We start from the raw sequence: 531,695 nt of genomic DNA, 5'->3' as shown, positions 1-531,695 counted from the left end.
AGTCCATGGGATCGCAAAGAGTAGGAGACGACTGAGCCACTAACATACTTTCTAGGTTTAGATGAGAGTATAAAGTTGCAACTAGTGTCCTTAAAAGAAGAGGGAAGGACCAGAGCTCTCTCTCTTCCTGCCACATGAGGACACAGAGAAGGTGATGGTCCACAAACCAGGCAGACAGCCCTCACTAGACCCCATATCTGCCAGCACCTTGATCCTGGACTTTCCAGCCTCTAGAACTGTGAGAAATAAGTGTCCATTGTTTAAGCTACCTGGTCTATAGTATTTTGTAAAAGCAGCCCAAGCTAAGGCAAGGGGTCTTGAGACAGGGCAAATCAGGAAAAGCCTGCTACCAGAGACAATGCTTGCTCTGAGTTTGGAAAGATCAGCAGGAATTGTCCTGGCAAAGAGTTGGGACCAAGTGTTCCGGAAAAGGTACATCCTCATTCAGGGAATTGCAGTAGTTCAGTGAAGCAGGTGGATGGGGAGCACTGGGGAGGGGAGAGATGGGCAGGTGGGGTAGGGAGGGCCAGTTCATGTAGACTGAGTGTCCCAGAGAGGAGAGAGATGAGGTCAGCTCTGTTCCAGGAAGCTCGCTCTGGCTGCAGAGGGGAAGTGATTAAGAAGGGCTGGATGTTCCCTCCCACTGATACCTGGCCATGCAGGGGGCAGTCAGATCCAAAGCTGGCCACAGTCACTGGTCACAGTGGACTGTGCCCATGTGACATCTGTCCAGTGTTATAGAACCGTCAGACATGGCATGAGGCCTTGGTAAAGTGAAAAAAAGCGAGTGTTAGTCACTCTGCTGCTGCTGCTGCTAAGTGGCTTCAGTCGTGTCCGACTCTGTGAGACCCCATAGATGGCAGCCCACCAGGCTCCCACGTCCCTGGGATTCTCCAGGCAAGAACACTGGAGTGGGTTGCCATTTCCTTCTCCAATGCATGAAAATGAAAAGTGAAAGTGAAGTCGCTCAGTCATGTCCAACTCTTTGCGATCCCATGGACTGCAGCCTACCAGGCTCCTCTATCCATGGGATTTTCCAGGCAAGAGTACTGGAGTGGGGTGCCATTGCCTTCTCCGGTTAGTCGCTCAGTCATGTCCAAATCTTTGTAGCCTACCAGCCTCCTATGAACATGGAATTCTCCAGGCAAGAATACTGGAGTAGATACTAGCCATTCCCTTCTCCAAGGGATCTTCCCAACCCAGGGACCAAACCTGGGTTTCCTGCATTGCAGACAGATTCTTCACTATCTGAGCCACCAGAGAAGCCCAACACCCTGGTGACATGCTAACAAGAATCATAACCTTCAAGACAGGTGACAGTATGCTGATGGCAGTTTGGGGATCAATATAAAATAATTATGCTGGAGTTTCAAGGTGACATACCAGGGGGATAGAGGCTTGGTAAGCCCCCACTTGGGGCTTCCTCTAGAACCTCATTTGGGACAGGCTGACAGGTAGCCACCAAGTGGAACATGTCTGCCAAGGGCAAAGAAAGGAGCCTGGAGGAGTAGTATCCCACCAGCAGGTATCTTGGGAATCGAACCTGGATCCTTCACATGGGACATAGTAAGCTACATGAGAAAGAGGTGTCTGAGGGTCACCTTCCCCAGGCCTCAGTACTGCAGGGCTAATTTAAAGTTGTGGAGTTGGGACTTCCCTAGTGGTCCTAAGCCTATGCACTCCCAATGCAGGGGGCCTGGGTTCCATCCCTGGTCAGGGTACTAGATTCCAGATGGTACAACTAAGAGTTTGCATACCAAGACTAAAGGACCCACATGCCGAAACTAAGAGCCAATGCAGCCAGATAAATAGATATTTATTTTTAAATGCAGTGGTGGAGTGTAAATGAAGAGGTCAGTAAGGCGGTTACTCCCAGGGGGAACTGCTGGTGCCCTGCACGAGGGTGCCATCCTTGAGGTGGAAAGACCTGGAAGGCCTAGGAGCTCCTTGGCTGAATGTGGAGCAAGGCAGCTCTCCCGTTTCTGGGAGGGGAAGTCTGGGAGAAGAAGCAGGCTATAGGGTTTTGTTTTGTTTTTTAACATGTTGGCTTTGAGGTTCCTGTGAGACAGGCACGGGATGGTGTCCACAAGGCCACCGGAATAGAGATCTGGTAAAGTGAAAAAAAAGTGAGTGTTAGTTGCTGAGTTGTGTCCAAATCTTTGTAGCCTACCTGCCTCTTCTGTCCATGGAATTCTCCAGGCAAGAATACTGGAGTGGGATGGAGACCCGCAGAGAGAGACAGATTCAGCCGTCAGCAGCCTCCAGGGTGGTGGGGGTCTCTGGGTAAAATGTACTAGGACACCCGCTGTGTTTATTTCGTGAGGCTGCTATAAAAAATGACCACAACTGGAGGGTGGAGATCAACAGAAATCGGACTTGCCTGATGGTTCACTGGCTAAGACTCCACTTCCAATGCAGGGGGCCTGGGTTCAATTCCTATTCAGGGAACTAAGATCCCACATGCTATGCAAAGCAGCCAAAATATAAACAATAGAAACACATTCTCTCTCTCAGTTCTAGGGCCAGAAGTCCAAAATCAAGTTGGTAGGGTCCCTGCCTCCAGGAGGAAACCTGCTCTGCGCCTCTCTCCCAGCTTGTGGGTTGGCCGGCAGCCCTTGGCCTGCCGTGGCCCGTATCTACATCACTCCCATCTCTGCCTCTGTTATCTCTCTGCTGCCTCCTCTGTCATTTCTGTCTCCTCTGTGTCTCCTGTAAGGACACTCATCACTGGATTTAAGGCCCACGAGGATAATCCATGATGATCCCCTTGTCTCAAAAGTCCTTAACTTGCTTCCATCAGCAAAGACCCTTTTTCCAAATAAGGTAACATTCACAGGTTCTAGGGATTAGGCCATGGATGGGCACATCTCTTTTTTTTTGAGGGGTTGAGGGGAGGCAGCATTCAACCCACCACACCATCCTTTAAGGAGAAGAAATATGCAAGAACCCTGCGAGCGGGAGCTTCCCTGCGGGGCTGGACCTCAGATGCAGCAGGACTGCAGAGGGACCCCTTGGGGACGAGAGAAGGTGGGAGTAGATGATTCTACTTTGTTTGCTGTGATGGTTCTACTCCTTGGCTGCATTTCCTTTGGAGTTTAACAAAGTCCCTTTTGCAGGTTCTAGTCCATCTTGGCTGTGTTGCAAAACCTGGTTCCTGGACCAGAGTAACAGAATGGGACTCAGCTTACCTGTGCCAAGGTGGTGTCAGCAGACATCGAAGTGAGGCCCTGGCGTGGAGGAAGTGAGGGCATCGTCGGCTCCTTGAGGCACATGGGCTGCCCTCCTGGAAGCCTCCTCTCAGGGTTGAGCCTTGGAGAGTCAGGGTTCTGTTCCATTAAGGAAGGTGGTGTCGTTTACACAGGCTTCCAGCCTGAGAAGCCTCTGAATACTGGTGATGCTAATACAGAAATAAAGAAGGCGGAGAAGGGGCAAAGGTGGGGGTGGGATGGGAGAGGGAGGGACATGGTGTCCAGACCCTGCAAGTTCCGGGTGTCCCTCCTCCTTCCCAGGGAAAAGTCCCTCCAGACCAAGCCCCTCCAGAGCCCCAAGAAGGCTGGGAGAGCCCCTTAGCCACCCCCAACATCAGCCACACAGGCCTCTGCACCTCGGCCCTGAGCGAGATGTGCAGGGCGGTGCGGAGGGAGGCAGGGTGCCCAGGCCCAGCTCAGCCAAGCTTCTCTCTGAGCTGGAGGCTGGAGGCAGGTGGGGAAGGAGCTGGCAGTTGAGAAACACAAAGAACCAGGCAGCCCACCATCCAGATACCCGCCAGAGTCTCAGATCTCCAACGAGAGGTACAACAGTGCGTGTGCTGAGGGCGATGTTGGGGGAGTAAAAAGGGCTGTTGCTATGACGTTTTTAACACACACAAAGTGGTCACTAGTGAGGCACTGGGGCGATAATACACTTCTCTGAGGTAACCTCCCCCAACCTAGAAAAGTGGCAGTTCATGTCCTGAAAGCAGAGAAGCCCCTTTAAAGAGGAATATCTGCATGACTCTCACAACTCAGGTTACCCGGTGGGGTGGGGCATCATGAAGATTCATGGGTACCCTAGGGGAAGACCCTTTTGTTTGATTCTGATTCCCCAGGCCCAAGAGCCTTTCCAGAAGAACTTAGGGAGGAGATGCCGCCCCTTCCTTACATTCCAGATGTCTGGCACCAGGAAGTTCTGCTTGGTATCTCTCCTAAGGCCCTCATGCTGCACCCTGGCAGATACCCTGTGTTGGGCTGGGATACACAGACCGAGGGTCTTTGGAGGGGGAAAAAATACAACAGAACTTGAGGACTCTGCCCAGCTCCACTTTGGCGGACAGGCAGGCAGGTGGGGAGGGATCCAGTTGCCACCTGGAGGAGACAGCCATTCTTAGAGTTCCATTCTCGTCTCTGCTGCTGCTGCTGCTGCGTCGCTTCAGTCGTGTCCGACTCTGTGCAACCCCATAGACGGCAGCCCACCAGGCTCCCCGTCCCTGGGATTCTCCAGGCAAGAACACTGGGGTGGGTTGCCATTTCCTTCTCCAATGCATGAAAGTGAAAAGTCAAAGTGAAGTCGTTCAGTCGTGCCTGACTCTTAGTGACCCCATGGACTGCAGCCCACCAGGCTCCTCTGTCCATGGGATTTTCCAGGCAAGAGTACTGGAGTGGGGTGCCATTGCCTTCTTTGTCTCGGTCTCTATCAACTTCAAAAGCAATTTCCCTTATTACTGGTGCCATTGGCTAGAACCCTGGAAGAACAAATTAATGTTGGAAGCAGGTGGGCACAGTTAATACCTGCGTATGGCTTTATGATCCTCTCAGTGGTAAACAAAGATAACCTGAACGCTAAACAGCCACATTCGGGCTGCCCACCCAGTCCTTCCCACCCACGGCAACTTTGCTCAGCAGGTGATGGGCTTGTTTGTTTAAAAGACCCCAGGGCCCATCCTTCACTCTGTCCAGGTTCAGGGCAATGGAATTGCAGGATTCCATAAGGAGGGGCCACCCTCACCCTGCCAGGGCCGCAGCTCTGCGAGGAGGCTCCCTCCTGCCACTTCCCAGCCCTCACCTACCCCAGCCTCTCACTGCCCCGTAAAACAGAAGTCCTGCTGTACTGCAATTACTGCCGTGATCCTGTGACACCTGGAGCCTCCAGGGCAGGCTGGTAGAGGCATCTGGGCACCCCAGCCCTGGCAGCACCCCACCATCCACTGAGCTTGGGCTGTTCCTCCTTCCTGCTGGGCTCCTGCAGCCTGTGTTCAGGAATATATCTCAGTGAATCTCATGGCCCAGGTCGTGGGGAGCATCATGCAGATTAGTGGGTACCCTAGGAGAAGGCCCTCTTGTCTGACTCTGATACAAGGATCCTTTCCAGAAGAATTTAGGGAGGGGATGCCATGTCCTTTTCTGCTTTCAGGACCTGAACTCCCACCTTCCTAGGTTGGAGGAAGGCAGGTATCTCAGGCTGCTCACCACCCCAACTTTCCTCTCCCAGATTCCATGGGTCTGAGGGCAGGATGTTGTCACAACTCAGCAGGTCCCTCCAGGGGCTGACAGCACAGAGCCCCACTGTCAAGGGTGCCCTGTGGTACTTGAGGCTGACCACATGGGGGTCCCAGAGCAGAGCCCCCCATCACTGATGCCTGGAAGTAAGAATATTCATCACTAGCTTTTGCGTACTTATCATGTATGTGCTGAATGCCCCACATACCGGGGCTCACACAGCTTCTAAGGTGGGTCCTGAGGAAGAGGTGGGCTCAGGAAGCACTGAGGCAGGAGATTGACATGGGCACAGCTGAGGTAGGAATGCTGGGTTCGGAGGCCTCTGGCCAGGAAGCAGCCCCTCAGAACACACGAGTGGGCACTGCCCTCCCTAATATCCTCAGGAGGGTCTTGGAAGCCCCGGAATGGCAAGTGGGAAGTGGGGTGTATTAAGGAGCTGCAATACTGACAACCTTCCCTCTGGTGGAGGTTTCCAAACCCCTGAAGGGTGACTAGGGCTGGAGACTGGTTCCAACTCTGCTACTAACCTGCTGTTAGCTTGGCGACGTCATACCTGCCACTTAGTCTCCGTGTTCTCAAAGGTAATATGGGGGACTGGTTTGGGGCAAATGAAACCACTAGTCATTTTTCCAAAATTTTTTTTTAGCATTAGAGCCTGGAAGCTTTTCCTTAAAGGAGATTTTCCTTGGGAACCTTTAGAACAATATATAAAAATGGAGTTGTGCTAACTGACGGCGGCGCGAGGGAGAAACCCGGGTCCTGATCAGCGTACAGTCTTGTGTCCGCCCTTGGGAGGCTGTTCGACAGTCTCTGGGTTTGGTATCTGTCGTGACAGCAACACCGCGGTCCTGACCCCGCCCCACGATGGTCCCTCGACCCCCACCGCGCATCCCCAGCTCAAGCAGGTGACCCCGCCTTCGCGCTGGCCCCTCCCGGGCTGTATCGCAGGTTTTGGACGGGGACAAACGCCCTAAGTCCCAGACCTGGAAAAGGAGTCGCTCGGCTCCAAGTCCCCGGGGAATCGGAGCTGAACTGTCCGGTTTTTTTCGTGCGTCCAGAACCCCTGCGGCTCGGAGCGGGGTGGGGAGGGGAGGAGACGGCAGGGAGCGGGGAGAGAGGACCGACAGGATCCGCCCGGTCTCCGGAGCCGCCCCCAGCCCCGCCCTCCGCGGAGCCTGCCCAGGGAACGCTGTTCCATCGCCCACGGCTGCGCCCGAGCACCTGCTGCTGCTGCTGCTAAGTCGCTTCAGTCGTGTCCGACTCTGTGCGACCCCATAGACGGCAGCCCACCAGGCTCCCCCGTCCCTGGGATTCTCCAGGCAAGAACACTGGAGTGGGTTGCCATTTCCTTCTCCAATGCATGAAAGTGAAAAGTGAAAGTGAAGTCGTTCAATTGTGTCCGACTCCTAGCGACACCATGGACTGCAGCCTACCAGGCTCCTCCGTTCGTGGGATACCCCTTAACATTTATGACAGTGTGTGTGGCCTCTGTGATATGAACCAGTAATGTTTTAAATTTGCACGTTCTCTACTTATTTATCAAATGTAACTTTTTTTAAAAAAATACGGATTTTTTTTTTTTTAATAGCAGGAAGTTGGAAACTGCCCATATGTCCTCAAGATGAGCTGGGTAAATAAAGGAACAAGCACAGGATGAAATATTGCAGTAACAAATTGTCATAGAATGTAATCTTCCCAAGAAGGAAAGGTTACTCTGTAAGAAAAGTGAGATACAAAATACGATATACAATATGGTCTCTCTCTCTTTAATTAAAATGCACGTTGGGAAAAGATGGAGGAAGCCTGCATTGGGTGGTGGCCCGCGGGTGGTGATATGTTGTTCTCTGTCTGCAGTTTAGGGGTTACTTCTGTGATGGAAAGATAGCGCACATTAGTTTTAAAAACGAATTAGCGAAAAGGGAAAAATATAAAAACCCAAAGAACCAAACAAATCCTGCCAAGTGGCACACCCCTGGGCCTGGCACTTCCATGGCTCTCCCTCCCTTTTTCCTAGGCTTCTCTGTCACTCAGGTAATTCGATCCTCCTGGTGAGGAGAGTCTCCATCTCATGGGCTCCTCTCTCTGAGACCAGCTGCGTTTCCTGGACCCAGGGCTCAGGGCTTAAGAGGGAGACGCTGGCTCAGTCTGTACAGCTAGCCCAGGTTGAGAGGAAAGTCCTCTGCTCCAACACGCACTGTGTCCAGAAGTTGAAGTGGGTCTGCAAGACCTGAGTTTGGGTGGTCCTGTCTGCCAAAGGCTTCCTCCCCTTTGGCTAGTTGTTCTGTAGGAAGACACTGGAGGTGGCTCCTGGTCTTCAGAGACAAAGAGGAGAAACTGGTATCAAGGCTCTCCCATTTCTGTGTCCTGAACTCAAAGCTCTACATAGATCATTGAACTTAAGTCTAACATTCCTATGAGGTAGATGAGTTTTATTCCCATTTTGTAGATGAGGAAACTGAGGCTCACAGAGGTGAAGGAGCTTGTTTCAGGCAGCAGCAGCAGCCAAGAAAGCCAGAAGATGCTCCTAGCCGCTGGCAGGGCTCAGTCCTGGTCTCCCAGGCTTGTTCCAGTGGGGCCAGGTCTTAGCCCCTTTCCTGGGTCAGGAAGGCAGCAGGAGATCTCTTCTGCTCCTCCTTAGCTGAGCCCCTGGATGGGACAGATCTGACAAGGCCCTCTGCTCCCAGGATCAGCCAGCCCTGCTGTAGGCGGGTGGGGACAGTGAGCCTGGCCATGGACAGGCTGTTCCTGCTACCTGCCCCTCATTGGGTACAGAATGGACTGTGTTCACCCCTTCAGGGCATGTGCCCAACTGCCCTTGGGGTTTTGTGTTTTTTTTTTGTATTTTGGCTGCACTGCACATCATGCAGGATCTTAGTTCCTGGACCAAGGATCAAACCTGTGTCCCTTGTAGTGGAAGCATGGAGTCTTAACTACTGTACCACCAGGGAAGTCCCCCAGCAGCTGCCCTTTGGATAGGCTCCAGCCTGTAGCGGGGTGAAGAAGGGTGTCTGGAGAGACTGGGCTGCGTGGCGGTGTGGCCTGAAGGCCCAGGTTTATACTCCTCACATTGCAGGGAGCCAGGCCTGATCCCCACGCGCCCTTCACCCCTCTGAGGTCTCACCTTCCCAGCTGTGTGGGCTGCCCTTTGGGATGTGTCTGTGCCCCAGGCTCTTAGTTGTGCTGACCAGAGTCACCTTGGAGGACAGAAGGGTATATGGGAGGGGGCCGAGGGGAGAACGTCTGAGACAGACAGCAGAGGACAGGAGAGCAAGAGTTGATCATGAGACAGCAGTGAGAGAGAAACAGAGCCAGCAAGAGCAGACATCAGAAAGATTCAGAGAGGGACGTCCCTGGTGGTCCAGAGACTAAGATATCACGCCTGAGATGCAGGGGGCTCGGGATTCGATCCCTGGTCAGGGAACTAGATCCCACATGCCACAACTGAGAGTTCCCATGTCGAAACTAAAAAGATCCTGCTTGCCACAACTTAAGGCAATGAAGACCTGGCGCACCCAAATAAATAAATGAATATTTTTTTAAAAAGAAGAAGAAGAAAAGACTCAGAGAGACTGGTGGAAAATGCAGGAGGACCCCCACTGGGCCAGCAGCTTCAGGGACTGTGGCTACAGTGGAGAATGAGCCCAGGCACAGTTGACAGATTTAGCACATAGAAATATAAGATTCCCAGTCCAATTTCAATTTCTACAACCCAGATAATCACGATGGTGTGATCACTGACCTAGAGCCAGACATCCTGGAATGTGAAGTCAAGTGGGCCTTAGAAAGCATAACTACGAACAAAGCTAGTGGAGGTGACGGAATTCCAGTTGAGCTCTTTCAAATCCTGAAAGATGATGCTGTGAAAGTGCTGCACTCAGTATGCCAGCAAATTTGGAAAACTCAGCAGTGGCCACAGGGCTGGAAAAAGCCAGTTTTCATTCCAATCCCAAAGAAAGGCAATGCCAAAGAATGCTCAAACTACCGCACAATTGCACTCATCTCACACGCTAGTAAAGTAATGCTCAAAATTCTCCAAGCCAGGCTTCAGCAATATGTGAACCGTGAACTTCCAGATGTTCAAGCTGGTTTTAGAAAAGGCAGAGGAACCAGAGATCAAATTGCGAACATTCGCTGGATCATGGAAAAAGCAAGAGAGTTCCAGAAAAACATCCATTTCTGCTTTATTGACTATGCCAAAGCCTTTGACTGTGTGGATCACAACAAGCTGTGGAAAATTCTGAAAGAGATGGGAATACCAGACCACCTAACCTGCCTCTTGAGAAATCTGTATGCAGGTCAGGAAGCAACAGTTAGAACTGGACATGGAACAACAGATTGGTTCCAAATAGGAAAAGGAGTGCGTCAAGGCTGTATATTGTCACCCTGCTTATTCAACTTATATGCAGAGTACATCATGAGAAATCCTGGGCTGGAAGAAGCACAAGCTGGAATCAAAATTGCTGGGAGAAATATCAATAACCTCAGATATGCAGGTGACACCACCCTTATGGCAGAAAGTGAAGAGGAACTAAAAAGCCTCTTGATGAAAGTGAAAGAGGAGAGTGAAAAAGTTGGCTTAAAGCTCAACATTCAGAAAATGAAGATCATGGCATCCGGTCCCATCACTTCATGGGAAATAGATGGGGAAACAGTGGAAACAGTGTCAGACTTTATTTTTCTGGGCTCCAAAATCACTGCAGATGGTGATTGCAGCCATGAAATCAAAAGACGCTTACTCTTTGGAAGGAAAGTTATGACCAACCTAGATAGCATATTCAAAAGCAAAGACATTACTTTGCCAACAAAGGTTCGTCTAGTCAAGGCTATGGTTTTTCCAGTGGTCATGTATGGATGTGAGAGTTGGACTGTGAAGAAGGCTGAGCACTGAAGAATTGATGCTTTTGAATTGTGGTGTTAGAGAAGACTCTTGAGAGTCCCTTGGACTGCAAGATCCAACCAGTCCATTCTGAAGGAGATTAGTCCTGGGATTTCTTTGGAAGGAATGATGCTAAAGCTGAAACTCCAAGGGTCACGGACAGTATGGTTCCGCCGGTGCAGGTCTCTCCGCTCATCAAGCTCGGCCGTTACTCCACCCTGTTCCTCGGCATGGCCTATGGCGCCAAGCGCTACAATTACCTGAAACCTCGGGCAGAAGAGGAGAGAAGGCTTGCAGCCGAGGAGAAGAAGAAGCGGGATGAGCAGAAGCGCATCGAGCAGGAGCTGGCGGAAGCCCAAGAGGATACCATATTGAAGTGAGCCTGCCCTTCTCCTGAGCAGTGTGGCTGAATAAAGTTTTCTGTGCTCTGTGGAAAAAAAAAAAAAAAGCTGAAACTCCAGTACTTTGGCCACCTCATGTGAAGAGTTGACTCATTGGAAAAGACTCTGATGCTGGGAGGGATTGGGGGCAGGAGGAGAAGGGGACGACAGAGGATGAGATGGCTGGATGGCATCACTGACTTGATGGACGTGAGTCTGGGTGAACTCTGGGAGTTGGTGATGGACAGGGAGGCCTAGCGTGCTGCGATTCATGGGGTTGCAAAGAGTCGGACACGACTGAGCGACTGAACTGAACTGAACTGAACTATGTGCTCAGTCGTGTCTGACTCTTTGCAACCACATGGACAGGCTCCTCTGTCCATTGGATTTTTCAGGCAAGAATACTGGAGTGGGTTGCCATTTCCTTCTCCAGGGGATCTTCCTGACCCAGGGGTCAAACCTGCGTCTCCTGTGTTTCCTGCATTGCAAGCAGATTCTTAACCTGCTGAGCCATCAGAGAAGCCCAGTTTCAAACAACAATGAATACTTTTTTTTTTTTTAAGTGTAAGTGTGTCCTATGGGATACAGTTGACCCTTGAACAACACAGGTTTGAACTGCATAAGTCTACCTACATGCAGATTTTTTTCAATAGTAAATATGACAGTACTACATCATCCGAAGTAGGTTGAATATCCTCAGAGAAACTCGGATGTAGAGGGCGGACTGCAAGTTTCAATTGGGTGAAGCATCCGCTCCCTTAATCCTCACCTTGTTTAAAAGTCACTGATTTGGGGACATATTTATACCAAAAAAATGATTAATTGTTATCAGAAATTCTAATGTGACTGGCCTTCTGGGTTTTAAATGGCAACTCTAAACCCAGGGTCTACATTTCCCTCAGCTGCCCAGGCCAGTCAGAAGGCATTTATTTGCCCCCTCTGGCCACTGACACCCATCCTCACACAGTCAGGAAGGGGCCCTCCCCGTCCTGTGACAAGCTCAATTTTGTGGAGGAGCTCAGATGGGCTGAGGTGGGTTCCTCAAGGGATGAATGGCAGCAGATGGTCTGGTCCAAGCACCCAGAGGATGCACAGCTTCTGCTCAGGGGCCCAGGCAGAGGGGGTGAGACCAGGGAGATCACCCAGCCCATGCCAGGCAGTCTCTTGGAACGAGCATAAAACACCTTAGCTGAAAGGGAGTTCCCACCCTGCTCAAGGGAGGAGCGTCTAGAGGCCCAGAGAGGCAGGTCTGGGTGCAGAGCCCAGCCCCTTCGGTCCCCAGGGTGGTGCTTTCCACTGGCACGTGGAATGTCGCTGCACCACTGTGGCCTGTGGCCATGACATATTACTGTCCCTCAAGGGGACCTGTGGGTGCTCAGTCGCTTCAGTCATGTCCAACTCTTTGCGACCCTAAGGACTATAGCCCACCAGGCTCCTCTGTCCATGGGATTCTCCGGGCAAGAATAATGGAGTATTGCCATTTCCTCCTCCAGGGGATCTTCCTGACCCAGGGATCAAACCCATGTCTCTTTACATCTCCTGCATTGGAGATGGATTCTTTACCACTGAGCCACCAGGAGAGCCCTCGAGGGGACTTAACATTTTCTATTTAACAAAACAAACTTCTCTCCCCACCTTTGTCTCATTTGAGGTGCACGGCCACCCTAGGTGCAGATGGAACCACCACACTGGACCTGTTGTTACAGATGCAGACACTGAAGTACATACAAGAAATTGCCCACAGTCTTTATTTTTCTTTTTTCCCTTAAAGATTTATTTATTTATGGTCGCACTGGGTCTTTGTTACTGTGTGAGGGCCTTCTCCAGTTGCAGCGAGCAGGGCCTGCTCTCCAGTTTTGGTGTGCAGGCTTCTCATTATGGTGGTTTCCTCTTGTTTCAGAGCATGGTCTCTCAGCACACAGGCTTCATGAGTTGCAGTGCGTGGGCTCACTTGTCTCAGCACATGGGCTTGGCAGTCCTGAAGCACGTGGGATCTCCTGGGACCAGGGATCGAACCTATGTTCCCTGTATTAGCAGGTGGGTTCTTTCCCCCTGAGCCACCAGGGAAGCCCCAGAAACTAGCCCAAAATTCGTCCAGAGAGGTGGTGGTGGAGGTACAACCAGAACCAGAGCTGTCTCAGCTGGAGGCAAAGTGAGGGGCCCCAGGGCAACTTGTTACTAATTCTTCAGCCAGTCTGGGTAGGCACCCAGGGAAGTTACCTAGCTTCCACCAACAGAAACTCAAGTTCATAGGCATGCCTAAATGATGAAATACTTTGTGCTATTTGCAAACAATCCCCCACCCCGGAGAGTCTTGGAAGATTCCAATTCATCCAAGAAGGGACTCTGCAAACTTGAGTAAGATAACAGAGGTGCCTCCAGCAGCAACGCACCCCCACAGCCCCTTGCTGGCCAGTGGACACCCCACCCCACCTTCTGCAAAGGTGGGGGCTGGCCTTGGAGCCCAAGACTCTGAACTCCCCGCTGCCTGCTCTGCTTGAATGGATGCCTTCTGGTCCTCCCCTGCACCTCAGCTTCCCCACCAGTAAAGTGGGTGGAGATACTCTGTCATCTCAGGCTCGCGGCGCCCAGAGAGATAGATGCCCCGTTTGATTACAAAGTGGATTAAGCCCTGGGTACTTGATACGGGTAATTCTAGCCTGTACATGGATAGTCTTGTTGAAAAGCAACCTCAGGTGGCCTTTCACCAGCCTCCCTGCCCCTCCCTTCAAGCCCCCATGGAATGGGTTCTGAAGGAAAGTGAGATGGCCGATAGGCTCCTCCTGGCGCTATGAGGTATCACTGTGGCTGTTCTTTCTCTCAGAGGGCTCCTAGGACGACCCTGGGGGCTGGGCGCGCCTAAGCCAGGCAGGCCCCTGTTCCTGCACCATTCCTCCCAAGCTGACAGCTGGTCTTTCCCAAACAGGGCCATCATGACCAGACAATGGGCTCAGACCAGAGGACCAGTGTTCCTGCAGAACACGGGGAGGTGCTCAGGTGTCCAAACACATAACCCAAGCTCAGATCCAGCCTTTGGCCAAGACCCTCCTAATCCCCTGGGCATTCGGGTAAGAGGGAGAGTGTGAGCTGCCCTCTCACAGGGGAAGCTGCCACCCTGTTGCAAGACCACGCTTAGCCAGTTCCTCACAACGCACGTGGGAAGGACTGACTGGGAGCCCTGGAGGCAGTGCAGAGCTAAGTGTTCAGTCACCGCCATGGTAGCTGGTGGTTAGGTGTGCGTCCGTCTCCCTCCCTGTGTGAGGGTTCCACTGTTCTTTTCCTGTGCGGAGCACTTCTGCAGACTGTCGTTCATCATCTGCCCCTTTTAGAACAGGCCTTGGATAAACAAGTGCACACGTGACACGTGCCCAGTGGTTTTCAGGCAGCTGGACATTAATGGAGCAGCATTCCCGTCCCCACGACGGCCGCCATCTCCCTTCCCAATAGCTGCTGCCCCGGCCTCTGGTGGCCGTGACCAGGCAAAGCCAAAGACTGCAAATAGCTGCTGCGTGCAGACCAATGCCTGCACGGGCTGAAACAGTGGGGCTGGCCTCTCCGATTTCAAATGCATGGAAAGTCTCCTGGACTTTATACTTTGACGCAGAGTGACATTCTCCTTGATTATGGCCAATGCCTAAATTCGGAGACACAGCTCCAAAAGAAAGTTGGAAACCCGTAATTTTTTTCAGATTGATTTTTATTGTGTATGGTTGCTTTACAATGTTGTGTTAGTTTCTACTGTACAGCAAGAGAGTGAATCAGCCACACATATACATGTGTGCATGCTAAGTTTCTTCAGTCACATCCAACTCTTTGCAAACCTATGGGCTGTAGCCCGCCAGGCTCCTCTGTCCATGGAATTCTCCAGGCAAGAATACTGGAGTGGTTTGCCATGCCCTCCTCCAGGGGAGCTTCTCGATCCAGAGATTGAACCTGAGTCTCTTATGTCTCCTGCATCAGCAGATGGGTTCTTCACCACTAGCACCAGCTGGGAAGCCCATACACATACATATGTCCCCTCTTTTGGGGATTTCCATCCCATTTATGTCACCACAGTGCAGTAAGTAGTCTCTGTGCTATACAGGAAGTTCTCATTAGTTGTCTAGTTTATACATAATACCAGTGGTGTGTATGTGTCAATCCCAATCTCCCAGTTCCTCCCACCACCCGCCCTTTCCCCCTTGGTATCCATACATCTGTCCTCTACCTTTGTGAAACTTCTAGTTTTGTGACCAGTATCTACCCTCACTGGCCAGATGGGGCCAAGGCCTGTAGGTCTGGAGCTCAGGATGTGGGGCTGCCTCCCTGCCTGCTGGAAGCCAGAGGTCTCTCTAGGAATATCCACACTCAGTCTCCCCACATACACGGACAGAGGGTCAGCATGGCACTCAGACAGACTTGGTTGGAGTCCTGGCCGCACCCCATCCTGGCTGAGTGGCCGGAGTACTGAACCTCTCAAGCCACAGTTTTCTCACCCATAAAGTGGGCGTAATACCACTAACCTCACACAGCTACAGGAGGAGGGTAAAGCACACACCCAATAAATGTAATTTCCCACCTCCTAGGTTTTTTTAAATAAATTACAGACCAGAAAAAGAAACCATGTTCGTTAACAAATGTCATGTATATATTCAACAAACACTTAACAAGTGCCTACTATATGCAAGACAGTTACCATTAACACCTGAGCTCTGAGACAGTTGGCAGGGAACTGGGGGCGGGGGTGGTCCTGAGCTTACAGGTAGGAAGTACACACAGGGACGTGTAGCCTGTGTGGTCACAAGGCATTTTGTGTTTGGAATTTCATGTGGAAAATAGAAGTTTCACCAAATGTGACAAGAGTCTTCAGGAGGAATATCTTGGTTTTCTAACCTCTAGATTGAAGGCAACCTGAAGCAAGGTGTCCGGGGGTCTTTGAGGCAAGGTCAAAACTACCATGTTAAGAGAATAGTTCTATGAACATGACTCAGCCAGAGCTAGCATGGGACTGGCTGAAACCTAGGCAGATGGCCTGAGTAAGCTCCTATTGCAGCCTCCAGTAGACCTGAGTGGGATGGAGTCAGTAGACCTGACTTCTGGGATCCCAACAGCCAGACATCTAGGGTTCAGCCCTGCGGCTCACTACTTGTGGGATGTCAGCAAACCACTCAGTCTCCCAGAGCCTCAGTGTCCTTACCGGTGGAACAAGATTGTCCTGAGAATCCGATGAGACGAAGTGTGTGACAGCTCTTTGTAAACAGCCAAGTGCCATTGTTGGGGCTGGGAGTAAGAAAACCCAGGGCTGAGACTTCATCTGCCCTCTTAGTGAGCTTGGAAAATGCACACTCTCAGCAAACCTCAGATCTTCCCATGCCACTGAGATCTGAGGGGAGAATTTTATAAGCCATGATCTATCCAATCTCAGTCAATCACTGGCCCAGGTGCCCCAGAATTCCCTGGGGGCTCCAAAGTGTTGGAGTCCTTCACTGTGGTACTTTACTCAGAAAATTTCCTCAGCATAGACAACAGATTTGTGGTTGCCAATGGAGATGGGGGCGGGAGGTGGGGGGCGTGGAAGGGAGGGATGGATTGGGAGTTTGGGGTTGGCTAATGTGAACTAATATACAGAGAATGGATAAGCAACAGGTCCTGCTATATAGCACTGGGAACTATATTCTATATCCTATACTTAAACCATAATGGAAAAGAATATGAAAAGGAGTGAGTGACTGAATGAAGTCGCTCAGTGGTGTCCTACTCTTTGTGACCCCGTGGACTGTAGCCCCCCAGGCTCCTCTGTCCATGGGATTCTCCAGGCAAGAATACTGGAGTGGGTTGCCATTTGCTTAAACCATAATGGAAAAGAATATGAAAAGGAACGTATATATATTTATGTATTACTGAATTATTTGGCTGTATAGCAGGAATTAACACAACAGGGACTTCCCTGGCAGTCCAATGGTGAAGGTTCCACATTTCTAATGCCAGGGGCAGGGTTCGATCCTTGGTCAAGGAAGAATATATATTTTTACTTATATATTTGGCGGCACATGATCTTCCCTGTTCATTGCAGCATGTGGGATCTAGTTCCCTGACCAGGGATGGAACCTGGCCCCCCCTGCATCAGGGAAGTCCTGGGCAAGCGATTTTAAAGCAGGAAGATGTACTGCATGTTACACCTCCTCCAGGATAAGCCAGGGCCTGCTGGAGTCAAGGATGAAAAGAGTAGGCAGGGGTCTCTGTCCCATTCAGTGGCTGTCTTCGCCACCTACCCTCTGCCTGAAGAAGTCGCTAACCTGTGGAGCTGACTGACAACACTTACGTCCTTTCCCCCAAAGCCTGGTGGAATGGAGAGAACTGGGGTCATTGATGCTTAGAGGGAAAATGATAGGGGGTGGGGTGAGGACAGGGAGGGACCAGGACCAGGTCATTATTCACCATGTGTGCTTAAAGGGTTAGCATATGGCAGATAATGACCAGATGTTCTCTGTTGGTTCCAGATGGAGTCGGAGAAAAATGGCCTTCGTTGGTAGCATGAAAGATTTAGGTGAGATATGGTGATGAACTTCCTGAGAGAGTTCTTGAGAAAGTGGACACATGTGTCCACTCCTGCAGGTGCGTGTGTGTATGAAGGGGTGTGTGTGTGTCTTGTAAAACCAGAGTGGGAAGAGGGCACTGGGTCTACATAATTCCGTTCTCTGAAACACTTCAGGAATTCAAAAGACAAACCTCATTCTTAAATGAGCCTGGGTCCCTCTGGGCTGGGGACAGAGCGATGGACTCAGACCCTTTCTCTAGGTACCTTGGAGGGCAATTAGCTGGCTGATCCATCAGTAAGACCCCCTAAACCAGAAGTCTGTGGAGCCAGATGGGTACTTACTGCCACAGCCTGGCCCCCTCCCAGACGGCTCTGTGCACTCTCTTCCCCATTAGTGCAGAAAAGACCATCCATCACCAGCGGGATGGTGATGTCACAGCTGCAGGCCTCCGAGCGCACAGGAAGATCGCTCCGGCCTCCTCGGAGGTGCTAAATCATTCATGGGGTAGAGAGCCCGGGTGACAGGAGATTTACTGCCTAGGAAACACTTCAGGGACGGGTGGAAATCAATTCTTTAAGAGACCCCATCAGCTAGCAGGTGGCCTAAGGCTGAGGCTTGGCCATGTGATGGGGACCCAATGAAGTGAGTCCAGGCAGCCGGTGGGGTCAGCTTCCCAATTCCAAAGCAGAGGATGGAAGAGAGCCCAAGGCTTGGGGTCCAGGGTGGGTCTAAAGGGAAAGCATATTCCCAACACTCTGGGGGTGTGTAATAGGAGGCAGGCTCCCAGCTTTCCAGCTATGGCTCACACACGCCTCTTGTCATGCCTCTTGTCACTGCTATGGGCTTCGGTGCTCATACCCACAGGGCTCTGCAGGTCAGTAAGACAGAACGAGGAACGCTGGAAAGTGTTTGCTAAGCCTCTTGGCTCTTTGATCTTGGGCTACCTCACTCCGCCCAGTCTCTGCCAGAAGGAAAGTTCTAGGCTAACTTCAGTTTCTCTGAAGTGAAAGTTGGAGTATTACCGAGCATTCATCCTCTCGTCTCAAACAGACTGTGAGCTCCTTGAATGCCCAGTCTGTTTTATGATCTAGAATTCCAGGGCTTGATTCAGCTCCTGGGGTACCATGTGCTAATTTTTTTAAATAACGTTTTTTTAAACTAATGTATTTATGTTGGGCTCTGCTGGGTCTTCATTGCTGCACGGGCTTTTTCTCTAGTTGCGGTGAGTGAGAGATAGTTTCGAGTTGTGGTGCATGAGCTTCTTACTGCAGTGGCTTCTCTTGTTAGGAAACACAGGCTCTTGAGCCTGCGGGCGTCAGCAGTTCTGGCACGCGGGCTCAGTAGTTGTGGCTCCCAGGTTCTAGAGCACAGGCTCAGTAGTTGTGGCACACAGGCTTAGTTGCCCCTCAGCATGTGGGATCTTCCCAGATCAGGGATTGAATCCGTGTCTCCTGCATTGGCAGGCGGATTCTTTACCACTGAGCCACCAAGGAAGCCCACTGTGTGTTAATCTATGTGACATCCAGAACAGCCTGGGACTCCTGCTGCCCCACACCATGTAGCACACAGTAGGAGGTTCATAGCCAGCACAGTAGAGCTCTTCTGGTCTCAGCCCAGCTCATCTGCCTCTGTTTCTATGGCTACAGCATACTTCCTCCATGTGTCTTGCACAAGAAAAACTCAGGGTTAAAGGAGTGAAGGAACAGCATGTATAGATCACCTTTAGAAAAGCAGATATAGCTCCAAGGTTTCCTTTACAGATGAGGAAACTGCAACCTAAAGGGGGAATAGACTTGTCCAAAGGCCATGACATGGGAAAACAGGAAGAGAAAAAGCCCCCAAAAGTCACACTGAGCAGTTTCCACCTCTCTGGAGATGGCCCGGGTCACTGCTGCTAAACGGGTGAAGGAGAGCAGGCTGTGGTGGGGAGGAAGCCTGGGACAGGTTGTGGTCCTTGTTCTGCTGCCTTGACTCCGGTCAAAGCCGCTTCCTACGGCAGGGACCACACAGCTTTCAGGACAGGGCTCCCAGTTACCGTATAAGCTGCATCCCCACTGCTTTGGCTCATCCCTCCTGCAGCTGCCCTCAGTCTCAGGAGCATCCGTTTGAACTGGTTCCCACAAGGCAGGAGCCAATGCTGGACTCTCGTTCTTGGAAGAGCTCTGTGAAGGTCAGAATCCAGGAGAATCAAAGAGATTCAGGAATTCCTGATCTGCCAAGCCACAACCGCTCCCATCCTGCCCGCCCCCGCCCCCGCCCATCACACTTCGCAGGAGGGGATCTTGGCTGGTAGCCAAACACATGGAGATTACCCTCCTTGTAGGCATCCCAGCACTTGCTTCTCACTCACCCCTCAGGTTTGTCCTCAGGAAAATCTCAGCATATTCGAGGGTCTCCTCAAGTCCCCTCAGTTCCCCACTCTTGGCTAGATGCCCAAGCCCACCTAGGGAACCTGGGTGTTTCTGAGGCTGGGAGCTCCTGTGGCGGGGGTGGGGGGGGGGGCACCATAGAGGGTTCCTCGGTAATTTTTCTTAACCAAGCACTCATCTCTAGGAGTTCTCTCTGGATGCGCCCAACTCAGAAGAGGAAAAAGCCTCAGGCTGGCATCCGAGAACCGTGCTCTAGTCGCCGCTCTGGTCCGAACTGGGGGCCTAGCTGCGTCTCCCATCCCTCCTGTGAAAAAAGCTGAGGGATTGGATCAGACAATCTCTGTAGCCCTGGGGAGGTTGGAGGAGACGCTCGGCAAGCCAGATGGACCCTAGCGCCACCAGCGAATGTCCGCGAAGATGCGGGGGCGGGTGGGCTGCAGGGCATCCAGGAAGCTTCTGCAGGGAAGCGCGCACCTCAGGCACAGGGCACGGGGGACCGGGCGTGGGGCGGGGGGCGGTGCGCGACGGAGACGCTTCCCGCTACCACGCCCGGAACGGAACGCCTCGCGCCCGCCACAGTTGCCTGCGCACCGGGAAAAGACCATTTGGAGGTGCGGGTTCTCAACCAATAAAGGCGGACAACTTAACCCCCTCGAATCTGGGAAGACTGAAAAGAAGTGTTCCCAAAGAAATACTTTGCAGCTTCTAAAGCGCTTGCAGAAACATTTCGTTATTCGATTTCTCCAATGGGGCGACAGAGGATGAGATGGTTGGATGGCATCACCGACTCAATGGACATGAGTTTCAGCAAACTCAAGGAGAGAGTGAAGCACATGAAAGCTTGGCGAGCTGCAGTCCATGGGGTCGCAAAGAGTCCCACACGACTTAGAGACTGAACGACAACAGTTCTCTGACTTGGGCAAGCTCCCAATTGACCGATGAAGAAACTGAGGCTCAGAAAGGTCAGACAGGAGCCTAACAAATACATACTTGTTAAATGGTTAAAAATGGAGATTATTCTAATTTAAGACTATTAAATCCTCTCTTTCCGAAGCATCCTAAAACAGAAATAAAAGTCTTTGCCTGATTTTGGGGCCAAATTATTCAGCTAAATTCTGCCTTGGACGTAGGAAGTGAAACATAGCCCTTGGCCAAAACCATATCTGGGTCACCGACCTTTGGATAATCTGAAGGCTTTGGGACCCCTCCCCCACCAACTGCAGATACAGTCTCTGCTTAGAACCTCAGAGTTCCCAAGCCCTGGATCCCTGCAGCCATCCCCCGGCTTCAGGTTGGGGTGGGGAGCTAGGTTTCTAGACCTGGAGGAACCCTGGCCTAGCTCTGGCCCACGGGCTCCTCTCCAGGGCCATGAACCAATTTTCTCCTTGGATCTTCCAAAAGAACATGTGGCGGGTGTTCTCAGTTTATTTCAGGTAAGAGGAAATGGAAGCTGTTCTCAGCCCCAAGGGCTGAGCTCCCCCCCAGAGATCAGTCCCCTATGCCCGCCAGCAGCTGCCTCTGCTGACTCCAGTCAAGGACAACTCTGGGGTGGGCACTCAAGCCTCGGCGCTGTGGGGGCCCAAGTCAGCCTGGGTGCCAGCTGATGGGAAGGTAGGAGACGGAAAGGTGCAAAACTGCACAGGCCGTGCCCTCTGGCTGCCCTCGGCCCTTACTCTGAGCAGGAGTTCTGGACCTATGTCTCCCCGGAGCAGAGAATCCCAAGGCGCCCCCTCCACCCCACCCCTGCGCTCTCCTAACCAAGCTCACCATCTCTGGGGCTCAGCTCTCTCACTCTGTGATTGACTTCTCCTGGCTTCAACATCTCAAATCAGATTTTTATAAAACCAATTCCTGAGGTTGCTTTTTTAATTGAAAAATGTAATACAAGCATGTGATAAACACATCAGCTTCAAATAATCCAGAAGGACATACAGCTGAAAGCCCCCTGCCCTCTGGCCTCCAGTTCTCCTACATGGAAACCACCCCTGTTTGCTGGGTCTTGCGTCTCCCGGCAGAGACTTTCTGCGCATAAAATAAATGACACCTAGATACCCCCTCATTTATATTTTTCCACGAACAGAAACCCATGTGTCTTTTGCGTTTTTCACTTAACATCCAGAATATTTTCCAGGCTATATAACCACTGTATATTCCACCCCCCCCCCCACTTAAAAAAAAAAGCTAAACAGATCGCCTTTCATTTTGTTTTTCTCATTCTTTCTCCATCCTCTCATTCACTCTTTGCCTCCGGCCCCACACCTCAGCCGGAGCTGAATTTCCGGGGTTCCCTGCCCTTTGAGAACCTTACAGAGATGGCTGCACTGCCCGAAGAAAATACGCAGACACACAAACACACTACTTTTCGAAAAATGTCGGGGGATTAACTGGGTTTCGAACATCCCTGCGCGAGTCGACGAAGCACATCACATCTAAGATTCTAGAACAAAGCCCCGAGGGCTGGGCCTGGGCCAAGATCGAAAGACACCGCTGCGCCCCCGCCCCAGAGGACTGGAGCCCCCAGCACGAGGTCCTGACAAGGAGTGGGTGGTGGTGGTGAGATCTCCCAGGGCGGCACCGGGAGCTTGGGGTGCGGCTGCGGGGTGAGGCACCCGGAAGGCATCTCGCAGGCGGGCATGCAGAGTCCGCTACAGAGATAACACTGGGGGTCTGTAATTTGTAGAGATATACGGGTCACGAAATACCGGCGAGCCTACGCGAGCATTCTTTTTATCCTATGGAGAGGTGAGAGTCACTCGACCCATTTTGCAAACGGGGAAACTGAGGCTCTAGGCAGTGAAGTGAATCACCGAAAAATGCCCACCTGGTAACTAGAGCGCAGAAGGACTTGAAGCCGGGGCTGGGTCTCACTGGGGGATGCTAGTTACCCACCTCTTGGGGCGGAGAGCCAGGGTCCGTGCCGGACCGCGGCCAGTCGGAGCCAGGCCAGCGACTGTGACAGAACTGCCCCCGTCCGGGAGGGTCTAGGTAGGGTTCGGACGCCTGCCTCCCCCACCCCCGCCAGCCCTGCCTTGTAGAGTGGGAAGAGAGCGCGAGGCCAAGGCGGATGGATGACCTCTTCGCCCAGCATCTTCATCACAACGGGGAACTGCCATGGAGAGGGCGAGGTTGGGGGTTATTAGGGAAGCAGAGTGGGGCGTGGGCCAGGAAAGAACTGAGATGGCCGGAGACGAAAGTCGAGACTCCGAGAGAAAGGGGCCGTGTCCCGGGTCGGAGCTAAGGGAGCCGAGTCCTCCAGGGTGAAGTAAGTAAACCAGTCCTTCCTAAAGATTCTGGGGTCCTTCCTGAGCCTGACCCGAGGGTCAAGAAACTCAAAACTACACGTCGCGGTTGCCCGGCTTCGGGCTGAGTCGGGCGATGTCTGCGGCAAAGATGAAAGGGTCTCTGTAGCTGGAGGATGTTGCCGCGGGCCGAACAAGACGGGGGACCCCCTGATGGGAAGGCAAGAAGCAGGAATGGGGTGTGCGGGACAGGGCAACAAAGTGAGGACCTGAGGTGGCCCAGAGCCGAAAGGGATCCGGGGTATCGGGTCCCCAGGGGCCGCCCCCTCACCGTCGGGGTCCAGCTCGGGTTACCGGCCGGGCTTTACTCCCTAAAATATGTATGAGTCCTTGCGGGTGCAGTTTCGGTGCCCCTCCCGGAGTGGGGCTGGGGGCGTCGGGGTGCTCGAAGAGCCACGGGGGGAGAAAGCAACGCTGGCTCCCGAGGCCAGGGCCGTCTCGACTTTCAGCCGCGCATTTAAGAAAAGGGAAACTGGATCTGTCTCGGCTGCGCCCCCGCCCCGGCAGCCCCGACGGCCGGACCGCGCGGCCGGGTGGCTCGCTTTGCGCCGCGCGGTGTCCGGTTCTCAACAGCAGGTGAATGGGCCCGGGCGGGGCGCACCGCGCACGGGGGGCGGGGCGCGCTCTATAAAGGGGGGCGCTGCAGGCCGCGGGGGCCACTCGAAGCCGGCGGGGTCTGCGCTACCTCTTTGCGGTCCCGGGCACACCGTGCGCTTACCACCAGCATCCTACAGTCCTTGGGGACCAGGTAGGGCGCAGATGGGGACTGAGCTAGGGAAGCTCAAGACGACCTGGCTGGGTGAGGGAATGCTTGCGGGCTGGGGAGGGCTTAATGTGGAGCCAATCCCCTCCCCCGCTTTGGCCTGTTGGTCCCTGTGCCTTGCTCCCGATCTCCCCAGTCCCGGCCCTGACTCACTGAAGCCCCATCTCTGGCTGTATCGCAGCCCCGCGACTTGCCAAGCCAGCCTGCCTGGGGTTGAGGGTCTTGTCTCCTCCTCTGGCGGCCACTCCCGGGGCCTGAGTAGGCCCCGCCCAGGAGTCGGACCTATTGATGGGTTGGTAACCTCACCCGCCTTCTCAGCCCCTCCCGGCTCCGCAGGGGCGAGGGTGCGGAGGACCGTAGATCTCCACCCCATCCCCGGCCCCACCACTCCTTTCGCCCTTCTCTTCAGCCTAGGGCCTGGTGCTATCTTCAATCTTAATACAAGAGAAGTTTAGAATTGGTAGGGATTCGGCTAGACACATCCTTTTGCGCGGGGGCGGGGGGGGGGGTCGCTTCTCAACCGCCAGACAGACGGGGTTCGATCAGGAGAACTAGTGGCTAAAACGGAGGAGGACGGATTAGCGTTTTATTTTAATCTGGTTTTGTCCTGCGGTTGCCGTCTGCGGCAGCCAGGAGGGGCTGAGGCAGGGAAGGGAGCCCAGAACAGCAAGGGTTGGGGGCGTTCGGGTGTTAGGATGCTGGGGAAGGAGGAAGAGGTCACCTCAAACGCTGACAGCCTGGGAGTCTCCTAGCCCCTGCCCCGCCCCTCAGAATGCTCCGGGTGCTACCTGAGCGAAGGACCGCTGAAAAGGATCTAATCCGCGTCCGCGCCCCAGCCTTGGCCTGCCCCGCCCCCTCCTGGGGGAGCCATTGCCGCAAAGGGGGCGGGGGGGAAGAAGAGGGGTGGGAACGAGTCTGGGGGCGGCTCCCCTCCCCCTCCCCCTTCTGGGACAGGCAGCCTTTGTTCGCGGCGGCGGCAGTGGCCAGACACCTGTGGGGCCGCGGAGCTGCCCGACTGTAGGTGGGTGAAGACGTGGCGTAAGCCCTTCGTACCCACTCCAGCCCTGCGCTCCGGCGGGTCCGCTGAGACAACTCAGGCTTGCGCACCTTTCTGCGGGGGAGACTGCGGAGATCCGTCCAGTGGCCCCACAGTGCGTCTCAGCTCCAAACGCACTTCCCTTCCCCCAGTCCAGGATCGGATTTCCAAGCTTGCTACCCTACGCGCACCTCGGCCATCTCCCGGCTCCGAGGGCGATGGGGTAGCCGAGCGTTGGGGGCGCATCTCGGCCAGCTGCACCTTGGCCTGAAGGCAGGATGCAAGGAGCGAGGGCAGGCGGCGGGACCCCTTGGGTCCAGAGCCGGCCGAGCTGGACAAGCTGGCGGGGCTCCCAGCGTCTCCGCAGTCCCGGTCGGGCGTGCCCTGCGCTGTGCACCAACCGGAGCCACATTCAAGGTGAATCATCCCCGGCCCGCCCCCTGCCCCTCCCCCGCCTCTCGGCACCTGAGCCAATGGCGTGGCGCAGGGGGCGGGCGGGGCTCAGGGGGCCGTGAACCTCCCAGAGTCATTATCCCTGCACTCGGTGTAGCCCCTGCACCTCTGCGCTGGAGCCCGTGAGCCTCTCTCAGGCCGCGCCGTCCAGGGCACCCTGCGCACGGTTTTCCCGGGCTCCGGGGTCCCCTTGCCTCTCTTACCCTACCCCGCCAGGCCCGCGGAGGCTGCTCCTCCTCAGGTGGCCCGGCCGGGGCCTTCCCCCCGCAGACCTGTCACCCGACACCCAGGAAGCGCGCGGCCCCATCCCGGCTCCTCTTTGTTCCCCCGCCGGGCTCCGCGCTCGGGCGCCGCCTCCTCCAGCGTCGCGCTCTGGAGGTTCTGGGCGCCGCCTTCGGGGCGGCCCGGGAGCTCCTTGGGTTCCGTCCATCGGCCCGCTCCGAACCAGGGTGTCCTTTTTGCCTTGTTTCTCCGATGTGGACTCCTCTCGGAGCTAGGAGGCGGCGGCGAGCCCAGCCCGGAGCCGGCGCAGGTGAGTGTCCGGGGCGGGGCCAAGTGGGGCCAGCGGCGGGCCGGGAAAGGAAGGTGGACTCGGGCGCCCCGGGGCGAGCGGTGCTAGATCCGAGTTGCGGGCAGGTGGCCGCGCAGGTCGGCCTTCGGGAATGACGCGGCAGTGCGGCCTCCTGGCTCTTAAGCGCCTTCCAGCGGAGTCGCCCACGAGGCCCCGTGATCCAGGGGTCCCCCAGCGGACCCTGCTGTGCGCCCAGGGCTGTGCCCTGCAGTTGGGGCGGCAGCGCGGCTTGAGTGCGGCTGGGGTTTAGCGAGGTGCTTATCCACGGTGGCCCACGCACCTCCGTGGGGAATCGAGCTGGGGTCGCGTCGGCGTTTCGCCGCCCTGGTGGGCTCGGATGGAAGCGCAAGGCTGGGAGGAGGGCTGCAAACCGGCGCAGGGAGGGAGTTCCTGCCCTGAGAGCTGGTTTCTTCAGCCTCTTCTCTTGGCATCACTGCAAGTCGTTACCGCTTTTGTGGCCCCGGGGCGGCCCCGCCCAGTCTTAGGGGGCAATCCGTTCTTGGACCTCTGGCTCCCTTCTGTGTCGTTGCCACCCATCCTGGGAGCGTTGGAGCACGCGCCTGAGACACTCTTCCCCCTCGCCCCTTCTCCCATCCCTGTTTGCGCTAGCCAGCCACCGAGGCCCCTGAGCTCTGCCCTGGGTGGGCGGCTGGACGGCGCGTCTCCTGGCCTCACCGGCAGCGCATCCTAGGAATTGGGCTGGGAGGGTGCCGCCCCGGAGTCAGGGATCGTCCCCATTCCGCGGCCCCCTCCAGGCCGAGCCATTCACTTTCCCATCCCCCAGTCCTGGCATCCCTACACTGTGTAGACGTACCCGCCAGGGGCTGGGACTGCTAATACTGGCTCAGGGCGATTAGGAAACTGGAAGCCGGCGGTGCCCTAATCAACCTCCCCACCCCCACCATCACCCCCATCAGTTAGGTGAGGACCGAGCCTCTCTATATTCTGCCCGGCTTCGCAAAGCTCTTGCGGATTAAAAGCCTGATTTCCTCCTGGGGGCCAGGTGGCGCATGTCTGCGTTATGCCCCTGGTTCTCTGGCTGGGTCACTGGGCTCACTCAACCGGGTGTGCATCACCCTCTGCCCCGCCCGCAGGGGGCCCAACGGGCACAGAGTGGGCAGTTCTTCCAGCGGAGAAAGAAATCTATCCTGACTGGGGGCCGAGCGCACCCAAAGGAAGGTGGAGGCCCCACGCCCAGCTCTCTGCCACAACTGGCCAGCGAATTCCCTTTGAGGTTGGTTCTTGGTTCAAATCCTGGCTGCTGAGCCGCAGCCTCTGCTGCTGGTCTCTTTATTGCTCAGGACCTCCCTTCCAACACTGGAAATCCTGGTGCTGGCTACGGGGAGTGAATGGGGAACCCCTGGAGTCGGTCTTAAGTAAAAAGAGAAAAAATTCTGGGGTACCAGTCTCACTTGTCAGAATTTCGTTTATGCCTTTTTCCTCTGCCAACCGGGTTAATGGAGCTAGAGAGCTCCTACCTCTGTGTTAATGGTGGGTGCTCTGGCATCCAGGGCAGCGAGCGAAGCAGCTTTGGCCCCTCCCCTAGGACCTCTGGGGAGAAACAACGGCAGGTACCGTGCCCTGGGCATATCTGAGAGCCCCAACCGCCCCTTAGACCTTGGGGACATTTGTCCCATCCCTGCCGGAAGTGGTGGGCACAGCTGGGATCCAGGACTCCAGAATCGTTGTGTAGAAGTGGAGAGCCTCTGGGCTTTCGGATGGTCAAAGACTGGGATCTGGAAGGGTTCAACCTCTTGACCTCTCTGAAGCCCATAGCACTGGAGGAGAACAGGAGACCTGCTCTATGTTTCAAGGCATCTGCACTGAGGGAGGGAAACAGACCAAAGTGTCAAGGCTGTCCCAGCACAGTGCAGGATGGAGCTGCGACCACCGAGGAAGGATTTGTCAGTAGAGACCTTGTAGGGTGTGTAGGATACATGAGACCCTCAAGTATTTGGAGCACTTTGGTGGCACTGTGGGCAGGACAGGCCCACCCATTTGGCCTGCAGGTCGGACCTGCACCAGTTCTGGGGGCTTCTTTCTTTGCCAGGAGCTCACTTACGGCCAAGGTGGGAGACAGGGACCAGCCTCCTTGGGGACCTTTTCTTCATCTTCCCACACCCCAGGTGGATTTCTGTGCCTTTGGATTTCAAAGTCGGGGCTGGGTCCCCTCCCCCAACCCTGTCTGCCCAGGGAGGGTAGCGGGAGGTTGCTTGAGGACTCCTCTTAAACCACAGGCCTCGGTTTTCCCTCTTAAACCTTTCAAATGAGGTTTTTGTTGATTACTACCCTCCCAGCTCCCCTTGTCCCCCATTTCCGCAGAGCAGGCAGACCCTGATTTCCCAGGGCCCCTGCCCGAGCTCCCCGGAGTTGAAACTGGAGATGTGCCGCAGGGCCCTGGGGCTTGACCCTAGCTGGGGTGGCAGTCGCGGCCCCACCCCGGCACTGCGGCACCAGGGCCTGCCGCATTCCCGTTAGCCAGGCGGGCGCAGGGGAGGGGCCGCGCCCAGCTCTGCACCGAGCAAGGGAGGCTGGAACGGGATTTGGCCTTGTTAGCCATTCTCAGCATTCTCTCCCTAAGCAGTGGCAAAGGTGAGAACAGAGACTGAGTGTCTGCGCAGAGATGCCACATTAGTCAGGAAAGCACCTAAGAACCTGGTGACCCTGTGCTCTTACCTATGGTCACTTGTATTTCCAGGGCAGGGCAGAGGGGAATCCATAGCTACAGTCCTCTCCTCAGACCCCAGTCTGCTCCTTGGTTGCCTGGGGCCGGGCTAGTGCCCAGTGTTGCTCCCCAGAGACAAGAAGGAAAAGGGAATTCAGGGTTCTGTTTAAGGACGCCAAGTAAGGCTTCTCCTCGCTTGGAGGAGAGGCTTTGGGAAAGAGCTCCCAGACACTTCTGTGGGAGGATCTTCGTCCCCTGCCGTGGAGGGGCCCGGGTTCCTATTAGCATGCAGATTTGTGGGTGTGCCCATCCATCTACATCTCAACAGCCCCTTGGGTGAGCCTGCTGGTTACACCCGGAGAGACCTTGGAAACTACCTCCCCTAGAGCCACTGTCTTGGCTAACAAGGCTCCCAACAACTCCCTTCCCCCACCTCCACCTTCGTCTCTTCTTTCCTTCTGCAAGGTTTGGAGTTTTATGGGGGAAACTGAGACAGACTGCCAGGCAGTGACTTCCAGAAACCTCCTTCCCACCAGGCTGGCTTGGTTCTGGAAGACCAGAGCCCAGCAGGGGCCTGTGTTCTGGCAGGGTGGGGAGTCCCTAGGGGGTGGGGAGAGTGGAGCATAGAGCGTAGAGTGGTGATTTGGGCTCCCCTAGGTACAAGTGACATGGAGAAGGCAATGGCACCCCACTCCAGTACTCTTGCCTGGAAAATCCCATGGACGGAGGGGACTGGTGGGCTGCAGTCCATGGGGTCGCTAGGAGTCCGACACGACTGAGCAACTTCACTTTCACTTTTCACTTTCCTGCATTGGAGAAGGAAATGGCAACCCACTCCAGTGTTCTTGCCTGGAGAATCCCAGGGACAGGGGAGCCTCGTGGGCTGCCGTCTATGGGGTCGAACAGAGTCGGACACGACTGAAGCGACTTAGCAGCAGCAGTAGCAGGTACAAGTGACAAGGGCAGAATTGGTTGAGGATTTGGCGTAGGTCCCAGCAGCCCTGAGGTCCCTGGGAGAAGCATCATCAAGGAGTTTTCATAATTTCTGGACCAGACGACTCTCTCTGACCCTTCTAGGGGGCCGCCCTGCCCTCCGCTCCAGGCTGGCCCAGAGTAGGCCAGAATTACCATTCTGCAGAGCTCCCAGCCCTCTGCCCGAGCACCGGCTCCTCTGGGACCGACCCTCACTCCCTTCTTCCCCTTCCTTCCCCAGGGAGCCTGGCACCAGAGGCAGGAGCCTCCACAGCAACTTCTCTCTAGGCAGCCGCTCTGGCAACCACTGATGCAACCTTTTCAGCCCCTCCCTTGCCTCCCTGCCTCCTGCTTTCCTCTGCGGTTCCCTCGGAGCCAGACAGAAGCCGCTCCCCTTGTTAGAGAATGCCTCCAGCCCTTGTTAGAGAATGCCTCCAGCTCCATGCATGCTGCCCCCTGGCCCTGGGTCTCCTGGCCCCCCGCCCCTCCTGTCCAGGCTTTTTCCTGCCTGGGTCCCAGCTGCGGGCCAGCAACAGAGATGGCCAACTTGCACAGTTCACAGTCTGGTCAGGTCTGGGATGAGAGTGGCCGGTTTGGTTGGCCCCCTGGGGCTCCTCTGGCCACCGTGGGGCAGGCTGGGAATGGGGGATGGAGGAGACTGAGGCATCTTGGGACAGGACTGCTGGTGTCCGCTCAGAGGCCAGGAGAGGCGCCCTGGGTGTCCTGCTGGTCACTGTTCATTTGGGGCCTGGCATGATGGGCAGAGAGGAGGCTCCGGCAGCTGAGCTGGATGTGGGCTGGGGGACAGGAGAGGGACTTCGGAGGGCTTTCAGGCCGAGACAGGAAACACCTTGATCTGGATACCGCCCCTCCTCCCCTCACCCTCTTCAAAGCCAGGAGCTGGGCGCCTCTCCTCAGCTCAGAGGTCATCTTCGGTTGAGACATGGCTTGTGGAACTTGTGAAGGTGCTGGGTGGAACGAGGGGGCGGCTGACCAGAGGGTGGGAGGCTGGGCCTTGGAGCGGGAGTCTCTCTGCAGGTCGGAGGCCAGAGAGCGTGACTCCTGTTCTGTGTATGGCACTGGTAGAATTCACTGTGAACAGTCTCGGTCAGTGAATTACCGAAGGGCCATAAACAGAGCAGAGACAGATCCACGAGTGTCTCAGGAGCACCTCACCCTCCCTCGCCACCCCCCCTCCAGTGGGCCTGGACGTCGGAAGCGGGCGATGCTTGAGGTACCATGTCCCTCCAGCAGGTTCCCCCCGGGTCCGCACCACTACCGTCTGCTTGGCCGACTTTGGCACTAGCACATTTTTGCTTGTGTCTCTCCGCTCTGAGCAATCATGTGCAGTGCCAATATGGGAAAAGCAGGATGCCACAGCCGTTCACCCCCGCCCACCCCACCCCTGCGTCTTGTGTCCAGGTCCCCATTCTCCTCAGCGGCTCCCTGGCCCATCTGGCTCAGCTGCTGCGAGGGCCGCGGCGGCCCGTGGGCAGCCGGATCGCCTTACACTGCCTGGGGCCACAGCAGAGCTGGACGCCCGGCAATCTGAGCTGGGCCAGCAGATGGGGCTGCCCATGGCCATGGGGGGTGGGGGGTGGTCACCATCTGTGGGCCAGCCTGGGCGGTACCATGGGTCGCAAAGGCGGTGCCATGGGTGCTGGCTTGGCTCCCAGCACCCTCTTGGGGTGGGACCTTGCTTGGCAGCACAGGGCCTGGCCTGCTGCTGCAGGAACTGAGGGGGGGCAGCCCCTGGAAGGGGGTGTCCTTGAGGTTAGGCTGGGTGCGGAGGTGGTGGGGAGAGCTGTCGTCCCTCGGGGGAGAGCCTGCCATGGAGTGGGTTGTCTGGATGGCACCGTGAGCAGGGTACTTGGTGAGCTTAGAGTCCCGGGGTGTGGTTCAGGCCTTGTGCCTGGAAGGTTCTGGGGTGGAGGTGAATGGTCCCCTTCACACTGTACATGCTGGAATGTGGCTCCCTGGGTTGGGGCTGTCGGTTTTGAACCTTTGCCGTCACTGGTGTATCAGGCAACATTACGTAAGTCCCCTCATTGATCTCCATCACAGCCCTGTAAGGAAGTCATGTTGTACACAGAGTAGCAGGCTCGGAGAGAAAAGACCCAGCTGAAGGGCCCAGTCTGCGAGTTACAGCTGGGCCTGATTGGCACTTCAGCCACAACGTGTATGGGGTCAGCCTCGTTGATGGGTTTTGTGCTGTGGGCGCCCCCCTGTCCCTCAGGGCTTGGAGGCACGTCAGCTCTGAATCTGTAGGCCTGGTTTCCCAGACAGCGGAGAATGAGGCTGAGAGGCCTGGACACAGCCGGGGACAGTGGTCAGCAAGAACTCCGTCAGCTGACCTGGGATACTGACCAGCCGGGAGCTGTCAGACCCGAAGTCACTGGCCCTGTCCGTGATGGAGCGGTTTGTCCCTGATGGAGCTGCTTGTCCCTGAGGGGGCGAGCCTCAGGCAAGGACTTAGACTGTACCAGTAAGAGCCCTTTTTGGTTTCTGAGCCAAGAAGTGAAGTGGTGGTGGTGGTGATGGGGGGGTGGGAGTTGTGTGGTTGAGGCGGTCAGTCAGTGGAGGATGGCTGGATCCCATGGGCTGCTCACAAACCCTCCTGCCCAGGAACTACGGACCACCTTGGATGGGTCAGGCCATTTCTCTGCTGGTTCCCTACCTGGGAGGAGCCCCCTCCTAGTCCCTCCTGGGTGTGGCAATAGTATCCCTAGGCAGAAGGTCTTCCAAGCCCCTGAAGAGAAACGTGGCGTTTTTGCTGGTTTCAGGACAGGAGGGGAAGGACTTCTGCCCGGGCCAGCTGCTGCCCTGCAGCTGGCTGTCCCCTCTGATGGCCCAGCCCCCGCAGGGCTGGCCGCCCTGTGCCCTCCTCCTCCTGTGTCTGCTCTAGGCCTAAGATGGCCGACCTGCTGCAGCCCTTCCCCTCCAGAACTCAAGGGCTCCTGGACTGAGGGGCGGCGACAAGGGGCTGACCCCTGGCCAGCAGGGATGGGGGTGCTGGAAGGCGGCTGGTGTGATGGCGCGTCCCTGGGACTTCCGGAGGGCAGCCCTTTGCGATGGGCCCTCAGACCCTGGGTGGCGGCCAGCTGGGCTGCGCTTCTTCCTGTGGCTCTGCTTCTGCTCCCCCCACCCGCACACCTGCCCAGGTGGGCGCCTCTGCTGAGCCTGTAGGTTGGGAGTGTGGAGGGGCTGGTTCTGTGCCTCCAGCCAGCCTTCGTGCCCCACCCCCGCCCCCGCCTCTGGGGGCCCAGCTCAGGGATCCCCCGGGGGAAGCCTTCAGGCCCCAGTTAGTTTCAGTCCCAGTGAGGCCCCAGCTCCTTCTGGCTTGGAGAGATGAGTTCACCCACAAGAGTGGGGACCCCAGGATAGGACCCCTGCAGCCAGCGCTCCTCCCTAAGTTTGGGGTGGGGGGGCCCGCCCCCATTTTGCCTCCCCAGCTGCCCTCACTTTTGTTCCTCACCACCCATTACAACGGGGCCTGAATCCTCTGTTTCCCGGAGGAAGAAGGGCTCCACCCATTCAGCAGGCACCTCTCAGTTTGGGAGATGTTTAGCCCATCCTAATTACCTGTGTCCCCTAGGAACTCCTGCAGCCTGACTTAAGTCCCTGCCGCTGCAGCTGAAAGCATTTTCTTGTCGGAGTGGGAAGGTCTCTGGGAAGGACTTTGCTCTCCATTTTGGTGTTTTTTTCAAGAGCAGCCACTCCCCGGGTGTCAGCCTCCCAGTGCAGGGCCCCTCGTCCGGGTAGCCGGGGGTGGCAAGACGGGGAGGGGGAGCCTGGGGCCGCTGGAGATGGCAGCTCCCGGGAGGGGCGGTGTGAAGTGGCTTTTCCAGACTCCTCGCCCCTCCCCCACACTCCATTTGCTTATTCAATCCCCGCCATTATCCCAGTCCCAGCCCGGCTCTGCGAAATGTGATCTGGCTCCATTGATTGCTGGTGGGGGCTGTGGTGCTGGTGCTGCTAGAGAAGCCGGGCTGGTGCGTCTGAGGCAGAGAAGAGCCCCCCTCCCCAGGCGCCCACCAGCCTGCGGGCGTGGCCGATGAAGGTGGAGAGGGCCCGACCTTGCCCAACACACACACACACACACACACACACACACACACACACACACACGATGGTGGGGGCCTCGGGGGCTTCCTGGCCAAGTTGCTGGTCCCTGGGAATACTCCTGGACACAGAGCCCACTTTGTGCTGGTGCTCCCACAGGCCTCAGTGCCGTCACCGTCACCACCAAGCAGACTTCCCTCCATGGGGGTTCCTCTCCCAGTAAGCATGCCCAGGCCCACTGGCCCTCCCCCGGCCTGCAGCCACCCCACCCCAGTGGGGTATCTGTGGAAGGCCTGGCTCTGTTTGCACCTCTCTTCTTCCCCGTGGCAGTGGCTGCTGTCTCCCTGCCCCTGCTCAGGCCCCCAGCCCTGTGGAATGGGACCAGTCTCCAAAGCCCAGAAGCCTGGGCTTCTGGTTTGGAAATGGGCCCACTTACTGCCCAGGGGGCCTGTAGGGCAAATAGATCTTTCCAGCCATGGAAGGTTGGGCCACCCTGCTGATTGAAGACTTGAGGACCCAAGAGGCTTCCATGCTCTGTAGGAAAGGGCCTCCCCACATCTGGGGGATGTGGTACTCAGGTGCTTGCTGTCCTTGGGGTAAGTTACCTGGAGGCCTGAGGAGGTGCTACCTTAGGGAACCAGGTTGCACTAACCCTCCAGGAGTGTATGGAGTGGTGGGGCGGGTGTGGGTGTATGTGAATTCCTTGGTTGAGGAATTCTGTATGGACGGAATAAGCTGGTTCTGGTTTGGCCATTCCTGCTACTGACCAGCCAATATGAGTGATGTCAAGGGCCCAGCAGCTACCTGAGCCCAGTCGTGGGGGGAAGGCCCTGCCCAGGTGTTCACTGACCATCTTTAGGGAAGAGACCCCACACATGGACTGATTTGCATCTTTGGGGCTTGATGATAGGGAAGAGTATTTTGCTTCCTTGGTGGCTCAGTCAGTAAAGAATCTGTCTGCAATGCAGGAGACCAGGGTTCAATCCCTGTGTTGGGAAGACCCCCTGGAGAAGGGAATGGCTATCCACTCCAGTATTCTTGCCTGGAGAATTCCATGGACAGAGGAGCCTGGCGGGCTACAGTCCACGGGGTCGCAAAGAGTTGGACATGACTGAGCGGAGCCACTAACACAGACACATACAGGGAAGAGTATTATGTACAGAAATATACCTTCCTACCCGTGGAGTGGAGTGCCCAGCTGGTGACTTTTAAGCTCTAGGGACTGTCATGGAAGGGGTCTTCCTGGATCAAATGGGACCGTGACATGGAATGCCTGGTAAATAGCAAAGCACTGCCACTTCAGCTGTCTCTTCTTTCAAGCCCAGGCAGAGGTTTAGAGAGGCGCCCCAGTCCCCAAACTCCTCTGTCCTCCTTAGCACACCTATCTCCTGCTGAACCACCAGCTGGTGGCCTGGAGTGGGGGCGCCCTGTCTGTGGGATCTCCTTGAGAGTGGGTGGGCATAGCCTCGGGGCCTGGGCTAGTCCTGATCGCTGCACTCCCCTCCCCCGCTGTCTCCCTTCTGCCGTACACAGCGGTCTTGAGGAGAGGGAGGGCCTGAGGAGAGGCTGGCTCCCCTCCCAGGGCCACCACCAGGAAGGACACCATAGTGACCTCGTCCTAGTCGTGGGGAGGGTGCCTCCCACCAGCCCTCCGTGAACCACGCTAACTGTCCCTGTCTCCTCCCCCAGCTCACGCGGTCCCAGGTCTGCCGCCGCCGCCTGCCTCCCACCATTTTTGGCAATGGTAGAACTCACACTGGTGAGGTAATGGGATCCGGTGGTTCTAGACTTGCCAACTATGGTGCGAGGGCTTGGCCAGCAACTCCGCCAGCCGCCGAGGGAGGGTCCATGCTCCACCTAGACCTGCTGCCCCGCTGCGGAGGAGGAGGGGACTCCGGTCCCCGGACCACCGGGCAGTGGCAGAGGGCGGCGCAGCTGGAAGTGAACTCAGCATCTCCCTGCGCCCCCCTAGGTCACAGGTCTCTGAATCAGCCGGCAAGACGTTCTCCGGGGCCCTCAGTGCCACTGAGAGGGCTGGGGTCCAGGCTGAGGTGAGGGAGTGGGCGGGCTGCAGGGCTTAGGAAGGAGGGAACACTGGGGGTCCACTGCTCTCACCCACCTCTTCTAGGTGAGGAGCCTCCTCACCCTTTACCTGGAGGCCCTCTGTTCAGGGTGGGCTCTGAGGCCCCAGGGGAGGGGCCCCTTCCCTGTCTCGCTAAGAGCAGGTCTCTCCCTTAGGCTGTTGTCTGGGGGAATGAGGGCAGAGAGAGGACTGGCCGTCTGTCCCCAGGCATCCTTCCTGACACAGTGGTGGACAGGAGGGTAGGACAGAGGCCCTAGAGATGTGATGTTTAATCCATTTGCATAAATAGGGGAACGGGTCCCTTGGAAGTTGGTGGCCCCTGGGGTGAAGCCCTGCTTCCAGCTGCAGCTCTCCGCTGGGTGGACGGCGGGTGTGCCTCAGGGTCTGCTGACAGATGGCACCCAACTTCCCAGGGCCCAGGCTGCAGCAGGAGCTCCTTCAGACAGACCCTGGGGTCAAGAACCTGGCTTGGGTCAGGAGAGGTGGGAGAGTAGTGGGGGGCAGGCCTGTTGGGGAACTTTCTGCGCCTACAGAAGGCTCAGGGGCAGTGGGACTAGAGCTCCAAGTGTGTGTGTGTGTACACATGTGCACACACACATGTATTCTGACTCAGTGAACTGTACAATTACAGATGCAAAATCCTTCCCCCTGCTACCAAGCCCCCAGACCTGCTCAGCCCCCGATTTCTGGGAAGACCCTGTCCTCTGTAGCTCTAGCTGTCCTTCCCCGCCTCCTGCCCTCAGGGTGGCCAGTGGTTCCAGGCACCGGGGATGATGGCGGGCAGGGGTGGGCAGCCCACTCCAGGCTTGCCCTGGTCCATGTAGCTGCAGCCTTTCAGGATGAGATGGGCCAAGTGAGGAGTTCTGGGCGGGGTGGGGGAGGTGTAGGCTGTTGAGGATGCGTACCCCAGAGGAGAGCGTCTGAGCCCAAGCTCTTAAGAAAGAGAAGGGGACCGTCCACTCACAGGAGTTTACAAAACCTGATAAATTACAGCCAGGCACAGGGAGAGTGTGGGTTTCTGCCTCATGCCGGGCATTTATTAAGCACTCACGGCATGCCACACTGTGTAGCTGGAGTAGGCAGCATGCAGGGTATAAGGGGCACTTACTGGGACGTGGGAGCCCTGGGGGCTGAGTGACATGGGACTTGGATGAGGACGAGGAGGAGGAACGGAGCCTGTTGGAGAAAGCCCAGATTTCCTTGGGGACCACACCAGGCTGGAAGGCAAGAGGCCATTGTTGAGGGCCTTAGGGGCTATATTTTTGCCCTTGAACCTGAGGGCAGTGGGAGCCATGGAAGGCAGAGAAGTGATGCGACCAGGTGAGTGATTTGGCAAGACCACCTGCAGTAGGTAGAGGAGTAATGGAGGCAGGAGACACGGGCACAGGTCCCTGGTGGGGGCAGTGGTCTGGGCTTTGGTTCGAGGAAGAGATGGTGGTCTGGATGGATGGAGGCTGTGGGGCTGGACTGGAGTGAGAGCCAGAAACACTGCCTGGGAAGATGAGTGAGGGAACATGGGTCTCCTGCCTTAGAGGGCTTAGTTCCTAAGCCTGCGAGTGGTGAGGGGCAGTGTGCTGTTGTGACAACACTGCAGGCCCCCTCCAGGGACAGCCTGGGGTGCGCTTGGTGGGGGCCCTGTGTGGTGCTCCAGGGTGAGCAATGGGGAAACAGCCCGATGAGAATAAATTATCGTCAAAGCCGAGGAGCTGGGTGGAGCAGGATGTCAGGCCGTCTGCAACAAGACCCCAGGCCTCTTCCCTGCTCCAGGCTGGCTCTTTGAGGCCTGGAGGGGCAGACAGGAATGAGATGATCTGGGGTCTTGGGGAGAGTTGAGGAAATCAGGAGTAGGGATGGGGAACTTTGGACAGTTATAGTCAAGGAGAAAGCTACCGATCTTTGAGCAACTTACAATGTGTATTTTTGTGATTTCAATTAATCCTCACAGCCGTGGGCCAGCCAGGATCAGGACGGATGACGAAGCACCTTGACCTCATCCAGGGAAGCAGAGCCCTGGCCATCTGCCTCCCGAGGTTGTGAACGCCGCTCTGCACGCAGGAAAGGAGCTGCCCGGGCTGTGGCCCCTTCAACCACTGCGGAGGCCCTGCCCTCTCGAGGGGCCATGGTTGCTGGGGTGATGAGACCAGAGCCAGGTCTGATGGGGAGCACCTGGGCACTGTCTCCATGGCCACCTCTCAGCCCGGCCCCCGGATTGTCCTCGGTGCTAATCTAACCCATGGCACCCCGCCCCCCACCACCCCAGGATAAAGCCAAGCGCCTTATATGGTTTATGAGGCCTCGTGTGACCTGGCCTGCCTCAGCAGGCTGGTCCCTTGTCACTGCTCCTGACTTCCCTTTGTGTTCTGCTAGGAGAACCCACATGGGGGGTCTTGCCCCTCCACCTTTATCTGTGCTCATGAATCTATGGTCTGGCAGCTATCTGAATGCCCAGGACACACCTCTCCCCCAGTCCTGGCCGCCTCATTGAAAGCACCTTCTGGGAGGTCTGCTTCTCCATCCGTTGAAAGCTATTTGGGGACCTGGCAGGATCTCACTCATACCTTCATGCCCAGGACTGGCAAGGTGTGTAACAGGGAGTGTAATGGGGAGGCCCGGGAATGCAACAGGGTATCAAGTTCCAGCTTCCACACTCTGCATGGCTCTGCTCTCACCTCCAGGATCATGTTCACCCCCAGATCCCAAGTTCCCCAGGACTGGAAGGAACACTCATGGTGCATGTAGCCCCTCGGCCCCTTAGGTCAAAGGGAGGTGCTCCCTTGAGCCAACTGATAACCCTGTTGGACCCTAATGCAAAGGGCTGGGCTCACTGATGGAGGCCCGGCGGCCAGTGTAGGCGGGGCCTGTTTCAGCACATACAGCTCAGCTGGGGTCCAGGACAGGTATGAATAGCTATGTGGATGGAGGGCAGGTCTGTGCCATGGAGATGGTAGGAGGCACTGGGCCCAGAGAGGAAGGCATGGTCCCCCCGGCAAGGCTGATCCTGTGGGCTCTGAGTAAAGGTAGCACCTAGATTGAGCCTTCGGAGAAGGCGATGGCACCCCACTCCAGTACTCTTGCCTGGAAAATCCCATGGACGGAGGAGCCCGGTAGGCTGCAGTCTGTGGGGTCGCTCAGAGTCGGACACGACTGAGCGACTTCACTTTCATTTTTCACTTTCATGCATTGGAGAAGGAAATGGCAACCAACTCCAGTATTCTTGCCTGGAGAATCCCAGGGACAGGGGAGCCTGGTGGGCTGCTGTCTATGGGGTTGCATAGAGTCGGACATGACTGAAGCAACTTAGCAGCAGTAGCAGCAGATTGAGCCTTAGAGAAGAGGATCATGTGGAGAGGGACGGGGGCAACAGCCAGCTCCAGGAGGACCAAGCTGTAGCCACGAGATGCCAGAAGAGTCGGGAAGGGAGTAGCGGGAGGTGAGGCTGAGGAACCCTGGACTCGCCCCTCTGCTCAGGCTGGAGGACACGATCCTGCTCCCACCACAGTCATTTGCCATAGGATATAGTCGGAGCATGTGGTTGATACATCCAGGACAGCCAGAAGAGTGGTCTTGTGGGGGCATTCTTGCCCCTTTGGGCAACATTGGGCAAAATGGAGATACTTGATTTCAACTGGAGTGGGAGAGCGTGGAGACTAGGGACATTGCTCAACACCCTACAATGCACAGGATCGCTCCCCACGGCAGAATGATTGACCCAAATGTCAAGAGAGCTGAGGTTGAGAGAGCCCAGGACAGAGTGATAGGTGAGAAGCACCAAGTTGACATCTGAGAAGGAAAAGTGTAAAACCCTACGTTTAGAAGAAAAATCAGTTGGACAAGGGCAAAAATGGAGGAAACCAGACTGTAATGAAATGTGGGTGAAAGGAAGAGCTGATGACTCTGGTTAACTACATATTCACCTGAGATGATACTGAAGGAGGGACAGCATCAGGTCATGGGGGTGGGATGGGGGATGGGGATGGGTGGGTGTGAATAGACTGTATCTGTGCCTCAGTCAGGGTCTGGTGCCATCTTCAGAGCACCTGCAGTGAGCTGGACCAGACCAATGACAGTCTGGGGAGCAAGCTTCCCATTTGCAGATTGATTATTGCTAGCTTGGTAATACATTTAAAGATGTGTTTTTAAAAATATTTTTAAAATGCAGCTCTTTTGGTTTTCCCTGGGAGGGTCATTCAGGACATCTAGTCCACTTTGTAATTAGAAACAGCTCACCACTCTCTAGGAAATGTTGGAACTGGAGATTTTAGCCATGAAAAAGGGTGGGAATGTGAAAGCTGTTTTCAAGTATTTGAAGGCATGGAGACCTTCACAGTTCTTTGTGGCCCCAGACACAATAGAAAGACTTTACAGAGAAGCAGATTCTGTTTGTCTCACAGAACTTCCAGGTCAGGTCAGGCTGTGACTTAAGATGGGTTAACTCTCCGTCTCTGGAGATGTTGCACCCTGGTGTTGGGGTGCTGTGGGGGATGGCAGCCTTAGATGGGGGCTAGACCAGATATCTCTGTGACATGTCAGGTTTAGACTTGGGCTGGTTCCTCAGCCAAGGTGGGAAGGGGGTCTCTTGCATCTCCTTAAGCTCCCTGACCACAATCTAGGTGTTAGCTCACAGTTTCATTTTTAATATTTATTTATTTGGCTGCATCGGGTCTTGGTTGCGGCACGCTGGACCTTCATTCCATCATACGGACTCTTTAGTTAAGGCATTTGGGCTTAGTCGCCCTGTAGCTTGTGGTATCTTAGTTCCCTGACCAGGGATCAAACCCAGGGCCCCGCATTTCAAGCCAGATTATTAACCACTGGACCTCCAGGGAAGCCCGTCACACACAGCTTTTTAAATGTTTGCAAGTGCTGTTGTGGTGAACAAACTGCAAATTAATGCACGAGTTTTGCATGCATGGCAGATGTGTCTCTCTCTTCTCAAACACCAGACACTGGAAAGCCAGTTGCTGCAGTGGAAGGGCTGGTGGGCTGTGGGTTTTTGATGGTGGGTTAGTCTCATATAAGGGTTCTCAAAGCTCTGCCCTAAGTGTTCCGATGGCTGACCTGAACCTTCCAGGACTGGCAGTCATCCCCTGCACTGGCTCCATTGGGGCTTCTCGGGGTAAGAGGCCCATTGGAAAAGGAGACAGCTGGCTTGGGGAGGGTGATGGAGGTGGCAATGAAGCTTCCCTCTTCTCAGCCTGGGCCCCCAGCTGAGCTCCATTAACAGAGACACTTCTGGAGGGTCTAATGTGTGTGCTCCCCATCCCCTGATGTTATCTGCCCTGCCCTGGAGGTCTCTCTCTTCTGGGAGCCAGACTTCTGCCTTCTCAGCTCTCCTGGGAAGGTGGCATGGGGGAAGGGCGGGGGCTGGAAGCCTTTTGGACCAGGAGAACAAGGACAACTTCCTCTGAAGATTATCAGGGGAGGTGAGATGCCCGAAGAGGCACCCCCTTGTGTGGAAACAGAACCCTTCATTGCCACTGATGAACCCCCAAGTCTGAGGTGTCTTTTATGAAACCAAAGGTATCTTGGTGGGTTTAAACACAAGGTGGGTTTTACTTTCCGCAGTCACTGCCTTTGCCATGTTCTGCTGACTCTCCCTTTTAATTCCTTAATGAGGTTTTGAGTGAATTCCATAGCTTTGTAAATATGGTGCATCATTAGGCCCAGACCACGTGAAGCTTCAGTCTCAATACTGACTTCAACTTCACCCTCTTCCGTGCTTGGAGGGAAGGCAGGACCTGCAGTGTTTGGGGATGAGGGTGTGGTCCAGAGCCTCTAGAATGGGGGGTGGAGCATGGTTTTGCAGAAATCCTGTTAGTTATAAGCACTTTTCTCAATTCCAAGGACCCCAATAGCGCCTCTCCAGTTCCCTGCAGGTCTTATACAAATTGGGGAGGGATCAGCTGGAGTGGTGCCTGGAAGCAGCTGGGCTTGTTTTGCCTCTTAGTAAGCCCTGGTGGTTCAGTGGTAAAGAATCCACCTGGATTCTGGGTTGGGAAGATCCCCTGGAGAAGGAAATGGCAACCCACTCCAGTATTCTTACCTGGGAAATTCCATGAGCAGAGGAGCCTGGTGGGCTATACAGTCCATGGGGTTGCAAAAGAGTCGGACACAACTCAGTGACTAAACAAGAAGCCCTGGTGGAGGAGTGGCTCCTATGATTGGTGGTTTTCTAGAGAATGTAGGGGTTTGAATGTCCTCAGCTGTGTTTCCCAATGACCAGGGAATGGGTGAGCCCCGAGCAGCCTCCAGCTGCACCGTTTCACATGACTCAGAGTGGTCAGCTGCTCATCATGCTGGTCTCTCCTCCTCCCTTTCCTTAGCGATCTGCAAATAACTACCTACAGACTCTCCCAGAATAATTTCAAAATTGAAAGCACACACATAAGACCCTCCTGAAGTGCCTCTGTTGATGGAGCTGGGCTGAGTGCCAGGTGGGAAGAAGGAGCCTTTCTTGTGGCCTCCACTGCCCTCCCCAAGCCTGCGGCCTCGTTTTCTAGCCAACCTCTCACCCTGAGAAGCCCCAGTGGAGCCAGTGCAGGGGGAGACTTCCATTCCTGGAAGGTTCAGATCAAGCTTCAGCCAACACTTATGGCAGAGCATTACTTTAAAGTAATGCTCAATGGTTGAAAAAACGTGGAAGATGCTGAATGTAGTTAGCATTAAACTTAAGAAAGAATTTTTTTTTTTTTTTGGTGCTTTCTTTTGAATAACTGATGACTTGTTCCTTTCTTCTAGTTACAGGAACCCCATTACTGGGAGCGAAACAGGAACCTTCATCATATCACTATTTTGACCCCACAGTTGGCAAACGTGTGACCTCCTTTTATTTGGTCTTGAGTTCCTTTTTTTAAAATCTCATTGCACATATCCTTTATATAACCTGCTTCAAATTATTTTTCGAGAAAAATGTTTAAAAAACCAAAAAACCTTTTCTTTTGGGGATGATGAAAATGTGAAATTCGAAAATGTTGTGTAGTGGTTACACATTGTAAATACACCGAAGCCCCTTGACTTATGCCCTTAAAATGAATGCACCTAATAGAATGTAAATTACGAATCATTACAACTTTTAAAAAACCTTGAGGTTATTGGGGGTGGTGGGAGCAGAGAGACGGGACACACTATTGATTACCCAATGACTCCTAATTTTCTGACTTAAGACATTCACAGACTCAGGAGGATCTTCGTAGAGGCAATGAAGGGCAGTGCGGAAGCTGTTAGGGATCCTAGCTTCACTGTTCCCTGGCTGACGCAGGTTCGGTGGAAATGGTGGCAACTAACATGCGGTGGATCCATATCCCAGCCCCTGCAAGGGCTGCTCTACCTGTGCGACGGCCAGCCCCGCAGCTGGGTTTGGCTACCCGGCCCCAAGGCTGATTAGTCCGGAGACACACGTGACTTCAGCGGGCCAATCAGCTGTGTCCTCCCCGATACCACCCCTCCCTGTTGGGGAGTGCGAACTTGGGTTCCGAGGACACCGGTCCGTCTTTGTCAGGCACCTCCGGATTTCTGCTGTTCACATCCAGAGCGGTTTTGATCACCAGTGGACCCCAGGAGCTTTCAGTGTCTCATTCAGTCTGTGCAGGTGGGCCGGGCAATGCCGGGGCATGTCAGGACTCACAGTCAGGATGCTCGGCCTAGACCAAGCCAGCTCCCCTGGCTCATTTGCGGAACAGGAGTGACACCCGACTCAGCCACTTCATTGGGAGAGGCAAGCGACTCCACACTGTTGGTGATATAGATCTCCAGAAACGTCTGTTGTCCATGGAGTTTAACCAGTGTTTTGTACCGATGAGAACTGTGGGTTAGGATGAAGAATCCTATTCTGTCTTTCATCTCTCTTAAGTTTACTTTTGTGAATTAAAAAAAGAAAAAGCTCTCTATAAAAATAGTTCTGGTAAGGGAACTAGAAAATATTTCGGGTTTTGAGAGTCTGAATGGAAAAGCCAGAGGAGGCACTCAGGGAGCAGAGGGCCGTGGGGGTACGGATGACTTCCACTGTCAGAAGTCTGGGAACAATGCCACCAGTCACCGGGCCCTGGGCTTCTCCGTGCCTGTAAGCTTAAACTTCATGGCCTAAATGATGGGTGATGGCTAATGTCCCTCCCAGCTTTAGAGGTCTCTTGCACACAAGGGTCAGGGGAGCCCAAAGACTGGTTGAGGTTTAGGCTTAACTGAAGACATCACAACCCAGCTTTGCCAAGATTTGGCCTGGCTTCCTTGCCCAGAGCTTCCTTGGTTTTAATATTAACTGATCTCTCTCTGACTTTGGGCCCTGGGGCTTTTGGTTTTATTTTTTTTAACTTAGTTTTTAAATTTTCTGGCCACACTTCCTGGCATGTGGAGTCTTAGTTCCTTGATCAGAGGTTAAACCTGTGCCCCCTGCAGTAGAAGCTTGGAGCCTTAACCACTCAGATGCCAGGGAAGTGCCCCCTGGTGTTTTTAAAGAAAGCATAACGTGGGACATCCCTGGTGGTCCAGTGGTTAGGACTCTGAGCTTCAGCTGCAGGGGGCACAGGTTTGATCTCTGGTCTGGGAACTAAGATCTGCATGCCATGCAGTGCAGACAAAAAAAAAAAAACGTAACATGACTGTTCATACTCAAGAATGTTCTAGCACCAGCAACTTCACTACCCTCCACCCTTGGCACAATCTCACAGGGCTGATTTTTCTTAGCAATAAGATCAACATTTTTACATCAAACATTATTTTTACATTTAACAAAGTTAACATTGGATTTTTGCAGAACTATTTGGAAGTAATGAGAATGTGGGAATGGATGTTTTTGGGGTTCTGTGGATTTTCTGATTGAATAAGGAACCCCCGGGAAACTAAGGTCTCTCATTCAGTGGGATGTAGTGGTTGCTTGCCTGTATACAAGTTCCTGTGTGTGTGCGTGCGTGCATGGGTGTGTGCATGTGATGAAAAAGCACAGCCACTGTAAGGATGCTCCTGGTATGGCACGCTCGGGTTAAGGACCATTAGCTCCTGCTCAGAACACACTGACCACTGGGAGAGGCTGCATGTGGGCTGAGCTCAGGACTCAGCCGGAGGTTCCTTTAAAAATGAGAATCTAGGGGCTTCCCTGGTGGCTCAGTAGTAAACAATCTGTCTGCCAATGCAGGAGACCTGGGTTCAATCACTGATCCGGGAAGATCCCGTGTGCCACGGAGCAACTAGGCCAGTGCGCCACAACTATCGAGCCTGTGCTCTTGAGCCTGGGAGCCGCAAGACCGTGGGCCACAACTGTTGAAGGCCCGCGTGTCAGAGCCCCTGCTCATCAACAAGAGACACCAATGCAATGAAAAGCCTGTACACTGCAACTGGAGTTTGCCAACCGTACACTATCCCCTCTTGCTGCAACTAGAGGAAAGCCTGCAAGGCAATGAAGACCCAGCACAGCCATAAGTTCTATATATAAAACATGGGAATCCAGATGTGCAGCTCATTTTATGTCACCTGTCCCCTGAGAGCTTGGCACAAAGAGCTGAGCTTCTGGAGGGAGGCTTATTAGTCTGACCCCAGCTCTCCTTTACTAGTTCTCGGAATTGGCCGAGTCTTAGCTCCCACACCTATAAAATGGAATCTAACCTCCATCTGAGGTTGTGGAAAGGATTAGAAATAAAGGTGTAAAGTATTTTGCATAGTGTCTTGTGCAGAGCAGCCATTTAATAACTGACAATTATTAGTTTCTTAAAGGGTAAATAAATTCAGAAGAAATTTGAGTTGAGACCCAGTTAAGTTACACCAACAATTTTATTGACAAGCGCATTAAGTTTGGGGAATATTTCTAGCTCCCCTCCCCAAGTATTAAATAAGCTACCTCTTAACCTCTTTGTGGTTCAGTTTGCTCATCTGTAAAGTAGGGAGTAACAGAGCTTTTGCAAAGACTAATAAATAACAACGTATAGTAACTCTCTTAGAACAAGGCACACTGTAAGAGCTGTACAAGTGCTATTTTAACTGCTACCATATCAACACTCTGAATTGCAGATAGGCCATGGTTCTCATAAACTAGAGCTACGAAGGCTTTTGTACAGGGCTAGGGCGCAGGCCTGTCCTTACCATACAAGGTGGCTCTGGAAGACCTGGGTTTTGGGGGTCCTGGCCCTGCTCTGCAGATGAGTATTATCCTGGTACCTTTGCCCTCCCATCTCCAACTCTTTGCAGAAATACACTCCAGTACTCAACAAACATCCGCTAACAGCCCACTGGTTTCTCAGGAGGGAGAAACTCAAATTCAGAGTGGGTTGGGGACTCATTCAGGGACCCAGCAGCAGCAGGAGCAGAATTCTCCAGCTATTTCAGAGTCCAGTCCTAACGCCGTTATCTCCCCGCTCTGTGCGCCTCCTTCCTCTGGGCTGTCTCCACTGTCCCGGGTGGATCTTCTCCAAGAGCTGCCAATCTGGAGCAAACAGCAGAGGCCAGATGGGATGCACTGATGGGTGTCCTTGATGCTAGCATCTGAGCACGAGCTGTGCGGAGGCCACAGGCTGGCCTGGTCTGAGGACCTGGGCGGCCCACAGCCCACTGAGATGGAGGTGCGAGAGGAAATGTAGGCTTGTCTTCCTCAGCCCACGAAGCTTCTGCTCCAGATAAGCTTCGACGTTCCCCCCGATACCAAAAAGGCCTACCACAGGCCCAGAGCTACTCCATCCACAGCTGATGCTTTGCAGGGGGCTGGGAGGGTGCTGATAGAGGAGAGAAGAGGAACAGCAGCAGATAGGAAGGAAGGCGAATGCAGAAGCAGGCCCTCTTCGACGTGAGAAGTGGCTGGAAATGAGCCTTGTCTGGGTCTGAGTGAGGCCCAGGGCACACTGGCAGCTGGGGCTCTTCTTACAGGGTGAGTAGTCCCTTCTCTTCCCTGCCCTTCTGGTTCTCCTCGGCTCACTCATCTCAGTTCAGATGGCTCCAGTGGTCACCAGCATCGCCAATGGATCTTCTCAGATGTAGGACTTAAAGGCAAGAATTCCGAGCCCGAGGTGTTGGTTTCGGTGAGCACCAGATCCTTGTCTGGAGCCTAGATGATAAACTACTTATTGCAGAGGACCCTTCAGCAGATAAAATGAGATAACAGAACCCCTTCTGCCACATCACTCTGTCCAGATGGCACCTTATCACGCTGGGCTGCCGCGGTCTGTTCACACAAAAACATCTCCTCGTCTCATCCTGTTTCTTGGGCAACTGCTATGCTTCATTCACCTGGCACATGGTAGTCATTCACTAAAGCAAAACTGACGCCTGGGGCCAGAGCTGGTCTACAGGTGGGTTTTCTTTTGTTGGCAGAGTATGTAAAAAACTTTTGATTTATTGTTGAAATCAGGAGATTCATGCACAAATCTGGACTCCTCAGTTTCTCTGGAAAATTTAGAAGTCAGGACTGTAGGGCCCATGTTCCTCCTGCTTGGAGACAGTCCACTAGCACTCAGGAGAGGCCACTCTCTTTAGAGATGCTCTCCACTCTGCCCATCTCCATCACTCCTTCCCCTCTCACAATGGAACGGCTTCCGCTTTACTCACTGACTCCACCTGCCGGGGCCCTGCAGGCAGCTGAGTCAGCAGCTCCTGCTGTGATTTGGGCAGTAAGAGAAGTGAAGTTCTCCATCAGCCCCACCAAAGAGAGTTTCAACACACGCTTGTTTAACAGGCAGCATCTGGGTCTTGCCAGGCAAACAGAATTACTGTGCCTATGGAGAGACACCATCCCCACAGAGGGACTCTAGACAGCCAGCTGTTGCAGGGGTGCCCAATGGCAATGATGTCTGCTTCATCTGGCTGCCACCAGTCCTTTCTCTGGCTCACCCTCTCTGGTGACAATAGATGATGATGTGCCATTTGGGCAAGAAGAAGGGAGAAGGGTGGCACTGGCTTTATGGAGCCACCGTCAGTCAGCAAGGAAAACATCTCTGGCCTCCCACATTCAACTATTGTAATCATTATTACCAGGAAACAGACCCAAACACCTAACAAAAGGAAAGAAGGGTGATGGAGGTGGCAAGGAGAGCATCGTTTTGAGCTGAGGAAAGCAGCGGGCATGAGCATGGGAGTGCAAAGCCACTGGAGCTTTAGGCAGGGCCCGAAGCTGGGGGTGTGGCAGGAGGTAGGGGCAGAATGACAGCTGCCACATTAAAGCAGTGAGCTGTGAAGGAAGCCAAGGAGGGCGGCCTTAAGGGAACAAAGGCATGGGGCCCCCACTTCAAGAAGGAAAACCCACTGCAATACTGAACACCACTCATGTGGGGAGGACACAGATGGACAAGTACCACCACCCACCCTGATTTTAATGTGGAATGCAATTAACCCCTAAAAAAGGAACTCCAGAGAAGAGGTTTTCTAACCATCTTTAGGAATTTTTAAACTAGATGCCCCCCGCCATAACCCCCCTGGACAGCATTCTGTAAAACTGATTCAACAGAGCTGTTCTGGTGAGGGAACACAGGCAGGAACCACCCCTTCCCCTTCTGCACTCCCCTTACAGGGCTCCACAACGCCAAGGAACACGGTTCAAAGATCACGGAGCTTGAATAGAAGCACCTATTCCTTTTACAAAGCAGAATAAGCCACCCCAAAAGAGAGCTCCTAAGAGGCTAAGTGCTCCTACACAGACGAACAGCTCCACTTCCTGTTGCCACATTGTTAACTATTTATTGAATGAGGCAGTAATAGACAGAATGGAAAACGACACAGAATCCATGCTCTGCTACTGGGGTTCTGCTTTTCTTCTTCTTCTTGGCATTTCTCAAACTATCAGGAGGGTATTTCACCACAAAGGAACACGGACTTTAAAGCCCCTGGACAGTTTCACAACGATGATAAAAAATAATAATTAAAAAAATAACAAATTGTAGAACTAGGACTGTTTTATGTAAATTTCCCTTCCCTCCCCCCATTACGTACAGGAAAAAAAAAATACAAAGAACACTGGATAGTTTTATATAAAACAAGCAAATACAAGAATCTGAAACTTTTCTCAAAGGCTGAGCAAGACGTGAAGAATCTTTTTAATGTCGCGTTAAAAAAAAAAACAAACATTAAATACACAGTCACACATGGGAGTGGGGGCGGGGGGCCCAGGAGGAGGGAGGAAGAGTTGTCCCTGTACTCAAGGAGCAGAGATTTGGCCTGTCAAAAAGTCAGGTGAATTTAACCCCTGGAGACTCAGGGCTTGTGGCTGAGAAATCACAGAATTTCGTTACAAAGAACACCCAGACCAATTAACAGCCGTGAGAAGGAAGCTGTGGGGCCCGGGCCTAGCATGATGCACCTTGGGACAGCTGCAGGGTCCCTTCTGAGATCGGGCCTGATCCAGGGGCACAGGACGCACCCTCAGCCCTCTTCTCCCCAATGCCCCTCAGTCCGGTGACCAGCCTTCCTCGCGCCAGGAGCCCCTGTCAGTTCTTGTCTCCTCTGTTAAGCTAAAGGAAGTCACAGGAAGGGAAAAAGGTTGCTCCCATTGGTGCACCCTGGTCTTCAAAAGATTTTTCTCTCCCTCCTTCCTTTCCCCTTCCAACTCCTCCCACCGCCTCATTCTCTCTCCACAATGCACACACCCACAAGCACACGCAGCGCGCACGCACTCCTCAAACCCTTAATACTTCTGTCACCCTCAGTTCATATACATGACCAATTCAGGACTGACCTTAAAACCAAAGCGACGGGTTAATAGCTGTGAGACCGAGAAGGTTTCCTGGGGAGGGGAGGAGATGGGAGGCTGGAGAAAACCCTCTCGGTCCTGCCTGGGAGCTTTAAAGACATTTCATTTGCCTGTGGCAAGGTCAGCATCTGGGCCAGCCCGAGGAGCGTCTCAGCTGCCAGACCACGTGGCCCCTGGATCTTGCAAGCACAGTTTCTGGACCTCACCCCAATCCGGAACCTCCGTTCTCAGGTGAGCCCAGCAGGGAGAGTTCTGGGTGGCCACTGGGAGGCAGCTTTGGTGAAGGGCATGGTCACCTCTGCCTGAGTTTGTCAGTAGCTCAACGCATGACCCTGGTATGAACAAAACCAGGTGGCTGTCTGGCCACGTACCCTACACCCACTAAACTGGGTGAATTATTTTTCCACAGCTCACCTTGATTTCATACAGATAATTCCATGCGGGTTTCTTTTATATATATATATATATATATATATACATACACATATATATATATATACTTTATATATATATGTAAATGTGTATATTCATATGTACACATATACATATATTCACACTCACACATACACACACCGAAGTATACACACGTTTCCGCAGAAAGAAGTCCTGCCACAATTTGGCTTTTTCGGGACTGTGAAATTGACAACGCAGTATCTTATTCCACCAATCCCAGAAAATCAAGAGTGGTGCTTTTTAAAAAATGCAATTCCAAAATCCACTGCCTTTCTTCCTTTTTAAAAAAAAGGTTAACAAAACTTTTCTTCCAAAGTCGAGAGACTTAATTCCATTTGATTGCACCTCTGCAAACGTGTAAAAAATTTTGAAGTAGACTAGAAAATGATGCCACGGTATGGCTGCATGTCACTGCTCCAGTGTCACCACCTCCACAGCCTGGCCGTCCACAGTGACTGCGCTGTCCGATATCCTGGTGGCCACAGGGGCCATGGCCACCTGCACCGGCCCGTTCCCCTGGGCGAGGCTGGTCACCACAGTCTGGTACATGCTCACAGGGATCTGGACCAGTCCTGGGGAGAAAGGGGAGGCCGTTAGTGCCGCGCATGGGTTCCCAGATGATGGCTGGACAGGGCAATCGGCTCCAGCCCTTGGGGTACCACTGTCTGCAGCTGCAGGTAACTGCATACCCACTGTCCAGGCACAAATACATCCCTTTCCCCACCCCGTTTTAATTCTTTAAAACAGACTATCAGGAAAGAGAATGTGGAGAAGTTGTAGAAACATGCCTCAGAACAGGGCCTCCCCAATGTGCCAAGAGATGACCCCACTTGCCTGCCTCTCTCCAACTTTAGGAGGCTTGCACAGACCCCTCAGGGACGAATTCTCCTCCCAACAAGCCTGTCTCTTCTGACTGCCCTCCTCTCTAGAAGGGGCCACCACTCATGTTCTTGGATATTCTGCTACACTGACTTCTTCAACCCTCTTTCTGCCTATGCTCAAGTTTCTCTCAGCTTGAAAAAACTTCTCCCTTAAACTTAGCCTGCCTTCTGGCCATTGTCCCTCTCCTCTGGGTCAGCTTTTTTATTTTTCTAAAGCCTAGGTCATTAGTTTTCTGATTTTAGATTTCATAGACCAGTATAAATTTAAATACATTCTGGGGTCAACTTAAAAAAAAAATCCCAACTACCTCCTAATATCACTATTATTTCACAGTAAAAAGAAGTGTTTAGTAGAAAGAGAGGAGGAAGTGAATAATTTCAGCAAAGGGCAGTCCTTCCAAAGAAAGGAAAACTGACAATTTTATATGACATATTAAAAAAAAAAGAATTTCCAATTAAATAAGACAGAATAAATGCACATATAAAATTCTTCTTCCTCATAAAACAAAAATTATAGTGAAGGAGAAAAAAAAAGATATGAATGAGAGATGGCAATATATTGGGTTGGCCAAAAAGCTGACTTGGGTTTTTAAATAGCATCTTAGGGAAAACACAAACTTTTGGGCCAACCCAGTATATTTCTGGGAGATGCAAAGCATACATAAAGTGGTTCTGACATTAAAGAAGGGGAAGCTGCACGTCCTGTGTCCTGGAGTTCTCAGGGCTACTGCAGACTGAGAGGAAGAAGTGAAAGACAGGAGTTAGCTGACAGTTTGTATTCAACTGACTGGACCAGCAGGTCCTACCAATCCCAACACCCAGGCCTCTGTTGACCAGACACCTGAAGTTCATCCACTGTATTGAGAAGCTGACCTGGAGAAGCCCCAGCAAAGATCTATGAGGTATCTGGTGGGTGGGCAGGGGAGGGGTCGGGGGTGTGGAGACAATGAAAGATCTGCCACACAGTCCTGATACTCACCACCCCGAGCCCTGCAGGCCGCCCCGCTCTGCCCTGCACAGCCCAGCAGCTGTGTTTCAGTGCCTCACTCTTAAGGAACCCAGAGGCGACAGACAATGTGGGGAGCAGAAACAAAAACAAATGGCCCTAAACTCTAATATCTTCAGAGACAGAAAAGATTTGTATCATACAAACGGATACTTTTATTAAAATGAGAGAAAATTTGTTAAAGAAATCAAATAGATGAAATACATTCCACAGAAAGATGAGACGGTAAAGTCAAGGAAATCTTCCAGAGAGAAGAAGAGATTAAAAGATGGAAAGTAGGAGACCTTAAGAGGTCCAATCTCTGATAAAAAAGATTTCTAGAGACTAGAAAAAACACAAGGTAGGAAATTATCAGACACATTGCAAGTAAATCCCTAGAACTGAAAAACATGAGTTTCAGATTGAAAAGGCCCCTTAGATACCCAGCAGAACAGAAGAAAAAAGATCTGGATGCTAAGACACAGCTTTGTAAAATTTCAGAACACTAAGGATAAAGCAGAGGTCCCAAAGGATTTGAGAAAGGGTAAAAAAAAAAGTCACATACAAAGAACTGGAAATCATTATTGGATTTCTCAAAAGCAAGCCTCGAGGCTAGATGATGATGGAGCAGTAGCTTCAAACCTCTGAGAGAAAATGCTTTCAGCCTAGAATTCTCTCTCCAGCCCATGAAATGACACCCACGCCAATTAAGTGCGGGGACAGAATAAACACCTCTTCAGACTTGTAAGGGCTGCAAAAGCCGGCTACCCATGCACACTTTCTTTGGAAGCTCTGAAGGTTGTTCCCCAAAGAAATGAGACAGGAAAACTTAAGAAATAAGTGCCTGTGGGGTCCAGGAGACAGAGAACCCACTGTAGGGATCTTGGGGACAGGAGGAGGGCCCAGGACGGGGGCTGTGCAGTACGTCTGGAGGACACAGGGGATGTGGCATGAGCTTGTGGGATAGAGTACCTCGAGGGGTCTTCCAGAATTGGGTAGAACCGGTGATTACTCCTTAAAAAGTAGAAGAAAAAAAAAAGCAAGGATTAACCATACCCACTCGTCGTGGCAGTGAACAAGTTTTACCTTTATAAAAATTTTATGTTTATAACAATATAAACATAGAAACTGAGTTATTGAAAATTGTGATAATGTCTCAAGAAATAATTAATATGACTATTATTTAGAATAATACACATACATACCAGAAAAAAGAACATGGAGTGTTGCCTCTGGGGTACATATAAATATATATATATATATATTTTTTTTTTTTTTTTAAAGGCCTTTTAGTTCTTTTTGTCATTTAAAACTGTGTATCACTTTGATGAAAATAAAAATTAATTATAAAAAGGGATGTTTTACCAGCATACTTCCTAATGCAAAAAAAAAAAAATCAAACATAAAGTAACATGTCAATTTTACAATGTTAAATTGTATCTAATTGTTTTCCAGGGATAACTGTTGACAGTTTGGAAATAAGTATTTGTTGATGCTTCCCTGGTGGCTCAGACCAATGTAGAAGACCTGGGTTTGATCTTTGGGTTGAGAAGATCCCCTGGAGAAGGGAATGGCTACCCACTCCAGTATTCTGGCCTGGAGAATCCCATGGACAGAGGAGCCTGGAGGGCTACAGTCCGTGGGGTCAAAAAGAGTTGGACACGACTGAGCGACAAACACAATACAATACCGTAACATTTTATGATGCAACCTGAAATGAGGCTAAATGTTCTGTTTTGTAGCGTTTTTAGGATTCCAGGCTTACCCTGCTATGTGTTAATGAGAATGGAAGGCATGGCCCACAGTCCTCACACTGAGATGCTGGGGCCTGAAAGGGGAAGGAGGGGGCCAGCCCATACATCAGCTTCAGAAGGCTGTTGGCTTCAATGTTTTTCACCTAGACTTTTGCAAACAGCTTTCACATCTCTCTAGTCAGTTCCTTTTTCCATTCACTCCTTTCTGCCACCCAAGTTATCTTTCTGTAACATGTCATTTCCCAAGCTCAAACTTTTCAAATTCCCTGATGCTAGTTAAAAGGTTCCCAAAGCCTATAGTAAAGTTCAAATGTTGGGCCTGGCATTCAGGACTCTTGTGATTTGTCCAGCCTTACTTCCCTTACAGCCTTGATTCCCTGTGCTCTGGGCATCACACTGGACTATTCTCAATTCTCCAACACATTGGTAACCTTCCTTTCTCTGGGCCTTTGCTCAAGCTGTTTGCTACCTGGAATTCCCTTACTGCCCACACCTTCCCTTTTAAAACCCTCCGCTTGGAAGCCTATCCCAGCTCTAGTCAATACTGAGAGCAGCCTCCTTGGGATTCTCAGTAAGCACTGGACAGTAGGATATAATCTGGTAGGTCTGGCTAATGCATGTAGCTAGGTCTTCCCCATCTACCTAGATTGAGCCCTAGATTGAGGGCTCCTTCAAGGTCAGGCCTGGCTCTGGTTCATGTTTAGTATGAGGTACAAGGTATGCCAAATATTGGCATCAGCACAGCCTCAAGGGCAGCAGGTCAAGGGATTTTATTGCGGGCCCTAACCAACGTGTGGCTGGGCTCTAGTCCCTGGCATCTAGACTGTAGGAATGGGCCTGAGTATATGTGAATATGTGAAGACCAAGACCCCCTTCCATCATCCTAGTGGATCTCCATCATCACTTTCATCCTGTCTTCTGGTCAAAACAGACAAAGTTAATAAAGTAACGTTTTTTGCCAAATGCCCTGTGGCAAAACCAGGATACCTCCAAAGAACCCTTACGCTGCTGCTGCTGCTAAGTCGCTTCAGTCATGTCCGACTCTGTGTGACCCCATAGATGGCAGCCCACCAGGCTCCCCCGTCCCTGGGATTCTCCAGGCAAGAACACTGGAGTGGGTTGCCATTTCCTTCTCCAATGTATGAAAGTGAAAAGTGAAAGTGAAGTCGCTCAGTCGTATCTGACTCTGAGCGACCCCATGGACTGTAGCCTACCAGGCTCCTCTGTCCATGGGATTCTCCAGGCAAGAGTACTGCTAGCAAACAGCAACCAAAACCAGAAGCAAATATCAGTCTTATTTCACTGTTCTTGCTTCTGAGACTGATTCAGTTCAAAAGCTCTAAGCTGGGATAACAAGTTACAAACTTTACAAATACACTGAATACTGTGAGTGGGACCTTCTTACTGACTACGAGCAACGGTCCTGGGTCAGTGCTGGGATGGAGAGAAACTGGAAGAACTGTTAGAATTAAATCTCTTTCTTACTGGTTTATGATGTGTTTGGGTTACCTATGATGTGGGTCCATGTCCCACACTGTTGTTGAAACACTTTTTAGTATCATGGAAGATTTGCCCTAAAATAAAATGGAAAAGGGTTCAAATGCAGAAATTCAAACTAGCTGACACTGCTATAACCGGAATAATCTTTTGAACACAAACTGATTTTGTTCTCCTCTTTTACAATTCTTCACTGGTTTCCAATGGCCCATGGAATATAAAGTCCAAATCCCTTTGGAGGTATTTCAGCCTTTCACATCAGCCCCTGTCGCTCAGTTAGTTCAGCCTGGTGATATGTGAATTCCAGGAAGGTGAACGACTTGATTGAGGCTCTTTCCACACCTGCCTCCATGGTGTGCACACTTTCTGACTTCTGCCTGGAATGACTGTTGGCTTGTTCCTTGAATGGGCTTCTATTCTTCCTTCAGCTGCAGTCTCTCCTTCTCCTGTCTGAGCTCCTCTTCTCCCAAGGGTCCACAGCACTTTGCACTGGTCTCCATGGAGGAGGTAATGGTCATATACTTTATCACTGGTTACTTGTCTTATCTCCAGGGAAACTGTAAATTCCTTAAGGGAGAGATGGAATCTCCGTATTTGAGTCCCTAGCAATGAGCAGGTGTTTTCTACACAGTTGAATGAAACCTGCCTTCTGAGATTGCACAGGTGTCTACCTTCCCCCCAACCCCAGGACAGAATGACTGACATGGGTGAGCCTTCAGGTGATTAGGAAGTTTCCAGAAAAAGCAACACAGAAACAACTCCATTCAAAGTTCATCCAAATAAAACCATTTTAAAAGACCTCATATTCTGTACTTCACAGCTTGGGAAGGAGTAAATTTGGCCTTTAACAACTGGGTGATGACTCCCACACAAAGCCGTCTCGAGAGTGAATGACTAGTGACAGTGACTTCATATCGTAAAAGCTTCTTGGAGAAATCCCATATACAGGGCATTTCATAACCTCGGATGCCTTGAAATCCAAGGCGTTACTCTCTACACACAGTTTCAGTCTGCCTCCACCTTAAATAAGTGCATTACCATCCCACTGTGAGGGTTTTAGAATCTCACACACACAGCCATTTTGACATGAGATTAGATTAAATCGTCTCAGTGTCTCCGACCTAGCAGCCTTTATGTCCATGGCAAGGAAAGGGGGAGGGGGCTAGAGGCTTGGAAACCCAGCGCGCACTAAATCGGCTGGCTGCCCTTGCAAGAGAGATGATTAAATGCTGAGGTTCAGTAATCAGGCCAGGATTGTCCCTGCATCTGCTCAGCCTGTCCCTGATTAGCCCTAATCTAGAAGGCGTATGTTAATCTCAGCTTGTATTCTAGGTCATTTCGACTGATTAAGCAACAGGAAGCCTTTCCCATTCTACATTAGGGACTTGAAGTTCTCCTTTTTGTTTTTCACAGAGACCCTGCACAACCCTAGTAAGAAAGCTCTCCTGGCATTTGTACAGTGCTTTTCAAAGTCTTCTCACCCCCACTGCACAGCACTCGCTTCCTGCTGAGACTCTGGAGCAGCAGGCAGGGCAGGTATTCTTCCCTTTCACAAATGATAGGCAAGTACTGTTGGGAGAACCATGGACTTACCATAAAAGCACACACTTACAAAAACCTGGAGCTTTTAGTACCCCAATCTCTAGTACCTCATCTTTCAAAGCTGTAAGAAACCATAGAGTTCTTCAGTTTAGAAAATCTAATCCCCCCTTTTCTTTAAATTCCAAAGCATATGGGTAAAAAGTTGATTTAAACAAAACAAAACATGGACTGAGGGAGACTGAGTGACCGAGCCGGTGGTAAGGCAAGGCAGCTGGGAGTCTCTGCAGGTACCGGCAAGCCTTTACCATTGACCACTACAGCCAGTAGGGACCTGGAAGGGAGAGGACAGTCCCTTTTGGGCTCACTGCTGCCTCTCCTCTCAGGCTTCTTGGTAAGGTTTACAGAATTGGCAAAAACGGAAAAAGAGGCCAAAAGAGACTTGGGAACTTCAGGTCCCAGTGCAAGGATTTCCTTGGCCAATAGCAGTCAGCCCCCAAATCCTGGAGGAACTGCTGGCCCCAGAACAGAAAGAGGAGTCCTGACCCTGCTCTATTTTTCTACCAGTTGGGTATCATTCTTGAGCCCAAATGGTCAAACACGCTCCTCCCATCTTAACAAATGGCAATTACATTCTTTTAGTTGCTCAGGCCCAAAACTTGGAAGTCAGGCCATTCTCACGCAATTCATCAGCAAATTTTCTCGTTTCAAAGATAAACCCAGAACACAGCCGCCATTGGCCACTGATCCCCTGGGTGAACTCCTATCCTCTCTTGCCTGGACTACGTGTTAGCTTCCCTCCACATTGCCCTGCGTCAGCCCTGGCTTCAATGCACTCTCTGCTCCCCAGACAGAAGCCAGAGGGATCTTCTAAAACTTCCACACGATGGACATGGGGACACACATTCTGAAAATTCAGATATTTGCTTTTCCTTGGTTTCTGCAAAACGGGTTCTGCAGTGCTCTGTCTGTGAACGTGTCACCAGGGGAGGCTTTGTGGTAGACCACGGGCGCCAGCGAGAGTGACTTCAAGGTTAGGGTCACTGCCCTGACACTCTGGATTCATCATTCATGAGCTGATCCACTCTATTCCTGGCCTCTTCTGAGGTAATGAATTCCATCACTAACCTACCACATGATGAATCTCTCTCACACACACACATGCATATAACTGGAATTTATTTACTGACGGGAATTCATTTATGGCACCCCACTCTAGTACTCTTGCCTGGAAAATCCCATGGACGGAGGAGCCTGGTAGGCTGCAGTCCATGGGGTTGATAAGAGTTGGACACGACTGAGCGACTTCACTTTCACTCTTCACTTCTGTGCATTGGAAAAGGAAATGGCAACCCACTCCAGTATTCTTGCCTGGAGAATCCCAAGGACGGGGGAGCCTGGTGGGCTGCCGTCTATGGGGCAGCACAGAATCGGACATGACTTAAGCGACTTAGCAGCAGCAGCAGCGTTTTGAGATCTGATGAATAAGTCTATACATCACAGTTAGCTAAATCTTGAGATACTGTTTGACAACAGCTACTCCAACTCCCCCCGCCTTTTTAGTGGCTCCCTACTAAGGGAAAATAAAGTCCAAATAGCCAATAGATGAGGGATTATATCAGCCTTTCCCACAAATACTCTACCTTATGCCTTCATCACAACTGTACCTGTCTCCTCAGTATACCCTAGCCACCACATGTATTTACTCAGGCAGGTCTCTCTGCCTAGAATTACCCCTGCCAACCTACGTCCTGTTCTTTCCCTGTCTTTCAGGGGTTCCTCCAGACCTAACAGCCTACCGGGTTCTCTCCTTCTGGGGATTTTATTGCTTCACCACTCATTTGGCACCAGATCTGTGCTAACCTGTTCCCAAATAGGTACTGTTTTTCTCTATACAAACACTGCTTACTTAGATCTTGGCAGGACGATGTTCTTGAACAGTGTGCAACTTGAACACAGTAGACGTTAATACCTGAATATGACAATTGATCACGTTCTTCATGATTTTCAGAAACTTGATTACATTCCCCTTAGCTGTGGTCTCTGGCCCGAAGCCTTTTACTCCGCTTTGGAATGAGTACTGTTGTCCCCACAACACTCTTAAGGCAGCAGCCAAGTGCTGTATGGCAGTTCAGTGCATTTGATGTGAAGGTGGAACAGGCGCTTGTATTTCCATTAGCTTCCCAGTCAGAAAGAATCCTGGCTCTGCCACTTACAGGCTTATGAAGTCTCACTTTCCTCCTACATGAAATGGTAATTCCTAATATTCTCAGGGTTGTTGAGAACTAGATGTGCTGACGTGGGTAGAGTCTGGCACAGTGCCTGGTGCACAGTAGGTGAACACTGTCAGCTGCTTTCCCAGATGACTTAGAATGAGAGGTCTGATGAAGCCTGGCTGGGGTCACAGATGTTAGACTACAGCTCTCAGGAAGCAGAAAGGAAAGCAGAGACAGTGCAGATCTCCTTTCAGCTGCGATTTGCTCCTGCCAGGAAGCACATCATTCGCCAAAGGCCTTCAAAGATTAGAGATAAAAGCCATGAAATCAGGGCAGATGGACTGGAGGGCTGCTTCCTTTCTGAATGCAGCGATGGTCAGCACAGGCACTGGAACCACATGATGACATGTATGCAATAGCTGCTGATTCGGTATAGCAGTAAAGACACAACCTAGGCTAAACCACTAATCAGTATTAAGATCAGGGACAGTATGATATGATGTCACCATGCCGATAAACTTCTAAACCCCAAAACTAACGGCACACGCTGGAGCCCAGCAGAGCTCAGAGTTGCAAGCCTAGTCAGGGTCACCCAGAACCACAGGCTGCCCTCCCCGCACCCCACACCACGACAAGACAGAGCGGACAGACAGCCTGAGGAAGAATGGGCCTTTCATTTGCTCTCACAATCTGGGAAACCTTTGGGAATTGTTGTTTGCTGTAACTGAACCTTTCAGCCCAAAGGCCTTCCTAGTTGGTCATGGAAATATCTTTTAGTTTGGGAAAAAATATTGATGGTTGTGAGAGAAAAGTAGCTAAACAAATAAATTATCAAGTAAACGTAACAGTTGGTGAAAGAGCAATAATTCTTAAAGCTGAAAGGAAAAATTCACCATGTAATACTTTCTGTGGTTTATGCATAAGAAAGTGAACTGTATGTATTAGGAAAATGCTGGCTTAAATGGGGAACCTGTGACTGTGACTGGAAAGCAGAGGAATAAATAAGAAAGTGAAATCATCTATTGTTATTACCTAAGTTACTTCTGCAGTTTTTAAAGAGCCATCAAAAATATCTATAAGTGTCCTTAGGGAGGACAGGAAGGAGGGAAGTCCTTTAAAAACTCTTATCTCCAGGCCTGGAAAGAAGTTACATCAGTGCCTGACATCTAAGGAAAGCCACTATTATATGAAGAAAAATAGGCATGGTGTGTCCTGGCATAGAGATGGGAGAACATGATGGAAAACCAGGTAAAGAAGCTAGTAGGCAGGCAGCAGGCAGATAAAGAGGCCGAGAAACACCAACAAGGACCACATGGAAAGAGGACAGATGAGGGCAAGAAAATGAAGGTCATGAAAAGAACAATGATATCAAATGAAAAGGAGAGCCAGGTAACCCTCATAATAGTAAGACAAGGGAGAAATAGAAAAAGCACTTCTCTCTCAGTGGTTCTGTTTCTGCTATATTAGCTGCTCCTGGGACATTTAATCTTCCTTTTCCGTGTTTTTAAAGTCCATGGCTTTTGAGGGCATTTGAGGGATTTATGGATTAAAATATGTATTACATCTGGCAAGTACTGAATATTCTCATGAAGCCAATAGCAGACTCAGAGGTACCCTGGTGTAACAGGCACTTCTCAGCACCCAAGATTTCTCTCCTCTGACCAGACAATCTCAACCTGCTCTTCGAAAAACCACTTTCTGGAATAACTTCCATAGCAGTGGCCTTTTCTGGGTAGGGCAGTTTCACTGTGTCCTTAATCTTGATTTTGCAGACCACAAGAAAATTGTCTTGCCTGCATCCCACAAGCCAAACGTTAAGAGTGAATTCACTTTTACTTTATTAGTGAATGTATTTCAAAACATAATTTGTAGATATAATTTTACCATTCCCTCTTGAAATTACTAGAGTCCCCAGGAACACGAACGAAATCAGGGTTTTGTCCTTTAGTGTTCAGAATCACCATGGGCTACATCCTGGAGACTGAAATCCCAATGGAAGACTGAACAAACTGACTCCGATCCATGCTGTTCTGACCAAGAGGGCTTTAAACCAAAAATGGCAGGAGAGAAAAGTGTTGAAAGCTTGCAGGACATGTAGGTACTCAGGAGGATGTCTGACCAGAGATGTACGGAGAAGGGCGGGAGCAATCCAGTAAAGCTCCAGAGATCACTGGGAGGGGTGGGGAAACACTCCACATCTCCAAGGTCTGTGTAGCAGACAAGGTGTGAACAATACGCAAAGAGTTGGTATTTTTAAACATTAAATGCAGCCCATCTGACAGAAACCTTAGGAGAAAGTTACCAAGCTGTTTACCAAGAGTTTGCAATAGTCGGGTGTAGAAATGGACCAATCAGGAGACCAATAGGTCTTCTTACCTAGAGTTAAGAATGGAGATTTATTTTTCTGTTATTATGTTCAAAATTTTTATTACAGAAAATTTCAAATAGGCACAAAAGGAGAGAGACTAGTGTAAGGGCTCCCACCCTCTGTGCCTACCACCCAGCCCTTGCCTCCTCCATCTGAACAAGGACAGACTGAGGCAAAAATTTGCCGAAGGTGCTCTCCTGATTTTTCAATGCCTCACTTAGCCCAATCTTAGAGCATCATTTAGGGGTTTCCCTGATGGCTCAGATGGTAAAGAATCCACTTGCAGGAGACCCAAGCTTGATCCCTCGGTCAGGAAGATCCCCTGGAGAAGGGAATGGCTACCTACTTCAGTATTCCTGCCTGGAGAATTTCATGAACAAAGGAGCCTGGTGGGCTATAGTCCATGGGGTCGCAGAGTCAGACATGACTGAGTGCCTCAGCAAAATTTGCTTCAGACACAGTCAGACACCTAAAGACAGTAGATTAGAGGTGGAAATAAACAGTTAAGGGGTCTGACAATCACAAAGAAAGAAATCTATCTTATAAACTTCATTTAAATTGAGTATTATTCCATCTTTCCTCTGGACTGTAGTTAGCATAACCAAGCTGTTAATGGGGACAAGTTCTTTATAAAAGAATTCCAGCTAATAAAGGCAGAGGAATGATAACACTAGAGAAATCACTAGTTTGAAACTTCCAGTGAAATAATGGATCTACATAATATCATTAATGGTTACTAAAGCCACTGGGGCTTCCCTGATAGCTCACCTAGTAAGGAATCCGCCTGCAATGCAGGAGACCCCGGTTCAATTTCTGGGTTAGGAAGATCCCCTGGAGAAGAGATAAGCTACCCACTCCAGTGTTTTTGGGCTTCCCTGGTGGCTCAAAACCATTAGGTGACTGGGTGATGAGGACTGTAGAATAAAGAAATGCCACCACCCATGCAGGCTGCAGTGCCTGGAAGGGTAGCCTCTTAAGTCTACCCTCCAGCCACTTCCTTCTTTCCACAAAGATGAAGCCCCTGTGGCCTGTTCAGCATCCATTTGCAACAGGCAATTTGCTATACAGAGACCTGACAATGACACAGAACTTTTCAAAAGCATTGGGCAAAAAGGGCTATCAGAAAGGGCAGCAGCAGGAAGTCTGCTTCCCATGCACACCTGTGCCTGGGGTACAGAGGTGTCTTTGACATCTACCCATGGGGTTTACAAATTCCTTTGGGAAACGTGCCAGCACACTGAGTGCTAATGATGCTCATGATATAAAGGTAGATCTTTATAGTCACCTCTTAGTTGAACCAAAGGAAAGATGGGTCATTTCCTCCACAGTGCCCCCGCTAAACTCTGATTTCATGATGTGCTTTTCTTGTCACAGACTTATTTTCTAATCATGTCTTCTTTAAGCTAACATGAAAACTAATTTGTATTTCTTAAGTATGCAGCAGCTGGGCAGGGGGTACAGGAGATGGTTCAGGCTTTACCCTGGCTTGCTTAGAGACACTGTCCAAGGATTTAAAATGTGCCATGAGTGATTTGCATGACAGATATTCGGTGTATGGCAACTAAGAATTGACTATATTTACATTTATAAAACCAACAGGGCCATTTCTGTTTCATAGGGCTGCTATGAGGATAAGTAACATTATATTTAAATAATTTAAGTTCTTGAGAAAAGAGATATTGTCTAAATTTGAGGTAGTATGGGTGGCTGACACGGTGAAGAATCTGCCCACAATACAGGAGACCTGGGTTCGATCCCTGGGTTGGGAAGATCCCCTGGAGAAGGGAATAGCAATCCACTCCAGTACTCTTGTCTGGAGAATTCCATGGACAGAGGAGCCTGGTGGGCTACAGGCCATGGAGTCGCAAAGAGTCAGACACGACTGAGCGACTAACATACATACACATCGTTATTTCATAAAGGTTTTCTCCCAGGAGTCAAAGCCACCATGTAGTAGCTAACAGAGACGGACATATGGAAGAAACAAGCTTAAAGGTCTGCCCTTACTCCCCAGACTTGCTGAAAATGGAAGATGCCACCAGCTCAGTGCTCAACCCCCAGGAATATTGTCCACACTCCACATTGTACACAAAATGAACAATCCATATACACCCTCTTGGCCCCCAAGTGTTCACATGCCCTCTTGTCAATGAGAAGCTCTGTTTAATGAGAAAAGAATTCTTCAGGTGAACAGTGGGGCTGTGAAAGCTGAAGGAAGGGAAGGCCAGGGAGCAGGTCAGCTATAAGACATTCCAAACATTAAAGTCTTTTCTCATAGTTGCAATACATTTTTAGTATCACTATTATTACTATTTTGTGAGAAGTTGGAGGGGCTGAGGAAAGGACACAAGATTCTTGGAGGAAAAATAATTTTAAGGTGAAAAGACAAAGATCATTGTTAAGGAACACCATTGGAAGCTGATCCAAAAATAATCAGGCAAGTTTCCTTTTCTCTTTCCAGCAAGGCTGAAATATTGGGGTGGCCAAAAAGTTTGTTCAGGCTTTTTCCATAAGTCCAAGGCTCACTTAAGCAGTCAAGACACTTCAGGAGGTTCAGACCAATCTCTACAACAGTCCTGTCCATGAGAACTCACTGTGAAGCAGGGCACAGTATACCTGTGAGCACCTGACACGTGGCTAGTGTAATTGAGGAGCTGAGTCTTTAATCTTATTTGATTTTAATTAATTTCAGTTTATAAAGGGCTAGAGCAAGGCTCTAAAACCTTCCCAGAGCTTTCAGTGAGCCAACTCCACACCTTAAGCGTGCTTCAACTGCATACACACTGCAGAACATGCTAAGAGTTACTTTTGTTTAGATGGAAACTCAATCTGAAATTAGACACTCTGCATTCACCTAAAATATATTTTCCTGGCATTTCCCTTATTTACAGTATAGCTTTTTTCTTTACTGCCCGACCCCATCAACTTATTTTAACATATCCTGCCTCCTGGGTGCCCAGGTGAGAAACTCTGCCAGCACTGGAGAGTACTGCAGTGGAGCTATACATTAGGGCACTACAAGCAGCAGGGGAGGCTGGGTTGGGCACAGTCAGAGAACTGCTGGCCGCCTTGGTGAGCCAATCTGATAGCAGGTCTTTGTAGTCTCGCTCATAGCAGTGTCTCAGCTTCCATATTGAGACCCCTTCAATGATTCTCAGATCCATTTGCTAGCTTTACAACAGAAAAGATGTTTCTATCAATTTTACTTTTGAAAACCCCATTTAGGCTCTGAAAACCTCTAAATTGGGGCCTTTCTAATAATGAAGATTTGGTATAATTATAATGTCACAGGCAATCGTGCTGACAAAGCAAAACCAGTATGTCTCCTCGCTGGGCCTTTGCTCTCAACTCTGACCAACAGGAGGAGAAAAGAGGCTTTGTCAGGAGCAGATGTACAGTGGGAGGCCCCGGGAAAGCAGATCTGGTGAATGAAGCAGGTGCCACTTAGACATTCACTTTACTGACTCCAACCACAACCTTCCTTTCATTTGATATCCTGCTCTTGGCAGGAGGATGGGGAAAGAGCATCACACAAAGAGGAAGCATGTTTATCCTGTTCAGATTACTGCTCTGCTAGGCTGCTGCTGCTGCTGCTAGGTTCTGCACATTCGCTCTTTATTAAGCAAATGGTAGAGCTGAGAAGTGAATCCCTGTATTTACACAGGTAATCTGAGAGCCAGAAGGGCCCCAAAACCATAGTGGCTGTGATGTGCAGGCTATCAGAGTTAGAAACAGTGTGCTGACATTCCTTCAAAATCTTAATGCAAGCACAAATAAAAAGAGAAAAGTACACTTAACCAAGAACCTTAAAAACTTTATAAGAATTTCTCCTGTTATGATAATCTAGTTCTTGTGTGAACAGTGATTAATCCCCCTCTTACATGCTTAATTAAAACTGCTTTTTCATCCACATATTGAATAGTAATGATTCCAATTAAACTTGTCCAATTATGGCTCTAGATTTGGTATGCAAAAAAAAAAAAAACCCTTTACAGAATATTACCTGCAATGACAGGCACCAAGATTCTGTCTTGGTTACAAGGAGCTGGAATCATCTAAGACCAGAATCTGTCTTTCGAATACAAAGACTCAGAAAGATCTGGGGACCTAAAGGGAAGGAGAATGAGATAACGAAACATGTAACTTGGCCTTGAGGACGCTGGAGGTGGAGAGGATGCCGTGGTCAGTGGTGTCTGTCTGCCAGATGGCGGGTACCTTCTCGGCAATCTCTGCCCTGAAGCCCTGACCTGAGAGTCCTCTGCCCAGAACGCCCCTAACTTGTCAAGTTTCCCCAAGCTGAGAATACCAGACACAGACCAACCTGGCTTCACACGTGTGCTAATTCCCTCTGGGGTCCCAAGGAGCCAACTCTGAAGACATTCAGCTTTCAATGTGAAAAACACCTCAAAGCATCTGAAGGACCTGGCCATGGCTCAGATGAGTACTAAGAATCAAGACCAATGTATAGGGATCATTTCATTGTAAAGGCCCTACCTTTCTCTGAAGGGCCTCAATTAGTAGCAATTCCTTGTGTAAAATGATGAATGCCTGAGGCCACTCCAGTTTATGATGGTGTAGAGGAGATGACACATCCCCTTTGAACTTGCAGACTCTGCAAGGACAAAGAGGACTCTAAACATCACAATGATACTTTCTTTTTCTTTTGTTGTGCCATGTAGTTTGTGGGATTTTAGTTCCCTGACCAGGGATTGAACCCAGGCCCTCGGCAGTGAGAGCACTGAGTGCTAACCACTGGACCAGCAGGGAATTCCCCACAGTGACACTTTCAAGAGGCAGTTCTGCTCCTTCAGAATGTATCCACAGGTCAGCATCTTTGCAGGAGACAAAGGTACCAAAGAACACCAAAACTAAAAACTCCTTGAGCTGTATAGGCAATGTCTGATGAGTGACAGAAAAGACTTGGTACTTCTGGAGAACTGGGTCTCAGTTTTGTCTGCCCCAGCATGCCTCAGGGATACAATCTTTGTCTATTAGTGCCAGAGGCTTTCTGAAGCAAGGATTCTCAGTGTGAGATTCACTTCCTTCTTCCAGCTCACTGTACCAGATCCTAAGAATGCATCCCAGAGATGTTATGAGTGAACCCTCTGAAGACTAAATCCCTTCCCATTCAATGTGAGTGTTTAATAACAGTAATAGTAGTAGTAGTAAACAGTTATTGTATGCTCACAATGCCCCCCAAATTAGTGCCATCAATGTATATCTTGGGGGAATGGAGGGGGTGGAGATCAGGGTGTCAAAAAAACTGCTACTTCCCTCTGAGAGCTATTCTGGAAGGCATTTTGGACCTCAGATCATAATGAAGCGGGTGGGGAAGGAGGACAAACCTCTATGGTACGAAAGGGCTGGATAAGTAACATACATGAGACAGAGAACTGTAACCCTCTTTGGATTCTAGAATCAAGAGCGCCATCACACATCTCCATGTTCCCATTTCTCAGAAGCAGCCACGTTTCATTGTGAAATCTGGAATTCATCCAATGCTAATGGCTTCTTTCAGACTGTAACCCACAAGGCTCTGGATATTTCATCCTTTTGGGGGCCATGATAAGTCCATTAGCATACCTGTGTTGAAGATGGCTGCAGCTGAGAAGAGGAATTTGCACTTGTGGATCATCCGAGTGGAAATGGGCAAGTGGCCTTGGTTGTGAATACAGGGACCAGAAAGTGAGTCTAGGTGTCGCCACTGCTTCCTGTCTCAGATTTTCCTGCTCAGGACTCTGCAGTGCACAAAAATAGGCCAGCTCTTCTTGCTACCCTCTGCCCAGCTGTTTACTGGCTGCGGATTACTGGAGTCACGTGGCAGGTTTTTTTTAGCAAAGCTCTGCTGTCTCTGAGCTGAGAAGGTCGCTGGAGGAGGCTTGTGATGCACTTCTGCCGCCCTCCCCTGTGCAGGGTGGCACAACCTGCCAGAAGGCCACAGTGCTTTTGCCGCGGTCTTCAGAGCAGCACTGTCCAGCAGTGGTGGGGATGCTGCGTATCTGTGTCCTTTAGTAGTCACTAGTTGCATGTGGCGATTTAAACTTGAATGTGAATAAATTAAAATTAAATAAAAAAACTAGTACCTCAGGTCACATATGGCTAACTGAGCACTTTGTGGCTAGTGTGACTGAATAACTGAATTTTTAATTTTATTCAACTTCCATTTAAATTCAAACAGCCACATATAGCTAGTAGCTACCGTACGGGGCACTTTATTTTAACAAATTTTTGGCTGCACCATGCAGCTTGAGGGATCTTAGTTCCCTGACCAGGGATTCAGTCTGGGCACTGGCAATGACAGGTCGAGTCCTAACCACTGGATCGCCAGGGAATTCCCAGGATATAACGTTAGATCTTGGATTTTGACTCCATTTACTTGTTTGCTTCTGTTAAGACTCATCATGACACTGACTTCTAAAGTGAGCAACACATGGCTATGAGCATTCCTCAAAACAAGCCTGAAAAACGTGAGCCATACCAAGTAACAGTTTGATCAGATACAGTAAAGATGATGATTTTCATCTGTTTTATACCGTCTTTAGTTTCTTGGTTGAGTGGATAGGCAAAATGGAGTGAAGTGGGGCAAAAGGAGCCCACAGAGGCAGTACAGAGTCCTGGAGATCTGGGTTTGGTTTCACCGTTCAGCAGCTGAGTGACCCTGGGCGAGTCCTAGTGTAGCTGCCTCTACAAAACAAGCTATAAGCTCTGTTCTACCCACCTTCCTGGGTGAAGGGAGGTCAGTGTAGAGTACTTACTTAGTCAACTGCAAGGTGGCAGTGGTAGGGCTAGTAGTAGGAGTGTTGATTCAAAAAAAAAAAAAGAAAAGGAAAGAAGGTAGGAAGAAAAGAAAAAGATGAAGGCCCTAAATAATAATGTTTAATGCACACTGTCAAAAGGCAAATAAGGAGTGAAACTGAAATAGTTATTCTCCCAGTATAACATCTACCAACATGTTTCCCAGAATGAAGATGAATCATCTTAGGAGAAACGTTCAGTTCAGTCACTCAGTTGTGTCTGATTCTTTGCAACCCCATGAATCGCAGCATGCCAGGCCTCCCTGTCCATCACCAACTCCCGGAGTTCACTCAGACTCACGTCCATCGAGTTGGTGATGCCATCCAGCCATCTCATCCTCTGTTGTCCCCTTCTTCTCCTGCCCCCAATCCCTCCCAGCATCAGAGTCTTTTCCAATGAGTCAACTCTTTGCATGAGGTGGCCAAAGTATTAGAGTTTCAGCTTTAGCATTAGTCCTTCCAAAGAACACCCAGGACTGATCTCCTTTAGGATGGACTGGTTGGACCTCCTTGCAGTCCAAGGGACTCAAAGAATCTTCTCCAACACCACAGTTCAAAAGCATCAATTCTTCAGTGCTCAGCTTTCTTCACAGTCCAACTCTCACATCCATACATGACCACTGGAAAAACCATAGCCTTGACTAGACAGAGAAATGTTAGCTGACTTAAATGGGGAAGCCCCTCTCTGCAGACAGTGTTTCTCAGGGTGGCCCTTGGAGGACACTGCGCAGGGTCCCACTCTGAGCTCTGCCCTGGCTGCCGCATTCCCCGGTGTGGCACCAGCTTCCCAGGCAGCCCCAGTTCATGGGCTCAGCCTCACCGTTCTTTCTGAGCCACAGCTCAGAGCTCTCCTTATCTGTCCTAAGAAGTGATCGTCCCGGGTCTCTGAGTATGTCCCACACCCCCTCCATTTAAAGAAAGACTTGTGATTCTGAAGGGGAAAAGAGCTGTATGACAGATGAATCTTCCTGTACTTTTTCTCACAGAACAGGCAATGCCTTGGCTTGGTCTGACTGACACCATCCTAACATCTTAGCTTCCCCTCAGGTCTCCCTGTCAGTGGAAAAGAGGGCCATTTACTTTACAGGATGGTGGCCTGAAAACCCACAGCTCCTGCTCTCAGGGGGCTTGCAGCCTGAGGCTCTCTCCTCACACACACAACCCTGGGGCTCAGGGGCTCACTGCTTCCAATCTAGGAGGCACTGAACTCCCCACTTTTTCATTAAAGGTACAGACAGTCTCACAGTGTCAAAGTAACAACAGTTATTTTAAAGCTATTATCACGCTTTATGGTGACTGAATATGCACATTTACAGTAAAACTTTACTTAATACAGTTTACTTATTTAAAGTTTAAAATATTGAGGCAAAGAGTGATTTAGTGCACACAAGAATAGCATATCCGCATCTTTTGGAGGCTGCAACATTGACATATTCCCTAAGTTAATTAATACTTACATCTTCACTGACTCTTCTGGGAACAAGTCCATATATTAATGGGTCCAGAAAACGAGGACCATAGGAAAAGGGAGAAGGTGAGATGTATTCTACAGTTTATCAAGATGAGCACTGGCACTTTATCTCTTACTCTTAAAGATGAGCTGGAACAAAAGGACACGCTGCAAATAATAATGGATGATGGTGGTGGTGATAATACAGAAAAAGTGAGAAAAAAAAGTCACCCTTTGTGATGGAAGCTGAGATGCTGCTGGAAGAGAACAGCAGCCCTGGACCAAGGAAGGTGATATAACCGACCGCAGGAGCCATTAAACAACGTCACCTTCAATTTCCTTCACTCAAGGTTATAAAAATACTCCCATATATTCCCATTTTTACAGTATTCAACTCTGGACCATAAATCCTTCAACTGTGTAAGGTAAGCACTGGGACCTGTCCTACAGACAGGAAAGCTGGGTCTACTGAACAGTACTGTGCGCTCTGTACCACTTAATGTATTTGGGGGGATGCTTGAGAAGAAACTGATGCTGGCAGCTAATAATAATTTCACATTTATGAATGATGGATCTATGTGCCAAGCACTATGCTAAGTACTTCACAGGAATCTCTTTGTTTATTTAATGCTCCCGACTACCTCATGGTAGTATTATCCTCCTAACTATATAGCTAAGGCTTAAGGAACTTGCCTGAGAGCACAGAGCTCGGCAGTGGTACAGCTTTCAGAGGACCCATCTAGACCTGAAGGTCCTCCCACCTCCCCGCCCTTCCTTTCATTCTCCATGCCACACCAGATACCCTCCGTGACCCTAGCCACAGTTTCTATGGTAGAGGTTCTTCATCTCGGTGGGGGGTGGGGAAATGGGAGCTCTCTCTGATCTACTTGCACTTCTGATCAAAGCTGCAGATTCCAGATAAATCTAAAACTTTTGTGCAGAATTTTTCGCGATCCACAGATCCAAGTTAAGAATACCCTAAAGGTTTCTATAATACACATAAAGCAGGTTTCTACAGAAAGTTAACACACACATGTTGCCTGCTGCAGGTCCAGCTGGGCTGATCTCTTTATAGTAAGTACAGGATGACCTGCTGGATAGGAATGTGTGTTCTAATCTCTCATGCAAGGACCCCACTCAAAAGTCCTGCTCTCCCTTATCTGAACTCTGTTACTGTCCTCATCCATCTACTCTTTTATCCCCTTTGCTAAAAATGCCAATTAAAAAAAAAAGTATTCCGGTGACCACGGTTGAGATTAAATTCAACTGGGACAACACATGCATATTTTTAAAAGTTTTTAAAAAGGCTAAAGAAAAACAAGGAGGTGAAAAAGTGATGACATGGTCAATGTGAAAGGAAGATCAAGGTTTTTTCCTCAAAGAATTTGAAAACTGATTTAGTGTGATCTGGCAGTTGGAATGGATAGTAGAATGTACATTTGTTTATAGTGCAGCAAGACTGAGCGGGGTCTTCAGGTTGTAGGAAACTATGTTGATGAATCTGGGGCAAGAGTCAACATTAGCAAGGCTGTTGCCAGGGCCAGGCCAGAACAAAGAGGGGCATGTGGTACTGAAGAGAAATGAGAAGGGCTGCTCCTCTGTGTGTAATGTAAATGCCTTGTAACAACCAGCTTCAGTGTTCAGAAGACCAGCCCTCCAGCCTACTTCTCCATGCCCCACTTCAGGGCATGGGGAAGGCAGCTGTCTCAGGAAGGACAGCACAGGCAGGGGACAGTCTCTGGGTGCCGGATAGTAGAGATGTATTTTATGAACACTTTGGGGAATGAAATCAAGGGCTGGACGCAGAGCCAAAGGGAAGGCTGCAGTGAGCAGGAGGGGAAGCAGTGGGCCAGTCAACTTGCTCCAGGCAGAAATGTACACCCCCCCAAGCTCTTTCCCACATTCCCCAACCGTACCACCTTGGTCTCTGTTTCCCTGGAGACAGGTGGGGAGACTGAAAGAGCCCGGGCACATACTGAAGGGCAGCAGGAGGGCTTGGGCAGAGGATTCTGAGGAAACAACTCTTCACCTGAGTTTACTTCCTCCTGACCATGATCTCTGTCTCCCTAAACAAGCTCCCCTCATTCTAAACAGCACCCACCCAGGAATCCCCTGGTGGTCCAGAGGTTAGGACCCTGAGCGTTCACTGCTGGGCCCAGGTTTGCTCCCTGGTCAGGGAGCTAGGATTCACATTCTTACATAATGCCATACACCAAAATAAATTCAAGATATTTTATAGTATTTAAAATAAAAATTGAATCCATAGAACTGGAATGTACTTAGATATTGATCTGATTTGGGTCAAAGAGAAACAAGGAAACAAAACTAAAAGTAACAGAAGTGAAATAAAAATAAACCGGGAAAAGCTTGCAACACACACAATAAAGGGATTATATCTTTCTCCTACTGATTTGGAGAAACTCTTTATATATTAAAGACCTCAGTAGAAAAATGGGTGAAGAACACAAATAGACAAATACTAAAATATATATGTGTAGATAAAAACATGGAGAAAAGGGTAAAAATATCTTTCACTAATATTAAAAAAATGCAAATTAAATAAAATTCAACTTATTGCCTACCAAATAGGTATACACATACAAAGTAAATTATGCTAATATCTAATGTTGGTGAGGAGTAACTAAGTGGGTTCTAAACAGTTCTGTTGGAAGTATTAGGAAGGATAAGCTATGTAGAGAGCAAAGATTCATAGGTGTGGGCAAGATTTTGTACCAAGATGAACACTATTATTCATGTTGTAAAAAATTACCAATAACCTAAATTATTGACAATAGGGGACTGATTATTATGATGGATAATATGATGATATATTAGCAAGTATTAAAGTGATCTTTTCAAAAAACATTTAGCCAGATGAAAGTGGTTAAGATATTTCAAAACAAGTTATAAAATAGTACAACATGATCCTAATTAGATTAAAAAAGTTATGAATGGGGTGGGGGAGGCTATATTTTAAAAAACTCAACAAAAACAAAACCAAAACAAACCCTCAAAAAACATTCTGTGTAGCGTGATCATAGATGAGCTTTATAATCAGGACCAAATCAACCCCCCCACCCCCCGCAAGAAAATGCTATGCTCCCCTTTTTTCCTGTGATATTATTAGAAAAGTGCCAACCATTTTAGAAAACACTGATCCTTTCTAAGCAACTCTGGTAAGAAGCTTGATGGACAAGAGTTGAAGCAGATGATTCCCATTACCATTATTGATTAACCATGAACTTCAGTTATTTGTTTTGTTTTTTCCCCCATCTAGATTTTTGTCATTTTGTTGTTGTTGTTGAAACAGGGAGGAAGATAAAAGATCTGAAGTGGTCCTGAAGTCCATTATTATTAGCAAAGGGGGTTCTAGGGTACAGAGGATGGTAGAGAGAAAGGAAACCAATGGGCAATTCAAAATTGTACAACCTCTTAAGGTGCGCTGTGGGGGTAAAGCAAGGGATAACTGTTAAAAAGAAGGAAAAGAAAAAGGCAAGGAAAGAACTCAACCAGAGCCCTTTCCCAGCCTTACACATTTTGAAGAGAAAGGCACCTGTGAAAACCTTTTAACTGCACCAAATCATGAAACACCATCATAAAAGACAAAAGACTCATTTATAACTATTTAAAATGAGAGAACACAAATGAAATAGAGTAATGCTAGTGCTTGAGTAGTCCCTTTAGTGTTGGGGTGGGACAGGATCCAGAAAAAAGGAGAAGGCTTCAGGTACAAGGTCTTTGTCAGGTCTGCCTTGATGCCACTGACCTACACTGCCCTGGCTGTCTCGCGCTGGTTACTGTGCTCTAGCAAGTTTCATACGCAGTGGTCCTCCATCCCTGGTGGTTCCATCCTAGAAGACGCTGAAATTCTTGCTTCAGGCCTGAACAGGCCAATATCCACACTGTTCTTATAAGAGTCATCTGCTAGTAGGATTTTTATTTAAGTCATGCTCTGGAATCTGGGATGTATTTTTTTTCTCCCCAGTTATGTCTGTTACCAAATAGCAACTTGTTCTGCTATCATCTGGTTCTTCCTGATAACAATTCTTGATAATAAATTGGGTCTACTGGCAGATACCATAAGCTTGTCATCACAGAAGTGACAAACAATGCCAACATGACACAATCTGAAATAATGATGAAAAAAGAACCCTTAAAAGTCCAGACAGACAAATTAGTTGGTTAAATGAGAATAATTTGGTTCCAAGTCCCAGAGTAAATCCTACAGCACTCTGGGTAAAAATGTTAGAAGACAGAAGAAGGTGTATCAGAATTACTTGGGTCATATCCAACATTTGATTCATCTTCTGAATTGCCAAGGTATAGATGGCATGATGTGAGCCTTTGTCTAATATTAGTAGGATGTGGCACAACTCAATGGTCTGATTTGATGGCTGAGTAGACATATCTACTTGGCGGGAGACCCAGAGAGTTCTTACACTTACCTATTAACTCCTCTATCTGAAAAGGTGAGCCTAGGGAGGAGACAGAACTACAAAGCAGTCTCTTCTTGCTCAGACAGGTCAAGACCATTAGAAGGGATAACAAAGTCTCCCATCAAATCCACACTGGGAAGTATTTTCAGCAGTTTCATAGTGAAAAGGGATAGTTCCCAGGTGGTACTAGTGGTAAAGAGCTTGCCTGACAATGCAGGAGATGTAAGTGATGTGGGTTTGATCCCTGGGTTAGGAAGATCCCCTAGAGGAAATGGCAACCCACTCCAGTATTCTTGTCTGGAGAATCCCATGGACAGAGGAGCCTGGTGAGATATAGTCCATAGGGTCACAAAGAGTTGGACGCAACTTAGCATGCATGCACGCATAGTGAGTAACAGTAATTGCAATTCAGAATGTGACATAATCAGATATCCCATCCTTCTCCATTTAAGGTAGATGAGGACTCAGATATGGAACAGAAAAAGAAAAGAAAACAAGAGTAGGATTCTAGCTAAAGAGGGAGGATTTCCTTAATTCAAACTATGGTTCATTTCATCCTGAATGTAAGGGCTGTAAGATGCCCTTTACTTTGCAGTGCTCTGGTCAAGATCAACTCTATCTCTATTTGGGTTAGTTCACAAAAGCCCCTAGCCCTACAGAAAAAGCAGGCTGTCATTGTAATATGTTTGTTTGTTTGTCTGTATGAAGAAAATGATGCTCAGAAGCCACACGGTTCTTTACATTTCCTATTGTTCTCTGGAAGACCGAAGTGTTTTCTTCTCCCCACTTTTGAAGAATGATGCAGCATTTTGTCTTTCTTCAAAGACTTTTCCACTAACATATTATTCTGTTCTTAGGAATCTATCCTTCAAAAAGTGCCAAGGGCTTTTCTTTTAGCCACTCATGCCACTAAGGAATTGTCTGCCTAAATAAAAGTATGTTATTATTATCCTCTTTCTAGGACTTTAAACTACAGATCTCCAAAAACCATAGAGTAGTTAATTTGTCCTACTTAAACATTATATGTACATTTTAAACGCTCAATAAACAGTTGCACAGAGTCTCACAAAGCAGGGCTGGTCCTCCTGTTGACCAGACTTCTGAGGCACTTTCCCAGGCAGCCCAGTTTTGATAACTGACTCCCAAAGCCTGCTGAAATGGATTCAGAGAGCTGCACTGGAGCTGGAAATCCCTGTCAACGTACTTCTATGAACTTTATCTCTTTTGTTTATTCAGGATAGCACCAATATCCAGAAAATCAAAGAGCTGGGAAAGAAGGGCAGAGTAGTGGCATGTTATTGGCTCAGTCCAGAGGTCTTTGGTGAGGCCGCACTGAACAAGAAGCAGAACGCATAGCATCAACCAGAAAAGCGCCTTTATCACAGCCTGCTGGCTGACCTTGATATGAGACGGTGCTACCTTTCTCAAGATGGTCAGAACACTCTTTGTTACCCCAATGCACTCGCCCACAAGAGAGTCTCTGCTCTACTAAAGGACACTCCTCTACACCATGGGATAAAAAGGATAAAATGCACCTCACAGAAAAATTTTAAATCCTTCTCAGCAAGTCCTGTCACAGCAAACAGTTACTTCTCAAATAAGCCATTCAGTTAGGTAGCCACTATTTTGATTCCTTCCTCCCCCACAGGAAACCCAAAGTCTCCTACTAGGGAAAGAAATCAGAGGCTCCTAGAATTTTTCTAGGTATCAACTGCCTACCAATATAAACTCAAAGTTCATCTTCATTCTGAAGGGCTTGTTGTCAGTCATGTCATGAAGGTTTCGGTGGAAACAGGGAAGAAGTTCGATAAAATATTCATGCTGTCTTACCATTAGCATCTTGGACTCCAGTAAGTGCTCCGACAGCTGCTGCGGTTTCCCCAGACAGGACGATCTGTCCCCCCCCTTGCAAGGTGGCCTCGGCCAGGGTGGCGACAGCATGGGCGGCAGCTTCGCTGTGGGTACAGGAACAGGAGGGGGATGTGTGAGGCGAAGGAGAACAGTGCTGCAGCAAGACAAACCAACTTCCAACCCTTCCTAGGATGGCTCCCTGACTCCGTGTTTGAGAGCCTCCCAGCAAACAAGGGATTCCAGTGTTACTGAGAGAACCAGAGCAATTTTTAAATGATAATAGTAAATAGCTAGAGAAATGCCAAGTCTTTCATACTTATACAGCTAGAGTGAGGCTTTTCTTTAAACCTAGCAAATGGGTGTTTGAGGACAGACGGCACTCCTTCCCAGTCTCTTTTTTATCAGTATCAACAGAGTGCTTGCAAGTCATAGTGGGAGCTCTGATACAAAGTCACAATGCAAAAGCCATTTTGGTTGTGGATCACAAGGTTTTCTTTTTCTCTTTTCTCTTACACAAGGAGGACCATCTGAAACTGCCCTTTTATGGCCAAGCATGGACGATAATATGAGGAGTCAGAAACCTGGTTTTTTTAATTCAATTAATATTAAATAACAACTGTTCAATACTCTATAGTAACATATATGAGAAAAGAATCTAAAAAAGAATAGGTATATGTGTAACTAAATCATTTTGCTGTACACCTGAAATTAACACAACATTGTAAATCAAGTATACTCCAATATAAAACAAAAAAATTAAAATATTCATAAAAATATATTAAATAATAACAACTTGATTTACATCCATGATTCCAAATACAGAGTAATGGTTGACTGGTATCTTGCAAAGTTCACCCCCTCCTTTTGCCTCATGTATATGTAGGCAACACTAAATTAACACTTAAAAGTTTAAATTATCATTATAAGCCCAAACTCCTTGATTCAAAACTTAATAAATAAATCTTCCTTCACTGCAAAGCAAACACTTTGTAGAACAGAAAGATATTAGCCATCTCTTTACACGCTATTCTAACAGTTTGTATCCCATTTTTCTTTTCTTTACTATATACAAAAATATTCATTTTTACTGATTCTGTGATGATACAAACTATAAAATGTATTATTACTGTTTTATGTGCCAATAAAAAAGAAAAGTTCCTGTGAATTCCCTGGTGGTTCCCCTGGTCAGAGAACTAAGGTCCCCAAGCCACGTGGTGTGGCCAAAAAAAAAGTTCCTGACAATTGTAATCATAAGATTATAGTTTACCATCCAAACTTCAGAGATGTTAAAATATCGGGTGCTGGGGGAGAGCAAGTGACGAAATACTAGATAAATTCAGCACCTCTCCTGGGAAAGTATCAGGTACCACTTTGCAAAGGTACTGAGGGAATATCAAAAGTGGGCCTGGAGGAGAGAAGGTGGCGTCACTTAGCTTATCAGAGGTGGACGAAGTTCTGGGTCAGACACTGCCTAAGCCAGTGGATTCAGCTTCACTATAGCTGCAGACTCTGCCGTAACTACGGCAGTCATCTTGAAGGGCAAAGGGCTGTGGACTGCTGAGGGCAAACGTGCCATGACTGCGGGCAGAGCATCATGTACCAAACTCAACAGTGTCATGTCCACCTGAGAAAGTCAACAAACAAGTAAAGCAACTGACATAATCGTTCTTCTGGGGAAGACTTCTTTAACACTATAAGGATTCTGGAAGAAGTCTGAGAAGTGCAATGGACAAAAAAGTCTCATTAAATAGAAAACTCTCCCCTCTTGCTAACTTGCTTTGCTTTTTAAATTATGTGTGTTTAAAAAGTTATTTTTCTCTGATAATAAAATGCATGTAGAAACTCATAAAAATTTCATTAAGTATAAAAGAAAATTTTAAAACTTCGAGTTACTTTCCTAATAATCTTAAACACTTAAACCAGATAGTCAAGATCATACTGTATTACAGTTTTATCGCCTGTTTTTCTTACCTAACTTTGTATTTCCCCATGTAAATATTCTTTGACATTTGTTCAAAATAATAAGAGCAAAATTGCTGATTTTCCCCACTTTCCTAGTTGCTCAGCTGTGGATGTTTTTAATTTCCAGCCTTCTTTGTCTGACTTAGTCCAAGATATTATACATTTCAATTTTTTTACTTCCTTTATAAAAAAATTTGGGGATGGAACTGAGGTTGAGCAAAAAAGCTGGACAGAATCAGAGCTTCCATACAGCCCCTTTAAAAGTCAAGATCAATCTCTACGCTAAAATGTACTTCAGATCTGATATCAACAGCCAGTCATTCCACAGTACCTGTAACATGAATTCAGAGGCAAAGTGGACCCTTGACCTGGAATTACTACTAAGGCTACTCTTTACATTTTACAAGGTAGATTTTAATTTTAGGGTCCATCGTAACTATTTATTAGAGATGGTAAAACAAATGATTATGTAGTGCCTAAGACCCATAACTTTGCATATTTTTCTGAGAAACTTGTATCAGATAATACTACCAGACAATTCAACAGTGTTCAGCTATCACTTATTAATGATAAAAATATTTAACACTCTGACCTGAGACTTCACGGAAAGCCAAAAAGTAGAGTCTTTGGAAAAGGCTTCAACTATGTGGTACTCTGAAGAAGAAAGCTGGTTTTTGAGAATTGTTTATATGGAAATAGGAGCTTTGTTTACAGGTCGCCTCAGCGACTGCTCATTCCCCACAGTTTTTTTTTAATCACAATCTACAATAATCTTATTTCTACGACCATCAGAGGTGCTGCCCTGCCGCTCTCGGATGCATGCTTCCAGCATGGGGTCTCCCAGGCTCCAAGGGGGGAACAGTTACCCAAGCCCTGACCTGGAAGAGTCCCTGCATCCAGTCACACCCATTTTATGATGCCTGAAAATCTAAATATTTGAAGTCATTTTCTTTGATACCTTTCTAAAGTATGTTATGCGAGGAGAAAAGCTGTGAACCAGCAACGACTAAGGCAACCTGGGGAGCCAGGGATGAGCGGTCTGATGGGGTGACAGGTCTGCACGTTGGTGAGGTTACTTACTGCATGCCCCGTCAGGAGTCAGGGGCAAAGCAGTAACAGATGAATCTTTCACCTGGAGCATGAAGACAATGGTGCCACCAGTGGTCAGCAGACAATTATTTCCAAATCTACTCTAACCACTTACACTAGACTTCATGGGAAATGATCAAATGATATGCTGCTAGAAAAAGATTACCTTTACTTAAAAGGTGAATCAGGATCAAAATGTCACTAAGCCACTACTCTACAATTTTTTAACAAGTCATTTCCAAACCAGAATTACAATGAGAAATTTCCATCAACTCCCCCCTCTCCCTTTTTTCCATCAACTTTTTATCTGCAAGTGTCTAACCTTCATCTATAGGAAAAAGAGGCAGCTGCATTCTCTGCCCTCCATTTCCAGATAAGATTTCTGAACTAGGTTGTCCATCCCACGTTAGTGGACAAATAAATACAAATCTATATATTAAAGCCATGCTTTGTTTTAATAATATCTCTAATTTTAAGCCAATATTTTCCTTTAAAAAACGGTAAGAGTAAATTTTTCTTTAAAAATAGGATTCACTTCCTTTTTTAAAGCCAAGCCTCTTCACTGCAAAAGAACAGCAATTCTAACTTCCTGGGGCATTTCTCTCCCCACAGTACTGAGTCACAGCACCATACACAGTAGAGACGCAGTAAAAACCATCTCCCTGTCAACAACACAGCACACATTTATAGGAGGGCAAACATCAATTCAGTCTACCCATATTCATCATGCATCCTTATGTACAAAGACTGTACTGACTCTGCAGGACCTAGAATGTAAGTCTAGGATGACTTAAACCAACAGACTGAAACTTGAATCACTGTACTGCAACTAGCAAATTGTGATTTCACTTGCTTTCACGTTGGCCTGTTCAGGGTGAACAGTTTTTTTTGTTTTTTTTTTTGAGTTGTGATGCTCTGCTTTTCATTTGTTCATTTTGACTCTCTATCTCCTTCCTAGAAGTACTGATTGATTCTGTATTTTGAAAATAATTAAAATTAACAAGTTTCCATGGTATTCAATGACGATTTCTCCATACCCCTTTTCAGTTATTGTAAAGCCGGGGTGGGCGACAGGTTGTGACCCCAGGGCCCTCAGTCTAACTTGCTATACAAAACTGCTAACAGCATGGCTGGAAAAAAGAAGGCCTGTTCTGCACCTGCCCGACCGCCTTTCCCATTAGCAGCTGAGGGCGCCCTCTGTCTTGTGCCCACCTGCCGTTCCACGTGGCCAGCCCTCTCTCTTTAGTCTGTGCCCACACCTGCTGCTTACAGTGCAGCAAAGGTGCAGGTGACTGTTAAGAGAACCAGGCCTGTTCCACCTGCACCCGAAAGAGATGGCTGGAAGAGAGCAGCTCTATGAAATCGTGTTACCACAGGAACAAAGCCCAGATTCACAGTATTTTTCACCAACCACAGAGAAGCAAACACCAAGGGCTTGTGTTTCAAGCCCAACCCTCCTGACATTAGACAGTGATAACAGCTCCTGGAATTAGGAGCCCATGATGTTCCCCTAACAGCCTGCAATGTCTAGTCATCACTGCCAGGCTTGGTTACTTCACCTCCAGCAGAGGCTGCAACACACCATCCCCCAACACTCACTGGGGCCATGATTGCAAACAGATTTCAACATCTCTTTACTCCTCCTTCATGCCACGGTGAACCATATTCTCCTTCCTTTGGAGTAAACACTGTAGCTGCCTCAGCTGCCTCTGAGTTTGTTAACAAGCCCCCAGGGGAAACCATTACCTCCTTGTCTTTGGAAAAAAGCCCTGGTCCTCACACTAAAGGGAGCCAGAAATGTGCCTCATATTTTCCAGCATACAGGGTTCTCAGGACACACACTTCACTGGACCGTCCAAGGTGCTGGCTCAATGACATGAAATTTTTCTGGCCTTCAATGGTGGCCTGTTAAGGCCCCGTCCATCAGTGAGGGGTTACCAAACCAAAAGGAAGGAGTGTCTCACTCTGGTCTTGGTTTTCAGGAAGTTTATCTGTGTCTTCTCTCAAAGGTACGAGTGGGCTTGAGTCACAGTGCAGGAGACCAAATAAGACTTTCATGTCAGTGAAAAATGATACGGTTCAATGGGCTAAGAAAAAAGTTTCTGTTCCAGGTCTCTCAGGGACTCACTGGTAATTCTGGAAGGATAAGCATGTATATGTTTCAGTTCAATCACCAAGTCCTGGCCATACTTCCTTCAAAATCCAGTCACTTTATCTCCACTCTTACTAGTAGTTTCCAAGCCTTTGACAAGTCACAAGTGGACCACCTCTTCTCAAGTGGACTTCCATTTCTAATCTCTTCTTACTATAAGCAATTCTGAATAGATGAATCTTAAAATCTAAGTTAAATGATAATAAATATAAATCCTGAAATGCTGACTACAGGCCAGCCAGTTTGATGAGACTTATATCCATCATTTCAATGAATCTTTACGGTTCTACATGATGAAAATTATCCTTATTTGATGAGACCAATGCTCAGGGGTGAAATTTCTCAAGACAGTATGACAACTATATGGCAGAGGAAGGATTCAAACCTGAACCAATATGACCTCAGAAATGGTCTCAGCAACTGTACTATACAGCCTCATGGAAACCTGTACCTAACTAAGCCTATCAAGGCCTTCTACTGTCCATCACAGCCAATCTAAACTTTATCTGATGCTTATATTTTGAAGGAGGTGATCCCCTTCTGAATTCCCCCTATGTTCATAGTCTACACTATACAATTATACAGTGAATTACACTCTAACTAATATGTTTGCTAAGTGTTTTACTGAAATCAATCTCCCAACCACATTATTATTTCTTTAATGGCAGACATTGTATCTTAGAGCACTCATTATATACAATCTTACCTAGTAGAGTGCTGGCATGTCACAAGAATTCAGCGACCATTTGAGACTAACAGCTGCTGCACATAATGATAACAGCAGCCTTACCATACACTGGACACTAATCTGAGGCTCTCATATGCACTGGCTTTTCCAACTCTCACTCTAGTTCTCACAGTAGGTACTGTCTTTGCCCCCGTTTTACACAGAGGAAAGCCTGGGCATTGAGGTCAAGTAAACTGCCCAAGTCAAACAGCTAGTAAGGGACAGAGATGGGATTCAAACCCAGGTAACCTGGCCTCAAAGCACACCCTCTTAACCATTATTTAAAGTATCTGGGTTCATTGAAAATAAAATTGTGTTAGCAATGAACAAGAAGAATAATAATATGGGGATGATTTTTTTCTGTCAACAATCAATAGAAGGAACAACATGGAAAACAATACAATTTCGTTTTGGGAACTACTTCTTACTAGAGTATTCCATTCACAGTATCCTTCCTAAGTATATCTGAAGAAAAAAGGTTCAGTTTTTCCCCAATAATCCAAAACTTATTTTATTTCAAAGGCACTGATAAGCAAAGAACAAATTTCTTGAAAAGTCAGTAAAGTTAGCTCCTGATCAGCTAAAACACGGATTAATATCCATAACAAAAAGCAGTTTCTTTGTAGGGTAAAAGGAAAATCAATCCCAAAGCTTCTTGATTTTTTTTTTTTTTATTATTACATCCTTTGGTCCCTTTAAAAACACAAGGTACACCTTGCTGTTGCTTTTGGTCTGTTAATGATCACAGAACAGGATACAGCAAAAGGGACCCATATCCCTGACCAGCAGGTTTTAGCAGGAAGTCAGAAAGGCTGAACTGGTTGCTGGGGGTGGAGTGGAATGGGAATAGGGTGGGTGAGGGCTGATTACAAGACAACTTTACAATATCTTATGGGTTAAGAGTATTAAGTTTCAAATGCCAGTTGTGACAAAGTGAGGTACGACGTTTCTCTTTACATCTGTATACAGGGACAGAGTCACCCTCCTCTTTTATTGCCCACCCCTGCCTCCACCTGTTGAGTGCCATGGTGACCGTAGCTCCCTGTTGCATCTCCTGAGAAGCTGCAACTGCGGCCTCTGCCAATGATGCTACCGCCTGGGTGGCCTCTGACGCTTGCGTTGTCTGGATGGTCATCTCACCCCCCTGTAACGTGGCCCAGTTTTGTTCCACCTGAGGCAGAAAAGGACAGGCTAGTTAAAAAAATCAGTCACAAGAGGATGGGGATTATGATTTCAAAAGTCATATTTCTAAAAAATTGCCATGTGCTCAGCCAAATACATACAAACTATAAATTAACATGACTTACAATGTATAGGACAGGGTTTTTAGCATGATATTTTTTGGGTTAAAAAGGAGGTATTAGAATATATATTTGAATTTGCTTACGTTTGCACAAAGAAATTCTGGAAGGACACAAAAGAAACCAATGAAAATATTTTCCTTAGCGTGTGTGGAGATGTGGGAATAGGTTGGATAGAAAACAGAAAGCAAGATTTTCCACTGTATCCTTTCAAATAATTTTCAAAATATCTGAGTTTTTGAACAAACCATAAGTATACTTCTAAAAAAACATTCAACCTGTACCAAAGGGGATACAGTGCCAGTATTCCAGACTCTTTGCCAAAGGCCACTACCATCACCTGTTTCTCCATTTCTCCTGCATTTCTCTGCAGGGATATTCTCTGATATATGAGCGTATTTAGACACACACACACACTCTGAAGAAAAACTGCAGCATATGCTACATATATTCTTATACCCTGCTTTTTTCACAAACAATACAGCTCTGAAATGATTCTAACTTGGAATGTATCAAACTACTTCATACGTTCATGATTCATAATAATGGCTGCATAGCATTACATAGATACACATGATTTATTTAACCAGTCATTTTTTTAAAGGGCATTTAAGTAGCTTCCAATGCTTTGCTATTACAAACAGTACTGGATGATATATAGTACTTTGTATAGTTTATGTGAGTCTACTTATTCAGTAAATTCCTAGAGGTAGAATTATATATCAAAATTACTTATTTTTATTTTTGATGGAAACTGCCAAATTTAATAAATAAATTTTTTTAATGTAGCAAAAACTGTTTTTTTTTTTACTGGTGAGGAATTATGAAGAAACAAAACAACCAACAAAACAAAACAAAAAACCATACTATCTGGTTATTCGAGTAGATCAAAATTCAGCTTTTTTAGATCTAGCACAGGGTTTCTCAGCCTTGGCACTATTGACATTTTAGGTTAAACAATTCTTTGAGTTCTGTCCTGTGCATTGTAGGAAGTTTAACAGCATCCTCCCCAGTCATGAGAATCAAAAATATCTCCAGACACTGCCAAATGTCCTCTCTGATGGGCATAGGGGTGTATCTGGCTGACAATGACTGATTTCAGTATAATGCTTTGCATTAAGAGATTCCATCCCCCCATTCCCCAGTTCTGGATACCTGAATCTAGCTACTTCAGTCCATTTTGTTCAATAAATACTGTTGAGTATCTCTCCCATCCACCACCACCAAAACCCAAAAGCAGCAGGGGCAATGAAAGCCATTTCAGTTCTAAAACATGGCAGGTGATAAGCCAAGCAGCTCAGGTATAGTATTTCTACAGATTCAGGTCTTAGGATGCTAGCTGTTCTTACTGGAGCTCCCACGGGGGCCCAGTGCTAGTTCACTTGTGCTGGGACATTACTGTGTCCCAAAGAAAGTATCACAAGCTCTAAGAGAACAGATCCTTAAAATGCCTCCCTCTTTGGTTCTATTGCTATACTTTGATTATCACAGTGCTTCTCCAAATGTTTGTCAAAGGCCCCCCAGAGAATGAGACACCCCTCTGAGCTACCTTAGTATGTGCCCTGAGTTCTTATGGGCAGTGGGTTGTGGCTGCAAGCCTTCCATGCTCTAAGAGCCAGAGACATCCTACTTCTTTCCTTTAAAGCTGCAAAGGTGCCCACTCAGGAATTCACAAAACTCTTGCTGCTTAAGATATTATCGCTTTGATCTTATTACCCCAATGAGCATCACAGAAAACAACATCATTTGAGATGATGAATTACATTCCCAATTTCTAGATGGCCGATGATTCTATTCTGAAAATCAGCTGAAGCTGGCCAGCCCTGTAGCATTTCCTCTTTCCAGATCTGCCCCACTATACTTCTGCCCACCCTGCTGCAGAGTGTGGCCCTGTGCAGCTCTCCCAAGTACTCAGGCTCAACTCGCAGCAGCAACTTCATACACATGCATTTAGTTACAGCTATTATTTGTAGTGGAAATGGTATTAGAATGTTGCCATATACAGTATACGTTAAGGAAGCTGAATTTATGGCACAGAAGATTAATGGATTGTGGTGAAGGGTGGAGAAGAAGTAGGAATAAGAAGTACATGAAGAGATTTTTATTCAGAGTATTGATAGGCAATACATCAACCAGCTTAGGTGTTAACGTTTCTCTGGAATTTCCTATTCTTGAGTCTCAGTGCTTTGGTTGTGCTTGCTTGGGCTCTTGCTGACTCCCTTGCCATCTTTTGGGAACCACTCTATGGTTATCTATGCCTGGGCGTCACCATGTCCCAGAGAAAGGGCCACACACTCTAGAAGGGAAAGATATTCAGAGGACGTATGGTCAGCTTCTGTGCTTTTCTGAGACAGAGCCACTACAGTGAGGCCTTTCAAACCGTGGCGACCTTGTCGCTCTGGCCACCATGAACCACCTGTGGCTCTCCCCCACTGTCACACTGTGATGTGCTGCGTGTGCTGCTCCCTTTGACAGGAACACAGCTCCCGTCCTTCCTGCCGTTGCTTCCTATTTACCCCTCCAATCTGAGACCAGGTGAGATGAGAGCTGGGACAGCTCCGCTTGAAGACAACTCCCTACAGCCAGCCCAAGGCTCAGGACCTCTCATCTTGTGTCCCACCACATCCTCGGCTGGCTTCTACTAGATCCTTATCTCATTGCCATTTTCTCTGATGTGTTTTTCTCTACCAGCTACCTGTGGGCTCTTTAAGAGCAAGGAAGGTCTTTATTTTCCTCTGCTGCTGCTGCTGCTAAGTCGCTTCAGTCGGGTCCGACTCTGTGCAACCCCACAGACGGCAGCCCACCAGGCTCCCCCGTTCCTGGGATTCTCCAGGCAAGAACACTGGAGAGGGTTGCCATTTCCTTCTCCAATGCATGAAAGTGAAAAGTGAGAGTGAAGTTGCTCACTTCTAGTATATATAGTGCCTGGCACAGAACTCAGAAAGCATTTACTTAACGGCCAGATGAAGAACATGTTCCATTATTCATATTTCCCTGCTTGTTCTTCAGTGTGCCCATACTTCAAATAAATTGATATTCATAAAAAGCCCACCTAAAATAAGCTATGCAACTTCAAAACTGTTAACATGTGTTGATGGTTCAGTTTAAAGTTCACATCTCTAATGTGTCCATAGTTCAGCTCTTCTGCTGCTTCTTCAACGGAATCATGTGTACCACTATTATCAGATATCATAGTGATGCAACTAACTGGATGTTGAATGCAGTATGATTTAATCTAAGAGCTCTTACTGGCAAGGCTAGGATAACACAATGACCATACAACTTCTAAAAGTATAAGTACTGTCTATTTCTGTAAAGTACTTTCTGTTCCTGGGAAGAAACTATGCTAAATACAGGCAGAAGGATGTTTCTCCTGAGTCATCTGATGCAATGCTTTGTTGGCTTCATGTGGTCTTACCTTTCCAAGCCTGTGAGATAGTCTGACTAATCACAGCACTCATGGCTCAAAACTAAGATGCTTAACAATCATGTCAACATCTAAGAGAAATCAGAAGGCAAACAGAAGCGAACCATAAAATCTAAAACATTTTGCCACTTTTTGAGACAATATATGCTTCTTTTCTTCATATGCTTTTTGTTTTATTGGAAATATAGGAAGGGTGAGAATTTTTAAAATCTGACTGAATTTGGATATTTACCAACAGGTTATTTGTGTATGTCATTCACACACTTCCATAAAAATGACTTAAAATGATGTTAGTCTGTTAGAAAAGCCACAGACACATGACTAAGATGTTTTTTCCTTCATATTTTCCATGAACTTTTGAAAGTGTTGATTACGTGTAGTTATTTTATAAAACAGGTTTCAAAAAACTCATCTCTAGAGAAGTGTTTAGGAAACTCAAAGTTACTTTCTTTAAATAGAAACTCAAAGTTACTTTCTTTAAACCTAGGAAACGTTCAGTAGGGAGATATGGTTGCTGCTACTGCTGCTGCTAAGTCGCTTCAGTCGTGTCCGACTCTGTGCGACCCCATAGACGGCAGCCCACCAGGCCCCACCGTCCCTGGGATTCTCCATGCAAGAACTGGAGTGGGTTGCCATTTCCTCCTGCAATGCATTAAAGTGAAAGTGAAGTTGCCCAGTCGTGTCCAACCCTGAGCGACCCCATGGACTGCAGCCTACCAGATTCCTCCATCCGTGGGATTTTCCAGGCAAGAGTACTGGAGTGGGTTGCCATTGCCTTTTCCGGGAGATGTGGTAAATAACTTCAAAAAGTAACCAATCCCACAGACGTACCAACCTGTGTCTTCACTACCTCCTTCACACTTCAGGGAGTGTCTGTCCTTTAGTCTTAGTGTTTGGGGACTGACAACTTTCCCCCTCAGCTAGTCCATTCTTCCATATCATATGGAAATTGATAAGTCAATTTCCTGTTGACTTTTACCTTTCTATACTGGGAAACCAAAGGCCATCTCCTGCCCCAAATCCTCCCAGTCTCGGTTACCAGAAACATTCTATCCTGAAGGTACCACTTTGTAGCATCTCTTACAGCGAGGACTACAGTTCATTCACACAGACCCCTCTCTGAGAGCAGGGTTCCTGTGTAATTCAGCTCCATACATCTAACACCTGAACTGCAGCATGGCAGGGGCTCACCACACACTGGCTGGCGGGAGCCTGCTGTAATTCTCTTCACCTCACCAGCCATGAAATGCAGCAGTTCTTTATCTTTCCTGAGATGCACAAATTATAGTGATTTTGTGATGTTCTCAGTCTATGGTTTTGAGCAAAGAGGAGATGGTATTTTTAGTTTCATTTCTGAAATGGCTCTTTGACATCTGTTGGCTAGTTTTCAAACTTCAGGAGTACAACCTTTAGGGGAAAAGCCTACAGTCACTTAACAAACCCTTTCCTGAACTTCACTGATGGCTCAGAGCTTAGACAACATTTTTCTAAATGTGTTACCCAGCTTGCACACTTAGGTTACTCTGTACCTTTAGACAAGTCACTAACCTTTCCCCTTTTTATCGTGTAAAAAGCGAAGATGATAACAGAACCTATACTTCTAGAGCTGAGAAGTGCTTAGTTGACTGAGTGCTCAATAAAGGTTAACTACCTTTAAGTTTATATCTCATAATTAGATCAGTTTTGATATGGAAGAATTTTCTTGCTTTTTTTATTTTTGCTTCTTTGAGGGTTTTCTTGACTGTGTCACACAGCTTGTGGGATATTACTTCTTCAACCAGGGCCTGAACTTGGACCATGCTGTGAAAGTGCCGAGTCCTGACCACTGGACTGCCTGGGAATTCCCAAGGAAGGATTTTCCTGTGAAGTATTTTCAAAGGCTCATTTACAATGCAATAAATCATGTCTACTGATTTACAAATATATATACATATATATATCCCTTCAAAGAATGTTTTAGTCAGCTTGTTTTAATGATCTAATTTTAAAAAATAAAGTCTAAAGATTAAATTCTTTGGGATTCACAGCATAAAAGTATTTAATGGATATAAAATGCTATGTTGCAAATGTAAAATTTTAAGTTCCTGACAGTTACGTCTGAATCATAAAGATCCATTAATTTCAACTGTCATACACTGAGTATGCTATTTGCAAAACTGGCATGGAATGATATTTTTAGAAGGTTTATATAAGACAATGCTATAGATGTCTAGGCTACTTACAGTCTCTTCATATTCTGGCCCCTCCCTTCTCTTCCACCTATACATTCAAGCATCAAGTGAAAACAGACCGAATCCTCTTTCTTACCTCTCCATCAGCCACCGCCGAATAATTCACCTGGGCGACAGTGACTGTGGTTGGCAATTCTGAAGCATCAGCCAATGTGGCTACTGTTGCCCCTGTACCAACCTAAACAAAAAAATTGAAGTAATAAGTGTCGATTAATGATTTCTTCAACCTCTCCTTTGCTCAGAAGTAAAGATTCATTCAATCCCAAATTCAGCAGAGGTAATGATTAATATGCATTGAAATATGAAATCAATGATTAAAATAATACATCAGACACTAACATGAGCTTCAGAGTTTTACTTCAATCAAATAAGTCAATATTAGAAGCCATTATGTTTCATCACTGGTGCCTTATGTTAGCTAACCAACTTTCTCTTCTCACCCCAATCTGAATTTTAGAGGTTCCCTATCTGTTTCTGCTTTATTGACTATGCCAAAGCCTTTGACTGTGTGGATCACAATAAACTGTGGAAAATTCTGAAAGAGATGGGGATACCAGACCCCCTGATCTGCCTCTTGAGAAACCTATATGTAGGTCAGGAAGCAACAGTTAGAACTGGACATGGAACAACAGACTGGTTCCAAATAGGAAAAGGAGTACATCAAGGCTGTATGTTGTCACCCTGCTTATTTAACTTACATGCAGACTACATCATGAGAAACGCTGGGCTGGAGGAAGCACAGGAGGGAATCAAGATTGCCAGGAGAAATATCAATAACCTCAGATATGCAGATGATACTACCCTCATGGCAGAAAGTGAAGAAGAACTAAAGAGCCTCTTGATGAAGGTAAAAGAGGAGAGTGAAAAAGTTGGCTTAAAACTCAACATTCAGAAAACTAAGATCATGGCATCCGGTCCCATCACTTCATGGCAAATAGATGGGGAAACAGTGGAAACAGTGGCTGACTTTATTTTGGGGGGCTCCAAAATCACTGCAGATGGTGATTGCAGCCATGAAATTAAAAGACGCTTACTCTTTGGAAGGAAAGTTGTGACAAACCTAGAAAGCCTACTGAAAAACAGAGACATTACTTTGCCAATAAAGGTCCATCTAGTCAAGGCTATGGTTTTTCCAGTGGTCATGTATGGATGTGAGAGTTGGACTATAAAGAAAGCTGAGTGCCTATAAAGAAAGAATTGATGCTTTTGAACTGCGGTGTTGGAGAAGTCTCTTGAAGAGTCCCTTGGACTGCAAGGAGATCCAACCAGTCCATCCTAAAGGAAATCAGTCCTGAATATTCATTGGAAGGACTGATGTTGAAGCTGAAACTCCATCTTTGGCCACCTGATGTGAAGAGCTGACTGATTTAAAAAGACCCTGATGCTGGGAAAGATTGAGGGCAGGAGGAGAAGGGGATGACAGAGGATGAGATGGTTGAATGGCATCACCAACTCAGTGGACATGGGTTTGGGTGGACTCCGGGAGTTGGTGATGGACAGGGAGGCCTGGAATGCTGCGGTTCATGGGGTCGCAGAGTCGGACACGACAGAGCGACTGAACTGAACTGAACTGATCTACCAACAAATTGTGTTTTACCACAGAAGAGGTTAATTCAGAAGGACTATTTCCTGGCCACTAACAGAGTAAAATAACAAAAAATGAAAACCTTTTTTTTTTTTTTAACAGAGCTTTGATTTGGAAATACACAGAAAAGCTATCTATAGCTCTGTATTTAGCAAAATACAAGCAATTTAAAATATTATTTAAAAAATCAAGTTCAGGTAGTAAAATCTTAGGGAGCTGTATAAAGTTCATATAAGAATTTATGTAAATAAAACTCTCTAGTCTGACCTGCTTCAGAAATCACAATCTGATTTACTCACCATAAGGTTTACTCACCTGGATAAGCGAGACAGTGCCATCAGGGTTACTAAAAGTCTGGACTACAGTCTGTGATGGTACCAGGTGGGCTATACTGTGTGTGGTTGTGGCCTGTGTTTGTGTTTGTTGATCTTCAAAAGCATACAAAAGGTCCTCCCGCCCATGCTGTTTATAACAGTTTTTAACTATGGTCCGTAGTGCTTGGGTCCATGAAACCTGTCATCAAAAGACCAGAAAAGCACATAAAGTCACAAAAAACGCTGGTTATTTAGTTCCACTGGGGAATAAGCAGCTGGTTAGTTATCAAACAAACCAAATCAAACTGGGATGGGGTAACTCTCTTCAGGATACTTCTCACAGACCCTTTTGAACACAGGGAAATTCAGCACCAAGTACCAGAGATTTCACACTGGTTTCCTTCCTGATCAAGGTCTGGATTAGCTTTTGGGTTTTATACCCTACTCTAACCTGAGGTCAACTCGTAAACCTCTCATAAAAGAAGGTTACTCTTTTGTCAAGAATTTTATATGAGATTCTTAGTAAAATTTAAAAGCTAACCAAAAAACAAATATGCAGAACAAGTAAGGGAGGATATCTGGTTTAGTCTTTCTTCTTTTTTAAAATGTTTCATTATCATCAGACTTGACTAGTTTCACATCCCTCTATATGTATTTTCAACAGTGATTCTTGCTAACCAGAAATAAGGACATTTCTGAGTCTTCAAAGTGATTAATGGGGCTTTCCAGGTAGCACTAGTGGCAAAGAAGCTGCCTGTCAATGCGGGAGACTTAAGAGACATGGGTTCAATCCCTGGGTCGGGAAGATCCCCTGGAGGAGGGCATGGCCACCCACTCCAGTATTCTTGCCTGGAGAAACCCATGAACAGAAGAGCTTGGAGGGCTCCATCCATAAGGTCGCAAAGAGTTGCACACAACTGAAGCGACTTAATATGCAAAGTGGTTAATACTTTTACTTCGAGTTTCTTTAGTTTTCCAAGCACCTTATAAAATTACAATAGTCCAAAAGGCAACTGCAGAGAGGAATATAAATTAATAGACCTATCCCAAGTCTTTATGGTGATGGACTGATAAACGGGAATCAGTGGATATCAAACTTCTTTTCGAGGATAGGTTTGACTACTACACATATTTTTAGACTTTTTATAGCCTAAGAAGTAGAACAACAAAAATGAGCTGGTTGATTCAGAATAAAAAAGCAATAGGAAACTCAGGCTAGAGAAACCTCACCCTTTGCTTCTGCTCTTCCGTGCGCACATCACTCCGAACGTTTGCCCATGGGATATCTTCAGGCCACCATATGGGCTTGCAGCTTTCTTTGCCCCAGCCTGGTTTCCCCCGACCTGTAGAGTACTTCAGCATCTCTGGGATAAATGCCCGAAGCTGGGCCTGGAAAACAAGAGCACAGTCATCAGCAGTCATAAAATTCATCTGGGATGTGTTTGTGTCTCCCACAAATTCTAAGATTATAAAATAAAGAGCCTTCCTGGAGGGTCCTAGAGAGTTCCAAAATGTGATGTTAGAACTGACTGCTTCCCACAGGTTACTAGAGCTCCATGAGTGATAGAGAATTATACGTACGTTGATAAAGTGCACCTTAAGCTGCATGTCATAGACTTGTTCCTATAAGAATATCTAGTCCTGTGTTTGATTTCTACCCCCTAAGGTTCTATTGATGCTATAGCTCATCTCCCTTCTAGAACATCTATGCATATAAGGTGTCAAACAAAGTCAACATGTTTTCAGAAAAAAAACAAATGTGTTGTTCTGGAGATAGTAATCAGAACAATAAGATGAGAGAACTAAGAGGTGAGGAACAGATGAAAATCACTGTTATTTGTAAATAGTATGATTGTGTATCTGGAAATCTCTAGAGAATAAAATGAAAAACCACTATAAACAATAAGAGAATTCAGTAACATGACTGACTATATGAAAATATATGGAAAAAAATGGGATTTACTTAATAAAAAGGGAAAATAACTCTAAAACTCTTCTACAAAGTTTTTAGTAAGGTAGTCCAATGTCTATGAGTCTGACATATAGATAAACATAATGACACCTGTGTTGACCTTAAACATATTATGGATTTCACCCAAATTATTTTACAAATCAAATCCAGACCAAACAGTTAACCACAGAGACAACTACCATTCTTTGTTTTCTGGCATGGTTACCACGATGGGCTTGTATGCTGGGGGAGAAGGGGAGGCTACTTTGTGAATATTCTTAATTGCTAACAATGATTTTTGGCAAGAGAATCAGTTTATCAAGTTACAGTCTTCCCCCTCAGACCTCCTGCTTTCCTCTGAACCTGAGGGTCTACAGTACTCCAGACATAAGCAACATCTTCCATCTAAGGACACACTTACATTGCCTCTTATGACCAAAATGAGAACAATTTTAGCATGAGTCAGACCCAAGGACATGGACTTGTAGCTTGTAGAGAAAGAAAAAAAACAGAAATGGGAATACTTAAGTCTTATTGAGAGAATGAGTACAGCAACCCTTGTATTGAAGAACCTACTTAAATATCAAGCTTTCTCATTTAAATATTATTTAATTGAAAGATGATAGAAAAATATGGAATCACAAACCCAAATCGGTAATGTTCAACTAATAAAAAGTTTTGGTTGACAGTATTTACATTGCTAATTCGTGTCCCAAGCCTGCTATTTCACCTCTCTTTCTAAGCCCCCCTTGTCTCCCAGACAGTCTCCAGCCTGCAGGATATGATATAATACACTCTGTTATATATTTGGCTCTGTGGCATCAAGCAGCAGGCTAATAGAAATGTATCCATTTGCAAACCCAGGCTATCAGCTGGCTCATGAGGTCACTTCTTCAGTTATTTTAAGAAAGTGCATCTCAAAGTCATTTTTCCCTTTATCCTGGCTTCCTAGGAGTGTGTCTTTTTCTAGCCTCAGTTATATAGAGAAGGAAAAGTTTCAATCCTCACAATATTTACATTTCTTCATACAGAAAAACAATAGCTTTCTCAGATGCGTAAACAAAATAGACTCGTATCACAAATTTTTACGTCTCCCCTTTCTTTTAATTCCATTAACAGTCTTCAAAAGGAGAGTTCTTTATATCCATAGAATGAGGAGATAATGAAACAAGAAGGCCAAATATCTCTAAATTAACAAAAAAACAAAGTTTTCATAAAAGTCTGAAAAGATGTTTTATTTGCTAGAACTTCTAGATGGGAAATATTTCAAAGCCCTAGGAAGAAGATAGTAGAGGCTAATGAGAGGCAGCAGAAACAGAAGCAGCACAAAGGAAAGGTGACTTCCACAGACAAAAAAAAAGAAAATCCCATTAAGTTAAAAAATGGACCCAGAGTGAAATTAACAAATTTCAATACAGAGCCAGATCTTAACTTTTTAAAGTACCATCAACTGTACAAAATTTGCCTCTATATCAAAATAAAAGGCAAAAAGCACTTTCTACCAGAAAAGTTAACTTTACAAGTATGTACAGTTTAGGGATGAAGGACAATTTTTGCATTTAAATGCACAGAGATAACGTGATAAAGGCAATTTTCCACCACACTATTTTTATACTGTTCCACATAATGAGTGTTCACAAAGGGATATTAATAAAGGGAAATGAGCTATCTAGTATAGAAAGAGTTAAATGATTTCTTTCCAGAATTCAACACTGTGCTCTCATTACCAGTTGGATTAATTACTGGTCCTGGAGAGTTTTGGAAACCCAAGCTACTCAATGTGCTTGTTAAGGAAGGTTTGTCTTTAATCCGCTGGGGAGACAATCAACAGGATGAGCAAAGGTAAAGCCTATCCTCTCCGGCTGTCCTTTAATTGGGCTGCAACAAGCTTTCCTGGCCTCTCATTCTGATTTAGGGCTCAAGATGGGCTTCAAGTGTCCAGCTTGGTTAGTAAGCCCACCTCAAATCAGCAGAGAATAGAAAACACCACTCCTTCCAGGGCACATTCAGCAAAGAAAAAATATGTTAAATTTGTGCCAGTGGCAATCAAAAATAAAGATTATATAGAAACCACAGGTAGTTTTTAAGAAGATTTTTCTAACTCTTAAAGTTTTAATCTGGCCAAAATGAAACAATACTTCTTCTTATGCTATAAATTTTCCACTTGTAAATTCAGCCACTCTTTGTGGTCCAACAATACATCAGCCTTATATATTCCCAACTACTCTTCTCATTCCCTCTCTCTTTGCTCTGCATGTACCCGAGATGAAGAATTTTGAGGCTTCAGGTGTCCACTTAGGTTCAGTTACCAAGAAAAGGCCTTTCAAAATAAAATGTTTGCCAACCCCATATCTACTGAAGAGTTTGGAGAATATGCAACATATTTCAAGAGAGAACAGCTAAAATCAAGCCACATTAAAAGATAATGTTTTCTACATCAAACAGGAAAACAGCCAACAGAGCAGAGAAGGAAAACTGAAGAACTTTCAGACTGTGGCTTCATTATTTTAATTTAAAATTGTGAACTTCCAGTTGACAGTCCCTATCATACTCAGATGGATATTTAAAGGGCATTAGAAAATAAAAGCAAAATGATTTTTTTGCTCATTATTGGGAATTATTTGTACCCCTGACCTCTGTTCACAGAGGTAATGAAAGTGGTTTTCCCTACTAGAAACACCAATCCTACATCCCCACATTCCCCAGGAGGGCCAGCAGAAACACTGGTTTCTCTTCATCTCATTTTCCCATAAAACACACTTTCATGGAAACACAGGAAGAACAAGTTTGGAAGGAAAGATAAAATCGCAGAATTCAAGGGACAGCCAATGAAGACATTCCTCTCTCAAGCCAACACTTCTGCCTCTGTCTCCATACAACATCAATCCATTACACTGTCTCTCTCCCATTAATCAAAACATTCTTAAAATTCTACCTTCTCTTTGAAGGAGTCTCAGACTGGTCAGTTTCTGCTACCTTATCCTAACTGTGCTCTTCTGTATAAAAATCTAAATAACACGGATAAGATAAGGTCAAAACCCTCTTCTTGATCCACCCTTCCCTAATCTAGTTACCTGTCCAGAGACATTAATTTGATGAACATCCTTTCTTACAGGTCAAATTCTATGCATTTGCACAGATATATGCTGGAAAGGCACAGTTTTATATGATGAAAAAAACACATATGTTAGTATAATTCACTTTTTCTACTCAACATTTTGCCATAGAGATCTGCTTGTGGCGGTACAACTAGAATAAGCTCATTTTCAAAAAAAAGTAGTTGCCTAGTATCCATAGGACAGATTTTTTCCAATTTACTTAACCATTTTCCTATTGATAAACATTTAGGTTGTAGCTCAGTCAGTAAAGAATCTGCCTGCAGTGCAGGAGACCCTGGTTCGATCCCTGGGTTGGGAAGATCCCCTGGAGAAGGAAATGGCAACCCACTCCAGTATCCTTGCCTGGAAAATCTCATGGACAGAGGAGCCTGGTGGGCTGCAGTCCATTGGGGTTGCAAAGAGTCAGACATGACTGAGTGACTAACACTAACACAACACAAAGTTGCCTGGACATGCTTCTTTGAGCACACCTGTGAGTATTTCTCTAGCAGAAAAGAATTGCTGGTTAAAGGGTATATGCATTTAACATTTTCAGATACTGCGTGACTATAGTCCTAAAAGATTTTGTCAATCTTATTCCCACCAAAGGTGCAGAACAAAACCCAGTATTTCAAAACCTCCCTTCACTTTTCACATTTTTCCTTTGTTTTGCTTCCAAAAGGGAAGAAGCGCATAGCTCCAGCACCTGTGCACTGTCCAAAGCTGCTGGGCTGAGACAGGTCCTGGCTCCTGCCTGCCAGCTGCCTCGAGAGCATGGGGAGAACGGGACTTCACATGTAGCCTCCTGAGCTGCCTTCACACTTTCTAATTATTCTTTTTTATTTTGGCTCGTTGGATATGGGAGAAATGATTTATTTTCATTATCATTACTAGTGAGGCTGAGACTTATATGTGTACTGATTATTTCTCTTTACAATTTTTAAGACTTTATTTTTCTAATTATCTTTTCACTAATTTGAAAGAAACAGTCATCTGCTCTAGATATTCTTTGCCATACAGTACACAATTATTTTTCTCTAATCTAGTTCTGTCCTGAATATGGAATATAAATGCATGTTCCCTTCCCTTAGTATTCCTGAATATACCCTGAATTATTTTACTCTACTCAAAACAGGCTGTGCTCTATATAAGAACACAGCCAATGTTTTTGTTATTTTTCTTTTCTCTTGATTGCATCCTGCCTACCTAACATCTACAAGATATGTAATGGAATCAGATACATCAATACTTTTTGATCATTTTAGACAGTAAGAAAAGCCTACTCTGCACAGAGATTCTGACATGACAGTAGGAGAAGCAGTCAGGACCTGTGATCCATAACAGTGGTTCTCAAAGTTGACTGCACAATGGAACTGCCTGGGGAGTTTAAACACTGCAGAAGCCTAAATCTCATCCCCAAATATTCTGGTCCAATTGGTCTAGAGCATGACCTGGGCACTAGGATTTTAAGTTCCCATTGTGGTTCTACTGTGCATCCAAGTTTGAGGACCACTGAACTAATTACTTCTTATCCGACCTTATTTAAAAATTTTTTAAATTGTAGTAAAATATACCTGAGATTTATCATTTTAAAATATACAGTTCAGTGGCACTAAGTACATTTGCAATGTTGTGCAATCATCACCGCTATTTCCAGAGCCCATTCACCATCAAACAGAAACTCTCTATCCATTAAACAATACTATCCCATTTCTATTCCCCCAACCCCTGGTAACCTCTATTCTACTTTCCGTCTTTATGTATTTGCCCATTCTAGATACCTCATGTAAGTAGAATCACACAATATTTGTCCTTCGTGTTTGGCATATTTCACTTAGCATAATTTCCTAGCCTTTGAGGAGAAAAGGGAAAATATATGCTTTTTTAAAACAAAGCAAAGCAATACTCAAAAAAACCTAACTTGATAACTGATGAATGTTTTCTGAGTAAAACCTATTAATCCCTGTGAATAATTTCTTTCAAAGAAGTAATCATACTTTGCTGAATGTTTCTGAAGATTCCCCTGAAAACTGGTGAAGAATTACTATCCTGTTGCATCATTACTCCAAGGGGATATTAAAGCAACAAAGACTGCCCCAGTGAGAGTAAGAGGAGGGCAATAAGTTCAAGGAAGGAGAAGAAAGGGAGAGGTGAAAAGGAGTGGATTTTAACCAATAATACTGGGCTGTTCTTTCCAGAAGTATTTATTCTATAATTCTTTGCCTGGATATTTTCTAACACAAATTCTAAAAAGATTAACAACCTCCCAAGAACAAGAAGACTCCTATAGAACTCAAATGTGGTAAAGAACATAACTGATTTTCCACCAGCAAAATCGTAATTATTAAAGACTCTACAAGAAATGATTTAAGTCCTTAAACTCAAAGTACAGTCTGAGAGCCAACAGCACTGGCATCACCTAGAAGGTAGAAAGCAGAATCTCAGGTCCCACTCCAGACCTGATCTATAATCTACATTTAAACAAACAAGACTCTCAGGTGATTTCTTTGTACACTGAAGTTTGAAAAGCACAATTAGGCCATCCTCTGGTCTCTGGTGTGAAATATCCTAGAAAATTTTGCTAAACTGGCTTTCAAAACCTCTGAAAAAGATGATTTAATTATTTCATTGTAAACAAGGTTGCAGAATCTATATTAAATTAATGATTTCTTCTCCTAAGCCTTTTCTCAACCTCCTTCAATTCTTATGCAAAGAGGCAGACAGAAATGGGATAAAGTCTAGCAACTGTTCTTAAAGGAGCCTAGAAATTCACGTTTTCATTTTTTCACTAAAAATACTACAGAGCTGTGTGGTTTTTGCCGGATAAACATAAAAATATCAGAATCAAGATATATTTATAACAGTAAAAACAGAAGCTTTTCAGGTAAACAATCTATTTATTCATATAGAATTATACTTTTACCAAAAATAAGCAAAACATAAAAAAAACCCCGAAACTAATAAGCTGATTCCTAAAAGAATCAGGGCATTCAGTTCACACAGAATTTAAGATACTATGTTATTAGTATCTTAATTTCAATCTGTTGTAGAAGGCAATTTTGATGATTGTTAGAGAAAATCATCAAATTGTTTTATAACAGTAACTGTTCAGTGTAGATGACCTGAAACGCTCAATCTGAGTGATGATCACAATATAGTTTTACACAAAAAAAGAAGAGAGAGAGTAACAGGAGTCGGGGGAGAGACAGAGAGGGAGAAGCAAGCACTGGCAGTATGGACTCCAGTCTAAGTTCTATTCGTTTGTCACTAGCTTGCTTCAGTCCCTAGGTTGTTTTCTCTCTTTATGCCTCAATTCTTTAATACCCTGTGAACTGTACTGTTGTACTTCACTGCTGAGCAAAATCAAAATTCTAAGTTCATTAAGTTTCTCTAAGTTAAAAAATGAGTGAGAAATGTTATGTTCAGGTTATTCAATATAGGTAACATATATATCTAGCATTTCTAATTAGTAGTAATACTTTGTGTGATTCCTTAGTTTTCAAAGTACTTTTCAATGTAACATCTCATTTTTTCTACCTCCAGCTCCATAAGGTAGGAAGGCATGTTTTCTCACTTTCATTAGATGAAACTAGGAACCAGGGCTACTGTGCAGTAGAGCTGGGACTTAAAGAGTAGATCTTCTGACTTTAACTAACTATGCTAACTTTCTAATTTTTAAAGAATCAAAATAAAGAAACACAAGAGAGTTCCAGAAAAACATCTATTTCTGCTTAACTGACTATGCCAAAGCCTTTGACTGTGTGGATCACAATAAACTGTGGAAAATTCTGAAAGAGATGGGAATACCAGACCACCTGACCTGCCTCTTGAGAAATTTGTATGCAGGTCAAGAAGCAACAGTTAGAACTGGACATGGAACAACAGACTGGTTCCAAATAGGAAAAGGAGTACATCAAGGCTGTATATTCTCACCCTGCTTATTTAACTTATATGCAGAGTACATCATGAGAAACCCTGGGCTGGAAGAAGCACAAGCTGGAATCAAGATTGCTGGGAGAAATATCAGTAACCTCAGATATGCAGATGACACCACCCTTATGGCAGAAAGTGAAGAGGAACTAAAAAGCCTCTTGATGAAAGTGAAAGTGGAGAGTGAAAAAGTGGGTTAAAGCTCAACATTCAGAAAACGAAGATCATGGCATCTAGTCCCATCACTTCATGGGAAATAGATGGGGAAACAGTGCAAACAGTGTCAGACTTTATTTTTTTGGGCTCCAAAATCAATGCAGATGGTGACTGCAGCCATGAAATTAAGACACTTACTCCCAGAAGGAAAGTTATGACCAACCTAGTAGCATATTCAAAAGCAGAGACATTACTTTGCCAACAAAGGTTCATCTAGTCAAGGCTATGGTTTTTCCAGTGGTCATGTATGGATGTGAGAGTTGGACTGTGAAGAAGGCTGAGCACCGAAGAATTGATGCTTTTGAACTGTGGTGTTGGAGAAGACTCTTGAGAGTTCCTTGGACTGCAAGGAGATCCAGCCAGTCCATTCTGAAGGAGATCAGCCCTGGGATTTCTTTGGAAGGAATGATGCTAAAGCTGAAACTCCAGTACTTTGGCCACCTCACGCGAAGAGTTGACTCATTGGAAAAGACTCTGATGCTGGGAGGGATTGGGGGCAGGAGGAGAAGGGGACGACAGAGGATGAGATGGCTGGATGGCATCACCGACTCGATGGACGTTGAGTCTGAGTGAACTCCGGGAGTTGGTGATGGACAGGGAGGCCTGGCGTGCTGCAATTCATGGGGTCACAAAGAGTCGGACACGACTGAGCGACTGAACTGAACTGAACATTGAAACAATACTGAATGCAACTTACTCTCTTTGGATGATTCAGAACTCATTTTCGGTCGTATATCGAATTATATTTCTAAAGTAGTCATCTCCATAGCATTCAGTGCAGATAAGATGATTAGTTGAGCTGTCTGGTTAACCCAAGTCCATCTCTATTCTAGTGCACTTTTATAAATCTGGAATTTTATCACTTCAAGGAAATCATGGTCTCTAGAATTGGTATACACTTAAACTTAATTTAGTATCCAAAACTGGTATCCACTTTGTCCTTTATTGTTACAGATCATATCTGAGCTCTTCTTCCTTGATTACAAAATAGAAATTATATACATACATAAACACTCTCACACTGGACAGCAAGGATTAAATGAGATACTCCTGTAAAGAGTTAGTATTGTGCCTTCCAACACACAGTAGCTACAGAAGAGAATTAAAAAAAAAAAAAAAAAACCGTTGACATCTTCACCAGAACACTAAAAAAAAAAAAAATTGTTGGACAAAACAAAGCAGAAACATCATAAAACTTGCACTTTAAAAAATTCAATTTTGGGTTTCTATGGTTATAAAAGTAATTCATGCTTATTACACAGAGACAATGAAAATCACCCATAATGCCACCACACAGTGATAATCACTGTTAATATTGGTGTATACACCTTTAAAATTTCACACACACAAGCTCAAGTTTTGTGTGCATGTTTTAAACAAATGAGATCATTAATTCTGTATTCCCTGAATGGAAAAATCTAGCCCCCCTAGTAGAAACAAACAAACAGAAATAAAGCCCTAAACTCCTCAAATTATACGGTACATAAGAAATGCTATTTTATAATCAGTTTTTAATTTAATATACCACAGTATTATTCTACTGTGATAGAGAGATAATCATCATTTCTAGCATCCAATATCTCACTGCATATTCACTTCCAGTCTCTTCTGGGCTAAGCTGCTCTTCTTTCCAGGTAAACACCACTACTATAATTTATTCAGTCACATTATTCTCAGATTTTCCTTTTGTAAACAATGCCATGAGCATGTATCTTTGCTTATTTGGAGGGCATGACATGCACATTGAAAATTTTGCCAACCTGCCCTCTGGAAAAATTTTACCAATGTACATTCGATTGCTGATGCTTTATATTCCCATCACCTTGCCTATCTAGGTTTGGTTTGAAATTAAACTCTGCTTTTACTACCCTTAATAGTTTTAGGATCAATAGGTTAAAAAAACTTTTTTAAAGGGAGGTATTTGTCTCACATTAAGAAATTATTTGAGGAAAACAAAATAAAATACAACTAAATAAAAAACAACTGTGGGGGGGCCACCCCCAGGATTGGAATACTCAGAAATTTCCATTCAGCTGGGAGCTGGGTTTTTCATCGTTCTGCTCACTCCTCCTCACATTTGTTTTGTTTGCTACGTGTTATTTTTCACTTGTCATCTGTGGTGAGAAGGGTACAGAGGGAATGTACAACCATAAAGAAGACGTAGCTTCCAACAAAGCACTTCTGAGACTGACTCATGACTTGGTACCAGCTTCCCTTGGATGCACCACTGCACCAAGCTCTACTGAATGCATATTTCACAAAAATGAAAAAACAGTTTCAAATGTTTTACCCCCAACATGATAATTAAACTGTTTGCTCTGACTTCTATGATCATCAGCAAACTTTCCTAATTATCAGTAGTCATGATTTAATATAATAAAAATCTCAGATTATTTCAACTAAACACACCAAATGTGACAAAGAAGCAAAACACTCCCATGGCAGGAGAAGAGTTTCTTAAACATGGTACATTCCTTCTTCTTAATGATTAAGTAAGCCTCTTAATCAGAAGCTTAGTCAGCTTTAGATGTACTTTATATCTGAGATAGAGTAGATTCTTTACATTAGTCAGGTAAAATTCACCTTATGTTTTCTTTAACCAGTCAGAATAGCCCAACGTATTAATAATAGCAGGTATGAAGTGACAGGAAAAAAGTTTAGGTAATGTTTTCCTCTTTGAACCACTATCTAGAGATGCTTCAAGTATCCACAGAAAGATCTATGAATCCAACAATCAAAAGATTACAATTTAGCTTTATATTTATAAAATACTGCATTACTTCAGACCAAGTTGCTAGTTTAGACTGGCTCAGACTTAGGGGCAAAAAAACCAGGCGCCACCCCTTGAGCTGCAGCATCAACGTCTGGACTGCATGAATGCCTACTCAGGAGCCCCGCGATCCGGTTACCCATGATACTGGACTCATTTCTGTTCTGACCTTCAGGTCATCTAATGAACAGATACTATTACTAGAGCAGTCCCTTGGTATCTTCGGGGCATTGGTTGCAGAAGCCCACCATAGGTAGCCAAAATTAGAGGATGCTCCAGTCCCTTACGTAAACTGGCACAGGATCTGCACATAACCTACACACATCCTGCTGTGCACTTTGAACTGTCTCTGTATTACCTGTAATACCTAATACAACGTACATGCTATGTCAACAGGTGCCAGTGCTGCAAATTCAAATTTTGCTCTTTGGAACTTTCTGCAATTTTTTCCCAGTTGAATCCACAGATGCCGAAATCACAGATACACAGGGTCAACCACATTTAGAATACAGATATTATCTGATGCCAGGCAGCTATACTGGACCACGGTGAAGAATGGAAAGAAACTAAGCCCTTGCTCTCAATTCTAGCTGAAGAAACAGATCATACACAAGTAGAAATTTAACAAATAAGACAGTTTCAGGTAGTGATAAGTCTTGCAAAGACAGTAAAATGGGGCTGTATTAGTCTGTGACTTGGTGGTGAAGAGAAAGCTTCATTAGATGGGATAATCAAGAAAGGCTTGTCTCAGGAGGTGGTATCTAAGCTAGACTTTGAATAAGGTAAGGTCAATCATGCAACAGTCCGGGAGAACAATGTTTCAGGTAGGGGAAATAGCAAAAGCGAAAGAAAGAGTTTGGGGTGTTTGACAGAAAGGAGGACGAGCATGGCCAGAACACAGTGACTAAGGGGGAGAATGAGAAATGAGGTAGAGGCCTGGTTATATAGGGCCTCAGAGGCCTTGGCAGTGTCTGAATTTGATTCTAGGAAGAGTGGAAAGCCATTAAAGGGCTGACACAAGAGTGATATTACCTGATTTAAGTTTTTTAAACAATCTCTGGTGTCTCTGTAGAGCATGGACTGCAACAGAAAGGAGATTAACAGAACTGATCAATGGAAAGAGTCCGTGCAAGAAGCTAAAGGTTTGGGCAAGGGTGGCGAAGGGGACCGAGACGAATGGTCAGACTCAGAGTATGTTCAGAGGTGAAATGACATGACTTGCTGAAAAACTAAATGTGGTTGGTGGGTAGTGAGGGCAAAACAGGAAACCAAGGATTACTCCTATGCGGGGACTTGAGCAACCAGATGGACTGTGCAGCCGTTAGCTGATGAGAGGGTACTAGGGGGAGGAACAGATTTGGAGCGGGGAGTGGAGGCAATTAAAGTTCTGTTTTGGGCCTGTCTGGTACTGAAAATCTACTAGTAATATAAGCTGGAGTACAGACCACACACAGATGGGATATAAAGGCCATCTGACAGGATGAGATTACTTTAAGAAAAACTACAGACAGAGCCCTGGGACACACCAATACTGGTCAAGTGAGAAGAGGAAGCGGAGCTAGCAGAAGAGCTGAGAGGGAGCACGCAGAATGGCAGGAGGATATTCAGGAGAGTGTTGGGTACAGAAACTGAAGAAGAAAGTTCTGAGAAGGAAGGAGTATGATAAATGCTGCTGAAGTCGAACAAGATAAAGAAAGAAGGGACTTTGCTGGCGGTCCAGTGATTAAGAGTCTGTGCTTCCACTGCAGGGGATGCAGGTTCAATACCTAGTCAGGGAACTAAGATCCCGCATGCCATATGCCACGGCCAGAAAAAAACAAAAACCAACAACAAAGATAAGAAAAGAAAACTCACAACTGGATTTAAAGCTAGAAGTATTAATAAAGAAAAAAGGTAGGAAGATATGTTATTAAAAAAGGCATTTGATCTTGATCAAGCTATCACTTTTAGAGCTAAAAATACAAAAGGAACAGTCTCAGCAAAACCCCTGAGGTTATGCTGATTTACCAGGATTAGCACATTTTGACTTTCCCTCTCTAAGGGAGAGCAGGGAAGCAATGACCCAGGAGGGTGTTCTTATTCCCTGGAGAGGGGAGGCCCCTGTGGCATCAGTGTGGTAGAATTCAGAATTTATATGGAAAGAGGACCAGCTCAGCTCAAAAGAGACTGCAGGTCTCTTGCCCCATTTGATTGTGATTCATCCAAGTTCTAACAGTCTCCTGTCCAAACCAATTCCAGCTAAAAGTAACCCAAGGGCCCAACTGAAAGGAAAAAACTGCCAACAGGAAGAGAAGACCACATCCATGCCCTGGGCTGGGGGCATTCTTCTGGCCTACATTTTCTTTCCCAAGGTTGCTACTGTTTCACTGTCAGACTCCAGCCTGCATCTTCCTCTGATGGTGGATCACTGAGGACAAAACTAAAAGGCGATGTGAGGCCCGCCCACACCTGAGTCACTTGCTTCTCCTCCTCACTCCCCGCCCCTTACTTACCTGGGTCATTTTGTCTACAGAGACTGGGATTCCATCTATCGTGAGAGGCGGCAGCTCTGAGTTAACCTCCTGTGGTGCAGGGGCGTGCTCTGCCAGGGCGGACTCCAGGTCTTCCAGGATCATGCTCTTGTACTTACGCACCTGCAGGGAATTAAGGGCAGAAGTAAACAAGATGCCCAACAACCAGGGAGGGTTGATGCCAAGCAACCAGAGAGTGGGTGGGGCTGGACTCCCTTAGCCACTGCAGAGCCCTAAGAACAAACATGTCTACAACTAGCAGGTAAAAATACCCGCTGGCCCCAAAGACATCACATCGTACAGAATTAAATGAAAAGATGACGAAATTACAGGTAACAATGGGATAAAGAAGCGAGAGGAAAGAGTTTTCTAGAAATACTGCTCCTCAGTTAAAAATCACATTTTCTCAGTAAATGCTGGCCCCATTACCTGTTCCAGATCTAACAGGAATGGTATTCATATTCTGCATTTCCCAGGCCATCTGATAAAACCCAGCTGAGGCAGTTAATTACGAAAGTCATTTTCAAGATCACTGAGGATTTATGTCTCTAAAACTCTAAGCACCCTCTTTGAAACTTTGCTATGCCCGCTGTTTTCCTACAAAGCTAGATTACCAAACAGGAGATCAGCTGTACAAGAGGCTGAACTAAAAGGCATCAGAGAAAAAAAACAAGACGTGTATACTGGGTGTCACAGTGCAGCTGGGTGTCACAGGCGCCACCATCAGTAAGGCCTGGGGCCAGAGAGAGCACCACAGGTCAAGTCCTCTTCCTTTCTGTCAGGGACTCCCTGGAGACAGAGGTGGACTTTAAAACCATGAGGCCTCTGTAACTCTGACAAGGCCATGTCTGAACCAGATACTTTTGCTCTGACTCCATTCCTTCCACTATTAGTGAAAGTCTCACAAAAAACAGAACAGCAGCAAGTTGCACATGTACACATTCTTCTATAGAATGTAGAGAGTTCACTGGATTCTACCACCATCAATAATGGGTTCACTTACTTATAAGAAATAGATCAGGGGGGATGAGGATACTTTAGGGATAGTAAAGGAAGCCATGGAGTTATAAAAATGTAACAAGATGGGATAGGAAATTAACTTGCTTTCAGGGCTCAGGCCATCATCATAGAAAAAAAGGTAAGAGAATATGAGGTTTACTCAGAAGTTGTAACACTGTTATAGTCCTGGACTGAACTCTCAGTCACCATATACTTCCCTAGAAATATCTCATTATAAAGATTAGAAGAGAAAAATCCCCATACTCCACCTTAAACATATGGAAAAGTAAAAATTATTGGCTACGATGTAAAACTTTTATAGAAATATCCAACAGATCAACAACAAAGGTGATGAAAGAAAAATAGTGCAAACTTATAGAATCATTATTACTCTAGAGATTCAGTTTTATCCTGGTTTCTAAAAAGAAAGTTTCAAAAATTATTGCCAATGTATTTACTGTAAATAGCTGTGTTGCCATGACATCTTCAAGGATATATATTTTCTGATTTCTAGGTTTCTACATCATAAGTAGAGTTTTTACACTACCAACCCACAGAAAAACTGAGTAAGCCTAGGTTATAGTCTTTGAACTTTAATGTATCAGGTTAAACCATTACATCAGTATATATGCTCATAGTAAGAGTAAATGAAAATAGTAAAAAAAACTTTCATTGTGCAGAAACATCTTGCATTCAAAGATAAAAAATCATTAGCTTATTACTATTATTACATTAATAGCTAGTTTCAAACAATTTCAGCCGTTTTATGGGTCAGTAGAATTCCAGAAATTCAGATCCAGGCATTTTGCTAAATTTATCCATTATATCTTGATTTTAAAAAAAATGCTGGGAGAACATCCTTCAGAGTAATTTACAACTTCAGGTTGTGACCAGAGTATTTCTAAGTTTGCTTAGTAAAGTTAACTAACTTTCCCAGAGTTATAAAGCTAGCATTCAATTCTACCTAATTTATCAATCCTGAGATAATCTCCCTCCCACCCCCCACCATTTATCATTCCTCTGGAAACTCAGATACCTCTTAAAATTGCTACAGACAAAGTGGTATGGGGCACAGCAGTCATGGCCTGCACATAAGTGAACATGGTTGCTATGGAGGCACAACTGCAACCCCCAGGCCTTTTCAATCAGCAAACCATTTAGCACCATTTCAGAACGGAATGTGAACCTTGGGTGTTGTCTGATAACTTTACCAGTGATCTTTCCGTAAGACCAAAAAGCACCAGCATCAAACTTGTCACAGCTGAGAAAAAGTCTCAGAGACAATAGCAGAGCTCTTTTTACAGAAATGCAGCATCACCCATGCTCCTGATGGTAAGGAAGACAATATTACATGCAACCATGCAGACAATGATGACTCTGAAACAGGAAGTAATTCAGAATTGGACTCTGAATGTGAAAAAGTTTTAGGACTAGTTAAAAACAATTTCAGAAATTGGAAATTTATTTCACTTAAAGTTTCCTTTTTACATATTTACAAAAGCAGTATGATCAAAAGCTGTCTAAGTAAGCCTGAAAAAGCTCTTTCAATAAGTATAAAATAAAAATTCTAAGTGATAGTAAGCGCTATGTCAAAGTTTATCAGTGTTTTTTCTTTCTTTGTGGCACATAAATAATGGTGCATCCTATAACTCATGGTATCACAGATATGATGAAATACAGGTTTGTTTTAGAAACTTCTACTTTCTATTCCAAAATCCACAGCTAAAGCCTTTGTTATTTCATACCAATATGTCACTGACAACTAACTGGTTTCACAATTCAAGTTAAAAACCACTTAAAAACAAATTCAGTTGGTCTGCCTACCAAGCTCTCCTCCTTCAATTCATTCTCTATACTACTGCCATTTAAAATTTCTGAAAGATTGATATAATAAAATACCATTTATTGAATACTTGCTGTGTGTCAAGCACTGCATACATTCAGTTAATTCTCACACAGTTTTATAAAGAAACTACCATTATATCCATTTTGCAGATAAGAAAATTCGGGTTAAGTAACATTCCCAAATCATATAGGAATATAGCAGAAAGTCAAATTAATTTTTAAGTAGTTCCAAAGCCTGTATGTTTAGCCACTTCCGATCGTTTATCTTTTTTTCTCAAAAATAGTCCTACAGTGCCCCACTTCTTACAGGATTGCATTTCAACCATTCTGATCATTCCTTGCTTTCCCAATACTCTCTGCCAAGGCCACCAACTACAGCCGTGCATGCTCAGCCCTGTAGATTATGAGAATAAGCACCCTCTTGAGTTCCCCATGTATAAGCCAGAGTCCTACTAGGCAATTTTGTTCACCATCCTTCCTCTTTAGCCGGCCAGCCTCCTCACTAACTTTTGCATATAGCAAGTTCTTTTCTATCTCTATGGAGAAGGAAATGGCAATCCACACCAGTATTCTTGCCTGGAGAATTCCCATGGACAGAGGAGCCTGGCATGTTTCAGTACACGGGGTTGCAAAGAGTTGGACATGACTTGAGCGACTAACACACTTTCTATCTCTGGGTCTTTAATTCTGTTTCTAATTCAAATACTATCCATTATTCAAGACCAACTCAATTCCCACTTTCTCTGAGAAAACTTCCCAAGTGTTCTTGCCCTAATTCTTTTACTCTTTTAAATGCCAACAGACTCAAACAATCGTGTGTCACTTACGCTGGTCTATGTTGCACACAACCAGTGTTATGACATCACTGAGCACAGGAACCAGACCTTTTAACATACATTACGAAACATTTCACATATTCAGACTTGTACAGATAAAACATTCTCATAACTACCAGCGATGCTGAGTTTAGGGTATTTATAGGAGACTTAAGAGTTCTGGGCACAGAATGAGCTTGTTGAGGATTTAGGAACTGGTTGCTACAACCATAAGGTCAATGGGCCTTTACTGAGGTTGCAAAAATAATCTCAGACAAGATATCAAAATCCTTCTGCACATTTGCTTTTCTGGATAAAAGAAGAATCTTCAGGAAGGTCTCAAAAAAGATTTTTAAAATTATTTTTTACCTATGAGCTCCTCTGTGATTAAAAATACACTGTCATCTGATGAATCTAACAAAGAGATGCCCAAGCACAGGGCTGCCTTCAGATCAGGGATCCTGAAGCACACTTGGCACAGAGCCAGGCCACAAGCTGTGGCCCACAGAATCTGCTGGCTTCATCCTCTTCTCTCTCCAGTCCCAATGTCAGCCTCTTTCCTCTCCTGCCTCAGTCCAGATCTCTTTTTCCCCAACCCCTTGGATCCCTTGTTCTGAATCTTGAAATCTCAAAAGACCTGGATGGAATTCTTACCTCATACTTTATATCTAACAGTCTTAGCCATTTGTTGCATAACTTAATAAACAAGCAACAGGGCTTTTACTTTATTTTTTATATTATTATTATTATTGCCTGTGTCATGTGGCATATGGGATCTTATTCCCTAACCAAGGATCTAACCCATGCCTTCTGCATTGGGAGCTCGGATTCTTAACCACTGGACCATCAGGGAAGTCCCTTACTTTATTACTTTTTAAATATGCTTCCACGTTTTAAGCAACCTGAAGCCTTACGTAAATAAGTGAATGTCTTAGAAGAAGAAATCATGACCAACTCCAGAGTCTTAGAATAAGTGAATGTCTTAGAAGAAGAAATCATGACCAACTCCAGAGTCAACTTATCTACTGGGATATGAACCGTAAATAAGTGAATGTCTTACGTAAATAAGTGAATGTCTTAGAAGAAGAAATCATGACCAACTCCAGAGTCAACTTATCTACTGGGAAGGTGGAATTAAACGAAGGCAGAAGGATGATTTCAAGGAAATATGTGATATAGCAGTAAGTCATAAAGAGAGTGTTCTTACGACTCAACAACGTTAAAATCTACCATTTACCAATTCCCATTAGATACAAAGTATGAGATAAGAATTCCATCCAAGTCTTTTAAGATTTCAAGGTTCAATTCCTTTCATGTCAGTTCTTCATAAAGACTACATATAGGAGAAAGATAATAAACTTTAATTTCTATTTCTCCCCAGTGAGGTTGCTATTATCTTTATTTCACACATGAGGGCACTGAGTCACATAAAGGAAAAATCAGTGTGGGAAATCACTCACAAAATCAAAACTTAAACACAGTTTTCACCAAAGTGAAGTTTTTAGCTATATACATTAACACCAACGTATGTGCATGATTCAATTAACTTGTCTAAAACTTACAATCCAATTGTGGGCAAGGATGTAATATGGGCAGAACACAGCATAGAGAAATAAATGAAAACCTGGAAACCATAAGAAAAGCTTCAATACCATCTATTAGAGGGCCCAGTAAAATTTTCAATTCTCCTTTGACAAATTTGTAAAAAACTGATAATTTTGAGTCTGAAATCCATATTCCAAAGATGAACAGCCCTATGGAATTTAAAACTTCCAGAGTTCCCAGCAGCCTCCAGAAAAAAGAGCAAGAACAAAGGTTAATGATGGCTTCAGGCAGGAGGACAAAATGCAAATACCAGAGTTTTAATATTATTTAATGAGATAATACATGAAAACTGCTTATAACTTATAACCTAGAACATAGCATTCAGTAAATGTTAGACATTATTATAAAATCCAAATAATTTCTTTTACTGTTACTAATATGAGATTACGCAGAGTATACTGTATAACTGATTACAGTAAATATGAGCTCTGATTCTTTAATACCACCCTGTATATCAATATATATATAAGATTAAGGAATATTCTATACTTTGAAGGTTTAACGGAAGTCACTCGAAATAATCAGGAGTGTAGTATCCCTTTGAGAGCTATGGTTTAATTACTTTTTCAATTTTGTATGTGTTTATTGTCTTACTGGTTTGGATATATTTGGTTATTTTTTTATTAAATTATCCACTTGGTTGAGGTTTTTTAAAGAAGAGAATTAATGCATAGCATTTCCTTACAATGTTCAATCTATTTTTTATCTGCAACTATAACTCATCTCACTTCTAAGACTGTGTATTTGTTTTCTTCATCCTTTTTCTCAATTAGTATGCTCGTTTATCTATTTCATTAGATTTTCATAGTTCAGTTCAGTCGCTCAGTCGTGTCCGACTCTTTGCAACCCCATGTACCGCCGCACGCCAGGCCTCCATGTCCATCAGCAACTCCCGGAGCCCACCCAAAGCCATGTCCATTGAGTCGGTGATGCCATCCAACCATCTCATCCTCTGTCGTCCCCTTCTCCTACTGCCCTCAATCTTTCCCAGCATCAGGGTCTTTTCCAATGAGTCAGCTCTTCGCATCAGGTGGCCAAAGTATTGGAGTTTCAGCTTTAGCATCAGTCCTTCCAATGAGCACCTAAGACTGATCTCCTTTAGAATGGACTGGTTGGATCTCCTTGCAGTCCAAGGGACTCTCAAGAGTCTTCTCCAACACCACAGTTCAAAAGCATCAATTCTTCGGCGCTCAGCTTTCTTCACAGTTCGACTCTCACATCCATACGTGACCACTGGAAAAACCATAGCCTTGACTAGATGGACCTTTGTTGGCAAAGTAATGTCTCTGCTTTTGAATATGCTATCTAGATTGGTCATAACTTTTCTCCAAGGAGTAAGCATCTTTTAATTTCATGGCTGCATCACCATCTGCAGTGATTTTGGAGCTACAAAAAAATAAAGTCTGACACTGTTTCCACTGTTTCCCCATCTATTTCCCATGAAATGATGGGACCAGATGCCATGATCTTCGTTTTCTGAATGTTGAGCTCTAAGCCAACTTTTTCACTCTCCTCTTTCACCTTCATCAAGATGCTCTTTAGTTCTTCTTCACTTTCTGCCATAAAGGTGGTGTCATCTGCAAATCTGAGGTTATTGATATTTCTCCCAGCAATCTTGATTCCAGCCTGTGCTTCCTCCAGTCCAGCGTTTCTCATGATGTACCTTACATATAAGTTAAATAAGTAGGGTGACAACATATAGCCTTCATGTACTCCTTTTCCTGTTTGGAACCCGTCTGTTGTTCCATGTCCAGTTCTAACTGTTGCTTCCTGACCTGCATACAGATTTCTCAAGAGGCAGATCAGGTGGTCTGGTATTCCCATCTCTTTCATAATTTTCCACAGTTTATTGTGATCCACACAGTCAAAGGCTTTGACATAGTCAAGAAAGCAGAAATAGATGTTTTACTGGAACTCTCTTGCTTTTTCCATGATCCAGAGGATGTTGGCAATTTGATCTCTGGTTCCTCTGCCTTTTCTAAAGCCAGCTTGAACATCTGGAAGTTGATGGTTCACATATTGCTGAAGCCTGGCTTGAAGAATTTTAAGGATCACTTTACTAGCGTGTGAGATGAGTGCAATTGTGTGGTAGTTTGAGCATTCTTTGGCATTGCCTTTCTTTGGGATTGGAATGAAAACTGACCTTTTCAGTTCTGTGGCCACTGCTGAGTTTTCCAAATTTGCTGGCATACTGAGTGCAACACTTTCATAGCATCATCTTTCATGATTTGACATAGCTCAACTGGAATTCCATCACCTCCACTAGCTTTGTTCATAGTAATGCTTCCTAAGGCCCACTTGACTTCACATTCCAGGATGTCTGGCTCTAGGTGAGTGGTCACACCATCGTGATTATCTGAGTTGTGAAGATCTCTTTGGTACAGTTCTTCTGTGTATTCTTGCCACCTCTTCTTAGTATCTTCTGCTTCTATTAGGTCCATACCATTTCTGTCCTTTACTGAGCCCATCTTTCCATGAAATGTTCCCTTGGTATCTCTAATCTTCTTGAAGAGATCTCTAGTCTTTCCTATTCTATTGTTTTCCTCTATTTCTTTGCAGTGATCGCTGAGGAAGGCTTTCTTATCTCTCCTTGCTATTCTTTGGAACTCTGCATTCAAATGGGTATATCTTTCCTTTTCTCCTTTGCTTTTCGCTTCTCTTCTTTTCACAGCTATTTGTAAGGCCTCCTCAGACAGCCATTTTGCTTTTTTGCATTTCTTTTCAATGGGGATGGTCTTGATCTCTGTCTCCTGTACAATGTCACGAACTTCCGTCCATAATTCATCAGGCACTCTGTCTATCAGATCTAGCCCCTTAAATCTATTTCTCACTTCCACTGTATAGTCATAAGGGATTTGATTTAGGTCATACCTGAATGGTCTAGTGGTTTTCTCCACTGTCTTTAATTTCAGTCTGAATTTGGCAATAAGGAGTTCATGATCTGAGCCACAGTCAGCTCCTGGTCTTGTTTTTGCTGACTGTATAGAGCTTCTCCATCTTTGGCTGCAAAGAATATAATCAATCTGATTTTGGTGTCGACCATCTAGTGATGTCCATGTGTAGAGTCTCCTCTTGTGTTGTTGGAAGAGGGTGTTTGCTATGACCAGTGCGTTCTCTTGGCAGAACTCTATTAGCCTTTGCCCTGATTCATTCTGTACTCCAAGGCCAAATTTGCTTGTTACTCCAGGTGTTTCTTGACTTCCTACTTTTGCATTCCAGTCCCCTAAAATGAAAAGGACATCTTTTTTGGGTCTTGCAGTTCTTCATAGAACTGTTCATAGTACCATTTCTTCATAGAACTTTTTCATAGTACCATTTCTTAAATAACAATTCTGTTTACAAAATCATTAATTCCTTCTACATGTTTACTTACTGTATATCTTTCTCAGATGAAGTTTCTTTTCTTTCTTGTATACATAGAAAAAAAATAAAGGCAATAAACATGCTTTGGAGCATCTGTTTAGATCATAATTTTTAAGGCTATTTAAAATTTGTTTTTAAATAGTTTGCAGATTAAGTTTTTCTCTTAAGTGTTTTTGTATACATATAAGTGATTGGCTTTGCTGTATAGCAGAAACTAACACCGGAGAAGGCAATGGCAACCCACTCCAGTACTCTTGCCTGGAAAATCCCATGGACGGAGGAACCTAGTGGGCTGCAGTCTGTGGGGTCACTGAGTCAGACACGACTGAGCAACTTCACTTTCACTTTTCACTTTCATGCACTGGAGAAGGAAATGGCAACCCACTCCAGTATTCTTGCCTGGAGAATCCCAGGGACGGGGTAGCCTGGTGGGCTGCCATCTATGGGGTCGCACAGAGTCGGACACGACTGAAGCAACTTAGCAGCAGCAGCAGCAGAAACTAACACAACATTGTAAAACTACTACAGTAAAAGGTATTTTTAAATTTCCATGTGGCTGAAAATTTCTGTCAATCTTTCTTATATTAACTTCTAAATTTTCTATTCTTTAATAAAAAATATGACCTGTGTAATTTTCTATCTTTACAATTTATTAAGATTTACTTTGGGACCTAATAATAACACAGAGTCAATTCTTATAATCCATTCATGTAATTTTTCAAATATGGTATATTCTCCCTTAGTATGGTATCAATGTTAAATATGTTAACCTTTTATATTAACCTTATTAATTCTATTCTTCAGATATCTATATTCTTATTTATACTTTTCTTCCTTGAGTGACAAAGATATTAAAGACTCCTACTACCACTGTGGTTTCTATTTTTTTTCCTCCCATTACTAATTTTTGATCTATATTCTTTGCTTTAATGTTGAGACATAAAAGGTTCATTATAAATTTATACTGCTTATCAATACTAAAGGACCTATGGTCCTCAGTTAAGACTCATTTGTCTTGAGAATTTGGCTTTGTCTGATATTAATGCTGTGATCCATGATTTATTTTTGTAGGGATTTGTCTGACATTTGCTTTGCTTATTGTTTTGCTTTTAAAATTTAAACATCCCAGTTCACCAGCCCCGAACATCCTGTATCATGCATCGATATTAAAAAAAAAAAAAGATGAAAGTAATATAAAAAAAAAAAAATTTAACAGCTTTATTGAAATATAATTAATATGCCGTACATATTAGCTTCCTATGGTTGCCACAAAGTATTACAAACTTGGTGGCTTCTATCAACAGAAATTCATTCTGTTAGTTTCATAGGCCCAAGTTGTTGGCAGGGCTGGTTGTTCTGGAAGCTCTAGGGGAGGTACCATTTTCTCATCCTGCCTAGCTGCTGTTGAGCACATACTGCTTTGCTTCTGACCTGTTCCTTGCACCCAACCTCTTGCTTCCGCTGACACATCTCCACCTTCTGTATCAATCTCCTTTTGGCTCCCTCTTACATAAAGACACTGTGATTAGATTTAGGGCCTACCTGGATAATCCAGGGTGATCTGGATTATCTCAAAAATCTTTAACTTAACCACACCTGCAAAATCTTTTATGTCATATAAAGATTTGGATCTGTGTATCTTTGGGGGCCATTCATTATTCAACCTACCATACAATACCATACAATTCACCCATTTGAAGTGTATAATTTACTCTTTTAAATATTTGCACGGTCACGTAAGCATCATTATAATCTATCCCCCATGAAAGAAACTCCAAACTCACTAGCTGTCACTTTCTATTCCTCCATTCCCCCCCCCTTTCAAATCTGGCAACCACTAACCTACTTTCTGTCTCTTGAGATTTGACTACTCCAGATACTGCCCATAAGTGAAATCATACACTGTGTGGCCTTTTATGAATGGATTCTTCCACTTAGCACAATGCTTTCAAGGTTCATCCATATTGTAACATTTATCAGTACTTCATTCCTTTTCATTGCTAAGTAATACTATACTGGATGGATAATACAACTTTTTTTATCCATTCATCAGCAGATGAACATTTGGGTTATTTCCACTTTGTGGCTATTATGAATAATGCTTCTACAAATATAGTGCACTGGTTTTTATATATAAGTTTTGTTGCTATGAACACTGTATGTATAAGCTTTATTCTCAGCTCTTTTGTGTAAATGTAGGAGTAGAATTGTTGGGTTATATAGTAACTGTTCTTTTGATATTTTGAGAAATTACCAAATTGTTTTCCAAATCAGCTGCATCATTTTACATCTCTAACTGCAATGTATGGGGGTTCCAATTTCTTCACATCCCCATCAACATTTATTATTGTCCATCTTTTAAATTATATTCATCATAGTGGGCATGAAGTATCTCTCTGTAGTTCTGCTTTTCATTTCCCTAATGATTAAGTTATTTATCAAGTGCTCATGTGCTTGCTGGTCATTTCTATATTTTCTTTGGAAAAATATTTATACAGATTCTTTGCCATTTTAAATTCTGTTAATTGTCTTTTTTCTGTTTTTGGCCATGCTGCACGGCTTGCCGGGTCATCGTTTCCTGACCAGAGACTGAACCTATGCCTGCTGCAGTATAAGCACGAAGTCCTCTCCACTGAACACCAGGGCATTCCTGGATTAACTGTCTTGTCACTGCTGAGTTATAAGGGTTCCTTATATATTCTGGATACAAATTTCTATCAGATATATTTTGCCAATATTTTTTTCTTTCCCATTCTGTAGACTGTCTTTTCACTTTCTTGATGGTATCATTTGCAGCTACTTTAAACACTTGTGAGTCACTGTAAGTATGTCACATAAATTGAATAGAATTGGGTTTTGATGTGGATTGTTTCTGCTCCAATCTAAAATAAAATCTTTAACAATAATATAATTATAATATTTATATTATGGTTTATAACAGAATTAACTGGTTTCACTTCTATTACTTTGTTAGTCAGGTATAATTTTGAACTAGAAAGCCATCTACCACACTCCTCTCAGGAAAGGTCTTAATATGCGTCCTATTCTAGGGACTCAGGAATCTGAGGAAAAACTCAAACTCAAAAATGTTTAGAAAGAATCACAACATCTGTATATGGGGAAAAAAATACAATAAACAAAATCTCAACTGATTACTAATTCTGAACTCTTGAAATATCTATGTTCAGTATGGGGGAAAATCTAATAAATTCATTTTAAGCTCAGAAATTTTATCCTAGTAAAAATAAAATGCAATTTAATTCTGGACAGATCATTATTCTATTAATGATTTAAAGTTACTTTATCCAAAGAAAGAACAATTCACATAGTAAAAGTATCCAAGAGTAAAATATTATTTTTATAAAGTTAGCTATAGATAGGGATATAATCAAAATATTCAACTATATTTCAACACTGAAGGATTAAATCAATTATTTGAAGAAATAAAAAGGATTTAAAATACGCAATTCAGATATCAGTGATCAGTAAAATGCCTCAGGAAGTTCACATCTTGAGAAAATACCATTTTGTTTCAGCAATTTTCCTACAAAATCTTGCACTGGTTTCTTAAGGAATACAATATCATTTTTTCCCATTGCATCTGATGAGGTAAAATAGCTTGCTATGAAAAGGAGAAACAGAAACGATCCATTTTACTTTGATCTGCATAAAGGAGTTTGAAAACCAGTCTCAATTCCCACCCCTGGATGAAGGGAAGATAAAATAACTATTGTGCTAGACAAAGGATCAAAAGAATGCGAACAACAACTCACAGAAAGCAAAGGGTATCTGAGAACACACACAGTTTTCTTACCACATTCTCCAAAGGAGCTGCACCGAACACTTTAAAGACAGGGTTGGGTTTGGAGGGAGAGATACAAAGGACAATGGCTTGCTGTCCCACTCGAGTAGTATATTCATCTAGTGTGGCTCGAAGTTTCCTGAATTAGAGAACGAAAAGACAGAAATTATGTGACACAGACACAAGATTTCCTTTGACTTGAGACAATTTATTCTAATTAGGTATGTCTTCTTTTACCTGAATTGTGAAAAGGGTGTGTGTGAGGTTTAATATCCTGTTCAGCAGAAATACGTACATCCCTTTGTCCTGAAGACCCGTGACTAGCCCACTGACATGAGAGTCTACCCCAGGACACAGCCATGACACAATGTTGAATACAGACAGTATCATACTTCCTGATCTCAGCACCAAAAGTGTGCTGCTTATAATAATAAAGATTAATACTGAGATGTCCTCCTATAGACTTTACTATATCATCTCCATGCTTACTGAAGGGGCCTAAAATGAACTGCTTCTGATTTCTTTGACTGATATAATCATTGTTTATGTCTTGCTCCGATGCTCAGTCACGTCCAACTCTTTGCGACCCTATGGACTATAGCCTACCAGGCTCCTCAGTCCATGGGATTCTCTCAGCAAGAAAACTGGAGTGGGGTGCCATTTCCTCCTTCAGGCAATCTCCCTGACCCAGGGATTGAACCTGCATCTCTTGCGTCTCCTGCATTAGGAGGCTGATTCTTTACCACTGAGCACCTGGGAAGCCTATTTATATCTTACTACTTCAAAATGTTGTCATTTCCAGATTTTCACTGTGATATAAACAATAATTCTTAGTCCTGAAGTATTTTACAAATGAGGATGGAGTAAAAGAGCTTTTTCAAATACATCAGCACTGTATTAAACAGAAACACTGTCCTCTCCTGGAAGTTATGGGAGATTATTTTAAAGTTCTACATTCCATAATTCTTCTGTGAACACAGTCTACCCTGTCAAGGGACTGGTGAGTCATGTCATTTCAAATGAAGCAAAGCCAACAAATCACAAGAAAGTTTTCCATCTTTCTCCAAAAGCACTGTCTATGCCCCTTTTTTATAGATGGCTCTATAAAAAATATATTCAATTCCTCCTGCCTGTACTATCATTAAAGGTAGTAAGATTTATCATTAAAGGAAAGGAAATTTTTTTGCCCATCTAGTGGTATATAACCTCTGTGTTAAAAACTACCATTAAGTATTTTCTGGATTTTCCCTTCAGTTTCTTATAATTTTACATTCTTAATATAGACTATATTTTCTAACTTTTGTCCCCATATCATTTACAAGTGCTGGTACTCCATTTGGATTCAACATTCCAATAAACATCTTAACAATTTGGATATATAAAATACTACAAGAAGAAACTACTGAAACATTTTATAGACTAAATTTTTTATTATACATGAATGCATGTTGAGCAGCCTGTCAAAATATGAAGTCCTCCGTGAAACGCAGATGTGTAATAATCTTTCTTTGCAACCTACAAACTCTTCAGAAGAAATAAAAACAAGTGGAGGAAGTGATAGTAAAGTCGCTCAGTCATGTCCAACTCTTTGTGACCACATGGACTGTAGCCTACCAGGCTTCTTCATCCATGGGATTTTCCAGGCAAGAGTACTGGAGTGGATTGCCATTTCCTCCTCCAAGGGATCTTCCCAACCCAGGGATTGAACCTAAGTCTCCCGGTCTGCAGGCAGATGCTTTACCATCTGAGCCACCAGGGAAGCCAAGTAAAGGACCACATAGCAAACAAGAAATCCAGTGGCATTCCTTGAAACAATGATAAGAAAACACATTCACTGTCTCCAATTCCTCTCTTCCCATTCTCTCTTGAAGACCCTTTAATCCTTTCATCCTTACTGCTCCTCTGAAAACACATTATCAAGTTCAATCATGATCTCCATGTTGCTAAATTTAATGGTCAATTTGCATCTTAGTCAACCTGTCAGCACCATCTGATAGTGCTGATCACAAGTCCTCCTTCTTGAAACAATTTTTGCACTTGGTTTCCAAGACACCATTCTCCTGGTTTCCTCCTGACTCACTGGTCACTTCTTAGACTCTTTGATAGTTCCTTTCCTTTCTTTAACCCCTTCAGTGCACACTCATTCCCTCAGTTCAGTTCAGTTGCTCAGTTGTGTCCGACTCTTTGCAACCCCATGAATCTCAGCACACCAGGCCTCCCTGTCCATCACCAACTCCTGGAGTTCATTCAAATTCATGTCCATCAAGTCGGTGATGCCATCCAACCTTCTCATCCTCTGTCGTCCCCTTTTCCTCCTGCCCCTAATCCCTCCCAGCATCAGGGTCTTTTCCAATGAGTCAACTCTTCGCACGAGGTGGCCAAAGTATTGGAGTTTCAGCTTTAGTATCAGTCCTTCCAATGAACACCCAGGACTGATCTCCTTTAGGATGGACTGGTTGGATCTCCTTGCAGTCCAAGGGACTCTCAAGAGTCTTCTCCAACACTACAGTTCAAAAGCATCAATTCTTCGGTGCTCAGCTTTCTTCACAGTCGAACTCTCACATCCATACATGACCACTGGAAAAACCATAGCCTTGACTAGATGGACTTTTGTTGGCAAAGTGATGTCTCTGCTTTTCAATATGCTATCTAGGTTGGTCATAACTTTTCTTCCAAGGAGTAAGCATCTTTTAATTTCATGGCTGCAATCACCATCTGCAGTGATTTTGGAGCCCCAAAAAATAAAGTCTGACACTATTTCCACTGTTTCCCCATCTATTTCCCATGAAGTGATGGGACCAGATGCCATGATCTTCGTTTTCTGAATGTTGAGCTTTAAGCCAACTTTTTCACTCTCCTCTTTCACTTTCATCAAGAGGCTTTTTAGTTCCTCTTCACTTTCTGCCATAAGGGTGGTGGCACCTGCTATCTGAGGTTATTGATATTTCTCCTGGCAATCTTGATTCCAGCTTGTGCTTCTTCCAGTCCAGCATTTCTCATGATGTACTCTGCATATAAGTTAAATAAGCAGAGTGACAACATTCAGCCTTGATATACTCTTTTTCCTATTTGGAACCAGTCTGATGTTCCATGTTCAGTTCTAAATGTTGTTTCCTGAGCTGCATATAGGTTTCTCATGAGGCTCCCTTAAAAGAAATGGAGTAGCCATCATGGTCAACAAAAGAGTCTGAAATGCAGTACTTGGATGCAATCTCAAAAATGACAGAATGATCTCTGTTCATTTCCAAGGCAAACCATTCAATACCACGGTAATCCAAGCCTATGGTCCAACCAGTAACACTGAAGAAGCTGAAGTTGAATGGTCCTATGAAGACCTATAAGACCTAGAACTAACACCCAAAAAAGATGTCCTTTTCATTATAGGGGACTGGAATGCAAAAGTAGGAAGTCAAGAAACACCTGGAGTAACAAGCAAATTTGGCTTTGGAGTACGGAATGAAGCAGGGCAAAGGCTAATAGAGTTTTGCCAAGAGAACGCACTGGTCATAGCAAACACCCTCTTTCAACAACACAAGAGAAGACTCTACACGTGGACATCACCAGATGGTCAACACCGAAATCAGAATGATTATATTCTTTGCAGCCAAAGATGGAGAAGCTCTATACAGTCAGCAAAAACAAGACCAGGAGCTGACTGTGACTCAGATCATGAACTCCTTATTGCCAAATTCAGACTGAAATTAAAGACAGTGGAGAAAACCACTAGACCATTCAGGTATGACCTAAATCAAATCCTTTATGATTATACAGTGGAAGCGAGAAATAGATTTAAGGGACTAGATCTGATAGACAGAGTGCCTGATGAATTATGGACGGAAGTTCGTGACATTGTACAGGAGACAGAGATCAAGACCATCCCCATGGAAAAGAAATGCAAAAAGCAAAATGGCTGTCTGAGGAGGCCTTACAAATAGCTGTGAAAAGAAGAGAAGCGAAAAGCAAAGGAGAAAAGGAAAGATATACCCATTTGAATGCAGAGTTCCAAAGAATAGAAAGGAGAGGTAAGAAAGCCTTCCTCAGTGATCAGTGCAAAGAAATAGGGGAAAACAACAGAATGGGAAAGACTAGAGATCTTGTCAAAAAAATTAAAGATACCAAGGGAACATTTCATGGAAAGATGGGCTCAATAAAGGAAAGAAATGGTATGGACCTAACAGAAGCAGAAGATATTAAGAAGAGGTGTCAACAATACTTACAAGAACTGTACAAAAAAGAGCTTCATGACCCAGACAATCACGATGGTGTGATCACTCACCTAGAGCCAGACATCCTGGAATGTGAAGTCAAGTGGGCCTTAGAAAGCATCACTATGAACAAAGTTAGTGGAGGTGATGGAATTCCAGTTGAGCTATTTCAAATAGTGAAAAATGATGCTATGAAAGTGCTGCACTCAGTATGCCAGCAAATTTGGAAAACTCAGCAGTGGCCACAGGACTGGAAAAGGTCAGTTTTCATTCCAAGCCCAAAGAAAGGCAATCTGAAAGATGCTCCAACTACCGCACAATTGCACTCATGTCACACGCTAGCAAAGTACTTCTCAAAAATTCTCCAAGCCAGGCTTCAGCAATACGTGAACTGTGAATTTCCAGATGTTCAAGCTGGTTTTAGAAGAGGCAGAGGAACCAGAGATCAAATTGCCAGCATCCACTGGATCATCGAAAAAGCAAGAGAGTTCCAGAAAAACATCTATTTCCGCTTTCTTGACTATGTCAAAGCCTTTGACTGTGTGGATCACTCATTCCTAGTCTGCTTCAAATGCTATGTATGTGCTTCTATCTTCAGCCTTGCTTTCATTCTTGTACCTTCAGTCTATTCTCAACACAGTAGCCTGAGTGATACTTTTAAAATATAAGTTAGATTATATCATTGTTTTAATCAAAAGTCTTCATTGACTTCCTATGTCACTTAGAGTAAGAGTCAAAGCCCTTAGACTGGTCCAGAAGACGCCATGGCGTGGCTTTCCACTACTATTATGACCACACCTCTTCTCATTCTTTCTCTAGCTGCTCCTCAAACATACCTAAGACATGCCTTCCCACTTCAGAACCTTTGCTTTTACTACCCATCAGCCCCAAAAGTTCTTCCTGTAGATATCAACATGGTTTCCCTTAAAATTACTTCAGGTCTCTGTTCAAAGGTTGCCTTAACAAAGATCATTTCTATAGAAAAATAAAAACTACCATATCCCTCCCAATCCTCTAACCTTTCTATTTTATTTTGCCTTTTTTTTTTTTTTTTACTTTTCATCATCTGATGTATCATATATTTCTTATTCCCTCCACTAGAATATAAGCTCTTTAATTTATCTTGTTAGCTGTTAGGTTCCCAAGGCCCAGAACAATACCTGGCACATGGCAGGCATATATTAATAAATTTTCTCTGAATGAAATAATATAATTCTATACATCTATACAGGGAAGTTAGGGCTTCCCTGGTGGCTCAGTGGTAAAGCATCTTCCAATGCAGGAGACATGGGTTCAATTCCTGGGTCAGGAAGATACGCTAGAGAAGGAAATGGCAACCTACTCCAGTATTCCCGCCTAAGGAAATCCCATGGACAGAAGAGCCTGGTGGGCTGCAGATTACGGAGTCACAAAAGAGGCTAATAAGACCCAGCAACTAAACAACAACATACATCTGTTAATCATAGTTACAGTTTCATTTATTTTTGTTTAGAGTACTTTAAAGTCTAATTCTGTCATGAAAGAATTTAATTTGGTATCCCTTGATGAAGGGCTTCCCTGGTAGCTCAGCTTGTGAAGAACCTGCCTGCCGGGTTCAATTCCTGGGTTGGGAGGATCCCCTGGAGAAGGGGTAGGCTATCCTTTCCAGTATTCTTAGGCTTCCCCGGTGGCTAATACAGTAAAGAATCCACCTGCAATGTGAGAGACCTGGGTTTGATCCCGGGTTGGAAAGAGCCCCTGGAGGAGGGCATGGCAACCCACTCCAGTGTTTTTGCCTGGACAATCCCCATGGACAGAGGAGCCTGGTGGGCTACGGTCCATGGAGTCACAAAGTCGGACATGACTGAGCGACTAAGCACAGCACACCACATCCCCTGATGAACCTAATAAGGTATATTCTGTCATCCATACCATAAAGTATTTGAGGAACAGCAACAATATGGATAAGGAAGCCCTCACCTAAGCAAACGTGTTTGCTGTCTCTTCCGGATAGATGGATTAGATTCAAACACATGAGGACGTTTCCGTTTCTTTCCTGTTGCCACAGCAGCAGCAGCAGCCATTCCCACAGGACCTGAAACAATAACATATGTGCTGAGACCAGGCAGAGTCTGTTAACTGCACCAAGCAGAAAACAATTAGATGTACAAAAAAGTAGCATTTATTTCCTAGTATATTATCAATAAGTATAGAATATTACTGATAACCATCAATATACTTCACTCCTATTCAACATGGATCATATTTTAATTTACCATTAAAACTTACAATGAAGATTTTTAAAAAGTTAATGACTTACACCTCCCCACCACATACTAGCTTGAATTTTATATAATGTTTTTTGTTTTATCAGCATATCCATACTGTTAAGGCAATATTCTCAAAGGTGCTAGATGAAATAGCACCATTGAGAGGAAGAGCTTGCCAAGACAAAAAAAGTTACAGATTTCAAATTTCATTTCCATTCCTGGGCCCCTCTTTCCGTTACAAGGCACTGACAAGTTAGAAAGTCAGAGATAATCACTCATATTTGGAACCCCAACCCTACCACCACCACCACATATTAAGAGGACTATCTAGAAGAATACCGTCTTAAGTGGAAAATTTTTTGTTATATATCTGAGAATTATGCCCTAAGTGGAACTGTTAACCACAAGGTCATGTTGATGAAAGCATCCCGGAAGGAAAGTAATAAAAACTGTCGTACTCTAAGGGGAAAATGTTAATAAGATTTGGTCTGGTTTGCCCTGAAACTAATGACTAAAACAAAGGGTAGGCCTTAAGGAATTATTAGTCTCTGATTCACCCAATCTCAACATATCAGTGGCATTCCTTTTATTTTTTAAAACAGACAAACCATCTTTATTTGTGAACCCCCTAAAAGGTTTAAGTGAAAATCAGGTTTAAGTGCTCACATTTATCCTGGCATATTATGTTCTATAAATGGCTCAATTACAATAGGCCTCCCTGAAAATCTAGATGAGCCTCTCTACATGTTATTTAGTAGTATACTCAGTCTGACTTAAATAAAACCTCTCTAAAGAAGACTCTTGAGAGTCCCTTGGACTGCAAGGAGATCCAACCAGTCCATTCTAAAGGAGATCAGTCCTGGGTGTTCATTGGAAGGACTGATGCTAAAGCTGAAACTCCAGTACTTTGGCCACCTCATGTGAAGAGTTGACTCACTGGAAAAGACCCTGATGCTGGGAGGGATTGAGGGCAGGAGGAGAAGGGGACGACAGAGGATGAGATGGCTGGATGGCATCACCGACTCGATGGACTTGAGTTTGGGTGAACTCCGGGAGTTGGTGATGGACAGGGAGGCCTGGCATGCTGCAATTCATGGGGTCGCAAAGAGTCGGACACGACTGAGCGACTGAACTGAACTCAAAGAGCCCCAAAATAAGCAAGAAATAAGGTAATGCCTTTTACCTTCCTTTCCATTATAAACAAACAGCTGGTAGAAGAAAAAATATTACTGATGCATTTTTTTCTAACATTTAATTGTTTAAACTGTGGTAATGACACAACATATGAGATCCACCGTCTCAACAATCTTTAAGTCTGTTAACTACAGACAAAATGTTGTAGAGCAGATCTCTAGAACTATTCATCTTGACTGAAGATGACTGAAACTTTATGTTCTTTAATGGCAACTCCCCATTTCCACACCCCAGCCCTGGCCAACCCCATTCTACTATATGCAGAGGAGAATAAGAGTTTGAATATGATACTTCATGTAAGTAAATCATGCAGTACCTGTCCTTTTAACCTGGTATATGTTACTTAACATAATGCCCTCAAGGTTCATCCATGTTGTCATATATGGTAGGATTTCCTCCTTTTTAAAAAAAAAAAAAAAAAAAAGCTAAATAATATTCCATACATACATACCACATTTTCTTTATCTATTCATCTGGAGAAGGGACTGACAACCCACTCCAGTGTTCTTGCCTGGAGAATTCTATGGACAGGGAAGCCTGTTGGGCTACAGTCCATGGGGTCACAAAGAGTCACACATGACTGAGTGACTAACACACATTCATCTGTCAATGGAAATTTAGATTGTTTCCACATCTTGACTACTGTGAATAATGCTTCAGTGAACACAGCAGTGCCAATACCTCCATGAGATCCTGATGTCAATTCTTTTGAATAAACATCCATAGGAAGAACTGGATCATATGGTAATTGTATCTTTAATTTTGGGGGAGGACTTTCATACTGTTTTTCATAGGGGCTGTATCATTTTACATTTCTACCAACAACATATAAGGGTTCCCATTTCTCCATATCCATGCCAACACTTATTTTTTTGTTTTCTGGTAACAGCCATGTTAACAGGCGTGAGGCAGTATCTCATCATGGTTTTGATTTGCATTTCCCTGATGATTAGTGATGCTGAGCATCTTTTCATACACTTATTGACCATTTGTATGCCTTCTTTAGGAAGATGTCTACTCAAGTCTTTTGTCCATTTTTTAATCAGGTTGCCATTATGTTACTGAGTTGTGTGAGTCCAACATTTTTATTATTATTATTATATTAGAAGTTTCAAATATATTTTTTAAAAACTTTAAAATACATAGCAAAGTTGAAAGAATTTTATAGTGAACATCCACCTATCTACCAACTAGATTCTACTAATATTTTACTATATGTATCTATCCACCTTCCTACCCATTCATCAACCCATGTTGGGTTTTTTTAAATACATTTCAAAGTAAACTACAGTATGATCCCACTATATACTTCAGTAGAAGTATCATTAGCTAGAGTTCAATATTTGTAAGTTTTTTCTTTTGAGATGAAATCTACATATAACAAAATGTACAAATCATTCAATAAATTTTTTTAAAAACATACAACTATGAAACCCAAACCCCTACTAAGATATGTAACATCATCACTACAAATAGTTCTCTCCTGTACCTTCCCATCAGTTCTTCTCTGTACTTCCCACCATAAGGACACAATTCTTGTTTGTTTCACCCTACATTAATTTTGCCTATTCTGCTGTTGCTGCTGCTGCTAAGTCGCTTCAGTCGTGTCTGACTCTGTGCGACCCCATAGACGGCAGCCCACCAGGCTCCACCGTCCCTGGGATTCTCCAGGCAAGAACACTGAAGTGGGTCGCCATTTCCTTCTCCAATGAATGAAAGTGAAAAGTGAAAGTGAAATTGCTCAGTCGTGTCTGACTCTTTGTGACCCCATGGACTGCAGCACATCAGACCTCCCTGTCGATCACCAACTCCCGGAGTTTGCTCAAATTCATGTCCATATTTATATAAAAATAAATAATATTTATTCATTCTAAATTTTATTTATTTTTAAATACCTTTTTATATGAATGTTTATTTTGAAATGTTTAACTTAATAAATCCTATCAAGAACAACCTATTCCCTGTTTCCTAGGAAATAAACCCTATTTATTTATTTATCTGGCTGCACCAGGTCTTGGTTGCAGCACATTCGATCTTTGTTGTGGTGGCATGCAAACTCTTAGTTGTAGCATGTGGGATCTAGTTCCCTGACCAGAGATCAAATCTGGGTCCCCAGGACTGGGAGGGCAGAGCTTTAGCCTCTGGACCAACAGGGAAGACCTGATTCTAAAATTTAAATGGAAATGCAAAGGGCTAAAAACAGCCAAAGCAATTTCTGAAGATTTTAAAAAGGAAGCAGGGGCACTCATCGTACCAAGTACCAATAGTTACTATAAGGCTACAATCCCTTATGACAGTGTAGACCTGACTGAAAAGATAAGACAAATAAATCAATATAACTTACTCGAGAGTTCACAAACACCTTGCTGTGTCAAAAGACAGAGGTGGGAAAAGGATGGATGATTAAAGATCTGGTGTCGGAGCAACTGACTGTCTGCATGCAAAAATAGTCAAAGTAGATCGATATATCATACTATACAAGAAAATAAATTCCAGGTAGCTTAAAGGCTTAAATGTTAAACAAAAACATCAATAAAATAACAACAAACTATGTAACTTCTACAATAAACTACTGGAAAGTATTTACAAACACAGGGTTAAGAAGAACTGCTTAAACAAAACTCCAAAAGGATAAAACACCAGTAACTGCACAATGATATAAATCCAAACCGCTATGAACAAAAAGAAATAACAAAAAATTGGGTGGGGAGTGGACAACTAAGAGAAGAAGATAATTACAATAAATATTCACCAAGAAAAGATTAGTGCTAAGAAAAAATCAGTAACTCAAAAAAAAAACTGGGAAAATGGACAAAGGAAAATATGCAAAATAAGAATAGTCAATAAAGTTCTGAGATAATACTCTATCTTATTTTCCTGCACTGGCTGGAATCTCTTGCTCAAACAAGCATATTAAACCAACACTGAGATACTATTTCATACCCATCAGACTGGCAAAAATAAAAACAATTGACAATACCAAACGTGGCGAGGATGAGAAGCAAAAGGCGCTTGAGTACACTGCTGGTGGGAATGCAAACAAATAAAAGTATTTGGAAAGACATTTGGGATACCCAGTAAAGTTGAAAATGTGCCTATCTTTGCCCTCCTGAGTATACCCTGAAGCAGCGTTTTTCAAACTATGAGTAGTTTTTTCTTTGTTTTAATAACATGGAATAAAGTGAAAGATATCAGAACATATCAAAGAGTGTGTTACTTGCAGTAGAAGTTAAGTATCACTTCATGAGAAATTGTTATTTCAATTATATGTGCGTATTTATTCTAGATCACAATGTATTACTGTGGCACACTGTCAAAAGAAGTTTGAAAACCAAAGCCAAGAGCTCTCTCTCAATATGTACAAGAAAACATACAAAATAATTTTTATTTGTAGCAACTGTAAATAGTAAAAGATTATAGACAACCTAAGTGTTCTCCCAATATATGACACATTCAGATAATGAATGGATACTAAATAAGTTAAAATGAAAATTATCCAGCCATATTATCAACATAAATAAATCTCAGAAAAATAATACTGCATGAAATAAACACTTTTAGACAAACAATACCAGAGTGATACCATTTATATATAATTTAAAACATGCAAGTGAAAGTGAAGGTCACTCAGTCTGACTCTTTGTGACCCCATGGACCATACAGTCCATGGAATTCTCCAGGCCAGAATACTGGAGTGGGTATCCCTTCTCCAGGGGAATCTTCCTGACCCAGGGATCGAACCCAGGTCTCCCGCATTGCAGGCAGATTTTTTACCAGCAGAGCCTCAAGGGAAGCCAAAAACATGCAAAAACAATGCTAAATATTGTTTACTGATACACACAAAAAAATATGAAAGAAATTCAAGAGAATGATGACGATCAAATTCAGAATAGTGGTTACTTCAGCAGAGGGAGACAAGGAAACAGGAATAGAAAAAGAGGGTAACCAGCTACCCTTCCCTCTCCATTTAAAGTTCATTATATTCCTCAGAGAACTCAGTGGTTTTGAAATTATTTAACTTGGTTATATGTACCCTTCTTCCTATCACTGGTCTGTAAGGTCCTTTAGGATCAAGTTCTTGCCTGTCTTGTTTATAGTGTCTATGTATACTAATATAAAGTATGTAATAATTTCTCAATCACTGTTGAATGATTAAATCATTTCTATCAGTTGGGCCTCAGTTTCCACATCTGCCACATAAGAGGGTTAAAGTTCTTTGCTAATCTTAACACTATGACAATGCAGTACTGTATTATAGCAAAACTATGTCTCAAAAACACCTTCCTTCCTAGGAAAGAAGTTGACTTTGATTCATTATGTTAGGATGCCCTCTTCTGGGAAGTATAAAAATTTCAAAATATATCTCACAAACATGTTTTATGTATTTTGCCACTAAATCTTATTTTTAAATTCACTATTTCAGAAAAATACAGTGGATAACAACAGACAGCAAAAGTTTATTTTCATTGTAGCTGTCTTCTTTCACTTAAATACAGCATATACATTTTAAAAAAATGTAGTACTTTGGCTATTTCTAATCATTGATTTCTTGTCCATCTTTTCCTAAGTATCTTCAAAAGCAGTGTTTCTTATACAATATTAGATCCATCCAGATATGGTCTACATGGAGCTTTCCACATAGTGCTAAATATACAGTGTAAACTGTAAAGAGAATGATACAAAATATCACCCAGCTTTAAGTCATTTAGGGGCCCAGAAAATCTCAAAACCTTAAACTGGATTAAGATCATCCAGGATTGCTAGTGCCCAGGCACTGGCAGAAGCAAACAAAAATCCTCGCTAGAAGACAATAATATTATTCTAGATCCCAAATTATTCTAAAAATAGTTTCCTAAACACACACACATCTAGCATTCATCCAAATAGAACCAGAACATGAGGAGAAAAACCAACATAAAGCAAGCTGGATATAAGAGGGAAAATTAATATTAAGTATGTATGAAACAAAAATAATAGCACAAGTACATCTAACTTCTAAACTAACAAGAAAAAAATGAAAAAATAAAAAACAAAAACACCTTTTAATCACTCCAAAAAAAAATCGAAAGGAAAGTAAACAGGACAATGAGAAAGCATATAGTAAACATGATAAATTTAAACCCAAATATATCAGTGATTACATTTAACGTAAATCGACTAAATGAGTTAAAAGTAGGGCTTCCTTGGTGGCTAAGATGGTAAAGAATCTGCCTCCAATGCAAGAGACCCGGGTTGGATCCCTAGATGGGGAAGATCCCCTGGAGAAGGAAATGAAAACCCACTCCAGTATTCTTACCTGGGAAATCCCACGGACAGAATAGCCTGGTGGGCTACAGTCCAAGGGGTCACAAAGAGTCGCATATGACTGAGCTGTTGAGTTAAAAGTAAAGAGTACTGGAATGGATGAAAAGGCAAAACCAAAGTTCATGTCACTATATATGACATGTTCATGTTCATGTTACAGTATATGAGTCTAGAACCTAAGTACATGGATCTAAGTATATATGTCACAAGTATATAAGTCTAGAACCTAAGTCTCAGTGTAATACAGGTACAAGTTGAAAATGCAAGGCTTTTCACACAAGAACCTAAAATGCAAGGCTTTTCACACAAGAACCTAAAATGCAAGGCTTTTCACACAAGAACCAAAGTATATATGTCACAGTATATGAGTCTGGAACCTAAGTCTCAGTGTAATACAGGTACAAGTTGAAAATACAAGGCTTTAAAAAAATCATGAAGATACGATATGAAGATATCTGAATGCCTGTATCCTTGGCTCTTTCAGATAAGCACAGTACCAGAGTTAAGCCAAAAATGAAGAGATTCCAATCCAAACATTACCTGCAGCAGCCAGATGGGCTGTTACCTCATCAGCCGCTGTGGAGTTAAGTATGTCTGAATCGTCATACGAGGTGTCCTCAGGAGAAGAGGGTGAGTCTTCATCAGCACTCAACATACTGTGTTCGGTGTAGGTGGCCACATGGACCTGCTGAACTTGTTGGGCCACTGCGTGAGCTTCTATGGTAGCCATGTGCTCAGTTTGGGTCACTCCGTGTTCCTCCATGAAGATCCACTATTGGAAAAAAAGGTAAAGAACAGGATTCAGTATGTAATACAGGTTAATACTTAAACTAAGAAATACTTTCCTCAAGGGAAGAGGAACTTCGACAAGCCTTTCATTTTACTATATACCTCACCACACCAAATCATAGGAAATGGGCAGCATCATTACCGTATGACATAAAAATGGTAGAACATTTTCCTTGCATGAAACTATTCTGATGGAAATTCACTGCGTTAATTTTATATTTAAAGTCACAAAACAATAAATATCTTTGGTATTATCCATAATGATAAAAAAGATATTTAAAAGGTCCTGGTGACTTGCATTTGACACTGTGCACATAAAAACGGTAAGTAAAGTACTTAACAGTTCCTTTGTAATTTAAACACATATAGGAGCTAAACATTTTTTTCCCAAACTGTGATCATTCAAATTGGTTTTTCTGCTTGTAACACTGTGTTTCTTATACACCCTGAAATGACACAGTAACAGGACTAAGGTATGCTCTCCTACAGACAGCACTTAACGCTCTGTTCTCTCTTCCCCCTGCCCTAACATACAGAGAGGTACATTATCCTTACCAATCTTCTGAAGCATACATACATATGTATGATTTAAAATAAAAATAGGTTCACAATACGTACATTATTCTGTGACAAGATATCTGGACATTTTGACATGTCAAAACAGACATACACCTTTCTATATAGCTGAAGAATACTTCACTTGATTGATTATTGATGTGCCATAATTATGCAATCAATCACCTACTGATACATAGGAAAGTGAAAGCATTAGTCACCCAGTTGTATCTGGCTCTTTGCGACCCCATGGACTGTAGCCCACCAGCTCCTTTGTCCATGGGATTCTCCAGGCAAGAACACTGGAGTGGGTTGCCATTCCCTTCTCCAGGGGATTTTCCTGACCCAGGAAAAGAATCCAGGTCTCCCAGGGAGATTTACCATCCGAGCCACCTGGGAAGCCATGATATATAGGAAGGCAGCTTCCATATTTTTGCTACTATAAACATCAGTGAAGTGAACTTCCTTTTATATCAAACTATGCATATCAGTTTCTCAAAAAACTTTCAGAAGAATTACCATATGATCCAGCAATTCCACACTTCTGGGTACTATATATGCTGGGAGAACTGAAAGGAGGGTCTGAAAAGGCTTTTTGTACACTGATGTTCACAGCAGCATTATTCACAATGGCCAAAAGGTGGAAGCAACTGACTATCCACCAATAGATGAATGGGTAACAAAATGTGGACAAACCTCCAATTAAAAATAAATTTACAAAACTAATTAAAAAATAAAATGAATTTGAACCTTAAAAAAAAGTGGACACACGAACAGTGGGATGTTAGTCTTAAAAAGGAAGAAATGCAAACTATGAATAGAGGGCATCTTTTTCAACTTGATAAAAAAAAATAATCTAACTAACTAACTAACTACTAACTAACTACTAACATCATGCTTAATGGTGAGAAACTAGATAGAATTTTGAAGATTCGAGATACCCCCAGATTCGTACATATCTAAAAAGGAAATTTAATGCACCATTTAAGTCATGCAATTAAACACAATATATGAAAGGAAGATACCATTAAAATACTATTTTTCCATCCATTTCACTGTTCTAGTCTGAGACAAACTGCCTAGGGCATTTTAGAATTCTGGGTACTCCAAAATTGTTTTTAAATGATTTGGGATTAGATGGCATCTAAATCCTTTTCAAAAGGATTTGTACGCTATGCACTTGGCATAATGGATTTCAGTTCTTTTCTCCAGAACAGCAGTGCACAGAATAAATCAATAGGGATGTCTGTTTCACAGGCTTGTCACTCCTACCCAGAGCCTCATCTCTTTCTAGGTCTTTCCCCAGGCCATCCTTCAGCCTCACTAACCTGTCTGCTGACACTCTGTAAAAAGCAAAGGCAAGATCATTTCAGACTTCTTTGAACCAGAGTGGGATACTTGTAAAGGATGCTTTAAATGGTTTCATAATTTAGTAAGCAAAACAGGTTGTCTAAAGCCAGATATGACTGGCATACACATACTACAGGCAATTGTCACACCCCATCCCACTTAAGTCATTTTTAGTGACGAATTCCAGCTTTCATCCTCAAAAAGTCAGATTCTCTGGAGAGCAAAAATGATAGGAACTTCTGATAGATAAAAACATTAGATAATATGAAAATTTAAAAATAGCACAGGCTATTACCAGACATTCAGAACTCCTTGACAAGTTACTTAACCTGTAAGCCTCAATTTCAACCTTTTTTTTTTTTAATTATAAAGAAAAAAAAAGTAGTACCTTTCCTCAAAAGGAAGGGGGTTAAAGGAAACTTTCCAGATACGGTGAAGAACACATAAAAGCTCAACATTAATTATTATGATGCCAGAATTCCTATGTCTTCATGATTCTATCCTTCTTGACACATTACCTGACTTGTCTCTCAAGGACTGGGCCTCAATTACCTCATCTTTAAGCTATGCATCCATCTCTGAGGATATAGCTTTCTTGCTGCTGCTGCTGCTTTGTCGCTTCAGTCATTTCTGACTCTGTGCGACCCTATGGACTGCAGCCTGCCTGGCTCCTCTGTCCATGGGATTCTCTAGGTAAGAGTGGGTTGCCACGCCCTCCTCCACTGGATCTTCCCAATCCAGGGATGAACCTGAGTCTCCTACACTGCATGCAGATTCTTTACTACTGAGCCACCAGGGAAGCCCCATGGCTTTCTTAACTGCATGCACAAGATTTTGAGTCAAGCATCTAAAAAGACTTTATTACATTAACTTCAGCGACTCAAATACTAGACTCCAAAACATTAACATAAGGAAATTATAGGGAACACCTCTAACATAATTTCATGAGAATGCACAAAACAGAGAATAGACCCGATAGTGATTCCTCTGAATAGATATGAAAAGCAAGATGAAAGGACAGACAACAGGTAAGTGTGATTCTAAACATTACATCCAAATAAAAAGGCATGTCTATTACCTGGAACCAGTGATGTTCAGCAGATTAGTTACACTCCATTTTTAAAAAAGCATTCCCCCCTAAAATAACACAACTTGGTAGCAATTTTATTAAAGCCTGTTTCTTAGCCTAGATCATCACCTGTGGTGCAACATATACTTCATCTGAAGGTTCTTCTTTAACATATAATCTATAAGGGAATGGGGAACTTCCCTGTGCAGAACACATGGGTTCAATCCCTGGGTCAGGAAGATCCCCTGGAGAAGGAAATGGCAACCCACTCCGGTATCTTGCCTGGGAAATCCCATGGACAGAGGGGCCTGGCAGGCTACAGTCCAGGGGGTTGTAAAGAGTCAGACAGACTTATTGACTAAGCACACATGCATAAGGGATTGGAGAACGGGAACTTTAGACAGAGGAGTTCCTATTTTTGCCACTGTGGACCAGTAGGCATGGGACTAAAGATAATGGGAGAGAACTCAGAAAAACAGATTTTCTGTTCAGAAGCATCCTGTTAGTTGTAGTCAACAGTATGTAAGGAGCTACTGGAATTTGGATGAAATGTCCAAGGGCAGTTAAATTTAGTCTAATCCACACATAATGAGATTAAGTGTAGAGTATTAAAAAAAAAAAAAAACAAAGTGGAAGAGCAGGCTGAGAAATCCAATCAAGGTATAAATAAAAGTAAGAGAAAGCCTTAGACTCACCAATAGAATTATCACATCAAAGGAAAAGCTGTAAGAACAGCCTGGGGGAAATTCTCAGAGCAAGACAATGTCCACAGACAAAACCGGGGACAGAAAAGCAGAGAGGTTCGATTTAATTCATAGACATGTCCAGAATCTAAATTTCATGACTGGGATAGAAATTTTACTAAACAAAACAGCCTTTCCCAAAAAAGCCTAAAGCCAAAGACAATAATCTGATTCTTGAGGGACACAGGGTAATGGATCAAAATTGTACCACACCAGGAAAAACTTTAAAACAACTGCAACAAGAGAGTCAAAGTGAAAATAGAAACAAGGCAAAATGTGGTTTAATTCTGAGTAATAAATGGAGCTTAAGAAAAAAGGAATCCATTTGACCTTCCTAAGAATATTCTCTTTCAAACAGCCCAAGGGTGTTATAGGACTTGCAGAGGAAGAAGAAAACATACACACACACAATCCTCACATCACTGAGGTCTACAGAAAAAAATAACAAGCCATAGTCATGATGCAGCTTCTTGCTTTCCGTTTTCAGACTCCAACTATACTTAAAAATCCAGCAGATTAAATATAACACAAAGTAGAATGTAAAAGTTATGAACCCTGGCAATGTGAAGGCAAAGATCAGGCTGAGAGAGGTAAGGAGGCAGGAGACGGTAGAGAGGTTGGAGAATGGCTGGGAGTGTAACATCCTATCTTCACACAGTGAGGGAATCAGACCAAGAGCAGAGAGATCTCAGTATCACAATGCAACTCAGAAACAGAGTGGAAAGGAAGTACAGCGAGGTAAAATGCCCCAAGCTTGATAAATCAAGAAGAAGTAGTACAGGTATGTTTTCTAAAGTTATGGAGGTAATACTGTTTGATAATACTATTAACAAAACAGTTAAAACTATAAACAGAAACAGTTAAAGTAACTTGTCTCTGAACAGTGGGACTAGGTGCAGGTGAAGAGTGTGGCAAAAGGCCACTGATTTTTTATTATAAATCCTTCTATTTGAACTTTTCTTATAGGAATGTATTACTTTGAAAAATGAACCTTAAAACCAAATAACCACAATATAGCCTTCCAAACTGATCATTTTGAAACTTTAAAAATTAAACATGCTAGAGCAAACCATCACTAGAAAAACCAAGACCCTTTCTCATGCTCAGATCAAGAGAACAGCACAGTTCAAGTTTAGAAACTGTCTTACCTTGAGTAAGGCTAACTGCCTAATTTATGACTGGAATCACATAATATTTTTCATTCCAATGTGGATAAAATTTGTAAATATTCATTAGTAACAACCAAAGAGTCCACATACTACTTTTATACATATGTGAAAAAAACAAGCTTTAACACACAACTTCATAATGACTTCAGGGTGAGTGGATGGTTTTGTGAAACCAATATTATAAGTTCATGGCAGGCAGGGCCTGCTTGTGGGTAACTGGTTGCACATTATAATTAGTAAAGCTAGAGCCAGGCAATTACAGTTTCCATTAGTTCTCCTATAATACTATGCTAGCCATTCATCTCTTCTCTCAACTTCCAAGCCCTCTATTCTATACCTGTACTGAAATGCTTTCTAGCCAATTCTGGGCTGGGTCGGCAAACTTTATTCACCAGCTTCATATTAGGTGTTACCAAGGAGAGACAACAGGGTAAGATGGGAAGAAGTGGAGAGAAGGGATTGCCTTGCAGTTTTCATTTCTAATAGAGTTGCTCCAATGACCAAGGATAGCCTCATCTCCCAACTCCAGCTGTGCCCCTCTCTCCGTTGGCTGAGCACCAGCTGCATGACATCCCACTCGGAAGTGAGATTACCAGCTGTGTGGGGGCCCCTCTGAACTCTTAGGTTCCTCTATTCTGTTCCCTCAGCCCAAGGGGAGCGGGAGTAGCTGCTTCCCGTGTTACCTGGATTAACTCAGTGTCTGCTTTTGCTCTTCTGGTCTTCCAACACCTGTGTAACCAATTCCAGAATTAAATTCACTGAAATACCTCACATGGTTTACAGGTCCTGACTGATACAAAGGGAAGAAAATATGTACCTTTGTGGAAATTACTGAAAAGTGTGAATAAGTAGCAAAATTTTATTTTGATTTAAGTCAATACAATAAAATGTATTGACATTTTTATACTATCAATGAAGTGATTGAGGGACATTTTTATAAGGACACTACTATGGTTTGTTTCCATATGCCGATGGAAGTTGAATACAAAATCTTGAGTTTGATTAATCATTAAAAAGAGGCTATGATTTTGTATTCAACTTTCATCGGCATATGGAAACAAACCATAGTGGTGTCCTTATAAAAATGTCCCTCAATCACTTCATTGATAGTATAAAAATGTCAATACATTTTATTGTATTGACTTAAATCAATATAAAATTTTGCTTCTTATTGACACTTGTGAGTAATTTCCACAAAGGTACATATTTTCTTCCCTTTGTATCAGTCATCTAGTTAGGGCTATGGTTTTTCTAGTGGTCATGTATGGATGTGAGAGTTGGACTGTGAAGAAGGCTGAGCGCCGAAGAATTGATGCTTTTGAACTGTGGTGTTGGAGAAGACTCTTGAGAGTCCCTTGGACTGCAAGGAGATCCAACAAGTCCATTCTAAAGGAGATCAGCCCTGGGTGTTCTTTGGAAGGAATGATGCTGAAGCTGAAACTCCAGTACTTTGGCCACCTCATGTGAAGAGTTGACTCATTGGAAAAGACTCTGATGCTGGGAGGGATTGGGAGCAGGAGGAGAAGGGGACCACAGAGGATGAGATGGCTGGATGGCATCACCGACTCGATGGACGTGAGTCTGAGTGAACTCCGGGAGTTGGTGATGGACAGGAGGCCTGGCGTGCTGTGATTCATGGGGTCGCAAAGAGTCAGACATGACTGAGCGACTGAACTGAAGTTAAGAGTATAAAATGCCTCAGGAAGAGAAAAATGGGACATAGAAGTGAGAAGGGGGTACAGACAGGAAGAGAAAAATGGGACACAGACATGAGAAGGGGGTACAGACAGGAAGAGAAGAGTTATACAAACACACAAACTTTTATCTGTTTATGAGTCTATCTTACCTGCTCTTTTAATAAAGTACTTAATAAGTCTAACATTCCAGTAAACCTCAAAATCAACATCACAATAATAAATTCCTTTTTATGGCATATATGGAAATAATAGTGACAATCACAAAAAGATCTGTTACATTATTCAATAAATACACTGGGTCCAGTGTCTGGACAAACAGATGAAAATGTGGTAGTAGTGGCAGCTGTGACCATTATCTACCACTCTAACTTCTTGGGCAGACTGACTGTACAGCTAGATCTATGTATATCTGCTGAAAATAATAGGACGGACTAACTATAATTTCCAGTGTGGCTTGCAGAGATTGAGAGTTTCATTTTCTTATTATACAACTAGCCCCAAGGAATTTAGTACAAGAGCATGCCAAGAGTATGCAAGGTGTTGTCCTCTCCATTCCACCCCATTCCTCCTTGAAAGCTCATCCTCACTTCCACAGCAGAGTGGTTGAGATTACAAACTCTGGAGCCAGAGTACTGAGTTCAAGTCCTTGCTCTGCCACTCTCTACCACCTTAGACAAGTTCCACTTGACTTCTACACCTTAGTTTTACAGTCTTTCAGTTGGGGAGATTAATAGAAACTACTTCATAGAATTACTGTAAGGACAAAATGAGGTTTTGGACCAACTTTTATAAAAGGGCTTAAAATGGAACGTGGTATATAATAAATGCTAGTTAAGTGTAACCTTTTATTACTAGTATTACTATTCCACATAAAGACAGATAAAGCATAGAAATGTCAAAGGGAAAGTTACAGGATTTATTTTTACATTGGGAGAAAAGGTGCTTATAAATCACAAATTGGGAGTTTATGATCTAAACAAAGCTGAAACACTAGAGGGTGCCACAACCAAGGAAAAATGTAAGGAAAGCACAGGGAATTTCAAGCTGTGCTTGAAATTAAAATTCTTCAACTGGAATAAACATCCTTCTGTATTAAATAGGTGAATCTACTCCACCAAGTGCTTCAAAATACATCAATTCTTCTATAGGTTCTGGACAGTACTGCTTTAGAACCTACAGAAGAGTTGATGAATTGTCCAATAGGAATTTCTGCAATGATGGAAATGTTCTCAATTTACACTGTCCAAAATAATAACAGTCACTAACCGCATGTGGTTAACTAACCAGATGCGCCTACTGACCACATGAAACGTGACAATTAGTTTTAAATAATTTTAATATAATTAGCTACAAGTGGCTGTGACTGCCATGATGAACAGTACAGTTCTTCTACATTCTATTTTTAAGTTTTGAAATGACTTGCTTCTAATCATTGTTAGAGAAATTTCTAATAAAATAGGTTCATACATATTTCAAGCAAATCCATCCCTTGTGGTAATTCAACGCTGCAAAGATAGGAAAAGCGACTGTCTGTGTCACTCCCTCACCCTAAAGGTGTTCAAAATCAAAAGCAAAGCTTTCTTTTACTCATTATAGAAATTTTGCCTACCCAATTCCTTGACTGTATTTCTTGGACCCTTGGTTAAAAGAGCTTAAAAATAAGTACAAATTGATAAAATTAACTTAGAAGGCTTTTTACCTTTAAAAAAGCCTTTTTCCAGGACTTTCCTAGAGGTCAGGTGGTTAAGACTCTGTGCTTCCAATGCAGGGAACACAGATTCGAACCCTGGTCAGGGAACTAAGATCCCACAGGCTGCTCCTCAAAAGATATTTTTTTTAATAAATAAAAACTTTTTCCTTAAAAAAGAAAAAATCATATTCTAGTGATAATCATCACCAAAGGCTACGGGAGCACTGAGAAGAGAGGACCACAAGGGCACTGAGTAGGTATCGTGAAGGGGGGACAGTCTTCAGCCAGGAGTCTGTCGGGTGCCAGAATGAAGGAAGGGGGCTGGCTGCAGGCTGAGGCAACGGCTTGTGAAGGACGTGGCAAAGAAGAGGACAGGAGTGAATACCCAGACGGCAGACTCAGGAGTCTGGGGACCAAAGGTACGGAGCTTTCAGCTGCCTTCACACCAGATTCTTTCTTTACATTGTAATTTAACCTGCTAAAAACAAAATGATTCTAAGGATAATGCTGACCCACCTGTCAAAGAGGAAAGTCGTCTCCACATTACAGCTTACAACCCTGTGTCTGTCACAGTGCCCTGAGTGAGAAGGTACCTAATGAATGTTGATGACAATGATAAAAAGGATTAGAAAATGCATTCTCAAATATTCAGATGCTTATCAACAGCTACAAATATCAGTTAAAAGGAAGTGAGTTGCTGAAGCTATCGCTGGATCAGAAACATGGTGGATAGGAAGCTTAGTACACTCAGGCATTTTCAAACGGGTAAGAATGCAGCTGGCTCCTTTTTGCAGAAAAATCATGTGTCCACAGCTGCTCCCCAAATTGCCAAAAAATCAAATAAGTAGCTGTCATGTGACAGCAGGATTAGAGGCTGCCTCAATTTCCATTAAGGAGAAATAACATGAATGGCCCCAAGTCCCACCCCTCAGTCTCAAAGCACAAAGGACACTTTTATTCAGATCCTGCTTACTGTGAAATATAGCACTGTTGCCTGGCCGCTTCTGTAGTGGGCCTCGAGTCTGCTGGATTTGCCATTACACAACCAACGTTCAGTTAAAGCCATTTCTTAGATTTTTCAATGCATGATTTTTCTTTTGAGATAACTAGGACTTGCTTCTGGATAAAACTGTGAATGTATAAGTGTCAGTGGGGATCCAGAAACCTCTGGAATCAACTATTCTCTCATCCACTTCACAAATATTTACTGAACCTTATTGGGTACTCCTAGATTATTTTAATACACTATTTCAAGAAAAACTGGCAACTCTAATTTTTTAATCTTTAGCTTAAAAACACATGTTCTTTTTGGGTAACTGAAAAAACACAAGTCAGAAAAAAAAGGAAGAAACAGAAATCAGCACCACCTGAGGTGCCACATTACCAAATTAACAATTCGGCATGCCTGCCTCTGGGCTTCCCTGGTGGGTTAGGGGTTAAGAATCCACTCGCCAGGGCAGGATATGCAGGTTCAGTCCCTGGATCAGGAAGATCCCCTAGAGAAGGAAACGGCTACCCACGCCAGTATTCTTGTCTGAGAAATCCCACAGACAGAGAAGCCAGCCGGGCTACAGTCCATGGGTCCCAATTGTCAGATATCACCAAACGAATAAACAACAATTCATGCTTCTAGCATTTTCCCCTGAGTTTCTTACACGGTTGCTTTGTGTTTTCTTTTTTTTTTAAGACAAAAGTGAGGCTATAGTGTATATATTGTTTTAGAAATATTTTAAAACTTACTATAGAACAGAATTTTTTATGTTATTAACATTTAACATCATTTTTTTTAATGTTTAAAGGGCATTCCCTATAAAAATGCATAGCAGAGATTTTACTAACTCCCTGAAGTCGTTTAGGTTGTTTCCAATTTTTCACTATTTTAAATTCAATTGTGATGACAAGTCTGATATTCAATAAATATCTGTTGAATAAATGTGTAAATGAATGGTTTACTAAGTTAAGTCTTTAAGTACATACCCAATTACTTCCTTAGCTCTTAAGAGACATAAAACTTTTGAGTATTCATACAGTTATGATTCTGGACATGGCCATTAAAGAAGGCAAAGAAATGTAATGTGGTAAAAACAGTAATCTAAACATAAAGATAAGCACATAATACTTGGGGGATGGAGGACAAACTAAAAATATTAACCATAATGATGTAACAGTCAAGTATGGCTCCCAGAACCTGGAATACTAGAAAGAGGGTTAGTGCATGGGGCACTTATAATGCCATTCTACAAAATGGCAAGTTGGTGGACTGAAAGTTGATGGATCAAAAAATAAGTCTATCAATTTGAAACTATAATTAATAAAATACTTTCAAAAATATAACTATCAAAAAATGGGGGCTGGAGAAAGGAGGAAATAGAAAAAGTGACTTAAATTCTTATTTTCACACTAAAAAAGTCCACAGATATGGTCTAAGGTTGGTAATTCAAGAAACAGAAGTTTACACATATTATTAAGCCTCATGGAAGTAATTCTAAGAGAAGCTAAAAACAAACAGTGAAATCATTTTTAAAAGTTGTCTCTGGACCATAGGGCTATGGGGTGGGAAGGAGAGAAAAGGCAGGAGACTCATGTGTTTTTTTCAATCATAAATTTTCCTCTGCTATTTAATTTGTTAGGAAGTACAAAGAATACCCTATATAATTGGCTGAAAACCTGTAATTATTCACTTTGGATCCCCTAACTATATATGTCTTCTTTATCTTGATAATCAGTCAGACCTAGATGCTCACAAAGAGTTATCTTTAACCAGATGCCTAAGACCTTGGAGGCCAACTAGTCTGATTTTCTCATTTTACAGACTGAGATGCAGAAAGGCTAAGACCCAAAGTCACAGCTCCACTTTGCAGCAAAACCAAAACTTGAACCCACATCTCCGGCCTTCTAATCAAGTGCTCCATCAAAGCTCCCTACTTTGTCCCAGAGCACAGTATCTGACCATAACATGCTTGGGCATGTTAACTCTATCCCACACTATCTTGTGTATATCTTCAACCCAAGATTTGGATCTTACCGATTGGTCAGAAAACTAACCAATCTGATCATATGGACCACAGCCTTGTCTAACTCAATGAAACTATGAGCCACGCCGTGTAGGGCCACTCAAGACAGACAGGTCATGGTGGAGAGTTCTGACAAAACGTGGTCCACTGGAGGAAGGGAATGGCAAATCACTTCAGTATTCTTGCCTGGAGAACCCCATGAACAGTATGAAAAGGCAAAAGGATAAGACACTGAAAGATGAACTCCTCAGGTTGGTAAGTGCCCAATATGCTACTGGAGATCAGTGGAGAAATAACTCCAGAAAGAATGAAGAGATGGAGTGAAAGCAAAAACAACACCCAGTTGTGGATGTGACTGGTGATGGAAGTAAAGTCCAATCCTATAAAGAGTAGTATTGCATAGGAACCTGGAATGTTAGGTCTATGAATCAAGGCAAATCGGAAGTGGTCAAATAGGAGATTGCAAGAGTGAACATAGACCTTTTAGGAATCAGTGAACTAAAATGACTGGAATGGGTGAATTTAATTGAGATGACCATTATATCTACAACTGTGGGCAAGAATCCCTTAGAAGAAATGGAGTAGCCATCATGGTCAACAAAAGAGTCTGAAATGCAGTACTTGGATGCAATCTCAAAAACGACAGAATGCTCTGCGTTCATTTCCAAGGCAAACCATTCAATATCACAGTAATCCAAGTCTGTGCCCCAACCAGTAATGCTGAAGAAGCTGAAGTCGAACGGTTCTATGAAGACCTATAAGACTTTCTAGAACTAACACCCAAAAAAGATGTCCTTTGCATTATAGGGGACTGGAATGCAAAAGTAGAAAGTCAAGAAATACCTGGAGTAACAGGCAAATTTGGCCTTGGAGTACAGAAGGAAGCAGGGCAAAGGCTAATAGAGTTTTGCCAAGAGAATGCACTGACCATAGCAAACACCCTCTTCTAACAACACAAGAGAAGACTCCACACATGGACATTAGCAGATGGTCAATTCTGGTAACAGATTTATATTCTTTGTAGCCAAAGATGGAGAAGCTCTATACAGTCAGCAAGAACAAGACTGGGAGCTGACTGGCTCAGATCATGACCTCCTTATTGCCAAGTTCAGATTGAAATTAAAGAAAGTAGGGAAAACCACTAGACCATTTAGGTATGACCTAAATCAAATCCCTTACAATTATACAGTGGAAATGAGAAATAGATTCAAGGGTTTAGATCTGATAGAGTGCCTGAAGAACTATGGATGGAGGTTCGTGACATTGTACAGGAGTCAGAGATCAAGACCATCCCCAAGAAAAAGAAATGCAAAAAGGCAAAATGGTTGCCTGAGGAGCCCTTATAAATAGCTGTGAAAAGACGAGAAGTGAAAGGCAAAGAAGAAAAGGAAAGATATATCCATTTGAATGCAGAGTTCCAAAGAATAGCAAGGAGAGATAAGAAAGAAAGCCTTCCTCAGTGATCAATGCAAAAAAATAGAGGAAAACAAGACTAGAGATCTCTTCAAGAAAATCAGAGATACCAAGGGAACATTTCATGCAAAGATGGGCTCCATAAAGGACAGAAATGGTATGGACCTAACAGAAGCAGAAGATAGTAACAAGAGGTGGCAAGAATACACAGAAGAACTGTACAAAAAAGATCTTCATGACCCAGATAATCACGATGGTGTGATCACTCACCTAGAGCCAGACATCCTGGAATGCGAAGTCAAGTGGGCCTTAGCAAGCATCACTATGAACAAAGCTAGTGGAGGTGATGGAATTCCAGTTGAGCTCTTTCAAATCCTAAAAGATGATGCTGTGAAAGTGCTGCACTCAAGATGCCAGCAAATTTGGAAAACTCAGCAGTGGCCACAGGACTGGAAAAGGTAAGTTTTCATTCAAAGCCCAAAGAAAGGCAATGCCAAAGAATGCTCAACCTACTGCACAATTGCACTCATCTCACATGCTAGCAAAGTAATGCTCAAAATTCTCCAAGCCAGGCTTCAACAGTACGCAAACCATGAACTTCCAGATGTTCAAGCTGGATTTAGAAAAGGCTAAGGAATCAGAGATCAAATTGCCAACATCCGTTGGATCATGGAAAAAGCAAGAGAGTTCCAGAAAAACATCTACTTCTGCTTTATTGACTATGCCAAAGCCTTTGACTGTGTGGATCACAATAAACTGTGGAAAATTCTGAAAGAGATGGGAATACCAGACCACCTGACCTGGCTCCTAAGAAATCTGTATGTAGGTCACGAAGCAACAGTTAGAACCAGACATAGAACAACAGACTGTTTTCAAATTCGGAAAGGAGTGTGTCAAGGCTGTATATTGTCACCCTGCTTATCTAACTTATATGCAGAGTACATCATGAGAAACGCTGGACTGGATGAAGCATAAGCTGGAATCAAGATTTCTGGGAGAAATATCAATAACCTCAGATATGCAGATGACACCACCCTTATGGTAGAAAGTGAAGAAGAACTAAAGAGCCTTGATGAAAAGTCAAAGAGGAGAGGGAAAAAGTTGGCTTAAAACTCAACATTCAGAAAACTAAAATCATGGCATCTGGTCCCATCACTTCATGGCAAACAGATGGGGAAACAATGGAAACAGTGACAGACTCTATTTTGGGGGGCTTCAAAATCACTGCAGCGGGTGACTGCAGCCATGAAATTAAAAGACACTTGCCCCTGGAAGAAAAGCTATGATCAACCTAGACAGCATATTAAAAAGCAGAGACAGACGAGATCGGGCGCGTTCAGGGTGGTATACAGTATACTAACGCATATATATGGAATTTAGAAAGATGGTAATGATAACCCTGTATACGAGACAGCAAAAGAGACACTGATAAAAAAAAAAAAAAAAAAAGCAGAGACATTACTTTACCAACAAAGGTCCATCTAGTCAAAACTATGATTTTGGCTATAAAGAAAGCTGAGTGCCAAAGAATTGATGCTTTTGAACCGTGGTGTTGGAGAAGACTCTTGAGAGTCACTTGAACTGCAAGGAGAGCCAACCAGTTCATCCTAAAGGAAAGCAGTCCTGAATATTCACTGGATGGACTGATGCTGAAGCTGAAACTCCAATACTTTGGCCACCTGATGAGAACTGACTCACTAGAAAAGACCCTGATGCTGGGAAAGATTGAAGGCAGGAGAAGGGGACGACAGAGGATGAGATGGTTGGATGGCATCACCGACTCAATGGACACAAGTTTGAATAAACTCTGGAAGTTGGTCATGGACAGGGAGGCCTGGCATGCTGCAGTCAATGGGGTCGCAAAAGTTGGACAGGACTGAGCAACTGAACTGAACTGAACCGAGAGACCAGTGAATTTGCATTATAAAATATGCACATCGAATTGATTTTCAAACTGCATCTGCAGTCACTCATCCCAGTCCCTCTAACATGCCTTCCAGTCCCCTCACCCTTCAACGCCCACCATCACTGCCTTAGTGTGCGTGCTCAGCTGCTTCAGTCACGTCTCAAACTTTGCAACCGTATGGACTGTAGCAAGCCAGACTCCTCTGTCCACAAAATTCTCTAGGCAAGAATACTGGAGTGGGCTGCTGTGCCCCACTTCCCGATCTGGGATCTTCTCGACCCAGGGATCGAACCCACATCTCTATGTCTCCTGCACTGGCAGACAGGTTCTCCACCACTAGTGAAAGAATAGTTTCTACAAACTGAAAGACCCGACAGCAGTCTTCCCTGCTACAGGAATGAATGTTAACTCATAAGCTGCCAAAGCAATGTCTTTCAAAGCCACTGTCTTCCGTGAACACCAGGGTGGTCAATTGGTTTCATGTTTTTCTTCATTTGTATTAAATGACTTATTTAGCTAACTACCCACTCCCACTTCCAAAAAGTGGGAAGAGAACAAAATTGTTGCTGTTTTGTTTTAAAAAAGAGGACAAGGGACTGACTTTTGGGGGGAAAAAATGAAGAACTGAGCTCACATTTTAATGCTTGTTATCATTATACCATTTTATAAAAAATATTTTAAATTGAATTTTAAATGGTATGAAAGTCCCTACTATTTATATAAATTATTATTTGCATAGATTATTATTTATGTAAATTTAGAAATTAAAAAAAAAACATGTAAAAATGGGAACCAGATTAGTCACTAGAAATTAAGTATATACAGAAGGGTCAAAATCTAAAAACCAAAACCCCAGTACTGAATGAATTTTCCATAAATTGTGCATAATTTATGGATACTGTATTGTCTCCTTAATTTAAATTAAATAACACTTAAAGCATGCTTTCTCACACATGGAGTTGCACATAATGAAATCAGTGGGGCAACAGCAATACTGATTAATATTGAAAAGCAGGCTATGCAGTGAGCCTAACACTCATCATTTCCTGGTTTACTTCCTGCATTTTACCTCCTCTGATCCACTGTGAAACTGAAGACTAAGGGACACATACATACAGTTTGATGGTGGCAGCATCAGTTGAAATTTAAAAAGTCAACAATAACACCTTATAACTGCAATATGCTACAGAAACGTAAGGCATTATTTTGCTTTATTTTATTGTGGAGCAAGAAAATGAAGCAGAATCGGAAATGACTGTTGCCATCGTCCTTACAACCATCCATCCAGCACTGGAGTACCAGGATCGTAAGGGTAGGATCATAAGCAGTTCCAGTTCTATTCAGAGAGAAACCACATAAACCAAAGCAGCCCCTCATACGTGTTTTATTTGGTTTGCACTGTTTTTTGTTTGTTTTTTTAGTGTGAATGAATTGCCAACATTTTAAAATAGAGAAACAAAATAAAAGTTCCAGATTTCTGACTTTTCCTAAAAAATCAGGACAATCTGGGTAAGCCAGTAAGCAGTACTGTGTTACAGCTTGGGCTGGAGAGTCAGTTCTGTCATTTGCTAGAGCGGTTACACTTAACCTCTCCATGTACAGCAGTTACCCTATTTATAAACTGGTAATCATGTATTAATACCTTCCTCATAGTGTTAATGTCAGGATTAAATGAAATGAAGTAATTAAGGACTTGGAAGAGTGCCCTCCACCTCCTTTAAATGCTAATTTTTATTATCATTTCAAACTGGCAACAACTGACTAAGTGGAGGGAGAAGAAGATGCTCTTACCAACAAGATCTTCAAGATGTCCATTCCTGGACTGCCTTGACCATTCACAATGCCCGCTCGTTCCAGCACTGGAGATTGCAAATTCAACAATGCAATGTATAAAGAGGAGAGGGTAGATAATCCAATCAATCAACAAATATTTAAGAAGACATATAGATCGCTAACACATGAAAATGTGCTCAACATCCCTAAGCATCAGAGAAGTGCAAATCAAAACTACAGTGAGGTATCACTTCACACCGATCAGAATGGCAATCATTTAAAAAAATCTACAAACAATAAATGCTGGAGAGGGTATGGGAAAAAGGGAACTCTCCTACACTGTTGGTGGAAATGTAGAATGGAGACCAGCATAGAGGTTCCTCAAAAAATTCAAAACAGAGCTACCATATGATCCATTAATCCCACTCCTGGGCATACATCTAGAGGAAACCATAATTTAAAAGATAAATGCACCCCAATGTTCATTGCAGCACTATTTACAATATACAGGACATGGAAGCAACCTAAATGCCCATCGACAGACGAATGAATAAAGAAGATGTGGTACATCTATACAACGGAATATTACTCAGCCATAAAAAAGAACAAAATAATGACACATGCAGCAACATGGATGGACCTAGAGAATTTCACACTGAGAGAATCAAGTTAGACAGAGAAAGACAAATATCATACTATATTGCTGATATGTGGAAACTAAAAAGGAGATGCTGGAGAAGACTCTTGAGAGTCCCTTGGACAGCAAGGAGACCAAAGCAGTAAATCATTGCAAGGACTGATGCTGAAGCTGAAGCTCCATACTGTGGCCACCTGATGCAAAGAGACGATTCATTGAAATAGACCCTGATGCTGGGGAAGACTGAGGGCAGGAGGAGAAGGGGCGACAGAGGATGAGACGGTTGGATGGCATAACTGACTCAATGGACATGAATCTGAGCAAACTCCAGGAGACAGTGGAGGGCAGGGAAGCCTGGCATGCTGCAGTCATGCAGTCTGGGCTCACTGAAATCATTCCTTTCATATACATCTCAGCTATCTGGGCCAGTATCCTGTCGCAAAGAGTTGGACACAACTTAGCCACTGAACAACAAAAAGGGGGTACAAATGAACTTATCTACAAAACAGAAATGGTTATAGACGTAGGCAACAAACTTATGATTACCAAGGGGTAAGGGGGGAGAATAAATTGGGAGACTGGGATTGACATATACACACTGCTGCTGCTGCTGCTAAGTCACTTCAGTCATGTCCGACTCTGTTCGACCCCATAGACGGCAGCCCACCAGACTCCCCCGTCCCTGGGATTCTCCAGGCAAGAACACTGGAGTGGGTTGCCATTTCCTTCTCCAATGTATGAAAGTGAAAAGTGAAAGTGAAGTCGTTCAGTCGTGTCTGACTCTGAGCAACCCCATGGACTGCAGCCTACCAGGCTCCTCTGTCCATGGGATTTTCCAGGCAAGAGTACTGGAGTGGGCTGCCATACTATATATAAAATAATAAATAAGGATCTACTGTACAGCACGGGGAACTCTACTCAATAATGAGCCTGTCGACTTAAAAAACAGTCACAATCTTAAAGTTGAGAGTTCTGTTTTATTCAGCAGGAATTTTTAGGACTTCAAGCCCAGGAGACAGCATCTCAAATAACCCTGAGAGAACTGCTCCAAGGAAGTGGGGGGAGGTGGGGGCACAGAGAGTCAGATTACATAGAAGTCTGAAACAAAGGGCAGGTAGTCTGAAGTATTTTTGTGAATTAAAGAAAACCGGGTATTTGGCACTTTTCCCTTTTCTATGTATGGGAAGATGCAAGAGTCTGGGCTCATTGAAATCATTCCTTTCATATGCATCTCAGCTATTTGGGCCAGTATCCTGTGTTTTTCCTCAGTGCTCACTGTAGGGAGTGGCTGCAGCCTCATGGCTGCTAGATCACAGGTATTATTTTGCTTCCTGGTGCCCCTTAGGGCTCAGAAATTCACATTTGGAGGGTCGAAATTGCTGATGACTGTGACATCCTTGTTTACTGATATGGCAGGAATACTCCATTTCTCAACCTATATGGGAGAGACAAAGAGTGGATACATGTATATATATGTAACTGGTTTACTTTGCTGTACATCTGAAACTAACACAACATTGTAAATCAACTATACTCTAACAAAAAAATTTTTTTTTAATTTACTGGGAACCAGGTTCTAGGAAAGAGACACAGTGATAAGCAAGAAGGCAGAGTCTCATCTCAAAGAACTTACATTCCAGAGGAAGGAGCCATGACAATAAAGACATAAAGGAAAAAATAAGAATTTCTGCTATGCAGAGGATAAAATAAGGCAATATGATAAGAAAATGGCTGCGGAGGGGGATGGTCTCTGATAAGGCACATTTGATTTGTGACCTGAATGGGTAAGGAGGCAGTCAGAGGAAGAGTTTGGTGAAAAGGCAAACAGTAGAGGGAGATAAAATTGGAAAAAATCAAGTAAGGCCTTTATAAGCCTTGGAAAGGAGTTTGGATTTTATTTTGATCAGGAAAGATGTTACAGAAGTAGCTATTTGAGAGGTGTCACTGGGAGCAGGAAGGAGGCTGGGGTGGAAGTATTCAGAGCAGAGGAAACAGTGTAACATATGGAGCATGACCAAGCTGCAGTATACCAGAGGTTCAGCTGGGGGGAAGCCAGATGGTGGGGGCCTTATCTACTGTGCAAAATAATTTGTAGTTCATCTTATAGCTCAGTGGTACTCAATATTATGGAAGATCCATTTATAACAACCAAAGGAAGGAAGGGAGGGATGGTCTGAGAGGGAAGCGGGGGGTGGGGTGGGGGGAACAAATTATGAAAAGAGTATACTATAAATCACTTGAAAGTGAAAGTTGCCCAGTCGGGTCTGACTCTTTGAGATCCTATGGACTATACAGTTCATGGAATTCTCCAGGCCAGAATACTGGAGTGGGTAGCCTTTCCCTTCTCCAGAGGATCTTCCCAACCCAGGGATCAAACCCAGGTCTACTGCATTGCAGGCAGCTTCTTTACCAGCTGAGCCACCAGGGAAACCCATGAATCAGGTAGTTTATTTGAAAACACAAATGTAAGCAATACTTTCGAGAGAGAGAGTATTTATCAGTTCAGTCTAGGAATAACCACAAGTCATGAAAGCCCACTGCAGTAACTCCCAGTCACCCTTAGGGTTCTAGACTACAGAATGAAGCATTACTAAAGGTGGTAAGGAGCAAACAGTCCTCCCAGGCGTGTGAAGAATCACTTGGAGAGGACTGAGGCTACAGGCAGTCAAACCGGTCAGGTAACTAATGGTCAATGAGGGAGGGTTAATGGGGCCCTGAATTAAGAAAATGGAGATGGAGAACATGTGTGAAATATTTAGGGGGTGAAAATGTAAAGGATTTAGTGAACAACTTGATGAGAACAGTGAAGAAAAGCTAAATCCAGGATGACGCCAGTGTTCTGGCCTGGGTTAAAGAGTGGCTTATTAACCAAGGTAGAAGAGTAAAAGAGCAGATTTGCAGAGGAGGACAGTGCATGACAATATTTACAGGCACTGTCCAAAGAGATACCCAGATCTGGAGCTGTGATGCACAGATGCCTCTGATGCAGGTGTAATTTGAGACTCATCAAAAATGAGATGGTAATGAAAGCACAGAGCATGAACAAAACTGACCAGGAATAATTAATGTAAAGTAAGTGATAAAAGAAGCAAAGGAGACTATTCAAAGGAACGTATTGAGGAAGGAAAAAAACAACAGGTGAAGACAAATAAGAAGCTGGAAGGAAAAAAACAGAATCAGGAGATAGCAAGTATCATGGAGGGCAAATGAGAGAAGTCAATAATATCAAATGCAGTGGAAGAAGAACTGAGATGACTTGTCAAGAAATTCAAGTCATTCAATCAACATATGCATAAAAATCACCTACTGTGTGTCAAGCATTGATGAAGACACAGAGGAAAGAGCCATGAATTTTTTTAAAAGTCCTCGCCTTCTTGGATTTTACATCCTACCAGAAGGAGATAAACTAAACAAGTATATACACAATATTTTAGGGAGTGGAGAGGTGGGGACGAGAGAGGCTGCAGGCCAAGAAATGCCATTCTGACCATATCTGAGCTCAGATCTGTAGGAAGTAAAGGAGACAGCATGAAACATGTGGGGGGAAAGTATACAAGGCAGCAAGAACAGCAAATGCAAAGACGCTGAGATAGGAGCATGTTTGATGTGATCAAGAAACAGCAAAATGGCCCATAAACCTGAAGTATCCTAAGCTAGGGGAGAAGCAGCAGTGAGATTAGCCAGGGTCAGGCTTGTGGGACCTTGAAGGCTACATAAGATCTTTGGATTTTACTCTGAATGAGATGGGAAATGTTTAAAGGTTTTGAGCAAGGGTAAAGATGTAAACTGATTTTCTGGGCTGGTATTTGAAAGTAGACTGAAGGGAGGAAAGGGTGGAACCAGGAAGTCCAATTATAAGGTTTCTGCAAGATGAGCATGGCTTGGACCAGGATAGCAGCATCAGAGGTGATAAGAAGTAGTTAAGATTCTGCATGTTTTGAGGATACAGCTGTCAGGATTTCCTGACAATTGGGATGCAGGGTAGAGTAAAAGAGGGTAGTCTAAAAAAAATGATCCCAAGGTTTTTGGTTTGAGCAACCGGAAGAACTTAATAGCTATTTACTGAGATGGGAATGAATGTCAGAGGAACAACTGAGATGTTCATTATATATCCACAGGAAACTGTGGAGTGGCATGTTGTGAACTGGAGGCTTAAGTGTGCTATTTTTTAAACTGCTTTTAGGTGCTTTTAAATGTTCTTTAACATTTATTTTTGCTCCTTTTTGGAAGAATATAATTAAGAACTGCACTTGCATTCTTAAAAATACTGAGGTAAACATTTATTATTTGGGTTCATTCATTTCTGGACAAATCGGCTATAAAAGTGCCACTATTACCCTTTCTAAGGTAACAATATAACACTAGGTCACAATTACTTATCTATCAGATTTCTGTCAAATAGTTTTCTTTATGGATGTCAAAACAGTCTATCAAAACAGGATAAGTAACAATGTTGGAGAGATTCAAGGATATACTCTACAAATTACTATATGAATAGTCTTTCTTTCTTCTTCTTTTTTTTCTTTCTTTCCCTGATAGCTGTAGTGTAAGCAAAGAGAAGCCAGAACTTGGAATCAGTAATGCCTGGTTTGATTTCTAGCTGCATAACCTTGGAATCAAATCCTAAAATCTCTATGAGCTTCTGTTTGATCATCTGCAAAACTGACAAGGATGATGCCTACCTCATAGGGTAGTAACGGTAATAATAGCTAACACTTACTGAGGCCTTAACTATATGCTAGGTACTTTTCTAAGGACTTTTTTTTACATATATAATGACATTATAATGTATTATATAATCCTCATGACCCTAGGATCACTGTCATGATGAAGTGAGGCACAATGAGGTTAAGTAATTGTTCTAAAGCAAATAGTAAATGATAGAAACAAAATTCAAGGTTTGTCAGTGTGCATAATAGTGCTTTACGATTAATAAAACATGTTCATATCTTGTTTTTAAAGGTAGGTATAACACAGTATTGGGCTTTGCCAGTGGCTCAGCAATGAAGAATCCATCTGCAATGTAGGAGAGGCAGGAGACGCTGGTTTGATCTGGGGTCAGGAAGATTCCCCTGGAGAAGGGAATGGCAACCCACTCCAGTGTTCCTGCCTGGAAAATTCCATGGACAGAGGAGCATGGCTGCCAGGCTACAGTCCGTGGGGCCACAAAGTCAGACACGACTAAGCACACACACAACACAGCATGAGACAGAACAATGTGAAACTGCTTCAAGATCCAAAACATCAGCAATTTCATATGGTTCAACCAAAATTATTATGCTATAGCCACTTTAAAAAATGAAATGTGAAAATATTTTTAACTGTCAAGCACTAGGGAAGGTATCATTTTTAAGCAGCAATAAATAGATCCTCACTAAGAATTAACACAGTTGTGAAAATGAAAGTGGTATGAAAGGGAACAGACAGTAAATATGACCCTAGTGGTTGAGTCACTAAATTGTGTCCGACTCTTGCAACTGGATGCCTGTATTTACATTCAAATTGCAATCAATGATTATAGTCAGTCAGAAGTCCGTTATATATCCAGCCCAGGTTTCCCCTGCAGCCTTGGTATGTTTGAGGGTTAACTGTCTGAAAGATATGGGGACAATCTCAAGCTGACACAATTTTCCCCTTGGAATATTTATCTTTTTATTCAACCCATTAGAAAGTAAACTCATGGGGGCAAAGATTTTTCTGTTTTATTCATTCAGTGTTATCCCCAGCACCTAAAACTGTTCAAGGCTCCCAATAATTACTCAAATTTGTTTACTGAATGAATGAGAAATCAGAACCTCCTAAATTGGACAGTAACATATGAAATACATTTTAAGACAAAGATAAAGAATACTCAAGAGATTTTGTATAAATAAATAACAATAAAGAAACCTTTCTAAATAGCAAAATAATGGTCCCTACCATAAATACTTCAGTGTCAGACATCTAAATCTAAATAGTATCTATTCAAAAATAAAAATCTCCATATTTACATAATCCATTAAAACAAATTATATATTGAATTCCTTCCAAAATTAAAACTAGAATAGCATATAATCAAAGTTTTAAAATCTTAGAATCCTAGATGAGGAAAGAAAGAGAAAAGTAAAAAAGCACATATGTTTCAAGAATAAAATTTGCAAAGTGGTTGAATATAAAATTAAAATGACTTCACTTCAAACTGGGAATAACATTTCCATTTTAGAATTTGTTTAACCTGTACAAGATATGCCTAAAGTTAAAAGACAAGGGAGAAATGCTATCCTAAGTTTCTAAAGAAATACAAGCTACTTAAAAAACATTTACACTATATTTCCTGCTCAAAAAAAAATCACCAAATTTTTCCATGACTACAGAAATGTTGCATCTGTTTAGAAGAAGTTATTTGAAAAATGACAGAACACTGTACAAAAAAAGTAATAACCATTCTATAAGAATAAAAAAATAAATATTTTTCTCACTACCAATTTCTCAACGTGATCTTTGATAAAATTTTAAGAAACGAAAGGGGGAAGGGACCATCACATGTAATTTACCAGATACATTTATTAGCAACCGCTTAGTCCTGGCCACAATAGACACCCTGCAGCTGCCTGTCAAACCACCAAAAGCTGCTTGTCACCCACCTTCCTAGGCGCTTAGAACTAAGCTCACTTGGGTCAAAACAATTCAACTTACTGCTTTTCTCATCAGTAGTAATATACTGGAATAAAAGTATAATTCTGTCTGCCAAGATTCTGTTCTTAAGAACAGTCTTGTAACTATTAAAGGGGACACTAAATTAGAGCTATTGCCTAAAACAAAAGGGTTATCTGTATCTATAGCTTCACTGGGATAATACTTCTGAGGTTATGATGTATAATCTAACCAGAGGAAAGAGAAGCAACTGGAAAAAAATAAATATCACAATCCCCAAAAAGAGTTAATAAAGAGTTAACTGCTGGAAAAAATGAGTATACCAGTAATAAGATGTAAATAAAAGTAGGTTCATACTTTAGAACAGATTCCACATGTTGTGCAACAAGGAATATTCCTCTGACTTAGATTAGTTACAGATCACTGGTCAGAGAAATATTACAGAAGTATTAAAGGATTGAAGTAGACTGACAGGCACTGACACAGAAAAATGTCCACAATAAACTGCTGTAAACTGGAAAAACAAATAAACAAACAAAACAAACGGACAACAAAAACAAAAAAACCAGGGTAAAAAATCTGCAGAATGAATGTGGTCTCATTTGAAAAACAAAAGTTACAGATATGATTATGGAAAAACAAAAGAATCTAGAAAGGTACATTGAAGCTGTCAAGAATGCTTTTCCGCTGTGCACAATGGAACCATGAAGACTTTTTACAGATTTTTTTCTCCTTTTATGTAGTTACTTTTACAATGGGGGGATGGTGAGTGGGGAGTTAATCCCAGATCTGGGACAGAAAAGACAAACAGCATGATAAGCCCCTCTCCCCCTTCAGTGAATGAAAAATCTGAAGGTGACCCCTAAGCTCATGGAATCAAAGAGACTCATATATAGACCATCAAAACTGCCCAATGTCCTCTGAGAACTTTCTTTAAACAGAATCCAATGTAGAACTTCAAAATGTAAGACAAAAGTAGAACACTTCCTATTGAGAAGGAGCTGGGGAATGCTGACAGCATAGGTATTCATCCCCCTCACCTCCTGCAGTACCCTCTGAGGCTCCTTAGGACTCCACAGAGGACAAGTGAACACTCCCTGATTATTCAAATCTCCCATCATGCAGTTGGGAAACTAAGACCCCAAAATCAGCCTCCTGTTAAGACCTCTGCCTTAGGGATTGGCCCCAGGGTCATGTTATATACTAGGCACGATAGCCACAGTCCTTGGGACTTGCAAGCTTTTCAAACGCACACAGAAAAGTTTAGAGAAAGCTGAAAACACAGAAGAATTGGCTTCAAAATACCAAAAGAATGAATAATCGAAATTAATAAATGTCAAAGAAAAATAGCTATAAAGCTTCTTAATGTTCAACATGATTCAGGCACACTACAGTTTCCTAGGGGCTCTGCAAATGTTTATGTCTTTCTATTGTTTGAGGTTCATGTTTAGCTATACATATTCATCAAAGAAACACAAGATGGCATGTGAAACTGAGAAAGACAAGTGGGGGAAAAAAGGCAACAATTGTTTTGGAAACTGAAAAGAAACAGAAAAGATATGTTAATCAAATAAGTGGATAACTAGAGATGCAAGAAATAGGAAAGTCTGCACTTGAAGGGTAAAATCAAATTCCAAAAAACTCAAACAGCCTAAACGAATGAGTAAAATCTCACAGGATAAATTAACAAGCATAAACATAATATTCTGAACTTTGGCTTAAAAAACCCCATTGCAGAAGAACACAGGATGATGAATACTTGTGTCATCATCACAGAAAAAAACAAAACAAAAAAACTCAAGGGAGTGCTGATTCACACTAAATTTAGTATGGAAATAAGAATCATGACAAGCATCATATGCAGACTATGGATATTGAAAGGTGCTTTCTGCATCAGCTTGATCACACTTGTATTTAGTGCTGGGCACTTTTTTTTTTAGGAAAACATATTTTTATTCTTATACTTTGATTAGAAGAAAATGAACAGTAATCTTAAGGTAGGTGTGAAAGAATATTCTACCTGCACGTCACCCTCCCTTCCCTTACCACTCAATATTCACAACTGTCTCTAAAGTCAGGAATCATATTTTTTTGGGGGGGATTATGTTTTTAAATTGTCATTTTGGGAGCATTTTTATCACCTCAAGATCAAATTTCAGAACTGGACATTTCCCATTGTCATTGTACTGTGAGCACTTTACTTTTTAAAGATGTTAAAAATTAAAGTACATTGGGACTGTGAAAAAGTCAATTATTATAAGGAATAGTTGAAAAAAATGGAGAGGTCTAAACCTAGAAAAGAAAGGGCTTTACCGAAAATGACCTCTCATTTAATATTAAAGAATTATTAAGAGGAATTATAAATATTATGTGACCTCAGTAAGAACAAATTGGCAAGAAGTTAAGGTAGGTAAGGCAGAATTCCTGCAAACAGACCATTCTTCTCACAGCTCTGTGAAGACAGAGCTGGTTGTTGCTAGGAAGCAATGAGCTCTCCCATCAACAGGCATCCTCCTGCAAAGCAAAGACAACCACTGGGGGGCACTGGAGAGGTGGCTTGCACCTATCCTAACAAACTAGCATGCAGAAAGTAAGGAGCAAACCAAAACAACTCCAAGATTCTGCACCAGGAGATTTTCAATCATGAGGTCCAAAATGTGTATTAGGAAGACTGTCTCAGGTGAACTGGATACATACCCAGATAAGATCTGATACAGTCCTATCGATACACAATTCTGCTGCAGTTTGGGGAATGTACAAATGTACACACAAACAGAATTATATCGTTATATAGATCTTTAACTAGAGGTCTGGTCCTCTTTAAGAACTCTAACAGTGGGGCTTCCCTGGTGGTTCAGCAGGTAAAGAATCTGCCTGCAATGCAAGAGACTAGGGTCTGGTCCCTAGGTAGGAAGATCCTCTGTAGGAGAGCATGGCAACCCATTCCAGTATTTTCGCCTAGAAAATCCCATGGACAGAAGAGGAACCTGGTGGGCTACAGTCCATAGGGTCACAAAGAGTCGGACATGACTGAAGCGACTTAGCACACACTCATGTCTTTCTTGGCTTTGACTCATTCCTTTTTAGTGCTAAATAATATCCAACTGCATGGAGGTACCCGTTATCAATTCTTTCTTTCATGGGTCGTGCCTTTGGTGTATCTAAAAAGTCATCACCATACTCAAGGTCATCTAAATTTCTCTGATGTTATCTTCCAGGAGTTTCATAGTTTTGTGTTTCACACTTAGGTCTATGATGCATTTTGAGTTAATTTGCATAAAGAGTATGAAGTCTGTGTCTATATTCATTTTTTGGCTGGTAGATATCCAGGTGTTCCAGCACCATTTGTTGAAGAGACAACCTTTGCTCCATTGTATTGCCTTTGCTCCTTTGTCAAAGATCAGTTGACTATATTTATAGGAATCTATTTTGGGGCCCTCTGTTCTGTTTCATAATCCATTTGTCTGTTGTTTCACCAATACTGCATTGCCTTGTTTACTACACTTTATAGTGGGTCTTCGGAGAAGGCAATGGCACCCCACTCCAGTACTCCTGCCTGGAAACTCCCATGGACGGAGGAGCCTGGTGGGCTGCAGTCCATGGGGTCGCTAGGAGTCGGACACGACTGAGCGACTTCACTTTGACTTTTCACTTTCATGCACTGGAGAAGGAAATGGCAACCCGCTCCAGTGTTCTTGCCTGGAGAATCCCAGGGACGGGGGAGCCTGGTGGGCTGCCGTCTATGGGGTCGCACAGAGCGACTGAAGCGACTTAGCAGCAGCAGCAACATAGTGGGTCTTGAAGTCAGGCAGTGTTGGTCCTCTTAACTTGGTTCTTCTTTAACAATGGATTAGCTGTTCTGGGTCTTCTGCCTCTCCATATAAACTTTAGAATCAGTTTGTTGATGTCCATAAAATAACTTGCTGGGATCTTAATTGGGACTGCACTGAATCTACAGATTAAGAGGGGAAGAACTGACATCTTAACACTATTGAGCCTTCCTATCCATTAATATCTATTTTAGCTCTTCTTTCATTACAGCTTTGTAGTTTTCCTCATATAGATCTTGAACATATATTAGATGCATACCTACATATTTCATTTTCATTTTAATCAATAAGTTAAAACCAGAAAAGTACTTAATATTTAAAGAGGTATCATTTATCTGCTAAGTTTATTACAAAAATTTCAGAGTTTTAAATTTTGAAAAGATGTTAATACTATCTAACTCTTCCCAGATGCAACTTATACAGTGTTTCCACACTAAGAAATACACCATCAATAATTGATATAGATAGCAAATTTACTAGGCATATGTGGAATACCTGGTCTATGCGGAACATCTAATATGGAAAGCTCGTTTTCTTTTTCAACTAAAAAAGGATTACAGCCCTTATGTGGCTATTTTGCAGTTTTATGTAATCCATAAAACTGTATCCCATTCATATTAAAATGTACCCAGAAAATGCATAAATGTAAGTGGGAAGCAGGGTAATCAAAGGGAACTGTGGTATCTCTGGATAACAGGGCTACAAAATTTTCATCTTTATATTTTATTTTCAAAATTCTCTTCAAAGATTATATACTACTTTTATATGTCACTGAATCAAATATTATACAGCATGTAAAATGAGTAACCTATAACTACATGCATCAATCTCATGTAAGTTTAAAAACATACAAAACAATATTATCTTTCCTATGGATAAAACACATAAAGGTAAAGTTGTTGTTTTTTTTTTTTAATGAAGGGGAATGATAAACATCAAATTCAGAATAATAGTCACAGATGGAAAGGGAAAGAATGGGGAAAGAATGGCCAGGAGGCTTCAATATCATCTAAGATATTTTATTTTTTAAGCTGGATAGAAGATATATGGTATTCATTATATTGTTCTATATCCTTATTTATGCCTTTAGTATTTTAAAAAATTTAAAGGTGGTAGCTACAGAAGTCATATCAAAGTAGTAAGTAGTACTTAACCTTCATTGCAAACTACTTAACTGGGATATGGTACTACAGGAGTAACAGTTACAAATGTATCTTTTATAAGTGAGAAAATTCTCTGGAAAATTTAAAGTAGGAGTCCTAAAAGTAGGTTTTAATGTGTATATTTACAAGCAAATAACAATCTGAAACCTGTATTCCATAAAAGATCTATAGCAACCACTCCCATTGGTGCCTTGCACACAGAGCTCAAAATTAAATCTGTTCAGGAAATGTAATACATAAATTATCTTTAATTTGTAATACATGGATTATTTTTAATTTGACTTTATTTTACATTTCCACTTACAACTCTGAAAACAGACTTTTTACATTGGTTAGTTTTAAAACAGAATTTGGTCTTTTAAGGATGTCATAAAAATAAAGTTAATCTTATTTTTATGACAGCCTTAAAAGGTGACTGGTAGTTTCCAGTTTGGTGATTTTAAATGGTTTCTAACCAGGACATGGCACCTACGACAAGAAGCACACATAAATGACTCTCAAATAGTAACTCACCCCTGTACTAGCTGAATCCTCTCTTACTGTTCAATAGGCATGATGATGACCAAAGTTTAGCTAGTGCCTACCTTATCCAACTTTTTGGTAGTATTCACTCTAAACAGAAGTAATGACTTTCCAAAGACTAAAGGACAAAAACTTACAATATGTTTAAAGGAGACTCAGGAACTTTTAACATGAAACAAAAAAGTGTGTGGTTTTGATGGTTAGAAATGCCTTACCTCTTATAATCTTTATTTGAACTAGGAGTGAGAAGTTTTTTAAAAGTAGGGATTGGGGGTGGGAGCAGAGAAAGACCTGGGATGGTTAGAACTAACACTGTTCCTTCCCATTTCAAATCCCAATTTACTGCCCATTCCTATATCCTAGCCCTAAACTAGAAAACCTGTAACAAACTAATCACTTCAAAACAAGAGAAGTACTATTTAACAAATTTTGAGATTATCAAAACTTAGCTAGATGAACTTAAGCTTCTACACTTAAAAGAGGGTATAAAAAAGGCTATATCACACCGTCTTATCACCCAATTTCTTGCCCCAAAATACACAGTAGGGTATTCATTGGACATATTTCCTTAGAGAGGAAAATGACTACCAGGGTACGCAGTTTATTTAGACCACGGATTTTTAGTCACTATTCTTCATAAAAAGTGATTTGTTTTTAACATTCACCTTCAATAACTCTTTTTGAAGACTTTACTAGATCAAGCACAAGCTGTGACCTATTGAAATTTAAATGAGATGTTTGCTTGTCAGATCAGATCTATCTTGAGGATTCTTTCTTAGACCACGACAAATTTAAAGACTCAAAAAGTAGAAGACTTTAACAGATACCTAACAAGGCTCAAAGTTGGCTTTGTAGGAACTTGTACATGTATATCCTTTTCCTGTGCATTCCTGAAATCAGTTAATTCTAATTTCAACATCACCTTATATTCAGGTATTTCATCATTTGCATTTACCAAGTATATTATCATCCACATTCCATTTGTTCACCCTGTTCTCACCAATGTCTATGGGAAAGCTGCCTGATCAAGCCTGCTTGGATGGATGGAGGCAGCTACATAAATTTACTCATCAAGTTTTGTCCTGTTTAAATGTCATCAAATCACATTCACTAAACAAATATCTTTTGAGCACCTTTTCTGTGTAAAATCCTGGACCAGAAACTGAAGGGGGACGTGTGGGATGATTGGTTCAACCTTGAAATAGCTTACAGCAGCAGTTCTCAAAGTGAACCTTAGAAACCTGGGGATCCCTGGGTCAAACTACTTTCATAATAGCTAAGACATTCTTTGTCTTTTCTCACTGTGCTTATATTTGCACTTAGAATGCAAAAGCAATGGTAGGGTAAAACTACTCGCAATCTCAGCACAATTTAAGGCAGTGGCACTGAACGGTACTGGTTGTCATTATATTCTTCACCCTCATGTACTCTTGATAAAAGAATCAACTTCACTATTTAAGAATGTCTTCATGAAGGAGTAAAAATTATTTTATTAAATCTTCACCCTTGAATTCATGTCTTTTTACTATTCTGTATAATCAAAATTATACATGAAATTAATAAGGCTTCCCTGATAGCTCAATTGGTAAAGAATCCGCCTGCAATGCAGGAGACTCCGGTTCAATCTCTGGGTTGGGAAGATCCCCTGGAGAAGGGAAAGGCTACCCACTCCAGTATTCTGGCCTGGAGAATTCCATGGACTGTACAGTCCATGGGGTCACAAAGAGTCAGACACAACTGAGCGACTTTCACTTTCATACATGAAATTAAGATGCTTGCTCCTTGGAAAAGAAGCTACGACAAACCTAGACAGAATATTAAAAAGCAGAGACATTACTTTACCAACAAAGGTCCATCTAGTCAAAGCTATGCTTTTTTCAATAGTCATGTATGGATGTGAAAGTTGGACTATAAAGAAAGCTGAGCACTGAAGAACTGATGTTTTTGAACTATGGTGTTGGAGAAGACTTTTGAGAGTCCCTTGGACTGCAAGGAGATTCAACCAGTCCATCCTAAAGGAAATCAGTCCTGAATATTCATTGGAAGATGCTGAAGCTGAAGCACCAATACTTTGGCCACCTGATATGAAGAACTGACTCACTGGAAAAGACCCTGATGCTGGCAAAGACTGAGGGCAGGAAGAGAATGGGATGACAGAGGATGAGATGGTTGGATAGCATCACCAACTTGATGGATATGAGTTTGAGCAAGCTCGGGGAGTTGGTGATGGACAGGGAAGCCAAGCGTGCTGCAGTCCATGGGGCCGGACATGACTGAGCAACTGAATGGAACTGATAATCAAAAAGTATAGAGTACTTCTGTATTCAGAAGTATGATGGTTATTTCAAAAAATTTTAGCCTTTTTTTGCCAAGGAATACCATTTTTACTTGAAAGAGTGGCTAACAAACTATGTGGCTATTCAGACCTGGGTAACTGACAGACATTTTTCCAAAAATGAACAAAGTGAGCCCATCACTTCAAGCAACTGAGAGCATTTGTTGTCAATGATAAAACTGGGTATTTCAAGTGATAATTAGAACTTTGGAAAACTTGTATCCACCACAGGGATGATTTCCCATTACTTAAAAGCCTTTTCTGATGAGATCAGTGGTAGGGTTCATGAATGTGACTTTTATGCCAACATTCGGAAGATCTGCATAAAAACCATGCATGGGTTAAAAGATCCAAAGTGCATGACAACCAATATATTTTAATGTAACAAAGCATAGATAGATGTGCTTTCAGATTCTGCATTGCAATTAACCTTGAAGAAATTAACATTGCTGAATTTTAGTATAATATCAAAGAGTATCATCTACAATAATCTGAAAATGCTCTTAAAATACTTTCCCCTTTTCCAACTACATATTTAGTATGAGGCTAGATCTTCTTCTACTTTAACAGAAGTTGTAACATACTGCAGCAGACTGAGTGTGAAAGTAGACAGGAGTATCCAGAGGTCTTCTATCCAGCCAGACAGAAAAGAGATTTGCAAAAACTGTAAAATATTCTTCTCACTAAATTTCTGTTTTGGAAAACATGGTTTTTTTAATTACAATGTTTCACTTATTTTAACATGTATTGGGTATGTTATTATTTTTAAATTAATAAACATGTTTTAATTTCTAATATAATAAGTATCATAAGTTACAACCCATATAAACAAAAGCTCTTGAGTTCTCAATGACTACTAAGAACCACTGGCTTACACTGTAACAAAAAAGGGAGGGGAAAAAACCCCAAGTACAATAAACCAAGGTAGAATGTCCAACAGATGAATGGATAAAGATGTGGTGTTATTTAATGGAGTACTGCTCAGCCATAAAAAAGAATGAAATAATACCATCTGCAGCAATATGCATGGACCTATAGATTACTGTGCCACGTGAAGTAAGTTAGACAAATATCATATGATATTGATTGTATGTGGAATCTGAAAAATGACACAACTGAACTCACTCACAAAACAGACTCACAGGCTTAGAAAACAAAATTATGGTTACCAAATGGGAAAGGCGGGGGAGAGGATGAATTAAAAGCTTGGGATTGACACACACACACACTGAATATAAAATAGTACTCAATACTCTGTAATAACCTATATGGGAAAAGAATCTTAAAAAGAAGAGATATATGTATAAATAAACTACTTTGCTATACATGAGATGAATACAGCACTGTAAATCGACTATACTCCAATATTTAAAAAAAAAAAAAAAAGGCTCACAGTGACTTACACTGTAACAAGAGGGAAAAAACCCATAGGTAATAACTCAAGGTAGACTACTACAGCTACCACAACCCTTCTATTTTGGAATTTTCCAGCTCTCAACTAGACCTATACTATCTACCTGGCTCCTGAAATAATTTCACCCTGCTGTCAATATAATAAAAATAAGTAATTCATTTAGCAAGCATGAAAAGGCCTCAAGCACTACCAAGATAATATGTTAAACCAATTTGAATTGATGAGCTTTTCTTTAGTCATTTTCTAAGTAAGTGGCCTGAATTAAAACTGGTTTTAATTCCCTGGTATAAACTTAGCCTATAGAGAGAATTCTTTCACAAAGAACTATATAATATACAACACTCTTGGAAATGCATCCCACACAATCAAATCAGTGATGGGAAGCTGTAGAATCTAGTCTCCTGCTTCTCAACAATAGGGTATAGAAAAGAAAAAGAAAAAAAAAAAATCTAGAAATCCTACACTTGGGCTGCTGAGGATGAAAATACAAAACATGGCATTCAAAAACATATTAGTTGTGTCAGGCACTGTGCTTGGTGGTGAATACCAACATGATGTCTATTTTCATAAAGCTTACAATCTGGTGGGAGGGACAGACATATACCAAGTAATAAACCAACAAATGTAAAATGACATATACAGACATACATGGTGAAGAAAAAGTACAAAATAAGGGAAATGTGTAAAACTTCCCTGAGGAAATGAATAAAATTTTTAAGATTTTACCAGAGAGAAGAAAGGAAAAAGGTTTCCAGGCAGAAGGAAGAGCAATGGGAAGGCCTAATGGGGAGGGCAGCACGTCTGACATGACATGAGCTCAAAAGGCGGCACAGCCCCAGCAAGGAGCTCCGTCTTCATCCTAAATGGGGACATGACCAAACTTGTGTATTTGGAAAAGTTCGATTAACTCTATCTGCAATGAGGAGAATGGACTAGTGTTCAGCCAGTGTGGATGCACTGTTAAGTTACAGGTTATAGGTTAAGTTATAGGTTAACTTATAGTTAAGTTATAGGTTATCGCAACAGTCCAGAAAAGAAACTACTCAAATGGAAGTGGTAATGGTAGAAATGAAGAGGACAATTTGAGCTTATTTAGAAAATTAAACACGATCTGACAATATGAAAAGACCAGGTTTCTGTTCTGAGAAAATAGATGAAATAGTGATACCCTTCACTGAGGTAAGTAAGAATGGAACAGGGCCAAGTTTGAAAAGGGCATCTCATTTTGGGATGAAGTATATCTGAGGTACCCAAGAGATGTCAATTAGGCCACTGGATATAGAGTTCTTACACTCTGCAGGTAGGCCAAATCTGAGCATACATATTTATATGGAACAGTTGCATATTATTTTATCTTTTAGGGAAAACAATTATTGTCATAAAATAATCACTGTTCTTTAAGAAATAGAATTTCAAAACTGTGCTAGCCTAAAAGATAAGAACCACTACCTTACCAAAGGCCCTAAATTAATACTAGCCAAAGATTACCTCAGAGAAGGCAATGGCAACCCACTCCAGTTCTCTTGCCTGGAAAATCCCATGGACGGAGGAGCCTGGTAGGCTGCAATCCACGGGGTCTCGAAGAGTCGGACACGACTGAGCGACTTCACTTTCACTTTTCACTTTCATGCATTGGAGAAGGAAATGGCAACCCGCTCCAGTGTTCTTGCCTGGAGTGTTCTTGCCTGGAGAATCCCAGGGACGGGAGAGCCTGGTGGGCTGCTGTCTGTGGATCGCACAGGGTCGGACACGACTGAAGCGACTTAGCAGCAGCAGTAGCAGCAGCAAAGATTACCTATTTAAAGTACACTGGATATATACCACTCATCTAGCTACAAAATGGATCTCTTTGGCATGAAAACAACACATCTCGGTGGATTCCCAAGCTAGAATTAGCTGCTACTCTCACATCTTTCGGACACAAACACCAGAAAAAAAAAAAGTTTGAGGCAAAAAGTCTGTACTTATTCCCAGATTGTCCACCTACTCCTATGTCTGAAAGATACTGATTTAACCATCTTAATTGTCAAGTATAAATGATAAAGTTTTTCTCCTAGAAGTTTCTAATTTTCAAAGTAGAAGGGAAAAGAATGAACAAATCAGACTTTTTTCCTTCCAGCGTATACTTCCATAGGCTTTACACTATACTTCGATGAAAACTGACTAGACAACTTTAGGTATTAATTGTGATAACTAAGGAATAAACACAAAGGACAAACAAACCATCTTCCAGAAAGACTAAAGCAGAACTAACAGGAGTAGGCAAGAAAATTGGGTTATATTACTAACTTTTCTAAAGAGACTCCACTGCACAAAATCTTTAAGAAAGGTGAGAAAAAGCCAGTATTATTTACATGAAACTAGAATTATATACATCACATACTTATTTGAGACAGAGCATGGATTAGACTACAAAGCATTTTATAAACACAGATATTTATATTTTACGTACATAAAATCTTTTGAACCTTCCACAGATAATGCTTTTTTGAAAAAATAAGCATTTTTAACACTTCTGTATTAAATGATTGCTGCTACTAATACCAACTTATTCTCAATGGGAATATAACAACTTAGAAGGTCTCAGGACAAAACAAAAGACTAGCAACATTGACACAAACCAGAAACTATCCTATAAATAGGAATCCTGGCTCAGGAACTGTGAGGACAGAGTGGAGAAAAAGCAAGTTAATATGTGAATGAAATTGAGGTTAACCCAGGATTTACCTTTCATTCTTCATTAAGTAAGCTTTCACAGGCAAGCCCTTCCATTCTTACTCCAAGTTACCCTTACCTCAGCAAAACCATACAGAGCATGAAACAGGCAGTAAGCATTCCTGGACAAATTTGTATTTTGACAGAAACTTTCAATGTTTTTCATATTTCATTGAAATGGATTTAATAACTGTTCCATTAAGAATGTCCCAAGGCAAAATCAACAAATCAAACATCCTTAGACATTTCTGGTTCAAGACAGTATACAGAGTCCTATTTCATATTATCATACAGTACATACAAGCAGTGTGAGTGCACATGCAACATACATGTATATTTAGAGAATATCTAAACCAAATAATTAAAAACACTGTTAAATATCTATGTAAACAATTGTAAACTGTTTATTTACAATTTTAAAATTTTTTCTCTTTGCTACAATGAACATATTTACACACTTTTTACAAGAAGAAAATATATTTATTAACATATCGTAACACAACTCAGAAATAATTTTAGAAGGAACTTTTTATTTAGTGAGAAACTTTACCATTTCTGTACTCTTCATTTTTCAAATGGGGAAATAGGCCTAGTGAGAATAATTGACTTGTGCGCCCAAAATCTGTTAGCGACTCCCTACGGCGGTAATTATATTATGGCCATAATCATACTTTTTATTTTTTCTAATTATAAAAATGAATGCTTTTTCATTATGAGCATATATGCTCATAAACCAAAGATAACCACTGATTTGGCTGCTTCATTTCTTTTCTAAAAATTTTCACTACAAAAATTATACATTTTCAATGTAGAGAAACTTTCAAAATAGAGAGATTAAAAATTAAGGAAGACAAAAATGTTAACAATCAATCACATAATTGGTGATACTGGAATTATTTCTTCAAATTTAGTTTCTAAATTCAGTTTAGGGTCAAAAGACCTTAAGGGTAGCTCAGATGGTAAAGCACCTGCCTGCAATGCAGGAGACCCAGGTTTAATGCCTGGGTCGGGAAGATCCCATGGCGGAGGAAATGGCAACCCCGCTCCGGTATTCTTGCCTGGAGAATTTCATGGACAGAGGAACATGTCAGGCTACAGTCCATGGGGTTGCAGAGAGCTGGACACGACTGAGGGAGTAACACACACATGATGGTGTTTGTATGGAGCAAACTGACTCTTTCATTTGTGATTATTATGTGAAAGATCTACTACTGAAAATTTTATTTAACAATTGTTTAATGAGACAAAGGGCTTCCCTGATAGTTCAGTTGGTAAAGAATCCACCTGCAATGCAGGAGACCCCAGCTCAATTCCTGGGTCGGGAAGATCCGCTAGAGAAGGGATAGGCTACCCACTCCAGTATTCTTGGGCTTCCCTGGTGCCTCAGCTGGTAAAGAATCCACCTGCAATGTGGGAGACCTGGGTCTGATCCCTGGGTTGGGAAGATCCCCTGAAGAAGGGAAAGGCTACTCACTCCAGTATTCTGACCTGGAGAATTCCATGGACTACGGGACAAAGAGTCGGACACAACTTGAGCGACTTTCATTTTCAAAGACAATCCACAAACACAAGCCCAACTGCAAGCTGCATAACACAAATTTTCTTAAGATTATCCAACATGTTTACTCATGTAATTCTTACATTTACCGATATTTTTACAGGGTATCCTATACAACTGCCAGCTGGCATTAATTACAGAAAAAAACATGAATTATAAGCAAATATATTTACAAAAACAAGCAAATCAAGCTCACAAATTACTGAACCATCATTAGCAAGACAATTTTTACCTGATTCTTTTAAAATGTTTACCTTCTACATATTTTATAATGCACATAAATATATTAGTACAATAACAGGAATACCATCTATAAATAAATGTTTTTCAGAATGTGTGCTCAAAACTTACTTGTAAGGGTGACAACAAAAGTTAGAGATCACTGACTAGAATCCAGGGCCTAGCTGACAAAATTGCCCCCTAATCTAATTAGGATCCAAAGATTAGAAGAAGAAAGTAAAAATGATCAATTATCTAAAATTCAGAATTAAATATTTTGGGAGTCAAGTAAAGTTCTAGTATGAAACATTATTAAATAATCTGCTTAAATTTCTGCATTTTATCAATGATTTATGAAACATGGACACTAGCAATTTGTTACCATTGTATCTTAGATCTTAAAACATTCCTAAATTGTCATATTTTATACAGACTCTATAAAACAAGCCAATGGTATTTTCATTTCACAGTTAGAAAAATTAAGCAAGCAGAGAATAAATGTCTTGTCCCAGATCACCAGATTGATACGTGTACATTGTAGAAGTTTTCTATGGACTTCCCTGGTGGCTCAGATAGTAAAGAATATATTTATATGTGTACTTTAGAAGTTTTCTAAAGTGCATATGAGCAACCTTACAAATGAATTTGACTTTGCTGTATGCCTGAGACTAACACAACGTTATAGATCAACTACTCCAATGTAAAATAAAAATTAAAATTTAAAAAGTGAGTTTGATTGTAACCTAATGAACTATTTAGCTTTCTTTCAAAACTCACTTTCTCTTTAAAACAATAGTAATTTGATCCTCCCACAAAGCCTATTGTATAGAGTGCATGAATAGTCATATACAGTACAAGTATAAATTCTGGAATATAAAAAAGCAAGGAATTCAGATGACTTGACAAAATTCTAAAGCTGGTTAAGCTTTGCTTTGGCATTCCTCCCACCTTCCTTCTGGCGCTCCTACTCTTCTCTCCGAAAGGTACCTTCCATCTTCCCAAGTTCCTCACCCCAAACACCTACTCAAAATTTCTTTCCCTTGCTTGATCTAGCCCAGTCAGGATAACTGATTTCAGCCAACTAACATAGCCAACATTTACATTACCAAGGGCCAAAACGGCCCTTAACTTTTCTGTGTCAAGAACCCCTTGAGAATCTTATAAAAGGACCCTCTTCGCAGAAAAATCACATAGGCCCACACAGTATTTTTCAAACAATTTCAAGACCCAGAATCTCATAGCCAAAATATATCCATGAACCCCAGAATTATAAAACTCAAGTTAAAAAGCCCTGTCTGTATCATATAAATATAAAACCTCGAAACCCTTCAAAAGGAATTTGTGTTTTAAGAGATGATAAGCTCAAAAATGCTACACTATATATACTCAAAGACATAAACTCTAATTGTTAAAATTTAAGTCATCTCCCCAAGTTTTTAATGCTGTAATTCTCCTGAATAGCAAGACCTATTTCTTTTTTTTTAAGACCTATTTCTAAACACTCATCATCCATTAATATTGTGTTTTAAGGCTCTACCTCTATATTCAATAAGACTCTGTAAATCTGTTTAATTATCATGATTCATGACAAAATAATACATACATACATACACATAAACATATTCTGATAAAATCCAGTTTTTGCCTCAAGGAGCTCTGCAGGATTCCCCACACTGCTATACCCTGTTAAAATTCCCTTAATCCCTATCCTCAGTTTCTTCAACACTATACCGTTTACCTTCTCTCTTCAGGCATTGGTTTTCAACTTCCCTTACAGGCCTCTGTTCTTCCACTTGACCTTTATATAGATGCTACCCAGGGCTGCCCTCAGTTCCTTCCTCACTCTTGATATTATACTCTTTGGCAGTTTTTACATCACATTATGCCCAAAATACAAAGATCCTAACAGACCCCTCCCTCATTTTCCCTTGATCTAAAGTCCAAATCATTAGGTACCTAACTTTACCTATTCAGCATTATATACTCCCTAGCATCATACATCATATCCTATTTACCTTCCTCCTCAAGCTCTGTTCTCCCTATACATTCCTTACTTTATTAAAGGCATCATCATTATACATTAACCAACTATAATCTTTAACTCCATGTTCTTCCTAATCAGGCCACAATCTCACCAACTTCATTTCCCAGTACTTCCCCAAGTACAGCAAAATCTACTTGGTGTTTCTCAAATCAGACTATCAATGCCCTTCCTCTAGACTCTTCTTTCTCATCAGTAAAGCAGCTACTCATCCTTCAAAGTCCTAATGGGTTGGCCAGGAAGTTCATTCAGGTCTTTAAGATGGTATAGAGAAGCCCAAACCAACTTTTTGGCTAAGCCAATACTTAAAACACCCACTACATGAAAAATCTTCCCTAACCTCGCTTAATCTCCCTGCATCACACTCATCCCTTCCCCCAGAATTCCATCCCTTCTTCTATAATCCCACACCACTCTTTCTTCATTTTAGTGCTCAACAAGTTGTATTATAGTTAGTTGAACCCTTATCTTTCTTCCCTATAGACAAAACCCATGATTTATTTGTTCCTCTTGCATCTAGAACATGTCCAGAATATAGTATATATTTAAATGTTACCTGGTGAATGAATGGCAAAACTCCAGAGTGAGGACACACTTAAGGTTATTTCCCAGTGGAAACGATGCCTCATTCTCTTTTGAACATAAATCAAATTAAGTCCCCTAGTTCCTAGCCACCAGTCAATCCTAAAGAAAATCAGTCCTGAATATTCACTGGAAGGACTGATGCTGAAGCTGACACTCCAATACTTTGGCCACCTGATGTGAAGAGCTGACTCATTAGAAGACCCTGATGCTGGGAAAGATTGAAAGTGGAAGGAGGAGGGGAAGACAGAGGATGAGATGGTTGGATGGCAAACTGATGCTATGGACATGAGTTTGAGTAGGCTCCAGGAGTTGGTGATGGACACAGAAGCTTGGCATGCTGCAGTCCATGGGGTCACAAAGAGTCGGACATGACTGAGTGACTGAACTGAGTCCTTAGCTCTCCACTTCAAGTCCACTGCTTAGTTTTTAAGCAATGTTTCATGGGGATATTTCTTCATTTCCTCTTGTCTTTTGTAGATTTAGCTGTCAGCCTAACCACATTAACATTCACTGGCAGCAATGAAACAGACTCTCCAAGTTCTAAAAAGCTAAGACTTTACAATTACCAACAGTAAATATAATCTCTTTTAAAAAATGGTCTTAACATTTAAGCACACAAAGTTCATTCTTCATGATTCTGAAAAAGGCTTGGCACAGTTTATCCAACAGGCACCATTGAAAAGTTCTGATGAAAATTTCCACTTAAACTGTCAGCCAAACTTTTCACATTTGTAACCACAGAGATCAGCATACATGAACAAATGTGAATACTATACTGATATACTTTACTGTCTGAACTACCAGGGAAGCTGATATACTAAATAATACACTGCAAACAGCAGACACCAAATCATGTATATCATCAAAATGCCCATACAGAAGTAGCTCTTTTAGCTTCTTTTAAAACTATATCTCCAAAATTTCAGTGATCATCCAATGAATAAAACCAGATTACCAGTTTCATCTACCTTTTCCCCTCTCCTCCCTACCCTCTCCCCCCCAACACACACACACACTCCTCCCTTACTAGGCATGGCTTCCTCAGAAATTATCTAATGGCTCAGAAACAGTTTGATAAGGAAGGTTATCAAGTTGGAATTCTGGAGAAGATTCCTTATGGTCGGTTTATTTTCTAAGTGACTGCTGTTGATAAAGTACAGACTGACCTCAAAGGATCACAATGTAGTAGCCTGCCTTCAATGCCCCCTGGTTTTGTTTTACCTTTTTTATGGGGGAGGGGCAGTCTTTTAAAAATATACTAGAATATCTTTATGAAGCTGTATTTCTGACTTTTCTTCAGTTCATATAAATGTTCACATTTTAGGACTAAAGACCACGTGATGAAACATTTTTGAAGGTTCAGTAATTAAACCGCTCTGAGCAGGATTGAAACATTTTAGCTTAATTATGAACCACACTGCAGGGGAAAAAAAAAAAATACATATATATACACTCCAAGTGAAGTCGCTCAGTTGCGTCTGACTCTTTGCGACTGCATGGACTGTAGCCCACCAGGCTCCTCCGTCCATGGGATTCTCCAGGCAAGAATACTGGAGTGGGTTGCCATTTCCTTCTCCAGGGGATCCTCCCAACCCAGGGATTGAACCCAGGTCTCCCACATTGCAGGCAGACGCTTTAACCTCTGAGCTACCAGGGAAGCCCGTATATATACTCCAAGGTATATATAATCCACTTAGCAATCATAAATTCTGTCCATTGTTTAAGTTTTCTCCATATTACATCAAAACAACTTCAGACAAAGCATTCTTGTTGCTCCAGGATTAAAAGTTTCCAATAGCTCAATGTGGTTATAATCGTCCGGAAACACCTGAAATTGATTTGTTTCACCTCCTTTACTCTTTCTCTTCCAGCCTGACCTCCTTAGTAAAATACTGATAGATAAAAGTACTACCTGAAAAGCCAAGAAAGTAGATAATCCACCAGGGAGTTAGGAAGAAACTATATGATACATAATGCTCAAAAGTTAACATGTATCCAGAGCCTAAAAAAATACTGATTGGACTTGGTCTAAATAAAATGTTTCTAAAATAAACTTAACAAGTGGGTTTCTTTTCCATTGCTGTTTTACTAAGTATTCATGAAAAATTATATCTGGGTAAGCTCAGGCTGAAAACACTGGCTTCAGCTCTCAAGGAAAATAAGAAAGAGCACAGAGAAAATGTACTTCAGTATAAAGCATTTTCTGAAATGCTTTGTATAAAACCAAAGATTGGTATTCTTCGGTAAGAATGATTTTCCAAATACTATATATATATATACACACACACACACAAACATATTAATAAACATCACACTTAGTCACCTATAAACATCTAAATTCAAATATCGAATTTCTTGTATTAATTACAGCCCTACAGAGAGTACGCAGAAACTCTTGAGATTAGACACTTCTGTGACTCAACAACCCAAAGAGCTCCCCCTCTACCCTCCACCTTTACAAAGGGGCACTGAGTGGATGAAAGAGCCCACTGCAACATGAAGGACTGAGCTTGCCTAAAGATATCTGACAGAAGCTGAATGTATGCAATAACTTCCGGTTCTCCAGAGACTGGGGGGTGTGCTTCTAAAGGCTGACAGTTTAGTCCTTCAAGAAACCAACATGCCTGTTCAAATACTTGTGGAAAAAAATTTAATTTCAATCATTATGCTCCTCATATTATCATCATTCCCCAACTAACACTGATTGAATGCCTTATTACATATAAGGAAAGAGGTATAAAAAATTTAACCCCAGACTACAAGGAGCTTAATTTCCCTTAAAAGTCACCCACTTCCTATCATTTCACATAAAATACTTCTTGAAGAAAGTCTGCTTGAACCTATGATGCAATGCAAACTCATATCCTAGGAATTTGGTCTTCAGCTACCTAACAAAATTAGAGATGGATACATTAATTGCGATTTAATTAAAAAAAAAAACCTACAATTTTGGGTTCCATTGGAATACACAAGAATTGGGAGGGAAACCTGAAATTCCTTCTCCTTTAATTCCCTCTACATCTAGACAAGGGCCCTCATTATCTCCTACACTTAGAGATATTTCCCTAAATCCAGGAGCTGAATTTGCTTAAAACATGGTTAAGAAAACTCCTGGCTTGGGAATAAGAAATCTTCTTTCTCCCTAAATGAGAATATGATTACAACTTCCAAGCAAAAAATCCTTTTCTTCATGTATGCTGAGTCTGAGATGGGGGGAGGAGGAAAGCGTGCACTGAAATCAAAGTATTTCAAATAACGATGAACCAAAAGAGAGTAAACAGTAATTCTTATCCTGATGGACCCCGTTGAAAGGCACATCTAACTCCTGTCCGAAGGGGGAAAAAAGGTCCTGCAAAAAAATTCTGCATGCAGTTTTGGACCCAAGTTAAGGTTAAGTATACTACATTACATTTGATAACTGCATGTTTGCTTCAGCGCTCATAAAATATGGAAATCTCACTTGGATGCACAGATAAGGGTTAGTCATATTTTCACTATGAAATAACACATCAAGAACTTTCAAACACAATTCTAGGGAGTCAGGCTACTACTAACTTATGGGAAGAAAAAAATCCTAGCATCTCCCAGCCCTCGTCCCCACCCTCCTTGAGTGAGGAACAATCCAGTAACTTACTGTTCAAGGCCAAAGGAAAAGGAATTTTTTTTTTAAACTGGGGGAAGGTGAAATGGGGAAAGGATCACTGTGACAGCAGATGATATCCTGCAACAAAAGGTGTGAGATGTGCATACCCATTCTCTTGCAGAGCACTGTCCAAGCTGACAGTCTCACTCACACTACCTTTCACGGTAAGAGTTTCCAATACCCTGTTTCTACACACTTAAGAAAATGTGAATTTTACTCTGACCACAGAAAGAGTCAAGCAAAACTGACATCAGCTCTAAAACAAGCAATTAATATATTCTAATCTAATGCTTAAAAAGGGATGGAGACCAGGCAACCGCTGGACAACTGGCTGGACCAGTTATCATTTGAAGCCTTAAAAATATTACAATTTTTTAACAACTTCAAGTTTTGATGGGCACAGTCAGATGGACCGTCGAAAGTTTAGAACCAACAGCAATGGCACAACAGGTGAGAGAGGAGGTGGACATCATGGCCCAGTTAAGTGGCTAACATGCAAGGGCAAACCCTTGAGTTCCCCGAAAGGCTGGGGTTGCGGGATAATACCCATGCACAAGGCCATCCAGAGCTCCTCTGTCTTCCCAGTGTCATAGGTTTGGTCCCTTCCCGGGTCGCGCCACTCCCCCTATCCCTCCCCCTGGGGACCAACACCCCAAGCACAGAAAGAACCCAGGCCCCTCCACCCGCAGCATCTTAGCTAGGGAAGAAAACACAATGTCGCTCCTTATTTCTGCGTACAAAAGGACTCCGCGCCCTCCTCCTTGAACTGCCGCCGCTGCCGCCTCCTAACTTGCAAGAAGGTGGGCAAAGCGCCATATTCCAGCATCCCCCAGTCTACCTGGGTAACAAGCCCACGCCACCCCGGCGGGAGGGAAGCTTCGGAGGTTGCCCGAAGAGCCAGCCTCCTCTCCCGCAGGAGACAGCGGCTCCCGCGCCCCGGCCCAGCCCGCCGCGCCGCGCCGCGCCGCCCGCGGACCAGAGCCGGGAAGGGCCGAGGAGGCAAGCTGGGAGCCGCCGCTCCGGTCCCGCGCAGCCCGCCCACCTCCCACTCCCAGGCCAGCGCGCTCTCCCGGGCCACCAGCTCCCGAACCCACGGGAAGGCAGGGCCGGGGCCCCGGGTTCCACGACGGAGACGAGGCCGCGGCCCCGAGAGCCTTAAGCGGCAGGGCAGGCCGGAACCCTGGGGCTCTCGGGAGGGCAGCGCCTCCCTCCCGAGCCCGCCAGGACGCCTGGGGCCTAGTGCGGCCTGCGCATCCTCGGGGTGGCGGTTTGACTGGGCCGGGCCGGGGCCCCCCGCCCGAGGCGGGCCGAATCCGGCGGGGGCCCAGGCCTGGAGCCGGGGGCGGCAGGGTGCTGGCTGCGGGGCGGGCCGGCCGGCCGGCGGGCGGGCGGCGTGTTGCGGCTGCGCCGGGGCTGAAATAGCTGGAGATTGCGCGGTAGGGCACTCACCTCAGAGCGGCTGCGCTACCGTGGGCCTGCGCCGTGGAGACTGCGACCGCGCCGGCTCCTCGCAGCCTCCTGCCACCAGCGGCAATGGCGAGCGCTGCCGCCTAAGCCGCCGCCGCCGCCGAGGAGGGGGAGGGGAGGGAGAGGAGGCACGCACGCGACGCACGGGCTCGGCTTCCCCGCCCGGCCGCCGCCATGATGGGGAGGTCGGCGCTACTTCGGCGGGGCATCCCGGAGGGGGCTTGGGCTCGGGCCTCCGCAGCCCCCAGAGTCTCCCTGCGTTCACATTTCCCTTCAGAGTTTTGGATCGGGCCGGAATCGCAGAGGCAACAGTAGTAAAGTCAAATGCGGACGCCCGGGGAAAGTAAGGCAGGCAACCCAAGATGGTTGCTAATCCGTAAATAGTCACATTTTTCGCCCCCCGAGTCCCGGGAATTAGGACCTCCCGAGTGTGCCTCGATCACCGGCTTGGGGCTTCCCCCGCCTTTTCCTTCCCGCTGCCTTGCCCGTCGCATCCTCACCCTGCCTTTGGAATGACCTTTGCTTCTCTATTCAAACCCTGCCGAACTATTTAAAAGCTAAAGTTTTTGTACCAAGCCATCTATAAATGTTTTCGCCCATTCATTCGTTTGGCAAACATTTCTAGAGGGCCTGTTCGTTGCCAAATATTTTTCTGGGCGCCCTGAAGATGTATTTACTTGTTAGGATAAAGGAAGTCCGCACTGTTAGCAACATAATCGATGAGTGGAGGCAGTCAGAAGAAATAGGGACCCCCCCAAGCAAGTAGAGAGAGCTCAAGAGTAGAAAAACTAATGTTAGGGACACCGGAGAGTGTTCTTTGTTTTTTAAATTGTGGTCTGGAGACTACCTGCATCGGGGTTATTCAGGCTAATTATTTAAATTCTGGGGTCCAAATGGTTTCTCCAGAATCTTAACTTCTTAGCCCAGGAACCCACATTTCTAACACCCCTCTCCATTCCTCCCCCACCCGTAAATACACATGGTTGTCAAGCACCATAGTTTAAGAACCAGTTGTTTTAGGGACTTAATAAACATCCCAAAGGGTATCAGGAAACAGTTTCACAAAATCCGGATACTTTTAATTTTCAGCAAGATTCCATTAATCTCAAAATGCAACGGTAACTAAAGACGAAATGTCTTTTTTATCCAGCATTTCTAATAGAGTGAGTGTCACCACCTACCACCTAGGTGTTCAAGCCAGAAACCTAGGAAAGATCCATTACTCCTTTCTCCCTCAAATGCCATTATCCAGTTAGATCTTTTGAAACAGTTGTTCCATCTCATTTTTTCCTTGGTCCAGGTGACTCGCATCTCTCATCAAGATACTGCAGTAGATCCTTCATGGTCTCCCTGTTGCAGGAATTGCCTTCTCCAATCCATTCTCCACCCTCCAGTTTGAATGGTATTTCAAAAAAGTAAATCATGTCATTTCTCTACTTAACAGGCTTAATAAGACCCCATTACACATAAGTTAAAGTTTAAAACTCTTTGAGGTGCCCTCAGGGCCCTTAGTTTCTGCTTTAGCCTAGCCGCTCCATTCTTTCTGGAGCTATTAGTAATTGCCCTTCTCAGTAGCATACTGGACATCCTGGGACCTGGGGGTTATCTTCCGGTGTCATACCTTTTTGCCTTTTCATACTGTTCATGGGTTCCCAGCAAGAATACTGGAGTGGTTTGCCTCTTTGCCATGACAAGGATGTGACCCCGAGCTGCCACCTCTAACCTCATCTGCCACAGACTTCTCCCTCAGACTACAACCAAACTGGGAAGCTCTCTGGTTATAGGACAGAGGAAGTTCTCCTGTCTCTCAACATTGCAAGGACTGCTCTCTGCACAGAGCTGCTCTCTCTTCTATGTATCTGCTTAAAAGTGCCCCTGAATAATTCCTAGTACCTCTTTAAGGTCTCCTCCAGGAAACATTCCCTCCTTTCCTCCTTCCATCATCACACCTGGTATTTAACACCTATGTTTACTGAGCCTTATTTTACATTCCTTATACACATTACCTCCTTTCTTACTTCTCAAGTGGAGTCTATGAGGTAGATACCAGTATTATTATTATCTCATTTTGGTGATGAAGAAGCAAGATTAGTAAGAGATTGCTTGCTCAAACCCAGAGAGTAAAAGATGGAGCCAGGTCTGAAAGCCATCAGCCTGACCTCAGTGTTGTGCTCATAACCATTACCAGCTTTTTTCAGACTGTAGATTGAGAGCCACTAAAATTAACTTAGTGAGTCATGACCAACATTCCATAAAAGAAATAGAAAATATCAGAGGACATCAAACCCAGTCAGACTCTTATTCTATGAAACTCATTTCAGGTGTATAAATGTATGTACATATGTGTGTATGTTTGTGCTAGATCATGCTATAAAATACATTTCTTCTTGGCTTACAGTTGCAAAAAAGTTTGAAAGCACTGGATTATACTTTCTATACAGTACTTCTCCAACCATGTATCTTCCACAATTCAGAAGTTGCATGAGGGTAGGGATTTTGTTTATAGGGCATGCAGGATCTTAGTTCCCCAACTAAGGATCAAACCCGTGCTCCCTACATTGATGGCATGGAGTCTTAACCACTTGACAACCAAGGAAGTCCCAATAGATCTTCAATAAACATGATGAAAGATCTGTATCTACCCAACTCAGAAAAATAGAAAAGTAATACAAACTACAGTTGGCCTGTGGCTCTCAGTATCGGAGGAGTTGTAGTTTTAGGATTCTAACGGATAACAAAATCCCAAGATATTCAAGTCCCTTATATAAAATGGCATACATGCTAGTATTTGCATAGAACCCACTCACATCTTCCCATCCTCATATACTTTAAATCATCTCTAAATTACTTATAATACCTAATAAAATGTAAATGCTATGTAAATAATTGTAAATACAATGTAAATGTGATGTAAATAGTTGCCAGTGCATAGCAAATTCAAGTTTTGCTTTTTGGAATTTTCTGCAATTTTTCTCCAAGTATTTTTTTTTTCCCGAGTATTTTTGATCTACCATTGGTTGAATCCACACATGAGGAACCTGTGGGTACAGAAGGCCATTGAACTTTCCAAAACAAGTGAGCCTGGGAACTCCAATTGCTCTGACCAAAAGGCTCAACAGAACCTGAGATTCTAGAATCAGTCTCAGAAAAAATATGGAAAAATCTACTGTAAGAGATTAAAGAAGATTTTCTTTATTGACTACAACAAAACCTTTGACTGTGTGGATCACAACAAACTGTGGAAAATTCTTTAAGATATGGGAATACCAGACCACCTGACCTGCCTTCTGAAAAATCGGTAGGCAGGACAAGAAGCAACAGTTAGAACTGGATATGGAACAACAGAATAGTTCAAGATTAGGAAAGCAGTACGTCAAGGCTCTATATTGTCACCCTGCTTATTTAATTTATATGCAGAGTACATCATGCAAAATGCCGGGCTGGATGAAGCACAAGCTGGAATCAAGATTGCTGGGAGAAATATAAAAAACCTCAGATATGCAGATGACACCACACTTACAGCAGAAATTGAAGAAGAGCTAAAGAGCCTCTTGATGAAAGTGAAAGAGGAGAGTAAAAAAGTTGACTTAAAGCTCAACATTCAGAAAACTAAGACATGGCATCCAGTCCCATCACTTCATGGCAAATGGATGGGGAGACAATGAAAACAGTGGGATGCTTTATTTTGGGGGGCTTCAAAATCACTGCAGATGGTGACTGCAGCCATGAAATTAGAAGACACTTGCTCCTTGGAAGAAAAGCTGTGACCAACCTAGACAGCATATTAAAAAGCAGAGACATTACTTTACCAACAAGGGTCCATCTAGTCAAAGCTATGGTTTTTCCAGTAGTCATGTATGGATGTGAGAGTTGGACTACAAAGAAAGCTGAACACTGAAGAACTGATGCTTTTGGACCGTGGTGTTGGAGAAGACTCCTGAGAGTCCCTTGGATTGCATGGACATCAAACCAGTCCATTCTAAAGGAAATCAGTCCTGAATTTTCATTGGAAGGACTGATGCTGAAGCTGAGTCTAATACTTTGGCCACCTAATGTGAAGCACTGACTCATTTGAAAAGACCCTGATGCTGGAAAAGATTGAAGGCAGGAGAAGGGGATGATGGAGGATGAGATGGTTGGATGGCATCACTGACACAATGGACATGAGTTTGAGTAGGCTCTGAGAGTTGGTGATAGACAGGGAGGCCTGGCATGCTGCAGTCCATGGGGTCGCAAAGAGATGGACACAACTAAGTGACTGAACTGAACTGAGATACCAACAAAGTTGGTTCTTAAAGAAGGAACTAGATACCAACAAAGTTGGAATGCTCATTTGATTGACTCATTACCTATAAAAAATTGTACTGTGTGCTAAGTACCAAGTGAGTAGGGATACAAATGGTAATCAAAATGAAGCTATGTGAGAACTAGGGGGAGGTAGAAACAAAGAGAGATGAGCCAGGGCAACTGTTTTCACAGGGGACTCTTCAGGACCCACTGATAAACTGCGTGGAGCTCCAAGAGCAGTAGCAGCTGCCCCATCTCTAGTTAGGAATGTGCACAACTCCAGCCCTACAAGGATGGATGGGACCTTGGCACTATGGAAGCAACTTCAAGGAGTTTTGCCTCTTTGGGAACTTCAAGGGCTGGCCCAAGAAGGGTCTGCATTACTAGAGAGTGCTGGCCGCAGTCAGCATGAGTGCTGGAGTCAAATTCCCAGTTCAAAGCCTGGACATACCACTTCCTACCTGTAAGACTTTGGCAAGTGGCTTAACAGTTTAAACTTCGTTTTCTTCACCCATGACATGGAGGTGAGGAGATAATACTCACAAAGGACTCAGGACAGTGCCTGGTGCCCAGGAAGCACATAGTAAGTGCTGGGTATTATTACCTCTTTCCAATTACCACTAATTATGTCAGTTGCTTAGTACAAAATATTCTTTAGTCACTAAATCGTGTTCGATCCTTTTGTGACCCCCATGGACTGTAACCCACCAGGCTCCTCTGTCCCTGGGATTTCCCAGGCAAGAATACTGGAGTGGGTTGCCATTTCCTTCTCCAGGGGATCTTCCTGACACAGGGATCAGACCCGAGTCTCCTGCATTGCAGGCAGATTCTTTACTGCTGAATCACCTGGGAAGTCCCAGTACAAAATACAGATATGATAGGTGGTGGCTACTGTGATGATAATGATGCATGAGTGTTCGTGAGCACATGTCACTATCCCTGGGTACACCCCAAAAAAGTTAGGGAGGATATTCAAGGAGTGCCAAGACGAGGGACTTGTGTAAGGGAACAGTGTAACAAGCTTAGATATGTCAAGATGAGTTCTTTTATACTCATAAGGTGATTTTTGAGAGAGGGGATGGAAAAGACTATTTATTGTTACTTATTTTTTGACCATTTTGACCATGCTGCACAGCATGTGGGCTGAGCATGTTCCCTGACCAGGGCTCAAACCCACATCCCCTGCAGTGGAAGCACAGAGTCCCAACCATTGGACCCCCAGGGAAGTCCCATTATTTTTTTTTATTAATATTTGCTATATTAAGGTAACAACTTTTAAAACCAGTCTTTCTTTACACCTTTAAGTTTAATTCACTAATCTCATCTGTTTATATATCTAGGGAATTTTAACAATCATTTTCAAGGGCCCTCCTCTCACTGAACCCAAGCTCTGCTGATGATCCCCTGAAATATGTATCTCCCGTTCCAAACTCTTTCCCTGGGCGTCTGCCCTGTGTGAGACTTCAAACTGAGCTCATGTCTTACAGACGCCATACGTTTAGGCATCTTGGGAATGAACAAATTCATACAAGAGCTTGCAATACTGTTTGACTTTTAATGAATGCTTAGTTATTGTTATTATTAAGAGGGTTTTTTTGAGGAGGTATATATGAGGAGGGTTTTTTTTTTGTTGTTAGATCATGCATTTAATTATAGTATTTAAAAAGCAAGGTGAGGGACTTCTCTGGTTAAAGGGAAGAAGCCTGCCCTCTTTATCCTCCCTCAAAGCTCCTCCTCCTCTTGTGGTCCTTGTCTCAATTCACAGTGTCTATGGGTTGTAACGGGCTTCTCTGGTGGCTCAGCGGTAAAGAATCCACTTGCCAGTGCAGGAGACATGGGTTTGATCCCTGGGTTAGGAAGATCCCCTAGTGTAGGAAATGGCAACCCACTCCAGAATTCTTGCTTGGAGAATCCCATGGGTGGAGGAGCCTCACAAAAGAGTCAGATGCAAACTTAAAAACTAAACAACAACAAATGGGTTATAACATCTTAAAATCTTTTTTACACAACGTCTCAGTTCAGTTTAACACATATTTATTGGGCACCTGTTAGGTACCAATTGCCTTAGTGCTGGGGTTATAGTGGGAAACATGGACCTTGTCCTTGAGAGGAGGCTGATTAATGCTCCTTCAACTCAACTAAATACACTAAGCTCCCTTTGATAACTCCTTCACTTACACCAGGGCTTCCCTGGTAGCTCAGAGGTTAAAGCATCTGCCTGCAGTGCAGGAGACCTGGGTTTGATCCCTGGGTCAGGAAAATCCCCTAGAGAAGAAAATGGCAACCCACTCCAGTATTCTTGCCTGGAGAATCCCATGTACGGAGGAGCCTAGTGGGGTACAGTCCATAGGGTACAGTCCATGGGGTTGCAAAGAGTTGGACACAACTGAGCAACTTCACTCACTCACTCACTTACAACATTATTAATAAAATCCCCTAAACATTTTAAACATCATTTACATACATAATATAATGACTTGCTTTTTTTTTCTGCCATGCCCATGGCACTCAGGCTCTTAATTCCCCAACCAGGGATCAAACCCATGCATGCCCCCTGCATTGGGAGCATGGAGTCTTAACCACTGGACCACCAGGGAAGTCCCTCACTTTGCCTTTTAAATACTACATTAAATACTATTTAAATAATTAAATGCATGATTTAACCAAAAAAAAGAACCCTTCTCATATACTAAATTGGGCTTCCGTGATGGTTCAGACAGTAAAGAACATGCCTGCCAATGCAGGAGACCCGGGTTCAATCCCTGGGTCAAGAAGATCCTCTGGAGAAGGGGATGGCAACCGATACAGTATTGCCTGGAGAATTCCATGGACAGAGGAGCTTGGCAGGCTACAGTCCATGGGGTCGCAAAGAGTTGGACACGACTGAATGATTAACACTTTCACTTTTCATATACTTGATAACAAGAATAACTAACTTCTCTGAGGATTCATTAAAAGTCAAACAGTATCACAAGCTCTTGTATGAATTTGTTCATTCTCATGCAACAAACTGGTATTATTATTATACTCATAGGTGAGAAAACCAAGGCAAAAAGTTCAAGTTGCTTGTTCGATAATCAGATATCTAGCAAATAGTTATTAATTGAATACTCTTATAAATCTAATAAACTTGTAAATATAAAGAATGTCATTATCTTTCAGTATTATTTGCACACTATTAAAATCTCTAGTATGAGTCTAAAATCAGTTATTTAATTATGTATCTTATAATGGAATCACAAGGCTCATTTGTCATATTCTCAAATTAATACATTATCTAAATCTTACAAACATTCGAAATGCCAAATTACATAGAATACTACTAAAGTTAACGTGAAAATATGAATACTGTGGATTTGGTGTATTTCATCATTCTCATATTTAATTCTGAACTGTCTTAGGATTAAACAACATTTACCATCCGGAGCACATTCAGGTTACTTCCTCAAGCCTCCTGGACTTACCTTTGCTGGAGAATGGGAAGTCCTGTCTCAGCAGCCTGAGGTTGCTTTTTAACCAAGATGTGTCAGAGAGATGAGATTCTTCTGCCACCACTGTGAACACGCCAAGTCCCTTCTATGTGATGCTAGGTCAACAGGGTATTTTCAGACCCTACCACACTAATTAGATTCCCAAGATGCTTTACTTAGTTTTTCTGGACCTATTGATTAGGTTATGATTCCTAAAAACATCTAGTAACCACCCAAGTTCTCTCCCTTCTTGATTAGATCCAGCTAACCTCTTCATTGGGTGATTATGTTTGTATTATTTTCTATTCTTGCCCTGTATGCCATAATCCTGTGCTCAGGTGCTCAGGTGCTTCAGTAGTGTCCAACTCTTCGGGACCCTGGGGACTGTAGCCTGCCAGACTCTGCTGTCCCTGGGATTCTCCGGGCAAGAACATTGGAATGGATTGCCATGCCTTCCTCCAGGGGATCTTCCTGCCCCAGGGATTGAACCCATATCTCTTACGTCTCCTGCATTGGTAGGTAAATTCTTTACCACTAGTGCCACTTGGGAAGGCCCCTGCATTGGCAGGCAGATTCTTTACCACTGAGCCACCATCATTCTAACGACAAAAAAAAAAAAAAAAAAGGTAGGTTGAGACCATAGAGGGTCCTAATAGCTGCCTTAAGAACTGATTCTTAACTCAAAAGACAACAGATAGCTTTAGACAGTTTTGAGCAAAGCACTAACAAGATCACAATAGTGTAGACTTGTACATGCATGCTCAGTCGTGCCTAACTCTGCGATCCCATAGACTGCAGCCCACCAGGCTCCCCTGTCCATGGGAGTTCCCAGGCAAGAATACTGGAGTGGGTTGCCATTTCCTTCTCCATGGGGTTCTTCCTGATCCAGGGATCAAACCTACATCTCTTACACCAGCAGATGGATTCTTTACCACTGTGCCACCTGGGAAGACAGTGTAGGTTCTCTAGAATTCAAATATGAGTTGAGCCACTGGTCCCTAGAGGGCACTCAAGACTCTCCCCTTCTTCACCCTCTTTAGCGTGATGTCGGGGAGTTGAGCAAGAATTTTCATCCCACCCTACCCCACCCCCATAAAAGAAGAAAACCTTGCTAAAATTGGAGAATATGGACTAAGTTATGTTTTCCAGGCGTAGAGTCTTTAAAAGGTTAAAGGTTCAGCATGAGTGGATGCAGTCTCCCATCTTCAACACATCCTCAGTGGTAACAAGGGCTACCCTTGCCCTACTAGCTCAGCTGGTAAAGAATCTGCTTGCAATGCAGGAGACCCCAGTTCAGTTCCTGGGTCAGGAAGATCCCCTGAAGAAGGGATACGCTACCCACTCCAGTATTCATGGACTTCCCTGGTGGCTCAGATCCTAAACAATCCTCCTGCAATGTGGGAAACCTAGGTTCGATCCCTGGGTTGGGAAGATCCCCTGGAGGAGGGCATGGCAACTCACTTCAGTATTCTTGTCTGGAGAATCCCCATGGACAGAGGAGCCTGGCAGGCTACAGTCCATGGGGTTGCAAAGAGTCAGACATGACTTCTGTATTTGGAAGCACCCCAGCCAGCATCCTTTCTTTTCCTCTTCTACAAGCCTAGCAGGCCCAGTTATGAAGGCTTGGGACAGCCCAAGTCTTTGAGCCAAGAGACTTCGGATTTGTCTTTCTCCTCATTTTCTCTGTTGAGAGTGGCTTTTTGTCCCACTAGGCAGTAAGATTCTAAGACTCAAATTTGAGTATTGACAGAGGAGAATAGACAGAGATGACCAGGGTCCCGCCTGTCTTTCTTGACTTCCGTATTGTGATTTAAGGCCAAATACCCAGCCAATGGGATTCCCTTGTGGCTCAGCTGGTAAAGAATGCAGGAGACCTGGGTTTGATCCCTGGGTTGGGAAGATCCCCTGGAGAAGGGAACAGCTACCAACTCTGGATACCCAATTCTGGCCTGGAGAATTCCAAGGACTATACTGTCCATGGGTTCTCAAAGAGTTGGACACAATTGAGGGACTTTCACATTCACTCACTCACGCAGCTAATAATAAAGTAAGTTCTCTTTTGCCTGGTTGTGTTATTGTTCCCTGTACATATATGTCCTCCCCAGGACCTCACAAAGAGGAGGTGCCTGGCCAAGGCAGGATTCAGGCATTCCCAGATCCCCAACCAAATATCTTCTCCTTATTCTCTTAATATCAGTCCTTGAAAGATAAGCTGAACAGGCCAGAATTCCATTGGAGATGGCTAAAAAAAAAAAAAAGAAAATAAAAAGATCAGTGAGGGAAATTAAGGAAAATTCAACACTGCTTGATAACTGATAAGATATTGAAGGACTAGGAGGGCAAAGGTCAGAACTTATCCCAAAGTTTTAAGAATTAAATGATGGAGGGCTTCCATAGTGGCTCTAGGGTAAAGAATCTCCCTGCCAATGAAGAGCATAAGGTTCAGTCCCTGCTCCAGAAAGATCCACGTGCCTGTGTGTCACAACTGTTGAGCCTGTACTCTAGAGCCCAGGAGCCACAACAGGAAAAGCCACCAAAGTGAGAAGCCCTCACACGGCAACTCAAGAGTCACCCCTGCTCTCCACGACTAGAGAAAATGAAGACCCAGCAGAGCCAAAATTAAAAAAAAATTTTAATGTACATGAAAATAATAATTAAAACCATTTGAAGCTTAAGAAAAATAGATATATGGAACAAAAGAGTTTAAAATGAATATGTTTATACACAAATTTAGGTAGCATTTTAGATGAGTGAGATAAAGATGCATTAGTCAGGGATATGTGACTATTGGGATAATTAAACAGCTCAAGCTGGGATACTACCACACTTCATACGCCAAAAAAAAAAAAAAATTAAATGATGGAAAGAGGGTGGTGTTATTGACAGTCCTCTAAACACACACACACACAGAAGTCGCTCAGTCGTGTCCGACTCTTTGTGACCCCGTGGATTGTAGCCCACCAGGCTCCTCGATCCATGGGATTTTCCGGGCGTGAATACTGGAGTGGGTTGCCATTTCCTTCTCCACAGTCCTCTAAAGGGATAGCCAATTTAGATGGAAAGAGGCTGTGTTTGGTTTCAGGCAGACTGAGTGGCAACAGGGAATTCATGTGTAGTGGGAAGGTTACTGTGGGCACAGCCAGCAGCGTGGAATGAAGGCAAGGAGGCTGAGGTGGAGCAATCAGGCTTTGAGTGAAAATTTGTGTGTGGAGGTGCAGCGAAATACGAGGGAGGGGAGGATTTGAGAGACAGGGAAGAAAGCTTAATCAGGTCTTGGAGACTGATTAGATTTTGAGAGTGACGAGTGAGTGAGTTATCCAGTAACTCCCTAAGACTTACCTAGTAGCTTCGGACAGTTGCTCTTTTTCAAGGGATTCTTTACTCATTTATTTATTCCACAAATATCTTGTAACAGTCACCTTTGAGTGCGACTTTGGCTGGGACGAGCTCAACAGATTTCCCCCTTCTCTGGAAACTGCTGCTATTTACAGAGTGGTCCCCAGAAGTCAGGACTGCACTTCAGAAACACCTGCCCCACCCCACATTAGTGAGCAAGGCAGGCATAAAATCATCTGACCCATGCTGTGCCAACTTTGGAAATTTAGCCCGTTTGCCTAAGAGACACAGAGACTGGAAGCACGCTGGTCACAAGGGACGGAGTTACAGATGAAAAGCCCATGAACGCCACTGAGGCCCTCGAGGCGGCAGGCTTCCTATCGTGCCTTCTGGCCACTGGTGATTAGCCCAGAAGCAGGTACCTGACTAAAGCTGGACTAATCACATCCCTTCGTGAAGCTATTGACACTGATGTTGTGATCTCTCTCTCCCCTGCTCTTTTTCCCCCATCCCTTCTCTCTTTCTCTCTCTTCTTGATATTTAAGGTTGGGAACTGGAGACGGGCCCCTTGTGCATGCTAAGTTGCTTCAGTTGTATCTGACTCTTTGTGATCCATGGATTGTAGCCCACCAGGCTCCTCTGTCCATGGGATTCTCCAGGCAAGAATACTGGAGTGGGTTGCCACACACTCTCACAGGGGATCCTCCAGATGAACTGGCATCTCCTGCATTGGCAGGCAGGTTCTTTACCACTAGCGCCACCTGGGAAGCCCCGGAGACAGAGGGCATTTTCCACCGAATGAACTGGAACAAACAGTAGTGAGAGAAAAGTGGGGCAGACACATGCAGAGAAGCCAGTATGAGATAGTACTTCCTGTGGTCACCAGCATGCTCTTATCTCTGGTTCTCTTCCTAGAACCCACAGGGTCTCTGTCCTGGAGTTCTGTAAGTTCTTGAGTATCCATCCTTCTAATCAATTCCCTTTTTTTCTTTTCTTTTTTTTTTTTTTTTGGCTTAAAGCACTTTGAGTAGATTTTTTAATGGGTAGACACTCCAACCTCGAGTTCTAATGAATATACATCTGTGTATGAGGCTCTGGGCATGGCACCAGGGATCAACATGGATCAGGCTTGGTTCTATACTCAAGGAACTTTGAACACTGGGGAGAATATAAACTCTGTTATCAATAACTACTTTACACGTAGGAAGAGAAAGCCCACTAGACATGTATGAAGCAAGCTCTTTGGGGATTTAGAGTGGTTTAACACTTGCCCCACCCTGAGAGTGAGTATGTCCTTAAATTTTGCACCCCAGACTTATAGTGAGGGTCAAGAGAACTTCATAGAAGAATTAGTATCTGAGCTAACCTAGGGGCAGGGAGGATTTGGTTTTGGTGTCAAAGTCATATACCTCAAGGTAAAGTAACAGAATAGAAAATACTTCCATGAGAAATCACAAGAGCTGCTCTAGGGTTATCAGACTCTTCAGGATGACTTAAGTGTTCAAAGCATGAAGGAAGTGGGGAGAGTAAGAAAAAAAGGAAGGATCATAGAGTCACATTCTGCAGGCACCAAAAAAATTGTGGTGACTATTAAGCTGAGAAATTACTTAATCAGAGTTTGTTCTTGTTGTTCAATTGCCAAGTTGTGTCCAATTCTCTGTTACCTCATGGACTGTGGAATACCAGACTGCTCTGTCCTCCAGTATCTCCCAGAGTTTGCTCAAATTCATGTTCATTGAGTCAGTAATGCTATCTAACCACCTCATTCTCTGCCACCCCCTTCTTCTTTTGCCTTCAGTCTTCAATGATAGCATCAGGGTCTTTTGCAATGAATTGGCTCTTCGCATCAGGTGGCCAAAATATTGGAGCTTCAGTGTCAGTCCTTCCAATAAGGGTTGACTTCTTTTAGGATTGACTGGTTTGATCTCATTGCTGTCCAAGGGACTCTCAAGAGTCTTCTCTAGCACCACAATTCAAAAGCATCAATGCTTTGGCACTCAGCCTTCCTTATAGTCCAACTCTCACATTCATATATGACTACTGGAAAAACCATAGCTTTGACTATATGACTGACCTTTGTTGGTAAAGTGATGTCTGTGCTTTTTAATATGCTGTCTAGGTTTGTCACAGTGTTCTTTCCATGGCTGAGGTCACCATCTGCAGTGATTTTCCAAGAAAATAAAATCTGTGACTGCTTCTACTTTCCCCCCTTCTATTTGCCAAGAAGTGATGGAACCAGACGTCTTGATCTTAGTACTTTTTAATACTAAGGTATTTCAAGCCAGCTTTTTCACTCTCCTCTTTCACCCTCGTCAAGAAGCTCATCAAGCAGGATGCTACAGATATTCTAGATTTTTCTCAGAGCAATAACTGTTTGAGTCCACGCAAACTACTAACTTAAGGTAGCATCCTTTCCATGTTAGATTGCACCACATTCCTTTGGATGACATATTTTTACAGTTATGTGATTTTTGTTCTTTTAACACTGTTCCTTGTGAAAATCAATGTGAAGTGGGAAATAAGGGTTATGGTATTGTTTCCAACCTGATTCCAATGCCTGAAAGGTTGTGCAGAGCATTGTAATTATTTAAAAATGAAATACAAATATTATTTTTTTCTTTCTGTCCTTTGAGTATTAAAAAAAAGAATATTAGTTGAACAGAATAGCATGAACTAAAGGAAGGGCTAAAGTCTGGGCAAATAGTGGAGGCTATTGTGTTAATCCAGGCAGAAAGGTGAAAGTCTAAACAAATTGGCACTGGGAATGGACAGACTGTAGGAAAAACAATGTACAATCAATATAACTTGGCAGTTGATTGAGTGTTGGAGACAAGGGAAGAGAGAAATCAAAAATACCATTAACAAAGCATGAAAAAGCATTTGATGAAAACAGTGTCAAAGGTATGTATATGAAAAATGCAAGGGGTAGAACTGTGTATATGATAGTTTACCAGTGGTATTTTTAAAAGAGGAAAATAGCTAAATAAGCCTATTTGCTTACATATGCAAAATATATGTAGATATCCTTAAAGGAATTCACACAAACCTTATAGCATTAGTGGCCTCTGAGAGTGGAAATGGGTGGCTAGGGTCAGTAGTAGAGTGTTCATCATTGAACCTTTTGAATCTTAAACCATTCAGATATATTGCCTAATGAAAACAATCAAATAAATTGCTAAACAAGGGCTTCCCTGGTGGTTCAGTGGTAAAGAATTCCCTGCCAGTGCAGGAGCCACAGTCTCAGTCTCTGATCCAGGGAGATCCCGCATGCCACAGGGCAACACCTAAGCTGGTGCTCCACAACTACTCTAGAGCCTGCGTTCCATAACAAAAGAAGCCACTGCTTTGAGAAACCTGCGCGCCGCAGCTAGAGAGTAGCCCCCGCTGACCACAACTAGAGAAAGCCGGTGCCACAGCGAAGACCCAGCCAGCCAAAATGTGACTAAAATAAAATAAAAACCCAAACTGCAACAGAAACTGCCAACCACTTAATTTTTGTTTTCAGTTGTATAGACCAGGAGTCCCCACCTCAGGGATGTGATGCCTGATGCTCTGAGGTGGCGCTGATGTCATAATAATAGAAATAAAGTACACAGTATCCTGAAACCACTCCACCCCCACCCTGGTTCATGGAAAAATTGTCTTTCATGGAAAAATTGTCTTCCAGGAAACTGACCCCTGGTGCCAAAAAAGTTGGGGACCACTTTTATAGACAATTTCAGATGTAGAGGCGATGAGATCAAACAGAGCAAACCTCAGAATGATTCTCCACTGGAGCACTGTGTCAACTGCTTAAGGCACTGAGCTTTGCGTATGATCTTTCAAAATTATTTCAACAAAGATTACATGTTTTATTAGAGACTTGTTTATCTAAAAAGCATTTTATATGCAAATAATTTTTAAACTTCAACAACAGTAGGAGCATACATTTCATAGTTTAAACATACTTGGATGTAAAATGAATTCAACTTTGGTTTGTGTGTTTGCAGAAAAGTATCAGCCACTTAATTTTTAAATTTTATTTAAGTTTTTGAATATATTACTTGTGGTTCAAACATTAAAATGTATGTAAAGGCATACAATTAAAAGTCTCTTTCCACCTCGATCTTTTCTCTTGGGGTGCATATTTTCCATGCACCCCAAGAGATAAGTACTGCTAGTGCTTTCTTCTTTTTCTTCCGGATATTTTTAATACATATATAAGCTACAAGGAAAATACATTTTCCACAATAATAGTATGCTCTATACACTCTTCTGTACCTTGTTTTTTTAAAAAACAATGACAACATATAAAGATTTTTCCATAATAATACAAAAAGAGTCTTCATTCGTCTACGTAGCTGCATAGTGTTCTGTTATACATGTATTATATGTGTATCATAATTTAATTACCCTGGTGATGGACATTTAGTTTTTGTCTTTTGCTGTTATAAGTAATGCTACAATGAATAACTTTGTCTGAATGGCACTTTACCTGGGAGGGAGTATAACTGTAAGATACATCCCTGCTGCTGCTGCTGCTAAGTCGCTTCAGTTGTGTCCGACTCTGTGCAACCCCATAGACGGCAGCCCACCAGGCTTCCCCGTCCCTGGGATTCTCCAGGCAAGACCACTGGAGTGGGTTGTCATTTTCTTCTCCAATGCATGAAAGTGAAAAGTGAAAGTGAAGTCGCTCAGTTGTGTCCGACTCTTATCGACCCCATGGACTGCAGCCTACCAGACTCCTCCGTCCATGGGATTTTCCAGACAAGAGTACTGGAGTGGGGTGCCATTGCCTTCTCCGAGATGCATCCCTAGAAGTGGAATTATTAAGTTAAATAGTTTTCTTGACCAGGTACTAACAGATACTCTTAGAGATTGTTCCAACCTACCCTTTCATGCTTGCTTATTTGCCTGGAATAATGCAGAATAGTAAAACAATCAAATATATGTAATCACATTACACATTACCATTTTTAAAAAAGATTTTTATGGCCACTTATTGCAAAAAATGAAAACTTTATCATAAGTGGAATACACTGCCTACCTCAAATCTTAAGCTCTTTGTGCTCCAATTTTCCTTTCTTTTCAAATGGATGATTCTTTACTTCCCCATGGCTCAAAATAATTCTGACAAGTGTTTTATCTATTTTAGAAATAATATTTATCACTTTAATAGCATAATAAGCCTTAAAATTTTTTTGTTATATAAAAATTATTCTCCCATTACCCAGCTTCAACTCAATTCATAGCAGATCTTATCCACATCTTCCCTACTCAGGATTATTTCAAAGCAAATCTCGTACTTCATATCATTTCTCTAAAAATATTTCCAGGTGGATCTTTAAAATATATGGGTAGAACCACACTAGGATTATCCTACCCTAAAAAAATGACAATAATTTCTTAATATCATTGAATATCCTATCAGTGTTCATTTTCCCCTGATGTCTGTTTAAATTTTTTTTTCTCATTGTGTATTTCAATCTTGATTTGAACAAAGAATATGTATTATGATGGGCTGAAGTGAAAGTTGCTCAGTCATATCTGACTCTTTGCAACCCCACGGACTATGCAGTCCATGAAATTCTCCAGGCCAGAATACTGCGGTGGGTAGCCTTTCCTTTCTCCAGGGGATCTTTTCAACCCAGAGATCAAACCCAGGTCTCTAGCATTGCAGGCGGATTCTTTACCAGCTGAGCCACAAGGGAAGCCCAAGAATACGGGAGTGGGTAGCCTAGCCCTTCTCCAGCGGATCTTCCCGACCCAGGAGTCAAACTGGGGTTTCCTGCACTGCAGGCAGATTCTTTACCAATTGAGCTATCAGGGACTATCTACGATGTTCTAACATTCAAAACTGCCTAAGAATTCTCCACTCCCTCCCTCTTCCCCAGGGAAGAAGGTGACACTCATCAATTGGTAATCCTAGAACAGAACCTTTTAGAGAGGTTATCCTCTGGGTGCTAGGATGCAGGCCTCCACGTGGTCAGCTCTAGAGTATGCTCTGTCCCTGCAGAGGGCAGTTCTGTTCTACATGGTGACTCTAATATGAGGGAGAGACCCAGCAGGAAGTATGTGACTACAGATTTAAGTCCTGTTCTCCAATCCCTTTTATCTGATAATGTTGATATTTTATCTCTATTTCTGCATTGCTTCTACACTCAGAGGGTGCTATAGGCTGAATATATCTGTGTTTCCCCTTGCCCCCCAAATTCATATGTTAAAAACTAACCCCCAATGTGATGGTATTAAAAAGCAGGGCCTTTGGACAGTGATAAGGCCATAAGAATAATAATGGGGGGCCTCCTGAATAGAATTAGTGCCCTTATAAAGAGACTCCAGAGAGCCCCCTCACCCCTTCTGCCATGTGAGGGCACAGCATCTATGAATGAGGAAGTAAGCTCTCACCAGACACCAAATCTGCTGGCACCTTGATCTCAAACTTCTCAGCCTTCTGAATTGTAATAAACAAATTTCTGAGGCTTATAAACCACTCAGTCTATGGTATTCTGTTATAGCAGCCTGAATTTCCCTAAGAGGGAAATTGTAAACACTGCAGATTATCTGATATGTTTGTATGAGAAATTCAACCGAAAGACTATTAGAGGGTGTGCTTCCTAGAAAACAAATTAAATGAAAAATCAAGGTAAATATTAACTTAGAGGGTGTGTGTGGAGAGGGGAGATTGTACAAACAATGAAACCAAAGCACAGAAAATCAGCAGGCTCAGTATTCATTCATTCCAGATATTTACAGATAGCCTTCTACATGCCAGGCATATTCCTAGGCCTGGGGGACACAGTGGTAAACAGAATCCCTTCCTTCAACAAATATATAGTCAATATTTAAATCAGTATGTATGTAAAATAATGTCAGGGTGTATGTGTGATTAAGCTTGTAAAGAAAAGTAAAGCTGAAAAAAAAGATGGAGGAGGGGAGTGTCATTTTAGTTAACATAGTCTGGAAAGACTTCTCTAGTCAGGTGATATTTGAGAAGATTCATGACTGAAATAAGAAAGCAGGTCAGACAAACATCAGGGACAGGTGTCTTCTGATAGAGGGAAGAGCAAGTGCAAAGACCCCGAGACTCAAGGGCACTCAGTGTGGTCACAGCTCAGTGTGGTCATAGGTTTGAGGAATCACAGAGGCCACTGGTGCTGGGGAGAAGTCAAGGAGAGAGAAACAGCAGGAAGAAGAGGGAGGCAGATCCTATAGTGCTTTGCAGGATGTGGCACAGACTTGAATGATTCATTAGCAGGATAAAGTATGCAGTGAATACTGATGTAACTAAAACTCATGAGAAGATATGGAGATTGTCCAAAATGTCAAATCCTCATTTACTACAACAGAAAGTCAATAGATAACATCTAGAAATCCCACAATATGAAGAATTAGCATATTATTTGGAAATACAGAGATAAATACTAGAAGAAACAGCTAAAAGAGTTGATAGTGATTGCCACCAGGGAGGAACTAGGCTGGATGGCAAGGGAGTGGGAAAGGAGGCCATTGTTTATTATTGTAAGGCTTTTAGTATGGTGTAATTTTTAAAAGCATAAACCATATCACTCTGACAAGATTAAAAAACAAAACAAGAAAAAAAACCACCGAAAAACCAACGTGACCTCTCATGTCCTAGTTGCACAGGCAACGAGGGGGTGATCTTCTTGTCTTGAGGGGAAGTCTGGCCCCTGTAACTGCCACCCATTGGCCTAGTGCAGCTGTTTGGAAAGAGCTGAGAAGACTGCCCCCTCCTCTCCGTGAAGCAGGTCTCTCAGAAGATCCTCTAGGACGGTCCAGCTGTTTCATCTCTTCCTCCCAAGACAAGGTTTCCTCACAGAACCAACTCAACTCAGTGATAAGCAGCAGCCCAGATGGGCAGTCTGGGGGCTAAGATAAGGGACAGGACAGAGTTTGAACTTAAAACCCAACCCACCGAGGCATTCCTACCCGGTTTCACCAGGCTGGGCCGTGTTCAGAGGGAGAAGTTATGAGGGAAGAGAACTTACGTTCACTGAACATTCACTACGCTTTAGTTTTAAAAGCCAGAGGCTTTACATATGTTATTTTCATTTAAGCCTCAGAAACAACCCTATGTGTTCAATACCACTGAATTGTAGATTTAAAAATGGTTCAGATGGATGTGTTGTATAACACAGGGGATATGGCCAATATTTTTGTAATAACTGTAAATGGGAATGTAACCTTTCAAAACTGTATGAAATTTTTTAAAATAAAAACAAAAAATGGTTAAGATGGTAATTTTGTTATGTGTATCTTACCAAAATTAAAAAAAAAAAAAACGTTGTGTGGAAAGTATTGTCCCCATTTTTCAAAAGAGGAAACAGAGACCCAGGAAATTGAGCACTTGTAAATCAACTATACTTCAATAAAAACTATTTTAAAAGAATGAAATTAAGCAACTTGTTCAAACTACCCAGCCAGTAGCTGTTTGAGCCAGGGGTATGTGTATGCGTAAAGTCGCTTCAGTCGTGTCTGACTCTTTGTGAACCTATGGACTATAGCCCGCCAGGCTCCTCTATCCATGGGATTCTCCAGGCAAGAATACGGAGTGGGTTGCCATGCCCTCCTCCAGAGGATCTTCTCTACCCAAGGATCGAACCCTCATCTTTTACATCTCCTGCACTGGCAGGCAGGTTCTTTACCACTGGCGCCACCTGGGAGGCAAAGGAGCCGCCTGTGTCAGGCTTCAAAGCCAGTGACTTTCTGCCCTCTGGGAGATCTCAGGAGATAAAGTAAATGCCAAGGGAAACAGAAGGAGTCAGCCCCAAGAGGGGTTCATGGTCTTTCTCCAGTGTCTCTCAGTTTTGCCCGCTGCCAGCCTGGCACTCCTCCCTGTAGATGTGAACAAATGCGAAGTGAGGCTCATTAATTCCCATTCCCCCACACTCAGCAGCTCTGGGAGGGGGGGTTCTATCAGTCTGTCTCTCACACGTGAAGGCCACGTCCACGAAAGGCGGCCCAGTCTGCGGCAGGGGAATGCGCATCTCTGAGACTTCTCAGCTACTCCGCGGGAGGCTCCTTTCGCTTGATTTCAGGTTCCAAATTAGCTGAATTTTTAGATGATGCAAATCCAATTCTTTCCCCACAGGAGCTGGAGGAAATGACAAGTACTTGACAGAGGGCAAAGAGAGCATCAGCATATCATTAAAATCCAGTTGGGAGAGTGGGGGTTGGGGGAGGGAAGGCTTAAGGAGGACAGGTGAAGGTGGGAAGAATAATTACAATAATAATGCCATCAAACACTTTTATAAAGCAAGCCATTTGCAGACACTCTTCTAAGCACTTTATATGTATTAATTCATTTAATTCTCATGACCATGCTATGGGGTTATTATCAGTTAGCTAAAGAGTACACAGTTTATAGGCCTCCCCAGGTGAAAAAGAACCCCTGCCAATGAAGGAGACATAAGAGATGTGGGTTCAATCCCTGGGTCAGGAAGATCCCCTGGAGGAGGGCATGGCAACCTTCTCCAGTATTGCCTGGAGAATTCCATGGACAAAAGAGCCTGGCAGGCTACAGTCCATAGCGTTGCACAGAGTTGGACAGGACTGAAGTGATTTAGGGAGAAGGCAATGGCACCCCACTCCAGTACTCTTGCCTGGAAAATCCATGGACAGAGGAGCCTGGTAGGCTAGGAGTCGGACACGACTGAGCGACTTCACTTTCACTTTTCACTTTCACGCATTGGAGAAGGAAATGGCAACCCACTCCAGTGTTCTTGCCTGGAGAATCCCAGGGACGGGGGAGCCTGGTGGGCTGCTGTCTATGGGGTCACACAGAGTCGGACACGACTGAAGTGACTTAGCAGCAGCAGCAGCAGAAGTGACTTAGTATGCATGCATAACAGTTTACAAAACATTGAATTATCCTATATGCAAATTTCCACCTAAGAAAGTGGGAGAAATAAGTATTGACAGGGGGCTTTCCTAGTGGCTGAGATGGTAAAGAGTTCGTCTGCAAAGCAGGAGACCTGGGTTTAATCCCTGGATCGGGAAGATCCCCTGGAGAAGGAAATGGCTACCCACTCCAGTATTCCTGCCTGGAGAATTCCATGGACAGAGGAGGCTGGTGGCTACAGTCCATGGGGTTGAAAAGAGTCGGACATGACTGAGAGACTAACACGCACATATACAACTATTGATAGAAACTGCCTAAAGGTCTGATAACAGGGAGTATTAAAGCCATGGAATTTATGCAGACAAAAAGGATTAATAATAACATTATTTCCTAAGTGCTTGTGATACATACATTACCTCCTTTCATCTTTAAACAACCCTTTAAGGGAGGTCCCTGTAGGAGTCCATTTTACAGGTATGCAGACAGGCTCAGAAACCTTAGAAGGTTCACTGGAGTAGATCTGAAACTCAGCCTCATCTAACTTCAGGACTCAAGCTCTTACATACGACATTGTCCTGCCTCTGAAGACTGGAAGGTCAAAAGTGTTGCACAAAACTGTTATTCACCAGGATTACAATCACACAGAACCTGAGGCTGTGGGAAAATGCCAGCAGTGACCATAGTATGTGAATTCAGTAAGGCGGTCATTTGAGTGAAATGAGTAGAAGTTGTTCTTTCTAAATACAGTTGTTAAAAGAATCCCTGAACAGGGTATTCTCTTCTCTGCTCTCATGGTTAACAGTTCCCCTTACATAGTCACTATGCTCTGTCCTACTTTGAGCATCTGGGCCTTCATGTCCGAGGCACCAAAGCGAGAGAGATGGCAGGATATAGGACTTTTCCTTTCCTGATTCCCCTGGGACCTGCAGACCTGCACTGACAGCTCTGTGCTGAAGTTACCCCTGCTTGGAGCAGATGACAGTGGCCCAGGTGTCTCTGGGCCACGCTTCAGTTGAGTCCCAAGCCTTCTGGGAGCCCAGGACTCCATTTACAAGCCCCCTCTCTGCCATGGGCACCCACGTCCTCATACATACCACCAGTGGCCCAGGGTGTCTCAGGGCTGAAAGCTGGCTCTTCCTTGACTTCCACAGACCACTCCCCCAGAGCTTCTGTTCGTGTAGCTGAATTTCCTGACGATTTCAAGACAGCAGACCAGAGAGGTTCATGTCGCAACCACACGCTGTCGTCACCTTTCTCCACAGTCTTTGGCCTTTCTCACCTGTGCCGGCTTCTGGCCACCTCTCTGGCTGCTCTACCTGTCTTCTGCCTGCCCCCTCCCTCATCTCTCCTTTCACCACACGGAGTCGGACCCGACTGAAGTGACTTAGCAGCAGCAGCAGCTCCCTGTTCAGGCAGCTTCTCTGATAGCTCAGTTGGTAAAGAATCCACCTGCAATGCAGGAGACTCTGGTTCGATTCCTGGGTTGGGAAGATCTCCTGGAGAAGGCATAGTCTACCCACTCCAGTATTCTTGGCTTCCCTTGTGACTCAGCTGGTAAAGAATTTGCCTGCAATGTGGGAGACCTGGGTTCGATCCCTGGGTTGGGAAGATCCCCTGGAGAAGGGAAAGGCTACCCACTGGCCTGGAGAATTAGCAAAGAGTTGGACACAACTGAGCGACTTTCACTTTCACTTTCTCCCTGTTCAGGAGCAAAGCCAGTAATTTCCCCCGGCCTCTTGCAAACCACTTCCCCTCCTCTCCCTGCTAACGCCATTCCCACAAGTCACACCAGATCCCTGGGAGACTCAGCAAGGGTCTTTTCCTCAGAAGACACCTCCTTTCTGAAGAGGAGTTTTAATAACAACTATGACAAAAAAATGACAGGTTAAAAACCAAAATAACAACAATAACAACAACGAAAACTGTTGAGATCATCCGAGTGCAGGAGATTTATTGGGATGTGCTCCTGGGAACAACCCCGTGAGAAAAGCAAGACTGAACACTGGGGGAAGTTGAGCTTCGATGCAGTTGCAGTAAGAGTCCTCTGCCAATCTTGAAGAAAGTTCTGGAACTGGAATATCCCTTTGGAGTCATAGCGCTGAGACTAGGGGGCCAGGCCTTTGTGCTCCCATCTCCACATGCATATTGGCAGCCAGTCACTGTGTCAGACAGTTCCCTCAGCAGAGGACTGGTCTAGATGGGGACACAGCAGACAAATTCCCAGTACCCCCGGGAAAGGAGCTCCCAGCTCCTGAAAGGACCATATGAATGGTGGACATTGCAGTAATAAAAAAAATTTTTTTTAATTAAGTCTTTATTGAATTTGTTACAATATTGCTTATGTTGTTTATGTCCTGGTTTCTTGGCCATAGAGCATATGGGATCTTAGCTCCCAGACCAGGGATCGAACCTGTACCCTCTGCATTGGAAGGTGAAGTGTTAACCACTGGACCAGCAGGGAAGTCCCCAAAATTTTTTTTAAGTAGAAAACAATCTAAATGCCTATCTATTGGGGATTTGATAAATCAGTAATGGTACAGTCATACCAAAGAATACTATGCAGTTGTTAAAAACTCAGCCCATTTACTGACATGGAGTGGTATTCTAGATACGTTCTTAGGTGAAAAAGCAAGCTGCAAAATTATCTCATTACTCCGTTTTTGTATTTAATTTTGTATTTAATATATTAAAATATAGACATACAGTCTAAAAATATCCAGTCCAAACTTTTAACACAGACTGTCTCTGGAGAGGCAATTATACTAAAAAATTAATGTTTGGGGGGAAAAAAGTCCTAGTCAAATGAAACCAGGTAGCCATTGATCAAATTTAAGCCAAGGAAGTGACTTTTCTTGCTGCCGACTTGAATTTCTCTCTCCATCAGTTTTCTGTAAGAAACGGCATTTCTCTCCACTTCCTGCCTTAAATTGCACTGCAGCCTGAGCAGCTGTTGACCAGCTGTCACGTTCTGTTCCAACACAGAGGTGGCTGTGAGCACCTAATGGGAAGGCTGTTGGCTTGGTGTCCAGTGTGGGAGGCACCGGAAGAACTGGAGTTGCCCAAATTCCACAGATTTGTTGCCATGCAACAAGCTCCCAGGCGGTGGCTCCCTCTCAGTGTCCCTCGGAGGCAGGAATCGTGGCAGCTCTCGTCATCCATCATCCTTGTCATCATCGTCATCAAAAGAACAATGACCACTTAAGGAGAGTTCACCACGTGCCAAGCGATGTACCAAACACTTCCTATTCACCGTCTCATTTCTTTCTCGCAACAGTCTGATGAAGTTATATACAATTATTCTGTTTTACAGACAAGAAACAGAAGTCTTCACATTTTTTGTGACTATCCTAAAAGCCATTGAACTGTACTTTCTTGGCATGTGGATGCTTCTTCAATGCTTTGTTTATTATTTATTTAAATGAAAAATACAGAGCTTTTATTAGATACTTTGCCCAGCCTAGGTATATGAGATCTAGTGATGACCAAATGGTGCAGAAGTTTATTAAAGTTTATTTTTTAAAAAATATATATTTCTTTGGCTGAGCCAGGTCTTAGTTGCCATGTGAGATCTAGTTCCCTGACCAGGGATGGAACCAGGGCCCCATGCATTGGGAGTGCTGAGTCTTAGCCACTGGACCACCAGGATGTCCCTCAAAACTTTTTTTAAAAAGAGAGAACTACAGTCCATATAGGTTAGATAACGCCCAGGATCACAGAGTTACAAAGTGGCTGGATACTGTCAGTAAGAAAGAAATAGGCGGTGGAGGCTTGCAGTGCCTGCTATGCTAGAACCTCCTGCCAGCGGGCGGCACATGCTGCAGTGCTCAGTGTCCCTGACAGCCTGAGTTGGGGCTCTGGGTTGGGCAAGCTCTCTGGGCAGTCCTAGCTGTGAGCAGCAGCCTCTGGACTCCTCAGAGAGGGGCCCTAGCGGTGTGGGGGTGGGGAGGGAGCTGTAAGAATGGGAGTGAGAAAAATGAGTGACATTATCGCAGGAAGCCCCCTGCCAAAAGTGCGTCACTGGGTGGAGGGCTTCATCAGTAGCTGCTTGGATCGGGCCACACATGAGGTGGAGTAGGGGCCGGAGGAGGTGCAGCAGCAGGGGGTTTCTGTTGCAGGCCCCTGGGAGCCTGGCATCCCACGGAGTCGATAGAGAGAGGGGCTTCTGCAGCCCTAGGCTGGCTTGCAAATCTCTGTCTTCACCCTTGCTGGAACCTGTCCTTCTGCGCCAATGTGCACTCCCAGCTGTGGATCCATGCCGGCTATGTGGGTTTTACTCTAAGGACACATGCATGTGCTGCTAAGCAGACTGGCAGCATTATCTTGAAACAGTTAGTGGGGAAAGTTTGATGAGTTTGAAATCCATTGCCTTATCACAAGAAATTTCCATAAGAGCTGTTAAACTCTGTAAAGATAATTTTAAATTCCTTAGAACTTTGAAGGATGGTAAAAAGCCTTTCCATTTTTTTATCGCCTGCCTGGGCAAAATTTCTTACTGATTGCTAAGGACTTGAATGAATCACCATTCAAAAATCTTCATTGGCAATTATTTATTGCTATTGCAAGCATATAAAAAAGGATAATGGAGGACTTCTCTGGAGGTCCAGTGGGCACAGGTTCAATCCTTGGTCAGAGGGATAAGATCCCGCATGCCACAGGGTGTAGCCAGAAAATAGGGAAAAAAGAAAAGAATGTTTGAAAGAGTTATGTTCATGCTATATTTACCATCCTCACTGCAGGGCAGTGTGGTCCAATCAGGAAGCCACACGGGGCCACTGAGCACTTAATTGTGGCTGGCCCAAATGGAGATGTTCTGTAAGTGAAAAATACGCACTGGACTCAAAGACCTAGTAAGAAAACAAGAATGTAAAATGCCTCATTCATAATTTTTATATTGATGACATGCTGAAATCATAACATTGTGGCCATAAGTTAAACTATGTCATAAATTTTTTAATGTTATGTTCATAGAAGCAAGCTCAAGTTTCTCAGTAAAATTTGAAAATATTTTATTTGGAAAATATTTTATATGAATTCAGTATGTAATATGTTCTCTAGTTACTTTATATTTATTTTTATAATTCTTTAATATAAAGAAAACATAATTATTTTTTCCATCAAGCCTCGTACAGATGTCCTCAAATCCCCTCCGGTTTACTTGAACAACCCATAAAAACATGAATGCTTCCTGTGAGGGCGATAACATTAAATTATTTAAAAGAAGGCATTTTTGAGCATCTTTCAGGTTTGGAAAGGCATTTTTGAGCATCTCATAACTCCTGGAGCCATGCTGGATTCTGTGGATACACAGAGTTGTAGAAATGGTATATTGTATTGTTTTGGGTTGGCCAAAAAGTTCCTGTGAGTGTTTCAACATCTTATGGAAAAACCTGAATGAACGTTTTGGCCAATCCAATATACAGAGTGACATATATTCAGCGGTGCTTATGGTATATTGTATGCTGTGTGCGTGGTAAGTCGTTACAGTCCTGTCTGACTCTTTGCGACCCTATGGACTGTAGCCCACCAGGCTCTGCTGTCCGTGGGATTCTCCGGGAAAGATTCAAGGGAAATTTTTGTTGTTCCACTAAGGAAAGAACATCTGGTAAGAAGCTCCCAGCAACTTGCTCTGTTGGCCACAGAATCCGTGGGCATCTTAGCAAGGCTTGGACCAGCCACAGACCAGTAGGTCAGGAGGCCTCAGGCTGAATGGAGTGACAAGGAGAACTGAGGCCTTTTGCGTTTTTTGAGTCTTATGTTTGAGTGGAGCCTCTGGCCCAGCTCCATATTACATGTTTTCTGGACATGAGGGCTTCCCTCTTTCCTCCTGTAAACTCCAGAAGCCCTGGCTCAGCTGCCGAGCATCTGTGCGCGTTTCCTATAATTCACATGCCTGAGGCAAGGTGTGTTCAGAAGTCAGAGGCCAGGCTACCCAGGTGATTGTAAACGTGTTTAATTTTTGCATGTGTGGCTTTGGCAAACCATTTCGTCCTCATTATGGGCCAGCTGAATGCCAGGGCTGACTCTGTTTCCAGCTCTGCCCCCCTGGGCGGAATCCTGACTCCATAAAGGGGCTCCAAGGTGCAGGACACCCCTTGTGTACCCCGACTTGTGTAAGTGGAGATGTTAGCATTTTCTCAGCTCCTCTGAGGTGAAGCCCAGGAGACAGTCCATTTAGAAAATCATCAGGGAGCTCTGAATGTGATGGAAATCAGTGTTAGATCCTAGACTTTAGATTCACTTCCTGGAAATGCAGAGAAGCAGTACAGCGTGAGGTCAGATGAATATTTCTTTCTTGAATTCTGTGTGGCCATGGGACTGTTCTGTGGTATAACTGTCATACTTTCCCCATCTTTGCCCCCATATACCTGTTACTTGTGCCTAAAGCAACCGATATACAAGTGTAGGTGGTACATATTACCATAAAAACTGTGTATATGTGTGGATGTACATTGAGGGGGAGGACTTAGTGATAAGTGTTGTATTGAGATGACAAGGGTCCTGGATGTTGTTTATTAAGTCATTTAATATTAAACAAACAGTTAAACTTTAAAAAACTGTCCAGTTAAAGGCAAAAACTAATAAAACCCTTTGAAGAAAACTAAAAGAATTTCAGCCAATTAACTGTCCAACAATAGGGGAGCAATTAAGTAAACATAGCAATTAAATAAACATAATGAGTAACGGCTTACTGTACCCTTTACTCTGTGTTAGGAACTAGTCTAAGTGTTTTATATGCTTTATTTAGGGCTTCCTTGATGGCTCGGATGGTAAAAGAATCCACCTGAAATGCAGGAGATCTGTGTTTGATCCCTGGGTTGGGAAGATCCCCTGGAAAAGGGAATGGCAGCCCACTCCAGTATTCTTGCCAGAAGAATCCCATGGACAGAGGGGCCTGGTGGGCTACAGTCCATCTGGTCACAAAGAGTTGGTCATGACGAAGAGACTCACATACACACATGTATTATTCACTTCTGCTTAAGTGCTCAAAATGTCCCAACAGAAGAGGACTATAATTATCACCATTTTCATTTTCTAGACAAGAAAACTGGGGCATAGAGACATTCAGCCACTCACCAAAGATCACATATCTAGTTAATAGCAGAGGTGGGATCTGAACCCAAGACTGCTGGGTCCTATGACCAACTGTCAACCACTAGGTTACCAGACAGCCCACTATCACACAAGTGTGGTAAGTTTCATAGTCAGGCACACTATAGGTGGGACTACTAATGGTTCAGTTCAGTCGCTCAGTCATGTCCGACTCTTTGAGACCCTATGAATCACAGCACGCCAGGCCTCCCTGTCCATCACCAACTCCTGGAAGCTTCTAAAAAGAAGGCACTTTTGTGGCATCTATCCGAATGTTAAGCTGCACATACCATTTGTCACACAATTCCACTACCATCGAGGAGAAGTTGCATAAAGACAGTTGTACAAGTGGTTGGAAACATTGTCAATGTCCATTAACTGGGAAGTAGCAAAATAAGTTTTGCCACATTTATAGATGAACCATGTGGCAGCTTTCTTAAAATGCAGTGGATTTTCCTATGTTCTGATAAGGAAATGTCTTGAAGACATGAAAAAGCCAGTTGTAGGAACATTTTTAAAAAGCTGTTTTGCATGAATACATAGAAAAGTCTGTAAGGATAAAAACTACACTGTTAGAAGTGGTTTACCTCTGAGGCATACCAGGGAAAGGAGAAGTGAGGGAACAGTCTCCTTTTTCCTTTTTATATTTCCAAATTGTTTTAATTCTTTACAGTGAGTATGTATTACTTTTGTAATTAAAAAAATAATATGGAAAATTTTCAATATTCTCAACCAATTTTTAATGATATGGGAAAACATTGTAACAAGTGAAAAAAATTAGAGCGTGAAATTATATATACTGTATGATCTCAGCTACAGAAAAATGCATGTAAAATCCAGGAAGGAAATATATCAAAATATTAATAGGGACTGCCTCTGGGTGGCAGGATTAGAGATGGTATATAATATATATATTTCTTTACCTTTCTATACTTTCTAAATATGCTCTAATATTTTTATAGAAAAAAAATTAAGCAGGTCTGCCAAAGGTGCATGGCAGGTTGTAAAACACAAGCAGCTGCTACCCACGCTGGGTGGCGTGGTGATCTAAGATTGCCAGCCACCTAAGGAAAACTTCCTAATTGCAAGGGGATGGATAAGCAGAAAAAGATGGGTTTTCTCCATTCTGCTTTTCTGATGAAATTTCAAGAGGGAGAAGGAGATTCCCAAAGAAGATAGAGTCTCCCAGCAAAGAGGGTGAGACTCAGAAATGGGGCCAGAATGAGCTTGTGAAGATGAGAGCACCAGATCCCCGAGGGAAGGTTTCTGATCCTGGAAGTCAGTGACGGTCTCTCCTAGGAATTGGGGGACCACTGTGGCTTTCATAGTGTCTGCATTCAACAGCTGAGTGGATGGAAGGCAGGCGCCACACCAGCTGAGGGAGCGTGTGTGGTTCCCAGAGACTGGCCAGGATGCTGCAGCGACACGGCGCGGAGGTGGGGTGGCGGTGGCTGCAGGGGAAAGCAGCTCTGTCATCTGACCCCTATGCCCCAGTGGATCCCATGATTCTGGAAGCACGGCTCCGAGACTGTCTGGGATTCCTCCTGAAACCCAGCGATCTAAGATTCTGGAGGAAAGGACCTCTCTTTCTACAAGTAATCTCTCTCCTTTTGGTAAAGAGCTCTTGGTTTACATCCCCGTTCTAGGCCTGTTAGCACCGGATGCCTTTGCTGCTCTTCTTCTCCACACCACACGTAAATCAGGGCTGCCCCATGAAGCTGGTTCCAGGCTTCCTTTTATCAGCTGGATTCTGACTGCTCTTAGCCAGTGGAAGGCGGCAGTGTCAGGAGATGGGAAGACAGGAAGCAGGGAGAAGCCGGGGTGTTTCTCCTCCATCCTCTGCTGGTGATGTCTCTGCCAGCAAATGAGTTTCCTCCATGACAACAGCCAGGTACTCTTGGTCTCCAGTGACCCCACTTCCTCTCTGTCCCCCTCAGCATAGGGGCAGAGGTGACTTCCTGTTGTTGCCTCTGGCTCGTTTGAATTCACACTCCTTGTTTGGCTTCTCAATCCTCCTATCACATGTGTAATCAATTCCCTACTATTAAATTCTCTCTATTGAAAGTACTTTAAAAGTGATTTCTGTGGTCCTGCTTAGATCCTGAGCTAATACCTTCTCGGTCTAGGTTTGCCCCTGTAAAGAGAATCCCGAGATGAGAAAATCGAAGAAGGGGTATTATGTGCCACTGGCTTACGCGCTCCCTTACCGTGTCCCTCAGGGGTGCCCAAAGCGTCTCAGCTTTCACTTTACATACATATAACCTGGGGAGCTTGTTAAATGTAGATTTGAAATCAGTAGGAGTGAGGTAGGGTCTTTACAGGTTAGAATCTGTATTTCTAACAAGCTCCCGAGTGATGCTAATGCTGTTGGTGCAGACCTGCCTGAGTAGCAAGACACTGTATCTGTGTCTTGAACTGTATCAGAGAGGGAAACACCAGCATCCTTTCTTAGCTCAGTGGCTTTCGTCCTCTGTGGCACTTCCACTTGCTGAATCTGTGTCTCTTAGAGGCAACACAATTCCACATTTGAATGTATTGTTCTGACATATTCGTTGAGTGAGGGATAGAAGGTGGAAGCCAGCTACCTGGTGGCAGGTTGACTACATTCATGTAGCTGCTAGTGTCTGACATCTTTATTATGACATCTAGAGTTGTTGTGATTACTATTTATTTAGCCATGCCACGTGGCACAGCCTTAGTTTCCCAACCAGGGATCAAACTTGTACCCCTTGCAGTGGAAGCACACAGTCCTAATCACTGGACCACCAGGGAATTCCCAGCATTTGTTTATTTAAATATATTTTATTTTTTGTGTAGTCAAAGTTCATATAGTCAAAGCTATGGCTTTTCCAGTAGTCATGTAGGATATAAGGGTTGGACCATAATAAAGGCTGATCACCAGAGAATTGGTGCTTTCAAGTTGTGGTGCTGGAGAAGACCCTTGAGAGCCTCCTTGGACTGCATGGAGATTCAACCAGTCAATCCTAAAGGAAACCAACTGAATATTCATTGGAAGGACTGATGCTGAAGCTCCAGTACTTTGGCCACCTGATGCTAAGAGCTGACTCATTGGAAAAGACCCTGATGCTGGGGAAGATTGAAGGCAGGAGGAGATGGGGACGGCAGAGGATGAGATGGTTGGATGGCATCATCAACTAACAGACATGAGCTTGAGCAAACTCCGGGAGATAGTGAAGGACAGGGAAGCCTGGCATGCTGCAGTCCATGGGGTCCTGAAGAGTCTGACATGACTTAGTGACTGAACAACAACAACAACAACAACTTTCTTTTTAATAAAATATAGCTTTATTTTCCCTTTACTACACAGTTAGGAATACATGTATATGTATATTCTTAAAAATTCTGGTTATAGTTAGGATACTTACTTCTGAATTTCATTTTCAGGGTAGTAAAAGGGATGCTACGAAGTATTTGCTTTACAAAGAGGCCTTGGGGTGGAAGAAGGTTGAGACCACTGGGTTAGAGGATCTATCGCAGGATGTAGTGGACGGTGGCACCACCCAAAAATCCTGGTCCAGAGGCAGAAGTGGGCACTGACAAGACTCTGGGTTGCTTCCCTTTCTGGGGGATGGGAGGAATGCACACACTCTTAATTAAACAAGGGGTAGTGTCACTGTGTCCGTGCAAAGCATTTTCACTTTCGAAGTGTAAGAATTGGGAGAATGAATTACCTTGCTGCCAAGCAGTCAGGGACGTGGGTTCTGCTGGGCACCTGTCATTCCTCTTGGGCTCCTGAAAACCTTTCCTCTGGGCTGGGCCGGCCATTCCTCATCCTTGGGGTTTCAGAGCCTGCCTGTCAGCGCAGATGCTGCAAGCCCAGATACTCGCTCTCCCGGGCCCCCTTGTAGCCGGGTGTGGCCACACAGAAGAGATGCACCTGCCCAGAAAAGAGAAGAAAGTCACATTTCCCACGTTCTGGGGCAGGCTCATCCAGCACCTCCCTGAGCATCTGGTCTGGCCACGTCCACCGCTCTGTGGGTGGCCCTGACTTTTCAGTCACTCCTTATGGCAAATGCCTTGTGTTATTTGCTTTCTCTAGTTGGTCGATGTCTTCAGTCACATTTTTAATTCTTAATATTTATCCTAGAAAGTAACGCTAGTTTCATTTTGGGGGAGTTTTGCCTATCCTGCCATGTTCTTCTTGCAGAGTGTGATGTGTGGGAGTAAACCGCCCATCAGTCTTGCACTGAAGAAGGGCAGAGAGGCTGCTGTGTCCAAGGCTTCTTCTCAACACTGTTCATGTAAATATCACATGGATGGTCCTCAAGAGCCTCTAAGGTCACTGGCCTGAGTGCCCTGGGGTTAGAAAGCTGCCTGCCCATCCTGCCAGGGCCTGGAGAGCTTAGAAGCCAGTGGGTAATGAGAGATGATTGGATGGCATCACCGATGCAATGGAGATGAATATGGGCAAACTCCAGGAGATGGTGGGGGACAGGGAGGCCTGGCGTGCTGCCATCTATGGGGTTGCGAAGAGTCGGACACGGGTTGGTGACTGAACAACAACAATGAGAGCAAAACAGCCTCCCATATTCCCGGCCTCGTCCCTGCCCAGGCAACCCCTTCTCCTGCTGCCTCACACCGAGCCTGCCAAATGCACAATGTCAAGAGAACCAACCTCACATGGAGGAGTTTTCACACCCTGTGGCCAGAAAACATTCTGGAGCAAATAGGTGTCCCCCCACCTCCCCTAGAGCCTGGGGTAGATTCAGCAGGAGCTGGTGTGAGAAAAAAGGAAAACAGGGGAAATAAAGTCAAGGTTGGTCCTGATCGGGGCCCAGCCTGGCTTTTCTCTAAACCCAGACCTGGCCTGTAGGCTTCAGGGGGCGGGGGAGGCAGGAACCAGAGGAAGACCAGAGAGGAGAGGCTGAGGCTGGTCATAGGAGGATGAATTTTCTCCCCTGAGTGGGAGAGAGGGCGCTGCCGTGAAGTGGCCCTCCTCTTCCCTCCATTTAAAAACGAACCAGGATTTTGCTTTTACTCAGTTGTGGTGAGGCTGACAGATCAGGAGACGACTGCCATTGATGAAAATTTGCTGCCCACAGTTCCCAAGAGGAGAGGCACGCCACACTCAGAGGCAAGCTGTTCACCATTTCTAGAATGTTGGTAACCTTGGGAAGGGCAGTCCCCATCCCACCACAGGTGTACAAGGCCCCAAGATGTCACAGCATTATAAAATACAGAACAGAAACAGCAGAATATCAGGGACTTCCCTGGTGGTCCAGTGTCTAAGACTCTGACATATGGGGGACACATATTTGCTCTGAGTTCCCAAAGCAGAGAGCCCGCGTTCGAATCCTGATAAGAGACCTAGATCCCACAAGTCACAATTAAGACCTGATAAAGCCAAATAAATAAATATTTAAAAAAAAAAAAAAAAAGCAATGGCTTCCCTGGTGACTCTGTGCCAATGCAGGAGATATGTGTTCGACCCCAGGTCTGGGAAGGTCTCACATGCCTTGCACCACAACCATCAAGGCTGTGCTCTAGAGCCCGTGAACCGAGGGCAACTACTGAACCCACGCACCGGATCTACTGAAGACCCCACACCCTGGAGCCCGTGTTCCATAACAAGAGGAACCACCACAGTGAGAAGCCCACCCACCACAGCTAGAGAGTAGCCCAGGCAGCAATGAAGACCCAGCACAGCCAAAACAAAATTATTATTTTTTTAAAAAGCAGAACGTCGGAACATGCCAGAGCATCTGTGTGTCTTTGCAGGGACTGTACCCTTTCCAAGTTCCCCACCCAATGGGGTAGAGCACGCGAGCCAAGATGGGGATGTGAAAGTAGGGTGTGCCCAGCCAGGTCCCCACATTTAGCCTAAACTGGGGGAGACCTGCCTTTCCCCCTGTTCTACAGGATGGAGTAGGGGATGGACTAGAGCTTTGGCATCAGACAGATCTGACTTGAGTTAGACCTGGTCCTCAGGTACTGCTGTGTGACCACAGGTAAATTGCTTCCCTGCTCTGTGCCCAAGAGCATCCTGTTATAGAAGCTTCTCTACTCTAGCTTCTGGCTCTGTGTGTTCCACCACCCAGAGACGGCTCCAGCAACAAAACACAGCTTTCCTGGCTCCACCCAGATGTTCTTATGGCCGGTGCCTGGGCGACGCTCAACACGTGGTACAGGGATGACCAGACCAGAAGGGACTGTGCGAAGGAGACATTTCAGGGAACAGCAGGGAGACACTGAGGCAAAGCCAGGTCACTCCAGCTGAGCGGAGACCTGGCCAGACTGAGTGAGCCTCATGGCTTAGGCTGCAAGTGGACTCTGAGGCCCCAGGACACAGACTGTGAGATGCTCTGCCACACACAGGAGGCCGGCGCGCCTCGGCTGGGTCCAGAGACTGAAGCCACACGTGTTCGCTGAACACAGGACCAGGACCCATGTACAGCTCTGTTAGGCCCAGGATGAGCAATAAAGCCACATTCTGAGAGGGAAAGGGAAATATCACATCCTTTTCAAGTTCCTGGTAGCACCTGTACATTCCAAACTGTGGAGAATGGACCATTTACTTATTTATTTCTTTAAGAATGGACATTTAAAAACGTAAGCTCATTTTTCCCTGGTCATCTTTTCTCAACAAATTCCAAGAAGGCTGAAACTCTAGAGCTCACCTCTAACAGTCCTTAATCCTGCCTGTTCCCCAACACAAGGATATCTTTGTGGGATTTCTGATGAGAGAGCTGCGTTTCTCTGAGGTGGTTTCACAGAATCCTGGAGTCGACCCTCTCTCGTCTCCCATCTCCCAGCTGTGATGGAGCGAACTCAGACTTGGGGCCCCAGGGAACCCCTGCTTTCTGAAATGCCTGACTCATCCTACCCAGGCTTTCTTGAAGAAAGTGAAGTGAAATTATACCCTCCCACACTCCTTTAAAAATGTATACTCTACATTCCAGTTGTCGTAGTAACATCTTCACGCTGCCCCGCGGCCTTTTATATATTTCAGCGCTGATGGACCATTAGTTACCATGAGAACAGGAATGATTTCAAACACAGCCAGTCTTGTGGTGCTTCTATTTGTGCCTTGTAAAAAGCAAAACCCACGTCCACAGGGACAGCTTCAGCAGAGCTCAGATAGTTGACCAATGGAAGGATGCGGTCCTCAGTCAGTGGATCCTAGAGACCACTAGAGGGTCACTTTATTTGTCCTCTGAATTGTATTTTAAAGAAAAGGTGTATTTTTTTTTTTTAAGATGCAGTTGCTCTATTCATTGTCACTTTTTGGTAAGTAGATTAGTTTCAAATGCATGTTCCAACCCTCAGCCTTGAAGACAAATTTGTCACTCCTGCCCCACAATTGTCCTCGTGCCCTGAGCCATGCTTCACTCTACTCCAGCCTGACCCGGAGACCCACGGGTGACCAGGCAGTGCTATTTCAGGGGCTAGTTCAGACCCAAGGTCTGTGCATTTATCCTTTCTTTCCTAGTTGAATGTTTGGAAAATGTAAGCCCTCTGAGTTCAAGGACATAACTCTTGAATCTTCAGAACTCTCTGCACAGTCCTATCTGTTAATTGACTTGACTTATAAGCTTTCCATTCTGATGGAATTAAGTTTCAGCTGAGAATTTTAAGTCATTTCAGAGGATCTGTGTGTGGGAACAAACCTGAAGGCAGATACCAACCCCACAGTCTGAACAGCAGGCTGTGACACATTCTTTAATTAGTCCTATTCCCATAACGAACATGTATTGCGTGCTTACCACGTGCTGGGCACATGGCGAAACACGTGACACATATTATCTCATTTAATCTTCATAATACCCTATGACGTACACTGTTTTTAAGGTTTTTAAAATAATGTTTACTTCTTAGAAGTTAACATGTGCATAATAGGAAACCAAAAAACACAAGAAGCAAACACCAAAGTCGTTCATAACCACAGGCAGTTCACCATTTGTCCTTCTGGGTCTCTTTTGTGTATTGTCACAACTAAGCACCCATTTTTATGTAAGTTGTTTTTAATCTTTCGTTTTATGAAAGAGAAAACAGAGCCACAGATATTAGACAACTTGACCCAAGTCACACACTAACTACCCAGTGGAGCTGGAATTTGATTTCAAGTGTCTTGCTCCACAACCCATGCACTTGCTCACCAGGCCAAGAAAACCTGTGCTACAAAGACATCCTCAGACCAAGGCCCCTTGTTCAGCTGTGCAAACTCAGCAGCAGATGGCAGCGTGGAGACCCTGTAGAAACTGGCCATTCCCTGTGTTCTGGCTTTCCTGCCTTACCACTTTGCCACTCCTACCCTGGCAGAATTCATTGCCCCTTGAATCAATTCCTGGTCCTCTGGGAAACAAGCTGGTCCCTAAAACACCAAGGGGCTCCATAAAAGGACTTCAATTTTTGACCCAATACGCTCATTCATTGGAACTTAGTCTAAGAAAATTATTCAAAATGAACCTAGACACAAAAAGGCATTCATTCAGCATTATATATCATAGCAAACGTTGGAAGCAACATCAGTGTCCCACTGTACTGGATCTTCAGGTAAATTATAGTACACCAATGAAACATAATATCACACAGCCATTAACAGACAGCTATGAAGATGAAACCACCAGTTAAAATTTTGTAATTCAACACATATACTCAGTTCAGCTGCTGAAAATTAATCTTCACCTAAGACTGTGGCAATGTTTTATCTTTTTTAAATGTTTATGGTTAGTGAAAAGCAGAATAGAAAATGTTTTCAATATATTTAAAAATTAAAATATTTTAATATATTTAATAAAATATATTCTGTAATTAAAATTGTGTAAACAATGAATTGACTCTGCAAAGGGACTGGAAAGACAGGGAAAAATATGCAAAAAGAATAGGCGTCAAGCCTGATTCATCTTGGTATCCTAATACCTAGCTGGTGCCTAACACACATGAGCTAATCAATATTTTTGGTTGAATCTAAACTGCTATATCAGTATGGGAGAATCAGGTTACTAATTTTTCTTCCCTTATAAGTAATGTAATACTGTTATAATAATGTTAATACAATTTTTAAAAGGCAGTGTGCTTAGAGTCTTCTGGATTGGAGGTTGAGCAGTGTATCAGCCTGCTTGGGGGGCCATAAGAAAATGGTGGTTGGGGATTTCCCTGGTGGTCCAGTGGTTAAGACGCCTCCTTCTAACGCAGGGGACACAAGTTTGATCCCTGGTCAGGGAGCTAAGATCCCACATACTGTGTGATGCAGCCAATAAATAAATAAATGGGTGGTTTAAACAACAGAAATTTATTTCTCCCAGTCCTGGAGGCTGGGAAGTCCAAGACAAAGGTGCCAGCAAGGAAGTGGGCTTACTGGATCCTAGGATAGTTCTATTATTAGTTTTCTGAGGACTCTCCATACTGTTTTCTGGTGTCTCTGGGTTTTTTTTTTTTTTTTGGCCACCCTATGCAGCTTGTAGGATCTTAGTTCCCTGACCAAGGATTAAGCCCTGGCCCTGGTAAAGTCCTAACCACTGGACTGCCAGGGTATTCCCTGGTGTCTCTTCTTATAAGGATACCAATCTTACTGTACCAGGACCTCACCTTCATGACCTCACTTAACCCTAATTACTTTGCAAAGTTCCTATATCCAAATACGCCACGTTGGGGGTTAGGGCTTCAACATATGAACTGGGGGGCAGGGGACACAGTCAGTCCGTAACAAGCAGTTAATGCCCAAAAGAGTTTTCTGTATCTGATAGCAGCTGGAGACCATTCTGGGTGAGGCTGACCCCAGCGGTGATGGTGGCAAGTCCCATGGAGAGACTGGACAGGCATTTTGACATCCCTTGTTCATCCATGGAGCCTGCAAGGGACTGAGGTCAACTTAGGGGCTCTTAGGAGACAGCAGCACCCTCCAGTAGGACCAGCGAATAGAGGGATCTGGGGAAGAGGCAAAGACCCGGGGCAGTGGGGAGGACGGCCAGACTTCTACCACACCTGGTGGCTCTGACGGGGCACGGTGGTAAGCCAGACTCATAATCCAAGGAAAGGGCTAGTCAGTAAGCCACTTCATTTGTCTTTTTTTTTTTTTTTTTTTAGCCACTTCATTTGGACTGGAGGCCAAAACCAGCAGGGGAACTTAAGCTGATCCATCAAACAAAGCAAAGCTGGGCAAAGAGGTTCTTCAACCCACTACTGCCCCCATGATAACTCTTTTCCCTCCTTTCATTGTCTCTCAGTTGATTCTCAAGGTCAATAAGCAGCCACACCTTCACACTCCATATCGGTCCTGAATAGACAGTGATTTCCATCTATGCCCATGTGGTGGTGGTACACGACACACACACAGCCTGCTGTACTGCAGCAACAGGCTGCCTTTGTCGCCTTGTGGGTTCTGGGAGGTTGACTGCAGCCGTGCTGTTGAGCTCAACAATCTTACAGAACAGAAGCCCACAGGCTGCTGAAGAGGTCAAGGTGGAGGGCACAGGGAGCCTGAGAAGAGATCAAGTGATTCTTGCCCGTTCAGTTTCCACAGTCAAAGGGCGGACTCAGAAGGGTGGACGGTGCTGTTTCTAGCTCTCCTGCTGACCTTTCGTGACAAGTACGATGGTGACTGGTGCTCCAGAAGCCAGAGACCAGGCAGCCCAAGAAGATGCAGTCTGAGGGACCCCCCTCTCCCGTGGGGGCAGTGGCCCTCAGTCTGCACTCTCCTTGCGCTGACACTGCAGCAAGCCTGGCCTCTCATTCACAGCATCTCTGCCTCGCTTATCATTAACTCACTTCACATGCTAAGCGGGGAGAGAAAACACAGGGCTGAAATAACTGGAGGAGGCCGTTCACAGAGCAAGGGGAGGGAGGGCTGGCGGCAGGTGGTGTGGTTCGGGGCCTGGAGGGTGAGCCCTGCGGGAGGACAGAGAGGCACTGTTCTCTCTACAGCACAGAGGAGACACGTGCACTCTGGCTGCCATGTGCCGGGGGAGGGAGCCAGGGGAGGTCCTGGAGGGGATCATACCTGCCCCTGTCACCTCCAGCTGGAGAGAGAAAGCCTTCTGTGGGAGGTCTGCCCTGCATATGCCTTCCCCTCCCACCTCTACCAGAGATCTACAACAAAAAAGGAAAATCCTTCATTTTTAAAAAAATTGTGGTAAAATACATGTACCATTTTAACTGCTGCTAAGTCTACACTTAGTGGCATAAAATACATTCTCAGGAATTCCCTGCCAGTCCAATGGTGAGAACTCCATGCTTCCACTGCAGGAGGCACGGGTTCGATCTTTAGTCAGTGAACTAGGATACCACGCAGTGTGGCCAAAATAAATTTATGGATAAATACATTTACAATGTCGTACAACCATCACCGCTATCCATTCTTTATCATCCCAAACAGAAACTCCATACCCCTCAGACAACAGCTGCCCATTCTGCCCTCCCCTCAGCTCCTGGTAACCACTATTCTACCTTCCATCAGTATTGTTGCTGTTGTTCAGTCGCTCAGATATGTCCGACTCTTGCAACCCCATGGACTGCAGCACACCAGGCTTCCCTGTCCTTCACCATGTCCCGGAGCTTGCTCATGTTCATTGAGTCGGTGATGCCATCCAACCATCTCATCCTCTGTTGTCCCCTTCTCCTCCTGCCTTCAATCTTTCCCAGCATCAGGGTCTTTTCCAATGAGTCAGCTCTTCGAATCAGAGGGCCACAGTATTGGAGCTTCAGCTTCAGCATCAGTCCTTCCAATGAATATTCAGGATTGATTTCCTTTAGGATGGACTGGCTTGATCTCCTTGCAGTCCAAGGGACTCTCAAGAGTCTTCTCCAGCACCACAATTCAAAACTATCAATTTTTTGGCACTCAGCTTTCTTTCTGGTCTGACTCTCACATCCATACATGACTACTGGAAAAACCATAGCTTTGACTATATGGACCTATGTCGGCAAAGTAATGTCTCTGCTTTTTAATACACTGTCTAGTTTGTCATAACTTTTCTTCCAAGGAACAAGTGTCTTAATTTCACGGCTGCAGTCTGCAGTGATTTTGGAGCCCAAGAAAATAAAGTCCGTCACTGTCAGTATAAATTTACCTATTCTCGATAACTCATGTAAGTGGATCTACAATATTTGTCCTTGTGTCTCTGGCTTATTTCACTTTGTGTAACATCTTCAACGTTCATCCACACTGTAGCATGTGTCAGAATTTCATTCCTTTTCCAGGCTAATATTCCATTGTATGTATAGACCACTTTTTTTGATCCACTCATCTGTTGATGGACATTTAGATTCTTGCCATCTTTTGGTTATTGTGAATAATGCTATGAACATGGGTGTGCAGGCATCTGTCTGGCCCCCTGCTTTCAATTCTTTTGGGTATGTACCTAGAAGTGGAATTGCTGGATCATATGGTAATTCTATGTTTAACTTTTTGAGGAACCGCCAAATTTTCCCACAGTGACTAAACCACGCCTTGAGCTATTTAAATGAAGGATGAATCTATCCCAAAAGCCTCATGTCTAATGTCCTGTCCTGGAAGGATGAGCCAATGTCCAGAAAGGCATAGTCTCACTGTGCTGGGAAATGTGGGTGCCCATCTTAACAATGGGGGCAATGGAGAACTAGTAACAACTAGGAGAGGGCGACCAAGAGGGGTCATGTCAAGAAAAGTGGTTGACTTCCAAGTAGTTCAGACACCCAAATTTTCACCACCAAGGGCATGGGTTCAATCCCTGGTCAGGGAACTAGGTTCTACATGTCACAACTAAAAAAAAAAAAGTTCTGCATGCCACAACTAAAGATCCTGTATGCTGCGACTAAGACCTGGTGCATCCTAATAAATAAATATATTAAAAAAAAAACCACTGGGTGTATAGATGCAGCATCTTGAGGACACATTTCTTTAACTAGATACCCAGTACCACTTGTCCCTTAGCTTTATTTCCATTTTAATGTTTTCTGAGTCCTTTCTATTTCTTACAAAAGTAATGCACTAATACAATAGTTACTATTGCTAATAGTTACTAATAGTGCAGTCCAGCAAATATTTCTGGTTTTCCTCTGGGGCATGTTGGGTATTGTGGTGTCAGACTTTATTTCTTTGGGCTCCAAAATCACTGCAGATGGTGACTGCAGCCATGAAATTAAAAGACGTTTACTCCTTGGAAGGAAAGTTATGACCAACTTAGATAGCATATTAAAAAGCAGAGACATTACTTTGCCGACAAAGGTCCATCTAGTCAAGGCTATGGTTTTTCCAATGGTCATGTATAGATGTGAGAGTTGGACTGTGAAGAAAGCTGACCGCAGAAGAATTGATGCTTTTGAACTGTGGTGTTGGAGAAGACTCTTGAGAGTCCCTTGGTCTGCAAGGAGATCCAACCAGTCCATCCTAAAGGAGATCAGTCCTGGGTGTTCATTGGAAGGACTGATGCTGAAGTTGAAACTCCAATATTTTGGCCATCTCATGCGAAGAGTTGACTCATTGGAAAAGACCCTGATGCTGGGAGGGATTGGGGGCAGGAGGAGAAGGGGACGACAGAGGATGAGATGGCTGGATGCCATCACTGACTTGATGGACATGAGTTTGAGTGAACTCCGGGAGTTGGTGATGGACAGGGAGGCCTGGCGTGCTGCGATTCATGGGGTCGCAAAGAGTCAGACACCACTGAGCGACTGAACTGAACCCAACTGAACTCCTTTAAAGGTAGGTGTGGCCACTGTGACTTACCTTAACCAATAAAATGAGAGATGCAACCTGGGTCATTCAAGGTGGGAACTTTAAGGGCTGGTGTGCAATTTCCACTTCTTTCTTTCCTTCCTGGTGCCTGGGGCAGCCTGTGACACCCCTCGTGGTGGCTGCTGAGTAAACCTGAGTCCCTGAGTGAGGAGAATGGGAACAGGCCCCCAGCTCACCCTCAGTGGACACACAGCCTGAAGGAGAAAGAAAACTTCCAGACAGTCCTCCATGAACTGCAGCCTTAATAAGCAATAAACCATGGGTTGTTTAAAGCCACTGAGATCTGGAGTTTATTATCATGGCATAGGTGGCTTGTTAGCAAAATCCTTCAATGAATATTTATGTGCCAAGGTACTGTCAGTGCAGCTGGGACCAAGAAAGCCATTAATAAGCCACCAAGCCCCTCTTAACAGAGAGCCAACTCCTAGCAGGAACGATAACTACTAAATAGTGAATCATACAATTAACTATTTCACTGTAAAATGTGTGGAGGAGCACAGGGCCCTGAAGAGTGTGAACAGCAAATGACCTAGTTTGGTGCGGGTTCAGGGAGCCTTCTTTTGGGAGGATAGAAGGAGGGGCTCTAGCGGCTAACTGAAGTCACCTGGGTGGAAGAAAGGACAGTGTTCCAGGCAGAGGGAACAGCGGGAGCAAAATCCCTGAGGCAGAAGGGAGCTTGAGCATCAGGGATGCTCAGAACAGGGCAGCGAAGTGCTGGGAGGCCAGAGGTAGGGACCTGACCACTCAGGAGCTTTGGGCCATGGTGGGAAGCTTGGTCATATCCCAAGAGCGATGGGGTAGCCACGAGAATATTCAAAGCAGAATTATCATGTGATAACTGTATTTTTTTTTGGTAAATATTTCTTAAAAAAATTTTTTTTTAACTGAAGGATAATTGCTTTACAGAATTTTGTTTTCTGCTGTATTTTTAAAGAGCAGCGGCTAACACAGTATTTGTGTGGGGTTAAGAAACGTCACAGAGAAGGCAATGGCATCCCACTCCAGTGTTCTTGCCTGGAGAATCCCAGGGACGGGGAGCCTGGTAGTCTATGGGGTCACACAGAGTCGGACACGACTGAAGCGACTTAGCAGCAGCAGCAAGAAACGTCAGGTGGGGAGAAAATCGATCCCTGGGTGGCCTGGACCCTCAAGACCAAACACAGACGCAGCCTCTAAACACAGCATGCGGGGTCAGCCTCCGGGAGCCTCAGGCTACACTGAGCGATCCTGTTGCAAGCTGGTGGTCGCGGCTCAGGGACACATGCTCCATCCTCCCACCACCAGGGGGCGACGAGGAGACGTGGGCTATGGCCTGCGGGGCTGGCGCAGACGGGGATTCTGACACCTGCAGGTTTTGGTTTGTGCGCCCACGGAAGCCCCGGTCCCTCCCTTCTACATTTACCTTCATCTCCTGTTTTATAGAGGAGCCTGAGAACAAGAGGACCCCTTGTCTAGCAGATCACGGTCCCTGTTCCCGTTCCCCACCCTCCCTGACATCTCTGCCACGTGCAGCCCCACAGATTCCCTTTTTTCCAGGTTTCCTCTTCTTCTCTGACTCCTGCTCCTAAATCTAAGGAGGTTGTCTGCCAGATTTCTAACTTGCTGCCCCTTTCTCATCTCAGCACTATGCTGATAGGCGGTCGGTCCCATGTGCACTTGTGCTGAAGTTAAGTCTGTCTAAACCTACACACCTGGCCAACAACTCTCTCCTGAGCCCTGGTCCCCAAATCCTGAGTGCCTGCAGGGCATCTCCCTGAGTTTCCGTGCCACCTCAGGGCCCTTAGGGAGAAGGTCTGATTCACGTAGTTCAGGTTTTACAGTTAGGTGGGCGGCAGAAAGTGGGAAGGAGGCAGAAGCCATAGACAGCACAGCCAGTGTGGAACGGCAAGGGAAGAATTAGCATAGAAATAGAGTCCACAGAAGTAAAACAGATGTAGAAGTACAGGTAGAGGTAGGAGAGCCAGGAGGGACTGTGTCAAAGAAGTCCAGACGGAAGAGTCTTGAGAAGAAGGGAGTGGACAGAAACAGGATACTCAGTTCAGTACAGTTCCGTCGCTCAGTGGTGTCCGACTCTTTGCGACCCCATGGACTGCAGCTCGCCAGGCCTCCCTGTCCATCACCAACTCAGCCCCAGAGTTTACTCATGTTTAGTCATGTAAGCTCATGTCCATTGAGTCCGTGATGCCACCCAACCATCTCATCCTCTGTTGCCCCTTCTTCTCCCACCTTCAATCTTTCCCAGCATCAGGGTCTTTTCAAATGAGTCAGTTCTTCCCATCAGGTGGCCAAAGTATTGGAGCTTCAGCTTCAGCATCAGTCCTTCCAATGAACACCCAGGACTGATCTCCTTTAGGATGGACTGGTTGGATCCCCTTGCAGTCCAAGGGACTCTCAAGAGTCTTCTCCAATACCACAGTTCAAAAGCATCAATTCTTCAGCGCTCAGCTCTCTTTATAGTCCAACTCTCACATCCATATATGACTACTGGAAAAACCATAGCCTTGACTAGATGGACCTTTGTCAGCAAAGTAATGTCTCTGCTTTTTAATATGCTATCTAGGTTGGTCATAACTTTCCTTCCAAGGAGCAAGTGTCTTTTAATTTCATGACTGCAGTCACCCTCTGCAGTGATTTTGGAGCCCCCCAAAATAAAGTCAGCCACTGTTTCCCCATCTATTTGCCATGAAGTGATGGGACCAGATGCCATGATCTTAGTTTTCTAAATGTTGAGTTTTAAGCCAACTTTTTCACTTTCCTCTTTCACTTTCGTCAAGAGGCTCTTTAGCTCTTCTTCACTTTCTGCTATAAGGGTGGTATCATCTGCGTATCTGAGGTTACTGATGTTTCTCCCAGTGATCTTGATTCCAACTTGTGCTTCATCCAGTCCAGCATTTCTCATGATGTACTCTGCATATCTTAGTGGTACAGAAAATGATGGTATGGTTTGCAGTCCTTGGAATTTTAGAATTAATGGAACAATGACGTTTATCAAGCAATTTTGCTGGGGCAGCAGAGGCAGGAGTCTGACTGTAACAGGTTGAGAAGAGGACATTTCATGAAACTACTGGGTCTAGATGCTTGCTCCTTGGAAGAAAAGCTATGACAAACCTAGACAGCATATTAAAGAGACGTCGCAGAGAGTCAGACACAACTGAATGACTTCACTTTTTCACTTTACCAATGAAGGTCCTTATAATCAAAGCTATGATTTTTCCATAGTTGAAGGAGATCAAACCAGTCAATCCTAAAGGAAATCAGTCCTGAATATTCATTGGAAGGACTGATGCTGAAACTGAAACTCCAATACTTTGGCCACCTGATGGAAAGAACTGACTCATTAGAAAACCCTGATGCTGGGAAAGATTAAAGGTGGGAGGAGAAGGGGACGACAGAGGGTCACATGGTTGGATGGCATTACGGACTCAATGGACATGAGTTTGAACAAGCTTCGGGAGTTGGTGATGGACAAGGAAGCCTGGAGTGCTGCACTCCATGGGGTTGCACAAAGTCTGACAGGACTGAGTGACTGACTGAACTGACTGAGACCAAAAATGTCAACATCAGAGAGTTCCCTGGGTGGCCCTGTGATTAGGGTTCTGGGCTTTCACTGCCACCGCCTGGGGTTCAGTCTCAGGTTGGGGAATCAGATCCTGAAATCCAGCGGCACAGTCACCCACCTCCCCCCAAAAATAAGTATCATAAATGATTCCCTGCCAAAAAAGGAGGAAACTGTTTCAGATTAACAGAGACCACAGAGACATGATAGCTAAACACCATGTGTGATCCTTGATTAGATCTCTGATCAAAAGAATCCAACTAACTGGGATAATTTGGCAAAATTGATGACAATTAAAAAATCCCTGATGGTTCAGTGGTAAAGAAGCTGCCTGCCAATGCAAGAGATGTTGGTTTGATCCCTGGGTCAGGAAGATCCCTGGAGAAGGAAATGGCAACCCACTCCAGTATTCTTGCCTGGGAAATTCCATGGACAGAGGAGCCTGGCAGACTATAGTCCATGGGGTCACAAAAGAGTCAGACAGGACTTAGCAAGTAAGCAACAACTGGGATAGTTTAAAAAAGCAATACAGATTAATATTGTTTTGATGTCAATTTCTTGACCATAAAAATCCTACTGTTGTTATAAATGAGAAAGTCCTATTATCAGGAGCTAAGTATTTAGGAATGAAGATTAATGATGAACACAACTTACTTTAAAATAGTTCAGGAAAGAAAAATGTGCGTGTGTGTATATATATATGTGTGTGTGTGTGTGTGTGTGTGTGTATGTGTGTATATATATACCCTTTTACATATTTTAACATTTTGCTACATTTGCTTTCCATGTATGTAAGACCTACATAGATGTATATATGCTACATATACATTATATGTATAATATGCATATTAAAAATAAATAAATTTATTTATGGTTGCACTGGGTCTTCCATGCTGCATGCTGGTTTTCTCTAGCTGCGGTGAGTGGGGGGCTGCTCTTTGTTGTGGTGCACAGACTTCTCGTTGTGATGACTTCTCTCGTTTCAGAGCAGCGCTCAAAGGTACATGACTTAGTTGCCCCGCTGCATGTGGGGTCTTCCTGGACCAGGGATCAAACCCATATTCCCTGCATTGGTGGGCGGATTCTTCACCTCTGGACCACCAGGGAAGCCCTGCGTATGTTTTATACAAAGATTCACAATTTAATAGCTGCCACTTACTCTGATTATCAGTATATAAGAAATACATATATAGATATACATGTATGTTTGTATTTATATTATATATGTATATAATATATACACATGTGTACATATACATACTCTGATTATGTGTATATAAGAAATATATGTAGTATACAAATGTTTACCTATATATTTGTATTATACGTGTGTAGGTGTGCAAATGTGACAAAATGCTAGGGCAATGGTTTCAACTTGGAATGACTTTGCCTCCCAGATATGATGATGTCTGGAGGTATCCATGTCCTTCTCAGTTGAACTGGTGCTACCAGCATCTGGTAGGTGGAGACCAGGGGTGATGCTGAATATCCCACAGTGCACAGGACAGGCTCTCAGGACAACCAGTGATTCAGCCCCAAATGTGAACAGAGCCAAGCTGAGAACTGTGATTTAGGTAAAAGGCCTAGGTGTCATTGCACTTCCTCTTACTCTTTTGGTAAGCTTGAAATTAAAAAAAAACAAACAACTCTTATTGTCCTTTCTGTACTGTGTGCAGTCCTTAGTTGCTCAGTCGTGTCTGACTCTTTCCGACCCCACAGACTGTAGCCCACCAGGCTCCTCTGTCCATGGGGATTCTCCAGGCAAGAATACTGGGGTGGGTTGCTATGCTCTCCTCCAGGGGATCTTCCCAACCCAAGGATCGAACCCAGGTCTCCTGCTTTGCACGATTCTTTATGGTCTGAGCCACCAGGGATTTTTTAATTGTCATCAATTTTGCAAGGGGTACTTCCTTTCTAAAAAATGTCCTCTCTCGGGAATTCCCTAGCAATCCAGCTTTTAGGTCTTTCACTGTTGAGGGCCCTCAACAGCGGCCAAAATAAATATACATATCCTCTCTCCACATGCATTGCCACATCTTCTTTCCCCTTCCATGGACATTTTGCATGTTCTTGGAGTTTCTGGCCATGGGCCCTGCCTCCTCCCTCACACTGGAACAGCGCTTCCTTCACAAACAGCTCCAGTAGCCTCACAGCAAGGAGGCTTGCCTCCCAAAAGCCCACGTGTGGCCTGTGTCTGGACTTTCCTGTCACGGCTCCTTTCACAGGCTCCCCTTTGAATTCTCATCCATAGGAAGGATCAGGATCCTGGTTGAGTTGGGTTTAGGAGAAATAAAAACCGCAGGGTTCGAGGACCTATTTTATCATCAGAGGCCCCCCAGGTGTCCTATAAAGGCTAGTCTCACCCTCTTCTTAATCACCTGCATAAACCAGACGATGAATGTGCTTTATCCAAGTGGAAATAGAAATGCAGCTGCCACCACAATGGAACCTGGGCATCAGCCCCCTTCACCAGGCTGGGAGCACCTGAAGGGTAGGGACCCTGTCTTACCTTCCTAGTATCAAGTATAGAAGATACTCAAGAAATTGTCAAAATGAGATAATTTTATTGAAGAAAATTTTAGAGTGTTTCACCAAAAAAAATTTTGTTTGAAGTAAAATGTGCCACAACTTTTATATGGCTTGTGTGTGATAGTTCATGTCATACACCCACTATACCACCGCCACAGCTATTCAATTCAAAACTCCTAAGGGCTTCTCAGAACCCCAGCACTGCAATGAGCACAATACTAAATAGCCACTCTGCTAAAACCTGGGTGGAGACTCCGAGTACACAGCACCCCATCCAAGCCCCTGTTCAAATGCTTCCAGTCCTTTCTGCATGCTCATCATTTAACCATCTCAAAAGAGGAAGACATCGCCACCTCCATGATCCACTCAGCCCACAGAAGTCTGTGACTGGCACGTCTGTCCCCCCTTCAGCCACGTTCTCCTGCTGTGGAGATCAGAAAGCAGCAACACAGTTGCCACCTCCCTAATGTTCAGATAAACACAACGGCTCAGACATGAGCTCCTGAAGCCCAAGAGAGGCAGAGTAGGGCCTCAGACATCCTACAAGGTCAGAGATCCGTCAGGTTTTTCAGCAGCTGGTGAGGCAGCAAGAACTAGAGTGGGGCTTCTCCAAGGGTCCTGCAGCAGTGCAACCTGGGAGTTTAACGGAAACACAAATTCTTGAACCCCACCCTTCCTGCTGGGTAGGGCCCAGCAACCTGAGCTTTTGGGAGTCTTCTGGTGACCATGGTGCACACCCAGGTTTGAGAAGGACTGGACTAGAGCTGGTGTGTCCACAGAAACTGCTCGGATACAGCACTGCAGTGTCAGCAGAGTGGGAAGGTCGCCCCGTTTCTCAGGAACAGACAGGGTCCTTTCAGGTTAAGAGGAGCACCATCTTTCAACTGACCTGAGTCAGGGTTCCCCTGACAGCCAGCCAAGGGCTCACACTAAGTCCACACAGACGACACAGCCAGACAAGTGTCACCCCCAGCTTGCGGATTCTGAGCAAAATCCCCCTTCTCTGGTACAAAGATTCACATACTTGCTTTTCTTCTTTGATATTTACAAAATCTCTGATAGCTATGGGATTCAAAGATGGTGCTTATACTTAAAGGCGCCTTTCCTTCCATGTTACATATTTGGGGCTTTTAGGTCTTTGGGGGCCAAGCAGAACCAATTGCAGTTTTCTCTCTTAAGTATCTTCACACAGGCTGGGGAGATTCCAGAATATCAGTAGAAGGCAAAAGGCACATTTCCAGTAGTGACTCCAAGAGTCAGGGTCAGCCATGCTTAAAGGAAAGGGCTGCAGAAGGTGGGAAGATATAAGAGTGGAGAAAAAGAGGATGAAGAGTTTGGTGAAAGAGAAAGGAGAGAGGGACAAGGGCTAATTTCTCTCTTTCTCCCTGTAAATGCCATGGACAGAGGAGCTGGTGGGCTACAGTCCGTGGGGTCAGAGAGTCGGAAATGACTCAGGGACTAAGCATGAGCACCCTGCACCTGGACCACCGACCTGTCCTTCCTTTGAGCTACTGTTCCCGAGGCCTAGCGAGGTCAGAGCAGGGCTGACCACCCCGGTCTCCATCGGTGTCTGCGGGTAATTCAAGTCAGACAAGAGTCAGGCTGCTGAGAAGAAAATGGTAGTAACAAAAAAATATTTATTATTTTTCTAGAAAAAGATGAGGGAAGGAAACTGTGGTCGAAAGAGGGACCCATGAGCAAATGCAATGCTTTTTGTCATGTCTACTTTAAAAAACAAAACCCCTTTGGGCAAAAGAAAACTCGTGAAAGCTAGAACTGCCCTTGGACAGCGAGGTTCAATTCTAACCCAGATTTATAATAACTTTTAAAAGTTCTATCAATTCCACCACATTGTGTGGGAATTACTGCACACTTTCTCCCCCCACCCCTTAACTTCTGAAAAACCAAACTGGCTCACTCACTCATATCTGGGTTTAGCTGAGGAAGTAAAATGCATTTATCATTATCTACCACAGAAAAAGCACACTCAGTTTGCATCTCAAGATTGTCTTCAATAAAGTCTATTTTGCTTGCAACGGTGGCATAATCCTGCCTTTTCTTCCCCAGGTTCTGTTCTCTGCAGGATAGAGGGGCTGGGAAATGCTCTCGCTTAAGTCTTGCCTTTCCCCTTCTTTGTCTTGGCAGCGCCTGGCCAGCGGAAGCCGCGCAGCTGCAGGCAGTCGGCCACGTTGTGTGCGATGTAGTAGAGGTTCAGCATGGCGGCGGGGCTGAGGATGTCCACTTCCGGCTTCTTCTGCTTCTTCCCACGCGACTTGCCCCGGCCTTTCTTCTTCCCTTTAGCTGGCTTTCAAAGACAAGTATATACAACGGGGCAAAAGTTAGTTCTTATAACCTTGAAAATATGTTGAAATATGTTGAAAATATATAATTTTCAACATTTCCCACCGAACTTAAGGGGAAAAAAAGTTGCTAAAGGGAAAAAAAACTGACAACAAAAAACGTTTGTATAAAGCGGTAAGAGAAGTCATATGCAGTCCGATGCAGCGACTGCTTATCAGGCACCGTCCCGAGACCCAACATGATTTAAGCGCCCAGAGACTGGGAGAGCAAGGCGGAGAAACTGAGGCACAAGACCTATACATTGCGGGCTGTGTCATTCCACGAGAGGGTGAAGTACAGGGAGATAAACCGGGGCGGGAGAGAGAAGGTCAAGGGCCAGAGGGGAATGCGTGTAGGGGCAGGGGAAGGCTGTGTTCCAGGCTTCCCCAGCGCCTCCCCAAAGATGCCCTCCCAAGAAGAGAAGCGGCCTTCTCCTCTTTACTTTTGTTAAAACAAAACAAAAAAAACTCCAAAAAACACAAAAAAACTAAAATAAAAGCCCCAACCTATGGCAATTAGTATGTGGGTCTTGTTTGCAGTTTGATTAGAACAAACCATAAAAAGGCATTAAAAAAAAAAAAAAAGCAATTGAGAAAATGACAATATCAAGTAATTATTAATTCAGTTAGGTCTGAGAGTGGCTTTGGGTCATGGAAGAAAATGTTCACACGTTCCAGACATGCATACTAAAATCTGTAGGCATGAAATGAAGCCTGAGATTTTCCTTTAAAATACTGCACCTTGCCCACCCCCACCCGACCAATAAAACATAGATGAAGCCAAGGTGGCAAAATGCTTACAATTTCTGAATCTGAGATACGACTATATAGTGATTCATTTTACTATTCTCTTTTTGTGCATGTTTCAGAATTTTCCTAATAATGATTAAATTAAAATGTATTGGCTAATTAGGATCAAATACATATTTTGGCATTTGTTATGTGATACTCTCAACCTCATTAAGCAGTCATGAGGATTAAGGGAGACACGAATCTCAGGCACATAGCAAGTGTCTGACACTAAGCACTTAATAAAGGACGTTGCCATCACTTTTATCATCGCTAATCCTCATGAGTTTCAAGGGAGGGAGGTATATTCGTATCTTAAAAATGGAAAAGCAGAGGCTCGGCAAGGTCACAGTGCAAACCAGCATTCACCAGGCTCGGGAGCAGTGCTCTTGCCACAATCACACTGCCTGGTTAAGGCCCTGTGGGCACAGGAATGGATACCATCCTAACCTGGGAACAAATGATTCCCCAAGTTTTGCTACAGCCACACGAGGCTGCGAGGACTTCTCTATTCCTATGACCCACCCATACAGAAAGTAACAGATGGGAGTATACTACAGAAAAGGTGTCTCTTCTAGGCAAGGGAAAGGAGGAGTGTGTACGTTATCAAGGATGCCTGCAAGGGCTAAATGTTTGTATAAAACAGACGTCCTGTTCATAGCACTTCACTTTAAAAATGTCCTCACTTAAACAAAGAGAAACATAGTCAATGTGTTAAAAATACTAAAATACATTTTTGTTAAGTGAAATGGAGGATGTTCCTAGATATGAAATGCAGGAATGAAGATGAGACATTATGTTACAACACAGTGGCCTGGCTTCTGTGAGGAAATCCAAATGAAGAGAGACAATATGGAGCCCATATGATAACTGCATCTCCCGATAAAGCATCCTGGTGGGGTATCGGATGTCCACTGCCATAAGCTCTTAAGGATTCTGAGTCTTGGCTTCCTTTATGATTTTATACTCTTTTGCATGTCAAACACACTTGACTTACCTGGAATAACTGCCAAAAAAAAAAAGTGTGTTCTAATCTCTAAAATGGTTTGAGAACTAAGATTCACACAGAGTTTGACATTTTTATTCAAGGTTCTCATCTTTCTGTAGAAATTGGCAAACTGATTCTAAAATTCATATGGAAATGCAAAGGATATAAGACAGAGGTTTGACATTTTTATTCAAAGTTCTCATCTCTTTGTGGAAGATTCTAAAGTTCATAGGGAAATGCTAAGAGTTTTAAAAAAGAAGAACAAAGTTGAAGGACTAATACTACCTTATTTCTAGAATTATAAAGCTATAGTAGTCAGATGGTATTAGTGTTAAGATAGACAAATAGATTAATAAAGTGCAAACTAGACCCACATGTATATTTAGATAACTGATTCAAATAACTGATTCAACTGATTTTCAACAGAAGTACCAAAGCAGTTCAGTGGAACAAGGATAGGATAATCATTTCTATAAATGCTGCTGGAACAATGAATATCCATGTGCAAAAGAATGAACTTCAATCCATATATGTTCCATATGCAAAAATTAACTCAGAATGGTTCACAGACCTAATGGCTCAAAATTATAAAACTTACAAAAGAAAATACAGAGAAAATACTTTGTGACTTCGGATTAGGCAAAAATTTCCTAGATACGATATCCAATTTGATGTCTGTAAAAGAACAAATGGGTAAATTCACCATCAAAATGAAAACTTACGCTCTTCAAAAGATACTGAAAGGAGAATGCAAAGCAAAGCCACAGACTGGGAGGAAATACTTGCAAATCGTATGTCTTGAATGTGGTGATGGCCTAATGTCTGTACACCTATGCCAAACTTATGAAACTGTACATTTTATATATGTACAATCTATTGTGTATCAACTCTAGCTCAATAAATCTGTTAGAAAATTACTATAAAGGAATGAAAATTTTCAGTTCTGAGCTGGTTGGGTTGATTGACTACAACCCCATGGCTCTTGGCTATTCTGGTCTCAGAACACAGAGCTCTCGACTTAAAACTCTCTGAAATCTTTAATGAAGACCATTTTAGCTTCAAGCCACACTTGCCTTCCTTCTAGTACCCAAATGCGCCAAGATCCTCCCTGCTCCCTCCTCTTCCTGCAGATCTCCACAGCGGGCCTAATTTGTTTCTTATCTTTGTGCTAGCCTTTGCTCAAATATTACCTCTTCAGAAAAACCTCCCAGACACCATGCCTGTATTCTTTCTACTACTAAGGTGACCATATAATTCATTGCCCAAACCAACACACTGCAACAAGCATTAACTGGGACTGTCCCAGGCAAAGAGGGAGGAAGTACAAATGGCCTCCCAATAAGCCTCCCAGCACTGTCACTTCCTATCTCCTTGCCCCAAGCACTCTTTACTATTTAATAATACTTTTTGTTTATATATTTATTGTATGTTTCCCTACCCAGAAGTTTTATCTATGAGTTCGCTTAATTCCCCAGGACCTAGAACAATGTCTGGAACACTGCAGGGATGAATAAAATATGGTGAGTGAATAAAATGCAACTCAGATGCAAGACAAACAGCTGAGAAAAGAAGAGAAGGAAAGGCAAAGGAGAAAGGGACCAATACAGCCAACTGAATGTAGACTTCCAGAGAACAGCAAGGATAAGAAAGTTGTCTTAAATGAACAATGCAAAGGCACAGAGGAAAACAACAGAATGGGAAAGACTAGAGAGATCTTCAAGCAAACTGAAGATACCAAGGGAGCATTTCATGCAAGGGTTGCACAATAAAGGACAGAAATGGCAAGGACCTAACAGAAGCAGAAGAGATTAAGAAGAGGTGGCAAGAATCCAGAAGAGTGATACAAAAAAGTCTTAATGACCTGGATATACATAATGGTGTGGTCACTCACCTAGAGCCAGACATCCTGGAGTGTGAAGTCAAGTGGGCCTTCGGGAGCATGAGTACGAATAAAGCTAGTGGAGGTGATGGGATTCCAGCTGAGTTATCTCAAATCCTAAAAGAGGATGCTGTTGAAGTGCTGCACTCAATATGCCAACAAATTTGGAAGACTCATCAATGGCCACAGGACTGGAAAAGGTCAATTTTCATTCCAATCCTAAGGAAGGGCAATGCTAAAAAATGTTCAAACTACCGTACAATTGCACTCATTTTACATGCCAGCAAGGTAATGCTCAAAATCTTTCAAGCTAGGCTTCAACAGTAAATGAATCAAGAACTTCCAGATGTACAAGCTGGATTTAGAAAAGGCAGAGGTACCAGAGATCAAATAGCCAACATCTGCTGAATCATAGAAAAACCAGGGGAATTCCAGAAAAACATCTGCTTCATTGACTATGCTAAAGCCTTTGACTGTGTGGATCACAAGAAACTGTGGAAAGTTCTTAAAGAGATGGGAATACCAGATCACCTTACCTGCCTCCTGAGAAATCTGTTTGCAGGTCAAGAAGCAACAATTAGAACCTTACATGGAACAAAAGACTGGTTCCAAATAGGGAAAGGAGTACATCAAGGCTGTATATTGTCACCTGGCTTACCTTATATGCAGAGAACATAATGTGAAATGCCAGGCTGGATGAATCACAAGCTGGAATCAAGACTGCCAGGAGAAATATCAACAACCTCAGATATGCAGATATTACCACCGTCATGGCAGAAAGTGAAGAGGAACTAAAGAGCCTCTTAATGAGGATGAAAGAGAAGAGTGAAAAATCTGGCTTAAAATTCAACATTCAAAAAACTAAGATCATGGCATCCGGTACCATCACTTCATAGCAAGTAGATGGGAGAAAAGTGGAAACAGTGACAGATTTTATTTTCTCCAAAATCACTGTGGATGGTGACTACAGCCATGAAATTAGAAGACTCCTGCTCCTAGGAAGAAAAGCTATGCTAAACCTAGACAGCATATTAAAAAGCAGTCACTTTTTAACTTGGTCAACAAAGGTCTGTATAGTCAAAGCTCTGATTTTTCCAGTATTCATGTAGGGATAAAGAAGGCTAAGGGCTGAAGAAGTGACGCTTTTGAGCTGTGGTGCTGGAGAAGACTTTTGAGAGTCCCTTGGACAGCAAGAAGATCTAGGCAGTAAATCCTAAAGGAAATCAACCCTCAATATTCATTGGAAGGTACTGATGCTGAAGTGAAGCTCCAATACTTGGCCATCTGATGTGAAGTGCCCACAAACCGGAAAAGACCTTGATGCTGGGAAAGACTGAGGGCAGGAGAAGGGGGAGAATGGGCCGACAGAGGATGAGATGGTTGGATGGCATCATAGACTCAATGGACATGAGTTTGAGCTAACTCCAGGAGATAGTGAAGGAGAGGGAAGTCTGGTGTGCTGCAGTCCATGGGGGTCGCAAAGTTAGAAACGGCTAAGGGACTGAACAATAACAACAGTCCACAGAAAGAATCCCACTTGGGACCCTAGACAGGGCAGCAGAAGCCAGGTGCCTGACTAGTCGCTCTTGGTATGTACTGGCGCCCTGGGCATTTTCTCGGTGTGAAAGTTGCTCCGCAGAACCAAAGGACTTCAACCAACCAACTCACAAAAAGAGGGCCTGATTCTGCGGTTACAGTCCCTTTCGGCAGGCGCAGACCACCAAGAAAACCCTTCTCCCCCCCTCATCTTTACCCAGAGCGCTCAGATCACTGGGCTGGACACCGCCACCCCACGACCCTTGGAGATGAAGGCGCCAATCTCTTGGCCCGGGCAACAAAGCTCAGTAAAGCGTGCCTCTACAAGACAAACGGTACTTAAACCAATTTAAAAAGTGCCTCGGAACCTCTTAGACGTAAGTAGAGTGTATTACCATGGTAATGCGTTCTCAGTTGAACCGGTGAGTGTGGCAAGGGTTCCCAATCCTGAAAGAAAGACAGAGACCCGAGTTCTCCGCATCGCCTGGGGGCGGCGCCCCCGCGCCCATTCCTGCCGCTCACCGGGCTGCCGCCTCTGCACTCGCCAGCGAACCGCTGCCGGTCCCGGGACCTCGCCCCGTTTGTCTGGGACCGGCTCCCGCGGAGCGGCGCACGGAGGCCGAGGCGCTCAGGGGAGCCCGGCGGGGCAAGGGGGCCGTCAGCCACCGATCGGCCGCCACGCCGGACTGCGCACCCGCCGCACGGATGTTCCGGGATGCCCGTCTGCGACAAGTGCGCCTCTCGGGCGCTGGAGAGCCGCGCGCACAAACGTCGGGAGGCGCGCGCCGCGGGGGCGGGGCCGCGCAGTGTCTACCTGTTGCCTGGACACCCGGGCCTGGCGCCCGGCCGTTGGCAGAGTCCGACCCGCCCACCCCGTCCGCGGAGCCCTGCCCGCCTTCCTGACAGACGCCGCCAGCCCTCCCGGATACGCCGCGTTGGCCGGGCCACTGTCCCTCGAGCGACGCTGGCTAAGGTTGCGCGCGCGTGGAACTCAGGCTCGGCGCAGCGGCGGCTGGCTCCGGGCCACACCCGGCCGGACGGGGCCGGGGTACCGTCTTGGCCTTGGAATGGGCGGATTCAGCTGTGAGTGTGAGCTCTGCCACTCACTGACTGACCTTGGAGAAGTTAGCCAAGACTCCAGTACCTTTTTTGGGAAATGAGATAAAAGCCTTTGAGGGTTGAAGTGAAAACAACATGCGGAAATGTCTTAAAAGAGCCTGTAATAATAGAAACATTACAAAATTAAAAAAGTTTTTCATGATTTATTTTGGCTGTGCTGTGCGCAGGCTTTCTCTAGTTGTGGCAAGTGAGGGCTACTCTCTAGTTGCAGTGCTCTGGCTTCCCATTGTGGTGGCTTCTCTCGTTGCAAAACACAGGCTCTCGGCACTTGGGCTTCAGTAGTCGTGGCACACGGGCGTAATTGCCCCACTGAGATGTGGAATCTTCCCGGATCAGAGATGGAATCCATGTCCCCTGCATTGGCAGGCGGATTCTTAACCGCTGGAGGAGCAGGGAAGTCCTACAAAATGGTTTTTAAAAGAGCCTGAAAAAAGTTCTTATACCGGTTGTGGGATAAAGTAAGAAAGGACCCAGTAGAGGGAGTTCTGCTTCCAACCGTCAGCTCATCCTGACATCCTCCCTGCGGAGGGAGAATACAGTTTAGGACCAGGAACCTCATTCATTTTAATGACTCATCTCCTTTCTTTTTATTCAAGTTATCAGGCATCTATCATGTGCCTGACACTCAGTTTTGGGCCCAGGAATTCAGCCGTAAATGCAACAAAGTTCCTTTTTTCTTTGGGTGAGGGACAGGGAATCATGTGGGGGGCGTGGCAGACATAAAAATGGTAGGTGCAACAGGATGTATTACATTGAGTTTATTAAATTGATGTGATGATGGCTGACAATTCTTAGACTGGTGGATGGGGAAGGTCTCTCTGAGGTTTAGCTGAGATTTGGACGATGAGTCAGCTATGTCAAGGTCAGGGGACAGGACATTGCAAGCCCAGGGCAGGAGGAGGAGACTGCACCCAGATGCAGGGGCGGGGTCCTGAAAGGCTCTGCAACCAAGGTCAGGTGTGTTTTTGTTTTCCTTCATATGTTTGATGAACTGGCTTCCAAAGGGGGGGTATTTGTGCACCAAGTTCTCATATATTTCCTTTCTCTAATCCTTCATCAGCAAAGCAAACCCAAGTTCCAGCTACTTTTAGGAGACCTGTGCTTTCTCTTCTGCTGGCCCCTCTCTTAATCCCTGGGTTGGGGCAGCTCATACTCTTTGCTTACAGTCAATGGGTCATCACAACTTTCTCAGGTTAATGTCTACCTGGCTTAGTTTCAGATCTGTTCTAGTCCTGCTTTTCCTGAGTTCCAGATTGGAGGTCTGAAAAAAAAAAACAAAACATATAAAGCACAGGAAAGCATGAAAGTGGACAGGTGGAACATAAAATGGATGTCTAGTGACAACTGGTACAACCTCAATGGCAGCACCATTTTCCACTGACCGAAAGAGTCATCAGTCTTTGCACTGGAAAAAGCCTTAGCACTCACCTGCAGGAGGTGAGGAGGGCTGCTGAGGTGTGGGGCTGAAAGGCAGACTTCCTTACAACAAAGAGCACAGGTTGCTGTCAGAGTCAAAGGAAACTGGCATCGACAACATAAGCATTTTTCTTAAATACCAGTCTACTTAAGAATCACTTAATGTTCAGGACTTAAGATCCATTTGTTCTACAAGAACTGAACAAATCTTCCTGTGTAAACTGGAAGATGATGTTAAATTTAGATAACTATTTAAACTCACATTAGAAAAGCACTAGTTAATTTTATCTGTTTATGAGTACACATCCTTATGTCTTCTTTATAAATAGTAACATTAACTGTGCTGTTCTTAAAAAAAATTGCCAGAAATAAAGTGTGCATTCTTAGAATATTCAAACTTAGAATATTCTGTCACTATCTTTCTTAGAAGTTACATTTAAAAATTCCTATTTCTTCCTTTTTACTCTGGTGGTTTCTTCCTTCCTCCCTCCCTCCTCCCCTTCCTTCCTTCCCTCTTTTTTTTTTTTTTATCTCATTAAGTTCAACAGTATAGCACTGCATTCACTTCATCCATTGTAGCCTGAATTTTGAAGAGGAAGTTGTAGAAAAAATAAAATTCTTTGTAGATAATCTCAAGCACTAGGGGCCCAACAGTGAGAACCTTGGAGTGCAGTAAGACCAGGTGGGGCAGACTCAGGAAATTATCTAGGGCTGGGGCTGGCAAACTCAGAAAGTAAATGTTTTAGGCTTTTCAGGCCTTGTATCCTCTTTTTCCAACTACTCAACTCTGCTGATATACAATGAAAGCATTTATAGACAACACATGAACAAATGAGCGTGACTGTGTTCCAATACAATAATTATGGAAACTAAAATTTAATGTCCCATAATTTTCATGTGACATATTTTTCTTCTATGGATCCCCCCCACCCCACCACCTAAGCATTTAAGAATGTAAAAACCATTCTTAGCTCACAGGTTGTATAAAACTGCCGGTGGGCCAAGTTTGGGCTATAGTTTGCTAACCTGAGCTAGAGAATTTAAATTTAAATGTTATTCCTGCTGGAGGATTCTTTAATAGGGTGGGAATAACCAGTAATTATTGAATACTCATGTTTAACAAGCATTATTCTAAGCACTACTATATTGATGCATTTAATCCTTATAAAGGAAAGTTATGACCAACCTAGACAGCATATTAAAAAGCAGAGACATTACTTTGCTGACAAAGGTCCATCTACTCAAGGCTATGGTTTTTCCAGTGGTCATGTATGGATGTAGGAGTTGGACCATAAAGAAAGCTGAGCGCTGAAGAATTGATGCTTTTGAACTGTGGTGTTGGAGAAGACTCTTGAGAGTCCCTTGGACTGCAAGGAGATCCAACCAGTCCATTCTAAAGGAGATCAGTCCTGGGTGTTCATTGGAAGGGCTGATGTTGAAGCTGAAACTCCAATCCTTTGGCCACCTGATGCAAAGAGCTGACTCGTTTGAAAAGACTCTGACACTGGGAAAGATTGAGGGCAGAAGGAGAAGGGGACGACAGAGGATGAGATGGTTGGATGGCATCACTGACTCAATGGACATGAGTTTGGGTAGGCTCCGGGAGGTGTTGGACAGGGAGGTCTGGCGTGCTGCAGCTCATGGGGTCACAAAGAGTCAAATACGACTGAGTGACTGAACTGAACTGAATCCTTATAATTCTGGTGAAAGTCGGTAGTATTATTACCCCCATTTATAGATGGGGAATCTGAGGCATTGGAGAAGGAAATGGCAATCCACTTCAGTATTCTTGCTTGGAGAACTCCGTGGACAGAGGAGCCTGGCACGCTACAGTCCACGGGGTCACAAAGAGTTGGACCTGACTGAGTGACTAACACTACTACTAATCTGAGGCATAGAGAGATGAAATAACTTGTCATTTACCATACAGCTCATGGGGGCAGAGCCTGGATATGCCAACTCACCAAGTTGGGTGCTGTACCGTCAATCTGAGCCCTTATGCTGTATGGCCTTTCTGGGTAAATTATCTCACATCTTGCAGCAAAGACATATTTTCATAGGCATCCACATGGAGGATCTTTGTCCTGCTAGCTCCATTAAGCATTTGAACAAAAAGTTACAGAATATTCAAAGTAATGTTTCCATTTGGAGGCAAGGGGACAGATGGTGCTGTCTTATTTAGTAAGAAAGTCACTGTCACCAAAGGTGTTTGGGCAGAGGTGGGATGACTTTTGTACTCTTGCAGTTCCTTTGAAAGGCTTTGGTTATTTTCTTTTCCATAAAATAAAAGTAAAAATTTTAAATCTTGCTTTTTGAAATTTAAGTCTGACTAATTACTAAAGGAGCAAACAGGCTATGCATCCCCCACAGCCCACTCAGACACAATCTCATTCAGCTTACAGGAGCTGAGAGTCTGAATGGCCAGAAGAACTGCTGGTAGCAAATTGTATTTCAGCTGCTGCTGAGTCACTTCAGTCGTGTCCGACTCTGTGAGACCCCATAGACAGCAGCCCACCAGGCTCCCCCGTCCCTGGGATTCTCCAGGCAAGAACACTGGAGTGGGTTGCCGTTTCCTTCTCCAATGCATGAAAGTGAAAAGTCAAAGTGAAGTCACTCAGTCATGTCCGACCCTCAGTGACCCCATGGACTGCAGCCTTCCAGGCTCCTCCATCCATGGGATTTTCCAGGCAAGAGTACTGGAGTGGGGTGCCATTGCCTTCTCTCTAGCTTTGGCCTATTGCTGTGAGAACTGAGTGAATCTCTTAACCTCATCCCCAACACAACATACACACATGCACACACCCTGTCCTTCCCGTCTATACCTTTTCTTCTAACATTTCTTTTTAAAGTTAACCTCTTTTCTTTTTGGCTGCACCACATATGGGATCTTAGTGACAGAGGTTGAACCTGTGTTCCCTGTAATGCAAGCTTGGAGTCTTAAGCATTGGCCCTAACATTTCTTAGCTGGAAAATGCCGGAAAGCAGAGTTAAGGAAGAATTATTTAATTATTTGATATATTAAATTTAACCATACAAGAGAATACTGATATAGAAAAAGAGATCTACAGGATAAATAAAAGAAAGAATAGAACAGTACATTGTGCTCCTATCTGTAAAAAAAAAAAAAAAGTCGATGATAAAGAGATGGATATGGGAATTTTCTGAAAGAATAAAAAATAGAAAAAAATACTGACAGTGATTAATTCTGGGGAACAAGATGAGATCTGGGTTGAGAGATTACATTTTCCACTGTGTACTCTGAAAATTATTTGAATTTTTTACACGTACCTTCTTAATAAAAATACCAACACATAAATGTATTCTTCAGTTTTACACATGTTCCCTCATGTCATATCCTCTACCCAAGGCTAAAATTTTCTTTACTTGAATCTCTTTTGGCTACATCAATAGCTGCAAGTATTTTCTTGCATTATACCTCTAATACTGATAGAGTAAATGAACCAATATTGCTATTTGTTAGTGTCTGATGAGTTTCAGTGGGTTGAATGGTGACCCTCTAAAAGGTATGTCCATGTCTTCATTCCTGGAAACTGTGAATATGGCAAAGATGTAAGTAAGGATATTTAGGTGGCTACAGAGCTCATCAACTATAGCATCCAATGAGAGCAAAGTCATGAGTTTGATTGTATAAACCAGTGTCATTTTTGTCCCAAAATCACAGGTGCATTCTTTTTTTTTTTTGGCTGTGCCATGCATCTTGTGGGATCTTAGTTCCCTGACCAGGGATTGAACCCAGGCCCTGGCAGTGAAAGCATCGAGTCTTAACCAGTGGACTGCCAGGGAATTTGTCACAAGGACATTCTTAATCTCAGCTATTTTTATTGTAAATATGGGTCATCTCAAGAAGGACTAGAGAAAAAAGAATTCTACTTGGAGGGAAAACAGAAAGCACGGAACACTGGTCTTTATATGACAATGATTAATACTTTTCAGGTGGAAGAGCCGGGGATCTATGGACAAGGAAGGTCAAGAAAGCTACACTGAACATATCAGCAAAAAACACTGAAATGGGTGGTTTGAAATATTCATTGGAAAGCTGTTGATATCCTCAAGAAGAATCTCTAGGGAGTTCCCTGGTTGCCTAGTGGTTACAACTCTTGGCTTTCACTTCCATGGCCTGGGTTCAATCCCTGGTTGGGGAACTGAGATCCTGCAAGACAAACAGCGCAGTCATTAAAAAAAAAAGCATCTCAGAAAGTCCCACCACCAATCTCAAGGGCAACCTGGGAAGCTGCTGTGACTCACTGTCTACCCGTATGTCTGGTTGCAACTGCCTCCCTATAGGTAGTACGCTTCTCTAGTCCAGCGTTAGGCTCATCCACGTCAACTGCTTTTTGTCAGTAGAATATGAGCAATCTGGGCTTCTCTGGTGGCTCAGATGGTAAAGAATCTGCCTGCCATGCAGGAGACCCAAGTTTGATCCCTGGGTTGGGAAGATCCCATGGAGGAGGGAATGGCAATCCACTCCAGTAGTCTTGCTTGGAGAATTCCATGGACAGAGGAGACTGGCGGGCTACAGTCCATGGGGTTGCAGAGAGTCAGACACGACTGAATGACTAACACTTTCACTATGAGCAATTTGACCTGTGCCACACCCAAGCAGGAGCTTTAAATGTGCTTGCATGGTATGGTTCGGTCTTTTGCTCTGTCCTTAACTATAAGAACACCATGTTCCAGGTAGGGACTATTCCATCAGCCTAGTGCCAGAATACGACAGCATCTGGAGTAGAGCTAATCCAGAAATTTAACCTGAGTTGAGCAGAGTAGCAGCTACCTGCCAGGACCAATAATGAGAGAAAAAGCTTTGTCAGAAGTCACTGAGATTTTGCAGTTGTTTATATTAGTCTACCCCCAGGCATCCCTTTAATTTTAACTTTCCTTTCTAGATCTAATGTCTTTAAGATTCCCTTGTGTTGAAGAAGTCAAAGACCAATTTCTAACTCCAGTTCAATTCTCTTTTTATTAAAGTGCTTCAGTAGATATATAGTGTTACGAACAATCAACACAAACTTTACTGAAACATTCACAAATAAAAATCTTCTACTTTATAAATCACTGAAATACTGTTCTTCCATGTTGTAACAGTAATCATCATTGATTGATTACTCTGAATTTATTCCTAACCACACACATGTATTCTCAAATAGGGTGATTCAAATCAATTACTATAACGTATGGGACTGGCTTTCAGTACCTGAATGCTAATCCCAGCAAGTCAGTAGAAAAATGATGTGATTTGAAACTAATCAAATATCCTTGGTGCCTCAGTTTTCCCATCTGCACTGAGAATTAATCTTCCCTTAGAGACGATTTATTTAAAGACAGTATGAAATGTTAAAGTTTAGTATACATCTATGCCTTAGAAAGCATTCATGTGCGTATTTTTAAGAGTAACCTCTGTTCTTGACTAAATTAAATACTATATACTGTGTATTCAAAATAAATAGATAATTGCTCTTTCCTTAAAAGTTGTCTTTTCACTTAAATCACATTAAAATCATAAAATAGAGATTAATAATGATATACTCAGTAAATTTTAATTGCAATGAGGACTGCTGTGCTACTCAGGCAAAATTTACAGACTATTTTAAGTTTCATCCATTACACACTTAACATTCTTCATGATCTCACCAGAAAAAAACAAACAAAAAGAAATCCTGCTACTCTACAGCACAAGGAGGTAAAATCCAAGCTATGATCAGAGTTTTGGTTTAGTTTCTTTGGGAATTATTAGCAACTCTAACATGACTTCCAAGAGAGACTCTGGTTGACAATGGGTGGAGTAAATAAGCTGATTTTGACTAGACCTCCTGGCACCATAAGAGAGGCCTGGTGCTATCACTAAAAAGATTCAGTAGAGTCCTTATTGCAGGGAGGGGGCATTTAAAGTGAAAAAGCTTGAAACTACAGATGCCATAACTTTGAGGACAGAAGAGAAATAAGATTATCCTGACTGAATCAGAAACTTCCCTAAAAACTGTTTCAGTTGGGAAGCATGTGATTCCCAACTGAGAGAGAAGTTTAAAGAGGTTGGTACATGAACCCTTACATTTTCAAAGAAATGTGTAATACTTTTAGGTAGAAACAGAATTGCTAAATATCCACAGGACACTTTTTACTGCTAGCAGTAAAAAGAGGGGGGGACAAAATCACCAATCAAAATAGGAGAAAAAGAAAAATGGTAAGCTGTGATGCTCTTGGTGTTCTATTTCATTAAAAAATAAATTGATCTTGAGCACTAATGGATGTGTCATCTCAATAAATAAAAACTCCTATAGTTAACTTGTCATTTAAAAATTAACTGGGTGAAAAGGATAATTTTCTGCAATGTACTCAGTCATTTTAAGACTGAAGTGGTTTCAGAAACACATGAAACATCCTTGGAGGAGGCCTGACTGTTTCATATTGGTTTGTGGCAGATCACTCCATGCTGTACATAGACTACACGAGGAAATTTCACATTGAACATAGATTTCTTAAGGAATAAAGAAAAAACACTTTAAATGATATACTTTTCTCTAACATGCAGTATTTATGTAACAGTAAACCATCATCCTTCCCAGAGAAGATGCAGGTGCTCTAAAGATCATCTTAGAGCAAATTTTAGAAAGAGGTGTCAAAATGTTAACTTTTAAAATACAGACTTAATTTTAATGTTAGGTTTGCAAACCCTCTGGTAATCCAGGGTGAGCAAGAAGAAAATGTCCTCTCTATTTTATGACCTGCAGTTCCTATTACCTATGATGAATGCTATAAGTCAAATGCCATAATAAACTTATTCCTACTCTTGGGGCCAGTAGAGGCTAGCCTGGTTCTAGGCAAGACTAAAGAAGGGAGCGGTCCCACATAAGAGCCTGGCCAGGACTGATCCAGTAGGAGATTTCAAGGCCAGCTGGGCATCCAAGTGACCCCAGGGCAAGGAAATCAATTTTTTTTTTTAATCACCCAGGATCCCAGCCTTCTACTATCTCCAGGCCTAACTGTCCCCAGAACAGTCCTGAACCACGCTGGGTGTCCTAAGTCTAGGCCAGCTCTACCCTGAACAAGCACTCCCAGGGCTGGAAACAAAGGCTGAGTGGGCAGGGTTGGCAGAGCACCATTTATTGGAGCCAACCCCCACCTATCAGATGCTTGTTGACAAGAGCTCAGTCAGTGATTCTGGAGCAGCTCCTCCCAACAGATGGGCTGTGAAAACACCTCTCTCTCCAGCCAGAGCTCATAGGAATAGTGGAAATCCTCAGGCAGATCCAACCTCTGCCCCAGCACACTCTGCAAGCAGTTATCCACAGGTGAAAACTCAGAGTCCTGGGGTCTGTCATACCGGCGGCTGTTAAAAGCTTCAATGTTGGCCCTCAAGGTGCATTCTTCCGCTTGGAAGTCCCATGGCCTGGCATCGATGTCTGTGTTGGGAAGATTAGAAAGAAAAAGATGTATACAACTCAGGACACTCCTCATCTTAGCACAGAGCATGGTCTATACCAACAATGGAACAGCTCAGAGTTCCCTTTTTTGCAAAGAGCAATGTACAAAGTCAGTACATAACATGCTGCTGGTCAGGTTTAAAAAATACATGCCCATGTACATATGCTTATACGTGTAGAGACTATTTTTGGAAGCATCTAGAAACTGGCTAACAGTGATAACCACTGACAGGGAAATGAGGGCCCTGAGGGAAATAAACTTCTTTTTATTGTATTTCCTTTTCATTATTTCATTCTGTTACTAATTATATATATTTTCCCAAAATAGCAACTCAATTCCCTCTACTGAACTTTCCTTGGGAATGGAAGTTACCCATTTGAAAGAAATCACAGTTTTCAAGGAATGGTAAGAGGCAGGAAGGGGAACAAGGAGAATCAGCATGGACTAACTACTAAAGACTTTCCTGACTCCCTGGATCCACCTCCCCCAACCCTGTGCATGATAAATCCATATGCAGCTTATGTTAATATTATGAGGTGAAGTCTTCCAAGAAAGTTAAAACAGAAAACAATCTGCTTTGCTTCTATTTACCCCATTTAGACGTTTATTTCGGGGCCAGAGGTATGTATTTCCCAGATTTTTTAACGTCTCGCACTCAACAGGTGCAGCTTGGGTTTGGGCTCATGATGGCAGCAGTGACAGATTGCCATTTGTAAGATAAAACATGCCCATGTTTTAAAAACCTAGAAGAACTTAGGCGTTAGGCTTCCCTGGGTAAAGAGTCTGCCTGCAATGCAGGAGACCTGGGTTCAATCCCTGGGTTGGGAAGATCCCTTGGAGAAGGAAATGGCAACCCACTCCAGTATTCCTGCCCGCAGGATCCCCATGGACAGCGGAACCTGGCAGACTACAGTCTATGGGGTCTCAAAGAGTCAGACATGACTGAGCGACTTCACTTTTACTTTCTTTCACCTCACAAGAACTTGAACAGTTAATTGTGCTTTAGGTCTTAGAGAAGTTGCATACTGACTTATTATCTGCTAATCATATGGTTCCCTTAGTTCTCTGCACTCTATTTACAGCAGCATCCTCTATATTCAAAAGAAAGTGAAGTTGCTCAGTCATGTCCGACTCTTTGTGACCCCATGGACTGTAGCCTACCAGGGTCCTCCATCCATGGAATTTTCCAGGCAAGAGTACTGGAGTGGGTTGCCATTTCCTTCTCCAGGGGATCTTCCCAACTCAGGGATCAAACCTGGGTCTCCCACAATGCAGGCAGACACCTTACCATCTAAGCCACCAGGGAAGCCCCATCCTCTATCTTCAGGCAGGTGACAAATCCCAGCAAAGACAAATCGTTAGTCATCTAACCAATAACTCTTAAACACAATTATGCAAATGATGGCCAAATCCCACTACAGCTCTTCAAAATAAATTCTTCCAACTCTGGTAAGCCTATAATATCCTGGTAGGTCAATCAGAAATATAATGTCTCCTGATACAATATGTGATATGTGATATAATATGCAGTTCACTATAGTATAACACATTACCTAGACTGTACTATAGCTAAAAAGATTAAAGTTGAATTAATCAAACCTTTAGATCTACCTTTTAGCCTACAGATAATGCCAGAGATAGAGAAACAAGGTAAATGAAACCACAAAGAAGCAAGCAGACAAGTCCAGAAGGTGGACATTCTGTAGAAGAGCTGGTCTAGTTCTTCTTTGTCAGTGTTATGGAAAAAAAAAAACAAAACCCTGCTAGATTCAAAACAAATAAACGGACATAACAATCAGATGAAACTTGTGGTCCTGGGCTAGATTATGACTTGGAAAAAAAAGGCTTTAAAGAACATTTTGGGGCAACTGGGAAATTCTGAACATGGACTTGATTATTAGATAAAATGAACGTATATTGATATGGAAAGAGATAATGTTAACTAAAAAGAGAAGATTATAAAATAGCATATACAATTTGCTTTCATTTAAATAAAACCTATACATATATGTAGAAGAAAAAGTCTGTAAGAATATATGATAAGATTTCTGTTTCAATCTTTGGGTGGTACAAATGTGGCATAAATATGATAATACAGTAAAGTGTTTGCTTCCTTGTATTTTCTAACTGCTTTGTAATAATTAAAGGTTATTTTAATTTTATGGCTTCCCTGGTGGGTCAGACATGCAATGTAGGAGACCCACGTTCAATCCCTGGGTCAGGAAGATCCCCTGGAGAAGGAAATGGCAACTCACTCCAGTATTCTTGCCTGGAGAATTCCATGGATAGAGGAGCCTGGTGGGCTACAGTCCATGGGGTCGCAAAGAGTTTTTTAATCTTAAAAACCTCTCAGAGAAACCTGTCACTTAAAGGAACATTTTGAAAAAGGGTAATTATCCCTCAAGTGACTTGTTTTATAATAATGAATTACCATAGCTTACATGGAATAGGGTACATGGCAGTGCCTTACTGTTTGTTATAGCAGCACCTGACTATAGTCACATATTTTCTCATCTAAAATATGTTAACAGTTCATACCAAAAGAGTAGAGAGGTCTAATTAGCTTTGTTTAAACCCCGGGCCACTCCCAGAGGCCAAAAGCTCTGAGAATACTCACCATTCCCGTAAGCCCAGTCATCATTCATGCGGTGGCGTACTTTCTGATAAATGGCTGACATGGTTTTCATGTTGCTTTTCCTCCACTGGCGCCCCAGGTACTTGGTCTGTATTTTCAGCAGCTTCAGCACATAAAGTTGCAGCATGGCCTGTTTGACTTTGAGGGCCCGCTTTAAGATTGGAGCAGATTTAAATACTACCAGCATCTGTCCATTTAAAGAGGGATAAGGATGAAGAAGATAGATAAGGATCTAATGTTTCCTGGAATTTCCAACTCACAGATAAATTAAGCCAAACCTGGCTAACCTCAGACTACCGTGGGGAGCTTTGGGAAATCTATAGTCCAGGCTCCATTTAGACTTAGTCTTTAAGAAAAGAAAGGAAGCACTCCATTTATATTTCACAATTAAAAATATCTAATATGCAAAGTGTCAAAAAATTTTGTCAGCCACACATGCCATTTCTACAGTTACCAGTGTATGTTCTGGAGGTAATTGTATATATGTGTGCATTACTTTTATTAACAAAAATGATAGCAAATACATACCCTTTCACACTGTTCCATACCTTGATTTTTACTTAACAATATAACTTGAAAATTATTCCAAAGCAGTATAGAACTGTCTCATTCTTTTTAATGGTTGTATTTACATTCTACTGTAATGATGTACCATAAATTATTTAACCAGTTGGTATTAATGAACATTTATGTTGCTTCCAATCTTTGATGATTACAAATAATGCTGCAGTGAGTAATCTTAGACTTGTATCATGATTATAATGCATGACTATAATCCAAAAAACAATGCTAACTTCCTTACCAGAGCTGCCCTGAGAGAGGGTCCATATTCTGTTCCCCGAAAAGAAATGGATTGGGAAATAATTATAAAATAAGTGCCTAGAATTAGGAGGTTCCAAGTCTTATGGAGCATTCAGTGTCTGTCTATAGAGCTCACAAAGCAGGAAGTCCATATTTATTAAAAATTTAAAAAATCCAGTTAGTGGACACCATGATCTGAAGTCCTACTCACCATGGTTCTCGAATGCTTCCATTTGGTCAGTTTATTGAGCAGCCTCAGGAGATTGATGCAGGAAAAGAGGTTTCTCCAGCAGAACTGGTTGTTGTCTCCAGCTTCCTGTAATAAGGCATGTCCATCATTATCTCATGGGGCTTCCCTGGTGGCTCAGATGGTAAAGAATCTGCCTGCAATGCAGGAGATCCACGTTCACTCCCTAGGTCAGGAAGATCCCCTGGAGAAGGGAATGACAACCCACTCCAATATTGTTGCCTGGAGAATTCATGGACAGAGGAGCCTGGCAGGCTACAGTTCATGGGGTTGTAAAGTCAAACACAACTGAGCAACTAAGACTGAGAGAGCATTATCTCAACCCTTCATGGATCATAGCCTTGTTGTGGCGAAGGGGCTTGCGTAACTCAATGAAGCTATGAGCCATGCCCATGCAGGGCCACCCAAGACAAACGGGTCACAGTGGAGAGTTCTGACAAAATGTGGTCCAATGGAGAAGGGAATGGCAAGCCACTCCAGTATTCTTGTGGTGAGAATCCCATGAACAGTATGAAAAGGCAAAAAGATATGAGACCTGGGAAGATGAGCCTCCCCAGGTTAGAAGGTGTCCAACATGTTAAAGGGAAGAGCGGAGGGCAATTACTAATAGCTCCAGAAAGAATGAAGCATCTGGGCCAACGTGGAAACGACCCTTAGTTGTGGATATGTCTGGTGGCAAAAGTAAAGTCTGATGCTGTAAAGAACAATATTGCATAGGAACCTGGAATGTTAGGTCCATGAATCAAGGTAAATTGGTTATGGTCAAGCAGGAGATGGCGAGAGTGAACATCAACATTTTAGGAATCAGTGAACTAAAATGGACAGGAATGGACGAATTTAATTTGGATGACCATTACATCTACTACTGTGGGCGAGAATCCCTTAAAAGAAATAGAGTAGTCCTCATAGTCAACAAAAGAGTCCAAAATGCAGTACTTGGGTGCAATCTCAAAAATGACAGAATGATCTTGGTTCGTTTCCAAGGTAAACCATTCAACATCACAGTAATCTAAGTCTATGCCACAACCACTAATGCTGAAGAAGCTGAAGTTGAATGGTTCTGTGAAGACCTACAAGACCTTCTAGAACTAGTACCAAAAAAAAGATGTCCTTTTCATCACAGGGGATTGGAATGCAAAAGTAGGAAGTCAAGCAGTATCTGGAGTAATAGGCAAGATTTTTGGCCTTGGAGTACAAAATGAAGCAGAGCAAAGGCTAATACAGTTTTGTCAAGAGAACACACTGGCCATAGCAAATATCCTCTTCCAACAACACAAGAGATGACTCTACAATGGACATCACCAGATGGTCAACACAGAAATGAGATTGATTATATTCTTCACAGCTGAAGATGGAGAAGCTCTATACAGTAAGCAAAAACAAGACCTTGAGCTGACTGTGGCTCAGATCATCAGCTCCTTACTGCAAAATTCAGGCTTAAATTGAAGAAACTAGGGAAAAACCAATGGGCCATTCAGGTATGATCTAAATCAAATCCCTTGTGATTATACAGTAGAGGTGATGAATAGATTTAGGGGTTGGATCTGGTAGAAAAAGTGCCTGAAGAGCTATAGAGAGAGGTTTGTAACATTGTACAGGAGGCAGTGACCAAAACTATCCCAAAGAAAAAGAAATTCAAGAAGGCATAGTGGTTGTCTGAGGGGCTTTACAAATAGCTGAAGAAAGAAGAGAAGCGAAAAGCAAGGGAGAAAGGGAAAGATATACCTATCTGAATGCAGAGTTCCAGAGACTAGCAAGGAGAGATAAGAAGACCTTCTTAAATGAATAATGCAAAGACGTAGAGGAAAACAACAGAATGGGAAAGACTAGAGGGCTCTTCAAGAAAACTTAAGCTATCAAGGGAACATTTCATGCAAGGATGAGCACGATAAAAGGAAATAAATGGTAAGGACCTAACAGAAGCAAAAGGAATTAAGAAGAGGTGGTCAAAAAACACAGAAGAACTACACAAAAAAGGTCTTAATTACTTGGATAACCACAATGGTGTGCCTAGAGCCAGACATCCTGGAGTGTAAAGTCAAGTGGGCCTTAGGAAGCATTAGTACGAACAAAGTAAGTGGAGGTGATAGAATTCCACCTGGGCTATTTCAAATCCTAAAGATGATGCTGTTAAAGTGCTGCACTCAATATGTCAGCAAATTTGGAAAACTCGTCAATGATCACAAGACTGGAAAAGGTCAGTTTTCATTCCAATCCTAAAGAAGGGCAATGCCAAAAAATGTTTAAACTATCGTACAATTGCTTTCATTTTGAATGCAGTAAGGTTATGCTCAAAATCCTTCAAGCTAGGCTTAAGCAGTATGTGAACCAGAATGTCTAGACGTACAAACTGGGTTTAGAAAAGGCAGATACCAGAGCTCAAATTGCCAACATCCACTGCAACACAGAAAAAGCAAGGGAATTCCAGAAAAACATCTACTTCTGCTTCATTGATTATGCTAAATCCTTTGACTGTGTGGATCACAACAAATTGTGGAAAGTTCTTAAAAAGATGGGAATACCAAACCACCTTACCTGTCTCCTGAGAAACCTGTATGAAGATCAAGAAGGAACAGTTAGAACCACACATGGAAAAACTGACTAGTTGAAAACCAGGAAAAGAGTATGACAAGGCTGTAATTGTCATCTTGTTTATTTAATTTATATGAACAGTACATCATGTGAAATGCTGGGCTGGATGAATCATAGGCTGGAATCAAGATTGCCAGGATGAATCACAGGCTGGTATCATCAGATACGCAGATGATACCACTCTAATGGCAGAAAGTGAAGAGGAACCAAAGAGCCTCTTGATAAGGGTGAAAGAGGAGGATGAAAAGCTGGCTTGAAACTCAACATTCAAAAAACTAAGATCATGGCATCCAGTCCCATCACTTCTTGACAAATAGAAGGGGGAAAAGTGGAAACAGTGACAGACTATTTTCTTGGGCTCCAAAATCACCGCTGACAGTGACTGAGGCCATGAAATTGAAAGATGCTTGCTCCTTGGATGAAAAGCTATGACAAACTTAGCTTATTAAAGAAGCAGAGACATCACTTTGCCAACAAAGATCCATATAGTTAAAGCTAAGGTTTTTCCCATAGTCATGTACAGATGTGAGAACTGGACCATAAAGAAGGCTGAGTGCCAAAAAACTGATGCTATTGAATTGTAGTGCTAGAGAAGACTCTTGAGAGTCCATTGGATGGCAAGGAGATCAAACCAGTCAATCCTAAAGGAAATCAACCATGAATATTCATTGGAAAGACTGATGTTGAAGCTGAAGCTCCAATACTTACTTTGGCCACCTGATACGAAGAATCAACTCACTGGAAAAGACTCTGATGCTGGGAAAGACTGAAGGCAAAAGAAGAGGGTGCAGAAGATGAGATGGTTGGACAGCATAACTGACTCAATGGACATGAATTTGAGCAAACTCTGGGAGACAGTGAAGAACAGGGAAGCCTGGTATCCATGGGGTTGCAAACAGCTGAATAGGACTTAGTGATTGAACAACAACAATCATTATCTCAACACCTACAAGGCTTTCCTTCCCAGAATCTGGAAGTCACGGTTGGTCAGTTCAAGTGAAGCCTTCCATATGAAATGCTACCTCCTTTCCATCCCACTTCTCACATCCTCCCTTCTCCTCAAGGCATGCAGTATCCTTCCTCTGAAAACACACAGCTGGAAGACACGATCCTGGAAGACTCTGTACCGAGAGCAAGTACTGGTTAGAAAGATGATATATGAACATAGGAATATCGTTTGAGCAAGATTTCTCGTGTAGCTTTCTGCTTTAGGATCAGAAAAGAGATGACAGAATTTTACCCCCATATACTTTGCATTTATGTAAGCTATGTTGGTAATTGCCAAGAATTATTCCGGCAGATTTCAAACAGTATTGGATGGATCTGATATTCATTACAGTTAATTAAAAAAAAAATCAACCTCTGCCCTCCTTTATCAAACCATATTGCAGTAAATTACTTAATTCTCTAGTACGGTTGGAAAAATGGCAGATGGTTAATTTGAACCAGGTGTTTCTCTTGACTGTTTCTTAATAGCTTGTGAGCACCCAAACAGATGGATGTCAGATCAGAAACAGGTAATTACTCACAGCAACATCTTTCAGGGACAAAAATAAGAGTCTTTATGGATTCTGGGGTTCGTAAATATATATTGGTATCAGAAGCTACATGAATCAGTTAACACATATGGTGGTCAAACTAACACCTTGGAAGTTCCTCAAGTCTTCAGTGTGAGAGGAGAATGTGGAAGTGAGGAATGAGCAGAAGTCAACTGCTTTCTGGTGAGTGGGAGATTACCCCCCAACACACACAAATGAATCTGAAGCAAGCAAGGTAGACATACGTCAACTGTGAGATGAACAGCCAACACCTGTAAGGATATTAGGCTCTCCTAAAAATAAATAATACTGAGGATCAAGAAGTTGCAGGGAAGCTTTTCAGAAATATTGTTTAGAAATAATGTTCTCCCAGGATGGTCCTTGGTGGTCCAGTGGTTAGGACTTGACATGTTTACTACAGGGGCCCAGGTTCGATCTTGGGTCCGGGAACCAAGGTCATGCAAGCCACATGCAGTGATCAAAATAATAACAATTTCTTTCCTCTAGCAAATGTTCAATATTGTGTTTAGAACCGGTCCCATGAAAACCACCTGTTTTGTTCTAAAAGAAACTTCCGTGGGAGTTTCCACTCAGGTGCATTAGCTAATCCTGCTTGCCCAAAACACAGATCAGGTTTTATAGATGTTACATCTTGTGTGGCTAACAGAGGAGACAGACTTTTATATGTTTATTTTTTAAAATAAGAAGCAGTGAAACAAAAAAACATATGGGAGAAGTAACTATATTTCCATTGTGGGCTTCCTTTATCCTGACTTCTAATATGCATAAAAGCCTTGCGTTCCTTATGGAGTACGGAAATAGCGGCCTGGTCTTGTAGAAGCAGCCCTGGAATAGGCACCAGGACACCTGGGTCATGGCTTTGACCCCGGCTGTATCATCTCAGGCAAGTAATTTCCCTGTTTCCTATAAGAGGTTGAACTAAGATAACCTTTAAGATCATTTTAGCTCTGACCATTCAATAATTCTGTGGCTTACCTTCTCCAGTTGGTGTAAAAGTTAAAAAGCTTTGAGTGACAGAATGTTGACTGTGGCTGCCTTTTCCTGAGAGCTGAGTCTCAGGAGTCCTACGAGCTGCGCTAGTTCCCCCTGAAGGCAGTCTCACCTGCCCAGGGCCTTGCTCTGCTTTCCTTCTAATGACGCTTCCCTGATGTCTGTAAGTAGGCCCACTTCTGGCATCGTGGAGCAGGCATCGAAAGCACACATACTGGTCAGTGGCTCGCCCAGGCTTGTCTGCTTTGTCAGAGCCTTGCCCAAGCCTTCTCCCTTCTTCCAACCCAACAAATTATTATTTTTTCCAGAAAGCCTTTAGGTCTGTGAGTACTTATTTGGATTTGCCAGTCTGTCTGTCCTTTTTTTTTAAGCTGCACTTAGTTATGACCAACCTAGATAGCATATTGAAAAGCAGAGACATTACTTTGCCAACAAAGGTCCGTCTAGTCAAGGCTATGGTTTTTCCAGTGGTCATGTATGGATGTGAGAGTTGGACTGTGAAGAAAGCTGAGCACCGAAGAATTGACGCTTTTGAACTGTGGTGTTGGAGAAGACTCTTGAGAGTCCCTTGGACTGCAAGGAGATCCAACCCGTCCATTCTGAAGGAGATCGGCCCTGGGATTTCTTTGGAAGGAATGATGCTAAAGCTGAAACTCCAGTACTTTGGCCACCTCATGCGAAGAGTTGACTCATTGGAAAAGACTCTGATGCTGGGAGGGATTGGGGGCAGGAGGAGAAGGGGACGACAGAGGATGCATCACTGACTTGATGGACGTTGAGTCTGAGTGAACTCCGGGAGTTGGTGATGGACAGGGAGGCCTGGTGTCCTGTGATTCATGGGGTCGCAAAGAGTCAGACACGACTCAGCGACTGAACTGAACTGATTCTATTTATTTTCTGGATGCACAGCATGGCATGTGGGGTCTTATTTTCCTGACCAAGGATGGAACCCACACCCCCTGCAGTTTAAGGGCAGAGTCTTAACCACTGGACCACCAGGGAAATCTCTAGATTTGCTGGTCTTGAAGATTTTTTAATGTTCGTTTAAAGCAGGTCACCTTTCTTTCTTTCTTTAAGAACTCAGCATATTAAGTAAGATGCAAACTTCTGTGGGGGGATATATTTTGTGAACAGCAGCACTTGGCTGGCTATATTCTCCTGTTCCTGGTACTTAACAGTATTCAAAGCAAGAGCTTAACTCACTTTCAGCCAGCTAAAATTAAAAAAAGTATTTGCCCATGTTCCACTCTCACAAATAAATATTTGCATACACCTTTGGTCTGAAGATTCAGTTCAGCAATCACATCCTACCCTTTCAGAGCATTTCTGAGGCACAAAGGTTCTGTTCTCAAAGATCCATCCACAGCTCTGCTGAGTGAGCCAAGCCAAACAAAAACCCAGGCTTACGCCAATTAAGTGGATAATTAACTCATGAGGAAAGGAAGAACAGAGTGTTTCTTCCTTTTGTACTGAGATCAGATTGGTAAGAATCTGAGCGCTGAAAGAGACTCAACTGTTCTGGTCCCAGTCTGTTATCCATAGAAGCAAAGCCTGAGACCCAGAAAGAGGAAGGCAGTTTGGCTAAGGTCACATGGTAGGCGCCCAAACCAGGGCTTAAACCTAGATTTCCAGTACTCACTGAATTCTAACACTCTGTCTTTAGTTACTATTCATCTTCTGATCACACTTAAGGAATTCCAGACATAATTACTAAAAGAAAATATGGTTTGACCTCATTCTTTCTCAGGGTCTTTCAGACCTAATGGTAGAGCTCTTTCTTATGTCCTACTGTAATTCTTACTTCAAACAAGCAAAACCAACAACAACAAAACATTGAAGTTTCCTGCCTTAAAGGGGAGTGACTGAGCCTTTAAAGAAATGCTGCAAAGTGTTAAATATAATCTAACTCAAACCTTCTCAACAGGTTTTTTTTTTTTTTCTCTTTTAAAAATATTTATGTATTTGCTCTGCTGGGTCTAGTTACAGCACTCAGGATCTTTAGTTGCAGCATGTGGGATCTAGTTCCCTGACCAGGGATCAAACCCAGGCCCCCTGCATTGGGAGTCTTAGCCACTGGACCACCAGGGAAGATCCTTAACAGCTTATTAAAGTCCCGAAGTGATGACACTACTTTCAAATTGAAAACCAGCTCTTCATTGAGAAACCGAAATTGTTCATTTTTTTAAAGAGTAAAAAGTTTACTGAAAGGAAAAATACATGTGGAAAGGCTCATGGGTGAGCTCGTAGAAAGAGAGTTGCACCTTTGGGAAATTTAAATCCTTTATAAAGGGGCAGTTCTCTGTGTCTTTGTCTTCCCTCAGGCAAGAAATTGAAATTATTAATAGTAACTTATCTGTTTTATAATGAATCTAGAATTCTATAGCCTAAGGAAAGCTGATGCTCATCTAATTCTAACCTCTCTTTCTTTTATAGATGAAACTCCTACAGCCTACAGGAAACTTGCTCAAGATCACTTAAAGCTGTAGTGGCAAAGCCCACTGTCTGCCTTTTCTATATTACAAACTCGGGTTTTTCATGCCATGTCAGTCCTGCAGTTATTTGAACCTATTTGCAAAAATATTTGTGAAGTTATAATACTTAGTGACTGAAAATTCACAATAATAGGCATTTCTTGGTAAATGATTCTTTTAATTTATTATGGTTCACATAACTGAAAATGAAATCCTATTATTAGCTTACATCTTCTTTTCCCACATTGTTTTAGAATAACTTTCTTATATGAATTTCTGACAATTAAGTTCCTGCTAGATTAAGGACCTAGATCTAGGTATAATAAGAGTTATTATTCTTAAAAGTGATGTGAGGAGGTATGGAGGAAAAGAAAAGAAAATTCAAAGTCATCTGGGAAGCTTTAGCAAACTATTTGTGCTTTGAGGAGGGATCTGGGAATGTGAGTTAAAAAAAAAACAACAAAAAAACCACCTAGCACTCATTACAGAAAGGGTGACAACCAGGAAAATTGAAAAAAATGCAAAAACAAAAAAACAACCCACCATTTATCCATGGTCCTTCTTTTGTATAAATACCTCATGGAAAATGGATGTATACCTTATGATATGTTCACATTTGATCTAGAATAGAGAAACAATAATGCTAATTGCATTGTTGGTTTTAAATAGTGACAGTGAATGTAAAAACAAAGACTTTTTTAAGGAGGTCATAAATCACTGGCTAAATAATGCCTAAAAGTAATGCTAGAGACCTTAATGCTGCTAAGTCGCTTCAGTTGTGTCCTAATCTGTGCAACCCCATAGACGGCAGCCCACCAGGCTCCCCCGTCCCTGGGATTCTCCAGGCAAGAACACTGGAGTGGGTTGCCATTTCCTTCTCCAATGCATGAAAGTGAAAAGTGAAAGTGAAGTCGCTCAGTCATGTCTGACCCTCAGCGACCCCATGGACTGGCCTTCCAGGCTCCTCCGTCCATGGGATTTTCCAGGCAAGAGTACTGCAGTGGGGTACCATTACCTTCTCCAGAGACCTTAATACCTGAACATAAATAAAACAAAAATGAAAACAATAACACAAAAATCTTCTGGAATATCTGTAAATATCTGGGTTAGAAACTAATACAGAAAAAGAGAGAAAATAATAGAGATAGATGAAAGGATCAAGCATATAAATTTAAGTGATATGAACATATTTGTATAGGTATTTCTGAATATAAATCAAACCCAAATTTGAGGAATTTTGTGATGAAGTACCTTTTAAGAATTAACTTAGGCCTTCCTTGGTGGTCCAGTGGTTAAGAAATTGCCTGCCAATGCAGGGGACACAGGTTTAGTCCCTTGTCTGGAAAGATCCCACATGCCAGGGGACAATTAAGCCAGTGCACCACAATTACTGAGCCTGTGCTCTAGAGCTGGGGAGCTGCAACTACTGAGCCGAAGGTCTGGAGCCTGTGCTCTGCAACTAGAGAAGCCACTGCAATGAGAAGCCTGCACACCACAACCAGAGAGTAGTTCCAACTCGCCAAAACTAAAGAAAGCCCCAGCGCAGCCTAAAATAAATAATTTTTTTTTCAAAAGAACTTAATAATTTCACTTGCTTGATCTAAAACGAAATGTCAAATATTTCTTTGCAAATGGCCAGGTCATGTACATTCTGACCCTCTGCTTTGGATAACACTTCACCACTCCACCTGTTTCTTTATGAGCAGAGGGTAAGACTGGGCAAAATACTAAGAAACTTCTAGCTCTGATACTCATTGACTTCAAAATATAATGTATGTTTATTTAGAAATTATAAATGTATTATCGTATACTGTATTGGTGTTTTTCTTTCTGGCTTACTTCACTCTGTATAATAGGCTCCAGTTTCATCCACCTCATTAGAACTGATTCAAATGTATTCTTTTCAATGGCTGAGTAATACTCCATTGTGTATATGTACCATAGCTTTCTTATCCATTCATCTGCTGATGGACATCTAGGTTGCTTCCATGTCCTGGCTATTATAAACAGTGTTTCGATGAACATTGGGACACATGTATACCTGTGGCGGATTCATTTTGATATTTGGCAAAACTAATACAATTATGTAAAGTTTAAAAATAAAATAAAATTTTTAAAAAAAAGGTAAAAAAAAAAAATGTTTCCATCATTGAAACACACACACACACAAAAATGTATTATCGTAATAACATGATATGTTATAAAGTACACATAAAGTTAAAAGGATATTAATAAATATAAAAGATCGAATATATTTCACTCCTAAAGCATCATGTTACATACCTATTTTTCATACCATTGCTCAAAACAACCACCCAGACGCTGAACATCCTACAATACTTGTTGAGGCCATACCCCCTGCCTTTGCTAGCAACCTCCTTCCAAAGATCACACCTAACTTCCATACAGTCATATGTACATCATCCTTCTCTTATATTTGGGATTTAATTTTAATTTTTTCCTAGTTTAGTGGATTGAATTTGAACATAGACTTTTGGAAATTTAGAAACTGTAAGCCTTCCTATGCCAGGGGGGTGAGGAAACTGTTCATTACATAGGTAAAGATGGCCTATTGCAGAGCTAGATATTTTTACAAAATGAGAATTTAGAAATTAATGTGCCACTAACTTTGCCTTTATTTCATGTCCACTATATATGTAGTTTGGAGAAGGAAATGGCAACCCACTCCAGTGTTCTTGCCTGGAGAACCCCAGGGACAGCGGAGCTTGGTGGGCTGCCGTCCATGGAGTCACACAGTCGGACACAACTAAAGCGACTTAGCAGCAGCATATACGTAGTTAGAGTTCCAAATGAGGTTGAACTCAGTTCAAACTCAGAAAACTGAAAAAATATGAATCAAGACTACCTTAGTCAAGTAACTCCACTTCTAGAAATCTATCTTAAGGAAGTAATCAGAGATAAGGTCAAAGATTCATGTGCAAGGATGTTCATTTTGGAGTTATAGGAAGAACATTGTAATAAATGCCCAATAATAGTATGAAACAATCGTTTTTTAAAAAAATTAAGTAGTGGAATATTATGTGCAGCTATGTGAATGGAAACATGTAAAGTCCTTATTTTCTTAAATATGTGTGTGTGAGTGAATATATATATATATATATATATATATATATATATATATGAAAGTGAAAGTGAAGTTGCTCCGTCGTGTCGGACTCTTTGCAACCCTATGGACTGTAGCCTACCAGGCTTCTCAGTCCATGGGATTTTCCAGGCAAGAGTACTGGAGTGGGTTGCCATTTCCTTCTCCAGGGGATCTTCCCAACCCAGGGATTGAACCCGGGTCTCCCGCATTGTAGGCAGACGCTTTACCCTCTGATATATGGTTGCTGCTGCTGCTGCTGTGTCACTTCAGTCATGTCGGACTCTGTGCGACCCCAGACACGGCAGCCCACCAGGCTCCCCCGTCCCTGGGATTCTCCAGGCAAGAACACTGGAGTGGGTCGCCATTTCCTTCTCCAATGCATGAAAGTGAAAAATGAAAGTGAAGTCGCTCAGTCGTGTCTGACCCTCAGCGACCCCATGGACTGCAGCCCACCAGGCTCCTCTGTCCATGGGATTTTCCAGGCAAGAGTACTGGAGTGGGGTGCCATTGCCTTCTCCAGATATATGGTTAATTGCAACCAAATATTAACATTGGTTATATACAAGTAGTTTGGGCTTCCCAGGCGGTGCTAGTGGTAAAGAACCCACCTGCCAATGCAGGAGATGTAAGCGACGTGGGTTCGATCCCTGGGTCGGGAAAATTCCCTAGAGGAGGGCATGGCAATCCACTCCAGTATTCTTGCCTGGGGGAATCCCATGGACAGAGGAGCCTGGCCGGCTACGGTCCATAGGGTCGCAAAGAGTCGGACACGACTGAGCAAATGAGCATGCGCACAAGCATGCACAGATGCAAATAGTTTACTAAGGGTATTTTTATTTTCTTTCCCGTATTTTTCTGTATTTCCTCAATTTTCTTCAATATATATCGATTTTAAAGTCATGGGGAGGGGGGACTTGAAATGTTATTTAAAGAAAATACTATGTACTTAAAACGCCAGTATGCTGTGCTTACAATTAATTCACTGAGCCTGAAAAAAAGAGATAAATCTTACTCATATAAACACTAGTCCTCTCTAAGGACAGAAGCCATTAGTTTAGACAAACAAACCACTGTATTGAGGATCTATGTGGAGTAAACTAGCTAGTTAAGTCCATGACTGGGCTCAGGGAAGTACTTCTAAAAAATAAAAAATCTGTGGTTACCAAATGAAACCACCAGGTGCCACTGTAGCTTCACAGAAAGAATAAGAACACCTAGCATGAAATCTGTTTTTCATTATGAAAAGGTATGTGCTTTCACCCCCTCTTAGATAACAACAGTCTTCTCAGAGGCATAACAATTATTTCAATAATTTTATGTTCATATCCCAAAAGGTTAATCGGAAGATATATAAAAGTATGCTGCTGCTCAAGTCGCTTCAGTTGTGCAACCCCATAGACGCAGCCTCCCCCGTCCCTGGGATTCTCCAGGCAAGAACACTGGAGTGGGTTGCCATTTCCTCCAATGCATGAAAGTGAAAAGGGAAAGTAAAGTCACTCAGTCGTGTCCGACTCTTAGCCACCCCATGGACTGCAGCCTATCAGGCTCCTCCATCCATGGGATTTTCCAGGCAAGAGTACTGGAGTGGGGTGGTATCGCCTTCTCCGATACAAAAGTATAGTTTCCATCAATCCCTAGTTATGGGATTGAGAAGATGACTGTGTTTTGAAATACCCTATTCACAGTAGAGCTTTAATGCTATCCGTGCACCGCTGTTTCTGTTCGAAAGGGCGGTCCTCATTTCAGTCTGATTGGTGGGGCTGCATGTCTCCACCCTGGCTCTTTACTTTCAACTACTTTTAACTTCTCCACCTATAAAGCACCGATGACAACCTCATACAGTTGTTTTAAAGATTGAATAACATCATAAACAGGATTAGACAACTCATTACCTCTCTCTGCAGAGGTAAGAAGCTCCCAGCTTGCTTCTCTGCTGAGGCCATATCTAAAAAAGTCAGGGAATCTCTGCTCTGGTGCTTAAAAAGGAGCTAGACTTGGTGTCTTAGGACATGGCTCTTCCTCTCATTCAAGGTCTGTCGGCTATGAGGAGTGGACCTGACAAGTCACTTCAACCCTCAGGTTTCTCATCTTTGAAATATGGGGTTGGGCCAAATGCTTCTCAGGTCCCCTCCAGTCACAAACCTTACAGTTCTGTAAAACCTGTGCCACACAAGGTACAGGTACTTTTTGCACAATGAAGTTTTCTGATGTGACATTGTGCAGGTATTAAAAGTTGGGGACAAGGGGTTGGGGCACACACAGGTGTCATCATCTGATCATTTATTAAGCTCCTTTCATGTACTGAACATGGTGCTAGACTCGGGATATAACAGAAAGATGATACTATCTCTTCCTTCAGGGAGTTTTCAGTCAAATGGAAAAACAGATACAGATAAACAATTCCAGTGCAACAGTGTACGGGGATGGGCTTAGGTACACCGAAGGAGCTGCAGCAATAATACATGAGGAGGTAGATACTTGATTTCAACGTGCTGCCTATCAGTCAGTTTCATGGGATTCAGAAGGACTGAGGGACTTTTCTGATTTGCCTGGAACTGCTTCTGGCATGAGGAACTTTCTGGGTCATCCTTCTGTGGCCATATTGAATTTTGCCTCAGAAAGACCCAGGCAAGTATTTTCTGAAGTACACACCCCAGGGTTTATATAACCTTATGAAAATGAGACAAGCCTGTGACACAGAAGAAAGAAGACAATTAGGCTAGAGCAGCAGAGATGCACCTGCCATTCAGAACAGCTGTTTACACTCAGTTTCAGCCCCATTATCTTTCTAAATTCCCTCTCCTCTTCAGTGTTTTTCACTGACCCTTTTCTCTACAAAATGCTATGCTCAGCTTTTCCAAATCTTTCTCGACTGGGTCACTAGATCTAAGCCCCTACTACCTCTGTGCTCTTGCCAATATGCTTTTATTCATTTAAGACTCCCAAACCAGGGCATGAGGGGGCTAGAAAAGAAAAGGAAGAGCAAATGCCAACCTCTGCCACATGGCAATTTCAAAGGCTACCAAATCCCTACTTGCTTACCAGGCTCTCCGTAGTAAGCTCCGGCAAATCCTGGATGGTACAGCATGGGTAATCCAGGACCGAGATGCTGCAAGATGCAGAGATAAGAACAGGCTTTAGGTAAATGGTAAAGGCAGCAAATGGCTACATCCGAAAGGGCAGGAGGTTATTTCTCTTCAGCTAGCCCCATCTATTTCCAGAATTGCTTAGTGACTTCAGCTGAAACTGAGGGTTCTGGTGCCAGGCACCTCCAGATCCAGTCTCCTCTCCTCATAGCCATGAGAAGGACTGACAGAGTTCTTTCAGAGGCAAGAGAAAGCAGAGAAAGCGCCTCGGTATAGCCACAGTTCTCTTCTGTTCTTTAAAGAAATACATAAGGTCGTATGCATTTGTGTTTCTGTGTTTAAGTGTATATTTGTGTGTATATAATTGTGCGCCCAAAGATGTTGCCCAAACTCATCCCACTTTACACATTATTGACTGAAGGAGTTTTGCAGAAACTAATGCCTGTGGCTGGCGATTTGTTATGAAAGTGAAGTGAAACATCTCCAGTCAGTAACGTTAAGGTAACAAAAAGATGTATTAATGTGTCTCTGGTCAGTAAGTTAATAACAACCTGTGAGAATGAAGACCTCTCCTGTGTCTTACCAGATGTTTCGGAAAGCCAGGACCTCTGGGGAAAAACCACAGAAGCCACTCCAAGAGGAAGCCTGAGACAGAGGCAGCTTCCTGCAGCTGGGCCCATCTAGTAGCTCAAGGATGGTAACCGCATCTGCTCCCAAAAGAGACCCTGGCTGACCGCAAGGGAGCTGGAGGCTCTGCGGTGAGCCCAGGGAGACAGGCATGAGTCAGCAGGGGAAGGAACCACCGCATGATGACGGGGCCCCGGCCACTCCAGCTGACAGCTCTTTCCTCCTCCCTTTTTCATGGGTACAATGCAGCATTTAGACTAGCTAATCTAATCTCTAATGCTCTTTCTGCTTCTGACATTCCATGAGGTTTGTCTTTAAAAGAAAAAAAAACTTTTTTGGCCAGGCTGAGGGGCATGTGGGATCTTAGTTCCCTGACCCAGGGATCAAACCTGTGCCCCCTGCAGTGGAAGCGTGGAGTCCTAATCACTGAACCACCAGGGAAGTTCCTTTTTTTTTCCTTCCATGAGGTTCTTTTTTTTTTTTTTAATTTATTTATTTTAATTGAAGGCTAATTAGTTTACTCCCATGAGGTTTTAAACACCAAACCACTCCAGTTAGAATAACTGGACATGGATAAACGACGTCGGTAAAGCATAGGATATAAACAGGAATATGGGGCTCCTTGGACCTCTCCTATATTTCAAAGTCAAAACTTCTATCCAAGCAAAAGGCAACAATTTATTTGACTAGAAATGTTGACCTTTGTCCAAGAAACCCCCAAAGATAACCTAAGGGAATCACGGCAGGAGAGGAGAGGGCCGTGGATGTACCTACTAGGTTCTCCAGGGTTGCCAGTTTCACACTGCTCCATTAGGATAAAGATTCCTGGCTGGCTCATCTACTTATCTACCCACTTTCTACTGACAAAGCCCCATGGCAAAGTAGGTACTGGCAACCGGGAAATAAGGGTGGGGAATCCAAGATGGATTTGTTTCAATCTCATTGTATTAAATTCTACCCTAAGGGGGCATAAAGTTCCAGGTTTCTAGTATATCTAGATTGTAAGAGCTATGACGAAACTGCAGTAGCAAGCAGAAGGCACTCAAGTTCTTGAGATTATGCAACAGTAAAGCTCATAGATAACGCATAAGAGGAACCCTGTACCCAGGCTGACCTCAGCAAACAGCACAGTTTGGTACTACCACTCTTCCAGCTCCAAATGGAACCCGAAGGGCACCTATTGGATTGTCTGCCCCCTAATTCTAGGCCCACAGTGCGGGGGCACCAAGCTCCTGAACCCCACTCCTCAGCCACAGTTATTGATCCAAGGGTGGACCTCGAACCCTGGGCATGTGGAACAGGGATCAAGAGCCAATTCAGTCTCTGAAGTGGTACAGGAGCATGTTTAGCTCAGGTAGGCATATTTTCACTAAGTGGCTTAGACATATTTCACTTAGTCGCTCAGTTGTGTCCAATTCTCTTGTGACCCCATGGACTATAGGTGGCTTGCCAGGCTCCTCTGTCCATAGGATTTTCCAGGCAAGAATACTAGAGTGGGTGGCCATTCCCTTCTCCAGGGCATCGTCCCGACCCAGGCAGGGATTGAACCTGGGTGTCCTGCATTGCAGGCAAATTCTGGTTTAGGAAGCAGACAAAACTATTTGTCAGTGAGAGAGGAAAAGTTGGAGCGGAGGTGCAGAGGCCAAGTGGCCACAGATTGGAGGCACATGGCCCCCTGGGTTCCGTGTGCTACAGACTGACCTTGAGGCCCAGAGCTGCACCTCTGTCCGAGGTTCTTCAAGATGATAAACCACCCATTTCCTCCTAACAAATCCCCGTTCTGTGTGAGCTGACACACACAGGTGCCTTCATGAAGCTGTGGCCCTTCCCCAGCCTCACAGACACTTTCAGTTTTCCCTGGTGAGCAACTAGCACGTCTTAAGTGCCATTTTTAAGGGGCAGAAGTCTCTTTGTAGTGAGGATAAACCCATTCTCTAGTGCTTCTTCCAAACAGGAAAAGTAAAGCGCTCTCATGTATGTTTATCCTAACTAATGCTTATAAAAGTCTATGATAGAGTCAGAGTAGGTATTATTCTCACTTTAAAGATGAAGATACTGTGGCTCAGAGAAACACAGTGTCTTACACTTGAAATGACACAGCTAGCAAGTGGCAGATCCAGGTCAGGAATCCAGGTCCTGTGACTTTGGGTTCTGTGTGTGTTTTAAGCTACACAGAAGTAGGCTGTCTCTCCAGGGTGGAGTTTCTGGCAGTGCTGACAGACTGTGGGGCCAACATCTCCTAGCCCCTCTCCAGCCACCTCAAGTGTCACGTCAGCCTTCTTCTATTTTAGGAACCTTGCCTCTGGTAAAGCACTTCTGGTCAACTTTACTGATTAACACGCTTCCGGTTTTTGTGTAAGCAGCAAACTAAGGAACAAGGGCCTACTCTGTTAACCCTCCAAGTCCCCACTTGGCTGGAGCAAGCCATAGCAACTGTGTTTTAACCCTGCCTCTTCTGCTTACTTAAAGGGTCTCTCTGGTGTGCTATCCTTATAAGTCAATTAACCTTTCTGAATTTGTTTCCTAACTGAAGAAATGGGAATAAAACTTGTTGTGATATGTCTTAGCACTGATGAGGAGATTAAATGAAATAATGGATGTGAAAATACTGCAGTTTTTAAACTACAAATTGATCTATCGAAGTAAGGGTCTATTGTTTACCTTAAATTACAAATTCTGTATAACCCTTTACAAATTTAATTCAATTTATGATTTATACTAAAATCAGGGCTGGCCAGACAAGCCAGCTGCTTCACAAAATAACATTTTTGGATCCTTCTGAAAGGATCCACAGGGCTGAAATTTATCGGTGCAGCTTCTTTTGAGTTATGGCATTACAGTTTTCAAAACTATTAAGTTACAAATATCTTTGTGAAGAGGCCAAATCATACACCCCACCAGTAATACCTCAAGAAAACGAAATTTGACAAACAGCTCTAAGACAGAAAGGACCAGGGAGAATGGAAAGGCGGCTCAGAGACAAAATAATTTCTCAATCCCCAAACAGCCTTTTGAAATAAACCTGTCCAGAGTCCTTACCCGTTTTTGGCAGTGATGTAGGACAAGATATTTTGATTGAAGAACTTCAGGATCAATGGGATGCAGTTGGCAAATACCAAATGTTGTGATACATATTCAAACTGAATTAAAAAATCAAAGCAGAAAGGAAGCTTATTTTGGGGAGAATAGAAGGTCTATATGAAAAATAAAGAGGCAAGTACAATTCTGACACCCATTCCTAAGAATATCCACTGTCCACTTGTGTTAATAGTCTTCCCATCTGGGACGTGGGGAGAGCCCTCTTCAGCCAGCCTAGCCGACATAGAAGGGGACAGTCTGCAGTGCGTGTATGTTGCAAGCGCCTCACCAAAAGCACAAAATGTACACAAGCCAGAAAGAAAATCCCACTCCAGATAAACAGAAGGAATTGCTGTGAGATTTGTTCCTAAGCTCTACAGCAAAAGGAAGGCTCCCCAAGGGAGTTGCCTCCCATACCAAAGCTCTGGCTCACAGAGTTTCAACTGTGATGGATATGCCAGGAACAGGTGCAGCCCAACAACTGTTGGCATCACTCAGTCAGGATGGATACGGTGCGTGGTAACCAAATGAACCACTGGAGCGTGGGCTCCAGGGTGGGTGTGGTTCACTGGACTAGCCCCTATACTTAGAATATCAGTATTTTAATGAATCAACAAGAGTCCTTCAGTCAACAAATAATGCACTAAGAATAAGCCCAAGATCTTTTTGATGGGTTAAACAATAGAACATCGCGTTCCACTTCGCTCTCTTGAATTTGGATGGGGTTTGCTTCCAGGAAGACCTACTGGGGCAGTGTCATCCGGCTTTTGCCCATGATACACTGAACAGCATCACACACAGTTTGTCTCCAGAATCTAAACTACTCTAAGTGTAGAAACTGGTTGAAAAAGCACAGAACTGCAGTGTTTTAAATCCCTTAGCTCTTATTGATTCCTGATCACCAAAAAATAGCCATGGCAGCACACTCAGCTGCCCTCTCCCGAGGTGTGTGGTTAGAAGTGAGGAGTCAGCTTGTGTTGCCCAGTTCTCTCTTCTGCTCAAATATCTTCTCCCTGGCAGCTGAATCAGGGTATTTTGCAAAGCCTCAGGTGCAGGAGCCAATACAAACCTACTGTCAAGTGATGGGAAACATCTTTCAGTTTGAGACATGTCTGTAGCCTTGTCAGGACACACTGACATGTACTGGCAAGGCCCATCAGGCCACCCACCCGTCTGGCTGTGGATCCACATACTGCCCACCAAGAGAAGCAGACAGAAGCACACACACGCAGATCTCTTTCTACTAGGAACACTATTTCTCACTCATCCCTCCCTATTCCTCCCAGCCCTGCTGCTGCTCTGCAAATATTGGTAGAAGAAGTGTGTGTCCTCGGGGTACCCTAACACACTACAAGATGTCTCTGAATGCACTAAAGTGGATACATATCCAGGTTGTACAGTTGAACCTGCCATGGACACAGACTCTGCAGGGCCTCCCTGCACTGAGCTCCTGCTGTTTTAGCAGCAAGCTCGGTTCTGACTTCTCAGGAGGAATGGGGCAGAGCCTCTGTGCAAGAATGAGAAGCTCCGCCTCCTCTCCATGTCTCACCACAGAGAACACTCACTCACTGCCCCCATCTTCTCCTATGTCTTGGCAACACCCACAGCACCAAGTCCAAACTCCGTGGCATGGCAAACATTGCTCTTATGCGGAAGCAGGTTCTTAACCTCTTTTAGCCTCAGTGGAATAAAATAAGACCCACCTCGCAGCGTTGAGAGATTTTAATGAGATCCCAGATGAACCGATTAGAGTGCCGGCCACAGTGTAAGTACCCACTAACCGTGTGCTAGCACAGGAATTGCTGTCTGCTCCCCACTGTCCTCTCCAGCTTCACGTTACCACCAGACCTCCCCGTCTCCCTCTACCCCATGCAGAACTCCAGAAACATTTGATTAGTTTCCAAAGGTACTTTGCCCTCTGCCCTCAGGAGTTTCACAAATCAGCTTTTCTGCTTTAAATGCTTCCTGCCATCATTCCCTGACAACTCCTGCACCCTGGCTAACAAGTTTTCTGTAGGACTCAGGTTAGGAGTCACAGCTTCTCCACCTCAGGCTGGATTAGGTGTTTTCATAGCAGCCAATGCTTACCTGTAACACAGCACTTATCACTCCATAATTGCCTGCTTTACATCTGTATCCTCTATAAAACTTCAAAGCCCTTATGAGCTAGAGGATGCCTTATATAGAATTCTATCTCAAATGTTAGAAGAGTGCTTCACATACAGAAAAGTATGCTTGGCACCCCCCCGCTCCCCTTTTGGCGGCATGCTTGAGTCCTGTGTTCCATTGCTTCAAAGCTGGCTGGGCATATTCCCAAGAAGCTAGGGATTCCTACCTACGACCCCTGGATAATGTTCAAAGGACACAGATGTTTGCAACTTTCTAGGACAATTCCCCACCTTGTGCCCCAAGCTTGTGCAACACGTATCTGGATTCCGTAAGACAGAGAACGATGCTCTGCTGGACTCCAAGGCCCTTGTGTTTTTCCTCTGGGCGGCAGGACCTGGAGGACACCTGAGGGGTGTGGAGAAGTGCTCTGAGCTGCTCACCTGGTAGATGTGGTTCAGTTTGAAGTGTTTGAGGAGCAGCAGGAGCAGGGCAGAGATGCTCTTTACAATGATCTCCTTGTGCCTGTTCACATCGATGCCCAGCTTCATGCTTTGGAGAACAGTGATGCTGCAACGGGGAAAGGAAGAGTCAGTGCAGAAGGTGGCCTTCGAGAGAGGCCTACAAGGACCCAGGTGTTTGGGACACATACAGTACACACCAGTGAGCCAGAACCTGAGAAACCTGGGCTGTGCTAGGGAAACCTCCAGAGTTCCCACTTGTGAGTCTGTCTGGAGGTTTGTCTCTCTCTCGCCTTTGGCAAGCTTGTCCCTTAGCAATGTCCACCCACATACACATGCAGCCAGTCACTGGCAATGATGTGGCCCTCCAGACCCTCAGTTCTGGGCTTGAGAGAGCACTGCAGTGGAAAGGGGCCACTGGTGGCAGAGAGGAGATCTCCTTGGAGACAATCCCCGTAAGTGTTAACGAGGTGGGGCAGGGATGAGAGAGACTGCAGACAAGACAGTGAGTGTTCAGCAGCTGCTCCCACTGAAGCACTTACGGCATCTCCTCAGGCAGGACGTCTGCCAGGATATTGATAGAGTCTGTCTTAGCCTTGGAGGTGGGGGCTGCAGCCAGTAGAATCTTAAGCAGAGCAATCTAGGAAGCATAAAACGAGGAAATCTACCCCATTCAACAAGGCTATCCTTCCACAACTCAACAGCTCCAAGAGAAGTGTTTGAAATCCTTGCTCCAAGTTCTTCACTCAATAACCAAAGCTCCCTACTTCCGGAAGGGCAAACTGGTGCCCAGTCCTGACGGGCCTGGGAGGCTAAGGAGCCTGAAGAGATGTGCTTACAGACTGTTCTGCGTCAAGACTGCTCTTTCCAAAGAGGACGAGAGAAGGAGCAGAGAGTGGGGGCAATGCCTAGAAATTAGGTGGGAGGGAAAGGCAAGATCCACCCCCCTCACCCTCTTCCTTCCTCTCCCTCAGACCATCAGCATTCTCCCCTGGAAGACTGAGGCCAATTAGGACACCAGAGGCCACCCTGGACCTCGGAGGGACTAAGGTGCTTACTCAGGAGAGGCCCCTGGTGCATCCTGCATGGAGCCTACCCCATTCCCCACCTCTCCCAAACAAGGACTTGGAGGTAGAAGACAAGTCCTCCTTCCTCTGGAGGAGCCCCAAGGGGAGATCAGAATTCTGAAGTGTCAGAGAACACTGCCCGGTGGGTGAAGGCTCAGGAAGCAAACTCAAGTGACAGAGGGCTCAGCTTAAAAGGGCTCTCCGCCATCTCTTCCTCGCAGCTGAGAAGCTCTCACAGCCCGGACCCGGCCGTCTCCTTACCATGTACTGGGGGAGGCTATACAGCATGCCCTGGTAGAGGATTTCACATGGCGTCTCTGGTACCACCTCTTCCCCCTACAGCAAGAAAACACACAGTTTGCCCAGACCATTTTCCAGTTGACCAAAATCTATCTTTCCTTGGCTGTGGAGGATGGCAGGACAAGAGCTGGGAGTCAGCTTCGTACCCGAGCTGCATTCATGAGTCACTGCAGGACCTTGGGTCAGTTCCTTTCCCTCTCTGAGACCTAATCTCCTCTTTCAAGGATCAGAGAGCTAGTCTGGATGACCTCGGAGCACTCTTCCAGCCCTGAGAACCTGTGATTTTAGCTGTCCCGTTATCTGGAATCTATCCAGAGTTCTTTCTATATCGCTTTCCAGGTCAGAATCAGAACTCCCACTGAGGATTTGGCTCATATTACTGCTTTGCTGTACATAATGGGCTTAACTCAGGCCACAGGTATGCCTGGGACACTGGAACTGACACCCCACACAGAGGCACTTCCTCTGGTGTCAATCTGAGGCCATCTGAAAGCTTGGGGAGGCTCTGAAGCCAGGGAGGAGAGGTGGATGACTGCACAGAAAGGGTTAATAAAGGCCTGCAGAAACAGTGAGCAGGGAAGAGTTTAGGTGGACGCTACTTTCTTTCCTTCTCCATTACCCTCTACGACAGCCCTGCTTTCGGACCAGCTCCTTACGCACAACTCTGTCCTTGTGATGACCCCATTTAAGTCCTTTATCAGAGTGGGGAGACAGGGGCCTCTAGTGCTCAAGAGGCTACTCAGGCCACTGTCATCTTTGGCCAGTGCAGCCCGTCTTCCCCCCGTCACCCTGTGACGGGACAAGGGTCACCACCATGAGACCCTGAGGTAGAGGGATAGCCAGACCCCTTCTATCCCACACAACGCTGCTGCTGCTTAAATGTACACAAGTCTTAACGTTCTGGCGACCCTGCATGTTTATATTCTGCTTTCTAAAAGGCCTATTTCATACATTCTCCCCTCTCTTCCAACAAACACCCTCAACCCACAGCCCCTCAACAGTTGCTGACCCTACTTCTAAGTTAACGGACAAAACAGAAGCAATCAGATAGGCACAGCCTCATCTTCTCAACACCAAATCTACCAGAGTCTCTACCTTTCCATGTGCCATGAAGGATGAACCGGGTACTCCTATCAAAGGCCATCTGCCACTGGTGCTCACACACTTTCGTTTTGTTGAGTGCTTCGGTTCTGTAATTGTCTTTCTCCTGGATCATCCCTCTTAGGACATAAACATACTCCAGTATCTCCTCCAATAACACTATAAAACATTCCCCTGACCCCACATTCTCCTTCAGCTACCACCCCATTTCTACCTTCCTTTTCACAACAAAATTTCTATGTGGTTTGTCTATGTTGACTAAGCCCACCTCCTTTCTTTACATTCCTTTTTCAATACACTCCAACTTGGCTTCCAGTCCCACCACTTCCCTTGAGATTGCTCTTATCAAGGTCACCCGTCATTTCTACGTTGCCAAAGCCAATGGGTACCTCAAGTCTTATCAAGCTCCATTTGTCAGCAGCATTTGACACAGCTGATCACCTCCTTCTTCTTGAAAGGCTTTCTTTTCTTAGCTTCTGTGGCATCATACTCTCCTGGATTTCCTACCCTCTCACTGGGTGTTTTTCTTACTCCTCTTTCCTGGCTCCTTTCCTGGCTCATCCCATCCTCAACACACTGGTGTGCCCCAGCGCTTGGTGCTGGGTCCCATCCTCTTCTCTCTCTCCTTCCTCCTCAGGTTACCTCAGCAAGTTCCAAGCTTTTAACACCGTCCATGAGCAAACAGTTTCCAAATTTATATCTCTTAGTCAGTCCTCTCTCCTAGAACTCTAGGCCTATATATCTAATTGCTTGGCTGCTCTACATGGGTAGACATCTAAAACTCAGTACAACCTAAATAGAACCATTGATAAAACAGAACTCCTGGGAATTCCCTGGCAATCCAGTGGTTAGTACTCTTGTACTTTCACTGCTATGGGCCTGGGTTCAATCCCTGGTTGGGGAACCAAGATCCTGAAACCCGTGCAGTGTTGGAAAAATAAAAGAAAAATAGGGGAAAACACATTTTAAAAAAAGAAAACAGAACTCCTCATCTTGACAAACTGTAGTTACTCTTATTTTTTTTGGCTGCACTGAGGCAACATGCAGAACTTCCCCAGCTGGGATTGAACCTGTGCCCTCTGCAGTGGAAGCGTGGAGTCTTAACCACTGGACCACCAGAGAAGTCCAAATAATCAAGTACTTATTCTTGATTGCCCTTTATGTCTCTGTATCCACATCCAATGGAACTGCAACTCTTGTCAGCTATACCTCCAAAATATAACCCCAATTCATCCCCTTCTATCTCCACAATTTGTTGTTGTTCAGACGTTAAGTCGCGTCAGACTCTTTGCGACCCCATGGACTGCACCATGTACCACAATTACTACCTTGGTCTAAAACACCATCATCTCTCATCTTGATCATTTTTAGTTTCCAAAACTCCCTGCTTCAACTCTTTCCTCGTCAAGCCTTTACAAAGTAGCCAAAGATTTTTTAAAAAGATAAATCAGATCATGTCACTCCTGTTTAAAATCTCTGAAGGCTTCCCTTTGTCATGTCAATCAACTTCAAGCTCCCTATCTTTGCTTAAATGTCCTGTGTAAAGTGGCCCCAGACCACCTCTCTGACTCTGTCTCATACAACCCTCATTCCCATGCTCCAGCCATAACAGTCTTCATTCACTACTTCTAACACTTAGCTTGCTCTCACCTTGTTAATAAGGCTGTTCTCTCTGCTTGGAATGCTTTTCGCCTTGATGTTCTTATGGCCAGCTCCTTCTTGCACCTCAGATCTTGGATAACTGTCACTTCTCAGAGGTCTACATACCCTGACTGCCCAAGCTAAAGTAGTCTACTACATGGTATGTGATTCTATGTTAATTTTCTTAACTGTATCTGCTGCTGCTGCTGCTGCTAAGTCGCTTTAGTCGTGTCTGACTCTGTGCGACCCCATAGACGGCAGCCCACCAGGCTCACTGTCCCTGGGATTCTCCAGGCAAGAACACTGGAGTGGGTTGCCATTTCCTTCTCCAATGCATGGAAGTGAAAAGTCAAAGTGAAGTCGCTCAGTCGTGCCCGACTCTTAGCGACCCCATGGACTGCAGCCCACCAGGCTCCTCCGTCCATGGGATTTTCCAGGCAAGAGTACTGGAGTGGGTTGCCATTGCCTTCTCTGAAAATCTTTGTTTCTTAATTACTATTGTTTTTCTCTAACCTTATTGTGAAAGTAGAGACCGTGCTTGCCTAGCATGCAGTAAGAGTCCCACAGCAAGCACACAAGTTCTCTGACAGCACTGCCGAGACTTGCCCCTGTGCAGGCTTTCCCTGGACTTACCAAAGACATCGGGCACTTCTCCAGCTCCTCCTCATTCTTGATCTGAACATCTGCGATGGAGACGTACTTGTGCTGGGAACACAAGATGTCAACAAGGGGCTGAGGGCCTTGATCACATGTGTACCAGCCTCTTGCTTAACTTCCCAAATGACGAGGAAGTGCCCTATTTATGGGTCTGTCACCTCAAATAAACCATGCACTCTTTGAAGGCAGGAGTCTTACTCACCTTTGCATCATGAACATCAGCAAAGTTCTTTAATACAGTATTTTTATTTATTTCATATTTCCACATTGGATGGGCAGCAAATACTTTAGCATCTACCTTCAACCAAAGTGCAAGGGGAAGAAAAGAACAAGCCCAGGCCTAGGACCACTGCTCTGAGAGCTCTGCTGCAGATGCCTGTATGTGTGTGCATGTGTGAATGGAGTGATGATGGAGAGGTGAGGCTGGGCTCAAGGTCTGTGCAGGGAATACACTACTCTTCCTCGTCCTCACACACTCTCCGGATACAAAGCAGACTGCTACTTGATCCTGGGCCTGCGGAAGCTACTGAGCCTCTAAGGAGTGAGAAGTGAGAGGAAAGGAAGTGATAAGTGGGAAGAGGGAGAGTAGGGTGGGAGGAGGGAAAAGCAATGAGAGAAGAAAGGATAACTTTTTCATCCATCTAAATGTAGGACACTGAATAGGTAGGGAGAGACCTGATTTTTTTTTAATCTGTTTGGCCAAAACCCTTGCAGAGGAAATACAGAATAACAAGTTCAGAACATGTCTAGTGGAAGAGCCCTACCCAGGACCCAGGACCCTACTGGGGGTCATCCAATTTGTATTGATGGGTCCCTCTCTCTGAAGACTGACAGCCCAACCTGCTCACCTGCTTGAGGGTCTTCACACTCTCGTGGATGGGCCTAGGTAATCCAACCAAAGTATCTGTATCCCTGTGAACACAAGATACATAAAGGTCAGAAGTACAGAGAACTACCGATACTCCTGGAGTCACATGGACCAGGCCACTTTCACCATCTGGTTGCCTGGATCTTTCTCTGCAAGTTACCAGGTCCCTCATTATTGCTTCAGGACACAAAAAGAACAATGGTACAGAGAAGAGTCTCTGTAACTTAGGGTTTCTGTACAGTCTAGTGGGGACTCACTTTGTCTGGGAGTAGGTTCCTATTTAAAAGGGCATGTTGCCCAACAACACTTTTGACAGCAAAACAGCAGTAAGAATGGGTTCTGAGGTTTTGTAGTGACCAGTGGGGATTCACAAGGGTAGGGAGATGGCGAAAGACTGGATCTGTTCCCACCACGTTGCTTCTTCACAGAATTCTCTAGGAAAGAGCCTGTAGGGACCATCTCATAACACTCTGATGAGGAAATTGATTCCCATAGGGAAATGACTCGATCAACATCCTATACCTGGCTGAGAACATAAAAATTCTAGGAAACTGGAAGGAAAAAACTAGATGGCAAGAACCCAAAGCAGTCACTGGGAGCTGCCCAAGGCTCTGGGTTGTATCACCATGATTAGGCAACATTTCTCATTCTAAGCCACCCACTCCTCTGGCCCCTAAGAACCCCTCTATATAGCCAGTTCTGACCATCCAGTCACTTACTGCCCCAGAGTGAATCCGATGAACTTGTTCCTACTCATCTCCAAGAAGTGCTCAATGTCCTTCTGTCTGAGAGGATGGTGGACAGACAAATCCCAGAGAAGGGAAGAATAGCAAACCTTGAGAGAGAGAACCTTACTGGGCTCCCACCCCTCCAGATGGAAAACTATAACAGGAAGGGAAGCCAATAAAGGAACTCCCCACCCAGGAGTTCTAACTCACAGCCCAGCTTACTGAGCCTTGAGTACACAGACCACTCCGCCCTCAGCCTCCAGTGACTAGAACCCTGAAGCCCGGGGTCCCTGGTGTTATCAAACCTACCTGACCTTTGGGGCCCAGGGTAGGCCCTTGGGAAAGGCCACCCGTTCAGCAGAGAGGGGTGCCTGTGAGGGTGGAGGGGGTACTAGAGGGTCCTGCTCTAGCAGGTCTAACTCTCCATCCAAAGTGCGTTCTCCATCGCTGGCAGATTCCTCTTCCTCCTCTGTGGCTGGTTCCTCAGTCTTAAAGAGATCTCTTTCGTTGTAGATGTCCAAGCTGTCCTGCTTAGTAAGGAGTTGCTGGGGGGCGAGGAGGGTGGGTAGAAGGAGAGAGGGAAGGTGTCCAGAAATCTCAGTCTGGGCATCCTTGTCTGAGGCTACCCACTACCCCCAGGCTGCTGACTTCAGGGAACATGGAGTAAGAACCCACCCCTAGTGAGAACTTTCTCTTCCCATCTCAACCCTACTGTCCCCACCAGGCCCAATTCCAGGACAGGCAGCTCTCTCAAGCAAGCACACAAATGGCTGGGAGGCAGAGCACAGATAATCCCAGAGTCACACTTAGGTTTCAGAAAGCACTGATGCTTTTTTTTTTGCCTGCACTTTCCTTCCTAATTATGCTCTACTTAGGTGAACATTCAATTAATTTGCCTTCTGTGAGCATACACCAGCTGGCTGACTGAGGAAGAGGAGAATGGGAGCTTGCTGCTAGGCAGAGGGAATCGAGTTTGGAATTTTAAATCTTGTCACAGAAAGACAAAAAAGACTGGACAGAAATAGGCCAAAAAGTTAACAGTGACTGCTTCTGGTTGTTAAGATTGTGGGTGACTTTTTTTTCCTCCCTTTTCACATTTTTATATTTGTTCTAAATTTTCTATAATGAGTAAGCATTACTTTGTAAAACAAAAAATAAAGGTTAAAAAAATATCACACTGCAGATAATGTAGACTAGATTACTGAGTGTGACTGTCTGGACCCGTCAGCTGTAGTTGGTGAAGTCAGGTAGATCAGGTAGGCGGGTTCTTGGGAGCATGGTCAGGTCTCAGTGCAAGTTGTACCTGTGACCCTTCTAGGGACGCAGACTATCTAGAACCCTAACCAGTCATCTTTAAATGTAAGCCTCTGGCTGGCTCAGAGTAAAACTTCTTACTGAGAAGAAAATGATAAAGTGCCTCTACCAGGTACCTATGGCCAGGATTATACCCCAACTGTTGTTTGGCACACTAGGGAACTCCAGGCTGCTGCTGCTGCTAAGTCACTTCAGTCGTGTCCGACTCTGTGTGACCCCATAGACAGCAGCCCACCAGACTCCCCAGTCCCTGGGATTCTCCAGGCAAGAGTACTGGAGTGGGGTGCCATTGCCTTCCCCAGGCACTGAGGTCTAGGTCAATGATCCTTAGTAAGACGTGAATCTATGAGTGATATCACAGTGTGACATACTGACAGCCAGGGCCCCATCAGGGCTTGGGGACAGAAGCCAAATTATAGTCTCCATGATTTCAGGTTGGTCACAGGGCTGGTCAGGGGTAGGACAGCAGAGTCATTTGCTGCTCTTTCCTAACATATCCAGAGCTGCTTAGAATCTCAACTTTTGGCCAGCCAGTATCACAACACCACTGTCTGCTTTAGTCCATACCCTTCGAGAACCACGGCGGCCTCGCAGTTTGGAGGGTGGAGGTGCCAGCTGAGACTCCCCCAGGTCGAGGGTGTAGGAGGGCGGGGAGGCAGCCCGCATGCTCTTCACCACCTGGATACTGTCCTCCGCCAGTGGAGGCAGGCCCAGTTCTGCCCGCTTCTGTACTTTGAGAGCCTGCAGATGCTCAAATCCACCGAGGGTAAACTGAGATTTGAACAGGAAAGGGGCAGAGAAGAGAGGAAGGAAGTCAGAAAGCAAGGTCAGGGAAGTGTGGACAGAGAGAAGAGTCACAACCTCCAGTTCCCAAGACCCCCTCAATTAGGAATTAATACAATAGGAGAAGGCAAAAAGAATGTGGTGACTGGGCCCAGTCTCAGAGGTGGCTACTATCCCTTAGAGCTCAGGGGTCAGGATAAAGTATTATTTACTGACCCAGGGCTGGAAACATCCCCAGAAATTAGGAAAGGGACTACTGAAGGCCTCCACTGGGGGATAAAAACAGGAAAATGTACCCCCCTTTAAGGGATACATCTAGATACTATACACCCCTAGAATCACTCAAGGCCTGCCCTGGAGGGTAGGTTGTTCAGCCAGTTCTGTAGGGTGGGAGCCAAAGAGGAGGAACCGGGTTGAATAATTAGTAACAAAACTGCAACCATACACTTACAAGGACTTCCTTTTATGAAAGCAAATCCTCTATCTGGACGGAGAGCAGGCACTAAACCCTATATTTTATAGCTAGAGAAACTGAGACACAGAGCATTGCCCAAGGTTCCTCAATATCAACAGAGGTCAGATCTCCCACCTCTCAGCCAGTGTTCTTTCCACAAAACATTAGCTCTATCAGGGAGAGGCGCAATAACACCCTACCTCGAAAAGTGGCATCTCCCATCAGTCCAATAGAAAAAGGTAACCTGCCCTGAAACAGAACCTCTGATTTCTCCAGGACAGCCCTATTGCCCCTCCACTGGCTAACAGCTGCCCTGTTATTCTGCCTAGCTCCAGCCTCCTGGAATCAGACCAGAAAAAACTGTGGTGGCAGAAGGCACTGCCTGTCTGATGAGACGGGAGAGGGAAAGAATCAGCCACTCACCATGACTACTTTCCAGAGCAGAAGCAGGACCTTCTTTATGGGGAAGTGGGGAGCCAGGCCACTGCAGAACTTGGTGACCATAGAGAAGAGCAGAAGGGCAAAAGGCTCCTGATTATGCGTGGAGAAGCCTGGGAAGTATGGAGAGAGGCAAGTGAGAAAATGAAGATGAAGCCGCTGAAATCCAGTTCCTGTAACTCTGCTTCTGGACACATTGAGGAAGGCACTCACCTCCTTGCAAAGAATTTGAGGACTTGGTTCTTAGAAGGAGACTTAGAGAGCCCCTTTGGGGAATCCCCGCCCTCCCCTGCCAAGGGCAGGATAAGAGAGGTCGTGGAGGTAAAATGCTTGGGAGTGGATGTCAAACTAGAAGTTAACAGTAATAAAGATGCTTTCTGGCTGAGGAACTCAAACATTTTGTAGATCACAATTCACCTTCCCACATCAATAAATGTATTTTTTAAAATCTCAAAGGCCTTCATATCTCATCCCTGACTGAGGGCAACACCAACTTATATTTTCAAGGTAAGGCACCTCATTTTTTCATGTGGGATTTGTAATGGAAGGGGAGAGGGATGAATTCCCACTTATAGGAATAAAGAAAACCAAAATACAGAGAAGATATATGAGTGGGCCTAGCTCACAGACAGAGAGGCATTCAAGCCAGGCCGTCACACCTGCCACATAGAATCTCTGTCCTAAAAGAAGGGATGTTAATTCTTAAAAAGAAGAAGACAACAAAAGAAAACTTGTCTGTCCGTCGTGAGCAGATGCTATGCTTCCCGTCCGCCCTAGGCTCCTTGCGTGCCACTTCTTACTCAATTCAGTGCGGAAGGTCTCCCGGGCTGTCCTCCACCCACAGGAGTCTGTCTCTCGCTCCAGGCGGATATTTTCCACCATTAGGTACAGGACACTCAGCAGCACCCTGAGGTTACAGAAGGGTCACAAGAGGTTCCCATGGCAGTTTCCAATCTGTGGTCTGAGACCTCAGGCATGGTTTCTGTGGGGGTCCAGTCCAGCGGAATTAGGAACTTCTAGCGGTCTGGGAGCATCTGAAATCTGGGCAAAGGTTACCCATTGCTAATGATCCCCTGTTCCAATCCCGTGGGCAGCCCTACTCACCTGAGTTCTGTGCTGTCAGCAATGGAGATGGCTGGCTTCCGAAGAGCACTGCTACAGGCCTGGCTGTTGCTGCCACAGGGACGAGGGAGAAAACAGGGACCTATTAGGCCTCTTTACTCCCTGTATTCCGCTCTTACCACATGCACAAACATAAGTACCTGCCATTCCCTGTCCATGTAGCTAAAGAAATTGGTTTAAGGTACAGAAGCCCATAGAATTCTTCCTGCTATCTCAGCAAATCCTTATCTACAGTGAAGACGAGAAAGGGTAGGGTCTATGATATTCACTTGTCTTAAAATCCCCACCGTGTCTAGCACTGTGCTACACACAAAACAATGCTTGGTGAATAATAAACAGAATTAACCCCATCTAAAACATCTGAGTGATAGGGTGAGACAAATATGAAGTCTTAGTTGCTCAGTCATGTCTGACTCTTTGCGACCCAATGGACTGTAGCCCACCACACTCCTCTGTCCATGAGATTTCCCAGGCAAGAACACTGGAGCAGGCCCATTTCCTTCTCCAGGGGTCTTCCTGACCCAGGGATCTAACCTGGGTCTCCTGCATTGTAGGTGGATTTTATTTTTACTGTCTGAGCCACCAGGGAGTCAACATGAGGGGGTCACTAGAGTAGGAGCAGTAGATAAGGCCACCTTTGAAGCTATAACCATGGGGGAAAGAACTGGGCACAGCCATGGGAACTGGTCCCGTCCCTCTGTGTCATGTTCTCAGGGAGGACAGTTTTCTTCATGGATTCTGGAGGGAGGCTGAGCTGAGAAGGTGTCTGAATGAAAAAGCAACACAGGACAGGCCCCTGAAGCCCAGTACTGAAGCTGTACACAGGGTAGAAGCTGCTGATGAGCCCAACCTCAGGGAGCAGGACAGACTACCAGAGGGCAGGGCTGGTGGAGGGGAACTGTCAGTGGGCTCTGGACTGAAATGTGAAAAAAGAAGGCTCTACAGTGACGGAACCCGCTGAGGACATGAGGCAACCTTCAAGGAAGGGGGTGGCCAGCCCTCCCCAAAGGCTTCTCACTCGATTTCCATGTGGAGTAGCTCCAGGAAGGCCGAGAAGGTCCCCATCTGATAGAGCAGGAAGCAGTTGTACCTGGACCAGTGGAGCACATCGACCTCTGAGTCACATTCCCCAAAAGTGCCTAAAGGACCAGACAGGGCCACAGAGGGTGAGGGGGAGGGCGTTATCCCTGTTCTTTCCACCTTGCCCCATAGTCTTGAGACTGTCTTCTAACACTCTACCCAACAATTAGGTGGACAAAGGTAGGGCAGGAGCTGCCCAGAACTTCCCAGAATGAGGCAGGGGAGAGGAGAAGCAGTCTGCAGGGTGAGGTCCAATGTGCTCACAGCTGGGCTGTCTTAAGTGAGTTCCCTGAGAAGGAAGTCCAGAGACAAGGATTCAGGTGCAAGTAGTTTATTTGGGAGTTGATCCCAGGAGTTATCAGTAGAGAAGTGGGGGAGTGACATAGGGAAGAGAAGGCAGCAAGAACTCAATCCCAAGTGAGGAGAAGCTCTGGAGAACAGTATAAAACAAACAACTTGGAATCATCCCACCCAAGAGGGCTGAGGCAGTCGGGCTGTTCCCCCACTAACTCCTGGCAGGTGCTGAGGAATGCACTGGATAAGGGGAGCACATGAGTCCCCCAGTACTTCTGTGGGCTGCATGGAAAGCCCTCGGGCAAAAAGATGAAGCGACTGGCAGCTGGAACGTGGCCAAGGCACCAGACCCAAGACACAGGGCTGGGCACTGCCTTGTTTGCTACAGTTTTTCCTTCGCCAGATACCTTTCTTTCCTCTCCAGTTACGATTTTTTTTTTTTTTTAAAGCTTCTAAATAGTTGGTTCTGCCAACAGCCCTGTTATTTATGATCTCAGGGCTTTCTTTTACTACTTCAGCTAAGCTATCTCATTTCTCTTTCCAGCACCTGGATCACAGGTGCCTTCTGGGAAGCTTTCATCAATTAATCTCACCGAGCTCTGATCATCTCAGTGACAAATCACTCACAGCATCCTCTCCTGCTGTTGTGTTGGCTTGGACCATGTAAACGCCAGTGAGAAACAATGTGTAAATTGGTGGCATCCCGCCTCAGAGCCAGGCCACACCTGGAGAAAGAAAGCTCAGCGGGTGGTGGTACACTGTCAGCTCTGACCACAATGACCCTCTCTATAAACGATTATAGCCTGGGTTAAGGAAAAAAAGAACGCTGTAAGAAATCCTGGCATGCCTGCAAAGAAAAAGGTTGATTCCAAGGGATCCAGAGCAGGATCTACCACTATCGCCTCTTCACGTAAGTACAAGTCTACTCCTAGCACACGACACGACTGTCCTCGAGAGGCAGGGACCTGGCTTTCCCAGCATGACTTGCGTCCTCCTAGCCCTGATGACACCATCTCTCTCCCAAGTCTCCACCCCTCTCAAGTTGGCAAAGATGGCTGCTCACCTTGGGCCAGGTAGAGGACAGCTCGGGCCACCTTCAGTCTCCGTTCCCTACTGACCACCTCCAGTCGGTCTAGGAGTCCCATCACATAGGCCTTCTGGGCATCTTCCTCCAACTCCAGCCATTCCTCACCCTGCACTGAGGACAGAAGGCCATACAGATGCAGTGTCAGCTGTTGCCTCTCCTTCTTGGAAAGGCTTCTGAGAGTGTGTGTAACTCTGATGCCAGCCCCCTTCAACAAATTCTTCTCTTCAAAAGCTTTACTGAGCTGACAAAGAATAAGGAATGGAAAAAGAAACCAAATGTTCTTGCCTGAACCCACTCTATAGCCTCGTCTTCCTCCACACCCCCTCTATCTTTCTGTCTTTCCTCAAGGACTTCCCTCTGTCTCCCTACATATCCAATTCCTATACATCGTTACAAGTTCAGTACAGAATCACCTCTTTTCCACTAATGCTCCAGCCAGAAGCTTTGCCCATGATACTTTTTACTTTTCTAATGACACTACTCATTTTCCTCTTGGCCTCAGCTAGTTCTATGATGTATACATTTCCCCTCTGCTATCTAACTATAATTTCTTTGAAGATACTGTAAATTTACCTCTACCCCTGCCTCCTGCATCTCTGGCACAAACTGGATACTCACCACACTTGTGCTGAGCTGAACACTGAACTGACACTGACCAAGTAAGGAAATGGAGGTCTGAGTGGGTCACAGTGTGGGCACATGAAATTATTACTCCTGATGGTGTTGGGAGTGAGGCAGAGTGGAGATGAGTTGAATGCTAAGGTCAAAGGCCAGGCTGGGCACAGGGTTACTAGCCTGAGTGGGGCACAGTGTGAGCACATGAAATTATTACTCCTGATGGTGTTGAGAGTGAGGCAGAGTGGAGATGGGTTGAACGCTAAGGTCAAAGGCCAGGCCGGGCACAGGGTTACCAGGTAACAGGACAGCAGTCCAGCCCCACCTCCTCACCCCTTTGACATCAGGAAAGGCCCCAGCTCAGGCTTCTCTTGCTTCCACTCTGTGACTTCTCTACTTGATACAGAAAACCCATATGCAAGAAGGAATAGAGAAATTATATGGTTGTGGAGAGGACAAAGAAGGATCATACTTTATTTTAGGCTTTTTCTAGATCAGCCTGGGATTTCACAGACAGAAAAAGCAGATCTCAATGAATAAGGATCTGGGATCACCTTGGGTCTTGAAATCCTCTTCAAAGCACCTCCTGTTAGTGGTAAATTCTGGGTTTTCGGTGTAGCTGTACAATTCTGTGGCAGGAAAGATAGGACAGAATTATAAACATTTAGCAGATCTTTACAGAACGGGCCTGGGATGGAGACAGTGGCATGAAAGAGCTAAAGCTTCCAACACGTTCCTGTGTCCAATTCAATCCAGAGCCAGCTTCCTCCTTTTCGGAGGTTAAAAATAGCCACTTGTGTCCCTGGGTGATTAAAGCATCAAACCTGTCCTCCTCCTGCCAGCTGGCTGCTATGGCAGAGAAGGCAGCCTTCGACATTTGCTGAGGGCCAGGAGGAGAGCTGGGACAGAGAAGGTTTAAAGTCATCATTCCTGTTTCTTAGGGCTGCATCCTTTTCTGCTTGTCAAGCTAGACTGGAACTATCTTGTCTCTAGGGAAAAAGCGGACAATACAACTCCTGAAATTTAGATGCCAGATCCTTGTGCTATTCAAGGAGCCAGGGTGAGGGCTGGAGAGGATGAAAATACTAGAGGGCTCTTTGGGGTTGGAGCCAGTTCATTCTCTCCCTGTGGAGTTTCCTTGAAAGGTATAGAAGTTTACATTCCTGCCCACGGCCACCTGGGCAGAAACAGCATCAAACCTTGTACAAGCAGCTTTAATAGTCAAAGGGCCGCCTGTGCCCAGGAAAATCTAGTGAAAATCTTTGCTGACAATAGCCTCTCAATACAAAATGCAGAGAGCTTTTGAGAAAAAAAGAAAAACACCCTTTCCTACCTATACACGCTTACATCAGAATATTTCATCAGTACTCTTGTCTTACAGAGGATGAAGTAGTAGTGATTAAGTCAAAAGGTGCTTCCTCAAAACTCTGTTCCCTAAGATCTGGCTGGAAATTTAACTAGGTCACAGATAATTCACAAAGCAAGAGACATTCACTTATGTTCCAGCCGGCTGTCTTACTGGTCAAGAAATACCTTGTCTGGGAGCCAGGGCTTTTGCATTCTGAGTTCCAGAGTCCTAGAGTGACCAGAAGCAAATCTCAGCTCTGATTGTGAAATTCTTCAGTCATTAGTGAGTAGTGTAGATTTATATTTTTAAGTAGGGCACAAACCCACTCAAAAAAAGGGAGAAAGGCTCTTAGGTACTGACCTTTGCTTTTGTCTTATTTTTAAATTTCAGATCATGAACTTTCGTACACTACAGGTAAATATAGAATGCATAAGAGACGCTGTGTTTATCTTTTCAGATTAAACAAGTGTTAAAACTTGTCATATCTGTTTCAGACATCTAAAGCCCCTTCTTCCTCCCTGGTCTTATTTCCCTCTCTAGAGATAACCACTATGACGAAACTGGTGTGTATGCTTCACATGCCTATTTTTATACTTTTAGGATATGTGTACATGCCTGTCAACAACACATGACATTGTTCTGTTTTTAAAGCTTTTATCCAAGTGGTATCATATAGTATGAATTATTTTTACTTAGGAGTGTTTTTATTTTTCCTTAGTATTTTTTATTAAGTTTTTCAAGATTTTACATGAAAAGCAGTGTGATGAACAGATCCCTTCATTTAACTGACATGGTTCTCAATCAAGTGTGCAAGCAGACGTCTAGAAACATCTTTAGACTTGGGTGTTTAAGCATTTTTTTCCCCCTTGTTTCTAGTTGTTTACTCTCATAACAATGCTTTCTTTTTAAGCTAGAGGATAATTACTTTACAATATTGTGATGGTTTTTGCCATATATCAACATGGATCAGCATTGGTATTTAAGCAGTATTTTGGATGCATGTATAAATTATTTTGCCACTGTTTCTTCTACCCCTCAACATATTTCTAATATTTTTTGACACTGAAGCATACTAATACAGATCAATTATTTTAATGACTATACAGTAGCTAATATATTGATACACTACAGTTTACCCATTCCCCTAAGTTGTTTTCAGTTGTTCCCAATGATGACAATAAACATCCCTTTAAGTGTTTTCTTGGGCTCAAGAGTTTCTTTTAAAGTGTACCAGAGTTGTTGGGTCATAATATGTGTGAATTCAACTTTGCTAGATATGACCAAAACTGCTTTCCAATTTTATACTCTGTTCCTGCAAGCCAAGCAATGTATAAAATGTATAAAAAGTAGTCACTTCTCTGCACCTCACCATCCCCAGACTTTTAAATTTTGCATCTGATTATTATTTTATTTTATTTTTTTTTTGCTGTGCCAAGTCTTAATTGTGGCATGTGGGATCTAGTTCCCTGACCAGGGAGCAAACCTGGGTCCCCTGCATTGGGAACTCGGAGTCTTAGTCACCGGACCACCAGGGAAGTCCCTGATGATTGCTGAATAATACCTCATCATTTTGCTTTTCCCTATTTCCTAACATAACTGAGTATCTTTTCATGTATTTATTTGACCATATGGTTTTCTATTCTGTGAATTCCTATTCATATTCTTTGACCATTTATCTATTGTCTCTATTGGATTTCTCTCTCTCTCTGTGCATTCATATTCTGGATTCTAATCCTTTGATGTTGTTGGTTATTAAACTTAGCTCTCTATTTCTGTCACTCATCACAAAATTTGTTCCCTATGCTTATTCATAAGAACTTTTTGAAAGTCTCTTTTCTCTGAAAAAGCATGTCTTAAAGTGTCACTTCCATGTGACAGAATATTTAACATTCACACCATTTCTACACAAAGCTTGTTTATTAATAACTGGCATTTATAGCATGTGTAACATGGAGGCCCTGAACGCAAGGAGATCACGTTTAGCTTAAGCTAAAAATCCAGGCAGAGAGAAGCAGCCCAGCATTGAAAGAAGAATGTGATCACTTCACTCCAGCTCAGAAACATCAAACCAGAACTCCACTATGATGGATACAGATGACATGTCCAGCCTTGCTCCGCTGGCCAGTTGTCTATAGAGATTTTCTTTAGACATTGCTGAGACTTTAGTAAGAGGCAGGTATTAGACGAAGGGGGCGAGATGGAGGTAGAAAAGGACAAAGAGATGGAAAGGGAAAGAAATGGAGAGGGTGGCAGAAAGAAGGGGGCACACAGAGACGGGGTGAACACAGGAAGACAAAGAAAGGAGAAATGTGGAGACAGTGGAGAGAAAACAGATTTGAAAGTGTACCAAAAGAAAATAAAGAAGGGTGAGCAGAAAAGAGTGACAGAATGAAGAATGGAGAATACCATACACAGCCAAGAAGCACTCACAGAAAGAAATGTGAAAGCAAACAAAGAGAGATTTACCACTGGAGGCTGGAGAGAAATGGGAATGTGGAGAACAGACTTTGTTCTACAGCCACTTGCTGAGAACAGACAAGCTGCCAGGGGACGTCACAGGCATCTTTGCTCTCCTCCTGGCCATCCCTCCACTCTACAGAGACCCATCTACCTCCTACCTGACAACTCTGCTGCGTGCCCATCTGCATCTCCATACTCAAATTCCAGGGTGGGGCAGTCCACAGAGCCCTGTAATGGAGAAATCTTTGTGGTAACTTGGGAACAGGGTTGACCAAAAGGAGCTTATACCCTCATTTCATCTTCTTCCTCTCTTGGAGGCCAAGGTTAGATCAAGAAGACAACTAGAAGAGCCCCATCTGGGCCTTTCAGCCAGGAAATAACCCCCACCCCCACCCCAAGCCAAAGCAAAAGCTCACTCAGTGCAGGGTTGGGCTGAAGATTCCTATACAGAATCAGAAACTCTGGGCAAAGGCCCAGGATCATGAACAGATATGAAAGCTACAATCTGTGCCCATATCTGATCTACATAAACACAGAACTGAAGAACATCTAGCTGATCTCTAGAAAGACAAGACAGATGAAAACCAAAGAGGTAAATTGGATTCTGACTTCAGCTCTCTGTCATTAACCCATAGTATGATTTTGAGATCATTCTCTGGATCACAGTTCCTCATCTATAAAAAGAGGTCCTTCGGCTCCAATATTCTGCAATTTTAGGATTGTCAAATAAGGTAGCATTTCTACTTCAAACTGTATTAAAGGCTAGATTGCCTATGACATATGTATAAATCTATAGTCCCATTTAAAAAGTATTTTTAATATAATCCTCCCTCCTAATCTCTTTAAACATTTCGGGGTATTGCCTACCAATATATTAACAGACATGAATTTTTAAAACGTTGAATCTCACCTCTTGTCACATACACTGTTATATATTATGTGATCTTGAACAAGTTACTTAAGCTCTTTGTACCTCAGTGTGGTATAAAGATATCCTTGATCTTTGCCCCCTCACCCTACTCCCTGGTACAGAGCTCCTAAAACCTTTGGAATTTTTTGAGTGATGGGAGTGTCTATTATTCATCCCTGTCAACCACACTTGAGTTTATACTAACGAGGTGACTCACAGTGAGAGTTTCAAAAAAGGGGCTCCAAAGAGGGGAAAAGACTGGAGACTGAGTTTAATTAAGTGGCCAAGGCTTAACTAACCAGGCCTAGGTAACCAAACTTCATATAAAAACCCTGAAACAATGTGATTTGGGCACACCAGTGTGCTAGGAGGGTAATGCACCAGAGAGGGCATGGAAATTCCATACCAGTCCACCTCCACACCTTATCCTATGCCTCTCTTCATTACATTGTTCCTGAGTTGTACCCTTTATAATAAAATTGTAGGCATAAACATAGCACTTTTCTGAGTTCTGTGAGTTGCTTTAGCAACCTGAGAGGGACAGTCATGGTGACCCCCGAAGTACTCTTGCCTGGAAAATCCCATGGACGGAGGAGCCTGGTAGGCTGCAGTCCATGGGGCTGCACAGAGTCGGACATGACTGAGCGACTGAACTGAACTGAACTGAAGGAGAAGTGCAGGTGGTTTGGGGATCCCACTGTGGGATCCCCATCTGACCCCTTAACTTGTGGGCTCTGTGCTAACTACAGTTACTGTCAGAACTGAATTGGTATCAGGCAATTGTTGGAAAATGACATTTAGTTTTCTCATCTGTAAAACAAGGATAATTCATAGGGTTATTGTAAGAACTAAAATGAATTAATACAGGAAAAGCAGTTAGCACACCAGCCAGCACTTGGTAGCACTATGTAGATGGCTACTCTACTTAGAATTTTACTTATTCTGCTTACAATTTTAATATTATAAAGGCATTTTTCTCATATTATTATAACTTTCCCTTTAAACAGAAAACTGAGGAGTTTCCTGATAGCCTAGTGGTTAGGATTCAGCACTTTCATTGTCACCATTCAGGTTCAATTCCTGGTCAGGGAACTGAGATCCTGCAAGCCACGTGGCATGGCTAAAAATCAAAAGGAATTAATTAAAAATAAATAAATAAGCAGTTAAGTGGACAGATTTCTACTGGCTTACTTAATCAATCCTCTATTGTTGAACATTTGTTTTTATTTTTCTTTACATGTAACTGTAATACATGCATACATTTTTTCATATTTATGATCTTCTCTAAGGATAGATTCTTATAAAGGGAATTAATGCATCAAACTTTCTTAATATTTGTATGGTTCTTTGTACATGTCAAGTTGTTTTCCAAAATCACTTTGTCAACTTACACTTCTAACAAGGCGATTTGTGTTTAAATCTGCTATAGCAAAGAGTTCCAAGCTTCTGTATTACAGAGACCAATAAGAAAAAAAAAATGGTAGACAGTGGGGAATGACATAAAATTTTTGATGTTTTATTTTGCTAAGCAGAAACTTTAAAAAATCTCTTAAAATACATATATGTATTTTTTAAAAAAGTTTAATACCCCAAAAATGGAAAGGTCAAAATATCAGCACGTGTCATTAAAAGCAATGTTTTCAAGCTTTTTTGACTATACGTCAAAGCAGAAGTAAATTTTACATCACGTCTCAAAACACACAAAACTGGAACAAAAGATTAACAAAATATTTACCACTACTATAAGTGATACACTAGTATTTCCTATTTATCTATTTCTTTAAAAAAAAAAAATTGGTCTCAACTCACAGGTCTCAACTCCTTACAGTTTGGAAAAAACATCGTTTTAAATTACATGCATCTTTAAATTTAATGTATTGAATTACATTTTATGGAAAACTTACTTCAGTGTCTTGAATTTTCCTCATTTTTCTACAAACCAGTTAAACTTTGTCAAGGTCTTTGGGACCCAATTAAACCAAGGAATCTGGTTGTAAAAGGCCTGAAGTGAATCCTTTGGTTTATGAAGCAAACAATCATTCTTGAGCTTCCTTTTAAGGTTAGGATATCTATACACTAAGCCACTGGGAAAGGGTAGGTCAATGGTGCCCCTATAAACACAGTGATGTACGAGGCTCTCTTGTGCCAACAGTAATTCTCTTCAGGTAATTCTTAAAGCTGTAGAGAGTAAAGAAAATCATCTTCCCCAGGACTGTCTTCCACAGGTATGTGAAAGGAGGGAAGGAAGGAGAAGCAGATGGTCATTCTTTCTGAGAGTCAAGCAGAGTGTGGTCCCCGGGTTTTGCGGCTACAGGGGATACACTGACAGGTAAGCGCGGCTCTTCTGCCGCAGCGGGAGGTGAAGGAAAGCTCATATTTCCGGCCAGCCTTTGGGGAGGCAATGAGCTAGGATGGAGAGGATCACTAGTTATTGACCACCACATGAAAAGTGCACCTGCAGACAATCAGGAGGCAAACAGCAGTGCAGGTGGAAAGCTGAGGCTCTGGAAACTGAACACCCCGGCAAGAGTAAAGTACTATCAGAGCCTTTTCCAGAAGGAAGACTTGATAAGTAGGGAAGGGCCTCCTGGTTCAAGAGGAATTTTAATTCATCATAGAACATATCATTCTGAAAATGTTTTACTCACTCCCACATTGTCTGTCTCTCTGCCTCCACAAGAAATGTTAGCTCCACAGGGCAAAGACCTTATCTTGTATATTGCTGTACCTCTAGCACCTAAAACGGTGCTGGGCATATAGAGAGGACTCAATAATTGTTGAATTAATAAAAGACTCACCTCCCCATGCCTCGCCTCACCTCACCTCCAAAAAGCCATCTGAACAAGAACTAGGTCTCTGGAGGGGAAGGAGGCACAGGGTACCCTAAAGACCAGATTCATGCTGAGGCAGGGAGGGAGACCACACGATGCATAAAACCTTGATCTAGTATGGCAGGATGGCTGAGCTCTGCCTCTGAAAGGTGGTGTGACTTCGGGCCAGTCTTTCTACCAATTCCACTTCTCTCTTCTAAAAAATGGATGCTTGTCAGTATCGAAATAGAAAGCATTTGTGAAATCCCGTTGGAACTGAAATATAATTCAAATGGTAAACCGCTGACTGGGATGCCTAAGACCAGGCTTCTAGTACCAGTTCTGTCCCTTGATGATGAAAACATAGTACTAAGGGCTACTATGTGCTAACCAACTACATGCACTGTGCCTGCACTAAATTAAACATTTCACATCCATTTATCTCATTTTGACTTTATCATAACCTTCTGAGGTAGGTAGTATTAACCTCATTTTACAGAAGAGGAAACTGGAGCTCAGAGGTTGGCAATTTGACAGAAGTCAAATGGAGAGTAGATGGCAGGGCTGGGATTCAAAACCTCAAAAACCTGGTCTGACTGACCCCAAAGCCTGGTACTCCTGGCCACTGTGCCGTATGTATGATCTTGGGCAAGCTGCTACTGTCTCCCACTTCTGTAAAAGCCAGGGCTGAAACCAGGCCTGGGTCTGGTTTCTACAGACCCTTTGACGTCTGACATCTTGTGGTCTGTTCCGACTCCCGGCTCAGATCCAGTTCTACTCTTGGCTACTTGATGGAAACTGGCTGGATGAAGGGGGTTGGAGAGGTGATGTTAATTCACTCCTTTCATCCTCCTAGTTAGGATTTAAGAACAGAGAACATTTACACCCCTATCTATTGGTCTGTATCCTGGAGTAGGTCCACTCACTCGCTCTGGAACTGACCCGCCTGACTCCTGTCTCATTATAACCCTTTCGAGGAAGGGGTACTGATCCCATGGAAAGCGCTCCTTCGGGGCCAGCCAGCACACGGGGGTAATGGGAAGGGCCGAAGTCCCGCGGCTCCTCTGATCGGCGCGGGTAGCCTCGGAGTGGGAGGGTGGCGGCCCCCCCACCACACCAGCCCCTCTTCACTGCGGCGGGGATCGGGCTTTCCACCCCTCAGGCCAGTCCCTTCACCACCCCGCGCCTGTTCCCTCCGCTGTAAACCAGCTTGACGAATTCCCACTTCACGGGGCTACAGCGATGAAGCGAGATAAATAACTGAAAGTATCTGGGACACTGGATATCACGCTCTATCTTCGCGCCCCCAAAGGGAAGGCTAGAGGGCCGGGAAGCCCCCGACCCGCACGAGGAGACGGGCGGAGAGGGTCAGGGGCTGCAAAGCCGGGAATTCAGGCTGCGGTTGGCCCCGCAGGTGCCCGCTTTGCGGAGCGGCTCAGGGCGCGCCGGGGGACGCGGCCGAAGCACCTTAGCCACCGCTTCCCGCCCCGGGTGTCTCCCGGCCCTAACTGAAAGCCCTCCGGGCTCCTCACCTCCGACTCCCGCCGTTGGCTTCTGAATGCTTCCCGGCCCTTAGGCGCCGCCGGCTTCCCTTTCCCGCCGCCGTTGCCGTTGCCATTGGTTGGCGGGTTCCCAGCCCCCGGCGCCGCGGGGTCCTCCATGCCGCTCCAGTCTGCAGCCCCGCTTTGCTTCTCTGTGCTCCCTGCCCCAGGCGACCCCGCCGCCGCCGCCGCAGCCGCGCGCTGGGAGCCCGGCCCCGCCCCCTCCACAACGATTGGCTGCGACCGTCATCCGCAGCTCCGCCCCACAGCGCGATTGGCTGTTACACTTAGCCGAGTGGGACTTGGAGGTGGTGGGGGGCTCGTTCAAGGGATTTTTCTTCCCCTCACCTTTTTTCCTCAGTCCTGCGGCGTTACTGGTAAGCCTGACACTCCTGGGTCTGTTCCCAGCTCCACCTCCCAAATCCTGGGCCTTGAGCTTTAGCAGGTTAGCTCTACTTCTCACTTGGTGTCCCTCAGCCCCCACCCCCTCCCAAATAGAGATTTTTTCGGGGAGCTCTAGTCTCCGCTTCCTGCTCCACTGCAGTGTCAGTTTCTCCAGTATCACAGACCTCTGCCCCCCAAATCCTGGTTCCTGAATACGTCCCAAATCCCGCTTCAGTCTAAGGGGAGGGATGGCACCAATGGTTAGTCAAGGATACTGCAGGAAACCAGGGACTCTCTTTCAGGCAAACTCATTCCACTTGGAGTGAGGACTTGACTGGGAGACTGGAGGTTGAGGGATGGGGTGGGGCGTTTTCACTTTACAGAAATTTCTGGTGCCTTACCGAGTTGTTCCTGGCCATCTGCCTTTCTCAGCTCAAGGGGGGTATCTTTCTCCTGGTATGAGCTAGGGAGTAAATGTTGATTGGAGAGCAAGCCCCTACCCCAACCTGTTCCCCAGTCCTTTCCTTCACTCTAGGATCCTTCCTAAGGGCTGTTACCTGGGGCAGATGAGGCTGTGTGGTTTGCCCACTCTAGAATTTAACTAAAAAGAATCTTATTGTAAATATGTATACAATCTGGGATGGTGATCAGATCATATCAGTCGCTCAGTCGTGTCCGACTCTTTGCGACCCCATGAATCGCAGCACGCCAGGCCTCCCTGTCCATCACCAACTCCCGGAGTTCACTCAGACTCACGTCCATCGAGTCAGTGATGCCATCCAGCCATCTCATCCTCCGTTGTCCCCTTCTCCTCCTGCCCCAATCCCTCCCAGCATCAGTCTTTTCCAATGAGTCAACTCTTCACATGAGGTGGCCAAAGTACTGGAGTTTCAGCTTTAGCATCATTCCTTCCAAAGAAATCCCAGGGCTGATCTCCTTTAGAATGGACTGGTTGGATCTCCTTGCAGTCCAAGGGACTCTCAAGAGTCTTCTCCAACACCACAGTTCAAAAGCATCAATTCTTTGGTGCTCAGCTTTCTTCACAGTCCAACTCTCAGATCCATACATGACCACAGGAAAAACCATAGCCTTGACTAGATGAATCTTTGTTGGCAAAGTAATGTCTCTGCTTTTGAATATGCTATCTAGGTTGTTCATAACTTTCCTTCCAAGGAGTAAGCGGAAGCCCCAAATGAGCAGCCAGAGGGCAATGGGTAGAATTGGGGGAGGGGGGTTGTTGAACTGCCACTGTGTTCCAGACATCGAACTTGACTCTTCGCAGATCTATCATATCTCTCTGACAGGTTTTCATTAATCCAATACTACTGATAAAGAAACAAGGACTCTCAGAGACTAATTACTCCTTGCTTGCAGCTCGCAAGCTCAGCTGCGAACTGAGATTGTAAAGAATCCGCCTGAAATGCAGGAGACCCTGGTTTGATCCCTGGGTCAGGAAGATCCCGTGGAAAACGGATAGGCTACCCACTCCAGTATTCTCAGGCTTCCCTAGTGGCTCAGATGGTAAAGAATCCACCTGTAATGCAGGAGACCTGGGTTTGATCCTTGGGTTGGGAAGATGCCCTGGAGGAGGGCATGGCAACCCACTCCAGTATTCTTGCCTGGAGAATCCCATGGACAGAGGAGCCTGGTGGGCTACAGTTCATGGGGTCACAAAGAGTTGGACACAACTGAGAGACTAAGCACAATGTAGTTCCCAAGCTATCATATTCTATCTTGTTTCAGTGTCTCTCACTGGAGGAAACTCTGCTCTTCTCTTGGCTAACTTCTTGCTTAAAAATTCTATTTAGTCATCACCTCCTCTTCCAGAGAGTCTATCTTTTGACCCTCAACCCACTCAGGCTGTGCTAGTGTCAGTCAAGTCTGGCTGGATCCACAATCCTCATATTTTCTACTATATCCCCAAAGTAAGGGGCCGAAAGGAATTATCCCCCTTCTTGGATCATTTCTATCTTTCACACTTTCTTCTGCTAATTAGTAAGCGACAGATCCAGGCAGAGTTGAGAGAGAGCACTCCTTGGAGCTTTCTGAGTTCCTTTCTCTCCCTGGTCTCCAATATCTCCTTACTCTTCCCACTCATAATTTTCCTTTCCTCTCCCCACCTCCCACCCACCTCAACCTGGATATAAGCTCTTTGAGAGTAGCTTTTGTTCATCTGTGTTTGCTTGTTTCTGTGTTTAACACAGGCTTTCCTCTGTACTGTCGACTGAACAATGTCTTGTGGGGGGCTGTCCTGTGCATTGTAGAATGCTTAGCACAATCCCTGGCCTCTCTTCACAAGATGCCAGCAGGACCCTCCCCCTACTTGCGACAACCAAAAATGTCTCCGGATACTGCAAGATGTCCCCTGAGGGGCAAAATCTGTGCTTGAGACCCACTGGTTTAAACAGAATTGAATTGATATGAATTTCCAAGAAAGTCTCTGGCTCAAGGCCTAAACTACTTGATTCTGGAAATTTTTTTTTTTCAGGGTAAAATTTTGTTAAGCTCTTAAAGATTCATACTCTGCTTTAAAATTCACAACCCACGCCTAGCTCATCACTGCTTCAATGTGGTAGGCCTGCCACAGCATAGCCTATTGGGGCTTCTTAATGAAAGAATTAATTTTTCTACCTTCCCTCTTCCCTGTACCTCTCCTCCTAAGCAGTCAGAGCTCTAGGATTGACAAGCCCAGAACTTCATATTCTTTTGAGTCTAGTCAATCAGCAGGATCCCCAACAGTGATGGCAGACAGGAGTGGCCCCTTTGGAGTCTTTGTTCCTTTTCCAACCTATCTTGAGAGTGAAGGGAGCAGAGTCATCTTCAACTGGGAATAGAATTGAGGACAGCAGTCAGGTCCCCTCTGGCCTGTCTGTAAAGCCATTTGCTGAGCCTAGAGCTCCATCTGGCTTCACTTTGGGAGATGGGGTTTTAAAAAGTGGTGCTATGGAGATTACAAAGAATCAACATGGGGGGAGAGACCTCACTCCAGTATCTTTTCCACACTAGTCGAATGGGAGACAGTGAAGATCAGACATCTATCTGATCATTAGAGGCCCAGACTCTGAGAGCTTATCATAAAGAGGAAGATATCTGGAAACAACTACTGGAAGAAGTAACAAGGAACCACAGATTAACTTAAAACGGAAACTGTAGGCCACGGAATTGGTACACACTGTATTTCTTTTAGCTTATTTGTCAACAAAGGAGTGGTAGCCATCAACATCATTGATCACAGAGGTGCCCATAAATATACCTTGGAGCTAATTAGGGGCTGGTGTACATCTTGCAGAGATGGCTCCTGTGCTAGTTGTTTTTAAAACTACATTACCACTTTCCCTGTCCCAAAACTTAGGTATTGTGAGCTGCTGGCAGAGGGCTAGAGAAAGGTATAAATAGGTATAGTTACAAGGACCAAACATGCCCATTTCCCCCATAAGCACTCCACTTTAATCCAAAGGGTCAGATTTATGATTAAATAGATAACACCCAGTACTGAAAAAGCTTAAAAATAAGACTGCAGGAAATCTTAAAATACGTGGCTTTGAAGATATTGGGAAGTCAGGATAAAATAGTAGGAAAAGGATAGAATACCCTCCTCGCTCCATCAAGAACACATGTGGCTGTAATAAGGCGATTGAGGCTGTAGGGCCCTAGACTGAGATAAGGAATTGGTATTTATACCAATTAGGTGTCTGAGTGTCTGCTGGGTCTTTAAGCAGTATTTTAAAAATGAAATCAGGTCATTAAATCTTTAGGAGATAAACATTATCCATTTGACAAACAAGAAAACTGAGGCTCTGAGTGGTCAAATAATTTGGCTGAGCCACACAACTTGTAAATGGTAGAGTTGGTCAAGTCAGCCTGACCCCAAGCTCTTTCCACAATACCACAAGATAGAGAAACTGCACTGCAGTGGGTGGCCTGGAAGGACCCTGTGAACCTAAAACAGACCGAGGCACTCAAGTTTCCATCTTTCACAAAAGAGTCAAACCTTGCTGCAGTGGAGCAAACCCTATAGCTGGCTCACAGGCTCCATTGCTGGCTGCTGCATCTGCTTTGAGAAAGGGCCAGCTTTGAGCCATTACCAATTACCTTACTACTATATCTAGCCAAGGAGAAGAAAGGAATGTGGCAGAGAATTGTCTCTAAGGCAGGTTTTACCTGACTAAATCATAATAAGGGGATGAATCCAACTGCTTGTTCTTTCTCAACTCGCAGTAGAGTACCAAGATGGTTTATCCAGCCCCATGGCCCTTAGTTTAGATACAGAGGTCACAGAGGTGTGAGATTCCAACAGGGAAGAAACCATCTTGCATACAGGATGTAGAACTAGTTTAGGTTGTCAAGTAAAGAAAGTGGCTATCTTTAGTGGCGATTTCTCAAAATAAGAAAGAACAAATAGCTGGACTGATCCTTTGGTTATGATTTAGTCAGGCAAAACCTGACTTAGAGACAATCTTCTGCTAGATTCCTTTCTTTTCTGGTTAGAGGTAGTAGTCAGACCCTCTAGTCAGGATCTTTGGGGCCCAAACCATAGGATGCTGCCTTTCTGTGCTCTCCAGCTAAGGGCAGCACAGAGAGGCTTGGGGAACCAAGAACCAGGCTTTATTTAGTTTCTCTGCCTTAAGCCTATATGTCTCAACTCCCCAGAGGGGTGGCTCCAAGAAAGCAGGTTCTTTATACACATAACAGGGTGGGAAGTGGGGGGAGGGTGACATTTATGACTGGATTGATCCACCACGGGATAAGGGACTCAAGGCTAAGGCCGCCTATTGGTAAGTGCTTCAGCTTTTCATATCCTTGCGCTACAGCGGGCTCTCTAGCCCGTTGCCCAGAAACCTCTCTCATCTCTGAATTCCTAGTTTACTGAAGCAAGGAATACTCTCAGTACCAGAATCCATTTTAAGAATATTTTATTTATCTTTTGAGATTACATATTCATTATTGCTGATCTAATACAATCACTTAGACATAAAGATTTCCAAGAGCCTCTCAGAAATGGCAATCATTAGAGGTTTTATTTCCTTTCAGTAAGATGACAATGAGAACTAGATGATTATTTATATATATATGTATGTATATATAGTTTAGAACTTGTCCACATATAATTTGCTGGTGTTGCCTATTTTTTTCTGTAATTTTCCTTTATTAAAAAAGCTTAATGCAACAATGCATTTTGATTTCTTTTTTTTTAAAACCATGACAAAGTTAATTTGGCGAAAACCACAGGAGCAGCAGTTTCAGATCTGTTCAGAGAAAAGCCAAGCAGCAGAAAAGCTTCGTAGGAGCATGTGGCCATGGGGAGCCGTGGCCATGGGGAGCCGTGCTCATATAGGAGGGAAGGATTAGAAGCCAGGAGGGCAGAGGGAAAGTAGACCATATACCAATTTTTTTTTTTTTTTAATGAGAAAGAGAAAATATTTCTATTAAGAAGGCAAAAAAAAATCCTTGAAAATGAGCACAATTCATTGCAGAGAAAATGGTAAGACCTTACAGGCCAGGGCCACATAAAAAGAGATCATTGGTCTTCTTTCCCAGGCTTCCAGATACCTAGAAATGCATTTAAGGTGAGAGCTTAAGATGCATCCAGATACCCAGGATGCATCTAAGTGAGGGAAGAAGACACTTTTGTTCTGATTACCTGGGCAGAAAGAATAATGACCGAATTCCAACACCAAAGTAGAACCCATATACTTAGGAGGCCTGGACCCCCTTCTCATTAATGGTCATGACACAGAGTCCCCAGAAAGAAAGGACGAGTGGTCACCTGAAACTCAGGCAAACACCTCACCATGGGCAGCAACCTGGGCAACCTAACCTAGCAGCCCAGTGTGGCTCCTTCTTCATGTGGAATGGTCTCTTCACTATGGCAAGGCGGAGTATGCGCTGACAGGATCAGCACATGCTTGTGGGTTCCACAGGCAGCTGCCAGGCTTTGCTGAGAAACAACAGGTTATGACTTTTGGCTTAGGAACATAATAGGTTAGGGCCCAGATATCTGCCTAATAGAATCATCTCTGGATATAAGATGAGATACAAATCTCATCTTTTGAATCTTCTGCAATTAATCCAGTTAATGAATACAAAAGCCAGAACTGGGTAGGCAAAAGGAAGAACTGAATGGCCTAGTGGAATTTTCAACATTTATGATCTTCTCCATGAAAAAATATAGCCACGTATATGGCATTTTTCCAGTACTTGCTAAGATATATGGCCTCTGAGGAACCAGATTCTATGAGTTGAGACTGTACTATTTAATGAGGCAAATAGCCATTTACCTAAGGTCTACCTTCCTACCTCCAAAAGGAAGGTCATTTCCAGACTAGCTCTGTGGGTATATGTGAAGAGCAGGAGAAGTTAGAGAAGGTAGAAATCGGAGGGCAGAATTAGGTTGGGAAGGTTATGGTGATTCTGGGTGCTCTGTTGTTTCCTTGAGTCACCCTAGTCTTGAGACTTTGAGGCAGACCAGGATAAGAGAAAAAACAGAAAAACAAACAGTGTTAAACAGGATTGGCAGAGGGGAAAAGGACTGATTTCATTCCAGATACCTAGGGCCACTCCAGACTTTACCTCTTGGAACCAATCCGGTCCCAATGGAACCCTTGAGACTAACAGGTCAGTCTCCAAAAGGAATTCAGCTCTTAGGTGGGACACAACATTTCAGGCTGCTCATATTACATTTTTTTTTTTTTTGTAATTTCAGAGTTTACTTAAGAAACTACCTCCAAAACACAGAATCCCAAGATAGAAAAGGGCAGAACATAAAGTGATATCCCAGCAGAGAAGAAAGACCACAGACCAAATTGCAGAGACATTAGATCGCAGTTTCATCAATGGCAATGGCCAAAGGGATGAATATTTGATGAGGTTCAAATTAGTCAACCTAGCTGTGATCACATAGATTCAGTTTACAGTGTCTTCCCTGTATAGCTTAGCCAGTTAAGCTTCAAAGCCCTTCCCAGGAGACAAATAAATATATTCTGCTTCTTTAGGGTGCTGAGCTGTGGGCTGCATTTCTGAAGCCCTGATCTCCCGGGTCCCTTGGAAAGTAAGCCACTTCCTGCTCAGCTTTAGAAGGAGTTTTAGGCAATTGAAGGAAGTTTCTGGAAGCAGTGTTTCACAACAAGCCTCCTTTTTTCTGAGATAGTGCCAATCTGGAGGGGGCCTCCTGGGAAACTATCCAGTTAAATGACAAGGAAGTAAAATTATGGGCCCCAGTGGGGCTGGCCCTCATTTCCTGAGCAGAGGCTAGGTGGGTTAGAAAGATGGCAAAACAAATGTCTGACAAACATCAGAGCTGCTGAGGAAATAGTAGAGGCACACTCCTCTTGGAACCTGAAAGTGTTAAAATGGACATAAATATTCAAGGGGAAAAAAAGGAGTCCTGGGTAAGGAAGGAGACTCCCAGGAAGCACAGGCACAGCTGAGATCTCGGTGCAGTTTGCCAAAGACACAACACTCCTTCCTTCCCAGCCATTTTATAAAGAAGGCAGTGATAGTGAGGGTCAAGGCTGGGAACCCAGGCCGTGTTAACTCAATGGCTTCCAAAAGGCCTCACCTGGGGAAGGGCCAAAGCTAAGAAAGGCAGCTGCTAAAAATTTATTCCAGAAAACCCCAGAAAACAAGGAGTCTGAAATCCACAGATGAACTCCTGAGCCTGGACTACAGAACGATGACCAGTGCTGAGGATTCTGAGTCAGTGGGGAATGATGCAAAAGATGCACCGGGAACCCCATTTCTTTCCTTCCTCAGCCTGTCCCCTGTGGCTCTCACAGCCCTTGGGACAGCAACCACACTCTGGGCCGAGGAGACAGGCACAGGATTCTAGATTTTAATAAATAAATAACCTAACATAGAGGGTGAGCACGGCGGGCAGCTTATTGGAGAAGCAGTTTGCTGGGTTCTTTCCTGTATAGGAGTGGAGAAAAGACTTGGAGTTGTATTCCTTAAAACTTCTGGCTTGAGTTACAGGAACTTAATACCTATAGGGAAAAAGAAAGATGAGACTGTGATGTTATCAGCTTGTGGGGATGCTGGGACATGAAGGGACTGCCTAAAGGTGTAACGAGGAGGCAGGCACTTTTCTGGAGTGCGTGGTGAGGGTAGATAAATGCAGTGCTTTTTCATATCAATGAAAAAGGTCAGATTTTCTCTAGACAGGGGTAAACATCATATCAAGAAGATGAAATGACAAATCAAGAAAGGGAACACTATTTAATGTTTGGACATGGCTTCAAAGAATCCTTTGGGGGTGGCAATGGGGAGAGTGGGTTTATTTTTCTGAGTTCATGGAAATATGGTGATGGATGCCAAGACCAACTCCAGTGCAGGAAGCTCATGATTACCCAGGCTTCCCCATTTTTAGGGAGTTCAAGGTACCTGTAGTAATTGGGCTTGAAGGGCCCATTCTTGTTGAGCCCTAGATACTTGGCCTGTTCATCTGTCAGCTCAGTCAGGTGGGCATCAAAGGTGGGCAGGTGTAGGCTGGCCACATACTCATCTGAAACAGATCACACAAGACCTGGTATAAGCATTCATGCCTCTTGTCTGGCTGTTCTCTCCAGCCTTAAAAAGTGGAAAGTGTCAGTCACTCAGTCGTGTCTGGCTCTTTGAGACCCCTTGGACTATAGCCCGTCAGGCCCCTCTGTCCAGGGGATTCTCTGGAGTGGATTGTCATTCCCTTCTCCAGGAGATCTTCCCAACCCAGGGATTGAATCTGGGCCTCCTGCATTGCAGGAAGATTCTTTACCATCTGAGCCAGAGAATGTCCCAAGACACCTTCTAATTCTTGGAGCTCAACTTTTGCTCACTGGACCCCAATTCTAAGGAATGGTTGCTTGGGCTTAAGCCCAGTGCTTTTCAAAAGCATAACATTTCTTCCTTACAAGCTATTTCAGCCTGGAACCTTTCCTTCTCCACAGAAAAGTGAGCGAGAAATGAAAGCAGCAAATCAGCCTGAGAATGCAAAAGAAAGGATGGGAGAGTGGAGGGACTAAAAAACAGGAAGCTCCTGTGTTAGTTCTGCCCTAAACTTGATACTCTGGGTCACTCAGGAAAACTAACACCTGTGGAGCTCTGAAAAAAGTGAGCGAGGACCACCCTACACTATTGGCTTTGTTTTCAGTCCCCCTAGTTCTTAGGGGTTTTTAGTTATATTCAGAATTTTGTGTCACTTCCTATGTATTGGTTTGGTCTCCCTAACTTCATCATACATTCAGTTATGGACTATTAGACTTCTTTATATTCATCCAAAGTGTCTACTAAAGGGAGAATATATTGACTGCTCACAGTTGCTGTGCATCTAATGCTGAAGCAAAACAAAACCAGAAGCTCATTTACTCCCCCGATTTTTGGTTTGGGAGTTTATAAACAGACTCTCAGTTCAGGCGCTTGTGACAGTATTCTTTAAAAATTTAAGGCAGTTTAATGTTTCTCTTATATGAAACAGCCACATAATTAAACTCTTAACAGAAGCTGTTCAGAGTCTTTCCTTTGGCCTGAAATAACAGGGTCAGAGTTAGGAGGCGGGAACAGAAAAGTTTGGTAGGGCCATTCAGCAGCCCAGGACTGGAGCAAGTCAGATGCCACAGGATTTTCCTCTCTTTTGGGGGGAAGACTTTTTTTTTTTTCCTTTGAGATTCTCTTTTTGTATAATAGATACTTTGAGAAAGTCCTAAAAATTCATAGACAGGTAAACTAAATCACAGCAAAATGTCCTGACTTCATCAGGGCAACCTATTTGGAAAATGTGATAAATCAACTGGGGATGGAGTATAGGAAGTCTAGCTCCTACTTTACAAGATGCAAATATCCTTTTTTTATTCCTAAGAAATATAATGTCCCCCAACTTCACTTAGTCTCTGACTCTGAGCTACTTAGTAAGGAAGAGGATAAAAAAGCTCATGCTTACCCATTTTCTTGGGCAACAGGTAGACATCTTGCTTATAGCGACCCTCGGGAGCATTGTAGAGCTCTATCAAGGCTAGAGCCTAGAAAAGCAGAGATGGATGCTGACAGGCCACTCACAGCAACCTACCTTGTTTCAAGTGAAACCTTCATAGGCTAGTGCCCTTCTCCAGCCCACTGCTTTCCCACTCTGGAGGCCTTACCTGAGTTGTAGCAGTGATTGAGAGCACAAATGTAGGCACTGTGGAGCAGCTTAGGTTCAGCAGACGGCCCTAGAGTGCAAGGGTTAATACACATAGGGGTTGGTTAGACAGAGTCTCTGACTTGGTGCAATGTGAGAACATGATTGCCATTTTCCAAACACTTCTCAACTAACATGCTGGACAAAAAGCAGTTGTTCAATCAATGGAAATGAACTGGTTGACCTTTGAGTGAAATGTTAAAAAGTTCTGGAAAATCTGAGGAAGGTAACAAGATAAAAGATCTCTAGGTTTATGTAAAAAAGAATGGAAAAAAAATAGAGGTGGTCACTTGACACAGAGGCTTATGCCAAGGAAGGCTATATTTCCCTTGAATTTTTACTTTCTATTACAGAATATCTTCCTTCTGGGGCATTGCTATTGCTTTGAAAAAATGTCCTAAACAACGATCTGGTAAAATTCAAGGGCAATCTCTCCAGGTTGTGATGGGAGATATTTTTTGCTTTAGGAGGCTGCGATAGTTTTTGTGCTTCTTCTTCAGCCTGCTTCTCCTGAATTCAAGGGCAGTCATGTATTTCCAGTGGGTGATTCAGAGAGTTAGAAGGACTAGAACCTTACCCCAATGCCATCCTTTACTGCTTTATTTCCTAGGAAGCTTGACCACAGTTTTTGCTCAACCATAGTAGCCAAAAACAACTGTGGTGCTAGCTTCTGTCACCAAAATTACTAGATGGAACCTCTCAGGGCAACTAGAAATAAGTCACCAGACAGTGGGCTGACTTTAAAGCAGTCAGTGAATATTTAACAATCTGCCCATCCTCTCCCTGTACGTACTCTTGTACATATGTTATAGATGCCCTAAAGTATTTGAGAAGGTGAGAAAAGGTGAAGAGAATAGGCAGAATACTCCAAAATTTAAAGGTCCTTAGGTGAATACAGCATATGTTTTACATTTTTATATTGTTTCTTTAATTAAGAAATAAGACTGAAGATCAAAACTAAGGAAAGTATTAGTATTCTCCTTGTAACCTTGGTATCTTTCCCTGAAGAAGGGAAAAGTGTCAAGGTAAAAATGGGGCATTGTTACCGCTGTCAGAAATCTAGGATAGGGAAGAGAAGCTGTCAAGAAAGGGAATGTGGCCAAACACTGACATGGAAGTCTAAGTGGAATGAAAAGCAGACTTCCCTGGTGGCCCAATGGTTAAGACTACACTTACAATGCAAGGGTTGCAGGTTTGATCCCTGGTTGGGGAACTAAGATCCCACACGCCATGAGGTGTGGCCAGAAAAAAAAGTGGAATTGAAGTCAAAAGGAAAGCTGAACTAGAAGTCATGAACGTGAAAGTGAAAGTCATTCAGTCATGTCAGAATACTGGAGTGGGTAGCCTTTCCCTTCTCCAGGGGATCTTCCCAACCCAGGGATCGAACCCAGGTCTTCCCGCATTGCAGGCGGATTCTTTACCAGCTGAACCACAAGGGAAGCCCAGAAGAAGTCATAGGGAATTATCAGTCACACGACCAATACATAACTGGCTGGCTCAACTTAGGGGAATGGACACTCAGAAACAAGGAACCTATTAGCAAAGACAGGACCTTCCCAGAGTTTGCCTAAGACTGTCTTAGTTACAGTCAGGAATATCTACTTTGTGCCTACTGATTAAACCATCCCACAAATGACATTATCTCTTTGTAAGCATCACTCAAAGTGTCAATGGTTCTACCCATTAATTCCTTTTACAGTAATGTCATTGTCTGACTCAACCTGCAGAGTGACATGGAGACAGGATAATTGGTGAAAAGTGGGGAACCAAAATAGTTTTCTTAATTGCTGAATGAAAAGACCTTTCACAATTAGATATAAAATCCATTTGGTAAAGTAGTTAAGCCTCTTCTTAAGAGGAGTTGAAAGCATGAGAGAACGTGAGGGAGAGGAGACCTGGGTACTGCAGTTTCTCCTGCCAGGGGAGAATCGCTCTACCAGCTACAGATCTTACCTCTGCCAACAATACTATCCTCTTGCCGTCAGGCCATATTACATGATCAACTTGGGATCTCACTCGCTCCCACGTCAGTTCGGGTGTCCGCAGACTTGCCTGGAACACATACAGCAAGCACATCATCAGCTGTGCCAAGTCCCACTTTTTGGATGGAAAGATGTTGAAGGGAGCCATTTCAAATAGCAAGTTGAAAGAAGCAACCAACATGCCAGATGGAGAATACCTGTCCTGGGTTGATTAGGACTGTTCCATTTCAGGGGATTTAATCTTAGGCCCAGCCAGGGGAGGGATCACTCAGGATGTCATTCCACAACATATATTGTGCGCCCACTCTCTGCTGAGCACAGTAAAAGGTGCTATGGGAAATACAAAAGAAACCAAAGACATGGTTTCTGCCTTCAACAAGCTTGTACTTTGTTTCGGGACACAAAACAATACATTTGTGAGGGGATAAATGCCTTTAATACTTATGAAGCAGCATGCAAACAGTGCAAATTAATACAGTGCAAACTGAACACGTAAGTGCTGAAGAGACACAGGAAAAGGAGGGTCAAAGCTGAGTGAGATTAGTTAGAGAAGGCTGAATGCCCTACAAAGAGCATGCGGGGGCCCAGGGTTCTGCCCTCATGTTCCAACGTCCCAGGTTCCACCTTCTCAATGAGGGTGGTTCACCCTAAGGTTACAGAAGCTTTGTGACCTAGGTGCAAATGTGAGGTAGCCTTTAGAGCAATGCTTCATGGTAGAGTAAAGCTCCCAATGGCTCACCCTCCTTCCATTTCTGTATAGTGTATATTCCGAGAACAAGAGAAGAAATGTTAAGTTTATTAACGGCAGCAATCAAATAACAGTCACAGGGTTTAGACTTAAGACCACAACTTCCTTCTTCCAAGAGGCAATGCCTAAAATAGAAAGGGAGTCTGTACTCTAAGACTCATTGGCTCAAGTTGGTAACACTGAGAAGTTCTGCCAAATAGTAGTTTTCAGACAAAGAAAGAGAAACACTAGTTATACAACAATCATTTACTAGAGTATATACTATATTCTAGGCATTTTAGCAAAGAACACTATTATAGATAAGACTGTGGACTCCCCTACTGGACTATGAGCTGTTTATTGACAGAGACTGTATCTTTTCTTTACTAATCTAGTGGGAAAGAAAGACATATAATTATAATTATATTCAGTATATTTAGGACTTTATTAATGGTCTGGACCAGTTCTTTATTAGGTAAATGGGAAATATAAAATCTGTTGAGATGTCAAGTTTCATAAATTAGTTCAACTTTTCTAGAGGGCAGTTTGGCAGTAGCTAACAAAATTATTTATTTTACCTAATCAAATCACTTTGCCCAATCAAATTCACTTTTAGGGCTCTATCTTATAGAAATACGTGTTCAAGTTCAGAAATATAAGTGCCCAAGAATGTTTAGCCCAACATTATTTGTAATAGCAAAAAATGTATATCAACATGGGAATGGCTAAGTAAATTAGGATAATTCCATACAATGGAATATAATATAATTCTTAAAAAATATTAGTAGATCTGTATTTGTTAACAAGAAAACTATACATTATTGTTAAGTGAAAAAATCTAGTTGTAGAAATAATATACTATAATCTCAATTTTGTAAATTTTTTACTCCTTTAAGATATATTTATCAATATATTGCTTGAATTTTAAATTAAGCAAGCATTACTTTAAAATTAGAATTTTAAAGAGAAATTTTATAAATAAACACTGTAAATAGAATTTTAAAAGAATTTCAACAAATAGGCCATTTTGGGAAGTTAAGGATATACAAAGTAATTCCTTAGCTTTCAGAAATATTACCATGGAGGACAATAATCATGTAGAGACAAGAGATAATCCTTGGTAACACTAGCAACTTTTTCATTGAGATAATGGGACTTAAAGTATTTCAAGTTCTTAGTGTTTTATATTCCTAATCTTCCACGGGACAAGCAATCCTTGTGATTGGAAGTAAAGAGCCGACACAATAACAATAAAAGTCTCAAAAAAAACAAACAAACAACAAAAACACAATAAAAGTCTCTTGTTTTAGGAAGTATTCCCTGAAAAAAAAGATATAGTAGAATCAAGAAAAGGGAACTTCTTAGGAACATCATAAAATAATCCATGTTTAGTAGAGGTGACTTATGACAGAACTGGGATGGCTATGATGCAAGCAAAAGACCTGAGGGTTTCAAATGGGGTTTGAAAGGAAACTTGGTTAAGTGACCTCTGGCACTGCCCAGGCGACTCCAATAATCTACTGAAGTGTATTTGCCATTCACACTCCTTGAGAGAAGCATTTCCTATGGCTAGCAATTTTACAAGAATTTCGCCTAGAGACATCCAATGCCTTTTCTGTGAATTTATAGTCACTAAGCAATCTACAAGGAAAAAGATTCTCTATGCTCACTCCCTTCCCAAAGGGTACATCCCACTGTAAAGCCAAGAACAACTGTGGTTCTAGTCCTGTGAAGCATGGAGTCGGTAGCAAGTCTCAGGTGGGAAGTCTGTGGTTGGCAAAAATTTTTGAAGAATGTGCACATAATGGTTTAGCTACTTGAACTGTGAAGCTTACAATCATACAGGTTGTCTGTGCGACACATATGGGTAAGCAGGTCTCTTTTCAAGAGAAAGGAAGTATGTGAAAGAAAGACTTGGCCAAAAGGCAGCTGAGAGTACAATCTCCATCACAGGTTCCCTGAGTATTCATGGTCTTATTTTTCAGAAAATAACATAGGTTTCCAACTCTTTCCATGGGCGATTCCATCTTAAAAATGCAGCAGTCAACGTTTCAAGGTTAGGTTAACTGTAAATTCTTTCACAAAAAAAAGACCCTTACATTTTTTGTCACTAAAAAATCTGGATAAAAATTTACCAAACCATTCTCCTTTGCAGTTTTGCTGAGTTAACTTATAGTGATTCTCCTCTCTTTTTATCACACTCTGCATCCAGTCCATGTAGCAAATCCCATTGCTACACAATATATCACTTCTTCACAATATACTGCTACCTTCACATCACTTCTAACCACCTCCATTGTTTATCCATCCATCTAACCCAAGCTACTGCCTACTGTTGCTGGAAATACTGAAAAGAGTCTTCTATCATCCCTATCACTACTCAAGCTCCGTAAGTATTTCGTCATGTAACAGCCAGGGTACTCTTTTAAAACATAAGTCAGATTTCACTAGTCATCTGCTCAAAACCTTCCAATGGCTTCTCCAGTACAAAGAATAAAATCTAAAGTCCGAGCCATGGCCTAAAAGCACTACATAACCTCCTACCTCCTTGCTGCCTGCCTCTTATCCTCATTCCCTTATCCATTCTGTTCTTGCCACAATGGCATCTTTTCTGTTCCTCAAACACATCAAGCATGTTTCTACCTCATGTTCTTTACTCATCAGCCTCTCTGAATAGTCATTCACGCTATGCCATGCTAAGTTGCTTCAGTCGTGTCCGACTCTGTGCGACGCCATAGACAGCAGCCCACCAGGCTCCCCCGTCCCTGGGATTCTCCAGGCAAGAACACTGGAGTGGGTTGCCATTTCCTTCTCCAATGCATGAAAGTGAAAAGTGAAAGTGAAGTCGCTCAGTCGTGTCCGACTCTTAGCGACCCCATGGACTACAGCCTACCAGGCTCCTCCATCCATGGGATTTTCCAGGCAAGAGTACTGGAGTGGGGTGCCATTGCCTTCTCCGAATAGTCATTCAAGCTTTGTGCAAATGTTATCTCCTCAAAGAGCCTTCTTTGACTGCCCTACCTAAGCAGCATCCTCAATGCACTCATCTTTCTGTTTTACTTCAGTATTAGGCACTAACTGACATAACTGTCTGTTTAGTCACTGTTTCCCACACTAGAATACAAGCTCTAAGAAAGGAGGCATATTGTCCACTGCTACTTCTTCAGCCAGTTAGTACTAAGCACAGAGCAGAGCAAGAACTCAACACAAATTTGCTAAGGAGTGAACGAACATTCTGGAATCCACGATTACTTGAGTTTGCTATTTCCTTAAATTTCATTTATGTGCCCTGTGACACTACCATTGAAGATAGAGTAAACTTTTCCAAAGTGATTCAATCATAGGCTGGACAGTTTAGAAATATTAATATCTTTGACCACTTAATAAAGGGGCAGTATCACACAAAAGTAAAACTTAACCAAAAACAAAAAAAAACCAAAACCAAAAAATCCCCCACAAACCTCAAAAATAAAAACTAAACAAATTACTCATTATAAGCAAAATATCATGGTAAGACAAAGTAATGGAGTCATGCCACTCAAAAACCTCAAGGGTAGAAAGAGGCTCTGGTAGGTTGTTTTTTTCCCAGCTATTTTTAATAACAGAAGAATAGAACACAGAGTTAAAAAGAGAAACCATTTAAAACAGATGTCCAACAAGCTCCCAGTATATCCACTGATCCTTACCTGGCAACGCTGAAGCTCAATCAGAGCAGCCCTCAGTGGAGATGAAAGCATGCTTTGCTTGAGCCATTTACCCAGAGAGAAATATAGCTGTTCCAGAAAAGTGCCAGAAAAATGTAAAACCAGAGGCAAAGTCACACTGAGAGATACTTTGGTAAGTCTAATAAACAGCACTTCTATTAACTATTACTTGGGCAACTTGGTAGGATCAAGTGTTCTGTTGGATTGGAAAATTTTTGATGACTATAATAAAACTAGAGAATCAAGGTGATAGATTTTCCAGGTTTGAGGAACACATGCTACTGAACTGATTGTGACACCTGGAGATCCAACACTATAGTTTGGAAAATACATTAAGGGAAGAGTTAGCACCATGAAAGAGGGAGATAAAGAAAAGAAACCACAATATTTGATAGACACAGTCAATCTTAAGCAGTATTCTCATTCCAGCCTATAGATTTCTCTGCCTTGACTTGTTTCCTTAGACCAACCTACTTGTTTCACTTTTATAGCAAATTCAAATATCCCCCAAATACTGATTAGCATACTGATTCACATTTATTATGTCCTTTTTTGCTCTTAATCCTAAACACAAAGATGAAATGGCTTACAGTACAAGTAGGCATCAAGCTTAGGTGGAAAAACAATCATTTGAAATGATTAAGTTGAGATGAAGAAGCTTTGTAGAATCCATACACAAAGGCCAAAAGGCTAGTGAGTGAACAGACTGTGAACAGCTCTGCCAGTACAGCCATGTTTAGGATGGCTGGTGACCCTGCTTCTTCTTCTAGTTTATGTTTCTTGGGAAAGAGGGAAAAAATAAAAGCCCCCAGTGATGAGTCTCTTGATCTTACCACATCAATCTCCGTGTTGGAATGTCCCATGTTACAAACAATGCAGCTATTCTTCATACGATCTAAATGCTCTCTGGTTACCACATTCTTATTACCTTAAAAACAGAAGAGATATCCACATGAAAAGGAATGAAGTTTGACTCTTTCTCATACTATATGTAAACTGAACTTAAAATGGGTCAGAGACTGAAATGTAAGAATTAAAACTATAAAACTCCAAGCAAAGCATGGGAATAAATCTTTGTGACCTGGGTTAGACAATGGTTTCTTAGATAATAATACCTAAAGCACAAGCAACCAAAGGAAAAAATAAACTGACTACATTGAAATTAAATCATGTGCTGCAAATGATACCAATAAGAAAACAAACTGACAACCTATACAAAGGGACAAAATACTTGCAAATCATATATATGATAAAAATTCTTACAGATCAATAATAAAATTTCTACAGAACTCTTACAACTCAAAAATAAAACTCATTTTATTTTACAACTCATTTTTTAAAGAAAGTTTTTGGCTGCACCATGCAGCATGCAGGATCTTAGTTCCCCAACCAAGGCTCAAACCCTGCCTGTGCTGGGAGCTCCCCTGTATTGGGAGCACAGAATCTTCAACACTGGACCATTGGGGAAGTCCCAAAGACAACTCATTTTAAAAATGAGTAAAGGATCTGAATCAACATTTTCAAAAGAAGATGTACAAAAATGTGTTGACATGCACATGCAAAGATGCAAATCAATACCACAATGACACAGTACTTCACACATACTAGGATGGCTATAATCGAAAAATCAGAAAGTAACAAGTGTTGACAAGGATGTAGAGAAACTGTAACTCATGCATTGTTGGCCGGATGTAAAATAACGTAGTTACTTTGGAAGGTTTGGCATTTCCTTGAAATGTTACAAGTAGAGTTATCATATGATCCACTTGTAGGTATACATCCAAAAGAACTAAGGACACGTTCACATAAAACTTGCATACAGTGTTCACAGCAGCATTGCTCATAACAGCCAAAAAGTAAAAACAACCCAAGTGTCCATCAACTGAAGAATGGACATCACTGAAATGTGATATAATCTTAAAATGGAATGTTATTCAGCAATCAAAAGGAATGAAATACATGCTACAACATGCATGAAAGATGAAAATATTAAGCTAGGTATAAAATGCCAGTCACAAAAGAAAAACATAATGTATGGTTATATTAAATTACCCAGAATAGGCAAATCTATAGAGACAGAAAATTTAATGGTAGCCTAGGGCTGGGGAAAAGTGGAGGGTAGAAAGAGGAGTGACTGCTAATGATGTAAGACTTCTTTGGGGGATGATAAAAAATGTTGTGGAATTAGATAATGGGATGTTGTACAACGTTAGTAAAAATCACTGAACTATATACTTTAAAAGGTGATTTTTACGGTATATAAATTACATCTCAATAAAAAGAATTAGATTCTAATGGTTGTATGACCTCATGAATTTGCTAGAAAACAGAAATGTATGGTAAATGAATTACACGTCAATAGTTACTTACAAAGAAAAGAGATTGAGGGGTTGATGTGAAACAAGAACAGTTTCTTATGGTCCCTCTTTGCCCCCAGCACCCCCTTTAGGCTATAAATAATAGTTTTATTCTTAAATATTCTGATTTTCCTCCTTTAAAATAGAGTTATAAAAGAAATGCAATATTCCAATGGAAAGATAATAGTATGTATCTCAGTATAAGGAAAGTAGCCGTATCTCATATTACTCTCTAAAACTCAAAACCTACCTCTTTGGGAATTAACACAGCTACCTTGCCCACTTTTTCCCACCATGAGAAATTTTGCTCTAGCCTTGCTTTAGTTATAGGGACTAGAAAGAAATACACATCACTTTTGGAAGTAAAAATTTTTTTTAAATGTACAAATTTAAGATCTGGCTTCCCAAATAAAACCCATTGGTAGCCATCTGCTAGGTAGCTGAGGATGGACAGAGATATAAAGCAGTTAAAAGGGCTAGAGAGAAACTTTTCCTCTAGGGATGACCTAATGGTACACTTTTGGTCAGATCTCTAAAGAGGTGGGAAGAACAGGAAAGATTGGTTTTGTGGACTACTATCTCTGGCTTTCAGAGTTTGGTTTTGTTTAGAGCATTTCCAGTCATTCTTCACTTGTTCCATGCAAGTGTTCCCAAATGCCATCCCACTGTCTGTGTCACAATCATACCTGTACAGGTAATAACAATATCCACTTGTCGGATGACCTCATTTAATTTCACCAGTCGAAATCCATCCATACTGTAGAAATAAAGTACGATCAGTTAACCTAAATAGGCAGCTGGGAAGCCTTCTGCCACATAACCTCAAAAGCTAGTACCCAAGTTGCTTTGGTACCTACGTCACTTTTTGATATGGCTGGACTATTCTTAGCAGTGAAAAATTCAAGCTGCTTCCTTAGTTCACATAGGACAGAAATAAAAGGTTCTTTCTACCACCGGGACCTAATTCTTCCTGATAATAGAGAGACAGGGTTAACTGTGAAACCCCAATCAACTTCCAGGAAGTGTCATTCTACCTGAGCCTAGTGCCCCACTGAAACTGCTCTCCCCAAGATCATCAATGATCTCCTGGATGCCAAAAGCAAATTTTTCTTGAGACTCTAATATTACTTGATTTCCTCTGTTACATAAACATTATTTGCCTTCTTAAAACTCTATTGTCCTGGAGTCCATGATGCTGTTTTCTCTTGGTTTTCCTAATTTTCTGATTGCTCCTTCTGGATCTCAGTCAATCCTTACATGTTGGTACCCTGTGGGGTGTTCTTTTCCTCTCTTTTTTCAGCATTTATCCATTCTTGCCCCTTGGATATAAATGATGCCTCACAGGCGGCTTATTTTCACATTGATATCTTTAGCTTAGATCTCTCCAAAGCGTCAGAGCCATGGATCAAATTATCCACTGGATAGCCCCTCCTCATGTCCCACAAAGACCTCAAACTTATTATCTTCCCCACTCCACCATGCCTATCTGTCTCTTCTATGTTTTCTACCAACCCTATCTATCTCTTCTTCTATATTTTGTGTCTTAACCAACAACATTGCTGTTCGCCCAACTCTAAAAGTCAAACTATAATGTCCTAGCCTACTGCCTCTCTCTAGTTAAAACTGTCACCAAATTCAGTTGATTCTTTTTCCTTAATTCCTTAAAACCTCTTTAATCTATACCGACTCAATAGAGTTTGAACAAACTCCAGGAGATAGTGAAGGACAGGGAAGCCTAGTGCACTGCAGTCCATGAGGTCACAAAGACTCAGAAATGACTTAGTGACTAAACAACAATCTAGTCCCTCTTCTTTATACATGTAGGCCTGACATTCAGATTGTATTATTCCTTGCTATGGTAAGACTCTGACCCAATCTCATTGCCTCTAAGTTTATATCTAATTCATTTTTCAGAGTGATTTCCTGAAATGCAGTCTGGATCAGGTCACTTGCCTGCTTAAAATATTAATACTTCAGTGAGATTGCTTAGTATCAAGATAAGACAGGAAGACTTAAGTTGATATATGTGGGCAGCTCCATTAAGATTACTTCCAGCTTCTTAAATATAAACGTTATGCTCTCTCCTTCCTAGGAGACCCTTGAAAATGTTCCCTGTACCTGGAACTTACTTTCAAACTAAGAAGTCACTTAAACAAGTTTCAAGACTCAGCTCTATTGACACCTCTTTCTACCCTACCCCGCCTTGCTCTATCTTTTATTTATGTTTAATGGTCATTTTTTTTTTAATTGGAAGTTTTTAAATCTCCTGCTCTTTAGTTAGATATTCCTCCTTTGTGCCCCCACAGAAGCATGTGCTATTTATCTCTATCATTGCCCTTATTACACTGCATGGCGGTTATTTGTCTGTGTGCTTCTAAAAGCAGGAATTTGTTTCATTCTTCCACTCATCCTATTCATTCTCACCACAGAGCAGAGTACCTAACATAGAATAAGTGCTCAATTCACGTTTATAAGGTAGTTTGAATCAGTATCTCAATCAGTATTAAAGCATGTTTAGGTTTTTCTAATAAACCCTGAAAGTGCTAGAATGGTGACAGTTCCCCTTGTGTGCTGGGCCTTGACTTAGACAAAGTCAACACCTCTGTTGGAGAAAACTGTGGGTTGATGGCTAGCATGTGTGAGGAGTGGTAGGCCAGGGGAAATGTCATGCCTCATCTGTCGTGGGTGCCTTCCTTGGGCGGGTTAATGGTAAAGACTGAGTGGGTTATTCAGGCTACAGACACGGGGACTGTGTGGTTGTTTTCAGGGACAGTGGTACTAAGTTGGCCAAAAAGTTCATTTCATTTTTCTGTAAGATTTTATCCAATATTTCTATCCTGTTGAGGGTGGCAAGAGACAATTTTAATAAGTTACCACTTAGTGGGCATGTACTATGTGACAGCCCCTCTACACTGTGCATAGTTATATATTTATTATAATGTATGTGTTAGTCATTCAGTCATGTTCAACTCTTTGCAACACCATGGACTGTAGCCCACCAGGCTCCTCTGTCCATGGGATTCTCCAGGTAAGAATACTGGAGTGGGTAGCCATTTCCTTCTCCAGGGGATCTTCTCGACCCAGGGATTGAACCTGGGTCTCCTGCACTGCAGGCAGATTCTTTACCATCTGAGCCACCAGGGGAGCATTATCATAATAATTATATAATTATTTTCTGAACTTTCATAATTGAGGTAGATAAGATTACACACAATTTACAGATGAGAGGAACTATTTTTTAAATTTTAACTTTGGAATCATTTCAAGCTTAAGAATTATAAGCACAGTACAAACAACTCCTGTGTATCTTTCAATCAGAGTTAGTAGATTTTACCCTTCACTTGGTTTGTCTGACATTTCTTCCTGATCACACTGAGGTGACGCATCTGGGGGAGGCATGTGACAGAAGTGCTCTTTTAGGTGCATCACTTTGGAAAGGATCTGACGCCAGCCTATTTCTTTTTTGATCATTGTTTTCAAAGGGAGAGGGATGGCATGTGGAGCTGGGAAGGGGCTACCTGTTTTCTGACTCAAGGTGTCCCCTGTTACTGCTTGCACAGGAGTTGCAAATTCTAGCTTCTCTGATAATCTCTGTTCTCCCAGAGCAGAGCTCCTAGGTCTTTGAAAGACGGGTGCTTACAGTTAATACCAGCCTCTCAGGATCCAGGCCCCTCCAAGAGAAAATGTTACGTTAAAAGGCCATTCTTTGGAGGCAGTTACAAGATCACATTAGACAGTGCTGCAAAGGAAAAAGCAGATCTCCTTGTGTATGCTTACCAGGCTTGAAGAGCGCAGATGGGGTCGATCTCAGTCACATACACAATGGAGCCCATAGCTTTCAAGGCAGCACAGCACCCCTTCCCGACCTGGAGAGAGGAGAAAGAACGCATGATAAGGAAAGTCACGAAGAAAACAGCTCCTCAAAGCTTCTGGAGAAGTGTACCCTCCTTTCCGCCCCCAAAGGGAATTTCACTGAATAGATTCATGCTTGGGGGAAATAGGAAAAAAAATAAATGAATGCATTTCATAAACAAACTCCTCAGCCCTGCTTAGCACATGCATGTGCACAAGTACACCCACACTCACGATTTATAATCAAAACACAAGCTAAAAGAACATCGCAAACAGCGCATTGGAACAGTCAGAAAATCAACTTAAGGAAAAAATAGCAAAAATGCAAAGGGAAAAAGAAAGATTGTACTTTAACCAGAGGGCTTCTGAAGTTACTTTTTCCCCATTTAAAATGGTAAATGAATGTAGTTTGATGTCCACAGAAGTGAAAAGTTCTAGTATATTTCTGCAAAATACATTTTAAATTCCTAATAACTGAAAGATTAAACCTTACCTCTCCATAGCCACAGACTACCACCTGCTTCCCACCAAACATCATGTCTGTTGTTCTTTTAAGTCTACAGGGGAAGAAAAATTCAATCAGAAAAAATCTCTAGTTTCTCCCTTAAGATTAGATTGAGTCCCTTTGTTTTCATGGTGGGTTTTTTGGTTTTTTTTTTTGGTTTTGGGTCTTTGTTTTGAATGTTGAAAGTAAGCCTGGTTTCTGTTCTAAAGAAACTATTTAATGACTAGAAAGAAAAGTTCAATAAAATATGCATTTTCTGACTCCATGCTATCCAATCAATTCCATCTATATGTGAGGGTTTTTTCTTTTTTTTCCCCTTGTCCTGGGAGTAGTGCAAAAGGGAAGAAGTTATAGACCACAAAGTAACTTTTAAACATAAAAGCAATATATATTTATTATATAACATTTAGAATATATAATATTTGGAAATAAAGATAAAAAGTAAATAAAAATAATGTAATTTTATTTAGGAGGTGACAAAGCTCTGGCTTAATGTAAACTTTCTAGCTTATTGAATGAGATACATAAAATATAATATTGATAAATGAGTCTTATATTTAGTAATATCACAATGGCCAATAGGTCCCACATTAATTCAGGTAGGGTAATAGGCAACAAGGTGGAGAAGAGCCATGAAACATGCCAACATTGACTGCATAAGCAGTGAGTTTTCTGGGCTGAGTCCTTTGCAGACATGTTCTACTTCTTTGTCTCTGAGTCTCTATGAGGCTAGAATAAAGGTCCTTACTGTTTTCAGGCTCTCTTGGAAGAAGTTGTAGGAGCAGTTTCTGGTTTCTCTTTAGGTCTGGTTGATCTCCCTTCTCTAGGAAGCCCTGGCTAGGCAGAAGAAACTTTTCAACTAAAATCTGCCATTCTGAGACAGTTCTGACAAATGTCTGTGGGTCTTTCTACTCATCTATCTGGTTAACCTCTCCTGTTGAAAAGAGTCTAAAAATGCCCCAAGGGAAAGTAGAAATCTATCTTTTTAATGACTTGACAACTCCACTCACTAGGAACTAGTGTAACTCCATGAACCCCGATAAGACTCAGTAACTATCAGTTAAGTGCAGAGGCAATTTCTGTTGAGTGATGAGGGTAAGTCTGGTTGGCGACAACCATATTCAACAGTCATGGCTTAGAATGGTCCTGGACTGGCTCAGCACCAGCAAGGAAATCACTAGTGCCTGTGGTGTTCCAATCTGCCTGATGTTCAGTCTGGTAATGTGGCCCACAGGCCCTTTCTTCACTTTCCCATTAACCTATATATGATGGAAACCATTTGGTTTGGCAGTATTCTAAACCAACTTAATGCTTTCATACAGAGAATTATTGAGTCATCTTAGCAAGAAAGAAGAAATGTCAGGACACAAGTGTAGACAGCAACTGGGTTCTGGAAGAACACAGTTTTTGGTATATTATATCTAAGTAGATTTTTTTTCAGACTTGTAGTCCTCACAGATTTGCCTCTGGGAAATGACCCTTTGCTCACCATGATTTTCCAGATGGCCAAAGAACTGTTATGATGGTTGTAACTTAAGTCATGACAACATGACCTGGAAGAGAAATACCAGGAACCTTTTCCTAAATCACCAAAGATACTTACTTATACTGACTTTAGTTACTGACTTCCAGTCTTGATAGGATGACAAAGTAAAAACTGTCACCAAAAGACAGGAGTTGGTCTGATTTTTTAAGTAAAATAGATTCACTTGCAATAGCGATAGCAATGGTAACTCTATGTCATAAAATACTGAGTATTGAGTATGATGTAATAGTGATAGCAAAGGTATCTTTGGGTTATAAAATATTGAGTATGATATGTGTTATAAAATATTATGTCTGAGATACAACTAGTTTCATCCTATAAGGTATATATATAGAAACAAAGAATACATTTTCAGAGTCTGTATACAGCTTAGAGGTGCTACACAAATCATTTCCAGAAACAACCAAAACCAAAAAATTTAGAACCTCAATTCAACAACTGAAGTTCACTCCCAAGATAATCCATTACCCATCAAGAATTGATTCACGGCAACAGTAGAGGTTGTCAAATTTCTGTTTCGTGACTGAGTCATTGACATTCATGGCTGGAACACACAGCTTCCCAGCTTTGGATAGCTGGTAGAGCCTAAAGAAAAAGGAAATAAAAAAGAACATAAAATAATGAGACATTACAATCCATCAGTTTCATATCAAATTTTACAAATAAGTTAATTGAGTAGGCATGAGAGCCTGAGACACAACTAGTTTCATCCTATAAAGTATATATAGAGAAATAGAGAATACTTTTTCCAGAGTCTATATACAGCTTAGAAATAAAGATCTTAATCAAAAGGCACATGGGGAAAATCTTTAACCCACCTCTAAATTTTAAGGATTAAAATGTAAAACTTTAAATTGCTTATTAATTTTATCTCTTTTTAATTATGAGAAACTTTTAAGTATTGTTTTAATCCCACTACTCTAAAGCAACAATTTTAACTTTCAAATAGTCTTAATTTCATAATTTCAGTATCAGATCAGATCAGATCAGTCGCTCAGTTGTGTCTGACTCTATGCGACCCCATGAATCGCAGCACGCCTGTCTATCACCAACTCCCGGAGTTCCCTGAGACTCACGTCCATCAAGTCAGTGATGCCATCCAGCCATCTCATCCTCTGTCGTCCCCTTCTCCTCCTGCCCCCAATCCCTCCCAGCATCAGAGTCTTTTCCAATGAGTCAACTTTTCGCATGAGGTGGCCAAAGTACTGGAGTTTCAGCTTTAGCATCATTCCTTCCATAGAAATCCCAGGGCTGATCTCCTTCAGAATGGACTGGTTGGATCTCCTTGCAGTCCAAGGGACTCTCAAGAGTCTTCTCCAACACCACAGTTCAAAACCATCAATTCTTTGGCGCTCAGCCTTCTTCACAGTCCAACTCTCACATCCATACATGACCACAGGAAAAACCATAGCCTTGACTAGACGGACCTTTGTTGGCAAAGTAATGTCTCTGCTTTTGAATATGCTATCTAGGTTGTTCATAACTTTCCTTCCAAGGAGTAAGCGTCTTTTAATTTCATGGCTGCAGTCACCATCTGTAGTGATTTTGGAGCCCAGAAAAATAAAGTCTGACACTGTTTCCACTGTTTCCCCATCTATTTCCCATAAAGTGATGGGACCGGATGCCATGATCTTCGTTTTCTGAATGTTGAGCTTTAAGTCAACCTTTTCACTCTCCTCTTTCACTTTCATCAAGAAGCTTTTTAGTTCCTCTTCACTTTCTGTCATAAGGGTGGTGTCATCTGCATATCTGAGATTATTGAGATTTCTCCCGGCAATCTTGATTCCAGCTTGTGTTTCTTCCAGTCCAGCGTTTCTCATGATGTACTCTGCATATAAGTTAAATAAACAGGGTGACAATATACAGCCTTGACGTACTCCTTTTCTTATTTGGAACCAGTCTGTTGTCTCATGTCCAGTTCTAACTGTTGCTTCCTGACCTGCATATAGGTTTCTCAAGAGGCAGGTCAGGTGGTCTGGTATTCCCATCTCTTTCAGAATTTTCCACCATTTATTGTGATCCACATAGTCAAAGGCTTTGGCATAGTCAATAAAGCAGAAATAGATGGTTTTCTGGAACTCTCTTGCTTTTTCCATGATCCAGTGGATGTTGGCAGTTTGATCTCTGGTTCCTCTGCCTTTTCTAAAACCAGCTTGAACATCTGGAAGTTCATGGTTCACATACTGCTGAAGCCTGGCTTGGAGAATTTTGAGCATTACTTTACTAGCATGTGAGATGAGTGCAATTGTGCGGTAGTTTGAGCATTCTTTGGCATTGCCTTTCTTTGGGATTGGAATGAAAACTGACCTTTTCCAGTCCTGTGGCCACTGCTGAGTTTTCCAAATTTGCTAAATATGTATATCTACATGCATACTAAGTCGCTTCAGTCATGTCTGACTCTGTGCAACCCTATGGACTGTAGCCCACCAGGCTCTTCTGTCCATGGATTCTCCAGGCAAGAATACTGGAGTGGACTGCCATTCCCTTCTCCAGAGGATCTTCCTGACCCAGGGATCAAATCCACGCCTCCTGCATTGGTGGGTGGGTTCTTTACCACTAGCACCACCTGGGAAGTCCATATATCCATATGTAGGGTTATTTATTTTTTTAAATTCAGTCAACTAAAAGTTAGAACCAGATGTTTTATTCAAAACTCACCTCTTTCTAAAAGTTTGAAAATTTGGGACAATTCATAGTTTTATACATTCAAAAAGATCACAATATAATGAAAGCAGTGATAGTGGCTTATTCAGAATTTATTTCCCTAAAACTTTCTTACTTTAGCTCTTTCTGGGTAAATAATAGGAAACAGAAATGGTTAAATTGTATTCAGGGAATTAAGACTCATTTGAGAAACAGAACCCTAAATACTTGCTCTCTGTGTATGAATGTAAGCTCTCTGAGGGACCAGAATTTTTTTCCCCACTGCAAGATCCCTAGCATGGTTTTTAGAGCAGTTATTGGTTCAATGCAGAAGTTCAATAAGTGAATTTGTCCAAAAAAGACAAGCAGTCATTGTATTACAATGCTAGAAAACATGAGGCCCACACTGTTCCGCTATCCACTCCTCACTATTTAAGTTTGTTATTTGTGTTGTTAATTTAAAACACAAGTATGTGGATTCAGATCTCATCATTTCAGAGCATCATTCTAATTTTTAACATAATGTAGTCTATAAGTGGGCTTCTCTGGTGGCTCAGTGGTAAAGAATCCACCTGCCAATGCAGGAGACTTGGGTTTGATCCCTGGGTCGGGAAGATCCCCTAGAGAAGGAAACGACAACCCACTCCACTATTCTTCCTGGGAAAACCCCATGGACAGAGAAGCCTGGTGGGTTACCATCCATGGACTTGCAAAGAGTTGAACATGACTTAGCAAATAAACAGCAACAACAATTCTGTAAGTATGTGATTACATGAACATATGTCCAGGCTGCATAAAGCCAGCATGCCTATGTCAAATCTTACCTATGAACTCCGGTAACACTCTCCTCCACTATGCCCTTGATTTTCTTAAACATGTTGGGATACTTCTTATAAATCCAGTGAGTAAGATCCCCTCCATCATCCAAGATCTGGAATAATAAGCATCAATAATGTCATATTTAAAATTTTGTAAATGGTTAAACAAAGTAATTTACAGTGGTCATTATACAGAAGAAAACGACAGTGAGATGAAAGGTCAACTGTAATTCTCACAGCCAAGTGAACTTCCCAAATGACATACCTACGAGGATCAAACTATACAGCAATGCCATGAGGATTTTCTTATGGACTAATAGCTCAAGTGATCATCTAGACCACTAGCTCCTGACTGTACTGTAGTCAGAAAGCTTAAACCTAATAGCATATTTATAGTAGTTAAATTCAGGACTTTGAATATAATCAGTGAAAGCTTAGTAAAACCAGATAATTAGTCTCTCTCCCAGAACAATGGCTTACAAAACTGTATTTGTTAATTCTTTACTTCTCCCAAAGTACAGGCATTCTCCTACCCAAAATGCTCAGGCAGCACTGTAGGGTTTTGCCTAGCACAACCTCACACTCTCTATAAACCAAATTAAAAATAACTAGGGAACTGTGCAGCATGTAGGTGTGCAAGCATGCCTCTGAACAGCTCATCACTATTTCAGGTTGGGATTAAAGACAAACACAAAGCTGTGCCCACTGGAGCTTTCATCAGCAGAGGAAAGTTTCTGAATTATAAATAAGCTAAAGAAAGATCAGCTTAGAATACGATTAGGCAGTAGGCTGTGGCATTTCAGCCCTTTACCTAGCTGTCAGAAATGCTTGGCAGGACTTTCCAAATTGTCACATCCACTCTCCCAGAAAGACCCACACGACTGAGCTGCCCTCTGCTGGCACATGCCCATTTTGCAGTTCCATCAGTTAACTCCACTACAAGTGTCAAAGGCGCCATCCTGGATCCCTGCCTACACACAATCTCCGACCTTGTGTCTAATACCTGACCTCTTTTTTGCTTCTGCCCTTGTTTTTTTGTTTTGTTTTGGGCAGCACCACTTAGCTTATGGAATCCTAGTTTCCTGATCAGGGACTGAACCCAGGCCCTTGGCAGTGAGAACATGGAGTCCTAACCACTGGACCGCCAGGGAATTCCCAATTCTGCTCCTGCTGTTAATCTATTTTCTCTGATTCCACCAAACCTTATTTGGGAGTAGAGATCCAAGGCTGGACTCACTCTTACAGTTGCTCCATACTGTAAGTCAGTGCTCCATTTTTCTTGTGGTAGAAACCCTCAGAACAGAGTCCCTAAGGAACAGAAAGGGTCCTCTGCATTTCTCTCTCCCTTTTTACATGTATGAAATCCCTCATGGCATTTTTCCTTGCAGCCTCTGATCCCTAGCATACAAAACATGCTATACAGGAAAGACAGTATCTTAGAATAACTATTCTCATCCACTTTTTCCTCTTAACAAAGATTTTGAATACAGGCAGGTGGTTGCTATCCCTAATATTTATTTAATGAATAAAGCCTATAATTATCAGTCTGTCATTCTACTGCAGAAAATTCTTGTCACTCAGGAATCTTCCTGAGGTTAGCGAGCAAGTAAAAGTACTAGATCTTTACAGGATCCAAAAAGATTATGGGTACTGTTTTCTGGGGTCACAGTTCTTATTCTTGTCTTACTCACTTCGTCAACCTTTCCAGCAGTTTGTGCTGATCTACAATCTGTAAATGCTTGCTATGTACAATGCCCTGTCCTCCCTATGTTCGTGACTATACAATTAATATTTTATTCCCAGTAGAACCTCTGTCAGTCACACTCTGTGTGCTGGAATGAGCTGACTCATCGTGCAGCCAACTCCTCCCTCCCTTTGAGGATACAAAGGTTTTAACCCAGCTTTCCTCAAATCAACTCTTGGTGCATTATGACCTGCATCACAGAATCTAGAAAGACAGGCTGCTTCTCCTTCTGTCTCCCAGGTAAAGCCTGCTCTGCAGTCTTTAGCAGCAAGTAATAGTTGGACTAGAGCTTCAAGGATTCTTGTTTTTAGTTGATTTCCTTAATTTCTCCTTTCACTCCTATCCAGAAAGGTTTGCAAAGTAGGAGTACATTGTACTTGTGCAGCTTTGTGCTTCCCCTTATGAATCTAATATGCTATCAGACTTCAAGCACTTTTAAAAAAAGTGAAACAAAAATAAAAACTAAGCAAAAATTAAAAGCCCCAACTTCCTAAGGTGAGAAATGAATAAAGAAGAAATTTGAACTTGGATCCCTTCAGGTTTACTATAAATTTAGCATGTGATTCTAGAGAGAAAGCTATGTACCACTGGAGCTGTGTGTGTTGGGGGAGGTGCTGGTGAGCAGTGTTAGGGGATAGTAACTCATTCATCTTACTTTTTAACCAGTCATGTGTGAACCCGGAGTAGTATTTTAACGCTGCTGATGAATATGAGCACTTCTAAGATCAGCACTGACAATTATAAGCACTTTGAGGCTATAAAGAGGTTTAATATTCTTGGGATGTCCTAAGCATAAGCATCTAGTTCTGCTGGAAGCCCAGGTGCATCAGATGAAAAAGGAAACATCTTCCTTCCTGTTGGGAAACCCTCTCCCAGGCTACATCCTCCCTCCCTGTACCCCCAGGTCCCAATGAACTATGCTAACAGAAACCTAACACACCATGTTTGGCTGCCAGCCCTCCACATTCACACATCTGTCAATGCACCACCAGAAGTCATCTTCTGACTCTCCTTTCCAGGCAAACACAGGAAATCCTGAGAAACAAGAACAAAGAGAAACCATTAAAGCCTGAAAAAAGGGCTGACCCTCAGTTTTGGCAAGAAGATGAGATGCTAGTTTTTCCCAGTTCCAAACTTGTTTTGCCGTACTTCTTAGGCTGATGTTCTTCACTGATTAAATATTGTCTTCAGCCCCCTTTATCCATTCCTTCGTCTTTGATGGTCGTTTTATTCTTGTTAGACCAAAGAGGACAAACAAAAGGGCCAAAAGTATGAGGGATGCTAAAAATATGACTAAAGGCAAAAAAGAGGAAACTAGAAATATGTACTTTTTCATCTAGTCCAACTAGAATTCCCACCATTTCCCAACTACATTTTGATCTTTCTTTGCTTCTCTACCTTAGTCATTCCACCTTCTTCATCAGGAAAACTCTTACACTCTTCTTCTTCTGTTCAAATGTTGCTACACTTCACTGGCCAATTAAGTGGCATGTTCCTAATGAAGCCTTATTAACTCAGCTGTAAGTGATCTCTCATGGAATCTGATCTTTTATTAGCCCCTTGCTGGTACACTGAATGTGGACGTATGATCTGTTGTGGCATTATCATATATGTCCTTGTATTATCATTGTTTGTAAATGTGTCTTTTCTCCTCAACTACAATATAAGGTTCTGAGTGCAAAGACTCTCTTATTTGCCCTTAGAGTCAGTCAATAAGCATTTGTTGGAAAAAAAATGAATGTATATGTACAATTAATTGAACTACATATTTATATATGTGCACTTTCTATACATAATTTACACATTAATAAAAATCTTACAAATTAATGTAAATGAAAGAACAAATAAAATGTTGACAGTGTTTGCAAAAGGAGAGATATACATGCACTATAGAACTTTCCCAGAATTTCTCATGAGCTCTGATGCAAATTTTTGTACCCTGATCTGTGTTGTGCTGTCAGAGAGGGAGTGCAAGAAACCGGCAAAGTCCACACTTCTCTATTTCTTTTTTTCTGACACAGTCATTTATTCTTCTTGCCATTGGCAAACACTCCCCAAATCTTACTCACCAGAAATTAACAGAGCGTCTCCATTTTCCTCCCTGACAATCCTTATGAATGGAAAGGGCTTTAAGGGAGCAACTGCCAGTGACAATGTCGAGTGGATAGACCATGTCCTTCCTTTGTTTCAAAACTACCCATTCTGGCAGTATCCCAACCAGGTTTCAACGCTCCTGTGTTTCAAAGTGGTCTTCACAAAAGCCCACATTTTAAGGCTATATGGAGGAGCACAGAGAAAAGTTAATAGTGGTAATAGCCTTGTAGATTTTGAAAAGGCAGTATTAGTCCACATCAGGGTTAAAGGGTCTCTGGCTTTTAATGTGGTGTAAGCCACAAAAATTGGCAATAATATAGAAGACCAATATTTACGGAAAAGGGGAAGAGAATTCAGAAATACAACAGAACTGCTCTAATCAATGCTCCAGGAAAAGCCATCCTGAAGGAGAAACAGCCTAACAGATACTATAGGCTAGGCAAGAGGTTCAGAAAAAGAACTCTTCTTTCCAACTCCAGATAAATATCTACACTTGGTGTCAAAGTGTGAGGTTATAAAGAGGACAAAACACAATGTCTAAAAAAGAGGGTAGAGGACAACATTCTCAGAAAATGCAGAGAGACAGACCTTGGCTAAAGGGAGATATGAGAACTTAAGAGGGCTGACTAACAATCAGGTCAAGTCCAGGGGAGAAGGAATGTACACTTGGCTACCAATCTTCATGGCACTACCAGCAATATTAGGGTTCTCTGTCAAATATCAGAGGCAAAAGGGTATTACTCCTCAATCCTCAAAACTGTAGGAACAAGATAAACTGCAGGAAAGTTGATCTGAGGTGGTATTTATTTGTGCTGCTTTCTTCTTTCCAGTCATTTTATGTGAGACATATTTCTCCTAAGGCTGCACATCATGCCTGTGGGTCTGGTTACCAACTGCCACCTGGGACAAAGTATTTCCCAGGAAAACTTGTGTCCAGCGGGTCTAGCTTTATTATTCTAAGTATTTTCTCACTTTCAATCCTAAAACCATAATGAGACAACAGCCTCCATAAATTCTGTCACCCAGGCAGACAGGGGAACCTTAGTAAAGGAGTGACAACAATTCTAGGTTCTAGGCTTGTTATATCACAAATACAAAATCATTAGTTGGTATGGTTTTGAAAAGTTAGTTTGTGGAGAAGGGAATGGCAATCCACTTCAGTATTCTTGCCTGGAGAATCCCATGGACAGAGGAGCCTGGCAGACTACAGTCCATGGGGTTGCAAAGAGTCGGACAGGACTGAGTGACTAACACTACTAAAAGCCTAGCTGACACCACACTCAAAGCTGAACAGTTGCTTAGGTTCATTGGTCTGTGGCTGAGGGATGGAGCTATTCATATGTGGAGATGTACTGGATTTAAAATCAGCTTTGTAAAACCATTCTGGAATAAAGCTCAACTGGAAAAGTGAAAAAAAAAAAGTTAGTTTGGAATCATTTTATAAGATAGATGATGGAATAACTACGGAATCAATGGCACTTCCAAGAACATTCTATAGCCCAGTATGGAAAGGCTAATCGAACAAGTTTCTTAGTCTTGTACAGGGCAAGAGGGCCTACAGTGGACCTTAAGGGGGAGCTCTTTGGGCAAGAGGAGAGAAAATAGGGGGGCTCCAGTGAGAATATCAGGAAAATCTACCAAGAAGAAGATGGGGGTGGGGGTAGTGGAGGGTTCACAAAAATCAGTAGAAGAAACAGTGAAATTTACACAGGAGGAAGGACCTGAGACTGTCACAGCCTTACACAAACAGCTGAAATAGTATACTTCTCTTTACTCGGCTCCCGTGACTCAGGCCTCTCCACACAGGTCCCTGTGACAAAAGCCTTCCATCTACTCTCCCAGGAGTGCTTTCACACTGACTGCCTATTTCCTTCCTCATTTACGACTCATCTTTGGGGACTTGATTTTCTGGAACTGTGTTGGCACTGGCTTCTGTTCTGGTTGTCTACAGTATGTACATCTCTACAGGGTGTCGCCACTAGCAGTACCTCATGATTCCTCCTCTGATCCTTCCCTACTCTAAGACTCAGCTCTGTCTCAGGAAGCTCAATGCTGGGCTGCTGCCGCCACCTTAGAAACCATCGGCTCTTGGGCTACCACATCCGCTTCTCTTCTTCTTGCTGTTGCTGTTTTATCTTCACCAGCTTCTCAAAGCTTTCGGTTGTTGCTGGGTTGACAACAAACCAATCCTCAGAGTGGACAGAGTTGACGTGATACCTGACACCACTCTCTGACACAAATTCTTTCTGACAGAGAAGTGAAGTGAAGTGAAGTCGCTCAGTCGTGTCCGACTCTTTGCGATCCCATGGACTGTAGTCTACCAGGCTTCTCTGTCCATGGGATTTTCCAGGCAAGAGTACTGCAGTGGGTTGCCATTTCCATTTTCTGACAGAGAAGACACTTGTATTTTCCAGCCACAAACGTTCCCAAAGTACAAGAGCCCAGGTGAGCTTTAAGACCAGATGCACTACTGTAGACAGCCTCACAACCCTGGTTAGGACACTGAATGCGATGATACTTCTGACTTCTATTTGTGTAGTACTTCTTGGCTGAAGGTCAGTAGCCCAGGACAAGTATATTTTAACTTCCAATCATCAGGTACCAGATCCTGAAGCACCTTTCTCTCAGGCCATTCCTTGGCCAGTTCATCAGAAGCCAGTTCCTGCAGGTGGTACACAGCTATCTGCCTCTGAACTCGGTCTCCACTCTTTGACTCCAAGCTCATGTCCTTCAAGCACTCTGGCTGTCCTGACTCTGGAAAGAAGAATATAGTACTATGCTCTTATATACAAGTGATATACGAGTCCAGTCTTCAATCTATACAGCTTTCCACAGTGGTGACATTTCAGGGTCATCTTCTCCAGCTCAGCAGCCCCTTTGCTCATTTTCTCACATGGTACAGATATCCCACGATGCTGGTGAAGCTACTAGAGCAACTCTCATGCATGCATCTCAGCTTTCCCAGTTTCTTGAGAACTGTTCAGAGACGTTCCCTCTCACTTGGCTCATCTATTTCATCTCCAGCCTTAAAATGGGGAAGCTATTATGATTTGCCACGACATGACACTTCATCTCTGCTAGTGAAAGAAGCTGTTTCCCACAATGATGACAGGTAAACATTTCCTATTTACAGTTTCCCTGTGTTTCTTTAAGCCCTCTATGGTCTTTCTCCCTACTGCCTGGCAGGTAGGACAGGAGACACTGCCTTCATCCACAATTTCTAAGAACCACTGCTCCTCTAAACTGCCTGCTGCATAAGCCGGTGGTTCCTTCCAAATACAGTGAGTCTGGGCTTTGGGATTAGGCTGAGCTTTAGGCTGCTGCTTCCTCCCATAAAGCTTATGCTTCTTCTGTGGAAATTCTCTGATAGTCTTCATCTTCTTCCTGCCTGGGTTTCCTTTTTCCTTTGGTTGATATTCCATCTGACCCTTCTACATGGGAAGCAGCAGCTGACTTGATCCTTCTCATCTTCACCCTGTAGGTAGATTTTCGGAAGGATGCTAGAAAATCACTCCCTGGTTCATGAAGCAGATGATGAACTGCTTAAGGAGTCATCATGAGGGATAGTGTACTGGAAACTCTCATCCTTTATGGAGGATTGGGTTCTGCTATTCTTAGCTTCCATGATCCTCGTGCTTCTCTGCTGCTTAAAGGCTGTGGGTCCCGGGGTAGCGGGCACTGCACGGAGTCTGGAAGACATCACTCCCTCTCCTCGCCTAACAAATTGACCCAACGGCTCCAGCCAGACAACGCCACTTCCGCTCTCCTCTCCACTCCCAGATGTGGAGTCGGGGCCGCGAGCCCTCTCTGTTTCTTTTGTCCTTCAAGTGTCAGTGGCTGTTGTGTTCAAATATTAGTCTGCCAGGTCAAGTCCTGTTTAGTGCTAAAGCAGAAGTACCAAACATTAAATCAGAGCACACTGCTGAAAAACCAGTAGGACCACAAAATTATATCTGAAGCATTTTCTTTTCTAATCCATAAGACCTGGAAAGTGAAAGTCGCTCAGTCGTGTCCGAGTCTTTGCAACCCCATGGACTATACAGTCCATGGAATTCTCTAGGCCAGAATATTGGAATGGGTAGCTGTTCCTTTCTCCAGGGGATCTTCCCAACCCAGGGATCAAACCCAGGTCTCCTGCATTGCAGGCAGATACTTTACCAGCTGAGCCACAAGGGAAACCCCATATGACCTTAGACAGTGAATGTGTTCACTGGTGCTCTAATATTAGCAAGGCAAGGCAAAGCATTAACTAATAATGGAATATCAGACATAAGAAGATATTTGTGGCTGTAAAGCAATACAGTTATCTTGATCATATTTAACAAAAAGAAGTTCAGAAAGAGAGAAACCTCATCAAGAATAGGGACCCACCAAAACATGGAGACAGTCTAAGTGTTCATCAACAGATGAAGGGATAAAGAAGATGTGGTGTGTGTGTGTGTGTGTATATATATATAATAGAATATTACTGAGCCTTGAAAAAGAATGAAATAATGCCATTTGCAGCAACATGGATGGACCTTGAGATTATCATACTAAGTAAATTAAAATATTAAATAATATCACTTATATGTGGAATCTAAAAAACAGTATACATGAACTTATTTACCAAATGGAAAGACTCACAGACATAGAACACAACTTATGGCTACCAAAGGGGAAGGTGCAAGACAGACAAATTAGGAGTATGGGATTAACAGATACACACTACCATATATATATATTAGATAAACAACAAGGATTTACTATATGGCATAAGAAAACACATTCAGCGTCTCATAATAACCTATGGTGAAAAAGAACTGAAAAAAGAATATATATGTGTGCATATGTGTGTACACACACTTTACTGTATACCTGAAACTAATACAATATTGTAAATCAACTATACTTCATTTAAAAAAAATGAATATTTCTTCCAAGACAACTTTAAATGTCAACTTTCCTTACAGATTTACATCAAAACAATGGAACTTTTTGAAACCTTTAGCCAGAGACAAAGAATGTGCAAAAGGTCTTACCACTTTCTGCTAGAGCAGCAGCCACTTCGTTGAGGGTGGAATAGATGTTGCAGGCAGCCCATCGGCACTGTGCTCCCAGAGCTCCCAGAGTTTCCATAAGCACCTGTATTAAAGAGAAAGCAGGAGATGAGCAAGCACGGGCCAAACAGCTGGTCAAGGAATTAAGTTTATATATTTGACAATGAGAAAGTACATTATGGAAGCTCCCAGAGTTTCCATAAGCACCTGTATTAAAGAGAAAGCAGGAGATGAGCAAGCACGGGCCAAACAGCTGGTCAAGGAATTAAGTTTATATATTTGACAATGAGAAAGTACACCAATGATTTTCAACATGTGCTTTGCAGAAACTTCAGCACTTTGAGAATGGGGCAGGGGTTGAGGGTAGGCATGAGGAAGGCTCCCACTGAGCTGTATGCTTTTACTCATTTAACCTACTGGTCCTCCCTATAAGATTCAATTAAACCAAGGATTTCAGAGCCATACATCTTTTCAAAAACCACCAATTTATAATTCTGCTTCTCTTTATGATGTAGAAAGCCGAAAGAGAAGCTTCCGCTCTAAAAACAAGAAAAAGCTGCATAATCTACCATACTGTAACGTTTCTTGAGCCTATCAAAGAGCCGAGGTCATAATGCAACCAATGAACTCCAGAGAGCGCCAAATCCCTTTAGGGAGAGAGGGAACACAGTTTTATTCTTGTCAGAGTGCAGGAGGAAGAGGTGGCTGTCATACAATAGAGTAAGAAAAAATTAACTAAAATGTTAATGAATTAGTAAAGACTGAGTGTGGGAAAGTATCAATATGTCAGTTTGGAACTTCTGGTGGCCTGAGCCACAGTGAGATTTCATACTCATGTGAAAGGGCTTTTCTAGGGGCTTCCAACCAGAGCTCACAAAGGAGACTGGGGGCAGGGAGCTGATTGCCTGTGCTCGACAATAAGCATGAAATCTGGGCACTTTCCCAGTCTTCTCTCAGAGGAAACAAAAGTCCTAAACTGTAGCAAGAAGAGCGGGAATTATGCCTGCCATGAGGGACAAGACAAAGACCCATTGCTTCTGGCGGAGGGTAGAAGTAAAAACTCTCTGCTCCTTGGGGAGTAGCTGAAAACCATCTTGGGCCCAGGACTAGGTATGCTGATACAAAGTAAAAATCACTGCCTCTCCAGGAGGGACAGGAAAATACCTCTGCTCAAGACCTACCACAGGAGAACACTGGAACCCACTAAAAAAAGATACCCCAGTCCAAGGACAAAGGAGAAGCCACAATGAGACAGTAGGAAGGGCACAATCACATTAAAATCAAATCCCATGACCCAGAGGGATGGTTTGGGGAAGGAGGTGGGAGTGGGGTTCAGGATGGGGAACACGTGTACACCCGTGGCAGATTCATGTTGATGTATGGCAAAACCAATACAATACTGTAAAGTAATTAGCCTCCAATTAAAATAAATAAATTTATATTAAAAATAATAATAATAAAATCCCATACCCATCAGGTGGGCGACCCACAAACTGGAGAACAATAATACCAGTAAGTTCTCACACTGTTGTAAAGGTTTTAGGTGCCACACCAGATTTCCCAATGTGGGGATCCGGCAAAGGGACTGGTAGTCTCCAGGGAATCTGACTTTGAAGGACAGTGGTATTTGATTATAGACCTACCACAGATACAAGAAAAAATTTGACAGAAGTGGCAGGAACACTGAGAAAGTCCCATTTTCACAGAGGCTGGCCTAAGACTGAGATTGGACCAGAAAAATTTAAGAAGCCCAATTGCTCTCACTATGAGCCTAGGTCCAGAAAACAAGCAGTCTTATGCTGTGGGGGGACATGCACTTGAAGAGAGAGCCCCCCTGTGGCAAGCATGTGCAGAAGTAGTTGACAGCCTGAGGGTGGAGCAGAAATACTGAGAGCCCTCTGGCTTGGAGGAATCTGTAGCCTTCTGTATGGAACAGAATTGAAATCCAGACCAGTTCATGACAATAATGGGAACTAACATACTACCATTCAATATAAAAGTTCAAGACACATCAAAAAAGTGAAAAACCCAACCCACAGTCAGGAAAGAAAGTATTCGAGAGAACCAGACTCTGAGATAAGCTAATGTTTGATCAGACAGGAACTTTAAATATGATTATCATATTTATGTTGAAGCAGTCGAGAGAAACAGAACGACATCCATGAACAGATAGAGAATTTCAGCAAAGAAATGGAAACTATAAAAAACAAGTGAAATAGAAACATTAGAATTTTTTTTAAGGTATCAGATTTAAGAATTCTTTCATTAGACTTATCATACCAAACTGGGCATATCTAAGGATAGAATCAGTGAGCTTGAAGATAGATCGATAGAAATCCGCAAATTGAAATAGAGAAAGAAAAAAACAGTCGGAGAAAAATCAGAAGAGAGTATCTAAGATCTATGGGATACCATCAATGGTCTAATTTACACATAACTGGAGTTCTGGGAGGAGGAGAGAACAGGGCAAAAGATATATATGAAGAGTTAGAGACCAAATTGCCAATATCTGCTGGATCATTGAAAAAGCAAGAGAGTTCCAGAAAAACATCTATTTCTGCTTTATTGACTATGCCAAAGCCTTTGACTGTGTGGATCACAATAAACGGTGGAAAATTCTGAAAGAGATGGGAATACCAGACCACCTGACCTGCCTCTTGAGAAACCTATATGCAGGTCAGGAAGCAACAGTTAGAACTGGACATGAGACAACAGACTGGTTCCAAATAAGAAAAGGAGTACGTCAAGGCTGTATATTGTCACCCTGCTTATTTAACTTATATGCAGAGTACATCTTGAGAAACCCTGGGCTGGAAGAAGCACAAGCTGGAATCAAGATTGCCGGGAGAAATCTCAATAATCTCAGATATGCAGATGACACCACCCTTATGGCAGAAAGTGAAGAAGAACTAAAGAGCCTCTTAATGAAAGTGAAAGAGGAGAGTGAAAAAGCTGGCTTGAAGCTCAACGTTCAGAAAACAAAGATCATGGCATCTGGTCCCATTACTTCATGGGAAATAGATGGGGAAACAGTGGGAACAGTGTCAGACTTTATTTTTTTGGGCTCCAAAATCACTGCAGATGGTGATTGCAGCCATGAAATTAAAAGACGCTTACTCCTTGGAAGAAAAGTTATGACCAACCTAGATAACATATTCAAAAGCAGAGACATTATTTTGCCAACAAAGGTCCGTCTAGTCAAGGCTATGGTTTTTCCAGTGGTCATGTATGGATGTGAGAGTTGGACTGTGAAGAAGGCTGAGCGCCGAAGAATTGATGCTTTTGAACTGTGGTTCTGGAGAGGACTCTTGCGAATCCCTTGGACTGCAAGGAGATCCAACCAGTCCATCCTAAAGGAGATGAGTCCTGGGTGTTCATTGGAAGGACTGATGCTGAGGCTGAAACTCCAGTACTTTGGCCACCTGATGCGAAGAGTTGACTCACTGGAAAAGACCCCGATGCTGGGAGGGATTGGGGGCAGGAGGAACAGGGGATGACAGAGGATGAGATGGCTGGATGGCATCACCAACTCGATGCACATGAGTTTGGGTGAACTCCAGGAGTTGGTGACGGACATGGAGGCGTGCAGCACCGCGATTCATGGGGTCGCAAAGAGTCAGACACGACTGAGCGACTGAACTGAATTAAACTGAATGGGCAATTATTTTTGAAAATTAATGAAAGAGGATCCGGGAATAATACTATTAACACTCCAGTAGCAAAGAGCACACTAGTGTACAGATCCACTAAAGGAAAAGGAACCAGCACTCCATGGAGAAGAGGCTTATTCCAGGGATAGGACAGGGAACGTACAAGATGAGCTTAGAGCCTCTTGTACCAGAAGCAAGGAAGTGCTCAAAGAATGAAAGGGATATGTCAAAAGGCAAGGCACAGAAGCAAGATTTAAGGGGTTCCTTCTGGCCAAAATTTCAATAATTTTTATCATAATAAATAATGATAGTAATGGATTATAATCCATTAAATAAAATAGGAAACAATGACTCCATACCAAAAAAAAAAAAAAAAACCTGAATAAATAAATGGAAAGCTTGATGAAGAATGGGATATTCACACAGTTTCTTATATCTACCTCACAAAACACTTATTATTACAAAGGGGGAAAAATAACTTTTACAATAGAAAAGTCTGACAGATACCACCTCCATTAAGGGATCAAAATGAAGTTCAGTTATGGGACAAATTGAGATCAAGTGCCAACTGATAGGATTAAGTGGAAAAAAAAAAAAAAAGGCAGCACCATTTCCTACCAAAGGTACATAACCTGAATCTAATGATGAAGAAGCATCATAAAAGTCTGAATTAAGGACATACTGCAGAATAACTTGTCTATAATCTTCAAAGTGTCAAGGTCATGAAAGTCAAAGACTGATCAACTGCCAGCACTGAAGAAGACTAAAGAGAGATGACAATTAAATGAGACATATAACTAGGGATGAGATCCTTTGGTTATAAAAAGTATTTGGACAATTAGTGAAGCTCAAATGGGACCTAAGGATTAGACAGCAATTATGAATCAGTGTTAATTTCCTAATTTTGAATGGTTGTATTCGTTGTATAGGAGAATATCCTTGTTTATAGAAAATACACACTAAAGTCTTTGTGGAAGCACCATCAGGTTGGCAACTTACTCTCAAATGGTTCAGAAAATAAAAAGTTATCTGGTACTATATTTGCAACTTTTCTATAAGTATGTTTATTTCCAATTTAAAAAATTATTATAATAAATTTAATCCACTGATTTAATCCTGACTTACCTTCACTTCAATCTGTAAGATGGAGACAGGCAGACAGGCTTCTTTTTAAGAAAGTAGTGTACCACCCCACTGCTTTGACTAAGAGTTATTTCAACAAGGACAAAGGTTTGGTGAAAAAGTTTTAAAATTTCCTGATGGTAGTTAACTTTGGGTATTGATAATTTTCATTTTAAAAAATTTGTATTTTCTAATATTTATATACTAAATTAAAACTCTAATTAGAAATATGCTCTACTTAAAAAAGAACACTTGCAAACAGCTCCACTAATGTAGGCGAACATCCTCACATAATTTATCTAAGGTCATATAGTAAGTTAACAGCAGAACTACTCTACTGTCTTAATTTCCTTACCTTTCAATATCTGATCCCATTTTTTTCTCTCCTGTTTTGCTTTTCACCTTAAAGAATTTCTGAATTCCTATAACTAGGATTTCTGAGTGTGTCAAACAAAAGAATCATACTGAAACATACCTACAAAGCAATAAAAATTAACTAGAAAAGTGACTGGGGCCAAGAATACAAGAACTATTTAAAGAACTATGAGTCAAGACTGCTTGCTGGCTATGAGGGCTCAAGCAGAAGTACAGGCAGGTGGAAGTGAGAGGGGGACAGAGGGTAAAAGCTGGTTCAACTTGATTTTAAATCATTACTGTTTAGAAAGAGTAGCTAAGAAATATGATTGGAAAGAACTATGGAAACACACCTAAAAAATATAAGTAGATCCAAGTCTTAATGAAACATGGACAGGAAACTGTTAACTATGATAGTTATTTCTGGAGCACAGGATTATAAGAGACTGTCTTTCTACATTATAGACTGTGGTAATGCTTGAATGGGCTTCCCCAGTGGCTCAGCGGTAAAGAATCCACCTGCAATTCAGGGTGGGGAAGATCCCCTGGAGAAAGGCATGGCAACCCTCTCTAGTATTCTCACCTGGAGAATCCCCATGGACGAGGAGCCTGGTGGGCAACAGTCCATAGGGTCATGAAGAATTGGACATGACAGAAGCGACTTAACACACATACAATGCTTGAATATTGTAAAATGAACATGAACTACCTTAGTAATCAGAAAAAATAAAGAGATTAGAAATAAAACAAAGCAAAATTCCTTTGTAATTATTTTTTAAAGGATAAAGAAAAATGTGGTAAGGGAACAAGAAAATAATAAAATTGGTAAACTAATTTTCATTACTCCTTTCAGGAAAAAAAAAATAACCTTGAAGAGTGGTAATATTCAGTGAGCCAGGGGGTAAAAAAGAAACTAGTTGTAATTTAGCAACATGAGACAGGACAGAAGCACTTACTATTTTAAGTCACCACACTGAAGTCTCATGTCCCTGACCGGGGAAGCCCAAAAAAGGTTCCAAGATGGTTTCTGCCTTCATTTATCAGTCTACAGTTCCAAAAAGAGTAGCTTTTCAATTTATTATACTAATTTTGGGTCGCCAAGGTACTCTTCCTCAGAGAACATGTAACCCAGAAAAGTCTCATAGGGAAGATGCTAACAGCAGCTGTTTGTGTCTTGAGGAATCTCTGCTGTTCTTAATAAGCAATGTGAATATGTAAGTGTTGCACTTAGGAGACAATCTTTCAGAAGTTAATCTAGCCATACAAGTGATCTGGATCTTATAAATCCTATAAAAGATTCCAGACAACTTCTCAATACATTAATTTCCTGTAGAGGTCTCATTAGGGTAGGCAACTTAATATGTATTATTACAGCTTTGATGATGACTCTAAGTCAGTGGTTCTCAACAAAGCAACTTTGGTAGACTATGGGGGCATTTTTGGTTGCCACAATAATTGGTAGGGGCGTGTTACTGGCATTTAGTGGGTATGGCCAAGGATCTTGACATTTTGAAAGTGTAGAACAGGGAGTTCCCTGGTGTTCCAGTGTCTAAGACTCCATGCTCCTGATGCAGGCGGCCAGGGTTCGATCCCTGGTCAAGGAACTAGATTCCACAGGCTACAACTAAAGATCCCCCATGCCATAACTAAGACGCCTTGCAATCAAATAAATAAATAAATATTTTTTAAAAAAGAAAAGAAAGTATAGGACAGTCTCCTAGAGCAAAAACAACAACAACAACAAAACCCATGCCATATCTGGTACGACTTTCAAATATGCCAATGAAAAGTTCGCATGAGTGAGAAACTTATTTATACTGATCTGAATTTAGAACTTTATTCCACTTTACATATCAACACAAATATGGCTGTAGTTTTAATATAAGAATGCAAGGAAAAAAAAAAAAAGAATGCAAGAGTTTTCCCAAGAATGCAACAAATGTATAAATCAAGAGAAAACACATACTTTATATTGTTGTTGTTATTCAGAAATTATACAAAAAGTTGTTTATAATTTCATAAAATTATATAATCTGGCAATATTGCTCTGATACTCTGGAACCAGTAACACATTTCTATTATATACATTTATATCACTCATTCAAACAATGCTATAAGTACAATTATCTGACTATACTTGTACCCAAGCACTTACATACTGAAATATGTTATTTTATTATAAGTTACTTTCCTTTTAATAGTAAAAAATAAATGTAAAACCTTACTGAAATATTCTTCTTTCATATTTCAGTAAGGTTTTACATTTATTTTTTACTATTACATGTACTTAGCTATGTTATGTCTGAATTTCATTTCAAAAAATACAGGGGCACTGCAAGCTATTTTTTAATGAAAAGGGGTTCATTTAATCTGATAAAGGTAAAAATTATGGATCTAAACCCATCATGGTAACCCCAGTTCCCTTCCAGGACTGGTGGGGCATGAGCATGTGATCCAGTTCTGCTCAATGACATGACAGAGTGTTCTGGAGGACCTCTGGGAGAGGTTTCCTTGCTCTTGGGAGAGAGGAAGAAACGGTCCTTTTTCCTCTTCATGTCCATCTGGGATAGCTTATAGAGCTGTCACCATCTTGTTATCAGCCTGAGGATAAAGTGAGCACAGAGAGAAGGCAGCTCCAGAAGAATCACAGACAGGTGAAACTGGAGCCCTGAGAGCCTTCTCCTGAAGCCCACCTTGCCTCTGGACTTCTAGCTATGTAATGTAATGAGTTCCTTTATGCATAATCCAGGTTGAATCAGGTTTTCTCTTATTTGCAGCTGAAAGGAGCCTACACAGAGATGCCGTCTAGAAATGACACTGAAAGGGAAGGCAGGGGCAAGCAGTAGAGAACAATGGAGAAAGAAAAAGTATGGGAATCAGATATGTTGAAATTTAAATCTTGATTCTGTGGTTTACTAGCTGTATAACATTGGACAAATGTTATACAGCTAGTAAACTTCAACTCCCTGAGCCTCAGCTTCCTCATTTATAAAATGGAAACAGGAATATGTGTTTTTAGAAGGCCATTATGAGGGTTAATGAACTAACACTCGTTAAGCTTTTAACCTAATGCTTGGCACGGTGCAAGCCCTCAATAGCTGGTGGCTATTATTAACTACTGTTACTTGGAGAAAGGAAAAGGACTCACAGCAGTCTGGGCAGTGATGTGTGTGCAACCCACAATCTTGGCGCCGGCCAAAGGTTTCTCTCCTTGAGCTCTCTTCCGCAAAGCCATCAGTGCTGGCATTTCTGAAAAGACCCAATACATACACAGCAATATTAGAGAAGGGGGATGAGAGGCAAAGAATAATTCTCTTAAGATAAGACCCTTCCCGATCAGGTTCTCTGTTATACTAGTTTTGGGTCTCTCAAAGGATCAAGATGCTGATTTTTCTGTTATAAGGGATTTTCAGAGGTAAATACTCCAGTGTTTGATTCATGTATCTCAGTCCCCTCATCTAGTGTCTCTCCCCTCTTCTTTGTACGGGGGTTCCTTCTAGACCCACTAGAGTTTACTCCCTCTCTATGGTGTTTTCTCAACTCGTATCTCTTTTGTTATAAGTTTCCTTCAAAATCACACTGACATTTCACAAACTACTAGACCCCAGGATGTAAAAGGGAATTAACATAGACAAAAAGACATAGGCAACTCAAGAAGAAAAAGGCGGTTGCTTTCATTACCTTGCTCAGCAATTTCAATTTCTCTTCGTCCAAACTCTGCCTGTTTGATGTTCTTGACACAGAAGTCACTGTTCCCCTTAGAGTTCTTTTGCTGTTTGTCTCTAGGAGAGGTCTCATCATCAGAGCTATCTGTATATGAAGCCGCTGGAAAGACAGAATAAAATACCTTCAGGGGAAAAAATGGCTTCCTCCCTAACCCCAAACCATGGAGTGAACTGAGGCTCTTTTGCAATCAGCACCTTGTAAATGTACACATTTAGGAAGCACTTAAGTGGCACTGAGGAACTGTCTCAGTCATCACCTATCCACAGTCATCACCTGTGGAAAGTGCTATCCACAGGTCAGAAAAGGAAGCTGAGAGAGGTTGCCAAAGATATTCCCCCTGGGTAGCATTAACTTAAACTGCGGCTAACTTTATCTTCAGAACATGCACAGGTTCTTGAAAATGAAGAAAGAGGCTATTCCATGGTAGCAATAGCTTCAAAGTCTTAATTCAGGATGATGGTGATTAACCTATAGGTTTATGGGATCCTAGCTACCCTTCTCTGTTTGCTGCCTAAACACTGATGTAATTTGTGTTTTAGTACAGTAGCTGAACAGATAAGACCTAGAAAACAAGGAACCCATGAGAAAATAATTAAGAACCACACAAAAAGTGCTTGGCTGACAAAACAGAGCCTTCTTTTTCAAGACTGGCTCTGATGAGGCTGAACTGTGCCTGTAGACCCAATTAGACATTGACAATGAAATATTCAGTATGCTCTCCCTTCTTGCTGGCCTTAGTGGGTCCAGCATTAGGCATCTGAGATTCCCAAAGAAGCAGATAAATCCTCCTTCAGTGTAATTAAATGCTCTAATGACTAAGTGATTTAGCAATATACACTAGAGGGTGGAAGGTCTAAGACTTCTGACTGTGGCTAACAGGCAGCTGTTGCTCTTCCCACGTTTGAGGTCTTTTTAGTCTTCATAGAATTCTGTAGTTACTAATCATTGGCTGGATGATTTGAAGTAATTTCTTTCTTTGATTTACATTTAAGTTCCTGAGGATTGTTTCTTTCTAAGTAGTCCTCAAGGTTTTGGGGTGGGGGGACATAAAGCACTGTCTATATAATATAAAGCATTACACATTTCTCAGTGAGATAAGAAGTACTTTCACTTTTATGGGAAGAAAGCTGCAAAAGTTCAGAGCTCCTAGGGCTGCCTGATCTGCTTATATCCAGAGATTATGGCATTTCTAGGATTTCTTAGCAAAGGGTCTATCTCTGGGAGGGCTGGAAAAGGCAAGTCTGACCTTGCCCAGTTAATCAAGCATGGTGCTACAGAATGTTTGGGCAGCAGGGACCCAAGTGTCTCTCTTGGAGCTGGAAAACTGCCCTAGAGCAAAGTCCTAACACAAAGCAACAAGAATGAACATGGGCACCAGGGGAGGTGAGAGAATTAGTAAATCCCCAAAGGGATTTTTGTTCTTGAAAGGAGCTAATCTGTACAAAAAGTTTATGGTTCTCTCTCCTAGGGAGTAAGAGCTCAAAGTACCTTTGGCAACAGAGCCCAGAGACAGTTCCCTGGGCAGTCATCTGTTTCACCAATCAATACTCAGAAATGGCTTATGAGTTAGAAGCTTAAGGGAACCAAGCTTCTGCCCTCTGAGAGAAGAAAGATAAATATAGCCATCCTAATCCTGATCCAAGTGTATAGAAAAGTTGCTTTTGAAAGAAAGTGTTCACATTCATAATACCCTGAAATGTCAAATCCTTTTCCAGAGCCATGATGATTTTTATGCTCTTTATTTGTTCTGGAGTCAGAGAAACTTTGCTCTGGTTCTGGGTATATAAAGTGGAGGTGAAAACAGGATCTGGTGGCTAATTCATTCATGTTTTCAGTCACGCACTCAATCAATTTTTATTGTGCATCTACTGTGTCTCCACAGTCTACGTGCTGGAGATACAAGATGGATATGGATTGTCTTTGCTTTCACAGGGTTTTCAGTCTAGTAGGTGAGTCAGACATGAAATAACTAATTACAGAATTATTTGTTTAGAATTCTTCTTTCCATGTGGTTGCAATATGTGCTATGAAAAAGACTATATAAAAGGCAGACATGATTTGTCAGAGTCAAGTTGTTGAGAAGATTAAATAAAATAATGTAAGTAAAGTGCCTACTGCAATACTTGGCATAAAGTAATTCAGCATGCAGTCAATGATACTTGATATTATCACTAGGTTTTGTACATATTTTTAAAGCACTAGTTTTCTAGTGCATGCATGATCAGTTGTGTCTGACTCTTTGAAATCCCATGGACTGTTGCCTGCCAGGCTCCTCTGTCCATGGAATTTTCCAGGCAAGAATACTGAGTGGGTTGCCATTTCCTACTCCAGGGATCTTCCTGACCCAGAGATCAAACTTGCATATCTTGTGTCTCCTGCACTGGCAGGTGGCTTCTTTATGCTTTTATTCACTGCTGCTGCTGCTGCCAAGTCGCTTCAGTTGTGTCCGACTCTGTGCGACCCCATAGACGGCAGCCCACCAGGCTTCCCGTCCCTGGGATTCTCCAGGCAAGAACACTGGAGTGGGTTGCCATTTCCTTCTCCAATGCGTGAAAGTGAAAAGTGAAAGTGAATTCGCTCAGTTGCGTCCGACTCTAGCAACCCCATGGACTGCAGCCTACCAGGCTCCTCCGTCCATGGGATTTTCTAGGCAAAAGTACTGGAGTGGGGTGCCATTGCCTACAAATATAAAATCTTTCAGGGTCCTTACTTAGCTTTAGGATTTTGAATGGGAAAGGAATGACATACATACAATATTATTCAGCAGTTTCTTTTTTTCTACCTCCATCATCTATCAGTTTTACCCAAGCAGCAGGTGGTTGGCTGGCAGGGATAATAAAGGTTGAGAGTGCAGTCCTACTCTATCTAGAATAGCTCTCCTCTCCTATGCTTCTTTGGCTTTTAAGGATGAGCCAGGTGGGAAAAGTCAACCAAACAGCAACAAAACCTCCAAAATTCTTCTTTCAGAGAAGTACTCAAAATTTTTCCAACTCAAAGAAAAAAATTATTATACCATTTCCTTTTTTAAAAGAAAAAAAATGGTATTTTCTTAACAGTTGTCAACCGGTTATAGTTCAACCACTGTTTTTCTTTGAACCAAAATGGATTTGTTTTCAAAGAGCCCTTCATACAGATCTTTGTTGTCTAGACTGTGCTAATATGTGAATGCAAGCAAAATGGCCGACAAACCTGGACTTAGAGAGGGTTATTTTTGCAAACACAGCGGAAAGATTATTCCTGAACTAGCACAACATTTATTTTTTGAATTTATAACTCATTTCTGTCAGTATATTTAATAGCATATTCATGAAAATAGTTGAGATAGCATTCAAAATTCTTCCTAGGAAAATTTAGAGAAATTCAACACACATGTACACATATCCTTAAACAGCTTCTAAAGCATTTGTAGTTGTCAGCACACTCTGAAGCCCAGGGTCATAATTTAATTAAAAAATGAACAACTGATAAGATAATAACCTAGTGAAGTATAGGTCTGAGACCTAAGCTTTTACTTCACTTCTAATTGGTTAAGTGACCCATTTTCAATTTATCCAACCACAAAATAGGAGGTATAACACATCCTCTCTCTCCCATGCTCTCCCTTTCCCCTAATTCCCATCAGAAGAATCTTATGAATAAATGAGATAATCACAAAAGAAGGGTTCAGTTTCTAGATGGAAAAGTAATACAAAGTACAAAATAACTTTATCATGAGATGTTCTGTTTCATGATATCTTAGGACCAAAACATAATTTGGTGAATCACTCATCCACAACTGACCCCATGGAACATGCATATATATGTTCTATGGCTCAGGCTGATGAAGCCTTTCCCCCCCAGCAGCTGTGATAATGTGGGTTACTGCCAAGAGAAGAAGAGACTCCTGGTCAAATTGGTCCTATTACACTATTTTAAATCAGGCAGTTCCTCCTGGGCCCAGTCTAGTCACTTGGTAACTGAATAATAGTAATGACCTGTGTGTCAACGTGCTGCAGATTTCACTGATGAATAACTTTGGAAATATTTGAAAAGCCAGGTTAGCAGCCAAAATACAGAGCAACAAAACTTTGTTATTTGGAAAAAATCTGAAAATACTTCAAGCTTTAGAAAAACCAGTTACTATGAACTAAGGGACTTTAGTCCTCTTTCCTTATCCTTAACCAATTAACTCACTGCAAAGACAGCTTTTTCAGAAATATATCACCGAGAATCATTTGACTTTCCAGAAAAGTCGCTTCTATTTATTTTTTTTACAAGGGTTTTTCACTTACAGAAAGTTTTTAGAAGTCATTTTTTTATAAAATAATTTCAAGGACTAATACAGCCCTTTTCAACATGGGTTCCACTAGAATTAAGCCCTACTGTCTTGAAGCATCCATTGAATATATGAATAAACTTCTCTCCTATACATCTAGATAGGAACTAGTTATGAACCATCCTTTTCTATGTTCTGCACTTCACAGGAGGAACCCAGTTGAAAAGGCTGGAAGGCGTTCCTAAATAAAACTTAATATTAGGATCATTAGGAAGGGAGAATTGGCCACAACCTTAGTAAGACTTTAAGTATCTTCAGCAAAACAAGCACTTTGGATAGGAAGGTACCTTTTTTTGAAATGTCATAAAACCTCTTCTAACTTTTCACATACATGGAGTTTACCAGAGGTCTATTTCCTTCACAGGGATGTCAAGTAGTATAATAAGAACGTCTCTGGACACCCTTCCCCAGTGTTTATTTGTTGAGCACCTCTCATGTGTCAAACACAGTTCTAAGTGCTGGGAAGAGAACAACACAAAAGAGATAAAAATCTCTGCCCTCATGGATCTCATATTCAAGTAAGGGAAGAAAGACACAATAAATTATATGTTATATGATAATAAGTGCTATGGAGAAAAACAGAGAAGGAAAATTTGATGACAGGGAGTATTGGGTGGGGTGACTATACAATTTTAAAAGAGTATCCAGGATAGGCCTCAATGAGAAGATGATCTTTGATTAAGAACTGAAATGAAGGAGGCAAGATACACAGTGAGGGTATTTTAGAGCATTCCAGGCAGAGAAAATAGTAAGTGCAAAGGACTTAAGGCAGGAGAGTGCCCGGCATAACAAAATAACAGTTTCAAAATAACAGAAGGACAGCACAACTGGAGTGAAAAAACAGCTGAGGGAGGAGGGAAATTTGGAAAATTAGAGATGTGATTAGAAATATAATGTGAGGGTGGATGGTATAAGGCCTTGTAGGCCACTGTAAGAACTTTAGCCCTTTACTTAAGAGTGAGACTGGAAAGCCATTGGAAAGTTTTGAGCTAAGAAGTGACATGACCTGACTTATTTAAAAAAAAAATGAATCTGGCTGCAGCATTGAGAACAGACTGAAGAGGGGCAAAGGCTGGAACTCAGCAATTCAGTTTTTAGGACATGGGAGGGTTGAGATATCTGTAAAACATCCAAGTGAAAGGCCTGAACAGGCATTTGAATATCTGGGGCTAGTGTGCAGAGAAGAGATTTGGGCTAGAGATAAAATTTGAAAATCAAACACCAATATGTGGTATTTAAAACTATGAGTCTGAATGAGTTCACCTGAGAAGAGATAAACAGAGAAGGGAAGAAGTCTAATCAATCAATCTTTGGGGCTTTAATTGACTATAGAAACTAACATTGCTAAAGTATAACATATGCTGAGAATGGGTTCCAAGTTCTTATTGACATGCACTTGCGTATCTTCTCATATTTAGAAAGCTGTGAGTAATTCTGTTATTCCTGCTTTTCATCTGATGAGTATGAAGCTTTTTCTGTATCACCTCATTTAACTTTCCCACTGCCTCTGCTACAAGCATTGCAGGCGTCAAGAGTTTTCCCGGATCACACAACAAATCACACATTGATCAAAGCCTAGAAACTAGGTCTGTCCTAACTCCCAGTCCAAGACTCAAGGCAATAGGCAGCCCCATCCATAGTTTGTTTAAAAGGGTTTGACAACTGCTCATGTGGAAATAAGACAAGGTAACAGTGTGTGTGTGTGACACAGCTGCAAAAAAAAGGGAAACATAATCTTAGGTTTCATTCTAAAAGCACTGAGTTTATGGAAATAACACCTATTTTACAGAGAAGGCAATGGCACCCCACTCCAGTACTCTTGCCTAGAAAATCCCATGGACGGAGGAGCCTGGCAGGCTGCAGTCCATGGGGTCGCTAGAGTCAGACATTACTGAGTGACTTCACTTTCACTTTTCACTTTCATGCATTGGAGAAGGAAACGGCAACCCACTCCAATGTTCTTGCCTGGAGAATCCCAGGGACGGGAAGCCTGGTGGGCTGCCGTCTATGGGGTCGCACAGAGTCGGATACGACTGAAGCGACCTAGCAGCGGCAGCAGCATAGATTATTTTGGACTATACCTAGAATATTATATTCATAGGCATATATTTTTAAAAGGACACTTAGTCTGGAATATAACCAGATGAGGTTAACCAGGACAGTGGGATGCCCCCAACTCAGACAACAAAAAATGAGGATTTTTATTTCTAAGTAAAACCTTTAAATCTCAGAGGCTGTATAAGAACTTATTGTGAGCAAAACTATTAGATTAAGAAAGGATCACCCTATAATCTAAAATGCTCCCAAGGAGGCCGGATAGCCATTTGTCAGGGACGCCACCAAGGCAATTCCCGCATTCAGTGGGAAGTGAATAACTGATCTTTATTTTCCAAGTTCCAGGATGGTTTGACTCCATGCTCCTGAACTTAGTATCCTTAAAGGAATACATAAGGTTTTACTACAGAAATGGCAATGTCACATAGTTCAATCTAAAAGGTCTGACTTTCCCAGGCTGACATGAGCCAGTATCACTCACCAATGAGCAATACCAGGCAACTATATGTTCACTTAGAAACTAAGGGCGTCAAACTCACTCTTCCCTACGTACATCAGTTCAGTTCAGTTCAGTAGCTCAGTTGTGTCCGACTCTTTGCGACCCCATAGACTGCAGCATGCCAGGCCTCCCTGTCCTTCACCAAATCCTGGAGTTTACCCAAACTCATGTCCATTGAGTCAGTGGTGCCATCCAACCATCTCCTCCTCTGTCATCCCCTTCTCCTCCTGCCCTCAATCTTTCCCAGCATCAGGGTCTTTTCAAATGAGTCAGCTCTTCACATCAGGTGGCCAAAGTATTGGAGTTTCAGCTTCAACTGAAACTACCTACCTATCCCTACGTACATAGACACTTTGTAATTATCTTCCCTGCATATGGGGCTTCTGTGAGAAGGTTTTCTCTGCAGGAGCATAGTTGGAAATACAGATCCAGTGCGTAGGGAAGAGATTGAGCTGGAGTTAAATTGAGTACTGTTACTGTTTAATTTCAATTTTTAGATAACATGAACAAACTCAAGTGTTTAAATTGTACATACTCTTTTTTATAATTTACATTTTCACAATTATTACAATTTCCAGAGGTTTATTACCTGGTTCATGAATTTTCAACAGCTATTAAAAATTATTTAATTTATTTAATTATTTATCATTCTGCTGGCTCTTTCAGCAGAATAAGATAGTTACAAAATTCAGTAATCCCTAGGGATTTACATTCTGTGCTTTATATTATTCAGTTATGTGGGGAGAAACATAAAAAAAGAAATGCTAATATTAAGAGTGTAAATAACAATTTACACAACCTAAAAGTTACAGTGTCTCAAACAAGCTTTCTTCAACTTTACAAATACTACTTTCCTATTTGTGTGAAAAACAAAATTTTAGGTCACGATGAAAATTTTCTAACGAATATTACTATTTATAATGTAAGAGGTAATTAGGGCAAACATTCAGCTTCCTACCACATTCCTACATAAGAGCAAAATAAAGTGGCTCCAGATTAGATCAGACACATACTTGGCACTGCTGCATAAATGGTTACTGCTGACAAGTGATTCACAAATTAATACTCATCTGACATTAAATGGTAACTCAGGCCTAGGATCCATGTATTGGACTTAACTCACTGCCAAGGAAGGAAGGAGTAACAAACAATACAATGTTCCGGCTTAGAAGAGAAAGTGAAGGGCTCTTCACTAGCTGCAGTGATTTCACTGTTTCTCAGGGCATTTAAGATTTCCCAGTTGGAAGGATGAAGAAGCCCTCTTTCATTTTCAAAGAGTAGAAAAAACACAAGTGTTCACACATGCTGCTCAGTGAAGGTCAAGGGTGAGCAACATATCCTCACCCTCTGAATAAATCAGACTCAGTTTCCTTAATCACCTTCTTCTGTATTAACTGGAAGAGCATGCCTCTATTAAGCTCCACTCTGAATCCCCAAGAGAAACCTAAAGATTTCACCTAGAATTTTGGTCTAAATTTCAACTGAGAATGAAAGTGTTTATGCCAGAGCACAGGCTTTGATTGTGCTTAATTAGCCTTAGATAGACAGGAGGGTCCATTGATCATACTTAATTAGCCTCCACAGGTGGGTCCAGAGCCGTTCAGTCCTCACCTGAGCTGTAGCTGTCAGTCGATGACTGGGAAATCGAACGAGACAGAGAGCGACGTCCAATTTTGGTGGGACGTTTATTGAATTCTTGCTTCTGATCAGCAAATTGGATCTGCTAAGAGAAAGAACTCTAGTTACGTAAAGGAAAAGAACATCCATTTTGAGATACCAAATCAATGCTTGCATTATAGGATCTTACCTTCCCTCACAGCTGATCTGTTTGTATTGACCCACATATGGAATCTTAAGAGACTCGTTGGAGAAAATGATTTTTCATTCTTCTCTGTTTCTATCAAGTTTAAATCCTTGAACCGCTCTCTGACTATGTATCTTTTGCGATAAAAGGGAGAATGGGATATTCTGATTAAAATAAATGGTTAGAAAGCTGAGTCATACTCAGCAATCCTTTCTATAGTTTCACTGAAAATTAAAGCTGGAAAGAATCATTGAGACTACCTATTACAATCTTCAGGCTTCCCAGGTGGCTCAGCAGATAGAATCTACCTGCCAAGCAGGAGATGCCATTGACTTGGGTTCAATCCCTGGGTAGGGAAGATCCCCTGGAGTAGGAAATGGCAGTCCACTCCAGTATTCTTGCCTGGAGAATTCCATGGACACAGGAGGCTGGTGGACTACAGTCCATGGGCTGCAAAGAGTTGGACACAACTGAAGCTACTGAGCACAGACATACACATTCCAACCTTTTAAGATATGAAACTATAAGATTAAGAAAGGTAGAGTGTCGTGCCTTAAGATTCTCAGGAAACAGTATGGTATAAAGAAAAAAAAAAGCTTTCTATTCATACAGACCTTTCTGGAACTGCATTCAAACCCTGGTTATGCCACTCATTAGCTGTATGATGTTCATCAGGATGTTTTGTGACCCCCCATTCTTCTCATAAATACAACAAAGATGAAAGTATTTCGAAAGTTTTAGAGAGGGTTATACAAAACAATGTATGTAAACTGTGAAACTCAGCAGGAGATTCAATTCATCCCTGGCTCCCCAACTCCCACCCCTACAAATCTTCTGTTCTCGTAACTACTGCAGGTAGTCATTTTAACTTTTCAAAGGCTTTCTAAAATGCATCAATTAGCTTTTCAGTACTAATAAGTAAACATTAATTTATTATTTTTAATGTTTGGTATCAAAAACTAAAAGCTACAAAGTTGATAACTTATTAACTATAACAGATGTAGGAGTAGATAACTAGACTGAATATGTATAAACCTCAATACTCCAGAGGTTGCATTTTGAACAATATCTAATAATGACTTTCTTGCAATTTTATCTTTTTCTCCTACTGTTGGAAGTTCCAGCTGATACTTTATAACACTTTACAAGTCAAAGTTTGTATCATTAAGCAAATATCTTTTCTTTTTCTATTTCCCTAATTGAATGTTTGCATAACTGCTTACATTATTCTGGATCCAACTGGCATGGAGGTGGGGAAAATCAAAGATCTGCCAACTGATTCTGCCTTTCCTGGTAAAAAAGATGGTTGCTTACATGAAAGCAACAACTATTGGCTACATTTCCTGCATTTAGAGGTAACTATTGAGTCATTTGAGTATTCAGACCAAGGCCAAATCAACTAGTATGCCTTCTAGGGGAATTCATAGCACTGTCATAGCTATTGTTGTTCAGTTGCTCAGTCGTGTTTGACTCTTTGGACTGCAGCACGCCAGGCTTCCCTGTCCTTCACTATCTCTGGAAGCTGTTCATAGCTTTAACAACCAATAAAGCCGGCATAGTACTTTAGAATTTGCAAATTGTTTACAGCAACAGGAAAATTCACTAGGTTAGAAGCATTTCCCAAAATGAAAAATAGCGAAATTAATTATTTTACTAAAATAGCAATTTATTCCAAAAAGAGAAAGTGCTCTTTCTATGCACTCCCATGTAATGTACATGAACTCCCATCTACTTCTATCATTGTACAAACTAGGCTCCATAAAGGCAGGAGCTATGTATATTACTCGTCCTTATATCCTCAGACACAAACCCCTGACATAACAGTCAACCTTGTGTCAAAACAATGAACCTTACCCTATCTTCACAGTCTGTACTTGACTGAATATTAAGTAACCATAAATCAAGTCTAAAGTTAAAAGAATTAAGGGGAAAACAAAAGTCAGGAAGGGGAGGAACGTGAGTAAGAAGATGAGGAGGGGAGTAGCAGTCAAACTCAAAACCTTGGCTTCCATTTCACCAACCTTGTTCAAGACAATGATATATCTTTTTCTTTTTTAGAAGCCCATCAAGTAAAATGAGTCGTCATTGACTTTCCAAAGGCTACGATGAGTCATTAATTTCAGCAGAGCCTACTTTTAAAAAAGTAGAACAGACAGACCAGACCCTGCCTTAGATATATACCACCCCCTCCCATTCGCACACCACCAGTGGGGGCCACTCTACTTCTCTAGATTTGTAGGATTGCAGAGGGTGGGCACACATCCATTTGTTGTTTAGTCACTAAGCAATGTTCAACTCTTTGTGACCCTGTGGACTGTAGCCTGCCAGGCTCCTCCATCCATGGGATTTCCCAGGCAAGAATACTGGAGAAGGTTGCCATTTCCTATTCCAGGGGATCTTCCTGACCCAGGGATCGAATCCCAGTCTCTTGTGTCTCGAGCACTGGCAGGCAGAGTCTTTACCGCAGAGCCTTCAGAGAAGCCACATACTCATTTACCCCAACAACACAGCCATCTAGCTGCACCATTATCTTAAACCAGTTTCCTTAAATTGAGTTCTCTCCTCTATTAAGCTCCTCACTACTTACAGTACTTCCTCCCACCTAGGTCACATTTCGGCTTTTTTTTTTTTTTTTTGGCCACACCTTGCATGGGATCTTAATTCCCTGATCAGTGATGGAAACTGTGCCCCCTGAAATGCAAGTGCGGAGCTCTAACCCCTGGCCCCCACTAGCCCACCAGAGAATTCTTGAGTTCAGGTTATTTTGGGCACTAAACATCAGGCTGTGTAGGCTTTCTCCACTCAGAGACATAGGGGTCTAAATCTTGTTACTCGTCAAACACTGACCTCAAGTTTCTTTAAGACAGAAGAACATTAGAAAGAGGCTAACCACTTATATAAAATAAGCTATATAATTTCCCCAAGAAATAAATGTTTATCTTTTACTGACAACCCATCATCCCTGGTGCCCACCTCCCATCAATAGTTAGAGTGCCATTACATTTTTCACTCTTACTTGTAATACAGTAATCTCCCTACCCTAGCTGGGGTACCCTGGTAGATTCTACCCCTAACTCTTCTACCTTAACTGAAATCAAAAAGTCCTCTACGGGACCCCTCCTTATCTGTTTCAGAGAAGACTGACTCATTCCAACAGGCTTCAAGGCAAGGAAGGGAAAGAGGTTGTAGAGGAGCAGCTCACCTTGCGCCAGAAGAAGGGACGAAAGCAGGAAAGAAGGGGAAAAGCAACTGGCCTTTTACAATAGTGGCTATAGCGGCAGCAAGACTGTAAATAAGAACTTAGCCTCACCTGGGCTTTAATCCCAGAGTTGCCATTGACAATGTATTTCTTCTTGCTGCTCAGCATAATGACATTATCAGCCCTACAGCCACCTCTCCAGTCCAGGGACCCTTGTGGCTAGGCCTTTAAACTTTCCTCATCAGCAATTCTGTTGGCTCTGGTTCCAGCTAGTTCTGTATGTGTGTGCGTGCGTGGTGGTGGTGGTGAGGGGGGGTTTGCCTTCCCTGGAAACCCTGAAGCAGCTCCAACAACCCCTCCAGCAGTAGAGCCCAATTTAATAAGGCATTTCTGTTAGTGGTTCATCAGCCATTCCTAATTCTGGTGGCTGTTTTGCTTTTATTATTTTTTTTCCCCTAAACACCTAATTACATGGATCCTCTGACCTCTAAACCTTAACAAGTCCCTTGACAAGGCCCAACTTGCACGCGCGTAACAATAGCTTATTTATATAACTGGTGCACTTTTCTTTTGCCTGCTATAATTAACTTGCTAATTAGGTTCCTTTTTAACCTTACCTCCTCCTTTTCCAAGTCAGATGACTTTAGTTAACCTAGTCTCATTAGAAAAAAATTAACAGAGGCACTAAAAGCAGTGAGGAATTTATAAAAACGGTAAGAAAAAAAAATGGAGCCAAGTACTCAGGCAGGCCCTAACCTACACTCTGTAGCCTTCTGTTGGTCAGAGTGGGGACACTGGTTTCAGGTCTGTTACCAGGAAAATCAGCTTCCACAGACCAGTGCTTTACTCTTAACTGTGCACCTTTTTATGCAGGTTTTGACATCTCGTTTCTAGTCCCATTTGAGGAGCGTTGCTGATTAAGTGTCCGGTGATCTGCTTGCCTTTTTTTTGTCATTATCCCCATTGACAAATTACGAAAATACAAATGTACTGAGAGAACAAATGATTTGCTTGAAGTCTCACAGCAAGCAAGGAGGACTAGAAAGTGAGCCTGTGTTTATGTCAGAGCCGAAGCTCGCTCTACTACACCAAACCCTGTGATACTGATCTGAAGATCAAAAACTTCCCTGGTCCTAATTCAGGGTGTACTCAGCCCCACCTCATTCCTCTTAATTTATCTTGCTGTGTTGTGCTTAGTTGTTCAGCTGTGTCCGACTCTGCAAATCCATGTACTGTAGCCTGCCAGGCTCCTCTGTCCGTGGGGACCCTCCAGGCAACAATAATGGAATGGGTTGCCATGCCCTCCTCCAGGAGATCTTTACAACCCAAGGATTGAACCCACAACTCCCACATTGCAGGCAGATTCTTGATCAGCTGAGCCACCAAGGAAGCCCTAATTTATCTTAGATTTATTTAAAATTACTCCTTAAATTTACTTTCTTATTGGATTAGGTTTTAGAAAGGATATCATCCCAGATTATCTTGAGGCTCTGATCAAACCACAGTTCTGAAATGGCTAAATCATATAAGAATCTGAAATCTAGCAGCCTTTTAATTAGCAACTTTGTCCAATGTCACTACCAAAAATTGAAATGGAAATTAAATGAACTCAAATACAGCTATTCACTGTCATCCACAACAATCTTGGTCTCTTATTCACAATTTCAGGAAATGAGACACACCAGTATTTTTATGCTTGCTTGATGAGTTTCTAATCTGCTCCTCCTAACCAAGGATATGCACCCTAGTACACTCAGCTGGTTCCTTACTCAGATGAAAAGGAACTCCTGGTCTAATGCCTTAAGTTTCTGGGCCTGAGCAAAGGGAGCTGCAGATCTACACCAAACACAACCAGAAGACATTTTAGATTACTATTACTGACAGGAAAAGCCTTACCACTTAACAAGTTTATTTACCAAAGTAATTCTCAAATTTTAGATACATCAAAATCACCTAGAGGGTTTATTAAAACACATTGCTAGGCCCTGCTCCAGAGCTTCTGATTTAGTGAATCTGGGTAGGGCCCAAGATTTTACATTTCTAACAAATTTCCAGGTGATGCTGATGCTACTGGCCTGGGGACCACACTTTAAGAACCACTGCTGGAACACTCCAAGCATGATTAAAGTCACCGTAATTCTTAACTCTCTCCTTAACCAACCATGTTATCCTACCTATGGCTGTAACCATGGAGCATATTCATAGGCAAAAAATGTTATTTCAAAGATCAGAGAAAGGAATGAGGTGATCCTTTCTTTATATACAACATAGGACATAAAGAGAACTGGATCTAATTCTGATTTCCACAAATTAAGTCTAAGAATAGATGATTAATGCATTAAAAAAAATCAGGACTCATGGGGAGGACAGAAGATTTATTTACCCTACAGAGGAGCACATCAAGAGAAACAAATTAATTCCTTTTCAAATACATAAAGTAGTACTACAACGAATGGTGATCAGTGGTTCTCTCTCTGTATCTCCATTTCTTAACATTTCCAGTACTGAACATCAGTAACCCTGATTTGTAAAATAAGAACAATAATACCTACTTTGTCTGTCTCAAGTGTGTGCTGTGAAAATAAAATAACGTATGTGAAAAGGTTTTGGAGGTGACACACTGGTACACAAATATAACATATTAACATTTCTATTTTTTTTAGAAATGTTCTAAAATCCATGGACTCTTCACCTAGAGTCCATGGATGTCCAGATGCTCTAAAACAGAATATGAAAAGTTTGTGTGTCTATTTTCCTGGGGAGTGGGTCCACAGTTTTCATCAGTTTCTCAAGTGGGTCTCTGCTTTAAGTGTCAATTTTGATCCAGAGTTACAGTGAAACTACCTCTACTATCATTTAGCAGATACCTTAAAGGTTTTCGTCCCACTTCCAAGTAGATATGGTTCAAGCATTCTTAGAGACATTGCTCCCTTCCAAGCCAAATGAGCTGCTGGAACAAATTCTTCAACTATAAAAGGGATTACTTCTAGCCAAAAGAAAATCAGGTAACCAGCTGGCTGGGTACTCAATCAAGAAAGAGAATCAGATTTCCTATGGAAAAGTACTAGGTACTACGAAGAGCTTAAGTGGGAGGAGGAAAAATTAAGATGTAGAAACTTTAAAAAAGGTTACTGCTGATCTCCATGCTCATAAGAGAGGAGGTATTTTCACCTACCACTAGGGACTAAAAATTTCTCAGGGGAAGTGAAAATATATTAATAAGGACAATCTTTAAAAGGATGAGTTTCCCAATCTTTTAGCAGTTAAACTGCCTGAACAAGCTATATGAAAATAGCTGGGGAGCAGAGGCTCTAGCAGAAGTTTTCCAGTGACTGATGGAATAGTAGCTCGAAGGTCTACTTGTCAAGTCTCAAGAATGTTCTTCAGATTTCGTCCTGGCTTATTCCCTGCTAGGAGTCAGAGATGTGAGTACTATCAGCTGCTGTTTGTGGTCTTGAGTCCTCTCTTCTGAGGGATATGCCAGTCCCTTTTTGCTACAGATCATTTATAAGAAGGGAGGTATTATAATCCACCTTTTCTGCTAAATTTTCCCCCTGAAAGAAAGTTTGAGAGCCTTGTCATATTTCCTTCAGGGGCAAGGATAGTCCTCAGCAGAAAGTTCATTACGTTAATATGTAAACTGGAACATGAGTCATTTGTGAAAAGCTTTCTTCGATCAAAATTTTGACCCAATGTGAGAACTGGCACCAGGGTTTCCTCTTGGGGATTAAAAGGTACTCCAACATGTCACAGGTAAGGTCTGGAAATCTATAGGCAGTACGCTAGAGAATGCTCAGTGGCTCATTTTGGTGGCTAAGTAGATACTGGTGGCAGCCTAAAAGAAGCACTTCCAGACCAGGTCAGAAATGAACAACTGTGATATCTGAAAGCAAGCCTCAAGAGGTTAATCTCTGGCAAGGGAATAATTCAGAGGATAAAACTGAGTTATTGACGCCAAGCCCCTCCCAACTTTGTCTCATCATTGCTAAAAAAAAAAAAAAAAACCTACTGATCAAAGATATTTTCCTGATTTTTGAGAGACAGAGACCAGGAAATTGCTAAATAAAAGAGGTGCCATGTTGAAAACAAAGCAGAGTTGTGCTTTATTAAAGAAAATTTTCTAAAAGCTGAGAATTCTTGGGTCGTATCTCTTGAGCAGTAGTCACAATAACTCCTTTAGGATAGTTATCCTGTTCAGGTAAATTAAGAGAAGGTGAGTAGGTGAAAGTCTAGTGGGAGCTCCTCTTGAGAAGATGTGCTTGGCAGGTAAGACAGCGAGGTGTATTATTTATGAGAATAAGAGTTACTGTAAAACTTGTGTTGACTGAGTTGACATACTAGTGTTCTGTGAAATTCTTCTGTAATATTCTCTTATAGAAGTAACAAAGGTTAATATCTTCATGCCGGCTCTCACTTAAGAAAACCAGAATTCCTATTTCCCCTTCTTGGTGTCAGTGAATGGCTGGAAATTCAAAAGCAAACTTAAAAATCCAACTAGAGGGACTTCCCTGGTGGCCCAGTGGCTAGGACTCTGTGTTCCCAATGCAGGGGGCCTGGGTTCAATCCCTGCACAGGGAACTAGATCCCACACGGCACAACTAAAGACCCAGAGTAGCCAAATGAATAAAAATGTATATTCATAAAGAAATCCAACTAGAATTATTATTTGAATTTTTTCCCGTTATTCGAAAACACTATACTATTTGAAATAAGCTTGTGGAGGGGTAGGATTTCTTTAGATCAAATGTTTTAAAACTGAGTACAAGGTTCTGGAACAACACTAAGAACAACAACAGGAATAACCCTAACAGAAATAATAACAGTTGGTATATGAATCGAAATGTGGGCTTATCAGTTGGGCCTCGGTTAGGTCTACTATATACTCAGACTCATTATTGGTGGTCACTTATGTAAGTCCATGATTCCATAAACATTGAAAAGAACTTGGAATGTGTTGAATATAGTCTATGCAGTTTTCAATAGGGAAATATATATACATTATACATATTTTATGGGGCTTCCCAGGTGGCGCTAGTGGTAAAGAATCCACCTGCCAATGCAGGAGATGCAAGAGACATGGATTTGATCCCTGGGTTGGGAAGATTCCCTGGAGGAGGGCATGGTAACCCACTCCAGTATTCTTGCCTGGAGAATTCCATGGACAGAGGAGGGTGGCGGGCTAAAGTCCATGGGGTCGCAAAGAGTTGGATACGACTGAAGCAACTTGGCATGCACACATACATATTTTATACACACATACACATATATATATATAAACTACAAATTGGTATATAGACTGTAAGAAATCAGGCTAAACCTGGAAGAAAGCAGTTAGGAACATAAGGGTGATTGCTATTTTTATATAAAAAACTAAAGTTGGATCAAAAATACTAGGTTTTATGTGCTGGTTCTTATCAACAAATAACTCATTAAAAACATTCATCAAGCAAATAAAGTATTTTAAAGAATAGTACCAAAAGAGCTATATAGGGACTTCCCAGCAGTCCAGCTGTTAAGACTCGGTGCATCCACTGCAGGGGGCATGGGTTTGATCCCTGGTTGAGGAACTAAGATCCCACGTGCCCAGCATAGCCAAAAAATAAATTAATTTAAAGACAGTTTTATAGTTCCTGCCTTTTAGAAAGACATGTACAAGAATACTTGGGGAAATGTTTTGACCGGCAGGAGAAAACTAGGCAGACAGGGGATAAACTACTTAAATCTTTTCAGACTTGAGAGACAGAGAGCACATCATTTCCACAAGTTGTTTTTGTTTTTTTCCCCTCTCTCTATTCTTTTTCTTTACCCCCATGAGAAATAAACTAAGCATCTACTTGTAAACAGAATGCAAAGCAATCACAGTGTAACACAATCCATGCAGTATACCAGGAGCAGTGGGGAAGCTCCAGCCCAGCCCAGACAATCAGGCAACAGGCCCTTCCAGCTCACTCATAATTTAAAAATAATTTTTAAAAAAGAAAAAGGAAAGAAAGCAGCAGGAGTGACCCAGGAATTAATCAGAAATTACAGTAATAACTGTTTTCCCAATCACAGCTCTTGGGAGGGACTTCTCACAACGATCCTTATTCTTGTCATTATCAAGAAACAGAGGGAAAAGCAAAGTGACCAAAGAACTCACCATCCACTCAGGCATGTGAAAAGCTGAGGCCCCCTCATTACCGTCCCCATTCTCCATAGTGCAGGCTTGGGTAATCTATGTCCTGAAGCAAATGGGAAAGCTGGCTTGGAAACGCCCGAGTTTTCTGAGTGTCCAAAAAGCAGAGCCAAATCTAGTGATTCAGGAGTTCACAGTAACTAGCAGAAGCTGCATCCCCTTTAAAAGGCTTCCTATTAAAATCAAGATCATTAGTCAACTGCCTGACAAGCCCCTTGACTGGCCAGCTGCAAACCTTCTGCTTCTGATTCAAAATCAGAGCAGATATAAGGTTCTACACCCAGGCACTGAACTTTCCATGGAGCACTCACTATTTAATGCTACCCAAACAGTATCCCCTCCTCCCCGGTGGGGACTTTCTGTAGCAGCAGTCAGGCTTCCTCTTTTTCCCTGTGTATAAGGCACTTGTTAACTTTCTCCCGCCCCTCAGGATGCGTCACTGGAGGTGCTGATATCAAGATCAATAAGGATCGAGGTCAAGAAGGCACACCCATTTCTGGAGAGTTGCTTGATTTGGATCTGCATGGTAAACAGGCGTTTCCTTGAAATCGAGTTCCTTATGGCTTTCAAGTTTAAACTGTTATGCAGAAGCTCCCCATCTGCTCACACCAGGGGTCTGGCACCAAACCCAGGCATATCTCAAGTTAAATTCTTACTGCACAGGAGATTCGGATGGAGCTGGAGAGGATCTCTGGCAAAATCAAAACTTAGACGCTCTAAAGAAAGTTCTAGGACCACGGCTCCCTCTGCTGGCTTGCTGTGCTATGCACATGGAAGTCTAAGGGCCTTTAGCTACAGAGATAAAGATGCCCACTATAAATTACCTGCTTCCCTGAGGCTAGTCAGGAGCTACCAAGAGTAGGTAGGTTTAGGGGAAACCAGCACTTCCAAGTCAGACTAGTGCTGTCTCTTTATTTTATGCACAGGAGTTTATGCCTCCAAATCCCCTATCCCTCTTTCACTTTCCTCACTGGTAACCAGTCCCATCACTTCATGGCAAATAGATGGGGAAACAGTGGAAACAGTGGCTGACTTTATTTTTGGGGGCTCCAAAATCACTGCAGATGGTGATTGCAGCCATGAAATTAAAAGACTTCCTCCTTGGAAGAAAAGTTATGACCAACCTAGACAGCATATTAAAAAGCAGAGACATTACTTTGCCAACAAAGGTCCATCTAGTCAAGGCTATGGTTATTCCAGTGGTCATGTATGGATGTGAGAGTTGGACTATAAAGAAAGCTCAGCGCTGAAGAATTGATGCTTTTGAACTGTGGTTCTGGAGAAAACTCTTGAGAGTCCCTTGGACTGCAAAGAGATCCAGCCAGTCCATCCTAAAGGAGATCAGTCCTGGGTGTTCATTGGAAGGTCTGATGTTGAAGCTGAAACTCCAATACTTTGGCCACCTGATGTGAAGAGCTGACTCATTTGAAAAGACCCTGATTCTGGGAAAGATTGAGGGCAGGAGGAGAAGGGGACGACAGAGGATGATAGTTGGATGGCATCACCAACTCAATGGACATGAGTTTGAGTGGGCTCCAGGAGCTGGTGTTGGACAGGGAGGCCTAGAGTGCTGCAGTTCATGGGGTTTCAAAGAGTCAAACACGACTGAGTGACTGAACTGAACTGAACCACTACAGGGACTTCCCAGGTGGCGCTAGTGGTAAAGAATCCACCTGCCAATACAGGAGCTGCAGGAGATGTGGGTTTGATCCCTGGGTCAGGAAGATCCCCTGGAGAAGAAAATGGCAACCCACTCCAGTATCCTTGCCTGGGAAATCCCATGGACAGAGGAGTCTGGCGGGCTACAGTTCATGGGGTCTCACAGAATTGGACATGACTGAGCACACACACATCGCACATACAGGAATATAGCCAATACTGTAAAATAACTTTCAGTGGAGTATAATCTATAAAAATATTAAATCACTATGTTGTACACCCGAAACTAATATAATATTGTAAATCAACTACACTTCTTTTTTTTTTTTTTTTTGCCACACCACATGACTTGTGGTGACTTAGTTCCCTGACCAAGGCCCTTGGCAGTGAGAGCAGGAGTTCTAGCCATTGAACCACCAGGGAATGCCCTATATTTCAATTTTTAAAAAAGATTAGTGCCGCCTATAAGCCCCTATTCAATGCTGTTTTTTATTCACAGGTCTGGTTTCTGAAACAGGATGCCAACACAGTAGTCTTTAGGACCTCAGAAGCTGCTTCCTCCTCATGACCCCATACTAGTTCCCTCCTCCCTACACACTTCAGAAATTTAGAAATAAGACAAAACTAGAAAAAACGTGACCTAATCTTTTTTCTGTGTGTGGTCAGTCATATCCAACTCTTTGCGACCCCATGGACTGTAACACACCAGGTTTCTCTGTCCATGGGATTCTCCAGGCAAGAATCCTGGAGTGGGTTGCCATGCCCTCCTCCAGGGGATCTTCCCAACCCAGGGATCAAATCTGCATCTCTCATGTCTCTAGCACTGGCAGGTGGATTCTTTACCACTGTGCCACCTGGTAAGTCCCTTCTATTTTACCTTCTTAATTAACTCCTAAAGTATATTATCCAATGAGAGTACCACAGATTTCATTTGGTCCCCTTTAAGAACCTGGGACTCTTTACAGTGTTAAGTCCCACTGCAGAGATAATTTCTCTGGAGTTGACAGTCATAATATTGTGATTAGGATTATAGGCTCATTGCCCTTTAGGGTCTTTCCTGGTTAGGAGAATGGTCCTTTAGATACAGAATGAAGGACAGGAAGCAAACTTCTAGGGAAGAAATGCCAGAAAGGGCAGAATTCAAATGACTGACCTGGAGGTCCAGACTAGAGAAAAAGGCAATTGAAAACAGAAGGGGGCCACTGGACCAGGTGAATGCAGAGGTGTCAAAGGATTAGAGATCACAAGGCAGGTGGAGAGCAGGTGCAATAAGAAGAGAAAATAGCAAGGGTGGAAGTAAAGGAAGTTGTGGTCACGGAGCAGCTATGGAGTGAAGCAATGAATGAAAGCAAGATAAAGAAAGTCAATGAAATGAAGGCATGATCTGAGGTCATGGTTTCAGTTTTGATAAGGCCATCTGTGATCAGAGTGTCAGATTTGATAAAGTGGATTAAAAGGAAGACCATTCTTTTAGTGTAAGGTTTTAACTAAAATAGACTTCATTTGAAAACTACAACCTTCTTATACCTTATACTTATTACCTTCTTTCTGTAATGACTTTGAAACAAAAATAAAACAGTACCTATTACAATTGAGAACTGAAAGTCTATTAACTGAGTAGGACTCTATTAGGCACAGGGTGTAGGTTTAAGTACTATGAATAGTTGTAAAGTTGTTTTCATTCTAATTTAATTTTACTATAAAGTGCCTTAAAAGATATACCTATAGCTAGAGCAGGAGTGAGACCCCTGCATGTGATTATAATAACCAGCCTTAACATTTAGGAGTTTGCAACTTCAAAAGGATACACAAACTGCACCTGCTCCTGTGGCCTTCAAGTTTTACAGAAATTGACTGTGTCAACAGCTCAAAGGAATCTCATTTTCATTCTAAGAAGAAGATCAACCTGAAGTTCTATGTGCCAGGGGTGTTCCTACCTTGACACTAGTATCATCATGAAATTAATCAGACAACTTGCTGGAGAGAGTATATGCTTGAGGCTGGAGAGGAAAGGACAAAAAGTTAATATGTCCAGGGCCCAAAGTCAAAAAGAACCAGAAGTAACTACAATGTGGTGAAGAAGCAACTACGATGGCAGAAGAGTTTTAGACAGCAGGCAATAAATCTGAGGCCCAGAGAGTCGTAAGGCACAGGGCAAAGAATACAGGAATGTGACCCTGCCCTCTATTCTTGGCTTGTCACTAACAGTTTTATTAGGTTTTGGCAAGTCACCTAAAGTACTCTCTTCTTCAGTTTCCTTATTACAAAATAAGAGGGAGGTAGGTAAGAGGGCACTGTGGAAGGTGAGAACTGGTTCCTTCCAGTTCTGACATTCAGTATTTCTAATCCATCTGGTTTCTCAAGGTCATCAGTCAGTCAGTTAGTCAGTTCAGTCGCTCAGTCATGTCCGACTCTGTGCAACCCCATAGATGGCAGCCCACCAGGCTTCCCCATCCCTGGGATTCTCCAGGCAAGAACACTGGAGTGGGTTGCCATTTCCTTCTCCAATGAATGAAACTGAAAAGTGAAAGTGAAGTCGCTCAGTCATGTCCAACTCTTAGCGACCCCATGGACTGCAGCCCACCAGGCTCCTCCGTCCATGGGATTTTCCAGGCAAGAGTACTGGAGTGGGGTGCCATCGCTTTCTCCGTCTCAAGGTCATAAGAAAAGGCAATAACTACTCCTTAGTCACCTAAGTTACAGCTTATTGTAGACGTTAAGGTTCCTAACCATCAGAGTCCAAAGTTCCATCTGGTCAATTATGAGGCTGGCTGAAATTGCTAGACTTTTAAATCTCCTTTGCACCTTCAAACTTGAAATGCCCACGTAACCTGAGCAACTGGAGTTGTTAAGTTCTCACACCCCCAACTTAAATGTCAGACATTCCATCTCTTGGTTCCTCAGTGATCTTAAGACTCATATCCCACAGGTATTTTTATATTCCAGACGTGGTCTTAAAGACCACAGGCTTTAAGAGTTGGATTGTTGTTGTTCAATCGCTAAGTCATGTCTGACTTTTATAACTCCATAGACTGCAGTATGCCAGGCTTCCCAGTCCTTCACTATCTCCCACAGTTTACTCAAACCCATGTCCATTGAGTCAGTGATGCTATCTAACCATCTCATCCTCTGTCAACCCTTGGGTTTAAACACTGGCTCCACTACTTAAAAGCAGTGTATCTATCTTTGGTAACCTGTATAACTTTTTGAGCCTTTGCTTCCTCATCCATAAAACATGTAATAAAACTCTCCTCACACTGATGTTCAGTTCAGTTCAGTCACTCAGTCATGTCTGACTCTTTGTGATGCCCATGGACTGAAGCAAGCCAGGCCTCCTTGTCCATCACCAACTCCTGGAGTTTACTCAAACTCTTGTCCATTGAGTCCGTGATGCCATCCGACCATCTCATCCTCTGTCGTCCCCTTCTCCTCCTCCCTTCAATCTTTCCCAGCATCAGGGTCTTTTCCATTGAGTTAGCTCTTCCTATAAGGTGGCCAAAGTATTGGAGTTTCAGCTTCAACATCAGTTCTTCCAATGAATATTCAGGACTGATTTTCTTTAGGATGGACTGGCTGGATCTCCTTGCAGTCCAAGGGACTCTCAAGAGTCTTCTCCAACACCACAGTTCAAAAGCATCAATTCTTCAGCGCTGAGCTTTCTTTATAGTCCAACTTTCACATCCATACATGACTACTGGAAAAACCATAGCTTTGACTAGATGGACCTTTGTTGGCAAAGTAATGTCTCTGCTTTTTAATATGCTGTCTAGGTTGGTCATAACTTTTCTTCCAAGGAGCAAGCATCTTTTAATTTCATGGCTGCAATCACCATCTGCAATGATTTTGGAGCCCCCAAAAATAAAGTCAGCCACTGTTTCCCCATCTATTTGCCATGAAGTGATGGGACCAGATGCCATGATCTTAGTTTTCTGAATGTTGAATTTTAAGCCAACTTTTTCACTCTCCTCTTTCACTTTCATCAAAGACTCTTTAGTTCTTCTTCACTTTCTGCCATAAGAGTGGTGTCATCTGCACATTGATGTTATATAGATTAAATAATACATGTAATGGGCTTCCCAGGTGGCATCAGTGGTAAAGAACCCACCTGCTAATGCTGGAAATATGAGACGTGGGTTCAATCCCTGGCTCGGGAAGATTCCCCTGGAGGAGGATGTGGCAGCTTCCCACTCCAGTGTTTGTTCCTGGAGAACCCCATGGACAGAGGAGCCTGATGGGCCATGGTCCATATGGTCGCAAAGGACATGACTGAAGCGATTTAGCACACACCTATGCAATACATATAATACACAGCACTCAGCATAGTGCCAGGGAACTATTTTGTCCAAAACTAGGCATAGCAGAGTAGTACCAGGTGAATTTGAATCTTGATTCATCAGTTACCTACTGTGTAACCTTAGGCATATTACTTATGCCTTGTGCCTCTGTTTTCTCATCTTTAAAATAGGGACATTAAGAATCTCTTCTTATAGGATTGCTAATAATATCAAATAAATTAACATATATAAAACACATAGAACAGTGCCTGGAACTCATCAGTGCTATTTAACATTTACTATTATTATTAATACATATAACAATTACATTCCCCCAACACACTCAAATACATATTTTCTTCTTATACACAGTAAAATCTTTCAACGGAACCACAGGTATTTACTGGGTGCCTGTCATGCACCAAGCAGCATAGAAAGACAGTCCCTGCCTTCATGGTGCAGGAGAGAGACAGGCAATTAAATAATTAACAAAAATAAAGTGTGAAAAGGGATAAAGTAAAATTGTTACAGGATGCGGGGAGCAAGCTCCGCCCCTGGCAAAGGTCATGAGGAAGGAGGCTTGGCATACGCAGAGGCGGGATCAAGCCTCAGAAGTCTCCCTGGAAATTCTCGAGCAATCTACCCCCCAAACCAGAGTCTGCCTACTTTCTCCTTTGTGCTTTCACCTACACCTCTGACTTTACGGGGGGCTGTCCCCCACTACCTCTCTGAAAAAGAGTTAGCTTACAGCTCCAGTTAATAATTCCTGGGTGTGACAGTGTTTCAACCTACAAACTCCCTTGGAAGTCCTCTAGCCTGCCTGAATAGGTTTTTCCGGCCACATGTGATTGTTCAGAGCCTCCAAACTGTGAGAGGCATGAGATGTTCTAAACTGTCTAAATACAGATTCCTTTGAGCAGTCAAAAGATTGATTAGAAATTGTATTGGTGAAGGGATTTTCACTTGTTGGGCCAATATTTGCTGCTAAGTCTCCATATCCCTTACCTGCTGTGTCCCTGGCAGTGTATTGATTAATATAATTGGTGTAAGTAGTAGCTTTAATGTTTGTAACCTGGGACCCTTGAGTTAATTCTTTTTCTTGTTATAGCCCACCACACCTTTGCTCTGTAGGAATGCAACTTTATCTAATGCTTTTTGGAGGCTGGCGCCTGACTTTAGAATAATCACCTTTAGAGAAAAAGGCCTCCGGGCCAGAAGATGATGCAAATCACCTAAACTTTTGCATATGATATGTTTGCAGGAAGAAAGCCTGGCTTACTGCATGACTCTACCCCTTCCCCCATTATCCTCTATGCATAACTTAAGGTATAAAAACTACTTTGGAAAAAACTGCGGGCCTTGTTCACCGGAATTTGGTCTCCCCATGTCGTTCGTTCTTTCACCTTCTAACTGAACTTTTCCTCTGAGGCAGGGAAGCTCGTCAAGCCTACTAATTTTGCCTGGGCTTCTAAGATCTGACCGGGGAGGCCTTAGTGTCTCCTCTCCTTCGGGAGAACGGGAGGACGCCTGTGGCCTTCGTAGGTGACGTAAATTCCCTGCTTTGGAATTTTATTCAGCCTCTTTTCTTCACTGAATTTCTTCGCTGAGCTATCCTTATTTCACCACTCTTTATATCCTTAATAAACGTTTAATTAAGCAGTTGTTTCCTGATCCTCGCCAACGCCGTCTCCGCTTCGAATTCCCTGGATCAGCCGGGGCTGGTCCCCGGCAACGGGAGAATATGGTAAGGGTACCAATTATGCCTACTGGGAGTGTCACATCAGAGAAGCTCTGTTTAAGCTGAAAGGTAATGGATGAGGAGGGGTACCTGGCGTGCCTTTGGTGGGAGGGTGAGTGCAATTCCACATAGAAGAGCATCTTCTCCACATACTCCCCTGCAGTCTGTCCTGTGGTCTTCACACCAGCTGTCTAAAGCCTGACCATCATCCTATCCATCTAAATCAGTGCTTCTTAAACTTGAACGTGCCTACAAATTGTTTGGAGATCTTGTTAAAAATGCCAATTCTGATTTAGTCAATATGGAACAGGTCCAAGCTTCTACATTTTTAACAGTTCTCAGATGATGCCAACACTGCTGGGACTACACAACAGGGCCTAGGTAACTCCATTCCTGTAACACTCTACTTCAATTCATTAAATTAACTTACTCATCCATGATTATCATCAGCACAATTATTTTAAAGTCTGATCACATAATTTCCTCACTTATAATGCCTTAATAGATCCCCACTATCTTCCAAATACAATCCAAACTCCTTAGCATGACATACAAGACCCTTCATGATTTCAGTTCAGTTCAGTTGAGTCGCTCAGTCGTGTTCGACTCTTTGCGACCCCATGAATTGCAGCACGCCAGGCCTCCCTGTCCATCACCAACTCCTGGAGTTCACTGAGACTCACGTCCATCGAGTCAGTGATGCCATCCAGCCATCTCATCCTCTGTCGTCCCCTTCTCCTCCTGCCCCCAATCCCTCCCAGCATCACAGTCTTTTCCAATGAGTCAACTCTTCGCATGAGGTGGCCAAAGTACTGGAGTTTCAGCTTTAGCATCATTCCTTCCAAAGAAATCCCAGGGCTGATCTCCTTCAGAATGGACTGGTTGGATCTTCTTGCAGTCCAAGGGACTCTCAAGAGTCTTCTCCAACACCACAGTTCAAAAGCATCAGTTCTTTGGCGCTCAGTCTTCTTCACAGTCCAACTCTCACATCCATACATGACCACAGGAAAAACCATAGCCTTGACTAGACGGACCTTTGTTGGCAAAGTAATGTCTCTGCTTTTGAATATGCTATCTAGGTTGGTCATAACTTTCCTTCCAAGGAGTAAGCCATGATTTAGCCTCTGCAAATCCCTGAGCCTCAGCCCTCAGCTCTCTGAATTCCCTTGATCCCTACTCTGAACACACACACTCTAACTTCCTTCAGCATGTATTACCAGCTCCAGGTCTAGGTTAACAATCAATTCTAGGGAATTCCCTGGTGGTCAGTGGTTAGGACTCTGTATTCTCACTGCCAGGCATCTGGGTTCAATTTCTGGTTGGGGAATTAAGATTCCACAAACTGCGTGACATGACCATAAAAAAAAAAGAATCAATTCAATGAGTTATTGAGTAATCACCCAAACTGATCTCGATTACTGCACATATCAGTGCTGATACTATAACTAAACGTTTGTCTATTTCCACAATAGAACTATAATTTGAAGGAAGAGATTATGTGTCTCATTTCTGTATTCTAAGCACATAGCAAATACCAGTGAATATGTGCTGAATTTTTTTTAAAAAAGTGAACTTACTCAAAGAATGGGTAGCCTAAAGCCCCAGATGAATAAAACATGTGACAGTCATCTGAAGGGTAAAAGGAAGGAAAAGGGATACAGGTGTAAGAATGGACAAAGCCATAAACAACATCATAACAAAATTATGCCTGCTGCTGCTAAGTCGCTTCAGTTGTGTCCGACTCTGTGCGATCCCATAGACAGCAGCCCATCAGGCTCCCCCGTCCCTGGGATTCTCCAGGCAAGAACACTGGAGTGGGTTGCCATTTCCTTCTCCAATGCATGAAAGTGAAAAGTCAAAGTGAAGTCATTCAGTCATGTCCGACTCTTAGTGACCCCATGGACTGCAGCCTACCAGGCTCCTCCATCCATGGGATTTTCCAGGCAAGAGTACTGGAGTGGGGTGCCATTGCCTTCTCCAAAAATTATGCCTAAGTACTCCAAATCTCCTTACTGCTGACTAATCCAGTCACTGTTACAATTAAGCAATTCAGAGACTACAGTACACTAAATGGTGCATGCTGTCTTTCCCCTAGACTGTTAAGTCCCCTAGAATCTGGGAGTGGAGTGTGGACTTAAATCCTCAACCTCTATGACACAGCTCCTAGGGTTCCACTTAGGTCAGAGTTCAGTTTGCTGCGTGGTTAGCACCTTGAGCTAAAACTGTCCTCAAAAAGAAGTCAAGCTTAAACTTGAAAGCTTCTTCTTAAACATGAAAACATGGAGAATCAGAGCAGACAGGGATGTGAACTTAGGGCTCTGAATTCTCTCACAGAGTGGAAAGTAGGAGGAGGGTAGGAAGGGTGTAGGATAACATAATGAAGCACAATGCCATTAAATAAATGTGGAATGTAGACCCCTCACTACATTATTTTTTTACAAATTTTTTTTCTTACTACATTATTTTTTAAAGATACTTTAAATTGAGGCATAACACCTACAGAAAAGTACATAGGTCAAAAGTTAGTTTGATAAAATTCCAAAAGTCAACACAGTTCTGTAACCACTATTCAGATAAGGAAACAGAACATTACCAGCACCCTAGAGTCTTCTGCCTGTCCCCTCTCAGTCATCACTCCTCCCTAAAGATTATCTCTGATTCCTATCACAACGTATCAATTTTGCCTATATTTGAACCTGATATAAATACTATAAAAGATGCACTTTTTTTCCTGCTCAATATATTTCTAAGAGTTATCTAAGTCTGTTGATTTAGCAGGAGTTCATTTATTTGTGAAGTGAAAAAGTGAGTGTTAGTCGCTCAGTCATGTCTGACTCTTTGCAACCCTGTGGACTGTAGCCTGCCAGGCTCCTCTGTCTGTGACATTCTCTAGGCAAGAATACTGGAGTGGAAAGCATTTCCTTCTCCAGGGGATCTTCCCAACCCAGAGATCGAACCCTGGTCTCCTGCACTGCAGGTAGTTTCTTTACCAATGAGCCACCAGGGAAGCCTAAAATACCCCCATTGCATGAATATTTGTAATTTATTGAATCCAGTCTCCTGTTGAAAGTTGGTTTCAGTTTGGGGACCTTAAAAATAATGTTGCTGTGATTGTTCTTGTATATGTCATGTGGTACTCATATGAAAATATTTCTGTAGGACACAGGTATGTATGTAGGAGAGGAACTGCTTAGGTTAAAGGGTATGCATATGTCCAGCTAGGTAGATAATATCAAGCAACTTTCCAAAGTACCAGTACTATTTTGTAGTCCTACCAGCAGGATATCCATGCTCCAGTTGCTTCATATCCTTGCCAGTGCTTAGTATGGTCGATCTTCTACATTTTAGGCATTCTAAGTAATGGTGTCACCCTGTGATTTTTCATCTGTATCTTATCACCAGCACTACTACCACAACCACAACTGAGCACATTTTTTTATGACCTTTATTTTGTTGAGTTACATTTCTGCTAAACCCATTTCACTGAGAGTTTTTATCATGAATGGATGTTGAATCTTGCCAAATGCTTTTTCTGCATCTGTTGAGATGATCGCCTTTGTTTTGTTAGTGTGGGGTATCACATTGATTGATTTGCAGATACTGAACCATCCTTGCATCTCTGGGATAAATCTCACCTGATCATGGTGTAAGATCCTTTTAATGTCTTGTTAAACTTGACTTGCTAGTATTTTATTGAGGATTTCTGCATCTATACTGATTAGGAATACAGGCCTGAAACACTGTGTGCATGTATCTGTGCATGTGGTAAAACGGCAAATCTTACAAGATTTTAAAGTGGACAGTTCAGTGGCAGTAAGTACAATCACACTGTTGAGCATCCATCACCACCAGCTGTCCTGAGGAATTTTTCATTATCCCAAACCGAACTCTGTACCCATTAAACAAGCACTCCTCATTTCCCTTCTCCCCCAGCCCCCAGTTACCACTATTCTACCTTTTTTCTCTCGGAATCTGAGTAGGTACATCATATAAGGGAAATCATACAGTATCTGTCCTTTCGTCTGGTTTATTTCACTTAGTATGTTTTTAAAGTCCATCCGTATTACAGCATGTATCAGAATTTCATTCTTTGTAGGGCTCAATAATATTCCATTGTATGTACACAAGACATTTTGTTTATCTATTATTCATCCATTGATGGACATTTGGGTTGTTTGCACCTTTGGGTTATTGTGAATACTGCTGCTACAAACAAAGGTGGACAAATATCTGTTAAGAGACTCTACTTTCAGTTCTTCTGGGTATAAACCCAGGAGTGGAATTGATGAAGCATATGGAAATTTCCGTTTAATTTTTTTAGAACCTACCATATTGCATTTTATAGAACCTGCATCATTTTACATTCCCATCAGAAATGCACAAGGGTTCCAACTTGGAGAAGCTGGAACTCTCATGTACTGCCAAGCATATCTTTATGCTTATTGGCCATTTGGATATCCTCTTATATGAAGAGGCCTTTCAAGTATTCTACCTGTTTTTTTTAATAGATTGTGGATCTTTCCCTTGTTAATCTGTATAAGTCATTTACAGATTCTGAGTCCTTTGCAAACATCTTCCACTCTGTGGCTTACACTCCTTACGTTGTCTTTTTAAAAATTTGTTTGTTTTGTTTTGAAATAATTATGGACTTAGAAAAACAATTTGTAAAAATAGTGCAAGACTTTTTTTTTCATATACACTTCACCCACATTCCATATACACTTCCTCTAATGTTAACAGATAAAACCACAGTAATTATCAAAACTAATGAATTAACATTGGTACAATACTATTAACTAAATTACAGGCTTTATTTAGATTTCAAAAGTTTCTCCAAATGTCCTTTTTCAGTTCCAGGATCCACATCACATTCAGTTGTCCTGTCTCCATAGTCTCTTCCAATCTATGATAGTTCCTCAGTCTTTCATGACCCTGACAATAGCAGTTGGCTAAATCCTGAAATAAAGCTATGCATTGACTGGATTTAAAACAAAACAATGGTTCAACATTTTTTATTAAATTTTTAGTCCCCTCCCCAGTTTTACTGAGATAGGGGCTTCCCAGTGGCGCTAGTGGTAAAGAACTTGCCTGCTAATGCAGGAGGCATGAGAGATGTGGGTTCAATTCCTGGGTTGGGAAGATCCCCTGGAGGGAGGATATGGCAACCCACCCAAATATTCTTGCCTGGAGAATCCCATGGACAGAGGAGCCTGGTGGGCTACAGTCCATAGGGTCACAAAGAGTCGGACTTAGTGACCAAACAACAAAAGCCCAATATAATCAAAAGTTTCCTTATACTTGGAAGAAGGAGGCAGAAGAATGAGAGCCAGAGAGAGATTTAAAGATGCTATCATGCTGGCTTTGAGGATGGAGGAAGGGGCCAAGGAATCCTGGCTGCTTCTAGACGCTGGAAAATGCAAGGAAGTAGATTCTACTCTAGATGGAATACAGCCCTGTTGGCATTTTGATTTTAGTCCACTGAGACCAATGTTGGACTTCTGACTCCAAGAATTATAATTAAATACACTTGTATTATTTTAAGCTATAGAAAATTAACACATAAGGGCTCTGAAATTTTAAGGGGGAGAGGGAGAGATTAGCTCTTCGGTCTTAAATATCTCATTTGCAACTAACTACTCATGAATGCTCAGTTTGGCTGGCAATATTTTCATAAATGTTAAAATTCTGCACATTACAGTGACTAATATTTTTAAAAGTGCTTGGGAATAGGATTCCATTTTTACCAAATCCTTATTTGTATAAGAACACTGTCAATGAGAGAGAGGGTTAAATGTGACTGGAGAGGTAGACAGGGCTTGACTGACCATGTAGGGTTTACAGGTCACAGAACAGTTTTAATTTTACTCAAAGAATAATAGGAAGCCACTAGAGATTTATGTTTTTAAAAGATCACCATGGCTCCATAAAAAGAGAAAAACTAAACAACCATGAATGGAAATGAGAAGAATAGTTAGGAGGTCATTAAAACACATGCTAGATGATGGTAACCTCAACAATGACAGCAGTAAATGGATTTAGGACAAATATGTTGGTGGTTGACTCAGCTGGACCTAGTTAACAGACAATGTAAAGGGTAAGGAAGGTGTCAAGAATGAGCATCAGTGGGGACTTCCCTGGTGGTCTCATGGTTAAGAATCCACCTTGCAGTACAGGGGATGAAGTTTTGAACCCTGGCCAAGGAACTAAGATTTCACATGACACAGAGCAACTCAGCCTGTGTGCGACAATTAGAGAGCCCATATGCCACAGTGAAGGATTCCTGCATGCCACAACCAAGAGCCGGTGCAGCCAAATAAGTTATTTTTTTTTTAAAGTAATGACCATCCTTTTCCTCGCTTTAGCAACTGGTTAAATAGGGGGTGACACTGGTTAAAATGTGGAAGAACAGGGGAAAAATAGATGTGGGAAGGATACCAAGACTTCAATTTTGACCCTGTTAAGTTTGAAACGTCTATAAGATATGCTAATGCAATCAAAATAGCAACTGAATACAGTCTGGAGCTCAGAGGAAAGCCTAGGCTGAAATAAAAGAGTTAAGATTTCATCCATCTCTGTAATTTAAATCCCATGTATACACAGATATAAAAATTCTTGGGAATGGATAAAAATTGCCTAGAGAGCAGAAAAAAAGCAAACAAACAAACAGAATTCAAGTCTGAGCTCTGATCCATGATCTACCACACAGGGTAGAAGAAAAACCAGCAACTGAAATTTAAGAAGCAGCCACCAGAAAAGTAAGAGGAAAAATTCAAAGAAGTCAAGAAAGGAGATTCCTTCAAGAAGGAAAGAGTGGTCAGCTATTACTGACCACTAAATACTCAGCTATTACTGACTCACTAAATACTCACTAAATACTGACAAGATAAATACTGCTGAGAAGTTTAACAAAATGACAGCTGAAAATAGTTCGTAGGACTTGGCAACATGGAAGTTTTGATGACTTGAGGGAGTAATGTGGGTAAAACAGGATTAGGGAAAACTGAGGGATGACTGAGAGGTTAAGAAGCAGAAACAGTTTGAACAGACAAGTCTTTTGAAAAACTGGGCTGAGATATGGAAATAACCAAAGAGAGATTACAAGCCAAAGGGACTTGTGTGTGTGTGTGTGTGTGTCTGTGAGAGAGAGAGAGAAGGTCTTTGTTCACAAGACAGTTACTAAATCTTGACTGAACTCTGAAAGAAATAGAGGGTGGAAGATAAAAATGTGTGCATCTGTGTGTATGTATGTGAATGTGTGTGCATTTAGAAGTGTAAATAAAGAGAGGGGTACACAGGGTTGCTGGATAAAATTTAGGACACCCAGTTATTTTTGAATTTCAGATACACCACACATAATTTTTCAGCATAAATGTGTCCCAAATATTGCATGGGACATGCTTATACTAAAAACTATTTATAGTTATCCAAATTTCAAATTTAACTGTGTATTGTGTTGCTGTTTTTTGCCAAGTTTAACAACCTTGGGGGCAAATCAAAATTAAGACTTGTCTGAGAAAGTCATTTCCTTCTCCAGGTGATCTTTCTGACCCAGAGATCAAACCCGCATCTCCTGCATGGCAGGTGGATTCTTACCACTGAACCACCTGGGAAACCCCAAAGACAACTGGTTTATAATAATTTAAAAACAGACAACTAGCAGCCACTGAAAGTTTCTAAGTAGGGCAGTAATATCTCTGCAGAATGACATGATAAAAATACACTAAAGTAAGATGCATTCAAGGGAGAATGTGGCTGAAGGAAATGAGAACAACTTTAAGGTCAACCTTGAAGATGGTTAAAGTCTGGATTTCCAGATTACTACTATGTGAATGAAAAATAAAGGACAAATTTGAGAAATTACATAAAACTAGAACTAGCAAGATGTTGACAAAGATCTGGATGCAGAATTGAAGGGGAGAGATGTTCCTACTATGTCATAAAAATATATCTATAGAAAGCCATTTTCAACACAGTACATTAAAAAACCATGCACTCAGCAACTTACACCATTACTGCTTTTATGTTTATGATAATAACCACTATGACTATTTTTCCTCACCTGCCGATTTTCTGTCAGAAAGTTCTAACTGCCTTCCAAAATTTTTTCTCTTTTCACCTTTCCTCATGAAAGTCAAATAGGAAATATTTTGATGAGTTTCGAAGCAAATCAATGATGCATAACTTTAAGGAAACAGCTCTTTTTACATCCAATAGCAAGATATATTTAAGAGATTCCTTACAAGAAACAAAAATTGTCCTAGAATCTGAACATTAAAGAAAACCTGATAAGTGGATTGCTCCCCCTCAACATCCTCCATATAACAAATAAATTACTGTCTAGCAGTGATTTTTAAAAGTTGTGTTCATGACTGGGCCAATGTCTTTAAGATACTCTAAAGTTTTTGAAGGAAAGAATATATAAAATGCAGCAGATTCTCACTATTCATGGTCAACGCTGAATCTTCATTGTAAGGACTCATGTGAAGCTGAAGCTCCTATACTTTGACTACCTGATGTGAAGAGATGACTCATTGGAAAAGACCCTGATGCTGGGAAAGATTGAAGGCAGGAGAAGAAGGGGGCGGCAAAGGGTGAGATGGTTGGAGAGCATCACTGACTCAATGGACACAAGCTTGAGCAAACTCCAGATGATAGTGGAGGACAGGAAAGCCTGGCATGCTGCAGTCTATGGGGTCGCAGAGTCAGACACAACTTAGTAACTGAACAATAACATTGTAATAAAGTCAAAATGAACACTGACTTAATCAACACTGAAGCTCTGGTCCTATGGAAAATACAGGGATAGACTTCCATAAGTCTCTTCATCACATTTTTGTCAAATGATCAACAGATAACCCTGTTTTATATGTTCTGTTTAGACACATTATTTAACATGTATTTTGATTCATGAACACTGAACTCACAGCCAACAAACAGCACTACAACTCATGGCTAAATGAAGCTAATCTAACATACATTTTTCTCTATAAAGCACAGCACAGCCATTTTTGTGCTTAGGGACACTACACAGCACTTTGCTAAGTTGCTTCAGTTGTGTCCAACTCTTTTAAAGGCAACCCCATGGACTGTAGCCCACAGGCTCCTCTGTTCATGGGATTCTCCAGGCAAGGATACTGGAGTGGGCTGCCATGCCCTCCTCTAGGGATCTTCCCAACCAGGCACTTTAGCACTACATTTAGGAGACATTTTAAACAATGAACTCAACAAGAAAAAAAGTACAAAAATGTGGCACTAAGTAGACCATGTAAAGGACACCTGGATGAGAACATGAGAGCTTTAATAAGGAGGCAGAGCACTGCCTTGTTTGACCTCAACTGGGAACATACATGTTAGGTGACTCAAATTTGGTGGGGTTACAAATAAATTTTACCGAGTAGGCAAACTTGCAAATACAGAATCCAAAAATAATGGGCATCAACTATGCTGGTGTGTTTGCTTGATTCCAAGGCAGGTTTGCTTGGATGGGATTATTGTCCTTCTAAAAAGAAGAGACACTAGAAAGCACTCTCTCTATATAGCACACAGAGGAATGGATGTGAGGACCAGGGAGAAGGCAGCCATCTATAAACCAGAAAGAGAGGCCTCACCAGAAACCAACCCTGACTTTCAGCCTCCAGAATCATGAGAATATAACTGTATTGCTGAAAGCCACCCAGTCGGTGGTATTTTGTTACGGTAGTCTGAGTAGACTATTACACCACCTAAATATAACCCCTCCAGGGACTGCCCTGGCAGTCCAGTGGTCAGGCCGCCGTGGGGCTGGTCAGGGAGCTAAGATCGGCCAAAAATCAATCAATCAATCTAATCCCTCTAACCATCTGGATCAAGTTCTCTGTTCCCTTTTAGGGACTGCTCTCTGTCAATTAGCCCCTCTCACACATGGTTCTTCAGTGTTTACCCTCCACTGACTTCTTCCCACCAGGACAGAGTATGTTCAGGTTTCTCCTATTCCCAAAATAAATAAATCTTTCATCTTCTTCTTTTAGCTACTGCTCTCTGTACTTAATTTCAGAGCAAAACCTCTTGCTTCCTATGCTTGCTGTATCCCCAATTTTTCACTTTTTATTCACTCCTCAATTTACTACAGTCGAGCTCCCGCCAGTCCACTGCAACTATTTGTGCCCAACAGCTTTCTGTTGCTAAACCTAATGAGACTTTTCAGCTTACTTTACTTCACACGATTGTGACACTGTTAACACCTTTTCCTTGAAAGACTCTCTCCCCTTGGCTTTTCTAATATTATATCTATCTTTTCTTTGATCTCCAAGATAACTTCCTTCTCAGTTTCCTTTGTAGCTTTTTTTTTTTTTTTGAACTTCTGGCCCTTTAAATGTAGGAGTTCTTAAAAGATTCTAATCTCTGTTGTGATCTTCACTCAAAACATTCTTTATCCATATTCATGGCTTTATGTACTTTTAATGTACAGGTAACTTCTAAAACTCTAACACCTCTCTGAGCTTTAGTTCTCTGTGGACAATGACTATTGGGTCTATTTAGTCTGATGCTCCCATAGGCACATCCAACTCAACATATCTAAAATTATTCATTCACTTCTTCCAAGGGATATAAAAAATAAATAGATGAAACAGTTAAATTTATGGTAAGTGAAAGGAAATGAGAAAGAGCCTAAAATATAAAAGGAAGAAACTATCTTCAACAGAATAGTCAAGAAAGGCCTTGTATAGGTGGTAACACTTAAGGTAAGACCAGAATGATGAGAGAAAGCTTGTTCTTCGAACAGAAGCAAATAGTAATTGTAAGAGAGCAAAATTGTAAAACAGAAGCAAATTGTAAAACCTTGGTATGTTTAAGGAATAGAAACAAAGACAATCTGTACAGCAGGAATTTCATGAATGATAAGAAGAATGAGGTTGCAAAGAAAGTCAAAGGCCCAATCACGAAGGGTTTTATAAACCAAGGTAAAGATTTTAGATTTTATTCTAAGTACACTGGATGTCACTAAAGGATTTTAAGCAATATAATGACATGAACCAATTCATATTTACATTTGCTGCTGTATAGAAAATGGATTATGGACAGGCAAGAAGGGGAGAGTAATTAGAAAGTTGAAGTAGGTCAAATGAAAGACACTGGTAAGCTGGAGTAGGCTGATAGCAATAAACATGAAGAAAAGCAGACAGGCTTGAAGTAATTTCAAAGGCAGAACTCATATGACTTGCTAATGGAGAGGCAGGAGGTGAAAAAAAAAGAAATAAAGAATAACTCCCAATTCTAGTTTGAACAACTGGGTTGAAGGTGATTTATCAAGATGAGAAAAACCTGGGTGGGGTAAAAGAGATAAAGTTTTATGGAAGAAATCAATGTCCACTGTGGACAGGTTAAGTGGAACATCTGTGAAACATTTACATGGATACATAAAGCAGTAAGTAGATATGAGAATCTGGAGCTCAAGTAAGAGGTCTACACTGGAGGCAGCTTGACTGGAAGTCGTCAAGCTTATGGGAACAGATTTGAATTTTCTGAAATTCTAATTTTCATTTGAAAGCTTCAGTGTTATCACTGAAACAAATAGTCTATTTTCCTTGAAGTGACAGATCCACTTTGTTCATTTTCCAAAAAATATCCAGTGTCTGAATAACTGTGGTTTGTCCGTCAGTTGGTTCTTTCAAGCAAAAGTGGTATGCCACAAAGAAGAAAAAGCTAGTTCAGCTTGCAACTCAAAAACATGAGTGCTTTACCTCAAGAGAACCATCACACTCCAGCATGCAGCAGAAGTGCCTTAGGTGTGCTTCCCATTTCATTAAAGACAATGAGAAATAAAAATAAGAGAGAGAACTGTACTCTAAGGTTTATATTTAATAAAATAAAAACTTCAACTGCTTCAAGAACATTCTTAATTGAAGCTAGAAAGAAACCTTTAAACTACGAGTGTATGGCAATGCAGAATACAATGACAACTAATAGTCCGGTGCCACTGTCTTGACTCATGGAAAGGCACTGGCAGTTTTATCAACCGTTGCTAATGTACCATTAGTACAAATATCCAACACAATGAAAATGGTAAATAACATGCTAATATTATTATGAAAATAGTTTTGACCTCACAGACCCTGTGAAAGCATAGCAGGGACTCCCAGAAATCCACAGACCACATTTTGAGAACCACTGCATAAGAGGTGCTGGGAGACCAGTGGGAGATGAACAAAGGCTTATTGTAAGATGGCAACATGAATTTTTTTTACCTGCTAAGGGTGCCTCAGAAAAGTCTTTTTCTTACAAACTTCCATAATCTCTACCAGTAACAGTGGGGATTTTCTTCTTTTTACCTCCCGCCTATTTTATTCAAAGGGCCTTCAGGATCAAAACTATTTTCATAATACTACTAAGATGGTATTTGCCTTTTTTTTTTTTTTTTGGTATTTGCCTTTTTTACTTTTGTCTGTATGATGTCTTGTCATCACTGTGCTGTCTAATAAAATGTGTGCTTCTGTATTTTTGTTTTTTTTTTTTAATTTACCAAGGAGTTTGGTTTAGGGTATACATAAATTGTTTTCAACTCATTGCTTCTACTGTGCTCCTACTGTCTATCTTCTTACACTGGCTATAATCTCTGCAATTTCATTATCACCCAATAAATTTTTAACAATATTCTGAAATAGAGGAAAAGTATTTATAAATTTTTTTATACTCAAGTATGAATTGTTTGGGGCTTCCCTGGTGGCTCAGTGGTAAAGAATCTGCCTGCCAATGAAAGAGATGTAGCTTCAGTCCCTGGGTTGGGAAGATCTCCTGGAGAAGGATATGGCAACCCACTCCAGTATTTTTGTCTGGGAAATCCCATGGACAGAGGAGCCTAGTGGGCTACAGTCTATGGGGTCGAAAAACAGTCCTCACACAACTTAGTGACTACACAATAACAACAACATGAATTGTTTGCTTTAAAAAAGGAGATTAGAAAACTTCTTGTTTTCAACCTATAGATGTGAAAGTCAAAGTGTTAGCTGCCCAGTCATATCCAACTCTTTGTGACCTCATGGAGGGTAGCCTCCCAGGCTCCTCTCCTGGAATTCTTCAGGCAAAAATACTGGAGTGAGTAGCCATTCCCTTCTCCAGGAGATCTTTCTGACCCAGGGATTGAACCTGGGTCTCCTGCATTGCAGGCAGATTCTAAAATAATTAATATATGTAATACTGAAAAAGATGAAACTAACATATCAGAGTTCTCTGACTCATGAAAGAGAAGAATCCATCCTCAAAGAACCTGAGAAATTTTGGAAATAAAAATACAATGAAATCTGTATTTCCCTTAGATTTGTTGATAATAAGTTACTTTATTTTGCTTTATCCAACAGAATATTTTTGAATAGCATTATGGTGCCAGTTAAAGAGACGAGAATACCAGACCACCTTGCCTGTCTCCTGAGAAACCTGTATGCAAGTCAAGAAGCAACAGTTAGAACTGGACATGGAACAACGGACTGGTACAAAATTGGGAAAGGAGTAGGTCTAGACTGTATATTGTCACCCTGCTTATTTAACTTCTTTGCAGAGTAGATTATGTGAAATGCCAGGCTGGATGAAGCATAAGCTGAAGTCAAGACTGCTGGGAGAAATATCAATAACCTCAGATATGCAGATGACGCCACCCTTATGGCAGAAAGCAAAGAGCCTTTTGATGAAAGTGAAAGAGGAGAGTGAAAAAGTTGGCTTAAAACTCAACATTCAAAAAACTAAGATCATGGCATTCGGTCCCATTACTTCATGGCAAATAGATGGGAAACAATGGAAATAGTGACAGACTTTATTTTCTTGGGTTCCAAAATCACTGCAGATGGTGACTGCAGCCATGAAATTAAAAGACGCTTGCTCCTTGGAAGAAAAGCTACGACAAACCTAGACAGCGTATTAAAAAGCAGAAGTATTACTTTGCCAACAAAGGTCTGTATAGTCCAAATTATGGTTTTTCCAGTAGTCATGTATGGATGTGAGAGTTGGACCATAAAAAAGGCTGAATGACAAAGAATTGATGCTTTTGAATTGTGGTGTTGGAGAAAACTCTGGAGGGTCCCTGGACTGCATGGAGATCAAACCAGTCAATCCTAAAGGAAATCAATCCTGAATATTCATTAGAAGGACTGATGCTGAAGCTGAAGCACCAGTACTTTGGCCAGCTGATGCAAAGAACTGACTCATTAGAAAAGACCCTGATGATGGGAAAGATTGAAGGCAGGGGGAGATAGGGATGACAGAGGATGAGATGGTTAGATGGCATCACTGACTCAATGGACATGAGTTTGAGCAAGCTCTGGGAGATGCTGAAGGACAGGGAAGCCTGGCGTGCTGGCGTCCACGGGGTCGCAGAGTCAGACACAACTTAGCAACTGAACAATAATAACAATGGTGCCAATTAAGTTATAGTATCATTTTGAGACCAATCATTTCAATTCCTCTTTTGAAAAAAAAAGGAATTGAATACTTTCAGTGGAAATAAAATGAGCTCTTTGTGTCACACAGCATAAAGACTGACTCAATACAAAGATAAAATGACCCCAAATCACCACTTAAATGACAGTCATCTTGAACTCTTCCAGAAAAACCAGAGATGAAAAACCTGAATAAAACAGAAAGATAAACCTATAGGATTAGAGGTAGAATCTACTTAGGAGTTACATGTTTTGTGGAAATAATTAGTAGACAGTATTGGGGTATGCTGTTCTTCTAAAAATAAGAATTTTCTTTAATTCTGATTCAGCTAGGTACCTGACAAGAAGAGAAAGAAAAAAAAATTTACGTGACCTTCATGGTGGAAAACCACTGCAGTCTGAAAGCCCAGAGATCCAATGACTGAATCCTGATTCTGAGCTGCTCTGCCTTTTTTTTTTCCCTCTTTTTTGGGGGGTCAAGAAAACAATAGAGGCCTGGGCATTCAGAAACAGATCCTTGCTAAAGTATTTATGCAACAAAGTCATATTAGGAGAGAACTGGTTCTTAATTCTGATAGTTAACGATTCTGTTTGACTACTTATCTGTAGCTTGCCACGTTCCTCTGTCCATGGAATTCTCCAGGCCAGAATACTGGAGTGGGTAGCCATTCCCTTCTCCAGGGGATCTTCTCAACCCATGATTCAAACCCAGGTCTCCAACCCAGGTCTCCTGTATTGCAGGTGGATTCTTTACCACCTGAGCCACTAGGGAGGCCCACATATCTACTTGTTCTACAGCTCAATGTGGAATCCAGGGAACTTAGTTTGCTCACAGAAAAATGTACTCTGACCCACCCATCTAATGAGACCCTTTAATTCAAGAAACTGAATCCTGCCTCTCTGACTAACCACTACAGCAAGGGCTATTTCTTGAGGTAGTCATTAACATTATCAAGGATATTCTGACTGTGGGATAATAAGATCATGTTAGCTCTCAAAAGAAGAGTGGTGTGAGGTCATCACTGTGCCACCAAACAGAGGGCAAACAGAGAGCATGACATTTTTCCAGCTGCAACCTAACTTTGGGGGGACTAAATTCTCTGGTAAAAGTTCCTACTTTTTTCAAAATACGTGGGAAATCTCTGAACTGACTACTGTTTAGAACTCTCAGATAATCTATTATCGTGACTAACATATTCTTAGTACTTACAGTGAGGCTTGCTTCAAACATACCACTTCTGAGAGGGTGAAATGAAGAAATGCAGAGCACATACACCCAAGAGGAATGTCTAGGGATGGTAATATTTTGTTTATAAAATCCTGGGTATCAAATTAAAACATCGACAAAGAATGAAATTCTCCTTAGGTTCAAAAAAGTCAGTTCAAAATCTCACTCTTAAGGGGAGAGAGGGAAAGCGGAAGAGCTATTGTTGCAGCTGTAAGTATAGAATGCGAATGTAAACTAAATTCAGCAATTACCAGTCTAAGGTAACCTGAAGAAAACGATCAAGAACACAATCAATACTCTAAGTGAATGGAGTTGTAGAAAATATTTTATACATAATCCAAGTTCATCTTTTAGGTCTCAACTCAAATGTCGTCTCTTCAAGGCCTTCCCTGCTCATCCTATCTGGCCCTGCTCCCAGGCCCTGCCTCTGAACCACCACCTTATTATCACTATCTATCTTTGTTTTCTCTTTCTGGAATTTAATATATGGCCTCCACCTTGGAAGGTCTAAAGTGCAGTAGCAAGAGAGAAGACAATAACAATCAAAGAGCTGCAGGAACACAGTTCAACACCAGTGAGATCTAGTAAGGCCTCACTGGGGAAATAATATTAGATTCGGGACTTGATGAAATAATACCTAACTCTGTAAGTCTCCAAATTGTCACAGCGGTTTACATCTTCATGTTTTTTATAGCAACAGCATGAAAAAAGGAGACAGGCTATTAACATAAAGAGAAATGACAGCGGAGTATTTTTTGGTGTTAATATAAAATAGCAAAATGGCTTAGATTAACGTGTCTTAATTTTTTTAGGGCCATGAGACCCTCCTTGGAAAATATGATGAAAGTCACAGACCCTCTCTAGAATCTAGAGAGTTTGGTGTCTGCTTATACAAAATTTGAAACACAATTTCAAGGAGTTCATAGATCTATTTAGACTGATAATCTGAATTCACTTAAGTCTAGGTGAAGCAATAAATCCTACAAAGAGTAATCATGCAATTGGAAGGGGAAAAAACAAGAACAAAGGTGATCATTTATATTTACTATATGACAGGCAGTACTGCAAGAGATTATATACATTATATAAATGATTATATGCATTTAATCCTCAGGACAACCCTAAAAATAGGTTTTTAAAATCTGGATTTTATTTTTTTATTTGTTCTTTTGTTTTAAACTAGGTAACAAAGGTTCATGGCACAAAGTTCAAGAGACATAGAGCGTAAAAGGTAAGTCTCTCTTTCTGCCTATTTCCTTCCACACCAGATTATCCTCTCTAAAAGGAAAATTCCAGTTCTTGCACATTCTTCTAGAGATATCTTTTGCATATAAGCAAATAGGTGAAGTAACTGGCTCAAAACTATAATGAATATTCATCTACATAGGATATTTCATACATGTGTGAGAACACCTATCAGATAAATGTCTGGAAGTAGTAATTATTCTCTTTTATGGAAAAAAAAAAAAAAAAGACTTTTGCCATTCCAACCCATTCCCAAACTCTGGATGCAATAAGAAAGGAGGGGAGTGTGTCTACCAGCCAATTACTTCACCTTAGTTTTACAGGCTTCCTTGTATATATGAACTCAGTAATACCCCTTTTCCATCTTTTCAGAAATTGTTTTGGAACTCACAGAGGGAAGCAGGCCCTGGTACTCATATAAGATTAATGTGTAGTATCTATCTGAAAAGATTTCAAGCAGGAAATAGTACTTAGATGTAAAAATCCATACACTAATATCTATACGTTCATTAAGCTAGATCTTTTCAAGGGGTGTAATTTTATTCACTACCACTGTAAAAAAACTTGATGGAAGTGGTGAAGTTGAGGAAGGGAAGCAAAACCCTCCCCTTAAGCAAACAACTGAAAATAAAGATCAAGGGATCCTACAGTATTTACCAAGTGATTTGAAGTTCAGACCAGTAGTCCTGAGTTAGACAGACTTTATTTTTTAGAGCAATTTCAGGTTCACAGAAAAACTGAATGCACAGACTCTGAATGTACAGAGCTGAATGCACAGTTCTCATGGAACCCCTCCCCTCTAGCACACACAGCCTCCTCTACTATCAGCATCTAGCCCCAGAGTGGTACGTTTGTCACTATGGATGAACCAATGCTGACAAATCATTATCACCCAAAGTCCAAACTTTACATTAGGGTTCATTCTTGGGGTTATGTATTCTATGGATTTGACAAATGCAAAATGACATGTATTTACCACCATTATATTTCATTTTCTTGAGCTCCAAAATCAATGTGGATAGTGATGGCAGTCATAAAATTAAAAGACACTTCCTGCTTAAAAGAAAAGCTATGACAAACCTAGACAGCTATTAAAAAGCAGGGGTATCACTTTACCAACAAGATTAGTATAGTCAAAGTTGTGTCAAAGCTAATTAATTCCAGTAATTATGTGTGGATGTGAGAGCTGGACCATAAAGTAGGCTGAGCGCCAAAGAATTGATGCTTTTGAACTATGCTGTTAGAGAAGACTCTTGACAGTCCCTTGGACAGCAAGGAGATCAAACTAGTCAATCCTAAAGGAAACCAACCCTGAATATTCATTGGAAGGACTGATGCTGAAGCTGAAACTTCAATACTTTGGCCACCTGATGCAAAGAGCCAACTCATTGGAAAAGACCATGATGCTGGGAAAGGTTGAGGGCAAGAGGAGAAGGGGATGACAGAGGATGAGATAGTTGGATGGCATCATTGATTCAATGGACATGAGTTTGAGCAAACTCAGGGAGATAGCAAAGGACAGAGAAGCTTGGCATGCTATAGTTCATGGGGTCGCAACTGAACAACAGCAAATACTATCATACGGAATATTTTCACTGGCCTAAAACTCTTCTATGCTCTGCCTATTCATCTCTTCCACCCTCCACTCCTGGCAACCACTGATCTTTTAAGTGCCTCCATAGCTTTGCCTTTTACGGAATATCATATAGTTAGAATCAAAAAGTACATAGCCTTTTCAGATTGGCTTCTTTCACTTGGTAATATGCACTTAAGGTTCTTCTGTGTCTTTTCATGGCTGGATGACTCATTTCCTCTTAGTGCTGAATAATATTCCATTGTCAAGATGTATATTCCACTGTCTAGATTTAGATTCCACTATAACTTATCCATTCACTTATTGAAGGACATCCTGGTTGCTTCCAAGTTTTTGCAATTATGAATAAAACTTCTATAAACATCACTGAGTGGACATAAGTTTTCAACTCATTTGGATAAATACCAAGGAGCACAACTGCTGGATTATATGGTATATTTAGTTTTGTAACAAATTGCCAAACTGTCTCCCAAACTGGCTGTCCCATTTTGCACTCCTGCCAGCAATGAATGAGAGTTCCTATATTTATTCTATATTCTTACCATCTGGTATTGTCAGCGTTCTTGATTTTGGCCATACTAATAGGTGTGTAGTGGCATTTCATTGTTTTAATTTGCATTTCCCTGATACATACGATGTGGGACATCTTTTTATATGCTTATTTGCCATCCATATTATCTTCTTTGGGCTTCACTTGTGGCTCAGCTGGTAAAGAATCTGCCTGCAATGTGGGAGACCTGGGTTCAATCCCTGGATTGGGAAGATCCCCTGGAGAAGGGAAAGGCTACCCACTCCAGTAATCGGGCCTGGAGAATTCCATGGACTGTATAGTGTATGGGGTCACAAAGAGTCAGACATGACTGAGTGACTTTCACTTTATTTTCTTTGGTAAGATTTTGTTAAGGTTATTTTTGTCCATTTTTTAATTGGATTGTTTGTTTTCTCATTGTTGAGTCCTTTGCATATTTTGAGTAACAGTCCTTTATCAGATAGGTCTTTTGCAAACATTCTTTTCCAGTCTGTGGTTTGTCTTCTTATTCTCTTGATACAGTTATTTTCAACAAATCAGAAAATTGAGGCTCAGAAATTTATCTGCTGAAGGCATACAGAAGGCAATGGCAAAGCCAGGCCCTAAATCCTGGTCTTATCACCATTTTATGTTTGCTAGGGCTTACTTGGAAAAGGAGACAGAATACTGAAGGAAAACAAAACAAAACACCAACCACCACCACCACAACCATTCTGGTTGTGAAAAAAGGAAACCGCACACTCCCTCCCCTTCTCTTATCAAACTCCCTCTGATAATCTCTTCTATCACCATGTTTCAGTTATCATCTACATGCTAACAACTCCTAAATCTCTATTTATTTATTTCATTTTGGGATGCACCACATGGCATTCAGGATCTTAGTTCCCTGATCAGGGATTGAACCTGTGCCCCTGCCTTGGGAGCACAGAGTCTTAAACACTGGACTGCCAGAGAAGTCCCCTAAATTTTTATTTAAAGCCTAGATCTAAAAAAAATAAATAAATAAAGCCTAGATCTCTCAGATTTGTATATCCAAATGCCTTTGGACATCTCCACTCATACACTCCGTAGTTCCTCAAACATAGTCTGTTCAAAACTGAGCAAACCAAAGCTGTATTTCCTCCCAAATTCATTCAATAAATGGACTTCTATTTCAGAAACCTCAAAGTCACCCTCAGATCACTTCCTTTTAACCAGCCGTTTCATGCAGAAGTAGCCCCAATTCATAAAATTCTGTCCTTTCTCCAATGACATCATTTTCTCACAATCTGTCAACCCCTTTTTTAGTTACTTCCCTCTTTGTCTAGTCTAGATTTCCTGATCCATCTTGAAAATAACCCATGAATAACTTCATTCCCTCTCTCCTTTCATTCAAAACCTACTAATCTATCTACTTCATCTTTGGGCCCAAGCTGCTAAATTTTGCAAGAGATAAACCACATGACCAAGCTGACAGGTTTCACTTTGAATTCATCTTCCCAAAACTCAAATGTGTATCAATAGTGCCTCAGTCATTTTACAAAGTTTCTTTAGTGGTACACACTCCCTCTGTCCCTTCCCAGGAAGAATAGTTCATGTTTGTCCACTCAAACTTACACCCTTACTTTCAAGTGACAGCCTTACCGCACAGAAATAAAAGAGATTAAATAGAAGGGGAAAATATCTGATATAAACTTACATTCCCAGCACCAGGCCTACCTCATTTGCCACATTTCACCTTCTTCCCCCCTTTTACTGAAATAAGGGTCTCACTTTGTGCTTACCATCCATTCCATCTCAATTGAGGACTTAACTCTTTCCACATGATCTAACCCTTATCTCTCCAACTCCATCTCCCATCATTTACCCTCTGCTTAAAAACACTCCACAGAAAACCAACCTTCTTTTCCAGTTCAAGGCCTTTGTACATGTTTACTATGCCTTCTTTGCTTCATAATTTGCATTTTTTTTTGTTAACTCAGTTGCTTATTTTGTCTACATCTGTGCAGTTGACTCACCACCCCTGATGGCCTGTGGCAACCACTGATCTGCTTCTTGTTACTCTAGAGAGACTCGCCTTTTACAGAATGTCATATAAATGGAATCATAAAAAATACACTCTTTTGTGTCTAGTTTATTTCCCTTAGCGTATTTGAGACCTTTATCCATATGAATCATTCTTTTTTATTCCTAAGTAGCACTCTTTTATATAGGTGTACTATATCCATTTACTTGTTGATGGATTTTGGTGTTTTTCCAGTTTGGAGCCATTATAAATTAAACTTTTATCAACATCAGCATACTAGGTTTTGTGAACACAGGATTTCATTTTCCTGGGTAAAGACAAAAGCAGGGGTAGAACTGCTGAGTCATTTGGTAAGTATAAATTAAATTCATAACAACACATGTTGTTACCAGTAATGCATGACCATCCCAACTGATCCATAGCCACATCAATATTAGGTATTGTCAGTCTTTTAGCCATTTTGGTGGGCTTCCAGTATCTCATTGTGGTTTTAATTCACATTTCCCTAATGACTCATCATGTTGGCTTACTGGCATTTGCATAGCATCTATTGAGGCATGTCTGTTCAAATCATTTCTCCATTTAAAAACTGAACTGTGTATATCATTACTGAGTTGTAAGAGTTCTTGATGTATTCTAGATACCAGTCCTTTGTCTAGTATATGTATTGTGAATATTCTCTCTGATTCTGTGGCTTGCCTTTTTATTTATTTAACTATGTGTTTTGAAATAGGAAATTTTTGCTTGCCCCAAGGTTATGAAGATTTTTTTTCCTTTGAGTTCTTCTACAGTCAATGATCCATTTTGAGTTAAATCTTATATATGAAACGAAATAAAGGTAAGTTCACTTCTCTCCAAAATGGAGAGAAGTGATATTCTGGCATCATTTGATTTTTTTTAAAATGTCCTTTCCCCACTGATTTACTTTGGCTTCTTTGTCAAGACTTAATTCACTGTCTATGTGTGTCTATTTCTGGACTCCCTCTTCTGTTGCGCTGACCTACATGTACGTACCCATCCTTTTCCCTTTAGTGTCAGTACCTTTTGTAGAGTAAGAAAAGGTAATAATTGGAGTCCAAAAAGTTCCAAATTCTTTCCTGTCTCTCCAAGTCCTCCTTTTCTTTTTCTTCTTTAAACATTTCGCACAAAATAGTCTTCCAAGTCAAAACTGCTAGCACAAACGGTACTACGTGTGAGTGTGTGCTCAGTTATGTCCAACTCTCTGTGACCCCATGGACTAGCCCACCAGGCTCCTCTGTCCATGGAATTCTCCAGGCAAGAATACTGGAGTGGAGTGCCATTTCCTAATCCAGGGGATCTTCCCGACCCAGGGATCGAACCCACATCTCCATTGGCAGTTGGATTCTTTACCACTGAGCCACCTGGGAAGCCCCAAAAGGTATACATCAAACATAGTTTGACCTCAGGATGATGATTTTATGCATATTAAATGTAGAAAAATAAGAAAAATACATAAATTTAAATTCTAAATTCACTATAAACAGTCCACTAAAAACAAACAATATTCTGGTGCCCTCTAGTGGGGAGAAACTGGAAGGCTATAACAAACTAAGAAATGTTACAGAAATGGAATACCGAATACTGACAAATGTGATTACTATTTCATTTATTTTCCTTACTCCCTCCAAAACAAAAAAAATTTTTACATAAAAAGGGAAATGTTTTGCTATTTTAATCCAATGTGCATGCAGTGAAATAAAAAACTGGTTTGAATAAACAAAATGGATGTTTGAAATCTGTATTCTCACAGTATATTTTCCTATACAAAGAAAATGTGGACCAGAAGTTAGAGGAAAAGAGAAAGGATTTTACATAACTGAGCAAGGACGTAAACTAAACAGTTTCAAGATATGTAGTTTAAATACACTGTCATGATATATGCTAATGTATACTTGTATACAATGTAACATAATAATGTATGGTATTGTTTTCTGGAATGGAGCACAGGAAGTGCAGGAATTGGGGGAGCAAGGAGAAAAGGATTTATACATTTATATAAATGGCAACCCACTCCAGTGTTCTTGCCTGGAGAATCCCAGGGACAGCGGTGCCTGGTGGGCTGCCGTCTATGGGGTCACACAGAGTAGGACAGGACTGAAGCGACTTAGCAGCAGCAGCAGCATACTTTAAATACACTTTTAAAAATGTAGGTCAATCATTTTGAAACAGTGAAACAGAATTCTACATACTTACACAGGAGTCCCTCCAAATAGGTGGCAAGAGATACTTTGTTGAGAATAGTTCTAACAGTTGGTTATAAGTAACCAACTCTTGTTAGGTCCCACAGAGTACCATAGCTACATTAACCTCCAATATTCTCAAACATGCAAAAGTAGAGAAACAATAAATTAAAAGTACTTTTCAATATCAATTTTGCCCAAGAATTTAATCCTTTAAATATTTCCATTTCCTCACAACATCTCCAGGATCTGAAGGAGGAAATTCAAAATATCTGTTCTCTGCCTAATTCATTCTTGGGCAGATTCTTGTGCTCCTATTAGCTCTAAAGTCATTTTTCCAAATAGTATATCTTAGTTTCCCATTAGGTCTTGAAGAATTTCCAGCTGAGCTTCAAAGTCTTTTGCTAATTCTACATAAACCTCCACCTCTGAGGAACCCCAGCCTCACTTAGCCAATGAGCCTTATACTTAATCAAAATTTTTGGTATATTCACCTACTTTTTTCTCCTTCCATCCTGTTTTTAAAGAAAAAGGTCTTTCTCCTCATCTCTCCTTTCAAAATACCTCCTTATTGTCACTTTTACATTTTTAATCTGTTAAATTTTTTTTTTAATCGCTATTATTAGTCATGTAGGTCAAAAGTTGAGTCATTACTCTTCCTCTCCTCTTCTTGATATTACCTTTAAGTGAACTCAACAGGGAGAAGATTCTCAGGTTTCTGCCACTCTACTACCAGCTGAAAGATGGAAACAAGGACCAGAAATACCTATAAGGCCCTCCCTGTACCTTTTTAATTTCCTCAGTCTAAGATGCCTTCTCTGTTTCCTTCATATATACTCTATTTACTTCCTATCCTCCTTCCCTACTTTTCTTTTAATGCCAAAGTGAATGTGCTTTTTATCTGAAGCTCTACCTTTATATCCTTGGAGATGATTTTTTCTTCTAAATTTCTGTTTTAATTACAGCCCATACTACTTAACTGGCTTGTAACACATGGCTCCTTTACACTGACATTCTTCCCTTTAAGTACTTGCCAAAGCATTCCAACTGTTAAATTCTCAAGCGTATAAACAGATTTCGTATTTCTTATTTCCACTATCTTGCCCCAAATATATATTTAAATGATACTCATATGTGTGCCATCCCACCCTAGAATTTCATAGAATTCTACACACTCAGTCCTCCACTTCCTCCCCAGGGGGGCCCCACCACTCTCCCCCACAACTGCTCCCTCCCTTCCTTCCTATATCTCTTCTCTCTCTCTCTCTGGTAAATGGTACTAAAGAATTATAAGCTATGCTTTCAGTTAATTCTTTCTGAAAGTGAAAGTGAACGTGTTAGTCACTCAGTCGTGTCTGACTCTTTGTGACCCCATGGACTGTAGCCTACCAGGCTCCTCTGTCCATGGAATTCTCCAGGCAAGAATACTGGGGTGGGCTGCCATGCCCTTCTCCAGGAGATCTTCCCAACCCAGGGACTGAATCCAGGTCTCCTTCATTGCAGGCAGATTCTTTACTGTCTGAGCCACCTGGGAAACCCCTCTTTCTGTAAGGTTAACTAGGAAAAGTGACTTGTATTTCCAACAGTATGAAGTACTGGAAAAGGTCTGTTTTTATTTCAATCCCAAAGAAGGGCAATGCCAAAGATTGTTCAAACTACTGCACAATTGCACTCCTATCTCTTGCTAGCAAGGTAATGCTCAAAATCCACCAAACTGGGCTTCAGCAGTACATGAACAGAGAACTTCCAGATGTACAAGCTGGATTTGGAAAAGGCAGAGGAACCAGAGATCAAATTGCCAACATCTGTTGGATCATAGAAAAAGCAAGAGAATTCCAGAAAAACATCTACTTCTGCTTCATTGACTACTCTAAAGCCTTTGACTGTGTAGCTCACAACAAACTATAGAAAATTCTTAAAGAGATGGGAATACCAGACCCCCTTACCTGCCTTCTGAGAAACCTGTACGCAGGTCAAAAAGCAACAGTTAGAACTAGACATGGAAAAATGAAAAAATGAACTGTTTAAAAGTTGGGAAAGGAGTCAGACAAGGCTGTATATTGTCACCCTGCTTCTTTAACTTCTATGCAGAGTACATCATGCAAAAATGCTGGGCTGGATGAAGCACAAGCTGGAATCAAGATTGCTGGGAGAAATATCAACAACCTCAGATATGCAGACGACACTAATCTAATGGCAGAAAGGGAAGAGGAACTAAAGAGCCTCTTGATGAAGGTGAAAGAGGAGAGTGAAAAAGCTGGCTTGAAACTCAACATTCAGAAAACTAAGATCATGGCATCGGGTCCCATCACTTCATGGCAAATATATGGGGAAAAAATGGAAACAGTGACAGATTTTATTTTCTTGGACTCCAAAATCACTGCAAATGGTGACTGCAGCCATGAAATTAAAAGATGCTTGCTCCTTCGAAGAAAAGCTATGACAAACCTAGACAGGGTGTTAAAAAAGCAGAGATATCACTTTGCTGACAAACATCCATACAGTCAAAGCTATAGTTTTTCTAGTAGTCACGTATAGACGTGAGTAAAAAGTAAAAGTCACTCAGTAGTGTCTGACTCTTTGCAACCCCATGGAATATACAGTCCACGGAATTCTCCAGGCCAGAACACTGGAGTGGATAGCCATGCCCTTCTCCAAGGGATCTTCCCAACCCAAGGATCAAACCCACGTCTCCCGAACTGCAGGAAGATTCTTCACCAGCTGAGCCACCAGGGAAGCCCACAGATGTGAGAGTTGGACCATAAAGAAGGCTTTGCCCTGAAGAATTGATGTTTTTGAACTGTGGTGCTGGAGAAGACTCTTGAGAGCCCCTTGGACAGCAAGGAGATCACACAAGTCAATCCTAAAGGAAATCAATCTTGAATACTCATTGGAAGCACTGATGCTGAAACTGAAGCTCCAATACTTTGGCCACCTGATAGGATGAGCTGACTCACTAGAAAAGACCCTGATGCTGGGAAAAAGGGCAGAAGGAGAAAGGGGTGACAGAGGATAAGATGATTGCATGGTGTCATCAACTCAATAGACACAAGTTTCAGCAAACTCCAGGAGATAGTGAAGGACAGGAAAGCCTGGAACGCTGCAGTCCACAGGGTCACAAAGAGTTGGACATGACTCAGCGACTGAACACAACATGAAGTATTAAATATACAGAATTATCCTCCCACTGGAAACAACTAAATATAAAATACAAACACCTACTTAAATAAATTGCTTGGTTGGCAAAAAGTTATGAACTGGCGTGCTAAGATAGAGACTCCCAAGTGCAAACAGTCCAGCTGAGCCATTTACATAGTCCTGACCCACAAAACTATCAGCAAAGCAAAATGTTTATCTCAAACCTCCAAATTCTGGCAGCAATTTGTTATGCAACAGTACTAACTATGATATTACACAGTACAATAGTAGACAAGCTCTCTATATTATTTGAAGTCAATATAGAATCTTGAAGACATTCTGCTTCACTTCTTCTTTTTTCTTTTCTATTTTTTCTTGCCTTAGAACTTCAGAGATATTTTTGTTAAAATTCCAAACCACTCATAGGTAAGGAAACTTAGGCCCAAAGAAGTGAAATCACAGAACAAATTACAGATCAAATTCGTAGTAGAACATAGATCAAATCCATGCTTCTTAATCCTCAATGCAGTGTTTTTTGTTCGTAACCAAAATGTTTTTGTACCTTGTCTTTCTTTTCTTTATTCCACTCTTTTTCCTCGTGGCAGAAGGGCAGCCAAAATAATGTCAATCAACCAGCTTTTTATGCTTCCCTCCAAAAAACCCAGACCTATTTCCAATTCGAGGATTTAAATAGCATTTCCCAACTAACACAACATTTTAAATCAACTATATCCCAATAAAAATTTAAAAAGAAAAGAAAAGAGCATTTCCCAGTTCTGCCTGTCTCTAATCTTGTTGAGCCTCTAGCAATGTATGGTGCCAGCTTCCTGGACCAGGTGATAAATCTGTATGGATTATCACCAACAGAATGCAAACTTGCTACTTAGTGTGCCTGGGTAACAAGGGAACAATGACAGAAGGGCATTATCTGGGTAATAAGACTTACAAAACTTCCAGCAAAGTAACACACAGTGAATCTCAACCTCACCTGGACTGAGAACTGCTCTCTTTTGGCAACTGTAAATTGTGCAAGTTACCTGCAAATCTGACAATTTCCTAACAAAGGTCTAAGTAGCAGTTAGAGAAGCTGGCATATTAGATAGATCAGGAAGGAACCAAGAAAAGAAAATTTTAAAACAGAAAATAAACTAATCGGCACCAGAAAAACAGATGATAATAAAAGAAAAACAAAGTAGGGTGAGGTTGCATGAAGGGAATGTAACTATGAAGCTATGCAGACATCTTCACCTAGCCCAGATTAGAACTAGAGCTAGATTTGCAGTTTTTCATTTATAGTCAACTGGTTTCTGTGTATTAATTTTTGTAGCCTGGTCTCAAAGTAAGATTGCTAATAAGTTGGACTTTTATTAAAATTTACTAAATTTATTTACTAAAAATTTCAGCTTAAAACTATTTGAAACCACTCAAATGTCTATCAGTCGAGTTTTGATTACACAAACTAAGGTACGCTCAAACAATGGAATGTTATGTATCTGTTTAAAAAGAAGCTTTTTTGTACTTATATGGAAGGTTCTTATTATGTGACCCTTGCTGTAAGAAAGGGGGAAAAGAATGAATAAATGTATTACTTATATTTGCATAAGGAAACAATAAGAAATGATGACTAGACCATGAAAAAAAGGTTTTGGCTATTTACATGTAAGTTCATTAGCAACCTTGCTGCCTAGATAGAGACTTACTATCAAAATAATGACACTTCTTATTTAACTTTTGCTCTTTCTAACTTAAGGATGAACTGGATGAGAATGTTTAACTTTAGGCACAATAGGGCCTGATGCAGATCGATTTCCAGTCTCCTCAGAGTACATAAAATACGACTTTTCCCCCATGTCTGGATTAAATGGATAACTGCCACATTCATTCTTTCCCTTTCCACAATAATGTATCACCCCATGTTTACCTCCACTAACCCCTAATCAATATTCAGTTTATTAATAATATCTTACTATCTAAGTTCTTACCTAATTTCTGGCCAAGTGTCTTACGCTTCTGCTGTTACTATCCTTCCAATTGTAACTGTAAATGCTTATCAGTTACTGACCAGCTAGCTTCATGTATCTTTGCATAGTGCCTCCAGTGCATGTTTTATTAGACACCCTGGAACCATGTTTTTATGCCAGTTCCCCAAATATAACTCTTATATAGCCCAAAATACTAAACATTATGTCACGCCAAAAACTTTTTCCTAGGTTTTGCATTCCTGAAAGACAGCAATAATGACAGTTTCCAAGGTACAAACGAAGAAAAAGTTACTAGCTACATCTCTCAGCCTCTGGAAAACGTGATTAAAGGCCATACAAACAGCTATAGGGAGCACATTCTAATCTTAGAGACAAAGAGAGAATCAAGAACAAGAATGTAAACACAATAACTCTCTTTCCTCAATTTCTACCCTTCCTTCAAATCCTTCCCAATTACCTTCCCCATGCTTTCCGTTCCTCTAGGGAGGGAGGCTCAGGCAGCAGCTGGTTTATTCACAGCTAGCTCTACGGCAACCCACTCTAGTACTCTTGCCTGGAAAACCCCATGGACGGAGGAGCCTGGTGGGCTGCAGTCCATGGGGTCGTGAAGAGTTGGACACAACTGAGCAACTTCACTTTCCCTTTTCACTTTCATGCACTGGAGAAGGAAATGGTGACCCACTCCAGTGTTCTTGCCTGGAGAATCCCAGGAAAGGGGGAGCCTGGTGGGCTATGGGGTCGCACAGAGTCGGACACGACTGAAGCGACTTAGCAGCAGCAGCAGCAGCAGCAGCAGCAGCAGCAGCTCCCTGGTGGCTCAGACAGTAAAAAATCTGCCTGCAATAGGGGAGACCTGGGTTCGATCCCTGGGTTGTGAAAATTCCTTGAAGGAGGGCATGGCAACCCGTTCCAGTATTGTTGCCTGGAGAATCCCCATGGACAAAGGAGCAAAGAGTTGTACACAACTGAGCAACTAAGTCAGTTGAGCGACTGAGCACAACTTTATTTGATTTATTGATACATGGCAACAGAAACACACAATAAATCAGGCCCAAAAGAGAGCTATTCATTTTTGATTGGTTCAAATCCTTTTCAACCAGGCAAAAAGACCCATAAACTAACAACAACAAAAATTGTGAGAAAGGAGAAATGAAGAATTTTTCTGGTAAAAAGCTAAAGACAGGGGTCTGGAGAATTACTAATTGTAAACTTCTAGGCACTGTACTTATGGTTTCTGAATCCTGTTTCTAATGGCCATGGTCCCAGATCTAGGGATCAAACTGAGCAATGGTTACAATGTTATTATTTAAAGACCTTTCATCTGTTCACATCTTGTGGATCTCAGAATAACATTGCCCTTGCAACCTTCCAGTTTTTATAAACTAGAGCCAAGAGAAAATTACAGGCAACATCAAATGTGGATACACCCAAACTCAGAAATATAACTCTTCAGAAACAGAAGGGAAGAAGGGACGATTATTTTTTTAACCCACCCCACCGCTAAGCCATGAAATGAATATCCCTTTAAAAGCTTCAATTATAAAAGTTATTTACGTTCATAGTGGAAAACAATAACAAGAGACAAAATCATAGTTCTAACACTCAACTATTATCATTGCTGACATGTTAAAATGCATCCTTCTGGTAAATTTTTGTAAGCAAAAAATGAGATGTTATAACCTCTTTTCATGTAATATATTATTATGTATTTATGTCTATAAAATCATTAAATACTGTAACTGAGAGTGTGGATTTTGAAGTCAGACAAATAACTGGGTCCCACCTCTCTTACTTACTGAGTGATTTCATGTAAGTTATTAGAAACTGTTTATACCTCACAGGTTTATCCTGTGTAAAATTTTTTATCTATTATTAAATAATAAGAGAAAGAATAAATCCAGTACATAGTAAGCACTCAGCAACATAACATATGCTGCATACATTTTGTACTTTTACAACATTCTATTAAATGTATCCTAGCTTATTAAAAACCCCCTATTGTCAAAATAAGTGAAAGTCACTCAGTCGTCTCTGACTCTTTGTGACCCCAGGGACTAAACAGTCCATGGAATTCTCCAGGCCAGAATACTGGCATGAGTAGCCTTTTCCTTCTCCAGGGGATCCTCCCAACCCAGGGACTGAATCCAGGTTTCCCGCATCACAGGCAGATTCTTTACCAGCTGAGCCACAAGGGAAGCCCAAGAATACTGGAGTGGGTAGCCTATCCCTTCTCCAGCAGATCTTCCTGACCTAGGAATCAAACAGGGGTCTCCTGCACTGCAAGTGGATTCTTTACCAACTGAGCTATCAAGGAAGCATTGTCCAAATAAAGTTGTTTCTAAATATATAATATTATAAATAACAATGCAACAAACACTAAATCTAAATCTTTACATGTCTATGATTTTTTTCTTTAAATTCCTAGAAGTAAAATTACAAATCAAAGGGAATAACATGTTCTTTATTACCAAAGTGCCTCCAGAGAAGTTGTACTACTTTATAATTCCATCTGCATATATAAAAGTTTTCACTCCTCCATCCACAGAGATTTTAAAATATTTTAAAAATACCACACATATCTTTTTATAATCTGCTCTTATGAATTCTAGGGCTTCCCTGATAGCTCAGTTGGTAAAGAATCCACTTGCAGTGCAGAAGAGCCCTGTTCGATTCCTGGGTCAGGAAGATCTGCTAGAGAAGGGATAGGCTACTCATGCCAGTATTCTTGGGCTTCCCTTGTGGCTCAGCTGGTAAAGAATCTGCCTGCAATGTGGGAGACCTGGGTTTGATCCCTGGGTTGAGAAGATCCCCTAGAGAAAGAAAAGGCTACCCGCTCCAGTATTCTGGCCTAGAGAATTCCTTGGAATGTAAAGTCCATAGGGTAGCAAAGAGTTGGACATGACTAAGCGACTTTCACTTACAAATTCTAGATTTTATGTCATATTTAGAAAATAACCACTGATAGCTTCTTTCAGTATCTTTATAATCTCATTTTTATTTATGTGTGCTTAAAATATAGAAGTAACTCATGAATATGTTCATTAAAAATTCAAATAATACATAAATATGAAGAATGAAAAATGAAATTCACCCTCACTCTTTCCCAGCAGTGACTGTGATGATTAAAGTTCATCCTTTAACAATCACAGATCTTTACCTGTGAATTTACAGGCAGATAATTCAGTTTATTTTTGTTTAATATAAATATGGTCATATATCATCATACCCCAAAAACTGGTTTGCTGACTTTTTTTTTTAAGTTACCCGAGTACCCTGGAGGGCTTTCTATGACTGAATATATAGATCAACATCATTCTTTTTAAACACTGGATAATATTCCCTTGAATCAGGGTACTATTCTCACTTAATCATTCCTCTATTACTCTGTTTCCAGTTTTTCCCTATTGTAAACAATGCTGCAATAAAAAAATTCTTATACCAGTGCCCTTGTGGATTATGTGAATATTTCTCTAGGAAAAATACTAAAGAACACAATTGGTGAGTCACAGAATCAGTTCAGTTCAGCTCAGTTCAGTCAGTTGTATCTGACTCTTTGTGACCCCATGGACTGCAGCATACCAGGCTTCTCTGTCCTTCACCAACTCCCAGAGCTTGCTCAAACTCATGTCCATTGAGTCAGTGATGCCATCCAACCATCTCATCCTCTGTCATCCCCTTCTCCTCCTCCCTTCAAAGTTACCCGACATCAGGGTCTTTTCAAATGAGTCAGCTCTTCGCATCAGGGGGCCAAAGTATTGAAGCTTCAGCATCAGTCCTTCCAAAGAATATTCAGGACTGATTTCCTTTACGATTGACGATAAGGTTTGATCTCCTTGCAGTCCAAGGGATTCTCAAGAGTCTTCTCCAACACCACAGTTCAAAAGCATCAATTCTTCAGCACTCACCTTTCTTTATGGTCCAACTCTCACACTCATACATGACTACTGGAAAAACCATAGCTTGGACTAGATGGACCTTGTCAGTAAAGTAATGTCTCTGCTTTTTAATATGCTGTCTAGGTTTGTCATAGCTTTTCTTTCAAGTAGCAAGTGTCTTTTAATTTCATGGCTGCAGTCACCATCTGCAGTGATTTTGGAGCCCAAGAAAATAAAGCCTATTATTGTTTCCATCATTTCCCCACCTATTTGTCATGAAGTGATGGGACCAGATGCCATGATCTTAGTTTTTTAATGTTGAGTTTTAAGCCAGCTTTTTCACTCTCCTCTTTCACTTTCATCAAGAGGCTCTTTAGTTCCTCTTTGCCTTCTGCCATAAGAGTGGTGTCATCTGAGTATATGAGCTTATTGATATTTCTCCTGGTAATCTTGATTCCAATCTCTTGAATCAGAGAATGAGCATTTCTAATAGCTACTACCAAAGTACCTTCCAAAGAGGGTGTAGAAATTCTTCTGGCACCCCTGCACAGGGAGTGTGGAGTCTTCACTGGACCACCAGGGAAGTCCCTTTCTTGTCTTCTTGATGACAGCCATTCTAACAGATGTAAGGTGATATTTCATTGTGCTCTTGATTTCCATTTTCCTGATGATTAGTGTTGTTGAGCATCTTTTCATACATGTTGGCCATTTGGATGTCTTCTTTGGAAAAATGTTGCTTGAGTTCCTCTGTGCTGTGTGCTCAGTCACTAAGTCGTGTCTAATTCTTTCTGACCCCATGGACTATAGTCTGCCTGGCTCCTGTGTCCATGGGATTTCCCAGGTAAGAATACTGTAGTGGGTTGCCATTTCCTTTGCCAGGCGATATTCCTGACCCACAGACTGAAGTCGAGTTTCCTGCATTGGCAGTGGGTTCTTTATGGCTGAGCCACCAGGACGCTCATTTAGTTCCTCTGCTCATTTTTAAATCAAATTATTTGGTTTTCCTTTTTGTTATTGAGTGTATGACTTTATACTGGCTATTAACCACTTATCCAATATACAATTTGCAAATATTTTCTCCCATTCTGTAAGATGCCTTTTTATTTTGTTGACTGTTTCTTTTTAAAAAATATTTATCTATTTATTTATTTGGCTGCACCGGGTCTTAGTTGTGGCCCGTGGGATTTTCACTCGGGCATGTGGGATCTAGTTGCCTGACCAGGGATCAAACCCAGGTCCCCTGCACTGGGAACACAGAGTCTTAACCACTAGACCACCAGGGAAGTCCCTGCTTGTTTCTTTTGCTGTCAACAGCTTTTAAGTTTTATATAGTCCCACTTGTCGAGCTTTGCTTTCACTGTCTGTGCTTTTGGTGTCATAGCTAAAAAATCATCACCAAGATCTATGCTGAGGAGATCCATCCCTGTATTTTCTTCTTGGATTTTTATGGTATTAGGTCTATGTTTAAGTCTTCAGTCCATTTTGAGTTAACTTCTGTGAATGCTATAAGAACATAATTTCTTTTCTCTCCATGTCTTTATGCAGTTTTCTCAGTACCATTTGCTGAAGAGTACTACTGAAAAGTACAATCTTTTCTCCACTGGTGTTCTCGGCTTCCTTGTTGAGTATTCGTTGATGGTATATGAAAGGGCTTATTCTGGGCTCTCTATTCTGTCTCACTGGCCTATACATCTATTTTTATGGAAGTATCATTCAGTTTTTAATTACTATACCTTTGCTCTATGGTTTGAAATCAGGAAGTGTGATGCCTCTGGCTCTGTTCTTCTTTCTCATGACTGCTTTGACTATTTAGGGTCTTTTGTAGTTCTATACAGATTTTAGAATTTTTTATCTTGGCTGTGCTAGGTCTTCATTGTTGTGCACGGGCTTTCTCTAGTTGCAGTGAGCAGGAGCCAGTCTCTAGTTGCGGTGCATGGGCTTCTCATTGTGGTGGCTTCTTTTGTGGAGCACAGGCTCTAGGGTGGTGGGCTTCAGTAGTTGCAGCACGTGGGCTCTACGGTTGCGGCTACCAAGCTCTAGAACACACACTCAGTAGTTGTGGCCCACACTTAGTTGCCCCATGGCATGTGGGATCTTCCTGTGCCAGGGATCAAACTTGTCTCCTCTGAATTGGCAAGTGGATTCTTTACCACTGAGCCACCAGGGAAGCCCAAGAATTTTTTAATTCTGTGGAAAATACCATTGAAATTTTGATAGAGATTGTGTTGAATCTATAGATGACTTAGAGTAGTATGGACATTTCAACAGCATTCATTCTTTCTGACCCATGAATATGGGATATCTTTCCATCTGTTTGTGTCTTGTTTCAATGAACTCTTGTACACTATTGATGGGAATATAAATTGGTTCAGCCAATATGGAAAACAAGATGGAGGTTCCTCAAAAAATGAAAAATAGAGCTATATATGATCCAGTAATTCCACTTTTGAGTATATACCAAAGGAACTGAAAAAAGGTATCAGTATGCAATATGCAATCCCACATAAATAATCCAGCATTATTCACAATAGCCAAGATAATTGAAAAAACTTAAGTGCCCATCAACAAATGAATGGATAATAAAGATGTGATATATATGTATATACAATAGAATATTATCTAGCCACGAGAAAGAAGGAAATCCTACCATTTGTGACAACATGAATGGAACTTGAGGACATTATGCTAAGTGAGGTAAGTGAGACAAAGAAAAACAAATATTGTATGATGTAACTTATATGCGGAATCTTAACAAGCCAAACTCATTGAATCAGAGAGTAAATGGTGGCTCCTAGGGGCTGGGAGGTAGGGGAATATGAGAGAGGTTGTTTAATGGTATAAGATTATAACTAGTAAAAAAAAAAAAAAGAAAAGATTATAACTAGTAGAAAAATAAGACCTGGAGACCTAATATACAACACAGTGATTATAAGCAATAACATTATATTATAAACATCACACTTGCTAAGAGGCTACATCTTAATTTCTTCGACCACACAAAAAAATGACAATTACGTGACATGATTCAGTTCAGTTCAGTTCAGTTGCTTGTCATGTCTGACTCTTTGCGACCCCATGGACGGCAGCATGCCAGGCCTTCCTGTCCATCACCAACTCCCAGAGTTTACTCAAACTCATCTCTATTGAGTCGGTGAAGCCATCCAACCATCTCATCCTCTGTCGTCCCCTTCTCCTCCTGCCTTCAATCTTTCCCAGCATCAGGGTCCTTTCAAATGAGTCAGCTCTTTGCATCAGGTGGCCAAAGGATTGCAGTTTCAGCTTCAACATCAGTCCTTCCAATGAACACTCAGGACTGATCTCCTTAGGATGGACCAGTTGGATCTTGCAGTCCAACGGACTCTCAAGAGTTTTCTCCAACCACAGTTCAAAAGCATCAATTCTTCAGCACTCAGCTTTCTTTGTAGTCCAACTCTCACATCCATACATGACTACTGGAAAAGCCATAGCTTTGACTAGACGGTCCTTTGTTGGCAAAGTAATGTCTCTGCTTTTTAATATGCTGTCTAGGTTGGTCATAACTTTCCTTCCAAGGAGTAAGCGTCTTTTAATTTCATGGCTCCAGTCACCATCTGCAGTGATTTTGGAGCCCCCAAAAATAAAGTCAGCTACTGTTTCCACTGTTTCCCCATCTATTTGCCATGAAGTGATGGGACCAGATGCCATGATCTTAGTTTTCTGAATGTTGAGCTTTAAGCCAACTTTTTTACTCTCCTCTTTCACTTTCATCAAGAGGCTCTTTAGTTCTTCACTTTCTGCCATAAGGGTGGTGTCATCTGCATATCTGAGGTTATTGATATTTCTCCTGGCATTCTTGATTTCAGCTTGTGCTTCATCCAGCCCAGCGTTCCTCATGATGTACTCTGCATATAAGTTAAATGAGCACAGTGACAATACACAGTCTTGATGTACTCCTTTCCCTATTTGGAACCAGTCTGTTTTTCCATGTCCAGTTCTAACTCTTGCTTCCTCACCTGCATATAGGTTTCTCAAGAGGTAGGTCAGGTGGTCTGGTATTCCCATCTGTTTCAGAATTTTCCACAGTTTATTGTGATCCACACAGTCAAAGGCTTTGGCATAGTCAATAAAGCAGAAATAGATGTTTTTCTGGAACTCTCTTGCTTTTTTGATGATCATGATAGAGGATCTAATATTAGAATAGCAATCACATTGCAATATGTATCAAACTGACATGTCACATACTTTAAACTTACATAATGTCATATGTCAAACACAGCAATTTTAAAAAATTTAATAAAGATGTTTCTAAGAAAAAAGTTTATAACAAATAGTTAATTAAAAGGTATTGTTGAGCTATACGGAGAAGGCAATGGCATCCCACTCCAGTACTCTTGCCTGGAAAATCCCAGGGATGGAGGAGCCTGGTAGGCTGCAGTCCATAGGGTCGCTAAGAGTCAGACACGAATGAGTGACTTCCCTTTCACTTTTCACTTTCATGCATTGGAGAAGGAAATGGCAACCCACTCCAGTGTTCTTGCCTGGAGAATCCCAGGGATGGAGGAGCCTGGTGGGCTGCCGTCTATGGGGTCGCACAGAATCGGACACAACTGAAGCAACTTAGCAGCAGCAGCAGCAGCAGTTGAGTTATATGCGGAAATACAAAGGATGGGTAAGGAGATTATATTACACTATATTACACTATTATAAGATTAAAACTCTATGTCAGGGGTTCCCAACCTCCAGGATCTAATGCCTTATGATCTGAGATGAAGTTGATGTAGTAACAATAGAAATAAAGTGCATAATAAATGTAATGCACTTGAATCATCCTGAAACCTTCCTCTCTCCCTCCCCTGGTCTGTGGAAAAACTGCCTTCCATGAAACTGGTCCCTGTTGCCAAAAATGTTGGAGACCGCTGCTATATGTGAAAGTCTCATTACATCACATGAATGCAATCTCTAATAAGTTAAAAATGTACCCAAAACAACAACTAAAGAAGAGAATATAAAGAATTATAGCTAATAAACCAGCTGGGCGATAAAACTAAATTAATTACTGCAAAAGAAATAGGAGACGGGGAACAAAGGGTAAATGGGAAAAACAGAAAACATATAGCATGATGGCAGATATACACTCAACCACATTAACAATTCCCTGATGGCTCAGATGGTAAAGAAACTGCCTGCAATGTGGGAGACCTGGGTTCAGTCCCTGGGTAGGGAAGATCCCCTGGAGGAGGTATGAAAATCCACTCTAGTATTCTTGCCTGAAGAATCCCCATGGGCAGAGTAGTCTGGTGGGTTATAATTCATGAGGTCATAAAGAGTTGGACACAACTGAGTGACTACCACACACATATATTAACAATCCAGGTGGTGCTAGTGGTATAGAACCTGCCTGCCAATGCAGGAGATGTAAGAGACACAAGTTTGATCCCTGGGTTGGGAAGGTACCCTAGAAGAGGGCATGGCAACCCACTCTAGTAGTTTTGGCTGGAGAATCCCATGGACAGAGGAGCCTGGCGGGCTACAGTCCATAGGGTCTCAAAGAGTTGGACAGAACTTAGCATGCATGCATAGTAACAATCACATCAAAGGTCAATAATCTAAGCCTCTAATTGAAAGGCAGAGATGGACAGACTGGATAAAAACAAGATCAATCTGTGCTGCCTACAAGAAATACAAATAAATATAAAGATACAAGCACACTAAAAGAAAAAGAGTAGAAAAAATATATGTGCTAATACTAACCAAAAGAAAGCTGAAATGACTACCTTTTATACACATTCTTCAGTGATTTCAAACCTGATTGTGTGATGATGAGACACTCAATATTCACCAGCTTCCATTTTATTAATCATGCCTAATGCATTTCTGAGGATTAAAGGTCTGAGTCATTAAAAATTATATGCCCCATTTAAGCAGATTTTCTGCACACTTTACTCAGGGGAAAATGCTGAATGCATTTTCCCCTATATAAATTATATATCTTGTTTATGATTTACCAGCATTTAAACCTACCATATAAATGGATGCCTCTCAGCCTCACATGCTAGTGTTGCATAATTCCTGAAAACAGCAAACTTAAGCAAAAAAAAGACATCCATGCACTGTGTCCCCCACTTTCTTCAGGCAATTATTCTTGGGGGTAAATATCTCAGAGCTGTAAATTCTTTTTATAAGCCTAGATATTTTAACCTTCTTTCATGAAATATAGAAACTAGAACTCCCTCAGTAAATTGAACCAAATGATTATTTCAAAATACAATCTTGTGACTTTTAAGTGTGTGCATATTTTTTTAATTAAAATATAGATTTTAAAATTAAAAAAAAAAAAGCTGAAAAGGCTATGTTCCTATCAAGCAAAGTATATTTCAGAGCAAAGACTATTCCCAGGAACAAAGGATATCATTTCTTAATCATAAAGTGGTCAGTGCATCAAGAGGACATAATTCAAAGTGGTTCTGTATCTGATAACTAAGCTTCAAGATACATGAAACAAAAACTAATAGAATGCCAAGAGAAACAGACAAATCCACAATTCTAGCCAGATATTTCAATACCCTTTCCTTAATTGATAGAACAGCTGACCAGGAAGGATTATAAAGACTTAACACTCTCTCAACCAACTTAACCTAACTGACATTTGTCACTCAACACAAGAACAGCAGAAAATACATTCTTTTCAAGTGCACGTAGAACATTTAACAAGATAAAACTCATTGTGGGTTTTAAGACAACTTTAAGACAAGTTTAAATAAATTTAAAAGAATTCAAGCCAACAATGTACATTTGCTGACAACAATAAAATTAAACTAGAAAACAGAAACAAAAAGATATCTGCTAAATCCTCTAAACATTTGAAAATTAAAAGAAAAAAATAAGGAAATTAAAATATATTTTAAGCTGACTGAAAACACAGCATATCAAAATTTGCAGGATACAGCTAAACAGCACTTAGAAACATATGGCACTAAACACTTTTATTACAAAAAAAACCAGAAAAGGTCTCAAGTCAAAAACCTCAGTTTCTGCCTAAAAAAGCTGGAAATGAAAAAGCTAATAAAACCCAAAATAAACAGAAGAAAGGAATAATAAAGATCAGAATAGAAATCAATAAAATACAAACTAGAAATACAAAACAGAGAAGATCATTGAAACCAAAAGTGAGTATTTGAGATGAATGAAACAAATAAACCTTTAATCAGTTTGATGAGAGAGAAAAAAAAAAGAGAGACAGAAGGTCCAAATTAACAATATTAGGAATGAGACAGGTGACATCATTACAAAGACAATATTAAAATATTATGGAAAAAAAAGAAAATATGAGTAAATTTTTTTTCTAACAAAATCAATCAATTTCTTGAAAGACACTAAGCCCACTCAAGAAGAAACAAATAAATCTGAACAGACCTGTATCTATTAGAAAAAAATGAATTTGTGGTTAAAAACCTTCCTCCTCACATACAAAAAAACAGGCTCAGATGGCCTTCAGATGGCCTAACTGGTAAATTTCACCAAATATTTAAAGAAAAAGTAATACAAATTCTAAACAAACTCTACAAAGACATAGTAAGGGAAAACAACTAGAAACTAATTTTTCTAACAGATTCAGATTTTTTTTTTACTTAATTTATTTTTTAATCGAAAGATAATTGCTTTACAGAATGTTGTTTTCTTTCAAACATCAACATAGATTCAAATATTCTTAACAAATTTATAGAAAATCAATTCCAACAATATATAAAAATAATAATACATCATAACCAAGTGGAGTTTATCCCATGATAGAAGGTTGGCTTGGCATATGAAAATCAATTGATGTAATTTATCATATTAATAAACTAAAAAAACCTTCATAAATCAATAGGTACAGGAAAGCATTACATACAAGTCTTTATATGTACATATGCTTTCATTTTTCTTGGGTGAGTTTCTCAAAGTAGAATAATCTGGAGTATAATTCCTCCTCATATAGAACTGCCCTAATAGGCAACTTTTTATGGGGGATTCCACATCTGCCTGCCTGAGATTTTTCTCAATTGTGCTATGGTCTGAAGTTCTTCCCACCCAATCCTTCCTTCCCTGTCTTCCTTCACAAGCTGTTAGACTTGGATCACATTCTGAAAGCTCTCCCGGACTCTCCTGGCTCCCTTCCCTCTCTAGTTCACAGGTATTTCCTCCAAGAAATCCTGTACCTCTAAACTATCCTGACATCTGCCTCGTGGAAGAGTCAGACTGATGATATAGGCAATATAAGATAATTTAATGGGTCCTAACTCCACATTCTTCACACCCAATGTTATGTTTAAAATTGCAACATGGATGGCTTCTCTAGATAAGCAGTTAAAAGCCATGGAGCCCAAATATGAGGAAAGAGAAACAAGTTCTTTTGAATCTCAGTATACTGTGGGTTCTTTTAACTATTTCAACTGGACACTCAAATATATCTGCCTCTGGAAACAAGGTATCTCTAAGTGAATCACCACATTTTTCCTTGTCCTGTCTTGAACTTAGAAATAACTCAGAGATCTGGCCAGCACAAAACCGAACTACACCACTCTCCGGCATTTAAGAAGTTATGAACAACAAATATGTTATCATCCCCATCCCTAAGGAAACTCTAAAATCTCACCCCAAGGACACATATTGTGCCATATTGTGACAGAGCACTCATTCAAATAGGATTTCATGTTTCTTTTTCTTTTTTTTTTGACATTTACATTTGGCTTACTTCTACCATCATTCAGTTCTATTTCTTAACGAAATCTGCCAAAGTTTCTAAATTGTCGAAACAAATTGAGAATGCATAAAGGCTATAATGACCAGTGGTTTTACTTTAGAACCTCAAGAATCATGTTGCCTTATTGTGTATAGTGCTTGATATACGAGGCATGACTAATAAACGCTAAACCAGCCCTCTGTAATCTGCCTCATAGGACAAAACTCTCTTTAACCATAAGATCAAAATATAGCAATTTCTCAAGGGAAAAAGCTTCTTAAATCTTACATTTTGGCCTTATAGCTTCATACTATAAAAAGTTCTGAGGGATGAAGGTGACACCATTACCCCAAAACTATACCAGGACATTACTTTTAGAAACATATAAATTCTCCTGCCCTTAGTATCACCTTCTTACAAAGTTTCCTAGTCCAGGCTAAATAATTCCTCTCTTGCTCTAATGTTAATAACCTTCAGATATTTGGGAGTGTATCTCTCCTGGATCTAACAGTTGCCAGATTTTAGTCAACTCTGCATGCTTAAATTTTTAAATGATCTTTGTAAATTCATCTATGCACTACAGTTGCTCTCAGAATTCACCACTTTCTGCTTCTATCATGCTGACATTGTGCTAAATGTAATACTCCCAGTGGGCTCTTGCCAACTCCCTGTGCTGTGGCACAATTCTTCTTTGTCCACTGCCTAGAATAGCATGAGTTTTCCTTTGACTGCCAGATCACATTTCAAGCAGAAACCAAGTTTGTTATCTGCCATTACTGTCAAGACTCTCTTGCTCTCTGGGGTTTCTTTCTTTTTTTTCCCCTGTCAGATTACTTGTATCTCCTCTTCAGCCTCTGTAACAAGAGTAGAATTGTGCCCTAATGCTAATTTCCCAAATGACTATTATCCATATTTTGGCCTACTGGTACTAGAAACTGCTTACTGATAATGTTCATAACTTAGTTTTCCTCCCTATTGGATTCCCACTAAAGATCTTCCTTTGTTAAATCTTCACTTAAATCTACACCCTCCTTCTAGTAACTATTTTAGGTAAAACAAAAGACTGTATATTCTCCACAGTTCATTTAATTCAATACACTTTAACTAAGCATCTAGTAGATGCAGGAGTTGTGAATAAGGATGAATATATCACTTTTGCCCTCAAACAGTTCACAGTCTTATTTGAAAGACACATGTATCTATATTTATAAAACAGCATAACACAATAATGGAAGATTATACAAACTAAAGAGCCTCTTGAAAGTGAAATAAGAGAGTGAAAAAGTTGGCTTAAAGCTCAACATTCAGAAAACTAAGATCACGGCATCCGGTCCCATCACTTCATGGCAAACAGACGGGGAAACAGTGGCAGACTTTATTTTTGGGCGCTCCAAAATCACTGCAGATGGTGACTGCAGCCACTTGCTCCTTGGAAGAAAAGTTATGATCAACCTAGACAGCATATTAAAAAGCAGATAATTACTTTGCCAACAAAGGACCGTCTAGTCAAAGCTATGGTTTTTCCAGTAGTCATGTATGGATGTGAGAGTTGGACTATAAAGAAAGCTGAGTGCCAACAAATTGATGCTTTTGAACTGTGGTGTTGGAGAAGACTCTTGAGAGTCCCTTGGACTGCAAGGAGATCTAACCAGTCCATCTTAAAGGAAATCAGTCCTGAATATTCATTGGAAGGACTGATGCTGAAGCTGAAACTCCAATCCTTTGGCCACCTGATGCAAAGAACTGACTCACTGGAAAAGACCTTGATGCTGGGAAAGACTGAAAGCAGGAGGAGAAGGGGGATGACAGAGGATGGGATGGTTGGATGGCATCATCGACTCAATGGACATGAGTTTGAATAAACTCCGGGAGTTGGCGATGGCCTTCTGGACAGGAAGGCCTGGTGCGCTGCAGTCCATGGGGTCACAAAGAATCAGACATGACTGAGTGACTGAATTGAACTGACTGATACAAAGTACAAAGGTCAGGAAAAGTGCTAACTTTAAAACGAACAGGAATCCATCAGACCCGAAAGGAGAGGACACTCCAGTTAGAAATTCCAAAACAAAGGCAAAGAATGTTGAATAGTGTGGAATGCTTGGGAAACAAGTAATAATGGTGTTACACTGGAGCATGAAGGGTGGGCAAGGGGAAAATGACAGGAGACATAAGAGGGGAATTAGAAGAGGTGCCCTGAAGCACCTTGAAGCTCAAGCTAAGGAGTTTGGACTTAACAATGCAAGCAATGAGCAGAGGTTAAAGAAATATAAAAAAAAGGAGGATACATGACCAATATTTTAGAAGAATCTCAAGTGCAGAGAAGAGAATGGAAGGAGTGGGTACAGAGGCAAGAAAATCTGTCAACTGTTAACTGCAATAGTCCAGGTGAGATGAAAGGGCTTTAAATCTGAAAATTTTCAGAAAGAAAAAAATCAAGATGGTTATTATCAGCTTAACACTTCAGTTCAGTTTAGTTGCTCAGTTGTGTCCAACTCTTTGCAACCCCATGAAACGCAGCATGCCAGGCCTCCCTGTCCATCACCAACTCCCGGAGTTTACCCAAACCCATGTCCATTGAGTCGGTGATGCCATCCAGCCATCTCATCCTCTGTCGTCCCCTTCTCCTCCTGCCCCCAATCCCTCCCAGCATCAGGGTCTTTTCAAATGAGTCAGCTCTTCGCATCAGGTGGCCAAAGGATTGGAGTTTCAGCTTCAACACCAGTCCTTCCAGTGAATATTCAGGACTGATCTCCTTTAGGATGGACTGGTTGGATCTTCTTGTCACTTACTGAGCATCAATTATGTGGAAAGTGCTGTATTATAAGATTCCGGTATTTTATCCCATTTAATGGTTACCATAACTCTGTCAGGTAGATACTAGCATCTTTATCCAACATATAAGGGACCTGACTCAGAGAAAACAAAGTTCAAAAATGCAACAAATAAACCAACCATCAAAGAGAGTCAAATTTAATAAAATGTCCTCTGTATGATCAACATGGCTTCTAGAACACTATTTCAGAGCATAACTTTAATCTAGTCACAGACAGCCTTATTTTCTCAATTTTAATTCATTTACTAAGTAGATAAAAACTAGTACTTAGAATGTGTTAGCACAACATCATACTACAATGAGTTTACAACCAGACAGGAGAGAGACATATAATCACATAATAACATCGAGAAACTACTAAAGAATCATAAAAAGGTATAGGATATTTTGAGACAGTGTAAGTTGCTGTTGTTTAGACACTAAGTCATGTCTGACTCTTTTTCGACCCCATGGACTGTAGCCCACCAGGCTCCTCTGTCCATGGGATTTCCCAGGCAAGACTACTGCAGTAGGTTGCCATTTTCCTTCTCCAGGGCATCTTCTCCACTGAGGGATCAAATCTGCGCCTCCTGCATTGGCAGGCAGATTCTTTACTGCTGAGTCAGCATGGAAGCCCATGAGACAGTCTAAGAGGGGAACTTAATTTAGACTTGAGAGAAGGAGATATAAAGGAAGGTCGACAACAACTCTTGAGCAAGTGACATTTAAGACCTAAAGGAAGACTGACTAAAAAGGATGACCTGAAGGTGAAGTTGTTATCCTCTACCTCTCTGTGCTGTTACTTCTAGTCACGGCATCTCAATGCTGGAAATTCTTACAACTAACTCATGACTCTAGGTCTTCAAAATTCATGGCACAATGTATCTTATCAGAGGCTTGACCTCTGATTCCTTTTTATCTTCTCCAACAGCCAGACTCTGATAAACCTGTCAGTACCTGTAACTTCTACATGTTTGGAATCTAAAATTTAAATACCACATTTTATCATATCTGCTGCTGCTGCTGCTAAGTTGCTTCAGTCGTGTCCGACTGTGTGTGACCCCATGGACTGCAGCCCACCAGGCTTCTCCGTCCATGGGATTCTCCAGGCAAGAACAGTGGAGTGGGTTGCCTTTTCCTTCTCCAATGCATGAAAGTGGAAAGTAAAGTCACTCAGTCATGTCTGACTCTTAGCGACCCCATGGACTGCAGCCTACCAGGCTCCTCCATCCATGGGATTTTCCGGGCAACAGTACTGGAGTGGGGTGCCATTTCCTTCTCCTCATCATATCTAAGATGCTATAAATTGGAAGACTCATTATTTTACATACCAGTAAGAAAAAGCACTGCCAATTAAACTAACATCTCAACTTCAGAGATAATAAGATGAAAAAAAAAAATCCTAAAATCAATTAATTATGGTATCTTAACTCTGATGGCACCTGCTAATCTTTCATCAGTCTCTCACTCTTATGTTTTCCATTATATCTCTTTGACCTCAACTACACTTCTGGAAACTTGACCTTTTCTTACTGTCACAATCTGTTAGCTTTTGCCTGTTAGCAAAGACTGAGACTGGAATTTAGAGACATGAATTTAGAGAGGCAACAATTCCATCTATAACTTCATAGCACCAGTTGCATAACCACAGAAAGGAACAGAGAAAGCAAACTACATATAGGAATTTGTGGACTAGTAGAGGATAAAAGTCAAGCGAGTTGAAGGTATTTACAGGTGACTAATTGAAATGTATAATTCAATGCTCTAAAATACTTATGTCCCAAAATGTAATGTCAGTGGTGTTCCACACTATTAGCCTGCCCACATTATGTGGTCCATGTGCTCTGGCACCAATACCTCATGCCCCTTACCACAGCAAATTATTCCTCATTATAATAATGATTTTTTTAAAATCACTTTAGAATAATTTCATTATGTGAATGTTTCCAACTTTTAAACTCACATAAAGAATCTTCTGTATATACAATTACATGCTAAAACATCCTTCAGGAAAACCTTTCTGGTGTTTTGGATTTAAATTATCTTAACTGTAGAAATACAATAAAACCAGAACAGATCAGATCCCATTCTTGTGGATAAACAATCATCTTCTATGTATACAAAATTGTGAACCTCTATGCTGTATGGTGAACAGGTAAAACATTCACCTGGTGAGAGCATGAAAATACTCCTAAAAGTTGGGAAATTCTCATCTAGACGATAACCTCCATGGGATATGAGAACTTACTAGTGGATTTTTAAAAAATGCGTTTGAATATAAAGCAGGGGTCAGCAAACTATGGCCCACAGAACAGATTTCGCACACTGCCTATATAGCTCACTAAGAATGGTTTCTACATTCTGAAATAATCTTTTAAAACCTTAAGACAAATCATATACCATGGCACATGGAAATTACATGAAATTCAAACTTCAGTTTTCAGAAAGACAGTTTTATTGGAACATAGTCACGCTCATGTGTTTACATGTTGTCCACGGCTGCTTTTGTGCTACAACAGAAGAGCTAAGTAGTTGCAGCAACAATGTGTGGCCTGAGAAGCCTAAAATCCCTACTATCTGACACCTTACAAGAAAAGTTTGCTGACATATAACCTGCCTCCCCCCAAAAAAGTCTTATTTTATTATATAATTTGGTGGTGACAATGACAATTATTTCCAGACGGGCACAAGAGCTTAAACCAACAGCAATCTGGAAAATGATAATCTTAGTCAATTAGAATTAACAAAAATTAAATAGTTTAATAAGTTAATTAGTCCTAATTAAGTTGGTAGAATGACAGGTACCTAACATACTATTGCAAATGTGCCACTTACAAGAATTAATCTCTTCAGTTTAGTTCTCATAAGCTGTTATCCTGTTTCTCTTCAATTATTGCCCTTTTATAGGAACTCTCCAAATCTCCTCTAGGAGTCTGAGGGAAAGCCACATATAGTATTTTGTCACTGCAACCCTACCTAGGTAACTTGTGTAGCTGTCGTACTTCCATGTGTTTCAGGAAAACAAGACAAAACTGTGTCATCATTAAATGTCAAGTGAATTATGGCCAGTAGATGGAGACAGTTTTTAACCAAACTAGAGTAGCAAAATTTGATATCAAGTTGTAGTGGAAATTTAAAATACTATCTGTAGATTGTTACCTTGAAATATTTAGTTAATTAGATAGGACAAAGTGATTTTTTTTCCTAGTTCAGCAGGAAAATCAAGCAACTTTCTATTTCTTAAGTCAGATTTCACTAAGGGATCAGAAGTAGAAAGACTGGATGTTGAACACTCTGATCCCTGTAGAATATGAATCTACTCTAATCGGCTAGAATCCAATTTTTTTTCTCTCGCCAATAAAAAAGGAACATTTTCCAATCATTACTCTCAATCAGGTTAGCATCTTTCCTCTCAAATCAAACTTCAGGCCTCCTTTTGTACTACTCTCAAGCTACTTGTTTACATAAACTGAGAATAATTGGCTATGCAACAGGTAACAATTTTGATAAGCACTCTAAATCACCTTATCAAGTACTATTCACCTTCACTAACAAAAAAAAAAAAGTCTTCTCAAAGATTTCTCTCAATTTATAAGCAAAAAAAAGTTTCACCTGTATACTAAAAGGAAAGGAACAGAATTGTGATCCTAATTATTGGGCCACTAGTCCAGAGCCATGTGGCTTCCCTGGTAGCTCAGCTGGTAAAGGTATGCCTGCAATGCAGTAGACTTGGGTTTGATCCTTGGATTGGGAACATCCCCTGGAGGAGGGCATGGCAACCCACACCACTATTCTTGCCTAGAGAATCCCCAAGGACAGAGGAGCCTGGCGGACTGCAGTCCATGGGGTTGCAAAGAGTCAGACGTGACTGAGCGACTAATACCACAGCACAGTCCAGAGCCATAAGGCAATATTTCTAGCAGCAGGCAGGAGAAGGAAGCTGTTTCTATCAGGCCCCAGGCAAAAGCATTCTAACCCCAGGCACTCAGTACCTAGTATCAGCTCTAAACCACCTAGTACCAGCAGGTTCTGACATTTTTATTTTACCTTTCAGGTTATGTGAAATATAGGTTGCTGTTGTTGTTCAGTTGCTAAGAAGTGTCCGACTCTTTGTGCCCCATGGACTGCAGCATGCCAGGCTTCCCTGTCCTTCACTGTCTCCCAGAATTTGCTCAAATTCATGTCTAATGAGTTGGTGATGCTATCTAATCATCTCCTCCTCTGCCACCCTCTTCTCCTTTTACCTTTAATCTTTCCCAGCTATGGAGAAGGCAATGGCACCCCACTCCAGTACTCTTGCCTGGAAAATCCCATGGACAGAGGAGCCTGGTGGGCTGCAATCCATGGAGTCATTACGAGTCGGACACGACTGAGCCACTTCACTTTCACGCATTGGAGAAGGAAATGGCAACCCACTCCAGTGTTCTTGCCTGGAGAATCCCAGGGACGGCGGAGCCTGGTGGGGTCACACAGAGTCAGACACGACTGAAGCGACTTAGCAGCAGCAGCAGCAGCAGTTTCCCAGCTACAGGGTCTTTTCCAGTGGCTCATCCCACCAGGTGGCCAAAGTACTGGAGCTTCTGTTTCAGCATCAGTCCTTCCAGTGAATATTCAGGGTTGATTTCCTTTAGGAATGACTAGACTGATCTCCCTGTAGTCCACTACTAAGCTGCTAAGTCGCTTCAGTCGTGTCTGACCCTGTGCGACCCCAGAGACGGCAGCCCACCAGGCTCCCCTGTCCCTGGGATTCTCCAGGCAAGAACACTGGAGTGGGTTGCCATTTCCTTCTCCAATGCATGAAAGTGAAAAGTGAAAGTGAAGTCGCTCAGTCGTGTCCGACTCTTAGCGACCCCATGGACTGCAGCCTCCCAGGCTCCTCCGTCCGTGGGATTTTCCAGGCAAGTGACTCTTAAATAAGCACCTTAACCTTTCCATTTTAACAAACCCCAGGCATCTGCTCTCCATCAGTTTCATGTATCACCCTAGGAACCCAAAATGTTTAAGTCCAATATGTAAAAGGCAACATGGCACCTAAAAATAATTTTGTCTTTCTTCCGTAGATGTTTCTGATCTTTTGATCAAGTATCTAATTGGAAGGAAAACTGTGGTTGATGGTATATTAAGGGGTTCAATGGTTCTTCATTGTGTCCTTTATATAGACTCTCCTCTGCTCCTCCTATTAGTTCCTTGTTTAAAGCAGATGTCTATTTTGAGTATCTTACATGATTCCCCCAAAATGAGAATCTTGTAACCACATTTCCAAGTCTCCAATCAGTTCCTTGATGTGTCTGGAAGTAAAGATGAGAGAAACAGAGCCAAGCAGCTGTCATAAGTTACTAAGAACCCCGGGTCTAAAATTAGTTATATTTATCCAAAATGTGTTTAGTAAATAAAAGCAACAGTGTGAGTGTAGAGAACCTTTAGAAAAACTGACTAATCTACTTCTATCCTGACTTTATGCAGAGTTCCAAAGAATAGCAAGGAGGGATAAGAAAGCCTTCCTCAGTGATCAGTGCAAACAAATAAAGGAAAGCAATAGAATGGGAAAGACTAGAGATCTCTTCAAGAAAATTAGAGATACCAAGGGAACATTTCCTGCAAAGATGGGCTCAATAAAGGACAGAATGGTATGGACCTAACAGAAGCAGAAGATATTAAGAAGAGGTGGCAAGAATACACAGAAGAACTGTACAAAAAAGATCTTCACGACCCAGATAATCATGATGGTGTGATCACTCACGTAGAGCCAGACATCCTGGAATGTGAAATTAAGTGGGCCTTAGGAAGCATCACTAAGAACAAAGCTAGTGGAGGTGATGGAATTCCAGTTGAGCTATTTCAAATCCTAAAAGATGATGCTGTGAAAGTGCTGCACTCAATATGCCAGCAAATTTGGAAAACTCAGCAGTGGGCGCAGGACTGGAAAAGGTCAGTTTTCACTCCAATCCCAAAGAAAGGCAATGCCAAAGAATGTTCAAACTACCGCACAATTGCACTCATCTCACATGCTAGTAAAGTAATGCTCAAAATTCTGCAAGCCAGGCTTTAGCAATAGGTGAACTGTGAACTTCCAGATGTTCAGGCTGGTTTTTAGAAAAGGCAGAGGAACCAGAGATCAAATTGCCAACACCTGCTGGATCACCAAAAAAGCAAGAGAGTTCCAGAAAAACATGTATTTCTGCTTTATTGACTGTGCCAAAGCCTTTGACTGTGTGGATCACAATAAACTGTGGAAAATTCTGAAAGAGATGGAATACCAGACCACTGACCTGCCTCTTGAAAAATCTGTATGCAGGTCAAGAAGCAGCAGTTAAAACTGGACATGGAACAGCAAACTGGTTCCAAATAGGGAGAAGAGTACATCAAGGTTGCATACCGTCACCGTGCTTATTTAACTTATATGCAGAGTACATCATGAGAAATGCTGGGCTGGATGAAGCACAAGCTGGAATCAAGATTGCCAGGAGACATATCAATAACCTCAGATATGCAGATGACACCACGCTTATGGCAGAAAGTGAAGAAGAACTAAAGAGCCTCAAAAAAAAAAAAAAAGAACTAAAGAGCCTCTTGATGAAGGTGAAAGAGGAGACTGAAAAAGTTGGCTTAAAACTCAACATTCAGAAAATGAAGATCATGGCATTGGGTCCCATCACTTCATGGGAAATACATGGGGAAACAGTGGCTGACTTTATTTTGGGGGGCTCCAAAATCACTGCAGATGGTGACTGAAGCCATGAAATTAAAAGATGCTTACTCCTTGGAAGGAAAGTTATGACCAACCTAGACAGCATATTAAAAAGCAGAGACATTACTTTGTCTACAAAGGTTCGTCTAGTCAAAGCTATGGTTTTTCCAGTAGTCATGTATGGATGTGAGAGTTGGACTATAAAGAAAGCTGAATGCCAACAAATTGATGCTTTTGAACTGTGGTGTTGGAGAAGACTCTTGAAAGTCCCTTGGACTGCAAGGAGATCCAACCAGTCCTTACTAAAGGAGATCAGTCCTGAGTGTTCACTGGAAGGACTGATACTGAAGCTGAAACTCCAATCCTTTGGCCACCTGATGTGAAGAGCTGACTCATTTGAAAAGACCCTGATGCTGGGAGGGATTGGGGGCAGGAGGAGAAGGGGACGACAGAGGATGAGATGGTTGGATAGCATCACTGACTCAATGGATTTGAGTTTGAGTAAACTCCAGGAGTTGGTGATAGACAGGGAGGCCTGGCGTGCCGTGGTCCATGGGGTCGCAAAAGGTTGAGCCCGACTGAGTGACTGAACTGAACTGATCCTGACTTTGACCAAATTACCCAAACCAATGTTCATATATACCCCCAGCAATGCCAGCAACTGCTGAGAGAATAAAAGATTGAGCAACCTTCCAGGGATGCCTGTTGTTTCTGGAATGCACGGCCATTCACTGACCTCATCTTAGGATAATAATTAAGCATAATTCTATAATTGTTTTTATGAAAACATTCAAGCATTTACTTATTATGTGCCTACTGTGTGTTGAATGTTGTGTTTTTATTTTCTTATTTATATAATGGAAAAGTCCATGAATCAGCTCACTAACAAAGGTCTGGAGAAATACCAAATAACACTTAGATGGGTACTCAATTCTACAGTCCCTACAATTGGGCCCCCTACTGTCTATTCTTCTGCTTTCAAAATCTAGGCTTATTTTCAGTATGCTATTGAGGACCGTTCCCTAAGCCTAAACTAGCTTCAGTTTACTGTTCTCAACCTAGGGACACAGACTAATTCATATGTAACATTTTAAAGCTGCTGCTCTATGGTGGACATCCCTCATAAAACCTTAATCACAATAAATTTGGTTAAATCCTTTAAAACCAGATTGCTCTAGCTTCACAGAAAGTCTGGCTGCCAGATTCAATTCCCTAGAGAGAAGGGACAGGCTCTACTCTATTATGAAACCAGCTTGCCTAATCAAATTACCTTTCAGAGAAAGAGGTCAAGGAGAATAACTGCTGTGCTATTTTCAATTCTTCCTTCCAAGAAATGACTGTGATTGACAGATGCTATTTCTTTGAGTTCCAATGGCCTACTGCCAAGATCAACTAATTGTTCCTTAGTTAAAAGAATGATACCAATCCGCCAAGCTACACAATTCCCCATTATCATAATACGTAATACTTTACATTTGTAAAAGTTTTACAATTTTCAAAGCTTATACACACCCACACACACAAACACACACTTTCTCTTTCTCCACACCCTCCTGGAAATGTAGAACAGATATTATCCTCATTTTAAACACTGGGAAAATGCAACAAAGACAATATATCACTTGTCCAGTGTTAGGTGTTGGATCAAGTATGTCATTCTCCTAGAGTCCTACGATTTCGTACACATTATGTATCTTTGCAATCTCTTTAGTATGTCTTATTAATTTTATTATCTGCTCCAACTTATTGAAACATTTACCAACAGAAGATAGCGTGTTCAGTCGTGTTAGTACATACAGATGCGTGTCATGCAGTAGAAAAAGTGGTTTTTGGAAACTAAGATAGGTTCAAAGTCTTAGCACTTAAGGTGTAAGATTCAGGGTAAATTGATAGCTAGCCTTAATTTCTTTACCTGTAAAATCAGCATACCATCTACTTCACAAAACTCTAAGAATTAAATGAGTTAACACATGTTAAGTGCCTGATACATAAAAAGCACTTAAATGTTAATTCCTTTCCTTGTAACAGTTCTAAACAGATCACCGGCCCTTGAGAGAGTCTAACTCATCGGATTTCAGCAACCTCTAAAAATTAAGGGATGGGGATTAGGGAAACTGGAATGTTAACACTTTCCTGGCACTTCCCTCAGACATGTGGGGTTTTTTGGCTGTCAATCTAATGAACAGTTTTTAGAGATGTAGTCAAACCAATTAAGAAAATAATAGGAAAAGGCAAATGTGTCAAATAAATAACATTTATCATGGGTACACAAAGTAATTGTTCTACCAACTAAAAATATACTTGAATGGCAGCTAGAATACATCATTCAGCCATCCAATACAGAAGAGCTAAATTAATGTTACTTCAACTACAACTAACTGGTTAGATCCATACAAAAAGATATAATATGAACATTAATCTAAATACTCCTTCTCCGCTATGACCAAATAAGCCAAAGAGGATGAAGCACTTTTCACAACCAATAATTGAATTTACTATGTAATAAGTTCCTAAAAGTGAATTAACAGTCTCTCAAATGAATTTCTTAGTTTAGGATAAATCACATCTGAGTCTTATTCTCAATAACATATATAACTTCATAGTAAGCCATTTCTCTCCCTGGATTACTATATTTGGAAAAACAGTTAAACTATCACAACATTGTTAATCAGCTATATTCTAATAATAAAATGAAAAGTTAAAAACAATAAAAATAAGAAAAATAAAAATAAAGGTTAAAAAAAAAACTCCAGTAAATATTTCAGTGACTTCAACATGTTAAGTCCCTCACACATAAAAGCTAATATTTGTTGTTACTATCTTCATTATTTTTGTTTGAAGAAAGTTGGATATGTGTTGGGTTCCCTCAGATGAATTTTATTCTGTGGTCATAATCAATTCATGATTTCAACTAGAACATTTTCAAGGCTATTTTCAGACACTGATATTAGTTGAAGGGCATACATATATTTGTAAATAACTTTTATATGCTGCAGAATATTTTTCATCTCTCAGACATTGGAAATAAGTAACATATTACTTATTAAAATAAATTTAGCATTTTACTTCTTGGTTTCCTTTTCTAAAACTTCCTTTTCCTCAACCATTAAAACTGGGCTTCCCCAAAACAAAAGTTTCAAAAACAGAAAGAAAAGAATGCTACTAGAGGTCTCTGCTATATTAGTTTGAAGAAAAGTGGTTAAGCAATATGCTTCATGGGTAATGTTTCTCCAACACATTAGATCAGATGGACTTAACAGATATACATAGAACATTCCATCCAAAAATAGCAGAATACACAATCTTTTCAAGTACACATGGAACACTCACCGGGACAGATCACATGCTAAGCCCCAAAGCAAGTCTCAGAAAATCTAAAAGGACTGAAATGTCAAGCATCCTTCTGATGCTCTGAGACTACAAATCAAATACAAAAAAAAAAAAAAAAGCTTCAGAAAACACAGATAATGTGGAGACTAAACAATATGCTTCTAAACAAACCAGTTGGTCATTGGAGAAATCAAAGGAAAAATTAAAAAACAAACACAAATGAGGCAAATGAAAAAAATTCAAAATCTATAAGACTCAGAAAAATAAGTTCTAAGAGGGAAGTTTATAGCAATAAAAACCTAACTCAGGAAATAAGAAAAATCTCAAATAAACAACCTTAACTTTCCACCTAAAAGAACTAGAGAAAGAAAAACAGTGGTGGTCTAGCGGTTAGGATTCCAGACTTTCACTGATACGGCGCTAGGTTCAATCCCTAATTGGGGAAACAGATCCTATAAGCCATATAGAAAAAGAGAAAAAGAAACAAAACCCAAAGTTAGTACAAGGAAAGAAGTACAAAAGTCAGAGCTGAAATAAATGAAATGAGACTAAGAAAACCAATAGAAAAGATCAGTGAAACTAAGAGTTGGTTCTTGAAAAGATAAACAAACTGATAAACCTTTAGTCAGACTGATCAAGAAAAATAGAAAGTCCAAATAAAGCCTGAAGTGAAAAAGAAGTTACAACCAACACACAGAAATACAAAAGACCATGAGGGATTACTATGAATAATTATACACCAACAAAATGGACAACCTAGAAGAAATGGACAAATTTCTAGAAATATACAATCTCTCAAAACTGAATCAAGGAAGAAACAGAAAATATGAACAAACTAATTACCAGTAATGATACTGAATTGGTAATTAAAAAGAAAACAAATTCACAACTAACAAAAATCCAGGACCAAACAACTTCATAGGTAAATTCTACTAAACATTTAGAAATAGTTAACACTGTCCTTCTCAAACTATTCCCAATAATTGTAGAGCAAAGAATGCTTCTGAACTCTTTCTACAAGATCAGCATACCTTGATACCAAAACCAAAGATATCACACACAAAAAATAAAATCTCAGGCCAATATCATTGATGAGCATAGATATAAAAATCCTCAACAAAATATTAGCAAACCAAATTCAACAACACATTAAAAAGGTCATACACAATGAAAAAACAAGGTAATGTTTCTCAAACTAGAAGTCAAGTTGTAAAGCTGTGTCCCAGACAACCTATTCATAATAATAGTTAACATCTTTTTATAAATAAATTATATTCAAAGTTTTCTCTATTAATGGCACTTTCATTCTCATACCACATTCAATTTTACTGAGAGGGAGAGAAAGGAGTAACATATCGCCAGTCAGTAAGGAATTTTGCACAACCAACAGACTCTATTATATATATTATAGCCTTAGCTATAAAACTGCTGATTATTACAGTCCCTTTGAGTTATCTTCTTTTTCTCATGTATAAATTCATATTAATAGTATGATAGAAGCAAAGAGAGATGAAGGAACTAAGACAACTGCCTCTTCAGGGCTCAGGTAGAATGCTGCTGCTGCTGCTAAGTCACTTCATTGTGTCCGACTCTGTGCGACCCCATAGACAGCAGCCCACCAGGCTCCCCCGTCCCTGGGATTCTCCAGGCAAGAACACTGGAGTGGGTTGCCATTTCCTTCTCCAATGCAAGAACGTGAAAAGTGAAAGGGAAGTCGCTCAGTCGTGTCCAACTCTTAGCGACCCCATGGACTACAGCCTACCAGGCTCCTCTATCCATGGGATTTTCCAGACAAGAGTACTGGAGTGGGGTGCCATAGGTTGAATGCTATGAACTTGTAAGTAATAAAACAAGTTATAATTACCTGAGCAAATGGAAAGTGAGGGCAAACAAATGTTATAAGTACTGTTAACCCTAAAAATGTTTGAGATTTCCAAATTCCATAAATCTAACTTCTTATAGAGAATAATAAGAACTTGTTCATGCTTATTTGCTTTAATATAAAGTAAATGAAACGATGACTTGGGGAAAAAATTAAGACTGACTTTGCTCAGTTGGTAAAGAATCTGCCTGCAATGCACAAGACTCTGGTTTGATTCCTAGATCAGGAACATCTGTTGGAGAAGGGATAGGCTACCCACTTCAGTATTCCCGGGCTTCCCTTGTGGCTCAGCTGGTAAAGAATCCGCCTGCAATGCAGGAGACATGGGTTCGATCCCTGGGTTGGGAAGGTCCTCTGGAGAAGGGAAAGACTACCCATTCCACAATTCTGGCCTGAAGAATTCCATGGAATATAAAGTCCATGGGGTCGCAAAGAGTAGGCCACGACTGAATGACTTTCACTTTCACTTTCTAAGAATAAAGTTATGTTAAAAAAAAAAAAAAAAACTGGTTTAGCCATAATTACTTATCATTATAAAATGAGAGATTTGTTACACTAAATAATTTTACCATATGACCATAAAATTCTTTTATGAACATCCTCCCATTCTGCAATAGTCTGCAGTTAAGTCACTAGACGGAATTGAACAGCCCAAGCTCTGGAGAAAGAATACACAATTTGAATCCTGGCTCTAATATTCACTAGTTGTATAACCCTGGGCAAGTTACTTAATTTCTATTCTTCTATTAGTTCATCTAAAAATGGAGAGGATGATAATAATCCTATCTACTTAATATGGTTTTGGTAAGAACAGTGAAGGCCAGAGAAGCCTGGTGTGCTGCAGTCCTTGGAGTCTCAGAGTCGGACACAACTTAGCGACTGTACAACAACAAGAATAAATTATACATATTCTACGCAAAAACGCTCAAACAAGTGCCTAGCAAATGGTCGGTACTTAGTTTTGCATTACTGTCCAGAAATATTTTTTATAGAGTTTTGTAAAATAAAAGGATAAACCCATGGGGAACGTGTGCTTGATGAGGATGTATATCTTTGCCATTTATATTAAGGGAAGAAAGAACGGATGGGGCAGGGGTGGGGAGGGTGCTTTTTAAATGTTATTTATCTTATAGCAAGAGAAGTGAAAAATTATGATTTATTCCTTTGGACAAAAACCCAATGAAAAGACTCAATGGAAATAATGGAGTAAACAATTCAATGTCTTCTAACAATCAGCAATTAAATAGCATTTACTTTTTAAAAAATGCCTTTTTCTTTTACATTCACCCAGAATATTTTTCACTGTTATATTAGCTTTTCTCAGATCAAGCAGAGAAACCATATTTGACACTGTCCTCAGTCATGTCTCTAAAATGAACTCCTATTTTAAAATGCTGCTCAGAACATTCATTCATTCATTTAAACATTTATTGAAAGCCATGTGCTAGGTACCAGGGTCACAAGGATAACTAAGAAATGTCCTCATCTTCAAGTTTAGTCTATTAGAGCAAATATGTAAAATTACTAGAAAAGGAATAATGTGTAATTATGACAGCAATGGATTGAAATATATTTTTAAAAACTTTAAATCCAGGCATTCATAATGATACCAAAACCAAACAAAACCAAACCAAAACTAACTGGTCACATCTGGCATATGCTAGTAAACCAATTTCTTATTCTGAAAATAGATGAATAAAAGAAAGAATCAAGCATTCATCCTGACTTTCTTACATGAACTATATAGACCCCTGGGTAATCAAATAGTAGATAAGGGAAAGTTTCTTGTTCTAGAAGTATTCCATCCAATAAATACAGAATAATAGATTAGAATATCACCATTTTGAAGCTATTAACGATTTAATGGATCTAAGCAAAGATCATTAATAGCTACTGACATCACAAAAAGAGAGATAGTACCTCCGATGGAAGTTCTTAACCACTCATGAACAAGTCTAAGCAAAGTTCTAAATTTAAGTACCAATTTACAGGAAATGCAGAGGGGAAAGGAACATGATAAAAGTACCACAGAGATGCAATCAGCAAAATTCAGACTCAAGGAAACTCTACAAGACATATGACTCAGAAAACTCTTGTTTTTCAACAAGTAAAAATTATGAAAGAAAAGAGTAAAAATTATGAAAGAAAAGAGAAAGAAACAGACAGTCTTAAAAAGATGAATCAACTACTGTACTGTACAAATTTATTTGCATCTCAATTCAAACACACCGGGGAAAGAGTATGTATATATGATACAATCATGGAAATGCAACTCACTCACTGGGTTCTGATGCTATTAAAGAAATATTGTTAAATGTTTAAGTGTGATAATGGAATTATGGTTATTTATTCAAAGCCTTTATCTTTTAGAAGTATATGTATGTGGAAATGTTTAGAGATGATATTATAAAATGTCTAGAATTGCGTCCAATAACCTAGGTAGGAGAGTAGAGTGGGTAGAGATAGTACTAAGTGAGTGATACGGTGCATAGTTGACATTGTCCACTATAAAAAAATTTTTAAAGAAACAGTAAAGATCAAAATAATGAGAGAGAGAAACTGTATGTAAAGCACTTGGTCTGTACATCACAAGTACTACTTGTAATTATTACAATGCTCAAGGATTGGATTAGATGACCTCTTGGGTACTTTTCAATTCTGAAAGTTTAAAATTCTATGACTAGATTATTTTCAAAGCTCATTCTTATCTCTCAAATTCTTCGGTGCATCCCCAGGGATATGGCTCAATTTTCTTCTCCCATTGGTTAACAATAGCACACAAAAACACTGAACAATAACAACTTTTAAAAAGCACATGAACTGGGACTGATTCCCAGTCCAGTGCTTGGGGGTTTTGGCTATACCACCCACTTAAGTTCTAGAGTCTGGATGTTATACTGCTTAATTAGTAGGTTAAACAGCCAGTTCTGACTAAAAACATAGAAATTTTGCTTTATCCAATGGTGATAACTTCTGTGCTTCTATTTTCCTACAAACAGTCTGGTAAGAGTGGTTTGGAACCTGCTGCAGATAGCAAGGCACTTTCAGGAGGTGCCTGAGATCAAAAGTATGGTGGTGATAATACTAAGATGATATTTCCCTTTTTTAGTGGAATTTTCCAGATGATACACAACATGTGGAAACATACCAGATCAAACGCAAAAGCAGATATAAAATTCAAGTTATTTTTAATGAAGTCAGATATCAAAGAGATTTGCAAAAATATTAAACAGTGCCTTTCTTCCCACTAAACGTTTGCCTGTTTTGGAAAATATAATCATTTTGCATGAAAATGTTATTTATGCTAACATGTAATGGACTGATTATTTCTAAAATAAAATATGTAAAAGTGTTTAAATTTCTCAGTTTTAAATACATAGTAACATGATATATTTATTATTACTATATTAAATAAATAAAACAAATTTAAATTCTCAGTTTTAATTCCTAACACAGTACATACTGATAGATATAAGAAGTTACATAAAAGCTCTTTGGGATCCCCACGTTTTAAGAGCATACAGGGGTCCTGAGACCAAGAAGTTTGAAAACTACTGAACTAGAACACACAGAACTCTGATCATGACTATAACTATGCCATCTTACATTACATTTTATGTTCAGTTCAGTTCAGTCACTCAGTCATGTCTGACTCTTTGCAACCCCATGGACTGCAGCACACCAGGCTTCCCTGTCTTTCACCAACTCCCAGAGCTTGCTCAAACTCATGTCCATAGAGTTGGTGATGCCATCCAATCACCTCATCCTCTGTCGTCCCCTTCTCCTCCCACCTTCAATCTTTCCCAGCATCAGGGTCTTTTCAAATGAGTCAGCTCTTCACATCAGGTGGCCAAAGGACTGGAGTTTCAGCTTCAGCATCAGTCCTTCCAATGAATATTCAGGACTGATTTTCTTTAGGATGGACTGGGTGGATCTCCTTGCAGTCCAAGGGACTCTCAAGAGTCTTCTCCAACACCACAGTTCAAAAGCATCAATTCTTCACCACTCAGCTTTTTTTATAGTCCAACTCTCTCACATCCATACGTGACTACTGGAAAAACCATAGCTTTGATTAGATGGACCTTTGTAGGCCAAGTAATGTCTCTGCTTTTTAATATGCTGTCTAGGTTGGTCATAACTTTCCTTCCAAGGAGCAAGTGCCTTTTAATTTCATGGCTACAGTCACCATCTGCAGTGACTTTGGAGCCCATGAAAATTAAGTCCGTCACTGCTTCCACTGTTTCCCCTTGTGTTTGCCATGAAGTGATGGGACCAGATGCAATGATCTTAGTTTTCTGAATGTTGAGTTTTAAGCTGACTTTTTCACTCTCCTCTTTCACCAACATCAAGAGGTTCTGTAGTTCCTCTTCACTTTCTGCCATAAGGGTGGTATCATCTGTGTATCTGAGGTTACTGATATTTCTTCTGGCAATCTTGATTCCAGCTTGTGCTTCATCCAGCCCGGCATTTCGCATGATGTACTCTGCATATAAATTAAATAAGCAGGGTGACAATATACAGCCTTGACATACTCCTTTTCCAATTTGGAACCAGTCTGTTGTTTCATGTGCAGTTCTAAATGTTGCTTCTTGACCTGCATACAGATTTCTCAGGAGGCAGGTAAGATGGTCTGGTATTCCCATCTCTTGAAGTATTTTCCAGTTTGTTGTGATCTACACAGTCAAAGGCTTCGGTGTAATCAATAAAGCAGAAGTAGATGTTTTCCTGGAATTCTCTTGCTTTTTCTATGATCCAGTGGATGTTGGCAATTTGATCTCTGGTTCCTCTGCCTTTTCTAAATCCAGCTAGAACATCTGGAAGTTCACAGTTCAACATTTTATGTTGCATAACCTCAATTCTTTCATTTGTATCCTAAAAGAACACTGCTCTAAAATTAGTTCGTTTAATATACCTAAAATTTAAAATTCATGGGAGAGGGTATCCTAGTTTAAAGAGAGAGGATTACTGCTCACAATTATAAAAAGAAATGAAGAATTTTAATCACATGGACTCTACAAGGTCAAGAAGAACATTTCCCTTTGGAGGGAGATTAGCACTTAGTCCAAGGATCTAAATTCTTTCCTTTGTAATTTTTTTTCCTTTCCATTAAGACTTGCCAAAGTTAGAGTCCTCAATCCCAGTTCCCTGACACCATGGGAAGACTTTGGCAAAATAATCCTTCCTGGTCAGGATAGGAAAGCTGGTCATCTCAGGACACAGAGAACTGTTCATTTCTTTACCCAATGAATTCTCCATTAGGCATCTCTAAGCAGTGAACTCTGCCTAATCCTAACAAAATTTAATTCAGTTAAACAAACCTGGGTGAGCTCCTGAAGGAATGACTCAAAGAAACCGCAGATGGGAGAGAAAGAAAAGAACGCAACCTTAAACACAGCTGATGGTAGCTGTATAATACATACATATATACTTATAATACATCATAAGAAAGGCTGTGTACATAAATGTATCAAGGAGGACACAGACAGGAAAGAAAGGGAAGACTATAGCCCGAAACAGCTAATGCTGGCTATAAATACATATAAATGCAAACACCTAGAGCTGGCTGTCCCACCCTCTCATTCACCCTTAAGCAGCACTGGACTCCTCGATAACATGTCTTCTAATCTTTGATACTCCTAGGCATTCTTTATTTATAAATACTGCAGGGCTTCCCTGGTATCCTTAGTGGTAAAGAGTTTGCCTGTCAAAGCAGGAGACATGGTTTCGATCCCTGATCTGGGAAGATCGCACATGCCACGGAGCAACTAAGCTCCTGCAGCACAACTACTGAGCGTGTGCACTAGAGCCCAGGAGCCACACTACTGAGGCCGTGTGCCACGGCTATGGAAGCCTGTGTGCCCTAGAGCCCATGCCCCACAATGAGAAGCCCACACACCACAACTAGAGAGCAGCCCCCACTTGCCACAACTAGAGAAAAGCCTGTGAAGCAGCAAAGACCCAGCAAAGCTAAAAAAAAAGAAAATTGTGAAAGAAAAAGAAATTTGTCCACCTTCCTAGAGCTATAATTATATAAATTGATACAATAAAAACTGCACTACTCCTGTTTGCAAAAAAAAAAAAAAACAAACCTTCAGAAACTAACGATGTGAATTTTCTTTTGTTTGTTTTTTTTTTCTGTCCATGCCACACTTGTGGGATCTCAGTCCCCCAACAAGGGACTGAACCCAGGCCCTCAGCAGTAAAAGCGCTGAGTCCTAAACACTGGACTGCTAGGGAATTCCCCGAAATGTCTATTTCTTGATATACTTTACTGCTATGGCAAAAATTTATTTTAAAAAAAATTTCCATTCCTATTCCTTGTCAATTAATCAACAGTTGCATATTCAATATGGGGTGTGGGGGGAAGCAAGAGTTAAAGTGGTAACCTAGAAGAGAATTTCCTCACCCCTAGAAAGGTGAGACTCACGCTGCTCCAGAACAACCACCCAAAGAGACATTCTAAGCTTTTTCTATCCCAACTAGAAGCTGAATTTTCCTATTCCTCACTTTTGTCAGATGACCCTACTTCCTCTCTGAGAAGACTGGCCAGCTCTCTCATCTCAACTTCAGAATCACTCTCTACTCAAAATCAACTCCAGCCCTTGTTTTTCTTTCATTAGGTCCACTAGAAAACAGGAAATCTTGAAAATAAATTATTCACAGTAAAACAATAATCCAAATTAAATAATTCATTAACCAGGCTGAATTACTCCATTGTAGAAAAGTTTAAACATATTTAAACAGCTTTAATATTTGGATCTCCATTTTGTTTTTTAAAGCCTCAGGATGTCTTTTTATTCTATTCCTGGGAGGTTTCTTTTCTAAGGTCACAAGATCAAATCAGACCAGATTAGTAAACTGGTTTCAAAGTAAAAAATGACCACCTGGTGCTATTTGGAAGCTAATATGAAGCAAGATAGTGATATGAGTTCAGGCCTCAGGGCCTGTAGTACACAAGTACTGCTCTACTCATAAAACCATAGAAATAAATGATGAATCGCCAGTCCAGGTTCGATGCATGATACAGGATGCTCGGGGCTGGTGCACTGGGATAACCCAGAGGGATAGTACAGGGAGGGAGGTGGGAGGGGGGTTCAGGATAGGGAACACGTGTACACCCGTGGCAGATTCATGTTGATGTATGGCAAAACCAATACAGTATTGTAAAGTAATTAGCCTCCAATTAAAATAAATAAATTTATATTAAAAAAAAATAAAAATAACCAGTGAATGCTAGTAGAATCAAAGCAAAAGGAATTACCTGAAGAACACCCAAAATATAAAGCTTTAGTCTCCCGAAATGTTTGATAAATTAAAGTTTAACCCAAGTCTGGCAGTCTCTAATCACTACCTTACCTCTGACAAATATACTTGTTTGGCTTATATATTTATCACAATACATTTTAAGTATATTGAGCTATAAAAAATAGGGGACTTCTATTTCCTGCCAATATGGGGTAACATGTAAAGGACTGACCTATCTGCCTCAAAGAACAAACAAAAGAACAAAAATATACCACGAAATGTTTTAAAGACACTGCTCATCACACAATGAACAAAGGACAGTGATGCCTGAGAGACAAGCAAGGTGAGTTCTAGGAATGCCTCAACTTACTTCCTTGAGACTATTTTCAGGTCCTAGTCAGGGAGCCCAGCAGAATAACTTAGTTGAGGAGATGAAGTTGAGACTTAGCAGGACAGAGTGCTGGAAAAGAGAGGGCTGTAGACAGAGAATACTCTGGAGACAAGTGTTCAGAATCTCCTTACATATTCAGATGAGTGGAAAACCCCATAATTTATAGAGTACTGGGTAGAGAATAATTACCCTAGAGGGAAAACTGCTCTGGCTCTACCTAACAAATCTTAAAAGCAAGACCAGAAAGGATCAAACTATCAATGACTGTGATACAAAACAAAGATAAAGACTCAGTACTCAACAAGGTAAAATTCACATGTTTGAAACATAAGAGGGGGCTTCCCAGGTGGCGCTAGTGGTAAAGAAAAGAATCTGGTTGCCAATGGAGGGGACACAAGAGACTAGGGTTTGAAACCTGGGCTGGGAAGATCCCTGGAAGAGAAAATGGCAACCCACTCAATATTCTTGCTGGGAAGATCCCTGGAAGAGAAAATGGCAACCCACTCCAATATTCTTGCTGGGAAAATCCCATGGGCAGAGGACCTTGATGGGCTACAGTCCATGGGGTCACAAAAAGTCAGACACAACTGAGCACAGCATAGTAGAACCTGAGCAAGTTTGGTGGTGGTGGTTTAGTTGCTAAGTCATATCCAACTCTTGCGACCCCATGCTATAACCCGCCAGACTCCTCTGTCTATGGGATTTCCAGGCAATACTGGAGTAGGTTGCCATTTCCTTCTCCAGGGCTAAGGAAGCTTACCAGACATGTAAAGAATCAGGAAGATATGACCTATAAAATGAGAAAAATTGGGATTTCCTTGGCAGTTCAATGGTTAAGACTCTGCATTTCCACTGAAGGGGGTGTGAGTTCAATCCCTGGTCTAGGAACTAAGATCCCTGAACGCAAAAAAAAAAAAAAAGGAGAAAAATCAATCAGCTGAAACCAGCCCAGAAGTGACACAAATGTTAGAATTATTAATAGCAGACAAGGGGATTAAAACAGTTATTATACCTGTATTCTATACTCAAAAAAACTATGTAGAAATATGAGAGAGATTTTTTAAAGGTCTACATCAAACTTCCAGTGATAGAAACTATGCGATGAAAAACTCACAGGATAGAATTAACCAAAGATGTGACAAAACCAAATTAAGAGATGTGTGAACTTGAAGGCACAACAAAAGAAACTATCCAAATGAACCGGAGAGGAAAAAAGGGTGAAAAAGACCATCAGTGAGTGTAACCCTTTAAGCAGCTTACTATACATGTAATTTGAATTCCCTGAAGGAGAAGGAAAAAGGACAGAAAAATCTTTTTAAAATAATAATGGCCAAAGTTTTCAAATTTGATAAAAACAATATATCTATAGGTCCAAGATGCTCAATGGACCCCAAGAATGAGAACACAAGGACAACTAAATCAGTAACATATTAATCAAATTGTCCAAACCACTGGTAAAAAACCAATCTTAAAAAGCAGTCAGAAAAAAAGAGAAACAAAGACAAGGATGGCAAAAGATTTCTCATCAGAAGCAGTGCAAGTCAATAGTGAAGAAACAGCTTTAAAGAAAAAAAGAAAACTGTCAACCTTCAATTCCACAGTCAGCAAAAAATATCTTTCAAAAATGGTGAAATAAAAACATTTTCTGATACACAAAAGAATTACTTAACAGTAGGGCACACTAGAAGAAATGGTAAAACATACCCTTTAAGTAGAAAGACTATACCAGGTGAAAATTTCAATCTGCACAAAGAAATGAAGGGTATCAGAAAGAATAACACATGGATATTTTATGAAATTTTTTTATTATTATTTAGATCTCTTTCTAAGATAGTTTGTTATTGATAGAAAAATAATCTTAAGACGGCATGGAGTTCATAAGGAGAAAATCTATGACAAAAATTGCATAAAGGCTGAGAGGGAAGAAAGGGAGTTTATCTTCTATTGTATAAGAACCATTGTAAACTTTAACTTTTTTAGTTTGTTGTAAACTTTTTATACTGTAGGGGAGAACACAAGGAAAACATCATTTAAAGGCAAACTGTGATAAGATGAAGACGTATACCATAACTCAATTTTTAAACAACTATTAGAACAAAAAAAGAATGATACAAAATAATTCAGTTCAGTTCAGTTACTCAGTTGTGTCCGACTCTTTGCGACCCCATGAATCGCAGCACGCCAGGCCTCCCTGTCCATCTCCCAACTCCAACTCCAACTCCTGGAGTTCACTCAAACTCACGTCCATCGAGTCAGTGATGCCATCCAGCCATCTCATCCTCTGTCATCCCCTTCTCCTCCTGCCCCCAATCCCTCCCAGCATCAGAGTCTTTTCCAATGAGTCAACTCTTCGCACGAGGTGGCCAAAGTACTGGAGTTTCAGCTTTAGCATCATTCCTTCCAAAGAAATCCCAGGGCTGATCTCCTTCAGAATGGACTGGTTGGATCTCCTTGCAGTCCAAGGGACTCTCAAGAGTCTTCTCCAACACCACAGTTCAAAAGCATCAATTCTTCGGTGCTCAGCCTTCTTCACAGTCCAACTCTCACATCCATACATGACCACAGGAAAAACCATAGCCTTGACTAGACGGACCTTTGTTGGCAAAGTAATGTCTCTGCTTTTGAATATGCTATCTAGGTTGGACATAACTTTCCTTCCAAGGAGTAAGCATCTTTTAATTTCATGGCTGCAGTCACCATCTGCAGTGATTTTGGAGCCCCCCAAAATAAAGTCTGACACTGTTTCCACTGTTTCCCCATCTATTTCCCATGAAGTGATGGAACTGGATGCCATGATCTTCGTTTTCTGAATGTTGAGCTTTAAGCCAACTTTTTCACTCTCCTCTTTCACCTTCATTAAGAGGCTTTTGAGTTCCTCTTCACTTTCTGCCATAAGGGTGGTGTCATCTGCATATCTGAGGTTATTGATATTTCTCCCAGCAATCTTGATTCCAGCTTGTGTTTCTTCCAGTCCAGCATTTCTCATGATGTACTCTGCATATAAGTTAAATAAGCAGGGTGACAGTATACAGCCTTTTCCTATTTGGAACCAGTCTGTTGTTCCATGTCCAGTTCTAACTGTTGCTTCCTGAAAATAATTAATGCAAAATATGACAGAAAGAAAAAAATGGAACTAGAACAGATGAGACATATAGAAAACAAACAGCAAGATAGTAGATTTAAATATAACCATATCAAAAATGAGTTTAAACATAAGTGGTTCAAAACAGTCAACTGAAAAACAGACTGCCTGGATAAATGTATATGGATGGCTGAGCCCCTTTGTTGTTCATCTGAAACTATCACAGCATTGTTAATCAGCTGTACCCCAGTACAAAATAAAAAGCTTAAAAAAAAAGCCAAAAAAACAGACTGTCAAATTAATTAAAGCAAATCCAACTGTATGCTATATACACTTACTGTGCTTAGTCACTCAGATGTGTCCGACTCTTTGCGATCCCACAGACTGTAGTCTGCCAGGCTACTTTGTCCACGGGGATTCTCCAGGCAAGAATACTGGAGTGGAAAGCCTATCCCTTCTCCAGGGGATTTTCTGACCCAGGAATCGAGCTGGGGTCTCCTGCATTGCAGGTGTATTCTCTACCAGCTGAGCTTCCAGGGAAGCCCCACATACACTTAGAATGGTTAAAAATAAAGACTTCTGATACCAAATGTTGACAAGAATGTGGAGGAACTCAAAACACTGCCAGTGAAACTATAAAATGGCAAAGCCACTTCGCAGTTTCTTAATCATACATTAATATGATCCAACTATTACACTCCTAGATATTTAACAAAGAGGAATGAAAGCATATGTCTACAAATACTTCTACACAGATGTTCACAGAAGCATATTTATAATCACCCCAAGCTGGAACTATCCCAAGTGTCTGTCAACAAATGAAAAACAAAGCTAAAGCTTTTCTAGCGATACAATGGAATACTACTAAGCAATAAAAAGGAACGAGCTTCTGACCACTAACAGTATGAATAAATTCCAAAACAATAATGCTAAGAGAATGAAGTATAATATCCCCCACGCTCACAAAAGATTGTATGGTTACATTTAATAAAATTCTAGAAAATGCAAACTTATCTATTATAACATAAAGCAGATCACTGATTGCCTAGAGATGAGGTGAGGTAGTAGGAAGGAGTGACTTGAGAAGTGATATATTCTTTAACTTAATATATTCTTTAACTTAATTGTGATAACAGTTTCATGGTTGAATACCAATGTCAAAACTTTCCAAGCTGTATACTTTTTAAGTATGTTCAGTATTGTTTGTCAATTATACTTCTATAAAACTATAAAAAAATTTCATATGTGTCTCTTTTCTAGTAGGTAGATATTTATTTATAATTCAATATGTCTAATGAATATAGATTTATTCAGGTTTTTATTTCTTCCAGAGTCAGTTTTGGTAAGTTAGTTTTATTTCTAATTTCTATTATTATTTCTTCTTTGATATGAGTTACTCAAGGCATGCATTTAAATTTCCAAATAAAATTACTTTGATCATCTTTTGGTTTAATTTCAATAGCAACTGGAGTAAGAGACCATAGTCTGCATAATATCATTCACTGGTTTTGTTGAGACTTACTTTACAAATTCAGTATGTGTTCAGTTTTTTTTAAAGTTACTTAAAAAGAAAGTATATTTTCATGTATTAGATGCAGGGCTCTGTAGAGGCCCACCAAATCTAACTTACTGTTTTTCAACTCTTCTCAAATTTGTCAGTTTGACCAATTATTGAAAAAGATGTTCTTTATAGATCCATATTTTTCTTATAATTTCTGTAATTTTCTTCCTATATTCATTCTTTCTATATATTTAATATTCTATCTCTATTCTACCTCTATAAATTTTGAGGCCATACTATTGAATGCATACTAATTTGGAGTTAGAATAGCCTCCTTGTAATATTTTATGATGATTTTTAACTATAATAATAATTTTTACCTTCAAGTTAATTTTGCCTACTATTACCCTGCTGTATTAGCTTTCTTTTAGAAAATGTTTTTCTATACCTTTACTTCCAATCTTTCTGATTCCTTATATTTTATTAAGCATGCCTCCTATAAACTGCATAGAGATGGATTATTTTCTATTTAATCTGACAATGTTTAAATCATCTATTACTGCATTAAAAAAAGAAAAAGAAAACTTCTCCCAAACAATGGTAAATGATAATTATTTATTATGATTCTGTAGGCCAGAAATTCTAGTAGGGCACAGCAGAGACAAAGTGTCTCTGATCCACAATGCCTGGAACCTCAGATGGGATGGATGATTTGAATGGATGAAGATGGCTGGGATATCTCAAGAGGAGCTATTTGACTGAGACCTCAGTTCTTCTCTCCAGGTGATGTTTGCTAGGACTGGACTGTCCAATATGATTCCTTCACACACTCACACGACTGACAGTTAGTTGATGCTGGTTGTTTGCTGGTAGCTCATTGGGGCTATGAACCAGTGCCTACACCTGTCCTTTCCACTTGACCTGGGCTTCTCATAGCATGGTGGCTGGTTCTGAGAGCAAGTATTCCAAGAGGCATACAAAGGCAGAAGCTGCTCACCTTCTTATGACCTAGTCTTGGAAGTCCCATTCAATTGGTCACACAAACCACTAAGGCCATCCCAGATTCAAGAGGAGGAGAGAAATAGACTTCACCTCTGAATGGCAAGAAGGGAAGAGATTGATGACAGCCACTTTGGAGACAAAGTTACCACAAACCACCCTCTGGCCCCAACAAATCCCTCCCACATGCAAAATACACTCACCCTCTCCTAAGACCTCCAAAAGTCTCATCTGATTATGGCATCAGCTTGATGTCCAGAATCTTGATATCTAATTCAGGTCCAGGTGTGATTGAGGTTCCTCAGATGCAGTTCCTCAGGTACAGCTACTGGAGTATTATTCCTCTTGATCTGAATAAAGAGACAAATTATCTGCTCCCACACACCCAACATATAATCGCACAATAGTGAGACTGACTTAGGAAAACCACAACAGACACTCTCATTCAAAATATGAAGAAGGAACAGGAGATATATAGCAGTTATTTTTTTTCCACAGCAATTGTGAAATTTAATCAAAGATCACCAGTCTTGGTTACAGCCCAGTCTTATTCCCTGAGAGCGATTCTTCAAAATTTGGCTCCACCCTGAGTCATCCTTCCTTTTACATAAGAGATGGTTAATATCTGCAGTGGAGTAGCCTTCTTAGCCTGCTTCCTGCCTGCAGATGGCTGGGAAGTTCAAAGACCTATTTTCATTTTTTATTGTCTCTGCTCCTTTTACTTCATGCTGAAGTTGCTATAATCAGTACACACAGTCTATTAAAAACCCTTGCAGATTTCCTATGACTCTTATAGGGATTTCACTTCAACAGACAGAGCTATACTCATTTTCTCTATTTTAATTTTTATGTGAGACTACTGTAAGAAAATACCCTTAAAATTCTTAGAAGCCCTATTGTTTAATAAAGAGAATCTAGGATGTATTCCCTTTAGATCTTTAGACTTTTTTTTTTTTTTTGGTAACTGAAAAGTTCTATGAGGCACTGCTTTAAATCTTTCAGAAGTCTTATTAACAAAGGGATTTACAGTTGCATCCTTGAGATCTTTACTTTGAGGTGATGTTTTATTGGCACATTGTTTAATTTAATCTTTGCTCTGAAGCCATTTCCTTAGAAATCATTGGCTATCTGGAGCAACTAGGGATAAGAAAAAGTTTTATTTCCTAATATAACAGAGCTTGGGTTAGAAATATTTTCCCTCTAAATTCTGCTTGAAAACTGAATAGTTCATTTTTTAGCTCATTCATCTCTGTATTTTCACCTTATCATGAGAAGTTAGGTAACACTTTTCAACCTTCTGTCTAGAAAACTTCTTAGATAAAATGAATATATTAAATACATTTTCTATCTTTCATGTGCCCACACGTGTCAGTGTTAATAAACCTTGTACCACCATCACCACATAACAAAGTTTCCTTTTTATCCAGCCTCTAGTAATACTTTTTTGTTTTTCAAAACTTCACCAATAGTCTCCTCAAGGTCCCTCCAGCCTCTGCCCACTGCCAAGTCCCAAAGCCAATCCATATTTTAGATTATAACAGCACTTCACTTCTAGGTACTGAATTCTATTTCAATTATCTATTGTTATAAACAAACTACCCCAAAGTCTACTGGCATAGAACTACAACCATTTTATTATGTTCATAATTCTGAGGGTCAGGAATTCAGACAAGGTACAGTAGGAAGGGCTTATGTCTGCTCTGTGACCTCTGGGACCTCAGGTACGGTGACTCTAACGGCTGACGATGATGAATAGACTAGGTCCATATGCCTGGCATCCAGGTTTTTCTCCATAGGATGTCTGCTGGGTCTAGAATATCCAAGATGATTCCTTAACTCACTCACATGGCTAGTAGTTGATGCTGGCAGTTGGCTGGGAACTCAGTTGGGCCTCTCCATCTGGCTTGGGCTTCTCACAGCACGACAGCTAGGTCCCCAGAATGAATATTCCATGGGAGAACACTCAAAAAAAGAATGTCCAAAAAGGCTAGATAGAAGCAGCAAAATTTCTCAGGCCCTAGCCCTGAAAGTCCCAGGATGTCACTTCTGGCATATTCTATTGCTTAAGCAAATTACAAAAGCCAGCCCAGATTCAAGATGAATGGAGGAAAAAACTCGACCTGTAGGTGGGAGGATGGGACACATGTCAACCATCTTGGAAACATGATAGAACAGACAATCTGTCTTTTAACGGGTAAGTGTAATTCATATACTTTAGTATGATTACTGATGCATTTGAACTTATTTCTACCACCTTTTACTGTGCTTTTAATTTATCCTATCTTTTCTATGATATTTATTACATTTTTGATTCCTGCTTTCTTTTAGATTGAACAAGTGTATAAATAAATCATAAGCTCAATAAATTATCACAAGTGAGACAATCACGTAACAACCACAAGGTCAAGAAATGTAATGTTATTGGCACTCCAGAAACCTCCCTCTTGCCCCCTCCCTAATCACTAACCCCTCCCTCTTCCTCAAAGACTGATTCATGACTTCTAATATACGTTAGGGTTTTTAGCTGTATATGATTAAAATCATACAGTATGTACTCTTTGTCTGCCTTCCCTCATTCAGCATTATCATTATTCAAACATGATCTTATACATGCCAGCAATTTATTCATTTCCATTGCTTTACAGTATTCCATTGCATGAATATACAATCTATTCATTCTACCACTGACATTGTCCATTGAGTTTTAAATTTCAACAACTGTATTTTTTAAAGTTCCACTTTTCAAAAAAAAAAAAAAAAATCTGTAGGACACCTTTAGCTGTGGGAATCCTGTGTGGCCTACACTGAAGATATTCCTATAGAGAAGTTTTATATTTGCTTCATCCTGATATATGGGACCATCACTAATTTAGGACTACTTTATACATTAATTTCTCAGCTTTGGGTTCCCCAAACTGTAGAGAAAAAGGGACACTCTAAACCAAGGTTACAACAGAAGTTCATGGTAACTAATTCTCAGAGCTCACACAGTGTGGATGAACTTCCTTGACATCTATATCACTGGAGAAGATGTTTTTTTTCTATATCAACTTTTCAACAATATAGCAAACTTTTGAGGAACTAGCTTTACGGAGGGAAGTAGCAAAGTCCCTTTTTCCTGTATGGCCGTTAAAACTGAAACCTTTTATTTACCTACGGCAGCCATAACTTTAGCATATGTACCTACAACTTTGGTTTTAAATGCCCTCTTCACTTTTCCCACTGAGGATTTTCTTTCTTTCTTTCTTTTTTTTTACAAGCTCAGCTACTGGATTTAAAATAACATTTATTAAATTCAATCTGACACTTGACTAGGAATCTTTACTATTCTTTTTGTCTTCTGTCAAATGTAAAACATATGACAGGGAAAACAAAAACAAAGGCAACAGGAAGCAAAATTCAAAAAGATAAAAAAGAAAAAAAAATCTGCCTTTTATCACAAACAGGACAGAGCATTCACAGATCCAATATTATTTGCACTAAGAAGATTCTAACTAAAGGAATATATAAAAAAATAAAGGAATGTATGTACATACTACCCTATCCAAATCTCTTTGTGCTCTAGTGGTTAATGGAAGAGGATACCATTCAAGCAGGCATACCAAGGCAGTTCTAGACACAACTGACATTACATTTGGAAGGCAAAATCCTTTAATCAGGGTAATCCAGATTATACACTGAGGAAAGGTCTAAGGGAAATGAAAAATGAACTGTTAAGATATACCTAGCAGTCTCCTAATGAGCTTCATCTTTTTTTCAGTAAACTACTGACTTCTACCAAGTACTGTATAATTTATTCTGCAGGAATAAAGAGGACCTGAGTAAAACACTTTTCATCAGTAGTATGAGTAAAAACACTATTCAGCTAGAAAGTGAGTAGTCAGGGGAGAAAATGGAAGTAAGCAACAGTAAATGAAATTCAGACACCAGGACAATTATCCACAAAATATATCTTTTAATATCCATTAAAAAATCCATGTAATCTACAAATTATTTATTTGCTATATACAATGTACAAAGCATTGTATTAAATGACAGAATACAAATATAAATTAAGAATCAAGTCAATTTATCACACAAGATAGAGCTATAAATATCATAAACTTTAAAGTGACCTCTAATGACCAACCTAGATAGCATATTAAAAAGCAGAGACATTACTTTGCCAACAAAGGTCTGTCTAGTCAAGGCTATGGTTTTTCCAGTGGTCATGTATGGATGTGAGAGTTGGATTGTGAAGAAAGCTGAGCACTGAAGAACTGATGCTTTTGAACTGTGGTGTTGGAGAAGATTCTTGAGAGTCCCTTGGACTGCAAGGAGATCCAACCAGTCCATTCTAACGGAGATCAGCCCTGGGTGTTCTTTGGAAGGAATGATGCTAAAGCTGAAACTCCAGTACTTTGGCCACCTCGTGTGAAGAGTTGACTCATTGGAAAAGACTCTGATGCTGGGAGGGATTGGGGGCAGGAGGAGGGGACGACAGAGGATGAGATGGCTGGATGGCATCACTGACTCGATGGACGTGAGTTTAAGTGAACTCTGGGAGTTGGTGATGGACAGGGAGGCCTGGTGTGCTGTGATTCATGGGGTCGCAAAGAGTCGGACACAACTGAGCGACTGAACTGAACTGAATATGGGACACAAATACTGTAAGTATACTACACATTGTAAGTATTTCACTTATATGAAATGTCCAGAACTGAAAAATCTATAGACGTAGAAAATAGATTAATGGTTGCCTGGAGATGGCATGGTGGTGTACTCGGAGGAGTAGGGAATAACTACTATGAGGTTTCTTTTGGGGATACAGAAAATGTTCTAAAAGTAGACTATGGTGATTGGTCACACAACTCTGTAAATATACAAAACCACTCAGCTGTATACTTTAAGTGAATGAACTTCATAGTATAAAATTTTACTTCAATAAAGTTATTAAAAAGGAGGGGTCTATTTATATCCCAAAAGCTAGAACATCCTACTAAAAGAGAAACTCAGAACATGAAGCAATATTCAAGCTCTTTTTTATGTTTGTTCTATTTAAACAAATGAAAGACTGAAGCCCAGCATTAACGTTGTCTCTAAAGAAGCATAAATTCTACCAAAACTCCCTAATGCCTCCTTCAAAATTATACCATTTTCCCTCCTTTAGCATGAAGAACTTCCCAACCTGAACCCCATGCAGTGTAAGTACAGAATCTTACCCACTGGACTGCCTGGGAAGTCCCTAAAGTTACAGTTTTTTAATATATAGATCTTTCTACGTGGTTATATCATAAATACTCTGGTCAAGCTGAATTTCTTTAGGGTCAAGCTGATGTAAAACAAGATCCTCAAGATAGCATGCTGCTGCTGCTGCTAAGTTGCTTCAGTCATGTCCGACTGTGCGACCCCATAGACAGCATCCCACCAGGCTCCCCTGTCCCTGGGATTCTCAAGGCAAGAACACTGGAGTGGGTTGCCATTTCCTTCTCCAATGCATGAAAGGGAAAAGTGAAAGGGAAGTCGCTCAGTTGTGTCCGACCCTCAGCAACCCCATGAACTGCAGCCCACCAGGCTCCTCCGTCCATGGGATTTTCCAGGCAAGAGTACTGGAGTGGGGTGCCATTGCCTTCTCCAATGTATTATCTACTACCATTCAAATCTAATAAGGCCAAAGTGAACCAAACTGGAGGGCGCACACACATACACACACACTCTCTCTCTCCATCCCTCCTTCCTTCCCTCTAAATTGATATTTTAAATTAAATTGATATTTTCTGTTCATGTTACTATATAACCCATTTTTTTTTCCACTTAAAACTTAATGATCATTTCCCTTTCTTATTAAGTAAGCTTGTTCACAGTTTCTGTTGGCTGAATATTATTACACAGGCTCAGATAGTAAAGAATTCGCCTCCAATGCAGGAAACTTGGGTTCGATACCTGGGTTGGGAAGATCCTCTGGAAAAGGGAATGGCTACCCACTCCAGTATTCTTGTCTGGAGAACCCCATGGACAGAGGAGTGTAGCAGGCTACATTCCATGGGGTCTCAAAGAGCAAGACATGACTGAGCAACTAAGCACATACCATATTTTACCATATCTTCACAACATAAATAATATATTCATGCTGTGCATGTTTGCATGCTCAGTCACTTCAGTCATGTCCAACTCTATGCAACCCATGGACCACCAGGCTCCTCTGTCCATGGGATTCTCCAGGCAAGAATACTGGAGTGGGTTGTCATGCCCTTCTCCAAGGGATCTGCCTGACCCAGGAATCGAACTGGTGTTTCCTGCGTCTCCTGAATAGTGGGTGGATTCTTTACCCACTGAGACACCTGTGAAGCCACCCAGATAACATAATGGACATATTTTTTATTAGGGTAACTCTATCTAGATATATCACTCATTATCACTGAGTAAATGATACATTCTACTTCTGAACAGAAGCTTTCAGAGAAATGCATGGTTCTATCAAGTCTCATTTTCCTCCACCACAAGGGCAACATCTCAGATAAGAGCTGTATCTCTAGCCTTGGTTCTGGAACAGAGCCACATGACAGATATGCAATGTGAGCAAATAATAATCTCTTGCTATTATAAGCCACTGAGTGGGGAATTATTTGTTGCCACAACCTAACCTAGCCTAAACTGATTTATATAGTATACTATACTAAATATACTCGGAGAAGGCAATGGCAACCCACTCCAGTACTCTCGCCTGGGAAATCCCATGGACTGAGGAGCCTGGTAGGCTACAGTCCATGGGGTCGCGAGGAGTCAGACACGACTGAGCAACTTCACTTTCACTTTTCACTTTCATTCACTGGAGAAGGAAATGGCAACCCACTCCAGTGTTCTTGCCTGGAGAATCCCAGGGACAGGGGAGCCCGGTGGGCTGCCGTTTATGGGGTCGCACAGAGTCGGACATAACTGACATGACTTAGCAGCAGCATACTATATACTATATCACAAGAAAGGACTCTGACCTGGTTTTGAAGATATACTGTGCTTAAAACCCTTTAAGGACACTCATGTGCCTACCAGAGTCAAAATTCCAGCCTAGTTATCAAGGCCCTTTCCGATATGGTCCTGCTTGTCTCTCTAGTCTCATTTCCTGAGACTCCCCTTTATATTCTATATTCTAATCATAATGGCCTATTTTAAGATTTCTTGACACATGATGTTGGCCTTTAACTTATCCCACCCCAATCAACCCAAAACTATATTTCCTTTAAGAATCCACTTAAACAGAATTTCCTCTGTGAAGGCTCACATCAACAGCTCCATTAAACACAACTGGTTGCTCTTTCCTGAGTACCATCACAGGATTCTGAACATCCTCCAGCAGTCCTTACTTTCCTATGCTATAAAAATTTATATTTATCTTTCCAACTACACTGTGACTTCCTTGAAAGAAAAGACTTCATTTTATTCATCTTTGGAGTCCAGATCTAATGCAGTGTTCGGCACATAATACAGGATCAATATAAGTTTACGAAAAGTGCTAATACATAGTCTTTTTCCAGCAAAGTTGGAGACAAAAAGAGGAGACAGGCCCTTTCACCATGCTAAAAGATAAATACCTGACCTATTCTACTCTCATTTTGTTTCCACTCTTTTTTTTTTTTCCTTTAGAATTATTTTATTAAATCATAAATGTACAATAGCTTCTTAACTCTACACACGCACTTAAATTTTTTTAAAGGAAAAACGTTATGTCTTATTACACCATGATCCTGGCTAATAGCTTTCAAAACTTTGAGAAAAATCTTAAAAAAGGTTTCACATGTCCTGAAACTTACAAATTTAACATTATCAAAGAAGGAATGCTTCTACACTCTTACAAAGACCACTAGAAAGAAACAACAATTAAAAAGCTAAGAAACTGTCTCAAAGGCAGTTTTTTTTTTAACAATCCTTCCTCCATAGTAAGGTAATGTTATTAAATAATCCAATCCATTCACAAAATGGCTCTCTGCATCTGCTCTGGTGTCTTCTGCCATATCACTGCATATTTATGCATGACTGAGATAAGATTTTCCTTAACATTGTTATTTCGATAACCTGAAGCTGTTCTGTTACCTCTGGGCTCTCATCCTCTCCTATTTATACAGTGAAGCCCATGGCAAATAGGAAGAAGCTCACTATCTGCTTCTCCCTCCATAACCCCCACTTCCTCCACTGCCTCCTGGACCATAGTCTCCTCTACCATATGGTCCCCCCATGTTCCTGCTACCACCAAAATTTCCACTCTTCATTGGACCATAGTTAGAAGGTTGTTGGTTATAATTTCCAAAATCATTGTAATTTCCACTCCCGTAATTTCCTCCTCCACAGTTGTCATAACCACCTCCGTAGCCCCCACCCTGGTTGCCATATCCAGGTCCTCCACCACCATATCCTCCTCTTCGTCCTCCATAACCAGGGCTACCTCCAAAATTGCCACCTCCAGGTCCTCCTCCACACCCATTATAGCCATCCCCAAATCCACGGCCACTTCCATATCCATCAGATCCTCCTCTAAAGTTACTTCCTGGTCCTGGTCCAAAATTTCCACCGCCACCACGAGAATCTCCAAAACCAAAGTTGCCTCCTCTTCCACTTCTAGAACTTCGGACTTCCTGCATTTCTTGTCTAGACAAAGCCTTTCTTACTTCTGCATTATGAACATTGATAGTATGGTATTTTTGCAACACAATCTTATCCACAGGATCATGGTCATCAAAAGTAACAAACCCAAAGCCTCTTTTCTTTCCAGACTGCCTGTCAGTAATAATCTCAATGGTATCAATTTTTCCATATTCCTCAAAGTAATCTCTAAGATGATGTTCCTCAGTATCTTCCTTAATTCCACCAACAAACAGCTTCTTCACAGTTACATGAGCCCCCGGCTTTCCAGATTCCTCTCTTGCAACAGCACGTTTTGGCTCAACCACTCTCCCATCAATTGAATGAGGTCTTGCAGCCATGGCAGCATCAACTTCAGCCATGGAAGAAAAAGTCACAAAACCAAATCCTCTTGATCTCCACTTTCTTTATTAAGAATAATCTTCCAGATTGTAAAACAGAATGGTATACATATGGTTAAGTGAAAATTGAAGCCTGAGACAGAAAAAAAGATAATAAGAGAGCATCCAGTAGCTCAAGTTTTTGTACAGAGAGGAAACTCGCGATAGAACAAAAAGACCGCTTATTGAATGAGAGAAGATATGTGCAAAAAAATATATCCGATAAGGGATTAATATCCAAAATACATAAAGAACTCATACAAGTCATTAGCAAAAAAAAAAAAAAACAACACCAAATTAAAATTCAGGCAGAGGACGTGAAAGACATTTTTACAAAGATAACATACAGATAGCTAACAGGTACATGAAAAGATGCTTCAACATCACCAATCATGAGGGAAATGCAAATCTAAATCACAATGAGATACTATCTCATACCTGTCAGAAGGACAACATAGAAGACAAATAATACGTGCTGGTGAGGATGCAGAGAAAAGAGAACCCTCTGTACTGTGGAAAAGTAAACTGGTGCAACCATTATGAAAAACAGTATGGAGATAGCTCAAAAAATTAAAAACAGAACTACCATATGATCTATCGATTGCATGCCTATGTATTTATCCAAAGAAAACAAAACACTATTTCAAAAACATACATGTACCCCCATGTTCATTGCAACATTATTTACAATAGCCAAGATATGGGAGCAACCTAAGTGTCTCAACAGATGAATGGAAAAGGAGAGAGAGAGAGAGAGAGAGAGAGAGAGAGACGCATGTGTGTGTGTGTGTGTATATATGTGTATATATATATATATATATACACACACACAATGAAATATTTTTTATCCTTAAAAAAGAATGAAATCTTGCCATCTGTGACAACAAAGATGGATCTAGAAAGAACTACACTAAGTGAAACAAGTCAGAGAAACACAAATACTGCATTTCACTTTTATGTGAAATATAAAAAACAAAACAAGTAAACACTAATAACTAAATGAAAATAGTCACAGATACAGAGAACAAACAGATGGCTGCCAGAGCACAGGCGATGGGGGAAAGAGAGAAATTAGGTGAGGGAGATTGAGAGAGACAGATTTTCAGTAACAAAAGAAATAAGTCAAATGTATTTGTGTGGGGAATATAGTCAATAATCATGTTTTGTCTTTGTATGATGAGGACAGACAGTAACTAGACTTGACATGATGATCACTTTGAAATGTATAAAAACAGCAAATCATTATGCTGTGTACCAAGAAATAACATAGTGTTGTGGGTTAATTATACTTCAAACATATACACAAAACTAACAAATTAACTAACTCATAGAAGAAGAGATCAGATTTGTACTTACCACAGGCAAGGACTGAAGAGGGGGAATTTGATGAAGACAGGCAAAAAGCACAAACTAAGATAACTAAATACTAGGGATGTAATGTACAACATGATAAAAATAATTAACATTACTAAATATTATATATAAAAGTTGTCAAGAGAAAAAATTCTAAGAGTTCTCTTCACAAAAGAGAATTTTTTTCTATTTCTTTAATTTTGTATCCATATGAGGTGCTGGATATTCACTAACTTACTGTGATAATCATTTCATGAGGTATGTAAGTCAAATCACTATGCTGTACACCTTAAACATATGGTATATATCAATTATATCCATATAAAACTAGAAAGGGAAAAAAAAGTTTCACAAGGATTTCCAGCAATATTCTGTCAGCCTATGACAGAATAGGGAAGAGGTAAAGAAAGCTCCGGAGAAGGCAATGGCACCCCACTCCAGTACTCTTGCCTGGAAAATCCCATGGACGGAGGAGCCTGGGAGGCTGCAGTCCATGGGGTCAGTGAGGGCTGGACCCGACTGAGCGACTTCCCTTTCACTTTTCACTTTCATGCATTGGAGAAGGAAATGGCAACCCACTCCAGTGTTCTTGCCTGGAGAATCCCAGGGATGGAGGAGCCTGGTAGGCTGCCGTCTATGGGGTCGCACAGAGTCAGACACGACTGAAGCGACTTAGCAGCAGCAGCAGCAAAGAAAGCTCTAGAAGCCAGAATGGGTTCAATAAGAAAAAAAACATATTAACCTAATTTAAAAACTACTAGATTGAGAGATCAGAGAAATAACACAGAGTAGGTCAAATACATCTCGTTGAGATCAAAGTAAAGTTTCTTATGTTCGTTAGGTGATGGATTGAGAATAAGCTGAACCATCTCAGATTATTCATCAGTGGCTTGATACTGAGAAATAGAATAATTTCCTGCCATATCAGAAAACAAGGATGTCACAGTCACAAGCAATTGCAGCCACCAAGGATGGTCAAGCTAGTGAGCCCTGCGGGAACTCAGGAAGGAAAGAATACATGTCATCTAGCAGCCATCAGACTGCAGCCACTCCCCATGACCCCTGAGCAAACTTAGGTTGTGAAAACATAGGACACTGTCCCCAGATAGGAAGATGCATATCAAAGAAATGTTTCCAGTGAGGCCAGACTTCTGCATTTTCCCATACACAGAAAAGCGCTAAATTCCTTACCTTGACATTTCTGGTTTACCAGTAATCTTGTGACTTTCCAGATTACCTGCCCTTTGTAGCACAACTCCTACATATCCTAGCTCCTCCCCTCATCCCTTGGAGCACTTTCTCAGAGCTATCTGAAAGCTGTCTGCAGGCCTCATTTGACCCAAATAAAACTTAATTCCCAATTCTCATATTGTACAAATTTTTTTCAACAGTATCAGTCTGGATGAAAGGCTCTCAGGTTATCTCAGGGCTCTGTATTTGACCTTACTTTTTTCAGTGTTTATCAACGACCTTGAAGATTCAAGTGGTAGCTTATAAATTTTCCTAGTGATATAAAACATGGGAAGGTTAGGTAATACCATGAAAGTCATAATTGAAAATCAAAAATATCTGAACAGATAGGTCGAAACAATGGGCTGAAAATGCAAAATGGAATTTATCAAGGATACATGTAAATTCATTTATCTAAACAAAAGTATGCGACTAGTAAGAAATCAATTTTTAAAAATTTATTGCAAGTTACGTAAGTAATTTAAAATATTCTAGTATTTTCATTTTTTTGGCTGCACCAAGTGGCTTGTGGAGTCTCAGCTCCATGACCAGGGAATCAAACTCAGGCCCTTAGCAGTGAGCCTGCAGAGCCCTAACCACTGTATCACAAGAGAATTCCCAAGGAATCAATTTTAATATCAGTTGATAATTAGTTGAGAGTTTATTTGACCGTAAGCTAAAGATGAAGCTTTGATGTGTAGTGTCAGCTTAAAAACTTTACACAAATTCAGTTAATAAAATAACAGTCTAGTGACTGATGGGAGAAGGAAATGGCAACCTACTCTAGTATTCTTGCCTGGAGAATCCCATGGACAGAGAAGCCTGGCAGGCTACACACAGTCCATGAGATCACAAGAGTCAGACATAACTTAATGACTAAACCACCACCACTAGTGACTGAACAGAGAAGGAAATCACTACAGGTCAGGCAACTTTCTGAGAATTGTAATTAGAATATAACCTCTTAAAAGTGGTAACTTACTAACAATGAAAAATCAGAAAGAGAAGTTAAGGAATCAATCCCATTCACCATTGCAACAAAAATAATTAAATATCTAAGAATAAACTTACCTAAGGAGACAAAAGAACTGTACACAGAAAATTATGAGACTAATGAAAGAAATCAAAGATGACATAAACAGATGGAGAGATATTCCATGTTCCTGGGTAGGAAGAATCACTATTGTGAAAATGACTATACTACCAAACACAATCTACAGATTCAGTGTGATCCCTATCAAATTACCAATGACATTTTTCACAGAACTAGAACAAAAAATTTCACAATTCATATGGAAACACAAAAGACCCGGAATAGCCAAAGCAATCTTGAGAAAGAAGGATGGAGCTGGAGGAATAAAGCTTCCTGACTTCAGATTATACTACAAAGCTACAGTCATCAAGACAGTATGGTACTGGCACAAAAACAGAATTATAAACCAATGGAACAAGATAAAAAGCCCAGAAATAAACTCATGCACATATGGGTACCTTATTTTTGACAAAGGAAGCAAGAATATACAATGTGTCAAAGACAGCCTCTTCAATAAATGGTGCTGGGAAAAGTGGACAGCTACATGTAAAAGAATGAAATTAGGACATTTCCTAACACCATACACAAAGATAAACTCAAAATGGATTAAAAACCTAAATGTAAGCCCAGAAACTATAAAACTCTTAGAGGAAAACATAGGCAGACCACTCGATGACATAAATCAAAGCGAGATCTTCTATGACTCATCTTCTAGAACAATGGAAACAAAAACAAAAGTAAACAAGTAGGACCTGATTAAACTTAAAAGCTTTTGCACAGCAAAGGAAACACTAAGCAAGGTGAAAAGACAACCCTCAGAATGGGAGAAAATAATAGCAAATGAAACAACTGACAAAGGATTAATTTCCAAAATACACAAGCAGCTCATACAATTCAATACCAGAAAAACAAACAACCTGATCAAAAAGTGGAAAAAAGACCTAAACAGACATTTCTCCAAAGAAGACATACAGATGGCTAACAAACACATGAAAATATGCTCAACATCACTCATAATTACAGAAATGCAAATCAAAACCACAATGAGATATCACCTCACACCGGTCAGAATGGTCATCATCAAAAAGCCTACAAATAATAAATGCTGGAGAGGGTGTGGAGAAAAGGGAATGCTGCTGCACTGTTGGTGAGAACGTAAACTGATATAGCCACTATGGAAGACAGTATGGAGATTCCTTAAAAAACTAGGAATAAAACCAGCATATGACCCAGCAATCCCATCCTAGGCATATACCCTGAGGAAACCAAAATTGAAAAAGACACATGTATCCCACTGTTCATCGCAGCACTATTTACAACAGCTAGAACATGGAAGCAAGCTAGATGTCCATCAACAAATGAAAGGATAAAGAAGTTGTGGTACATAGACACAATGGAATACTTAAAAAGGAACACCTTTGAATCAGTTCTAATGAGGTGGACGAACATAGAACCTATTGTATACAGTGAAGTAAGTCAGAGAAAGATAAATATCATATTCTAACACACATATACGAAATCTAGAAAAATGGCACTGAAGAATTTATTTTCAGGGCAGCAATGGAGAAACAGACATAGAAAATAGACTTGTGGCCATGGGGAGAAGGGAGGAGAGGGTGAGATGTATGGAAAGAGTAACATGGAAACTTACTGTACGTAAAATAGATAGCCAATGGGAATTTGCTGTATGGCTCAGGAAACTCAAACAGGGGCTCTGTATCAACCTAGAGGGGTGGGATGGGGAAGGAGACGGGAGGGAAGTTCAAAAGGAGGGGATAAATGTATACCTGTGGCTGATTCACGTTGAGGTTTGACAGAAAACAGAATTTGGTAAAGCATTATCCTTGAATAAAAAGAAATTAATTAAAAAATAAAGTGATAACTTACCACTTATAACAGATTCAGAAGAGGATAACCAGGATGGTAGTACTGGGGCTGGAAACTAAACCAAATGAAAGAAAGACCTGAGAGAATCAGGAATGATATCCACAGAGATGAGATCTGAGATAGTAAAAGTAACATCAGAGCTGTTTCCCAGTTCTTTGAATGACTGTTATATTGCATGGCACAAATTATGTTTTATACATTTTGTACTTATTTCCCATGTACACAGTTCCGAATGTGTATGTGTGTGTGAGTGCATGCTCAGCCATGCCCAACTCTTTGCAACCCCATGGACTGCGGCCTGTCCATGCTTCTCTGTCCATGGGATTCTCCAGACAAGAACACTGGAGCGGGTTGCCATTTCCTTCTCCATGGGATCTTCCTGACCTAGGGATCGAACCCATGTCTCCTGCATTGGCAGGCAGATTCTTTACCACTGCACCACCTGGGAAGCCCTAACCTGACATGTAATAAATGCTCAAGAATTTGAAGTTCAAAAATCAACTCAGCTGTTGATGGCTAAGCCAACAAAGATTTGTTACACAGGAGTAACTAATGTGATCTCAATGACAACTCAACAAAAGGATAAAGCTGGAGGAAAAAACTTAAAAACCAAAGTAGAAAGCCTTAACTGAAGCAAGCACATAGGCTATGTAAGGAATATTACCCTGAAAGTTAGAATTTCTGTCTTCTATCAGATGATGTTCTTGATCATCAGTTCGTTCAGTCGCTCAGTCATGTCCGACTCTTTGCGGCCCCATGAATCGCAGCACGCCAGGCCTCCCTGTCTATCACCAACTCCCAGAGCTTACTCAAACTCATGTCCATCAAGTCGGTGATGCCATCCAGCTATCTCATCCTCTGTTGTCCCCTTCTCCTCCTGCCCCCAATCCCTCCCAGCATCAGAGTCTTTTCCAATGAGTCAACTCTTCGCACGAGGTGGCCAAACTATTGGAGTTTGAGCTTTAGCATCAGTCCTTCGAAAGAACACCCAGGACTGATCTCCTTTAGGATGGACTGGTTGGATCTCCTTGCAGTCCAAGGGACTCTCAAGAGTCTTCTCCAACACCACAGCTCAAAAGCATCAGTTCTTCGGCGTTCAGCTTTCTTCACAGTCCAACTCTCACATCCATACATGACCACTGGAAAAACCATAGCCTTGACTAGATTGACCTTTGTTGGCAAAATAACGTCTCTGCTTTTGAATATGCTATCTAGGTTGATCATAACTTTTCTTCCAAGGAGTAAGCGTCTTTTAATTTCATGGCTGCAATCACCATCTCCAATGATTTTGGAGCCCCTCAAAATAAAATCTGACACTGTTTCCACTGTTTCCCCATCTATTTGCCATGAAGTGATGGGACCAGATGCCATGATCTTAGTTTTCTGAATGTTGAGCTTTAAGCCAACTTTCACTCTCTTTCACTTTCATCAAGAGGCTTTTTAGTTCCTCTTCACTTTCTGCCATTAGATTAGTGTCATCTGCATATCTAAGGTTATTGATATTTCTCCTGGCAATCTTGATTCCAGCTTGTGCTTCTTCCAGCCCAGCGTTTCTCATGATGTACTCTGCATATAAGTTAAATAAGCAGGGTGACAATATGCAGCCTTGACGTACTCCTTTTCCTATTTCGAACCAGTCTGTTGTTCCATGTCTAGTTCTAACTGTTGCTTCCTGAGCTGTATACAGGTTTCTCAAGAGGCAGGTCTTGCCACTACTTATATTTCAGTTCCTCTTGTATTAATAAATATTTCTACAATACAAAGTCATTTTTTCATTCTTCTTTTACAAACATAAAGCTGAGGTTGAGAGAAGCTATTTACTTGGCACCAAACCACATGACAGTGGTTAAACTTGAATTAGAACTCTAAGTTTTTTACTCACAACCTCTTTGTTAAAACTGCTAGACTCGTTAGAAAGTGAAAGTCGCTCGGTCTAGTCCTTGCGACCCCATGGACTGTACAGTCCATAGAATTCTCCAGGCCAGAATACTGGAGTGGGTAGCCTTTCCCTTTGCCACGGGATAGTCCCAACCCAGGTCTCCCACATTGCAGCGAATTCTTTACCAGCTTAGCCACAAGGGAAGCCCACTAGACTCATTAGGGACACAGTAAACAAGTATAGTATTACACTTATTAACCCAACTCCAATTTGGTAATACTCTGGCTTCACTTTTATTACTTCCTCCAGCCATCCAACGGAGAAGGCAATGGCATCCCACTCCAGTACTCTTGCCTGAAGAACCCCAGGGATGCCTGAGCCTGGTGGGCTGCCGTCTATGGGGTCGCACAGAGTCGGACACGACTGAAGTGACTTAGCAGCAGCCAGCCATCCAGTCTCTAAACCCACAAAGTAAGCCTGCATTAAAACTATACAACATTTAGAAATTTTTATTTCTTAGAGCTTAATGCTAAAACAAAAAAGTAATGAGATTTGAAACCAAAGATTTATCTCTTTCATGTTGCTTAAGGAGTAGCCATGGCACCACCGGTTCTACCATAAGCAAATCTTGGCCAACAGGGTCTGCTAAGCACACACCACGTTGTTTTTCTGGGAACCTAAGTGGCTTCCTTTGGGCATTACAGAGCTGCAGCAAAGTTAGTAACAGAAGACAGTGAGAAAAATTTTAACTTCAGTAGAGGAAAAAGAAGTGTTCATGTGTACGAAGAAGATAAGCACATGAAAGATTCATTGTGTTTTCTATGCAGGGGGCTAGCTTGTCAAAAAGCTATTAAAGAAAGCTGGAGAGGCACAGGACTTGATAGTGTTCAAGGAGGAGTTACACCGGGTTTTTAATAGCAAACTGGTGGTCAGCTCTAGTAGTAAAATCTCTAAAGGAATGCCCTAACAAGTGAGGACGCTCTCAAATTTACTTCCCAAGGAGACTTATTTACATTATAATGGTTGCTACGGTTACTTTAATTCCATCACAGCTCCTTTCTCCAGTTGCTAAACTGGAGCTCCAGCCTGGGTGGTAGCCGTTCACAATCAGAAACCTCAACTGAAGCAAACTCAAAATTCAGGATACTCAAAAGTTCATGACCTACAGAGGGAGAGTTCTACTAACAAAAATTGCCAAAAGGCAGGGCTCTTTGTTTCCTGTATTTTTTCTATTCAAGATCTTACTGCTACCTTAGGGGAACTCTCTAGGAGTCAATATTTTTATTGGCCCTAACCAGATATTCTTAAAGGAAAAGCAAAACAAATAACATGAATTTCATAAAGAGTAATGGATCAAAGCTGTGATTCCTATATTACCAGTATCTTTCCCCCTTGCTTTAATCAAAAAAAGACCATTATTAAAAAGACATTGAAAAGTCTCTCACATGACTCATCATTATTATCTTTCTAAAAAAAATATTTATTTACCTGGCTGCACCAGGTGTTAGTTGCGGCATGTAAGACCTTCGATCTTCACTGTGGCATGTGGGATCTTTAGTTGCAGTGTGTGGGATTTTATTTTTAGTTGCAGCATGTGAAACCTAGTTCCCAGATCAGGGACTGAACCCATGCCCCCGCCACTGGGAGCGTGGCGTCTTAGTCACTGAACCAATCAGCAGGGAAGTCCTACTAACTACTGTCTTCTAAGAACAACAACATATAGTACTGGCTCTACAAGCAGTACCTAAACCAGATATAAACAATGAGGTCAGTATATTCTGCATTAAAGCAATAACCAAACAGAACATACAGTAACAGAAAAAGGAAAGAAAGGGGAAGTGAAGAACAAAAAAAGAGCAAGATTTCAGAACCATGAACTCCAAATAATCACTTTAAGTACAGTTAATTTAACAACAACAACAAAAAAATGTTCCAATGATAATGAGAAACATTACTCTCAAAGATAGCAATAATGACAGACACATAGGTAGTGGTCTGTAGATACCCACCTAGTCAGCCATCAGAGGCTTCAAAGACCACAGTTAAAAAACTGGAAATAGAACTGCCTTATGATCCAGCAACCCCACTGCTGGGCATACACACTGAGGAAACCAGAAGGGAAAGAGACACGTGTACCCCAATGTTCATCGCAGCACTGTTTATAATAGCCAAGACGTGGAAGCAACCTAGATGTCCATCAGCAGATGAATGGATAAGAAAGCTGTGGTACATATACACAATGGAGTATTACTCAGCCATTAAAAAGAATACATTTGAATCGGTTCTAATGAGGTGGATGAAACTGGAGCCTATTATACAGAGTGAAGTAAGCCAGAAGGAAAAACATAAATACAGTATACTAACGCATATATATGGAATTTAGAAAGATGGTAACAATAACCCGGTGTACGAGACAGCAAAAGAGACACTGATGTATAGAACAGTCTTATGGACTCTGTGGGAGAGGGAGAGGGTGGGAAGATGTGGGAGAATGGCAATGAAACATGTAAAATATCATGTAGGAAACGAGTTGCCAGTCCAGGTTCGATGCATGATGCTAGTTGCTTGGGGCTGGTGCACTGGGACGGCCCAGAGGGATGGTATGGGGAGGGAGGAGGGAGGAGGGTTCGGGATGGGGAACACATGTATACCTGTGGCGGATTCATTTTGATATTTGGCAAAACTAATACAATTATGTAAAGTTTAAAAATAAAATAAAATTGGAAGAAAAAAAAAAAAAAAAAGACCACCCACAGGAAAAGTGAAGTTTCACATTTCTATATTTTTATTGTTTATTCTTGTATCCCCATTCTCATCATCCTCTCAACTTAAGCAAACACTGTAATGTACTTAATGTGTTTAGATGTTTTCTAGTAAACTGTGTAATGTGTTTTACTTACATACCTTTTAAAAATTTATATAGATGCTTTTGTTAAATATCTCAATCTGTTTTTAATTACCACCAGGCCAGGCTTCAGCAATACGTGAACCATGAACTTCCAGATGTTCAAGCTGGTTTTAGAAAAGGCAGAGGAACTAGAGATCAAATTGACAACATCCGCTGGATCATCAAAAAAGCAAGAGAGTTCCAGAAAAACATCTATTTCTGCTTTATTGACTATGCCAAAGCCTTTGATGGTGCGGATCACAATAAACTGTGGAAAATTCTGAAAGAGATGGGAATACCAGACCACCTGACCTGCCTCTTGAGAAACCTATATGCAGGTCAGGAAGCAACAGTTAGAACTGGACATGGAACAACAGACTGGTTCCAAATAGGAAAAGGAGTACATCAAGGCTGTATATTGTCACCCTGCTTATTTAACTTATATGCAGAGTACATCATGAGAAACGCTGGGCTGGAGGAAGCACAAGCTAGAATCAAGATTGCTGGGAGAAATATCAATAACCTCAGATATGCAGATGACACCACCCTTATGGCAGAAAGTGAAGAGGAACTAAAAAGCCTCTTGATGAAAGTGAAAGAGAGTGAAAGCTGGCTTAAAGCTCAACATTCAGAAAACTAAGATCATGGCATCTGGTCCCATCACTTCATGGGAAATAGATGGGGAAACAGTGTCAGACTTTATTTTGGGGGGCTCCAAAATCACTGCAGATGGTGCTTGCAGCCATGAAATCAAAAGACGCTTACTCCTTGGAAGAAAAGTTATGACCAACCTAGATAGCATATTCAAAAGCAGAGACATTATTTTGCCAACAAAGGTCTGTCTAGTCAAGGCTATGGTTTTTCCAGTGGTCAAGTATCGATGTGAGAGTTGGACTGTGAAGAAAGCTGAGCGCCGAAGAATTAATGCTTTTGAACTGTGGTGTTGGAGAAGACTCTTGAGAGTCCCTTGGACTGCAAGGAGATCCAACCAGTCCATTCTAAAGGAGATCAGTCCTGGGTGTTCTTTTGAAGGACTGATGCTAAAGCTGAAACTCCAATAGTTTGGCCACCTCGTGCGAAGAGCTGACTCATTGGAAAAGACTCTGATGCTGGGAGGGATTGGGGGCAGGAGGAGAAGGGAACGACAGAGGATGAGATAGCTGGATGGCATCACCGACTCGATGGACATGAGTTTGAGTAAACTCTGGGAGTTGGTGATAGACAGGGAGGCCTGGCGTGCTGCGATTCATGGGGTCGCAAAGAGTCGGACACGACTGAGTGACTGAACTGAACTGATGCTTTTAAGAGGGCTTCCCAGGTGGCGCTAGTGGTAAAGAACTGGCCTGCCAATGCAGGAGACATAAGAGAAGCAGATTCGATCCCTGGGTCGGGAAGATCCCCTGGCAGAGGGCACGGCAACCCACTCCAGTATTCTTGCCTGGAGAATCCTATGGACAGAGGAGCTTGGTGGGCTGCAGTCCTTAGGGCTGCACAGAGTCAGACATGACTGAAGTGACTTGGCATGCACACATACATTTAAGGTCCATCATGTTTCCGTGCATATATCTAGTTCACCGCTTCAAACTGCTAGATAGTACCCTGTGGAATAAATCTATCATAATTTACTCAACATTGGGCAAAGAGTATGGACAATAAGATTGTTTTCCATAAGCACAAATAACAAGTGATGAATGACCAACCACTTATGGACCTCTGTGAGAATTTCTTTCAGGTATACAGCTACGAAAAGAACTGTTGGATCACACTGTATCTGGGTAAGTACAGCCTTTCAAAATAGTTAGACAAGTCTATACTACTATGAAGAGTCTCTTGATCAAAGTGAAAGGGAAGAGTGAAAAAGTTGGCTTAAAACTCAACATTCAGAAAACTAAGATCATGGCATCTGGTCCCATCACTTCATGGCAAATAGATGGGGAAACAGTGACAGAATTTATTTTTTGGGGGGCTCCCAAGTCACTGCAGATGGTGATTGCAGCCATGAAATTAAAAGACGCTGACTCCTTGGAAGGAAGGTTATGACCAACGTAGACAACATATTACAAAGCAGAGACATTACTTTGCCAACAGAGGTCTATCTAGTCAAAGCTATGGTTTTTCCAGTAGTCATGTATGGATGTGAGAGTTGGACTATAAAGAAAGCTGAGTGCTGAAGAATTGATGCTTTTGAACTGCAAGGAGATCCAACCAGTCTATCCTAAAGGAAATCAGTCCTGAATATTCATTGAAAGGACTGATGCTGATGCTGAAGCTGGAACTGCAATACCTGAGCCATCTGATGCGAAGAACTGACTCATTGGAAAAGACCTTAATGCTGGGAAAGACTGAAGGCGGGAGAAGAAGGGGACGAACGAGGATGAGATGGCTGGATGGCATCACCGATTCAATAGACATGAGTTTGAGTAAACTCCGGGAGTTGGTGACGGACAGGAAGGCCTAGAGTGCTGTGGTCCATGGGGTCACAAAGAGTCAGATAGGAATAAGCGACTGAACGGACACTTCTACCAACGAGGAACTAGGGTACCTGTGCAGCCACTGTTTACCAAGCACTGGGCGAGACATTCTAGGTCCTTTTTCTACTATAAACCTCATCCTCTTGAGCTAGTCTTTGCCCCTTTGCTTTTCACATCAGCAGTCACCACGTCAGAACTATGAACGTAAGGGTTTCCTCCCTTGCTTCTCCCTGACCATCAAGTTCCCTATTCTACTCCAATGATGCCCTGGGCTGCCAAGGCTTCCACTAACCATGAAACTTACGAAACACAATCAAATAGCCAATGTTATTTTAACAAGTTTAAAAAAGTCATTAATTGAAGTCTGCCCATTATACTGAACACCAAGAAATTTCTTTATCTACATTTTAGACCATTCTATAGTGCATTTTCTTTCCCTTTTTAGGGAGTACTTGGAGAAACAGCACCATTTATTTGGAACTCTTCATACATAAAATAAGGGGAGAGCTGGATTACAATCAGTGTTTTCAATCTAAACTCTGGAACTGAGGACTCAAGATGATCATGTCAAGACAAAACAAGGTTACCTATGCCTCTTCAATTAGAAGAGCACAATAAAAAAATTTTTAACCTATAAATTTTGTTTCCTCTTTAGATTCAGTCTGGAAAATTGGTTCAATAAGAAAAAGATTTATTCACACATAACTAGTTGGGAGTATTAACTGGTATAACCTCTACTGTATTTGGCAATATTCACAAAATAAAAAATATACATTCCTTTGAATTAGAAATTTCACTTGTAAGAATTTTTCTATAGACATTCACATATCTGTCCACATACATACAAGTATATTCATTATAGCTTCATTTGTCAAGGCAAAATATATTGAAAACAGCTCCTGAAAGACACTTTAAAAACTCAACATTCTGGCTGCCTCTAAAAAGGCCAGTTAAGTGGCTAGAGGACAAGTGCTTTATATCTTTTGAATTTTACACCATTACATGTATGAAAAGTGAAAGTGAAAGTCACTCAGTCATGTCCAACTCTTTGCAACCCCAGGGACTATACAGTCCATGGAATTCTCCAGGCCAGAGTACTGGAGTGGGTAGCTTTTCCCTTCTCCAGGGCCTCTTCTCAACCCAGGGATCGAACCCAGGTCTCCCACATTGCAGGCAGATTCTTTACCAGCTGAGCCACCAGGGAAGCCCATTACATGTCTAATCTATTACAAATTTTAATTTATCACTCTAACAACCTACATTATCTTCTAAAGATTCTTCAAGCCCTCACATTCTGATTTTAACATCTGACTTACAATCCAACAGTTATTTCTTGCAAATAATCAGAGAAATAAAGCAACTGAAGGGTATCAAGAAGGCAGCTTTCATTAGACAAGGTGCATGTGTCTATACAGTATGAGAGTATTATATTTAGTCTTGGCACTGCCATCTCCTTTAGAAGTTCCTTCTAACTGGATCTCACCTTATTTTTTATTCATATCAACTTTCCTTGAGTTCATAAAGACAAGTCTATCAAATGAATTGCCCTGTCCCTAAGAACTGCTAGAAAGAAATAATATGTCCATATAGATAACAGATAGTGGTGTCTATGAAGCTCAAAATGTATTTCCTTTTTTTGTCGTTTGACCAAATCACACTGCCTTCAGGATCTTAGTTCCCCAGCCAGGGACTGAACCTAAGCCCTCATGCAGTAAAAGCACTGACTCCTAACCATTGGACTGCCAGGGAATCCCCCCAAAATGTATTTACTTTCAATGACTTAAGAATTGTGTTGTTCAATAGACAGTGACTAGCCATATGATGCTAATGAACACATTAAATGTGGCCAGTCCAAATTTAAATGTGCTGTCAAAACATAATACATACCAGATATCAGACTTAATATGAAAAAGTAAAATATCTCAATTTTAATATGGATTACATGCTGAAATTGTAATATATGGATTTATAAGATTAAATACAATATATTATTAAAAATCACTTTTTTTTTTTACTTTTATTAATGTGGCTACCAGAAAATTTAATGCGACTATACTTTGAATTTCAGATTAATGTAGTAAATTAATCCTGCTACATTTCAGATGAATTCACTTGCTCATATTCCACAAGAAAAGTATTTCAAAATTTCACCATTTTAGTCAAACTTAGTCCTTTTCCTTCTCCATTCCTCAGCCTATCAATGAGCCTCAGAATAAAATAAAAGGACAGCTACAGTCTTGCCCCTTTAGATTTATTTATAAAATTTAATCTTCTTTGAAATAAAGTTTCCAGATAGCATTGTTTTGATCAGGTTAAATAAAAAGTGACTCAGGGGCTTAATGAACACTGATGGTTTTATAGCAGTACAGTACAACAAAGAGGCTGAGGTGGAAAATTGAGACTCCTGGGCTCTAGTTTCAATAAAATGATACTCCTTTGAAAAATAGTAACACTATATCATCAAGTACAAAACAATTCAATGTAAAATATCTAGTTTTTAATCATAGCTTTTAGAAAAAAAAATAACTTCCCTGAAATTAGCATGTTACATTGTTTATTTCAGACTTTTAGTATCAAGTAAAATTATGGATTTAACTGGATTAAAAGGTATAAGAAACTATATAAATTTTGCCAATACTACTATTTCTTGTTCATTTAATAGTGCTTTGTACCCAAGGTTCTCTCATTAGCCATCTTTATCCTCCCTACAATCCTTCTACATATAGCTAACAATATGATAAGGACCTTTATGGTAACTTCCAAAACTATCTTTTTGACTCTCTTCCTTCTATTTCCACTCTGAATCCATTCTAGCCATCTATAATACATTTTCATTTGGAGCTTATACTAATATTTCAAGCACAAAGTAAAAAGCTGAACTTGAGTTTTTATTCTGCAGTGCTTTAACTAAGTACTCATAATTTAGTCAAATAAGCATTTGGTTGAAGTATTATAGAATACATTTTTTTATATTGTATTTGACTTGACTAAATCATAATATTTAAGCAGAAAAGATACAACTATAAGTTTGTTTCTTGTTTTTCTGACTTTTTAACCGTCTGAAATTGATGAAACATAAAAACCTAAACAACTGTGTTCTGAAACATTCTAATTTCTTCTCAAGAATATTTATTATCTTATAACTCTGGAATTATTTATATTTACAGATATATTAATAGAAACTGAGATTGTATCTTGGCAAAATGCAGCATTTGTTTTTTGCATTTATAGCTGTCTGCTCTGGAGCCTTGGACAAGCACTAAGTAGAGTGCTTAATGGCATTAAACATTTATTTTATTTTATTTGGCCTTCCAATTAGTAAACTATAATTGCTTGCCAAAGAGCTATTATAAGAACTAATCCATATTTATAAGTGCTCTAAAGAGAGTATTCTTTGATACTCTGCTACATCTTGGCAAGGACCCAAACCTTCTGGGGTGCTCTTCCTTTTCTTCCCAAGACTGGGTTACAGGGGGCTTCAGGAGTCTAACTGTGAATCCCCAAATATCCATCACCTTTGCTTTCTTTAAAGTGACAGACCTCCTGCTGAGTCCCTCACTCTTCAAATGGAAATACATATGCGCCATGATCTCTGCTACATATTTAAAAAACAGTTTTGCAGAAAAAGAGTAGATAAAATGTGAGATCTGAAAAGTAGGTTTTAAGCCAAAGGAGTCTTTAACTGGTTTAATATGATGCTCCTGAATAAAACCAGTGTTGCTTTAGAATCATTAAGTATCATCACGTCCATGTATACTACACACTGTTTTTGTTATCATCTAGCCAGAGAGTCTGAAAAACCTTGGGCTCTTCCTAAAGGGTTAATTATCAGTGCCATCTGACAGAGAATCTAACCAAGAATATTACACAGATGAGCTGAAAAGTCAATACTGAACCTTTCACGTGTATGACAGTGTGGGGGGTTAAATTCACTTAAGGGACACACAAGCAACAAACTGTAAGGGGAGAAATGTTATAAATCAATAGTTCATGACTGGGGCTCAGCTCTACAATCACAAACATTTATTAAGTACCTATTATACGTTAGAAGGTGAAACTAGCACTATCCAAGTGGGGCTAGTGGTAAAGAAATGGCAATCCACTCCAGTGTTCTTGCCTGGAGAATCCCAGGGACGGGGAAGCCTGGTGCGCTGCCGTCTACGGGGTCGCACAGAGTTGGACACGACTGAAGCGACTTAGCAGCAGCAGAAGCAGTGGTAAAGAACCCACCTGCCAATGCAGGAGACTTAGGAGATGTGGGTTCGATCCCTGGGTCGGGAAGATCCCCTGAAGGAGGGTATCGCAACCCTCTGCAGTATTCTGGCCTGGAGAAGGCAATGGACAGAAGAGCCTGGAAGGCTACAGTCCATAGGGTCGCACAGAATCAGACATGACTGAAGCAACAGCATGGCACATATGTTAGCATTAAATTGTGAAAAACTGACCAATAGCAAGACAAATACTAACGAACAAAAAGCAGATCAATTAAAACTAACACAATATTGTAAAGCAACTATACTCCAATAAAAATGGTTTTTTTTTTTTTTTTTTTTTTTAAAAAAAAAGCTAAATAGAAGAGACCAGGGGATCTTCCCAACCCAGATTGAACCTGCATCTCTTGCATCCTTCACTGGTGGGTGGGTAGGTTCTTTACCACTAGTGCCACCTGGGAAGTCCACAAACATACTACCCCAAGGTAAGGGAAAAAGACTCAGTGATTTCTGAGATATTCTAAAGATCCTAAAGACCATAAAATGTATAAGCTACTAGGCAATGGCACCCCACTCCAGTACTCTTGCCTGGAAAATCTCACGGGCAGAGGAGCCTGGTAGGCTGCAGTCCATGGGGTCGCTAAGAGTCGGACACGACTGAGCGACTTCACTTTCACTTTTCACTTTCATGCATTGGGGAAGGAAATGGCAACCCACTCCAGTGTTCTTGCCTGGAGAATCCCAGGGATGGGGGAGCCTGGTGGGCTGCTGTCTATGGGGTCGCACAGAGTCGGACATGACTGAAGCGACTTACCAGCAGCAGCAGCATGACAACTCAAGGTTGCCAGGAAAAATATCAATAACCTCAGATACGCAGATGACACCACCCTTACGGCAGATAGTGTAGAGGAACTGAAGAGTCTCTTGATGAAAATGAAAAAGGAGAGTGAAAAAGCTGGCTTAAAACTCAACATTCAGAAAACTAAGATCGTGGCATCCAGTCCCATCACTTCACGACAAATAGATGGGGGAAACAATGGAAACAGTGACAGACTTTGTTTTCTTGGGCTCCAAAATCACTGCAGATGGTGACTGCAGCCATGAAATTAAAACATGCTTACTCCTTGGAAGAAAAGCTATGACCAATCTAGACAGCATATTAAAAAGCAGAGACATTACTTTGCTGACAAAGGTCCATCTGGTCAACGCTGTGGTTTTCCAGTAATAATGTATGAATGTGAGACCATACATGGTCTCACATAAAGAGAGACCATATGGTCTTTGGACCATAAAGAAAGCAGAGTGCCAAAGAATTGATGCTTTTGAACTGTGGTGTTGGAGAAGACTCTTGAGAGTCCCTTGGACTGCAAGGAGATCCAACCAGTCCATCCTAAAGGAGATCAGTCCTGGGTGTTCTTTTGAAGGACTGATGCTAAAGCTGAAACTCCAATACTCTGGCCACCTGATGTGAAGAACTGACTCATTGGAAAAGATCCTGATGCTAGGAAAGATTGAAGGCAGGAAGAGAAGGGGACGACAGAGGATGAGGTAGCTGGAAGGCATCACTGACTTGATGGACTTCACTTTGAGCAAGCTCCAGGAGTTGGTGATGGACAGGGAAGCCTGGCGTGCTGAAGTACATGGGGTTGCAAAGAGTCGGACACGACTGAGCAACTGAACTGAACTGATGATAACTCAAAAGACAGTGGCAGAAAAATAATTTAGGATTAGCTAGGTTAATTAATGGGTATGTTCAAATAATGGAAATAATTATTTTTGGATATCACCATTGTCAAGCTATTTGAGTTATCATTACTGATGGGGTTCAGAACATGTTACCTCAAAATATGGCACCTTGAATACTGAGGGTCTCGCTAACTTTCCCCTGGTTTACTACCGTTAGCTCCTATCATGTTCTGCTTTTTTCATCAAAACTAGTATTAAAACATTCAAGTTTAACCACTTCTTGGGCTTTTCATTTTCTAATGAAGGCTCTCGTCTCATGTAAAACATACTAAATAGCTTCATATGCTTTTCTCTTGTTAGCCTGTCTAAGACCATAAAGGGAGGGCCAGGACACCCCACTCACCACAGAGGATACAGCTAAAAACCTGGGACGGCTGACAAAAGGTTAAGAATTCTTAACCAAAATTAGCCTCCCAGATTTCTATCCACAGTGTTGGTCAAAAGAAGGTAAACTTCTCCTTGTCAGACAAGCAGGAAAAAAGCATTTCTAAGAATTAATTTTTTGGATTGTAACTCTTGTGAATTTGGATTTGCATACTCATTGGTTATAGATCCCAGAAACAGTCATTGTTTTCCCATGTCTCTGTCTTTTGTGTCCTTTGTCATAGGAGGTTCTTCATCCCACCTGCAACTATAACAAGTCTACTCTCCTAGACTATCTTTGGGAGTAACTCTGGATCTTGGGGTGTGGGGGAGAAGGGGTATGCATCTTTTGCACCATCTTTCAGCTTAGTTCAGTTGCTCAGTCATGGCCAACTCTTTGTGACCCCATGGACTGCAGCACACCAGGCCTCCTTGTCTATCACCAACGCCTGGAGTTTACTCAAACTCATCTCCATTGAGTCGGTGATGCCATCCAACCATCTCATCCTCTGTTGTCCCCTTCTCCTCCCGCCTTCAATCTTTCCCAGCATCAGCGTCTTTTCAAATGAGTCAGTTCTTCACATAAGGGGGCCAAAGTATTGGAGCTTCAGCTTCAGCATCAGCCTTCCAATGAATATTCAGGACTGATTTTCTTTAGGATGGACTGGTTGGATCTCCTTGCAGTCCAAGAGACTCTCAACAGTCTTCTCCAACACCACAGTTCAAAAGCATCAATTTTTCGGTGCTCAGCTTTCTTTATAGTCCAACTCTCACATCCATACATGACTACTGGAAAAACCATAACCTTGACTAGATGGACCTTTGTTGGCAAAGTAATGTCTCTGCTTTTTAATATGCTGTCTAGGTTGGTCATAACTTTCCTTCCAAGGAGTAAGCGTCTTTTAATTTCATGGCTGCAGTCACCATCTGCAGTGATTTTGGAGCCCAAGAAAATAAAATTCTGTCACTGTTTCCACTGTTTCCCCATCTATTTCCCATGAAGTGATGGGACCGGATGCCATGATCTTAGTTTTCTGAATGCTGAGTTTTAAGCCAACTTTTTCACTCTCCTCTTTCACTTTCATCAAGAGGCTCTTTAGTTCTTTGCTTTCTGCCATAAGGGTGGTGTCATCTGCATATCTGAGGTTATTGATATTTCTCCCAGCAATCTTGATTCCAGCTTGTGCTTCTTCCAGCCCAGCATTTCTCATGATGTACTCTGCATATAAGTTAAATAAGCAGGGTGACAATATACAGTCTTCACGTACTCCTTTCCCTATTTGGAACCAGTCTGTTGTTCCATGTCTAGTTCTAACTGTTGCTTCCCGAACTGCATACAAATTTCTCAAGAGGCAGGTCAGGTGGTCTGGTATTCCCATCTCTTTAAGAATTTTCCAGTTTGTAGTGATCCACACAGTCAAAGGTTTTGGCATAGTCAATAAAGCAGAAATAGATGTTTTTCTGGAATTCTCTTGCTTTTTCGATAATCCGACAGATATTGGCAATTTGATGTTGGCACCCTCTTTGGGGATGCCTTTTAAATCCATAGTTAAGCTATAAAAAGGCTTATAGGCTTTGAATCACATTGAAATAGGTATACCATTAACAATTTGGATTTTTCTATCTAAAAGGATTTTTAGAGAGCATTCATCCTAAACAAAAGCCTTAATGGTACCTATGGAAAGATCAGATTTCAAAAAAGAAAGAAAAGAAAATAGACCAGAGAATGCCTTGGCTGGTCTGAAGGGGGAAAAAAATTCCCTTGACAAGGTCAGACTTAGACCAAGCCTGAGATTTAAGTTAACACTGACAGCCAGGAAATAGTTTGGGCAAAGGCCCAGAGAATGTATAGGCCTTGTCATGCTAAGCCCATTGCAAATATATTTTGGAGTCCTACTGCAAAGAATTCATTGAACATTTTTTTTTTTAAGAAAAAAAAAAAAAATAATAATTATCCCAGAATTCCGACAATAAGCAAATATGCCCCTGAAATCCTTTTAGAGAAAATTTATATCCTTTCTCTATGCCTTTAAGATGTAAATTTTCTACCTTATCTTCTCTGGGACCTAAGAGCCATCTCCTTGATGACTTTTTCTCTTTTTGTAGTACAGCATAGAGTGGGGGATCTTAGTTCCTGAACCAGGGATCAAACCCTCACCTTCTGCAAGGAAGCATGCAGTCTTAATCCCCAGGCCATCAGGGAAGTCCCAAAAGGTACAATTTGGTGCTGGTTTCCTCCCCCCCCCCCCCTTTGAGAGCCATCTCCTTGAAATGCAACTTCCAAAGGAATAATTTTTTTTTTTCTGCCTTTGGATTGAGAGGTAAAACTTAAGAAGGCTTTATGGAAACAAACTACTACTTATTTGTTTTCACATTCTCCTGTGCCCAAAATTTAGTCAACAGCCTCCATAAGATTATTTATCAAGGAAGATTCTAAAAGTCTTCTTCATAAGTATTGATTTAAAAAATAAGCTCTATCAGTCATTAAGCAGGTAACCTGTTACATCTTCTAGAAACATACTTGGATTAGAAAAAACTAATAAAGATGAGAATCAACTCAAATAAATTAGTGAATTGTGTATTTATATATCTATATATAAAACTCTTGGCTAAGCTATAGAATGAAAGTTACAAGACCTCTGTTTACATCTGTCTACATGTTTTTATATGTTTATATGTGTGTATGTGTGTTATGCATACATATTTTTCTACCTCCCGATGGCATTACTCATTTATAAAATCCAAAGGAGTTCTATTCAAATTGGCCTAGAAATAAATGAGTGCTTCTATAAATTATTTCAAAACACTCAAAAATTATGTACAATTTTTGAGATTCTACAAAAAAAAAAAAAAACAAATGCTCTTTTCAAATTCATATGATCTGGGATAATCTCTAGTAAATAAGGCTAATTTAAAAATTGGGGTTTAATAAAAATATATCTCCAGAGTTGTCAGTATTAAAATATAGATAGATGACAGTTTTTCCTACCCAGTTCTACTAGTCAAGAAGCTTATATTATCCCTATCAGATATTTAGGGTTATAAAACTATAAACCCAAACTAAGAACAAAATGTACAATAAAAGTGAATTTCTTGATATATGTCAGTTCAGTTCAGTTGCTCAGTCATGTCCGACTCTTTGCAACCCCATGGACTACAGCACGCCAGGCTTCCCTGTCCATCACCAACTCACAGAGCTTGCTCATGTCCATTGAGTTGATGATGCCATCCAACCATCTCATCCTCTGTCGTCCCCTTCTCCTCCCGCCTTCAATCTTTCCCAGCATCAGGGTCTTTTCAAATGAGTCAGTTCTTCGCATCAGGGGGCCAAAGTATTGGAGTTTCAGCTTCAGCATCAGTCCTTCCAATGAACACCCAGGACTGATTTCCTTTAGGATGGACTGGTTGGATCTGCTGGCAGTCCAAGGGACTCTCAAGAGTCTTCTTCAACACCACAGTTCAAAAGCATGAATTCTTCAGCACTCAGCTTTCTTTATGGTCCAGCTCTCACATCCAAACATGACTACTGGAAAAACCATAACTTTGACTAGACGGACCTTTGTCGGCTAAGTAATGTTTCTGCTTTTTAATATGCTGTCTAGGTTTGTCATAGCTTTTCTTGCAAGGAACAAGTGTGTTTTAATTCATGGCTGCAGTCACCATCTGCAGTGATTTTGGAGCCCAAGAAAATAAAGTCTGTCACTGTTTCCATTGTTTCCCCTTCACTTCATCTATTTGCCATGAAATGATGGGACCGGATGCCACGATATTAGTTTTCTGAATGTTGAGTTTTAAGCCAGCTTTTTCACTCTCCTTTTTCACCTTCATTAAAAGCCTCTTCAGTTCCTCTTCTCTTTCTGCCAAATAACTAATGATTATGTAACCAAATAACTAATGATTACTTAACCATTAGTAAAAGGTTACTAATGAATATGCAGAAATGAGACTACTAGGATGAAGAGTTTTAAAAACCTCTGTACGTAAAACATGTAAGGAAAGTAAGATGTGTTTTTGATAAGGAAAGGTATGAAAGATGTGTTTTTATTAGGGAAAAAGAGAGTTTTGTCTCAAACTAGAACAACTGGTTGTTCCAGAATAAGAAAGATGAACCAGAAAACTAAACAGACATTTTAAAATGTAAACATGTGCTTTATCACATGCAGAACATTTGTGGAAAAGAAATTTCCGTGCTCAAACTGCTAAGATTGAAAGGATTTATTCATCAGTTAAAAAAAAAAAAGATGAGCCTTGCAATCAAAAGTGTATTAATGCAAAACTAGAATGACAACGTTTTAATGGATTACTGACTGTTCTTATTAAGGAACTGTATGGTTTTTCTTTACTTTTTAAGCAATCTGCTAGAAACAAGCTTTACATCTTATCAAAATAGTATCCTGTATTTCATGTCATCTTTATCATGTTTTTGATCACTTAAAAAAAAGTCTTCACAATACTGAACAAGTTAAAGGTTTTTTTCTTTTCTTTTACAGATATATTACTTCTCATATTTGCCTTTAAAATCTTTTATTATCACTTTGGTTAAAAGGACAACTAAGTATTCTTTTATAGTGACCTGACCCTATATAATCAAATGTTCAAACTTTTCAAGATTTGTGACAAACTTCCTAAAATCAAATTCTAAATGAAGTCTTTTCTTTTTTTTGGCCACAACATGCGGCATATGCAACTTCTCTGACCAGGGACTGAACCTGTGTCCCCTGAAGTGGACACATGGAGGGCTACTAGGAAAAAAAAAAAAAAAGATTTGTTCTTTTAAAACAAATGTTAAAAAATAATAATTTCCTTTATTTGATACATTAAGTTGCATACTGTCAAAATGCTGTCAAATAAAAAGGGATGCTTCAGCTTCCCTAAGTTATATTTTTATGGGTAACCATGAACAGAGGAGCCTGGCAGGCTATAGTCCATGCTCTCACAAAGAGTTAGCCGTGACTGAGTGACTGAGCACGCACGCAGGTTAATAGTGTAGGTATTCCAGAAACTGCATGGAGTTCATAGAAATCTGTCAATACCTTCATTGTCTTATTCTTATGCCAAAATGTTGTATACTATAGAAATATCCAAATTTCCTTATCAAATGAACTCTCATCAAATCTTAACCTCAAAATGTTTTGTTATGCAGACAGTTTTTGTTTTACTCAGATTCTTCTCTGAAAATGTTTGAAACTGCTAATTCAAGATCAAGCAGAACAAGAATAAATCACATGGGACTGAAGGAACTGATGAAGAATTATGACTTTTTATGGCCTTCTTGTTTGAAATTTTGTTGGCTCTTTAATGTTCCGCTCTTCAGACATAAGGAACTCCTTTCCCTTTTCTCTTAAGCTATCTATAACAGCAGCTTAATAATTATACCTTGGTAAACAAAAATGTAACAGTTGTATTTTCTCCTATGTGATTCCTCTAGAATTTGGAACACTTTTAAGTGTTCTTATTTTCATGGCAATATAGCTATTTATGGGCTTCCCAGGTAGTGCCAGTGATAAAGAACCCACCAATACAGAAGACATAAGAGACACAGGTTCGATCCCTTGGTCAGACACAGGTTCCTCCCCTGGAGGAGGGCATGGCAACCCACTCCAGTATTCTTGCCTGGAGAATCCCATGGACAGAGGAGCCTGGGGGCTATGGTCCATAGATTCTCAAAGTGTTGGATACTACTGAAGCGACTTAGCACATAGTTGTTTTAATACGTTAAATAAGAACCTGTTCTCCTTGTAACAGGTCATAAGATGCATAGTATCAGATACAGTTAGACAGTTTTATGGAACTAAGGTTGATTTTTTGGTGCCAATACTCACAAAGCCTTCTTGGAGAAACCAGCCTGTACCTGGCAAACAGAGTTTCCAGGCTCACAGGTAAATAAGGAAGATCACTTCCAGCCAGGCCCTTGTGAATGAAAAATGTTGCCTGCCAAATCAGTAAACAAAGGATGTTGCAGCACCCCACAGTGAGCCCTGAGAGAACTCCAGTGCTTCCCTGGTGGCTCAGCTGGTTAAGAGTCTGCCTGCAATGCAGGAGACCCAGGTTCGATCCCTGGGTTAGAAAGATCCCCTGCAGAAGCGAATGGCAACCTACTCCAGTATTCTTGCCTGGAAAATTCCAAGGACAGAGGAGCCTGCTGGACTAGAGTTCATGGGGTGGCAAAGTGTCAGACATGACTGAGGGACCCACACTTTCTTTCTTTCCAAGCCTGTAACCACCAAAGCCACCCCTAATGGTGCATTCTGAAGGGGCTCAGGATGAGAAAGAACAAGATGCTGGCCCTAGATCGCTAAAGGGCATATCAAAGGAATGATTTCAATGAGCCCAGACTCTTGTATTTATCTATCTATAAGTAGAAAACTGCTAAATTCATTAACTTGAGATAACTGGCTTTCTTTAATTGATGGCAATTTTTTGATGTTTCACTACCTGGTCTTTGTTGCAAAAATTCCTAATACAGCAAGCCCCCTACAACTTTCAAAGGTGCGAACATGCATTCCATCAATGTGAGGCCCGAGTGAAATTGCAGCTTGTCCTCAGACTGCTATAGCTGAGGATCCGTCAGCTCTACCTCCTTCAGTCGGTAACTCCTCTTGCCTGTTTGCTCGATGCCAGCCCCTGTATGCCAGCTGCTATACTCTCCTACTGCACTTTTCAAGGTACTATACTGTAAGATTAAAAATGTCTCCTTCATTTTTTGTGTTTGTTTTTTATGTATTATTTGTGTAAAAAGTATTATAAACCTATTACAGTACAATATATAACCAACTGTGTAACTTAGGTACATAGGCTAACTTTCTTGGATTAACAAACTGGATTTAAAAATGCATTCTGAGAGCAGAATTTGTTCCTATGTAGGGGATTTACTGTGTATCCTGGCTTCTCCCTTACCTCTTCTTCAGAGCAATCCCTCAGAGCTATCTGAGAGACTGTCTTCTGGGCAAATCATCCTCATAAAATCTTCAACTATTAGGTTGTGCAATTTTTCTTAGTCAACCCAAGAACCTACCAACTACCAGCTAACATCACACTTAATAGTAAAAAGCTAAATGTTGTCATCATGCTGTGCTCAGTCACTCAGTTGTGCCCAGCTCTTTGCAATTCCATGGATTATAGCCCGCCATGCTCCTCTATCCATGGGATTTTCCTGGTAAGAATACTGGAGTGGGTTGCCATTTCCTACTTGAGGGGATCTTCCCAAGCAAGGGAGCAAACCAGTGTCTCCTATGTCTCCTGTATTGGCAGGTGGGTTCTTTACCACTAGGGCCACTTGTTGTTCAGTCCCTCAGTCGTGTCTGACTCTTTGCAACCCCATGGACTGCATCACGCCAGGCTTCCCTGTCCTTCACCATCTCCTGGAGCTTGTTCAAACTAATGTCCATTGAGTAAGTGATGCCTTCCAACCATCTCATACTCTGTTTTCCCCTTCTCCTCCTGCCTTCAATCTTTCCCAGCATCAGGGTCTTTTCCAATGAGTCACTTCTTTGCATTCAGGGTTGATTTTCTTTAGGATTGACTGGTTTGATCTCCTTGCTGTCCAATGGCCTCCCAAGAGTCTTCTCCAACATCACAGTTCAAAAGCATCAAATCTTCGGTGCTCAGCTTTCTTTATAGTCCAACTCTCGCATCCATACATGACTACTGGAAAAACCATAGCTTTGACTAGATGGACCTGTGTTGGTTAAGTAATGTTTCTGCTTTTTAATAGACTGTCTAGGTTTGTCATTGCTTTTCTTCTAAGGAGCAGTGTCTTTTAATTTCATGGCTGCAGCCACTGTCCACAATGATTTTGGAGCCCAAGAAAATAAAGTCTGTCACTGTTTCCATTGTTTCTCTATCCATTTGCCATGAAGTGATGGGACCAGATGACATGATATTAGTTTTCTGAATACTGAGTTTCAAGCCAGCTTTTTCACTCTCCTCTTTCAGCTTCATCAAGAGGCTCTTTAGTTCCTCTTTACTCTCTGCCATACAGGTAATGTCATCTGCATCTGAGGTTACTGATATTTCTCCTGGCAAGCTTGATACCATCATCCAGCCTGGCATTTCACATGATGTACTTTGCATATAAGTTAAATAAGCAGGGTGACAATATTCAGCCTTGACGTACTCCTTTCCTAATTCTGAAAGTCCATTGTTCCATGTCCTGTTCTAACTACCGCTTCTTGACCTGCATACAGGTTTCTCAGGAGGCAGGTAAGGTGATCTGGTATTCCCACCTCTTTAAGAATTTTCCACAGTTTATTGTGATCTACACAGTCAAAGGCTTTAGCGTAGTCAATGAAGCAGAAGTAAATGTTTTTCTGGAATTCTCTTGCTTTTTCTGTGGTCTAATAGATGTTGGCATTGATCTCTGGTTCCTCTGTCTTTTTTAAATCCAGCTTGTACATCTGGAAGTTCTCGGTTCACATACTGTTGAAACCTAGCTTGAAGGATTTTGAGCATTACTTTGCTAGCATGTGAAATGAGTGCAATTGCGCAGCAGTTTGAACATTCTTTGGCATTGCCCTTCTTTGGGATTAGAATCAAAACTGACCTACACAAAAAAAATCTCAATGACCTGGATAACCACGATGGTGTGATGACTCACCTACAGCCAGACATCCTGGAGTGTGAAGTCAAGTAGGCTTTAGGAAGCGTCACTACAAAGCTAGTGGAGGTGATGGAATTCCAGCTGAGGACCACTTGGGAAGCCCAAAAGAATGAATACTTTTCCTTTAAGATTGGGAACAAGGCAAATATGTCAGCTGTCACCATTTCTATTTCAATATGTACAGGAGGCTCTAGGAAGTGCAATTTGGCAAGAACAAGAAATAAAAGGTATTAACATTGGAAAATAAGAAGTAAAGAAGTCATTTGTAGATGACAGAAGTCTGTATGTAGAAAAATTTTAAAAATCTAGTAGAGTAATATGAGTAATAGTAAAACGAATAGAGTAGTAAGTTTAGCAAGGCCTTAGAGTACAAAATTCAATTAAATATATATCAAATTGAAAACAGGGATTCAAATAGATATTTATACACCCATGTTCATAGCAGTATTATAACAGTCAAAAGGGAGAAACAACACAAATGCCCATCAACAGAGGAAAGGCTAAAAAAAAAAGTATACAGATACAATGGAATACTATTTAGCATTAAAAAAGAATGAAGGGAATTCTCTGGTGGTCCAGTGGTTAGGACTCCATGCTTTCACTGCCAAGGGCAGGGGTTCAATTCCTGTTCTGGGAACTAAGATACTACAAGCCACGTGGTGAAGCCAAAAATTTTTATTTTTCGAAAAAAAGAACAACAATGTTAAAAAAAAAAAAAAGGAATGAAATCTAGCTATATGCTACAATATGGATGGATCTGAAAATCATTATACTAAGTAAAATAAGTTACATACACAAGGATAAATATTATATGATTCTACTTATATGAGGTACCCAAAGGCAAATTCATAGAGACAGGGGCTAGGAAGAGGAGTGAAAGGGGAGTTATTGTTTAATGAGGTACAGAATTTTTGTTGGGAATGCTAAAGTTTGGGGTATAGATAGTGATAATAGTTCTAGAACATTGTGGCTGTACTTAATGTCAATGAACTACATACTTTAAAATTGTTATGGCACTCCAGTGATTAAGTCCTGGTGGTTTCATTGCCACGTCTGGGTTCAACTCTTGGTCAGGGAACTATAATCCCACAAGCCCCTCTGTGTACCCAAAAATAAACAAACAAACAAATAAAAATTAAAAATAAACTGGTTAAAATGATATATTTTACCACAGTAAAAAAAAATCAATTATATTTTTATATACTAGTAATAAAAAATCTGAAAATAAAATTAAGAAAACGATTCCACTCATAATAACATCCAAAAAAAAATTAAACGTAGAAAAAAATTTAATAAAAGTAGTACCAAGCTTGTACACTGTAAAGTACAAAACACTGCCAAGAGCAATTAGTAAACAGCAGCTAAAAAAATGGAGAGTTGTTTCACTTCATGGGTTGGAAGTCACAATATCATTACAGTGGGAATTCTTCAAAAATGACCTATAGATTCAATACAATCCCTATAGAAATTCTAGCAAGCTTTTTCACAGAAAGTGACAAGCTTATCCTAAATTTATATGAAAATTTAAAGGACCTACAAAAACCAAAATAATGTTGAAAAAGATGAATAAAATAGTACCCAATTCCAGTACTTACTATAAAGCTACAGTAATCAACAAAGTATAGTATTGGCATCAGCATAAATAAGTAAATCATTGGAACAGAATCCAAAATCCAGAAATAAACCCACACATCTATAAACGACTAATTTTCAACAACGGTGTCAAGACAATTCAACAGGGAAAGAATAGTCTTTTCAACAAATGGCACTGAGATAACTGTATATCCATATGAAGGAAAAAAGATCAGGCCCATAACTCACCCCATACAATAAAGTCAACTCAGAATGGGTCACAGTTCAGTTCAGTTCAGTTGCTCAGTCATGTCTGACTCTTTGTGACCCCATGGACTGCAGCACGCCACAGGCTTCCCTGTACATCACCAATTCCCAGAGCTTACTCAAACTCATGTCAATTGAGTCGGTGATGCCATCCAAACATCTCATCCTCTGTCATCCCCTTCTCCTCCCACCTTCAATCTTTCCCAGCATCAGGGTTTTTTCAAATGAGTCAGTTCTTCGCATCAGAATTGGTCACAGAACTAAATAACAAATCTAAAACTACAAAACTACTAGAAGGAAACAATATTTTTGTGATCCTGAGTTACTAATTTCTTAGCTGTAACACCAAAAGCATAATCTCTTTAAAAAGTATTACACTGGACTTCATCAAAATTTACAATATTAGCTCTTCAAAATACAGCATTAGGAAAATGAAAAGACAACTCACAACCTTGGAGAAAATATTTGCAAACCATGTACCTGATAAAGGATTTACATTCAGAATACTGAAAGAATTCTTACAGCTTATTACAACTTAATAAGAAAACAAACCAATTCAAAAATGGACAGGACTTCCCTGGTGGTCCAGCAGTTAAGACTCCATGTTTCCACTTCACGGGGCACGGGTTTGATCTCTAGTGGGGAAACTAAGATCCCACATGCATGTGGTGTAGCCAGAAAGTTTAAAAAAAAAAAAAAAAGCCAAACAATCTGAATAGACATTTCATCAATGCAGATATATAAATGATTAATACGGACATGAAAAGATGCTCAATGTCACTAGTCATGGGGAAATGCAAACTTAAACCACAACAAAATAGCACTACACAACCACTAAAATGACTACAACGAAAAAAGACTGATAATGCCATGTGTTAGGATGTAGAACAAGGTCGTATTCAGGTCATATTCCCTGTGCTATACATATCCCTGTACAGCACAGGGAACTATATTCAATATAGTGACTTAATCAGCAAACAGGGCTGGGACAACTGGCTATCTATATGGAAAAATAAATGAAAAAAATCACTATCTCACACTATAAACAAAAAATAAATTCCAGATAGACTAAATCGTGAAAAATTAAAACTAAACATGTTAGAACACTTATAGAGAAGAGTATGTGAAATATGGAGAAGTTTCTAAAACAAAACTCAAAAAGGACAAACTTCACAGAGGGGAAAAAAAAAAAGCTGGTCAACTTTACATTAAAAAATTTAACTTCTGTATAAAAGTCCTAAGTTAAAGAAAAAAAAAAAGTAAGACACAGACTGGAAGATATCTGCAACACATATATCTGATAAAATAAAGGATTAGAATGAATACATATAAAAAACTTTTACAAATCAATAAAAAAAGCCAAAGAGATCTCAAAAAAAAAAAAATCAGAAAATATACAAATACAGACCATAACTTACAAAAAAGGATATCCAAATGGCCTATAAACATATTAAAAGATGCCAATCTCATTTATATCCAAGAAATGCAAATTAAAACAAACAAAGATTCCATTTCACAACTACCAGACATTGGTAGATCAGCTGAAGAGAAGTTCAGTGTTTGATAATTGTACTTATTAGTAAGGATTCAGAAAACAGGAATTAATAAAACTAATTTAGAAAGCAATTTAAGATATACCTTAAGCATTTTGCATATATGTATACACCCTAGAGAAATGCTCATAAAGAGGTGTGCCTAACACAGTTACAAATGCTCAAACCTCAGCAAGAAGAAAAAGGGAACACTAAAGAGGAATGGGTAAAAAGTGGTATTTTCATACAGTAAAGTACTATACAGTAGTTAAAATTAATCACCTGGAAAATCTACATGTTCCAGACTGGTTAAAACTCAAAGTTGAGAGAAAAAAAGTAGGTTACATAAAAATATCTGATCTATAATATCACCACATTAAATTTATAGACACACAAAACAATGCTATATATCCTTTGCTGCTGCTGCTAAGTCAGTTCAGTCGTGTCCTTTATTGATATACAATTTATACTAATAAACAAAATGAAGCAAAAGTATTAAAATGTGAAGGAGAATTATAAACAGCAAAGTTTGAACAGCAGTTACCTCTGAGTTGGGAGAAAAGAAGGAAGAAAGGAAAGGAACAGAGAAGAGTACAAGGGGGTCTTTCATTTTATCTACAATGTTTTACATCTTTAAAAGAACATCTACAGAAAATTTTGCAAAATGCTAACATTTGTTAAATTGGGCAGTGACTACAATTTTCTCAGTACTCTTCCATATGCTTGGGGAAAAAAAAATGAGTTTTTTGGTCAAATGAATACATACACATGTATCAGGCAGCAGGGGAAAAATATCTCCTTTTGGAACCCACATTTGTAAAACTGTTCTACTAATGTCTCTCTGGTGCTTTACTGTCTCACTGTGATAGAAACTTTTAAGTGTTTAGGCATAAACACATTGTACTACTGAATCTCTTTTTACCTAACAAGATGCTACCCAAGCCAAATCCCTGGTGACGTGGATACCAATGATCTATCAACCAACACAGTGTGCAAACTCCAGCCCACATCTGTACAGTTTTAAAACCTTTTAACTTACAACTGATGCTGAAGCTGAAGCTCCAATACTTTGGCCACCTGATGTGAAGAGCTGACTCACTGGAAAAGACACTGATGCTGGGAAAGATTGAGGGCAGGAGGAGAAGGGGGCAACAAAGGATGAGATGGTTGGATGGCATCACTAACTCATTGGACGTGACTTTGAGCAAACTCCAGGGGAAACGGTGAAGGATAGGGAAACCTGGCATGCTGCAGTCCATGGGGTCACAAAGAGTTGGACACGATTTAGTGACTGAACAACTTACAACTAAATTATTCCCCTGAGTCATTCTTGTCATTAGGCTTAATCACAGATCTTTACGCAAACCTATACCATGAATGATCCAACAGGTTATAAACTCCCAAATGACACCTCTTTCTACTTTTAACATAATCTTCCCTCTCCACCCTATATTCTGCAGTCCCACACACCCACAGAGACTCACAGCCTTCTACATAGGCGCAGTGTTTCTGGATCTTCCCATCCTGGGCAAACTTAGGTGACTCAGATAGCATCCAGGGCACTGAGCATGTAACCCTGCTCAACCAGCAATCTAGCATGCAAGCTCCTGAGGGAAACAGAATGACTTTCCATCCAAGCATGCTAAGTACATCAGGCTGCAAATGATGCCCAGGAACAAGCAGTTCCAAAAACAAGAATCCAAATAAAACTGGCTTTAGCACCCACTGTTCTGTAGACCCAGTGGCAGCCAATCTATTTTTGCTTTATTTTTCTGGCTCAGTTAAAAGTACCTTAGACCGTATACTCATCCCATCTCTTCAAAATAAGTATGGAGAACACTACTTAAGTCCTTCAAAAATCTGAGTTTCACACATTACCTATTGGGAGTGTGTACATCTCTCTCTGTGTTGGGGCAGGCTTCAGGGTATCTCTGTGGGTCTAAGTTTGGGACTTTATGGAGACCCTTGTGTGTGTGTGTGTGTGTGTGTGTGTGTGTGTCTGGGCAGGGGTGTCTGAGTGGAGGGGTCTTGAGGGGTTCTATGTATGTAGGGGAATCTCTGTGTGTGTCTGTCTTTGTGTATCAGTGCCCATCTAAGCTTCTGTCTCTGTTTATTAAATATTGCAAGTCTTACAATGTTTCATTATAAATTTCCACCCTACCACAAAACTCAAAAATGATTTTCTTGCCTCTCTACTCTGAGACTGCATAAAAGAGAAAAAGAAATAAGCCAACTGCTAAGCCAAACTTATTCAACAATGAGTAAAAAAAACTAAGGTTCTGGTGGGTACACACTAGCATGAACCAAACTGCCTGAGACTGTTCATTTCTAACAACTCCTAAGTGATGTCAATGATTCTGGTCATAGATGGGTTTGAGTAGCAAGGACCTAAAAGATTCCAAACTTAATAAACTGCCTTTAACTATGATTAGACTTCCCATGTAGATGTTCCAGAGTCTCCTATAATTGACATGTATTTCAGATTAGCTTGAATGCTATCTTCTGACCAAAAATTAGAAGTTATTTTGTTTTAAATGAGTCTCTGATGAGTGTGGTTTGAATGAACCAGTCCTAAGAGGTGAAGTGTACTAAAAATATGAATTTCTAAATTTGTAAAGCTGGAACATGGAAACCTCACAAAGGTTCTGCTACATTGTGAAGCTTCCTGGGTGGACATCAAACTCCTTTTCTAATGTGATAGACCTCAGTTTCAATGCTGACCTCTGCAAACTGCAAACATTCCCGCTTCTAGTAGTGCTCATACTAAACTAGACTGTATGTATTTTCCTATCTACAGTCCCTACCCTCTCCTTGAGGCCAAGAATAGTATTTTGACTTAATAACCCTACTACTTAGCAGTGGTTAGAACATAACATATAGGTGGTTTTTACACAAAAGATGCTCAAAATGTACTGGGGGAGATTATTAGACAAATATCCAAAAGCAGTAACATTGCTTCTCTAATTCTACAATACAGTAGAAGGCCCTAAAAAGGAACTGGCATTAGACCAGTCACTTTTTCTCTTTCACAGAAACAATAGACATGAATGTAGTAAAAATTTCTGTTCTACTTGCCTCCCAAAGCAGAGTGATCCAAGAGTAGAATCAGTCAAGGTTTACCCAACAAAAGCTTTGTTGAAGAAGACATTTTATAACTGTCAGGAAAAGAAGTCTTTCTTTAACCTGAAGCAGGTAATGTCAACTTTGAAAGGCAGATGCACACAAGTATATACCTGAGGCAAAAAAAAAAAAAAAAAAAATGCTCTTCCTACAGTTATATTGCTGCTGCTGCTGCTACGTCGCTTCAATCGTGTCCGACTCTGTGCGACCCCATAGACGGCAGCCCACCAGGCTCCCCGTCCCTGGGATTCTCCAGGCAGGAACACTGAAGTGGGTTGCCATTTCCTTCTCCAATGCATGAAAGTGAAGAGTGAAAGTGAAGTTGTTCAGTCGTGTCCAACTCTTATCGACCCCATGCACTGCAGCCTACGAGGCTCCTCCGTCCATGGGATTTTCCAGGCAAGAGTACTGGAGTGACATACTCAATTCCTGGCAATGCCTTAAAAAAAATCAGGTGTCATTTTGGAAAAGCTGGTCCTACCAGGATGGCAATTTTAGTGTCTGTCATTCTTGAGTTAAAAAGAGTTTTCACTTACAAAGTTACTTCTACACTTCCTACTAAATGTTAAGAAAAAAAAACTGTTAGGAAGGACAAGTTAAATGGGGGTGCGGGGAGGAGAGAGAACAAACCCGAGTAAGTAAAATATTGAATTTTATTTGGGGACAAATACAGCGATCTTACACTCAGACGGTAAAGCATCTGCCTACAATGAGGGAAACCCAGGTTCAATTCCTGGGTCTCGAGGATCCCCTGCAGAAGGAAATGGCAACCCACTCCAGTACTCTTGCCTGGAAAATCCCATGGACAGAGGATCCTGGTAGGCTACAGTCCATGGGGTCGCAAAGAGTCAGACAGGACTGAGCGATATAACTTTCACTTTCACCTTTTACACTCCAAATAGGCCCTACCTTACATTACAAACAAAAATAAATTCTAGATGGACTGAAGACCAAAAGATAATAATAAACACAACCATGAAAACAGCTTTAGAAAACATAAAACAACTTGTTAATAAATCTGGGGTAGGAAAGGCCATTCTAAGACACAAATATGTAAACCATAGACGAAAAAATGGGGCTTGGGGGACTGGCAGAGAGTGGATGCATGTATATACACATGGCCGGACCCCTTCACTGTCACCTGAAATCGCCATGACATTGTTAATCAGCTCTGCTGCTGCTGCTGCTAAGTCCCTCCAGTCATGTCCGACTCTGTGCGACCCCATGGACGGCAGCCCACCAGGCTCCCCTGTCCCTGGGATTCTCCAGGCAAGAGTATTGGAGTGGGGTGCCATTGCCTTCTCCGGTTAATCAGCTATACTCCAATACAAAATTAAAAGTTTAAAGTCTGAAAAAAAAAACTCACCAATCTGACTACATGAAAATATTTAATATAAACAAAGTTACAAGTCAACAAGAAACAGAGTAGGAAAAAACATTTGCAACATATATATAAAGAATTAATATCCAGGGACTTCCCTGGCCACCCAGCCCTTAGGACTTGGTTAAGAGTCCATGCTTCCACTGCAGCAGGTGCGGGTTAGATCCCTAGTGGGGGGAACTAAGATCTTACACGCTGTGAGGCCAGAAAAAATATATTCAGAAAATGTAAAGATTCCTATATGACAACATGAAAAAGACAAGTTCACAGCACAGAAATCTTTATCTATTTTGCTGAATCCCCAGTACTTGGCACACAGTAGTCCTCAATAAATATCTGTTAACAAATGAATATGAATAGACAATTATAAGAAAAAAATATAAATTACTAACATATTCATGAAAATATTTTCAGCCTCACTGTAAGCAGAAAAATACTAATAAAAACAATAGTAAAAGACTTTTGTCATAGAAACTTCCTGTTGGGCTTCCCTGATAGCTCAGTTGGTAAGAATTCACCTGTAATGCAGGAGACCCCAGTTGGAAGATCCCCTGGAGAAGGGATAGACTACCCATTCCAGTATTCTTGGGCTTCCCTAGTGGCTCAGCTAGTAAAGAATCCGCCTGCAATGAGGGAGACCTGGATTCGATCCCTGGGTTTGGAAGATCCCCTGGAGAAAGGAAAGGCTACCCACTCTCATATTCTGGCCTGGAGAATTCCAAGGACTCTGTAGTCCATGAGTCACAAAGAGTTGGACACAACTAAGTACTTTAACTTTTCTCATTTACAGTATTCGTAAAGGTATAGTAAAAGGGTTTCTATATAATTGATGTGTAAAATGGTACTATGATTTGGAAGGCAACATAATATTATGGATTAACTTTAAAATGTGGATATCTTTTAACTCCAAAATTCTACTTTAAGGCGTCTATCCTAGAGAAACACTAACAGATTTACACAGAGAGAATGCATACAGATAGTTACTACAGCATATAAAAATTATAGTAAATATGCATCAACAAAAAAGTTTACTAAACAACAAAGCTATTGACCTTGGAAATCAATTCAGCAGTCAAAAAGTATGAGATTCATATACATGTACTGATATATAAAAAGCTCCAAGACATCCTGTTAAGTGGAAAAGCAACCTGTAACACAACATATATACATAATGTGCTTTTATCTATGTACAACTTATTATAAAACTACCAATTTCTCTATGTACAATATGAATGAAAATCTGATAAATTGACAGCAAAAGTCTCTGGGGAGGGGAAAAGACTGTTTGACAGCCAAGGAAGCAGTCTGCTTCATTAGACTGAATTATTTTACAAGAATATATTCAAGCATTACTTGTGTAATTAAAAACTTTTTTTAAAAAGGTGAAAAATAATGTAAATATCATTTTACTGATATGAAGAAAACAGGAAGAACACATTATAAGGATCAGACAGGAGATAAAGTTCCATCTTTGACATTAGTTCTGTGGCTCAACTGCAAGTAGGCAGTTGTACACACACACACACACACACACAAGATTGGCATTCTGAAGAGGGATCCTGACTTAAAGAAATAATTTGGGGAGTTGTTGGTATATAGATGATACTTAAAGGCACAGGAATACCATGGATGACAGGGAAAAAACACAATGGAAAGAGCAGAGGGCCTGGGACCAAGGAGAAAGTGCCCATCAAGACTGAGAAGGAGCAGCTGGAGAAATAAAAGGAAAACTTGTAAAGAGGAGGGTCATGGAAGACAACAGAAGAGAGTGTTTTAATAAGAAGTTGGTGTCAAATGCTGCCAAGAAGTCTGTTATGATGAGGGATGAAAAAAACAGATTGCCACGCTTCTCAATCTGATGGACATTAGCAACTTTAGCAAGAGGGCATTGTGTGAGTCAGGGTATTCAAGTAGGAGTGAGTTAGAGTCTGTGAATGGACTTCCTGGTGGTCCAGTGGCTAAGACTCTGCACTTCCAATGCAGAGGGTGCAAGTTCCACCCCTGATCAGGGAACTAGGTCCCATATGCCACAACTAAAGATCTCTCAAGTTCAATGCTGATTGACAGTCCATGTACTGCAAATAAGATCTGGCTCAGCCAAATACATAGATATATTTTTTTAAAAGCCTTTAGGGGGCTTCTCTGGGGGTCCAGTGGTTAAGAATCTGGGGACATGGATTCAATCCCTGGTCCAGGAAGATTCCACGTGCCTCGGGGAAACTAAGCCTGTGAGCCGCAACAACCGAGCAGGTGCTCTAGAACCTGTGCTCCACAACCAGAGAAGCCACTGCACTGAGAACAAAGAGAACATGCATTGCAACAAGAAGCAGCGCCCGCTTGTCGCAACGAGAGAAAGTCTGTGAGCAGAAATGAAGACACGCACAGCCCACCCTCCAAAATATTAATTTTAAAAAAGTCTTTGGAAAGGAAAAAAGTGTATACAGGATACACTGAAAACTTCTTTAAGAAACTCAGCTGGGTAACAGAACAGAAAGATAGGTCAGTAACAGAAAGCAGATACAGGGGTCAAAGGATAGGGTTTTCAAAATGGGTGAGATTACAGCAAGGAAATCTGTAGGAAAGGCTCTGGTAGAAAGAGGAAATAACCAAAAGAAGTTCTTTAAGAAGACCTAAGAATGTGATTAGAGCTCTTGTGGAGGGACTGCTCTTTGACAAAATGAAAGACATGTCTTCCACTATCATAACATGAGAGGAGAAAAAGATGAACCCCAAATGCAGGCAGGTTTGCAGATTTGGGAGGTACAAAGATGAAGGAATTCTCTTTTGATGGCTTCTGTTTTTATAACAAGTAGAGGGTATATCACTGTTTTTAAAACAGTTGAAATTAGAAGTAAATAGATACCATATTAAATAATTATTTGCAGTGAGGCTTAAAGTGAACTTACTAGAGAATGTATGATGTTACTAGGCAACGCTGATCAAGCATATGAAGCTAATGATTATGAATTTATAGTGACATCGATCTGCCTGGTTCTCTGATTTTCTCTAGCAAACACTCAGCTCCATAGATACAGACAGCTAAAAAGGCAGATGGTTAGGTTCAACCAGTGTACCTCTCAGAGTTCCATAAAGAGCAGAAGTCAACTCTGGCTGAACTGGACAGAAAAAGAATGTATAGGAAGGACATGAGGTAGCTTTAAGAGCAGAGAACCTGCTCCAGGGCAACACAGCTAAAAACACCACCACAGAATGGGCTTAGGAAACACGTCATGTTTGTTTTAGGCCAAGCAGGAGCTGCTGCAGCTTGGGCTGCACAATTATAGTTCAGGGTGCCAGTTGCCACGTTTGCCCCTGTAACTTGATCCTGTTGCTAAAGGCTGATGCTACAAGAAGATATGCTGATAATAGATGGGCAAGTTGTTCAGAACATAGTGGAAAGGTTAGGAAGACTGGGCTGACTGAGAGGATTAAGGGAGTGATAAGGGAATGAGTATTAGGAAGACAATGGCTGACTGGGCATCAGGTAGTGACTGAGGTGGGCACCAGATAGTGACTGAGGTGGGCATCGGGTAGTGCCTAAAATAAACAGGAAATGAGGCTTCCCCTTGGAGAAGGCTAGATCCTGGAGTCCAGATGGTTGCAGAGTAATCTCAGCAGCCCAGGTGGAGTAACTTAAGCAGGTTTCACTGGGAGTTTAATCAGAAAAGTAAGGGGCTGGCAGAGTGGCAAAGCCTCCCACTACTGCTGTGGGCAGTGCTTCATCTCACTAATCCCAAAGGCATCAAGGACTGGCAAAGCCCTGGGCAAGTTAATCACTCTCTTTGAGCCTGCATTTTCTAATCTGTAAAATAATAATATTATTTTCTAATAATATTCATCTGATGGTCATTATGAGGATTAAATGAGATGAGATACAGAGATACCTGGAAGAGAGTAAATATTCAGTAAATGGTAGCTGTAAATGAGTTATAACTGAAGCTGATAAAAGTTTCCAAGAAAAGGTAGTCAACAATATCAAATCAAATCTTTTAGAATGAATAGAAGGATACACATTGGAGCACAGTAGGAGATAAATCTATAGGGAAGATGAAGCCAGTTTAAGTGTCAGAGTACTTAACTTTCAATGAAAGCTTTGTAGTATCCAGAATGGCTTTAAGGAAAAGCCTGATTTGTACTCAGAGAAACTCAACTAGCCAATCAAGGACGTCTATACACTTCCTTATTTTAAGTTTATACCCTTCCTTAATTTAAGTTCTAAGCTAAGAAGAATCAGGTGCTTTAAACCAACTCATTTCTATTGATAAGACTCCTGGGGGGAAAAAAAGAAAGAATAGGAAATCACCAGCTATTAACACAGTATCCAAGAGGGAAAATGGCTACCTCAACTGCGGCAGAATACAGTTCCGGAAGTGTATGACTGAAAATCATACACGTCATTTGGCTTCAGTGATTTAATTTAATCAAAGTAGTTTTACTTACAATTATTATAGAAGTCCACTGCCTTCTCCTCTGCTCAGCTCTCATCAAATCTGGGGCCATAGGTCATTCAGACTGTAAAAAGCTCCTATAGAAACCTGATGAAGCTAACTAAACCTCTTATTGGGGGAGTGGAATCTCAGCTCCTGAACAGAGTGGCGGCGGGGTGGACCGGGGCAGACGCCAAGATATACTATTCTCCCATCCACGTCAGCTGTCCCTCTCTGAATTATTTAAACAAGGACTACCCAGGACTACCAAGAAAGAACAAAATCTGAATGAAAATCCCAACAAATCTCTCCCTTTCTTTTTTTCTTTTACTGTGGGGAAGGGGAACACTTTCAAGGAAATGACAAAGACTAACTCTCCCTTTTCAAGGAACTCTCCATTTCTTCTATTAACTGGACGCTAGGACCTAAGTCGTCTCCCTCAAGACATTAAATACACAACTGCAACTTCAGTTCTGAACAACCTCCTGTAACAGCTCTTAATGTTCAACCTTTCCCAGGAAAAGTATACTTCAGAAATTATACTAATACAAAATATAGGCTGCCTTGTCAGAAAATTCATAAATGTTGACATAGATATATGATAGATCATTAAACAAACTCAGTAAATAAAAAGAAAGGTCCATTAGTGAAATAACAGAAAATTCACAAAAATATACAGATTAACTAAGATTTAAAAGTGCGGTCTAAGCTTTAAACAGAGAAATACTTCAACTGAAAAGCAATGGAGTTTGGGCATGAGAGTTAAACAGATTAGAGTTCTGTTGGCTCATATCAGTTACTAAATGTATAACCTTGACACAAAATCTCTTCAACCCTCAGTTTCTTCAATAAAACAAGGATAATACAACCTATTTCTGACAGTTCTTAAAAGGCTTAAATAAAATATTATGTGTAAAGCTCTAATACAATGCCTGGGACACAGCAGGAATACATAACAGTATGCTTCCCCTTTTAATTTTCAAAATGTTTCATTACAGATCAATTCATAAAGATGAGTCTTAAAGAACAAGGAAAATGTTAGCTGGACAGGGAAGAGGAGCATAGTCCTCTAGCACTTCTGATTTATTCATAACTTTAAAAATAAGAATACATCTCTAATTATCAGTCAATTACTAACGTGAAAATGCATCATTGATCTTGAAACACTTTTCTATACACACATATAAGATCCTCTTCTCCCACTCTCATAATTTTATAATTGTTTGAGATTCTACATTTGTACAATTTTTTCCCATACTCTTCGTAAAGTCCTGACTCCGATCCTCTTTACTTTGGTTTTACTCTTTACTTAGGATGATCTAAGCCAGGTTTCAGCAATACATGAACTGTGAACTTCCAGATGTTCAAGCTGGTTTTAGAAAAGGCAGAGGAACCAGAGATCAAATTGCCAACATCCGCTGGATTAAGGAAAAAGCAAGAGAGTTCCAGAAAAACATCTATTTCTGCTTTATTGACTATGCCAAAATCTTTGACTGTGTGGATCACAATAAACTCTGGAAAATTCTGAAAGAGATGGGAATACCAGACCACCTGACCAGCCTCTAGAGAAAGCTATATGCAGGTGAGGAAGCAACAGTTAGAACTGGACGTGGAACAACAGACTGGTTACAAATAGGAAAAGGAGTACGTCAAGGCTGCATATTGTCACCCTGCTTATTTAACTTATATGCAGAGTACATCATGAAAAATGCTGGGCTGGAAGAAGCACAAGCTGGAATCAAGAAAAATATCAATAACCTCAGATATGCAGATGACACCACCCTTATAGCAGAAAGTGAAGAGGAACTAAAAAGCCTCTTGATGAAAGTGAAAGAGGAGAGTGAAAAAGTTGGCTCAAAGCTCAACATTCAGAAAACAAAGATCATGGCATCCGGTCCCATCACTTCATGGCAAATAGATGGGGAAACAGTGGAAACAGTGTCAGATTTTATTTTTGGGGGCTCCAAAATCACTGCAGATGGTGATTGCAGCCATGAAATTAAAATATGCTTACTCCTTGGAAGGAAAGTTATGACCAACCTAGATAGCATATTAAAGAGCAGAGACATTATTTGCCAACAAAGGTCCGTCTCGTCAAGGCTATGGTTTTTCCAGTGGTCATGTATGGATGTGAGAGTTGGACTGTGAAGAAAGCTGAGCACCGAAGAATTGATGCATTTGAACTGTGGTGTTGGAGAAGACTGTTGAGAGCCTCTTGGACTGCAAGGAGATCCAACCAGTCCATTCTAAAGGAGATCAGTCCTGGGTGTTCATTGGAAGGACTGATGCTAAAGCTGAAATTCCAATACTTTGGCCACCTCATGCAAAGAGTTGACTCATTGGAAAAGACCCTGATGCTGGGAGGGATTGGGGGCAGGAGGAGAAGGGGATGACAGAGGATGAGGTGGCTGGATGGCATCACCAACTCGATGGACATGAGTTTGGGTAAACTCTGGGAGCTGGTGATGGACAGGGAGGCCTGGCGTGCTGCCATTCATGGGGTCGCAAACAGTCGGACACGATTGAGCAACTGAACTGAACTGAACTGAACTGAAAGTCTTAAATCAGAGAGACATACCTTAGAGTTCACTGAGTATTTTGAAAGACTTCTGAGAGAAAGCCAGAACCCAGCAACTAAGAAGTTAGAGTCAGTGTGGCATAATAAAAAGAAATGGGCTTTGGAAACAAAGGCTTAAAACAGGGATTTCAAGTCCTACCTCTGCCCGCCTCTAGATGTATAACCTTGGTCAAGGCACTTTGCCTTCTCTGGACCTCATTTCCTTATCTGTGAAATGGAGATAATGCCACTTATATCTCATTGTGTAGCTGTCAGGATTAGAAAAATGCTGATAACAATTCCTGGCATAGAAAGGGCCAATTGAAAAAAAAAAAAAAGAAAGGGCCAATTAATGGTAACTGTTATTAGGGTCAATCTGCCAACTGCCTTACTGAACATTCTGCAAGGCTGTATTTTCCTAACTGGCAAAAGGAACAAAACTGCTCTTGCATTCCCATGACTATATCCAAAAGGTTCCATTTTAGTAATCCATAATTAACCAAATAAAGAGCTTAAAGAATTCAGGACAAGAAGGCGCTAGCATGGCTGAACTCATTCTCTGCTGACAGCAACAAAGCCAGCACAAGGTAGATTCCCTTGCCAAAAAAAAAAGAATCTGCTTGAACATGGTCATTACTGATATTGATGTAAGCACAAACTAGTTGTGGTTCTTAAGCTCACAGATTTATCATCAGAAAGTTTTACCTTTTCTGAAATAAATTCTCTCTCACATTGCTTTCTCTACTGTGGTATGACATTCCTATTAGCCCATTTTCAAGAACACGGGAAAGAAATCCTCTCAAATATTTCTATTGCATTCACAGTGGACCGTATCATCCTATTTCACAGATCACTTCTTACAGAGATTTTTGGTTTGTTGAGTTCACTTACAAAGAAAGACATTATATACAAATATATGATAGCCATGGTGACAAGATCTGTCCCCAGAGCACAAGTTACAGGATGGAGGTAGATGCCAAAGATAAGACAGGACTGAATAAGCTGCACACCATATGTTCACTCTTATTAAATGCTGCACTTGGGAATTCTGACTCTTATAAAAAAGTTTATTTCCCTCATGTGACTGAACAGAGTAATGGTACTAAGAAAACTAATGACAGATACACAAGTAGAGTAAGGGAAACCATCAGTGGAGGGAAATAAGCTTAAGATAAATAAGCTTGTATGTGACAGTTTAAAAAGGAGAGCAACAGTCATCAATTACATGGTCAAAGGCAGCTATTTCAATCCTTAATACCTCCAGTCCCTCCCTACATTAAATAAAAGCAGAAGGGAGTGAAGGTCAGAATGATTATTTAAATAAACTAAAAAAACAATCCAGAAAGGTTCAACAAATCAAAATCACACTGCAGTCCCTTGGAGAGGTGACTTTCAACTTTAAGAAAGGTCAGTCTCGCGCACTTGTTTTAGTTGAGCTACTTCAATGTCAAGAAAGTTGAAGGTTCTACCCCCTAAAAGCCGCTCAGAAATGCCTGCAGTTGTGTCGCAGGGCTGCATCCTCGCCCAGAGCTTTGCCTGTTTAACTTCCAGTGGAGAAGCTGTTTTTCGGTTGCAATTAACATTGTAAGGCAAGCTCAGCCCTGTCTTTCATAGCCTTGAGGCTGCTGAGTAAATCTAGAATCATGGGACCCACATTTTAATGCTGGAAAAACAGGAAGAAGGTGGTTCAGCAACAAGGAAAATGGTCAAGAAATACATCTAGAATTAGGAAAAACAGGCTGATATGCTGGCCTGTCGTGTTGCTGACTGCTTTATATAGAAGCCATTGAATTGTATACACCTTTTAAAGGAAGCCATGGTCGTGCACTTAAGCCATGATTGGAGGAAGAAAAAAATAAAATCAACTCTTAACAATGGCTATAATTTCTTAAGCCCTTATTATATGTGCCAAGTTCAACACTAAGTCCTCTACAAATATTTCTAACCTTCAATCATATCAGTAACCTCATTTTGTAAAAGAGACAACTAAGACTCAGAGAATTTAGAAATTACCCAAAAGCTAGCTCGTAGGGGTACTAGGATTCAAACCCAGGTCTGCTGCATTGTAAATCCCATGTTCTAGAGGCCATTTGTTGGGGAACTCCTTGGCAGTCCAGTGGTTAGAACTCTGAGCTTTCACTGGTAGGACCCAGCATTCAATTCCTGGTAAACTAAAGATCCCACAAGCTGCATGGCAAGGTCAAATAAATAAAGGCAATTTGTTGAACACTATTACGCTTGAGATTTAATCTGTACATTTTACACAAAAAGACCCTTAATCACAGAATTTGGCCAAAGTTATAAAACAACTCAACTAATTACAAATGTTTCAGATTTCCAGACTCATATCTAGGTACTACCAGCTTTGATGCTCATGTGGTGTTTGAATGTGTGAAAGTCACTCAGTCATGTCCAACTCTTTGAGACCCCATGGACTATACAGTCCATGGAATTCTCCAGGCCAGAATATTGGGGTGGGTAGCTGTTTCCCTCTGTGGGGGATCTTCCCAACCCAGGGATCGAACCCAAGTCTCCCGCATCGCAGGTGTATCCTTTACCAGCTAAGCCACCAGGGAAACCCAAGAATACTGGAGTGGGAAGCCTATCGCTTCTCCAGGGTATCTTCCCAACCCAGGAATCGTACCCGGGTCTCCCGCATTACAGGCAGGTTCTTTACCAGCTGAGCCACAAGGGACGCCATGGTGCCCATGCTGCCTCTCTTTCCCCCAATAATTCTGCCCAGAGGAGTTTCATAATGCAAATGAGAAAGACACTGTCCTAAAGCATCATTAAACAAATTCCTTTAGTCTTGCTTCTGACATTATCACTATATTTTAGTAATTAGAATGCAAGAGTTCTCTGATTTACACCTTAACAATGAGGCTATTACAATCAAAGTTAGGCTCGTTACAAGGTTTCAACTCAGCTGAGTCCTGCACAGTGAAACCAATGCAGATTTCACATCACTTTCTTGCTGTTCTGATAAATCATTCACAAAACGAAAAACCCAGTATATCACTATGTTCGCATAATACCTCAGAAATTACAGCGATAATCCACAACCTGTTTTTGCAATATCTGCCATTTTTCTCTGTACTGATCTGCCTTCTGAGAGGACAGACACTACAGATAGTCATTGCAAGGGTAATACTGAGAATATCAAACATTCAGGCACATCTACTCCTTGGTGTTCTGAGACTACTGCCTCTTCATAACTATCTGAAAGAAGCTGGCAGCTGAGACAAAATCTGACAGTGATCGCCTTTCCCAAAAGTAGAAGCATTTCTTCCTAATACTTACGGACTATAATAAAAGAACCAATAAAAACAATCATTCTCTTCATACACAGTCTAACAATCCTGGTGACCAACTACTGAGCTGAGAGGACAAACCTCTGAAGAGAAGAGTGAAGTGAATCTCTCCATTACCCTATTACCCTTCTACTTTCAGAGAAAACCTAAGGATCTTGCAGTATGTGGAATGAAGGGCACGGCATCAGTACTGCTAGATGGAAGCGCCTGGCCACAGAAAGGCAGAGAGTCATCTGCTGTACAGAAACCAGACAACTGAGGATCTCAACGCGAGGTAACTACTCCTTACAGAAAAGATGTCCAAACGGCAAAGCTCTTTCAACCCTTATTACTGGGTGAACTCTCAGAAGCAGTAAGGCTTTTCTACACCATCGGGGTCTTCTCCCCGACAGTCTGGAAAATACACACGGGAGTAGGTTAGGAGTACAGAAAGGTGTAATACGAGGTGCCTCTCCTCTCCCAGCCTATTCCAAGTAGTAAGGGAGGGCGCTACCTCCATGTTATTCCCAGCGAAGTACGGCCGTACCACCTGGAGTCTTCGCCCCCCAGCACTGGGGCCCGGGTGGGGGCATCTCTAAGAGAGCCGGTTTAAGGGGAAAAGAGATGTCTCTACTTCCAGCATCAGAAGGGAGGGCGTGGAGAGTGGTGCCGCCGCGCCGAGAGGATCTGCGGTTCCCCACCACCCTCCCTCTCCGAAAGAGGCAGCCCGGCCCCAATACCTTCTTGACTGTGCGCGGCGCCTCGGTGACGGTGCCGTCGGGGCTGACCAGGGCTTCGCCGCCGTCCCGGTGCCTCTGATGCTGGTGGTGAGGGTCGCTCCGCTTCATGGCCGACGCCTGAGGCACTTTCCCAGCGGCCGGGCTGAGAGCCGCTGCGGGGCCCGATCCCGGACCGGGGGCTGGGGGCCGCTCCGCGGCCGGAGCTGGAGCTTCAGGGTCCCCACCACCCGCTGGGGGGGCCATGGCGCTCACGGCCGCTGTGCTCAGTCCCAGCTGCGGCTCCGCCTCGGAGGGGCTCAGGTCCTTCAGCTCCACCTCAGGCACCTTCGCGGCAGCAGCTGCTGACACGACCTGCACCGACATCACCGCCCCCACTGCAACCGCCGGCTCAGACTCTAGCTCCGGCTCGGCCCCGCCTCCCGCCTCCCTTCCCCTTCCCTCCCCCATTCCCCCACTCCTCCCCTCCATCGCCTCCGCTCCCACCCCCTTCCTCTGCCCGCCCGCCCGCCAACTCTCCAGCCAGCCCCGGCCTCTCCCTCCCCACCCCGCCCCGCCCCGCCCCGCCCCGCCCCTCCCGACCCGGCAAGCTCGCGCGCGTGGTGCCACGGAACCTGTAGTGCGCTTGCTCAGGGCCGCACGCGGCGAAAACACCGTGGGACCTCAGCCCCCGACCACCACTGCGCGCTGCCGAGGACGGGGCCGTGATGCCCCCTGGGAATTGTAGTCCCTGTCGCCTTCCGGCTAGCGGGATTCTGTAGCAGCAGTGGAGCTCTAGTCCAGGCGACTAACGGAACGGAGTGAGAACGGGTGACACGACAAAGGACATGAGAAAGAGTCTCCAGAGGAACTGGGGCTTCCGGGGAGACAACGCTAGAAACCCTCCGCCTGGGAAGGTGGTGGAAGAAAGGGCTCTCTACCCTAACAGTGTACATTTCCTCCCCGTGTGCTAGTCTAAGATCACGTAAGCAGGCATGTAAAGGAAAAGAGGCATCACGTGGGGAGAGCGCAGGCCTCAGGCTTAAAGTGACTTGATTTTTCTGCCTCAGTGAAAGGGAACCGTAACACCTTTCTGAACTTTAATGGCTTTGTTTTTAGAAAGAATAAGATAAGACCTTACGTGCTGTGATTTCTAGAACATTCTGGGCTTAGAGTTTACTATCAGTCCAAAAAAATAGAAGTTCGATATTACTAGATAGGAAAGTTTAAGGCTAAAGTCAGACACCACTTAGCGACTCAACAACAACGACGAAAGAATTACACGTTGCCTTAAGCTTAATTCTTTTGCCCTGTTACTTCTCTTTTTCTTTCTTCTCCTTTTTCTCTTTGCCCCTCCATTCAGCTTGTGGGATCTTAGTTCAGGAATTGAACCCGGGGCCTTCAGCAGTGAAAGTAGTGAGTCCTAACCACCCAACCACCAGGGAATTTCCATTCTGTGAATTCACATAGATGTCCAACCTAAGTTTGCATGCCAGTGGCACAAAGAGGTAAACCAAAATGTCAGGGTTTGGAGCACAGAAAGGTTTATTACAGAGTACCAGGCACAAGAGGGAGCTAGTGCTCAAGAAAACCCAAACCCAGATGTCAAACAAAATTTGGGGTGAGGGCTGACAATGTGTGACTATTCTGATTGGTTGGATGATGTCTGGATGTCTGGGGAATCTCAACCTTGGCTGGTTCCAACGTGTCTAGGGTACACATACTTGTGGTCACATGCATGTGGTCACCATCATAGGTTCTGTAGAGGAGCTCAGAGATAAGTATCAGATTATTACCTGTATCTCTTCAGGAGGAACTGTGAGTCCTGTGACTCTATTGTCCTATTAAATGCTTGAGCCTGCTGTTTGGAATTTGGGGAATACCTAAAAGATTAAAGTCTTTTTTTTTTTTTTTAATTACAAACAAGAAACAGAGGACACGGAAGAGCTTTTGTCCCAAAGAGGGTCCCACAGAGTCTTGCTCGGTTTCAGGGATATAATGTAAAATTCAGATAAATATATCAGCAAAGAGTAATACTAACTAAAATACGAATAGTGATTTCCTTAAGTGATGGGATTTGGGGTGAGTTTTTTTGGTTTCTTTACTTTGTATTTTTCTGTATTTTTAAATTTAAAATTTATTTTAAAAGGTGTAAATGTAAAGGCATTTATGGCAGTTTCACTTTTAATAATGACAAGGTATCTGAAACTAATGTCCAACAATAGGGGAATGGTTGTTATTTAGTCTCTAAGTCATGTCCCAACTCTTTTGCAACCCTATGGATTGTAGGCCATCAGGTTCCTCTGTCCATGGGATTTCCTAGGCAAGAATAGTGGAGTGGGTTGCCATTTCCTACTCCAGGGGATATTCCTAACCCAGAGTTTGCACCTGTATCTCCTATCTTGACAGGCAGATTCTTTACCACTGAGCTACCTGGGAGGGAGCCCAGGAGAATGGTTATAATCTTTAAAAAATTAAGTTGGCCAAGAACTTTTTTTTTTTAATGATAAAGGGAAATAAATGCTTGTGATAAAATAAGTTAAAAAGCAGGAGACAAATTGCATGTTCTATTAGATTTTAACTATGTAAAGAATACTTGAAAAAAATTAAAATACAGTTAACTCTGACAGATTATAGGGTAGGTCATTTCTTCTCTATTCTCAGAGAAATTGAAGCACAGGGGATCTTATGGTTTATGGTTGTTCAGAGAGTAACTGATAGCCCTGACAACCCCAGAAGGCCATTGGACATCTAGATTTGGAGTGATTCTTTTTTCCCTGACAAAAAGGAGAGGGAGAAATCACCTGCCCTGATCTCCTTCCCAGTGCTACTACTATCTTGGAAATCTGTTCATTTGTGGAGTTGTTCTACCCTGAATTGAATCTTTTGTATCCTGACCTTCAAACTTTGTATGTAACACTGAGTTAGAAGGCATTTGAGCACTGCCATTTCCACAAAGCCCACAAGCCACCAGATACAAGGGCTTCTTAAGCTTTCTCTTCACACTCTGGCTTTCATAATTTCCTTCCTGTTATAAAGAACCAGCTCAGAGCTTCATCCCCCAGCTGTCGGAGAAGAGATTAGCAGCTCTGTAACTGCTTTCTTTCTTGCCCCTAATGCACAAGGGAGCTGTGGTACAACCACCTGGCGTGTGTTGAAGTTCTTAGGCAGCAGCTGCCTACCTGGAGGGCCACTAGACTTGATTACTGAGGGAATGAACTAATTTTTCAATGGGATGTGGTTACAAAACATAAGAAGTTGGAGCACTGGAAAGAAACTGATATTCATCCTTTCTTTATCCAGGCACCATCCTCTGCTTGAGGCCACACATAAGGGTACATTCCTCACCCATTCTCAATTTCATCCTACACACCTGCTTCCTCCATCTTATTACTGAGGGACACTAGGCACAGCTGAAGGTGGAAATACCATAATGAAAACAGGATGACTAAGCACAGGTTTATGAACTATTTAGTTTATGATAAGGAGTACATCAAAGCTGTATATTGTCACCCTGCTTATTTAACTTATATGCAGAGTACATCATGCGAAATGCCAGGTTGGATGAAGCACAAGCTGGAATCAAGATTGCTGGGAGAAATATAAAAAACCTCAGATATGCAAATGACACGTCCCTTATGGCAGAAAGCAAAGAAGAACTAAAGAGCCTCTTGAAACTGAAAGAGGAGAGTAAAAAAGTTGGCTTAAAACTCAACTTTCAGAAAACTAAGATCATGGCATCTGGTCCCATCACTTCATGGCAAATACATGGGGAAACAATGGAAACAGTGACAGACTTTATTTTGGGGGGCTTGAAAATCACTGCAGATGGTAACTGCACCCATGAAATTAAAAGGCACTTGCTCCTTGGAAGAAAAGCTATGACACAACCTAGTCAGCATATTACAAAGCAGAGACATTACTTTGCCAACAGTGGTCCGTCTAGTCAAAGCTATGGTTTTTCCAGTAGTCATGTACAGATGTGAAAGTTGGACTATAAAGAAAGCTGAGCGCCGAAGAATTGATGCTTTTGAACTGTGGTGTTGGAGAAGACTCTTGAGAACCCCTTGGACTGTAAGGAGATCAAACCAGTCCATCCTAAAAGAAATCAGTCCTGAATATTCACTGTAAGGACTGATGTTGAAGCTGAAACTCCAATACTTTGGCCACCTGATAGGAAGAACCGACTCATTGGAAAAGACCCTGATGCTAGGAAAGATTAAAGGTACGAGAAGGGGATGACAGAAGATGAGATGGTTGGATGGCATCACCGACTCAATGGACATGAGTTTTAGCAAGCTTCAGGAGTTGGTGATGGACAGGAAAGCCTGGCGAGCTGCAGTCCATGGGGTCGCAACGAGTTGGACGTGACTAAGCAACTGAACTGACTTGAGCTAATTAGCCTACAGAACTTCTTCCAGGTGAACCTGGCTCATTCAGCTTCCAGACCCTGACAGGCAGAAATGTATCTTCCATGCAGGAGACTGGAAGAACTTCTCTAAGGTATCTGACCAGTCCAATAGAGAAAACTTGAAGATAAACATCAAGAGTTCCCCAAGGAAATAGGCTGGCCAGATCACCCTTAGTGAAGACCACACCTACGTTCGCAGAGTTTCCAGAGAACTACTTAGTGCCACACTCTCAGTATGAGCAGATAAAGTCACCAGAAACAAAAAGAAAACCTTTAATATGGAAGACAGAGACCAACATAAGCAAACAGAAAAAAACAACTGGGAGAAAACAGAGGCTATGCCTCAAGAAGAAATCATGACCCCCTCAAAACTCATTAATATCCTCAGAGACTTAAGATATTGTATTTGTGAAAGAACATGCTGTTTCAAGAAGTGAACATTCAGAAAACAAACATGAGACCTTTAAAATGAAAGCATACTAACAGAAAATGTTTAAAAATAAATAAAAAGAGGGAGAAATTAGGAATTCCTTGGTGGTCTACTGGTTAGGACTCTGTACTTTCACTGCTGAGGACCCTAATTCAATCCCTGATTGAGGAACTAAGATCCCACAAGCTGCACTGACCCCCCCCCCCCAAAAAAAGAAAAAATTAAAAATAGGAAAGATGCAGTTTATCTTTCTCAGATTGTTGAATAATGGTGGCTTCTTTCTTTTTTCTGTTTTTGAAGTATAGTTGATTTACAATTTTGTGTTCGTTGTGTCTAATGCACATTTTAACACAATAGGTTCAATGGATTTCGTAGGCGCAGTTTTCTGGAAAAGTCAATTTCTTATGAATTGTTTTTCAGATCTTCAATACATTTTTTAATCTAATTCAAAAAAATAGAAAAGAAAATGAATTAGAGGATCAGTCCAAGAAGACCAAATAATACGAGTGCCAGAAAGGTAACAGAAAACTAGAGGTGGGGAGGGAAGATTCATCGAAGAAATAACTCAAAAATTTTCCCAAAGCTGAAAAGTGAGAATTTCCATAATGAAAGGGGCCACTAGGTGCCCAACCCAATGGATGAAAATAGACCTACGTTAATATACATCATTATTTTTTTGTTTGGTTGGTTTTGTTTTTGATTTTTTTTTGGGGGGGGGGCGGGGCTGGGCCATGTGGTGTGAAGGATCCCTGACCAGGGATCGAACCCACACCCTCTACAGTGGGAGTGTTAACCACTGGACTGTCAAGGAAGTCCCCATATACATCACTGTTAAATTTCAAAATTCTGGGGACAAAGAGACAATCCTTCAAATGTCTGGAGTGGGTCAAGGAGCATTTTTACAAAAACTCAATAGTAAGAAAGATAGTGAACTTCTTAAAATGAACTTCAGGAAGCCAGAAGATACTGCCTTCAAGTGCTACAGACCCTCTATTTGCCTTCTCTAGAGAATGAACTGACAACATCCAGATTTGGGAAGGGCAGTCATCAGAATGTTCAGTTAGACAGGAGGTCAGAGACCAATCCTCCTGCTTTCATTTCTACCTTCTGAAGTAGCTGCTGCCTCCAATTTAGAAGCTTTTAGGGGTGCTGCAATGTAAGTTTTCCCTATTGGTGGTTAAAACTTTTAGTTTTTCAAGTCTGTCAAATTAAATATCACTCATTTGCTTTCCAGCTTTCAAAACTGTCACTACTGACTCCTCCCCACTCCACCTCTTCTTTCCTCCTAGTAGGTAGAGTGAAAAAGAGCTAAGTCCTTATCCTCCATATTGGAAAGATGTAGAACTATTTGACTTTTCAAACTATATCATGCATATAACTGAGATGAACAGTCAAACTTTAAAAGCAGGCAAAACTCTATTGTACAGAACAGGTAATTATAGACATTATTTTGTAATAACTTTAAATGGAGTGTAATCTATAAAAATACGAATCATTGTGGGGTTTCCCTGGTGGCTCAGTTGGTAAGGAATCCACCTGCAATACAGGACACCTGGGTTTTATCCTGGGTCAGGAAGTTTCCCTGGAGAAGGAAATGTCAACCCACTCCAGTAGTGCTGGACACCGGAAATCAATATAATACTGTAAATCAACTATACTTCAATAAAAAATATAATTTAAAAAATTAAAAAGCTGTCAAAAGCAGTACATAGTTTATGAATGCATAGCTTCATTTGCACATATGAAAATATAAAAATGGACTGAAAGAAAACGCACTAAATGCAGACAGTTGTTTTTTGGTTGAGGAAAGGGAAAGTGGGAGGAAAAATGGAATAGGGGTGTTGGTCAAAGAGGACTTAGCTAAATCTGTTTTACTTTATTTCTTCATGAATGTAGGTTGGAAGAAAATATGTTAACATTTTTTTAAGTTTTTTTTTTTCACATTTTAAAGTTTATTTGAGTAGTGGGAATATGGGTGTTTATTAGGTTGTTCCTTGTGCTTTTCTGTATCTTTTTAGTTTTTCAGATTAAAAACAAAAAGAGTCATACACAGGCAGAGGAAGGGTTGGAGCAGTGGACATACTGCTTACGAGAATCTGGGACCAACAGAGGCAGGTCTTACAAACTGGGCAGTTGGATGACTGAGTGTGAGAGGGGTAAGGCGGGCCCAGTTGAGCTGTTGAGGGCAGAGCCAACTTGAGGGGTGAAGTTGACCTCAGGACAACAGGACAGCCACAGGGAGTCCCCCAAACCAAGTTCCTCTTGGACCCTGAGGAGTTTCTTTCAGGAGTCTAACTCAAGAGTTTTGGTAAGAAAGTGGCCACTGTGGCTCTCAGTCACAAGATTTTTCACTCCTATAAAAATACTAAAATATACAATTGGTCTGTGGGAGTGTCCACAAAATTTCAGATTTCCAACAGCTGCCTGGCCAGCGTTCACAAAAGGTAGGCTCACGATGTCCTCTAGTGGTCACAGAGTCTATCAGCCTCAACAGGTAACATGTCTCAGCTTTTTAAAACCCCAGAATAAGCTCCTCCAACACACCATTATAATACAACTAAAGAAAGAAGAGATGGAGGGGATGTACATGGAGATAGAAAGAAAGTCATTTAATACTTCCCCTTGTTTCAAAAAGGATCATTAGACAACACTGATCACTTTTATTGTTTTGAATACTGCTTTGGGAGAAGGAAATGGCAACCCACTCCTGTATTCTTGCCTGGAGAATCCCGTGGACAGGAGAGCCTGGTGGGCTGCTGTCCATAGGGTCGCACAGAGTCGGACACAACTGATGCAACTTTGCGTGCATGCATGCATGGATAAGGTTTACAAATAGCTCTACTACTGAAGACATACAGATGGCCAAGATGAAAACATAAGATGCTCAACACTGCTAATTATTAGAGAAATGAACATAAAAACTACAATGAAGTATCACCTCACACCAGTCATCACACACACACACAAACCTTACAAATAGGGAATTCCCTGGCAGATCAGTGGTTAGGACTTGGCGTTTTCACTGCTGGAGCCCAGGTTGGATCCCTGATAGGGGATCTAAGAGCCTGCAAGCCGTGGCTGTGGCCAAAAAAAAAAAAAAAAAGTCTACAAATAATAGATGCTGGAGAATGTGAAGAAAAGGGAACCCTCCTATACAGTTGGTGGGAATGTGAGGTGGTGTAGTCACTGTGGAAAACAGTATGGAGGTTCCTTAAAAAACTAAAAATAACGTATGATCCAGCAATCCCATTCCTGGGCATATATCTGTAAACGATGAAAACCCTAATTTGAAAAGATATGTGCACCCCACTGTTCATAGCAGGTCTATTTACAATAGCCAGACATGGAAGCAACCTAAATGTCCATCAACAGATGAACGGATAAAAAGGATGGGGTGTGTGTGTATATGTGTATATATATATATATATATATATATATATATATATAACTCAGCCATAAAAAAGAATGAAACAATGCCATTTGCAGCTACCTGGATAGACCTAGAGATTATCATACTAAGTAAGTCAGAGAAAGACAAATATCATATGATATCACTCGTGGAATTTAAAAAAAATGATACAAATCAACTTACTTACAAAACAGAAATAGACTCACAGACAAACAAATTTATGATTACCAAAGGGGAAACGCAGGGAAGGATAAATTAGGAGTTTGGGATTATATATAAAATCCACTATTAAATATAAACAACAAGGACCTACTGTGTAGCACAGAGAACTATATTCAATATCTTACAATAATCTATAATGGAAAATAATCTGAAAAATATATATGTAACTGAATCATTTTGCTGTACACCTGAAACTAACACAACATTGTAAATCAACTATTCTTCAATTAAAAAAAAAAATAGAAATTAGCTCTACTACTGTTGAGAAGAGCAGTGATGGCAAGAATGAGCACGGTGGGCAAGCACAAGGGGATATGGGGAGGCCAGAGGGAGCACAGCATGGGCAATCTGGATAGGAGGAAAAACCAAAAGTCAGACCTAAGAGCAGAAAGAGTCTGGACTGCAGAGTCAGGAAGGCCCTGGGCCCAGTGTGTTACTTACTAGCTATGAGGTCTGTGGGCAAGTCATTTTACTTCTCTGAAGTTTGTTGCTACAGAAAAATAGTTCCTCTGCCTCTTCCGAATTAAAGGAGAGGCAGCAGAGTGCAGGAACTTCCCTGATGGCTCAGACGGTAAAGAATCCGCTTGCAATATGAGAGATCTGGGTTCAGTCCCTGGGTTGGGAAGATCCCCTGGAGGAAGGCATGGCAACCCACTCCAGTCTTCTTGCCTGGAGAATCCCATGGACAGAGGAGTCTGGCTTGGTAGTCCATGGGGTTGCGAAGAGTCAGACACGATTGCATGACTAAGCACAAGCACAACACTCAGAGTGCAGAGGCCAAGAACCTGGTGACTCTGGAGCCAGACGGCTCTGATGGAACGCCAGCATTATCACTTTCTCTCAGGCAAACTTTTGAACTTTTCTTGTACCTGAGTGTCTTGGGGGTGTTAACAGTGCCTCTGAGGTCTGTTGTGAGATTCAACAGGTTAATAGATACGAAGTGCTTAGAGCTAGCATGCATTTAATAAGAATTAGCTCTTACTGTTATCATCATTATCCTTATACACATGTAAAGTACATAGTAGATAATCAGTGTTAGTTCCCTTTCCTCTTCCTTTGGAATTTGGCTCTGGGCAAATTGCTTGTGTCCCCATCACTTGAGCAACACCCATAAACAGGCACACTTAATACTGCACAATACCCTCTGAGTCATCTGTGGGTAACACCCCCTTTCCTCCACCCACTCTTCCTTTCCACAGGATCCTGAGTCCAGTTCCCAGTTTTCTACTGACATCTTTCTGGAGGAAGTGGGACTAGCAGGCTTCCCTCAGAGAAGCCTGAATTTCTCTGACAGCCCAAGGGGAGGAAGCTGTGGATGCGAATGCACCTGGTCCCACAGATATCCCTTGTAGAGGCAAGAGGTTCCCAGAGGGGGCCTGGGATTGCCATGAGGATCCATGCCCACATATACTCCCCAGCAGGGGACACTTGCTTTCTGCAAGTGTCATCACTGCAGGGACAAGCTGCACGTCCTTGCTCATTCATCTCATGATCAATGCGCAGTGAGGCAGCTGTGGCCAGAGCCTTTGTCCATATATAGAACCAACTGGCCAGGAAGGACAGCCAGCACATTAAGCTGACATCGGCCTGACATCTGTCAGTGGTGACCTCATTAGAACTGAGCTCTTGGCCTTGCAGAATAGTTTGCAGAGGAAGTGAAGGACAAAACGAGATTACGACCAGGTAAGTGGGTCAAGACGGGGCCTCTGGAAAGAAGCACATCAATAGATTATACAAAAACCTTTTATTTACTGTTTATATTTTGTTTCCTTATCCCTACCCTCTGATCTGGAACCCAGCCAGCTGCTAAAGCTCCCTGCTGTCTGGTTCTTGACGCTGGGGCCTTGGATGGGGGTAATGAGAGGTGGGAACCTCTTCACCCACCGACTATGGAAGTTGAAGGAAGCATTCCTGCCTGGCTGAAGTGTCAGCAGCTTCCTAAGGGTAGTTCCTCAGTCAGAGGATCCATCCCCTGAGAGATAGCATGCATCTCTCTGAGGCCCAGAGGCTTCCCATCACTCGCAGCTTCTCCACCATGCCAGGCTCTATGGCTGAACCAACCTCTCACCTGGAGATGGAGCCCAGCAGCAAAGGGGTAGAGCGTGGGGGCAGGGTGGAAAATGCTGCCAACTCTGGGTCCTAATCAACAAACAGGAAACAGGAAGAGGCTGGCCTGGTTGAACCGAAAGGGGAAAGGGGAAAGGAGGGTGCCACAACACCCAGGGTGGGTTACTGGCCTACGGTGGAGCCAGCTGGACACTTTTAAGAGAGGTTATAGCCCCTATGGGAGTAAGTACTCCCAGCCCCACAACCAACCAGAAAGGGGAGAAAGGAGCTCTGTCCTCAGGTGGACAAAGGGATAATGACCCAATGAACACTTTTGGTCTGAGAGTGCCAGGGAAGGGCACCCATTGGCACAAACAAGGGCAGCCAGCCCTCATCTGCCAGACAGGGGCTGGCCACCACAGCCCATGCAAGTATGCATGCAAGCCCACGAAGCCTTGCTCGCACCTTTACCGCCACACTAGGAGCTCTGCTACCCATGACCCCGCTAGAGACTGACGCTGCCAGCCAGGTGGGGCAGAATCAAGGACCCTAACCTCCAGGGCCCTGCCCCGGTGAGGCCTAGCTGTGGAGATGTCAGGGCTCCTTCCTGCAGTCCTGGTGCCATGAGCCGTCCACACTGAACTCTCCCGGGAAGGAACTGGGCCCTCAGGTGCTCGCGAAGATGAGATCCTGGACAGAAGCACTCTCAGGGAGGAAGAAAAGCCTCGGAACGGTATTTGTTCCTCCTTCTTGTTGCAGGTCCTACTCTCCAGGCTCAGAAGTCGGAGTCTGCATCCATGAGTTCCGCCTCCATCAGGTTGGTGCGGGAGTGAATGGGCCCCAGTCCCTGCCGGCGGCCCTGCGCCCAGGCCACAGGGGCTGGGGCGCTGGGCTCTGGGCAGAAGGGGTTGGAGACCAGAGTCCAGGCTCCAGGTCGGCAGGACTCCCCAGGTCCCCAGGCGCCCGCGGCCACCAGGCACTTCTGTCGGGGCAGCTGTGGCAGCCGAGGGACCGCACTAGGGGCGGAGGCAGGGCCCAGGGCGGGGAGGTGAAGCTCCGGGGGTGGCACCAGTGGGCACACCTCCTTCTTCCTCTTCCTCCGCTTCTTCTTCCGGCCCAGGCGCTTCTCCAGCTCCGGGGAGATCTCTGCCTCAACCAGCCACAGGTTGGCTTTTTCCTCTGGGGGCACTGACGGTGGGAGAGAGAACGGGAGCCTGGGACTCTAAGCTCTGTGCGCGTGGCACCTTCTCTCCCCGGGCCCCTTCTCTTGGAGCCGGGAACCCATGCTATAGTTCTCCAAGGCCTTCCCCTCCCTCTCCCCTGCCGGCAGCTCCTGTCACTCCACTCCAGGACTTTATTCCAGCCTCAACATCCCCCACCTTCCTACAGGAGTGGAAATCCATACCTGGCGTTGCCACCGGGGTGACAGACACATCCTGGGGCAGTATGGCACCTCTCCGGGCCACCATCTTGGTGACGTGCTGGGCCCAAGCAGAGGACACGTCGGCTGAGGGCTCATTGAGGTCAAAGGCCAAGCCCGCTGTGGAGATGGAAGGAAAGGGCAAGGTGCCATGACTGCCCAGGCCCTCACCGTGACTGCTCCTTCTATATTTGGTACCATTCACCTTCCCCCAGCCCTTGGCTCCCACTCAACTTAGCACACAAAGCCCACCCTGGTGGGCACAGCCAGATCTCTACCCATCCCCAGTTTGAAGGGCATGGGGGCCTGAGGAGACGCCAGAAACCCAGTGCCCGAAACCTGACGTCCTGTAGCCCAGGGAGAACAGGGGAAGAAGACGGTTGAAGGTGAGGGAGATGAGTCCTTTAGAACCAAATCACCAGCAAGCAGACCCAGGGGCAGAAACAGAGGGGAGAGTAGCCTGGGATGGAGTGGTGGGGGGATGGGGGTGGGGGGTTGGAGAAAAAGGAGTATGTAGACAGAAGAAGGAGCGCCATTCCTCACAGCCTTGCAAACAGACCATGAAGCCACACCAGCCTGGAAGGGAACTGGGAATGGGCTCCAGAGGAAAACAGAGTAGCAGCTCACCCACAGGCCCGTCGTGGGAGACGGTGTGCATGCTGAAGGAGAGCTCCTGGCCTGGGTTCTGCAGTAGCTCCCGCCGCTTGGAGAAGGCCTTGGCGATCATCTTGCTCTTCTTGATCCGTTTGGGTTCATCATCACTCTGCCCTGTCAACCTGAGGGCAAAAAGATGGGGCAGGGGGCATGGAGGAGCAACCGCTTCCCCTCAAATCTTGCAAAAGACCAGTAAATCCATTCCCTCCAGGAAAGGAGCCTCCAGAGCTCTTAAGAGTAGAGGCCTTCTCTGCCAAAAAGGGAGGCGAGAATGCAGGGCTCCTGTGCCCAGCTCTCGAATCACTCCTCTGAATCACTCCTCTCTCAGAAGACGCGAAGGCACAGTCTTTGGCCCATCTTCGCAAGGACACAAGGTGTCACCAGGGGGCAGTGGTGAGCCACAGGAAAGGCCGCTTTTGGCCGCTCGGCCCCTCAGAAATCACACCTGCTCAAGGCTGCGCTGGGACTTGTGAGACCTGACCGAGCCTACAGGATGCTGAGACTGAGAGAACGAGGCAGCCAGGTCAGGACGGGCTGCTGCTGACCCCACCTGCACCAGGTGCGCCTCCAGATGAGCAGTGTGGCCTTGGTCCAGACCCAGGTGCTCATGGAAATGCCAGTTCCAAACATGGCAAATAGGTTGATCTTCTCCACCAGGAGGCTGGGGCGATTCTTGATCTCACAGTCAGGGATGGGCTTCTTGGTGGGCAGCCCGATGGTCACATTGGCCTGGCATCTGTGGCAAGGGGTAGTAGACGGGTGAAGCTTTCTGAGTCTCCCTGGTGGTTGCCCAGACAATCAATCCCAACACTAGAAAGAGTGAAGCCCACATCAATGATTTGCAATCCTAGGTGATCATTAGAGTCACCTGGGAGCTTTTAATGACTCTTGATGTTTGGGCCACACCCCATTCAATGAAATCAAATTTCTGGGGGAGGGACCCAGGCACACACTGGAAGCTGGAGCCTTTAAGGAAGAGTCTGAAGCACTTAGGATTTTTAAAATGTATTTATTTATTTATTTGACTTCGAAGGGTCTTAGTTGCAGCATGTGGGAGTCAGCATGTTGCAGTCAGTTCCCTGACTAAGGATCAAACCCAGGCCCCTTCATTGGGAGCATAGGGTCTTAGCCACTGGACCACCATGGAAGTCCCAATGAGCATTTTAACTCCTATTCCTCGTATCAGTATGGACTGCACTTTTTGAAGTAGCCGAGGTGCCTTACCCTCGCAGATTTATCATCATGTGACACAAAAAAAGCACAGGCAAACCCAGAAAGCATTAATGGGTTGTTAACCTGTTGTAGAGCGATAACTATTGCTGTGCAGGGATTTGCAATATGCTCTGTAAAGAGTCCATGAGAAATAGAAATCAAGATCTGTGGCCAACACAAGAGGTGGGGAGAAGCCAAAACATACAATGGCTTAACAGTTACAAACGCACCAGCCAGGCAGCCTTGGGGATGAGAGGGAAGGGCGGAGCTGGGCAGGGACCCCAGGGCTGTTGGCCATGTCTGCAAATTACGGAGCAACTAACAGTGTGAGCACCCAAAGCAAGACAGGCAGTTTCTCTCGCCCTCTGAGGTTGGAACCTAACAGACCCCTGCTGGATCGCAGAGAGGGGTCTCCAGTGCCCACCACTGCAGGCCCCCAGTCCCCTACTCACAACACATAGTCCCGGAAGCTGCGCTCCCACTCAGCCTGGTTGAAGAAGTCATAGAAGTGGCAGCTGAAGGTGATGAGCACAAAGCCAAAGGCCAGGAAGCCAAAAATGCCTGTGGAGGGTCAGGGGTGGGGCAGGGCGTCACCCATCCCAGGTGTGGGAGCGGTGGTAGGGAGGAGGTGTTCGCCCCACACGGGCCTGAAAAACTCTGGGGTGACTTTGTGCTGGGCTCGGTTTAAGAACTGTTTTCTCTACAAACTTATGGTTACCGAGGTGGGGGAAGTGGGGCACGGATAAATCAGGAGTTTGGGATTAGCAGAGAGAAACTACTCTATATAAAATAGATAAACAAGGTCCTATTATATACCATAGGGAACTATATTCAATATCCTGTCATAAACCATAATGAAAAGAATATGAAAAATTATCTATCTGTAGATATATATATCTGAGTCACTGTTCTATACACTAGAAATTAACATTGTGATTTAAGTACACGTCAATAAAACATACCGAAGAATTGTTTTCTCCAAAATAAGATAAGAAATTAGAGGCACTTAAGGGTTCTAAATGGGCCTCAAGTGTTGACATGAACTTGAATTCTTCCAACTGAGAAGGAAGGTACCTTCCCTTTTGAGCTGCTACTACCAGCATCACCGCCAACACACACACACACACACACACACAGAGCCTAGTCTTGCCCCCTGGCTGCTAACTGCTAACTTCAGCCTCCAATACCCTTCCCCAGTGGGCGTGATGATGGACAGACCCACTCACCCAGACGCAGCATGGTCTCGTTGATCTTGCTGGCTGCCTTTTCGCTCAGCAGCCCAGGGTGGTTGCTCTTGATGGAGAACAGGGTCATGACTCCTGAACATAAGGGAAATGGCAGACATTAGTGGGGGCCAGACCACTCTTCTGGGAGGCATGGGTGTGTGGCATCCCAGGAGGGTCATATGGTCCTGGAATCCCAGGTCTGATGACTCTTGTGCTGATTTAAAGCTGGAGGAACTGGAGACACTGGAGTGCAGCTGGTGGCAGACATGCTACAGACAGGAAAGACTGGAGCAGGGCAGGCAGACAGTGGAGACCAAAGACGCCTCACTCCTGGTCCAGCCTCCCTAAGAAAGGCAGTGGGTCAAAGTTATTATGATGAAAAAGGCCAAAGAAGAGACCCCAGGACACTGCTGTCCAAGAGAAATATAATGTGAGCCACACTCATAATGTCAAATTTTCCAGAGATGGCTGGATGGCATCATCAACTCAATGGACACGAGTCTGGGAAAACTCTGGGAGACAGTGAAGGACAAGGAAGCCTGGCATGCTGCAGTCCATGGGGCCACAAAGAGTCAGACATGACTGCGCAGCTGAATAACAACTCATAATCTCAAATTTTTTAGAAGCCACCTTCAAAAAGTAAAAGGACACAAATGAAATTAACTTCAATACACCTTAAAAACAATAAATCATTGTCTACGACATTATTATTTCAACGTGTAATCCATATAACAAGCTGTTAATGAGACTGTTTACTTCTGTGTGTGCTTGAGTCTTTGAAGTGCAGTTTGTATTTTATGCTATGAGACGTCTCAACCTGGACTAGTTTCAACACACGTGGCTGGTGGCTACCGCACAGGAACACACAGATACAAAACACATCAGAGGCCCAGCCACTGCCAAGGAGACGGAAACAAGGTGGGCTGAACAGGAGCTGGGGGAGGAAACTGAAGTTTACAGAGAACGCTCAACAAAAATGAGCTCAGACACGGAGGCTCATTGTGGAGGCGGCAGATTGAGACAGGGAAATGAGGAAACAGAGAATCTGTGTGTGTTGTGAAAACTCTGCGTGTGTGTGCACCATGGGCAGAAAGGAGCTGAGAAACCAAGTTCCAGAGACTGAGCGTGTATATGAATTCAGGGCACACACACGATGGAAGGCCCCCAGCTGGCCCACATGGATGAGATAGGTCACTCAAGGTGTTTATCACACAAGGGCATCTGGTCAGAGCTGAGCAGGGGTAGGGACCCAGCCCAAGCTCCACTCAGCAAGCCGTTAGCCTTCAAACAAGGCTGGATTGAGGGCAGCATTTTTCTAGCCAAACAAAGGTGCTGCCCCACCCTAAGTGTCGTGGTGCTGTGTCTGTCTGTGGTGCTGTGTCTGTCTGTGGTGCTGTGTCTGTCTGTGGTGCTGTGTCTGTCCTTCCCCTTTACCCCAAGGCCCCAGTGAGCCAGCTGAGGTCCTGCCTCAAAAGCAGCAGGGCTGGCAGCTCCTGGCTCCTGCTTACACAGAGTAGGTGCTCAGCCCAGTCCTCACTCACCTCGGATGAGGAAGTAACCTCCCACAATGAGCACCAGGCCAATGGGGGCCAGCACGAAGCCAGCGCGGTATCGGTAGTTCTTATAGCCCACAAAACAGATGCCGCTCACAGAGTCCCCGTCCACCTGCAGGAGGAAGGGGTAGGGGGACAGAGGGGGTCACTTTCTCCCGCACCCACGTTCGCCCCACACAGGTCCCCACCCTGTACCAGTCACTAGACCTGGGCCACGGCGAGGATTGCCACAGTGAGGACAAAGGGGAGTGACCACGTGAGCAGGTGGAAGTAAGAAGTCTTGCCGGAGAGAGGCTGGTAGGTGGTCCCCAGGGCTTTGAAGGAGGTGTGCCAGGCGTAGGTGAGGACCACAAACCAGACAACGCCGGCCATCAGGGCGTAGTACACGATGACAAAGATGATGACGCAGGACAGGGTCTCATTGGAGCTGTGCAGACAAGTGGGGTGTCACTTGGGGTGCTCATTCTGTATTCCATCTACCAAGTCTCCCCCCCTCTGGCCCTGTGGTCCCCAGACTCCTGGCTTCTAAGGTCTGAAGGTTCTTCTAGGAGTCAGGGCTTGGAGACCGGGCTTGGGTCAGAAGTGAAGAGGATACAGAAGATGTGAACGGTCCAGGCTCTAGTGCTGAAGACCTTGGGTGCAACAAGGCAGAGCTGAATCCCACGCTGAAGTCTCCATTTCCAGTCCAACCTGCCCCTTTTGTGGAAAATGGGCATCAGCCTCTTCCCCTCGCCCTCGCCTCTGGGAACCCAGGACACCTACGTGGGCTCCCCAAGCCTCATGGTGCCATCAGCACGGCAGACGATCTCCCGGCGGGCCCCATCCATGAACTGGGCCAGCCAGCCAATGCTGCCCACGAAGAAACATGCATTGACATAGAAGAGAATGACGGCAGGGTAGCGATTGGAGTTCCGCCAGTCAGCCACAAATGTGGCCTAGAAGAGAGAAGAGGGGCCCGTTCCACGGGGTTAGGGCTGTTCTGCCACTCTTATTGGAACTCCCCACCCCTCTAATCACCACCCTTCCCTGAAGACCCCTGTCAAGTTCTCCTCCCCCCGATTCCCAGAGCCCAGCCTCCCACGGACAACTGGCTCCCTTCCTACTTTACAGGCAGCCTGAGGGTCCCGGGCCCCCGCCTCTCCCTCTGCCCTCCACCCGGGGCCTGCCCTCCGCTGACCAGGGTGAAGAGTGTGCAGAGGCCCGTGACAGCCCCGAAGGCCGCGATGTAGCTGTGCATGTCCTGGTGTTCGGCCTCGGTGAAGAGCGGGTTCTGACACTGGATCCCACAGCCCTCCACATCCTCATACCAGCTCTTGGGGTTGTCGGTCCGAACCAAGGGAGCCTCGCATTGGCCGGAACTGTTGAACTTGATGTTCTGCACCTCATTCTGGCAAGGAGAGAAGGGGAGAAGACAATACAACAGAAAGCAGCAGGCTCGAGGTGACCTTTGGTTTAATAAGAGGTGTGGGTTAGCACGGCAGAGAGGCTGAAAGCGCAGGTGCTGTAGACAACCTTCCAGCATCTGAATCCCAGCCTTGCCGCTCAGGGACCACATAGCCTAGGGCAAGTTACGTGACCTCCCTGTTAGCTCCGTTTCCTGATCTACAGGACAGCAGTACTTACTTCATGGTGTGATCTAAGGGTTAAATGAATAAATGTAAGATGTTTAAAATGTATTTGGACAGTAATAAATAATGATTATTATTATTAATGTGCTCTCCCTCACCCCAGAACTAGATCCCATCCCTGTCTTGGTGTCTCTCGCGTTTTACACGTGCAAGCCCAAGCCCTGACTCCCTAAACAGACAATAAACTTTCTGAGAATAGGTTTGTCACTCATGACTCCTGTAACTCCCCAGTGAGTAACAGAGTGGGTGCTCAAAAATGTTTCATAGCTAGATAAGATAATCCCTGATGGACTGGCCCAGTTTTGGTTTGGGTCTGTGGCTCGCTGAGCCCATGACTTGGGATCTTTCAGCACAGTAGGCTCTGAGCTTCCCTGCCCCTGCTGGGCCCTGTCCCCATGCCCAGCTCAGCCCTGGCCCTGCAGAGGACTCACCGGGCAGCCCTCGGGGAAGTGGTCGGGGGTGCAGCGCAGGAAGTCGGGCCAGCCCCGCTCCCTCTCCACGATGGCACAGGGGCCGCGGGTGGCCTGGCAGAGGGTGCGGCTGGGCAGCTCCACCCGGTCGTTCTCACACTTAGGCATGTACACAGCACACAGTAGGGGCTGGATCACTGCCCAGCAGCGGGGGGCGTTCCGGAGGCCTGCGGGTGTAGCCACAGTGTGGATACATTGCAGTGAAGACCCCTCCTCACTCTGACCCACAGACCCAGCTGCATCCCTGTTCCCTGGGCCTAAGGCATCTCTCTTGGCCATGCTGCAGGCCATGATTGCTCAGCACCGTCAGGCACAGCATTTCTCAGCCGAGCATTTGGGCAGGACTATTCTTTGTGCAGAACTGTCCCATGTACTGCAGGACATTTGGCATCCCTAGACCGTGCCCACTAAATGCCAACAGAAACCCTAAGACTTGTGACAACCAAAAAAATGCTCCCCACCCCTCCCACTCCAGGGTTGGGACTGGAAGAGGCTTGAAGAGGACTTCTGGGACATTGGTAGTATTCTATTTCTTGATCTGGTACCAGTTACATGGGTATATTTACCTTGTGAAAATCAATCTGTGCCCTTTTCTCCATGTATTAATATATTGCAGTTCAATTAAAGTTTTTAAAAAGCCCCCATTTCAAAATGACCCACTAAAGGAATGTTGGCACCTGTGGCTGAGAACCCAAAATCAATTTATCTTTTACTTTTTCAGGGGCATTCTTAAACCTTCTACAGTCCATGCGGAAGGAGGGCTGTCGGACCCACCCCCACAGGGCCCGTGCACCAGATCCAGGAGGTGTTTTCCCTTGCCCAGACCCCTGGACCCTTGTTCCTCTTACCAAGCTGAGGTGGGACAGAGAACAGGTAGGAGTTTAGGAAGAGGTAGTCAGGGGAGCCAGGTACTCCAAAGCCGGAAGAGGAAACAGGAAATCAGATGGAGAGAAACAGAGGAGGCTGTATCCAGTGCAGGGGGAGGAAAGGTCTTGTCAGCAAGACGCACGCAGGTGGAGGTCTCCCAGCACCCCCGCCCCAGCCCAGGCCTCTACCCTGCTCCCCCGTGGCTAAGCTCACTTCAGCATTCCATCCCTCTACTCCTCCTGAATCATCCCTCCTGCAGGAACACCTATTTCCCAAACAAGACGTTGTATTAGGAGAAGCTTCTGAGGAAGTGAGAGCCAACATGGGGAACTGCCCAGGCTGGAGCTGGTGGGGCAGGTAACTTCTCTTTTGGGGAGGGAGGGATAAGGAGCATGGACCTCGAAATTTGGCCTGCCTGAGTCCAAATTGTGGCTCTACCATTTCCTGGCTGTGTGATCTTGGACAAATTACTTAATCTTGAGCCTTAATTTCCTCATCTGTGAAATGGGGATAAAAGATTTAGTGGAACTGTGGTGCAGAGTGAGATAATGTACCAAATGTACATAGCCCAGTACCTGTCATATACTAAGCACTCAAGAGATATTAGCTGTTACTGTTACTTATCTGAGGCCTCTGACCACTCATAGCTCTCACTACCAAAGCCTATTCTAAGGATGCAAAGCAAATTCCTATTGCTTAATAGGCAGTGTTCTTGGGGGACTTCCCTGGTGGTTCAGCGGCTAAGACTCTGCCCAGGTTTGATCCCTGATCGGGGACTAGATCCCACATGCTGCAACTAAAAGGTGCAGCATGCTGCAACTAAAGATCCACATGCAGCAACTAAGACCCAATGCAGCAAAATTATATATATATATATAAAGTTTTTTTTAAGTGACAGACTTTATTTTCTTGGGCTCCAAAATCACTGCAGATGACTGCAGTGATGAAAGTGACTGCAGCCATGAAATTAAGATGCTTGCTCCTTGGAAGCCTGGCGTGCTGCAATCCATGGGGCTATAGCTGCTGCTGCTGCTAAGTCACTTCAGTCGTGTCCGACTCTGTGCGACCCCATAGACGGCAGCCCACCAGGCTCCCCCGTCCCTGGGACTCTCCAGGCAAGAACACTGGAGTGGGTTGCCATTTCCCTCTCCAAAGCATGAAAGTGAAAAGTGAAAGGGAAGTCGCTCAGTCGTGTCCGACTCTTAGCGACCCCATGGACTACAGTCCACCAGGCTCCTCCATCCATGGGATTCTCCAGGCAAGAGCACTGGAGTGGGGTGCCATAGAGTCGGATACAATTAAGCAACTGAACTGAACTGATATTTTAAAAGAAGACATGTCCCCAACAACAGTTCTCAGACATGACTCAAATCAGAATCACCTGGGGGACCTTTATCCCTCTAGATGGAGAACCCAGTCTCCAAAATTCTGACTGCCTGGGTATGGGTGGAGGATACAGCAGTGGTTGCTAGGGGATGGAGTAGGAGATGACTTTGCCTACCAAGGGACAGCACGAGGGAACATTTGGGGGTGATGGGGCTGTTCTCCATCTCGAATGCAGTGGCTGCATCCAGGCTATGCCTTTGTCTAAACTCACAGAACTGTGACAACAAAGAAAGTGAATTTTACTGGATGTTTATTAAACAATACATTTTAAATAGGGAGGAGCTCCCTAGAGTAAAATGTATTATAGAGGAGAAACAGATAGACGTTGAATAAAGATACTGTGGAATATGGGCTGGTCTTAGTGACTTGTTCCACCAATAAAATGTGGTGGCAGTGATGTTCTCAGACTCTCAAGCCTAGATCATAATAAGAAGCCATTCGGTTTTTGCCTGGGTCTCTTGGAACCCTTGTTCTTGGAGCCCAGTTGCCATGTAATCAGATTAACTATCCCAAGGCTGTCCTGCTGAAGAGGCCTGGTGGAGAGACTGTATAGACAGACCCTGGGGCCAAAAGAAGAAAGGGAAAGTTCAGTTCAGTTCAGTTCAGTTCAGTGGCTCAGTCGTGTCCGACTCTTTGTGACCCCACGGACTGCAGCACACCAGGCTTCCCTGTCCATCACCAACTCCTGGAGCCTACTCAGACTCACATCTATCTCGTCAGTGATGCCATCCAACCATCTCATCCTCTGTTGTCCCCTTCTCCTTGAAAGAGAAAGAGATGCTGCATTTTTCAAGTTCCTAACTTTTCCAGATATCCCAGTGAAGGCCACAGACATCTGGGAACAGAAACAACCCATCCCTGCTGAGTGCTGCCCAGATTGTAGACTCATGAGCAAAAGGAATGGTTCTTGTTTTAAGCCACCAGGTTTTGGAATGCTTTGTAATATAACAATGAATAACTATTAATAGAACACATGCACACACACATACATATCCTTTATTTTTCTGGATTTTGTGATATTTGTGGTAATTATCAGCTTTGAATATATGTATGTGTGTATGTATATATATGTGTGTGTGTGTGTATATATATATATATAATTTGTTTACATATTTGGCTGCACCGGGATCTTAGTTGCAGCATGTGGGATCTAGTTTCCTGACCAGGGGTTGGACTGAGGCCCCCTGCATTGGGAGCTCAAAGTCTTAGCCACTGGATCACCAGGGAGGTCCCAATTATCAGCTTTTTAAAGTGTGCAACTTTTCTTTTTTTTTTTCATTTTAAATATTGTTTTGTACTTTAAAAATAAAATCCTCAAGGAAAAGATAGATTATTAAATCTTGAAAGACAATTGAGGGAACTTCCCTGGCAGTCCACTGGTTAAGACCCCAAACTTCAATGCAGCGGACTCGTATTTGATCCCCTGGTCAGGGAACTAAGATCCTCCATGCAGTGCAGTGCAGCCAGAAAAAAAGAGAAAAAGAAAAAACAAACCAACTGCATAGCACAGGGCACTCTATTCAATACATTGTAATGATCTACAGGGAATAGAATCTGAAAAAGAGTGGATATATGTATATGTATAATGATTCACCTTGCTATACAGCAGAAACTAACACAGCATTGTAAATTAATTTTAAATAATAAAACAATAAAATGTAATAAAACTAATTTTAAATATAAAATAAAAATTAATTTTAAAAGTAAAAACTCACTGAAGAAAGCTAAAAAATTAAATTGCTTAAAAAAAAAGAAAGACAACTGATGAGGCAGCTCGGGGAAAAAATAAGTTGGATCCTTACCCCATTTCTTCCATAAAAAATAAATTCCAAATGAATCAAAATAACTACATTATTTTTAAAAAATTAGACTACTAGAAGAAAAAGTGGAAAATGGTTTTTGAAAATCCTAGAGTGGAAAAGGCCTTTTGAAGTATGACACAAAACTAGAAATTTTGAAATAAAAGATTTGAAGAAAAGACTTCAGAAAAATAGACAGTGGCTGCCCAGGTGGTGCTGGTGGTAAAGAGTGAAGCTGCCTGCCAGTGCAGAAAAATAGATAAATTCAGCAGGGTAAAAACAAGATCATGAGAAAAGCAACACACTGAGAAAATATATTTCCAATAAAAATCACAGGTAAAGAAAGAATTACTTTCCTTATGTGCATAAAGCTCTTCTAAATCAATAAGAAATTAATAATCCTATAGAAAAATGGGCAAAAGATAAACAAGAGATCACACACAGAAAATACAAATGGCCTTTAAAAACATAAAGAGATGTTCAGTCTCACTCAATAAATGTGAAATAGAACTATAATGACATATTTTTTTAATCTTTAGAAGGATAAAGGTCAAAACATTTGAAAATGCTACATTGGCAAGAGCGTAGGGCAAACTGGCAGTTTTGTACATTTTTAGTAGGAATAAAATTTATTAAATACTTATGGAGACTATCTGGTACCAGCTGTCAAATATACTCACAATTCCACTTTATATGTTCACAAAAATCATATATAAGATTATTTATTGTAATATTGTTTGTAATAGCAAAAGAGTAGAGACATCCTTAATATATATCCATCATAGGAGACCTACTAAATAAAATGTCACACATCAATATAATAGAACACTATCGAGGCTTGAACCATTTGTGATGAACTGAAACAACCTCCACTAGGTCCTGTTAAACGGGTGCAGTTGAGTAGAGGACACTCAACTGAGCCTGCAGAACCACTACTGGTTATGGGAGGGAAAATAAGAACACACATACATCTGTACACGTTAGATTCTACAAAAAGACACACAAATTAGTGTTGGCGGTTGCCTGTGGGAGGGAAAATGGGGAGCAGGCAGCAGAAATGGAAGGGTTTAACTTTGGTTACTTTTCAATTTTGTACTACCTATTTTATTAAAGTAATTTAGCTTAAAAAATAAATATGCAAATTACTGGGATGGGGGAAGCTTCCCAGAGAACAGAAGGAAATGCAACTGGAAACAAGAAGAAGGGACATCGATTTTATCTATTTTTTTTTCTTTTTTTCTGGCTGTGAGACTTAACCACTGGACTGCCAGGGAATTCCCTTGTTTTATTTCCTTAATAAAATATGAAATAAAAAGAAAAAATATGAACATAGGTGTTATAATAGTTTCTTCACTTTTTCTATATTTATGTACTTTAAAAATAATATTTGACACAATTTTACCTCAGATATGCAGATGACACCACCCTTATGGCAGAAAGTGAAGAGGAACTCAAAAGCCTCTTGATGAAAGTGAAAAGAGGAGAGGGAAAAAGTTGGCTTAAAGCTCAACATTCAGAAAACTAAGATCATGCCATCTGGTCCCATCACTTCATGGGAAATAGATGGGGAAACAGTGGAAACAGTGTCAGACTTTATTTTTGGGGGCTCCAAAATCACTGCAGATGGTGACTGCAGCCATGAAATTAAAAGATGCTTATTTCTTGGAAGGAAAGTTATGACCAACATAGATAGCATATTGAAAAGCAGAGACATTATTCTGCCAACAAAGATCCATCTAGTCAAGGCTATGGTTTTTCCAGTGGTCATGTATGGATGTGAGAGTTGGACTGTGAAGAAAGCTGAGCACCGAAGAATTGATGCTTTTGAACTGTGGTGTTGGAGAAGACTCTTGAGAGTCCCTTGGACTGCAAGGAGATCCAACCAGTCCATTCTGAAGGAGATCAGCCCTGGGATTTCTTTGGAAGGAATGATGCTAAAGCTGAAACTCCAGTACTTTGGCCACCTCATGCAAAGAATTGACTCATTGGAAAAGACTCTGATGCTGGGAGGGATTGGGGGCAGGAGGAGAAGGGGACGACAGAGGATGAGATGGCTGGATGGCATCACCGACTCGATGGACGTGAGTCTGAGTGAACTCCGGGAGTTGGTGATGGACAGGGAGGCCTGGCGTGCTGCGTCGCAGAGTCGGACACAACTGAGTAACTGAACTGAACTGAACCAAACTGAAACTTTAAAAAAGAATTTGGGTGATTCTGATGATCAGTCGAGTTGAAAACCATTGTGCTAAGGATGGTTCAGCATTAGAAAATTTCATCAATGCAATTTACCACGTTGACAGAAAAAAATCATATCATCATCTCAACAGAGGAAGTGGTTGATAAAGTTCAACATCCATCCATGATAAAAATAATAATCGGCAAATTAGGAATATAAGAAAATTTCCTTAATCTGATTAAATATAACTACAAGATTTCTATACCAAATATCACATTTAATGGTGAAAGGTATAAAAGCTTTCTCTTTAGAATGAAGAAAAAGTCAAGAATGAAGACAGCTGCTACTATTATCACTTCTATTTAACCATGTACTGGAGGTCTTAAGTAGTGCAGTAAGGCAATAAAGAATATAGGACATATAGCTTGAAAAAGGAGAAACAAAACTCATTATTCACAAATGAGATAACTTTGTATGTATATAAATTTAGTTAGTTTACTGTATTTAAAATTAATTGTATCTCTATGCAACAAACAAAATGAAATGTAAAAGCACAATTTATAACAGCATTAAAATGTCAAGTACCTAGGAATAAATCTAAAATGGTATTTAGAACTTTGTGCAGAAAACTGCAAGAAATACTGAGAAAATTAAAGATCTACATAGAATACTTAATGAAATGATTAGAAGACACAATATTATAAAGATGTCATCAAATTAATCTATATACTCAATGTAATTCCAGTCAAAACCACCAACAAATACTTTTACATGAAAATACAAAGGGTTAAGAATAGACCACACTGTCTATTAAATAGTGCCATCCTCTAAAGCAGAGGTTCTTAGCCTGCAGGTCACAAAGAGAATTTAGGGGTCCATGAACCTAGATGGGAAAAAATTATATCCAACTGAAATTTAGTCTTTCCCAATTATGAATATGAGCATCAAACCACAGAAATGATAGCAGTACCTGTGGCTCTGTCACAAATGGAAATTAGATACTTTTGTTGGAAACACCTCAAAATATTTTTACTGCTCATCACTACCTTGACATTACAGTGCTTATTAAACCCACACTAAATCTTATCTAGTGTACTAATAAAGAAGCACACATACATTAGATTGCAAACTTGTTTAACACTTGATAACTATATTTCAATATAATTCATTTCTTTTGTAATCCTATATGCTTTTCAATCCTATGGGTTCTACTTTATGAAATAAAAATATTATACTGAGAAGGGGCCCATAGGTTTTGAAACATATATATTGCTGCTGCTACTGCTAAGTCGCTTCAGTCGTGTCCGACTCTGTGCGACCCCAAAGATGGCAGCCCACCAGACTTCCCCGCCCCTGGGATTCTCCAGGCAAGAACACTGGAGTGGGTTGCCATTTCCTTCTCCAAACATATACACTACCATACGTAAAACAGATAGCTAGTGGGAAGTTGCTATACAACACAGGGAGTTCAGCCCGGTGCTCCGTGACAACGTATGGGGTGGGATGGGGGCTGGGGTGGAAGGGAGGTTCAAGAAGGAAGGAATATATGTATACTTATGGCTGATTCATGTTGTTGTATAGCAGAAACCAACGCAACATTGTAAAGCAATTATCCTCCAATTAAAAATAAAATTTAAAAAAAGGACCATGCTCTAAAGATATGATAATTAAAGGGAATTCCTTGGTGGTCCAGTGGTTAAGACTCCAAGTTCCCAAATCAGGGGACATGGGTTTGATCTATGGTTGGGGAACTGAGATCCTGCATGCCCAGAGGCATGGTTTTAAAAAAAAAGGTATTATAATTAAGATGGTATGATAAGAGATAGACAAATAGACGTATGGAATGGAATAAAGATCCCAGAAACAAAAACATATTTGAACACTTGATTTATGGCAGACCAGTATAGAAAAGAATTTTTTTTTAAATAAATGATGTTGAGACAATATATATGAAACTGGAGTTCTAAAATAATCAATTCCAGGTGAATTATGTACCTAAAATGAAAGGAAAGAAGGTAACAGAATGAATTCTTGACTTTGTGGTATGAAAGGACTTAAAAGTAAGACACAATAAGCACTAATCATAAAAAGTTTGATAAATGACTACCTTAAAGTTCAGAACTTAAGACACTGAGAGAATGAAAAGGCAAGCTGCAGAATAGAAAGTATTTTCAATACTTACAACCAATAAAGGACTCATATATAGCGTATATAAAGAACTACACATCTTACAAATGTGACAGATAGTCTGACAGAAAAATGGGCCAAAGATCTGAGCAGAGGTTTCACAAAAGAAGAAATCTAAATGGCCAGTGAAGGAACATCTGAAATGGCGCTTAACCTCACTAGCAATCAGGGAAATACAAATTAAAAGCACAAATACATACAACCATGCAGCCACTAGACTAGACTGGCAAGAAAAAATTTTCTTTCAAACTTTAAATTTTTTATTTTGTCCTGGGGTGTAGCCAAGTAACAATGTAGTAGTTTCAGGTGAGCAGAAAGGGACTCAGCCACACATACACATGTATCCATTCTCCTCCAAGCCTCCCTCCCATCCAGCTTGGCACATAACACTGAGCAGAGTTCCATGTGCTATACAGTAGGTCCTCGTGGGTCATCCACTTTGAGAACAGCAGTGTGTACATGACCTTCCCAAACTCCCTAACTATCCCTTCTCCTCAGCAACCATAAGTGTGTTTTCTAAATCTGTGTCTCTTTCTGTTTTGTAAGTTCATTTGTAAAATTTCTTTTTAGATTCCACGTATAAGGGATGCCATACAATGTTTCTCCTCTGTCTGACTTAGTTCACTCAGTGTGACACTCTCTAGGTCCATCCATGTTACTAAAAATGACATTATTTCATTCTTTTTTGTGTGTGATAATTGCTTATTTAAATTAAAAAAAAAATTTGCAGCGTTGTGTTGGTTTCTGCCATACAACAATGCAAATCAGCCATAATTATACTACATCCCCTTCCTCTCGAGCCTCCCTCTCCTCTCTGACCCCAACCCTCCAGGCCATCACAGAGCACCTGACTGGGCTCCCTATGCTCCACAGCAGTTTACCGCCAGCTTACAGCTGATAGGGTATATACGGTGACACTATTTCTCCATTCATCCCGCTCTCTCCCTCTCTCATTGTGTCCACAAGTCCATTCTTTACACCTGCATCTCCCTTCCTTCCCTGAAAATAGGTTCCTCAATATCAATTTTCTTTTAACGGCTAAATAATATTTCATCGTATATAAGTACCATATCTTCTTCATCCATTCCTCTGTTGATCGACATTTAGGTTGCTTCCACATCTTGGCTATTGTAAACAGTGCAGCAATGAACACTGGAGTGCATGTATCCTTTCGGATCATGTTTTTCTCCAGATATATGCCCAGGAGTGGGATTGCAGGGTCACATGGTAGCTCTATTTTTAGTTTTTTAAGGGACCACCATACTGTTCTCCAGAGTGGCTATACCAATTTACATTTACACCAACGGTGTAGAAGGGTTACCTTCTCCTCATCCAGCATTTGTTTGCGGATTTTTTGATGATAGCCATTCTGACCAGTATGAAGTAATATCTCACTGTAGTTTTGATTTGCATTTTTCTAATAACTAACAATGTTGAACATCTTTTCATGAGACATCTATATGCCCTCTTCAGAGAAATGTCTACTCAGATCTTCTAGATTGGCAAAAATTTAAAACACCGACAGTACCAAGTGTCAGAAATAACATGGAACCACGGTGACTCTTCTACAGGAATAGTGAATGTAGAAGTTGGTACAATCATTTTGAAAAACTGGCATTATCTAGCAAAGCTGATATGCATGCCCTCTTACCTAGCAATTCCATTTCTCTCAGTATGTACCTAGAGAAATTTGACCTAGGGGCACCAGGATATATAGAAAAGAATATTCATAGCAATGTTATTCATAGTAGCCAAAAACAGAGATAACTTAAATGTTTAAGAACAACCAAAAGGGGACTTTCCTGGTGATCCAGTGGTTAAGAATCTACCTGCCAATGAGGGGACATGGACTTGATCCCTGGTCTGAGAGGACCCCACATGCCAAGGAGCAACTAAGCCTGTGCACCACAATTACTGAGCCCACGTGATACAAGTACTGAAGCTCGCACGCCCTAGAGCACATGTAATGCAACAAGAGAAGCCTGTGCATCTCAACGAAGAGTAGCTCCTGCTCACTGCAACTAGAGAAAGCCTTCGAGCAGTAACAAAGACCCAGCACAGCCAAAAACAAAAACAAACAAACAAAAAAGAACAATAAAATAGATAAATTATGGTATATTGTACAATGGAGTACTATTCAGCAATGAAAAATAAGCTGCAACAACATGGATGAATTTTACAAAATAACATAGAGCAAAAGAAATAAGACATAAAAGAATACACACAGCTCAGTTCCATCTGTTTAGAGGTAAAAAACATGCAAAACTGATACACCGTTCAGGGATTCCAAAACTAGATGGTAAAACTATGGAGGAAAGAGGGAATGATCATCAAAAACATCCGGGTAGTGGTTACTTCTAGAAGAGGAGGGAAGGAGATGTGATTGGAAAAGACAGAGGGAGCTCCCGGGTGGCCCACCATCACTTGACTCAGGTGTCATTTTATATTTATTTATTATTTAGTACCTCTGTGTCATATGCACCTTCTGTATACAGGCTACATTTCACAATTCAAAAGGTAAAAATCTGAAGCAAAAATGAAAACTTGAGCCCATGGGTGTTTCTCTGTATTTTTATACTTTCCCAAAATATATATTTTAAAAATGATTCTGATCATCAGCCAGGTTTGGGAACAGCTCTAAGGAAATTCTTTCTGGTCTGCCTTTGCAAATAACAGACCTCCTCTCAATCTCTCAGCTAGATGTCTGAGTAGCAAATGAGAAATTCCTCCCAGCTTCTCCAGCTCTTCCCTACCAGCTGCCCCCAGCTGGGACCCAGGGCTGCACACCCCTGTGCACACACAGAGCACAGCAGTGGTCAAAGAGGCTACGTGCTGGTTCTCAGGGACCTATTTCCCCTGCCAGCCACAGGTCTCTCTTCTTTCTTACCCCACTTACCAAACCAACCAGGTCTGGCCAAATGTGAGCCATAGCCTGGATAAGTATGTTTGTCTGGTCAGCTTGGAAAGCCTGCGAGGAGACATTTCAAACTATCCTGGGGTAAGATGCTGAGTGCCTGAAGAAGCCCAAGTCTAGAGAGTTGAAAGATATAGGAGAGACAGACCTGAGTTCTATATAAACTTACAAATTGGCCCAACCTGAGATATTCCTCACTTCCAAAGGCTCAGCAGTCTAGGCTGAGGAAGCTCATAGTGGCTACCTCTCTTCAGCAACTCCTATTCTAGGTTTGGCTGAGCATCAAAGAATTGATGCTTTTGAACTGTGGTGTTAGAGAAGACTCTTCAGAATCCCTGGGACTTCAAGGAGCTCAAACCAGTCAATCCAAAAGGAAATCAGTCCTGAATATTCATTGGAAGGACTGATAATGAAGCTGAAGCTGAAGCTCCAATACTTTGGCCACCTGATGCGAAGAGCCGACACATTTGAAAAGATCCTGATGGTGGGAAAGATTGAGGGCAGAAGGAGAAGTGGGTGACAGAGGATGAGATGATTGGATAGCATCACCAACTTAATGGACATGATTCTGAACAAACTCTGGGAGATGGTGAAGGACAATTGCATGCTGCAATTCATGGGGTCGCAAAGAATCAGACACAACTGAGCGGCAAAACAATTCTAGGTTTGCTGGGACTCTCCACACAGATGTCTTCCCTGGTGACTCAACTGGTAAAGAAGCCGCGGCTACCCACTCCAGTATTCTGGCCTGGAGAATTCCATGGACTTTATAGTACATGGGGTGGTAAAGAGTCAGACACGATTGAGCGACTTTCACTTTCCACACAGATGTCCAATAAGCCCCTCTAATTCACATGACCAAAACGAACTCGTACTTTCTTCCTAAACCTCCTCCTCCTCTAGCATTCTCCAGCTTAGTGAGAAGGAATGATACCACCTTCCATCTAAGCCTGAAACCTGGGTTCTCCTGCTCACTCATCAGCAAGTCCCATTGGTTCTACTTCTGAAATCCCAGGATCTGTCCATTTCTTCCAGGCTGTCACCCCAGTACTGACCACCATCATCTCTACTTCAACCATCCCTTCAACAAGCAAACCAGCTTCAGGCTTCCCTTCCTCCCATGGCTTCTTCACACAGTACTCAAGGAGATCGGTCTGAAATGCAAATATGATTCCATCTCTCTTCATTAAAAGACTTCAGTGCCCCCTTCTTATTTTCCGGCAAACATCCAAACTTTCCAATATGGGATATGAATCCCTTTATTTTCTAATTCTCTAGGTCTTATCTCTCAGAATCCTATCCCTCACATGCTTTGATTCAGTTCTACTGAAATTCTTATACTTCCTTAAAAGTATCAAGCCCTCTTGCCTCTACACCTTTGTACATCTATATCCTCTTCCTATCCCTTCCCACCCAAATCATCCTTGGCCCCAGAAACTCCTACTTATTTCTCAGGTTGTGGGTTAAATGTCAGTTCCTCCAGGGGTCTCTCATTGTTCCCCAAAGTCCTCTGTGTTCCTTCATCATCCTACCAGGTCACAATACCTCGTAGAGGTGTTGCTAAAGCCTGGTTTAATTGTCTGTCTTCCCTTGACGGCAGGGATCCTGTCTGTATTCTCCATCTTTATCTGCCCCAGAAACTGATCCAGGATGACTTGTAGCCAGCATCCAAACATCTAACTGAATGAATGAGTAGAAAGCTATGTACTCAGAACTCAGATTAAAAAAAAAAAAGGAAAGAACAAGTCTCTACTTTCAAGTTTACAGACACCCTAAATTATTTCTACCTACAAAAACACCTCCAAGAGCCAGATGACACTGACTACATCTTAAGCCAAATCAAGTCTACTAGCTCAGGACAGGACAAATCACTAGCCAGAACTATTAGCTGAAGGCTTGTCTGTGATTCTCACTTTTGGCTCTGGTTCACTCTACCCACTTACTGACCCAGCCCATACCTATACCTGCTTCTGGCTCTACTTCACATGAAACATCTAGCAGAAAGACTAGACATAGAAAAGGAACATCCAGAAAGCATATGGGAATGGGACTGAGCTGAGGGATGAAGGATGAGGGCAGAGAACTCAGTTAAATAAGGACCAGGGCTCAGTGCCGGAACCCCTGTAGGACTGTGTCCCACCAGAGTCACAGCTAGTGAGGTTCAAACCTATGCAGCCAGCAGATGGTTCTAACTCCTAAACTTTTCTGCCAAAACCACTTCTGCCCAGCAACTGCTTTCAGGAGCTTGGGCTGGAGAGAGGTTCATATCCTTCCACCTTGATTTGATGATAACTACAGAAGGGCAGCATCACACATGCATTTAAGTTGGGGGAATTCAACCATAAGCCCCTGTTAAATAAATAAGAAGAGATGGGAGGAACATATCCTTTCATAGTGTGAGCAGCTCAGAACTGGGTGAGATTCTAGTTTGGAGACATTTAGATTTTCCATACAATTGGCTCCTAAACTCAAAGGTGGAGAAGGAAAGGGCAACCCACTCCAGTACTCTTGCCTGGAGAATTCCATGGACCGAGGAGACTGGCAGGCTATAGTCCATGGGGTTGCAAAGAGTCGGACACGACTGAAGCAACTTAGCAAACTCAAAGAAATCTTGTTGATACCTTTCTTTTGTGTGTGTGTTTTTTTTAAATTTTATCACTTCTGCATTTATGTAATTTTAAAAACTAAAATTATATTTTCTATGTATGCCCCTTCTTACATACTGTGCATTACTATATGTTGCACACGCATACAAACATATTACCATCAAAGAGGATATGAACACAAAGTCACAGAGACCTGACATTGTGGCCATTTGTGATTGTTTTCAAAGTTACTGTTGATTACACATGGTTTCTGCCTACATGTTGACTTTCGAATCCAATACCCACAAAGGATGTGGCTCCACTATGGGTACCATCCTCCAAGTTCTTCCTCTGACATCTGTACCAAGCGAGGAATGACATGGCTTTGTTCAACATCCAGCAAAGACTCAGAACTCCAGCGGTCAATGTGACAATGACAGGCAGCCTACAAACACTTCTCTATCAAGATGCTGGGGCAGAATGGACATGTGGGACATCCAAGACCTATCAAAAGAAGGAGGTTCCCATGTCTGCTCCTGGCTTTTGATTTTAGTTCCTGTTTCTTCAAGGACAATTTTGGAACCACACTAGCTACAAGCAAGGGGTGGCGAGGCAAGTTCCCTTCCCTTATCTTTAAGTCCCCAGCCCGGAAGAGTGACAAGCGGGGAGCTAATCCACTCCACACTGCTAAAGAAGGACCTTCTTGGGTTTAGTCTGCAGTTTTTCAAATCAAGTCATAATCCCAGCTTGAGGTGAGGCTTCTGGGACTTCAGGCCACCATGTAAGTATCCAAGGGCCTGGACACTCCAGACTTAAGTGTCCTTCCTCAACGCAGACCAGTCTGAGAACCCAAACTTCCCAAGAACACACAAATGATGGTTAGAAGAGTCTCATTCCTTCACAATTTCGGACAGGGAACGGAGTCCCCATTTTTCAGATGAGGAAACCGAAATCTCCTGTCAAAAGCAGGACAAGATCACAATCCTCTGGACTTCTGGCTCCCAAAACAAGGTTTCTGGAGCTTTCTGATTACCTTTTAATTAGTCATTACCAGGGGTTTCTTACCTTTCACAAATTTCACTCAATTTTTTCTGCCCATCTTCCCTCAATGCCTAAATCTTCTACCCCCATCTTTCCCTTTTCCCTCTCCAATTCGATTTCCTGGTCTCTGCTCCAAGGTCTAAACACCTTGCATTCCCGAGGACCCTGCTTCCAGAGTGGTACCTACGTGGAGCATCTCTTCTTAAATAAAAAAAAAAAAGGAGAAGTCCTTTCTTGTGGCTCAGAGCCCCCACCCTCTCGCTCCGGGGGCCTTCATTCCCCCCCATCCTTTGCTTCCTACCCTGCTCAGGCCCTTTGTGACCCACTCCCTCAACTTCCTCGTCCTCCCTCTTCATCAGCCCAGGGTCTCAAGCCTGCCTCCCAAGTTTCAGACTCTGTTCCTCCAACTCTCCCGGGTGTTGCTCCCACCTCTCACAAGCTCAGGCCCAAGCCTATTCTTTTGGAGAGTCCCCGCAACCCACCGCCACGGCCCCCGACCCGGGCTCCGGCTCCCGCGCGCTTACCCGACCAGAGCACGAGCTTGCCGTGCGCCTCCTCCTGGGAGTCTGAGTCCCCGGCCAGCAGCGTGGAGGTGGCCCCGTAGGGCAGCGCCGAGCCGAGGCACACGTTGTAGCGCAGCGGCTCGCAGGGGGCGGCCCGGCCGCAGTGGCTCAGCAGCGGCGGAGGGCCGGTTACGGCTGCGCTCCTTCTCGCGCTCCCGCCCGCGCTCCAGGGCCCCGGCCGGGTCGCGTTCCCGCTCAAGGCCGCCCCCCGGCCCGGGCCCCCTAGCAGCAGCAGCAGCCCCAGGAGCAGGAGCTCCGGCCCCCGTGCGAGGCGGGCAGCGGCCATGGCCAAACCCGCCAACTCAGCAGAAGCCCCGGCGCCCCCGCCCGCTCTCCGGAGCCCACCCCCCCGGCCACACGCGCCACCCTGGGGACCGCAGACGCAGCTCAGGCGTCCTGTGCGCCCCGAGAGTCCGGTGCCGGGTCCCCCCGGACGCCCCGCGCGCCTCGGGCCCTCGGCACCCAACTTCGCAAACTTTGGAACCCGGGGCCCATGTTGGGCGGCGGAGGCCCGGGCCGGGATGCACAACTCTCTACCCCTTCCTAGCAATCCAAGTTATCTTCACCCCCGGGAGCCCCCTGGGCCCCCAATCTCCAGCCCCATTCCTTCTCCCACCATTAAAACCACCTCCTGGCCCCGCGATGGAGGCCAGGCGCGGGCCGGGGGTGCGGGACTGGGTCCCCGGCTCCGCCCCCGCGCCAGCCCGCCTCCCAGACGCCCCCTTCGCGTTACCGCGCCTCAGCCCCCCGACTTCTCCCCGCCAACTACCCGGCTCCTTTGTTGCTCTAGCTCGCTTGGCTCTCTGGAATGCACGGGCCTCGCCGAGCCAAGCCCGCCCGCCCCCCCACCACACGGCTGGGGGAGGGACTGGCCGAGGGAGGGAAGAGGAGGGGAGGGATGCGAGAAAGGAGGAGCTGGAGCTTCAGTGTCCCGGGAGCCTGGAGAGGCCCAGGCCAGGGGGCTCCGGTGACCTCGCCGCTGCCTCGGGGCACAAGATGGGTGGAAATCGGAAATCGTGGCCAGTAATTGCCACAGACTCAGCGGGCATCTTGACTGGCCTGAGGATCGTTCAACTTGGCCGTCTGCAGAGAGTGGACTCTTCTGGTTTATGTGGGAGAGACAAGGGATGCCTGAAGTCAGCTGAACCTTCTACTGCATCTAGAAGATCCCGCCCTGCTCCCCAGTCTGCCAGTCTTTTCTGCTTTTGGTTAGATCTTTCAGCTTGTTCCAGAGCTCCATGGAGAAGACCACCATTTGTCCAAGTCCTTCCAGCTAGGGACCTGTGCGAGAGATGACCTCAGAGTCACTCCAGGCAGCCTCCGCTGCCTTCAGAGAGCATTCAGAGAGCATGTGTCTGGAAACCAAAAGTGTGGGCATCAAGTTTTATTGCTACAAATGTGTGAAACTCTGAACTGTGGTTGCCAATGGCTGGCCCTGGTGTGTCTTTGGTTATGGCTGAAGGAGGCCAGTCCCTCTCTGATGGCCCTTTGCTGCTCATAGGCTACTCATAGGCTGGCCCAGGAAGTTTAAGCTGCTCTCCTTCCCTACTCTGCCATTCTTCACATTTTCTCACTCTTTTTCTTGTCAGTCATGGAATTTGATTTCACCCTGTAGTGGTTTCCACCTCTAAATAACCAGTGGTCCAGCCAGGGGAGTGGACTTGCAGTGAGCAATTCTTCCTGTTGCTCATGGGGCAGCACACTAAGGTGGCTTTTCCTTTCTCACCAGGACCCCTACCCCTTCAGCCTAGCCCAGGTGGACTAGTCTTGTTAGGCTTGGCCATTTTAGAGCAGATTAGCTATTGTACTTCAGCTACCATCCTCAAGTAGTGCATAAGCCCGAGAGGATTTAATTCAATTTAGCAAGTCTTTTTCTGAAATCTTAGGGTGTGTGTGGCACCATGATAGGCATGACATACTTGAAGAACTTGAGATCTTGGATTTTTACCATGGAGACAAGGCTTGCCCTCAAGGAACAGTAATATATTATGACAAAGCAGCAAAGTCTCCTCCTCTAAGCCAAGGACCTTTCTCTCTACCCACAGAGTATCCAGTGCAGTTAGATATGCATGCTAATCACTGGATAAATAAGGTGCCAAAATGAAGGATACAGTAAGTGCTCCCTAAGAATTTATAGCAGGGAAAGGTCAGCATGGGTAGAAGTGGAGAAGTGGGGATTTGAATCTAGCCCTGAAGTGTGAGTAGGAGGAGTTAGAAAAGTAGAGAGGAGCCCAGCTGGCATTACAAGGGGAGGAAACTATGACGATAACTCAGAGCATGACCAGCCTGGCCATCAGGACATAGTAGTGGGTAAGCAGGGAAGCTGATTGGTAAGAAACTACAAATGGCATACAGAGGAATTCAGGTTTCATTCTGTCTGTGATAGGAAGCAGTGGAAAATTTTGATCAGAGGAGTGATACATGTAAGAACATTAATCTGTCAATGTGAGGATGGTATGAAGGGTGAGAGTCCAGAGACAACGGACCATTTTGAGGGAAGTGCTGGTGATTTATGGAAGAAGTGGAAATAGTCTATGTCATCGGGGCGTAATATTCCTACTGGAAAAATAATTTAAAACCTTATGACCTACCGCAGTTATTTTTTTCTGTGATATAAATGAAGTGGCTGTTATGTCTGAAGTTTGAGGCACAGAGCAGGTTGCATAACACCATACCGTTGCTTTGCTTTGGGAACTTTCTCCTCTTATTTTCTATCTTGTTGTTACTGTGACAGCACTGAATCCCTGAGGGATTTTCTCAGTATTCCACCATTAGGGAGAAACCTATGCAAGTGCTCATGCAGCCCCTGACCTCTCTGCCTAAAACTGTTAGCAGTTCTTCAAGAATGAAAGCTACACCATCCCTAGTCTTGAATTTCTGGGAAGGAAGAAGAATCCCATCATCTTTTGAGGAAGAATCACATCAATGTAAGATAAAACCTTTATGCAAGAGATTGAAGAGGATGAATTGAGACAATTCTAGAGTGCTGTCTTCCATCCAAAATGTTCTTCCCTTTAGAAGGAGGGAGAGGATGTGCTCATTTCTCAACTCCTCGAGGCTCACACCCCAGGAAGTCAAAATTCTAGGTCCTGTCAGACAGCAGTTTCAGGACGGGATGGAGAATGTTCGGTGAGGACTGGGGAAGAGATTTCCTGCTGGTTCTTTAAAAAAAAAAAAAAACATACATATATATATATATATTTGTTTATTTGGCTATAGGTCTCAGTTGCGTCATGTTGGAGCTCCAAAGCAGGCTCCACAGCACATGGGCTCAGTAGTTATGGCCCACGGGCTTAACTGCGCCATGGCATGTGGGATGTTAGTTCCCCAGTCCCTGCACTGCAAGGATTTTTAGCCACTGGACCCACAGTAAAGTCCTGTTCCTGGTGGTTCTTGAGTGGTATTCAAGGTCTTGGAGAAAGCTCATCCATCCCCTCCTTCAGGCAGGGCAGGATCAACAGTGTCTTCTAGAGACTTCTGAGTGATTTGACACACTCCTGGTCTCCAACTTCATGGTGGTGGAGTGAGAACTGCTCCTCCTCTCCTGAACCTGAGCCACCCTCCACCCAGTTCCTCCAGAGTCTTAACCCCGTTTACATGTCATAACACAGTCCTTCTATCAGGTCCAAGAGAAGCTCTCCTGTGTGACAGTGTATTACAGTACTCAATTTGCTACAAGTAGCTTCTTGATTTCTGAGTCATTCTCACCAAATATTTTGGCATTTTGAGGTCACGCATTCAATGTTGACTCTCTATTTGCCTCTGGGCCCTCCACTTGAACAGAATGAACATGAAAGTATGTATGGGCTATCCATGGGTATCCTTGAGGCTTTGGTTGCTTCCTTACAGTTCCGTTGTCACACTGGATAGAATCTGAAGCATAACTGTTGCAGTGCTCCACTTCTTTCTTTATTCTGTGAAAGTGTTAGTCACTCAGTCGTGTCCAACTCTATGTGACTCCATGTGCTGTAGCCTACCAGACTCCTCTGTCCATGGATTCTCCAGGCAAGAATACTGGAGTGGGTTTGCCATTCCCTTCTCCAGGGGATCTTCCTGACCCAGGAATTGAACCCAGGTCTCCTTTATTACAGGCAGACTCTTTACTGACTGAGCCACCAGGGAAGCCCTTTCTTTATTGTGTTTCTTATTTAACAAGTAAGAGCATCATTTTAGATGGAAAGGATAAAATGGGAAAGGGGCTAGATAAACTACCTTCTCAGAGAAGGAGCACAATCAATTTGGAGTTAAGTGACCTAATTAGCCAAGGACCTTTGAACAACTTAGTCTAAGTTCCATTTGCATTTCTTATAAAGATGAGATATTATCAGTTGTGTTTCAGTACATCAGAAATGAATGTTCTGAAAAGAAAATTAAGATAGAAATTCCATTTACAAAGCCTCTGCTGCTGCTGCTGCTGCTAAGTTGCTTCAGTTGTGTCCTAATCTGTGCAACCCCATAGACAGCAGCCCACCAGGCTCCCCCATCCCTGGGATTCTCCAGGCAAGAACACTGGAGTGGATTGCCATTTCCTTCTCCAGTGCATGAAAGTGAAAAGTGAAAGTGAAGTTGCTCAGTCGTGTCCGACTCTTCACGACCCCATGGACTGCAGCCTACCAGGCTCCTCTGTCCATGGGGTTTTCCAGGCAAGAGTACTAGAGTGTGGTGCCATTGCCTTCTCCTACAAAGCATCTAAAAGAATTAAATACTTAGGAATAAATTTAACCTAGAAGGTGCAAAACTTGTACACTGAAAACTACAAAATGTTGCTGAAAGAAATTAAAGAATATCTAAATAAATGGAAAGACATTCTGTGTTCATGGATAGGAAGACTTAACAATGTTAAGATGTTAATACTACAAAAGCAATCTGTAGATTTAACACAATCCCTATCAAAATTCCAACAGCCTTTTTCACAGAAATGGACAAATAGTTTGATCCTCAAATACTTATAGAATTACAAGGGGCCCTGAAAAGACAAAACAATCTTGAGAAATGATTATTAAAATGAGAGGACTTAGATTTCCCAGTTTTAAAACTTACTACAAATCTCCAACAATTAAAACATGATGATACTGGCATGTGCTTTGCTAAGTCTCTCTAGTCGTGTTTGACTCTTTGTGACCCTTGGACTGTAGCCCACCAGGCTCCGCTGTCCATGGGATTCTCCACGCAAGAATACTGGAATGGGTTGCCATGTCCTCCTCCAGGGGATCTTCCCAACCAGGAATCAAACCAGCATCTCTTACATCTCCTGCATTGACAGGCAGGTTCTTTACCACTAGTGCCACCAGGGAAGTCCCTGATATTGGCATAAGGATAGACATATAGGCCAATAGAATGGAATAGACAGCCTGAAAATTAACTCTTACTTATATGACCAGTTAATTTTCTAGAAGGTACCAAGACTATCCAATAGGATAATGATAGTCTTTTCAACAAGAAGTATTGGGGGAAATTGGATATTTATATGCATACCTTTCACAATAAACATAAAGTTGAAATGGACCAAAAACTTACATTTAAAAGCTAAAACTACAAAAAATCTTAGAAGAAAATGGGGAAAATCTCCATGACGTTGAATTTGGCAGTGATTTCAAGGATATGACACCCGAATTATAGGCAATAAAAGAAAATATAGACAAATGGCACTTCATCAAAATTAAGGACTTTTGTGCCATTTCAGTAATTGCTGGAAGTCCAACTGGTAGTTAACAGTGTAGAAATGGGCCTGGTTTGGGAAAGAGTAATCTTACTCATTTCAGTCTGACTGCACATGGTATTTCAGGTTTTAGGCTTTTCTGTGCAGTGACAGTTCTGTTTTTATACTAAAGAGTATAGTTTTTCAGAATCATGGACATAGAGAACAGACTTGTTGCCAAGGGGGAGGAGGTTGGGGGAGACATCGAGTGGGAGGTTAGGATTAACAGATGTAAGCTTTTATATATAGAATGGATAAACAACAAGGTCCTACTGTATAGCACAGATTCAATATTCAATATTCTATGATAAACCATAATGGAAAAGAAAATATAAAAAGAATGTGCATAAAGAAGAATGTATATATATATATATATATACACATATATATGTATATACTGAATCCCTTTGCTGTACAGCAGAAATTAATTCAACATTTAAATTATTAATAACTAAACTATACTTTCTTTAAAAAAAAAAAAAGGAAGAAAAACAAAGCTAAAAAAAAAGAGAATGTAGTTTTCCTCTTCTCAATAAATGGCACCACCATTTACCCAGTTGCACCCAAGGCAAGAACCTTTGACTCATCCTTGACTCTTCTCTTTGAGTTACATCCCACAGTCAATCCATCAGTGTATCCTGTCAGCTACACATTCGAAATATGTCTAGACTCAAATTACTCCTTCTTACCTCCACAACTGTCAGCCTGGCTGGAGCTCCCATCATCTGTCTCCTGGGCCACTCCAGGAGCTTCCTAACAGAGCACTCTGTTTCCTTATTCCCTCCTACAGTCCAGCCTACAGTCCAATGTGTACCCTTATACACTCCAGCCAGGTGCCAGGGTGATCCTTTTAAAATGTAAGTCGGATCATATCATCCCTGTGCTCAGAACTCTCTAATGGCATCTCACCACATTCAAGGTAAATTCCGAGATCTTATCATGCTGTTGACTCTTGGCAACCTCCTGGATCTCATTTGCCGCTACTCTTTTTCTCTGTGTGTATGTGTTAGTCACTCAGTCATGTCTGACTCTTAGTGACCCCATGGACTGTAGCCCTCTAGGCTCCTCTTCCATGGAATTCTCCAGGCAAGAATACTGGAGTGGATTGCCATGCCCTTCTCCAAGAAATCTTCCCCACCCAGGGATCAAATCCTAGTCTCCCACACTGCAGGCAGATTCTTTACTGTCTGAGCCAATAGGGAAGCCCCACTCTTTTTCTAACTCACTCTATCTAAACATGGTTCTTTTTGCTGGTCCTTTCACACACCAAGCAAACACCTGCCTCAGAACCTTTGACTCCCGTTCACTTTCATCTTCTCCCTTCTCTCAGGCCTCTTTCAACTGTTTCTCCTCAAGAAGGCATTCTTTATAATTGCTCCAAAGAAAATGAAATACTTTTATATGTATCTACCAAAAATATGTGTAAGACCTGTATAAAGAAAATTATTCAATGCTCATGAAAGGAATGAGAGACAACTTAAATCCTTGGAGAGACACACTTGTTTATAGATTGGAAGATTCAACGTAGTAAAGATGTCAATTTTCCCTAAATCTCTAACACAATTCCTACTGAAATCTCAGCAAGTTTCTCTGCAGACATAGACAAGCTTATTCTAAAATTTATATAGAAAGTGAAAGACTCTAGTGTAGCCAAAACAGTTTTTGGAAAAGAAGAATAAAGTGGGAGGAATAATTTGATTCTAAAGCTTACTATAAAGCTACAGTGACCAAGACAATGTGGCACTGACAGAAAGATATATCGATCAATGGAATAGAATAGAGAAGTCGTAAGTATGCCCCCAAATACGCACAATTAATTTTTGACAAAGTAGCAAAAGAAATTCAATGGAAGAGGGGGGTAATCTTTTCAATAAATGGTGCAGGAGAAATTAGACATCATAAGCAAAACTATGAAACAACCTAAACTTTACAGCTTATACAAAAATTAACTCAAAATTATCCTGTAGGGCTTCCCTTGTGGTGCAGTGGTTAAGTTGTCCTCTTTGCAATGCAGGGGACACTGGTTCAATCCCTGGTCCAGGAAGATCCCAAAGGCCACAGGGCAACGGAGCCTGTGCACCCTCGAGCTTGTGCTCGGCAACAAGAGAGTATCCCTTGCTTGCTGCAACTACAGAAAGTCCACACACAGTAACCAAGACCCAGTGCAGCCATTAATTAATTCATTAATCACGCAAATATAAAGCAATAAAATTTCTAGGAAAAAAACATAGGTGAAAATTTTAAAGACTTATGATTCAGCAAAGAGTTCTTAGACTTGATATCAAAAGAATGACCCATAAGAAAAAAAATAAATTGGACCTTATCAGAATTCTTAAAATGTTAGCTCTGCAAAACATACTGTTAAGAGAATGAAAAGACATTATAGACTGGGAGAAAATATTTGCAAATCACATATCTGACAAAGATGTAGAATCTGGAATATATAAAGAACTCTCAAGACTCAACATTAAAAAAACAAACAATTTCATCAGAAAATGGGCAAAACATAGTCTCACAGAAGAGAATATATAGGTGGCAAATAGTCCATCAAAAGATATTCAACATCATTAGTCATTAGAGAAATGCAAATTAAACTACAAGGAGATAATCAGGAATACTTATCAAAATGGCTAAAGTGAAAAACATGATTAACACCAAATGTTGGCAAGGCTGGGGACAAACTGGATCACTCACACATGGCTGGGCAATGAAAATCGATACAGTCCCTCTGGAAACCAGCCCCTCTGAAAAAGCATACATACACTTACCATACAACCCAAACAATCACACTTCTGGGCATTTAGCCAAAAGAAACAAAGGCTTATTTCCACGCAGGAACTTGTACATCAGTGTTCATAGCAGTTTTATCTGTAATATCTCAAAACTGAAAAACTAACCAAATGTCTTTTAATGGGTGAATGGTTAAACAAACTGTGGTACATCCATACAATGGACACTGCCGCTGCTGCTGTTTAGTCACTAAGTCGTGCCTGACGATTGTGCCACCCTATGGACTGTAGCCCGCCAGGCTTTTCTGTCCGTGGGATTTCCCAGGCAAGAATCCTGGAGTGGGCTGCCATTTCTTTCTGCAGGGGAACTTCCTGACCCAGGGATCAAACTCACGTGTCCTGCATTGCAGGCGGATTCTTTACCACTGCACAATCTGGGAAGCCCACCATAGAACAGTAGTCAGCAATAAAAAGGAATGATATATGTAACGACTTGGACAGATCTCAAGGGATTTATGTTGTCATTGTTCAGTCACTGAGTAGTGTCTGACTCTTCTGACCCCTTGGACTGCATGCAGCATGCCAGACTTCGCTGTCCTTCACCATCTCCTAGGGCTTGCTCAAACTCACGTCCATTGAGTCAGTAGTGCCATCCAACCATCTTGTCCTCTGTCGCCCCCTTCTTCTCCTCCCTTTAATCTTTCCCAGGATCAGGATATTTTCCAATGAGTCATTTCTTCATATCAGGTGACTAAAGTATTGGAGCTTCAGCATCAGTCCTTCCAAAGAACACTCAGGGTTGATTTCCTAAGGATTGACTGGTTTGATCTCCTTGCAGTCCAAGGAACTCTCAAGAGTCTTCTCCAACACCACAGTTTGAAAGCATCAATTCTTTGGCACTCAGCCTTTTTTATAGTTCAACTCTCACATTTGTACATGACTACTGGAAAACCCATAAGTTTCACTATACGGACCTTCGTTGGCAAAGAGATGTCTCTGCTTTTTAATATGCTGTCTAGGTTTGTCATAGTTTTTCTTTCAAGCAGCAAGTGTCTTTTAATTTCATGCCACAGTCACCATCCACAGTGATTTTGGAACTCAAGAAAATACAGTCTGCCACTGTTTCCATTGTTTCATGAAGTGATAGGACCAGATGTTATGATCTCCATCTTTTGAATGTTGAGTTTTAAGCCAGCTTTATCACTCTCCTCTTGAGAACTTCATCAAGAGGCTCTTTAGTTCCTCTTCACTCTCGGCAATCTTGATTCCAGTTTGTGCTTCATCCAGCCTAGCATTTTGCACTCTGCATAGAAGTTAAATAAGCAGGGTGAAAGTATACAGCCTTGACGTACTCCTTTCCCAATTTTGAACCAGTCCATTGGTCCATGTCTGGTTTAACTTTTGCTTCTCTATCTGCATACAGGTTTCTCAGGAGGCAGGTAAAATGAGCTGATATTCCCATCTCTTTAAGAATTTTCCACAATTTCCATACAGTAAAAAATTAGACACCAAAAATTAGAGACACCAAGGGAACATTTCATGCAAAGATGGGCTCGACAAAGGACAGAAATGGTATGGACCTAACAGAAGCAGAAGATATTAAGAAGAGGTGGCAAAAATACACAGAAGAACTGTACAAAAAAGATCTTCACAACCCAGATAATCACAATGGTGTGATCACTGACCTAGAGCCAGATATCCTGGAATGTGAAGTCAAGTGGGCCTTAGAAAGCATCACTACGAACAAAGTTAGTGGAGGTGATGGAATTCCAGTAGAGCTATTTCAAATCCTGGAAGATGATGCTGTGAAAGTGCTGCACTCAATATGCCAGCAAATTTGGAAAACTCAGCAGTGGGCGCAGGACTGGAAAAGGTCAGTTTTCACTCCAATCCCAAAGAAAGGCAATGCCAAAGAATGTTCAAACTACCGCACAATTGCACTCATCTCACATGCTAGTAAAGTAATGCTCAAAATTCTCCAAGCCAGGCTTCAGCAATACGTGAACCATGAACTTCTAGATGTGCAAGCTGGTTTTAGAAAAGGCAGAGGAACCAGAGATCAAATTGCCAACATCCGCTGGATCATCGACAAAGCAAGAGAATTCCAGAAAAACATCTATTTCTGCTTTATTGACTATTCCAAAGCCTTTGACTGTGTGGATCACAATAAACTCTGGAAAATTCTGAAAGAGATGGGAATACCAGACCACCTGATCTGCCTCTTGAGAAATCTGTATGCAGGTCAAGAAGCAACAGTTAGAACTGGACATGGAACAACAGACTGGTTCCAAATAGGAAAAGGAGTACGTCAAGGCTGCATATTGTCACCCTGCTTATTTAACTTATATGCAGAGTACATCATGAGAAACGCTGGACTGGAAGAAGCACAAGCTGGAATCAAGATTGCCGGGAGAAATCTCAATAACCTCAGATATGCAGATGATACCACCCTTATGGCAGAAAGTGAAGAGGAACTCAAAAGTCTCTTGATGAAAGTGAAAGTGGAGAGTGAAAAAATTGGCTTAAGGCTCAACATTCAGAAAACTAAGATCATGGCATCTGGTCCCATCACTTCATGGGAAATAGATGGGGAAACAGTGGAAACAGTGTCAGACTTTATTTTGGGGGCTCCAAAATCACTGCAGATGGTGACTGCAGCCATGAAATTAAAATATGCTTACTCCTTGTAAGAAAAGTTATGACCAACCTAGATAGTATATTCAAAAGCAGAGACATTACTTTGCCAACAAAGGTTCGTCTAGTCAAGGCTATGGTTTTTCCTGTGGTCATGTATGGATGTGAGAGTTGGACTGTGAAGAAGGCTGAGCACCGAAGAATTGATGCTTTTGAACTGTGGTGTTGGAGAAGACTCTTGAGAGTCCCTTGGACTGCAAGGAGATCCAACCAGTCCATTCTGAAGGAGATCAGCCCTGGGATTTCTTTGGAAGGAATGATGCTAAAGCTGAAACTCCAGTACTTTGGCCACCTCATGCAAAGAGTTGACTCATTGGAAAAGACTCTGATGCTGGGAGGGATTGGGGGCAGGAGGAGAAGGGGACGACAGAGGATGAGATGGCTGGATGGCATCACTGACTCAATGGACGTGAGTCTGAGTGAACTCCGGGAGTTGGTGATGGACAGGGAGGCCTGGCATGCTGTGATTCATGGGGTTGCAAAGAGTCGGACACGACTGAGCGACTGAACTGAACTGAACTGATGCAGTAAAAAGCTTTCTCTTGGTCAAAAGAACAGGTAGATGTTTTTCTGGAATTCCCTTGCTTTTTCTATGACAAAAGATGTTGGTAATTTGATCTCTGGTTCATCTACCTTTTCCAAATCCAGCTCATAATCTGTAAAATAATCTGTAGTTTCTCGGTTCACATACTGTTAAAGTCTAGCTGGAAAGATTTTGAGCATTACCTTGCTAGTATGTGCTGCTGCTGCTGCTAAATCGATTCAGTTGTGAGCACAATTGTATGGTAGTTTGAGCATTCTTTGGCATTGCCCTTCTTTGGGACTGGAATGAAAACTGACCTTTTTACTGAAAGAAAAAAACAATCTCAAAGGATATGTACTGCATGATTTCATATGTAACATTCATGAAATAATATAATTATAGAGATGGAGAATGAATTAGTGGTTGCCAGGGGTTAGGGAGAAGCACAAACTGGAATCAAGACTGCCGGGAGAAATATCAATAACCTCAGATATGCAGATGACACCACCCTTATGGCAGAAAGTGAAGAAGAACTAAAGAGCCTAAAGCTCAATATTCAGAAAACTAAGATCATGGCATCTGGTCCCATCACTTCATGGGAAATAGATGGGGAAACAGTGGTTGACTTTATTTTGGGGACTCCAAAATCACTGCAGATGGTGATTTCAGCCATGAAATTAAAAGACGCTTACTCCTTGGAAGGAAAGTTATGACCAACCTAGATAGTATATTAAAAAGCAGAGACATTATTTTGTCAACAAAGGTCCATCTAGTCAAGGCTATGGTTTTTCCAGTAGTCATGTATGGATGTGAGAGTTGGAGTGTGAAGAAAGTTGAGCACGGAAGAATTGATGCTTTTGAACTGTGGTGTTGGAGAAGACTCTTGAGAGTCCCTTGGACTGCAAGGAGATCCAACCAGTCCATTCTAAAGGAGATCAGTCCTGGGTGTTCATTGGAAGGACTGATGCTAAAGCTGAAACTCCAATACTTTGACCACCTCATGTGAAGAGTTGACTCATTGGAAAAGACCCTGATGCTGGGAGGGATTGGGGGCAGGAGGAGAAGGGGATGACAGAAGATGAAATGGCTGGATGGCATCACAGACTCGATGGACATGAGTGTGAGTAGATTCCGGGAGTTGGTGATGGACAGGGAGGCCTGGCATGCTGTGATTCATGGGGTTGCAAAGAGTCGGACACGACTGAGCAACTGAACTGAACTGAACTGAAGGGGTTAGGGAGTGGGTATGGCTATGGCTAGTGCTAGTGGTAAAGAACACGCCTGCCAATGCAGGAGACATAAGAGACATGGATTCGATCCCTGGGTCAGGAAGATCCCCTGGAGGAGGAAATAGCAAGCCACTCCAGTATTCTTGCCCGGAGAATGTCATGGACAGAGGAGCCTGGCAGGCTACAGTTCGTAGCATGGCAAAGAGACACCGCTGAAGTGACCAAGCACACAGGTGGTTATGCAGATGTAATACCAATGATGTGTCTTGTGATGATGGCACAATTGAGTATTTTTTTTGTAGCAGTTTTATTGAGACATAATTTATATGTGCATTTTGGTACCTTGATTGTGTTGATTACTCAAGGCTACGCTTAAGATAAAATTACATAGATCTATGGTGCATGTTCTGGAGAAGGAAATGGCAGTCCACTCTAGCACTCTTGCCTGGAAAATCCCGTGGACGGAGGAGCCTGATAGGCTACAGTCCGTGGGGTCGCAAAGAGTCGGACATGACTGAG

The 531,695-nt window shown here is 42.5% G+C and overlaps 7 protein-coding genes, 1 long non-coding RNA gene and 1 pseudogene across 22 annotated transcripts; 2 read left to right on the top strand and 7 right to left on the bottom strand.

The window, feature by feature from the left end:
• Window positions 1–10,480: 10,480 nt before the first annotated feature.
• On the top strand, window positions 10,481–10,778 carry LOC133246822 (ATP synthase subunit e, mitochondrial). The gene has a single exon (XM_061415417.1). It carries the CDS (start codon window positions 10,515–10,517, stop codon window positions 10,728–10,730), a length of 216 nt encoding a protein of 71 aa, XP_061271401.1. The 5' UTR covers window positions 10,481–10,514; the 3' UTR covers window positions 10,731–10,778.
• A 34,483-nt stretch (window positions 10,779–45,261) lies between these two features.
• Window positions 45,262–176,049, bottom strand: NRF1 (nuclear respiratory factor 1). 7 transcript variants are annotated; one of them, XM_061414685.1, is made up of 13 exons: window positions 175,959–176,048; window positions 147,233–147,300; window positions 130,587–130,818; window positions 123,259–123,373; window positions 117,107–117,233; window positions 104,648–104,788; window positions 91,421–91,579; window positions 90,192–90,389; window positions 88,368–88,469; window positions 82,346–82,503; window positions 75,382–75,506; window positions 52,470–52,511; window positions 45,262–50,203 (listed from the first exon to the last, which is right to left on the bottom strand). In XM_061414685.1, the coding sequence occupies exons 2-13, from the start codon at window positions 147,254–147,256 to the stop codon at window positions 50,040–50,042; spliced, it is 1,587 nt and encodes a 528-aa protein (XP_061270669.1). In that variant the 5' UTR covers window positions 147,257–147,300; window positions 175,959–176,048; the 3' UTR covers window positions 45,262–50,039. The 7 variants fall into 7 exon arrangements, with proteins under 7 accessions (XP_061270669.1, XP_061270672.1, XP_061270671.1 ...); XM_061414688.1 differs by lacking the exon at window positions 147,233–147,300 and adding an exon at window positions 139,625–139,701 and having other exon boundaries at window positions 175,959–176,045; XM_061414687.1 differs by lacking the exon at window positions 175,959–176,048 and adding an exon at window positions 139,625–139,701.
• Window positions 176,050–225,376: 49,327 nt separating this feature from the next.
• On the bottom strand, window positions 225,377–231,901 carry SMKR1 (small lysine rich protein 1). The gene is made up of 3 exons (XM_061414684.1): window positions 231,813–231,901; window positions 231,686–231,737; window positions 225,377–226,064 (listed from the first exon to the last, which is right to left on the bottom strand). The coding sequence occupies exons 2-3, from the start codon at window positions 231,686–231,688 to the stop codon at window positions 225,870–225,872; spliced, it is 198 nt and encodes a 65-aa protein (XP_061270668.1). The 5' UTR covers window positions 231,689–231,737; window positions 231,813–231,901; the 3' UTR covers window positions 225,377–225,869.
• Window positions 231,902–238,787: 6,886 nt separating this feature from the next.
• Window positions 238,788–287,857, bottom strand: STRIP2 (striatin interacting protein 2). 3 transcript variants are annotated; one of them, XM_061414680.1, is made up of 21 exons: window positions 287,637–287,857; window positions 282,543–282,612; window positions 279,131–279,205; window positions 277,938–278,072; window positions 276,519–276,639; window positions 275,488–275,551; window positions 275,179–275,290; window positions 274,364–274,491; window positions 273,271–273,474; window positions 271,699–271,934; window positions 271,381–271,446; window positions 270,642–270,705; window positions 269,770–269,841; window positions 266,356–266,430; window positions 265,570–265,667; window positions 265,010–265,136; window positions 262,422–262,522; window positions 258,712–258,778; window positions 244,916–245,020; window positions 243,886–244,090; window positions 238,788–241,246 (listed from the first exon to the last, which is right to left on the bottom strand). In XM_061414680.1, exons 1-21 carry the CDS (start codon window positions 287,763–287,765, stop codon window positions 240,996–240,998), a joined length of 2,505 nt encoding a protein of 834 aa, XP_061270664.1. In that variant the 5' UTR covers window positions 287,766–287,857; the 3' UTR covers window positions 238,788–240,995. The 3 variants fall into 3 exon arrangements, with proteins under 3 accessions (XP_061270664.1, XP_061270665.1, XP_061270667.1); XM_061414681.1 differs by having other exon boundaries at window positions 275,488–275,545; window positions 287,637–287,844; XM_061414683.1 differs by lacking the exon at window positions 271,381–271,446.
• Window positions 287,858–292,925: 5,068 nt separating this feature from the next.
• AHCYL2 (adenosylhomocysteinase like 2) lies at window positions 292,926–484,628 on the bottom strand. Of its 7 annotated transcripts, XM_061414679.1 has the most exons (18): window positions 484,129–484,197; window positions 428,794–428,940; window positions 342,520–342,628; window positions 333,995–334,138; window positions 333,462–333,562; window positions 325,170–325,272; window positions 318,995–319,089; window positions 316,317–316,423; window positions 313,318–313,434; window positions 311,292–311,355; window positions 310,724–310,812; window positions 307,633–307,703; window positions 305,423–305,517; window positions 300,130–300,228; window positions 298,139–298,207; window positions 297,940–298,018; window positions 296,409–296,529; window positions 292,926–296,011 (listed from the first exon to the last, which is right to left on the bottom strand). In XM_061414679.1, the coding sequence occupies exons 5-18, from the start codon at window positions 333,558–333,560 to the stop codon at window positions 296,005–296,007; spliced, it is 1,215 nt and encodes a 404-aa protein (XP_061270663.1). In that variant the 5' UTR covers window positions 333,561–333,562; window positions 333,995–334,138; window positions 342,520–342,628; window positions 428,794–428,940; window positions 484,129–484,197; the 3' UTR covers window positions 292,926–296,004. The 7 variants fall into 7 exon arrangements, with proteins under 7 accessions (XP_061270663.1, XP_061270657.1, XP_061270656.1 ...); XM_061414673.1 differs by lacking the exon at window positions 428,794–428,940 and having other exon boundaries at window positions 484,129–484,628; XM_061414672.1 differs by lacking the exon at window positions 428,794–428,940 and having other exon boundaries at window positions 342,520–342,631; window positions 484,129–484,546.
• Window positions 322,012–325,163, bottom strand: LOC133246404 (zinc finger protein 512-like; annotated as a pseudogene).
• Window positions 348,918–374,637, top strand: LOC133246405 (uncharacterized). The gene is made up of 2 exons (XR_009736027.1): window positions 348,918–349,336; window positions 373,092–374,637. It is a non-coding gene; the product is annotated as an uncharacterized LOC133246405 (long non-coding RNA).
• On the bottom strand, window positions 436,570–453,910 carry LOC133246732 (heterogeneous nuclear ribonucleoproteins A2/B1-like). Its single transcript, XM_061415366.1, has 2 exons — window positions 453,753–453,910; window positions 436,570–437,608 (listed from the first exon to the last, which is right to left on the bottom strand). Exons 1-2 carry the CDS (start codon window positions 453,908–453,910, stop codon window positions 436,720–436,722), a joined length of 1,047 nt encoding a protein of 348 aa, XP_061271350.1. The 3' UTR covers window positions 436,570–436,719.
• Window positions 484,629–494,305: 9,677 nt separating the features above from the next.
• Window positions 494,306–518,642, bottom strand: SMO (smoothened, frizzled class receptor). Its single transcript, XM_061414671.1, has 12 exons — window positions 518,265–518,642; window positions 502,747–502,952; window positions 501,865–502,074; window positions 501,450–501,622; window positions 500,895–501,114; window positions 500,676–500,799; window positions 499,135–499,227; window positions 498,361–498,469; window positions 497,247–497,432; window positions 496,670–496,818; window positions 496,028–496,162; window positions 494,306–495,810 (listed from the first exon to the last, which is right to left on the bottom strand). Exons 1-12 carry the CDS (start codon window positions 518,587–518,589, stop codon window positions 495,398–495,400), a joined length of 2,343 nt encoding a protein of 780 aa, XP_061270655.1. The 5' UTR covers window positions 518,590–518,642; the 3' UTR covers window positions 494,306–495,397.
• Between the last annotated feature and the right edge of the window lie 13,053 nt (window positions 518,643–531,695).

This window comes from Bos javanicus, chromosome 4, assembly GCF_032452875.1.
Source record: "Bos javanicus breed banteng chromosome 4, ARS-OSU_banteng_1.0, whole genome shotgun sequence".
Taxonomy (NCBI): Eukaryota; Metazoa; Chordata; class Mammalia; order Artiodactyla; family Bovidae; genus Bos; species Bos javanicus.
This window is presented reverse-complemented; position numbering and strand designations above follow the sequence as displayed.

Coding starts and splice junctions, on each gene's coding strand:
- LOC133246822 (XM_061415417.1), top strand. CDS start 10,515: ATGGTTCCGCCGGTGCAGGTCTCTCCGCTCATCAAGCTCGGCCGTTAC.
- NRF1 (XM_061414685.1), bottom strand. CDS start 147,256: ATGGACATCTTGAAGATCTTGTTG. Junction 90,390..91,420: donor CGGAAGAGCAGAAGCAAAGG/GTGAGGTTTCTC, acceptor TTTTGATGACAG/GTTTCATGGACCCAAGCACT. Junction 75,507..82,345: donor GTCACCATGGCACTCAACAG/GTGGAGGCAGGG, acceptor CTGTACCCACAG/CGAAGCTGCCGCCCATGCTG.
- STRIP2 (XM_061414680.1), bottom strand. CDS start 287,765: ATGGAGGACCCCGCGGCGCCGGGGGCTGGGAACCCGCCAACCAATGGC. Junction 275,291..275,487: donor CCATTGCTGACAGCACAGAA/CTCAGGTGAGTA, acceptor CCCTTCTGTAAC/CTCAGGGTGCTGCTGAGTGT. Junction 245,021..258,711: donor AGCTTACTACGGAGAGCCTG/GTAAGCAAGTAG, acceptor GCCTTATTACAG/GAAGCTGGAGACAACAACCA.
- LOC133246732 (XM_061415366.1), bottom strand. CDS start 453,910: ATGGCGCATATGTATTTCCATTTGAAGAGTGAGGGACTCAGCAGGAGG. Junction 437,609..453,752: donor AAGGAAGAGCACCCCAGAAG/GTTTGGGTCCTT, acceptor TTCTTAATAAAG/AAAGTGGAGATCAAGAGGAT.
- AHCYL2 (XM_061414673.1), bottom strand. CDS start 484,596: ATGGAGGGGAGGAGTGGGGGAATGGGGGAGGGAAGGGGAAGGGAGGCG. Junction 310,813..311,291: donor TAGTCTGTGGCTATGGAGAG/GTAAGGTTTAAT, acceptor TCCTCTCTCCAG/GTCGGGAAGGGGTGCTGTGC. Junction 298,208..300,129: donor GGATAGTATTGTTGGCAGAG/GTAAGATCTGTA, acceptor CTTGCACTCTAG/GGCCGTCTGCTGAACCTAAG.
- SMO (XM_061414671.1), bottom strand. CDS start 518,589: ATGGCCGCTGCCCGCCTCGCACGGGGGCCGGAGCTCCTGCTCCTGGGG. Junction 501,115..501,449: donor ATGAGGCTTGGGGAGCCCAC/GTAGGTGTCCTG, acceptor TTGTCTGCACAG/CTCCAATGAGACCCTGTCCT. Junction 498,470..499,134: donor CGAGACCATGCTGCGTCTGG/GTGAGTGGGTCT, acceptor GACCCTCCACAG/GCATTTTTGGCTTCCTGGCC.